General features: G+C 40.2%; 1 long non-coding RNA gene across 1 annotated transcript; it reads left to right on the top strand.

Moving 5' to 3' along the window:
- Window positions 1-400,311: 400,311 nt before the first annotated feature.
- LOC311291089 lies at window positions 400,312-401,756 on the top strand. Its single transcript, XR_014627513.1, has 3 exons — window positions 400,312-400,379; window positions 400,715-400,766; window positions 401,371-401,756. It is a non-coding gene; the product is annotated as an uncharacterized lncRNA (long non-coding RNA).
- The last annotated feature ends 174,960 nt before the right edge of the window (window positions 401,757-576,716 follow it).

Here is a 576,716-nt window from a genome sequence, read left to right as displayed (position 1 = left end):
GAACTAATTTTATGTAGCGCCTGCAAAAACAGTCGTAGGGCTCTATCTCCGCAACGGTTTATCGTATTCAGACCAAACTTGGTACATGTCATCACAGGCATGACCTGAGGCTACATGCTGTGTATCGGCGCAGCGCCACCTACTGGTCCGGAGATATGGAAAATGGCTATTTTTGCTTATAGCTTTTGAACAGTTTGTCCAAAAATCATAAAATTGGTCTCGTTAGGTTCAGGGCAACATGCCAATTCGACTGATATCCAATTTGACCATATCGGCCATTTTGACTGTCAGCCATTTTGAATTTTATGCTAAAATGCTGTATTTTATGAACGCATGAACGAATTGTTACGAAACTTGGTATTGGTCATCATCACGATGTCCTGAAGGAACCTGAGAAGTTTCGAAACAGTGCCACCTAGTGGTGAATTTTTTTCCCCAAATGCTTATAACTTTGGGTGTGGTCGACTTATTTTCACGAGACTCATCTCATTAGAGTCCTGAATCGTTGCCGAGTCCCACGATACCAAACATGCTAGGTTTTGCCTTACGGTTTGTGTAGCGTTGTGATTTAGCGCTTAAAAAACATTTGGCTATATCTTCGAAACCGCTAGTCCGATCGAGACGAAACCACCGTCAGAAGTTTGGAAACATAGGTCGATAGCTATACGCCAATGCCCAAATGCAAAAATATTGATGTTTAGGGGTAGTAAATTCCAATCAAAGTCATGTGTCAGTCATTTTTTACGTGTTTTTTCATATAAATGTCTATAACTCCGAAGCGAAATGAGATATCTTCACCAAAATTGACACACATATGTATGGGCTCACTCTGAGGACACGTAAAAAAAAATTGTGGGACTGAGCCTCTTGGTGGCGCTATAATTGAACAAAATATGAAATTCCCATTGACTTCAATACAGTTTTGTGAAATAAAATGCTATACTAAACAAATGCATTGGTGTAATATTACGAAACTCAGATTGTGTCATCAGCACCATCCCCTGAAGGCAACCAAAATATTTCAAGACAGCGCCACCTAGTGGTCAAAAGTTATAACAAAATTTCCAAAAAGGCTAATAACTTTTGAATAAATCTGGCTATTGAAATGCCACTGGTCTTAATAGATTCCCTGGGTCAAGCCGAGAACATAGATACCAAGTTTTCCTTATTTGGCCAAACTTCCTGTCCGCCATCTTGATTTTCATTCAAAACCTACTTTTTCGAACTCCTCCTAGACCGTTTGTCCGATTTTCACCAAAATCGAATCGTATCATCTCCAGACTGTGCCGACTAAAAGTTATGGATTTCGTGTCGATAGACGAAACCGTTTTCGTATAGCGCAGCAGCAAATTTGAGGCATGATGTCAAAAGCACTGTTCAGGCTTTATCTCTGAAATCCCTTGAAATATTGACACCAAACTTTGTATATGTCATTGTCACTTCACTCTGACCACATCACATCAGTTTTGTAACTGCTCCACCTATTGGTCGAAAGTGATAATCCATTAAATCATATTCTGAATTACTTTTTATATGATTTTTCAGCCATTTCGCCTAAAATCCTCTCTAAATGTCTTTAATTGCTCATTGTTGTAGTTGGTCTGACACTTTCAGACATGTTGGCATGTCTTGTCGTCTTATTCTGCTTGGCCCCGGTAATGGCTGCTTGCAGCTATATTTATTAGGGGCCAAGCACCGAAGGTGCGGAGGCACCTATTGTATCTGTTCCCGTTCTTATTATTATTATTATTATTAGGGGCCAAGCACCGAAGGTGCGGAGGCACCTATTGTATCCGTTCGCGTTCTTATTAGGGGCCAAGCACCGAAGGTGCGGAGGCACCTATTGTATCTGTTCCCGTTCTTATTATTATTCTTCCTTCTTCCGACTGGGAGTCTATGGCAGCCCATAGATCCGATTGCGGGAAAGTTGTTTTGGTTTGACATTCTGATAGAGGACAGTCCCAACATTAAATACACCAATTTTGGTGTTTCTAAGTCATTCCCTCTAGCGCCACCACCTGTCCAAAGTTTCACTACTACTTTGCTAATAACTTTTGAACCGTAAGGCCAATCAACAAAATTATTTTTTCCTCTGATTCCTGAGCTCATGGCGATTCGATTGCACCCTATGACGTCATTTTCCGTCATAAAAATATGGCCGCCATTTTGAATTTTCAAAAAAAGCTACTTTTTCGAACTCGTCCTAGACGGTTTGTCCGATTTGCACGAAAATTGAACCAGATCATCTTCAGGTAGTGCTGACAAAAAGTTATGGAATTCAAATTGATTCGTCAAACCGTTTTCGATAAACGCACGAATACATTTTACGTAGCGCTAGCAAAAACAGTCGTAAGGCCGTATCTCCGCAACGGTTTATCGTATTCAGACCAAACTTGGTACTTGTACTTACAAGCATGACCTGAGGCTACATGCTGTGTTTCGGCGCAGCGCCACCTACTGGTCCGGAGATATGAAAAATGGCTATTTTTGCTTATAACTTCTGAACAGTTTGTCCAAAAATCATAAAATTGGTCTCGTTAGATTCAGGGCAACATGCCGAGTCGAATGATATCCAATTTGACCATATCGGTCATTTTGGCTGTCGGCCATTTTGAATTTTGTGCTAAAATTCTGTATTTTATGAACGCATGAACGGATTGTTACGAAACGTGGTATGGGTCATCAGCACAATGCCCTGAATGAGCCTGAGAAGTTTCGAAACAGCGCCACCTAGTGGTGAATTTTTTTTCTTCAAATGCTTATAACTTTGGGTGTGGTCGACTTATTTTCACGAAACTCATCTTTTTAGACTCCTGAATCGTTGCCGAGTCCTACGATACCAAACATGCTAGGTTTCGCCTTACGGTTTGTGTAGCGTTGTGATTTAGCGCTTAAAAAACATTTGGCTATATCTTTGAAACCGCTAGTCCGATCGAGACGAAACCACCGTCAGAAGTTTGGAAACATAGGTCGATAGCTATACGCCAATGCCCAAATGCGAAAATATTGATGTTTAGGGGTACTAATTTCCAATCAAAGTCATGTGTCAGTCATTTTTTTCGTGTTTTTTCATATAAATGTCTATAACTCCGAAGCGAATTGAGATATTTTCACCAAAATTGACACACATATGTATGGGCTCACTCTGAGTACACGTAAAAAAAATTGTGGGACTTAGCCTCTTGGTGGCGCTATAATTGAACAAAATATGAAATTCCCATTGACTTCAATACAGTTTTGTGAAATAAAATGCTATACTAAACAAATGCATTGGTGTAATATTACGAAACTCAGATTGTGTCATCAGCACCATCCCCTGAAGGCAACCAAAATATTTCAAGACAGCGCCACCTAGTGGTCAAAAGTTATAACAAAATTTCCAAAAAGGCTAATAACTTTTGAATAAATCTGGCTATTGAAATGCCACGGGTCTTAATAGATTCCTTGGGTCAAGCCGAGAACATAGATACCAAGGTTTCCTTATTTGGCCTAGCTTCCTGTCCGCCATCTTGATTTTCAGACAAAACCTACTTTTTCGAACTCCTCCTAGACCGTTTGTCCGATTTTCACCAAAATCGAATCGTATCATCTCCAGACTGTGCTGACTAAAAGTTATGGATTTCGTGTCTATAGACGAAACCGTTTTCGTATAGCGTAGCAGCAAATATGAGGCATGATGCTAAAAGCACTATTCAGGCTTTATCTCTGCAATGCCTTGACATATTGACACCAACCTTTGTATGTGTCATTGTCACTTCACTCTGACCACATCACATCAGTTTTGTAACTGCGCCACCTATTGGTGAAAGTGATAATCCATTAAATCATATTTTGAATGACTGTTTATATGATTTTTCAGCCATTTCGTCTAAAATCCTCTTTGAATGTCTTTAATTGCTCATTGTTGCAGTTGGTCTGACACCTTCAGCCATGTTGGCATATCCTGTCATCTGCTTGCGCTTGGCCCCGATAATTGCTGCTTGCAGCTATATTTATTATTATTATTCTTCCGCTTCCGACTGGGAGTCTATGGCAGCCCATAGAACCGATTGCGGGAAAGTTGTTTTGGTTTGACATTCTGATAGAGGACAGTCCCAACATGAAGTACACCAATTTTGGTGTGTCTAAGTTATTCCCTCTAGCGCCACCACCTGTCCAAAGTTTCACTTTTATTTTGCTAATAACTTTTGAACCATAAGGCCAATCAACAAAATTCCTGTTTCCTCTGATTCCTGAGCTGATGACAATTCGATTGCACCCTATGACGTAATTTTCCCTCATAAAACCATGGCCGCCATTTTGAATTTTCCTAAAAAGCTACTTTTTCGAACTCGTCCTAGACGGTTTGTCCGATTTGCACGAAAATTGAACCAGATCATCTTCAGGCAGTGCTGACCAAAAGTTATTAAAAGAAAGTTGATTTGTCAAACCGTTTTTGATAAACGCTCGAACAAATTTTATGAAGCGCTTGCAAAAACAGTCGTAAGGCTGTATCTCCGCAACGCTTTATTGTATTCAGACCAAACTTGGTACAAGTAATCACAAGCATGACCTGAGGCTACATGCTGTGTTTCGGCGCAGCGCCACCTACTGGTCCGGAGATATGAAAAATGGCTATTTTTGCTAATAACTTTTGAACAGTTTATCCAAAAATCAAAAAATTGATCTCGTTAGATTCAGGGCAACATGTCGAGTCGACTGATATCAAATTTTACCATATTGGCCATTGTGGCTGTCGGCCATTTTGAATTTTGTGCTAAAATGCTGTATTTTAACAACACATGAACGGATTGTTACGAAACTTGGCATGGGTCATCAGCACGATGCCCTGAAGGAGCCTGAGAAGTTTCGAAACAGCGCCACCTAGTGGTGAATTTTTTTTTCCAAATGCTTATAACTTTGGTTGTGGTCGACTTATTTTCACGAAACTCATGTCATTAGACTCCTGAATCGTTGCCGAGTCCTACGATACCAAACATGCTAGGTTTCGCCTTATGGTTTGTGTAGCGTTGTGATTTAGCGCTTAAAAAACATTTGGCTATATCTTTGAAACCGCTAGTCCGATCGAGACGAAACCACCTTCAGAAGTTTGGAAACATAGGTCGATAGCTATACGCCAATGCCCAAATGCAAAAATATTGATGTTTAGGGGTAGTAATTTCCAATCAAAGTCATGTGTCAGTCATTTTTTTCATGTTTTTTCATATAAATGTCTCTAACTCCGACGCGAATTGAGATATTTTCACCAAAATTGACACACATATCTATGGGCTCACTCTGAGGACATGTAAAAAAAATGGTGGGACTGAGCCTTTTGGTGGCGCTATAATAGAACAAAACATGAAATTCCCATAGACTTCAATACAGTTTTGTGAAATAAAATGCTATACTAAACAAATGCATTGGTGTAATATTACGAAACTCAAAATGTGCCATCAGCACCATTCCCTGAAGGTACCCAAAATATTTCAAGACAGTGACACCTAGTGGTCAAAAGTTATAACAACATTTCCAAAAAGGCTAATAACTTTTGAATAAATCTGGCTACTGAAATGCCACTGGTCTTAATAGATTCCTTGGGTCAAGCCGAGAACATAGATACCAAGTTTTCCTTATTTGGCCAAACTTCCTGTCCGCCATCTTGATTTTCATTCAAAACCTACTTTTTCGAACTCCTCCTAGACCGTTTGTCCGATTTTCACCAAAATCGAATCGTATCATCTCCAGACTGTGCTGACTAAAAGTTATGGATTTCTTGTCTATAGACGAAACCGTTTTCGTATAGCATAGCAGCAAACTTGAGGCATGATGCTAAAAGCACTATTCAGGCTTTATCTCTGCAATGCCTTGACATATTGACACCAAACTTTGTATGTCTCATTGTCACTTCACTCTGACCACATCACATCACATTTGTAACTGCGCCACCTATTGGTCGAAAGTGATAATCCATTAAATCATATTTTGAATGACTTTTTATATGATTTTTCAGCCATTTCGCCTAAAATCCTCTTTAAATGTATTTAATTGCTCATTGTTGCAGATGGTCTGACACCTTCAGCCATGTTGGCATATCCTGTCATCTGCTTGCGCTTGGCCCCGATAATTGCTGCTTGCAGCTATATTTATTATTATTCTTCTTCTTCTTCTTCTTCTTCTTCCGCTCTTGGAGTCTATGGCAGCCCATAGAACCGATTGCGGGAAAGTTGTTTTGGTTTGACATTCTGATAGAGCACAGTCCCAACATTAAATACACCAATTTTGGTGTTTCTAAGTCATTCCCTCTAGCGCCACCACCTGTCCAAAGTTTCACTTTTATTTTGCTAATAACTTTTGAACTGTAAGGCCAATCAACAAAATTATTTTTTCCTCTGATTCCTGAGCTCATGCCGATTCGATTGCATCCTATGACTTCATTTTCTGTAATAAAAATATGGCCGCCATTTTGATTCATTCGAAAAATCTACTTTTTCGAACTCGTCCTAGACGGTTTGTCCGATTTGCACGAAAATTGAACCAGATCATCTTCAGGCAGTGCTGACCAAAAGTTATGGAATTCAAATTGATTCGTCAAACCGTTTTCAATAAACGCACGAACAAATTTTACGTAGCGCCTGCAAAAACAGTCGTAAGGCTGTATCTCTGCAACGGTTTATCGTATTCAGACCAAACTTGGTACATGTCATCACAAGCATGACCTGAGGCTACATGCTGCGTTTCGGCGCAGCGCCACCTACTGGTCCGGAGATATGAAAAATGGCTATTTTTGCTTATAACTTCTGAACAGTTTGTCCAAAAATCATAAAATTGGTCTCGTTAGATTCAGGGCGACATGCCGAGTCGACTGATATCCAATTTTACCATATCGGCCATTTTGACTGTCGGCCATTTTGAATTATGTGCTAAAATGCTGTATTTTATGAACGCATGAACGGATTGTTACGAAACTTGGCATGGGTCATCAGCACGATGTCCTGAAGGAGTGTGAGAAGTTTCGAAACAGCGCCACCTAGTGGGGAATTTTTTTTTTCAAATGCTTATAACTTTGGGTGCGGTCGACTTATTTTCACGAGACTCATCTAATTAGACTCCTGAAACCTTGCCGAGTCCTACGATACCAAACATGCTAGGTTTCGCCTTACGGTTTGTGTAGCGTTGTGATTTAGCGCTTAAAAAACATTAGGCTATATCTTCGAAACCGCTTGTCCGATCGAGACGAAACCACCGTCAGAAGTTTGGAAACATAGGTCGATAGCTACACGCCAATGCCCAAATGCGAAAATATTGATGTTTAGGGGTAGTAAAATTCAAACAAAGTCATGTGTCAGTCATTTTTTACGTGTTTTTTCATATAAATGTTTATAACTCTAAAGCAAATTGAGATATTTTCACCAAAACTGACACACATATGTATGGGCTCACTCTGAGGACACGTAAAAAAAATTGTGGGACTGAGCCTCTTGGTGGCGCTATAATAGAACAAAACATGAAATTCCCATTGACTTCAATACAGTTTTGTGAGATAAAATGCTATTTTCATTCAAAACCTACTTTTTCGAACTCCTCCCACACCGTTTGTCCGATTTTCACCAAAATCGAATCGTATCATCCCCAGACTGTGCCGACTAAAAGTTATGGATTTCGTGTCAATTGACGAAACCGTTTTCGTATAGCGCAGCAGCAAATTTGAGGCATGATGCTAATAGCACTATTCAGGCTTTATCTCTGCAATGCCTTGACATATTGACACCAAACTTTGTATGTGTCATTGTCTCCTCACTCTGACCACATCACATCAGTTTTGTAACTGCGCCACCTATTTGTCGAAAGTGATAATCCATTAAATCATATTTTTAATTACTGTTTCTATGATTTTTCAGCCATTTCGTCTAAAATCCTCTTTAAATGTCTTTAATTGCTCATTGTTGCAGTTGGTCTGACACTTTCAGACATGTCGGCATGTCTTGTCGTCTTATTCTGCTTGGCCCCGGTAATTGCTGCTTGCAGCTATATTTATTATTATTATTCTTCTTCCGCCATGGGAGTCTATGGCAGCCCATAGAACCGATTGCGGGAAAGTTATGAAATTTGGCACAATGATAGAGGACAGTCCAAAAAGTCACCATACCAAATTTGGTGTCTTAAAACCAATCCCTCTAGCGCCACCACCTGTCCAAAATTTCACTTTTATTTTGCTAATAACTTTTTAACCGTTTGGCCAATCAACAAAATTCTTTTTTCCTCTGATTCCCGAGCTCATGCCGATTCGATTGCACCCTATGACGTCATTTTCCGGCTTATAAATATGGCCGCCAATTTTAATGGGCTGAAAAAGCTACTTTTTCGAACTCGTCCTAGACGGTTTGTCCGATTTGCACGAAAATTGAACCAGATCATCTTCAGGCAGTGCTGACAAAAAGTTATGGAATTCAAATTGATTCGTCAAACCGTTTTCGAATAACGCTCGAACACATTTTACGTAGCGCTTGCGAAAACAGTCGTAGGGCTGTATCTCCGCAACGCTTTATCGGATTCAGACCAAAATTGGTACATGTCATCACAAGCATGACCTGAGGCTACATGCTGCGTTTCGGCGCAGCGCCACCTACTGGTCCGGAGATATGAAAAATGGCTATTTTTGCTTATAACTTCTGAACATTTTGTCCAAAAATCATAAAATTGGTCTCGTTAGATTCAGGGCAACATGCCGAGTTGACTGATATCAAATTTTACCATATCGGCCGTTTTGACTTTCGGCCATTTTGAATTTTGTGCTAAAATGCTGTATTTTAAGAACGCATGAACGGATTGTTACGAAACTCGGTATGGGTCATCAGCACGATGTTCTGAAGGAGCGTGAGAAGTTTTGAAACAGCGCCACCTAGTGGTGAATTTTATTTTTCAAATGCTTATAACTTTGGGTGTGGTCGACTTATTTTCACCAAACTCATCTCATTACACTCCTGAATCCTTGCCGAGTCCAACGATACCAAATATGCTAGGTTTCGCCTTACGGTTTGTGTAGCGTTGTGATTTAGCACTTAAAAAACATTAGGCGATATCTTCGAAACCGTTTGTCCGATCGAGACGAAACCACCGTCAGAAGTTTGGAATCATAGCTTGTTAACTAAACGTTAAAGCCCAAATGCGAAAATATTGATGTCTAGAGGTAGTAAATTCCAATTAAAGTCATGTGTCAGTCATTTTTTACGTGTTTTTTCATATAAATGTCTATAACTCCGAAGATAATTGAGATATTTTCACCAAAATCGACACACATATGTATGGGCTCACTCTGAGGACACATACAAAAAATGGTGGGACTGAGCCTCTTGGTGGCGCTATAATAGAACAAAACATGAAATTCCCATTGACTTCCATACAATTTTGTGAAATAAAATGCTATACTAAACAAATGCATTGGTTTAATATTACGAAACTCAGATTGTGTCATCAGCACCATCCCCTGAAGGTACCCAAAATATTTCGAGACAGCGCCACCTAGTGGTCAAAAGTTGTAACAAAATTTCCAAAAAGGCTAATAACTTTTGAATAAATCTGGCTATTGAAATGCTTAATAGATTCCTTGGGTCAAGCCGAGAACATAGATACCAAGTTTTCCTTATTTGGCCAAACTTCCTGTCCGCCATCTTGATTTTCAGTCAAAACCTACTTTTTCAAACTCCTCCTAGACCGTTTGTCCGATTTTCACCAAAATCTAATCGTATCATCTCCAGACCGTGCCGACTAAAAGTTATGGATTTCTTGTCGATAGACGAAACCATTTTCGTATAGCGCAGCAGCAAAGTTGAGGCATGATGCCAATAGCACTATTCAGGCTTTATCTCTGCAATGCCTTGACATATTGACAACAAACTTTGTATGTGACATTGTCACTTCACTCTGACCACATCAGTTTTGTAACTGCGCCACCTACTTGTCGAAAGGGATAATCAATTAAATTATATTTTTAATTACTGTTTCTATGATTTTTCAGCCATTTCGTCTAAAATCCTCTTTAAATGTCTGTAATTGCTCATTGTTGCAGTTGATCTGACACCTTCAGCCATGTCTTGTCGTCTTATTCTGCTTGGCCCCGGTAATGGCTGCTTGCAGCTATATTTAGGGGCCAAGCACCGAAGGTGCGGAGGCACCTATTGTATCTGTTCCCGTTCTTATTATTATTATTATTATTCTTCTTCCGCCATGGGAGTCTATGGCAGCCCATAGAACCGATTGCGGGAAAGTTATGAAATTTGGCACAATGATAGAGGACAGTCCGAAAAGTCACCATACCAAATTTGGTGTCTTAAAACCAATCCCTCTAGCGCCACCACCTGTCCAAAATTTCACTTTTATTTTGCTAATAACTTTTGAACCGTTTGGCCAATCAACAAAATTCTTTTTTCCTCTGATTCCCGAGCTCATGCCGATTCGATTGCACCCTATGACGTCATTTTCCGGCTTATAAATATGGCCGCCATTTTGAATGGGCTGAAAAAGCTACTTTTTCGAACTCGTCCTAGACGGTTTGTCCGATTTGCACGAAAATTGAACCAGATCATCTTCAGGCAGTGCTGACAAAAAGTTATGGAATTCAAATTGATTCGTCAAACCGTTTTCGAATAACGCTCGAACACATTTTACGTAGCGCTTGCGAAAACAGTCGTAGGGCTGTATCTCCGCAACGCTTTATCGGATTCAGACCAAAATTGGTACATGTCATCACAAGCATGACCTGAGGCTACATGCTGCGTTTCGGCGCAGCGCCACCTAGTGGTCCGGAGATATGAAAAATGGCTATTTTTGCTTATAACTTCTGAACATTTTGTCCAAAAATCATAAAATTGGTCTCGTTAGATTCAGGGCAACATGCCGAGTCGACTGATATAAAATTTTACCATATCGGCCATTTTGACTTTCGGCCATTTTGAATTTTGTGCTAAAATGCTGTATTTTAAGAACGCATGAATGGATTGTTACGAAACTCGGTATGGGTCATCAGCACGATGTTCTGAAGGAGCGTGAGAAGTTTCTAAACAGCGCCACCTAGTGGTGAATTTTATTTTTCAAATGCTTATAACTTTGGGTGTGGTCGACTTATTTTCACCAAACTCATCTCATTAGACTCCTGAATCTTTGCCGAGTCCAACGATACCAAATATGCTAGGTTTCGCCTTACGGTTTGTGTAGCGTTGTGATTTAGCACTTAAAAAACATTAGGCGATATCTTCGAAACCGTTTGTCCGATCGAGACGAAACCACCGTCAGAAGTTTGGAATCATAGCTTGTTAACTAAATGTTAAAGCCCAAATGCGAAAATATTGATGTCTAGAGGTAGTAAATTCCAATTAAAGTCATGTGTCAGTCATTTTTTACGTGTTTTTTCATATAAATGTCTATAACTCCGAAGATAATTGAGATATTTTCACCAAAATCGACACACATATGTATGGGCTCACTCTGAGGACACATACAAAAAATGGTGGGACTGAGCCTCTTGGTGGCGCTATAATAGAACAAAACATGAAATTCCCATTGACTTCCATACAATTTTGTGAAATAAAATGCTATACTAAACAAATGCATTGGTTTAATATTACGAAACTCAGATTGTGTCATCAGCACCATCCCCTGAAGGTACCCAAAATATTTCGAGACAGCGCCACCTAGTGGTCAAAAGTTCTAACAATTTCCAAAAAGGCTAATAACTTTTGAATAAATCTGGCTATTGAAATGCTTAATAGATTCCTTGGGTCAAGCCGAGAACATAGATACCAAGTTTTCCTTATTTGGCCAAACTTCCTGTCCGCCATCTTGATTTTCAGTCAAAACCTACTTTTTCAAACTCCTCCTAGACCGTTTGTCCGATTTTCACCAAAATCTAATCGTATCATCTCCAGACCGTGCCGACTAAAAGTTATGGATTTCTTGTCGATAGACGAAACCATTTTCGTATAGCGCAGCAGCAAAGTTGAGGCATGATGCCAATAGCACTATTCAGGCTTTATCTCTGCAATGCCTTGACATATTGACAACAAACTTTGTATGTGACAGTGTCACTTCACTCTGACCACATCAGTTTTGTAACTGCGCCACCTACTTGTCGAAAGTGATAATCAATTAAATTATATTTTTAATTACTGTTTCTATGATTTTTCAGCCATTTCGTCTAAAATCCTCTTTAAATGTCTGTAATTGCTCATTGTTGCAGTTGATCTGACACCTTCAGCCATGTCTTGTCGTCTTATTCTGCTTGGCCCCGGTAATGGCTGCTTGCAGCTATATTTATTATTATTATTCTTCCTTCTTCCGACTGGGAGTCTATGGCAGCCCATAGAACCGATCGCGGGAAAGTTGTAATGGTTTGACATTCTGATAGAGGACAGTCCCAACATTAAATACACCAATTTTGGTGTGTCTAAGTCATTCCCTCTAGCGCCACCAACTGTCCAAAGTTTCACTCATGTTTATGCTAATAACTTTTGAACCACACGGGCTAGAAACAAAATTCTTTTTTCCTCTGATTTCTGAGCTCAGGGCGATTCGATTGCACCCTATGACGTCATTTTTCGTCATAATAATTTTTCCGCCATTTTGAATTTTCCGAAAAACCTACTTTTTCAAACTCCTCCTAGGCCGTTGCTCCAATTTCCACGAAAATTGAATCAGATCATCTTCAGACCATGCCGACAAAAAGTTATGGAATTCGTGTTGATTCATCAAACCGTTCTCGAATACCGCGCAAACAAATTTTACGTAGCGCTTGCGAAAACAGACACAAGCCAGTATCTCCTCAACACTTTATCATATTCAGACCAAACTTGGTACATCTCATCACAAGCATGACCTGAGGCAACATGCTGCGTTTCGGCACAGTGCCACCTACTGGTCCGGAGATATGAAAAATGGCTATTTTTGCTTATAACTTCTGAATGGTTTGTCCAAAAATCATAAAAGTGGTCTCGTTAGATTCAGGGCATCATGCTGAGTCGACTGATATCCAATTTTCCCCGATCAGCCATTTTGGCTGTCGGCCATTTTGAATTATGTTCTAAAATGCTGTATTTTATGAACGCGTGAACGTATCGTTACAAAACTCGGAATGGATCATCAGCACGATGCCCTGAAGGAGCCTGAGAAGTTTCGAAACAGTGCCACCTAGTGGTGAATTTTTTTTCCCAAATGCTTCCAAATGCTTATAACTTTGGGTGTGGTCGACTTATTTTCACGAGACTCATCTCATTAGAGTCCTGAATCGTTGCCGAGTCCCACGATACCAAACATGCTAGGTTTTGCCTTACGGTTTGTGTAGCGTTGTGATTTAGCGCTTAAAAAACATTTGGCTATATCTTTGAAACCGCTAGTCCGATCGAGACGAAACCACCTTCAGAAGTTTGGAAACATAGGTCGATAGCTATACGCCAATGCCCAAATGCGAAAATATTGATGTTTAGGGGTAGTAAATTCCAATCAAATTCATGTGTCAGTCATTTTTTACGTGTTTTTTCATATAAATGTCTATAACTCCGAAGCGAATTGAGATATCTTCACCAAAATCGACACACATATGTACGAGCTCACTCTGAGGACATGTAAAAAAAATGGTGGGACTCAGCCTCTTGGTAGCGCTATAATAGAACAAAACATGAAATTCCCATTGACTTCAATACAGTTTTGTGAAATAAAATGCTATACTAAACAAATGCATTGGTGTAATATTACAAAACTCAAAATGTGCCATCAGCACCATTCCCTGAAGGTACCCAAAATATTTCAAGACAGTGCCACCTAGTGGTCAAAAGTTATAACAACATTTCCAAAAAGGCTAATAACTTTTGAATAAATCTGGCTACTGAAATGCCACTGGTCTTAATAGATTCCTTGGGTCAAGCCGAGAACATAGATACCAAGTTTTCCTTATTTGCCCAAACTTCCTGTCCGCCATCTTGATTTTCATTCAAAACCTACTTTTTCGAACTCCTCCTAGAGCGTTTGTCCGATTTTCACCAAAATCGAATCGTATCATCTCCAGACTGTGCTGACTAAAAGTTATGGATTTCGTGTCTATAGACGAAACCGTTTTCGTATAGCGCAGCAGCAAACTTGAGGCATGATGCTAAAAGCACTATTCAGGCTTTATCTCTGCAATGCCTTGACATATTGACACCAAATTTTGTATGTGTCATTGTCACTTCACTCTGACCACATCACATCACATTTGTAACTGCGCCACCTATTGGTCGAAAGTGATAATCCATTAAATCATATTTTGAATGACTTTTTATATGATTTTTCAGCCATTTCGCCTAAAATCCTCTTTAAATGTATTTAATTGCTCATTGTTGCAGATGGTCTGACACCTTCAGCCATGTTGGCATATCCTGTCATCTGCTTGCGCTTGGCCCCGATAATTGCTGCTTGCAGCTATATTTATTATTATTATTCTTCATTGTTCCGACTGGGAGTCTATGGCAGCCCATAGAACCGATTGCGGGAAAGTTGTAATGGTTCGACATTCTGATAGAGGACAGTCCCAACATTAAATACACCAATTTTGGTGTGTCTAAGTCATTCCCTCTAGCGCCACCAACTGTCCAAAGTTTCACTCATGTTTCTGCTAATAACTTTTGAACCACAAGGGCTAGAAACAAAATTCTTTTTTCCTCTGATTCCTGAGCTCATGGCGATTCGATTGCACCCTATGACGTCATTTTCCGTCATTAAAATTTTTCCGCCATTTTGAATTTTCCGAAAAAGCTACTTTTTCGAACTCCTCCTAGGCCGTTGCTCCAATTTCCACGAAAATTGAATCAGATCATCTTCAGACCATGCCGACAAAAAGTTATGGAATTCGTGTTGATTCGTCGAACCGTTCTCGAATACCGCGCAAACAAATTTTATGTAGCGCTTGCGAAAATAGACACAAGCCAGTATCTCCTCAACACTTTATCATATTCAGACCAAACTTGGTACATGTCATCACAAGCATGACCTGAGGCTACATGCTGCGTTTCGGCGCAGCGCCACCTACTGGTCCGGAGATATGAAAAATTGCTATTTTTGCTTATAACTTCTGAACAGTTTGTCCAAAAATCATAAAAGTGGTCTCGTTAGATTCAGGGCGTCATGCTGAGTCGACTGATATCCAATTTTCCCCGATCAGCCATTTTGGCTGTCGGCCATTTTGAATTATGTGCTAAAATGCTGTATTTTATGAACGCGTGAACGTATCGTTACAAAACTCGGAATGGATCATCAGCACGATGCCCTGAAGGAGCCTGAGAAGTTTCGAAACAGTGCCACCTAGTGGTGAATTTTTTTCACCAAATGCTTCCAAATGCTTATAACTTTGGGTGTGGTCGACTTATTTTCACGAGACTCATCTCATTAGAGTCCTGAATCGTTGCCGAGTCCCACGATACCAAACATGCTAGGTTTCGCCTTACGGTTTGTGTAGCGTTGTGATTTAGTGCTTAAAAAACATTTGGCTATATCTTCGAAACCGCTAGTCCGATCGAGACGAAACCACCGCCAGAAGTTTGGAAACATAGGTCGATAGCTATACGCCACTGCCCAAATGCGAAAATATTGATGTTTAGGGGTAGTAAATTCCAATCAAAGTCATGTGTCAGTCATTTTTTACGTGTTTTTTCATATAAATGTCTATAACTCCGAAGCGAATTGAGATATTTTCACCAAAATCAACAAACATATGTTTGAGCTCACTCTGAGGACATGTAAAAAAATGGTGGGACTCAGCCTCTTGGTGGCGCTATAATAGAACAAAACATGAAATTCCCATTGACTTCAATACAGTTTTGTGAAATAAAATGCTATACTAAACAAATGCATTGGTGTAATATTACGAAACTCATAATGTGCCATCAGCACAATCCCCTGAAGGTATCCAAAATATTTCGAGACAGTGCCACCTAGTGGTCAAAAGTTATAACAAAATTTACAAAACTGCTAATAACTTTTGAATAAGTTGGTCTATTGTAATGCAACTGGTCTTAATAGATTCCTTGGGTCAAGCCGAGAACATAGATACCAAGTTTTCCTTATTTGGCCAAACTTCCTGTCCGCCATCTTGATTTTCATTCAAAACCTACTTTTTCGAACTCCTCCTAGACCGTTTGTCCAATTTTCACCAAAATCGAATCGTATCATCTCCAGACTGTGCCGACTAAAAGTTATGGATTTCGTGTCGATAGACGAAACCGTTTTCGTATAGCGCAGCAGCAAAGTTGAGGCATGATGCTAAAAGCACTATTCAGGCTTTATCTCTGCAATGCCTTGACATATTGACACCAAACTTTGTATGTGTCATTGTCACTTCACTCTGACCACATCACATCAGTTTTTTAACTGCGCCACCTATTGGTCGAAAGTGATAATCCATTAAATCATATTTTAAATGACTTTTTATATGATTTTTCAGCCATTTCATCTAAAATCCTCTTTAAATGTATTTAATTGCTCATTGTTCCAGTTGGTCTGACACCTTCAGCCATGTTGGCATATCCTGTCATCTGCTTGCGCTTGGCCCCGATAATTGCTGCTTGCAGCTATATTTAGGGGCCAAGCACCGAAGGTGCGGAGGCACCTATTGTTTTTGTTCGCGTTCTTATTATTAGGGGCCAAGCACCGAAGGTGCGGAGGCACCTATTGTTTTCGTTCCCGTTCTTATTATTATTATTATTATTATTATTAGGGGCCAAGCACCGAAGGTGCGGAGGCACCTATTGTTTTCGTTCGCGTTCTTATTATTATTATTATTATTATTATTATTATTATTATTCTTCATTGTTCCGACTGGGAGTCTATGGCAGCCCATAGAACCGATTGCGGGAAAGTTGTAATGGTTTGACATTCTGATAGAGGACAGTCCCAACATTAAATACACCAATTTTGGTGTGTCTAAGTCATTCCCTCTAGCGCCACCAACTGTCCAAATTTTCACTCATGTTTCTGCTAATAACTTTTGAACCACAAGGGCTAGAAACAAAATTCTTTTTTCCTCTGATTCGTGAGCTCATGGCGATTCGATTGCACCCTATGACGTCATTTTTTGTCATAAAAACATTTCCGCCATTTTGAATTTTCCGAAAAACCTACTTTTTCGAACTCCTCCTAGGCCGTTGGTCCAATTTCCACGAAAATTGAATCAGATCATCTTCAGACCATGCCGAAAAAAAGTTATGGAATTCGTGTTGATTCATCAAACCGTTCTCGAATACCGCGCAAACAAATTTTACGTAGCGCTTGCAAAAACAGACACAAGCCAGTATCTCCTCAACACTTTATCATATTCAGACCAAACTTGGTACATCTCATCACAAGCATGACCTGAGGCAACATGCTGCGTTTCGGCGCAGTGCCACCTACTGGTCCGGAGATATGAAAAATTGCTATTTTTGCTTATAACTTCTGAATGGTTTGTCCAAAAATCATAAAAGTGGTCTCGTTAGATTCAGGGCGTCATGCTGAGTCGACTGATATCCAATTTTCCCCGATCAGCCATTTTGGCTGTCGGCCATTTTGAATTATGTGCTAAAATGCTGTATTTTATGAACGAGTGAACGTATCGTTACAAAACTCGGAATGGATCATCAGCACGATGCCCTGAAGGAGCCTGAGAAGTTTCGAAACAGTGCCACCTAGTGGTGAATTTTTTTTCCCAAATGCTTCCAAATGCTTATAACTTTGGGTGTGGTCGACTTATTTTCACGAGACTCATCTCATTAGAGTCCTGAATCGTTGCCGAGTCCCACGATACCAAACATGCTAAGTTTCGCCTTACGGTTTGTGTAGCGTTGTGATTTAGCGCTTAAAAAACATTTGGCTATATCTTCGAAACCGCTAGTCCGATCGAGACGAAACCACCGTCAGAAGTTTGGAAACATAGGTCGATAGCTATACGCCAATGCCCAAATGCAAAAATATTGATGTTTAGGGGTAGTAAATTCCAATCAAAGTCATGTGTCAGTCATTTTTTACGTGTTTTTTCATATAAATGTCTATAACTCCGAAGCGAATTGAGATATTTTCACCAAAATCGACACACATATGTATGAGCTCACTCTGAGGACATGTAAAAAAAATGGTGGGACTCAGCTTCTTGGTGGCGCTATAATAGAACAAAACATGAAATTCTCATTGACTTCAATACAGTTTTGTGAAATAAAATGCTATACTAAACAAATGCATTGGTGTAATATTACAAAACTCAAAATGTGCCATCAGCACCATCCCCTGAAGGTACCCAAAATATTTCGAGACAGTGCCACCTAGTAGTCAAAAGTTATAACAAAATTTCCAAAAAGGCTAATAACTTTTGAATAAATCTGGCTATTGAAATGCCACTGGTCTTCATAGATTCCCTGGGTCAAGCCGAGAACATAGATACCAAGTTTTCCTTATTTGGCCAGACTTCCTGTCCGCCATCTTGATTTTCATTCAAAACCTACTTTTTCGAACTCCTCCTAGACCGTTTGTCCGATTTTCACCAAAATCGAATCGTACCATCTCCAGACTGTGCCGACTAAAAGTTATGGATTTCGTGTCGATAGACCAAACCGTTTTCGTATAGCGCAGCAGCAAATTTGAGGCATGATGCCAAAAGCACTATTCAGGCTTTATCTCTGCAATCCCTTGAAATATTGACACCAAACTTTGTATGTGTCATTGTCACTTCACTCTGACCACATCACATCAGTTTTGTAACTGCTCCACCTATTGGTCGAAAGTGATAATCCATTAAATCATATTCTGAATTACTTTTTATATGATTTTTCAGCCATTTCGCCTAAACTCCTCTTTAAATGTCTTTAATTGCTCATTGTTGCAGTTGGTCTGACACTTTCAGCCATGTTGGAATATCCTGTCATCTGCTTGCGCTTGGCCCCGATAATTGCTGCTTGCAGCTATATTTATTATTATTATTCTTCCTTCTTCCGACTGGGAGTCTATGGCAGCCCATAGAACCGATCGCGGGAAAGTTGTAATGGTTTGACATTCTGATAGAGGACAGTCCCAACATTAAATACACCAATTTTGGTGTGTCTAAGTCATTCCCTCTAGCGCCACCAACTGTCCAAAGTTTCACTCATGTTTATGCTAATAACTTTTGAACCACAAGGGCTAGAAACAAAATTCTTTTTTCCTCTGATTTCTGAGCTCAGGGCGATTCGATTGCACCCTATGACGTCATTTTTCGTCATAATAATTTTTCCGCCATTTTGAATTTTCCGAAAAACCTACTTTTTCAAACTCCTCCTAGGCCGTTGCTCCAATTTCCACGAAAATTGAATCAGATCATCTTCAGACCATGCCGACAAAAAGTTATGGAATTCGTGTTGATTCATCAAACCGTTCTCGAATACCGCGCAAACAAATTTTACGTAGCGCTTGCGAAAACAGACACAAGCCAGTATCTCCTCAACACTTTATCATATTAAGACCAAACTTGGTACATCTCATCACAAGCATGACCTGAGGCAACATGCTGCGTTTCGGCACAGTGCCACCTACTGGTCCGGAGATATGAAAAATGGCTATTTTTGCTTATAACTTCTGAATGGTTTGTCCAAAAATCATAAAAGTGGTCTCGTTAGATTCAGGGCATCATGCTGAGTCGACTGATATCCAATTTTCCCCGATCAGCCATTTTGGCTGTCGGCCATTTTGAATTATGTGCTAAAATGCTGTATTTTATGAACGCGTGAACGTATCGTTACAAAACTCGGAATGGATCATCAGCACGATGCCCTGAAGGAGCCTGAGAAGTTTCGAAACAGTGCCACCTAGTGGTGAAATTTTTTTCCCAAATGCTTCCAAATGCTTATAACTTTGGGTGTGGTCGACTTATTTTCACGAGACTCATCTCATTAGAGTCCTGAATCGTTGCCGAGTCCCACGATACCAAACATGCTAGGTTTTGCCTTACGGTTTGTGTAGCGTTGTGATTTAGCGCTTAAAAAACATTTGGCTATATCTTCGAAACCGCTAGTCCGATCGAGACGAAACCACCTTCAGAAGTTTGGAAACATAGGTCGATAGCTATACGCCAATGCCCAAATGCGAAAATATTGATGTTTAGGGGTAGTAAATTCCAATCAAAGTCATGTGTCAGTCATTTTTTACGTGTTTTTTCATATAAATGTCTATAACTCCGAAGCGAATTGATATATTTTCACCAAAATCGACACACATATGTACGAGCTCACTCTGAGGACATGTAAAAAAAATGGTGGGACTCAGCCTCTTGGTAGCGCTATAATAGAACAAAACATGAAATTCCCATTGACTTCAATACAGTTTTGTGAAATAAAATGCTATACTAAACAAATGCATTGGTGTAATATTACAAAACTCAAAATGTGCCATCAGCACCATTCCCTGAAGGTACCCAAAATATTTCAAGACAGTGCCACCTAGTGGTCAAAAGTTATAACAACATTTCCAAAAAGGCTAATAACTTTTGAATACATCTGGCTACTGAAATGCCACTGGTCTTAATAGATTCCTTGGGTCAAGCCGAGAACATAGATACCAAGTTTTCCTTATTTGGCCAAACTTCCTGTCCGCCATCTTGATTTTCATTCAAAACCTACTTTTTCGAACTCCTCCTAGACCGTTTGTCCGATTTTCACCAAAATCGAATCGTATCATCTCCAGACTGTGCTGACTAAAAGTTATGGATTTCGTGTCTATAGACGAAACCGTTTTCGTATAGCGTAGCAGCAAACTTGAGGCATGATGCTAAAAGCACTATTCAGGCTTTATCTCTGCAATGGCTTGACATATTGACACCAAACTTTGTATGTGTCATTGTCACTTCACTCTGACCACATCACATCAGTTTGTAACTGCGCCACCTATTGGTCGAAAGTGATAATCCATTAAATCATATTTTGAATGACTTTTTATATGATTTTTCAGCCATTTCACCTGAAATCCTCTTTAAATGTATTTAATTGCTCATTGTTGCAGTTGGTCTGACACCTTCAGCCATGTTGGCATATCCTGTCATCTGCTTGCGCTTGGCCCCGATAATTGCTGCTTGCAGCTATATTTAGGGGCCAAGCACCGAAGGTGCGGAGGCACCTATTGTTTTTGTTCGCGTTCTTATTATTATTATTAGGGGCCAAGCACCGAAGGTGCGGAGGCACCTATTGTGTTTGTTCCGGTTCTTATTATTATTATTATTCTTCCGCTTCCGACTGGGAGTCTATGGCAGCCCATAGAACCGATTGCGGGAAAGTTGTTTTGGTTTGACATTCTGATAGAGGACAGTCCCAACATTAAATACACCAATTTTGGTGTGTCTAAGTCATTCCCTCTAGCGCCACCACCTGTCCAAAGTTTCACTTTTGTTTTGCTAATAACTTTTGAACCGTAAGGCCAATCAACAAAATTCTTTTTTCCCCTGATTCCTGAGCTCATGCCGATTCGACTGCACCCTATGACGTCATTTTCCGTCATAAAACATGGCCGCCATTTAGAATTTTCCAAAAAAGCTACTTTTTCGAACTCGTCCTAGACGGTTTGTCCGATTTGCACAAAAATTTAACCAGATCATCTTCAGGCATTGCTGACAAAAAGTTATTAAAAGAAAGTTGATTCGTCAAACCGTTTTTGATAAACGCTCGAACAAATTTTAGGTAGCGCTTGCAAAAACAGTCATAAGGCTGTATCTCCGCAACGGTTTATCATATTCAGACCAAACTTGGTACATGTCATCACAAGCATGACCTGAGGCTACATGCTGCGTTTCGGCTCAGCGCCACCTACTGGTCCGGAGATATGAAAAATGGCTATTTTTGCTTATAACTTTTGAACAGTTTGTCCAAAAATCATAAAATTGATCTCGTTAGATTCAGGGCAACATGCCGAGTCGACTGATATCAAATTTTACCATATCGGCCATTGTGGCTGTCGGCCATTTTGAATTTTGTGCTAAAATGCTGTATTTTAACAACGCATGAACGGATTGTTACGAAACTTGGCATGGGTCATCAGCACGATGCCCTGAAGGAGCCTGAGAAGTTTCAAAACAGCGCCACCTAGTGGTGAATTTTTTTCTCCAAATGCTTATAACTTTGGTTGTGGTTGACTTATTTTCACGAAACTCATGTCATTAGACTCCTGAATCGTTGCCGAGTCCTACGATACCAAACATGCTAGGTTTCGCCTTATGGTTTGTGTAGCGTTGTGATTCAGCGCTTAAAAAACATTTGGCTATATCTTTGAAACCGCTAGTCCGATCGAGACGAAACCACCGTCAGAAGTTTGGAAACATAGGTCGATAGCTATACGACAATGCCCAAATGCGAAAATATTGATGTTTAGGGGTAGTAATTTCCAATCAAAGTCATGTGTCAGTCATTTTTTTCGTGTTTTTTCATATAAATGTCTATAACTCCGACGCGAATTGAGATATTTTCACCAAAATGGACACACATATGTATGGGCTCACTCTGAGGACATGTAAAAAAAATGGTTTGACTGAGCCTTTTGGTGGCGCTATAATAGAACAAAACATGAAATTCCCATAGACTTCAATACAGTTTTGTGAAATAAAATGCTATACTAAACAAATGCATTGGTTTAATATTATGAAACTCAGTATGTGCCATCAGCACCATACCCTGAAGGTACCCAAAATATTTCGAGACAGCGCCACCTTGTGGTCAAAAGTTATAACAAAATTTACAAAAAGGCTAATTACTTTTGATAACATCTGCCTTTTGAAATACCATTGGTCTTCTTACATTCCTTGGATCAACCCGAGAACATAGATACCAAGTTGTCCTTATTTGGCCTATTTTCCTGTGCGCCATCTTGATTTTTATTCAAAACCTACTTTTTCGAACTCCTCCTACACCGTTTGTCCGATTTTCACCAAAATCGAATCGTATCATCTCCAGACCGTGCCGACTAAAAGTTATTGATTTCGTGTCGATTGACGAAACCGTTGTCGTATACCGCAGCAGCAAATTTGAGGCATGATGCCAAAGGCACTATTCAGGCTTTATCTCTGCAATGCCTTGACATATTGACACCAAACTTTGTATGTGTCATTGTCACTTCACTCTGACCACATCACATCAGGTTTGTAACTGCGCCACCTATTGGTTGAAAGTGATAATCCATTAAATCATATTTTTATTTACTGTTTCTATGATTTTTCAGGCATTTGGCCTAAAATACTCTTTAATGTCTTTAATTGCTCATTGTTGCAGTTGGTCTGACACTTTCAGCCATGTTGGCATGTCTTGTCATCTGATTGTGCTTGGCCCCGGTAATGGCTGCTTGCAGCTATATTTAGGGGCCAAGCACCGAAGGTGCGGAGGCACCTATTGTGTTTGTTCCGGTTCTTATTATTATTATTCTTCTTCCGACTGGGCGTCTATGGCAGCCCATAGAACCGATTGCGGGAAAGTTGTTTTGGTTTGACATTCTGATAGAGGACAGTCCCAACATTAAATACACCAATTTTTGTGTTTCTAAGTCATTCCCTCTAGCGCCACCACCTGTCCAAAGTTTCACTTTTATTTTGCTAATAACTTTTGAACCGTAAGGCCAATCAACAAAATTCTTTTTTCCTCTTATTTCTGAGCTCATGCCGATTCGATTGCACCCTATGACGTCATTTTCCGTCATATAAATATGGCCGCCATTTTTAATTTTCTGAAAAAGCTACTTTTTCGAACTCGTCCTAGACGGTTTGTCCGATTTGCACGAAAATTGAACCAGATCATCTTCAGGCAGTGTTGACCAAAAGTTATGGAATTCAAATTGATTCGTCAAACCGTTTTCGATAAACGCACGAATACATTTTACGTAGCGCTAGCAAAAACAGTCGTAAGGCTGTATCTCCGCAAAGGTTTATCGTATTCAGACCAAACTTGGTACATGTACTCACAAGCATGACCTGAGGCTACATGCTGCGTTTCGGCGCAGCGCCACCTACTGGTCCGGAGATATGAAAAATGGCTATTTTTGCTTATAACTTCTGAACAGTTTGTCCAAAATTCATAAAATTGGTCTCGTTAGATTCAGGGCAACATGCCGAGTCGACTGATGTCCAATTTGACCATATCGGTCATTTTGGCTGTCGGCCATTTTGAATTTTGTGCTAAAATTCTGTATTTTATGACCGCATGAACGGATTGTTACGAAACGTGGTATGGGTCATCAGCACAATGCCCTGAATGAGCCTGAGAAGTTTCGAAACAGCGCCACCTAGTGGTGAATTTTTTTTTTCAAATGCTTATAACTTTGGGTGTGGTCAACTTATTTTCACGAAACTCATCTTTTTAGACTCCTGAATCGTTGCCGAGTCCTACGATACCAAACATGCTAGGTTTCGCCTTACGGTTTGTGTAGCGTTGTGATTTAGCGCTTAAAAAACATTTGGCTATATCTTTGAAACCGCTAGTCCGATCGAGACGAAACCACCGTCAGAAGTTTGGAAACATGGGTCGATAGCTATACGCCAATGCCCAAATGCGAAAATATTGATGTTTAGGGGTACTAATTTCCAATCAAAGTCATGTGTCAGTCATTTTTTTCGTGTTTTTTCATATAAATGTCTATAACTCCGAAGTGAATTGAGATATTTTCACCAAAATTGACACACATATGTATGGGCTCACTTTGAGGACACGTAAAAAAAATTGTGGGACTGAGCCTCTTGGTGGCGCTATAATTGAACAAAATATGAAATTCCCATTGACTTCAATACAGTTTTGTGAAATAAAATGCTATACTAAACAAATGCATTGGTGTAATATTACGAAACTCAGATTGTGTCATCAGCACCATCCCCTGAAGGCAACCAAAATATTTCAAGACAGCGCCACCTAGTGGTCAAAAGTTATAACAAAATTTCCAAAAAGGCTAATAACTTTTGAATAAATCTGGCTATTGAAATGCCACGGGTCTTAATAGATTCCTTGGGTCAAGCCGAGAACATAGACACCAAGTTTTCCTTATTTGGCCAAACTTCCTGTCCGCCATCTTGATTTTCAGTCAAAACCTACTTTTTCGAACTCCTCCTAGACCGTTTGTCCGATTTTCACCAAAATCGAATCGTATCATCTCCAGACCGTGCCGACTAAAAGTTATGGATTTCGTGTCGATAGACGAAACCGTTTTCGTATAGCGCAGCAGCAAAGTTGAGGCATGATGCTAATAGCAATAATTAAGGCTTTATCTCTGCAATGCCTTGATATATTGACACCAATCTTTGTATGTGTCATTGTCACTTCACTCTGACCACATCACATCAGTTTTGTAACTGCGCCACCTATTGGTCAAAAGTGATAATCCATCAAATCATATTTTTAATTATTGTTTCTATGATTTTTCAGGCATTTTGCCTAAAATCCTCTTTAAATGTCTTTAATTGCTCATTGTTGCAGTTGGTCTGACACTTTCAGACATGTTGGCATGTCTTGTCGTCTTATTCTGCTTGGCCCCGGTAATGGCTGCTTGCAGCTATATTTATTATTCTTCTTCTTCCGCCATGGGAGTCTATGGCAGCCCATAGAACCGATTGCGGGAAAGTTGTTTTGGTTTGAGATTCTGATAGAGGACAGTCCCAACATTAAGTACACCAATTTTGGTGTGTCTAAGTCATTCCCTCTAGCGCCACCACCTGTCCAAAGTTTCACTTTTACTTTGCTAATAACTTTTGAACCGTAAGGCCAATCAGCGAAATCCTTTTTTCCTCTGATTCCTGAGCTCATGACGATTCGATTGCACCCTATATCGTCATTTTCCGTCATAAAAACATGGCCGCCATTTTGAATTTTCCTAAAAAGGTACTTTTTCGAACTCGTCCTAGACGGTTTGTCCGATTTGCACGAAAATTGAATCGGATCATCTTCAGGCAGGGGTGACAAAAAGTTATTAAAATCTTGTTGATTCGTCAAACCGTTTTCGATAAACGCTCGAACAAATTTTACGTAGCGCTTGCAAAAACAGTCGTAAGGCCGTATCTCCGCAACGGTTTATCGTATTCAGACCAAACTTGGTACATGTACTCACAAGCATGACCTGAGGCTACATGCTGCGTTTCGGCACAGCGCCACCTACAGGTCCGGAGATATGAAAAATGGCTATTTTTGCTTATAACTTCTGAACAGTTTGTCCAAAAATCATAAAATTGGTCTTGATAGATTCAGGGCGTCATGCCGAGTCGACTGATATCCAATTTTGCCATATCGGCCAATTTGACTGTCGGCCATTTTGAATTTTGTGCTAAAATGCTGTATTTTAACAACGCATGAACGGATTGTTACGAAACTTGGTATGGGTCATCAGCACGATGTTCTGAAGGAGTGTGAGAAGTTTCGAAACAGCGCCACCTAGTGGTGAATTTTTTTTTTCAAATGCTTATAACTTTGGGTGTGATCGACTTATTTTCACGAGACTCATCTTTTTAGACTCCTGAATCGTTGCCGAGTCCTACGATACCAAACATGCTAGGTTTTGCCTTACGGTTTGTGTAGCGTTGTGATTTAGCGCTTAAAAAACATTTGGCTATATCTTTGAAACCGCTAGTCCGATCGAGACGAAACCACCGTCAGAAGTTTGGAAACATAGGTCGATAGCTAAACGCCAATGCCCAAATGCGAAAATATTGATGTTTAGGGGTACTAATTTCCAATCAAAGTCATGTGTCAGTCATTTTTTTCGTGTTTTTTCATATAAATGTCTATAACTCCGAAGTGAATTGAGATATTTTCACCAAAATTGACACACATATGTATGGGCTCACTCTGAGGACACGTAAAAAAAATTGTGGGACTGAGCCTCTTGGTGGCGCTATAATTGAACAAAATATGAAATTCCCATTGACTTCAATACAGTTTTGTGAAATAAAATGCTATACTAAACAAATGCATTGGTGTAATATTACGAAACGCAGATTGTGTCATCAGCACCATCCCCTGAAGGCAACCAAAATATTTCAAGACAGCGCCACCTAGTGGTCAAAAGTTATAACAAAATTTCCAAAAAGGCTAATAACTTTTGAATAAATCTGGCTATTGAAATGCCACGGGTCTTAATAGATTCCTTGGGTCAAGCCGAGAACATAGATACCAAGTTTTCCTTATTTGGCCAAACTTCCTGTCCGCCATCTTGATTTTCAGTCAAAACCTACTTTTTCGAACTCCTCCTAGACCGTTTGTCCGATTTTCACCAAAATCGAATCGTATCATCTCCAGACCGTGCCGACTAAAAGTTATGGATTTCGTGTCGATAGACGAAACCGTTTTCGTATAGCGCAGCAGCAAAGTTGAGGCATGATGCTAATAGCAATAATTAAGGCTTTATCTCTGCAATGCCTTGATATATTGACACCAATCTTTGTATGTGTCATTGTCACTTCACTCTGACCACATCACATCAGTTTTGTAACTGCGCCATCTATTGGTCGAAAGTGATAATCCATTAAATCATATTCTGAATTACTTTTTATATGATTTTTCAGCCATTTCATCTAAAATCCTCTTTAAATGTATTTAATTGCTCATTGTTCCAGTTGGTCTGACACCTTCAGCCATGTTGGCATATCCTGTCATCTGCTTGCGCTTGGCCCCGATAATTGCTGCTTGCAGCTATATTTAGGGGCCAAGCACCGAAGGTGCGGAGGCACCTATTGTGTTTGTTCCGGTTCTTATTAGGGGCCAAGCACCGAAGGTGCGGAGGCACCTATTGTGTTTGTTCCGGTTCTTATTATTAGGGGCCAAGCACCGAAGGTGCGTAGGCACCTATTGTATCTGTTCCCGTTCTTATTATTATTAGGGGCCAAGCACCGAAGGTGCGTAGGCACCTATTGTATCTGTTCCCGTTCTTATTATTAGGGGCCAAGCACCGAAGGTGCGGAGGCACCTATTGTTTTTGTTCCGGTTCTTATTATTATTATTATTAGGGGCCAAGCACCGAAGGTGCAGAGGCACCTATTGTTTTTGTTCGCGTTCTTATTATTATTATTATTAGGGGCCAAGCACCGAAGGTGCGGAGGCACCTATTGTTTTTGTTCGCGTTCTTATTATTAGGGGCCAAGCACCGAAGGTGCGGAGGCACCTATTGTTTTTGTTCGCGTTCTTATTATTATTAGGGGCCAAGCACCGAAGGTGCGGAGGCACCTATTGTATCTGTTCCCGTTCTTATTAGGGGCCAAGCACCGAAGGTGCGGAGGCACCTATTGTGTTTGTTCCGGTTCTTATTATTATTATTATTCTTCCGCTTCCGACTGGGAGTCTATGGCAGCCCATAGAACCGATTGCGGGAAAGTTGTTTTGGTTTGACATTCTGATAGAGGACAGTCCCAACATTAAATACACCAATTTTGGTGTGTCTAAGTCATTCCCTCTAGCGCCACCACCTGTCCAAAGTTTCACTTTTGTTTTGCTAATAACTTTTGAACCGTAAGGCCAATCAACAAAATTCTTTTGTCCACTTACTCCTGAGCTCATGCCGATTCGACTGCACCCTATGACGTCATTTTCCGTCATAAAACATGGCCGCCATTTAGAATTTTCCAAAAAAGCTACTTTTTCGAACTCGTCCTAGACGGTTTGTCCGATTTGCACAAAAATTTAACCAGATCATCTTCAGGCATGGCTGACAAAAAGTTATTAAAAGAAAGTTGATTCGTCAAACCGTTTTTGATAAACGCTCGAACAAATTTTAGGTAGCGCTTGCAAAAACAGTCATAAGGCTGTATCTCCGCAACGGTTTATCGTATTCAGACCAAACTTGGTACATGTCATCACAAGCATGACCTGAGGCTACATGCTGCGTTTCGGCTCAGCGCCACCTACTGGTCCGGAGATATGAAAAATGGCTATTTTTGCTTATAACTTTTGAACAGTTTGTCCAAAAATCATAAAATTGATCTCGTTAGATTCAGGGCAACATGCCGAGTCGACTGATATCAAATTTTACCATATCGGCCATTGTGGCTGTCGGCCATTTTGAATTTTGTGCTAAAATGCTGTATTTTAACAACGCATGAACGGATTGTTACGAAACTTGGCATGGGTCATCAGCACGATGCCCCGAAGGAGCCTGAGAAGTTTCGAAACAGCGCCACCTAGTGGTGAATTTTTTTTCCAAATGCTTATAACTTTGGTTGTGGTTGACTTATTTTCACGAAACTCATGTCATTAGACTCCTGAATCGTTGCCGAGTCCTACGATACCAAACATGCTAGGTTTTGCCTTATGGTTTGTGTAGCGTTGTGATTTAGCGCTTAAAAAACATTTGGCTATATCTTTGAAACCGCTAGTCCGATCGAGACGAAACCACCGTCAGAAGTTTGGAAACATAGGTCGATAGCTATACGCCAATGCCCAAATGCGAAAATATTGATGTTTAGGGGTAGTAATTTCCAATCAAAGTCATGTGTCAGTCATTTTTTTCGTGTTTTTTCATATAAATGTCTATAAGTCCGACGCGAATTGAGATATTTTCACCAAAATTGACACACATATGTATGGGCTCACTCTGAGGACATGTAAAAAAAATGGTTTGACTGAGCCTCTTGGTGGCGCTATAATAGAACAAAACATGAAATTCCCATAGACTTCAATACAGTTTTGTGAAATAAAATGCTATACTAAACAAATGCATTGGTTTAATATTATGAAACTCAGTATGTGCCATCAGCACCATACCCTGAAGGTACCCAAAATATTTCGAGACAGCGCCACCTTGTGGTCAAAAGTTATAACAAAATTTACAAAAAGGCTAATTACTTTTCATAACATCTGCCTTTTGAAATACCATTGGTCTTCTTACATTCCTTGGATCAAGCCGAGAACATAGATACCAAGTTTTCCTTATTTGGCCTATTTTCCTGTGCGCCATCTTGATTTTTATTCAAAACCTACTTTTTCGAACTCCTCCTACACCGTTTGTCCGATTTTCACCAAAATCGAATCGTATCATCTCCAGACCGTGCCGACTAAAAGTTATTGATTTCGTGTTGATTGACGAAACCGTTGTCGTATACCGCAGCAGCAAAGTTGAGGCATGATGCCAAAGGCACTATTCAGGCTTTATCTCTGCAGTGCCTTGACATATTGACACCAAACTTTGTATGTGTCATTGTCACTTCACTCTGACCGCATCACATCAGGTTTGTAACTGCGCCACCTATTGGTTGAAAGTGATAATCCATTAAATCATATTTTTATTTACTGTTTCTATGATTTTTCAGGCATTTGGCCTAAAATACTCTTTAATGTCTTTAATTGCTCATTGTTGCAGTTGGTCTGACACTTTCAGCAATGTTGGCATGTCTTGTCATCTGATTGTGCTTGGCCCCGGTAATGGCTGCTTGTTATTATTAGGGGCCAAGCACCGAAGGTGCGGAGGCACCTATTGTATCTGTTCCCGTTCTTATTATTAGGGGCCAAGCACCGAAGGTGCGTAGGCACCTATTGTATCCGTTCCCGTTCCTATTATTATTAGGGGCCAAGCACCGAAGGTGCGTAGGCACCTATTGTATCTGTTCCCGTTCTTATTATTAGGGGCCAAGCACCGAAGGTGCGGAGGCACCTATTGTATCCGTTCGCGTTCTTATTAGGGGCCAAGCACCGAAGGTGCGGAGGCACCTATTGTATCCGTTCGCGTTCTTATTAGGGGCCAAGCACCGAAGGTGCGGAGGCACCTATTGTGTTTGTTCCGGTTCTTATTAGGGGCCAAGCACCGAAGGTGCGGAGGCACCTATTGTATCTGTTCCGTTTCTTATTATTATTAGGGGTTCAAGCACGAAGTGCTGAAACCCTATTGTAATTGCCCTGATTTTTATTAGGGGTTCAAGCACGAAGTGCTGAAACCCTATTGTAATTGTACTGATTTTTATTATTATTATTATTATTATTATTATTTTCCCCTTAAACTCATCGTGCAGACCAAACCGTAAGAGCTGGAACCTTGAAACTTGGCCAAATGGTAGTCCTCAATTTGGGGAGAACCTATAAAAGTATGACCCCGATTGGCCCATAGGTGGCGCTATAGCAACCAAAAGTGCAAAACTGCTCATAACTACTAGACCGTATGACATAGACTCAAGTGTCTTATATCATTGGAAAGCTGGACACCTGACGAACAAAACGTATATCTCCGATTTCATTTCCGCCATGATAGATTTTCCGCCATTTTGAATTTTGTCAAAAACCTACTTTTGCGAACTAGTCCTAGGTTTTTCGCCCGATCGGAACCAATCCAGTGCAGAAATGTTCTCTTGAGTCTGAATATCAAAAACTATCGAAAAAAAGTTGAAATTTCGATTCACGGACGCTAAGGGGCGCCAAAACGTACGTTGTGGGCAGGGCCTATTTTACTAAAATGGCTATAACTCCAGAAGTAAATGAGGTATCTTCACCAAACTTGGTACACATGTGTAAGAGGTCAATCTGAGGTCACAGTAAAAAAACCGCGGCGATTGGCCACATGGTGGCGCTATAACATGAAAAAAACATAAAACAGGCTATAACCACCTGACCGTTAGTCCGATTGACTTGAAAATTGGTATGCAGTGTCTTGGTCCAAGGTGCCATGTATGTGTATGAGGACATTGGCGTATCTCAAAAAACATGGCCGCCATCGGCCAATGAAATTTGAGCACCTATTAGACAAGGTTAACGGAGGCCGATCGGAACGAAACTCGATGGGCATGTTCGACTCAAGGCCCTAGAGGTCTGTAAGAATTTTGAAAGAAATCGGCCACTAGTTGGCGCTAACGAGTTTTATGGCTCTGTAATCACGTGGTGTTACAAATATCCACACAATATGCATATCATTTGATAGATCTCCTCATCCTGAACAACTTTTCCTCAAGAACCATTGCTGTCAATCAAACCGTTGATTAAATATTCGCAAACATGTTAAAAACCTACTTTTGCAAACTAGTCCTAGGTTTTTCGCCCGATCAGAACCAGACCAGTCTAGGACAATTCTCTGGCCTCTCTAGATCAAAAACTATCAAAAAAAAGTTGAACTTTTGCATTTGGATGGCTGTAATAGGGTAATTTATAAAATGGGCGTGGCAAAATACATTAAAAATCCTATAAATCCTAAATGAAAACTCAGAACTTCACAAAAATCGGTGAGCATATGTGACATAACATCATTAACAAGCCTGCCAAATTTTATGGAGATCGGACCATAGGTGGCGCTATAACTGTTAAAAAGCTTTAAAACCATATATTTCCTATGGTACATTGCCTGTATTGGCTGTAAATGGTCTTTTCCATCTATTATGTCAGTGGTTACATGCTAAATAAAACCTGATAACTTTTGATGCTTTTGTGCTTAAAACCCCTTAAAGGCCTTAATAGCTTGAACCCCGATAAATGCTGCTTGCAGCTTTAATTAGGGGTTCAAGCATGAAATGCTGAAACCCTATTGTAATTGTAAGGATTCGTAAAACGCATCGTGCAGGACAAACCGTAAGGCCTAGAGACTTGAAACCTGGCCAGATGGTAGGCCTCAATTTGGGGACAACCTATCAGAGTATGACCCCGATTGGCCCATAGGTGGCGCTACAGCAACCAAAAGTTCAAAATCGCTCATAACTCTTAGACCGTTTGTCCCAGAATCAAGTGTCTTATATCGTTGGAATCCTTGGCTCAAGGCGGACAAAATGGCTATCTCCGATTTGGATGTAGGCAGGGAAAAATTTCTGCTATGTCGAATTTTGTCCAAAACCTACTTTTGCGAACTAGTCCCTGGTTTTTCGCCCGATCGGAACCAAACCAGTCTAGGACAATTCTCTGGACTCTCTAGATCAATAATTATCGAAAAAAAGTTGAACTTTTGCATTTGGGTGGCTGTAACAGGGTCATTTAGAAAAGGGGCGTGGCAAAATACACTAAAAAGCCTATAAATCCCAAATGAAAACTCAGAACTTCACCAAAATTGATGAGCATATGTGTCAGAACATGGTGAGGAAGCATGCAGAGTTTCGTGGAGATCGGACCACAGGTGGCGCTATAACTGGCAAAAAGCCTTCATTCTTATTAGGGGTTCAAGCATGAAATGCTGAAACCCTATTGTAATTGTAAGGATTCGTAAAACGCATCGTGCAGGACAAACCGTAAGGCCTAGAGACTTGAAACCTGGCCAGATGGTAGGCCTCAATTTGGGGACAACCTATCAGAGTATGACCCCGAATGGCCCATAGGTGGCGCTACAGCAACCAAAAGTTCAAAATCGCTCATAACTCTTAGACCGCTTGTCCCAGGATCAAGTGTCTTATATCGTTGGAATCCTTGGCTCAAGGCGGACAAAATGGCTATCTCCGATTTGGATGTAGGCAGGGGAAATTTTCTGCTATGTCGGATTTTGTCCAAAACCTACTTTTGCGAACTAGTCCCTGGTTTTTCGCCCGGTCGGAACCAAACCAGTCTAGGACAATTCTCTGGACTCTCTAGATCAATAATTATCGAAAAAAAGTTGAACTTTTGCATTTGGGTGGCTGTAACAGGGTCATTTAGAAAAGGGGCGTGGCAAAATACACTAAAAAGCCTATAAATCCCAAATGAAAACTCAGAACTTCACCAAAATTGATGAGCATATGTGTCAGAACATGGTGAGGAAGCATGCAGAGTTTCGTGGAGATCGGACCACAGGTGGCGCTATAACTGGCAAAAAGCCTTCATTCTTATTAGGGGTTCAAGCATGAAATGCTGAAACCCTATTGTAATTGTAAGGATTCGTAAAACGCATCGTGCAGGACAAACCGTAAGGCCTAGAGACTTGAAACCTGGCCAGATGGTAGGCCTCAATTTGGGGACAACCTATCAGAGTATGACCCCGAATGGCCCATAGGTGGCGCTACAGCAACCAAAAGTTCAAAATCGCTCATAACTCTTAGACCGCTTGTCCCAGGATCAAGTGTCTTATATCGTTGGAATCCTTGGCTCAAGGCGGACAAAATGGCTATCTCCGATTTGGATGTAGGCAGGGGAAATTTTCTGCTATGTCGGATTTTGTCCAAAACCTACTTTTGCGAACTAGTCCCTGGTTTTTCGCCCGGTCGGAACCAAACCAGTCTAGGACAATTCTCTGGACTCTCTAGATCAATAATTATCGAAAAAAAGTTGAACTTTGGCATTTGGGTGGCTGTAACAGGGTCATTTAGAAAAGGGGCGTGGCAAAATACACTAAAAAGCCTATAAATCCCAAATGAAAACTCAGAACTTCACCAAAATTGATGAGCATATGTGTCAGAACATGGTGAGGAAGCATGCAGAGTTTCATGGAGATCGGACCACAGGTGGCGCTATAACTGGCAAAAAGCCTTCATTCTTATTAGGGGTTCAAGCATGAAATGCTGAAACCCTATTGTAATTGTAAGGATTCGTAAAACGCATCGTGCAGGACAAACCGTAAGGCCTAGAGACTTGAAACCTGGCCAGATGGTAGGCCTCAATTTGGGGACAACCTATCAGAGTATGACCCCGATTGGCCCATAGGTGGCGCTACAGCAACCAAAAGTTCAAAATCGCTCATAACTCTTAGACCGTTTGTCCCAGAATCAAGTGTCTTATATCGTTGGAATCCTTGGCTCAAGGCGGACAAAATGGCTATCTCCGATTTGGATGTAGGCAGGGAAAAATTTCTGCTATGTCGAATTTTGTCCAAAACCTACTTTTGCGAACTAGTCCCTGGTTTTTCGCCCGATCGGAACCAAACCAGTCTAGGACAATTCTCTGGACTCTCTAGATCAATAATTATCGAAAAAAAGTTGAACTTTGGCATTTGGGTGGCTGTAACAGGGTCATTTAGAAAAGGGGCGTGGCAAAATACACTAAAAAGCCTATAAATCCCAAATGAAAACTCAGAACTTCACCAAAATTGATGAGCATATGTGTCAGAACATGGTGAGGAAGCATGCAGAGTTTCATGGAGATCGGACCACAGGTGGCGCTATAACTGGCAAAAAGCCTTCATTCTTATTAGGGGTTCAAGCATGAAATGCTGAAACCCTATTGTAATTGTAAGGATTCGTAAAACGCATCGTGCAGGACAAACCGTAAGGCCTAGAGACTTGAAACCTGGCCAGATGGTAGGCCTCAATTTGGGGACAACCTATCAGAGTATGACCCCGAATGGCCCATAGGTGGCGCTACAGCAACCAAAAGTTCAAAATCGCTCATAACTCTTAGACCGCTTGTCCCAGGATCAAGTGTCTTATATCGTTGGAATCCTTGGCTCAAGGCGGACAAAATGGCTATCTCCGATTTGGATGTAGGCAGGGGAAATTTTCTGCTATGTCGGATTTTGTCCAAAACCTACTTTTGCGAACTAGTCCCTGGTTTTTCGCCCGGTCGGAACCAAACCAGTCTAGGACAATTCTCTGGACTCTCTAGATCAATAATTATCGAAAAAAAGTTGAACTTTTGCATTTGGGTGGCTGTAACAGGGTCATTTAGAAAAGGGGCGTGGCAAAATACACTAAAAAGCCTATAAATCCCAAATGAAAACTCAGAACTTCACCAAAATTGATGAGCATATGTGTCAGAACATGGTGAGGAAGCATGCAGAGTTTCGTGGAGATCGGACCACAGGTGGCGCTATAACTGGCAAAAAGCCTTCATTCTTATTAGGGGTTCAAGCATGAAATGCTGAAACCCTATTGTAATTGTAAGGATTCGTAAAACGCATCGTGCAGGACAAACCGTAAGGCCTAGAGACTTGAAACCTGGCCAGATGGTAGGCCTCAATTTGGGGACAACCTATCAGAGTATGACCCCGATTGGCCCATAGGTGGCGCTACAGCAACCAAAAGTTCAAAATCGCTCATAACTCTTAGACCGTTTGTCCCAGAATCAAGTGTCTTATATCGTTGGAATCCTTGGCTCAAGGCGGACAAAATGGCTATCTCCGATTTGGATGTAGGCAGGGAAAAATTTCTGCTATGTCGAATTTTGTCCAAAACCTACTTTTGCGAACTAGTCCCTGGTTTTTCGCCCGATCGGAACCAAACCAGTCTAGGACAATTCTCTGGACTCTCTAGATCAATAATTATCGAAAAAAAGTTGAACTTTGGCATTTGGGTGGCTGTAACAGGGTCATTTAGAAAAGGGGCGTGGCAAAATACACTAAAAAGCCTATAAATCCCAAATGAAAACTCAGAACTTCACCAAAATTGATGAGCATATGTGTCAGAACATGGTGAGGAAGCATGCAGAGTTTCATGGAGATCGGACCACAGGTGGCGCTATAACTGGCAAAAAGCCTTCATTCTTATTAGGGGTTCAAGCATGAAATGCTGAAACCCTATTGTAATTGTAAGGATTCGTAAAACGCATCGTGCAGGACAAACCGTAAGGCCTAGAGACTTGAAACCTGGCCAGATGGTAGGCCTCAATTTGGGGACAACCTATCAGAGTATGACCCCGAATGGCCCATAGGTGGCGCTACAGCAACCAAAAGTTCAAAATCGCTCATAACTCTTAGACCGCTTGTCCCAGGATCAAGTGTCTTATATCGTTGGAATCCTTGGCTCAAGGCGGACAAAATGGCTATCTCCGATTTGGATGTAGGCAGGGGAAATTTTCTGCTATGTCGGATTTTGTCCAAAACCTACTTTTGCGAACTAGTCCCTGGTTTTTCGCCCGGTCGGAACCAAACCAGTCTAGGACAATTCTCTGGACTCTCTAGATCAATAATTATCGAAAAAAAGTTGAACTTTTGCATTTGGGTGGCTGTAACAGGGTCATTTAGAAAAGGGGCGTGGCAAAATACACTAAAAAGCCTATAAATCCCAAATGAAAACTCAGAACTTCACCAAAATTGATGAGCATATGTGTCAGAACATGGTGAGGAAGCATGCAGAGTTTCGTGGAGATCGGACCACAGGTGGCGCTATAACTGGCAAAAAGCCTTCATTCTTATTAGGGGTTCAAGCATGAAATGCTGAAACCCTATTGTAATTGTAAGGATTCGTAAAACGCATCGTGCAGGACAAACCGTAAGGCCTAGAGACTTGAAACCTGGCCAGATGGTAGGCCTCAATTTGGGGACAACCTATCAGAGTATGACCCCGAATGGCCCATAGGTGGCGCTACAGCAACCAAAAGTTCAAAATCGCTCATAACTCTTAGACCGCTTGTCCCAGGATCAAGTGTCTTATATCGTTGGAATCCTTGGCTCAAGGCGGACAAAATGGCTATCTCCGATTTGGATGTAGGCAGGGGAAATTTTCTGCTATGTCGGATTTTGTCCAAAACCTACTTTTGCGAACTAGTCCCTGGTTTTTCGCCCGGTCGGAACCAAACCAGTCTAGGACAATTCTCTGGACTCTCTAGATCAATAATTATCGAAAAAAAGTTGAACTTTGGCATTTGGGTGGCTGTAACAGGGTCATTTAGAAAAGGGGCGTGGCAAAATACACTAAAAAGCCTATAAATCCCAAATGAAAACTCAGAACTTCACCAAAATTGATGAGCATATGTGTCAGAACATGGTGAGGAAGCATGCAGAGTTTCATGGAGATCGGACCACAGGTGGCGCTATAACTGGCAAAAAGCCTTCATTCTTATTAGGGGTTCAAGCATGAAATGCTGAAACCCTATTGTAATTGTAAGGATTCGTAAAACGCATCGTGCAGGACAAACCGTAAGGCCTAGAGACTTGAAACCTGGCCAGATGGTAGGCCTCAATTTGGGGACAACCTATCAGAGTATGACCCCGATTGGCCCATAGGTGGCGCTACAGCAACCAAAAGTTCAAAATCGCTCATAACTCTTAGACCGTTTGTCCCAGAATCAAGTGTCTTATATCGTTGGAATCCTTGGCTCAAGGCGGACAAAATGGCTATCTCCGATTTGGATGTAGGCAGGGAAAAATTTCTGCTATGTCGAATTTTGTCCAAAACCTACTTTTGCGAACTAGTCCCTGGTTTTTCGCCCGATCGGAACCAAACCAGTCTAGGACAATTCTCTGGACTCTCTAGATCAATAATTATCGAAAAAAAGTTGAACTTTGGCATTTGGGTGGCTGTAACAGGGTCATTTAGAAAAGGGGCGTGGCAAAATACACTAAAAAGCCTATAAATCCCAAATGAAAACTCAGAACTTCACCAAAATTGATGAGCATATGTGTCAGAACATGGTGAGGAAGCATGCAGAGTTTCATGGAGATCGGACCACAGGTGGCGCTATAACTGGCAAAAAGCCTTCATTCTTATTAGGGGTTCAAGCATGAAATGCTGAAACCCTATTGTAATTGTAAGGATTCGTAAAACGCATCGTGCAGGACAAACCGTAAGGCCTAGAGACTTGAAACCTGGCCAGATGGTAGGCCTCAATTTGGGGACAACCTATCAGAGTATGACCCCGATTGGCCCATAGGTGGCGCTACAGCAACCAAAAGTTCAAAATCGCTCATAACTCTTAGACCGTTTGTCCCAGAATCAAGTGTCTTATATCGTTGGAATCCTTGGCTCAAGGCGGACAAAATGGCTATCTCCGATTTGGATGTAGGCAGGGAAAAATTTCTGCTATGTCGAATTTTGTCCAAAACCTACTTTTGCGAACTAGTCCCTGGTTTTTCGCCCGATCGGAACCAAACCAGTCTAGGACAATTCTCTGGACTCTCTAGATCAATAATTATCGAAAAAAAGTTGAACTTTGGCATTTGGGTGGCTGTAACAGGGTCATTTAGAAAAGGGGCGTGGCAAAATACACTAAAAAGCCTATAAATCCCAAATGAAAACTCAGAACTTCACCAAAATTGATGAGCATATGTGTCAGAACATGGTGAGGAAGCATGCAGAGTTTCATGGAGATCGGACCACAGGTGGCGCTATAACTGGCAAAAAGCCTTCATTCTTATTAGGGGTTCAAGCATGAAATGCTGAAACCCTATTGTAATTGTAAGGATTCGTAAAACGCATCGTGCAGGACAAACCGTAAGGCCTAGAGACTTGAAACCTGGCCAGATGGTAGGCCTCAATTTGGGGACAACCTATCAGAGTATGACCCCGATTGGCCCATAGGTGGCGCTACAGCAACCAAAAGTTCAAAATCGCTCATAACTCTTAGACCGTTTGTCCCAGAATCAAGTGTCTTATATCGTTGGAATCCTTGGCTCAAGGCGGACAAAATGGCTATCTCCGATTTGGATGTAGGCAGGGAAAAATTTCTGCTATGTCGAATTTTGTCCAAAACCTACTTTTGCGAACTAGTCCCTGGTTTTTCGCCCGATCGGAACCAAACCAGTCTAGGACAATTCTCTGGACTCTCTAGATCAATAATTATCGAAAAAAAGTTGAACTTTGGCATTTGGGTGGCTGTAACAGGGTCATTTAGAAAAGGGGCGTGGCAAAATACACTAAAAAGCCTATAAATCCCAAATGAAAACTCAGAACTTCACCAAAATTGATGAGCATATGTGTCAGAACATGGTGAGGAAGCATGCAGAGTTTCATGGAGATCGGACCACAGGTGGCGCTATAACTGGCAAAAAGCCTTCATTCTTATTAGGGGTTCAAGCATGAAATGCTGAAACCCTATTGTAATTGTAAGGATTCGTAAAACGCATCGTGCAGGACAAACCGTAAGGCCTAGAGACTTGAAACCTGGCCAGATGGTAGGCCTCAATTTGGGGACAACCTATCAGAGTATGACCCCGATTGGCCCATAGGTGGCGCTACAGCAACCAAAAGTTCAAAATCGCTCATAACTCTTAGACCGTTTGTCCCAGAATCAAGTGTCTTATATCGTTGGAATCCTTGGCTCAAGGCGGACAAAATGGCTATCTCCGATTTGGATGTAGGCAGGGAAAAATTTCTGCTATGTCGAATTTTGTCCAAAACCTACTTTTGCGAACTAGTCCCTGGTTTTTCGCCCGATCGGAACCAAACCAGTCTAGGACAATTCTCTGGACTCTCTAGATCAATAATTATCGAAAAAAAGTTGAACTTTGGCATTTGGGTGGCTGTAACAGGGTCATTTAGAAAAGGGGCGTGGCAAAATACACTAAAAAGCCTATAAATCCCAAATGAAAACTCAGAACTTCACCAAAATTGATGAGCATATGTGTCAGAACATGGTGAGGAAGCATGCAGAGTTTCATGGAGATCGGACCACAGGTGGCGCTATAACTGGCAAAAAGCCTTCATTCTTATTAGGGGTTCAAGCATGAAATGCTGAAACCCTATTGTAATTGTAAGGATTCGTAAAACGCATCGTGCAGGACAAACCGTAAGGCCTAGAGACTTGAAACCTGGCCAGATGGTAGGCCTCAATTTGGGGACAACCTATCAGAGTATGACCCCGATTGGCCCATAGGTGGCGCTACAGCAACCAAAAGTTCAAAATCGCTCATAACTCTTAGACCGTTTGTCCCAGAATCAAGTGTCTTATATCGTTGGAATCCTTGGCTCAAGGCGGACAAAATGGCTATCTCCGATTTGGATGTAGGCAGGGAAAAATTTCTGCTATGTCGAATTTTGTCCAAAACCTACTTTTGCGAACTAGTCCCTGGTTTTTCGCCCGATCGGAACCAAACCAGTCTAGGACAATTCTCTGGACTCTCTAGATCAATAATTATCGAAAAAAAGTTGAACTTTGGCATTTGGGTGGCTGTAACAGGGTCATTTAGAAAAGGGGCGTGGCAAAATACACTAAAAAGCCTATAAATCCCAAATGAAAACTCAGAACTTCACCAAAATTGATGAGCATATGTGTCAGAACATGGTGAGGAAGCATGCAGAGTTTCATGGAGATCGGACCACAGGTGGCGCTATAACTGGCAAAAAGCCTTCATTCTTATTAGGGGTTCAAGCATGAAATGCTGAAACCCTATTGTAATTGTAAGGATTCGTAAAACGCATCGTGCAGGACAAACCGTAAGGCCTAGAGACTTGAAACCTGGCCAGATGGTAGGCCTCAATTTGGGGACAACCTATCAGAGTATGACCCCGATTGGCCCATAGGTGGCGCTACAGCAACCAAAAGTTCAAAATCGCTCATAACTCTTAGACCGTTTGTCCCAGAATCAAGTGTCTTATATCGTTGGAATCCTTGGCTCAAGGCGGACAAAATGGCTATCTCCGATTTGGATGTAGGCAGGGAAAAATTTCTGCTATGTCGAATTTTGTCCAAAACCTACTTTTGCGAACTAGTCCCTGGTTTTTCGCCCGATCGGAACCAAACCAGTCTAGGACAATTCTCTGGACTCTCTAGATCAATAATTATCGAAAAAAAGTTGAACTTTGGCATTTGGGTGGCTGTAACAGGGTCATTTAGAAAAGGGGCGTGGCAAAATACACTAAAAAGCCTATAAATCCCAAATGAAAACTCAGAACTTCACCAAAATTGATGAGCATATGTGTCAGAACATGGTGAGGAAGCATGCAGAGTTTCATGGAGATCGGACCACAGGTGGCGCTATAACTGGCAAAAAGCCTTCATTCTTATTAGGGGTTCAAGCATGAAATGCTGAAACCCTATTGTAATTGTAAGGATTCGTAAAACGCATCGTGCAGGACAAACCGTAAGGCCTAGAGACTTGAAACCTGGCCAGATGGTAGGCCTCAATTTGGGGACAACCTATCAGAGTATGACCCCGATTGGCCCATAGGTGGCGCTACAGCAACCAAAAGTTCAAAATCGCTCATAACTCTTAGACCGTTTGTCCCAGAATCAAGTGTCTTATATCGTTGGAATCCTTGGCACAAGGCGGACAAAATGGCTATCTCCGATTTGGATGTAGGCAGGGAAAAATTTCTGCTATGTCGAATTTTGTCCAAAACCTACTTTTGCGAACTAGTCCCTGGTTTTTCGCCCGATCGGAACCAAACCAGTCTAGGACAATTCTCTGGACTCTCTAGATCAATAATTATCGAAAAAAAGTTGAACTTTGGCATTTGGGTGGCTGTAACAGGGTCATTTAGAAAAGGGGCGTGGCAAAATACACTAAAAAGCCTATAAATCCCAAATGAAAACTCAGAACTTCACCAAAATTGATGAGCATATGTGTCAGAACATGGTGAGGAAGCATGCAGAGTTTCATGGAGATCGGACCACAGGTGGCGCTATAACTGGCAAAAAGCCTTCATTCTTATTAGGGGTTCAAGCATGAAATGCTGAAACCCTATTGTAATTGTAAGGATTCGTAAAACGCATCGTGCAGGACAAACCGTAAGGCCTAGAGACTTGAAACCTGGCCAGATGGTAGGCCTCAATTTGGGGACAACCTATCAGAGTATGACCCCGATTGGCCCATAGGTGGCGCTACAGCAACCAAAAGTTCAAAATCGCTCATAACTCTTAGACCGTTTGTCCCAGAATCAAGTGTCTTATATCGTTGGAATCCTTGGCTCAAGGCGGACAAAATGGCTATCTCCGATTTGGATGTAGGCAGGGAAAAATTTCTGCTATGTCGAATTTTGTCCAAAACCTACTTTTGCGAACTAGTCCCTGGTTTTTCGCCCGATCGGAACCAAACCAGTCTAGGACAATTCTCTGGACTCTCTAGATCAATAATTATCGAAAAAAAGTTGAACTTTGGCATTTGGGTGGCTGTAACAGGGTCATTTAGAAAAGGGGCGTGGCAAAATACACTAAAAAGCCTATAAATCCCAAATGAAAACTCAGAACTTCACCAAAATTGATGAGCATATGTGTCAGAACATGGTGAGGAAGCATGCAGAGTTTCGTGGAGATCGGACCACAGGTGGCGCTATAACTGGCAAAAAGCCTTCATTCTTATTAGGGGTTCAAGCATGAAATGCTGAAACCCTATTGTAATTGTAAGGATTCGTAAAACGCATCGTGCAGGACAAACCGTAAGGCCTAGAGACTTGAAACCTGGCCAGATGGTAGGCCTCAATTTGGGGACAACCTATCAGAGTATGACCCCGATTGGCCCATAGGTGGCGCTACAGCAACCAAAAGTTCAAATCGCTCATAACTCTTAGACCGTTTGTCCCAGAATCAAGTGTCTTATATCGTTGGAATCCTTGGCTCAAGGCGGACAAAATGGCTATCTCCGATTTGGATGTAGGCAGGGAAAAATTTCTGCTATGTCGAATTTTGTCCAAAACCTACTTTTGCGAACTAGTCCCTGGTTTTTCGCCCGATCGGAACCAAACCAGTCTAGGACAATTCTCTGGACTCTCTAGATCAATAATTATCGAAAAAAAGTTGAACTTTGGCATTTGGGTGGCTGTAACAGGGTCATTTAGAAAAGGGGCGTGGCAAAATACACTAAAAAGCCTATAAATCCCAAATGAAAACTCAGAACTTCACCAAAATTGATGAGCATATGTGTCAGAACATGGTGAGGAAGCATGCAGAGTTTCATGGAGATCGGACCACAGGTGGCGCTATAACTGGCAAAAAGCCTTCATTCTTATTAGGGGTTCAAGCATGAAATGCTGAAACCCTATTGTAATTGTAAGGATTCGTAAAACGCATCGTGCAGGACAAACCGTAAGGCCTAGAGACTTGAAACCTGGCCAGATGGTAGGCCTCAATTTGGGGACAACCTATCAGAGTATGACCCCGATTGGCCCATAGGTGGCGCTACAGCAACCAAAAGTTCAAAATCGCTCATAACTCTTAGACCGTTTGTCCCAGAATCAAGTGTCTTATATCGTTGGAATCCTTGGCTCAAGGCGGACAAAATGGCTATCTCCGATTTGGATGTAGGCAGGGAAAAATTTCTGCTATGTCGAATTTTGTCCAAAACCTACTTTTGCGAACTAGTCCCTGGTTTTTCGCCCGATCGGAACCAAACCAGTCTAGGACAATTCTCTGGACTCTCTAGATCAATAATTATCGAAAAAAAGTTGAACTTTGGCATTTGGGTGGCTGTAACAGGGTCATTTAGAAAAGGGGCGTGGCAAAATACACTAAAAAGCCTATAAATCCCAAATGAAAACTCAGAACTTCACCAAAATTGATGAGCATATGTGTCAGAACATGGTGAGGAAGCATGCAGAGTTTCATGGAGATCGGACCACAGGTGGCGCTATAACTGGCAAAAAGCCTTCATTCTTATTAGGGGTTCAAGCATGAAATGCTGAAACCCTATTGTAATTGTAAGGATTCGTAAAACGCATCGTGCAGGACAAACCGTAAGGCCTAGAGACTTGAAACCTGGCCAGATGGTAGGCCTCAATTTGGGGACAACCTATCAGAGTATGACCCCGATTGGCCCATAGGTGGCGCTACAGCAACCAAAAGTTCAAAATCGCTCATAACTCTTAGACCGTTTGTCCCAGAATCAAGTGTCTTATATCGTTGGAATCCTTGGCTCAAGGCGGACAAAATGGCTATCTCCGATTTGGATGTAGGCAGGGAAAAATTTCTGCTATGTCGAATTTTGTCCAAAACCTACTTTTGCGAACTAGTCCCTGGTTTTTCGCCCGATCGGAACCAAACCAGTCTAGGACAATTCTCTGGACTCTCTAGATCAATAATTATCGAAAAAAAGTTGAACTTTGGCATTTGGGTGGCTGTAACAGGGTCATTTAGAAAAGGGGCGTGGCAAAATACACTAAAAAGCCTATAAATCCCAAATGAAAACTCAGAACTTCACCAAAATTGATGAGCATATGTGTCAGAACATGGTGAGGAAGCATGCAGAGTTTCGTGGAGATCGGACCACAGGTGGCGCTATAACTGGCAAAAAGCCTTCATTCTTATTAGGGGTTCAAGCATGAAATGCTGAAACCCTATTGTAATTGTAAGGATTCGTAAAACGCATCGTGCAGGACAAACCGTAAGGCCTAGAGACTTGAAACCTGGCCAGATGGTAGGCCTCAATTTGGGGACAACCTATCAGAGTATGACCCCGATTGGCCCATAGGTGGCGCTACAGCAACCAAAAGTTCAAAATCGCTCATAACTCTTAGACCGTTTGTCCCAGAATCAAGTGTCTTATATCGTTGGAATCCTTGGCTCAAGGCGGACAAAATGGCTATCTCCGATTTGGATGTAGGCAGGGAAAAATTTCTGCTATGTCGAATTTTGTCCAAAACCTACTTTTGCGAACTAGTCCCTGGTTTTTCGCCCGATCGGAACCAAACCAGTCTAGGACAATTCTCTGGACTCTCTAGATCAATAATTATCGAAAAAAAGTTGAACTTTGGCATTTGGGTGGCTGTAACAGGGTCATTTAGAAAAGGGGCGTGGCAAAATACACTAAAAAGCCTATAAATCCCAAATGAAAACTCAGAACTTCACCAAAATTGATGAGCATATGTGTCAGAACATGGTGAGGAAGCATGCAGAGTTTCATGGAGATCGGACCACAGGTGGCGCTATAACTGGCAAAAAGCCTTCATTCTTATTAGGGGTTCAAGCATGAAATGCTGAAACCCTATTGTAATTGTAAGGATTCGTAAAACGCATCGTGCAGGACAAACCGTAAGGCCTAGAGACTTGAAACCTGGCCAGATGGTAGGCCTCAATTTGGGGACAACCTATCAGAGTATGACCCCGATTGGCCCATAGGTGGCGCTACAGCAACCAAAAGTTCAAAATCGCTCATAACTCTTAGACCGTTTGTCCCAGAATCAAGTGTCTTATATCGTTGGAATCCTTGGCTCAAGGCGGACAAAATGGCTATCTCCGATTTGGATGTAGGCAGGGAAAAATTTCTGCTATGTCGAATTTTGTCCAAAACCTACTTTTGCGAACTAGTCCCTGGTTTTTCGCCCGATCGGAACCAAACCAGTCTAGGACAATTCTCTGGACTCTCTAGATCAATAATTATCGAAAAAAAGTTGAACTTTGGCATTTGGGTGGCTGTAACAGGGTCATTTAGAAAAGGGGCGTGGCAAAATACACTAAAAAGCCTATAAATCCCAAATGAAAACTCAGAACTTCACCAAAATTGATGAGCATATGTGTCAGAACATGGTGAGGAAGCATGCAGAGTTTCATGGAGATCGGACCACAGGTGGCGCTATAACTGGCAAAAAGCCTTCATTCTTATTAGGGGTTCAAGCATGAAATGCTGAAACCCTATTGTAATTGTAAGGATTCGTAAAACGCATCGTGCAGGACAAACCGTAAGGCCTAGAGACTTGAAACCTGGCCAGATGGTAGGCCTCAATTTGGGGACAACCTATCAGAGTATGACCCCGATTGGCCCATAGGTGGCGCTACAGCAACCAAAAGTTCAAAATCGCTCATAACTCTTAGACCGTTTGTCCCAGAATCAAGTGTCTTATATCGTTGGAATCCTTGGCTCAAGGCGGACAAAATGGCTATCTCCGATTTGGATGTAGGCAGGGAAAAATTTCTGCTATGTCGAATTTTGTCCAAAACCTACTTTTGCGAACTAGTCCCTGGTTTTTCGCCCGATCGGAACCAAACCAGTCTAGGACAATTCTCTGGACTCTCTAGATCAATAATTATCGAAAAAAGGTTGAACTTTGGCATTTGGGTGGCTGTAACAGGGTCATTTAGAAAAGGGGCGTGGCAAAATACACTAAAAAGCCTATAAATCCCAAATGAAAACTCAGAACTTCACCAAAATTGATGAGCATATGTGTCAGAACATGGTGAGGAAGCATGCAGAGTTTCGTGGAGATCGGACCACAGGTGGCGCTATAACTGGCAAAAAGCCTTCATTCTTATTAGGGGTTCAAGCATGAAATGCTGAAACCCTATTGTAATTGTAAGGATTCGTAAAACGCATCGTGCAGGACAAACCGTAAGGCCTAGAGACTTGAAACCTGGCCAGATGGTAGGCCTCAATTTGGGGACAACCTATCAGAGTATGACCCCGATTGGCCCATAGGTGGCGCTACAGCAACCAAAAGTTCAAAATCGCTCATAACTCTTAGACCGTTTGTCCCAGAATCAAGTGTCTTATATCGTTGGAATCCTTGGCTCAAGGCGGACAAAATGGCTATCTCCGATTTGGATGTAGGCAGGGAAAAATTTCTGCTATGTCGAATTTTGTCCAAAACCTACTTTTGCGAACTAGTCCCTGGTTTTTCGCCCGATCAGAACCAAACCAGTCTAGGACAATTCTCTGGACTCTCTAGATCAATAATTATCGAAAAAAAGTTGAACTTTGGCATTTGGGTGGCTGTAACAGGGTCATTTAGAAAAGGGGCGTGGCAAAATACACTAAAAAGCCTATAAATCCCAAATGAAAACTCAGAACTTCACCAAAATTGATGAGCATATGTGTCAGAACATGGTGAGGAAGCATGCAGAGTTTCGTGGAGATCGGACCACAGGTGGCGCTATAACTGGCAAAAAGCCTTCATTCTTATTAGGGGTTCAAGCATGAAATGCTGAAACCCTATTGTAATTGTAAGGATTCGTAAAACGCATCGTGCAGGACAAACCGTAAGGCCTAGAGACTTGAAACCTGGCCAGATGGTAGGCCTCAATTTGGGGACAACCTATCAGAGTATGACCCCGATTGGCCCATAGGTGGCGCTACAGCAACCAAAAGTTCAAAATCGCTCATAACTCTTAGACCGTTTGTCCCAGAATCAAGTGTCTTATATCGTTGGAATCCTTGGCTCAAGGCGGACAAAATGGCTATCTCCGATTTGGATGTAGGCAGGGAAAAATTTCTGCTATGTCGAATTTTGTCCAAAACCTACTTTTGCGAACTAGTCCCTGGTTTTTCGCCCGATCGGAACCAAACCAGTCTAGGACAATTCTCTGGACTCTCTAGATCAATAATTATCGAAAAAAAGTTGAACTTTGGCATTTGGGTGGCTGTAACAGGGTCATTTAGAAAAGGGGCGTGGCAAAATACACTAAAAAGCCTATAAATCCCAAATGAAAACTCAGAACTTCACCAAAATTGATGAGCATATGTGTCAGAACATGGTGAGGAAGCATGCAGAGTTTCGTGGAGATCGGACCACAGGTGGCGCTATAACTGGCAAAAAGCCTTCATTCTTATTAGGGGTTCAAGCATGAAATGCTGAAACCCTATTGTAATTGTAAGGATTCGTAAAACGCATCGTGCAGGACAAACCGTAAGGCCTAGAGACTTGAAACCTGGCCAGATGGTAGGCCTCAATTTGGGGACAACCTATCAGAGTATGACCCCGATTGGCCCATAGGTGGCGCTACAGCAACCAAAAGTTCAAAATCGCTCATAACTCTTAGACCGTTTGTCCCAGAATCAAGTGTCTTATATCGTTGGAATCCTTGGCTCAAGGCGGACAAAATGGCTATCTCCGATTTGGATGTAGGCAGGGAAAAATTTCTGCTATGTCGAATTTTGTCCAAAACCTACTTTTGCGAACTAGTCCCTGGTTTTTCGCCCGATCGGAACCAAACCAGTCTAGGACAATTCTCTGGACTCTCTAGATCAATAATTATCGAAAAAAAGTTGAACTTTGGCATTTGGGTGGCTGTAACAGGGTCATTTAGAAAAGGGGCGTGGCAAAATACACTAAAAAGCCTATAAATCCCAAATGAAAACTCAGAACTTCACCAAAATTGATGAGCATATGTGTCAGAACATGGTGAGGAAGCATGCAGAGTTTCGTGGAGATCGGACCACAGGTGGCGCTATAACTGGCAAAAAGCCTTCATTCTTATTAGGGGTTCAAGCATGAAATGCTGAAACCCTATTGTAATTGTAAGGATTCGTAAAACGCATCGTGCAGGACAAACCGTAAGGCCTAGAGACTTGAAACCTGGCCAGATGGTAGGCCTCAATTTGGGGACAACCTATCAGAGTATGACCCCGATTGGCCCATAGGTGGCGCTACAGCAACCAAAAGTTCAAAATCGCTCATAACTCTTAGACCGTTTGTCCCAGAATCAAGTGTCTTATATCGTTGGAATCCTTGGCTCAAGGCGGACAAAATGGCTATCTCCGATTTGGATGTAGGCAGGGAAAAATTTCTGCTATGTCGAATTTTGTCCAAAACCTACTTTTGCGAACTAGTCCCTGGTTTTTCGCCCGATCAGAACCAAACCAGTCTAGGACAATTCTCTGGACTCTCTAGATCAATAATTATCGAAAAAAAGTTGAACTTTGGCATTTGGGTGGCTGTAACAGGGTCATTTAGAAAAGGGGCGTGGCAAAATACACTAAAAAGCCTATAAATCCCAAATGAAAACTCAGAACTTCACCAAAATTGATGAGCATATGTGTCAGAACATGGTGAGGAAGCATGCAGAGTTTCGTGGAGATCGGACCACAGGTGGCGCTATAACTGGCAAAAAGCCTTCATTCTTATTAGGGGTTCAAGCATGAAATGCTGAAACCCTATTGTAATTGTAAGGATTCGTAAAACGCATCGTGCAGGACAAACCGTAAGGCCTAGAGACTTGAAACCTGGCCAGATGGTAGGCCTCAATTTGGGGACAACCTATCAGAGTATGACCCCGATTGGCCCATAGGTGGCGCTACAGCAACCAAAAGTTCAAAATCGCTCATAACTCTTAGACCGTTTGTCCCAGAATCAAGTGTCTTATATCGTTGGAATCCTTGGCTCAAGGCGGACAAAATGGCTATCTCCGATTTGGATGTAGGCAGGGAAAAATTTCTGCTATGTCGAATTTTGTCCAAAACCTACTTTTGCGAACTAGTCCCTGGTTTTTCGCCCGATCGGAACCAAACCAGTCTAGGACAATTCTCTGGACTCTCTAGATCAATAATTATCGAAAAAAAGTTGAACTTTGGCATTTGGGTGGCTGTAACAGGGTCATTTAGAAAAGGGGCGTGGCAAAATACACTAAAAAGCCTATAAATCCCAAATGAAAACTCAGAACTTCACCAAAATTGATGAGCATATGTGTCAGAACATGGTGAGGAAGCATGCAGAGTTTCGTGGAGATCGGACCACAGGTGGCGCTATAACTGGCAAAAAGCCTTCATTCTTATTAGGGGTTCAAGCATGAAATGCTGAAACCCTATTGTAATTGTAAGGATTCGTAAAACGCATCGTGCAGGACAAACCGTAAGGCCTAGAGACTTGAAACCTGGCCAGATGGTAGGCCTCAATTTGGGGACAACCTATCAGAGTATGACCCCGATTGGCCCATAGGTGGCGCTACAGCAACCAAAAGTTCAAAATCGCTCATAACTCTTAGACCGTTTGTCCCAGAATCAAGTGTCTTATATCGTTGGAATCCTTGGCTCAAGGCGGACAAAATGGCTATCTCCGATTTGGATGTAGGCAGGGAAAAATTTCTGCTATGTCGAATTTTGTCCAAAACCTACTTTTGCGAACTAGTCCCTGGTTTTTCGCCCGATCAGAACCAAACCAGTCTAGGACAATTCTCTGGACTCTCTAGATCAATAATTATCGAAAAAAAGTTGAACTTTGGCATTTGGGTGGCTGTAACAGGGTCATTTAGAAAAGGGGCGTGGCAAAATACACTAAAAAGCCTATAAATCCCAAATGAAAACTCAGAACTTCACCAAAATTGATGAGCATATGTGTCAGAACATGGTGAGGAAGCATGCAGAGTTTCGTGGAGATCGGACCACAGGTGGCGCTATAACTGGCAAAAAGCCTTCATTCTTATTAGGGGTTCAAGCATGAAATGCTGAAACCCTATTGTAATTGTAAGGATTCGTAAAACGCATCGTGCAGGACAAACCGTAAGGCCTAGAGACTTGAAACCTGGCCAGATGGTAGGCCTCAATTTGGGGACAACCTATCAGAGTATGACCCCGATTGGCCCATAGGTGGCGCTACAGCAACCAAAAGTTCAAAATCGCTCATAACTCTTAGACCGTTTGTCCCAGAATCAAGTGTCTTATATCGTTGGAATCCTTGGCTCAAGGCGGACAAAATGGCTATCTCCGATTTGGATGTAGGCAGGGAAAAATTTCTGCTATGTCGAATTTTGTCCAAAACCTACTTTTGCGAACTAGTCCCTGGTTTTTCGCCCGATCGGAACCAAACCAGTCTAGGACAATTCTCTGGACTCTCTAGATCAATAATTATCGAAAAAAAGTTGAACTTTGGCATTTGGGTGGCTGTAACAGGGTCATTTAGAAAAGGGGCGTGGCAAAATACACTAAAAAGCCTATAAATCCCAAATGAAAACTCAGAACTTCACCAAAATTGATGAGCATATGTGTCAGAACATGGTGAGGAAGCATGCAGAGTTTCGTGGAGATCGGACCACAGGTGGCGCTATAACTGGCAAAAAGCCTTCATTCTTATTAGGGGTTCAAGCATGAAATGCTGAAACCCTATTGTAATTGTAAGGATTCGTAAAACGCATCGTGCAGGACAAACCGTAAGGCCTAGAGACTTGAAACCTGGCCAGATGGTAGGCCTCAATTTGGGGACAACCTATCAGAGTATGACCCCGATTGGCCCATAGGTGGCGCTACAGCAACCAAAAGTTCAAAATCGCTCATAACTCTTAGACCGTTTGTCCCAGAATCAAGTGTCTTATATCGTTGGAATCCTTGGCTCAAGGCGGACAAAATGGCTATCTCCGATTTGGATGTAGGCAGGGAAAAATTTCTGCTATGTCGAATTTTGTCCAAAACCTACTTTTGCGAACTAGTCCCTGGTTTTTCGCCCGATCGGAACCAAACCAGTCTAGGACAATTCTCTGGACTCTCTAGATCAATAATTATCGAAAAAAAGTTGAACTTTGGCATTTGGGTGGCTGTAACAGGGTCATTTAGAAAAGGGGCGTGGCAAAATACACTAAAAAGCCTATAAATCCCAAATGAAAACTCAGAACTTCACCAAAATTGATGAGCATATGTGTCAGAACATGGTGAGGAAGCATGCAGAGTTTCGTGGAGATCGGACCACAGGTGGCGCTATAACTGGCAAAAAGCCTTCATTCTTATTAGGGGTTCAAGCATGAAATGCTGAAACCCTATTGTAATTGTAAGGATTCGTAAAACGCATCGTGCAGGACAAACCGTAAGGCCTAGAGACTTGAAACCTGGCCAGATGGTAGGCCTCAATTTGGGGACAACCTATCAGAGTATGACCCCGATTGGCCCATAGGTGGCGCTACAGCAACCAAAAGTTCAAAATCGCTCATAACTCTTAGACCGTTTGTCCCAGAATCAAGTGTCTTATATCGTTGGAATCCTTGGCTCAAGGCGGACAAAATGGCTATCTCCGATTTGGATGTAGGCAGGGAAAAATTTCTGCTATGTCGAATTTTGTCCAAAACCTACTTTTGCGAACTAGTCCCTGGTTTTTCGCCCGATCGGAACCAAACCAGTCTAGGACAATTCTCTGGACTCTCTAGATCAATAATTATCGAAAAAAAGTTGAACTTTGGCATTTGGGTGGCTGTAACAGGGTCATTTAGAAAAGGGGCGTGGCAAAATACACTAAAAAGCCTATAAATCCCAAATGAAAACTCAGAACTTCACCAAAATTGATGAGCATATGTGTCAGAACATGGTGAGGAAGCATGCAGAGTTTCGTGGAGATCGGACCACAGGTGGCGCTATAACTGGCAAAAAGCCTTCATTCTTATTAGGGGTTCAAGCATGAAATGCTGAAACCCTATTGTAATTGTAAGGATTCGTAAAACGCATCGTGCAGGACAAACCGTAAGGCCTAGAGACTTGAAACCTGGCCAGATGGTAGGCCTCAATTTGGGGACAACCTATCAGAGTATGACCCCGATTGGCCCATAGGTGGCGCTACAGCAACCAAAAGTTCAAAATCGCTCATAACTCTTAGACCGTTTGTCCCAGAATCAAGTGTCTTATATCGTTGGAATCCTTGGCTCAAGGCGGACAAAATGGCTATCTCCGATTTGGATGTAGGCAGGGAAAAATTTCTGCTATGTCGAATTTTGTCCAAAACCTACTTTTGCGAACTAGTCCCTGGTTTTTCGCCCGATCGGAACCAAACCAGTCTAGGACAATTCTCTGGACTCTCTAGATCAATAATTATCGAAAAAAAGTTGAACTTTGGCATTTGGGTGGCTGTAACAGGGTCATTTAGAAAAGGGGCGTGGCAAAATACACTAAAAAGCCTATAAATCCCAAATGAAAACTCAGAACTTCACCAAAATTGATGAGCATATGTGTCAGAACATGGTGAGGAAGCATGCAGAGTTTCGTGGAGATCGGACCACAGGTGGCGCTATAACTGGCAAAAAGCCTTCATTCTTATTAGGGGTTCAAGCATGAAATGCTGAAACCCTATTGTAATTGTAAGGATTCGTAAAACGCATCGTGCAGGACAAACCGTAAGGCCTAGAGACTTGAAACCTGGCCAGATGGTAGGCCTCAATTTGGGGACAACCTATCAGAGTATGACCCCGATTGGCCCATAGGTGGCGCTACAGCAACCAAAAGTTCAAAATCGCTCATAACTCTTAGACCGTTTGTCCCAGAATCAAGTGTCTTATATCGTTGGAATCCTTGGCTCAAGGCGGACAAAATGGCTATCTCCGATTTGGATGTAGGCAGGGAAAAATTTCTGCTATGTCGAATTTTGTCCAAAACCTACTTTTGCGAACTAGTCCCTGGTTTTTCGCCCGATCGGAACCAAACCAGTCTAGGACAATTCTCTGGACTCTCTAGATCAATAATTATCGAAAAAAAGTTGAACTTTGGCATTTGGGTGGCTGTAACAGGGTCATTTAGAAAAGGGGCGTGGCAAAATACACTAAAAAGCCTATAAATCCCAAATGAAAACTCAGAACTTCACCAAAATTGATGAGCATATGTGTCAGAACATGGTGAGGAAGCATGCAGAGTTTCGTGGAGATCGGACCACAGGTGGCGCTATAACTGGCAAAAAGCCTTCATTCTTATTAGGGGTTCAAGCATGAAATGCTGAAACCCTATTGTAATTGTAAGGATTCGTAAAACGCATCGTGCAGGACAAACCGTAAGGCCTAGAGACTTGAAACCTGGCCAGATGGTAGGCCTCAATTTGGGGACAACCTATCAGAGTATGACCCCGATTGGCCCATAGGTGGCGCTACAGCAACCAAAAGTTCAAAATCGCTCATAACTCTTAGACCGTTTGTCCCAGAATCAAGTGTCTTATATCGTTGGAATCCTTGGCTCAAGGCGGACAAAATGGCTATCTCCGATTTGGATGTAGGCAGGGAAAAATTTCTGCTATGTCGAATTTTGTCCAAAACCTACTTTTGCGAACTAGTCCCTGGTTTTTCGCCCGATCGGAACCAAACCAGTCTAGGACAATTCTCTGGACTCTCTAGATCAATAATTATCGAAAAAAAGTTGAACTTTGGCATTTGGGTGGCTGTAACAGGGTCATTTAGAAAAGGGGCGTGGCAAAATACACTAAAAAGCCTATAAATCCCAAATGAAAACTCAGAACTTCACCAAAATTGATGAGCATATGTGTCAGAACATGGTGAGGAAGCATGCAGAGTTTCGTGGAGATCGGACCACAGGTGGCGCTATAACTGGCAAAAAGCCTTCATTCTTATTAGGGGTTCAAGCATGAAATGCTGAAACCCTATTGTAATTGTAAGGATTCGTAAAACGCATCGTGCAGGACAAACCGTAAGGCCTAGAGACTTGAAACCTGGCCAGATGGTAGGCCTCAATTTGGGGACAACCTATCAGAGTATGACCCCGATTGGCCCATAGGTGGCGCTACAGCAACCAAAAGTTCAAAATCGCTCATAACTCTTAGACCGTTTGTCCCAGAATCAAGTGTCTTATATCGTTGGAATCCTTGGCTCAAGGCGGACAAAATGGCTATCTCCGATTTGGATGTAGGCAGGGAAAAATTTCTGCTATGTCGAATTTTGTCCAAAACCTACTTTTGCGAACTAGTCCCTGGTTTTTCGCCCGATCGGAACCAAACCAGTCTAGGACAATTCTCTGGACTCTCTAGATCAATAATTATCGAAAAAAAGTTGAACTTTGGCATTTGGGTGGCTGTAACAGGGTCATTTAGAAAAGGGGCGTGGCAAAATACACTAAAAAGCCTATAAATCCCAAATGAAAACTCAGAACTTCACCAAAATTGATGAGCATATGTGTCAGAACATGGTGAGGAAGCATGCAGAGTTTCGTGGAGATCGGACCACAGGTGGCGCTATAACTGGCAAAAAGCCTTCATTCTTATTAGGGGTTCAAGCATGAAATGCTGAAACCCTATTGTAATTGTAAGGATTCGTAAAACGCATCGTGCAGGACAAACCGTAAGGCCTAGAGACTTGAAACCTGGCCAGATGGTAGGCCTCAATTTGGGGACAACCTATCAGAGTATGACCCCGATTGGCCCATAGGTGGCGCTACAGCAACCAAAAGTTCAAAATCGCTCATAACTCTTAGACCGTTTGTCCCAGAATCAAGTGTCTTATATCGTTGGAATCCTTGGCTCAAGGCGGACAAAATGGCTATCTCCGATTTGGATGTAGGCAGGGAAAAATTTCTGCTATGTCGAATTTTGTCCAAAACCTACTTTTGCGAACTAGTCCCTGGTTTTTCGCCCGATCGGAACCAAACCAGTCTAGGACAATTCTCTGGACTCTCTAGATCAATAATTATCGAAAAAAAGTTGAACTTTGGCATTTGGGTGGCTGTAACAGGGTCATTTAGAAAAGGGGCGTGGCAAAATACACTAAAAAGCCTATAAATCCCAAATGAAAACTCAGAACTTCACCAAAATTGATGAGCATATGTGTCAGAACATGGTGAGGAAGCATGCAGAGTTTCGTGGAGATCGGACCACAGGTGGCGCTATAACTGGCAAAAAGCCTTCATTCTTATTAGGGGTTCAAGCATGAAATGCTGAAACCCTATTGTAATTGTAAGGATTCGTAAAACGCATCGTGCAGGACAAACCGTAAGGCCTAGAGACTTGAAACCTGGCCAGATGGTAGGCCTCAATTTGGGGACAACCTATCAGAGTATGACCCCGATTGGCCCATAGGTGGCGCTACAGCAACCAAAAGTTCAAAATCGCTCATAACTCTTAGACCGTTTGTCCCAGAATCAAGTGTCTTATATCGTTGGAATCCTTGGCTCAAGGCGGACAAAATGGCTATCTCCGATTTGGATGTAGGCAGGGAAAAATTTCTGCTATGTCGAATTTTGTCCAAAACCTACTTTTGCGAACTAGTCCCTGGTTTTTCGCCCGATCGGAACCAAACCAGTCTAGGACAATTCTCTGGACTCTCTAGATCAATAATTATCGAAAAAAAGTTGAACTTTGGCATTTGGGTGGCTGTAACAGGGTCATTTAGAAAAGGGGCGTGGCAAAATACACTAAAAAGCCTATAAATCCCAAATGAAAACTCAGAACTTCACCAAAATTGATGAGCATATGTGTCAGAACATGGTGAGGAAGCATGCAGAGTTTCGTGGAGATCGGACCACAGGTGGCGCTATAACTGGCAAAAAGCCTTCATTCTTATTAGGGGTTCAAGCATGAAATGCTGAAACCCTATTGTAATTGTAAGGATTCGTAAAACGCATCGTGCAGGACAAACCGTAAGGCCTAGAGACTTGAAACCTGGCCAGATGGTAGGCCTCAATTTGGGGACAACCTATCAGAGTATGACCCCGATTGGCCCATAGGTGGCGCTACAGCAACCAAAAGTTCAAAATCGCTCATAACTCTTAGACCGTTTGTCCCAGAATCAAGTGTCTTATATCGTTGGAATCCTTGGCTCAAGGCGGACAAAATGGCTATCTCCGATTTGGATGTAGGCAGGGAAAAATTTCTGCTATGTCGAATTTTGTCCAAAACCTACTTTTGCGAACTAGTCCCTGGTTTTTCGCCCGATCGGAACCAAACCAGTCTAGGACAATTCTCTGGACTCTCTAGATCAATAATTATCGAAAAAAAGTTGAACTTTGGCATTTGGGTGGCTGTAACAGGGTCATTTAGAAAAGGGGCGTGGCAAAATACACTAAAAAGCCTATAAATCCCAAATGAAAACTCAGAACTTCACCAAAATTGATGAGCATATGTGTCAGAACATGGTGAGGAAGCATGCAGAGTTTCGTGGAGATCGGACCACAGGTGGCGCTATAACTGGCAAAAAGCCTTCATTCTTATTAGGGGTTCAAGCATGAAATGCTGAAACCCTATTGTAATTGTAAGGATTCGTAAAACGCATCGTGCAGGACAAACCGTAAGGCCTAGAGACTTGAAACCTGGCCAGATGGTAGGCCTCAATTTGGGGACAACCTATCAGAGTATGACCCCGATTGGCCCATAGGTGGCGCTACAGCAACCAAAAGTTCAAAATCGCTCATAACTCTTAGACCGTTTGTCCCAGAATCAAGTGTCTTATATCGTTGGAATCCTTGGCTCAAGGCGGACAAAATGGCTATCTCCGATTTGGATGTAGGCAGGGAAAAATTTCTGCTATGTCGAATTTTGTCCAAAACCTACTTTTGCGAACTAGTCCCTGGTTTTTCGCCCGATCGGAACCAAACCAGTCTAGGACAATTCTCTGGACTCTCTAGATCAATAATTATCGAAAAAAAGTTGAACTTTGGCATTTGGGTGGCTGTAACAGGGTCATTTAGAAAAGGGGCGTGGCAAAATACACTAAAAAGCCTATAAATCCCAAATGAAAACTCAGAACTTCACCAAAATTGATGAGCATATGTGTCAGAACATGGTGAGGAAGCATGCAGAGTTTCGTGGAGATCGGACCACAGGTGGCGCTATAACTGGCAAAAAGCCTTCATTCTTATTAGGGGTTCAAGCATGAAATGCTGAAACCCTATTGTAATTGTAAGGATTCGTAAAACGCATCGTGCAGGACAAACCGTAAGGCCTAGAGACTTGAAACCTGGCCAGATGGTAGGCCTCAATTTGGGGACAACCTATCAGAGTATGACCCCGATTGGCCCATAGGTGGCGCTACAGCAACCAAAAGTTCAAAATCGCTCATAACTCTTAGACCGTTTGTCCCAGAATCAAGTGTCTTATATCGTTGGAATCCTTGGCTCAAGGCGGACAAAATGGCTATCTCCGATTTGGATGTAGGCAGGGAAAAATTTCTGCTATGTCGAATTTTGTCCAAAACCTACTTTTGCGAACTAGTCCCTGGTTTTTCGCCCGATCGGAACCAAACCAGTCTAGGACAATTCTCTGGACTCTCTAGATCAATAATTATCGAAAAAAAGTTGAACTTTGGCATTTGGGTGGCTGTAACAGGGTCATTTAGAAAAGGGGCGTGGCAAAATACACTAAAAAGCCTATAAATCCCAAATGAAAACTCAGAACTTCACCAAAATTGATGAGCATATGTGTCAGAACATGGTGAGGAAGCATGCAGAGTTTCGTGGAGATCGGACCACAGGTGGCGCTATAACTGGCAAAAAGCCTTCATTCTTATTAGGGGTTCAAGCATGAAATGCTGAAACCCTATTGTAATTGTAAGGATTCGTAAAACGCATCGTGCAGGACAAACCGTAAGGCCTAGAGACTTGAAACCTGGCCAGATGGTAGGCCTCAATTTGGGGACAACCTATCAGAGTATGACCCCGATTGGCCCATAGGTGGCGCTACAGCAACCAAAAGTTCAAAATCGCTCATAACTCTTAGACCGTTTGTCCCAGAATCAAGTGTCTTATATCGTTGGAATCCTTGGCTCAAGGCGGACAAAATGGCTATCTCCGATTTGGATGTAGGCAGGGAAAAATTTCTGCTATGTCGAATTTTGTCCAAAACCTACTTTTGCGAACTAGTCCCTGGTTTTTCGCCCGATCGGAACCAAACCAGTCTAGGACAATTCTCTGGACTCTCTAGATCAATAATTATCGAAAAAAAGTTGAACTTTGGCATTTGGGTGGCTGTAACAGGGTCATTTAGAAAAGGGGCGTGGCAAAATACACTAAAAAGCCTATAAATCCCAAATGAAAACTCAGAACTTCACCAAAATTGATGAGCATATGTGTCAGAACATGGTGAGGAAGCATGCAGAGTTTCATGGAGATCGGACCACAGGTGGCGCTATAACTGGCAAAAAGCCTTCATTCTTATTAGGGGTTCAAGCATGAAATGCTGAAACCCTATTGTAATTGTAAGGATTCGTAAAACGCATCGTGCAGGACAAACCGTAAGGCCTAGAGACTTGAAACCTGGCCAGATGGTAGGCCTCAATTTGGGGACAACCTATCAGAGTATGACCCCGATTGGCCCATAGGTGGCGCTACAGCAACCAAAAGTTCAAAATCGCTCATAACTCTTAGACCGTTTGTCCCAGAATCAAGTGTCTTATATCGTTGGAATCCTTGGCTCAAGGCGGACAAAATGGCTATCTCCGATTTGGATGTAGGCAGGGAAAAATTTCTGCTATGTCGAATTTTGTCCAAAACCTACTTTTGCGAACTAGTCCCTGGTTTTTCGCCCGATCGGAACCAAACCAGTCTAGGACAATTCTCTGGACTCTCTAGATCAATAATTATCGAAAAAAGGTTGAACTTTGGCATTTGGGTGGCTGTAACAGGGTCATTTAGAAAAGGGGCGTGGCAAAATACACTAAAAAGCCTATAAATCCCAAATGAAAACTCAGAACTTCACCAAAATTGATGAGCATATGTGTCAGAACATGGTGAGGAAGCATGCAGAGTTTCGTGGAGATCGGACCACAGGTGGCGCTATAACTGGCAAAAAGCCTTCATTCTTATTAGGGGTTCAAGCATGAAATGCTGAAACCCTATTGTAATTGTAAGGATTCGTAAAACGCATCGTGCAGGACAAACCGTAAGGCCTAGAGACTTGAAACCTGGCCAGATGGTAGGCCTCAATTTGGGGACAACCTATCAGAGTATGACCCCGATTGGCCCATAGGTGGCGCTACAGCAACCAAAAGTTCAAAATCGCTCATAACTCTTAGACCGTTTGTCCCAGAATCAAGTGTCTTATATCGTTGGAATCCTTGGCTCAAGGCGGACAAAATGGCTATCTCCGATTTGGATGTAGGCAGGGAAAAATTTCTGCTATGTCGAATTTTGTCCAAAACCTACTTTTGCGAACTAGTCCCTGGTTTTTCGCCCGATCGGAACCAAACCAGTCTAGGACAATTCTCTGGACTCTCTAGATCAATAATTATCGAAAAAAAGTTGAACTTTGGCATTTGGGTGGCTGTAACAGGGTCATTTAGAAAAGGGGCGTGGCAAAATACACTAAAAAGCCTATAAATCCCAAATGAAAACTCAGAACTTCACCAAAATTGATGAGCATATGTGTCAGAACATGGTGAGGAAGCATGCAGAGTTTCATGGAGATCGGACCACAGGTGGCGCTATAACTGGCAAAAAGCCTTCATTCTTATTAGGGGTTCAAGCATGAAATGCTGAAACCCTATTGTAATTGTAAGGATTCGTAAAACGCATCGTGCAGGACAAACCGTAAGGCCTAGAGACTTGAAACCTGGCCAGATGGTAGGCCTCAATTTGGGGACAACCTATCAGAGTATGACCCCGATTGGCCCATAGGTGGCGCTACAGCAACCAAAAGTTCAAAATCGCTCATAACTCTTAGACCGTTTGTCCCAGAATCAAGTGTCTTATATCGTTGGAATCCTTGGCTCAAGGCGGACAAAATGGCTATCTCCGATTTGGATGTAGGCAGGGAAAAATTTCTGCTATGTCGAATTTTGTCCAAAACCTACTTTTGCGAACTAGTCCCTGGTTTTTCGCCCGATCGGAACCAAACCAGTCTAGGACAATTCTCTGGACTCTCTAGATCAATAATTATCGAAAAAAGGTTGAACTTTGGCATTTGGGTGGCTGTAACAGGGTCATTTAGAAAAGGGGCGTGGCAAAATACACTAAAAAGCCTATAAATCCCAAATGAAAACTCAGAACTTCACCAAAATTGATGAGCATATGTGTCAGAACATGGTGAGGAAGCATGCAGAGTTTCGTGGAGATCGGACCACAGGTGGCGCTATAACTGGCAAAAAGCCTTCATTCTTATTAGGGGTTCAAGCATGAAATGCTGAAACCCTATTGTAATTGTAAGGATTCGTAAAACGCATCGTGCAGGACAAACCGTAAGGCCTAGAGACTTGAAACCTGGCCAGATGGTAGGCCTCAATTTGGGGACAACCTATCAGAGTATGACCCCGATTGGCCCATAGGTGGCGCTACAGCAACCAAAAGTTCAAAATCGCTCATAACTCTTAGACCGTTTGTCCCAGAATCAAGTGTCTTATATCGTTGGAATCCTTGGCTCAAGGCGGACAAAATGGCTATCTCCGATTTGGATGTAGGCAGGGAAAAATTTCTGCTATGTCGAATTTTGTCCAAAACCTACTTTTGCGAACTAGTCCCTGGTTTTTCGCTCCGATCGGAACCAAACCAGTCTAGGACAATTCTCTGGACTCTCTAGATCAATAATTATCGAAAAAAAGTTGAACTTTGGCATTTGGGTGGCTGTAACAGGGTCATTTAGAAAAGGGGCGTGGCAAAATACACTAAAAAGCCTATAAATCCCAAATGAAAACTCAGAACTTCACCAAAATTGATGAGCATATGTGTCAGAACATGGTGAGGAAGCATGCAGAGTTTCATGGAGATCGGACCACAGGTGGCGCTATAACTGGCAAAAAGCCTTCATTCTTATTAGGGGTTCAAGCATGAAATGCTGAAACCCTATTGTAATTGTAAGGATTCGTAAAACGCATCGTGCAGGACAAACCGTAAGGCCTAGAGACTTGAAACCTGGCCAGATGGTAGGCCTCAATTTGGGGACAACCTATCAGAGTATGACCCCGATTGGCCCATAGGTGGCGCTACAGCAACCAAAAGTTCAAAATCGCTCATAACTCTTAGACCGTTTGTCCCAGAATCAAGTGTCTTATATCGTTGGAATCCTTGGCTCAAGGCGGACAAAATGGCTATCTCCGATTTGGATGTAGGCAGGGAAAAATTTCTGCTATGTCGAATTTTGTCCAAAACCTACTTTTGCGAACTAGTCCCTGGTTTTTCGCCCGATCGGAACCAAACCAGTCTAGGACAATTCTCTGGACTCTCTAGATCAATAATTATCGAAAAAAAGTTGAACTTTGGCATTTGGGTGGCTGTAACAGGGTCATTTAGAAAAGGGGCGTGGCAAAATACACTAAAAAGCCTATAAATCCCAAATGAAAACTCAGAACTTCACCAAAATTGATGAGCATATGTGTCAGAACATGGTGAGGAAGCATGCAGAGTTTCATGGAGATCGGACCACAGGTGGCGCTATAACTGGCAAAAAGCCTTCATTCTTATTAGGGGTTCAAGCATGAAATGCTGAAACCCTATTGTAATTGTAAGGATTCGTAAAACGCATCGTGCAGGACAAACCGTAAGGCCTAGAGACTTGAAACCTGGCCAGATGGTAGGCCTCAATTTGGGGACAACCTATCAGAGTATGACCCCGATTGGCCCATAGGTGGCGCTACAGCAACCAAAAGTTCAAAATCGCTCATAACTCTTAGACCGTTTGTCCCAGAATCAAGTGTCTTATATCGTTGGAATCCTTGGCTCAAGGCGGACAAAATGGCTATCTCCGATTTGGATGTAGGCAGGGAAAAATTTCTGCTATGTCGAATTTTGTCCAAAACCTACTTTTGCGAACTAGTCCCTGGTTTTTCGCCCGATCGGAACCAAACCAGTCTAGGACAATTCTCTGGACTCTCTAGATCAATAATTATCGAAAAAAGGTTGAACTTTGGCATTTGGGTGGCTGTAACAGGGTCATTTAGAAAAGGGGCGTGGCAAAATACACTAAAAAGCCTATAAATCCCAAATGAAAACTCAGAACTTCACCAAAATTGATGAGCATATGTGTCAGAACATGGTGAGGAAGCATGCAGAGTTTCGTGGAGATCGGACCACAGGTGGCGCTATAACTGGCAAAAAGCCTTCATTCTTATTAGGGGTTCAAGCATGAAATGCTGAAACCCTATTGTAATTGTAAGGATTCGTAAAACGCATCGTGCAGGACAAACCGTAAGGCCTAGAGACTTGAAACCTGGCCAGATGGTAGGCCTCAATTTGGGGACAACCTATCAGAGTATGACCCCGATTGGCCCATAGGTGGCGCTACAGCAACCAAAAGTTCAAAATCGCTCATAACTCTTAGACCGTTTGTCCCAGAATCAAGTGTCTTATATCGTTGGAATCCTTGGCTCAAGGCGGACAAAATGGCTATCTCCGATTTGGATGTAGGCAGGGAAAAATTTCTGCTATGTCGAATTTTGTCCAAAACCTACTTTTGCGAACTAGTCCCTGGTTTTTCGCCCGATCGGAACCAAACCAGTCTAGGACAATTCTCTGGACTCTCTAGATCAATAATTATCGAAAAAAAGTTGAACTTTGGCATTTGGGTGGCTGTAACAGGGTCATTTAGAAAAGGGGCGTGGCAAAATACACTAAAAAGCCTATAAATCCCAAATGAAAACTCAGAACTTCACCAAAATTGATGAGCATATGTGTCAGAACATGGTGAGGAAGCATGCAGAGTTTCGTGGAGATCGGACCACAGGTGGCGCTATAACTGGCAAAAAGCCTTCATTCTTATTAGGGGTTCAAGCATGAAATGCTGAAACCCTATTGTAATTGTAAGGATTCGTAAAACGCATCGTGCAGGACAAACCGTAAGGCCTAGAGACTTGAAACCTGGCCAGATGGTAGGCCTCAATTTGGGGACAACCTATCAGAGTATGACCCCGATTGGCCCATAGGTGGCGCTACAGCAACCAAAAGTTCAAAATCGCTCATAACTCTTAGACCGTTTGTCCCAGAATCAAGTGTCTTATATCGTTGGAATCCTTGGCTCAAGGCGGACAAAATGGCTATCTCCGATTTGGATGTAGGCAGGGAAAAATTTCTGCTATGTCGAATTTTGTCCAAAACCTACTTTTGCGAACTAGTCCCTGGTTTTTCGCCCGATCGGAACCAAACCAGTCTAGGACAATTCTCTGGACTCTCTAGATCAATAATTATCGAAAAAAAGTTGAACTTTGGCATTTGGGTGGCTGTAACAGGGTCATTTAGAAAAGGGGCGTGGCAAAATACACTAAAAAGCCTATAAATCCCAAATGAAAACTCAGAACTTCACCAAAATTGATGAGCATATGTGTCAGAACATGGTGAGGAAGCATGCAGAGTTTCGTGGAGATCGGACCACAGGTGGCGCTATAACTGGCAAAAAGCCTTCATTCTTATTAGGGGTTCAAGCATGAAATGCTGAAACCCTATTGTAATTGTAAGGATTCGTAAAACGCATCGTGCAGGACAAACCGTAAGGCCTAGAGACTTGAAACCTGGCCAGATGGTAGGCCTCAATTTGGGGACAACCTATCAGAGTATGACCCCGATTGGCCCATAGGTGGCGCTACAGCAACCAAAAGTTCAAAATCGCTCATAACTCTTAGACCGTTTGTCCCAGAATCAAGTGTCTTATATCGTTGGAATCCTTGGCTCAAGGCGGACAAAATGGCTATCTCCGATTTGGATGTAGGCAGGGAAAAATTTCTGCTATGTCGAATTTTGTCCAAAACCTACTTTTGCGAACTAGTCCCTGGTTTTTCGCCCGATCGGAACCAAACCAGTCTAGGACAATTCTCTGGACTCTCTAGATCAATAATTATCGAAAAAAAGTTGAACTTTGGCATTTGGGTGGCTGTAACAGGGTCATTTAGAAAAGGGGCGTGGCAAAATACACTAAAAAGCCTATAAATCCCAAATGAAAACTCAGAACTTCACCAAAATTGATGAGCATATGTGTCAGAACATGGTGAGGAAGCATGCAGAGTTTCGTGGAGATCGGACCACAGGTGGCGCTATAACTGGCAAAAAGCCTTCATTCTTATTAGGGGTTCAAGCATGAAATGCTGAAACCCTATTGTAATTGTAAGGATTCGTAAAACGCATCGTGCAGGACAAACCGTAAGGCCTAGAGACTTGAAACCTGGCCAGATGGTAGGCCTCAATTTGGGGACAACCTATCAGAGTATGACCCCGATTGGCCCATAGGTGGCGCTACAGCAACCAAAAGTTCAAAATCGCTCATAACTCTTAGACCGTTTGTCCCAGAATCAAGTGTCTTATATCGTTGGAATCCTTGGCTCAAGGCGGACAAAATGGCTATCTCCGATTTGGATGTAGGCAGGGAAAAATTTCTGCTATGTCGAATTTTGTCCAAAACCTACTTTTGCGAACTAGTCCCTGGTTTTTCGCCCGATCGGAACCAAACCAGTCTAGGACAATTCTCTGGACTCTCTAGATCAATAATTATCGAAAAAAAGTTGAACTTTGGCATTTGGGTGGCTGTAACAGGGTCATTTAGAAAAGGGGCGTGGCAAAATACACTAAAAAGCCTATAAATCCCAAATGAAAACTCAGAACTTCACCAAAATTGATGAGCATATGTGTCAGAACATGGTGAGGAAGCATGCAGAGTTTCGTGGAGATCGGACCACAGGTGGCGCTATAACTGGCAAAAAGCCTTCATTCTTATTAGGGGTTCAAGCATGAAATGCTGAAACCCTATTGTAATTGTAAGGATTCGTAAAACGCATCGTGCAGGACAAACCGTAAGGCCTAGAGACTTGAAACCTGGCCAGATGGTAGGCCTCAATTTGGGGACAACCTATCAGAGTATGACCCCGATTGGCCCATAGGTGGCGCTACAGCAACCAAAAGTTCAAAATCGCTCATAACTCTTAGACCGTTTGTCCCAGAATCAAGTGTCTTATATCGTTGGAATCCTTGGCTCAAGGCGGACAAAATGGCTATCTCCGATTTGGATGTAGGCAGGGAAAAATTTCTGCTATGTCGAATTTTGTCCAAAACCTACTTTTGCGAACTAGTCCCTGGTTTTTCGCCCGATCGGAACCAAACCAGTCTAGGACAATTCTCTGGACTCTCTAGATCAATAATTATCGAAAAAAAGTTGAACTTTGGCATTTGGGTGGCTGTAACAGGGTCATTTAGAAAAGGGGCGTGGCAAAATACACTAAAAAGCCTATAAATCCCAAATGAAAACTCAGAACTTCACCAAAATTGATGAGCATATGTGTCAGAACATGGTGAGGAAGCATGCAGAGTTTCGTGGAGATCGGACCACAGGTGGCGCTATAACTGGCAAAAAGCCTTCATTCTTATTAGGGGTTCAAGCATGAAATGCTGAAACCCTATTGTAATTGTAAGGATTCGTAAAACGCATCGTGCAGGACAAACCGTAAGGCCTAGAGACTTGAAACCTGGCCAGATGGTAGGCCTCAATTTGGGGACAACCTATCAGAGTATGACCCCGATTGGCCCATAGGTGGCGCTACAGCAACCAAAAGTTCAAAATCGCTCATAACTCTTAGACCGTTTGTCCCAGAATCAAGTGTCTTATATCGTTGGAATCCTTGGCTCAAGGCGGACAAAATGGCTATCTCCGATTTGGATGTAGGCAGGGAAAAATTTCTGCTATGTCGAATTTTGTCCAAAACCTACTTTTGCGAACTAGTCCCTGGTTTTTCGCCCGATCGGAACCAAACCAGTCTAGGACAATTCTCTGGACTCTCTAGATCAATAATTATCGAAAAAAAGTTGAACTTTGGCATTTGGGTGGCTGTAACAGGGTCATTTAGAAAAGGGGCGTGGCAAAATACACTAAAAAGCCTATAAATCCCAAATGAAAACTCAGAACTTCACCAAAATTGATGAGCATATGTGTCAGAACATGGTGAGGAAGCATGCAGAGTTTCGTGGAGATCGGACCACAGGTGGCGCTATAACTGGCAAAAAGCCTTCATTCTTATTAGGGGTTCAAGCATGAAATGCTGAAACCCTATTGTAATTGTAAGGATTCGTAAAACGCATCGTGCAGGACAAACCGTAAGGCCTAGAGACTTGAAACCTGGCCAGATGGTAGGCCTCAATTTGGGGACAACCTATCAGAGTATGACCCCGATTGGCCCATAGGTGGCGCTACAGCAACCAAAAGTTCAAAATCGCTCATAACTCTTAGACCGTTTGTCCCAGAATCAAGTGTCTTATATCGTTGGAATCCTTGGCTCAAGGCGGACAAAATGGCTATCTCCGATTTGGATGTAGGCAGGGAAAAATTTCTGCTATGTCGAATTTTGTCCAAAACCTACTTTTGCGAACTAGTCCCTGGTTTTTCGCCCGATCGGAACCAAACCAGTCTAGGACAATTCTCTGGACTCTCTAGATCAATAATTATCGAAAAAAAGTTGAACTTTGGCATTTGGGTGGCTGTAACAGGGTCATTTAGAAAAGGGGCGTGGCAAAATACACTAAAAAGCCTATAAATCCCAAATGAAAACTCAGAACTTCACCAAAATTGATGAGCATATGTGTCAGAACATGGTGAGGAAGCATGCAGAGTTTCGTGGAGATCGGACCACAGGTGGCGCTATAACTGGCAAAAAGCCTTCATTCTTATTAGGGGTTCAAGCATGAAATGCTGAAACCCTATTGTAATTGTAAGGATTCGTAAAACGCATCGTGCAGGACAAACCGTAAGGCCTAGAGACTTGAAACCTGGCCAGATGGTAGGCCTCAATTTGGGGACAACCTATCAGAGTATGACCCCGATTGGCCCATAGGTGGCGCTACAGCAACCAAAAGTTCAAAATCGCTCATAACTCTTAGACCGTTTGTCCCAGAATCAAGTGTCTTATATCGTTGGAATCCTTGGCTCAAGGCGGACAAAATGGCTATCTCCGATTTGGATGTAGGCAGGGAAAAATTTCTGCTATGTCGAATTTTGTCCAAAACCTACTTTTGCGAACTAGTCCCTGGTTTTTCGCCCGATCGGAACCAAACCAGTCTAGGACAATTCTCTGGACTCTCTAGATCAATAATTATCGAAAAAAAGTTGAACTTTGGCATTTGGGTGGCTGTAACAGGGTCATTTAGAAAAGGGGCGTGGCAAAATACACTAAAAAGCCTATAAATCCCAAATGAAAACTCAGAACTTCACCAAAATTGATGAGCATATGTGTCAGAACATGGTGAGGAAGCATGCAGAGTTTCGTGGAGATCGGACCACAGGTGGCGCTATAACTGGCAAAAAGCCTTCATTCTTATTAGGGGTTCAAGCATGAAATGCTGAAACCCTATTGTAATTGTAAGGATTCGTAAAACGCATCGTGCAGGACAAACCGTAAGGCCTAGAGACTTGAAACCTGGCCAGATGGTAGGCCTCAATTTGGGGACAACCTATCAGAGTATGACCCCGATTGGCCCATAGGTGGCGCTACAGCAACCAAAAGTTCAAAATCGCTCATAACTCTTAGACCGTTTGTCCCAGAATCAAGTGTCTTATATCGTTGGAATCCTTGGCTCAAGGCGGACAAAATGGCTATCTCCGATTTGGATGTAGGCAGGGAAAAATTTCTGCTATGTCGAATTTTGTCCAAAACCTACTTTTGCGAACTAGTCCCTGGTTTTTCGCCCGATCGGAACCAAACCAGTCTAGGACAATTCTCTGGACTCTCTAGATCAATAATTATCGAAAAAAAGTTGAACTTTGGCATTTGGGTGGCTGTAACAGGGTCATTTAGAAAAGGGGCGTGGCAAAATACACTAAAAAGCCTATAAATCCCAAATGAAAACTCAGAACTTCACCAAAATTGATGAGCATATGTGTCAGAACATGGTGAGGAAGCATGCAGAGTTTCGTGGAGATCGGACCACAGGTGGCGCTATAACTGGCAAAAAGCCTTCATTCTTATTAGGGGTTCAAGCATGAAATGCTGAAACCCTATTGTAATTGTAAGGATTCGTAAAACGCATCGTGCAGGACAAACCGTAAGGCCTAGAGACTTGAAACCTGGCCAGATGGTAGGCCTCAATTTGGGGACAACCTATCAGAGTATGACCCCGATTGGCCCATAGGTGGCGCTACAGCAACCAAAAGTTCAAAATCGCTCATAACTCTTAGACCGTTTGTCCCAGAATCAAGTGTCTTATATCGTTGGAATCCTTGGCTCAAGGCGGACAAAATGGCTATCTCCGATTTGGATGTAGGCAGGGAAAAATTTCTGCTATGTCGAATTTTGTCCAAAACCTACTTTTGCGAACTAGTCCCTGGTTTTTCGCCCGATCGGAACCAAACCAGTCTAGGACAATTCTCTGGACTCTCTAGATCAATAATTATCGAAAAAAAGTTGAACTTTGGCATTTGGGTGGCTGTAACAGGGTCATTTAGAAAAGGGGCGTGGCAAAATACACTAAAAAGCCTATAAATCCCAAATGAAAACTCAGAACTTCACCAAAATTGATGAGCATATGTGTCAGAACATGGTGAGGAAGCATGCAGAGTTTCGTGGAGATCGGACCACAGGTGGCGCTATAACTGGCAAAAAGCCTTCATTCTTATTAGGGGTTCAAGCATGAAATGCTGAAACCCTATTGTAATTGTAAGGATTCGTAAAACGCATCGTGCAGGACAAACCGTAAGGCCTAGAGACTTGAAACCTGGCCAGATGGTAGGCCTCAATTTGGGGACAACCTATCAGAGTATGACCCCGATTGGCCCATAGGTGGCGCTACAGCAACCAAAAGTTCAAAATCGCTCATAACTCTTAGACCGTTTGTCCCAGAATCAAGTGTCTTATATCGTTGGAATCCTTGGCTCAAGGCGGACAAAATGGCTATCTCCGATTTGGATGTAGGCAGGGAAAAATTTCTGCTATGTCGAATTTTGTCCAAAACCTACTTTTGCGAACTAGTCCCTGGTTTTTCGCCCGATCGGAACCAAACCAGTCTAGGACAATTCTCTGGACTCTCTAGATCAATAATTATCGAAAAAAAGTTGAACTTTGGCATTTGGGTGGCTGTAACAGGGTCATTTAGAAAAGGGGCGTGGCAAAATACACTAAAAAGCCTATAAATCCCAAATGAAAACTCAGAACTTCACCAAAATTGATGAGCATATGTGTCAGAACATGGTGAGGAAGCATGCAGAGTTTCGTGGAGATCGGACCACAGGTGGCGCTATAACTGGCAAAAAGCCTTCATTCTTATTAGGGGTTCAAGCATGAAATGCTGAAACCCTATTGTAATTGTAAGGATTCGTAAAACGCATCGTGCAGGACAAACCGTAAGGCCTAGAGACTTGAAACCTGGCCAGATGGTAGGCCTCAATTTGGGGACAACCTATCAGAGTATGACCCCGATTGGCCCATAGGTGGCGCTACAGCAACCAAAAGTTCAAAATCGCTCATAACTCTTAGACCGTTTGTCCCAGAATCAAGTGTCTTATATCGTTGGAATCCTTGGCTCAAGGCGGACAAAATGGCTATCTCCGATTTGGATGTAGGCAGGGAAAAATTTCTGCTATGTCGAATTTTGTCCAAAACCTACTTTTGCGAACTAGTCCCTGGTTTTTCGCCCGATCGGAACCAAACCAGTCTAGGACAATTCTCTGGACTCTCTAGATCAATAATTATCGAAAAAAAGTTGAACTTTGGCATTTGGGTGGCTGTAACAGGGTCATTTAGAAAAGGGGCGTGGCAAAATACACTAAAAAGCCTATAAATCCCAAATGAAAACTCAGAACTTCACCAAAATTGATGAGCATATGTGTCAGAACATGGTGAGGAAGCATGCAGAGTTTCGTGGAGATCGGACCACAGGTGGCGCTATAACTGGCAAAAAGCCTTCATTCTTATTAGGGGTTCAAGCATGAAATGCTGAAACCCTATTGTAATTGTAAGGATTCGTAAAACGCATCGTGCAGGACAAACCGTAAGGCCTAGAGACTTGAAACCTGGCCAGATGGTAGGCCTCAATTTGGGGACAACCTATCAGAGTATGACCCCGATTGGCCCATAGGTGGCGCTACAGCAACCAAAAGTTCAAAATCGCTCATAACTCTTAGACCGTTTGTCCCAGAATCAAGTGTCTTATATCGTTGGAATCCTTGGCTCAAGGCGGACAAAATGGCTATCTCCGATTTGGATGTAGGCAGGGAAAAATTTCTGCTATGTCGAATTTTGTCCAAAACCTACTTTTGCGAACTAGTCCCTGGTTTTTCGCCCGATCGGAACCAAACCAGTCTAGGACAATTCTCTGGACTCTCTAGATCAATAATTATCGAAAAAAAGTTGAACTTTGGCATTTGGGTGGCTGTAACAGGGTCATTTAGAAAAGGGGCGTGGCAAAATACACTAAAAAGCCTATAAATCCCAAATGAAAACTCAGAACTTCACCAAAATTGATGAGCATATGTGTCAGAACATGGTGAGGAAGCATGCAGAGTTTCGTGGAGATCGGACCACAGGTGGCGCTATAACTGGCAAAAAGCCTTCATTCTTATTAGGGGTTCAAGCATGAAATGCTGAAACCCTATTGTAATTGTAAGGATTCGTAAAACGCATCGTGCAGGACAAACCGTAAGGCCTAGAGACTTGAAACCTGGCCAGATGGTAGGCCTCAATTTGGGGACAACCTATCAGAGTATGACCCCGATTGGCCCATAGGTGGCGCTACAGCAACCAAAAGTTCAAAATCGCTCATAACTCTTAGACCGTTTGTCCCAGAATCAAGTGTCTTATATCGTTGGAATCCTTGGCTCAAGGCGGACAAAATGGCTATCTCCGATTTGGATGTAGGCAGGGAAAAATTTCTGCTATGTCGAATTTTGTCCAAAACCTACTTTTGCGAACTAGTCCCTGGTTTTTCGCCCGATCGGAACCAAACCAGTCTAGGACAATTCTCTGGACTCTCTAGATCAATAATTATCGAAAAAAAGTTGAACTTTGGCATTTGGGTGGCTGTAACAGGGTCATTTAGAAAAGGGGCGTGGCAAAATACACTAAAAAGCCTATAAATCCCAAATGAAAACTCAGAACTTCACCAAAATTGATGAGCATATGTGTCAGAACATGGTGAGGAAGCATGCAGAGTTTCGTGGAGATCGGACCACAGGTGGCGCTATAACTGGCAAAAAGCCTTCATTCTTATTAGGGGTTCAAGCATGAAATGCTGAAACCCTATTGTAATTGTAAGGATTCGTAAAACGCATCGTGCAGGACAAACCGTAAGGCCTAGAGACTTGAAACCTGGCCAGATGGTAGGCCTCAATTTGGGGACAACCTATCAGAGTATGACCCCGATTGGCCCATAGGTGGCGCTACAGCAACCAAAAGTTCAAAATCGCTCATAACTCTTAGACCGTTTGTCCCAGAATCAAGTGTCTTATATCGTTGGAATCCTTGGCTCAAGGCGGACAAAATGGCTATCTCCGATTTGGATGTAGGCAGGGAAAAATTTCTGCTATGTCGAATTTTGTCCAAAACCTACTTTTGCGAACTAGTCCCTGGTTTTTCGCCCGATCGGAACCAAACCAGTCTAGGACAATTCTCTGGACTCTCTAGATCAATAATTATCGAAAAAAAGTTGAACTTTGGCATTTGGGTGGCTGTAACAGGGTCATTTAGAAAAGGGGCGTGGCAAAATACACTAAAAAGCCTATAAATCCCAAATGAAAACTCAGAACTTCACCAAAATTGATGAGCATATGTGTCAGAACATGGTGAGGAAGCATGCAGAGTTTCGTGGAGATCGGACCACAGGTGGCGCTATAACTGGCAAAAAGCCTTCATTCTTATTAGGGGTTCAAGCATGAAATGCTGAAACCCTATTGTAATTGTAAGGATTCGTAAAACGCATCGTGCAGGACAAACCGTAAGGCCTAGAGACTTGAAACCTGGCCAGATGGTAGGCCTCAATTTGGGGACAACCTATCAGAGTATGACCCCGATTGGCCCATAGGTGGCGCTACAGCAACCAAAAGTTCAAAATCGCTCATAACTCTTAGACCGTTTGTCCCAGAATCAAGTGTCTTATATCGTTGGAATCCTTGGCTCAAGGCGGACAAAATGGCTATCTCCGATTTGGATGTAGGCAGGGAAAAATTTCTGCTATGTCGAATTTTGTCCAAAACCTACTTTTGCGAACTAGTCCCTGGTTTTTCGCCCGATCGGAACCAAACCAGTCTAGGACAATTCTCTGGACTCTCTAGATCAATAATTATCGAAAAAAAGTTGAACTTTGGCATTTGGGTGGCTGTAACAGGGTCATTTAGAAAAGGGGCGTGGCAAAATACACTAAAAAGCCTATAAATCCCAAATGAAAACTCAGAACTTCACCAAAATTGATGAGCATATGTGTCAGAACATGGTGAGGAAGCATGCAGAGTTTCGTGGAGATCGGACCACAGGTGGCGCTATAACTGGCAAAAAGCCTTCATTCTTATTAGGGGTTCAAGCATGAAATGCTGAAACCCTATTGTAATTGTAAGGATTCGTAAAACGCATCGTGCAGGACAAACCGTAAGGCCTAGAGACTTGAAACCTGGCCAGATGGTAGGCCTCAATTTGGGGACAACCTATCAGAGTATGACCCCGATTGGCCCATAGGTGGCGCTACAGCAACCAAAAGTTCAAAATCGCTCATAACTCTTAGACCGTTTGTCCCAGAATCAAGTGTCTTATATCGTTGGAATCCTTGGCTCAAGGCGGACAAAATGGCTATCTCCGATTTGCTTGCCCTTCGGCGCCAATTTCGAGTAAATTGCATTTTTTTGAAAAACCTATTTTTGCGAACTTCTCCTAGGTTTTTGGCCCGATCGGAACCAAACCACTGCAAGAATATTCTCTGGAGTCTGACAATCAATAATCATCCAAAAAATTCAAAATTTCAATTAACGGTCGATAAGGGGAACCAAAATATTTGATGGCACCAGGGCCACTTTTACTAAAACGGTTATAAATTGTGAACGGAAAGAGATTTTTTTTCCTAAACTTGGGATACATCTTCCTGAGCTCAACCTGAGATCACTTGAAAAAAAATCGCAACAATTGACCACTTGGTGGCACTATAAAACGGTTATAACTTGTGAACGGAAAGAGATATTTTCGCAAAACTTGGGACACATGTTCATGAGCTCATTCTGAGGTCACGTGAAAAAAAAAATCATGACAATTGGCCACTTGGTGGCACTATAAAATGGTTATAACTTGTGAGCGGAAATAGATATTTTCGCTAAACTTGGGACACATGTTCATAAGCTCAATCTGAGTTGACATGAAAAAAATCGTGACAATTGGCCACTTGGTGGGTCTATAACAGTGAAAAAAATCATGAAAATAGCTATAAGCGCACCCAACTGTTAGTCTACTGAAAAATTGGCACGCAGTGTCTTTGTCCGGGGTGCCATGATAGTCTATGAGAACATTGGTGTATCTCAAAAAACTCAGTATACGTCATTGGCACAATGCCTTGAAGGAGCCTTAGAAGTTTCAAGCCAGTGTTTTTTCACAGGAGTGACCTCCTAAGACTCCTGAATCCTTGCCGAGTCCAACAATACCAAACATGCCAGGTTTCGCCTTATGGTTTTTGTAAGTGTCATTTAGAGCTTTAAAAAATTGTGTTTATCTTCAAAGCCGTTAGTCCGATCGAGACAACAACAAAAAAACAAAGGAAATTTGAAAACATAGGTAAATAGCTACACAATAACACCAAAATGTTAAAATTATGATAGGAACTGACAAAAAAAAGAATTAAATCCAATCAATTTCACACATGGATCATTTTGATGCTCTCACATGTTTGAAACAAACAATGATGGATTGTCATGAAATTTGTTTTGAATTGGGACTGGCGAATCCCCGTCCATACTGTCAATGACCACTATTCGTCACTATTCATTGCGTCATCATTGCACGCGCCAGACGGAGTATCCTGAATAAAAAACATCTCGCGTAGAAGATTCAGGCTGTTTCTCAATTCCAAGAACGCAGAGAACGGACTTGTGTTCTCGTGGAGACCGGTCTTGCCAAGCTTCCTTGGAAGAACGAACTCGGAACCGGCCGCAATGACTTCTGGGATACCAGGCGAGTACTAGCTCAAGTCTGCATTCGATGCATCCTCGGTATCAAGAACACATCCGGGTTCTTTCATGCGTCCTCTGTACTTGCGTTCTTGAGAATTGGGTTTGAACTTCGACGGTTAATGATGACGTAAAACGAAAACACAAGGACGCAAGATCGCTGAAGAACGCATATTGAGAAACACCCTAAGTCACGGCAGTTTCCTGCGACGCCGCTATGACGACCAGGTACTATTGTGGAGGTACTATCTGCAATGGAAAACGGAGCGAAAAGCGAGCCGAGCCGAGTCGAGTTGAGTTGAGCTGGTACTAGTAATGGAAAAGCGCCAAAAGTCTCACCTTTCAAATGTAGTCGTTTTTTAGAGACATTTAAACAATAAATACCGTTTTGTGACTATTTAATGTGTCTGACAGATCGATGTAGACTCAAGGCTCAGTTAAAGCTGCTCGTGAACCGATCATCTCTTCCTTCTAGTTAATTTATAGCATTAAAATAAACATGAATGAACATAAAAGGAATGTTGTTTTAAAGACGTCAGTACACTTTGTTTTTCAAATTTAAATCCTCCAAAATTAATCTACTAACTCTCCTGACTGCTTTGTGGGACAAAATGGCGGATTATGATTAGTCAGATCGCCTGTCAATCAAACTCCCTGCGAAGGGTCAATTGAGAATGCCCGTGCGCACAATCCTGATCTAATCGACAACTTTGCAGTTGCACATAGGAAAACCCGGAAAATCCTGCTATAATGTAAGAGAGCATCTTTTTTATGTATTTGGACCTAGGCCTAACAATGTGTTATGGTGCACTGTCACCAGTGTTTTTGTTTTTTTGTTTTTTTGGTGAGCGAAAGCTCCTCCTGATTTTGTTAGTCATCTCATCTCTTATATGCTGTGTATGATCATATCCTGCCCTATTCATGGTAGCCTACTCGCAAACATTGTGTCATCAATGTCATGAATTGCGTCATCAAGGGGCCTGCCTTGATAATCCTATTTAAGGGCCTGGTGTTGGCTCGTTACGCCACTGAATATAATTGTCTAAACTCCTTATCAAAATTACATATTTACAACAAATTTGACACATATATATGGGCACACTTTGAGTACTACTAATAAAAGTGGTGGAGATCAGGCAAGACTGTAAAAAGACTCAGGCAAAAAGGTGCTATAACTGTAAAAACACTTTAAAAACACTTTAAAACCACTTTAAAACCATATATTGTTGTGGGAGGAGCCTATTTTACTAAAATGGCTATAACTCGAAAAGGAAATGAGATATCTTCACCAAACTTGGTGCACATGTGTATGAGTTCAATCTGGGGTCACAGTAAAAAAATCGCGACGATTGATCACTAGGTGGCGCTATAACATGAAAAAAACATGAAAAGGGCTCTGACTACCTGACCGTTAGTCCGATTGACTTGAAAATTGGTATGCAGTGTCTTGGTCCAAGGTGAAATGTATGTCTATGAGGACATTGGCGTATCTCAAAAAACATGGCCGCCATCGACCAATGAAATTGAAACACCTATTACAGTCGTGGCCAAAAGTTTTGAGAATTACATAAATATTGGAAATTGGAAAAGTTGCTGCTTAAGGTTTTATAATAGCAATTTGCATATACTCCAGAATGTTATGAGCAGTGATCAGATGAATTGCATAGTCCTTCTTTGCCATGAAAATTCCACGATAAACTTCAAGGAAAGAGGTTCAATTCTTGTTAAGAAGGCTTCAGGGCGTCCAAGAAAGTCCAGGATCGTCTCCTAAAGAGGATTCAGCTGCGGGATCGGAGTGCCACCAGTGCAGAGCTTGCTCAGGAATGGCAGCAGGCAGGTGTGAGCGCATCTGCACGCACAGTGAGGCGAAGACTTTTGGAAGATGGCCTGGTGTCAAGAAGGGCAGCAAAGAAGCCACTTCTCTCCAAAAAAAAAACATCAGGGACAGATTGATCTTCTGCAGAAAGTATGGTGAATGGACTGCTGAGGACTGGGGCAAAGTCATATTCTCCGATGAAGCCTGTTTCCGATTGTCTGGGGCATCTGGAAAAAGGCTTGTCCGGAGAAGAAAAGGTGAGCGCTACCATCAGTCCTGTGTCATGCCAACAGTAAAGCATCCTGAGACCATTCATGTGTGGGGTTGCTTCTCATCCAAGGGAGTGGGCTCACTTACAATTTTGCCCAAAAACACAGCCATGAATAAAGAATGGTACCAAAACACCCTCCAACAGCAACTTCTTCCAACAATCCAACAACAGTTTGGTGAAGAACAATGCATTTTCCAGCACGATGGAGCACCGTGCCATAAGGCAAAAGTCATAACTAAGTGGCTCGAGGACCAAAATGTTGAAATTTTGGGTCCATGGCCTGGAAAATCCCCAGATCTTAATCCCATTGAGAACTTGTGGTCAATCCTCAAGAGGCGGGTGGACAAACAAAAACCCACTAATTCTGACAAACTCCAAGAAGTGATTATGAAAGAATGGGTTGCTATCAGTCAGGATTTGGCCCAGAAGTTGATTGAGAGCATGCCCAGTCGAATTGGAGAGGTCCTAAAAAAGAAGGGCCAACACTGCAAATACTGACTCTTTGCATAAATGTCATGTAATTGTCAATAAAAGCCTTTGAAACATATAAAGTGCTTGTAATTATATTTCAGTACATCACAGAAACAACTGAAAAAAAGATCTAAAAGTAGTTTAGCAGCAAACTTTGTGAAAACTAATATTTGTGTCATTCTCAAAACTTTTGGCCACGACTGTAGACAAGGTTAACGGAGGCCGATCGGAATAAAACTCGGTAGGCATGTTCGAATCATGGCTCTAGATGTCTATAAGAATTTTGAAAGAAATCAGCCACTAGTTGGCGCTAGAGAGTTTTTTGGCTTGCTAAATTAAACTTAATAACTTTTGATGCTTTTGTGCTTAAAGGCCTTAAATGCTTGAACCCCGATAAATGCTGCTTGCAGCTTTAATTAGGGGTTCAAGCACGAAGTGCTGAAACCATATTGTAATTGTGCTGATTTTTATTATTATTATTATTATTAGGGGTTCAAGCACGAAGTGCTGAAACCCTATTGTAATTGTAAGGATTTTTATTATTATTATTTTTCTTCTGCCGTAAAACGCATCGTGCAGCCCAAACCGTAAGTGCTAGAGACTTGAAACTTTGCCATATGGTAGTACAAAAATCGAGGAGAGGTTATCAAAATATGAGCCAGATTGGCCAATAGGTGGCGCTACAGTGCAAAAACCAAAAAAATGGCATATTTTTGCTTAAATCTCACCAACCCTTTGTCACAGACTCAAGTGTCTTATATCATTGGAATCCTTGGCTCAAGCCGAACAAAAAAGGCCTCAAGGATTTCCTTTCCGGTATGCAAATTTTCCGCCATTTTGGATTTTGTCCAAAACCTACTTTTGCGAACTAGTCCTAGGTTTTTTGTCCGATCGGAACCAAACAAGTGCAGAAATGTTCTCTGGAGTCTGATTATCAATAATTATTAAAAAAAAGTTAAAATTTTGATTCACGGTCGCTAAGGGGCGCCAAAACGTTCGAAGGAGGCGGAGCTAGTTTTACTAAAATGGCTATAACTCCAGAAGTAAATGAGTTATCTTCACCAAACTTGGTACACATGTGTAAGAGGTCAATCTAAGGTCTCAGTAAAGAAATCGCGGTGATTAGCCACATGGTGGCGCTATAACATAAAAAAAACATAAAACAGGCTATAACCACCTGACCGTTTGTCCGATTGACTTGAAAATTGGTATGCAGTGTCTTGGTCCAAGGTGCCATGTATGTCTATGAGGACATTGGTGTATCTCGAAAAACATGGCCGCCATCGGCCAATGAAGTTTGAGCACCTATTAGACAAGGTTAACGGAGGCCAATCAGAACGAAACTCAGTGGGCATGTTCGGCTCAAGCCCCTAGAGGTCTGTAAGAATTTTGAAAGAAATCGGCCACTAGTTGGCGCTAACGAGTTTAATGGCTCTGTAATCACGTGGTGTTACACTTATTGTCACAAAATGCATATCATTTGATAGATCTGCTCATGCTGAACAACTTTGCCTCAAGAACTATTGCTGTCAATCAAACCGTTCATTAAATATTTGTAATTATGTTAAAAACCTACTTTTGCGAACTAGTCCCTGGTTTTTCGCCCGATCGGAACCAGACCAGTCTAGGACAATTCTCTGGACTCTCTAGATCAATAATTATCAAAAAAAAGTTTAACTTTTGCATTTGGATGGCTGTAATAGGGTCATTTATAAAATGGGCGGGGCAAAATAAATAAAAAAACCTATAAATCATAAATAAAAACTCAGAACTTCACAAAAATTGGTGAACATATGTGAAATAACATCATTAACAAGCATGCCAAATTTTATGGAGATCGGACCAAAGGTGGCGCTATAACTGTTAAAAAGCTTTAAAACCATATATTTCCTATGGTAAATGGTCTTTTTCATCTATTATGTCAGTAGTTACATGCTTGCTAAATAAATCTTAATAACTTTTGATGCTTTTATGCTTAAAGGCCTTAAAGGCCTTAATTGCTTGAACCCCGATAAATGCTGCTTGCAGCTTTAATTATTATTATTATTCTTCCCTAAAACGCATCGTGCAGCCAAAACCGTAAGGTCTAGAGACGTGATACTTGGTCAAATGGTAGTAGTATTGCTCGCTACTCAGATACACGGACTTAGCCAAATCGGCCCATAGGTGGCGCTACAGCGACCAAAAGCGCGAAACTGCTCAGAACTCATAGACCGTATGTCGTAGACTCAAGTGTCTTATATCATTGGAAAGCTGGATGCCTGACGAACAAAACGTATATCTCCGATTTCATTTCCGCCATGATAGATTTTCCGCCATTTTGAATTTTGCCAAAAACCTACTTTTGCGAACTAGTCCTAGGTTTTTCGCCCGATCGGAACCAAACCAGTACAGAAATGTTCTCTGGAGTCTGAATATCAATAATTATCGAAAAAAAGTCGAAATTTCGATTCACGGACGCTAAAGGGCGCCAAAACGTACATTGTGGGAGGGGCCTATTTTACTAAAATGGCTATAACTCCATAAGTAAATGAGGTATCTTCACCAAACTCGGTACACATGTGTAAGCGATCAATCTGAGGTCACAGTAAAAAAATCGCGGCGATTGGCCACATGGTGGCGCTATAACTTGAAAAAAACATAAAACAGGCTTTAACCACCTGACCGTTAGTCCGATTGACTTGAAAATTGGTATGCAGTGTCTTGGCCCAAGGTGTCATGTATGTCTATGAGGACATTGGTGTATCTCAAAAAACATGGCCGCCATCGGCCAATGAAGTTTGAGCACCTATTAGACAAGGTTAACGGAGGCCGATCGGAACGAAACTCGATGGGCATGTTCAACTCATAGCCCTAGAGGTCTGTAAGAATTTTGAAAGAAATCGGCCACTAGTTGGCGCTAACGAGTTTTACGGCTCTGTAATCACGTGGTGTTACACTTATTGTCACAAAATTCATATCATTTGATAGATCTGCTCATGCTAAACAACATTGCCTCAAGAACCATTGCTGTCAATCAAATCGTTCATTAATTATTCGCGAATATGTTAAAAACCTACTTTTGCGAACTAGTCCCTGGTTTTTCGCCTGATCGGAACCAGACCAGTCTAGGACAATTCTCTGGACTCTCTAGATCAATAATTATCGAAAAAAAGTTGAACTTTTGAATTTTTCGTATGGCTATAATTGGGTCATAAAGAAAATGGGCGTGGCAAAATGAACTCAAAAGCTTATAAATCCTAAACGAAAACTCAGAACTTCACGAAAATTGGTGAGCATATGTGCCATAATATTCTAAACAAGCATGCCAAATTTCATGTTGATCGGACCATAGGTGGCGCTATAACTGTTAAAAAGGTTTGAAAACCATATATTTCCTATGGTAAATTGCCTGTATTGGCTGTAAATGGACTTTTCCACCTATTATTTCAGTGGTTAAAAGCTTTCTAAATAAAACTTAATGTCTTAAATGCTTATGTGCTTAAAGGCCTTAAATGCTTGAACCCCGATAAATGCTGCTTGCAGCTTTAATTAGGGGTTCAAGCACGAAGTGCTGAAACCCTATTGTAATTGTAAGGATTTTTAGGGGTTCAAGCACGAAGTGCTGAAACCCTATTGTAATTGTACTGATTTTTATTATTATTATTATTATTATTATTATTATTATTATTTTTCTTCTGCCGTAAAACTCATCGTGCAGCCCAAACCGTAAGAGCTGGAGCTTTGAAACTTTGCCAGATGGTAGTACAAAAATCGAGGAGAGGTTCAGAGAATATGACCCCAATTGGCCCATAGGTGGCGCTATAGCAACCAAAAGCGCGAAACTGCTCATAACTCCTAGACCGTATGACGTAGACTCAAGTGTCTTATATCACTGGAAAGCTGGAAACCTGAAGGTCAAAACGTATATCTCCGATTTCATTTCCTGTATGCAAATTGTCCGCCATTTTGAATTTAGTTAAAAACCTACTTTTGCGAACTAGTCCTAGGTTTTTTGTCCAATTGGATCCAAAACAGTGCAGAAATGTTCTCTGGAGTCTGAATATCAATAATTATCGAAAAAAAGTAGAAATTTCGATTCCTGATCGCCAGGGGGTGATAAATTAATGTTGTGGGAGGAGCCTATTTTACTAAAATGGCTATAACTCGAGAATGAAATTAGATATCTTCACCAAACTTGGTGCACATGTGTATGAGTTCAATCTGGGGTCACAGTAAAAAAATCGCGACGATTGATCACTAGGTGGCGCTATAACATGAAAAAAACATGAAAATGGCTATGACCACGTGACCGTTAGTCCGATTGACTTGAAAATTGGTATGCAGTGTCTTGGTCCAAGGTACCATGTATATCTATGAGGACATTGGCGTATCTCAAAAAACATGGCCGCCATCGACCAATGAAATTTGAGCACCTATTAGACAAGGTTAACGGAGGCCGATCGGAACGAAACTCGATGGGCATGTTCGACTCATGGTCCTAGAGGTCTGTAAGAGTTTTGAAAGAAATCGACCACTAGTTGGCGCTAACGAGTTTTATGGCTCTGTAATCACGTGGTGTTACACTTATCATCACAAAATGCACATCATCTGATAGATCTGCTCATGCTGAACAACTTTGCCTCAAAAACTAATGCTGTCAATTAAACCGTTTATTAAATATTTGTAATTATGTTAAAAACCTACTTTTGCAAACTAGTCCTAGGTTTTTCGCCCGATCGAAACCAGACCAGTCTAGGACAATTCTCTGGACACTCTAGATCAATAATTATCAAAAAAAAGTTGAACTTTTTGCATGTAGATGGCTGTAATAGGGTCATTTAGAAAAGGGGCGTGGCAAAAAACACTAAAAAGCCTATAAATCCTAAATGAAAACTCAGAACTTCACAAAAATTGGTGAGCATATGTGACATAACATCATTAACAAGCATGCCAATTTTTATGGAGATCGGACGATAGGTGGCGCTATAACTGCTAAAAAGCTTTAAAACCATATATTTCCTATGGTATTTCCTGTAAATGGTCTTTTCCATCTATTATGTCAGTAGTTACATTCTTGCTAAATACAACTTCATCACTTTTGATGCTTTTGTGCTTAAAGGCCTTAACTGCTTGAACCCCGATAAATGCTGCTTGCAGCTTTAATTATTAGGGGCCAAGCACCGAAGGTGCGGAGGCACCTATTGTATCTGTTCCGTTTCTTATTAGGGGCCAAGCACCGAAGGTGCGGAGGCACCTATTGTTTTTGTTCCGGTTCTTATTATTATTATTATTATTATTATTCTTCTTCTTCTTCTTCTTCCGCCATGGGAGTCTATGGCAGCCCATAGAACCGCTTGCGGGAAAGTTATGAAATTTGGCACAATGATAGAGGACAGTCCAAAAAGTCACCATACCAAATTTGGTGTCTTAAAACCAATCCCTCTAGCGCCACCACCTGTCCAAATTTTCACTTTTATTTTGCTAATAACTTTTGAAGCGTAAGGCCAATCAACAAAATTCTTTTTTCATCTGATTCCTGAGCTCATGCTGATTCGATTGCACCCTATGACGTCATTTTCCGGCTTATAAATATGGCCGCCATTTTGAATGTGCTGAAAAAGCTACTTTTTCGAACTCGTCCTAGACGGTTTGTCCGATTTGCACGAAAATTGAACCAGATCATCTTCAGGCAGTGCTGACAAAAAGTTATGGAATTCAAATTGATTCGTCAAACCGTTTCCGATAAACGCTCGAACAAATTTTACGTAGCACCTGCAAAAACAGTCGTAAGGCTGTATCTCTGCAACGGTTTATCGTATTCAGACCAAACTTGGTACATGTCATCACAAGCATGACCTGAGGCTACATGCTGCGTTTCGGCGCAGCGCCACCTACTGGTCCGGAGATATGAAAAATGGCTATTTTTGCTTATAACTTCTGAACAATTTGTCCAAAAATCATAAAATTGGTCTCGTTAGATTCAGGGCAACATGCCGAGTCGACTGATATCAAATTTTACCATATCGGCCATTTTGACTGTCGGCCATTTTGAATTTTGTGCTAAAATGCTGTATTTTAAGAACGCATGAACGGATTGTTACGAAACTTGGTATGGGTCATCAGCACGATGTTCTGAAGGAGCGTGAGAAGTTTCGAAACAGCGTCACCTAGTGGTCAAAAGTTATAACGACATTTCCAAAAAGGCTAATAACTTTTGAATAAATCTGGCTACTGAAATGCCACTGGTCTTAATAGATTCCTTGGGTCAAGCCGAGAACATAGATACCAAGTTTACCTTATTTGGCCAAACTTCCTGTCCGCCATCTTGATTTTCATTCAAAACCTACTTTTTCAAACTCCTCCTAGACCGTTTGTCCGATTTTCACCAAAATCGAATCGTATCATCTCCAGACCGTGCCGACTAAAAGTTATGGATTTCGTGTGGATAGACCAAACCGTTTTCGTATAGCGCAGCAGCAAAGTTGAGGCATGATGCTAATAGCACTATTCAGGCTTTATCTCTGCAATCCCTTGAAATATTGACACCAAACTTTTTACGGCTTGTCATTGTCACTTCACTCTGACCACATCACATCAGTTTTGTAACTGCGCCACCTATTGGTCGAAAGTGATAATGCATTAAATCATATTTTTATTGACTGTTTCTATGATTTTTCAGCCATTTCGTCTAAAATCCTCTTTAAATGTCTTTAATTGCTCATTGTTGCAGTTGGTCTGACACCTTCAGCCATGTTGGCATATCCTGTCATCTACTTGCGCTTGGCCCCGGTAATTGCTGCTTGCAGCTATATTTATTATTATTATTCTTCCGCCATGGGAGTCTATGGCAGCCCATAGAACCGATTGCGGGAAAGTTGTTTTGGTTTGACATTCTGATAGAGGACCGTCTCAACATTAAATACACCAATTTTGGTGTTTCTAAGTCATTCCCTCTAGCGCCACCACCTGTCCAAAGTTTCACTTTTATTTTGCTAATAACTTTTGAACCGTAAGGCCAATCAGCGAAATTCTTTTTTCCTCTGATTCCTGAGCTCATGGCGATTCGATTGCACCCTATGACGTCATTTGACGTCATAAAAATATGGCCGCCATCTTGAATTTTCAAAAAAAGCTACTTTTTCGAACTCGTCCTAGACGGTTTGTCCGATTTGCACGAAAATTGAACCAGATCATCTTCAGGTAGTGCTGACAAAAAGTTATGGAATTCAAATGGATTCGTCAAACCGTTTTCAATAAACGCACAAATACATTTTACGTAGCGCTAGCAAAAACAGTCGTAAGGCCGTATCTCCGCAACGGTTTATCGTATTCAGACCAAACTTGGTACTTGTACTCACAAGCATGACCTGAGGCTACATGCTGTGTTTCGGCGCAGCGCCACCTACTGGTCCGGAGTTATGAAAAATGGCTATTTTTGCTTATAACTTCTGAACAGTTTGTCCAAAAATCATACAATTGGTCTCGTTAGATTCAGGGCAACATGCCGAGTCGACTGATATCCAATTTGACCATATCGGTCATTTTGGCTGTCGGCCATTTTGAATTTTGTGCTAAAATTCTGTATTTTATGAACGCATGAACAGATTGTTACGAAACGTGGTATGGGTCATCAGCACAATGCCCTGAATGAGCCTGAGAAGTTTCGAAACAGCGCCACCTAGTGGTGAATTTTTTTTTTCAAACGCTTATAACTTTGGGTGTGGTCGACTTATTTTCACGAGACTCATCTAATTAGTATCCTGAAACCTTGCCGAGTCCTACGATACCAAACATGCTAGGTTTCGCCTTACGGTTTGTGTAGCGTTGTGATTTAGCGCTTAAAAAACATTTGGCTATATCTTCGAAACCGATTGTCCGATCGAGACGAAACCTCCGTCAGAAGTTTGGAAACATAGGTCGATAGCTATACGCCAATGCCCAAATGCGAAAATATTGATGTTTAGGGGTAGTAAAATTCAAACAAAGTCTTGTGTCAGTCATTTTTTACGTGTTTTTTCATATAAATGTCTATAACTCTAAAGCAAATTGAGATATTTTCACCAAAACTGACACACATATGTATGGGCTCACTCTGAGGACACGTAAAAAAAATTGTGGGACTGAGCCTCTTGGTGGCGCTATAATAGAACAAAACATGAAATTCCCATTGACTTCAATACAGTTTTGTGATATAAAATGCTATTTTCATTCAAAATCTACTTTTTCGAACTCCTCCCACACCGTTTGTCCGATTTTCACCAAAATCGAATTGTATCATCTCCAGACTGTGCCGACTAAAAGTTATGGATTTCGTGTCAATTGACGAAACCGTTTTCGTATAGCGCAGCAGCAAATTTGAGGCATGATGCTAAAAGCATTATTCAGGCTTTATGTCTGCAATGCCTTGACATATTGACACCAAACTTTGCATGTGTCATTGTCACTTCACTCTGACCACATCACATCAGTTTTGAAACTGCACCACCTATTGGTTGAAAGTGATAATCCATTACAAATTATTTTTAATTATTGTTTCTATGATTTTTCAGCCATTTTGCCTAAAATCCTCTTTAAATGTCTTTAATTGCTCATTGTTGCAGTTGGTCTGACACTTTCAAACATGTCGAAATGTCTTGTCGTCTTATTCTGCTTGGCCCCGGTAATTGCTGCTTGCAGCTATATTTATTATTATTATTATTATTATTATTATTCTTCCGCCATGGGAGTCTATGGCAGCCCATAGAACCGATTGCGGGAAAGTTGTTTTGGTTTGACATTCTGATAGAGGACCGTCTCAACATTAAATACACCAATTTTGGTGTTTCTAAGTCATTCCCTCTAGCGCCACCACCTGTCCAAAGTTTCACTTTTATTTTGCTAATAACTTTTGAACCGTAAGGCCAATCAGCGAAATTCTTTTTTCCTCTGATTCCTGAGCTCATGGCGATTCGATTGCACCCTATGACGTCATTTGACGTCATAAATATATGGCCGCCATCTTGAATTTTCAAAAAAAGCTACTTTTTCGAACTCGTCCTAGACGGTTTGTCCGATTTGCACGAAAATTGAACCAGATCATCTTCAGGTAGTGCTGACAAAAAGTTATGGAATTCAAATGGATTCGTCAAACCGTTTTCAATAAACGCACAAATACATTTTACGTAGCGCTAGCAAAAACAGTCGTAAGGCCGTATCTCCGCAACGGTTTATCGTATTCAGACCAAACTTGGTACTTGTACTCACAAGCATGACCTGAGGCTACATGCTGTGTTTCGGCGCAGCGCCACCTACTGGTCCGGAGTTATGAAAAATGGCTATTTTTGCTTATAACTTCTGAACAGTTTGTCCAAAAATCATACAATTGGTCTCGTTAGATTCAGGGCAACATGCCGAGTCGACTGATATCCAATTTGACCATATCGGTCATTTTGGCTGTCGGCCATTTTGAATTTTGTGCTAAAATTCTGTATTTTATGAACGCATGAACAGATTGTTACGAAACGTGGTATGGGTCATCAGCACAATGCCCTGAATGAGCCTGAGAAGTTTCGAAACAGCGCCACCTAGTGGTGAATTTTTTTTTTCAAACGCTTATAACTTTGGGTGTGGTCGACTTATTTTCACGAGACTCATCTAATTAGTATCCTGAAACCTTGCCGAGTCCTACGATACCAAACATGCTAGGTTTCGCCTTACGGTTTGTGTAGCGTTGTGATTTAGCGCTTAAAAAACATTTGGCTATATCTTCGAAACCGATTGTCCGATCGAGACGAAACCTCCGTCAGAAGTTTGGAAACATAGGTCGATAGCTATACGCCAATGCCCAAATGCGAAAATATTGATGTTTAGGGGTAGTAAAATTCAAACAAAGTCTTGTGTCAGTCATTTTTTACGTGTTTTTTCATATAAATGTCTATAACTCTAAAGCAAATTGAGATATTTTCACCAAAACTGACACACATATGTATGGGCTCACTCTGAGGACACGTAAAAAAAATTGTGGGACTGAGCCTCTTGGTGGCGCTATAATAGAACAAAACATGAAATTCCCATTGACTTCAATACAGTTTTGTGATATAAAATGCTATTTTCATTCAAAATCTACTTTTTCGAACTCCTCCCACACCGTTTGTCCGATTTTCACCAAAATCGAATTGTATCATCTCCAGACTGTGCCGACTAAAAGTTATGGATTTCGTGTCAATTGACGAAACCGTTTTCGTATAGCGCAGCAGCAAATTTGAGGCATGATGCTAAAAGCATTATTCAGGCTTTATGTCTGCAATGCCTTGACATATTGACACCAAACTTTGCATGTGTCATTGTCACTTCACTCTGACCACATCACATCAGTTTTGAAACTGCACCACCTATTGGTTGAAAGTGATAATCCATTACAAATTATTTTTAATTATTGTTTCTATGATTTTTCAGCCATTTTGCCTAAAATCCTCTTTAAATGTCTTTAATTGCTCATTGTTGCAGTTGGTCTGACACTTTCAAACATGTCGAAATGTCTTGTCGTCTTATTCTGCTTGGCCCCGGTAATTGCTGCTTGCAGCTATATTTATTATTCTTCTTTTTCTTCCGACTTGGCGTCTATGGCAGCCCATAGAGCCGATTGCGGGAAAGTTGTTTTGATTTGACATTCTGATAGAGGACAGTGCCAACATTAAATACACCAATTTTGGTGTTTCTAAGTCATTCCCTCTAGCGCCACCACCTGTCCAAAATTTCACTTTCATTTTGCTAATAACTTTTGAACCGTAAGGCCAATCAGTAAAATCCTTTTTTACTCTTATTCCTGAGCTCATGACGATTCGATTGCACCCTATGAAGTAATTTTCCGTCATAAAAATATGGCTGCCATTTTGAAGTTTTCGAAAAACCTACTTTTTCGAACTCGTCCTAGACGGTTTGTCCGATTTGCATGAAAATTGAACCAGATCATCTTCAGGCCGTGCTGACCAAAAGTTATGGAATTCAAGTTGATTCGCTTAACCATTTTCAATAAACGCACAAACAAATTTTACGTAGCGCTAGGAAAAACAGTTGTAAGGCTGTATCTCCGCAACGGTTTATCGTATTCAGACCAAACTTGGTACATGTACTCACAAGCATGACCTGAGGCAACCTGCTGTGTTTCGGCGCAGCGCCACCTACTGGTCCGGAGATATGAAAAATGGCTATTTTTGCTTATAACTTCTGAATGGTTTGTCCAAAAATCATAAAATTGGTCTCGTTAGATTCAGGGCGACATGCCGAGTTGACTGATATCCAATTTTACCATATCGGCCATTTTGACTGTCGGCCATTTTGAATTTTGTGCTAAAATGCTGTATTTTAAGAACGCATGAACGGATTGTTATGAAACTTGGTATGGGTCATCAGCACAATGTCCTGAAGGAGCGTGAGAAGTTTCTAAATAGCGCCACCTAGTGGTGAATTTTTTTTTTCAAACGCTTATAACTTTGGGTGTGGTCGACTTATTTTCACGAGACTCATCTAGTTAGTCTCCTGAAACCTTGCCGAGTCCTACGATACCAAACATGCTAGGTTTCGCCTTACGGTTTGTGTAGCGTTGTGATTTAGCGCTTAAAAAACATTTGGCTATATCTTTGAAACCGCTAGTCCGATCGAGACGAAACCACCGTCAGAAGTTTGGAAAACATAGGTCGATAGCTATACGCCAATGCCCAAATGCGAAAATATTGATGTTTAGGGGTACTAATTTCCAATCAAAGTCATGTGTCAGTCATTTTTTTCGTGTTTTTTCATATAAATGTCTATAACTCCGAAGCGAATTGAGATATTTTCACCAAAATTGACACACATATGTATGGGCTCACTCTGAGGACACGTAAAAAAAATTGTGGGACTGAGCCTCTTGGTGGCGCTATAATTGAACAAAATATGAAATTCCCATTGACTTCAATACAGTTTTGTGAAATAAAATGCTATACTAAACAAATGCATTGGTGTAATATTACGAAACTCAGATTGTGTCATCAGCACCATCCCCTGAAGGCAACCAAAATATTTCAAGACAGCGCCACCTAGTGGTTAAAAGTTATAACAAAATTTCCAAAAAGGCTAATAACTTTTGAATAAATCTGGCTATTGAAATGCCACGGGTCTTAATAGATTCCTTGGGTCAAGCCGAGAACATAGATACCAAGTTTTCCTTATTTGGCCAAACTTCCTGTCCGCCATCTTGATTTTCATTCAAAACCTACTTTTTCGAACTCCTCCTAGACCGTTTGTCCGATTTTCACCAAAATCGAATCGTATCATCTCCAGACTGTGCCGACAAAAAGTTATGGATTTCGTGTCGATTGATGAAACCGTTTTCGTATAGCACAGCAGCAAAGTTGAGGCATGATGCCAAAATGACTATTCAGGCTTTATATCTGCAATGCCTCGACATATTGACACAAAACTTTGTATGTGTCACTGTCTCCTTACTCTGACCACACCACATCAATTTCGTAACAGCGCCACCTTTTGGTCAAAAGTGACAATCCATTAAATCATATTTTGAATCACTTTTTGCATGATTTTTCAGCCATTTCGCCTAAAATCCTCTTTAAATGTCTTTAATTGCTCATTGTTGCAGTTGGTCTGACACTTTCAGACATGTTGGCATGTCTTGTCGTCTTATTCTGCTTGGCCCCGGTAATTGCTGCTTGCAGCTATATTTATTATTATTATTCTTCTTCCGCCATGGGAGTCTATGGCAGCCCATAGAACCGATTGCGGGAAAGTTATGAAATTTGGCACAATGATAGAGGACAGTCCAAAAAGTCACCATACCAAATTTGGTGTCTTAAAACCAATCCCTCTAGCGCCACCACCTGTCCAAAATTTCACTTTTATTTTGCTAATAACTTTTGAACCGTTTGGCCAATCAACAAAATTCTTTTTTCCTCTGATTCCCGAGCTCATGCCGATTCGATTGCACCCTATGACGTCATTTTCCGGCTTATAAATATGGCCGCCATTTTGAATGGGCTGAAAAAGCTACTTTTTCGAACTCGTCCTAGACGGTTTGTCCGATTTGCACGAAAATTGAACCAGATCATCTTCAGGCAGTGCTGACAAAAAGTTATGGAATTCAAATTGATTCGTCAAACCGTTTTCGATTAACGCTCGACCACATTTTACGTAGCGCTTGCGAAAACAGTCGTAGGGCTGTATCTCCGCAACGCTTTATCGGATTCAGACCAAAATTGGTACATGTCATCACAAGCATGACCTGAGGCTACATGCTGCGTTTCGGCGCAGCGCCACCTACTGGTCCGGAGATATGAAAAATGGCTATTTTTGCTTATAACTTCTGAACATTTTGTCCAAAAATCATAAAATTGGTCTCGTTAGATTCAGGGCAACATGCCGAGTCGACTGATATAAAATTTTACCATATCGGCCATTTTGACTTTCGGCCATTTTGAATTTTGTGCTAAAATGCTGTATTTTAAGAACGCATGAACGGATTGTTACGAAACTCGGTATGGGTCATCAGCACGATGTTCTGAAGGAGCGTGAGAAGTTTCGAAACAGCGCCACCTAGTGGTGAATTTTATTTTTCAAATGCTTATAACTTTGGGTGTGGTCGACTTATTTTCACCAAACTCATCTCATTAGACTCCTGAATCCTTGCCGAGTCCAACGATACCAAATATGCTAGGTTTCACCTTACGGTTTGTGTAGCGTTGTGATTTAGCACTTAAAAAACATTAGGCGATATCTTCGAAACCGTTTGTCCAATCGAGACGAAACCACCGTCAGAAGTTTGGAATCATAGCTTGTTAACTAAATGTTAAATCCCAAATGCGAAAATATTGATGTCTAGAGGTAGTAAATTCCAATTAAAGTCATGTGTCAGTCATTTTTTACGTGTTTTTTCATATAAATGTCTATAACTCCGAAGATAATTGAGATATTTTCACCAAAATCGACACACATATGTATGGGCTCACTCTGAGGACACATACAAAAAATGGTGGGACTGAGCCTCTTGGTGGCGCTATAATAGAACAAAACATGAAATTCCCATTGACTTCCATACAATTTTGTGAAATAAAATGCTATACTAAACAAATGCATTGGTTTAATATTACGAAACTCAGATTGTGTCATCAGCACCATCCCCTGAAGGTACCCAAAATATTTCGAGACAGCGCCACCTAGTGGTCAAAAGTTCTAACAATTTCCAAAAAGGCTAATAACTTTTGAATAAATCTGGCTATTGAAATGCTTAATAGATTCCTTGGGTCAAGCCGAGAACATAGATACCAAGTTTTCCTTATTTGGCCAAACTTCCTGTCCGCCATCTTGATTTTCAGTCAAAACCTACTTTTTCAAACTCCTCCTAGACCGTTTGTCCGATTTTCACCAAAATCTAATCGTATCATCTCCAGACCGTGCCGACTAATAGTTATGGATTTCTTGTCGATAGACGAAACCATTTTCGTATAGCGCAGCAGCAAAGTTGAGGCATGATGCCAATAGCACTATTCAGGCTTTATCTCTGCAATGCCTTGACATATTGACAACAAACTTTGTATGTGACATTGTCACTTCACTCTGACCACATCAGTTTTGTAACTGCGCCACCTACTTGTCGAAAGTGATAATCAATTAAATTATATTTTTAATTACTGTTTCTATGATTTTTCAGCCATTTCGTCTAAAATCCTCTTTAAATGTCTGTAATTGCTCATTGTTGCAGTTGATCTGACACCTTCAGCCATGTCTTGTCGTCTTATTCTGCTTGGCCCCGGTAATGGCTGCTTGCAGCTATATTTATTATTATTATTATTATTCTTCCGACTGGGCGTCTATGGCAGCCCATAGAACCGATTGCGGGAAAGTTGTTTTGGTTTGACATTCTGATAGAGGACAGTCCCAACATTAAATACACCAATTTTTGTGTTTCTAAGTCATTCCCTCTAGCGCCACCACCTGTCCAAAGTTTCACTTTTATTTTGCTAATAACTTTTGAACCGTAAGGCCAATCAACAAAATTCTTTTTTCCTCTGATTCCTGAGCTCATGCCGATTCGATTGCACCCTATGACGTCATTTTCCGGCTTAAAAATATGGCCGCCATTTTGAATGTGCTGAAAAAGCTACTTTTTCGAACTCGTCCTAGACGGTTTGTCCGATTTGCGCGAAAATTGAACCAGATCATCTTCAGGCAGTGCTGACAAAAAGTTATGGAATTCAAATTGATTCGTCAAACCGTTTTCAATAAGCGCACGAACAAATTTTACGTAGCGCTTGCGAAAACAGTCGTAGGGCTGTATCTCCGCAACGCTTTATCGGATTCAGACCAAACTTGGTACATGTCATCACAAGCATGACCTGAGGCAACATGCTGCGTTTCGGCGCAGCGCCACCTACTGGTCCGGAGATATGAAAAATGGCTATTTTTGCTTATAACTTCTGAACAGTTTGTCCAAAAATCATAAAATTGGTCTCGTTAGATTCAGGGCAACATGCCGAGTCGACTGATATCAAATTTTACCATATCGGCCATTTTGACTGTCGGCCATTTTGAATTTTGTGCTAAAATACTGTATTTTAAGAACGCATGAACGGATTGTTACGAAACTTGGTATGGGTCATCAGCACGATGTTCTGAAGGAGCGTGAGAAGTTTCGAAACAGCGCCACCTAGTGGTGATTTTTTTTTTTCAAATGCTTATAACTTTGGGTGTGGTCGACTTATTTTCACCAAACTCGTCTCATTAGACTCCTGAATCCTTGCCGAGTCCAACGATACCAAACATGCTAGGTTTCGCCTTATGGTTTGTGTAGCGTTGTGATTTAGCGCTTAAAAAACATTTGGCTATATCTTCGAAACCGTTTGTCCGATCGAGACGAAACCACCGTCAGAAGTTTGGAAACATAGGTCGATAGCTATACGCCTATGCCCAAATGCGAAAATATTGATGTTTAGGGGTAGTAATTTCCAATTAAAGTCATGTGTCAGTCATTTTTTACGTGTTTTTTCATATAAATGTCTATAACTCTGAAGCGAATTGAGATATTTTCACCAAAATCGACACACATATGTATGGGCTCACTCTGAGGACACATAAAAAAAATGGTGGGACTGAGCCTCTTGGTGGCGCTATAATAGAACAAAACATGAAATTCCCATTGACTTCAATACAGTTTTGTGAAATAAAATGCTATACTAAACAAATGCATTGGTGTAATATTACAAAACTCAGAATGTGCCATCAGCACCATCCCCTAAAGGTATTCAAAATATTTCGAAACAGCGCCACCTAGTGGTCAAAACTTATAATACATTTCCAAAAAGGCTAATAACTTTTGAATACATCTGGCTACTGAAATGCCACTGGTCTTAATAGATTCCTTGGGTCAAGCCGAGAACATAGATACCAAGTTTACCTTATTTGGCCAAACTTCCTGTCCGCCATCTTGATTTTCATTCAAAACCTACTTTTTCGAACTCCTCCTAGACCGTTTGTCCGATTTTCACCAAAATCGAATCGTATCATCTCCAGACCGTGCCGACTAAAAGTTATGGATTTCGTGTGGATAGACCAAACCGTTTTCGTATAGCGCAGCAGCAAAGTTGAGGCATGATGCTAATAGCACTATTCAGGCTTTATCTCTGCAATGCCTTGACATATTGACACCAAACTTTGTATGTGTCATTGTCACTTCACTCTGACCACATCACATCAGTTTTGTAACTGCGCCACCTATTGGTCGAAAGTGATAATGCATTAAATCATATTTTTATTGACTGTTTCTATGATTTTTCAGCCATTTTGTCTAAAATCCTCTTTAAATGTCTTTCATTGCTCATTGTTGCAGTTGGTCTGACACTTTCAGACATGTTGGCATGTCTTGTCGTCTGATTGTGCTTGGCCCCGATAATTGCTGCTTGCAGCTATATTTAGGGGCCAAGCACCGAAGGTGCGGAGGCACCTATTGTGTTTGTTCCGGTTCTTATTATTAGGGGCCAAGCACCGAAGGTGCGGAGGCACCTATTGTATCTGTTCCCGTTCTTATTAGGGGCCAAGCACCGAAGGTGCGTAGGCACCTATTGTATCTGTTCCCGTTCTTATTATTATTCTTCCTTCTTCCGACTTGGTGTCTATGGCAGCCCATAGAACCGATTGCGGGAAAGTTGTAATGGTTTGACATTCTGATAGAGGACAGTCCCATCATTAAATACACCAATTTTGGTGTGTCTAAGTCATTCCCTCTAGCGCCACCACCTGTCCAAAATTTCACTTTTATTTTGCTAATAACTTTAGAACCGTAAGGCCAATCAGCGAAATTATTTTTTCCTCTGATTCCTGAGCTCATGCCGATTCGAGTGCACCGTATGACGTCATTTTCCGGCATATAAATATGACCGCCATTTTGAATGTGCTGAAAAAGCTACTTTTTCGAACTCGTCCTAGACGGTTTGTCCGATTTGCACGAAAATTGAACCAGATCATCTTCAGGTAGTGCTGACAAAAAGTTATGGAATTCAAATTGATTCGTCAAACCGTTTTCGATAAACGCACGAATACATTTTACGTAGCGCTAGCAAAAACAGTCGTAAGGCCGTATCTCTGCAACGGTTTATCGTATTCAGACCAAACTTGGTACTTGTTCTCACAAGCATGACCTGAGGCTACATGCTGTGTTTCGGCGCAGCGCCACCTACTGGTCCGGAGATATGAAAAATGGCTATTTTTGCTTATAACTTCTGAACAGTTTGTCCAAAAATCATAAAATTGGTCTCGTTAGATTCAGGGCAACATGCCGAGTCGACTGATGTCCAATTTGACCATATCGGTCATTTTGGCTGTCGGCCATTTTGAATTTTGTGCTAAAATTCTGTATTTTATGACCGCATGAACGGATTGTTACGAAACGTGGTATGGGTCATCAGCACAATGCCCTGAATGAGCCTGAGAAGTTTCGAAACAGCGCCACCTAGTGGTGTTTTTTTTTTCAAATGCTTATAACTTTGGGTGTGGTCAACTTATTTTCACGAAACTCATCTTTTTAGACTCCTGAATCGTTGCCGAGTCCTACGATACCAAACATGCTAGGTTTCGCCTTACGGTTTGTGTAGCGTTGTGATTTAGCGCTTAAAAAACATTTGGCTATATCTTTGAAACCGCTAGTCCGATCGAGACGAAACCACCGTCAGAAGTTTGGAAACATAGGTCGATAGCGATATGCCAATGGCCAAATGCGAAAATATTGATGTTTAGGGGTACTAATTTCCAAAGTCATGTGTCAGTCATTTTTTACATGTTTTTTCATATAAATGTCTATAACTCTGAAGCGAATTGAGAAATTTTCACCAAAATCGGCACAAATATGTATGAGCTCACTCTGAGGACATGTAAAAAAAATGGTGGGACTCAGCCTCTTGGTGGCGCTATAATAGAACAAAACATGAAATTCCCATTGACTTCAATACAGTTTTGTGAAATAAAATGCTATACTAAACAAATGCATTAGTTTAATATTACGAAACTCAGAATGTGCCATCAGCACCATCCCCTGAAGGTATCCAAAATATTTCGAGACAGTGCCACCTAGTGGTCAAAAGTTATAACAAAATTTACAAAACTGCTGATAACTTTTGAATAAATTAGCCTATTGTAATGCAACTGGTCTTAATAGATTCCTTGGGTCAAGCCGAGAACATAGATACCAAGTTTTCCTTATTTGGCCTAGCTTCCTGTCCGCCATCTTGATTTTCAGTCAAAACCTACTTTTTCAAACTCCTCCTAGAGTGTTTGTCCGATTTTCACCAAAATCGAATCGTATCATCTCCAGAGTGTGCTGACTAAAAGTTATGGATTTCGTGTCTATAGACGAAACCTTTTTCGTATAGCGTAGCAGCAAATTTGAAGCATGATGCTAAAAGCACTATTCAGGCTTTATCTCTGCAATGCCTTGACATATTGACACCAAACTTTGTATGTGTCATTGTCACTTCACTCTGACCACATCACATCAGTTTGTAACTGCGCCACCTATTGGTCGAAAGTGATAATCCATTGAATCATATTTTGAATGACTTTTTATATGATTTTTTTAGCCATTTCGCCTAAAATCCTCTTTAAATGTCTTTAATTGCTCATTGTTGCAGTTGGTCTGACACCTTCAGCCATGTTGGCATATCCTGTCGTCTGCTTGCGCTTGGCCCCGATAATTGCTGCTTGCAGCTATATTTATTATTATTATTATTATTCCTTCTTCCGACTGGGAGTCTATGGCAGCCCATAGAACCGATCGCGGGAAAGTTGTAATGGTTTGACATTCTGATAGAGGACAGTCCCAACATTAATTACACCAATTTTGGTGTGTCTAAGTCTTTCCCTCTAGCGCCACCAACTGTCCAAAGTTGCACTCATGTTTATGCTAATAACTTTTGAACCACTAGGGCTAGAAACAAAATTCTTTTTCCCTCTGATTCCTGAGCTCATGACGATTCGATTGCACAATATGACGTCATTTTTCGTCATTATAATTTTTCCGCCATTTTGAATTTTCCGAAAAACCTACTTTTTCGAACTCCTCCTAGGCCGTTGCTCCAATTTCCACGAAAATTGAATCAGATCATCTTCAGACCATGCCGACAAAAAGTTATGCAATTCGTGTTGATTCGTCAAACCGTTCTCGAATACCGCGCAAACAAATTTTATGTAGCGCTTGCGAAAACAGACACAAGCCTGTATCTCCGCAACGCTTTATCGTATTCAGACCAAACTAAGCACATATCATCACAAGCATGACCTGAGCCTACATGCTGCGTTTCGGCGCAGTGCCACCTACTGGTCCGGAGATATGAAAAATGGCTGTTTTTGCTTATAACTTCTGAATGGTTTGTCCAAAAATCATAAAAGTGGTCTTGTTAGATTCAGGGCATCATGCTGAGTCGACTGATATCCAATTTTCCCAGATCAGCCATTTTGGCTGTCGGCCATTTTGAATTATGTGCTAAAATGCTGTATTTTAGGAATGCATGAACCTATCGTTACGAAACTCGGTATGGGTCATCAGCACGATGTCCTGAAGGAGCCTGAGAAGTTTCGAAACAGTGCCATCTAGTGGTGAATTTTTTTTCCCAAATGCTTCCAAATGCTTATAACTTTGGGTGTGGTCAACTTATTTTCACAGGACTCATCTCTTTAGACTCCTGAATCGTTCCCGAGTCCAACGATACTGAACATGTTAGGTTTCGCCTTATGGTTTGTGTAGCGTTGTGATTTAGTGCTTAAAAAACATTTGGCTATATCTTTGAAACCGCTTGTCCGATCGAGACGAAACCACCTTCAGAAGTTTGGAAACATAGGTCGATAGCTATACGCCAATGCCCAAATGCGAAAATATTGATGTTTAGGGGTAGTAAAATCCAATCAAAGTCATGTGTCAGTCATTTTTTACGTGTTTTTTCATATAAATGTCTATAACTCCGAAGTGAATTGAGATATTTTCACCAAAATTGACACAAATATGCATGGGCTCACTCTGAGGACACATAAAAAAAATGGTGGGACTGAGCCTCTTGGTGGCACTATAATAGAACAAAACATGAAATTCCCATTGACTTCAATACAGTTTTGTGAAATAAAATGCCAAAGTAAACAAATGCATTGGTGTAATATTACGAAACTCAGAATGTGCCATCAGCACCATCCCCTGAAGGTACCCAAAATATTTCGAGAGAGCGCCACCTAGTGATCAAATATTATGACAAAATTTACAAAAAGGCTAATAAAATTTGAATAAACCTGGCTTTTGAAATGCCACTGGTCTTAATACATTCCTTCAGTCAAGCCGAGAACATAGATACCAAGTTTTCCTTATTTGGCCAAACTTCCTGTCCGCCATCTTGATTTTCAGTCAAAACCTACTTTTTCGAACTCCTCCTAGACCGTTTGTCCAATTTTCACCAAAATCGAATCGTATCATCTCCAGACTATGCTGAATAAAAGTTATGGATTTCGTGTGGATAGATGAAACCGTTTTCGTATAGCGTAGCAGCAAATTTGAGGCATGATGCTAAAAGCACTATTCAGGCTTTATCTCTGCAATGCCTTGACATATTGACACCAAACTTTGTATGTGTCATTGTCACTTCACTCTGACCACATCACATCACTTTTGTAACTGCGCCACCTATTGGTCGAAAGTGATAATCCATTAAATCATATTTTAAATGACTTTTTATATGATTTTTCAGCCATTTCACCTGAAATCCTCTTTAAATGTATTTAATTGCTCATTGTTGCAGTTGGTCTGACACCTTCAGCCATGTTGGCATATCCTGTCATCTGCTTGCGCTTGGCCCCGATAATTGCTGCTTGCAGCTATATTTATTCTTCCGTTTCTTCCGACTGGGCGTCTATGGCAGCCCATAGAACCGATTGCGGGAAAGTTGTTTTGATTTGACATTCTGATAGAGGACAGTCCCAACATTAAATACACCAATTTTGCTGTTTCTAAGTTATTCCCTCTAGCGCCACCACCTGTCCAAAATTTCACTTTTATTTTGCTAATAACTTTTGAACAGTAAGGCCAATCAACAAAATTCTTTTTTTCTCTGATTCCTGAGCTCTTGTCGATTCGAGTGCACCCTATGATGTCATTTTCCGGCATATAAATATGGCCGCCATTTTGAATGACCTGAAAAAGCTACTTTTTCGAACTCGTCCTAGACGGTTTGTCCGATTTGCACGAAAATTGAACCAGATCATCTTCAGGTAGTGCTGACAAAAAGTTATGGAATTCAAATTGATTCGTCAAACCGTTTTTGAATAACGCTCGAACAAATTTTACGGAGCGCTTGCTAAAACAGTCGTAGGGCTGTATCTCCGCAACGCTTTATCGGATTCAGAACAAAATTGGTACATGTCATCAGAAGCATGAACTGAGGCTACATGCGGTGTTTCGGCGCAGCGCCACCTACTGGTCCGGAGATATGGAAAATGGCTGTTTTTGCTTATAGCTTTTGAACAGTCTGTCCAAAAATCATAAAATTGGTCTCGTTAGATTCAGGGCAACATGCCGATTCGACTGATATCCAATTTGACCATATCGGCCATTTTGACTGTCAGCCATTTTGAATTTTGTGCTAAAATGCTGTATTTTATGAACGCATGAACGAATTGTTACGAAACTTGGTATTGGTCATCATCACGATGTCCTGAAGAAGTGTGAGAAGTTTCGAAACAGCGCCACCTAGTGGTGACATTTTTTTTCCAAATGCTTATAACTTTGGTTTTGATCGACTTATTTTCACGAAACTCATCTCATTAGACTCCTGAATCGTTGCCGAGTCCCAAGATACCAAACATGCTAGGTTTCGCCTTATGGTTTGTTTAGCGTTGTGATTTAGCGCTTAAAAAACATTTGGCTATATCTTCGAAACCGCTAGTCCGATCGAGACGAAACCACCGTCAGAAGTTTGGAAACATAGGTCGATAGCTATACGCCAATGCCCAAATGCAAAAATATTGATGTTTAGGGGTAGTAAATTCCAATCAAAGTCATGTGTCAGTCATTTTTTACGTGTTTTTTCATATAAATGTCTATAACTCCGAAGCGAATTGAGATATTTTCACCAAAATTGACACACATATGTATGGGCTCACTCTGAGGACACATTAAAAAAATGGTGTGACTGAGCCTCTTGGTGGCGCTATAACAGAACAAAACATGAAATTCCCATTGACTTCAATACAGTTTTGTGAAATAAAATGCTATACTAAACAAATGCATTGGTGTAATATTACGAAACTCAGAATGTGCCATCAGTTCCATCCCCTGAAGGTACCCAAAATATTTCGAGACAGCGCCACCTAGTGGTCAAAAGTTATAACAAAATTTCCAAAATTGCTAATAAAATTTGAATAAACCTGGCTTTTGAAATGCCACTGGTCTTAATACATTCCTTCAGTCAAGCCGAGAACATAGATACCAAGTTTTCCTTATTTGGCCAAACTTCCTGTCCGCCATCTTGATTTTCAGTCAAAACCTACTTTTTCGAACTCCTCCTAGACCGTTTGTCCAATTTTCACCAAAATCGAATCGTATCATCTCCAGACTATGCTGAATAAAAGTTATGGATTTCGTGTGGATAGATGAAACCGTTTTCGTATAGCGTAGCAGCAAATTTGAGGCATGATGCTAAAAGCACTATTCAGGCTTTATCTCTGCAATGCCTTGACATATTGACACCAAACTTTGTATGTGTCATTGTCACTTCACTCTGACCACATCACATCACTTTTGTAACTGCGCCACCTATTGGTCGAAAGTGATAATCCATTAAATCATATTTTAAATGACTTTTTATATGATTTTTCAGCCATTTCACCTGAAATCCTCTTTAAATGTATTTAATTGCTCATTGTTGCAGTTGGTCTGACACCTTCAGCCATGTTGGCATATCCTGTCATCTGCTTGCGCTTGGCCCCGATAATTGCTGCTTGCAGCTATATTTATTATTATTCTTCCTTCTTCCAACTGGGAGTCTATGGCAGCCCATAGAACCGAATGCGGGAAAGTTGTTTTGGTTTGACATTCTGATAGAGGACAGTCCCAACATTAAATACACCAATTTTGGTGAGTCTAAGTCATTCCCTCTAGCGCCACCACCTGTCCAAAGTTTCACTTTTATTTTGCTAATAACTTTTGAACCGTAAGGCCAATCAACAAAATTCTTTTTCTCTCTGATTCCTGAGCTCATGCCAATTCGATTGCACCCTATGACGTCATTTCCGTCATAACAATATGGCCGCCATTTTGAATTTATCTAAAAAGCTACTTTTTCGAACTCGTCCTAGACGGTTTGTCCGATTTGCACGAAAATTGAACCAGATCATCTACAGACCATGCTGACAAAAAGTTATGGAATTCAAGTTGATTCGCTTAACAGTTTTCGATAAACCCACGAATAAATTTTACGTAGCGCTTGCGAAAACAGATGTAAAGCCGTATCTCCGCAACGGTTTATCAGATTCAGACCAAAGTTGGTACATGTCATCACAAGCATGACCTGAGGCTACATGCTGTGTTTCGGCGCAGCGCCACCTACTGGTCCGGAGATATGAAAAATGGCTATTTTTGCTTATAACTTCTGAACAGTTTGTCCAAAAATCATAAAATTGGTCTCGTTAGATTCAGGGTAACATGCCGAGTCCACTGATATCCAATATTACCATATCGGCCGTTTTGGCTATCGGCCATTTTGAATTTTGTGCTAAAATGCTGTATTTTAAGAACGCATGAACGGATTGTTACGGAACTTGGTATGGGTCATCAGCCCGATGTCCTGAAGGAGCGTGAGAAGTTTCGAAACAGCGCCACCTAGTGTTGAATTTTTTTTCAAATGCTTATAACTTTGGGTGTGGTCAACTTATTTTCACGAAACTCATCTTTTTAGACTCCTGAATCATTGCCGAGTCCTATGATACCAAACATGCTAGGTTTCGCCTTACGGTTTGTGTAGCGTTGTGATTTAGCGCTTAAAAAACATTTGGCTATATCTTCGAAACCGCTAGTCCGATCGAGACGAAACCACCGTCAGAAGTTTGGAAACATAGGTCGATAGCTATACGCCAATGCCCAAATGCGAAAATATTGATGTTTAGGGGTAGTAAATTCCAAACAAAGTCATGTGTCAGTCATTTTTTACGTGTTTTTTCATATAAATGCCTATAACTCTGAAGCGAATTGAGATATTTTCACCAAAACTGACACACATATGTATGGGCTCACTCTGAGGACACGTAAAAAAAATTGTGGGACTGAGCCTCTTGGTGGCGCTATAATAGAACAAAACATGAAATTCCCATTGACTTCAATAGAGTTTTGTGAAATAAAATGCTATTTTCATTCAAAACCTACTTTTTCGAACTCCTCCTACACCGATTGTCCGATTTTCACCAAAATCGAATCATATCATCTCCAGACTGTGCCGACTGAAAGTTATGGATTTCGTGTCGATTGACGAAACCGTTTTCGTATAGCGCAGCAGCAAATTTGAGGCATGATGCTAAAAGCATTATTCAGGCTTTATCTCTGCAATGCCTTGACATATTGACACCAAACTTTGTATGTGTCATTGTCACTTCACTCTGACCACATCACATCAGTTTTGTAACTGCGCCACCTATTGGTCGAAAGTGATAATCCATTAAATCATATTTTTAATTACTGTTTATATGATTTTTCAGGCATTTCGCCTAAAATCTTCTTTAAATGTCTTTAATTGCTGATTGTTGCAGTTGATCTGACACTTTCAGCAATGTTGGCATGTCTTGTCGTCTTATTCTGCTTGGCCCCGGTAATTGCTGCTTGCAGCTATATTTAGGGGCCAAGCACCGAAGGTGCGGAGGCACCTATTGTATCTGTTCCCGTTCTTATTATTAGGGGCCAAGCACCGAAGGTGCGGAGGCACCTATTGTATCTGTTCCGTTTCTTATTATTATTATTATTATTATTATTATTATTCTTCCGCCATGGGAGTCTATGGCAGCCCATAGAACCGATTGCGGGAAAGTTGTTTTGGTTTGACATTCTGATAGAGGACCGTCTCAACATTAAATACACCAATTTTGGTGTTTCTAAGTCATTCCCTCTAGCGCCACCACCTGTCCAAAGTTTCACTTTTATTTTGCTAATAACTTTTGAACCGTAAGGCCAATCAGCGAAATTCTTTTTTCCTCTGATTCCTGAGCTCATGGCGATTCGATTGCACCCTATGACGTCATTTGACGTCATAAAAATATGGCCGCCATCTTGAATTTTCAAAAAAAGCTACTTTTTCGAACTCGTCCTAGACGGTTTGTCCGATTTGCACGAAAATTGAACCAGATCATCTTCAGGTAGTGCTGACAAAAAGTTATGGAATTCAAATGGATTCGTCAAACCGTTTTCAATAAACGCACAAATACATTTTACGTAGCGCTAGCAAAAACAGTCGTAAGGCCGTATCTCCGCAACGGTTTATCGTATTCAGACCAAACTTGGTACTTGTACTCACAAGCATGACCTGAGGCTACATGCTGTGTTTCGGCGCAGCGCCACCTACTGGTCCGGAGTTATGAAAAATGGCTATTTTTGCTTATAACTTCTGAACAGTTTGTCCAAAAATCATACAATTGGTCTCGTTAGATTCAGGGCAACATGCCGAGTCGACTGATATCCAATTTGACCATATCGGTCATTTTGGCTGTCGGCCATTTTGAATTTTGTGCTAAAATTCTGTATTTTATGAACGCATGAACAGATTGTTACGAAACGTGGTATGGGTCATCAGCACAATGCCCTGAATGAGCCTGAGAAGTTTCGAAACAGCGCCACCTAGTGGTGAATTTTTTTTTTCAAACGCTTATAACTTTGGGTGTGGTCGACTTATTTTCACGAGACTCATCTAATTAGTATCCTGAAACCTTGCCGAGTCCTACGATACCAAACATGCTAGGTTTCGCCTTACGGTTTGTGTAGCGTTGTGATTTAGCGCTTAAAAAACATTTGGCTATATCTTCGAAACCGATTGTCCGATCGAGACGAAACCTCCGTCAGAAGTTTGGAAACATAGGTCGATAGCTATACGCCAATGCCCAAATGCGAAAATATTGATGTTTAGGGGTAGTAAAATTCAAACAAAGTCTTGTGTCAGTCATTTTTTACGTGTTTTTTCATATAAATGTCTATAACTCTAAAGCAAATTGAGATATTTTCACCAAAACTGACACACATATGTATGGGCTCACTCTGAGGACACGTAAAAAAAATTGTGGGACTGAGCCTCTTGGTGGCGCTATAATAGAACAAAACATGAAATTCCCATTGACTTCAATACAGTTTTGTGATATAAAATGCTATTTTCATTCAAAATCTACTTTTTCGAACTCCTCCCACACCGTTTGTCCGATTTTCACCAAAATCGAATTGTATCATCTCCAGACTGTGCCGACTAAAAGTTATGGATTTCGTGTCAATTGACGAAACCGTTTTCGTATAGCGCAGCAGCAAATTTGAGGCATGATGCTAAAAGCATTATTCAGGCTTTATGTCTGCAATGCCTTGACATATTGACACCAAACTTTGCATGTGTCATTGTCACTTCACTCTGACCACATCACATCAGTTTTGAAACTGCACCACCTATTGGTTGAAAGTGATAATCCATTACAAATTATTTTTAATTATTGTTTCTATGATTTTTCAGCCATTTTGCCTAAAATCCTCTTTAAATGTCTTTAATTGCTCATTGTTGCAGTTGGTCTGACACTTTCAAACATGTCGAAATGTCTTGTCGTCTTATTCTGCTTGGCCCCAGTAATTGCTGCTTGCAGCTATATTTATTCTTCTTTTTCTTCCGACTTGGCGTCTATGGCAGCCCATAGAGCCGATTGTGGGAAAGTTGTTTTGATTTGACATTCTGATAGAGGACAGTGCCAACATTAAATACACCAATTTTGGTGTTTCTAAGTCATTCCCTCTAGCGCCACCACCTGTCCAAAATTTCACTTTCATTTTGCTAATAACTTTTGAACCGTAAGGCCAATCAGTAAAATCCTTTTTTACTCTTATTCCTGAGCTCATGACGATTCGATTGCACCCTATGAAGTCATTTTCCGTCATAAAAATATGGCTGCCATTTTGAAGTTTTCGAAAAACCTACTTTTTCGAACTCGTCCTAGACGGTTTGTCCGATTTGCATGAAAATTGAACCAGATCATCTTCAGGCCGTGCTGACCAAAAGTTATGGAATTCAAGTTGATTCGCTTAACCATTTTCAATAAACGCACAAACAAATTTTACGTAGCGCTAGGAAAAACAGTTGTAAGGCTGTATCTCCGCAACGGTTTATCGTATTCAGACCAAACTTGGTACATGTACTCACAAGCATGACCTGAGGCTACATGCTGCGTTTCGGCGCAGCGCCACCTACTGGTCCGGAGATATGAAAAATGGCTATTTTTGCTTATAACTTCTGAACAGTTTGTCCAAAAATCATAAAATTGGTCTTGATAGATTCAGGACGACATGCCGAGTCGACTGATATCCAATTTTGCCATATCGGCCATTTTGACTGTCGGCCATTTTGAATTTTGTGCTAAAATGCTGTATTTTAACAACGCATGAACGGATTGTTACGAAACTTGGTATGGGTCATCAACACGATGTCCTGAAGGAGTGTGAGAAGTTTCGTAACAGCGCCACCTAGTGGTGAATTTTTTTTTCCAAATGCTTATAACTTTGGGTGTGATCGACTTATTTTCACGAAACTCATCTTTTTACACTCCTGAATCGTTGCCGAGTCCTACGATACCAAACATGCTAGGTTTCGCCTTACGGTTTGTGTAGCGTTGTGATTTAGCGCTTAAAAAACATTTGGCTATATCTTTGAAACCGCTAGTCCGATCGAGACGAAACCACCGTCAGAAGTTTGGAAACATAGGTCGATAACTATACGCCAATGCCCAAATGCGAAAATATTGATGTTTAGGGGTACTAATTTCCAATCAAAGTCATGTGTCAGTCATTTTTTTCGTGTTTTTTCATATAAATGTCTATAACTCCGAAGTGAATTGAGATATTTTCACCAAAATTGACACACATATGTATGGGCTCACTCTGAGGACACGTAAAAAAAATTGTGGGACTGAGCCTCTTGGTGGCGCTATAATTGAACAAAATATGAAATTCCCATTGACTTCAATACAGTTTTGTGAAATAAAATGCTATACTAAACAAATGCATTGGTGTAATATTACGAAACTCAGATTGTGTCATCAGCACCATCCCCTGAAGGCAACCAAAATATTTCAAGACAGCGCCACCTAGTGGTCAAAAGTTATAACAAAATTTCCAAAAAGGCTAATAACTTTTGAATAAATCTGGCTATTGAAATGCCACGGGTCTTAATAGATTCCTTGGGTCAAGCCGAGAACATAGATACCAAGTTTTCCTTATTTGGCCAAACTTCCTGTCCGCCATCTTGATTTTCAGTCAAAACCTACTTTTTCGAACTCCTCCTAGACCGTTTGTCCGATTTTCACCAAAATCGAATCGTATCATCTCCAGACTGTGCTGACTAAAAGTTATGGATTTCGTGTCTATAGACGAAACCGTTTTCGTATAGCATAGCAGCAAACTTGAGGCATGATGCTAAAAGCACTATTCAGGCTTTATCTCTGCAATGCCTTGACATATTGACACCAAACTTTGTATGTGTCATTGTCACTTCACTCTGACCACATCACATCACATTTGTAACTGCGCCACCTATTGGTCGAAAGTGATAATCCATTAAATCATATTTTGAATGACTTTTTATATGATTTTTCAGCCATTTCGCCTAAAATCCTCTTTAAATGTATTTAATTGCTCATTGTTGCAGATGGTCTGACACCTTCAGCCATGTTGGCATGTCTTGTCGTCTTATTCTGCTTGGCCCCGGTAATGGCTGCTTGCAGCTATATTTAGGGGCCAAGCACCGAAGGTGCGTAGGCACCTATTGTATCTGTTCCCGTTCCTATTATTATTATTATTCTTCCGTTTCTTCCGACTGGGAGTCTATGGCAGCCCATAGAACCGATTGCGGGAAAGTTGTAATGGTTTGACATTCTGATAGAGGACAGTCCCAACATCAAATCCACCAATTTTGGTGTGTCTAAGTCATTCCCTCTAGCGCCACCACCTGTCCAAAATTTCACTTTTATTTTGCTAATAACTTTTGAACCGTAAGTCCAATCAACAAAATTCTTTTTTTCTCTTATTCCTGATCTCATGCCAATTCGATTGCACCCTATGCCGTCATTTTCGTCATAACAATATGGCCGCCATTTTGAATTGTCCTTAAAAGCTACTTTTTCGAACTCGTCCTAGATGGTTTGTCCGATTTGCACGAAAATTGAACCAGATCATATTCAGGCAGTGCTGACCAAAAGTTATGGAATTCAAATTGATTCGTTAAACCGTTTTCGAAAAACGCTCGAACTAATTTTACGTAGCGCCTGCAAAAACAGTCGTAGGGCTCTATCTCTGCAACGGTTTATCGTATTCAGACCAAACTTGGTACATGTCATCACAGGCATGACCTGAGGCTACATGCTGTGTTTCGGCGCAGCGCCACCTACTGGTCCGGAGATATGGAAAATGGCTATTTTTGCTTATAGCTTTTGAACAGTTTGTCCAAAAATCATAAAATTGGTCTCGTTAGATTCAGGGCAACATGCCGATTCGACTGATATCCAATTTGACCATATCGGCCATTTTGACTGTCAGCCATTTTGAATTTTGTGCTAAAATGCTGTATTTTATGAACGCATGAACGAATTGTTACGAAACTTAGTATTGGTCATCATCACGATGTCCTGAAGGAACCTGAGAACTTTCGAAACAGCGCCACCTAGTGGTGAATTTTTTTCCCCAAATGCTTATAACTTTGGGTGTGGTCGACTTATTTTCACGAGACTCATCTCATTACAGTCCTGAATCGTTGCCGAGTCCCACGATACCAAACATGCTAGGTTTTGCCTCACGGTTTGTGTAGCGTTGTGATTTAGCGCTTAAAAAACATTTGGCTATATCTTCGAAACCGATAGTCCGATCAAGACGAAACCACCGTCAGAAGTTTGGAAACATAGGTCGATAGCTATATGCCAATGCCCAAATGCAAAAATATTGATGTTTAGGGGTAGTAAATTCCAATCAAAGTCATGTGTCAGTCATTTTTTACGTGTTCTTTCATATAAATGTCTATAACTCCGAAGCGAATTGAGATATCTTCACCAAAATTGACACACATATGTATGGGCTCACTCTGAGGACACATAAAAAAAATGGTGTGACTGAGCCTCTTGGTGGCGCTATAACAGAACAAAACATGAAATTCCCATTGACTTCAATACAGTTTTGTGAAATAAAATGCTATACTAAACAAATGCATTGGTGTAATATTATGAAACTCAGAATGTGCCATCAGCTCCATCCCCTGAAGGTACCCAAAAGATTTCGAGACAGCGCCACCTAGTGGTCAAAAGTTATAACAAAATTTCCAAAAAGGCTAATAACTTTTGAATAAATCTGGCTATTGAAATGCCACTGGTCTTAATAGATTCCCTGGGTCAAGCCGAGAACATAGATACCAAGTTTTCCTTATTTGGCCAAACTTCCTGTCCGCCATCTTGATTTTCATTCAAAACCTACTTTTTCGAACTCCTCCTAGACCGTTTGTCCGATTTTCACCAAAATCGAATCGTATCATCTCCAGACTGTGCCGACTAAAAGTTATGGATTTCGTGTCGATAGACGAAACTGTTTTCGTATAGCGCAGCAGCAAAGTTGAGGCATGATGCCAAAAGCACTATTCAGGCTTTATCTCTGAAATCCCTTGAAATATTGACACCAAACTTTGTATGTGTCATTGTCACTTCACTCTGACCACATCACATCAGTTTTGTAACTGCTCCACCTATTGGTCGAAAGTGATAATCCATTAAATCATATTTTAAATGACTTTTTATATGATTTTTCAGCCATTTCATCTAAAATCCTCTTTAAATGTATTTAATTGCTCATTGTTGCAGTTGGTCTGAAACTTTTAGACATGTTGGCATGTCTTGTCGTCTTATTCTGCTTGGCCCCGGTAATGGCTGCTTGCAGCTATATTTATTAGGGGCCAAGCACCGAAGGTGCGGAGGCACCTATTGTTTTTGTTCGCGTTCTTATTATTAGGGGCCAAGCACCGAAGGTGCGTAGGCACCTATTGTATCTGTTCCCGTTCTTATTAGGGGCCAAGCACCGAAGGTGCGGAGGCACCTATTGTATCTGTTCCCGTTCTTATTAGGGGCCAAGCACCGAAGGTGCGGAGGCACCTATTGTATCCGTTCCGTTTCTTATTAGGGGCCAAGCACCGAAGGTGCGGAGGCACCTATTGTTTTCGTTCGCGTTCTTATTATTATTATTATTATTATTATTATTCTTCATTGTTCCGACTGGGAGTCTATGGCAGCCCATAGAACCGATTGCGGGAAAGTTGTAATGGTTTGACATTCTGATAGAGGACAGTCCCAACATTAAATACACCAATTTTGGTGTGTCTAAGTCATTCCCTCTAGCGCCACCAACTGTCCAAAGTTTCACTCATGTTTATGCTAATAACTTTTGAACCACAAGGGCTAGAAACAAAATTCCCTTTTCCTCTGATTCCTGAGCTCATGGCGATTCGATTGCACCATATGACGTCATTTTTCGTCATAATAATTTTTCCGCCATTTTGAATTTTCATAAAAACCTACTTTTTCGAACTCCTCCTAGGCCATTGCTCCAATTTCCACGAAAATTGAATCAGATCATCTTCAGGCCATGGCGACAAAAAGTTATGGAAGTCGTGTTGATTCATCAATCCGTTCACGAATTCCGCGAAAACAAATTTTACGCAGTGCTTGCGAAAACAGACACAAGCCAGTATCTCCTCAACACTTTATCATATTCAGACCAAACTTGGTACATGTCATCACAAGCATGACCTGAGGCAACATGCTGCGTTTCCGCTCAGCGCCACCTACTGGTCCGGAGATATGAAAAATGGCTGTTTTTGCTTATAACTTCTGAATGGTTTGTCCAAAAATCATAAAAGTGGTCTCGTTAGATTCAGGGCGTCATGCTGAGTCGAATGATATCCAATTTTCCCAGATCAGCCATTTTGGCTGTCGGCCATTTTGAATTATGTGCTAAAATGCTGTATTTTATGAATGCGTGAACGTATCGTTACAAAACTCGGAATGGATCATCAGCACGATGCCCTGAAGGAGCCTGAGAAGTTTCGAAACAGTGCCACCTAGTGGTGAATTTTTTTCCCCAAATGCTTCCAAATGCTTATAACTTTGGGTGTGGTCGACTTATTTTCACGAGACTCATCTCATTAGAGTCCTGAATCGTTGCCGAGTCCCACGATACCAAACATGCTAGGTTTCGCCTTAAGATTTGTGTAGCGTTGTGATTTAGCGCTTAAAAAACATTTGGCTATATCTTCGAAACCGCTAGTCCGATCGAGACGAAACCACCTTCAGAAGTTTGGAAACATAGGTCGATAGCTATACGCCAATGCCCAAATGCGAAAATATTGATGTTTAGGGGTAGTAAATTCCAATCAAAGTCATGTGTCAGTCATTTTTTACGTGTTTTTTCATATAAATGTCTATAACTCCGAAGCGAATTGATATATTTTCACCAAAATCGACACACATATGTACGAGCTCACTCTGAGGACATGTAAAAAAAATGGTGGGACTCAGCCTCTTGGTAGCGCTATAATAGAACAAAACATGAAATTCCCATTGACTTCAATACAGTTTTGTGAAATAAAATGCTATACTAAACAAATGCATTGGTGTAATATTACAAAACTCAAAATGTGCCATCAGCACCATTCCCTGAAGGTACCCAAAATATTTCAAGACAGTGCCACCTAGTGGTCAAAAGTTATAACAACATTTCCAAAAAGGCTAATAACTTTTGAATAAATCTGGCTACTGAAATGCCACTGGTCTTAATAGATTCCTTGGGTCAAGCCGAGAACATAGATACCAAGTTTTCCTTATTTGGCCAAACTTCCTGTCCGCCATCTTGATTTTCATTCAAAACCTACTTTTTCGAACTCCTCCTAGACCGTTTGTCCGATTTTCACCAAAATCGAATCGTATCATCTCCAGACTGTGCTGACTAAAAGTTATGGATTTCGTGTCTATAGACGAAACCGTTTTCGTATAGCGTAGCAGCAAACTTGAGGCATGATGCTAAAAGCACTATTCAGGCTTTATCTCTGCAATGCCTTGACATATTGACACCAAACTTTGTATGTGTCATTGTCACTTCACTCTGACCACATCACATCACATTTGTAACTGCGCCACCTATTGGTCGAAAGTGATAATCCATCAAATCATATTTTGAATGACTTTTTATATGATTTTTCAGCCATTTCGCCTAAAATCCTCTTTAAATGTATTTAATTGCTCATTGTTGCAGATGGTCTGACACCTTCAGCCATGTTGGCATATCCTGTCATCTGCTTGCGCTTGGCCCCGATAATTGCTGCTTGCAGCTATATTTATTATTATTATTATTATTATTATTATTATTCCGCTCTGGGAGTCTATGGCAGCCCATAGAACCGATTGCGGGAAAGTTGTTTTGGTTTGACATTCTGATAGAGGACAGTCCCAACATTAAATTCACCAATTTTGGTGTGTCTAAGTCATTCCCTCTAGCGCCACCAACTGTCCAAAGTTTCACTTTTATTTTGCTAATAACTTTTGAACCGTAAGGCCAATCAACAAAATTCTTTTTTCTTCTGATTCCTGAGCTCATGGCGATTCGATTGCACCCTATGGCGTCATTTTGCGTCATAAAAATATGTCCGCCATTTTGAATTTTTTGTAAAACCTACTTTTTCGAACTCGTCCTAGACGGTTTGTCCGATTTGCATGAAAATTGAACCAGATCATCTTCAGGTAGTGCTGACCAAAAGTTATGGAATTCAAATTGATTCGTCAAACCGTTTTCGATAAACGCTCAAACTAATTTTACGTAGCGCCTGCAAAAACAGTCATAAGGCTGTATCTCCGCAACGGTTTATCGTATTCAGACCAAACTTGGTACATGTACTCACAAGCATGACCTGAGGCTACATGCTGCGTTTCGGCGCAGCGCCACCTACTGGTCCGGAGATATGAAAAATGGCTATTTTTGCTTATAACTTCTGAACAGTTTGTCCAAAAATCATAAAATTGGTCTTGATAGATTCAGGACGACATGCCGAGTCGACTGATATCCAATTTTGCCATATCGGCCATTTTGACTGTCGGCCATTTTGAATTTTGTGCTAAAATGCTGTATTTTAACAACGCATGAACGGATTGTTACGAAACTTGGTATGGGTCATCAGCACGATGTTCTGAAGGAGCGTGAGAAGTTTCGAAACAGCGCCACCTAGTGGTGATTTTTTTTTTTCAAATGCTTATAACTTTGGGTGTGGTCGACTTATTTTCACCAAACTCGTCTCATTAGACTCCTGAATCCTTGCCGAGTCCAACGATACCAAACATGCTAGGTTTCGCCTTACGGTTTGTGTAGCGTTGTGATTTAGCGCTTAAAAAACATTTGGCTATATCTTCGAAACCGTTTGTCCGATCGAGACGAAACCACCGTCAGAAGTTTGGAAACATAGGTCGATAGCTATACGCCAATGCCCAAATGCGAAAATATTGATGTTTAGGGGTAGTAAATTCCAATCAAAGTCATGTGTCAGTCATTTTTTACGTGTTTTTTCATATAAATGTCTATAACTCTGAAGCGAATTGAGATATTTTCACCAAAATCGACACACATATGTATGGGCTCACTCTGAGGACACATAAAAAAAATGGTGGGACTGAGCCTCTTGGTGGCGCTATAATAGAACAAAACATGAAATTCCCATTGACTTCAATACAGTTTTGTGAAATAAAATGCTATACTAAACAAATGCATTGGTGTAATATTACAAAACTCAGAATGTGCCATCAGCACCATCCCCTAAAGGTACCCAAAATATTTCGAAACAGCGCCACCTAGTGGTCAAAACTTATAATACATTTCCAAAAAGGCTAATAACTTTTGAATACATCTGGCTACTGAAATGCCACTGGTCTTAATAGATTCCTTGGGTCAAGCCGAGAACATAGATACCAAGTTTACCTTATTTGGCCAAACTTCCTGTCCGCCATCTTGATTTTCATTCAAAACCTACTTTTTCGAACTCCTCCTAGACCGTTTGTCCGATTTTCACCAAAATCGAATCGTATCATCTCCAGACCGTGCCGACTAAAAGTTATGGATTTCGTGTGGATAGACCAAACCGTTTTCGTATAGCGCAGCAGCAAAGTTGAGGCATGATGCTAATAGCACTATTCAGGCTTTATCTCTGCAATGCCTTGACATATTGACACCAAACTTTGTATGTGTCATTGTCACTTCACTCTGACCACATCACATCAGTTTTGTAACTGCGCCACCTATTGGTCGAAAGTGATAATGCATTAAATCATATTTTTATTGACTGTTTCTATGATTTTTCAGCTATTTCGTCTAAAATCCTCTTTAAATGTCTTTAATTGCTCATTGTTGCAGTTGGTCTGACACTTTCAGACATGTTGGCATGTCTTGTCGTCTGATTGTGCTTGGCCCCGATAATTGCTGCTTGCAGCTATATTTAGGGGCCAAGCACCGAAGGTGCGGAGGCACCTATTGTATCTGTTCCGTTTCTTATTATTATTATTATTAGGGGCCAAGCACCGAAGGTGCGGAGGCACCTATTGTTTTTGTTCGCGTTCTTATTATTATTATTAGGGGCCAAGCACCGAAGGTGCGGAGGCACCTATTGTTTTCGTTCCCGTTCTTATTATTAGGGGCCAAGCACCGAAGGTGCGGAGGCACCTATTGTTTTTGTTCGCGTTCTTATTATTATTATTATTATTATTATTCTTCTTCCGCCATGGGAGTCTATGGCAGCCCATAGAACCGATTGCGGGAAAGTTATGAAATTTGGCACAATGATAGAGGACAGTCCAAAAAGTCACCATACCAAATTTGGTGTCTTAAAACCAATCCCTCTAGCGCCACCACCTGTCCAAAATTTCACTTTTATTTTGCTAATAACTTTTGAACCGTTTGGCCAATCAACAAAATTCTTTTTTCCTCTGATTCCCGAGCTCATGCCGATTCGATTGCACCCTATGACGTCATTTTCCGGCTTATAAATATGGCCGCCATTTTGAATGGGCTGAAAAAGCTACTTTTTCGAACTCGTCCTAGACGGTTTGTCCGATTTGCACGAAAATTGAACCAGATCATCTTCAGGCAGTGCTGACAAAAAGTTATGGAATTCAAATTGATTCGTCAAACCGTTTTCGATTAACGCTCGAACACATTTTACGTAGCGCTTGCGAAAACAGTCGTAGGGCTGTATCTCCGCAACGCTTTATCGGATTCAGACCAAAATTGGTACATGTCATCACAAGCATGACCTGAGGCTACATGCTGCGTTTCGGCGCAGCGCCACCTACTGGTCCGGAGATATGAAAAATGGCTATTTTTGCTTATAACTTCTGAACATTTTGTCCAAAAATCATAAAATTGGTCTCGTTAGATTCAGGGCAACATGCCGAGTCGACTGATATAAAATTTTACCATATCGGCCATTTTGACTTTCGGCCATTTTGAATTTTGTGCTAAAATGCTGTATTTTAAGAACGCATGAACGGATTGTTACGAAACTCGGTATGGGTCATCAGCACGATGTTCTGAAGGAGCGTGAGAAGTTTCGAAACAGCGCCACCTAGTGGTGAATTTTATTTTTCAAATGCTTATAACTTTGGGTGTGGTCGACTTATTTTCACCAAACTCATCTCATTAGACTCCTGAATCCTTGCCGAGTCCAACGATACCAAATATGCTAGGTTTCACCTTACGGTTTGTGTAGCGTTGTGATTTAGCACTTAAAAAACATTAGGCGATATCTTCGAAACCGTTTGTCCGATCGAGACGAAACCACCGTCAGAAGTTTGGAATCATAGCTTGTTAACTAAACGTTAAAGCCCAAATGCGAAAATATTGATGTCTAGAGGTAGTAAATTCCAATTAAAGTCATGTGTCAGTCATTTTTTACGTGTTTTTTCATATAAATGTCTATAACTCCGAAGATAATTGAGATATTTTCACCAAAATCGACACACATATGTATGGGCTCACTCTGAGGACACATACAAAAAATGGTGGGACTGAGCCTCTTGGTGGCGCTATAATAGAACAAAACATGAAATTCCCATTGACTTCCATACAATTTTGTGAAATAAAATGCTATACTAAACAAATGCATTGGTTTAATATTACGAAACTCAGATTGTGTCATCAGCACCATCCCCTGAAGGTACCCAAAATATTTCGAGACAGCGCCACCTAGTGGTCAAAAGTTCTAACAATTTCCAAAAAGGCTAATAACTTTTGAATAAATCTGGCTATTGAAATGCTTAATATATTCCTTGGGTCAAGCCGAGAACATAGATACCAAGTTTTCCTTATTTGGCCAAACTTCCTGTCCGCCATCTTGATTTTCAGTCAAAACCTACTTTTTCAAACTCCTCCTAGACCGTTTGTCCGATTTTCACCAAAATCTAATCGTATCATCTCCAGACCGTGCCGACTAATAGTTATGGATTTCTTGTCGATAGACGAAACCATTTTCGTATAGCGCAGCAGCAAAGTTGAGGCATGATGCCAATAGCACTATTCAGGCTTTATCTCTGCAATGCCTTGACATATTGACAACAAACTTTGTATGTGACATTGTCACTTCACTCTGACCACATCAGTTTTGTAACTGAAAAGATATAATCAATTAAATTATATTTTTAATTACTGTTTCTATGATTTTTTCAGCCATTTCGTCTAAAATCCTCTTTAAATGTCTGTAATTGCTCATTGTTGCAGTTGATCTGACACCTTCAGCCATGTCTTGTCGTCTTATTCTGCTTGGCCCCGGTAATGGCTGCTTGCAGCTATATTTATTATTATTATTATTATTCTTCCTTCTTCCGACTGGGAGTCTATGGCAGCCCATAGAACCGATCGCGGGAAAGTTGTAATGGTTTGACATTCTGATAGAGGACAGTCCCAACATTAAATACACCAATTTTGGTGTGTCTAAGTCATTCCCTCTAGCGCCACCAACTGTCCAAAGTTTCACTCATGTTTATGCTAATAACTTTTGAACCACAAGGGCTAGAAACAAAATTCTTTTTTCCTCTGATTTCTGAGCTCAGGGCGATTCGATTGCACCCTATGACGTCATTTTTCGTCATAATAATTTTTCCGCCATTTTGAATTTTCCGAAAAACCTACTTTTTCAAACTCCTCCTAGGCCGTTGCTCCAATTTCCACGAAAATTGAATCAGATCATCTTCAGACCATGCCGACAAAAAGTTATGGAATTCGTGTTGATTCATCAAACCGTTCTCGAATACCGCGCAAACAAATTTTACGTAGCGCTTGCGAAAACAGACACAAGCCAGTATCTCCTCAACACTTTATCATATTAAGACCAAACTTGGTACATCTCATCACAAGCATGACCTGAGGCAACATGCTGCGTTTCGGCACAGTGCCACCTACTGGTCCGGAGATATGAAAAATGGCTATTTTTGCTTATAACTTCTGAATGGTTTGTCCAAAAATCATAAAAGTGGTCTCGTTAGATTCAGGGCATCATGCTGAGTCGACTGATATCCAATTTTCCCCGATCAGCCATTTTGGCTGTCGGCCATTTTGAATTATGTGCTAAAATGCTGTATTTTATGAACGCGTGAACGTATCGTTACAAAACTCGGAATGGATCATCAGCACGATGCCCTGAAGGAGCCTGAGAAGTTTCGAAACAGTGCCACCTAGTGGTGAAATTTTTTTCCCAAATGCTTCCAAATGCTTATAACTTTGGGTGTGGTCGACTTATTTTCACGAGACTCATCTCATTAGAGTCCTGAATCGTTGCCGAGTCCCACGATACCAAACATGCTAGGTTTTGCCTTACGGTTTGTGTAGCGTTGTGATTTAGCGCTTAAAAAACATTTGGCTATATCTTCGAAACCGCTAGTCCGATCGAGACGAAACCACCTTCAGAAGTTTGGAAACATAGGTCGATAGCTATACGCAAATGCCCAAATGCGAAAATATTGATGTTTAGGGGTAGTAAATTCCAATCAAAGTCATGTGTCAGTCATTTTTTACGTGTTTTTTCATATAAATGTCTATAACTCCGAAGCGAATTGATATATTTTCACCAAAATCGACACACATATGTACGAGCTCACTCTGAGGACATGTAAAAAAAATGGTGGGACTCAGCCTCTTGGTAGCGCTATAATAGAACAAAACATGAAATTCCCATTGACTTCAATACAGTTTTGTGAAATAAAATGCTATACTAAACAAATGCATTGGTGTAATATTACAAAACTCAAAATGTGCCATCAGCACCATTCCCTGAAGGTACCCAAAATATTTCAAGACAGTGCCACCTAGTGGTCAAAAGTTATAACAACATTTCCAAAAAGGCTAATAACTTTTGAATAAATCTGGCTACTGAAATGCCACTGGTCTTAATAGATTCCTTGGGTCAAGCCGAGAACATAGATACCAAGTTTTCCTTATTTGGCCAAACTTCCTGTCCGCCATCTTGATTTTCATTCAAAACCTACTTTTTCGAACTCCTCCTAGACCGTTTGTCCGATTTTCACCAAAATCGAATCGTATCATCTCCAGACTGTGCTGACTAAAAGTTATGGATTTCGTGTCTATAGACGAAACCGTTTTCGTATAGCGTAGCAGCAAACTTGAGGCATGATGCTAAAAGCACTATTCAGGCTTTATCTCTGCAATGCCTTGACATATTGACACCAAACTTTGTATGTGTCATTGTCACTTCACTCTGACCACATCACATCACATTTGTAACTGCGCCACCTATTGGTCGAAAGTGATAATCCATCAAATCATATTTTGAATGACTTTTTATATGATTTTTCAGCCATTTCGCCTAAAATCCTCTTTAAATGTATTTAATTGCTCATTGTTGCAGATGGTCTGACACCTTCAGCCATGTTGGCATATCCTGTCATCTGCTTGCGCTTGGCCCCGATAATTGCTGCTTGCAGCTATATTTATTATTATTATTCTTCTTCCGCCATGGGAGTCTATGGCAGCCCATAGAACCGATTGCGGGAAAGTTATGAAATTTGGCACAATGATAGAGGACAGTCCAAAAAGTCACCATACCAAATTTGGTGTCTTAAAACCAATCCCTCTAGCGCCACCACCTGTCCAAAATTTCACTTTTATTTTGCTAATAACTTTTGAACCGTTTGGCCAATCAACAAAATTCTTTTTTCCTCTGATTCCCGAGCTCATGCCGATTCGATTGCACCCTATGACGTCATTTTCCGGCTTATAAATATGGCCGCCATTTTGAATGGGCTGAAAAAGCTACTTTTTCGAACTCGTCCTAGACGGTTTGTCCGATTTGCACGAAAATTGAACCAGATCATCTTCAGGCAGTGCTGACAAAAAGTTATGGAATTCAAATTGATTCGTCAAACCGTTTTCGAATAACGCTCGAACACATTTTACGTAGTGCTTGCGAAAACAGTCGTAGGGCTGTATCTCCGCAACGCTTTATCGGATTCAGACCAAAATTGGTACATGTCATCACAAGCATGACCTGAGGCTACATGCTGCGTTTCGGCGCAGCGCCACCTACTGGTCCGGAGATATGAAAAATGGCTATTTTTGCTTATAACTTCTGAACATTTTGTCCAAAAATCATAAAATTGGTCTCGTTAGATTCAGGGCAACATGCCGAGTCGACTGATATAAAATTTTACCATATCGGCCATTTTGACTTTCGGCCATTTTGAATTTTGTGCTAAAATGCTGTATTTTAAGAACGCATGAACGGATTGTTACGAAACTCGGTATGGGTCATCAGCACGATGTTCTGGAGGAGCGTGAGAAGTTTCGAAACAGCGCCACCTAGTGGTGAATTTTATTTTTCAAATGCTTATAACTTTGGATGTGGTTGACTTATTTTCAGAAGACTCATCTCTTTAGACTCCTGAATCCTTGCCGAGTCCAATGATACCAAACATGCTAGGTTTCGCCTTACGGTTTGTGTAGCGTTGTGATTTAGCACTTAAAAAACATTAGGCGATATCTTCGAAACCGTTTGTCCGATCGAGACGAAACCACCGTCAGAAGTTTGGAATCATAGCTTGTTAACTAAACATAAATGCCCAAATGCGAAAATATTGATGTCTAGAGGTAGTAAATTCCAATTAAAGTCATGTGTCAGTCATTTTTTACGTGTTTTTTCATATAAATGTCTATAACTCCGAAGATAATTGAGATATTTTCACCAAAATTGACACACATATGTATGGGCTCACTCTGAGGACACATACAAAAAATGGTGGGACTGAGCCTCTTGGTGGCGCTATAATAGAACAAAACATGAAATTCCCATTGACTTCAATACAATTTTGTGAAATAAAATGCTATACTAAACAAATGCATTGGTGTAATATTACGAAACTCAGATTGTGTCATCAGCACCATCCCCTGAAGGTACCCAAAATATTTCGAGACAGCGCCACCTAGTGGTCAAAAGTTGTAACAAAATTTCCATAAAGGCTAATAACTTTTGAATAAATCTGGCTATTGAAATGCTTAATAGATTCCTTGGGTCAAGCCGAGAACATAGATACCAAGTTTTCCTTATTTGGCCAAACTTCCTGTCCGCCATCATGATTTTCAGTCAAAACCTACTTTTTCAAACTCCTCCTAGACCGTTTGTCCGATTTTCACCAAAATCGAATCGTATCATCTCCAGACCGTGTCGACTAAAAGTTATGGATTTCTTGTCGATAGACGAAACCATTTTCGTATAGCGCAGCAGCAAAGTTGAGGCATGATGCCAATAGCACTATTCAGGCTTTATCTCTGCAATGCCTTGACATATTGACACCAAACTTTGTATGTGACATTGTCACTTCACTCTGACCACATCAGTTTTGTAACTGCGCCACCTACTTGTCGAAAGTGATAATCAATTAAATTATATTTTTAATTACTGTTTCTATGATTTTTCAGCCATTTCGTCTAAAATCCTCTTTAAATGTCTGTAATTGCTCATTGTTGCAGTTGATCTGACACCTTCAGCCATGTCTTGTCGTCTTATTCTGCTTGGCCCCGGTAATGGCTGCTTGCAGCTATATTTATTAGGGGCCAAGCACCGAAGGTGCGGAGGCACCTATTGTATCCGTTCGCGTTCTTATTATTATTATTATTCTTCTTCTTCTTCCGCTCTGGGAGTCTATGGCAGCCCATAGAACCGATTGCGGGAAAGTTGTTTTGGTTTGACATTCTGATAGAGGACAGTCCCAACATTAAGTACACCAATTTTGGTGTGTCTAAGTCATTCCCTCTAGCGCCACCACCTGTCCAAAGTTTCACTTTTACTTTGCTAATAACTTTTGAACCGTAAGGCCAATCAGCAAAATCCTTTTTTCCTCTGATTCCTGAGCTCATGACGATTCGATTGCACCCTATATCGTCATTTTCCGTCATAAAAACATGGCCGCCATTTTGAATTTTCCTAAAAAGGTACTTTTTCGAACTCGTCCTAGACGGTTTGTCCGATTTGCACGAAAATTGAATCGGATCATCTTCAGGCAGTGTTGACAAAAAGTTATTAAAATCTTGTTGATTCGTCAAACCGTTTTCGATAAACGCTCGAACAAATTTTACGTAGCGCTTGCAAAAACAGTCGTAAGGCTGTATCTCCGCAACGGTTTATCGTATTCAGACCAAACTTGGTACATGTACTCACAAGCATGACCTGAGGCTACATGCTGCGTTTCGGCACAGCGCCACCTACAGGTCCGGAGATATGAAAAATGGCAATTTTTGCTTATAACTTCTGAACAGTTTGTCCAAAAATCATAAAATTGGTCTTGATAGATTCAGGGCGTCATGCCGAGTCGACTGATATCCAATTTTGCCATATCGGCCAATTTGACTGTCGGCCATTTTGAATTTTGTGCTAAAATGCTGTATTTTAACAACGCATGAACGGATTGTTACGAAACTTGGTATGGGTCATCAGCACGATGTCCTGAAGGAGTGTGAGAAGTTTCGAAACAGCGCCACCTAGTGGTGAATTTTTTTTTTCAAATGCTTATAACTTTGGGTGTGATCGACTTATTTTCACGAAACTCATCTCATTGGACTCCTGAATCGTTGCCGAGTCCAACGATACCAAACATGTTAGGTTTCGCCTAACGGTTTGTGTAGCATTGTGATTTAGCGCTTAAAAAACATTAGGCTATATCTTCGAAACCGTTTGTCCGATTGAGACGAAACCACCGTCAGAAGTTTGGAAACATAGGTCGATAGATATACGCCAATGCCCAAATGTGAAAATATTGATGTTTAGGGGTAGTAATATTCAATCAAAGTCATGTGTCAGTCATTTTTTACGTGTTTTTTCATATAAATGTCTATAACTCCGAAGCAAATTGAGATTTTTGCACCAAAATCGACACATATATGTATGGGCTCACTCTGATGACACATAAAAAAAATGGTGGGACTGAGCCTCTTGGTGGCGCTATAATAGAACAAAACATGAAATTCCCATTGATTTCAATAGAGTTTTGTGAAATAAAATGCTATACTAAACAAATGCATTGGTGTAATATTACGAAACTCAGAATGTGCCTTCAGCACCATCCCCTGAAGGTACTCAAAATATTTCGAAACAGCGCCACCTAGTGGTCAAAAGTTATAACAAAATTTCCAAAAAGGCTAATAACTTTTGAATAAATCTGTCTATTGAAATGCCACTGGTCTTAATAGATTCCTTGGGTCAAGCCGAGAACATAGATACCAAGTTTTCCTTATTTGGCCGAACTTCCTGTCCGCCATCTTGATGTTCAGTCAAAACCTACTTTTTCGAACTCCTCCTAGACCGTTTGTCCGATTTTCACCAAAATCGAATCGTATCATCTCCAGACCGTGCCGACTAAAAGTTATTGATTTCGTGTCGATTGACGAAACCGTTGTCGTATACCGCAGCAGCAAAGTTGAGGCATGATGCCAAAGGCACTATTCAGGCTTTATCTCTGCAATGCCTTGACATATTGACACCAAACTTTGTATGTGTCATTGTCACTTCACTCTGACCGCATCACATCAGGTTTGTAACTGCGCCACCTATTGGTTGAAAGTGATAATCCATTAAATCATATTTTTATTTACTGTTTCTATGATTTTTCAGGCATTTGGCCTAAAATACTCTTTAATGTCTTTAATTGCTCATTGTTGCAGTTGGTCTGACACTTTCAGCCATGTTGGCATGTCTTGTCATCTGATTGTGCTTGGCCCCGGTAATGGCTGCTTGCAGCTATATTTATTAGGGGCCAAGCACCGAAGGTGCGGAGGCACCTATTGTATCCGTTCGCGTTCTTATTATTATTATTCTTCTTCTTCTTCTTCTTCTTCTTCCGCTCTTGGAGTCTATGGCAGCCCATAGAACCGATTGCGGGAAAGTTGTTTTGGTTTGACATTCTGATAGAGCACAGTCCCAACATTAAATACACCAATTTTGGTGTTTCTAAGTCATTCCCTCTAGCGCCACCACCTGTCCAAAGTTTCACTTTTATTTTGCTAATAACTTTTGAACTGTAAGGCCAATCAACAAAATTATTTTTTCCTCTGATTCCTGAGCTCATGCCGATTCGATTGCATCCTATGACTTCATTTTCTGTAATAAAAATATGGCCGCCATTTTGAGTCATTCGAAAAACCTACTTTTTCGAACTCGTCCTAGACGGTTTGTCCGATTTGCACGAAAATTGAACCAGATCATCTTCAGGCAGTGCTGACCAAAAGTTATGGAATTCAAATTGATTCGTCAAACCGTTTTCAATAAACGCACGAACAAATTTTACGTAGCGCCTGCAAAAACAGTCGTAAGGCTGTATCTCTGCAACGGTTTATCGTATTCAGACCAAACTTGGTACATGTCATCACAAGCATGACCTGAGGCTACATGCTGCGTTTCGGCGCAGCGCCACCTACTGGTCCGGAGATATGAAAAATGGCTATTTTTGCTTATAACTTCTGAACAGTTTGTCCAAAAATCATAAAATTGGTCTCGTTAGATTCAGGGCGACATGCCGAGTCGACTGATATCCAATTTTACCATATCGGCCATTTTGACTGTCGGCCATTTTGAATTATGTGCTAAAATGCTGTATTTTATGAACGCATGAACGGATTGTTACGAAACTTGGCATGGGTCATCAGCACGATGTCCTGAAGGAGTGTGAGAAGTTTCGAAACAGCGCCACCTAGTGGGGAATTTTTTTTTTCAAATGCTTATAACTTTGGGTGCGGTCGACTTATTTTCACGAGACTCATCTAATTAGACTCCTGAAACCTTGCCGAGTCCTACGATACCAAACATGCTAGGTTTCGCCTTACGGTTTGTGTAGCGTTGTGATTTAGCGCTTAAAAAACATTAGGCTATATCTTCGAAACCGCTTGTCCGATCGAGACGAAACCACCGTCAGAAGTTTGGAAACATAGGTCGATAGCTATACGCCAATGCCCAAATGCGAAAATATTGATGTTTAGGGGTAGTAAAATTCAAACAAAGTCATGTGTCAGTCATTTTTTACGTGTTTTTTCATATAAATGTTTATAACTCTAAAGCAAATTGAGATATTTTCACCAAAACTGACACACATATGTATGGGCTCACTCTGAGGACACGTAAAAAAAATTGTGGGACTGAGCCTCTTGGTGGCGCTATAATAGAACAAAACATGAAATTCCCATTGACTTCAATACAGTTTTGTGAGATAAAATGCTATTTTCATTCAAAACCTACTTTTTCGAACTCCTCCCACACCGTTTGTCCGATTTTCACCAAAATCGAATCGTATCATCCCCAGACTGTGCCGACTAAAAGTTATGGATTTCGTGTCAATTGACGAAACCGTTTTCGTATAGCGCAGCAGCAAATTTGAGGCATGATGCTAATAGCACTATTCAGGCTTTATCTCTGCAATGCCTTGACATATTGACACCAAACTTTGTATGTGTCATTGTCTCCTCACTCTGACCACATCACATCAGTTTTGTAACTGCGCCACCTATTTGTCGAAAGTGATAATCCATTAAATCATATTTTTAATTACTGTTTCTATGATTTTTCAGCCATTTCGTCTAAAATCCTCTTTAAATGTCTTTAATTGCTCATTGTTGCAGTTGGTCTGACACTTTCAGACATGTCGGCATGTCTTGTCGTCTTATTCTGCTTGGCCCCGGTAATTGCTGCTTGCAGCTATATTTATTATTATTATTCTTCCGCCATGGGAGTCTATGGCAGCCCATAGAACCGATTGCGGGAAAGTTGTTTTGGTTTGACATTCTGATAGAGGACCGTCTCAACATTAAATACACCAATTTTGGTGTTTCTAAGTCATTCCCTCTAGCGCCACCACCTGTCCAAAGTTTCACTTTTATTTTGCTAATAACTTTTGAACCGTAAGGCCAATCAGCGAAATTCTTTTTTCCTCTGATTCCTGAGCTCATGGCGATTCGATTGCACCCTATGACGTCATTTGACGTCATAAAAATATGGCCGCCATCTTGAATTTTCAAAAAAAGCTACTTTTTCGAACTCGTCCTAGACGGTTTGTCCGATTTGCACGAAAATTGAACCAGATCATCTTCAGGTAGTGCTGACAAAAAGTTATGGAATTCAAATGGATTCGTCAAACCGTTTTCAATAAACGCACAAATACATTTTACGTAGCGCTAGCAAAAACAGTCGTAAGGCCGTATCTCCGCAACGGTTTATCGTATTCAGACCAAACTTGGTACTTGTACTCACAAGCATGACCTGAGGCTACATGCTGTGTTTCGGCGCAGCGCCACCTACTGGTCCGGAGTTATGAAAAATGGCTATTTTTGCTTATAACTTCTGAACAGTTTGTCCAAAAATCATACAATTGGTCTCGTTAGATTCAGGGCAACATGCCGAGTCGACTGATATCCAATTTGACCATATCGGTCATTTTGGCTGTCGGCCATTTTGAATTTAGTGCTAAAATTCTGTATTTTATGAACGCATGAACAGATTGTTACGAAACGTGGTATGGGTCATCAGCACAATGCCCTGAATGAGCCTGAGAAGTTTCGAAACAGCGCCACCTAGTGGTGAATTTTTTTTTTCAAACGCTTATAACTTTGGGTGTGGTCGACTTATTTTCACGAGACTCATCTAATTAGTATCCTGAAACCTTGCCGAGTCCTACGATACCAAACATGCTAGGTTTCGCCTTACGGTTTGTGTAGCGTTGTGATTTAGCGCTTAAAAAACATTTGGCTATATCTTCGAAACCGATTGTCCGATCGAGACGAAACCTCCGTCAGAAGTTTGGAAACATAGGTCGATAGCTATACGCCAATGCCCAAATGCGAAAATATTGATGTTTAGGGGTAGTAAAATTCAAACAAAGTCTTGTGTCAGTCATTTTTTACGTGTTTTTTCATATAAATGTCTATAACTCTAAAGCAAATTGAGATATTTTCACCAAAACTGACACACATATGTATGGGCTCACTCTGAGGACACGTAAAAAAAATTGTGGGACTGAGCCTCTTGGTGGCGCTATAATAGAACAAAACATGAAATTCCCATTGACTTCAATACAGTTTTGTGATATAAAATGCTATTTTCATTCAAAATCTACTTTTTCGAACTCCTCCCACACCGTTTGTCCGATTTTCACCAAAATCGAATTGTATCATCTCCAGACTGTGCCGACTAAAAGTTATGGATTTCGTGTCAATTGACGAAACCGTTTTCGTATAGCGCAGCAGCAAATTTGAGGCATGATGCTAAAAGCATTATTCAGGCTTTATGTCTGCAATGCCTTGACATATTGACACCAAACTTTGCATGTGTCATTGTCACTTCACTCTGACCACATCACATCAGTTTTGAAACTGCACCACCTATTGGTTGAAAGTGATAATCCATTACAAATTATTTTTAATTATTGTTTCTATGATTTTTCAGCCATTTTGCCTAAAATCCTCTTTAAATGTCTTTAATTGCTCATTGTTGCAGTTGGTCTGACACTTTCAAACATGTCGAAATGTCTTGTCGTCTTATTCTGCTTGGCCCCGGTAATTGCTGCTTGCAGCTATATTTATTATTATTATTCTTCTTCCGCCATGGGAGTCTATGGCAGCCCATAGAACCGATTGCGGGAAAGTTATGAAATTTGGCACAATGATAGAGGACAGTCCGAAAAGTCACCATACCAAATTTGGTGTCTTAAAACCAATCCCTCTAGCGCCACCACCTGTCCAAAATTTCACTTTTATTTTGCTAATAACTTTTGAACCGTTTGGCCAATCAACAAAATTCTTTTTTCCTCTGATTCCCGAGCTCATGCCGATTCGATTGCACCCTATGACGTCATTTTCCGGCTTATAAATATGGCCGCCATTTTGAATGGGCTGAAAAAGCTACTTTTTCGAACTCGTCCTAGACGGTTTGTCCGATTTGCACGAAAATTGAACCAGATCATCTTCAGGCAGTGCTGACAAAAAGTTATGGAATTCAAATTGATTCGTCAAACCGTTTTCGAATAACGCTCGAACACATTTTACGTAGCGCTTGCGAAAACAGTCGTAGGGCTGTATCTCCGCAACGCTTTATCGGATTCAGACCAAAATTGGTCCATGTCATCACAAGCATGACCTGAGGCTACATGCTGCGTTTCGGCGCAGCGCCACCTAGTGGTCCGGAGATATGAAAAATGGCTATTTTTGCTTATAACTTCTGAACATTTTGTCCAAAAATCATAAAATTGGTCTCGTTAGATTCAGGGCAACATGCCGAGTCGACTGATATAAAATTTTACCATATCGGCCATTTTGACTTTCGGCCATTTTGAATTTTGTGCTAAAATGCTGTATTTTAAGAACGCATGAATGGATTGTTACGAAACTCGGTATGGGTCATCAGCACGATGTTCTGAAGGAGCGTGAGAAGTTTCGAAACAGCGCCACCTAGTGGTGAATTTTATTTTTCAAATGCTTATAACTTTGGGTGTGGTCGACTTATTTTCACCAAACTCATCTCATTAGACTCCTGAATCCTTGCCGAGTCCAACGATACCAAATATGCTAGGTTTCGCCTTACGGTTTGTGTAGCGTTGTGATTTAGCACTTAAAAAACATTAGGCGATATCTTCGAAACCGTTTGTCCGATCGAGACGAAACCACCGTCAGAAGTTTGGAATCATAGCTTGTTAACTAAACGATAAAGCCCAAATGCGAAAATATTGATGTCTAGAGGTAGTAAATTCCAATTAAAGTCATGTGTCAGTCATTTTTTACGTGTTTTTTCATATAAATGTCTATAACTCCGAAGATAATTGAGATATTTTCACCAAAATCGACACACATATGTATGGGCTCACTCTGAGGACACATACAAAAAATGGTGGGACTGAGCCTCTTGGTGGCGCTATAATAGAACAAAACATGAAATTCCCATTGACTTCCATACAATTTTGTGAAATAAAATGCTATACTAAACAAATGCATTGGTTTAATATTACGAAACTCAGATTGTGTCATCAGCACCATCCCCTGAAGGTACCCAAAATATTTCGAGACAGCGCCACCTAGTGGTCAAAAGTTCTAACAATTTCCAAAAAGGCTAATAACTTTTGAATAAATCTGGCTATTGAAATGCTTAATAGATTCCTTGGGTCAAGCCGAGAACATAGATACCAAGTTTTCCTTATTTGGCCAAACTTCCTGTCCGCCATCTTGATTTTCAGTCAAAACCTACTTTTTCAAACTCCTCCTAGACCGTTTGTCCGATTTTCACCAAAATCTAATCGTATCATCTCCAGACCGTGCCGACTAAAAGTTATGGATTTCTTGTCGATAGACGAAACCATTTTCGTATAGCGCAGCAGCAAAGTTGAGGCATGATGCCAATAGCACTATTCAGGCTTTATCTCTGCAATGCCTTGACATATTGACAACAAACTTTGTATGTGACAGTGTCACTTCACTCTGACCACATCAGTTTTGTAACTGCGCCACCTACTTGTCGAAAGTGATAATCAATTAAATTATATTTTTAATTACTGTTTCTATGATTTTTCAGCCATTTCGTCTAAAATCCTCTTTAAATGTCTGTAATTGCTCATTGTTGCAGTTGATCTGACACCTTCAGCCATGTCTTGTCGTCTTATTCTGCTTGGCCCCGGTAATGGCTGCTTGCAGCTATATTTATTATTATTCTTCCTTCTTCCAACTGGGAGTCTATGGCAGCCCATAGAACCGAATGCGGGAAAGTTGTTTTGGTTTGACATTCTGATAGAGGACAGTCCCAACATTAAATACACCAATTTTGGTGTGTCTAAGTCATTCCCTCTAGCGCCACCACCTGTCCAAAGTTTCACTTTTATTTTGCTAATAACTTTTGAACCGTAAGGCCAATCAACAAAATTATTTTTCTCTCTGATTCCTGAGCTCATGCCAATTCGATTGCACCCTATGACATCATTTCTGTCATAACAATATGGCCGCCATTTTGAATTTATCTAAAAAGCTACTTTTTCGAACTCGTCCTAGACGGTTTGTCCGATTTGCACGAAAATTGAACCAGATCATCTACAGACCATGCTGACAAAAAGTTATGGAATTCAAGTTGATTCGCTTAACAGTTTTCGATAAACCCACGAATACATTTTACGTAGCGCTTGCGAAAACAGATGTAAGGCCGTATCTCCGCAACGCTTTATCGGATTCAGACCAAACTTGGTACATGTCATCACAAGCATGACCTGAGGCTACATGCTGTGATTCGGCGCAGCGCCACCTACTGGTCCGGAGATATGAAAAATGGCTATTTTTGCTTATAACTTCTGAACAGTTTGTCCAAAAATCATAAAATTGGTCTCGTTAGATTCAGGGTAACATGCCGAGTCGACTGATATCCAATATTACCATATCGGCCATTTTGACTGTCGGCCATTTTGAATTTTGTGCTAAAATGCTGTATTTTAAGAACGCATGAACAGATTGTTACGAAACGTGGTATGGGTCATCAGCACAATGCCCTGAATGAGCCTGAGAAGTTTCGAAACAGCGCCACCTAGTGGTGAATTTTTTTTTTCAAATGCTTATAACTTTGGGTGTGGTCGACTTATTTTCACGAAACTCATCTTTTTAGACTCCTGAATCGTTGCCGAGTCCTATGATACCAAACATGCTAGGTTTCGCCTTACGGTTTGTGTAGCGTTGTGATTTAGCGCTTAAAAAACATTTGGCTATATCTTTGAAACCGCTAGTCCGATCGAGATGAAACCACCGTCAGAAGTTTGGAAACATAGGTCGATAGCTATACGCCAATGCCCAAATGCGAAAATATTGATGTTTAGGGGTAGTAAATTCCAAACAAAGTCATGTGTCAGTCATTTTTTACATGTTTTTTCATATAAATGTCTATAACTCCGAAGCGAATTGAGATATTTTCACCAAAATCGACACACATATGTATGAGCTCACTCTGAGGACATGTAAAAAAGATGGTGGGACTCAGCCTCTTGGTGGCGCTATAATAGAACAAAACATGAAATTCCCATTGACTTCAATGCAGTTTTGTGAAATAAAATGCTATACTAAACAAATGCATTGGTGTAATATTACGAAACTCAAAATGTGCCATCAGCACCATCCCCTGAAGGTACCCAAAATATTTCGAGACAGTGCCACCTAGTGGTCAAAAGTTATAACAAAATTTACAAAACTGCTAATAACTTTTGAATAAGTTGGCCTATTGTAATGCAACTGGTCTTAATAGATTCCTTGGGTCAAGACGAGAACATAGATACCAAGGTTTCCTTATTTGGCCTAGCTTCCTGTCCGCCATCTTGATTTTCAGTCAAAACCTACTTTTTCGAACTCCTCCTAGACCGTTTGTCCGATTTTCACCAAAATCGAATCGTATCATCTCCAGACTGTGCTGACTAAAAGTTATGGATTTCGTGTCTATAGACGAAACCGTTTTCGTATAGCGTAGCAGCAAAGTTGAGGCATGATGCTAAAAGCACTATTCAGGCTTTATCTCTGCAATGCCTTGACATATTGACACCAAACTTTGTATGTGTCATTGTCACTTCACTCTGACAACATCACATCAGTTTTGTAACTGCGCCACAGATTGGTCGAAAGTGATAATCCATTAAATCATATTTCGAATGACTTTTTATATGATTTTTCAGCCATTTCGCCTAAAATCCTCTTTAAATGTATTTAATTGCTCATTGTTGCAGTTGGTCTGACACCTTCAGCCATGTTGGCATATCCTGTCGTCTGCTTGCGCTTGGCCCCGATAATTGCTGCTTGCAGCTATATTTATTATTATTCTTCTTCCGACTGGGCGTCTATGGCAGCCCATAGAACCGATTGCGGGAAAGTTGTTTTGGTTTGACATTCTGATAGAGGACAGTCCCAACATTAAATACACCAATTTTTGTGTTTCTAAGTCATTCCCTCTAGCGCCACCACCTGTCCAAAGTTTCACTTTTATTTTGCTAATAACTTTTGAACCGTAAGGCCAATCAACAAAATTATTTTTTCCTCTTATTTCTGAGCTCATGCCGATTCGATTGCACCCTATGACGTCATTTTCCGTCATATAAATATGGCCGCCATTTTTAATTTTCTGAAAAAGCTACTTTTTCGAACTCGTCCTAGACGGTTTGTCCGATTTGCACGAAAATTGAACCAGATCATCTTCAGGCAGTGTTGACCAAAAGTTATGGAATTCAAATTGATTCGTCAAACCGTTTTCGATAAACGCACGAATACATTTTACGTAGCGCTAGCAAAAACAGTCGTAAGGCTGTATCTCCGCAAAGGTTTATCGTATTCAGACCAAACTTGGTACATGTACTCACAAGCATGACCTGAGGCTACATGCTGCGTTTCGGTGCAGCGCCACCTACTGGTCCGGAGATATGAAAAATGGCTATTTTTGCTTATAACTTCTGAACAGTTTGTCCAAAAATCATAAAATTGGTCTCGTTAGATTCAGGGCAACATGCCGAGTCGACTGATGTCCAATTTGACCATATCGGTCATTTTGGCTGTCGGCCATTTTGAATTTTGTGCTAAAATTCTGTATTTTATGACCGCATGAACGGATTGTTACAAAACGTGGTATGGGTCATCAGCACAATGCCCTGAATGAGCCTGAGAAGTTTCGAAACAGCGCCACCTAGTGGTGAATTTTTTTTTCAAATGCTTATAACTTTGGGTGTGGTCAACTTATTTTCACGAAACTCATCTTTTTAGACTCCTGAATCGTTGCCGAGTCCTACGATACCAAACATGCTAGGTTTCGCCTTACGGTTTGTGTAGCGTTGTGATTTAGCGCTTAAAAAACATTTGGCTATATCTTTGAAACCGCTAGTCCGATCGAGACGAAACCACCGTCAGAAGTTTGGAAACATAGGTCGATAGCTATACGCCAATGCCCAAATGCGAAAATATTGATGTTTAGGGGTACTAATTTCCAATCAAAGTCATGTGTCAGTCATTTTTTTCATGTTTTTTCATATAAATGTCTATAACTCCGAAGTGAATTGAGATATTTTCACCAAAATTGACACACATATGTATGGGCTCACTCTGAGGACACGTAAAAAATATTGTGGGACTGAGCCTCTTGGTGGCGCTATAATTGAACAAAATATGAAATTCCCATTGACTTCAATACAGTTTTGTGAAATAAAATGCTATACTAAACAAATGCATTGGTGTAATATTACGAAACTCAGATTGTGTCATCAGCACCATCCCCTGAAGGCAACCAAAATATTTCAAGACAGCGCCACCTAGTGGTCAAAAGTTATAACAAAATTTCCAAAAAGGCTAATAACTTTTGAATAAATCTGGCTATTGAAATGCCACGGGTCTTAATAGATTCCTTGGGTCAAGCCGAGAACATAGATACCAAGTTTTCCTTATTTGGCCAAACTTCCTGTCCGCCATCTTGATTTTCAGTCAAAACCTACTTTTTCGAACTCCTCCTAGACCGTTTGTCCGATTTTCACCAAAATCGAATCGTATCATCTCCAGACCGTGCCGACTAAAAGTTATGGATTTCGTGTCGATAGACGAAACCGTTTTCGTATAGCGCAGCAGCAAAGTTGAGGCATGATGCTAATAGCAATAATTAAGGCTTTATCTCTGCAATGCCTTGATATATTGACACCAATCTTTGTATGTGTCATTGTCACTTCACTCTGACCACATCACATCAGTTTTGTAACTGCGCCACCTATTGGTCGAAAGTGATAATCCATCAAATCATATTTTTAATTATTGTTTCTATGATTTTTCAGGCATTTTGCCTAAAATCCTCTTTAAATGTCTTTAATTGCTCATTGTTGCAGTTGGTCTGACACTTTCAGACATGTTGGCATGTCTTGTCGTCTTATTCTGCTTGGCCCCGGTAATGGCTGCTTGCAGCTATATTTATTATTATTCTTCTTCCGACTGGGCGTCTATGGCAGCCCATAGAACCGATTGCGGGAAAGTTGTTTTGGTTTGACATTCTGATAGAGGACAGTCCCAACATTAAATACACCAATTTTTGTGTTTCTAAGTCATTCCCTCTAGCGCCACCACCTGTCCAAAGTTTCACTTTTATTTTGCTAATAACTTTTGAACCGTAAGGCCAATCAACAAAATTCTTTTTTCCTCTTATTTCTGAGCTCATGCCGATTCGATTGCACCCTATGACGTCATTTTCCGTCATATAAATATGGCCGCCATTTTTAATTTTCTGAAAAAGCTACTTTTTCGAACTCGTCCTAGACGGTTTGTCCGATTTGCACGAAAATTGAACCAGATCATCTTCAGGCAGTGTTGACCAAAAGTTATGGAATTCAAATTGATTCGTCAAACCGTTTTCGATAAACGCACGAATACATTTTACGTAGCGCTAGCAAAAACAGTCGTAAGGCTGTATCTCCGCAAAGGTTTATCGTATTCAGACCAAACTTGGTACATGTACTCACAAGCATGACCTGAGGCTACATGCTGCGTTTCGGCGCAGCGCCACCTACTGGTCCGGAGATATGAAAAATGGCTATTTTTGCTTATAACTTCTGAACAGTTTGTCCAAAAATCATAAAATTAGTCTTTTTAGATTCAGGGCAACATGCCGAGTCGAAGGATATCGAATTTTACCATATCGGCCATTTTGTCTGTCGGCCATTTTGAATTATGTGCTAAAATGCTGTATTTTAAGAACGCATGAACGGATTGTTACGAAACTTGGTATGGGTCATCAGCACGATGTCCTGAAGGAGCCTGAGAAGTTTCGGAACAGCGCCACCTAGTGTTGAATTTTTTTTTTCAAATGCTTATAACTTTGGGTCTGGTCGACTTATTTTCACGAGACTCATCAAATTTGACTCCTGAAACCTTGCCGAGTCCTACGATACCAAACATGCTAGGTTTCACCTTACGGTTTGTGTAGCGTTGTGATTTAGCGCTTAAAAAACATCTGGCTATATCTTCGAAACCGCTAGTCCGATCGAGACGAAACCACCGTCAGAAGTTTGGAAACATAGGTCGATAGCTATATGCTAATGCCCAAATGCGAAAATATTGATGTTTAGGGGTAGTAAATTCCAATCAAAGTCATGTGTCAGTCATTTTTTACGTGTTTTTTCATATAAATGTCTATAACTCCGAAGCGAATTGAGATATTTTCACCAAAATCGACACACATATGTATGGGCTCACTCTGAGGACACGTAAAAAAATGGTGGGACTCAGCCTCTTGGTGGCGCTATAATAGAACAAAACATGCAATTCCCATTGACTTCAATACAGTTTTGTGAAATAAAATGCTATACTAAACAAATGCATTGGTGTAATATTACGAAACTCAGAATGTGCCATCAGCACCATCCCCTGAAAGTACTCAAAATATTTCGAGACAGCGCCACCTATTGGTCAAAAGTTATAACAAAATTTAGAAAACTGATAATAACTTTTGAATAAATTGGCTTATTGTAATACAACTGGTCTTAATAGATTCCTTGGGTCAAACCGAGAACATAGATACCAAATTTACCTTATTTGGCCGAACTTCCTGTCCGCCATCTTGATTTTCATTCAAAACCTACTTTTTCAAACTCCTCCTAGACCGTTTGTCCGATTTTCACCAAAATCGAATCGTATCATCTCCAGACCGTGCCGACTAAAAGTTATGGATTTCGTGTCGATTGACGAAACCGTTTTCGTATAACGCAGCAGCAAAGTTGAGGCATGATGCCAAAAGGACTATTCAGGCTTTATCTCTGCAATGCCTTGACATATTGACACCAAACTTTGAATGTCTTATTGTCACTTCACTCTGACCACATCACATCAGTTTTGTGACTGCGCCACCTATTGGTCAAAAGTGATAATCTATTAAATCATATTTTTAATTACTGTTTATATGATTTTTCAGGCATTTCGCCTAAAATCTTCTTTAAATGTCTTTAATTGCTGATTGTTGCAGTTGGTCTGACACCTTCAGCCATGTTGGCATATCCTGTCATCTGCTTGCGCTTGGCCCCGGTAATTGCTGCTTGCAGCTATATTTAGGGGCCAAGCACCGAAGGTGCGGAGCCACCTATTGTATCTGTTCCCGTTCTTATTATTATTATTAGGGGCCAAGCACCGAAGGTGCGTAGGCACCTATTGTATCCGTTCCCGTTCCTATTATTAGGGGCCAAGCACCGAAGGTGCGTAGGCACCTATTGTATCTGTTCCCGTTCTTATTATTATTATTCTTCATTTTTCCGACTGGGAGTCTATGGCAGCCCATAGAACCGCTTGCGGGAAAGTTATGAAATTTGGCACACTGATAGAGGAGGGTCTGACCTATCAGCATAGCAAATTTGGAGTCTCCAAGTCATTACCTCTAGCGCCACCAACTGTCCAAAGTTGCACTCATGTTTATGCTAATAACTTTTGAACCACATGGGCTAGAAACAAAATTATTTTTTTCTCTGATTCCTTAGCTCAAGCCGATTCGATTGCACCCTATGACGTCATTTTCCGTCATGAAAATTTTTCCGCCATTTTGAATTTTCCGAAAAACCTACTTTTTCGAACTCCTCCTAGGCCGTTACTCCGATTTTCACGAAATTTGAACCAGATCATCTCCAGACCATGCCGACAAAAAGTTATGGAATTCAAGTTGATTCTCTTAACCGTTTTCGATAAACCCACGAAGAAATTTTACGTAGCGCTTGCGAAAACAGACATAAGGCTGTATCTCCGCAACGCTTTATCAGATTCAGACCAATCTTGGTACATGTCATCACAAGCATGACCTGAGGCTACATGCTGCGTTTCGGCGCAGTGCCACCTACTGGTCCGGAGATATGACAAATGGATATTTTTGCTTATAACTTCTGAATGGTTTGTCCAAAAATCATAAAATCAGTCTCGTTAGATTCAGGGCAACATGCCGAGTCGACTGATATCCAATTTTCCCAGATCAGCCATTTTGGCTGTCGGCCATTTTGAATTATGTGCTAAAATGCTGTATTTTATGAACGCGTGAACGTATCGTTACAAAACTCGGAATGGATCATCAGCACGATGCCCTGAAGGAGCCTGAGAAGTTTCGAAACAGTGCCACCTAGTGGTGAATTTTTTTCCCCAAATGCTTCCAAATGCTTATAACTTTGGGTGTGGTCGACTTATTTTCACGAGACTCATCTCATTAGACTCCTGAATCGTTGCCAAGTCCCACGATACCAAACATGCTAGGTTTCGCCTTACGGTTTGTGTAGCGTTGTGATTTAGCGCTTAAAAAACATTTGGCTATATCTTCGAAACCGCTAGTCCAATCGAGACGAAACCACCGTCAGAAGTTTGGAAACATAGGTCGATAGTTATACGCCAATGCCCAAATGCGAAAATATTGATGTTTAGGGGTAGTAAATTCCAATCAAAGTCATGTGTCAGTCATTTTTTACGTGTTTTTTCATATAAATGTCTATAACTCCGAAGCGAATTGATATATTTTCACCAAAATCGACAAACATATGTACGAGCTCACTCTGAGGACATGTAAAAAAAATGGTGGGACTCAGCCTCTTGGTAGCGCTATAATAGAACAAAACATGAAATTCCCATTGACTTCAATACAGTTTTGTGAAATAAAATGCTATACTAAACAAATGCATTGGTGTAATATTACAAAACTCAAAATGTGCCATCAGCACCATTCCCTGAAGGTACCCAAAATATTTCAAGACAGTGCCACCTAGTGGTCAAAAGTTATAACAACATTTCCAAAAAGGCTAATAACTTTTGAATAAATCTGGCTACTGAAATGCCACTGGTCTTAATAGATTCCTTGGGTCAAGCCGAGAACATAGATACCAAGTTTTCCTTATTTGGCCAAACTTCCTGTCCGCCATCTTGATTTTCATTCAAAACCTACTTTTTCGAACTCCTCCTAGACCGTTTGTCCGATTTTCACCAAAATCGAATCGTATCATCTCCAGACTGTGCTGACTAAAAGTTATGGATTTCGTGTCTATAGACGAAACCGTTTTCGTATAGCGTAGCAGCAAACTTGAGGCATGATGCTAAAAGCACTATTCAGGCTTTATCTCTGCAATGCCTTGACATATTGACACCAAACTTTGTATGTGTCATTGTCACTTCACTCTGACCACATCACATCACATTTGTAACTGCGCCACCTATTGGTCGAAAGTGATAATCCATTAAATCATATTTTGAATGACGTTTTATATGATTTTTCAGCCATTTCGCCTAAAATCCTCTTTAAATGTATTTAATTGCTCATTGTTGCAGATGGTCTGACACCTTCAGCCATGTTGGCATATCCTGTCATCTGCTTGCGCTTGGCCCCGATAATTGCTGCTTGCAGCTATATTTATTATTATTCTTCCTTCTTCCAACTGGGAGTCTATGGCAGCCCATAGAACCGATTGCGGGAAAGTTGTTTTGGTTTGACATTCTGATAGAGGATAGTCCCAACATTAAATACACCAATTTTGGTGTTTCTAAGTCATTCCCTCTAGCGCCACCACCTGTCCAAACTTTCACTTTTATTTTGCTAATAACTTTTGAACCGTAAGGCCAATCAACAAAAATCTTTTTTTCTCTGATTCCTGAGCTCATGCCGATTCGATTGCACCGTATGACGTCATTTTCCGGCATACAAATATTGCCGCCATTTTGAATGTGCTGAAAAAGCTACTTTTTCGAACTCGTCCTAGACGGTTTGTCCGATTTGCACGAAAATTGAACCAGATCATCTTCAGGTAGTGCTGACAAAAAGTTATGGAATTCAAATTGATTCGTGAAACCGTTTTCGAATAACGCTCGAACAAATTTTACGTAGCGCTTGCAAAAACAGTCGTAGGGCTGTATCTCCGCAACGCTTTATCGGATTCAGACCAAAATTGGTACAAGTCATCACAAGCATGACCTGAGGCTACATGCTGCGTTTCGGCGCAGCGCCACCTACTGGTCCGGAGATATGAAAAATGGCTATTTTTGCTTATAACTTCTGAACAGTTTGTCCAAAAATCATAAAATTGGTCTTGTTAGATTCAGGGCAACATGCCGAGTCGACTGATGTCCAGTGTTACCATATCGACCATTTTGGCTGTCGGCCATTTTGAATTATGTGCTAAAATGCTGTATTTTAAGAACGCATGAACGGATTGTTACGAAACTTGGTATGGGTCATCAGCACGATGTCTTGAAGGAGCCTGAGAAGTTTCGGAACAGCGCCACCTAGTGGTGAATTTTTTTTTTCAAATGCTAATAACTTTGGGTGTGGTCGACTTATTTTCACGAGACTCATCTAATTAGACTCCTGAAACCTTGCCGAGTCCTATGATACCACACATGCTAGGTTTCGCCTTACGGTTTGTATAGCGTTGTGATTTAGCGCTTAAAAAACATTTGGCTATATCTTTGAAACCGCTAGTCCGATCGAGACGAAACCACCTTCAGAAGTTTGGAAACATAGGTCGATAGCTATACGCCAATGCCCAAATGCAAAAATATTGATGTTTAGGGGTAGTAAATTCCAATCAAAGTCATGTGTCAGTCATTTTTTACGTGTTTTTTCATATAAATGTCTATAACTCCGAAGCGAATTGAGATATCTTCACCAAAATTGACACACATATGTATGGGCTCACTCTGAGGACACGTAAAAAAAATGGTGGGACTGAGCCTCTTGGTGGCGCTATAACAGAACAAAACATGAAATTCCCATTGACTTCAATACAGTTTTGTGAAATAAAATGCTATACTAAACAAATGCATTGGTGTAATATTACAAAACTCAGAATGTGCCATCAGCTCCATCCCCTGAAGGTACCCAAAATATTTCGAGACAGCGCCACCTATTGGTCAAAAGTTATAACAAAATTTCCAAAAAGGCTAATAACTTTTGAATAAATCTGGATATTGAAATGCCACTGTTCTTAATAGATTCCCTGGGTCAAGCCGAGAACATAGATACCAAGTTTTCCTTATTTGGCCAAACTTCCTGTCCGCCATCTTGATTTTCAGTCAAAACCTACTTTTTCAAACTCCTCCTAGACCGTTTGTCCGATTTTCACCAAAATCGAATCGTATCATCTCCAGACTGTGCTGACTAAAAGTTATGGATTTCGTGTCTATAGACGAAACCGTTTTCGTATAGCGTAGCAGCAAACTTGAGGCATGATGCTAAAAGCACTATTCAGGCTTTATCTCTGCAATGCCTTGACATATTGACACCAAACTTTATATGTGTCATTGTCACTTCACTCTGACCACATCACATCAGTTTTGTAACTGCGCCACCTATTGGTCGAAAGTGATAATCCATTAAATCATATTTTGAATGACTTTTTATATGATTTTTCAGCCATTTCGCCTAAAATCCTCTTTAAATGTATTTAATTGCTCATTGTTGCAGATGGTCTGACACCTTCAGCCATGTTGGCATATCCTGTCGTCTGCTTGCGCTTGGCCCCGATAATTGCTGCTTGCAGCTATATTTAGGGGCCAAGCACCGAAGGTGCGGAGCCACCTATTGTTTTTGTTCGCGTTCTTATTATTAGGGGCCAAGCACCGAAGGTGCGGAGGCACCTATTGTATCTGTTCCCGTTCTTATTATTATTATTATTCTTCTTCCGCCATGGGAGTCTATGGCAGCCCATAGAACCGATTGCGGGAAAGTTATGAAATTTGGCACAATGATAGAGGACAGTCCGAAAAGTCACCATACCAAATTTGGTGTCTTAAAACCAATCCCTCTAGCGCCACCACCTGTCCAAAATTTCACTTTTATTTTGCTAATAACTTTTGAACCGTTTGGCCAATCAACAAAATTCTTTTTTCCTCTGATTCCCGAGCTCATGCCGATTCGATTGCACCCTATGACGTCATTTTCCGGCTTATAAATATGGCCGCCATTTTGAATGGGCTGAAAAAGCTACTTTTTCGAACTCGTCCTAGACGGTTTGTCCGATTTGCACGAAAATTGAACCAGATCATCTTCAGGCAGTGCTGACAAAAAGTTATGGAATTCAAATTGATTCGTCAAACCGTTTTCGAATAACGCTCGAACACATTTTACGTAGCGCTTGCGAAAACAGTCGTAGGGCTGTATCTCCGCAACGCTTTATCGGATTCAGACCAAAATTGGTACATGTCATCACAAGCATGACCTGAGGCTACATGCTGCGTTTCGGCGCAGCGCCACCTAGTGGTCCGGAGATATGAAAAATGGCTAGTTTTGCTTATAACTTCTGAACATTTTGTCCAAAAATCATAAAATTGGTCTCGTTAGATTCAGGGCAACATGCCGAGTCGACTGATATAAAATTTTACCATATCGGCCATTTTGACTTTCGGCCATTTTGAATTTTGTGCTAAAATGCTGTATTTTAAGAACGCATGAATGGATTGTTACGAAACTCGGTATGGGTCATCAGCACGATGTTCTGAAGGAGCGTGAGAAGTTTCGAAACAGCGCCACCTAGTGGTGAATTTTATTTTTCAAATGCTTATAACTTTGGGTGTGGTCGACTTATTTTCACCAAACTCATCTCATTAGACTCCTGAATCCTTGCCGAGTCCAACGATACCAAATATGCTAGGTTTCGCCTTACGGTTTGTGTAGCGTTGTGATTTAGCACTTAAAAAACATTAGGCGATATCTTCGAAACCGTTTGTCCGATCGAGACGAAACCACCGTCAGAAGTTTGGAATCATAGCTTGTTAACTAAACGTTAAAGCCCAAATGCGAAAATATTGATGTCTAGAGGTAGTAAATTCCAATTAAAGTCATGTGTCAGTCATTTTTTACGTGTTTTTTCATATAAATGTCTATAACTCCGAAGATAATTGAGATATTTTCACCAAAATCGACACACATATGTATGGGCTCACTCTGAGGACACATACAAAAAATGGTGGGACTGAGCCTCTTGGTGGCGCTATAATAGAACAAAACATGAAATTCCCATTGACTTCCATACAATTTTGTGAAATAAAATGCTATACTAAACAAATGCATTGGTTTAATATTACGAAACTCAGATTGTGTCATCAGCACCATCCCCTGAAGGTACCCAAAATATTTCGAGACAGCGCCACCTAGTGGTCAAAAGTTCTAACAATTTCCAAAAAGGCTAATAACTTTTGAATAAATCTGGCTATTGAAATGCTTAATAGATTCCTTGGGTCAAGCCGAGAACATAGATACCAAGTTTTCCTTATTTGGCCAAACTTCCTGTCCGCCATCTTGATTTTCAGTCAAAACCTACTTTTTCAAACTCCTCCTAGACCGTTTGTCCGATTTTCACCAAAATCTAATCGTATCATCTCCAGACCGTGCCGACTAAAAGTTATGGATTTCTTGTCGATAGACGAAACCATTTTCGTATAGCGCAGCAGCAAAGTTGAGGCATGATGCCAATAGCACTATTCAGGCTTTATCTCTGCAATGCCTTGACATATTGACAACAAACTTTGTATGTGACAGTGTCACTTCACTCTGACCACATCAGTTTTGTAACTGCGCCACCTACTTGTCGAAAGTGATAATCAATTAAATTATATTTTTAATTACTGTTTCTATGATTTTTCAGCCATTTCGTCTAAAATCCTCTTTAAATGTCTGTAATTGCTCATTGTTGCAGTTGATCTGACACCTTCAGCCATGTCTTGTCGTCTTATTCTGCTTGGCCCCGGTAATGGCTGCTTGCAGCTATATTTATTATTATTATTATTATTATTATTCTTCCGCCATGGGAGTCTATGGCAGCCCATAGAACCGATTGCGGGAAAGTTATGAAATTTGGCACAATGATAGAGGACAGTCCAAAAAGTCACCATACCAAATTTGGTGTCTTAAAACCAATCCCTCTAGCGCCACCACCTGTCCAAAATTTCACTTTTATTTTGCTAATAACTTTTGAACCGTTCGGCCAATCAACAAAATTATTTTTTCCTCTGATTCCCGAGCTCATGCCGATTCGATTGCACCCTATGACGTCATTTTCCGGCTTATAAATATGGCCGCCATTTTTAGTGGGCTGAAAAAGCTACTTTTTCGAACTCGTCCTAGACGGTTTGTCCGATTTGCACGAAAATTGAACCAGATCATCTTCAGGCAGTGCTGACAAAAAGTTATGGAATTCAAATTGATTCGTCAAACCGTTTTCGAATAACGCTCGAACACATTTTACGTAGCGCTTGCGAAAACAGTCGTAGGGCTGTATCTCCGCAACGCTTTATCATATTCAGACCAAAATTGGTACATGTCATCACAAGCATGACCTGAGGCTACATGCTGCGTTTCGGCGCAGCGCCACCTACTGGTCCGGAGATATGAAAAATGGCTATTTTTGCTTATAACTTCTGAACATTTTGTCCAAAAATCATAAAATTGGTCTCGTTAGATTCAGGGCAACATGCCGAGTCGACTGATATAAAATTTTACCATATCGGCCATTTTGACTGTCGGCCATTTTGAATTTTGTGCTAAAATGCTGTATTTTAAGAACGCATGAACGGATTGTTACGAAACTCGGTATGGGTCATCAGCACGATGTTCTGAAGGAGCGTGAGAAGTTTCGAAACAGCGCCACCTAGTGGTGAATTTTATTTTTCAAATGCTTATAACTTTGGGTGTGGTCGACTTATTTTCACCAAACTCATCTCATTAGACTCCTGAATCCTTGCCAAGTCCAACGATACCAAATATGCTAGGTTTCGCCTTACGGTTTGTGTAGCGTTGTGATTTAGCACTTAAAAAACATTAGGCGATATCTTCGAAACCGTTTGTCCGATCGAGACGAAACCACCGTCAGAAGTTTGGAATCATAGCTTGTTAACTAAACGTCAATGCCCTAATGCGAAAATATTGATGTTTAGGGGTACTAATTTCCAATCAAAGTCATGTGTCAGTCATTTTTTTCGTGTTTTTTCATATAAATGTCTATAACTCCGAAGTGAATTGAGATATTTTCACCAAAATTGACACACATATGTATGGGCTCACTCTGAGGACACGTAAAAAAAATTGTGGGACTGAGCCTCTTGGTGGCGCTATAATTGAACAAAATATGAAATTCCCATTGACTTCAATACAGTTTTGTGAAATAAAATGCTATACTAAACAAATGCATTGGTGTAATATTACGAAACTCAGATTGTGTCATCAGCACCATCCCCTGAAGGTAACCAAAATATTTCAAGACAGCGCCACCTAGTGGTCAAAAGTTATAACAAAATTTCCAAAAAGGCTAATAACTTTTGAATAAATCTGGCTATTGAAATGCCACGGGTCTTAATAGATTCCTTGGGTCAAGCCGAGAACATAGATACCAAGTTTTCCTTATTTGGCCAAACTTCCTGTCCGCCATCTTGATTTTCATTCAAAACCTACTTTTTCGAACTCCTCCTAGACCGTTTGTCCGATTTTCACCAAAATCGAATCGTATCATCTCCAGACCGTGCCGACTAAAAGTTATGGATTTCGTGTCGATAGACGAAACCGTTTTCGTATAGCGCAGCAGCAAAGTTGAGGCATGATGCTAATAGCAATAATTAAGGCTTTATCTCTGCAATGCCTTGATATATTGACACCAATCTTTGTATGTGTCATTGTCACTTCACTCTGACCACATCACATCAGTTTTGTAACTGCGCCACCTATTGGTCGAAAGTGATAATCCATCAAATCATATTTTTAATTATTGTTTCTATGATTTTTCAGGCATTTTGCCTAAAATCCTCTTTAAATGTCTTTAATTGCTCATTGTTGCAGTTGGTCTGACACTTTCAGACATGTTGGCATGTCTTGTCGTCTTATTCTGCTTGGCCCCGGTAATGGCTGCTTGCAGCTATATTTATTATTATTATTATTCTTCTTCCGCTCTTGGAGTCTATGGCAGCCCATAGAACCGCTTGCGGGAAAGTTATGAAATTTGGCACACTGATAGAGGACAATCTGAAAAGTCACCATAGCAAATTTGGTGTCTTAAAACCAATCCCTCTAGCGCCACCAACTGTCCAAAGTTTCACTCATGTTTATGCTAATAACTTTTGAACCCTAAGACCTATCAACAAAATTCTTTTGTCCACTTATTCCCTAGCTCAAGACGATTCGATTGCACCCTATGTCGTCATTTTCCGTCATATAAATATTTCCGCCATTTTGTATTTTCTGAAAAACCTACTTTTTCGAACTCCTCCTAGGCCGTTGCTCCGATTTTCACGAAAATTGAACCAGATCATCTTCAGGCAGTGCTGACCAAAAGTTATGGAATTCAAATTGTTTCGTCAAACCGTTTTTGATAAAGGCTCGAGCAAATTTTACGTAGCGCCTGCAAAAACAGTCGTAAGGCTGTATCTCCACAACGGTTTATCGGATTCAGACCAAACTTGGTATATATTGTCACAAGCATGACCTGAGGCTACATGCTGTGTTTCGGCGCAGCGCCACCTACTGGTCCGGAGATATGAAAAATTGCTATTTTTGCTTATAACTTCTGAACAGTTTGTCCAAAAATCATAAAATTGGTCTCATTAGATTCAGGGCAACTTGCTGAGTCGACTGATATCCAATTTTACCATATCGGCCATTTTGGCTGTCGGCCATTTTGAATTATGTGCTAAAATGCTGTATTTTATTAACGCATGAACGGATTGTTACGAAACTTGGTATGGGTCATCAGCACGATGCCCTGAAGTAGCCTGAGAAGTTTCGAAACAGCGCCACCTAGTGGTGAATTTTTTTTTTCAAATGCTTATAACTTTGGATGTGGTTGACTTATTTTCACCAAACTCATCTCATTAGACTCCTGAATCCTTGCCGAGTCCAACGATACCAAATATGCTAGGTTTCGCCTTACGGTTTGTGTAGCGTTGTGATTTAGCACTTAAAAAACATTAGGCGATATCTTCGAAACCGTTTGTCCGATCGAGACGAAACCACCGTCAGAAGTTTGGAATCATAGCTTGTTAACTAAACATCAAAGCCCAAATGCGAAAATATTGATGTCTAGAGGTAGTAAATTCCAATTAAAGTCATGTGTCAGTCATTTTTTTACGTGTTTTTTCATATAAATGTCTATAACTCCGAAGATAATTGAGATATTTTCACCAAAATCGACACACATATGTATGGGCTCACTCTGAGGACACATACAAAAAATGGTGGGACTGAGCCTCTTGGTGGCGCTATAATAGAACAAAACATGAAATTCCCATTGACTTCCATACAATTTTGTGAAATAAAATGCTATACTAAACAAATGCATTGGTTTAATATTACGAAACTCAGATTGTGTCATCAGCACCATCCCCTGAAGGTACCCAAAATATTTCGAGACAGCGCCACCTAGTGGTCAAAAGTTGTAACAAAATTTCCAAAAAGGCTAATAACTTTTGAATAAATCTGGCTATTGAAATGCTTAATAGATTCCTTGGGTCAAGCCGAGAACATAGATACCAAGTTTTCCTTATTTGGCCAAACTTCCTGTCCGCCATCTTGATTTTCAGTCAAAACTTACTTTTTCAAAGTCCTCCTAGACCGTTTGTCCGATTTTCACCAAAATCTAATCGTATCATCTCCAGACCGTGCCGACTAAAAGTTATGGATTTCTTGTCGATAGACGAAACCATTTTCGTATAGCGCAGCAGCAAAGTTGAGGCATGATGCCAATAGCACTATTCAGGCTTTATCTCTGCAATGCCTTGACATATTGACACCAAACTTTGTATGTGACATTGTCACTTCACTCTGACCACATCAGTTTTGTAACTGTGCCACCTACTTGTCGAAAGTGATAATCAATTAAATTATATTTTTAATTACTGTTTCTATGATTTTTCAGCCATTTAGTCTAAAATCCTCTTTAAATGTCTGTAATTGCTCATTGTTGCAGTTGATCTGACACCTTCAGCCATGTCTTGTTGTCTTATTCTGCTTGGCCCCGGTAATGGCTGCTTGCAGCTATATTTATTCTTCTTCTTCTTCTTCTTCTTCTTCCGCTCTTGGAGTCTATGGCAGCCCATAGAACCGATTGCGGGAAAGTTGTTTTGGTTTGACATTCTGATAGAGCACAGTCCCAACATTAAATACACCAATTTTGGTGTTTCTAAGTCATTCCCTCTAGCGCCACCACCTGTCCAAAATTTCACTTTTATTTTGCTAATAACTTTTGAACTGTAAGGCCAATCAACAAAATTATTTTTTCCTCTGATTCCTGAGCTCATGCCGATTCGATTGCATCCTATGACTTCATTTTCTATAATAAAAATATGGCCGCCATTTTGATTCATTCGAAAAACCTACTTTTTCGAACTCGTCCTAGACGGTTTGTCCGATTTGCACGAAAATTGAACCAGATCATCTTCAGGCAGTGCTGACCAAAAGTTATGGAATTCAAATTGATTCGTCAAACCGTTTTCAATAAACGCACGAACAAATTTTACGTAGCGCCTGCAAAAACAGTCGTAAGGCTGTATCTCTGCAACGGTTTATCGTATTCAGACCAAACTTGGTACATGTCATCACAAGCATGACCTGAGGCTACATGCTGCGTTTCGGCGCAGCGCCACCTACTGGTCCGGAGATATGAAAAATGGCTATTTTTGCTTATAACTTCTGAACAGTTTGTCCAAAAATCATAAAATTGGTCTCGTTAGATTCAGGGCGACATGCCGAGTCGACTGATATCCAATTTTACCATATCGGCCATTTTGACTGTCGGCCATTTTGAATTATGTGCTAAAATGCTGTATTTTATGAACGCATGAACGGATTGTTACGAAACTTGGCATGGGTCATCAGCACGATGTCCTGAAGGAGTGTGAGAAGTTTCGAAACAGCGCCACCTAGTGGGGAATTTTTTTTTCAAATGCTTATAACTTTGGGTGCGGTCGACTTATTTTCACGAGACTCATCTAATTAGACTCCTGAAACCTTGCCGAGTCCTACGATACCAAACATGCTAGGTTTCGCCTTACGGTTTGTGTAGCGTTGTGATTTAGCGCTTAAAAAACATTAGGCTATATCTTCGAAACCGCTTGTCCGATCGAGACGAAACCACCGTCAGAAGTTTGGAAACATAGGTCGATAGCTATACGCCAATGCCCAAATGCGAAAATATTGATGTTTAGGGGTAGTAAAATTCAAACAAAGTCATGTGTCAGTCATTTTTTACGTGTTTTTTCATATAAATGTTTATAACTCTAAAGCAAATTGAGATATTTTCACCAAAACTGACACACATATGTATGGGCTCACTCTGAGGACACGTAAAAAAAATTGTGGGACTGAGCCTCTTGGTGGCGCTATAATAGAACAAAACATGAAATTCCCATTGACTTCAATACAGTTTTGTGAGATAAAATGCTATTTTCATTCAAAACCTACTTTTTCGAACTCCTCCCACACCGTTTGTCCGATTTTCACCAAAATCGAATCGTATCATCCCCAGACTGTGCCGACTAAAAGTTATGGATTTCGTGTCAATTGACGAAACCGTTTTCGTATAGCGCAGCAGCAAATTTGAGGCATGATGCTAATAGCACTATTCAGGCTTTATCTCTGCAATGCCTTGACATATTGACACCAAACTTTGTATGTGTCATTGTCTCCTCACTCTGACCACATCACATCAGTTTTGTAACTGCGCCACCTATTTGTCGAAAGTGATAATCCATTAAATCATATTTTTAATTACTGTTTCTATGATTTTTCAGCCATTTCGTCTAAAATCCTCTTTAAATGTCTTTAATTGCTCATTGTTGCAGTTGGTCTGACACTTTCAGACATGTCGGCATGTCTTGTCGTCTTATTCTGCTTGGCCCCGGTAATTGCTGCTTGCAGCTATATTTATTAGGGGCCAAGCACCGAAGGTGCGGAGGCACCTATTGTATCTGTTCCCGTTCTTATTATTAGGGGCCAAGCACCGAAGGTGCGTAGGCACCTATTGTATCTGTTCCCGTTCTTATTATTATTATTCTTCCTTCTTCCAACTGGGAGTCTATGGCAGCCCATAGAACCGAATGCGGGAAAGTTGTTTTGGTTTGACATTCTGATAGAGGACAGTCCCAACATTAAATACACCAATTTTGGTGTGTCTAAGTCATTCCCTCTAGCGCCACCACCTGTCCAAAGTTTCACTTTTATTTTGCTAATAACTTTTGAACCGTAAGGCCAATCAACAAAATTATTTTTCTCTCTGATTCCTGAGCTCATGCCAATTCGATTGCACCCTATGACATCATTTCTGTCATAACAATATGGCCGCCATTTTGAATTTATCTAAAAAGCTACTTTTTCGAACTCGTCCTAGACGGTTTGTCCGATTTGCACGAAAATTGAACCAGATCATCTACAGACCATGCTGACAAAAAGTTATGGAATTCAAGTTGATTCGCTTAACAGTTTTCGATAAACCCACGAATACATTTTACGTAGCGCTTGCGAAAACAGATGTAAGGCCGTATCTCCGCAACGCTTTATCGGATTCAGACCAAACTTGGTACATGTCATCACAAGCATGACCTGAGGCTACATGCTGTGTTTCGGCGCAGCGCCACCTACTGGTCCGGAGATATGAAAAATGGCTATTTTTGCTTATAACTTCTGAACAGTTTGTCCAAAAATCATAAAATTGGTCTCGTTAGATTCAGGGTAACATGCCGAGTCGACTGATATCCAATATTACCATATCGGCCATTTTGACTGTCGGCCATTTTGAATTTTGTGCTAAAATGCTGTATTTTAAGAACGCATGAACAGATTGTTACGAAACGTGGTATGGGTCATCAGCACAATGCCCTGAATGAGCCTGAGAAGTTTCGAAACAGCGCCACCTAGTGGTGAATTTTTTTTTTCAAATGCTTATAACTTTGTGTGTGGTCGACTTATTTTCACGAGACTCATCTCATTAGAGTCCTGAATCGTTGCCGAGTCCCACGATACCAAACATGCAAGGTTTCGCCTAACGGTTTGTGTAGCGTTGTGATTTAGCGCTTAAAAAACATTAGGCTATATCTTCGAAACCGCTAGTCCGATCGAGACGAAACCACCGTCAGAAGTTTGGAAACATAGGTCGATAGCTATACGCCAATGCCCAAATGCAAAAATATTGATGTTTAGGGGTAGTAAATTCCAATCAAAGTCATGTGTCAGTCATTTTTTACGTGTTTTTTCATATAAATGTCTATAACTCCGAAGTGAATTGAGATATCTTCACCAAAATTGACACACATATGTATGGGCTCACTCTGAGGACACATACAAAAAATGGTGTGACTGAGCCTCTTGGTGGCGCTATAACAGAACAAAACATGAAATTCCCATTGACTTCAATACAGTTTTGTGAAATAAAATGCTATACTAAACAAATGCATTGGTGTAATATTACAAAACTCAGAATGTGCAATCAGCTCCATCCCCTAAAGGTACCCAAAATATTTCGAGACAGCGCCACCTAGTGGTCAAAAGTTATAACAAAATTTCCAAAAAGGCTAATAACTTTTGAATAAATCTGGCTATTGAAATGCCACTGGTCTTAATAGATTCCCTGGGTCAAGCCGAGAACATAGATACCAAGTTTTCCTTATTTGGCCAAACTTCCTGTCCGCCATCTTGATTTTCATTCAAAACCTACTTTTTCGAACTCCTCCTAGACTGTTTGTCCGATTTTCACCAAAATCGAATCGTATCATCTCCAGACTGTGCCGACTAAAAGTTATGGATTTCGTGTCGATAGACGAAACCGTTTTCGTATAGCGCAGCAGCAAAGTTGAGGCATGATGCCAAAAGCACTATTCAGGCTTTATCTCTGCAATCCCTTGAAATATTGACACCAAACTTTGTATGTGTCATTGTCACTTCACTCTGACCACATCACATCAGTTTTGTAATTGCTCCACCTATTGGTCGAAAGTGATAATCCATTAAATCATATTCTGAATTACTTTTTATATGATTTTTCAGCCATTTCGCCAAAAATCCTCTCTAAATGTCTTTAATTGCTCATTGTTGCAGTTGGTCTGACACCTTCAGCCATGTTGGCATATCCTGTCATCTACTTGCGCTTGGCCCCGATAATTGCTGCTTGCAGCTATATTTATTATTAGGGGCCAAGCACCGAAGGTGCGGAGGCACCTATTGTGTTTGTTCCGGTTCTTATTAGGGGCCAAGCACCGAAGGTGCGGAGGCACCTATTGTTTTTGTTCCGGTTCTTATTATTATTATTATTATTATTATTATTCTTCTTCTTCTTCTTCCGCCATGGGAGTCTATGGCAGCCCATAGAACCGCTTGCGGGAAAGTTATGAAATTTGGCACAATGATAGAGGACAGTCCAAAAAGTCACCATACCAAATTTGGTGTCTTAAAACCAATCCCTCTAGCGCCACCACCTGTCCAAATTTTCACTTTTATTTTGCTAATAACTTTTGAAGCGTAAGGCCAATCAACAAAATTCTTTTTTCATCTGATTCCTGAGCTCATGCTGATTCGATTGCACCCTATGACGTCATTTTCCGGCTTATAAATATGGCCGCCATTTTGAATGTGCTGAAAAAGCTACTTTTTCGAACTCGTCCTAGACGGTTTGTCCGATTTGCACGAAAATTGAACCAGATCATCTTCAGGCAGTGCTGACAAAAAGTTATGGAATTCAAATTGATTCGTCAAACCGTTTCCGATAAACGCTCGAACAAATTTTACGTAGCACCTGCAAAAACAGTCGTAAGGCTGTATCTCTGCAACGGTTTATCGTATTCAGACCAAACTTGGTACATGTCATCACAAGCATGACCTGAGGCTACATGCTGCGTTTCGGCGCAGCGCCACCTACTGGTCCGGAGATATGAAAAATGGCTATTTTTGCTTATAACTTCTGAACAATTTGTCCAAAAATCATAAAATTGGTCTCGTTAGATTCAGGGCAACATGCCGAGTCGACTGATATCAAATTTTACCATATCGGCCATTTTGACTGTCGGCCATTTTGAATTTTGTGCTAAAATGCTGTATTTTAAGAACGCATGAACGGATTGTTACGAAACTTGGTATGGGTCATCAGCACGATGTTCTGAAGGAGCGTGAGAAGTTTAGAAACAGCGTCACCTAGTGGTCAAAAGTTATAACGACATTTCCAAAAAGGCTAATAACTTTTGAATAAATCTGGCTACTGAAATGCCACTGGTCTTAATAGATTCCTTGGGTCAAGCCGAGAACATAGATACCAAGTTTACCTTATTTGGCCAAACTTCCTGTCCGCCATCTTGATTTTCATTCAAAACCTACTTTTTCAAACTCCTCCTAGACCGTTTGTCCGATTTTCACCAAAATCGAATCGTATCATCTCCAGACCGTGCCGACTAAAAGTTATGGATTTCGTGTGGATAGACCAAACCGTTTTCGTATAGCGCAGCAGCAAAGTTGAGGCATGATGCTAATAGCACTATTCAGGCTTTATCTCTGCAATCCCTTGAAATATTGACACCAAACTTTTTACGGCTTGTCATTGTCACTTCACTCTGACCACATCACATCAGTTTTGTAACTGCGCCACCTATTGGTCGAAAGTGATAATGCATTAAATCATATTTTTATTGACTGTTTCTATGATTTTTCAGCCATTTCGTCTAAAATCCTCTTTAAATGTCTTTAATTGCTCATTGTTGCAGTTGGTCTGACACCTTCAGCCATGTTGGCATATCCTGTCATCTACTTGCGCTTGGCCCCGGTAATTGCTGCTTGCAGCTATATTTATTATTATTATTCTTCCGCTTCCGACTGGGAGTCTATGGCAGCCCATAGAACCGATTGCGGGAAAGTTGTTTTGGTTTGACATTCTGATAGAGGACAGTCCCAACATGAAGTACACCAATTTTGGTGTGTCTAAGTTATTCCCTCTAGCGCCACCACCTGTCCAAAGTTTCACTTTTATTTTGCTACTAACTTTTGAACCGTAAGGCCAATCAACAAAATTCCTGTTACCTCTGATTCCTGAGCTGATGACAATTCGATTGCACCCTATGACGTAATTTTCCCTCATAAAACCATGACCGCCATTTTGAATTTTCCTAAAAAGCTACTTTTTCGAACTCGTCCTAGACGGTTTGTCCGATTTGCACGAAAATTGAACCAGATCATCTTCAGGCAGTGCTGATCAAAAGTTATTAAAAGAAAGTTGATTCGTCAAACCGTTTTTGATAAACGCTCGAACAAATTTTATGAAGCGCCTGCAAAAACAGTCGTAAGGCTGTATCTCCGCAACGCTTTATCGTATTCAGACCAAACTTGGTACATGTCATCACAAGCATGACCTGAGGCTACATGCTGTGTTTCGGCGCAGCGCCACCTACTGGTCCGGAGATATGAAAAATGGCTATTTTTGCTAATAACTTTTGAACAGTTTATCCAAAAATCAAAAAATTGATCTCGTTAGATTCAGGGCAACATGTCGAGTCGACTGATATCAAATTTTACCATATTGGCCATTGTGGCTGTCGGCCATTTTGAATTTTGTGCTAAAATGCTGTATTTTAACAACACATGAACGGATTGTTACGAAACTTGGCATGGGTCATCAGCACGATGCCCTGAAGGAGCCTGAGAAGTTTCGAAACAGCGCCACCTAGTGGTGAATTTTTTTTTCCAAATGCTTATAACTTTGGTTGTGGTCGACATATTTTCACGAAACTCATGTCATTAGACTCCTGAATCGTTGCCGAGTCCTACGATACCAAACATGCTAGGTTTCGCCTTATGGTTTGTGTAGCGTTGTGATTTAGCGCTTAAAAAACATTTGGCTATATCTTTGAAACCGCTAGTCCGATCGAGACGAAACCACTGTCAGAAGTTTGGAAACATAGGTCGATAGCTATACGCCAATGCCCAAATGCAAAAATATTGATGTTTAGGGGTAGTAATTTCCAATCAAAGTCATGTGTCAGTCATTTTTTTCATGTTTTTTCATATAAATGTCTCTAACTCCGACGCGAATTGAGATATTTTCACCAAAATTGACACACATATCTATGGGGTCACTCTGAGGACATGTAAAAAAAATTGTGGGACTGAGCCTTTTGGTGGCGCTATAATAGAACAAAACATGAAATTCCCATAGACTTCAATACAGTTTTGTGAAATGAAATGCTATACTAAACAAATGCATTGGCTTAATATTATGAAACTCAGTATGTGCCATCAGCACCATACCCTGAAGGTACCCAAAATATTTCGCGACAGCGCCACCTTGTGGTCAAAAGTTATAACAAAATTTACAAAAAGGCTAATAACTTTTGATAACATCTGCCTTTTGAAATGCCATTGGTCTTCTTACATTCCTTGGGTCAAGCCGAGAACATAGATACCAAGTTTTTCTTATTTGGCCTATTTTCCTGTCCGCTATCTTGATTTTTATTCAAAAACTACTTTTTCGAACTCCTCCTAGACCGTTTGTCCGATTTTCACCAAAATCGAATCGTATCATCTCCAGACCGTACCGACTAAAAGTTATTGATTTCGTGTCGATTGACGAAACCGTTTTCGTATACCGCAGCAGCAAAGTTGAGGCATGATGCCAAAGGCACTATTCAGGCTTTATCTCTGCAATGCCTTGACATGTTGACACCAAACTTTGTATGTGTCTTTGTCACTTCACTCTGACCGCATCACATCAGGTTTGTAACTGCGCCACCTATTGGTCGAAAGTGATAATCCATTAAATCATATTTTTATTTACTGTTTCTATGATTTTTCAGGCATTTGGCCTAAAATCCTCTTTAATGTCTTTAATTGCTCATTGTTGCAGTTGGTCTGACACTTTCAGCAATGTTGGCATGTATTCTCATCTGATTGTGCTTGGCCCCGGTAATGGCTGCTTGCAGCTATATTTAGGGGCCAAGCACCGAAGGTGCGGAGGCACCTATTGTATCTGTTCCATTTCTTATTATTATTATTATTCTTCCGCCATGGGAGTCTATGGCAGCCCATAGAACCGATTGCGGGAAAGTTGTTTTGGTTTTACATTCTGATAGAGGACAGTCCCAACATTAAATACACCAATTTTGGTGTGTCTAAGTCATTCCCTCTAGCGCCACCACCTGTCCAAAGTTTCACTTTTGTTTTGCTAATAACTTTTGAACCGTAAGGCCAATCAACAAAATTCTTTTGTCCACTTACTCCTGAGCTCATGCCGATTCGACTGCACCCTATGATGTCATTTTCCGTCATAAAACATGGCCGCCATTTAGAATTTTCCAAAAAAGCTACTTTTTCGAACTCGTCCTAGACGGTTTGTCCGATTTGCACAAAAATTTAACCAGATGATCTTCAGGCATTGCTGACAAAAAGTTATTAAAAGAAAGTTGATTCGTCAAACCGTTTTTGATAAACGCTCGAACAAATTTTAGGTAGCGCTTGCAAAAACAGTCATAAGGCTGTATCTCCGCAACGGTTTATCGTATTCAGACCAAACTTGGTACATGTCATCACAAGCATGACCTGAGGCTACATGCTGCGTTTCGGCTCAGCGCCACCTACTGGTCCGGAGATATGAAAAATGGCTATTTTTGCTTATAACTTTTGAACAGTTTATCCAAAAATCATAAAATTGATCTCGTTAGATTCAGGGCAACATGCCAAGTCGACTGATATCCAATTTTACCATATCGGCCATTGTGGCTGTCGGCCATTTTGAATTTTGTGCTAAAATGCTGTATTTTAACAACGCATGAACGGATTGTTACGAAAATTGGCATGGGTCATCAGCACGATGCCCTGAAGGAGCCTGAGAAGTTTCGAAACAGCGCCACCTAGTGGTGAATTTTTTTTTCCAAATGCTTATAACTTTGGTTGTGGTTGACTTATTTTCACGAAACTCTTGTCATTAGACTCCTGAATCATTGCCGAGTCCTACGATACCAAACATGCTAGGTTTCGCCTTATGGTTTGTGTAGCGTTGTGATTTAGCGCTTAAAAAACATTTGGCTATATCTTTGAAACCGCTAGTCCGATCGAGACGAAACCACCGTCAGAAGTTTGGAAACATAGGTCGATAGCTAAACGCCAATGCCCAAATGCGAAAATATTGATGTTTAGGGGTAGTAATTTCCAATCAAAGTCATGTGTCAGTCATTTTTTTCGTGTTTTTTCATATAAATGTCTATAACTCCGACGCGAATTGAGATATTTTCACCAAAATTGACACACATATGTATGGGCTCACTCTGAGGACATGTAAAAAAAATGGTTTGACTGAGCCTCTTGGTGGCGCTATAATAGAACAAAACATGAAATTCCCATAGACTTCAATACAGTTTTGTGAAATAAAATGCTATACTAAACAAATGCATTGGTTTAATATTATGAAACTCAGTATGTGCCATCAGCACCATACCCTGAAGGTACCCAAAATATTTCGAGACAGCGCCACCTTGTGGTCAAAAGTTATAACAAAATTTACAAAAAGGCTAATTACTTTTGATAACATCTGCCTTTTGAAATACCATTGGTCTTCTTACATTCCTTGGATCAAGCCGAGAACATAGATACCAAGTTTTCCTTATTTGGCCTATTTTCCTGTGCGCCATCTTGATTTTTATTCAAAACCTACTTTTTCAAACTCCTCCTACACCGTTTGTCCGATTTTCACCAAAATCGAATCGTATCATCTCCAGACCGTGCCGACTAAAAGTTATTGATTTCGTGTCGATTGACGAAACCGTTGTCGTATACCGCAGCAGCAAAGTTGAGGCATGATGCCAAAGGCACTATTCAGGCTTTATCTCTGCAATGCCTTGACATATTGACACCAAACTTTGTATGTGTCATTGTCACTTCACTCTGACCGCATCACATCAGGTTTGTAACTGCGCCAACTATTGGTTGAAAGTGATAATCCATTAAATCATATTTTTATTTACTGTTTCTATGATTTTTCAGGCATTTGGCCTAAAATACTCTTTAATGTCTTTAATTGCTCATTGTTGCAGTTGGTCTGACACTTTCAGCAATGTTGGCATGTCTTGTCATCTGATTGTGCTTGGCCCCGGTAATGGCTGCTTGCAGCTATATTTATTAGGGGCCAAGCACCGAAGGTGCGGAGGCACCTATTGTGTTTGTTCCGGTTCTTATTATTATTATTCTTCTTCCGACTGGGCGTCTATGGCAGCCCATAGAACCGATTGCGGGAAAGTTGTTTTGGTTTGACATTCTGATAGAGGACAGTCCCAACATTAAATACACCAATTTTTGTGTTTCTAAGTCATTCCCTCTAGCGCCACCACCTGTCCAAAGTTTCACTTTTATTTTGCTAATAACTTTTGAACCGTAAGGCCAATCAACAAAATTCTTTTTTCCTCTTATTTCTGAGCTCATGCCGATTCGATTGCACCCTATGACGTCATTTTCCGTCATATAAATATGGCCGCCATTTTTAATTTTCTGAAAAAGCTACTTTTTCGAACTCGTCCTAGACGGTTTGTCCGATTTGCACGAAAATTGAACCAGATCATCTTCAGGCAGTGTTGACCAAAAGTTATGGAATTCAAATTGATTCGTCAAACCGTTTTCGATAAACGCACGAATACATTTTACGTAGCGCTAGCAAAAACAGTCGTAAGGCTGTATCTCCGCAAAGGTTTATCGTATTCAGACCAAACTTGGTACATGTACTCACAAGCATGACCTGAGGCTACATGCTGCGTTTCGGCGCAGCGCCACCTACTGGTCCGGAGATATGAAAAATGGCTATTTTTGCTTATAACTTCTGAACAGTTTGTCCAAAAATCATAAAATTGGTCTTGATAGATTCAGGGCGTCATGCCGAGTCGACTGATATCCAATTTTGCCATATCGGCCAGTTTGACTGTCGGCCATTTTGAATTTTGTGCTAAAATGCTGTATTTTAACAACGCATGAACGGATTGTTACGAAACTTGGTATGGGTCATCAGCACGATGTCCTGAAGGAGTGTGAGAAGTTTCGAAACAGCGCCACCTAGTGGTGAATTTTTTTTTTCAAATGCTTATAACTTTGGGTGTGATCGACTTATTTTCACGAAACTCATCTCATTGGACTCCTGAATCGTTGCCGAGTCCAACGATACCAAACATGTTAGGTTTCGCCTAACGGTTTGTGTAGCATTGTGATTTAGCGCTTAAAAAACATTAGGCTATATCTTCGAAACCGTTTGTCCGATTGAGACGAAACCACCGTCAGAAGTTTGGAAACATAGGTCGATAGCTATACGCCAATGCCCAAATGCGAAAATATTGATGTTTAGGGGTACTAATTTCCAATCAAAGTCATGTGTCAGTCATTTTTTTCGTGTTTTTTCATATAAATGTCTATAACTCCGAAGCGAATTGAGATATTTTCACCAAAATTGACACACATATGTATGGGCTCACTCTGAGGAAATTTAAAAAAAATTGTGGGACTGAGCCTCTTGGTGGCGCTATAATTGAACAAAATATGAAATTCCCATTGACTTCAATACAGTTTTGTGAAATAAAATGCTATACTAAACAAATGCATTGGTGTAATATTACGAAACTCAGATTGTGTCATCAGCACCATCCCCTGAAGGCAACCAAAATATTTCAAGACAGCGCCACCTAGTGGTCAAAAGTTATAACAAAATTTCCAAAAAGGCTAATAACTTTTGAATAAATCTGGCTATTGAAATGCCACGGGTCTTAATAGATTCCTTGGGTCAAGCCGAGAACATAGATACCAAGTTTTCCTTATTTGGCCAAACTTCCTGTCCGCCATCTTGATTTTCATTCAAAACCTACTTTTTCGAACTCCTCCTAGACCGTTTGTCCGATTTTCACCAAAATCGAATCGTATCATCTCCAGACCGTGCCGACTAAAAGTTATGGATTTCGTGTGGATAGACCGAACCGTTTTCGTATAGCGCAGCAGCAAAGTTGAGGCATGATGCTAATAGCACTATTCAGGCTTTATCTCTGCAATGCCTTGACATATTGACACCAAACTTTGTATGTGTCATTGTCACTTCACTCTGACCACATCACATCAGTTTTGTAACTGCGCCACCTATTGGTCGAAAGTGATAATCCATAAAATCATATTTTTAATTATTGTTTCTATGATTTTTCAGGCATTTTGCCTAAAATCCTCTTTAAAGTCTTTAATTGCTCATTGTCGCAGTTGGTCTGACACTTTCAGACATGTTGGCATGTCTTGTCGTCTTATTCTGCTTGGCCCCGGTAATTGCTGCTTGCAGCTATATTTATTATTATTCTTCTTCCGCCATGGGAGTCTATGGCAGCCCATAGAACCGATTGCGGGAAAGTTATGAAATTTGGCACAATGATAGAGGACAGTCCAAAAAGTCACCATACCAAATTTGGTGTCTTAAAACCAATCCCTCTAGCGCCACCACCTGTCCAAAATTTCACTTTTATTTTGCTAATAACTTTTGAACCGTTTGGCCAATCAACAAAATTCTTTTTTCCTCTGATTCCCGAGCTCATGCCGATTCGATTGCACCCTATGACGTCATTTTCCGGCTTATAAATATGGCCGCCATTTTGAATGGGCTGAAAAAGCTACTTTTTCGAACTCGTCCTAGACGGTTTGTCCGATTTGCACGAAAATTGAACCAGATCATCTTCAGGCAGTGCTGACAAAAAGTTATGGAATTCAAATTGATTCGTCAAACCGTTTTCGAATAACGCTCGAACAAATTTTACGTAGCGCTTGCGAAAACAGTCGTAGGGCTGTATCTCCGCAACGCTTTATCGGATTCAGACCAAAATTGGTACATGTCATCACAAGCATGACCTGAGGCTACATGCTGCGTTTCGGCGCAGCGCCACCTACTGGTCCGGAGATATGAAAAATGGCTATTTTTGCTTATAACTTCTGAACATTTTGTCCAAAAATCATAAAATTGGTCTCGTTAGATTCAGGGCAACATGCCGAGTCGACTGATATAAAATTTTACCATATCGGCCATTTTGACTTTCGGCCATTTTGAATTTTGTGCTAAAATGCTGTATTTTAAGAACGCATGAACGGATTGTTACGAAACTCGGTATGGGTCATCAGCACGATGTTCTGAAGGAGCGTGAGAAGTTTCGAAACAGCGCCACCTAGTGGTGAATTTTATTTTTCAAATGCTTATAACTTTGGGTGTGGTCGACTTATTTTCACCAAACTCATCTCATTAGACTCCTGAATCCTTGCCGAGTCCAACGATACCAAATATGCTAGGTTTCACCTTACGGTTTGTGTAGCGTTGTGATTTAGCACTTAAAAAACATTAGGCGATATCTTCGAAACCGTTTGTCCGATCGAGACGAAACCACCGTCAGAAGTTTGGAATCATAGCTTGTTAACTAAACGTTAAAGCCCAAATGCGAAAATATTGATGTCTAGAGGTAGTAAATTCCAATTAAAGTCATGTGTCAGTCATTTTTTACGTGTTTTTTCATATAAATGTCTATAACTCCGAAGATAATTGAGATATTTTCACCAAAATCGACACACATATGTATGGGCTCACTCTGAGGACACATACAAAAAATGGTGGGACTGAGCCTCTTGGTGGCGCTATAATAGAACAAAACATGAAATTCCCATTGACTTCCATACAATTTTGTGAAATAAAATGCTATACTAAACAAATGCATTGGTTTAATATTACGAAACTCAGATTGTGTCATCAGCACCATCCCCTGAAGGTACCCAAAATATTTCGAGACAGCGCCACCTAGTGGTCAAAAGTTCTAACAATTTCCAAAAAGGCTAATAACTTTTGAATAAATCTGGCTATTGAAATGCTTAATAGATTCCTTGGGTCAAGCCGAGAACATAGATACCAAGTTTTCCTTATTTGGCCAAACTTCCTGTCCGCCATCTTGATTTTCAGTCAAAACCTACTTTTTCAAACTCCTCCTAGACCATTTGTCCGATTTTCACCAAAATCTAATCGTATCATCTCCAGACCGTGCCGACTAAAAGTTATGGATTTCTTGTCGATAGACGAAACCATTTTCGTATAGCGCAGCAGCAAAGTTGAGGCATGATGCCAATAGCACTATTCAGGCTTTATCTCTGCAATGCCTTGACATATTGACAACAAACTTTGTATGTGACATTGTCACTTCACTCTGACCACATCAGTTTTGTAACTGCGCCACCTACTTGTCGAAAGTGATAATCAATTAAATTATATTTTTAATTACTGTTTCTATGATTTTTCAGCCATTTCGTCTAAAATCCTCTTTAAATGTCTGTAATTGCTCATTGTTGCAGTTGATCTGACACCTTCAGCCATGTCTTGTCGTCTTATTCTGCTTGGCCCCGGTAATGGCTGCTTGCAGCTATATTTATTATTATTATTCTTCCTTCTTCCGACTGGGAGTCTATGGCAGCCCATAGAACCGATCGCGGGAAAGTTGTAATGGTTTGACATTCTGATAGAGGACAGTCCCAACATTAAATACACCAATTTTGGTGTGTCTAAGTCATTCCCTCTAGCGCCACCAACTGTCCAAAGTTTCACTCATGTTTATGCTAATAACTTTTGAACCACAAGGGCTAGAAACAAAATTCTTTTTTCCTCTGATTTCTGAGCTCAGGGCGATTCGATTGCACCCTATGACGTCATTTTTCGTCATAATAATTTTTCCGCCATTTTGAATTTTCCGAAAAACCTACTTTTTCAAACTCCTCCTAGGCCGTTGCTCCAATTTCCACGAAAATTGAATCAGATCATCTTCAGACCATGCCGACAAAAAGTTATGGAATTCGTGTTGATTCATCAAACCGTTCTCGAATACCGCGCAAACAAATTTTACGTAGCGCTTGCGAAAACAGACACAAGCCAGTATCTCCTCAACACTTTATCATATTAAGACCAAACTTGGTACATCTCATCACAAGCATGACCTGAGGCAACATGCTGCGTTTCGGCACAGTGCCACCTACTGGTCCGGAGATATGAAAAATGGCTATTTTTGCTTATAACTTCTGAATGGTTTGTCCAAAAATCATAAAAGTGGTCTCGTTAGATTCAGGGCATCATGCTGAGTCGACTGATATCCAATTTTCCCCGATCAGCCATTTTGGCTGTCGGCCATTTTGAATTATGTGCTAAAATGCTGTATTTTATGAACGCGTGAACGTATCGTTACAAAACTCGGAATGGATCATCAGCACGATGCCCTGAAGGAGCCTGAGAAGTTTCGAAACAGTGCCACCTAGTGGTGAATTTTTTTTCCCAAATGCTTCCAAATGCTTATAACTTTGGGTGTGGTCGACTTATTTTCACGAGACTCATCTCATTAGAGTCCTGAATCGTTGCCGAGTCCCACGATACCAAACATGCTAGGTTTTGCCTTACGGTTTGTGTAGCGTTGTGATTTAGCGCTTAAAAAACATTTGGCTATATCTTCGAAACCGCTAGTCCGATCGAGACGAAACCACCTTCAGAAGTTTGGAAACATAGGTCGATAGCTATACGCCAATGCCCAAATGCGAAAATATTGATGTTTAGGGGTAGTAAATTCCAATCAAAGTCATGTGTCAGTCATTTTTTACGTGTTTTTTCATATAAATGTCTATAACTCCGAAGCGAATTGATATATTTTCACCAAAATCGACACACATATGTACGAGCTCACTCTGAGGACATGTAAAAAAAATGGTGGGACTCAGCCTCTTGGTAGCGCTATAATAGAACAAAACATGAAATTCCCATTGACTTCAATACAGTTTTGTGAAATAAAATGCTATACTAAACAAATGCATTGGTGTAATATTACAAAACTCAAAATGTGCCATCAGCACCATTCCCTGAAGGTAGCCAAAATATTTCAAGACAGTGCCACCTAGTGGTCAAAAGTTATAACAACATTTCCAAAAAGGCTAATAACTTTTGAATAAATCTGGCTACTGAAATGCCACTGGTCTTAATAGATTCCTTGGGTCAAGCCGAGAACATAGATACCAAGTTTTCTTTATTTGGCCAAACTTCCTGTCCGCCATCTTGATTTTCATTCAAAACCTACTTTTTCGAACTCCTCCTAGACCGTTTGTCCGATTTTCACCAAAATCGAATCGTATCATCTCCAGACTGTGCTGACTAAAAGTTATGGATTTCGTGTCTATAGACAAAACCGTTTTCGTATAGCGTAGCAGCAAACTTGAGGCATGATGCTAAAAGCACTATTCAGGCTTTATCTCTGCAATGCCTTGACATATTGACACCAAACTTTGTATGTGTCATTGTCACTTCACTCTGACCACATCACATCACATTTGTAACTGCGCCACCTATTGGTCGAAAGTGATAATCCATCAAATCATATTTTGAATGACTTTTTATATGATTTTTCAGCCATTTCGCCTAAAATCCTCTTTAAATGTATTTAATTGCTCATTGTTGCAGATGGTCTGACACCTTCAGCCATGTTGGCATATCCTGTCATCTGCTTGCGCTTGGCCCCGATAATTGCTGCTTGCAGCTATATTTAGGGGCCAAGCACCGAAGGTGCGGAGGCACCTATTGTTTTTGTTCCGGTTCTTATTATTATTATTATTATTATTATTATTCTTCTTCTTCTTCTTCCGCCATGGGAGTCTATGGCAGCCCATAGAACCGCTTGCGGGAAAGTTATGAAATTTGGCACAATGATAGAGGACAGTCCAAAAAGTCACCATACCAAATTTGGTGTCTTAAAACCAATCCCTCTAGCGCCACCACCTGTCCAAAGTTTCACTTTTATTTTGCTAATAACTTTTGAAGCGTAAGGCCAATCAACAAAATTCTTTTTTCCTCTGATTCCTGAGCTCATGCTGATTCGATTGCACCCTATGACGTCATTTTCCGGCTTATAAATATGGCCGCCATTTTGAATGTGCTGAAAAAGCTACTTTTTCAAACTCGTCCTAGACGGTTTGTCCGATTTGCACGAAAATTGAACCAGATCATCTTCAGGCAGTGCTGACAAAAAGTTATGGAATTCAAATTGATTCGTCAAACCGTTTTCGATAAATGCTCGAACAAATTTTACGTAGCACCTGCAAAAACAGTCGTAAGGCTGTATCTCTGCAACGGTTTATCGTATTCAGACCAAACTTGGTACATGTCATCACAAGCATGACCTGAGGCTACATGCTGCGTTTCGGCGCAGCGCCACCTACTGGTCCGGAGATATGAAAAATGGCTATTTTTGCTTATAACTTCTGAACAATTTGTCCAAAAATCATAAAATTGGTCTCGTTAGATTCAGGGCAACATGCCGAGTCGACTGATATCAAATTTTACCATATCGGCCATTTTGACTGTCGGCCATTTTGAATTTTGTGATAAAATGCTGTATTTTAAGAACGCATGAACGGATTGTTACGAAACTTGGTATGGGTCATCAGCACGATGTTCTGAAGGAGCGTGAGAAGTTTCGAAACAGCGCCACCTAGTGGTCAAAAGTTATAACGACATTTCCAAAAAGGCTAATAACTTTTGAATAAATCTGGCTACTGAAATGCCACTGGTCTTATTAGATTCCTTGGGTCAAGCCGAGAACATAGATACCAAGTTTACCTTATTTGGCCAAACTTCCTTTCCGCCATCTTGATTTTCATTCAAAACCTACTTTTTCAAACTCCTCCTAGACCGTTTGTCCGATTTTCACCAAAATCGAATCGTATCATCTCCAGACCGTGCCGACTAAAAGTTATGGATTTCGTGTGGATAGACCAAACCGTTTTCGTATAGCGCAGCAGCAAAGTTGAGGCATGATGCTAATAGCACTATTCAGGCTTTATCTCTGCAATCCCTTGAAATATTGACACCAAACTTTGTATGTGTCATTGTCACTTCACTCTGACCACATCACATCAGTTTTGTAACTGCGCCACCTATTGGTCGAAAGTGATAATGCATTAAATCATATTTTTATTGACTGTTTCTATGATTTTTCAGCCATTTCGTCTAAAATCCTCTTTAAATGTCTTTAATTGCTCATTGTTGCAGTTGGTCGGACACCTTCAGCCATGTTGGCATATCCTGTCATCTACTTGCGCTTGGCCCCGGTAATGGCTGCTTGCAGCTATATTTATTATTATTATTCTTCCGACTAGGGTGTCTATGGCAGCCCATAGAACCGATTGCGGGAAAGTTGTTTTGGTTTGACATTCTGATAGAGGACTCTCCCAACATTAAATACACCAATTTTGGTGTTTCTAAGTCATTCCCTCTAGCGCCACCACCTGTCCAAAGTTTCACTTTTATTTTGCTAATAACTTTTGAAGCGTAAGGCCAATCAACAAAATTCTTTTTTCCTCTGATTCCTGAGCTCATGCCGATTCGATTGCACCCTATGACGTCATTTTCCGGCTTATAAATATGGCCGCCATTTTGAATGTGCTGAAAAAGCTACTTTTTCGAACTCGTCCTAGACGGTTTGTCCGATTTGCACGAAAATTGAACCAGATCATCTTCAGGCAGTGCTGACAAAAAGTTATGGAATTCAAATTGATTCGTCAAACCGTTTTCAATAAGCGCACGAACAAATTTTACGTAGCGCTTGCGAAAACAGTCGTAGGGCTGTATCTCCGCAACGCTTTATCGGATTCAGACCAATCTTGGTACATGTCATCACAAGCATGACCTGAGGCAACATGCTGCGTTTCGGCGCAGCGCCACCTACTGGTCCGGAGATATGAAAAATGGCTATTTTTGCTTATAACTTCTGAACAGTTTGTCCAAAAATCATAAAATTGGTCTCGTTAGATTCAGGGCAACATGCCGAGTCGACTGATATCAAATTTTACCATATCGGCCATTTTGACTGTCGGCCATTTTGAATTTTGTGCTAAAATACTGTATTTTAAGAACGCATGAACGGATTGTTACGAAACTTGGTATGGGTCATCAGCACGATGTTCTGAAGGAGCGTGAGAAGTTTCGAAACAGCGCCACCTAGTGGTGATTTTTTTTTTTCAAATGCTTATAACTTTGGGTGTGGTCGACTTATTTTCACCAAACTCATCTCATTAGACTCCTGAATCCTTGCCGAGTCCAACGATACCAAACATGCTAGGTTTCGCCTTATGGTTTGTGTAGCGTTGTGATTTAGCGCTTAAAAAACATTTGGCTATATCTTCGAAACCGTTTGTCCGATCGAGACGAAACCACCGTCAGAAGTTTGGAAACATAGGTCGATAGTTCAATGCCAATGCCCAAATGCGAAAATATTGATGTTTAGGGGTAGTAAATTCCAATCAAAGTCATGTGTCAGTCATTTTTTACGTGTTTTTTCATATAAATGTCTATAACTCTGAAGCGAATTGAGATATTTTCACCAAAATCGACACACATATGTATGGGCTCACTCTGAGGACACATAAAAAAAATGGTGGGACTGAGCCTCTTGGTGGCGCTATAATAGAACAAAACATGAAATTCCCATTGACTTCAATACAGTTTTGTGAAATAAAATGCTATACTAAACAAATGCATTGGTGTAATATTACAAAACTCAGAATGTGCCATCAGCACCATCCCCTAAAGGTATTCAAAATATTTCGAAACAGCGCCACCTAGTGGTCAAAACTTATAATACATTTCCAAAAAGGCTAATAACTTTTGAATACATCTGGCTACTGAAATGCCACTGGTCTTAATAGATTCCTTGGGTCAAGCCGAGAACATAGATACCAAGTTTACCTTATTTGGCCAAACTTCCTGTCCGCCATCTTGATTTTCATTCAAAACCTACTTTTTCGAACTCCTCCTAGACCGTTTGTCCGATTTTCACCAAAATCGAATCGTATCATCTCAGGACCGTGCCGACTAAAAGTTATGGATTTCGTGTGGATAGACCAAACCGTTTTCGTATAGCGCAGCAGCAAAGTTGAGGCATGATGCTAATAGCACTATTCAGGCTTTATCTCTGCAATGCCTTGACATATTGACACCAAACTTTGTATGTGTCATTGTCACTTCACTCTGACCACATCACATCAGTTTTGTAACTGCGCCACCTATTGGTCGAAAGTGATAATGCATTAAATCATATTTTTATTGACTGTTTCTATGATTTTTCAGCCATTTCGTCTAAAATCCTCTTTAAATGTCTTTAATTGCTCATTGTTGCAGTTGGTCTGACACTTTCAGACATGTTGGCATGTCTTGTCGTCTGATTGTGCTTGGCCCCGATAATTGCTGCTTGCAGCTATATTTATTATTATTATTCTTCCTTCTTCCGACTGGGAGTCTATGGCAGCCCATAGAACCGATCGCGGGAAAGTTGTAATGATTTGACATTCTAATAGAGGACAGTCCCAACATTAAATACACCAATTTTGGTGTGTCTAAGTCTTTCCCTCTAGCGCCACCAACTGTCCAAAGTTGCACTCATGTTTATGCTAATAACTTTTGAACCACAAGGGCTAGAAACAAAATTCTTTTTTTCCTCTGATTCCTGAGCTCATGACGATTCGAATGCACCCTATGACGTCATTTTTCGTCATAAAAAATTTTCCGCCATTTTGAATTTTCCGAAAAACCTACTTTTTCGAACTCCTCCTAGGCCGTTGGTCCAATTTCCACGAAAATTGAATCAGATCATCTTCAGACCATGCCGAAAAAAGTTATGGAATTCGTGTTGATTCATCAAACCGTTCTCGAATACCGCGCAAACAAATTTTACGTAGCGCTTGTGAAAACAGTCGTAGGGCTGTATCTCCGCAACGGTTTATCGTATTCAGACCAAACTTGGTACATGTACTCACAAGCATGACCTGAGGCAACATGCTGCGTTTCGGCGCAGCGCCACCTACTGGTCCGGAGATATGAAAAATGGCTATTTTTGCTTATAACTTCTGAATGGTTTGTCCAAAAATCATAAAAGTGGTCTCGTTAGATTCAGGGCGTCATGCTGAGTCGACTGATATCCAATTTTCCCCGATCAGCCATTTTGGCTGTCGGCCATTTTGAATTATGTGCTAAAATGCTGTATTTTATGAGCGCGTGAACGTATCGTTACAAAACTTGGAATGGATCATCAGCACGATGCCCTGAAGGAGCCTGAGAAGTTTCGAAACAGTGCCACCTAGTGGTGAATTTTTTTCACCAAATGCTTTCAAATGCTTATAACTTTGGGTGTGGTCGACTTATTTTCACGAGACTCATCTCATTAGGGTCCTGAATCGTTGCCGAGTCCCACGATACCAAACATGCTAGGTTTCGCCTTACGGTTTGTGTAGCGTTGTGATTTAGCGCCTAAAAAACATTTGGCTATATCTTCGAAACCGCTTGTCCGATCGAGACGAAACCACCACCAGAAGTTTGGAAACATAGGTCGATAGCTATACGCCAATGCCCAAATGCGAAAATATTGATGTTTAGGGGTAGTAAATTCCAATCAAAGTCATGTGTCAGTCATTTTTTACGTGTTTTTTCATATAAATGTCTATAACTCCGAAGCGAATTGAGATATTTTCACCAAAATCGACAAACATATGTATGAGCTCACTCTGAGGACATGTAAAAAAAATGGTGGGACTCAGCCTCTTGGTGGCGCTATAATAGAACAAAACATGAAATTCCCATTGACTTCAATACAGTTTTGTGAAATAAAATGCTATACTAAACAAATGCATTGGTGTAATATTAGGAAACTCATAATGTGCCATCAGCACCATCCCCTGAAGGTATCCAAAATATTTCGAGACAGTGCCACCTAGTGGTCAAAAGTTCTAACAAAATTTACAAAACTGCTAATAACTTTTGAATAAGTTGGCCTATTGTAATGCAACTGGTCTTAATAGATTCATTGGGTCAAGCCGAGAACATAGATACCAAGTTTTCCTTATTTGGCCTAGCTTCCTGTCCGCCATCTTGATTTTCAGTCAAAACCTACTTTTTCGAACTCCTCCTAGACCGTTTGTCCGATTTTCACCAAAATCGAATCGTATCATCTCCAGACTATGCTGTATAAAAGTTATGGATTTCGTGTCAATAGACGAAACCATTTTCATATAGCGCAGCAGCAAAGTTGAGGCATGATGCTAATAGCAATAATTAAGGCTTTATCTCTGCAATGCCTTGATATATTGACACCAATCTTTGTATGTGTCATTGTCACTTCACTCTGACCACATCACATCAGTTTTGTAACTGCGCCACCTATTGGTCGAAAGTGATAATCCATCAAATCATATTTTTAATTATTGTTTCTATGATTTTTCAGGCATTTTGCCTAAAATCCTCTTTAAATGTCTTTAATTGCTCATTGTTGCAGTTGGTCTGACACTTTCAGACATGTTGGCATGTCTTGTCGTCTTATTCTGCTTGGCCCCGGTAATGGCTGCTTGCAGCTATATTTATTAGGGGCCAAGCACCGAAGGTGCGGAGGCACCTATTGTATCCGTTCGCGTTCTTATTATTATTAGGGGCCAAGCACCGAAGGTGCGGAGGCACCTATTGTATCTGTTCCGTTTCTTATTATTATTATTATTATTATTATTATTCTTCCGCTCTGGGAGTCTATGGCAGCCCATAGAACCGCTTGCGGGAAAGTTATGAAATTTGGCACACTGGTAGATGACCATCTGAAAAGTCACCATAGCAACTTTGGTGTCTTAAAACCAATCCCTCTAGCGCCACCAACTGTCCAAAATTTCACTTTTATTATGCTAATAACTTTTGAACTGTAATGCCAATCAACAAAATTCTTTTTTCCTCTGATTCCTGAGCTCATGCCAATTCGATTGCACCCTATGAAGTCATTTTGCGTCATAACAATATGGCCGCCATTTTGAATCATTCGAAAAACCTACTTTTTCAAACTCGTCCTAGACGGTTTGTCCGATTTGCACGAAAATTGAACCAGATCATCTTCAGGCAGTGCTGACAAAAAGTTATGGAATTCAAGTTGATTCGCTTAACAGTTTTCGATAAACCCACGAATACATTTTACGTAGCGCTTGCGAAAACAGATGTAAGGCCGTATCTCCGCAACGCTTTATCGGATTCAGACCAAAATTGGTACATGTCATCACAAGCATGACCTGAGGCTACATGCTGCGTTTCGGCGCAGCGCCACCTACTGGTCCGGAGATATGAAAAATGGCTATTTTTGCTTATAACTTCTGAACAATTTGTCCAAAAATCATAAAATTGGTCTCGTTAGATTCAGGGCAACATGTCGAGTCGACTGATATAAAATTTTACCATATCGGCCATTTTGACTGTCGGCCATTTTGAATTTTGTGCTAAAATGCTGTATTTTAAGAACGCATGAACGGATTGTTACGAAACTTGGTATGGGTCATCAGCATGATGTTCTGAAGGAGCGTGAGAAGTTTCGAAACAGCGCCACCTAGTGGTCAAAAGTTATAACAACATTTCCAAAAAGGCTAATAACTTTTGAATAAATCTGGCTACTGAAATGCCACTGGTCTTAATAGATTCCTTGGTTCAAGCCGAGAACATAGATACCAAGTTTACCTTATTTGGCCAAACTTCCTGTCCGCCATCTTGATTTTCATTCAAAACCTACTTTTTCGAACTCCTCCTAGACCGTTTGTCCGATTTTCACCAAAATCGAATCGTATCATCTCCAGACCGTGCCGACTAAAAGTTATGGATTTCGTGTGGATAGACCAAACTGTTTTCGTATAGCGCAGCAGCAAAGTTGAGGCATGATGCTAATAGCACTATTCAGGCTTTATCTCTGCAATCCCTTGAAATATTGACACCAAACTTTGTATGTGTCATTGTCACTTCACTCTGACCACATCACATCAGTTTTGTAACTGCGCCACCTATTGGTCGAAAGTGATAATGCATTAAATCATATTTTTATTGACTGTTTCTATGATTTTTCAGCCATTTCGTCTAAAATCCTCTTTAAATGTCTTTAATTGCTCATTGTTGCAGTTGGTCTGACACCTTCAGCCATGTTGGCATATCCTGTCATCTACTTGCGCTTGGCCCCGGTAATTGCTGCTTGCAGCTATATTTATTCTTCTTCTTCTTCTTCTTCCGCTCTTGGAGTCTATGGCAGCCCATAGAACCGATTGCGGGAAAGTTGTTTTGGTTTGACATTCTGATAGAGCACAGTCCCAACATTAAATACACCAATTTTGGTGTTTCTAAGTCATTCCCTCTAGCGCCACCACCTGTCCAAAGTTTCACTTTTATTTTGCTAATAACTTTTGAACTGTAAAGCCAATCAACAAAATTATTTTTTCCTCTGATTCCTGAGCTCATGCCGATTCGATTGCATCCTATGACTTCATTTTCTGTAATAAAAATATGGCCGCCATTTTGATTCATTCGAAAAACCTACTTTTTCGAACTCGTCCTAGACGGTTTGTCCGATTTGCACGAAAATTGAACCAGATCATCTTCAGGCAGTGCTGACCAAAAGTTATGGAATTCAAATTGATTCGTCAAACCGTTTTCAATAAACGCACGAACAAATTTTACGTAGCGCCTGCAAAAACAGTCGTAAGGCTGTATCTCTGCAACGGTTTATCGTATTCAGACCAAACTTGGTACATGTCATCACAAGCATGACCTGAGGCTACATGCTGCGTTTCGGCGCAGCGCCACCTACTGGTCCGGAGATATGAAAAATGGCTATTTTTGCTTATAACTTCTGAACAGTTTGTCCAAAAATCATAAAATTGGTCTCGTTAGATTCAGGGCGACATGCCGAGTCGACTGATATCCAATTTTACCATATCGGCCATTTTGACTGTCGGCCATTTTGAATTATGTGCTAAAATGCTGTATTTTATGAACGCATGAACGGATTGTTACGAAACTTGGCATGGGTCATCAGCACGATGTCCTGAAGGAGTGTGAGAAGTTTCGAAACAGCGCCACCTAGTGGGGAATTTTTTTTTTCAAATGCTTATAACTTTGGGTGCGGTCGACTTATTTTCACGAGACTCATCTAATTAGACTCCTGAAACCTTGCCGAGTCCTACGATACCAAACATGCTAGGTTTCGCCTTACGGTTTGTGTAGCGTTGTGATTTAGCGCTTAAAAAACATTAGGCTATATCTTCGAAACCGCTTGTCCGATCGAGACGAAACCACCGTCAGAAGTTTGAAAACATAGGTCGATAGCTATACGCCAATGCCCAAATGCGAAAATATTGATGTTTAGGGGTAGTAAAATTCAAACAAAGTCATGTGTCAGTCATTTTTTACGTGTTTTTTCATATAAATGTTTATAACTCTAAAGCAAATTGAGATATTTTCACCAAAACTGACACACATATGTATGGGCTCACTCTGAGGACACGTAAAAAAAATTGTGGGACTGAGCCTCTTGGTGGCGCTATAATAGAACAAAACATGAAATTCCCATTGACTTCAATACAGTTTTGTGAGATAAAATGCTATTTTCATTCAAAACCTACTTTTTCGAACTCCTCCCACACCGTTTGTCCGATTTTCACCAAAATCGAATCGTATCATCCCCAGACTGTGCCGACTAAAAGTTATGGATTTCGTGTCAATTGACGAAACCGTTTTCGTATAGCGCAGCAGCAAATTTGAGGCATGATGCTAATAGCACTATTCAGGCTTTATCTCTGCAATGCCTTGACATATTGACACCAAACTTTGTATGTGTCATTGTCTCCTCACTCTGACCACATCACATCAGTTTTGTAACTGCGCCACCTATTTGTCGAAAGTGATAATCCATTAAATCATATTTTTAATTACTGTTTCTATGATTTTTCAGCCATTTCGTCTAAAATCCTCTTTAAATGTCTTTAATTGCTCATTGTTGCAGTTGGTCTGACACTTTCAGACATGTCGGCATGTCTTGTCGTCTTATTCTGCTTGGCCCCGGTAATTGCTGCTTGCAGCTATATTTATTAGGGGCCAAGCACCGAAGGTGCGGAGGCACCTATTGTATCCGTTCGCGTTCTTATTATTATTATTCTTCTTCTTCTTCTTCTTCTTCCGCTCTTGGAGTCTATGGCAGCCCATAGAACCGATTGCGGGAAAGTTGTTTTGGTTTGACATTCTGATAGAGCACAGTCCCAACATTAAATACACCAATTTTGGTGTTTCTAAGTCATTCCCTCTAGCGCCACCACCTGTCCAAAGTTTCACTTTTATTTTGCTAATAACTTTTGAACCGTAAGGCCAATCAACAAAATTCTGTTTTCCTCTTATTTCTGAGCTCATGCCGATTCGATTGCACCCTATGACGTCATTTTCCGTCATATAAATATGGCCGCCATTTTTAATTTTCTGAAAAAGCTACTTTTTCGAACTCGTCCTAGACGGTTTGTCCGATTTGCACGAAAATTGAACCAGATCATCTTCAGGCAGTGTTGACCAAAAGTTATGGAATTCAAATTGATTCGTCAAACCGTTTTCGATAAACGCACGAATACATTTTACGTAGCGCTAGCAAAAACAGTCGTAAGGCTGTATCTCCGCAAAGGTTTATCGTATTCAGACCAAACTTGGTACATGTACTCACAAGCATGACCTGAGGCTACATGCTGCGTTTCGGCGCAGCGCCACCTACTGGTCCGGAGATATGAAAAATGGCTATTTTTGCTTATAACTTCTGAACAGTTTGTCCAAAAATCATAAAATTGGTATCGTTAGATTCAGGGCAATATGCCGATTCGTATGATATCCAGTTTTACCATATCGGCCCTTTTGACTGTCGGCCATTTTGAATTTTGTGCTAAAATACTGTATTTTAAGAATGCATGAACGAATTGTTACGAAACTTGGTATGGGTCATCAGCACGTTGTCCTAAAGGAGCGTGAGAAGTTTCGAAACAGCGCCACCTAGTGGTGAAATTTTTTTTCAAATGCTTATAACTTTGGGTGTGGTCAACTTATTTTCACGAGACTCATCTAATTAGACTCCTGAAACCTTGCCGAGTCCTACGATACCAAACATGCTAGGTTTTGCCTTACGGTTTGTGTAGCGTTGTGATTTAGCGCTTAAAAAACATTTGGCTATATCTTCGAAACCGCTAGTCCGATCGAGACGAAACCACCGTCAGAAGTTTGGAAACATAGGTCGATAGCTACACGCCAATGCCCAAATGCGAAAATATTGATGTTTAGGGGTAGTAAATTCCAAACAAAGTCATGTGTCAGTCATTTTTTACGTGTTTTTTCATATAAATGCCTATAACTCTGAAGCAAATTGAGATTTTTTCACCAAAACTGACACACATATGTATGGGCTCACTCTGAGGACACGTAAAAAAAATTGTGAGACTGAGCCTCTTGGTGGCGCTATAATAGAACAAAACATAAAATTCCCATTGACTTCAATACAGTTTTGTGAAATAAAATGCTATTTTCATTAAAAACCTACTTTTTCGAACTCCTCCTACACCGTTTGTCCGATTTTCACCAAAATCTAATCATATCATCTCCAGACCGTGCCGACTGAAAGTTATGGATTTCGTGTCGATTGACGAAACCGTTTTCGTATAGCGCAGCAGCAAATTTGAGGCATGATGCTAAAAGCATTATTCAGGCTTTATGTCTGCAATGCCTCGACATATTGACACCAAACTTTGCATGTGTCATTGTCACTTCACTCTGACCACATCACATCAGTTTTGTAACTGCACCACCTATTGGTCGAAAGTGATAATCCATTACATCATATTTTTAATTATTGTTTCTATGATTTTTCAGCCATTTTGCCTAAAATCCTCTTTAAATGTCTTTAATTGCTCATTGTTGCAGTTGGTCTGACACTTTCAAACATGTCGAAATGTCTTGTCGTCTTATTCTGCTTGGCCCCGGTAATTGCTGCTTGCAGCTATATTTAGGGGCCAAGCACCGAAGGTGCGGAGGCACCTATTGTGTTTGTTCCGGTTCTTATTAGGGGCCAAGCACCGAAGGTGCGGAGGCACCTATTGTATCTGTTCCCGTTCTTATTATTCTTCTTCTTCCGCCATGGGAGTCTATGGCAGCCCATAGAACCGATTGCGGGAAAGTTGTTTTGGTTTGACATTCTGATAGAGGACAGTCCCAACATTAAGTACACCAATTTTTGTGTTTCTAAGTCATTCCCTCTAGCGCCACCACCTGTCCAAAGTTTCACTTTTACTTTGCTAATAACTTTTGAACCGTAAGGCCAATCAGCAAAATCCTTTTTTCCTCTGATTCCTGAGCTCATGACGATTCGATTGCACCCTATATCGTCATTTTCCGTCATAAAAACATGGCCGCCATTTTGAATTTTCCTAAAAAGGTACTTTTTCGAACTCGTCCTAGACGGTTTGTCCGATTTGCACGAAAATTGAATCGGATCATCTTCAGGCAGGGGTGACAAAAAGTTATTAAAATCTTGTTGATTCGTCAAACCGTTTTCGATAAACGCTCGAACAAATTTTACGTAGCGCTTGCAAAAACAGTCGTAAGGCCGTATCTCCGCAACGGTTTATCGTATTCAGACCAAACTTGGTACATGTACTCACAAGCATGACCTGAGGCTACATGCTGCGTTTCGGCACAGCGCCACCTACAGGTCCGGAGATATGAAAAATGGCTATTTTTGCTTATAACTTCTGAACAGTTTGTCCAAAAATCATAAAATTGGTCTTGATAGATTCAGGGCGTCATGCCGAGTCGACTGATATCCAATTTTGCCATATCGGCCAATTTGACTGTCGGCCATTTTGAAATTTGTGCTAAAATGCTGTATTTTAACAACGCATGAACTGATTGTTACGAAACTTGGTATGGGTCATCAGCACGATGTCCTGAAGGAGTGTGAGAAGTTTCGAAACAGCGCCACCTAGTGGTGAATTTTTTTTTTCAAATGCTTATAACTTTGGGTGTGATCGACTTATTTTCACGAAACTCATCTTTTTAGACTCCTGAATCGTTGCCGAGTCCTACGATACCAAACATGCTAGGTTTCGCCTTACGGTTTGTGTAGCGTTGTGATTTAGCGCTTAAAAAACATTTGGCTATATCTTTGAAACCGCTAGTCCGATCGAGACGAAACCACCGTCAGAAGTTTGGAAACATAGGTCGATAGCTATACGCCAATGCCCAAATGCGAAAATATTGATGTTTAGGGGTACTAATTTCCAATCAAAGTCATGTGTCAGTCATTTTTTTCGTGTTTTTTCATATAAATGTCTATAACTCCGAAGTGAATTGAGATATTTTCACCAAAATTGAGACACATATGTATGGGCTCACTCTGAGGACACGTAAAAAAAATTGTGGGACTGAGCCTCTTGGTGGCGCTATAATTGAACAAAACATGAAATTCCCATTGACTTCAATACAGTTTTGTGAAATAAAATGCTATACTAAACAAATGCATTGGTGTAATATTACGAAACTCAGATTGTGTCATCAGCACCATCCCCTGAAGGCAACCAAAATATTTCAAGACAGCGCCACCTAGTGGTCAAAAGTTATAACAAAATTTCCAAAAAGGCTAATAACTTTTGAATAAATCTGGCTATTGAAATGCCACGGGTCTTAATAGATTCCTTGGGTCAAGCCGAGAACATAGATACCAAGTTTTCCTTATTTGGCCAAACTTCCTGTCCGCCATCTTGATTTTCAGTCAAAACCTACTTTTTCGAACTCCTCCTAGACCGTTAGTCCGATTTTCACCAAAATCGAATAGTACCATCTCCAGACCGTGCCGACTAAAAGTTATGGATTTCGTGTCGATAGACGAAACCGTTTTCGTATAGCGCAGCAGCAAAGTTGAGGCATGATGCTAATAGCAATAATTAAGGCTTTATATCTGCAATGCCTTGATATATTGACACCAATCTTTGTATGTGTCATTGTCACTTCACTCTGACCACATCACATCAGTTTTGTAACTGCGCCACCTATTGGTCGAAAGTGATAATCCATCAAATCATATTTTTAATTATTGTTTCTATGATTTTTCAGGCATTTTGCCTAAAATCCTCTTTAAATGTCTTTAATTGCTCATTGTTGCAGTTGGTCTGACACTTTCAGACATGTTGGCATGTCTTGTCGTCTTATTCTGCTTGGCCCCGGTAATGGCTGCTTGCAGCTATATTTAGGGGCCAAGCACCGAAGGTGCGGAGGCACCTATTGTTTTCGTTCCCGTTCTTATTATTATTATTATTATTATTATTATTATTCTTCCTTCTTCCGACTGGGAGTCTATGGCAGCCCATAGAACCGATCGCGGGAAAGTTGTAATGGTTTGACATTCTGATAGAGGACAGTCCCAACATTAATTACACCAATTTTGGTGTGTCTAAGTCTTTCCCTCTAGCGCCACCAACTGTCCAAAGTTGCACTCATGTTTATGCTAATAACTTTTGAACCACTAGGGCTAGAAACAAAATTCTTTTTCCCTCTGATTCCTGAGCTCATGACGATTCGATTGCACAATATGACGTCATTTTTCGTCATTATAATTTTTCCGCCATTTTGAATTTTCCGAAAAACCTACTTTTTCGAACTCCTCCTAGGCCGTTGCTCCAATTTCCACGAAAATTGAATCAGATCATCTTCAGACCATGCCGACAAAAAGTTATGCAATTCGTGTTGATTCGTCAAACCGTTCTCGAATACCGCGCAAACAAATTTTATGTAGCGCTTGCGAAAACAGACACAAGCCTGTATCTCCGCAACGCTTTATCGTATTCAGACCAAACTAAGCACATATCATCACAAGCATGACCTGAGCCTACATGCTGCGTTTCGGCGCAGTGCCACCTACTGGTCCGGAGATATGAAAAATGGCTGTTTTTGCTTATAACTTCTGAATGGTTTGTCCAAAAATCATAAAAGTGGTCTTGTTAGATTCAGGGCATCATGCTGAGTCGACTGATATCCAATTTTCCCAGATCAGCCATTTTGGCTGTCGGCCATTTTGAATTATGTGCTAAAATGCTGTATTTTAGGAATGCATGAACCTATCGTTACGAAACTCGGTATGGGTCATCAGCACGATGTCCTGAAGGAGCCTGAGAAGTTTCGAAACAGTGCCATCTAGTGGTGAATTTTTTTTCCCAAATGCTTCCAAATGCTTATAACTTTGGGTGTGGTCAACTTATTTTCACAGGACTCATCTCTTTAGACTCCTGAATCGTTCCCGAGTCCAACGATACTGAACATGTTAGGTTTCGCCTTATGGTTTGTGTAGCGTTGTGATTTAGTGCTTAAAAAACATTTGGCTATATCTTTGAAACCGCTTGTCCGATCGAGACGAAACCACCTTCAGAAGTTTGGAAACATAGGTCGATAGCTATACGCCAATGCCCAAATGCGAAAATATTGATGTTTAGGGGTAGTAAAATCCAATCAAAGTCATGTGTCAGTCATTTTTTACGTGTTTTTTCATATAAATGTCTATAACTCCGAAGTGAATTGAGATATTTTCACCAAAATTGACACAAATATGCATGGGCTCACTCTGAGGACACATAAAAAAAATGGTGGGACTGAGCCTCTTGGTGGCACTATAATAGAACAAAACATGAAATTCCCATTGACTTCAATACAGTTTTGTGAAATAAAATGCCAAAGTAAACAAATGCATTGGTGTAATATTACGAAACTCAGAATGTGCCATCAGCACCATCCCCTGAAGGTACCCAAAATATTTCGAGAGAGCGCCACCTAGTGATCAAATATTATGACAAAATTTACAAAAAGGCTAATAAAATTTGAATAAACCTGGCTTTTGAAATGCCACTGGTCTTAATACATTCCTTCAGTCAAGCCGAGAACATAGATACCAAGTTTTCCTTATTTGGCCAAACTTCCTGTCCGCCATCTTGATTTTCAGTCAAAACCTACTTTTTCGAACTCCTCCTAGACCGTTTGTCCAATTTTCACCAAAATCGAATCGTATCATCTCCAGACTATGCTGAATAAAAGTTATGGATTTCGTGTGGATAGATGAAACCGTTTTCGTATAGCGTAGCAGCAAATTTGAGGCATGATGCTAAAAGCACTATTCAGGCTTTATCTCTGCAATGCCTTGACATATTGACACCAAACTTTGTATGTGTCATTGTCACTTCACTCTGACCACATCACATCACTTTTGTAACTGCGCCACCTATTGGTCGAAAGTGATAATCCATTAAATCATATTTTAAATGACTTTTTATATGATTTTTCAGCCATTTCACCTGAAATCCTCTTTAAATGTATTTAATTGCTCATTGTTGCAGTTGGTCTGACACCTTCAGCCATGTTGGCATATCCTGTCATCTGCTTGCGCTTGGCCCCGATAATTGCTGCTTGCAGCTATATTTATTATTATTATTATTATTCTTCTTCCGACTGGGCGTCTATGGCAGCCCATAGAACCGATTGCGGGAAAGTTGTTTTGGTTTGACATTCTGATAGAGGACAGTCCCAACATTAAATACACCAATTTTGGTTTTTCTAAGTCATTCCCTCTAGCGCCACCACCTGTCCAAAGTTTCACTTTTATTTTGCTAATAACTTTTGAACCGTAAGGCCAATCAACAAAATTCTTTTTTCATCTGATTCCTGAGCTCATGCCGATTCGATTGCATCCTATTACTTCATTTTCCGTAATAAAAATATGGCCGCCATTTTGAATCATTCGAAAAACCTACTTTTTCGAACTCGTCCTAGACGGTTTGTCCGATTTGCACGAAAATTGAACCAGATCATCTTCAGGCAGTGCTGACAAAAAGTTATGGAATTCAAATTGATTCGTCAAACCGTTTTCAATAAACGCTCGAACAAATTTTACGTAGCGCCTGCAAAAACAGTCGTAAGGCTGTATCTCCGCAACGGTTTATCGTATTCAGACCAAACTTGGTACATGTCATCACAAGCATGACCTGAGGCTACATGCTGCGTTTCGGCGCAGCGCCACCTACTGGTCCGGAGATATGAAAAATGGCTATTTTTGCTTATAACTTCTGAACTGTTTGTCCAAAAATCATAAAATTGGTCTCGTTAGATTCAGGGCGACATGCCGAGTCGACTGATATCCAATTTTACCATATCGGCCATTTTGACTGTCGGCCATTTTGAATTATGTGCTAAAATGCTGTATTTTAGGAACGCATGAACGGATTGTTACAAAACTTGGCATGGGTCATCAGCACGATGTCCTGAAGGAGCGTGAGAAGTTTCGAAACAGCGCCACCTAGTGGTGAATTTTTTTTTTCAAATGCTTATAACTTTGGGTGTGATCGACTTATTTTCACGAAACTCATCTCATTGGACTCCTGAATCGTTGCCGAGTCCAACGATACCAAACATGTTAGGTTTCGCCTAACGGTTTGTGTAGCATTGTGATTTAGCGCTTAAAAAACATTAGGCTATATCTTCGAAACCATTTGTCCGATTGAGACGAAACCACCGTCAGAAGTTTGGAAACATAGGTCGATAGCTATACGCCAATGCCCAAATGCGAAAATATTTATGTTTAGGGGTACTAATTTCCAATCAAAGTCATGTGTCAGTCATTTTTTTCGTGTTTTTTCATATAAATGTCTATAACTCCGAAGCGAATTGAGATATTTTCACCAAAATTGACACACATATGTATGGGCTCACTCTGAGGAAATGTAAAAAAAAATGTGGGACTGAGCCTCTTGGTGGCGCTATAATTGAACAAAATATGAAATTCCCATTGACTTCAATACAGTTTTGTGAAATAAAATGCTATACTAAACAAATGCATTGGTGTAATATTACGAAACTCAGATTGTGTCATCAGCACCATCCCCTGAAGGCAACCAAAATATTTCAAGACAGCGCCACCTAGTGGTCAAAAGTTATAACAAAATTTCCAAAAAGGCGAATAACTATTGAATAAATCTGGCTATTGAAATGCCACGGGTCTTAATAGATTCCTTGGGTCAAGCCGAGAACATAGATACCAAGTTTTCCTTATTTGGCCAAACTTCCTGTCCGCCATCTTGATTTTCAGTCAAAACCTACTTTTTCGAACTCCTCCTAGACCGTTTGTCCGATTTTCACCAAAATCGAATCGTATCATCTCCAGACCGTGCCGACTAAAAGTTATGGATTTCGTGTCGATAGACGAAACCGTTTTCGTATAGCGCAGCAGCAAAGTTGAGGCATGATGCTAATAGCAATAATTAAGGCTTTATCTCTGCAATGCCTTGATATATTGACACCAATCTTTGTATGTGTCATTGTCACTTCACTCTGACCACATCACATCAGTTTTGTAACTGCGCCACCTATTGGTCGAAAGTGATAATCCATCAAATCATATTTTTAATTATTGTTTCTATGATTTTTCAGGCATTTTGCCTAAAATCCTCTTTAAATGTCTTTAATTGCTCATTGTTGCAGTTGGTCTGACACTTTCAGACATGTTGGCATGTCTTGTCGTCTTATTCTGCTTGGCCCCGGTAATGGCTGCTTGCAGCTATTTAGGGGCCAAGCACCGAAGGTGCGGAGGCACCTATTGTTTTCGTTCGCGTTCTTATTAGGGGCCAAGCACCGAAGGTGCGGAGGCACCTATTGTTTTCGTTCCCGTTCTTATTATTATTATTATTAGGGGCCAAGCACCGAAGGTGCGGAGGCACCTATTGTATCTGTTCCCGTTCTTATTATTAGGGGCCAAGCACCGAAGGTGCGGAGGCACCTATTGTTTTCGTTCGCGTTCTTATTATTATTATTATTATTCTTCATTGTTCCGACTGGGAGTCTATGGCAGCCCATAGAACCGATTGCGGGAAAGTTGTAATGGTTTGACATTCTGATAGAGGACAGTCCCAACATTAAATACACCAATTTTGGTGTGTCTAAGTCATTCCCTCTAGCGCCACCAACTGTCCAAAGTTTCACTCATGTTTCTGCTAATAACTTTTGAACCACAAGGGCTAGAAACAAAATTCTTTTTTCCTCTGATTCGTGAGCTCATGGCGATTCGATTGCACCATATGACGTCATTTTCCGTCATTATAATTTTTCCGCCATTTTGAATTTTCCGAAAAAGCTACTTTTTCGAACTCCTCCTAGGCCGTTGCTCCAATTTCCACGAAAATTGAATCAGATCATCTTCAGACCATGCCGACAAAAAGTTATGCAATTCGTGTTGATTCGTCAAACCGTTCTCGAATACCGCGCAAACAAATTTTATGTAGCGCTTGCGAAAACAGACACAAGCCAGTATCTCCGCAACGGTTTATCGTATTCAGACCAAACTTGGTACATCTCATCACAAGCATGACCTGAGGCAACATGCTGCGTTTCGGCGCAGTGCCACCTACTGGTCCGGAGATATGAAAAATGGCTATTTTTGCTTATAACTTCTGAATGGTTTGTCCAAAAATCATAAAAGTGGTCTCGTTAGATTCAGGGCGTCATGCTGAGTCGACTGATATCCAATTTTCCCTGATCAGCCATTTTGGCTGTCGGCCATTTTAAATTATGTGCTAAAATGCTGTATTTTATGAACGCGTGAACGTATCGTTACAAAACTCGGAATGGATCATCAGCACGATGCCCTGAAGGAGCCTGAGAAGTTTCGAAACAGTGCCTCCTAGTGGTGAATTTTTTTCACCAAATACTTCCAAATGCTTATAACTTTGGGTGTGGTCGACTTATTTTCACGAGACTCATCTCATTAGAGTCCTGAATCATTGCCGAGTCCCACGATACCAAACATGCTAGGTTTCGCCTTACGGTTTGTGTAGTGTTGTGATTTAGCGCTTAAAAAACGTTTGGCTATATCTTTGAAACCGCTTTTCCGATCGAGACGAAACCACCTTCAGAAGTTTGGAAACATAGGTCGATAGCTATACGCAAATGCCCAAATGCGAAAATATTGATGTTTAGGGGTAGTAAATTCCAATCAAAGTCATGTGTCAGTCATTTTTTACGTGTTTTTTCATATAAATGTCTATAACTCCGAAGCGAATTGAGATATTTTCACCAAAATCGACACAAATATGTATGAGCTCACTCTAAGGACATGTAAAAAAAATGGTGGGACTCAGCCTCTTGGTGGCGCTATAATAGAACAAAACATGAAATTCCCATTGACTTCAATACAGTTTTGTGAATTAAAATGCTATAATAAACAAATGCATTGGTGTAATATTACGAAACTCAGAATGTGCCATCAGCACCATCCCCTGAAGGTACCCAAAATATTTCGAGAGAGCGCCACCTAGTGATCAAATGTTATGACAAAATTTCCAAAACTGCTAATAACTTTTGAATAAGTTGGCCTATTGTAATGCAACTGGTCTTAATAGATTCCTTGGGTCAAGCCGAGAACATAGATACCAAGTTTACCTTATTTGGCCAAACTTCCTGTCCGCCATCTTGATTTTCATTCAAAACCTACTTTTTCGAACTCCTCCTAGACCGTTTGTCCGATTTTCACCAAAATCGAATCGTATCATCTCCAGACCGTGCCGACTAAAAGTTATGGATTTCGTGTCGATTGACAAAACCGTTTTCGTATAGCGCAGCAGCAAAGTTGAGGCATGATGCTAATAGCACTATTCAGGCTTTATCTCTGCAATGCCTTGACATATTGACACCAAACTTTGTATGTGTCATTGTCACTTCACTCTGACCACATCACATCAGTTTTGTAACTGCGCCACCTATTGGTCGAAAGTGATAATGCATTAAATCATATTTTTATTGACTGTTTCTATGATTTTTCAGCCATTTCGTCTAAAATCCTCTTTAAATGTCTTTAATTGCTCATTGTTGCAGTTGGTCTGACACTTTCAGACATGTTGGCATGTCTTGTCGTCTGATTGTGCTTGGCCCCGATAATTGCTGCTTGCAGCTATATTTATTCTTCTTTTTCTTCCGACTTGGCGTCTATGGCAGCCCATAGAGCCGATTGCGGGAAAGTTGTTTTGATTTGACATTCTGATAGAGGACAGTGCCAACATTAAATACACCAATTTTGGTGTTTCTAAGTCATTCCCTCTAGCGCCACCACCTGTCCAAAATTTCACTTTCATTTTGCTAATAACTTTTGAACCGTAAGGCCAATCAGTAAAATCCTTTTTTACTCTTATTCCTGAGCTCATGACGATTCGATTGCACCCTATGAAGTAATTTTCCGTCATAAAAATATGGCTGCCATTTTGAAGTTTTCGAAAAACCTACTTTTTCGAACTCGTCCTAGACGGTTTGTCCGATTTGCATGAAAATTGAACCAGATCATCTTCAGGCCGTGCTGACCAAAAGTTATGGAATTCAAGTTGATTCGCTTAACCATTTTCAATAAACGCACAAACAAATTTTACGTAGCGCTAGGAAAAACAGTTGTAAGGCTGTATCTCCGCAACGGTTTATCGTATTCAGACCAAACTTGGTACATGTACTCACAAGCATGACCTGAGGCTACATGCTGCGTTTCGGCGCAGCGCCACCTACTGGTCCGGAGATATGAAAAATGGCTATTTTTGCTTATAACTTCTGAACAGTTTGTCCAAAAATCATAAAATTGGTCTTGATAGATTCAGGACGACATGCCGAGTCGACTGATATCCAATTTTGCCATATCGGCCATTTTGACTGTCGGCCATTTTGAATTTTGTGCTAAAATGCTGTATTTTAACAACGCATGAACGGATTGTTACGAAACTTGGTATGGGTCATCAACACGATGTCCTGAAGGAGTGTGAGAAATTTCGTAACAGCGCCACCTAGTGGTGAGTTTTTTTTTCCAAATGCTTATAACTTTGGGTGTGATCGACTTATTTTCACGAAACTCATCTCATTGGACTCCTGAATCATTGCCGAGTCCAACGATACCAAACATGTTAGGTTTCGCCTAACGGTTTGTGTAGCGTTGTGATTTAGCGCTTAAAAAACATTAGGCTATATCTTCGAAACCGCTTGTCCGATCGAGACGAAACCACCGTCAGAAGTTTGGAAACATAGGTCGATAGCTATACGCCAATGCCCAAATGCGAAAATATTGATGTTTAGGGGTAGTAATATTCAATCAAAGTCATGTGTCAGTCATTTTTTACGTGTTTTTTCATATAAATGTCTATAACTCCGAAGCAAATTGAGATTTTTGCACCAAAATCGACACATATATGTATGGGCTCACTCTGATGACACATAAAAAAAATGGTGGGACTGAGCCTCTTGGTGGCGCTATAATAGAACAAAACATGAAATTCCCATTGATTTCAATACAGTTTTGTGAAATAAAATGCTATACTAAACAAATGCATTGGTGTAATATTACGAAACTCAGAATGTTCCTTCAGCACCATCCCCTGAAGGCAACCAAAATATTTCAAAACAGCGCCACCTAGTGGTCAAAAGTTATAACAAAATTTCCAAAAAGGCTAATAACTTTTGAATACATGTGGCTATTGAAATGCCACTGGTCTTAATAGATTCCTTGGGTCAAGCCGAGAACATAGATACCAAGTTTTCCTTATTTGGCCAAACTTCCTGTCCGCCATCTTGATTTTCATTCAAAACCTACTTTTTCGAACTCCTCCTAGACCGTTTGTCCGATTTTCACCAAAATCGAATCGTATCATCTCCAGACTGTGCCGACAAAAAGTTATGGATTTCGTGTCGATTGATGAAACCGTTTTCGTATAGCACAGCAGCAAAGTTGAGGCATGATGCCAAAATGACTATTCAGGCTTTATATCTGCAATGCCTCGACATATTGACACAAAACTTTGTATGTGTCACTGTCTCCTTACTCTGACCACACCACATCAATTTCGTAACAGCGCCACCTTTTGGTCAAAAGTGACAATCCATTAAATCATATTTTGAATCACTTTTTACATGATTTTTCAGCCATTTCGCCTAAAATCCTCTTTAAATGTCTTTAATTGCTCATTGTTGCAGTTGGTCTGACACTTTCAGACATGTTGGCATGTCTTGTCGTCTTATTCTGCTTGGCCCCGGTAATTGCTGCTTGCAGCTATATTTATTATTATTATTCTTCCTTCTTCCGACTGGGAGTCTATGGCAGCCCATAGAACCGATCGCGGGAAAGTTGTAATGGTTTGACATTCTGATAGAGGACAGTCCCAACATTAAATACACCAATTTTGGTGTTTCTAAGTCATTCCCTCTAGCGCCACCACCTGTCCAAAGTTTCACTTTTATTTTGCTAATAACTTTTGAACCGTAAGGCCAATCAACAAAATTCTTTTTTCCTCTTATTTCTGAGCTCATGCCGATTCGATTGCACCCTATGACGTCATTTTCCGTCATATAAATATGGCCGCCATTTTTAATTTTCTGAAAAAGCTACTTTTTCGAACTCGTCCTAGACGGTTTGTCCGATTTGCACGAAAATTGAACCAGATCATCTTCAGGCAGTGTTGACCAAAAGTTATGGAATTCAAATTGATTCGTCAAACCGTTTTCGATAAACGCACGAATACATTTTACGTAGCGCTAGCAAAAACAGTCGTAAGGCTGTATCTCCGCAAAGGTTTATCGTATTCAGACCAAACTTGGTACATGTACTCACAAGCATGACCTGAGGCTACATGCTGCGTTTCGGCGCAGCGCCACCTACTGGTCCGGAGATATGAAAAATGGCTATTTTTGCTTATAACTTCTGAACAGTTTGTCCAAAAATCATAAAATTAGTCTTTTTAGATTCAGGGCAACATGCCGAGTCGACGGATATCGAATTTTACCATATCGGCCATTTTGTCTGTCGGCCATTTTGAATTATGTGCTAAAATGCTGTATTTTAAGAACGCATGAACGGATTGTTACGAAACTTGGTATGGGTCATCAGCACGATGTCCTGAAGGAGCCTGAGAAGTTTCGGAACAGCGCCACCTAGTGTTGAATTTTTTTTTTCAAATGCATATAACTTTGGGTCTGGTCGACTTATTTTCACGAGACTCATCAAATTTGACTCCTGAAACCTTGCCGAGTCCTACGATACCAAACATGCTAGGTTTCACCTTACGGTTTGTGTAGCGTTGTGATTTAGCGCTTAAAAAACATCTGGCTATATCTTCGAAACCGCTAGTCCGATCGAGACGAAACCACCGTCAGAAGTTTGGAAACATAGGTCGATAGCTATACGCTAATACCCAAATGCGAAAATATTGATGTTTAGGGGTAGTAAATTCCAATCAAAGTCATGTGTCAGTCATTTTTTACGTGTTTTTTCATATAAATGTCTATAACTCCGAAGCGAATTGAGATATTTTCACCAAAATCGACACACATATGTATGGGCTCACTCTGAGGACACGTAAAAAAATGGTGGGACTCAGCCTCTTGGTGGCGCTATAATAGAACAAAACATGCAATTCCCATTGACTTCAATACAGTTTTGTGAAATAAAATGCTATACTAAACAAATGCATTGGTGTAATATTACGAAACTCAGAATGTGCCATCAGCACCATCCCCTGAAAGTACTCAAAATATTTCGAGACAGCGCCACCTATTGGTCAAAAGTTATAACAAAATTTAGAAAACTGATAATAACTTTTGAATAAATTGGCTTATTGTAATACAACTGGTCTTAATAGATTCCTTGGGTCAAACCGAGAACATAGATACCAAATTTACCTTATTTGGCCGAACTTCCTGTCCGCCATCTTGATTTTCATTCAAAACCTACTTTTTCAAACTCCTCCTAGACCGTTTGTCCGATTTTCACCAAAATCGAATCGTATCATCTCCAGACCGTGCCGACTAAAAGTTATGGATTTCGTGTCGATTGACGAAACCGTTTTCGTATAACGCAGCAGCAAAGTTGAGGCATGATGCCAAAAGGACTATTCAGGCTTTATCTCTGCAATGCCTTGACATATTGACACCAAACTTTGAATGTCTTATTGTCACTTCACTCTGACCACATCACATCAGTTTTGTGACTGCGCCACCTATTGGTCAAAAGTGATAATCTATTAAATCATATTTTTAATTACTGTTTATATGATTTTTCAGGCATTTCGCCTAAAATCTTCTTTAAATGTCTTTAATTGCTGATTGTTGCAGTTGGTCTGACACCTTCAGCCATGTTGGCATATCCTGTCATCTGCTTGCGCTTGGCCCCGGTAATTGCTGCTTGCAGCTATATTTAGGGGCCAAGCACCGAAGGTGCGGAGGCACCTATTGTTTTTGTTCCGGTTCTTATTATTATTATTAGGGGCCAAGCACCGAAGGTGCGGAGGCACCTATTGTTTTTGTTCCGGTTCTTATTATTATTATTATTATTATTATTATTCTTCTTCTTCTTCTTCCGCCATGGGAGTCTATGGCAGCCCATAGAACCGCTTGCGGGAAAGTTATGAAATTTGGCACAATGATAGAGGACAGTCCAAAAAGTCACCATACCAAATTTGGTGTCTTAAAACCAATCCCTCTAGCGCCACCACCTGTCCAAAGTTTCACTTTTATTTTGCTAATAACTTTTGAAGCGTAAGGCCAATCAACAAAATTCTTTTTTCCTCTGATTCCTGAGCTCATGCTGATTCGATTGCACCCTATGACGTCATTTTCCGGCTTATAAATATGGCCGCCATTTTGAATGTGCTGAAAAAGCTACTTTTTCAAACTCGTCCTAGACGGTTTGTCCGATTTGCACGAAAATTGAACCAGATCATCTTCAGGCAGTGCTGACAAAAAGTTATGGAATTCAAATTGATTCGTCAAACCGTTTTCGATAAATGCTCGAACAAATTTTACGTAGCACCTGCAAAAACAGTCGTAAGGCTGTATCTCTGCAACGGTTTATCGTATTCAGACCAAACTTGGTACATGTCATCACAAGCATGACCTGAGGCTACATGCTGCGTTTCGGCGCAGCGCCACCTACTGGTCCGGAGATATGAAAAATGGCTATTTTTGCTTATAACTTCTGAACAATTTGTCCAAAAATCATAAAATTGGTCTCGTTAGATTCAGGGCAACATGCCGAGTCGACTGATATCAAATTTTACCATATCGGCCATTTTGACTGTCGGCCATTTTGAATTTTGTGATAAAATGCTGTATTTTAAGAACGCATGAACGGATTGTTACGAAACTTGGTATGGGTCATCAGCACGATGTTCTGAAGGAGCGTGAGAAGTTTCGAAACAGCGCCACCTAGTGGTCAAAAGTTATAACGACATTTCCAAAAAGGCTAATAACTTTTGAATAAATCTGGCTACTGAAATGCCACTGGTCTTATTAGATTCCTTGGGTCAAGCCGAGAACATAGATACCAAGTTTACCTTATTTGGCCAAACTTCCTTTCCGCCATCTTGATTTTCATTCAAAACCTACTTTTTCAAACTCCTCCTAGACCGTTTGTCCGATTTTCACCAAAATCGAATCGTATCATCTCCAGACCGTGCCGACTAAAAGTTATGGATTTCGTGTGGATAGACCAAACCGTTTTCGTATAGCGCAGCAGCAAAGTTGAGGCATGATGCTAATAGCACTATTCAGGCTTTATCTCTGCAATCCCTTGAAATATTGACACCAAACTTTGTATGTGTCATTGTCACTTCACTCTGACCACATCACATCAGTTTTGTAACTGCGCCACCTATTGGTCGAAAGTGATAATGCATTAAATCATATTTTTATTGACTGTTTCTATGATTTTTCAGCCATTTCGTCTAAAATCCTCTTTAAATGTCTTTAATTGCTCATTGTTGCAGTTGGTCGGACACCTTCAGCCATGTTGGCATATCCTGTCATCTACTTGCGCTTGGCCCCGGTAATGGCTGCTTGCAGCTATATTTATTATTATTATTCTTCCTTCTTCCGACTGGGAGTCTATGGCAGCCCATAGAACCGATCGCGGGAAAGTTGTAATGGTTTGACATTCTGATAGAGGACAGTCCCAACATTAAATACACCAATTTTGGTGTGTCTAAGTCATTCCCTCTAGCGCCACCAACTGTCCAAAGTTTCACTCATGTTTATGCTAATAACTTTTGAACCACAAGGGCTAGAAACAAAATTCTTTTTTCCTCTGATTTCTGAGCTCAGGGCGATTCGATTGCACCCTATGGCGTTATTTTTCGTCATAATAATTTTTCCGCCATTTTGAATTTTCCGAAAAACCTACTTTTTCAAACTCCTCCTAGGCCGTTGCTCCAATTTCCACGAAAATTGAATCAGATCATCTTCAGACCATGCCGACAAAAAGTTATGGAATTCGTGTTGATTCATCAAACCGTTCTCGAATACCGCGCAAACAAATTTTACGTAGCGCTTGCGAAAACAGACACAAGCCAGTATCTCCTCAACACTTTATCATATTAAGACCAAACTTGGTACATCTCATCACAAGCATGACCTGAGGCAACATGCTGCGTTTCGGCACAGTGCCACCTACTGGTCCGGAGATATGAAAAATGGCTATTTTTGCTTATAACTTCTGAATGGTTTGTCCAAAAATCATAAAAGTGGTCTCGTTAGATTCAGGGCATCATGCTGAGTCGACTGATATCCAATTTTCCCCGATCAGCCATTTTGGCTGTCGGCCATTTTGAATTATGTGCTAAAATGCTGTATTTTATGAACGCGTGAACGTATCGTTACAAAACTCGGAATGGATCATCAGCACGATGCCCTGAAGGAGCCTGAGAAGTTTCGAAACAGTGCCACCTAGTGGTGAATTTTTTTTCCCAAATGCTTCCAAATGCTTATAACTTTGGGTGTGGTCGACTTATTTTCACGAGACTCATCTCACTAGAGTCCTGAATCGTTGCCGAGTCCCACGATACCAAACATGCTAGGTTTCGCCTTACGGTTTGTGTAGCGTTGTGATTTAGCGCTTAAAAAACATTTGGCTATATCTTTGAAACCGCTAGTCCGATCGAGACGAAACCACCGTCAGAAGTTTGGAAACATAGGTCGATAGCTATACGCCAATGCCCAATTGCAAAAATATTGATGTTTAGGGGTAGTAAATTCCAATCAAAGTCATGTGTCAGTCATTTTTTACGAGTTTTTTCATATAAATGTCTATAACTCCGAAGCGAATTGAGATATCTTCACCAAAATCGACACACATATGTATGGGCTCACTCTGAGGACATGTAAAAAAAATGGTGGGACTCAGCCTCTTGGTGGCGCTATAATAGAACAAAACATGAAATCCCCATTGACTTCAATACAGTTTTGTGAAATAAAATGCTATGCTAAACAAATGCATTAGTTTAATATTTCGAAACTCAAAATGTGCCATCAGCACCATCCCCTGAAGGTATCCAAAATATTTTGAGACAGTGCCACCTAGTGGTCAAAAGTTGTAACAAAATTTACAAAACTGCTAATAACTTTTGAATAAATTGGCCTATTGTAATGCAACTGGTCTTAATAGATTCCTTGGGTCAAGCCGAGAACATAGATACCAAGGTTTCCTTATTTGGCCTAGCTTCCTGTCCGCCATCTTGATTTTCAGTTAAAACCTACTTTTTCGAACTCCTCCTAGACCGTTTGTCCGATTTTCACCAAAATCGAATCGTATCATCTCCAGAGTGTGCTGACTAAAAGTTATGGATTTCGTGTCTATAGACGAAACCGTTTTCGTATAGCGTAGAAGCAAAGTTGAAGCATGATGCTAAAAGCACTATTCAGGCTTTATCTCTGCAATGGCTTGACATATTGACACCAAACTTTGTATGTGTCATTGTTACTTCACTCTGACCACATCACATCAGTTTGTAACTGCGCCACCTATTGGTCGAAAGTGATAATCCATTAAATCATATTTTGAATGACTTTTTATATGATTTTTCAGCCATTTCGCCTAAAATCCTCTTTAAATGTATTTAATTGCTCATTGTTGCAGTTGGTCTGACACCTTCAGCCATGTTGGCATATCCTGTCATCTGCTTGCGCTTGGCCCCGATAATTGCTGCTTGCAGCTATATTTATTATTATTATTCTTCTTCTTCTTCTTCCGCCATGGGAGTCTATGGCAGCCCATAGAACCGCTTGCGGGAAAGTTATGAAATTTGGCACAATGATAGAGGACAGTCCAAAAAGTCACCATACCAAATTTGGTGTCTTAAAACCAATCCCTCTAGCGCCACCACCTGTCCAAATTTTCACTTTTAATTTGCTAATAACTTTTGAAGCGTGAGGCCAATCAACAAAATTCTTTTTTCATCTGATTCCTGAGCTCATGCTGATTCGATTGCACCCTATGACGTCATTTTCCGGCTTATAAATATGGCCGCCATTTTGAATGTGCTGAAAAAGCTACTTTTTCGAACTCGTCCTAGACGGTTTGTCCGATTTGCACGAAAATTGAACCAGATCATCTTCAGGCAGTGCTGACAAAAAGTTATGGAATTCAAATTGATTCGTCAAACCGTTTCCGATAAACGCTCGAACAAATTTTACGTAGCACCTGCAAAAACAGTCGTAAGGCTGTATCTCTGCAACGGTTTATCGTATTCAGACCAAACTTGGTACATGTCATCACAAGCATGACCTGAGGCTACATGCTGCGTTTCGGCGCAGCGCCACCTACTGGTCCGGAGATATGAAAAATGGCTATTTTTGCTTATAACTTCTGAACAATTTGTCCAAAAATCATAAAATTGGTCTCGTTAGATTCAGGGCAACATGCCGAGTCGACTGATATCAAATTTTACCATATCGGCCATTTTGACTGTCGGCCATTTTGAATTTTGTGCTAAAATGCTGTATTTTAAGAACGCATGAACGGATTGTTACGAAACTTGGTATGGGTCATCAGCACGATGTTCTGAAGGAGCGTGAGAAGTTTCGAAACAGCGTCACCTAGTGGTCAAAAGTTATAACGACATTTCCAAAAAGGCTAATAACTTTTGAATAAATCTGGCTACTGAAATGCCACTGGTCTTAATAGATTCCTTGGGTCAAGCCGAGAACATAGATACCAAGTTTACCTTATTTGGCCAAACTTCCTGTCCGCCATCTTGATTTTCATTCAAAACCTACTTTTTCAAACTCCTCCTAGACCGTTTGTCCGATTTTCACCAAAATCGAATCGTATCATCTCCAGACCGTGCCGACTAAAAGTTATGGATTTCGTGTGGATAGACCAAACCGTTTTCGTATAGCGCAGCAGCAAAGTTGAGGCATGATGCTAATAGCACTATTCAGGCTTTATCTCTGCAATCCCTTGAAATATTGACACCAAACTTTTTACGGCTTGTCATTGTCACTTCACTCTGACCACATCACATCAGTTTTGTAACTGCGCCACCTATTGGTCGAAAGTGATAATGCATTAAATCATATTTTTATTGACTGTTTCTATGATTTTTCAGCCATTTCGTCTAAAATCCTCTTTAAATGTCTTTAATTGCTCATTGTTGCAGTTGGTCTGACACCTTCAGCCATGTTGGCATATCCTGTCATCTACTTGCGCTTGGCCCCGGTAATTGCTGCTTGCAGCTATATTTATTATTATTATTCTTCCTTCTTCCGACTGGGAGTCTATGGCAGCCCATAGAACCGATCGCGGGAAAGTTGTAATGGTTTGACATTCTGATAGAGGATAGTCCCAACATTAAATACACCAATTTTGGTGTGTCTAAGTCATTCCCTCTAGCGCCACCACCTGTCCAAAGTTGCAGTCATGTTTATGCTAATAACTTTTGAACCACAAGGGCTAGAAACAAAATTCTTTTTTCCTCTGATTCCTGAGCTCATGACGATTCGATTGCACCATATGACGTCATTTTCCGTCATTATAATTTTTCCGCCATTTTGAATTTTTCAAAAAACCTACTTTTTCAAACTCCTCCTAGGCCGTTGCTCCAATTTCCACGAAAATTGAATCAGATCATCTTCAGACCATGCCGACAAAAAGTTATGCAATTCGTGTTGATTCGTCAAACCGTTCTCGAATACCGCGCAAACAAATTTTATGTAGCGCTTCCAAAAACAGACACAAGCCTGTATCTCCGCAACACTTTATCGTATTCAGACCAAACTAAGCACATATCATCACAAGCATGACCTGAGGCAACATGCTGCGTTTCGGCGCAGTGCCACCTACTGGTCCGGAGATATGAAAAATGGCTATTTTTGCTTATAACTTCTGAATGGTTTGTCCAAAAATCATAAAAGTGGTCTCGTTAGATTCAGGGCGTCATGCTGAGTCGACTGATATCCAATTTTCCCCGATCAGCCATTTTGGCTGTCGGCCATTTTGAATTATGTGCTAAAATGCTGTATTTTATGAGCGCGTGAACGTATCGTTACAAAACTTGGAATGGATCATCAGCACGATGCCCTGAAGGAGCCTGAGAAGTTTCGAAACAGTGCCACCTAGTGGTGAATTTTTTTCACCAAATGCTTTCAAATGCTTATAACTTTGGGTGTGGTCGACTTATTTTCACGAGACTCATCTCATTAGAGTCCTGAATCGTTGCCGAGTCCCACGATACCAAACATGCTAGGTGTCGACTTACGGTTTGTGTAGCGTTGTGATTTAGCGCTTAAAAAACATTTTGCTATATCTTCGAAACCGCTAGTCCGATCGAGACGAAACCACCGCCAGAAGTTTGGAAACATAGGTCGATAGCTATACGCCAATGCCCAAATGCGAAAATATTGATGTTTAGGGGTAGTAAATTCCAATCAAAGTCATGTGTCAGTCATTTTTTACGTGTTTTTTCATATAAATGTCTATAACTCCGAAGCGAATTGAGATATTTTCACCAAAATCGACAAACATATGTATGAGCTCACTCTGAGGACATGTAAAAAAAATGGTGGGACTCAGCCTCTTGGTGGCGCTATAATAGAACAAAACATGAAATTCCCATTGACTTCAATACAGTTTTGTGAAATAAAATGCTATACTAAACAAATGCATTGGTGTAATATTAGGAAACTCATAATGTGCCATCAGCACCATCCCCTGAAGGTATCCAAAATATTTCGAGACAGTGCCACCTAGTGGTCAAAAGTTCTAACAAAATTTACAAAACTGCTAATAACTTTTGAATAAGTTGGCCTATTGTAATGCAACTGGTCTTAATAGATTCATTGGGTCAAGCCGAGAACATAGATACCAAGTTTTCCTTATTTGGCCTAGCTTCCTGTCCGCCATCTTGATTTTCAGTCAAAACCTACTTTTTCAAACTCCTCCTAGACCGTTTGTCCGATTTTCACCAAAATCGAATCGTATCATCTCCAGACTATGCTGTATAAAAGTTATGGATTTCGTGTCAATAGACGAAACCGTTTTCATATAGCGTAGCAGCAAAGTTGAGGCATGATGCTAAAAGCACAATTCAGGCTTTATCTCTGCAATGCCTTGACATATTGACACCAAACTTTGTATGTGTCATTGTCACTTCACTCTGACCACATCACATTACTTTTGTAACTGCGCCACCTATTGGTCGAAAGTGATAATCCATTAAATCATATTTTAAATTACTTTTTATATGATTTTTCAGCCATTTCATCTAAAATCCTCTTTAAATGTATTTAATTGCTCATTGTTCCAGTTGGTCTGACACCTTCAGCCATGTTGGCATATCCTGTCATCTGCTTGCGCTTGGCCCCGATAATTGCTGCTTGCAGCTATTTATTCTTCTTTTTCTTCCGACTTGGCGTCTATGGCAGCCCATAGAGCCGATTGCGGGAAAGTTGTTTTGATTTGACATTCTGATAGAGGACAGTGCCAACATTAAATACACCAATTTTGGTGTTTCTAAGTCATTCCCTCTAGCGCCACCACCTGTCCAAAATTTCACTTTCATTTTGCTAATAACTTTTGAACCGTAAGGCCAATCAGTAAAATCCTTTTTTACTCTTATTCCTGAGCTCATGACGATTCGATTGCACCCTATGAAGTCATTTTCCGTCATAAAAATATGGCTGCCATTTTGAAGTTTTCGAAAAACCTACTTTTTCGAACTCGTCCTAGACGGTTTGTCCGATTTGCATGAAAATTGAACCAGATCATCTTCAGGCCGTGCTGACCAAAAGTTATGGAATTCAAGTTGATTCGCTTAACCATTTTCAATAAACGCACAAACAAATTTTACGTAGCGCTAGGAAAAACAGTTGTAAGGCTGTATCTCCGCAACGGTTTATCGTATTCAGACCAAACTTGGTACATGTACTCACAAGCATGACCTGAGGCAACATGCTGCGTTTCGGCGCAGCGCCACCTACTGGTCCGGAGATATGAAAAATGGCTATTTTTGCTTATAACTTCTGAATGGTTTGTCCAAAAATCATAAAATTGGTCTCGTTAGATTCAGGGCGGCATGCCGAGTTGACTGATATCCAATTTTACCATATCGGCCATTTTGACTGTCGGCCATTTTGAATTTTGTGCTAAAATGCTGTATTTTAAGAACGCATGAACGGATTGTTATGAAACTTGGTATGGGTCATCAGCACAATGTCCTGAAGGAGCGTGAGAAGTTTCGAAACAGCGCCACCTAGTGGTGAATTTTTTTTTCCAAACGCTTATAACTTTGGGTGTGGTCGACTTATTTTCACGAGACTCATCTAGTTAGTCTCCTGAAACCTTGCCGAGTCCTACGATACCAAACATGCTAGGTTTCGCCTTACGGTTTGTGTAGCGTTGTGATTTAGCGCTTAAAAAACATTTGGCTATATCTTTGAAACCGCTAGTCCGATCGAGACGAAACCACCGTCAGAAGTTTGGAAACATAGGTCGATAGCTATACGCCAATGGCCAAATGCGAAAATATTGATGTTTAGGGGTACTAATTTCCAATCAAAGTCATGTGTCAGTCATTTTTTTCGTGTTTTTTCATATAAATGTCTATAACTCCGAAGCGAATTGAGATATTTTCACCAAAATTGACACACATATGTATGGGCTCACTCTGAGGACACGAAAAAAAAATTGTGGGACTGAGCCTCTTGGTGGCGCTATAATTGAACAAAATATGAAATTCCCATTGACTTCAATACAGTTTTGTGAAATAAAATGCTATACTAAACAAATGCATTGGTGTAATATTACGAAACTCAGATTGTGTCATCAGCACCATCCCCTGAAGGCAACCAAAATATTTCAAGACAGCGCCACCTAGTGGTCAAAAGTTATAACAAAATTTCCAAAAAGGCTAATAACTTTTGAATAAATCTGGCTATTGAAATGCCACGGGTCTTAATAGATTCCTTGGGTCAAGCCGAGAACATAGATACCAAGTTTTCCTTATTTGGCCAAACTTCCTGTCCGCCATCTTGATTTTCATTCAAAACCTACTTTTTCAAACTCCTCCTAGACCGTTTGTCCGATTTTCACCAAAATCGAATCGTATCATCTCCAGACTGTGCCGACAAAAAGTTATGGATTTCGTGTCGATTGATGAAACCGTTTTCGTATAGCACAGCAGCAAAGTTGAGGCATGATGCCAAAATGACTATTCAGGCTTTATATCTGCAATGCCTCGACATATTGACACCAAACTTTGTATGTGTCACTGTCTCCTTACTCTGACCACACCACATCAATTTCGTAACAGCGCCACCTTTTGGTCAAAAGTGACAATCCATTAAATCATATTTTGAATCACTTTTTACATGATTTTTCAGCCATTTCGCCTAAAATCCTCTTTAAATGTCTTTAATTGCTCATTGTTGCAGTTGGTCTGACACTTTCAGACATGTTGGCATGTCTTGTCGTCTTATTCTGCTTGGCCCCGGTAATGGCTGCTTGCAGCTATATTTATTATTATTATTATTCTTCTTCTTCTTCTTCCGCCATGGGAGTCTATGGCAGCCCATAGAACCGCTTGCGGGAAAGTTATGAAATTTGGCACAATGATAGAGGACAGTCCAAAAAGTCACCATACCAAATTTGGTGTCTTAAAACCAATCCCTCTAGCGCCACCACCTGTCCAAAGTTTCACTTTTATTTTGCTAATAACTTTTGAAGCGTAAGGCCAATCAACAAAATTCTTTTTTCCTCTGATTCCTGAGCTCATGCTGATTCGATTGCACCCTATGACGTCATTTTCCGGCTTATAAATATGGCCGCCATTTTGAATGTGCTGAAAAAGCTACTTTTTCAAACTCGTCCTAGACGGTTTGTCCGATTTGCACGAAAATTGAACCAGATCATCTTCAGGCAGTGCTGACAAAAAGTTATGGAATTCAAATTGATTCGTCAAACCGTTTTCGATAAATGCTCGAACAAATTTTACGTAGCACCTGCAAAAACAGTCGTAAGGCTGTATCTCTGCAACGGTTTATCGTATTCAGACCAAACTTGGTACATGTCATCACAAGCATGACCTGAGGCTACATGCTGCGTTTCGGCGCAGCGCCACCTACTGGTCCGGAGATATGAAAAATGGCTATTTTTGCTTATAACTTCTGAACAATTTGTCCAAAAATCATAAAATTGGTCTCGTTAGATTCAGGGCAACATGCCGAGTCGACTGATATCAAATTTTACCATATCGGCCATTTTGACTGTCGGCCATTTTGAATTTTGTGATAAAATGCTGTATTTTAAGAACGCATGAACGGATTGTTACGAAACTTGGTATGGGTCATCAGCACGATGTTCTGAAGGAGCGTGAGAAGTTTCGAAACAGCGCCACCTAGTGGTCAAACGTTATAACGACATTTCCAAAAAGGCTAATAACTTTTGAATAAATCTGGCTACTGAAATGCCACTGGTCTTATTAGATTCCTTGGGTCAAGCCGAGAACATAGATACCAAGTTTACCTTATTTGGCCAAACTTCCTTTCCGCCATCTTGATTTTCATTCAAAACCTACTTTTTCAAACTCCTCCTAGACCGTTTGTCCGATTTTCACCAAAATCGAATCGTATCATCTCCAGACCGTGCCGACTAAAAGTTATGGATTTCGTGTGGATAGACCAAACCGTTTTCGTATAGCGCAGCAGCAAAGTTGAGGCATGATGCTAATAGCACTATTCAGGCTTTATCTCTGCAATCCCTTGAAATATTGACACCAAACTTTGTATGTGTCATTGTCACTTCACTCTGACCACATCACATCAGTTTTGTAACTGCGCCACCTATTGGTCGAAAGTGATAATGCATTAAATCATATTTTTATTGACTGTTTCTATGATTTTTCAGCCATTTCGTCTAAAATCCTCTTTAAATGTCTTTAATTGCTCATTGTTGCAGTTGGTCGGACACCTTCAGCCATGTTGGCATATCCTGTCATCTACTTGCGCTTGGCCCCGGTAATGGCTGCTTGCAGCTATATTTATTATTATTATTCTTCCTTCTTCCGACTGGGAGTCTATGGCAGCCCATAGAACCGATCGCGGGAAAGTTGTAATGATTTGACATTCTAATAGAGGACAGTCCCAACATTAAATACACCAATTTTGGTGTGTCTAAGTCTTTCCCTCTAGCGCCACCAACTGTCCAAAGTTGCACTCATGTTTATGCTAATAACTTTTGAACCACAAGGGCTAGAAACAAAATTCTTTTTTCCTCTGATTCCTGAGCTCATGACGATTCGAATGCACCCTATGACGTCATTTTTCGTCATAAAAAATTTTCCGCCATTTTGAATTTTCCGAAAAACCTACTTTTTCGAACTCCTCCTAGGCCGTTGGTCCAATTTCCACGAAAATTGAATCAGATCATCTTCAGACCATGCCGAAAAAAAGTTATGGAATTCGTGTTGATTCATCAAACCGTTCTCGAATACCGCGCAAACAAATTTTACGTAGCGCTTGTGAAAACAGTCGTAGGGCTGTATCTCCGCAACGGTTTATCGTATTCAGACCAAACTTGGTACATCTCATCACAAGCATGACCTGAGGCAACATGCTGCGTTTCGGCGCAGTGCCACCTACTGGTCCGGAGATATGAAAAATGGCTATTTTTGCTTATAACTTCTGAATGGTTTGTCCAAAAATCATAAAAGTGGTCTCGTTAGATTCAGGGCGTCATGCTGAGTCGACTGATATCCAATTTTCCCCGATCAGCCATTTTGGCTGTCGGCCATTTTGAATTATGTGCTAAAATGCTGTATTTTATGAGCGCGTGAACGTATCGTTACAAAACTTGGAATGGATCATCAGCACGATGCCCTGAAGGAGCCTGAGAAGTTTCGAAACAGTGCCACCTAGTGGTGAATTTTTTTCACCAAATGCTTTCAAATGCTTATAACTTTGGGTGTGGTCGACTTATTTTCACGAGACTCATCTCATTAGAGTCCTGAATCGTTGCCGAGTCCCACGATACCAAACATGCTAGGTTTCGCCTTACGGTTTGTGTAGCGTTGTGATTTAGCGCTTAAAAAACATTTGGCTATATCTTCGAAACCGCTAGTCCGATCTAGACGAAACCACCGCCAGAAGTTTGGAAACATAGGTCGATAGCTATACGCCAATGCCCAAATGCGAAAATATTGATGTTTAGGGGTAGTAAATTCCAATCAAAGTCATGTGTCAGTCATTTTTTACGTGTTTTTTCATATAAATGTCTATAACTCCGAAGCGAATTGAGATATTTTCACCAAAATCGACAAACATATGTATGAGCTCACTCTGAGGACATGTAAAAAAAATGGTGGGACTCAGCCTCTTGGTGGCGCTATAATAGAACAAAACATGAAATTCCCATTGACTTCAATACAGTTTTGTGAAATAAAATGCTATACTAAACAAATGCATTGGTGTAATATTAGGAAACTCATAATGTGCCATCAGCACCATCCCCTGAACACTGCAAAAAATGCTTTCTTAGTTAGTATTTTTGTTTTGTTTCCAGTCCAAATATCTAAAAATTCTTAAATCAAGAAGCATTTACTAGAGAAGTAAAATGACATAAGAAATTCTATTTTGTTTTAAGGTAAAAAGTAAGTACTTTAAGTAATTTTTGTTTAAAACAAGCAAAATTATCTGCCAATGGGGTAAGCAAAAAAATCTTGTTTTTTTTTCGAATTCAGATTTTTTTTCTTGTTTTCCATTCTTATTCAGATTTTTTTGCTTACCCCATTGGCAGATAATTTTGCTTGTTTTAAGCCAAAATTACTTAAAGTACTTTCTTTTTACCTTAAAACAAAATAGAATTTCTTATGTCATTTTACTTCTCTAGTAAATGCTTCTTGATTTAAGAATTTTTAGATATTTGGACTGGAAACAAAACAAAAATACTAAGTAAGAAAAGCATTTTTTGCAGTGAAGGTATCCAAAATATTTCGAGACAGTGCCACCTAGTGGTCAAAAGTTCTAACAAAATTTACAAAACTGCTAATAACTTTTGAATAAGTTGGCCTATTGTAATGCAACTGGTCTTAATAGATTCATTGGGTCAAGCCGAGAACATAGATACCAAGTTTTCCTTATTTGGCCTAGCTTCCTGTCCGCCATCTTGATTTTCAGTCAAAACCTACTTTTTCGAACTCCTCCTAGACCGTTTGTCCGATTTTCACCAAAATCGAATCGTATCATCTCCAGACTATGCTGTATAAAAGTTATGGATTTTGTGTCAATAGACGAAACCGTTTTCATATAGCGTAGCAGCAAAGTTGAGGCATGATGCTAAAAGCACAATTCAGGCTTTATCTCTGCAATGCCTTGACATATTGACACCAAACTTTGTATGTGTCATTGTCACTTCACTCTGACCACATCACATCACATTTGTAACTGCGCCACCTATTGGTCGAAAGTGATAATCCATTAAATCATATTTTAAATGACTTTTTATATGATTTTTCAGCCATTTCATCTAAAATCCTCTTTAAATGTATTTAATTGCTCATTGTTCCAGTTGGTCTGACACCTTCAGCCATGTTGGCATATCCTGTCATCTGCTTGCGCTTGGCCCCGATAATTGCTGCTTGCAGCTATATTTATTATTATTAGGGGCCAAGCACCGAAGGTGCGGAGGCACCTATTGTGTTTGTTCCGGTTCTTATTAGGGGCCAAGCACCGAAGGTGCGTAGGCACCTATTGTATCCGTTCCCGTTCCTATTATTATTATTATTCTTCCTTCTTCCAACTGGGAGTCTATGGCAGCCCATAGAACCGATTGCGGGAAAGTTGTTTTGGTTTGACATTCTGATAGAGGACAGTCCCAACATTAAATACACCAATTTTGGTGTTTCTAAGTCATTCCCTCTAGCGCCACCACCTGTCCAAACTTTCACTTTTATTTTGCTAATAACTTTTGAAGCGTAAGGCCAAACAAAAAAAATCTTTTTTTCTCTGATTCCTGAGCTCATGCCGATTCGATTGCACCATATGACGTCATTTTCCGGCATATAAATATGGCCGCCATTTTGAATGTGCTGAAAAAGCTACTTTTTCGAACTCGTCCTAGACGGTTTGTCCGATTTGCACGAAAATTGAACCAGATCATCTTCAGGTAGTGCTGACAAAAAAGTTATGGAATTCAAATTGATTCGTGAAACCGTTTTCGAATAACGCTCGAACAAATTTTATGTAGCGCTTGCAAAAACAGTCGTAGGGCTGTATCTCCGCAACGCTTTATCGGATTCAGACCAAAATTGGTACATGTCATCACAAGCATGACCTGAGGCTACATGCTGCGTTTCGGCGCAGCGCCACCTACTGGTCCGGAGATATGAAAAATGGCTATTTTTGCTTATAACTTCTGAACAGTTTGTCCAAAAATCATAAAATTGGTCTTGTTAGATTCAGGGCAACATGCCGAGTCGACTGATGTCCAATTTTACCATATCGGCCATTTTGGCTGTCGGCCATTTTGAATTATGTGCTAAAATGCTGTATTTTATGAACGCATGAACGAATTGTTATGAAACTTGGGATTGGTCATCATCACGATGTCCAGAAGGAACCTGAGAAGTTTCGAAACAGCGCCACCTAGTGGTGAATTTTTTTTCCCAAATGCTTATAACTTTGGGAGTGGTCGACTTATTTTCACGCGACTCATCTAATTAGAGTCCTGAATCGTTGCCGAGTCCCACGATACCAAACATGCTAGGTTTCGCCTTACGGTTTGTGTAGCGTTGTGATTTAGCGCTTAAAAAACATTTGGCTATATCTTCGAAACTGCTAGTCCGATCGAGACGAAACCACCGTCAGAAGTTTGGAAACATAGGTCGATAGCTATACAACAATGCCCAAATGCGAAAATATTGATGTTTAGGGGTACTAATTTCCAATCAAAGTCATGTGTCAGTCATTTTTTTCGTGTTTTTTCATATAAATGTCTATAACTCCGAAGTGAATTGAGATATTTTCACCAAAATTGACACACATATGTATGGGCTCACTCTGAGGACACGTAAAAAAAATTGTGGGACTGAGCCTCTTGGTGGCGCTATAATTGAACAAAATATGAAATTCCCATTGACTTCAATACAGTTTTGTGAAATAAAATGCTATACTAAACAAATGCATTGGTGTAATATTACGAAACTCAGATTGTGTCATCAGAACCATCCCCTGAAGGCAACCAAAATATTTCAAGACAGCGCCACCTAGTGGTCAAAAGTTATAACAAAATTTCCAAAAAGGCTAATAACTTTTGAATAAATCTGGCTATTGAAATGCCACGGGTCTTAATAGATTTCTTGGGTCAAGCCGAGAACATAGATACCAAGTTTTCCTTATTTGGCCAAACTTCCTGTCCGCCATCTTGATTTTCACTCAAAACCTACTTTTTCGAACTCCTCCTAGACCGTTTGTCCGATTTTCACCAAAATCGAATCGTATCATCTCCAGACCGTGCCGACTAAAACTTATGGATTTCGTGTCGATAGACGAAACCGTTTTCGTATAGCGCAGCAGCAAAGTTGAGGCATGATGCTAATAGCAATAATTAAGGCTTTATCTCTGCAATGCCTTGATATATTGACACCAATCTTTGTATGTGTCATTGTCACTTCACTCTGACCACATCACATCAGTTTTGTAACTGCGCCACCTATTGGTCGAAAGTGATAATCCATCAAATCATATTTTTAATTATTGTTTCTATGATTTTTCAGGCATTTTGCCTAAAATCCTCTTTAAATGTCTTTAATTGCTCATTGTTGCAGTTGGTCTGACACTTTCAGACATGTTGGCATGTCTTGTCGTCTGCTTGCGCTTGGCCCCGATAATTGCTGCTTGCAGCTATATTTATTAGGGGCCAAGCACCGAAGGTGCGTAGGCACCTATTGTATCTGTTCCCGTTCTTATTATTATTATTCTTCCGTTTCTTCCGACTGGGCGTCTATGGCAGCCCATAGAACCGATTGCGGGAAAGTTGTTTTGATTTGACATTCTGATAGAGGACAGTCCCAACATTAAATACACCAATTTTGGTGTTTCTAAGTCATTCCCTCTAGCGCCACCACCTGTCCAAAATTTCACTTTTATTTTGCTAATAACTTTTGAACAGTAAGGCCAATCAACAAAATTCTTTTTTCCTCTGATTCCTGAGCTCTTGTCGATTCGAGTGCACCCTATGATGTCATTTTCCGGCATATAAATATGGCCGCCATTTTGAATGACCTGAAAAAGCTACTTTTTCGAACTCGTCCTAGACGGTTTGTCCGATTTGCACGAAAATTGAACCAGATCATCTTCAGGTAGTGCTGATAAAAAGTTATGGAATTCAAATTGATTCGTCAAACCGTTTTCGAATAACGCTCGAACAAATTTTACGTAGCGCTTGCGAAAACAGTCGTAGGGCTGTATCTCCGCAACGCTTTATCGGATTCAGACCAAAATTGGTACATGTCATCACAAGCATGAACTGAGGCTACATGCTGTGTTTCGGCGCAGCGCCACCTACTGGTCCAGAGATATGAAAAATGGCTATTTTTGCTTATAACTTCTGAACAGTTTGTCCAAAAATCATAAAATTGGTCTTGTTAGATTCAGGGCAACATGCCGAGTCGACTGATATCCAATTTTACCATTTCGGCCATTTTGACTGTCGGCCATTTTGAATTATGTGCTAAAATGCTGTATTTTAAGAACGCATGAACGAATTGTTACGAAACTTGGTATGGGTCATCAGCACGATGTCCTGAAGAAGCGTGAGAAGTTTCGAAACAGCGCCACCTAGTGGTGACATTTTTTTTCCAAATGCTTATAACTTTGGTTGTGATCGACTTATTTTCACGAAACTCATCTCATTAGACTCCTGAATCATTGCCGAGTCCCAAGATACCAAACATGCTAGGTTTCGCCTTATGGTTTGTGTAGCGTTGTGATTTAGCGCTTAAAAAACATTTGGCTATATCTTTGAAACCGCTTGTCCGATCGAGACGAAACCACCTTCAGAAGTTTGAAAACATAGGTCGATAGCTATACGCCAATGCCCAAATGCGAAAATATTGATGTTTAGGGGTAGTAAATTCCAAACAAAGTCATGTGTCAGTCATTTTTTACGTGTTTTTTCATATAAATGTCTATAACTCCGAAGCGAATTGAGATATTTTCACCAAAATTGACACAAATATGCATGGGCTCACTCTGAGGACACATTAAAAAAATGGTGTGACTGAGCCTCTTGGTGGCGCTATAACAGAACAAAACATGAAATTCCCATTGACTTCAATACAGTTTTGTGAAATAAAATGCTATACTAAACAAATGCATTGGTGTAATATTACGAAACTCAGAATGTGCCATCAGCTCCATCCCCTAAAGGTACCCAAAATATTTCGAGACAGCGCCACCTAGTGGTCAAAAGTTATAACAAAATTTCCAAAAAGGCTAATAACTTTTGAATAAATCTGGCTATTGAAATACCACTGGTCTTAATAGATTCCCTGGGTCAAGCTGAGAACATAGATACCAAGTTTTCCTTATTTGGCCAAACTTCCTGTCCGCCATCTTGATTTTCATTCAAAACCTACTTTTTCGAACTCCTCCTAGACTGTTTGTCCGATTTTCACCAAAATCGAATCGTATCATCTCCAGACTGTGCCGACTAAAAGTTATGGATTTCGTGTCGATAGACGAAACCGTTTTCGTATAGCGCAGCAGCAAAGTTGAGGCATGATGCCAAAAGCACTATTCAGGCTTTATCTCTGCAATCCCTTGAAATATTGACACCAAACTTTGTATGTGTCATTGTCACTTCACTCTGACCACATCACATCAGTTTTGTAACTGCTCCACCTATTGGTCGAAAGTGATAATCCATTAAATCATATTCTGAATTACTTTTTATATGATTTTTCAGCCATTTCGCCTAAAATCCTCTCTAAATGTCTTTAATTGCTCATTGTTGCAGTTGGTCTGACACCTTCAGCCATGTTGGCATGTCTTGTCGTCTTATTCTGCTTGGCCCCGGTAATTGCTGCTTGCAGCTATATTTATTAGGGGTTCAAGCACGAAGTGCTGAAACCCTATTGTAATTGCCCTGATTTTTATTAGGGGTTCAAGCACGAAGTGCTGAAACCCTATTGTAATTGTACTGATTTTTATTATTATTAGGGGTTCAAGCATGAAATGCTGAAACCCTATTGTAATTGTGCTGATTTTTATTATTAGGGGTTCAAGCATGAAATGCTGAAACCCTATTGTAATTGTGCTGATTTTTATTATTAGGGGTTCAAGCATGAAATGCTGAAACCCTATTGTAATTGTGCTGATTTTTATTATTATTATTATTATTCTGCCGTAAAACGCATCGTGCAGCCTAAACCGTAAGTGCTAGAGACTTGAAACTTGGCCAGAAGGTAGTACAAAAATCGAGGAGAGGTTCAGAGAATATGAGCTAGATTGGCCAATAGGTGGCGCTACAGTGCAAAAAACAAAAAAATGGCATATTTTTGCTTAAATCTCATCAACCCTTTGTCACAGACTCAAGTGTCTTATATCTTTGGAATCCTTGGGTCAAGCCGAACAAAAAAGGCCTCAAGGATTTCATTTCCGGTATGCAAATTTTTCCGCCATTTTGGATTTTGTCCAAAACCTACTTTTGCGAACTAGTCCCTGGTTTTTCGCCCGATCGGAACCAAACCAGTGCAGAAATATTCACAGGAGTCTGAAGATCAATAATTATCGAAAAAAATGTAAAATTTCGATCCACGGTTGCTAAGGGGTATCAAAACGTTCGCAGGAGGCGGAGCTAATTATACGAAAATGGCTATAACTCGTGAACGAAATGAGATATTTTCACCAAACTCGGTACACATATGTATGAGCTCAAGTTGAGGTGACAGTAAAAAAATCGCGGTGATTGGCCTCATGGTGGCGCTATAATATGAAAAAAACATAAAACAGGCTATAACCACCTGACCGTTAGTCCGATTGACTTGAAAATTGGTATGCAGTGTCTTGGTCCAAGGTGCCATGTATGTCTATGAGGACATTGGTGTATCTCAAAAAACATGGCCGCTATCGGCCAATGAAGTTTGAGCACCTATTAGACAAGGTTAACGGAGGCCGATCAGAACGAAACTCAGTGGGCATGTTCGGCTCAAGCCCCTAGAGGTCTGTAAGAATTTTGAAAGAAATCGGCCACTAGTTGGCGCTAACGAGTTTTATGGCTCTGTAATCACGTGGTGTTACACTTATCGTCACAAAATGCATATCATATGATAGATCTGCTCATGCTGAACAACTTTGCCTCTAGAACCATTGCTGTCAATCAAACAGTTCATTAAATATTCATGAATATGTTAAAAACATACTTTTGCGAACTAGTCCTAGGTTTTTCGCCCGATCGGAACCAGACCAGTCTAGGACAATTCTCTGGACTCTCTAGATCAATAATTATCAAAAAAAAGTTGAACTTTAGCATTTTTCGCATGGGTACATTGGGTCATAAAGAAAATGGGCGTGGCAAAATGCACTCAAAAGCCTATAAATCCTAAACGAAAACTCAGAACTTCACAAAAAATGGTGAGCATATGTGCCATAACATTCTAAACAAGCATGTAAAATTTCATGAAGATCGGACGATAGGTGGCGCTATAACTGTTAAACAGCTTTGAAAACCATATATTTCCTTTGGTAAATTGCCTGTTTTGGCTCTAAATGGTCTTTTCCATCTATTATTTTAGTGGTTAAAATGTCTTAAATGCTTATGTGCTTAAAGGCCTTAAATGCTTGAACCCCGATAAATGCTGCTTGCAGCTTTAATTATTATTATTATTCCGCCGTAAAACGCATCGTGCAGCCCAAACCGTAAGAGCTGGAACCTTGAAACTTTGACAGATGGTAGTACAAAAATCGAGGAAAGGATCAGAGATTATGACCCCGATTGGCCCATAGGTGGCGCTATAACAACCAAAAGCGCAAAACTGCTCATAACTCCTAGACCGTATGTCGTAGTCTCAAATGTCTTATATCATTGGAAAGCTGGACGCCTGACGAACAAAACGTATATCTCCGATTTCATTTCCGCCATGATAGATTTTCCGCCATTTTGAATTTTGTCAAAAACCTACTTTTGCAAACTAGTCCATGGTTTTTTGCCCGATTGGAACCAAACCAGTGCAGAAATGTTCTCTGGAGTCTGAATATCAATAATTATCGAAAAAAAGTGGAAATTTCGATTCACGGTTGCTAAGGGGCGCCAAAACGTACGTTGTGGGAGGGGTCTATTTTACTAAAATGGCTATAACTCCCGATGTAAATGAGGTATCTTCACCAAACTCGGTACACATGTGTATGAGTTCAATCTGGGGTCACAGTAAAAAAATCGCGACGATTGGCCTCATGGTGGCGCTATAAAATGAAAAAAACATAAAACAGGCTATAACCACCTGACCGTTAGTCCGATTGACTTGAAAATTGGTATGCAGTGTCTTGGTCCAAGGTGCCATGTATGTGTATGAGGACATTGGCGTATCTCAAAAAACATGGCCGCCATCGGCCAATGAAGTTTGAGCACCTATTAGACAAGGTTAACGGAGGCCGATCGGAACGAAACTCAATGGGCATGTTCGGCTCATGGCCCTAGAGGTCTGTAAGAATTTTGAAAGAAATCGGCCACTAGTTGGCGCTAATGAGTTTTATGGCTCTGTAATCACGTGGTGTTACACTTATCATCACAAAATGCATATCATTTGATAGATCTGCTTATGCTGAACAACTTTGCCTCTAGAACCATTGCTGTCAATCAAACCGTTCATTAAATATTTGTAATTATGTTAAAAACCTACTTTTGCGAACTGGTCCTAGGTTTTTCGCCCGATCAGAACCAAACGAGTCTAGGACAATTCTATGGACTCTCTAGATCAATAATTATCAAAAAAAAGTTGAACTTTTGCATTTTTCGCACGGGTATATTGGATCATAAAGAAAATGGGCGTGGCAAAATGCACTCAAAAGCCTATAAATCCTAAACGAAAACTCAGAACTTCACGAAAATTGGTGAGCATATGTGCCACAACATCATTAACAAGCATGCAAAATATCATGGAGATCGGACTATAGGTGGCGCTATAACTGTTAAAAAGCTTGCCTGTATTGGCTGTAAATGGACTTTTCCATCTATTATTTCAGTGGTTAAAAGCTTTCTAAATAAATCTTAATGTCTTAAATGCTTATGTGCTTAAAGGCCTTAAATGCTTGAACCCCGATAAATGCTGCTTGCAGCTTTAATTATTATTATTATTCTTCCCTAAAACGCATCGTGCAGCCCAAACCGTAAGGCCTAGAGACGTGAAACTCGGTCAGATGGTAGTAGTCTTGCTCGCTACTCAGATACCCGGACTCGTCCCAATCGGCCAGATGGTGGCGCTACAGCGCAAAAAACAAAAAAAATGCACATTTTTGCTTAAATCTCATTAACCGTTTGTCACAGACTCAAGTGTCTTATATCATTGGAATCCTTGGGTCAAGCCGAACAAAACTGGCCTCAAGGATTTCATTTCCGGTATGCAAATTTTTCCGCCATTTTGGATTTTGTCCAAAACCTACTTTTGCGAACTAGTCCTAGGTTTTTTGCCTGATCAGAACCAAACCAGTGCAGAAATGTTCTCTGGACTCTGACTATCAATAATTATCGAAAAAAAGTTGAAATTTCGATTCACGGTTGCTAAGGGGCGCCAAAACGTTCGAAGAAGGCGGAGCCTATTTTACTAAAATGGCTATAACTCCAGAAGTAAATGAGGTATCTTCACCAAACTCGGCACACATGTGTAAGAGGTCAATCTGAGGTAACAGTAAAAAAACCGCGGTGATTGGCCTCATGGTGGCGCTATAATATGACAAAAACATACAACAGGCTATAACCACCTGACCGTTAGTCCGATTGACTTGAAAATTGGTATGCAGTGTCTTGGTCCAAGGTGCCATGTATATCTATGAGGACATTGGTGTATCTCGAAAAACATGGCCGCCATCGCCCAATGAAGTTTGAGCACCTATTAGGCAAGGTTAACGGAGGCCAATCGGAACGAAACTCGATGGGCATATTTGACTCATGGCCCTAGAGGTCTGTAAGAATTTTGAAAGAAATCGGCCACTAGTTGGCGCTAACGAGTTTAATGGCTCTGTAATCACGTGGTGTTACACTTATTGTCAAAAAATGCATATCATTTGATTGACCTGCTCATGCTGAACAACTTTGCCTCAAGAACCATTGCTGTCTATCAAACCGTTCATTAAATATTCGTAATTATGTTAAAAACCTACTTTTGCGAACTAGTCCTAGGTTTTTCGCCCGATCGGAACCAAACAAGTCTAGGACAATTCTATGGACTCTCTAGATAAACAATTATCAAAAAAAAAGTTTAACTTTAGCATTTTTCGCATGGGTATATTGGGCCATAAAGAAAATGGGCATGGCAAAATGCACTCAAAAGCCTATAAATCCTAAACGAAAACTCAGAACTTCAAAAAAATTGGTGAGCATATGTGCCATAACATTCTAAACAAGCATGTAAAATTTCATGAAGATTGGACGATAGGTGGCGCTATAACTGTTAAAAAGCTTTGAAAACCATATATTTCCTATGGTAAATTGCCTATTTTGGCTGTAAATGGTCTTTTCCATCTATTATTTCAGTGGTTAAAAGCTTTCCAAATAAAACTTAATGTCTTAAATGCTTATGTGCTTAAAGGCCTTAAATGCTTGAACCCCGATAAATGCTGCTTGTTATTATTATTATTCTGCCGTAAAACGCATCGTGCAGCCTAAACCGTAAGTGCTAGAGACTTGAAACTTGGCCAGAAGGTAGTACAAAAATCGAGGAGAGGTTCAGAGAATATGAGCTAGATTGGCCAATAGGTGGCGCTACAGTGCAAAAAACAAAAAAATTGCATATTTTTGCTTAAATCTCATCAACCCTTTGTCACAGACTCAAGTGTCTTATATCTTTGGAATCCTTGGGTCAAGCCGAACAAAAAAGGCCTCAAGGATTTCATTTCCGGTATGCAAATTTTTCCTCCATTTTGGATTTAGTCCAAAACCTACTTTTGCGAACTAGTCCCTGGTTTTTCGCCCGATCGGAACCAAACCAGTGCAGAAATATTCACAGGAGTCTGAAGATCAATAATTATCGAAAAAAATGTAAAATTTCGATCCACGGTTGCTAAGGGGTATCAAAACGTTCGCAGGAGGCGGAGCTAATTATACGAAAATGGCTATAACTCGTGAACGAAATGAGATATTTTCACCAAACTCGGTACACATATGTATGAGCTCAAGTTGAGGTCACAGTAAAAAAATCGCGACGATTGGCCTCATGGTGGCGCTATAAAATGAAAAAAACATAAAACAGGCTATAACCACCTGACCGTTAGTCCGATTGACTTGAAAATTGGTATGCAGTGTCTTGGTCCAAGGTGCCATGTATGTGTATGAGGACATTGGCGTATCTAAAAAAACATGGCCGCCATCGGCCAACGAAGTTTGAGCACCTATTAGACAAGGTTAACGGAGGCCGATCGGAACGAAACTCGATGGGCATGTTCGGCTCATGGCCCTAAAGGTCTGTAAGAATTTTGAAAGAAATCGGCCACTAGTTGGCGCTAACGAGTTTTACGGCTCTGTAATCACGTGGTGTTACAAATATCCACACAATATGCATATCATTTGATAGATCTCCTCATCCTGAACAACTTTGCCTCAAGAACCATTGCTGTCAATCAAACTGTTCATTAATTATTCATTAATATGTTAAAAACCTACTTTTGCGAACTAGTCCTAGGTTTTTTGCCCGATCGGAGCCAGACCAGTCTAGGACAATTCTCTGGACTCTCTAGATCAATAATTATCGAAAAAAAGTTGAACTTTTGCATTTGGATGGCTGTAATAGGGTAATTTATAAAATGGGCGTGTCAAAATACATTAAAAAGCCTATAAATCCTAAATAAAAACTCAGAACTTCACAAAAATTGGTCAGCATATGTGACATAACATCATTAACAAGCATGAAAAATTCTATGGAGATCGGACGATAGGTGGCGCTATAACTGTTAAAAAGCTTTAAAATCATATATTTCCTATGGTAAACTGCCTGTATTGGCTGTAAATGGTCTTTTCCATCTCTGATCATATAATTTTCATATCATAATGTTCAAAACTAGTGCAATACAATTCTCTGGACTCACTAGATCAATAATTGTCAGAAAAAGTTGAACTACTTCATTTGGATAGCTATAATAGGTTCACTTCAAAATCTGGCCTTTACCAAGTGTCCCCGAAAGCCTATATCTCTTTAATCAATGCTCAGACCTTCTTAAAAACAAGTCAGAACGTGTGAAATATCACCCTGAACAAGCATGAAAATTTTCAGACGGATCGGACAAAATTTGCCTCTATAACAGTTAAAAAGGTGAAAATGATATGAATTAATGGCATGTTAAGCCAATAAGTGGTATTTTACTGCCCCCTGCTGTTTAAAATAGTCATTTTCTCATATTGGTATTGGTATCAGCCATGGTAAATCATGATAAATGATGGTGTGTGTGTGTGTGTGTGTGTGTGTGTGTGTGTGTGTGTGTGTGTGTGTGTGTGTGTGTGTGTGTGTGTGGTACAAATATAACAAAGGTTTTATTTTCCAACATGAAAACAAACATAACAGAGTGCTAGTGCACAAACAATAACCGACAATGATAATGGATGAGAGGGGAACTTAAATACACAGATCAAGACAAGGACAACAGGTGACGGTTATGATGATGAGGAGCAGGTGATGATGAGGAGGGTGATGAGGAGCAGGTGCAGGTGATGACGACAGATGGTGAATGTGATGAAGACAGAAGGTGAATGTGATGAAGGTGAATGTGACACCAATATCACTGAAACATTTGTGTGTGTGTGTGTGTGTGTGTGTGTGTGTGTGTGTGTGTGTGTGTGTAGCATTATTGTGTGTAGCATATGTAGCAAGTATGCATTATTGAGTTAACATGGAAACACTGGTTTGCTTTAGTGCAGAAAACTGGTCAAAATCATGAGGTTTAAAGTGAAAGTGAGCCAATAAGTGGTCTTCTACTGCCCTCTGCTGGCCATTCTACTTATTAATTAAATTTTTCCACATGTGCTTGCATTTATACTTGAATACACACTAAAAATCACTTATATAGCAATAACTATTATAACACAATCATATTTTGTCAGTGTTAATCACTTTATTTGCACTGACACTTCAAATAATTGCTAGTAATGTGGTAAATCATGGTAAATCATGGTTAACTATGCTGTGTGTGTGTGTGTGTGTGTGTGTGTGTGTGTGTGTGTGTGTGTGTGTGTGTGTGTGTGTGTAAGCATGCATTGAGTTAACATGGATAAACTGGTTTGCTTTAGTGCAGAAAACTGGTTTAAAGTGAAAGTGAGCCAATAAGTGGTCTTCTACTGCCCTCTGCTGGCCATTCTACTTATTAATGAAATATTTCAACATGTGCTTGCATTCATACTTGAATACACACTAAAAAAATCACTTATATAGCAATAACTATTATAACACAATCATATTTTGTCAGTGTTAATCACTTTATTTGCACTGACACTTCAAATAATTGCTAGTAATGTGATAAATCAGGCTAGAAACATGGTAAATCAAAGTAAATAATACTAGATTGTCGTTTATCTCCTGGTAAATAATACTAGAACGTGGTATATCATGGTAAATCATGGTTAACTATGCTGTGTGTGTATGTGTGTGTGTGTGTGTGTGTGTGTGTGTGTGTGTGTGTGTGTGTGTGTGTGTGTGTGTGTGTGTGTAAGCATGCATTGAGTTAACATGGAAAAACTGGTTTGCTTTAGTGCAGAAAACTGGTTTAAAGTGAAAGTGAGCCAATAAGTGGTCTTCTAGTGCCCTCTGCTGGCCATTCTACTTAATAATGAAATATTTTACATGTGCTTTTGCATTCATACTTGGACACACACTAAAAATCACGTATATAACTAACTATTATAACACAATAATATTTTGTCAGTGTTCATCACCTCATTTGCACTGACACTTCACATAATTGTTAGTAATGTGGTTAATCATGCTAGAAACATTGTAAATCATAGTAAATAATACTGAAATGAGGTGTATCAAGGTAAATCATGCTAGAATCCTAATAAATCATTCTGGAACATGGTATATGATAGTAAATCATGCTAGAATCATATTAAATAATTCTAGAATGTGGCAAATCGTTGTGGGAGGAGCCTATTTTACTCAAATGGCTATAACTCAAGAAGTAAATGAGATATCTTCACCAAACCCAGTACACATGTATATGGGTTCAATTTGAGGTCACAGTAAACAATTTTATGGAGATCGGACCATAGGTGGCGCTATAACTGTTAAAAAGCTTTAAAACCATATATATCCCATGGCAAATTGCCTGTATTGGCTGTAAATGGTCTTTTCCATCTATTATGTCAGTGGTTACATGCTTGCTAAATAAATCTTAATAACTTTTGATGCTTTTGTGCTTAAATGCCTTAAAGGCCTTAACTGCTTGAACCCCGATAAATGCTGCTTGCAGCTTTAATTAGGGGTTCAAGCACGAAGTGCTGAAACCCTATTGTAATTGTAAGGATTTTTATTATTATTATTTTTCTTCTGCCGTAAAACGCATCGTGCAGCCCAAACCGTAAGTGCTAGAGACTTGAAACTTTGCCATATGGTAGTACAAAAATCGAGGAGAGGTTATCAAAATATGAGCCAGATTGGCCAATAGGTGGCGCTACAGTGCAAAAACCAAAAAAATTGCATATTTTTGCTTAAATCTCACCAACCCTTTGTCACAGACTCAAGTGTCTTATATCATTGGAATCCTTGGCTCAAGCCGAACAAAAAAGGCCTCAAGGATTTCCTTTCCGGTATGCAAATTTTCCGCCATTTTGGATTTTGTCCAAAACCTACTTTTGCGAACTAGTCCTAGGTTTTTTGTCCGATCGGAACCAAACAAGTGCAGAAATGTTCTCTGGAGTCTGAATATCAATAATTATTAAAAAAATGTTTAGATTTTGATTCACGGTCGCTAAGGGGCGCCAAAACGTTCGAAGGAGGCGGAGCTAGTTTTACTAAAATGGCTATAACTCCAGAAGTAAATGAGTTATCTTCACCAAACTTGGTACACATGTGTAAGAGGTCAATCTAAGGTCACAGTAAAGAAATCGCGGTGATTAGCCACATGGTGGCGCTATAACATTAAAAAAACATAAAACAAGCTATAACCACCTGACCGTTTGTCCGATTGACTTGAAAATTGGTATGCAGTGTCTTGGTCCAAGGTGCCATGTATGTCTATGAGGACATTGGTGTATCTCGAAAAACATGGCCGCCATCGGCCAATGAAGTTTGAGCACCTATTAGACAAGGTTAACGGAGGCCAATCAGAACGAAACTCAGTGGGCATGTTCGACTCAAGCCCCTAGAGGTCTGTAAGAATTTTGAAAGAAATCGGCCACTAGTTGGCGCTAACGAGTTTAATGGCTCTGTAATCACGTGGTGTTACACTTATTGTCACAAAATGCATATCATTTGATAGATCTGCTCATGCTGAACAACTTTGCCTCAAGAACTATTGCTGTCAATCAAACCGTTCATTAAATATTCGTAATTATGTTAAAAACCTACTTTTGCGAACTAGTCTCTGGTTTTTCGCCCGATCGGAACCAGACCAGTCTAGGACAATTCTCTGGTCTCTCTAGATCAATAATTATCAAAAAAAAGTTGAACTTTTTCATTTGGATGGCTGTAATAGGGTCATTTATAAAATGGGCGTGGCAAAATAAATAAAAAAACCTATAAATCATAAATAAAAACTCAGAACTTCACAAAAATTGGTGAACATATGTGAAATAACATCATTAACAAGCATGCCAAATTTTATGGAGATCGGACCAAAGGTGGCGCTATAACTGTTAAAAAGCTTTAAAACCATATATTTCCTATGGTAAATGGTCTTTTTCATCTATTATGTCAGTAGTTACATGCTTGCTAAATAAATCTTAATAACTTTTGATGCTTTTATGCTTAAAGGCCTTAAAGGCCTTAATTGCTTGAACCCCGATAAATGCTGCTTGCAGCTTTAATTAGGGGTTCAAGCACGAAGTGCTGAAACCCTATTGTAATTGTACTGATTTTTATTATTATTATTATTATTATTATTATTATTATTATTATTTTTCTTCTGCCGTAAAACTCATCGTGCAGCCCAAACCGTAAGAGCTGGAGCTTTGAAACTTTGCCAGATGGTAGTACAAAAATCGAGGAGAGGTTCAGAGAATATGACCCCAATTGGCCCATAGGTGGCGCTATAGCAACCAAAAGCGCGAAACTGCTCATAACTCCTAGACCGTATGACGTAGACTCAAGTGTCTTATATCACTGGAAAGCTGGAAACCTGAAGGTCAAAACGTTTATCTCCGATTTCATTTCCTGTATGCAAATTGTCCGCCATTTTGAATTTAGTTAAAAACCTACTTTTGCGAACTAGTCCTAGGTTTTTTGTCCAATTGGATCCAAAACAGTGCAGAAATGTTCTCTGGAGTCTGATTATCAATAATTATCGAAAAAAAGTCGAAATTTCGATTCCTGATCGCCAGGGGGTGATAAATTAATGTTGTGGGAGGAGCCTATTTTACAAAAATGGCTATAACTCGAGAATGAAATTAGATATCTTCACCAAACTTGGTGCACATGTGTATGAGTTCAATCTGGGGTCACAGTAAAAAAATCGCGACGATTGATCTCTAGGTGGCGCTATAACATGAAAAAAACATGAAAACGGCTATGACCACGTGACCGTTAGTCCGATTGACTTGAAAATTGGTATGCAGTGTCTTGGTCCAAGGTACCATGTATGTCTATGAGGACATTGGCGTATCTCGAAAAACATGGCCGCCATCGACCAATGAAATTTGAGCACCTATTAGACAAGGTTAACGGAGGCCGATCGGAACGAAACTCGATGGGCATGTTCGACTCATGGCCCTAGAGGTCTCTAAGAGTTTTGAAAGAAATAGGCCACTAGTTGGCGCTAACGAGTTTTATGGCTCTGTAATCACGTGGTGTTACACTTATCGTCACAAAATGCATATCATCTGATAGATCTGCTCATGCTGAACAACTTTGCCTCAAGAACTATTGCTGTCAATTAAACCGCTTATTAAATATTCGTAATTATGTTATAAACCTACTTTTGCAAACTAGTCCTAGGTTTTTCGCCCGATCGAAACCAGACCAGTCTAGGACAATTCTCTGGACACTCTAGATCAATAATTATCAAAAAAAAGTTGAACTTTTGCATGTAGATGGCTGTAATAGGGTCATTTAGAAAAGGGGCGTGGCAAAAAAACACTAAAAAGCCTATAAATCCTAAATGAAAACTCAGAACTTCACAAAAATTGGTGAGCATATGTGACATAACATCATTAACAAGCATGCCAATTTTTATGGAGATCGGACCATAGGTGGCGCTATAACTGCTAAAAAGCTTTAAAACCATATATTTCCTATGGTATTTCCTGTAAATGGTCTTTTCCATCTATTATGTCAGTAGTTACATGCTTGCTAAATAAAACTTAATCACTTTTGATGCTTTTGTGCTTAAATGCCTTAAAGGCCTTAACTGCTTGAACCTCGATAAATGCTGCTTGCAGCTTTAATTATTATTATTATTCTGCCGTAAAACGCATCGTGCAGCCCAAACCGTAAGAGCTGGAACCTTGAAACTTTGCCAGATGGTAGTACAAAAATCGAGGAGAGGTTCAGAGAATATGACCCCAATTGGCCCATAGGTGGCGCTATAGCAACCAAAAGCGCGAAACTGCTCATAACTCCTAGACCGTATGACGTACACTCAAGTGTCTTATATCTCTGGAAAGCTGGAAACCTGATGGTCAAAACGTATATCTCCGATTTCATTTCCTGTATGCAAATTGTCCGCCATTTTGAATTTTGTTAAAAACCTACTTTTGCGAACTAGTCCTAGGTTTTTTGTCCAATTGGATCCAAACCAGTGCAGAAATGTTCTCTGGAGTCTGAATATCAATAATTATCGAAAAAAAGTCGAAATTTCGATTCCTGATCGCCAGGGGGTGATAAATTAATGTTGTGGGAGGAGCCTATTTTACTAAAATGGCTATAACTCGAGAAGGAAATTAGATATCTTCACCAAACTTGGTGCACATGTGTATGAGTTCAATCTGGGGTGACAGTAAAAAAATCGCGACGATTGAACACTAGGTGGCGCTATAACATGAAAAAAACATGAAAACGGCTATGACCACGTGACCGTTAGTCCGATTGACTTGAAAATTGGTATGCAGTGTCTTGGTCCAAGGTGCCATGTATGTCTATGAGGACATTGGCGTATCTCGAAAAACATGGCCGCCATCGACCAATGAAATTTGAGCACCTATTAGACAAGGTTAACGGAGGCCGATCGGAACGAAACTCGATGGGCATGTTCGACTCATGGCCCTAGAGGTCTGTAAGAGTTTTGAAAGAAATCGGCCACTAGTTGGCGCTAACGAGTTTTATGGCTCTGTAATCACGTGGTGTTACACTTATCGTCACAAAATGCATATCATCTGATAGATCTGCTCATGCTGAACAACTTTGCCTCAAGAACTAATGCTGTCAATTAAACCGGTTATTAAATATTCGTAATTATGTTATAAACCTACTTTTGCAAACTAGTCCTAGGTTTTTCGCCCGATCGAAACCAGACCAGTCTAGGACAATTCTCTGGACACTCTAGATGAATAATTATCAAAAAAAAGTTGAACTTTTGCATGTAGATGGCTGTAATAGGGTCATTTAGAAAATGGGCGTGGCAAAAAAAACATTAAAAAGCCTATAAATCCTAAATGAAAACTCAGAACTTCACAAAAATTGGTGAGCATATGTGACATAACATCATTAACAAGCATGCCAATTTTCATGGAGATCGGACGATAGGTGGCGCTATAACTGCTAAAAAGCTTTAAAACCATATATTTCCTATGGTATTTCCTGTAAATGGTCTTTTTCATCTATTATGTCAGTAGTTACATTCTTGGTAAATAAAACTTAATCACTTTTGATGCTTTTGTGCTTAAAGGCCTTAACTGCTTGAACCCCGATAAATGCTGCTTGCAGCTTTAATTATTATTATTATTATTATTCTTCTGCCGTAAAACGCATCGTGCAGCCCAAACCGTAAGGGCTAGAGCATTGAAACTTTGCCAGATGGTAGTACAAAAATCGAGGAGAGGTTCAGAGATTATGACCCCGATTGGCCCATAGGTGGCGCTATAGCGACCAAAAGCGCGAAACTGCTCATAACTCCTAGACCATATGTCGTAGACTCAAGTGTCTTATATCATTGGAAAGCTGGACGCCTGACGAACAAAACGTATATCTCCGATTTCATTTCCGTCATGATAGATTTTCCGCCATTTTGAATTTTGTCAAAAACCTACTTTTGCTAACTAGTCCTAGGTTTTTTGTCCGATCGGAACCAAACCAGTGCAGAAATGTTCTCTGGAGTCTGAAGATCAATAATTAACGAAAAAAAGTCGAAATTTCGATTCATGGTCGCTAGGGGGCATAAAATGAACGTTGTGGGCGGAGCCTATTTTACTAAAATGGATATAACTCAAAAAGTAAATGAGATAGCTTAACCAAACTCGGTACACATGTGTATGGGTTCAGTCTGGGGTCACGGTAAAAAAATCGCGACGATTGAGCACTAGGTGGCGCTATAACATGAAAAAAACATGAAAAGGGCTATAACCACCTGACCATTAGTCCGATTGACTTGAAAATTGGTATGCAGTGTCTTGGTCCAAGGTGCCATGTATGTCTATGAGGACATTGGTGTATCTCAAAAAACATGGCCGCCATTGGCCAATAAAGTTGAGCACCTATTAGACAAGGTTAACGGAGGCCGATCGGAACGAAACTCGATGGGCATGTTCATCTCATGGCCCTAGAGGTCTGTAAGAATTTTGAAAGAAATCGGCCACTAGTTGGCGCTAACGAGTTTTATGGCTCTGTAATCACGTGGTGTTACACTTATCATCACAAAATGCATATCATTTGATAGATCTGCTCATGCTGAACAACTTTGCCTCTAGAACCATTGCTGTCAATCAAACAGTTCATTAATTATTCACGAATATGTTAAAAACCTACTTTTGCAAACTAGTCCCTGGTTTTTTGCCCGATCGGAACCAAACGAGTCTAGGACAATTCTCTGGACTCTCTAGATCAATAATTATCAAAAAAAAGTTGAACTTTTGCATTTGGATGGCTGTAATAGGGTCATTTATAAAATGGGCGTGTCAAAATACATTAAAAAGCCTATAAATCCTAAATAAAAACTCAGAACTTCACAAAAATTGGTCAGCATATGTGACATAACATCATTAACAAGCATGAAAAATTCTATGAAGATCGGACGATAAGTGGCGCTATAACTGTTAAAAAGCTTTAAAATCATATATTTCCTATGGTAAACTGCCTGTATTGGCTGTAAATGGTCTTTTCCATCTCTGATCATATAATTTTCATATCATAATGTTCAAAACTAGTGCAATACAATTCTCTGGACTCACTAGATCAATAATTGTCAGAAAAAGTTGAACTACTTCATTTGGATAGCTATAATAGGTTCACTTCAAAATCTGGCCTTTACCAAGTGTCCCCGAAAGCCTATATCTCTTTAATCAATGCTCAGACCTTCTTAAAAACAAGTCAGAACGTGTGAAATATCACCCTGAACAAGCATGAAAATTTTCAGACAGATCGGACAAAATTTGCCTCTATAACAGTTAAAAAGGTGAAAATGATATGAATTAATGGCATGTTAAGCCAATAAGTGGTATTTTACTGCCCCCTGCTGTTTAAAATAGTCATTTTCTCATATTGGTATTGGTATCAGCCATGGTAAATCATGATAAATGATGGTGTGTGTGTGTGTGTGTGTGTGTGTGTGTGTGTGTGTGTGTGTGTGTGTGTGTGTGTGTGTGTGTGTGTGTGTGTGTGTGTGTGTGTGTGTGTGTGTGTGTGGTACAAATATAACAAAGGTTTTATTTTCCAACATGAAAACAAACATAACAGAGTGCTAGTGCACAAACAATAACCGACAATGATAATGGATGAGAGGGGAACTTAAATACACAGATCAAGACAAGGACAACAGGTGACGGTTATGATGATGAGGAGCAGGTGATGATGAGGAGGGTGATGAGGAGCAGGTGCAGGTGATGACGACAGATGGTGAATGTGATGAAGACAGAAGGTGAATGTGATGAAGGTGAATGTGACACCAATATCACTGAAACATTTGTGTGTGTGTGTGTAGCATTATTGTGTGTAGCATATGTAGCAAGTATGCATTATTGAGTTAACATGGAAACACTGGTTTGCTTTAGTGCAGAAAACTGGTCAAAATCATGAGGTTTAAAGTGAAAGTGAGCCAATAAGTGGTCTTCTACTGCCCTCTGCTGGCCATTCTACTTATTAATTAAATTTTTCCACATGTGCTTGCATTTATACTTGAATACACACTAAAAATCACTTATATAGCAATAACTATTATAACACAATCATATTTTGTCAGTGTTAATCACTTTATTTGCACTGACACTTCAAATAATTGCTAGTAATGTGGTAAATCATGGTAAATCATGGTTAACTATGCTGTGTGTGTGTGTGTGTGTGTGTGTGTGTGTGTGTGTGTGTGTGTGTGTGTGTGTGTGTGTGTGTGTGTGTGTGTGTGTGTGTGTGTGTGTGTGTAAGCATGCATTGAGTTAACATGGATAAACTGGTTTGCTTTAGTGCAGAAAACTGGTTTAAAGTGAAAGTGAGCCAATAAGTGGTCTTCTACTGCCCTCTGCTGGCCATTCTACTTATTAATGAAATATTTCAACATGTGCTTGCATTCATACTTGAATACACACTAAAAAAATCAATTATATAGCAATAACTATTATAACACAATCATATTTTGTCAGTGTTAATCACTTTATTTGCACTGACACTTCAAATAATTGCTAGTAATGTGATAAATCAGGCTAGAAACATGGTAAATCAAATTAAATAATACTAGATTGTCGTTTATCTCCTGGTAAATAATACTAGAACGTGGTATATCATGGTAAATCATGGTTAACTATGCTGTGTGTGTGTGTGTGTGTGTGTGTGTGTGTGTGTGTGTGTGTGTGTGTAAGCATGCATTGAGTTAACATGGAAAAACTGGTTTGCTTTAGTGCAGAAAACTGGTTTAAAGTGAAAGTGAGCCAATAAGTGGTCTTCTAGTGCCCTCTGCTGGCCATTCTACTTAATAATGAAATATTTTACATGTGCTTTTGCATTCATACTTGGACACACATAAAAAATCACGTATATAACTAACTATTATAACACAATAATATTTTGTCAGTGTTCATCACCTCATTTGCACTGACACTTCACATAATTGCTAGTAATGTGGTTAATCATGCTAGAAACATTGTAAATCATAGTAAATAATACTGAAATGAGGTGTATCAAGGTAAATCATGCTAGAATCCTAATAAATCATTCTGAAACATGGTATATGATAGTAAATCATGCTAGAATCATATTAAATAATTCTAGAATGTGGCAAATCGTTGTGGGAGGAGCCTATTTACTCAAATGGCTATAACTCAAGAAGTAAAAGAGATATCTTCACCAAACTCAGTACACATGTGTATCGGTTCAATTTGAGGTCACAGTAAAAAAATTTATGGAGATCGGACCATAGGTGGCGCTATAACTGTTAAAAAGCTTTAAAACCATATATATCCCATGGCAAATTGCCTGTATTGGCTGTAAATGGTCTTTTCCATCTATTATGTCAGTGGTTACATGCTTGCTAAATAAATCTTAATAACTTTTGATGCTTTTGTGCTTAAATGCCTTAAAGGCCTTAACTGCTTGAACCCCGATAAATGCTGCTTGCAGCTTTAATTAGGGGTTCAAGCACGAAGTGCTGAAACCCTATTGTAATTGCCCTGATTTTTATTATTATTATTATTCTTCCCTAAAACGCATCGTGCAGCCAAAACCGTAAGGCCTAGAGATGTGATACTTGGTCAAATGGTAGTAGTATTGCTCGCTACTCAGATACACGGACTTAGCCAAATCGGCCCATAGGTGGCGCTACAGCAACCAAAAGCGCGAAACTGCTCAGAACTCCTAGACCGTATGTTGTAGACTCAAGTGTCTTATATCATTGGAAAGCTGGATGCCTGACGAACAAAACGTATATCTCCGATTTCATTTCCGCCATGATAGATTTTCCGCCATTTTGAATTTTGCCAAAAACCTACTTTTGCGAACTAGTCCTAGGTTTTTCGCCCGATCGGAACCAAACCAGTACAGAAATGTTCTCTGGAGTCTGAATATCAATAATTATCGAAAAAAAGTTGAAATTTCGATTCACGGACGCTAAGGGGCGCCAAAACGTACGTTGTGGGAGGGGCCTATTTTACTAAAATGGCTATAACTCCAGAAGTAAATGAGGTATCTTCACCAAACTCGGTACACATGTGTAAGAGGTCAATCTGAGGTCACAGTAAAAAAATCGCGGCGATTGGCCACATGGTGGCGCTATAACATGAAAAAAACATAAAACAGGCTTTAACCACCTGACCGTTAGTCCGATTGACTTGAAAATTGGTATGCAGTGTCTTGGCCCAAGGTGTCATGTATGTCTATGAGGACATTGGTGTATCTCAAAAAACATGGCCGCCATCGGCCAATGAAGTTTGAGCACCTATTAGACAAGGTTAACGGAGGCCGATCGGAACGAAACTCGATGGGCATGTTCAACTCATAGCCCTAGAGGTCTGTAAGAATTTTTAAAGAAATCGGCCACTAGTTGGCGCTAACGAGTTTTACGGCTCTGTAATCACGTGGTGTTACACTTATTGTCACAAAATGCATATCATTTGATAGATCTGCTCATGCTGAACAACATTGCCTCAAGAACCATTGCTGTCAATCAAATCGTTCATTAATTATTCGCGAATATGTTAAAAACCTACTTTTGCGAACTAGTCCCTGGTTTTTCGCCCGATCGGAACCAGACCAGTCTAGGACAATTCTCTGGACTCTCCTGATCAATAATTATCGAAAAAAAGTTGAACTTTTGAATTTTTCGTATGGCTATAATTGGGTCATAAAGAAAATGGGCGTGGCAAAATGCACTCAAAAGCTTATAAATCCTAAACGAAAACTCAGAACTTCACAAAAATTGGTGAGCATATGTGCCATAACATCATTAACAAGCATGCCAAATTTTATGGAGATCGGACTATAGGTGGTGCTATAACTGTTAAAAAGCTTTAAAACCATGTATTTCCTATGGTACATTGCCTGTATTGGCTGTAAATGGTCTTTTCCATCTATTATGTCAGTGGTTACATGCTTGCTAAATAAAACATAATAACTTTTGATGCTTTTGTGCTTAAAAACCCTTAAAGGCCTTAATAGCTTGAACCCCGATAAATGCTGCTTGCAGCTTTAATTATTATTATTATTCTTCTGCCGTAAAACGCATCGTGCAGCCCAAACCGTAAGGGCTGGAGACTTGAAACTTTGCCAGATGGTAGTACAAAAATCGAAGAGAGGTTCAGAGATTATGACCCCGATTGGCCCATAGGTGGCGCTATAACAACCAAAAGCGCGAAACTGCTCATAACTCCTAGACCGTATGTCGTAGACTCAAGTGTCTTATATCATTGGAAAGCTGGAAACGTGATGAACAAAACGTATATCTCCGATTTCATTTCCGGTATGGAAATTTTTCCGCCATTTTGAATTTTGTCAAAAAACTGCTTTTGCTAATTAGTCCTAGGATTTTTGTCCGATCGGAACCAAACCAGTGCAGAAATGTTCTATGGAGTCTGACGATTAATAATTATCAAAAAAAAATCGAAATTTCGATTCATGGTCGCTAGGGGGCATAAAATAATCATTGTGGGAGGAGCCTATTTTACTAAAATGGCTATAACTCAAAAAGTAAATGAGATAGCTTAACCAAACTCGGTACACATGTGTATGGGTTCAGTCTGGGGTCACAGTAAAAAAATCGCGACGATTGAACAATAGGTGGCGCTATAACATGGAAAAAACATGAAAAGGGCTATAACCACCTGACTGTTAGTCCGATTGACTTGAAAATTGGTATGCAGTGTCTTGGCCCAAGGTGCCATATATGTCTATGAGGAAATTGGCGTATCTCAAAAAACATGGCCGCCATTGGCCAATGAAGTTGAGCACCTATTAGACAAGGTTAACGGAGGCCGATCGGAACGAAACTCGATGGGCATGTTCATCTCATGGCCCTAGAGGTCTGTAAGAATTTTGAAAGAAATCGGCCACTAGTTGGCGCTAACGAGTTTTATGGCTCTGTAATCACGTGGTGTTACACTCATCCACACAATATGCATATCATTTGATAGATCTGCTCATGCTGAACAACTTTGCCTCAAGAACCATTGCTGTCAATCAAACCGTTCATTAAATATTCGCGAACATGTTAAAAACCTACTTTTGCGAACTAGTCCTAGGTTTTTCGCCCGATCGGAACCAGACCAGTCTAGGACAATTCTCTGGACTCTCTAGATCAATAATTATCGAAAAAAAGTTGAACTTTTGCATTTGGATGGCTGTAATAGGGTCATTTATAAAATGGGCGTGGCAAAATACATTAAAAATCCTATAAATCCTAAATGAAAACTCAGAACTTCACAAAAATTGGTGAGCATATGTGACATAACATCATTAACAAGCATGCCAAATTTTATGGAGATCGGACCATAGGTGGCGCTATAACTGTTAAAAAGCTTTAAAACCATATATTTCCTATGGTACATTGCCTGTATTGGCTGTAAATGGTCTTTTCCATCTATTATGTCAGTGGTTACATGCTTGCTAAATAAAACCTGATAACTTTTGATGCTTTTGTGCTTAAAAACCCTTAAAGGCCTTAATAGCTTGAACCCCGATAAATGCTGCTTGCAGCTTTAATTAGGGGTTCAAGCACGAAGTGCTGAAACCCTATTGTAATTGTGCTGATTTTTATTATTATTATTATTATTATTATTATTATTATTCCGCCGTAAAACGCATCGTGCAGCCCAAACCGTAAGAGCTGGAACTTTGAAACTTTGACAGATGGTAGTACAAAAATCGAGGAAAGGTTCAGAGATTATGACCCCGATTGGCCCATAGGTGGCGCTATAACAACCAAAAGCGCGAAACTGCTCATAACTCCTAGACCGTATGTCGTAGACTCAAGTGTCTTATATCATTGGAAAGCTAGACGCCTGACGAACAAAACGTATATCTCCGATTTCATTTCCGCCATGATAGATTTTCCGCCATTTTGAATTTTGTCAAAAACCTACTTTTGCGAACTAGTCCCTGGTTTTTTGCCCGATTGGAACCAAACTAGTGCAGAAATGTTCTCTGGAGACTGAATATCAATAATTATCGAAAAAAAGTGGAAATTTCGATTCACGGTCGCTAAGGGGCGCCAAAACGTACGTTGTGGGAGGGGCCTATTTTACTAAAATGGCTATAACTCCCGATGTAAATGAGGTATCTTCACCAAGCTTGGTACACATGTGTATGAGTTTAATCTGGGGTCACAGTAAAAAAATCGCGACGATTGGCCTCATGGTGGCGCTATAAATTGAAAAAAACATAAAACAGGCTATAACCACCTGACCGTTAGTCCGATTGACTTGAAAATTGGTATGCAGTGTCTTGGTCCAAGGTGCCATGTATGTGTATGAGGACATTGGCGTATCTAAAAAAACATGGCCGCCATCGGCCAATGAAGTTTGAGCACCTATTAGACAAGGTTAACGGAGGCCGATCGGAACGAAACTCGATGAGCATGTTCGACTCATGGCCCTAAAGGTCTGTAAGAATTTTGAAAGAAATCGGCCACTAGTTGGCGCTAACGAGTTTTATGGCTCTGTAATCACGTGGTGTTACACTTATCGTCACAAAATGCATATCATTTGATAGATCTGCTCATCCTGAACAACTTTGCCTCTAGAACCATTGCTGTCAATTAAACCGTTCATTAAATATTCATGAATATGTTAAAAACCTACTTTTGCGAACTAGTCCCTGGTTTTTCGCCCGATCGGAACCACACCAGTCTAGGACAATTCTCTGGACTCTCTAGATCAATAATTATCAAAAAAAAGTTTAACTTTTGCATGAGTATGGCTGTAATAGGGTCATTTAGAAAAGGGGCGTGGTAAAATGCACTCAAAAGCCTATAAATCCTAAACGAAAACTCAGAACTTCACAAAAATTGATGAGCATATGTGTCATAACCTGCTAAAGAAGCATGGGAAATTTTATGGAGATCGGACCATAGTTGGCGCTATAACTGTTAAAACGCTTTAAAACCATATATTTCCTATGGTAAATTGCCTGTATTTGCTGTAAATGGTGTCTTCTATCATCATATAATGTTCATATCATAATGTTCAAAACCAGTGCAGCACAATTCTCTGAACTCTCTAGATCAATAATTATCAGAAAAAAAGTTTAACTTCTTCAAAAGGTGATTTTATATGAATATAATGACATATTAAGCCAATAAGTGGTATTTTACTGCCCCCTGCTGTCATTTCATCATACTACTCCCTAATATTGTTATAAAATTCATATTTAGACTTTATAAAATCATTATTTTAACATTTACAATCACATTTTGTCAAAACTCATCTATTGAGTATTACTATTGACAATTGTGTTACACTGAGATATGGAAATGGACGAAAGTAAATGAATGAAATGAAACGAAAGTATAACGGCATTTAAGCCACGCCCCCGAATACAAATTCATTCATAACTCGAAAACGGAAAGTCGTTGCGCGCTCAAATTTTGATGGTGAGGACATCTCCGGGCTCTTGATCGAAACGTGTCGTCGCGGGCCTCGGGAGCGCGCCCCCCGCGCATCGCCAGTCCGCGGGACCCCCGATTTTGAACGACCATTACTCCCGACCCAGACCACCCCGAACATTGTGTGAGAGCTCGTTGGAAAGGTCCCGTCTTTGGCTAGCTTCGATTCAAATGTGGTGTTATTTGCCCTGGGCATTCCAGAGATAATAGCCCGAACAGATATGCCTTATAACAGCCATAACTCCCAGCCCCAATCGCCCAAAAACACCTTGATGGTCTCATTCAACAGGGCTCCTCAAGCACTATCTATGCTCTGAGTTTCAGAATTTTTCGCCTTTTGGTTCCTGAGATATAAGTAAAAAAACAAATTCCCATTCATTCATTCAAACACTTCAACTGTAAAATGTAAGCTATGATACCACTGTTGTCCACTAGAGGGAGCAGCAGGATTACGCATGATCTTTTAATTCGCTTTCAGTATTGGGAAATAAACAAATGCTTTAAGAAGCAATCTTTTTTATTATGATTTTTTTTTTTTATTATGATATTTGTATATATTTTATTTTTTTATTATGATTATGAACGGTTTGATTGACATTAGTGATTCTTGAGGCAAAGTTGTTCAAGATGAGGAGATGAAGATATTTTCACAATATCACATCCTAAAAACATTGAAAACATATTTGTCTTTGTGTGTGTGTGTGGATGTGTTTGTGTGTGTGTCTGTGTGTATAAGCATGCTTAATGGAAAGAACATGGAGAAACTGCTTTGTTTTACTGGTGGATAAAAAAGTCTTTCAAATGAAAGTGAGTCAATTAGTGGTCTTCTACTATGGAAGCAGGACATTCTACTTAATAAAATATTTTCATCTGTGCTTTTGCATAAGTTTTTGGACTATATAAAATTATTGCATGAAAATCACCTATTATAACACAGTCATGTTTTGTCAAAGTTTATCACTTCATTTTTACTGAGCTCTCAGTTTGAACAATTCTGCCTCTCAGTGATTAATTTGAAATCTGAAAATGGTGTTATACAGAGGAGATTTGCAATTATCATTTTGTTACCTATCTTTTATTTTAAATATCTACATCTACAACAAAATGTGTGTGCATGTGTGTGTTCAAGCATGGTTAGTGTATTAAGTATTATTGTTTAAGTATTATTGTTTTCATTTACATTTTAACCACCAGAAGAAGAACACTCATTGGTTCATTCTGCTCACTAAAATATTATTTTTCATTTTTTTTCCATTTGAAATATTGTTTAAACTTAATAAAATCATTAAAATAACATTTCAAATCATATTTTGTCTGTTTATAAATCCCACAGACACACATTGGCTGCAATACTAATGTTTTTGTAAAACACAGACCTGATAGTCTAATCTGTGTGTATTGTGCATATATTATTGATATTATTACTATTGCAAATCATGTTATTATAACTCATATCTTAATAGAATATTATTTGTAATTTTAATTCTTTATTTCTTAATTGTTTTTTTATGATTACTACAGATATTATCACCAAAGATATCAACTACACCTTCACTTTTAGTATTGACATGCTGCACACACAGCACAATCACACACTCACTAATGCATTCAAATAAATGTAATCTTACTGTGCTACTTTATTTGTACATGATTAGAATGAACAGAAATCTAAGACTATTTTTCTTCTTTTGTTAAAGCCATTTCAGACTCCAAGTAAGCATTATATTACTAATCATCTATTTTAAAGGTGCCATACAATTGAAAACTGTATTTATCTTGGCATAGTTGAATGATAAGAGTTCTGGACATGGAACTGACATACCGTGAGCCTCAAACACCATTGTTTCCTCCTTCATGTGTAAATCTCCTGTTTGCAAAAGACCGCTGAAAAATGAGTGAATCCCACCATAACACCGACTGTGACGTTGGAGTCAGGATCATTAATATTTATACCCCCCAAATTTGCATTTCCCAGTCCATTTTCTAGGCCAGGCAGTGTTAATGTGGACCTGCACAGCCAAATCATCAGAAGATCTGCAGGTGTTGTGAAGAAGCAAGCAAGGACAATAGTGAAAATGGCAGATCATGGATATAAATGTTATGTCTGAGGCTGTGCTGCGGATTTGAGAACTTTTCATTCCCTTCCCACAAAAGAGAACTGTCAACAGGCATGGTTGATGTTTACAACAGGATACCTCACCATTTTAATTCAAAGCTGTTAGTTTGCTCTTAACGGAGGCCGATCAGAACGAAACTCGGTGGGCATGTTCGACTCGTGGCCCTAGAGGTCTGTAAGAATTTTGAAAAATCAGCTACTAGTTGATGCTAACAGGTTTTACGGCTATGTAATCACGTGATGCATATCATTTGATAGATCTCCTCATACTGAACAACTTTGCCTCAAGAACTACTGCTGTCAATCAATTTGTTCATTAAATACTTGCGATTATGTTAAAAACCTACTTTTGCGAACTAGTCCTAGGTTTTTCGCCCGATCAGAAATATACCAGTGCAGTACAATTCTCTGGAAGCTCTAGATTATTAATTATATAAAAAACTTTAACTTTACCCATTGGGTAGCCATAACAGGATCATTTAGAAAATGGGTATGGCAAAAAACACTCAAAAGCCTGTAAATCCTAAACAAAAACTCACTAAACTGCCTTATGTGCTTAAAGACCCTAAATGCTTGAACCCCGCTAAATGCTGCTTGCAGCTTTAATTATTATTATTATTCTTCCCTAAAACGCATCGTGCAGCCAAAACCGTAAGGCCTAGAGACGTGATACTTGGTCAAATGGTAGTAGTATTGCTCGCTACTCAGATACACGGACTTAGCCAAATCGGCCCATAGGTGGCGCTACAGCAACCAAAAGCGCGAAACTGCTCAGAACTCCTAGACCGTATGTCGTAGACTCAAGTGTCTTATATCATTGGGAAGCTGGATGCCTGACGAACAAAACGTATATCTCCGATTTCATTTCCGCCATGATAGATTTTCCGCCATTTTGAATTTTGCCAAAAACCTACTTTTGCGAACTAGTCCTAGGTTTTTCGCCCGATCGGAACCAAACCAGTACAGAAATGTTCTCTGGAGTCTGATTATCAATAATTATCGAAAAAAAGTTGAAATTTCGATTCACGGTCGCTAAGGGGCGCCAAAACGTACGTTGTGGGAGGGGCCTATTTTACTAAAATGGCTATAACTCCAGAAGTAAATGAGGTATCTTCACCAAACTCGGTACACATGTGTAAGAGGTCAATCTGAGGTCACAGTAAAAAAATCGCGGCGATTGGCCACATGGTGGCGCTATAACTTGAAAAAAACATAAAACAGGCTTTAACCACCTGACCGTTAGTCCGATTGACTTGAAAATTGGTATGCAGTGTCTTGGCCCAAGGTGTCATGTATGTCTATGAGGACATTGGTGTATCTCAAAAAACATGGCCGCCATCGGCCAATGAAGTTTGAGCACCTATTAGACAAGGTTAACGGAGGCCGATCGGAACGAAACTCGATGGGCATGTTCAACTCATAGCCCTAGAGGTCTGAAAGAATTTTGAAAGAAATCGGCCACTAGTTGGCGCTAACGAGTTTTACGGCTCTGTAATCACGTGGTGTTACACTTATTGTCACAAAATGCATATCATTTGATAGATCTGCTAATGCTGAACAACATTGCCTCAAGAACCATAGCTCTCAATCAAATCGTTCATTAATTATTCGCGAATATGTTAAAAAACTTCTTTTGCGAACTAGTCCCTGGTTTTTCGCCCGATCGGAACCAGACCAGTCTAGGACAATTCTCTGGACTCTCTAGATCAATAATTATCGAAAAAAAGTTGAACTTTTGAATTTTACGTATGGCTATAATTGGGTCATAAAGAAAATGGGCGTGGCAAAATGCACTCAAAAGCTTATAAATCCTAAACGAAAACTCAGAACTTCACGAAAATTGGTGAGCATATGTGCCATAATATTCTAAACAAGCATGCCAAATTTCATGTTGATCGGACCATAGGTGGCGCTATAACTGTTAAAAAGGTTTGAAAACCATATATTTCCTATGGTAAATTGCCTGTATTGGCTGTAAATGGACTTTTCCATCTATTATTTCAGTGGTTAAAAGCTTTCTAAATAAAACTTAATGTCTTAAATGCTTATGTGCTTAAAGGCCTTAAATGCTTGAACCCCGATAAATGCTGCTTGCAGCTTTAATTAGGGGCCAAGCACCGAAGGTGCGTAGGCACCTATTGTATCTGTTCCCGTTCTTATTATTATTATTCTTCCGTTTCTTCCGACTGGGCGTCTATGGCAGCCCATAGAACCGATTGCGGGAAAGTTGTTTTGATTTGACATTCTGATAGAGGACAGTCCCAACATTAAATACACCAATTTTGGTGTTTCTAAGTCATTCCCTCTAGCGCCACCACCTGTCCAAAATTTCACTTTTATTTTGCTAATAACTTTTGAACAGTAAGGCCAATCAACAAAATTCTTTTTTCCTCTGATTCCTGAGCTCTTGTCGATTCGAGTGCACCCTATGATGTCATTTTCCGGCATATAAATATGGCCGCCATTTTGAATGACCTGAAAAAGCTACTTTTTCGAACTCGTCCTAGACGGTTTGTCCGATTTGCACGAAAATTGAATCAGATCATCTTCAGGTAGTGCTGATAAAAAGTTATGGAATTCAAATTGATTCGTCAAACCGTTTTCGAATAACGCTCGAACAAATTTTACGTAGCGCTTGCGAAAACAGTCGTAGGGCTGTATCTCCGCAACGCTTTATCGGATTCAGACCAAAATTGGTACATGTCATCACAAGCATGAACTGAGGCTACATGCTGTGTTTCGGCGCAGCGCCACCTACTGGTCCAGAGATATGAAAAATGGCTATTTTTGCTTATAACTTCTGAACAGTTTGTCCAAAAATCATAAAATTGGTCTTGTTAGATTCAGGGCAACATGCCGAGTCGACTGATATCCAATTTTACCATTTCGGCCATTTTGACTGTCGGCCATTTTGAATTATGTGCTAAAATGCTGTATTTTAAGAACGCATGAACAAATTGTTACGAAACTTGGTATGGGTCATCAGCACGATGTCCTGAAGAAGCGTGAGAAGTTTCGAAACAGCGCCACCTAGTGGTGACATTTTTTTTCCAAATGCTTATAACTTTGGTTGTGATCGACTTATTTTCACGAAACTCATCTCATTAGACTCCTGAATCATTGCCGAGTCCCAAGATACCAAACATGCTAGGTTTCGCCTTATGGTTTGTGTAGCGTTGTGATTTAGCGCTTAAAAAACATTTGGCTATATCTTTGAAACCGCTTGTCCGATCGAGACGAAACCACCTTCAGAAGTTTGGAAACATAGGTCGATAGCTATACGCCAATGCCCAAATGCGAAAATATTGATGTTTAGGGGTAGTAAATTCCAAACAAAGTCATGTGTCAGTCATTTTTTACGTGTTTTTTCATATAAATGTCTATAACTCCGAAGCGAATTGAGATATTTTCACCAAAATTGACACAAATATGCATGGGCTCACTCTGAGGACACATTAAAAAAATGGTGTGACTGAGCCTCTTGGTGGCGCTATAACAGAACAAAACATGAAATTCCCATTGACTTCAATACAGTTTTGTGAAATAAAATGCTATACTAAACAAATGCATTGGTGTAATATTACGAAACTCAGAATGTGCCATCAGCTCCATCCCCTAAAGGTACCCAAAATATTTCGAGACAGCGCCACCTAGTGGTCAAAAGTTATAACAAAATTTCCAAAAAGGCTAATAACTTTTGAATAAATCTGGCTATTGAAATACCACTGGTCTTAATAGATTCCCTGGGTCAAGCTGAGAACATAGATACCAAGTTTTCCTTATTTGGCCAAACTTCCTGTCCGCCATCTTGATTTTCATTCAAAACCTACTTTTTCGAACTCCTCCTAGACTGTTTGTCCGATTTTCACCAAAATCGAATCGTATCATCTCCAGACTGTGCCGACTAAAAGTTATGGATTTCGTGTCGATAGACGAAACCGTTTTCGTATAGCGCAGCAGCAAAGTTGAGGCATGATGCCAAAAGCACTATTCAGGCTTTATCTCTGCAATCCCTTGAAATATTGACACCAAACTTTGTATGTGTCATTGTCACTTCACTCTGACCACATCACATCAGTTTTGTAACTGCTCCACCTATTGGTCGAAAGTGATAATCCATTAAATCATATTCTGAATTACTTTTTATATGATTTTTCAGCCATTTCGCCTAAAATCCTCTCTAAATGTCTTTAATTGCTCATTGTTGCAGTTGGTCTGACACCTTCAGCCATGTTGGCATGTCTTGTCGTCTTATTCTGCTTGGCCCCGGTAATTGCTGCTTGCAGCTATATTTATTAGGGGTTCAAGCACGAAGTGCTGAAACCCTATTGTAATTGCCCTGATTTTTATTAGGGGTTCAAGCACGAAGTGCTGAAACCCTATTGTAATTAGGGGCCAAGCACCGAAGGTGCGGAGGCACCTATTGTTTTTGTTCCCGTTCTTATTATTATTATTAGGGGCCAAGCACCGAAGGTGCGGAGGCACCTATTGTTTTTGTTCCGGTTCTTATTATTATTATTATTAGGGGCCAAGCACCGAAGGTGCGGAGGCACCTATTGTTTTTGTTCCGGTTCTTATTATTATTATTATTATTATTATTATTCTTCTTCTTCTTCTTCCGCCATGGGAGTCTATGGCAGCCCATAGAACCGCTTGCGGGAAAGTTATGAAATTTGGCACAATGATAGAGGACAGTCCAAAAAGTCACCATACCAAATTTGGTGTCTTAAAACCAATCCCTCTAGCGCCACCACCTGTCCAAATTTTCACTTTTATTTTGCTAATAACTTTTGAAGCGTAAGGCCAATCAACAAAATTCTTTTTTCATCTGATTCCTGAGCTCATGCTGATTCGATTGCACCCTATGACGTCATTTTCCGGCTTATAAATATGGCCGCCATTTTGAATGTGCTGAAAAAGCTACTTTTTCGAACTCGTCCTAGACGGTTTGTCCGATTTGCACGAAAATTGAACCAGATCATCTTCAGGCAGTGCTGACAAAAAGTTATGGAATTCAAATTGATTCGTCAAACCGTTTCCGATAAACGCTCGAACAAATTTTACGTAGCACCTGCAAAAACAGTCGTAAGGCTGTATCTCTGCAACGGTTTATCGTATTCAGACCAAACTTGGTACATGTCATCACAAGCATGACCTGAGGCTACATGCTGCGTTTCGGCGCAGCGCCACCTACTGGTCCGGAGATATGAAAAATGGCTATTTTTGCTTATAACTTCTGAACAATTTGTCCAAAAATCATAAAATTGGTCTCGTTAGATTCAGGGCAACATGCCGAGTCGACTGATATCAAATTTTACCATATCGGCCATTTTGACTGTCGGCCATTTTGAATTTTGTGCTAAAATGCTGTATTTTAAGAACGCATGAACGGATTGTTACGAAACTTGGTATGGGTCATCAGCACGATGTTCTGAAGGAGCGTGAGAAGTTTCGAAACAGCGTCACCTAGTGGTCAAAAGTTATAACGACATTTCCAAAAAGGCTAATAACTTTTGAATAAATCTGGCTACTGAAATGCCACTGGTCTTAATAGATTCCTTGGGTCAAGCCGAGAACATAGATACCAAGTTTACCTTATTTGGCCAAACTTCCTGTCCGCCATCTTGATTTTCATTCAAAACCTACTTTTTCAAACTCCTCCTAGACCGTTTGTCCGATTTTCACCAAAATCGAATCGTATCATCTCCAGACCGTGACGACTAAAAGTTATGGATTTCGTGTGGATAGACCAAACCGTTTTCGTATAGCGCAGCAGCAAAGTTGAGGCATGATGCTAATAGCACTATTCAGGCTTTATCTCTGCAATCCCTTGAAATATTGACACCAAACTTTTTACGGCTTGTCATTGTCACTTCACTCTGACCACATCACATCAGTTTTGTAACTGCGCCACCTATTGGTCGAAAGTGATAATGCATTAAATCATATTTTTATTGACTGTTTCTATGATTTTTCAGCCATTTCGTCTAAAATCCTCTTTAAATGTCTTTAATTGCTCATTGTTGCAGTTGGTCTGACACCTTCAGCCATGTTGGCATATCCTGTCATCTACTTGCGCTTGGCCCCGGTAATTGCTGCTTGCAGCTATATTTATTATTATTATTCTTCTTCTTCTTCTTCCGCCATGGGAGTCTATGGCAGCCCATAGAACCGCTTGCGGGAAAGTTATGAAATTTGGCACAATGATAGAGGACAGTCCAAAAAGTCACCATACCAAATTTGGTGTCTTAAAACCAATCCCTCTAGCGCCACCACCTGTCCAAATTTTCACTTTTATTTTGCTAATAACTTTTGAAGCGTAAGGCCAATCAACAAAATTCTTTTTTCATCTGATTCCTGAGCTCATGCTGATTCGATTGCACCCTATGACGTCATTTTCCGGCTTATAAATATGGCCGCCATTTTGAATGTGCTGAAAAAGCTACTTTTTCGAACTCGTCCTAGACGGTTTGTCCGATTTGCACGAAAATTGAACCAGATCATCTTCAGGCAGTGCTGACAAAAAGTTATGGAATTCAAATTGATTCGTCAAACCGTTTCCGATAAACGCTCGAACAAATTTTACGTAGCACCTGCAAAAACAGTCGTAAGGCTGTATCTCTGCAACGGTTTATCGTATTCAGACCAAACTTGGTACATGTCATCACAAGCATGACCTGAGGCTACATGCTGCGTTTCGGCGCAGCGCCACCTACTGGTCCGGAGATATGAAAAATGGCTATTTTTGCTTATAACTTCTGAACAATTTGTCCAAAAATCATAAAATTGGTCTCGTTAGATTCAGGGCAACATGCCGAGTCGACTGATATCAAATTTTACCATATCGGCCATTTTGACTGTCGGCCATTTTGAATTTTGTGCTAAAATGCTGTATTTTAAGAACGCATGAACGGATTGTTACGAAACTTGGTATGGGTCATCAGCACGATGTTCTGAAGGAGCGTGAGAAGTTTAGAAACAGCGTCACCTAGTGGTCAAAAGTTATAACGACATTTCCAAAAAGGCTAATAACTTTTGAATAAATCTGGCTACTGAAATGCCACTGGTCTTAATAGATTCCTTGGGTCAAGCCGAGAACATAGATACCAAGTTTACCTTATTTGGCCAAACTTCCTGTCCGCCATCTTGATTTTCATTCAAAACCTACTTTTTCAAACTCCTCCTAGACCGTTTGTCCGATTTTCACCAAAATCGAATCGTATCATCTCCAGACCGTGCCGACTAAAAGTTATGGATTTCGTGTGGATAGACCAAACCGTTTTCGTATAGCGCAGCAGCAAAGTTGAGGCATGATGCTAATAGCACTATTCAGGCTTTATCTCTGCAATCCCTTGAAATATTGACACCAAACTTTTTACGGCTTGTCATTGTCACTTCACTCTGACCACATCACATCAGTTTTGTAACTGCGCCACCTATTGGTCGAAAGTGATAATGCATTAAATCATATTTTTATTGACTGTTTCTATGATTTTTCAGCCATTTCGTCTAAAATCCTCTTTAAATGTCTTTAATTGCTCATTGTTGCAGTTGGTCTGACACCTTCAGCCATGTTGGCATATCCTGTCATCTACTTGCGCTTGGCCCCGGTAATTGCTGCTTGCAGCTATATTTATTATTATTATTCTTCCTTCTTCCGACTGGGAGTCTATGGCAGCCCATAGAACCGATCGCGGGAAAGTTGTAATGGTTTGACATTCTGATAGAGGATAGTCCCAACATTAAATACACCAATTTTGGTGTGTCTAAGTCATTCCCACTAGCGCCACCACCTGTCCAAAGTTGCAGTCATGTTTATGCTAATAACTTTTGAACCACAAGGGCTAGAAACAAAATTCTTTTTTCCTCTAATTCCTGAGCTCATGTCGATTCGATTGCACCATATGACGTCATTTTCCGTCATTATAATTTTTCCGCCATTTTGAATTTTTCAAAAAACCTACTTTTTCGAACTCCTCCTAGGCCGTTGCTCCAATTTCCACGAAAATTGAATCAGATCATCTTCAGACCATGCCGACAAAAAGTTATGCAATTCGTGTTGATTTGTCAAACCGTTCTCGAATACCGCGCAAACAAATTTTATGTAGCGCTTCCGAAAACAGACACAAGCCTGTATCTCCGCAACACTTTATCGTATTCAGACCAAACTAAACACATATCATCACAAGCATGACCTGAGCCTACATGCTGCGTTTCGGCGCAGTGCCACCTACTGGTCCGGAGATATGAAAAATGGCTGTTTTTGCTTATAACTTCTGAATGGTTTGTCCAAAAATCATAAAAGTGGTCTTGTTAGATTCAGGGCATCATGCTGAGTCGACTGATATCCAATTTTCCCAGATCAGCCATTTTGGCTGTCGGCCATTTTGAATTATGTGCTAAAATGCTGTATTTTAGGAATGCATGAACCTATCGTTACGAAACTCGGTATGGGTCATCAGCATGATGTCCTGAAGGAGCCTGAGAAGTTTCGAAACAGTGCCATCTAGTGGTGAATTTTTTTCCCCAAATGCTTCCAAATGCTTATAACTTTGGGTGTGGTCAACTTATTTTCACGAGACTCATCTCATTAGAGTCCTGAATCGTTGCCGAGTCCCACGATACCAAACATGCTAGGTTTCGCCTTACGGTTTGTGTAGCGTTGTGATTTAGCGCTTAAAAAACATTTGGCTATATCTTCGAAACCGCTAGTCCGATCGAGACGAAACCACCGTCAGAAGTTTGGAAACATAGGTCGATAGCTATACGCCAATGCCCAAATGCAAAAATATTGATGTTTAGGGGTAGTAAATTCCAATCAAAGTCATGTGTCAGTCATTTTTTACGTGTTTTTTCATATAAATGTCTATAACTCCGAAGCGAATTGAGATATCTTCACCAAAATTGACACACATATGTATGGGCTCACTCTGAGGACACATAAAAAAAATGGTGTGACTGAGCCTCTTGGTGGCGCTATAACAGAACAAAACATGAAATTCCCATTGACTTCAATACAGTTTTGTGAAATAAAATGCTATACTAAACAAATACATTGGTGTAAAATTACGAAACTCAGAATGTGCCATCAGCTCCATCCCCTGAAGGTACCCAAAATATTTCGAGACAGCGCCACCTAGTGGTCAAAAGTTATAACAAAATTTACAAAAAGGCTAATAACTTTTGAATACATTAGGCTATTGAAATGCCACTGGTCTTAATAGATTCCCTGGGTCAAGCCGAGAACATAGATACCAAGTTTTCCTTATTTGGCCAAACTTCCTGTCCGCCATCTTGATTTTCATTCAAAACCTACTTTTTCGAACTCCTCCTAGACCGTTTGTCCGATTTTCACCAAAATCAAATCGTATCATCTCCAGACGGTGCCAACTAAAAGTTATGGATTTCGTGTCGATTGACGAAACCGTTTTCGTATAGCACAGCAGCAAAGTTGAGGCATGATGCCAAAATGACTATTCAGGCTTTATATCTGCAATGCCTCGACATATTGACACAAAACTTTGTATGTGTCACTGTCTCCTTACTCTGACCACACCACATCAATTTCGTAACAGCGCCACCTTTTGGTCAAAAGTGACAATCCATTAAATCATATTTTGAATCACTTTTTACATGATTTTTCAGCCATTTCGCCTAAAATCCTCTTTAAATGTCTTTAATTGCTCATTGTTGCAGTTGGTCTGACACTTTCAGACATGTTGGCATGTCTTGTCGTCTTATTCTGCTTGGCCCCGGTAATTGCTGCTTGCAGCTATATTTGTACTGATTTTTATTATTAGGGGTTCAAGCACGAAGTGCTGAAACCCTATTGTAATTGTGCTGATTTTTATTATTAGGGGTTCAAGCATGAAATGCTGAAACCCTATTGTAATTGTGCTGATTTTTATTATTATTATTATTATTCTGCCGTAAAACGCATCGTGCAGCCTAAACCGTAAGTGCTAGAGACTTGAAACTTGGCCAGAAGGTAGTACAAAAATCGAGGAGAGGTTCAGAGAATATGAGCTAGATTGGCCAATAGGTGGCGCTACAGTGCAAAAAACAAAAAAATGGCATATTTTTGCTTAAATCTCATCAACCCTTTGTCACAGACTCAAGTGTCTTATATCTTTGGAATCCTTGGGTCAAGCCGAACAAAAAAGGCCTCAAGGATTTCATTTCCGGTATGCAAATTTTCCCGCCATTTTGGATTTTGTCCAAAACCTACTTTTGCGAACTAGTCCCTGGTTTTTCGCCCGATCGGAACCAAACCAGTGCAGAAATATTCACAGGAGTCTGAAGATCAATAATTATCGAAAAAAATGTAAAATTTCGATCCACGGTTGCTAAGGAGTATCAAAACGTTTGCAGGAGGCGGAGCTAATTATACAAAAATGGCTATAACTCGTGAACGAAATGAGATATTTTCACCAAACTCGGTACACATATGTAAGAGCTCAAGTTGAGGTCACAGTAAAAAAATCGCGGTGATTGGCCTCATGGTGGCGCTATAATATGAAAAAAACATAAAACAGGCTATAACCACCTGACCGTTAGTCCGATTGACTTGAAAATTGGTATGCAGTGTCTTGGTCCAAGGTGCCATGTATGTCTATGAGGACATTGGTGTATCTCAAAAAACATGGCCGCTATCGGCCAATGAAGTTTGAGCACCTATTAGACAAGGTTAACGGAGGCCGATCAGAATGAAACTCAGTGGGCATGTTCGGCTCAAGCCCCTAGAGGTCTGTAAGAACTTTGAAAGAAATCGGCCACTAGTTGGCGCTAACGAGTTTTATGGCTCTGTAATCACGTGGTGTTACACTTATCGTCACAAAATGCATATCATATGATAGATCTGCTCATGCTGAACAACTTTGCCTCTAGAACCATTGCTGTCAATCAAACAGTTCATTAAATATTCATGAATATGTTAAAAACCTACTTTTGCGAACTAGTCCTAGGTTTTTCGCCCGATCGGAACCAGACCAGTCTAGGACAATTCTCTGGACTCTCTAGATCAATAATTATCAAAAAAAAGTTGAACTTTTGCATTTGGATTGCTGTAATAGGGTCATTTATAAAATGGGCGTGGCAAAATACAATCAAAAGCCTATAAATCCTAAACAAAAACTCAGAACTTCACAAAAATTGGTGAGCATATGTGACATACCATCCTTAACAAGCATGCAAAATTTTATGGAGATTGGACCAAAGGTGGCACTATAACTGTTAAAAAGCTTTAAAACCATATATTTCCTATGGTAAATGGTCTTTTTCATCTATTATGTCAGTAGTTACATGCTTGCTAAATAAATCTTAATAACTTTTGATGCTTTTATGCTTAAAGGCCTTAAAGGCCTTAATTGCTTGAACCCCGATAAATGCTGCTTGCAGCTTTAATTATTATTATTATTATTATTCCGCCGTAAAACGCATCGTGCAGCCCAAACCGTAAGAGCTGGAACTTTGAAACTTTGACAGATGGTAGTACAAAAATCGAGGAAAGGTTCAGAGATTATGACCCCGATTGGCCCATAGGTGGCGCTATAACAACCAAAAGCGCGAAACTGCTCATAACTCCTAGACCGTATGTCGTAGACTCAAGTGTCTTATATCATTGGAAAGCTAGACGCCTGACGAACAAAACGTATATCTCCGATTTCATTTCCGCCATGATAGATTTTCCGCCATTTTGAATTTTGTCAAAAACCTACTTTTGCGAACTAGTCCCTGGTTTTTTGCCCGATTGGAACCAAACTAGTGCAGAAATGTTCTCTGGAGACTGAATATCAATAATTATCGAAAAAACGTGGAAATTTCGATTCACGGTCGCTAAGGGGCGCCAAAACGTACGTTGTGGGAGGGGCCTATTTTACTAAAATGGCTATAACTCCCGATGTAAATGAGGTATCTTCACCAAGCTTGGTACACATGTGTATGAGTTTAATCTGGGGTCACAGTAAAAAAATCGCGACGATTGGCCTCATGGTGGCGCTATAAATTGAAAAAAACATAAAACAGGCTATAACCACCTGACCGTTAGTCCGATTGACTTGAAAATTGGTATGCAGTGTCTTGGTCCAAGGTGCCATGTATGTGTATGAGGACATTGGCGTATCTCAAAAAATATGGCCGCCATCGGCCAATGAAGTTTGAGCACCTATTAGACAAGGTTAACGGAGGCCGATCGGAACGAAACTCGATGAGCATGTTCGACTCATGGCCCTAAAGGTCTGTAAGAATTTTGAAAGAAATCGGCCACTAGTTGGCGCTAACGAGTTTTATGGCTCTGTAATCACGTGGTGTTACACTTATCGTCACAAAATGCATATCATTTGATAGATCTGCTCATCCTGAACAACTTTGCCTCTAGAACCATTGCTGTCAATCAAACCGTTCATTAAATATTCATGAATATGTTAAAAACCTACTTTTGCGAACTAGTCCCTGGTTTTTCGCCCGATCGGAACCACACCAGTCTAGGACAATTCTCTGGACTCTCTAGATCAATAATTATCAAAAAAAAGTTTAACTTTTGCATGAGTATGGCTGTAATAGGGTCATTTAGAAAAGGGGCGTGGTAAAATGCACTCAAAAGCCTATAAATCCTAAACGAAAACTCAGAACTTCACAAAAATTGATGAGCATATGTGTCATAACCTGCTAAAGAAGCATGGGAAATTTTATGGAGATCGGACCATAGTTGGCGCTATAACTGTTAAAACGCTTTAAAACCATATATTTCCTATGGTAAATTGCCTGTATTTGCTGTAAATGGTGTCTTCTATCATCATATAATGTTCATATCATAATGTTCAAAACCAGTGCAGCACAATTCTCTGAACTCTCTAGATCAATAATTATCAGAAAAAAAGTTTAACTTCTTCAAAAGGTGATTTTATATGAATATAATGACATATTAAGCCAATAAGTGGTATTTTACTGCCCCCTGCTGTCATTTCATCATACTACTCCCTAATATTGTTATAAAATTCATATTTAGACTTTATAAAATCATTATTTTAACATTTACAATCACATTTTGTCAAAACTCATCTATTGAGTATTACTATTGACAATTGTGTTACACTGAGATATGGAAATGGACGAAAGTAAGTGAATGAAATGAAACGAAAGTATAACGGCATTTAAGCCACGCCCCCGAATACAAATTCATTCATAACTCGAAAACGGAAAGTCGTTGCGCGCTCAAATTTTGATGGTGAGGACATCTCCGGGCTCTTGATCGAAACGTGTCGTCGCGGGCCTCGGGAGCGCGCCCCCCGCGCATCGCCAGTCCGCGGGACCCCCGATTTTGAACGACCATTACTCCCGACCCAGACCACCCCGAACATTGTGTGAGAGCTCGTTGGAAAGGTCCCGTCTTTGGCTAGCTTCGATTCAAATGTGGTGTTATTTGCCCTGGGCATTCCAGAGATAATAGCCCGAACAGATATGCCTTATAACAGCCATAACTCCCAGCCCCAATCGCCCAAAAACACCTTGATGGTCTCATTCAACAGGGCTCCTCAAGCACTATCTATGCTCTGAGTTTCAGAATTTTTCGCCTTTTGGTTCCGGAGATATAAGTAAAAAAACAAATTCCCATTCATTCATTCAAACACTTCAACTGTAAAATGTAAGCTATGATACCACTGTTGTCCACTAGAGGGAGCAGCAGGATTACGCATGATCTTTTAATTCGCTTTCAGTATTGGGAAATAAACAAATGCTTTAAGAAGCAATCTTTTTTATTATGATTTTTTTTTTTTTAATGATATTTGTATATATTTTATTTTTTTATTATGATTATGAACGGTTTGATTGACATTAGTGATTCTTGAGGCAAAGTTGTTCAAGATGAGGAGATGAAGATATTTTCACAATATCACATCCTAAAAACATTGAAAACATATTTGTCTTTGTGTGTGTGTGTGTGTGTGTGTGTGTGTGTGTGTGTGTGTGTGTGTGTGTGTGTGTGTGTGTGTGTGGATGTGTTTGTGTGTGTGTCTGTGTGTGTAAGCATGCTTAATGGAAAGAACATGGAGAAACTGCTTTGTTTTACTGGTGGATAAAAAAAGTCTTTCAAATGAAAGTGAGTCAATTAGTGGTCTTCTACTATGGAAGCAGGACATTATACTTAATAAAATATTTTCATCTGTGCTTTTGCATAAGTTTTTGGACTATATAAAATTATTGCATGAAAATCACCTATTATAACACAGTCATGTTTTGTCAAAGTTTATCACTTCATTTTTACTGAGCTCTCAGTTTGAACAATTCTGCCTCTCAGTGATTAATTTGAAATCTGAAAATGGTGTTATACAGAGGAGATTTGCAATTATCATTTTGTTACCTATCTTTTATTTTAAATATCTACATCTACAACAAAATGTGTGTGCATGTGTGTGTTCAAGCATGGTTAGTGTATTAAGTATTATTGTTTAAGTATTATTGTTTTCATTTACATTTTAACCACCAGAAGAAGAACACTCATTGGTTCATTCTGCTCACTAAAATATTATTTTTCATTTTTTTTCCATTTGAAATATTGTTTAAACTTAATAAAATCATTAAAATAACATTTCAAATCATATTTTGTCTGTTTATAAATCCCACAGACTCACATTGGCTGCAATACTAATGTTTTTGTAAAACACAGACCTGATAATCTGTGTGTATTGTGCATATATTATTGATATTATTACTATTGCAAATCATGTTATTATAACTCATATCTTAATAGAATATTATTTGTAATTTTAATTCTTTATTTCTTAATTGTTTTTTTATGATTACTACAGATATTATCACCAAAGATATCAACTACACCTTCACTTTTAGTATTGACATGCTGCACACACAGCACAATCACACACTCACTAATGCATTCAAATAAATGTAATCTTACTGTGCTACTTTATTTGTACATGATTAGAATGAACAGAAATCTAAGACTATTTTTCTTCTTTTGTTAAAGCCATTTCAGACTCCAAGTAAGCATTATATTACTAATCATCTATTTTAAAGGTGCCATACAATTGAAAACTGTATTTATCTTGGCATAGTTGAATGATAAGAGTTCTGGACATGGAACTGACATACCTTGAGCCTCAAACACCATTGTTTCCTCCTTCATGTGTAAATCTCCTGTTTGCAAAAGACCGCTGAAAAATGAGTGAATCCCACCATAACACCGACTGTGACGTTGGAGTCAGGATCATTAATATTTATACCCCCCAAATTTGCATTTCCCAGTCCATTTTCTAGGCCAGGCAGTGTTAATGTGGACCTGCACAGCCAAATCATCAGAAGATCTGCAGGTATTGTGAAGAAGCAAGCAAGGACAATAGTGAAAATGGCAGATCATGGATATAAATGTTATGTCTGAGGCTGTGCTGCGGATTTGAGAACTTTTCATTCCCTTCCCACAAAAGAGAACTGTCAACAGGCATGGTTGATGTTTACAACAGGATACCTCACCATTTTAATTCAAAGCTGTTAGTTTGCTCTTAACGGAGGCCGATCAGAACGAAACTCGGTGGGCATGTTCGACTCGTGGCCCTAGAGGTCTGTAAGAATTTTGAAAAATCAGCCACTAGTTGATGCTAACAGGTTTTACGGCTATGTAATCACGTGATGCATATCATTTGATAGATCTCCTCATACTGAACAACTTTGCCTCAAGAACTACTGCTGTCAATCAATTTGTTCATTAAATACTTGCGATTATGTTAAAAACCTACTTTTGCGAACTAGTCCTAGGTTTTTCGCCCGATCAGAAATATACCAGTGCAGTACAATTCTCTGGAAGCTCTAGATTATTAATTATATAAAAAACTTTAACTTTACCCATTGGGTAGCCATAACAGGATCATTTAGAAAATGGGTATGGCAAAAAACACTCAAAAGCCTGTAAATCCTAAACAAAAACTCACTAAACTGCCTTATGTGCTTAAAGACCCTAAATGCTTGAACCCCGCTAAATGCTGCTTGCAGCTTTAATTATTATTATTATTATTATTCTGCCGTAAAACGCATCGTGCAGCCCAAACCGTAAGAGCTGGAACTTTGAAACTTTGACAGATGGTAGTACAAAAATCGAGGAAAGGTTCAGAGATTATGACCCCGATTGGCCCATAGGTGGCGCTATAACAACCAAAAGCGCGAAACTGCTCATAACTCCTAGACCGTATGGCGTAGACTCAAGTGTCTTATATCATTGGAAAGCTGGATGCCTGACGAACAAAACGTATATCTCCGATTTCATTTCCGCCATGATAGATTTTCCGCCATTTTGAATTTTGTCAAAAATCTACTTTTGCGAACTAGTCCCTGGTTTTTTGCCCGATTGGAACCAAACTAGTGCAGAAATGTTCTCTGGAGACTGAATATCAATAATTATCGAAAAAAAGTGGAAATTTCGATTCACGGTCGCTAAGGGGCGCCAAAACGTACGTTGTGGGAGGGGCCTATTTTACTAAAATGGCTATAACTCCCGATGTAAATGAGGTATCTTCACCAAACTTGGTACACATGTGTATGAGCTTACTCTGGGGTCACAGTAAAAAAATCGCGACGATTGGCCTCATGGTGGCGCTATAAAATGAAAAAAACATAAAACAGGCTATAACCACCTGACCGTTAGTCCGATTGACTTGAAAATTGGTATGCAGTGTCTTGGTCCAAGGTGCCATGTATGTGTATGAGGACATTGGCGTATCTCAAAAAACATGGCCGCCATCGGCCAACGAAGTTTGAGCACCTATTAGACAAGGTTAACGGAGGCCGATCGGAACGAAACTCAATGGGCATGTTCGGCTCATGGCCCTAAAGGTCTGTAAGAATTTTGAAAGAAATCGGCCACTAGTTGGCGCTAACGAGTTTTACGGCTCTGTAATCACGTGGTGTTACAAATATCCACACAATATGCATATCATTTGATAGATCTCCTCATCCTGAACAACTTTGCCTCAAGAACCATTGCTGTCAATCAAACTGTTCATTAATTATTCATTAATATGTTAAAAACCTACTTTTGCGAACTAGTCCTAGGTTTTTTGCCCGATCGGAACCAGACCAGTGTAGGACAATTCTCTGGACTCTCTAGATCAATAATTATCAAAAAAAAGTTGAACTTTTGCATTTGGATGGCTGTAATAGGGTAATTTATAAAACGGGCGTGTCAAAATACATTAAAAAGCCTATAAATCCTAAATAAAAACTCAGAACTTCACAAAAATTGGTCAGCATATGTGACATAACATCATTAACAAGCATGAAAAATTCTATGGAGATCGGACGATAGTTGGCGCTATAACTGTTAAAACGCTTTAAAACCATATATTTCCTATGGTAAATTGCCTGTATTTGCTGTAAATGATGTCTTCTATCTTTTATCATATAATGTTCATATCATAATGTTCAAAACCAGTGCAGCACAATTCTCTGAACTCTCTAGATCAATAATTATCAGAAAAAAAGTTTAACTTCTTCAAAAGGTGATTTTATATGAATATAATGACATATTAAGCCAATAAGTGGTATTTTACTGCCCCCTGCTGTCATTTCATCATACTACTCCCTAATATTGTTATAAAATTCATATTTAGACTTTTTAAAATCATTATTTTAACATTTACAATCACATTTTGTCAAAACTCATCTATTGAGTATTACTATTGACAATTGTGTTACACTGAGATATGGAAATGGACGAAAGTAAATGAATGAAATGAAACGAAAGTATAATGGCATTTAAGCCACGCCCCCGAATACAAATCCATTCATAACTCGAAAACGGAAAGTCGTTGCGCGCTCAAATTTTGATGGTGAGGACCTCTCCGGGCTCTTGATCGAAACGTGTCGTCGCGGGCCTCGGGAGCGCGCCCCCCGCGCATCGCGAATCCGCGGGACCCCCGATTTTGAACGGCCATTGCTCCCGACCCAGACCACCCCGAACATTGTGTGAGAGCTCGTTGGAAAGGGCGCGTCCTTGGCTAGCTTCGATTCAAATGTGGTGTTATTTGCCCTGGGCATTCCAGAGATAATAGCCCGAACAGATATGCCTTATAACAGTCATAACTCCCAGCCCCAATCGCCCAAAAACACATTGATGGTCTCATTCAACAGGGCTCCTCAAGCACTATCTATGCTCTGAGTTTCAGAATTTTTCGCCTTTTGGTTCCTGAGATATAAGTAAAAAAACAAATTCCCATTCATTCAAACACTTCAACTGTAAAATGTAAGCTATAATACCACTGTTGTCCACTAGAGGGAGCAGCAGGATTACGCATGATCTTTTAATTCGCTTCAGTATTGGAAATAAACAAATGCTTTAAGAAGCAATCTTTTTTATTATGATGTTTTTTTTTTTATTATGATATTTGTATATATATATATATTTTTTTATTATGATTATGAACGGTTTGATTGACATTAGTGATTCTTGAGGCAAAGTTGTTCAAGATGAGGAGATGAAGATATTTTCACAATATCACATCCTAAAAACATTGAAAACATATTTGTCTTTGTGTGTGTGTGTGTGTGTGTGTGTGTGTGTGGGTTTGTGTGTGTGTCTGTGTGTGTGTGTAAGCATGCTTAATGGAAAGAACATGAAGAAACTGCTTTGTTTTACTGGTGGATAAAAAAGTCTTTCAAATGAAAGTGAGTCAATTAGTGGTCTTCTACTGCCCTCTGCAGGACATTCTACTTAATAAAATATTTTCATCTGTGCTTTTGCATTAGTTTTTGGACTATATCAAATTACTTGCATGAAAATCACCTATTATAACACAGTCATGTTTTGTCAAAGTTTATCACTTCATTTTTACTGAGCTCTCAGTTTGAACAATTCTGCCTCTCAGTGATTAATTTGAAATCTGAAAATGGTGTTATACAGAGGAGATTTGCAATTATCATTTTGTTACCTATCTTTTATTTTAAATATCTCCATCTACAACAAAATGTGTGTGCATGTGTGTGTTCAAGCATGGTTAGTGTATTAAGTATTATTGTTTAAGTATTATTGTTTTCATTTACATTTTAACCACCAGAAGAAGAACACTCATTGGTTCATTCTGCTCACTAAAATATTATTTTTAATTTTTTTTTCCATTTGAAATATTGTTTAAACTTAATAAAATCATTAAAATAACATTTCAAATCATATTTTGTCTGTTTATAAATCCCACAGACTCACATTGGCTGCAATACTAATGTTTTTGTAAAACACAGACCTGATAGTCTAATCTGTGTGTATTGTGCATATATTATTGATATTATTACTATTGCAAATCATGTTATTGTAACTCATATCTTAATAGAATATTATTTGTAATTTTAATTCTTTATTTCTTAAGTGTTTTTTTTTTATGATTACTACAGATATTATCACCAAAGATATCAACTACACCTTCACTTTTAGTATTGACACGCTGCACACACAGCACAATCACACACTCACTAATGCATTCAAATAAATGTAATCTTACTGTGCTACTTTATTTGTACATGATTAGAATGAACAGAAATCTAAGAATATTTTTCTTCTTTTGTTAAAGCCATTTCAGACTCCAAGTAAGCATTATATTACTAATCATCTATTTTAAAGGTGCCATACAATTGAAAACTGTATTTATCTTGGCATAGTTGAATGATAAGAGTTCTGGACATGGAACTGACATACCGTGAGCCTCAAACACCATTGTTTCCTCCTTCATGTGTAAATCTCCTGTTTGCAAAAGACCGCTGAAAAATGAGTGAATCCCACCATAACACCGACTGTGACGTTGGAGTCAGGATCATTAATATTTATACCCCCCAAATTTGCATTTTCCAGTCCATGTTCTAGGCCAGGCAGTGTTAATGTGGACCTGCACAGCCGAATCATCAGAAGATCTGCAGGTATTGTGAAGAAGCAAGCAAGGACAATAGTGAAAATGGCAGATCATGGATATAAATGTTATGTCTGAGGCTGTGCTGTGGATTTGAGAACTTTTCATTCCCTTCCCACAAAACTGTCAACAGGCATGGTTGATGTTTACAACAGGATACCTCACCATTTTAATTCAAAGCTGTTAGTTTGCTCTTAACGGAGGCCGATCAGAACGAAACTCGATGGGCATGTTCGACTCGTGGCCCTAGAGGTCTGTAAGAATTTTGAAAAATCAGCCACTAGTTGACGCTAACAGGTTTTACGGCTATGTAATCACGTGATGCATATCATTTGATAGATCTCCTCATACTGAACAACTTTGCCTCAAGAACTACTGCTGTCAATCAATTTGTTCATTAAATACTTGCTATTATGTTAAAAACCTACTTTTGCGAACTAGTCCTAGGTTTTTCGCCCGATCGGAAATATACCAGTGCAGTACAATTCTCTGGAAGCTCTAGATTATTAATTATATAAAAAATTTAACTTTACCCATTGGGTAGCCATAACAGGATCATTTAGAAAATGGGTATGGCAAAAAACACTCAAAAGCCTGTAAATCCTAAACAAAAACTCAGACAACTCACTAAACTGCCTTATGTGCTTAAAGACCCTAAATGCTTGAACCCCGCTAAATGCTGCTTGCAGCTTTAATTATTATTATTATTATTATTCTGCCGTAAAACGCATCGTGCAGCCCAAACCGTAAGGGCTAGAGCATTGAAACTTTGCCAGATGGTAGTACAAAAATCGAGGAGAGGTTCAGAGATTATGACCCCGATTGGCCCATAGGTGGCGCTATAGCGACCAAAAGCGCGAAACTGCTCATAACTCCTAGACCATATGTCGTAGACTCAAGTGTCTTATATCATTGGAAAGCTGGACGCCTGACGAACAAAACGTATATCTCCGATTTCATTTCCGTCATGATAGATTTTCCGCCATTTTGAATTTTGTCAAAAACCTACTTTTGCTAACTAGTCCTAGGTTTTTTGTCCGATCGGAACCAAACCAGTGCAGAAATGTTCTCTGGAGTCTGAAGATCAATAATTAACGAAAAAAAGTCGAAATTTCGATTCATGGTCGCTAGGGGGCATAAAATGAACGTTGTGGGCGGAGCCTATTTTACTAAAATGGATATAACTCAAAAAGTAAATGAGATAGCTTAACCAAACTCGGTACACATGTGTATGGGTTCAGTCTGGGGTCACGGTAAAAAAATCGCGACGATTGAGCACTAGGTGGCGCTATAACATGAAAAAAACATGAAAAGGGCTATAACCACCTGACCATTAGTCCGATTGACTTGAAAATTGGTATGCAGTGTCTTGGTCCAAGGTGCCATGTATGTCTATGAGGACATTGGTGTATCTCAAAAAACATGGCCGCCATTGGCCAATAAAGTTGAGCACCTATTAGACAAGGTTAACGGAGGCCGATCGGAACGAAACTCGATGGGCATGTTCATCTCATGGCCCTAGAGGTCTGTAAGAATTTTGAAAGAAATCGGCCACTAGTTGGCGCTAACGAGTTTTATGGCTCTGTAATCACGTGGTGTTACACTTATCATCACAAAATGCATATCATTTGATAGATCTGCTCATGCTGAACAACTTTGCCTCTAGAACCATTGCTGTCAATCAAACAGTTCATTAATTATTCACGAATATGTTAAAAACCTACTTTTGCAAACTAGTCCCTGGTTTTTTGCCCGATCGGAACCAAACGAGTCTAGGACAATTCTCTGGACTCTCTAGATCAATAATTATCAAAAAAAAGTTGAACTTTTGCATTTGGATGGCTGTAATAGGGTCATTTATAAAATGGGCGTGTCAAAATACATTAAAAAGCCTATAAATCCTAAATAAAAACTCAGAACTTCACAAAAATTGGTCAGCATATGTGACATAACATCATTAACAAGCATGAAAAATTCTATGAAGATCGGACGATAAGTGGCGCTATAACTGTTAAAAAGCTTTAAAATCATATATTTCCTATGGTAAACTGCCTGTATTGGCTGTAAATGGTCTTTTCCATCTCTGATCATATAATTTTCATATCATAATGTTCAAAACTAGTGCAATACAATTCTCTGGACTCACTAGATCAATAATTGTCAGAAAAAGTTGAACTACTTCATTTGGATAGCTATAATAGGTTCACTTCAAAATCTGGCCTTTACCAAGTGTCCCCGAAAGCCTATATCTCTTTAATCAATGCTCAGACCTTCTTAAAAACAAGTCAGAACGTGTGAAATATCACCCTGAACAAGCATGAAAATTTTCAGACAGATCGGACAAAATTTGCCTCTATAACAGTTAAAAAGGTGAAAATGATATGAATTAATGGCATGTTAAGCCAATAAGTGGTATTTTACTGCCCCCTGCTGTTTAAAATAGTCATTTTCTCATATTGGTATTGGTATCAGCCATGGTAAATCATGATAAATGATGGTGTGTGTGTGTGTGTGTGTGTGTGTGTGTGTGTGTGTGTGTGTGTGTGTGTGTGTGTGTGTGTGTGTGTGTGTGTGTGTGTGTGTGTGTGTGTGTGTGTGTGTGTGTGTGGTACAAATATAACAAAGGTTTTATTTTCCAACATGAAAACAAACATAACAGAGTGCTAGTGCACAAACAATAACCGACAATGATAATGGATGAGAGGGGAACTTAAATACACAGATCAAGACAAGGACAACAGGTGACGGTTATGATGATGAGGAGCAGGTGATGATGAGGAGGGTGATGAGGAGCAGGTGCAGGTGATGACGACAGATGGTGAATGTGATGAAGACAGAAGGTGAATGTGATGAAGGTGAATGTGACACCAATATCACTGAAACATTTGTGTGTGTGTGTGTAGCATTATTGTGTGTAGCATATGTAGCAAGTATGCATTATTGAGTTAACATGGAAACACTGGTTTGCTTTAGTGCAGAAAACTGGTCAAAATCATGAGGTTTAAAGTGAAAGTGAGCCAATAAGTGGTCTTCTACTGCCCTCTGCTGGCCATTCTACTTATTAATTAAATTTTTCCACATGTGCTTGCATTTATACTTGAATACACACTAAAAATCACTTATATAGCAATAACTATTATAACACAATCATATTTTGTCAGTGTTAATCACTTTATTTGCACTGACACTTCAAATAATTGCTAGTAATGTGGTAAATCATGGTAAATCATGGTTAACTATGCTGTGTGTGTGTGTGTGTGTGTGTGTGTGTGTGTGTGTGTGTGTGTGTGTGTGTGTGTGTGTGTGTGTGTGTGTGTGTGTGTGTAAGCATGCATTGAGTTAACATGGATAAACTGGTTTGCTTTAGTGCAGAAAACTGGTTTAAAGTGAAAGTGAGCCAATAAGTGGTCTTCTACTGCCCTCTGCTGGCCATTCTACTTATTAATGAAATATTTCAACATGTGCTTGCATTCATACTTGAATACACACTAAAAAAATCAATTATATAGCAATAACTATTATAACACAATCATATTTTGTCAGTGTTAATCACTTTATTTGCACTGACACTTCAAATAATTGCTAGTAATGTGATAAATCAGGCTAGAAACATGGTAAATCAAATTAAATAATACTAGATTGTCGTTTATCTCCTGGTAAATAATACTAGAACGTGGTATATCATGGTAAATCATGGTTAACTATGCTGTGTGTGTGTGTGTGTGTGTGTGTGTGTGTGTGTGTGTGTGTGTAAGCATGCATTGAGTTAACATGGAAAAACTGGTTTGCTTTAGTGCAGAAAACTGGTTTAAAGTGAAAGTGAGCCAATAAGTGGTCTTCTAGTGCCCTCTGCTGGCCATTCTACTTAATAATGAAATATTTTACATGTGCTTTTGCATTCATACTTGGACACACATAAAAAATCACGTATATAACTAACTATTATAACACAATAATATTTTGTCAGTGTTCATCACCTCATTTGCACTGACACTTCACATAATTGCTAGTAATGTGGTTAATCATGCTAGAAACATTGTAAATCATAGTAAATAATACTGAAATGAGGTGTATCAAGGTAAATCATGCTAGAATCCTAATAAATCATTCTGAAACATGGTATATGATAGTAAATCATGCTAGAATCATATTAAATAATTCTAGAATGTGGCAAATCGTTGTGGGAGGAGCCTATTTACTCAAATGGCTATAACTCAAGAAGTAAATGAGATATCTTCACCAAACTCAGTACACATGTGTATCGGTTCAATTTGAGGTCACAGTAAAAAAATTTATGGAGATCGGACCATAGGTGGCGCTATAACTGTTAAAAAGCTTTAAAACCATATATATCCCATGGCAAATTGCCTGTATTGGCTGTAAATGGTCTTTTCCATCTATTATGTCAGTGGTTACATGCTTGCTAAATAAATCTTAATAACTTTTGATGCTTTTGTGCTTAAATGCCTTAAAGGCCTTAACTGCTTGAACCCCGATAAATGCTGCTTGCAGCTTTAATTAGGGGTTCAAGCACGAAGTGCTGAAACCCTATTGTAATTGCCCTGATTTTTATTAGGGGTTCAAGCACGAAGTGCTGAAACCCTATTGTTATTGTTAATTTTCCCATGATGCAACATTCAGACATAAAACTGATCGGGCAGACCAAACCGTAAGTCGTAGAGACTTGAAACTTTGGGGGCTGATAGTACTCACACCGCCTACAGCGTCACCAAGGCCCGCCCCGATCGGCCTGACGGGGGCGCTACAGCGGTCAAAAGTACGAAACGGCTCATAACTCATCAACCGTGAGGCGTAGGCTCAAGTGTCTTATATCGTTGGATTCCTTGGCTCGAGGCGGACCAGGTGCATGCCTCGGATTTGCTCGTCACCCTGGGAAAATTTTCGGGTATTTGGGGTTTTTCACAAAACCTACTTTCGCGAACTAGTCCTAGGTTTTTGGCCCGACCGGAACCAAACCAGTGCAGCAAGATTCTCTGGAGTCCGAATGTCAATAATTATCAAAAAAAAGTGAAAATTTGGGCTCACGGTCCCTAAGGGCCGCCAAAACGTTTGAAGTGGGAGGAGCCCATTTTGCTTAATTGGCTATAACTCGTGAACGGAACGCGATTTTTGCACCAAACTCAGCACGCGTATGTACGAGCTCATTCTGTGGTCGCGTGAAAAAGGACGTGGCGACTGGCCACTTGGTGGCGCTATAACTGTTAAAAGGGTGTCAAAATGATGCATTTCTATGGCAAATCCCATGAAATGGCTGAAAGCGGCCATCTTGCTGTCTGATTTGCATACAACCTCACAAAATCGGGCATGCGCATGCGTCACGTGATCCTAAAGAAGCTTGGAAACTTTCACGGACGTCGGGCCATTGGTGGGGCGCTTTAACTGTCATAAAGGTGAGAAGGCCTCTGTATTATCCTATGCAAAATGACATTTAAATGACTGAAAAATGGGGGAAAAAAGAGCAGCACTTCACCAAATTAGCTGAGCACATGCGCCATATTATTCTAAAGAAGCGTGCAAACTTTTATGGAGATCGGGCCATCAGTGGAGGTGTCACAGTTTAAAAGGTAAAAAAAAAATTCACCACATTTCCATGATAAATGAGCTAAAAGGGCAAAAAACATACTTTTTCCTCTCCGAGGCACACGTTAAAAGGCTTGATAAAGTTTTTGGAACGCAGCAGCGCAAGCGGCAAGTGCCTAGACCCTATAGTTTTTTTTTTAGAGGCCTTTTTGTGGCCCTTTTTTAGCCACTTATTAGGGGTTCAAGCACGAAGTGCTGAAACCCTATTGTTATTGTTAATTTTCCCATGATGCAACATTCAGACATAAAACTGATCGGGCAGACCAAACCGTAAGTCGTAGAGACTTGAAACTTTGGGGGCTGATAGTACTCACACCGCCTACAGCGTCACCAAGGCCCGCCCCGATCGGCCTGACGGGGGCGCTACAGCGGTCAAAAGTACGAAACGGCTCATAACTCATCAACCGTGAGGCGTAGGCTCAAGTGTCTTATATCGTTGGATTCCTTGGCTCGAGGCGGACCAGGTGCATGCCTCGGATTTGCTCGTCACCCTGGGAAAATTTTCGGGTATTTGGGGTTTTTCACAAAACCTACTTTCGCGAACTAGTCCTAGGTTTTTGGCCCGACCGGAACCAAACCAGTGCAGCAAGATTCTCTGGAGTCCGAATGTCAATAATTATCAAAAAAAAGTGAAAATTTGGGCTCACGGTCCCTAAGGGCCGCCAAAACGTTTGAAGTGGGAGGAGCCCATTTTGCTTAATTGGCTATAACTCGTGAACGGAACGCGATTTTTGCACCAAACTCAGCACGCGTATGTACGAGCTCATTCTGTGGTCGCGTGAAAAAGGACGTGGCGACTGGCCACTTGGTGGCGCTATAACTGTTAAAAGGGTGTCAAAATGATGCATTTCTATGGCAAATCCCATGAAATGGCTGAAAGCGGCCATCTTGCTGTCTGATTTGCATACAACCTCACAAAATCGGGCATGCGCATGCGTCACGTGATCCTAAAGAAGCTTGGAAACTTTCACGGACGTCGGGCCATTGGTGGGGCGCTTTAACTGTCATAAAGGTGAGAAGGCCTCTGTATTATCCTATGCAAAATGACATTTAAATGACTGAAAAATGGGGGAAAAAAGAGCAGCACTTCACCAAATTAGCTGAGCACATGCGCCATATTATTCTAAAGAAGCGTGCAAACTTTTATGGAGATCGGGCCATCAGTGGAGGTGTCACAGTTTAAAAGGTAAAAAAAAAATTCACCACATTTCCATGATAAATGAGCTAAAAGGGCAAAAAACATACTTTTTCCTCTCCGAGGCACACGTTAAAAGGCTTGATAAAGTTTTTGGAACGCAGCAGCGCAAGCGGCAAGTGCCTAGACCCTATAGTTTTTTTTTTAGAGGCCTTTTTGTGGCCCTTTTTTAGCCACTTATTAGGGGTTCAAGCACGAAGTGCTGAAACCCTATTGTTATTGTTAATTTTCCCATGATGCAACATTCAGACATAAAACTGATCGGGCAGACCAAACCGTAAGTCGTAGAGACTTGAAACTTTGGGGGCTGATAGTACTCACACCGCCTACAGCGTCACCAAGGCCCGCCCCGATCGGCCTGACGGGGGCGCTACAGCGGTCAAAAGTACGAAACGGCTCATAACTCATCAACCGTGAGGCGTAGGCTCAAGTGTCTTATATCGTTGGATTCCTTGGCTCGAGGCGGACCAGGTGCATGCCTCGGATTTGCTCGTCACCCTGGGAAAATTTTCGGGTATTTGGGGTTTTTCACAAAACCTACTTTCGCGAACTAGTCCTAGGTTTTTGGCCCGACCGGAACCAAACCAGTGCAGCAAGATTCTCTGGAGTCCGAATGTCAATAATTATCAAAAAAAAGTGAAAATTTGGGCTCACGGTCCCTAAGGGCCGCCAAAACGTTTGAAGTGGGAGGAGCCCATTTTGCTTAATTGGCTATAACTCGTGAACGGAACGCGATTTTTGCACCAAACTCAGCACGCGTATGTACGAGCTCATTCTGTGGTCGCGTGAAAAAGGACGTGGCGACTGGCCACTTGGTGGCGCTATAACTGTTAAAAGGGTGTCAAAATGATGCATTTCTATGGCAAATCCCATGAAATGGCTGAAAGCGGCCATCTTGCTGTCTGATTTGCATACAACCTCACAAAATCGGGCATGCGCATGCGTCACGTGATCCTAAAGAAGCTTGGAAACTTTCACGGACGTCGGGCCATTGGTGGGGCGCTTTAACTGTCATAAAGGTGAGAAGGCCTCTGTATTATCCTATGCAAAATGACATTTAAATGACTGAAAAATGGGGGAAAAAAGAGCAGCACTTCACCAAATTAGCTGAGCACATGCGCCATATTATTCTAAAGAAGCGTGCAAACTTTTATGGAGATCGGGCCATCAGTGGAGGTGTCACAGTTTAAAAGGTAAAAAAAAAATTCACCACATTTCCATGATAAATGAGCTAAAAGGGCAAAAAACATACTTTTTCCTCTCCGAGGCACACGTTAAAAGGCTTGATAAAGTTTTTGGAACGCAGCAGCGCAAGCGGCAAGTGCCTAGACCCTATAGTTTTTTTTTTAGAGGCCTTTTTGTGGCCCTTTTTTAGCCACTTATTAGGGGTTCAAGCACGAAGTGCTGAAACCCTATTGTTATTGTTAATTTTCCCATGATGCAACATTCAGACATAAAACTGATCGGGCAGACCAAACCGTAAGTCGTAGAGACTTGAAACTTTGGGGGCTGATAGTACTCACACCGCCTACAGCGTCACCAAGGCCCGCCCCGATCGGCCTGACGGGGGCGCTACAGCGGTCAAAAGTACGAAACGGCTCATAACTCATCAACCGTGAGGCGTAGGCTCAAGTGTCTTATATCGTTGGATTCCTTGGCTCGAGGCGGACCAGGTGCATGCCTCGGATTTGCTCGCCCTTCAGGCGCCAATTTCGAGTAAATTGCATTTTTTTGAAAAACCTATTTTTGCGAACTTCTTCTAGGTTTTTGGTCCGATCAGAACCAAACCACTGCAAGAATATTCTCTGGAGTCTGACAATCAATAATCATCCAAAAAATTCAAAATTTCAATTAACAATCGATAAGGGGAACCTAAAATATTTGATGGCACCAGGGCCACTTTTACTAAAACGGTTATAAATTGTGAACGGAAAGAGATTTTTTTGCTAAACTTGGGATACGTCTTCCTGAGCTCAGTCTGAGATCACTTGAAAAAAAATCGCAACCATTGGCCACTAGGTGGCACTATAAAACGGTTATAACTTGTGAACGGAAAGAGATATTTTCGCAAAACTTGGGACACATGTTCATGAGCTCATTCTGAGGTCACGTGAAAAAAAATCATGACAATTGGCCACTTGGTGGCGCTATAAAATGGTTATAACTTGTGAGCGGAAAGAGATATTTTCGCTAAACTTGGGACACATGTTCATAAGCTCAATCTGAGTTGACATGAAAAAAATCGTGACAATTGGCCACATAGTGGTGCTATAACAGTGAAAAAAATCATGAAAATAGCTATAAGCGCACCCAACCGTTAGTCTACTGAAAATTGGCACGCAGTGTCTTTGTCCAGGGTGCCATGATAGTCTATGAGAACATTGGTGTATCTCAAAACTCAGTATACGTCATTGGCACAATGCCTTGAAGGAGCCTTAGAAGTTTCAAGCCAGTGTTTTTTCACAGGAGTGACCTCCTAAGACTCCTGAATCCTTGCCGATTCCAACAATACCAAACATGCCAGGTTTCGCCTTATGGTTTTTGTAAGTGTCATTTAGAGCTTTAAAAAATTGTGGTTATCTTCAAAGCCGTTAGTCCGATCGAGACAACAACAAAAAAACTAAGGAAATTTGAAAACATAGGTAAATAGCTAAACAATAATGCCAAAATGTCAAAATTATGATAGGAACAAAAAAAACTAAAAAAAAAATCCAATCATTATCACCCATGGATCATTTTTATGCTCTCATAAATAGAAGTGTCTAAACTTCAATAAAAAAAATTATATTTACAACAAATTTGACAGACATTCCAAAACTCTGGAATAGTCTTCCTGATACTGTTCGTTGCTCAGACTCGCTCTCCCAGTTTAAAACTAGATTAAAGTCGCATCTCTTTGGCCAGGCATTCATATAATCCCACAGTTCAAACTACAATCCGGCCTCTAGCTCATAAATGCCAGAGGAGAACTGGCCCCCGACTGAGCCTGGGTTCTCCCAAGGTTTTTTTCTCCATTAGGTCACCTGATGGAGTTTTAGGATACCATTAGGTCACTTGATGGAGTTTTTCGGTTCCTTGCCACTGTTGCCTTTGGCTTGCTCAGTTGGGGATATTTTGGGGATGTTTGATTTGGTTTTATCAATCAGTGAATTCCTCTTGAAACAAGCTTTGTTGTATTGTTTTGATTTGATGCTGTGAAGCTGCTTTGATGCAATCTGTATTGTGAGAAGCGCTATACAAATAAACTTGACTTGACTTGACTTGACATGTATGGGCACCTTTCAAGGACACCTAATAAAAGTGGTGGAGATCAGGCAAGACGTGGTGGTGCTATAACTGTCAAAAAAACGTTCCTAAGTAAATTGCCTGTATTGGCTGTAAATGGTATTTTCCATCAATGATATAAGTTTATTAGTTTATTTGGATCCCCATTAGCCACTACCTAGGCAGTGTCTACTCTTCCTGGGGTCCCAACAAGTAAAAAATACAAAACTACATTTAATCAACAACAATAAAAAGTCAAGTCAATGAAACACACTAACCCAAAATTCATTCCAAATATCGAAATCAACAATTTACTATATATTGTGCCATTAAATGTTCCTTTAAATATTTTTTTAAAACTAATTTATCTTGTAAAAATGTTCCTTTAAATATTTTTTTTTTTAAACAAATTTTTCTTGTAAAAATGGGTGATATCAATGGTAGGCTAAATGATTCCATATTTTCATTCCTCTATACATTACAGTCCGTTCTTTTCCAGTGGTTTACGAAACAGGAAATAAAAAAAACATCCCTTTTATTCATGCCTGGTGTAAAAATTATGACTAGTACTATTATACAAAAGTTGAGAGTACAGGACATTAGGAACTTTAGACACAGAGATATTTCTTATAAAATAAAGCAGAGAGACAATCCTTGAGAGACCAGTGCATTCTTAGTATATTATCTCTTCTATAACAGTTTAAATTGAGTCGTGTCGCTCTGTTCTGGACAAATTATATTTTTCAATCAGTTCTTTTTTTTTTCCTTTACTTGATGCACTCGATTACACCACTGGGCAATAACACACGATTCATCCAATCACTGATTGTGCTGCTGTGACTGACACCTCTGAGAGCCAACAGAAGCGGCATATTCATAAGGCCCGCCCACAGGTCGCGCAGGCGCTGCCACTGTCGGCATAAACAGAGAATCAGATGAGAACAGATCAAATGAGACACGGAGCATTTCTCCAGAAACTCCTTGCACTAAATGATAATCATAATCTATCGAGGACTGTGATTGTGTGCACTTGTAAACTTTGGATGCTTCAGCCTGGAGTGTTGTCGTCAGAGAGAGGTGAAGTGGAAATCGGAGTAAAGATTTAGTGGATCCCAGAGCGGTAATCTTTATTGAATAGTCTTTTTTTAATTGAATATGTGATGCAATCTCGTTTTGGTGAGTGACATTTTTTTATCATATGTTATCTTATGAAAGATATGTCAATTTCAGAAATGATTTGATATGAGCTGAGTGTAGGCCGCACAGCGCGAGCTGAACTAATTAGCCGTAGGCTAAAGCTATCACGTATAACAATGAGCATTGTGTCATGAGTTGAGACAATGGGTCTTATTCATGAAACACGAGCAGAACGAATTTTTGTGTAAATCGTGTGTAAAGTGGTTCTGACGTAAATTTTCGGATTCATTAAAATGTTCGTATTTTCCAAACGTTAGTTGGTACGAAAGAAATCTACACCTGCTCCCAGCCACGCGTAAATAGTGCGCTTAACATCCGAACGTTTTGCTCATTAATAAGGCTGCATTTTAATTCACCTTAATCGGGTACATATTTACACAGCATTTTGAAAAAATATTAGGTAACACTTTACAATACGGGTGCACTAATCTGCATTAATTCATATTTAACTAATGCACAGATAATCATGTGTTAATGTATGACTCATGTAGAACTAAACCATTAATTAATGATTACTGCATCAGCAACTAATAAAGATTCTAAATGATTAATAGATTAAGTAATATATGAATTGTTATTAATTAAATGTGTCTATGTATTAATTAATTAATAACTTATTTTATTAACTAAAAGTGTAAATGAATGCGTTAATTACCACAGTTGGTCAAAGCAATGTACTTCAACTTCCAGTTGTCTGCTTTAATTAATCATTAACTAATGATTTGCAAATGCATCATTATGTTATGACTTTACTTGTTGAGGCACATGACTATTAACTAATTGTTAAGTAATATGCCATTTATGGGTTTTGACAGTTTGCACATGCAGTGAATGTAATGTTGGTGAATGTGTGTGAAGGATGGGTAAGTTGGGCTACACACAAATATCAGCACACCAGAATCTGAACTCCTGAAGCTGTTACACTGTGTTTAAACTGGACGAGACCAGCTATCTACACCTGGACATGACAGACCATCACAAGTCCATTTGTCCTTCATAACAGAACTAGCACAAGAGCTCAGAGTACGTCAGTAATAGAGTGTGGCATCGGTTTACTGACTGGGTTTTGTCGTGTAGTGTCTCGACGCATCCAGTGTAGTATCACTGACTATAATGGACGTTCTATTGTCTTTGTCCAGTCTAGACAGTGTTATGAAATAGCAGAGCTCAACCGCATGTGCTCAGTGTATGTTAACCTGACATAGTCCTGTGCCATGAACAACAAAGTTCATCGGACTCAGTGAAATCTTGGTTGTACATGGTTGGAAATTGAAATCCATGGCTTAGTGTGGATGTCCAAACCAAAATGGCATATTACTTAACAATTAGTGAATAGTCATGTGCCTCAACAAGTAAAGTCATAACATAATGATACATTTGCAAATCATTAGTTAATGATTAATTAAAGCAGACAACTGGAAGTTGAAGTACATTGCCTTGACCAATTGTGGTAATTAACGCATTGATTTAGACTTTTAGTTAATAAAATAAGTTATTAATGAATTAATACATTATGACACATTTAATTAACAATTCATATATTACTTTATATTAATCATTTAGAATCTTCATGATGCAGTAATCATTAATTAATGGTTTAGTTCTTCATGAGTCATACATTAACACATGATTATCTGTGCATTAGTTAAGCATGAATTAATGGTTATTAGTGCACCCGTATTGTAAAGTGTTACCAAATATTATATATAGTAATTACATACGGTTTTTCTTTTTACTTTTATTACGACAGCCAGTAATTACGAGAGCCATCTGCAAACGGAACAAAAGTCCGCAAGTTTTTTTTATTTTATTTTTTTATTCAAGCTGTTTATTCTTTTACAAGTCCGCAAGTCACAAATAATGCAGTCAAGCTTCATGTCAAACCATTTTCTTTTCACTTCTGGGACTGTTCGATTAACAGATGAAACTCCATTAACTGCATCTATGCTGCCAAGCTTCCTTTTTTTTAGGCCTGATACGCCACTGTGTACGCTTGAAAACAAAATGTGGCGTTTTGAATGAACTTCTGATAATAAACTTCAATTTCTGCATCTGAGAAATTTCTCTTCTTAATTCGTTTTTGAGAAGACAAGTTGAAATCCTTCGTTTGGTGTCATAATATGATGCCCATATAGCCTATAGTTTTCAGTCGGTTTTAATGGGTGGGATTTATGGTAATTTAGAGAATGAGCGTGCACACGCGTCCCATTTACAACTGATTGGAATTCATTAACGCACACACACACATTTCACTATCACATCTGACGTTTACGAAGTATTTCTGAATCAGGAGAAGAATTTTCGGGAATGTCGCCTTTACCACTTTAAATCACTCACATATTTACTCGTATATTTACGAATGTTTCATGAATGAGACCCATTGAGTGATTAATGAGTGTCTGTGTTAAATAACTGTCGAAAAGTTCGATTAATGTGTCATTTGAACTGCGCATGTATATGATTTGTTACTGAAATGTTGAATCAGAAATGAATTATTGTACGTTTGCCTTGTGTTTTCCAAGGCTGCGTTTTCTTGTTCTGTTTTTTTTCCTATGTGAACGTGATCGGCAAGTGTATCCTGTTTTGTGCCATAAATAATCCTGTGGAGGTGAATCGCCTGCCTATTGAATACAATTAAATATGCACAAATGGCTAGCTGACCAGTGCCCATGGACCGGTTTCCACTTTGAACCATAATTTGAAACCATCAACTGGTAGGATAATTACAATTTTCTTTTGTTTTTCGGACTCACAGGACTTTTAATTTGTGAAATAAATTTTTTTTTTTTTACATCTGAAATGGAGAGACTTGAACTGATCGAGAGAAGTCTGAACAACTCTTTAAACTGAATCATTTGATTCACGAACTCTGGTCAGCTACGTCGTTATTCATGTTGTTGAACATACTATTTTACTATACAAAGATAAGGTGGTTAATTGGAAGGAATGATGAATCACATTGTCTTTTGAGTCAGATCCGATATCGGATTACTAGTATTTCTTTCGTCAACAAAAATTATAACTAAATATTGTCGTCAACGAACCACGTGACGAAAACGAGACGCAACGTAAATGCTGGTCATGTGACAATAACTATAATTAAATGTATAATGCAATTTTGTTGACGAATAAAAACGAGACTAAATGTGGTTTACAAAATAAAAACTATGTTAAAATGTCTCTTCATTTTCGTTGACCAAAACGAGATGAAATGTTATGACGCTATTTCGTCTTGTTTAGTCTTATTATTATTATTATTATTATTTTGCAGTATTTCTGTTTCCCGTGTCTCACTTCAGGGGCTGCATCAGGGCGCACTGCGCAGACGACGTCACTTCCTCAAGCCCCACTAGCGGCATTATTTAGAAGATGCAGCTGCGGTGAGTTAACGTAAACGACAACAAACAAAGTTAAGTCTGACGCCCGTTTCACACATAGGGCCCGATTTTAACGATCTGAAACGCAAGTATCAAGCGCGAAACGCAAGTAACTTTGTGGCCGGGTCTTGGGCGCTGTTGCTATTATACCGGCGGGATAAATGACTCTTGCGCTCAACGCAAATCTAAAATGGGTTGGTCTGAAGTAGCTTCATTATTCATAGGTGTGGTTTGGGCGTAACGTGAAATAAACCAATCAGAGCGTCATCTCACATTCCCTTTAAGAGCAGACACGCTTATTCTATAGCGGATTCCTATTATAACGGTGGATTTGCCAGACGCGCGCCAGGAGCGGTTCACAGCCGAGGAGACCGACGTTCTCGTCAGGGCCGTAAAACACAGAGAAGTGACATTGGGGATGGAGAAACACACCCAAATTAACTTCGGTTAAACAGGCGTATGATAATTTGGGTAAATGTGTAAACCAGAAGTATGCTTTTATAATTTATCTATCTATCTATCTATCTATCTATCTATCTATCTATCTATCTATCGTAATGTATGATTTGCAAAAATGAAAACGGCTGCTTCTGTGTGAGAGAATCAAAGTGTATGCGCGTTGTGCACACGCTACATTGATTATGGCCAAGCATGCGCCCTTAAAATAGCATAAGAATAACATGTGCAACGCGCCACTGACTTTAAACTAGATTTTTTCAGTTAGTGGCGGAATTGTTTTCTAAACGTGCAAAATAACATGAGGGAACGTTTGCGCCGGAACACGCCGCCTCTTTGCGCTGAACCGCCCCTGGGAGCGCAAGTGTATTTCTTAGTTAACCGACGTGCGTCTGTGGAGGGAAAAGTCCGCTGTGCGCGGGTGCAAAATAGGAATGATACATGCGTCGGTGTACAAAGTCAATTGCGCTGGGTGCAAGATAGGGCCCATACTCCGTGTGCAGTGCATATGCGGTGCAGGAGCAGCACTCGCTATAGTGCTTTCACATATGCTGCGTTTGCAGTGCGTAACTGATCCACGGCTGAACCACAAACACATACTCACTATTTTTATTTCAAATCCAGAAGTTATCAAATACTTTTATTTAAAAAAAGTTTTGTCAGCATTACGATTCTCTTTGTACACACATACTCTTTAATGGTCGTAATTCACATTTAAGCACAATTTAAACAATGTATTCAATGCACTACTTCTATCTAGATTTATTAGCAAGTGGTAAAATATTTAGCCATATAGTTATATTAAAATGACAAATATTTTAAATTAAAACTTAAAATTGACAAAAACAACTGACTCTCATGCCTTTTCTTTTGCATTTAAATTAATACAGTAAATCTTGGATGTCAGAAAGAACTTGTTTTTCAACCTCCACGAATGAGACGAGTGTTACTTTTCTGTTCACTATTTTCGCTATTTTTCCATAGTGATACACTATATTGACTGGGTTAAATAGAATTGCATTTCTAAAAAGAGACTAAAATACAATTTTCATTGACTATAACTAGACTAAGGGCGCTTTCACACTTGGTTCGATTGCCTGTTCCTAACCCGAGTTCGATTGCTCCCCCCCTGCCCCCGATGGACTTTTGTTCACATATTATTTGTATCCGAACCGCAGTATGCTTGTGTCATCAAGTTGCAGCTGGTGCGTAATCGTGTTGCTTGGTAACCGCTATGAATGAAAAGGCGTCAAAATTGATAGAATTGCTCGCTTCACATTTGTTCTTTTTTTTTTTTTAACCTTTGGTTTTGTTTTCAAAGAAAATATCCAGAAAGAGAAACACATTTGTGTTTGTCTGCCGCAAAAGTACTAAAATCGTTCCAAAGACAGCGGGCTGTCCGCCGAAGACAATTTTTGCGGAGGCAGCCAGAAATCATCTCTCTGCTTGCAGTGCGTCAATCCCGCTTTTCATCAAGTTAAGTGTATACATGATGAGAATAATTCCTGTTAGTAATCCAGAGCGCGATCCATTTGGACGCCGACAAACTTTATTGCTGCGGATAAAACAATAAACCTCCGCAGAAGCATTCCAGAGGTACTCCGCGAGGAACAAAACATGTTCCAAACATAAAACAGGCTATAACCACCTGACCGTTAGTCCAATTGACTTGAAAATTGGTATGCAGTCTCTTGGTCCAAGGTGCCATGTATGTCTATGAGGACGTTGGCGTATCTCGAAAAACATGGCCGCCATCGACCAATGAAATTTGAGCACCTATTAGACAAGATTAACGGAGGCCAATCGGAACGAAACTCGATGGGCATGTTCGACTCATGGCCCTAGAGGTCTGTAAGAGTTTTGAAAGAAATCAGCCACTAGTTGGCGCTAATGAGTTTTATGGCTCTGTAATAACGTGGTGTAAAACTTAACAACTTTTGATGCTTTTGTGCTTAAAGTCCTTAAAGGCCTTAACTGCTTGAACCCCGATAAATGCTGCTTGCAGCTTTAATTAGGGGTTCAAGCACGAAGTGCTGAAACCCTATTGTAATTGTACTGATTTTTATTATTATTTTTCTTCTCCGCTAAAACGCATCGTGCAGCCCAAACCGTAAGAGCTGGAACCTTGAAACTTTGCCAGATGGTAGTACAAAAATCGAGGAGAGGTTCAGAGAGTATGACCCCGATTGGCCCATAGGTGGCGCTATAGCAACCAAAAGCGCGAAACTGTTCATAACTCCTAGACCGTATGTCGTAGACTCAAGTGTCTTATATCATTGGAAAGCTGGACACTTGAAGAACAAAACGTATATCTCCGATTTCATTTCCGGTATGCAAATTTTTCCGCCATTTTGAATTTTGTTATAAACCTACTTTTGCGAACTAGTCCTAGGTTTTTCGTCCGATCGGAACCAAACCAGTGCAGAAATGTTCTCTGGAGTCTGAATATCAATAATTATCGGAAAAAAGTCGAAATTTCGATTCACGGTCGCTAAGGGGCGCCAAAATGTATGTTGTGGGAGGAGCCTATTGTACTAAAACAGCTATAACTCCAGAAATGAATGAGATATATTCACCAAACTTGGTACGTATATGTAAGAGGTCAATCTGAGGTCACAGTAAAAAAATCGTGGCGATTGGCCACATGGTGGCGCTATAACATGAAAAAAACATAAAACAGGCTATAACCACCTGACCGTTAGTCCGATTGACTTGAAAATTGGCATGCAGTGTCTTGGTCCAAGGCCCCATGTATGTCTATGAGGACATTGGTGTATCTCAAAAAACATGGCCGCCATCGGCCAATGAAGTTTGAGCACCTATTAGACAAGGTTAACGGAGGCCGATCGGAACGAAACTCGGTGGGCATGTTCGACTCATGGCCCTAGAGGTCTGTAAGAATTTTGAAAGAAATCGGCCACTAGTTGGTGCTAACGAGTTTTATGGCTCTGTAATCACGTGGTGTTACACTTATTGTCACAAAATGCATATCATTTAATAGATCTGCTCATGCTGAACAACTTTGCCTCAAGAACCATTGCTGTCAATCAAACCGTTCATTAATTATTTGCGAATATGTTAAAAACCTACTTTTGCGAACTAGTCCTAGGTTTTTCGCCCGATCGGAACCAGACCAGTCTAGGACAATTCTATGGACTCTCTAGATCTATAATTATCAAAAAAAAGTTGAACTTTTGCATTTTGCGCATGGCTATAATAGGGTCATAAAGAAAATGGGTGTGGCAAAATGCACTAAAAAGCCTATAAATCATAAATGAAAACTCAGAACTTCACAAAAATTGGTGGGAATATGTGCCATAACATCTTTAACAAGCATGCCAAATTTTATGGAGATCGGACCATAGTTGGCGCTATAATTGTTAAAAAGCTTTAAAACCATATATTTCCTATGGTAAATTGCCTGTATTGGCTGCAAATGGTCTGTTTCATCTATGATCAAATAATTTTCATATCATAATGTTCAAAACTAGTGCAGTACAATTCTCTGGACTCTCTAGATCAATAATTATCAGAAAAAGTTGAACTACTTCATTTGGATGACTATAATAGGGTCACTTCAATACGTGGCCTTGACCAAGTGTCCCCGAAAGCTTATATCTTTTAAGATGCTCAGACCTTCTTAAAAACAAGTCAGAACATGTGAAATATCACTCTAAACATGCATGAACATTTTCAGACAGATCACACACACACACACACACACACACACAAATGTTGTTTTTTCAATGCTATTGGGATATGTCATTATGAAAATATATTTGAATGGTCTATAAACACTTCACAAAGTCTTTGTAAACTATTAATCAGATTATTCAGAATTTATTCAGAAACCTAACTTCACATAATTGCTAACAATGTGGTAAATCATGGTAAATCACGCTAAAAACATGGTAAATCATAGTAAATAATACTAGAATGTGGTGTATCAAGGTAAATCATACTATAATCCTGGTACATCATTCTAGAACATGGTATATCATGGTACATCATGCTAGAACATGGTAAATCATGGTAAACGTTGCTAGAACAGGGTAAATCATGGTAAACTATGATAAATCATGATAAACTATGGTGAACCATGCTAGAATCACAGTAAACAATGGTAAATCATACTAGAATGTATGGTAAATCATACTAGAATGTAGTATATCATGGTAAATCCTGCTAGAATATGGCAAATCATGCTAGAATCATAGTAAATAATACTAGAATGTGGTAAATTGTTGTGGGAGGAGCCTATTTTACTAAAATGGCTATAACTCAAGAAGTAAATGAGATATCTTCACCAAACTCAGTACACATGTGTATGGGTTCAATTTGAGGTCACAGTAAACAATTTTATGGAGATCGGACCATAGGTGGCGCTATAACTGTTAAAAAGCTTTAAAACCATATATATCCCATGGCAAATTGCCTGTATTGGCTGTAAATGGTCTTTTCCATCTATTATGTCAGTGGTTACATGCTTGCTAAATAAATCTTAATAACTTTTGATGCTTTTGTGCTTAAATGCCTTAAAGGCCTTAACTGCTTGAACCCCGATAAATGCTGCTTGCAGCTTTAATTATTATTATTATTATTATTATTCCGCCCTAAAACGCATCGTGCAGCCCAAACCGTAAGAGCTGGAACTTTGAAACTTTGACAGATGGTAGTACAAAAATCGAGGAAAGGTTCAGAGATTATGACCCCGATTGGCCCATAGGTGGCGCTATAACAACCAAAAGCGCGAAACTGCTCATAACTCCTAGACCGTATGTCGTAGACTCAAGTGTCTTATATCATTGGAAAGCTGGACGCCTGACGAACAAAACGTATATCTCCGATTTCATTTCCGCCATGATAGATTTTCCGCCATTTTGAATTTTGTCAAAAATCTACTTTTGCGAACTAGTCCCTGGTTTTTTGCCCGATTGGAACCAAACTAGTGCAGAAATGTTCTCTGGAGACTGAGTATCAATAATTATCGAAAAAAAGTGGAAATTTCGATTCACGGTCGCTAAGGGGCGCCAAAACGTACATTGTGGGAGGGGCCTATTTTACTAAAATGGCTATAACTCCCGATGTAAATGAGGTATCTTCACCAAACTTGGTACACTTGTGTATGAGCTTACTCTGGGGTCACAGTAAAAAAATCGCGACGATTGGCCTCATGGTGGCGCTATAAAATGAAAAAAACATAAAACAGGCTATAACCACCTGACCGTTAGTCCGATTGACTTGAAAATTGGTATGCAGTGTCTTGGTCCAAGGTGCCATGTATGTGTATGAGGACATTGGCGTATCTCAAAAAACATGGCCGCCATCGGCCAACGAAGTTTGAGCACCTATTAGACAAGGTTAACGGAGGCCGATCGGAACGAAACTCAATGGGCATGTTCGGCTCATGGCCCTAAAGGTCTGTAAGAATTTTCAAAGAAATCGGCCACTAGTTGGCGCTAACGAGTTTTACGGCTCTGTAATCACGTGGTGTTACAAATATCCACACAATATGCATATCATTTGATAGATCTCCTCATCCTGAACAACTTTGCCTCAAGAACCATTGCTGTCAATCAAACTGTTCATTAATTATTCATTAATATGTTAAAAAACCTACTTTTGCGAACTAGTCCTAGGTTTTTTGCCCGATCGGAACCAGACCAGTCTAGGACAATTCTCTGGACTCTGTAGATCAATAATTATCAAAAAAAAGTTGAACTTTTGCATTTGGATGGCTGTAATAGGGTAATTTATAAAATGGGCGTGTCAAAATACATTAAAAAGCCTATAAATCCTAAATAAAAACTCCGAACTTCATAAAAATTGGTCAGCATATGTGACATAACATCATTAACAAGCATGAAAAATTCTATGGAGATCGGACGATAGGTGGCGCTATAACTGTTAAAAAGCTTTAAAATCATATATTTCCTATGGTAAACTGCCTGTATTGGCTGTAAATGGTCTTTTCCATCTCTGATCATATAATTTTCATATCATAATGTTCAAAACTAGTGCAATACAATTCTCTGGACTCACTAGATCAATAATTGTCAGAAAAAGTTGAACTACTTCATTTGGATAGCTATAATAGGTTCACTTCAAAATCTGGCCTTTACCAAGTGTCCCCGAAAGCCTATATCTCTTTAATCAATGCTCAGACCTTCTTAAAAACAAGTCAGAACGTGTGAAATATCACCCTGAACAAGCATGAAAATTTTCAGACAGATCGGACAAAATTTGCCTCTATAACAGTTAAAAAGGTGAAAATGATATGAATTAATGGCATGTTAAGCCAATAAGTGGTATTTTACTGCCCCCTGCTGTTTAAAATAGTCATTTTCTCATATTGGTATTGGTATCAGCCATGGTAAATCATGATAAATGATGGTGTGTGTGTGTGTGTGTGTGTGTGTGTGTGTGTGTGGTACAAATATAACAAAGGTTTTATTTTCCAACATGAAAACAAACATAACAGAGTGCTAGTGCACAAACAATAACCGACAATGATAATGGATGAGAGGGGAACTTAAATACACAGATCAAGACAAGGACAACAGGTGACGGTTATGATGATGAGGAGCAGGTGATGATGAGGAGGGTGATGAGGAGCAGGTGCAGGTGATGACGACAGATGGTGAATGTGATGAAGACAGAAGGTGAATGTGATGAAGGTGAATGTGACACCAATATCACTGAAACATTTTTGTGTGTGTGTGTGTGTGTGTGTGTGTGTGTGTGTGTGTGTGTGTGTGTGTGTAGCATTATTGTGTGTAGCATATGTAGCAAGTATGCATTATTGAGTTAACATGGAAACACTGGTTTGCTTTAGTGCAGAAAACTGGTCAAAATCATGAGGTTTAAAGTGAAAGTGAGCCAATAAGTGGTCTTCTACTGCCCTCTGCTGGCCATTCTACTTATTAATTAAATTTTTCCACATGTGCTTGCATTTATACTTGAATACACACTAAAAATCACTTATATAGCAATAACTATTATAACACAATCATATTTTGTCAGTGTTAATCACTTTATTTGCACTGACACTTCAAATAATTGCTAGTAATGTGGTAAATCATGGTTAACTATGCTGTGTGTGTGTGTGTGTGTGTGTGTGTGTGTGTGTGTGTGTGTGTGTGTGTGTGTGTGTGTGTGTAAGCATGCATTGAGTTAACATGGATAAACTGGTTTGCTTTAGTGCAGAAAACTGGTTTAAAGTGAAAGTGAGCCAATAAGTGGTCTTCTACTGCCCTCTGCAGGCCATTCTACTTATTAATGAAATATTTCAACATGTGCTTGCATTCATACTTGAATACACACTAAAAAAATCACTTATTTAGCAATAACTATTATAACACAATCATATTTTGTCAGTGTTAATCACTTTATTTGCACTGACACTTCAAATAATTGCTAGTAATGTGATAAATCAGGCTAGAAACATGGTAAATCAAAGTAAATAATACTAGATTGTCGTTTATCTCCTGGTAAATAATACTAGAACGTGGTATATCATGGTAAATCATGGTTAACTATGCTGTGTGTGTGTGTGTGTGTGTGTGTGTGTGTGTGTGTGTGTGTGTGTGTGTGTAAGCATGCATTGAGTTAACATGGAAAAACTGGTTTGCTTTAGTGCAGAAAACTGGTTTAAAGTGAAAGTGAGCCAATAAGTGGTCTTCTAGTGCCCTCTGCTGGCCATTCTACTTAATAATGAAATATTTTACATGTGCTTTTGCATTCATACTTGGACACACACAAAAAAATCACGTATATAACTAACTATTATAACACAATAATATTTTGTCAGTGTTCATCACCTCATTTGCACTGACACTTCACATAATTGCTAGTAATGTGGTTAATCATGCTAGAAACATTGTAAATCATAGTAAATAATACTGAAATGAGGTGTATCAAGGTTAATCATGCTAGAATCCTAATAAATCATTCTGGAACATGGTATATGATAGTAAATCATGCTAGAATCATATTAAATAATTCTAGAATGTGGCAAATCGTTGTGGGAGGAGCCTATTTTACTCAAATGGCTATAACTCAAGAAGTAAATGAGATATCTTCACCAAACTCAGTACACATGTGTATGGGTTCAATTTGAGGTCACAGTAAACAATTTTATGGAGATCGGACCATAGGTGGCGCTATAACTGTTAAAAAGCTTTAAAACCATATATATCCCATGGCAAATTGCCTGTATTGGCTGTAAATGGTCTTTTCCATCTATTATGTCAGTGGTTACATGCTTGCTAAATAAATCTTAATAACTTTTGATGCTTTTGTGCTTAAATGCCTTAAAGGCCTTAACTGCTTGAACCCCGATAAATGCTGCTTGCAGCTTTAATTATTATTATTATTCTTCCCTAAAACGCATCGTGCAGCCAAAACCGTAAGGCCTAGAGATGTGATACTTGGTCAAATGGTAGTAGTATTGCTCGCTACTCAGATACACGGACTTAGCCAAATCGGCCCATAGGTGGCGCTACAGCAACCAAAAGCGCGAAACTGCTCAGAACTCCTAGACCGTATGTTGTAGACTCAAGTGTCTTATATCATTGGAAAGCTGGATGCCTGACGAACAAAACGTATATCTCCGATTTCATTTCCGCCATGATAGATTTTCCGCCATTTTGAATTTTGCCAAAAACCTACTTTTGCGAACTAGTCCTAGGTTTTTCGCCCGATCGGAACCAAACCAGTACAGAAATGTTCTCTGGAGTCTGAATATCAATAATTATCGAAAAAAAGTTGAAATTTCGATTCACGGACGCTAAGGGGCGCCAAAACGTACGTTGTGGGAGGGGCCTATTTTACTAAAATGGCTATAACTCCAGAAGTAAATGAGGTATCTTCACCAAACTCGGTACACATGTGTAAGAGGTCAATCTGAGGTCACAGTAAAAAAATAGCGGCGATTGGCCACATGGTGGCGCTATAACATGAAAAAAACATAAAACAGGCTTTAACCACCTGACCGTTAGTCCGATTGACTTGAAAATTGGTATGCAGTGTCTTGGCCCAAGGTGTCATGTATGTCTATGAGGACATTGGTGTATCTCAAAAAACATGGCCGCCATCGGCCAATGAAGTTTGAGCACCTATTAGACAAGGTTAACGGAGGCCGATCGGAACGAAACTCGATGGGCATGTTCAACTCATAGCCCTAGAGGTCTGTAAGAATTTTTAAAGAAATCGGCCACTAGTTGGCGCTAACGAGTTTTACGGCTCTGTAATCACGTGGTGTTACACTTATTGTCACAAAATGCATATCATTTGATAGATCTGCTCATGCTGAACAACATTGCCTCAAGAACCATTGCTGTCAATCAAATCTTCATTAATTATTCGCGAATATGTTAAAAACCTACTTTTGCGAACTAGTCCCTGGTTTTTCGCCCGATCGGAACCAGACCAGTCTAGGACAATTCTCTGGACTCTCCTGATCAATAATTATCGAAAAAAAGTTGAACTTTTGAATTTTTCGTATGGCTATAATTGGGTCATAAAGAAAATGGGCGTGGCAAAATGCACTCAAAAGCTTATAAATCCTAAACGAAAACTCAGAACTTCACAAAAATTGGTGAGCATATGTGCCATAATATTCTAAACAAGCATGCCAAATTTCATGTTGATCGGACCATAGGTGGCGCTATAACTGTTAAAAAGGTTTGAAAACCATATATTTCCTATGGTAAATTGCCTGTATTGGCTGTAAATGGACTTTTCCATCTATTATTTCAGTGGTTAAAAGCTTTCTAAATAAAACTTAATGTCTTAAATGCTTATGTGCTTAAAGGCCTTAAATGCTTGAACCCCGATAAATGCTGCTTGCAGCTTTAATTAGGGGCCAAGCACCGAAGGTGCGTAGGCACCTATTGTATCTGTTCCCGTTCTTATTATTATTATTCTTCCGTTTCTTCCGACTGGGCGTCTATGGCAGCCCATAGAACCGATTGCGGGAAAGTTGTTTTGATTTGACATTCTGATAGAGGACAGTCCCAACATTAAATACACCAATTTTGGTGTTTCTAAGTCATTCCCTCTAGCGCCACCACCTGTCCAAAATTTCACTTTTATTTTGCTAATAACTTTTGAACAGTAAGGCCAATCAACAAAATTCTTTTTTCCTCTGATTCCTGAGCTCTTGTCGATTCGAGTGCACCCTATGATGTCATTTTCCGGCATATAAATATGGCCGCCATTTTGAATGACCTGAAAAAGCTACTTTTTCGAACTCGTCCTAGACGGTTTGTCCGATTTGCACGAAAATTGAATCAGATCATCTTCAGGTAGTGCTGATAAAAAGTTATGGAATTCAAATTGATTCGTCAAACCGTTTTCGAATAACGCTCGAACAAATTTTACGTAGCGCTTGCGAAAACAGTCGTAGGGCTGTATCTCCGCAACGCTTTATCGGATTCAGACCAAAATTGGTACATGTCATCACAAGCATGAACTGAGGCTACATGCTGTGTTTCGGCGCAGCGCCACCTACTGGTCCAGAGATATGAAAAATGGCTATTTTTGCTTATAACTTCTGAACAGTTTGTCCAAAAATCATAAAATTGGTCTTGTTAGATTCAGGGCAACATGCCGAGTCGACTGATATCCAATTTTACCATTTCGGCCATTTTGACTGTCGGCCATTTTGAATTATGTGCTAAAATGCTGTATTTTAAGAACGCATGAACAAATTGTTACGAAACTTGGTATGGGTCATCAGCACGATGTCCTGAAGAAGCGTGAGAAGTTTCGAAACAGCGCCACCTAGTGGTGACATTTTTTTTCCAAATGCTTATAACTTTGGTTGTGATCGACTTATTTTCACGAAACTCATCTCATTAGACTCCTGAATCATTGCCGAGTCCCAAGATACCAAACATGCTAGGTTTCGCCTTATGGTTTGTGTAGCGTTGTGATTTAGCGCTTAAAAAACATTTGGCTATATCTTTGAAACCGCTTGTCCGATCGAGACGAAACCACCTTCAGAAGTTTGGAAACATAGGTCGATAGCTATACGCCAATGCCCAAATGCGAAAATATTGATGTTTAGGGGTAGTAAATTCCAAACAAAGTCATGTGTCAGTCATTTTTTACGTGTTTTTTCATATAAATGTCTATAACTCCGAAGCGAATTGAGATATTTTCACCAAAATTGACACAAATATGCATGGGCTCACTCTGAGGACACATTAAAAAAATGGTGTGACTGAGCCTCTTGGTGGCGCTATAACAGAACAAAACATGAAATTCCCATTGACTTCAATACAGTTTTGTGAAATAAAATGCTATACTAAACAAATGCATTGGTGTAATATTACGAAACTCAGAATGTGCCATCAGCTCCATCCCCTAAAGGTACCCAAAATATTTCGAGACAGCGCCACCTAGTGGTCAAAAGTTATAACAAAATTTCCAAAAAGGCTAATAACTTTTGAATAAATCTGGCTATTGAAATACCACTGGTCTTAATAGATTCCCTGGGTCAAGCTGAGAACATAGATACCAAGTTTTCCTTATTTGGCCAAACTTCCTGTCCGCCATCTTGATTTTCATTCAAAACCTACTTTTTCGAACTCCTCCTAGACTGTTTGTCCGATTTTCACCAAAATCGAATCGTATCATCTCCAGACTGTGCCGACTAAAAGTTATGGATTTCGTGTCGATAGACGAAACCGTTTTCGTATAGCGCAGCAGCAAAGTTGAGGCATGATGCCAAAAGCACTATTCAGGCTTTATCTCTGCAATCCCTTGAAATATTGACACCAAACTTTGTATGTGTCATTGTCACTTCACTCTGACCACATCACATCAGTTTTGTAACTGCTCCACCTATTGGTCGAAAGTGATAATCCATTAAATCATATTCTGAATTACTTTTTATATGATTTTTCAGCCATTTCGCCTAAAATCCTCTCTAAATGTCTTTAATTGCTCATTGTTGCAGTTGGTCTGACACCTTCAGCCATGTTGGCATATCCTGTCACCTGCTTGCGCTTGGCCCCGATAATTGCTGCTTGCAGCTATATTTATTATTATTATTATTCTCCGCATTTAATTGCATTTTTGAGGGCCTAAACATGCTCGAAAACTCACAAAACTTTGCACACGCGTCAGAACTGGCGAAAATTTACATCTGATATAGGTTTCAGAATTGGACGGGGCAAAATGGCTCGATAGCGCCACCTATAAAAGTTCAACGGAGTGCGCCTCCCGCAACGTTCCACGTACGTGCACGAAATTCGGTACATACATGTAATGACCTAATACCTACAAAAAAGTCTCTTGGAGCATAGCCCTAAACACAACAGGAAGTCAGCCATTTTGAACTTCCTCTCAGATTTTTGTGCAGTTTTTGCCATTTTCAGGCCTCATACTTTAACGAACTCCTCCTACAGTTTTAATCTGATCATCTTCAAATTTGGTGAGTGTAATCTTAAGGCCTTTGCGACGTTAAATTGCGAAGATCTTGAGTTTTCGTCGAAGGGCGGGTCCTCGGCGGCCTGACAAATTTCGATGTTTCGCCATGAAACAGGAAGTTGCTGTAACTCAGGCATGGAATGTCCAATCTGCCCCAAACTTCACACGTTTGATAAGAGTTCTGTCCTGAACACATGACCATGCTCATATTCAGTTATAGTCATAGCGCCACCTGCTGGCAACAGGAAGTGACATGTTTAACACTGTTATGGACTCCTAATAACATATAAAAAAGTGCCAGCAAGTGCTAAACATGCTAACAACATACTTGAAGCATGCTAAAACATGCTAGCAAACTCTTAGCTAAGTGCTAAAGCATGCTATTATTGCAATTAAATAGGAATTTGCTGTAACTCAGGCATGGAATGTCCAATCTTCCCCAAACTTCACACTTTTGATAAGCGTTCTGTCCTGAACACATCTACATGAGAATATTCAGTTATAGTAATAGCGCCACCTACTGGTAACAGGAAGTGTCATGTTTAACACGTTGATGCCATTCTAGCAACATGTTAAAAATGCCATTGACTTCTAAACATGCTAGAAACATGTTAAAACATGCTAGCAATACTTAGCTAAGTGCTAAAGCATGCTAATTCAATGAAACAGGATGTTGTTGTTACGCAAGAAGGCAATGTCCATTCTGCACCAAACTTCACACTTTTAATAAACGTTCTGTCCTGAACACATGACCATGCTCATATTCAGTTACAGTCATAGTGCCACCTGCTGGCAACAGGAAGTGACATGTTAAACACTGTTGTGGACATATAAAAACATATAAAAAAAGTGCCATCAAGTGCTAAACATGCTAACAACATACTAGAAACATGCTAAAACATGCTAGCAAACACTTAGCTAAGTGCTAAAGCATGCTATTGCTGCAATTAAATAGGAATTTGCTGTAACACAGGCATGGAATGTCCAATCTGCCCCAAACGTCACACGTTTGATAAGAGTCATGGCCTGAACACATCTACATGAGAATATTCAGTTATAGTAATAGCGCCACCTACTGGTAACAGGAAGTGTCACGTTTAACACGTTGATGCCGTTCTAGCAAGATGTTAAAAATGCCATTGACTTCTAAACATGCTAGAAACATGTTAAAACATACTAGCAAAACTTAGCTGAGTGCTAAAGCATGCTAATTCAATGAAACAGGATGTTGTTGTTACTCAAGAAGGCAATGTCCAATCTGCCCCAAACTTCACACTTTTGATAAGCGTTCTGTCCTGAACACATGACCATGCTCATATTCAGTTACAGTCATAGCGCCACCTGCTGGCAACAGGAAGTGACATGTTAAACACTGTTGTGGACTCCTAATAACATATAAAAAAGTGCCAGCATGTGCTAAACATGCTAACAACATACTAGAAACATGCTAAAACATGCTATCAATCACTTAGATAAGTGCTAAATCATGATATTACTGCAATTAAATGGGAATTTGTTGTAACACAGGCATGGGATGTTCAATCTACCCCAAACTTAATATGTAACATGCAAGAAACATGCTAGCAACACTTAGCTAAGTTCTAAAGCATGCTATAAAAGCTCAAGGAAGTTGTTGTAACTTAAGCATAAAATGTCCAATCTACCCCAAACTTCACACGTTTGATAAGAGTTATCTTTTGAACACATGTCCATGCTCATATTCAGTTATAGTCATAGCGCCGCCTGCTGGCAAAAGGAAGTGACGTTTAACACTGTTCTGGACTCCTAATAACATATAAAAAAATGCCAGTAGGTGCTAAACATCCTACCAACATACTAGAGACATGCTAAAACATACTAGCAAACACTTAGCTAAGTGCTAAAGCATGATATAACTGCAATTAAATATGAATTTGCTGTAACTCAGGCATGCAATGTCCAATCTACCCCAAAATTAATATGTAAAATGCTAGAAACATCATAAAACATGCTAGAAATGCTAAAGGAAGTTGTTGTAACTCAAGCATACAATGTCCAATCTGCCCCAAACTTCACATGTTTGATAAAAGTCCTGCACTGAACACATCTACATAGCGATATTCAGATATAGACATAGCCCCAACTACTGGCAACATAAAATGACATGGTTAACACAGTAATGCAGTACTAACCACATAATTACTGTGTACTAAGCATGCTAGAAACATACTAAACATGCTAGCAACACTTAGCTGAGTCATGAAGCATGCTATTAACACCATTATACGAAACATTTTGTAACTGACTTTGACATACTCTTACTATATATACCTCCTTAAATGTGCATTGCCCAACCATGCTCTGTCTTCCTAAAGCCACCGAGTGTTGATGGCACGGGTGCGAGGGCCCTTTCATCGCTGCTTGCAGCTTTAATTAGGGGCCAAGCACCGAAGGTGCGGAGGCACCTATTGTATCTGTTCCCGTTCTTATTATTAGGGGCCAAGCACCGAAGGTGCGGAGGCACCTATTGTTTTTGTTCCGGTTCTTATTATTATTATTATTATTATTATTATTCTTCTTCTTCTTCTTCCGCCATGGGAGTCTATGGCAGCCCATAGAACCGCTTGCGGGAAAGTTATGAAATTTGGCACAATGATAGAGGACAGTCCAAAAAGTCACCATACCAAATTTGGTGTCTTAAAACCAATCCCTCTAGCGCCACCACCTGTCCAAAGTTTAACTTTTATTTTGCTAATAACTTTTGAAGCGTAAGGCCAATCAACAAAATTCTTTTTTCCTCTGATTCCTGAGCTCATGCTGATTCGATTGCACCCTATGACGTCATTTTCCGGCTTATAAATATGGCCGCCATTTTGAATGTGCTGAAAAAGCTACTTTTTCGAACTCGTCCTAGACGGTTTGTCCGATTTGCACGAAAATTGAACCAGATCATCTTCAGGCAGTGCTGACAAAAAGTTATGGAATTCAAATTGATTCGTCAAACCGTTTTCGATAAATGCTCGAACAAATTTTACGTAGCACCTGCAAAAACAGTCGTAAGGCTGTATCTCTGCAACGGTTTATCGTATTCAGACCAAACTTGGTACATGTCATCACAAGCATGACCTGAGGCTACATACTGCGTTTCGGCGCAGCGCCACCTACTGGTCCGGAGATATGAAAAATGGCTATTTTTGCTTATAACTTCTGAACAATTTGTCCAAAAATCATAAAATTGGTCTCGTTAGATTCAGGGCAACATGCCGAGTCGACTGATATCAAATTTTACCATATCGGCCATTTTGACTGTCGGCCATTTTGAATTTTGTGATAAAATGCTGTATTTTAAGAACGCATGAACGGATTGTTACGAAACTTGGTATGGGTCATCAGCACGATGTTCTGAAGGAGCGTGAGAAGTTTCGAAACAGCGCCACCTAGTGGTCAAAAGTTATAACGACATTTCCAAAAAGGCTAATAACTTTTGAATAAATCTGGCTACTGAAATGCCACTGGTCTTATTAGATTCCTTGGGTCAAGCCGAGAACATAGATACCAAGTTTACCTTATTTGGCCAAACTTCCTGTCCGCCATCTTGATTTTCATTCAAAACCTACTTTTTCAAACTCCTCCTAGACCGTTTGTCCGATTTTCACCAAAATCGAATCGTATCATCTCCAGACCGTGCCGACTAAAAGTTATGGATTTCGTGTGGATAGACCAAACCGTTTTCGTATAGCGCAGCAGCAAAGTTGAGGCATGATGCTAATAGCACTATTCAGGCTTTATCTCTGCAATCCCTTGAAATATTGACACCAAACTTTGTATGTGTCATTGTCACTTCACTCTGACCACATCACATCAGTTTTGTAACTGCGCCACCTATTGGTCGAAAGTGATAATGCATTAAATCATATTTTTATTGACTGTTTCTATGATTTTTCAGCCATTTCGTCTAAAATCCTCTTTAAATGTCTTTAATTGCTCATTGTTGCAGTTGGTCTGACACCTTCAGCCATGTTGGCATATCCTGTCATCTACTTGCGCTTGGCCCCGGTAATGGCTGCTTGCAGCTATATTTATTATTATTCTTCTTCCGCCATGGGAGTCTATGGCAGCCCATAGAACCGATTGCGGGAAAGTTATGAAATTTGGCACAATGATAGAGGACAGTCCGAAAAGTCACCATACCAAATTTGGTGTCTTAAAACCAATCCCTCTAGCGCCACCACCTGTCCAAAATTTCACTTTTATTTTGCTAATAACTTTTGAACCGTTTGGCCAATCAACAAAATTCTTTTTTCCTCTGATTCCCGAGCTCATGCCGATTCGATTGCACCCTATGACGTCATTTTCCGGCTTATAAATATGGCCGCCATTTTGAATGGGCTGAAAAAGCTACTTTTTCGAACTCGTCCTAGACGGTTTGTCCGATTTGCACGAAAATTGAACCAGATCATCTTCAGGCAGTGCTGACAAAAAGTTATGGAATTCAAATTGATTCGTCAAACCGTTTTCGAATAACGCTCGAACACATTTTACGTAGCGCTTGCGAAAACAGTCGTAGGGCTGTTTCTCCGCAACGCTTTATCGGATTCAGACCAAAATTGGTACATGTCATCACAAGCATGACCTGAGGCTACATGCTGCGTTTCGGCGCAGCGCCACCTAGTGGTCTGGAGATATGAAAAATGGCTATTTTTGCTTATAACTTCTGAACATTTTGTCCAAAAATCATAAAATTGGTCTCGTTAGATTCAGGGCAACATGCCGAGTCGACTGATATAAAATTTTACCATATCGGCCATTTTGACTTTCGGCCATTTTGAATTTTGTGCTAAAATGCTGTATTTTAAGAACGCATGAATGGATTGTTACGAAACTCGGTATGGGTCATCAGCACGATGTTCTGAAGGAGCGTGAGAAGTTTCGAAACAGCGCCACCTAGTGGTGAATTTTATTTTTCAAATGCTTATAACTTTGGGTGTGGTCGACTTATTTTCACCAAACTCATCTCATTAGACTCCTGAATCCTTGCCGAGTCCAACGATACCAAATATGCTAGGTTTCGCCTTACGGTTTGTGTAGCGTTGTGATTTAGCACTTAAAAAACATTAGGCGATATCTTCGAAACCGTTTGTCCGATCGAGACGAAACCACCGTCAGAAGTTTGGAATCATAGCTTGTTAACTAAACGTTGAGGCCCAAATGCGAAAATATTGATGTCTAGAGGTAGTAAATTCCAATTAAAGTCATGTGTCAGTCATTTTTTACGTGTTTTTTCATATAAATGTCTATAACTCCGAAGATAATTGAGATATTTTCACCAAAATCGACACACATATGTATGGGCTCACTCTGAGGACACATACAAAAAATGGTGGGACTGAGCCTCTTGGTGGCGCTATAATTGAACAAAATATGAAATTCCCATTGACTTCAATACAGTTTTGTGAAATAAAATGCTATACTAAACAAATGCATTGGTGTAATATTACGAAACTCAGATTGTGTCATCAGCACCATCCCCTGAAGGCAACCAAAATATTTCAAGACAGCGCCACCTAGTGGTCAAAAGTTATAACAAAATTTCCAAAAAGGCTAATAACTTTTGAATAAATCTGGCTATTGAAATGCCACGGGTCTTAATAGATTCCTTGGGTCAAGCCGAGAACATAGATACCAAGTTTTCCTTATTTGGCCGAACTTCCTGTCCGCCATCTTGATTTTCAGTCAAAACCTACTTTTTCGAACTCCTCCTAGACCGTTTGTCCGATTTTCACCAAAATCGAATCGTATCATCTCCAGACCGTGCCGACTAAAAGTTATGGATTTCGTGTCGATAGACGAAACCGTTTTCGTATAGCGCAGCAGCAAAGTTGAGGCATGATGCTAATAGCAATAATTAAGGCTTTATCTCTGCAATGCCTTGATATATTGACACCAATCTTTGTATGTGTCATTGTCACTTCACTCTGACCACATCACATCACTTTTGTAACTGCGCCACCTATTGGTCGAAAGTGATAATCCATCAAATCATATTTTTAATTATTGTTTCTATGATTTTTCAGGCATTTTGCCTAAAATCCTCTTTAAATGTCTTTAATTGCTCATTGTTGCAGTTGGTCTGACACTTTCAGACATGTTGGCATGTCTTGTCGTCTTATTCTGCTTGGCCCCGGTAATGGCTGCTTGCAGCTATATTTATTATTATTATTCTTCTTCCGACTGGGCGTCTATGGCAGCCCATAGAACCGATTGCGGGAAAGTTGTTTTGGTTTGACATTCTGATAGAGGACAGTCCCAACATTAAATACACCAATTTTTGTGTTTCTAAGTCATTCCCTCTAGCGCCACCACCTGTCCAAAGTTTCACTTTTATTTTGCTAATAACTTTTGAACCGTAAGGCCAATCAACAAAATTCTTTTTTCCTGTTATTCCTGAGCTCATGCCGATTCGATTGCACCCTATGACGTCATTTTCCGGCTTAAAAATATGGCCGACATTTTGAATGTGCTGAAAAAGCTACTTTTTCGAACTCGTCCTAGACGGTTTGTCCGATTTGCACGAAAATTGAACCAGATCATCTTCAGGCAGTGCTGACAAAAAGTTATGGAATTCAAATTGATTCGTCAAACCGTTTTCAATAAGCGCACGAACAAATTTTACGTAGCGCTTGCGAAAACAGTCGTAGGGCTGTATCTCCGCAACGCTTTATCGGATTCAGACCAAACTTGGTACATGTCATCACAAGCATGACCTGAGGCAACATGCTGCGTTTCGGCGCAGCGCCACCTACTGGTCCGGAGATATGAAAAATGGCTATTTTTGCTTATAACTTCTGAACAGTTTGTCCAAAAATCATAAAATTGGTATCGTTACATTCAGGGCAATATGCCGATTCGTATGATATCCAGTTTTACCATATCGGCCCTTTTGACTGTCGGCCATTTTGAATTTTGTGCTAAAATACTGTATTTTAAGAATGCATGAACGAATTGTTACGAAACTTGGTATGGGTCATCAGCACGTTGTCCTGAAGGAGCGTGAGAAGTTTCGAAACAGCGCCACCTAGTGGTGAATTTTTTTTTTCAAATGCTTATAACTTTGGGTGTGGTCAACTTATTTTCACGAGACTCATCTAATTAGACTCCTGAAACCTTGCCGAGTCCTACGATACCAAACATGCTAGGTTTTGCCTTACGGTTTGTGTAGCGTTGTGATTTAGCGCTTAAAAAACATTTGGCTATATCTTCGAAACCGCTAGTCCGATCGAGACGAAACCACCGTCAGAAGTTTGGAAACATAGGTCGATAGCTATACGCCAATGCCCAAATGCGAAAATATTGATGTTTAGGGGTAGTAAATTCCAAACAAAATCATGTGTCAGTCATTTTTTACGTGTTTTTTCATATAAATGCCTATAACTCTGAAGCAAATTGAGATTTTTTCACCAAAACTGACACACATATGTATGGGCTCACTCTGAGGACACGTAAAAAAAATTGTGAGACTGAGCCTCTTGGTGGCGCTATAATAGAACAAAACATAAAATTCCCATTGACTTCAATACAGTTTTGTGAAATAAAATGCTATTTTCATTAAAAACCTACTTTTTCGAACTCCTCCTACACCGTTTGTCCGATTTTCACCAAAATCGAATCATATCATCTCCAGACCGTGCCGACTGAAAGTTATGGATTTCGTGTCGATTGACGAAACCGTTTTCGTATAGCGCAGCAGCAAATTTGAGGCATGATGCTAAAAGCATTATTCAGGCTTTATGTCTGCAATGCCTTGACATATTGACACCAAACTTTGCATGTGTCATTGTCACTTCACTCTGACCACATCACATCAGTTTTGTAACTGCACCACCTATTGGTCGAAAGTGATAATCCATTACATCATATTTTTAATTATTGTTTCTATGATTTTTCAGCCATTTTGCCTAAAATCCTCTTTAAATGTCTTTAATTGCTCATTGTTGCAGTTGGTCTGACACTTTCAAACATGTCGAAATGTCTTGTCGTCTTATTCTGCTTGGCCCCGGTAATTGCTGCTTGCAGCTATATTTATTAGGGGCCAAGCACCGAAGGTGCGGAGGCACCTATTGTTTTTGTTCCGGTTCTTATTATTATTATTATTATTATTATTATTCTTCTTCTTCTTCTTCCGCCATGGGAGTCTATGGCAGCCCATAGAACCGCTTGCGGGAAAGTTATGAAATTTGGCACAATGATAGAGGACAGTCCAAAAAGTCACCATACCAAATTTGGTGTCTTAAAACCAATCCCTCTAGCGCCACCACCTGTCCAAAGTTTCACTTTTATTTTGCTAATAACTTTTGAAGCGTAAGGCCAATCAACAAAATTCTTTTTTCCTCTGATTCCTGAGCTCATGCTGATTCGATTGCACCCTATGACGTCATTTTCCGGCTTATAAATATGGCCGCCATTTTGAATGTGCTGAAAAAGCTACTTTTTCGAACTCGTCCTAGACGGTTTGTCCGATTTGCACGAAAATTGAACCAGATCATCTTCAGGCAGTGCTGACAAAAAGTTATGGAATTCAAATTGATTCGTCAAACCGTTTTCGATAAATGCTCGAACAAATTTTACGTAGCACCTGCAAAAACAGTCGTAAGGCTGTATCTCTGCAACGGTTTATCGTATTCAGACCAAACTTGGTACATGTCATCACAAGCATGACCTGAGGCTACATACTGCGTTTCGGCGCAGCGCCACCTACTGGTCCGGAGATATGAAAAATGGCTATTTTTGCTTATAACTTCTGAACAATTTGTCCAAAAATCATAAAATTGGTCTCGTTAGATTCAGGGCAACATGCCGAGTCGACTGATATCAAATTTTACCATATCGGCCATTTTGACTGTCGGCCATTTTGAATTTTGTGATAAAATGCTGTATTTTAAGAACGCATGAACGGATTGTTACGAAACTTGGTATGGGTCATCAGCACGATGTTCTGAAGGAGCGTGAGAAGTTTCGAAACAGCGCCACCTAGTGGTCAAAAGTTATAACGACATTTCCAAAAAGGCTAATAACTTTTGAATAAATCTGGCTACTGAAATGCCACTGGTCTTATTAGATTCCTTGGGTCAAGCCGAGAACATAGATACCAAGTTTACCTTATTTGGCCAAACTTCCTGTCCGCCATCTTGATTTTCATTCAAAACCTACTTTTTCAAACTCCTCCTAGACCGTTTGTCCGATTTTCACCAAAATCGAATCGTATCATCTCCAGACCGTGCCGACTAAAAGTTATGGATTTCGTGTGGATAGACCAAACCGTTTTCGTATAGCGCAGCAGCAAAGTTGAGGCATGATGCTAATAGCACTATTCAGGCTTTATCTCTGCAATCCCTTGAAATATTGACACCAAACTTTGTATGTGTCATTGTCACTTCACTCTGACCACATCACATCAGTTTTGTAACTGCGCCACCTATTGGTCGAAAGTGATAATGCATTAAATCATATTTTTATTGACTGTTTCTATGATTTTTCAGCCATTTCGTCTAAAATCCTCTTTAAATGTCTTTAATTGCTCATTGTTGCAGTTGGTCTGACACCTTCAGCCATGTTGGCATATCCTGTCATCTACTTGCGCTTGGCCCCGGTAATGGCTGCTTGCAGCTATATTTATTATTATTCTTCTTCCGCCATGGGAGTCTATGGCAGCCCATAGAACCGATTGCGGGAAAGTTATGAAATTTGGCACAATGATAGAGGACAGTCCAAAAAGTCACCATACCAAATTTGGTGTCTTAAAACCAATCCCTCTAGCGCCACCACCTGTCCAAAATTTCACTTTTATTTTGCTAATAACTTTTGAACCGTTTGGCCAATCAACAAAATTCTTTTTTCCTCTGATTCCCGAGCTCATGCCGATTCGATTGCACCCTATGACGTCATTTTCCGGCTTATAAATATGGCCGCCATTTTGAATGGGCTGAAAAAGCTACTTTTTCGAACTCGTCCTAGACGGTTTGTCCGATTTGCACGAAAATTGAACCAGATCATCTTCAGGCAGTGCTGACAAAAAGTTATGGAATTCAAATTGATTCGTCAAACCGTTTTCGATTAACGCTCGAACACATTTTACGTAGCGCTTGCGAAAACAGTCGTAGGGCTGTATCTCCGCAACGCTTTATCGGATTCAGACCAAAATTGGTACATGTCATCACAAGCATGACCTGAGGCTACATGCTGCGTTTCGGCGCAGCGCCACCTACTGGTCCGGAGATATGAAAAATGGCTATTTTTGCTTATAACTTCTGAACATTTTGTCCAAAAATCATAAAATTGGTCTCGTTAGATTCAGGGCAACATGCCGAGTCGACTGATATAAAATTTTACCATATCGGCCATTTTGACTTTCGGCCATTTTGAATTTTGTGCTAAAATGCTGTATTTTAAGAACGCATGAACGGATTGTTACGAAACTCGGTATGGGTCATCAGCACGATGTTCTGAAGGAGCGTGAGAAGTTTCGAAACAGCGCCACCTAGTGGTGAATTTTATTTTTCAAATGCTTATAACTTTGGGTGTGGTCGACTTATTTTCACCAAACTCATCTCATTAGACTCCTGAATCCTTGCCGAGTCCAACGATACCAAATATGCTAGGTTTCGCCTTACGGTTTGTGTAGCGTTGTGATTTAGCACTTAAAAAACATTAGGCGATATCTTCGAAACCGTTTGTCCGATCGAGACGAAACCACCGTCAGAAGTTTGGAATCATAGCTTGTTAACTAAACATAAAAGCCCAAATGCGAAAATATTGATGTCTAGAGGTAGTAAATTCCAATTAAAGTCATGTGTCAGTCATTTTTTACGTGTTTTTTCATATAAATGTCTATAACTCCGAAGATAATTGAGATATTTTCACCAAAATCGACACACATATGTATGGGCTCACTCTGAGGACACATACAAAAAATGGTGGGACTGAGCCTCTTGGTGGCGCTATAATAGAACAAAACATGAAATTCCCATTGACTTCCATACAATTTTGTGAAATAAAATGCTATACTAAACAAATGCATTGGTTTAATATTACGAAACTCAGATTGTGTCATCAGCACCATCCCCTGAAGGTACCCAAAATATTTCGAGACAGCGCCACCTAGTGGTCAAAAGTTCTAACAATTTCCAAAAAGGCTAATAACTTTTGAATAAATCTGGCTATTGAAATGCTTAATAGATTCCTTGGGTCAAGCCGAGAACATAGATACCAAGTTTTCCTTATTTGGCCAAACTTCCTGTCCGCCATCTTGATTTTCAGTCAAAACCTACTTTTTCAAACTCCTCCTAGACCGTTTGTCCGATTTTCACCAAAATCTAATCGTATCATCTCCAGACCGTGCCGACTAAAAGTTATGGATTTCTTGTCGATAGACGAAACCATTTTCGTATAGCGCAGCAGCAAAGTTGAGGCATGATGCCAATAGCACTATTCAGGCTTTATCTCTGCAATGCCTTGACATATTGACAACAAACTTTGTATGTGACATTGTCACTTCACTCTGACCACATCAGTTTTGTAACTGCGCCACCTACTTGTCGAAAGTGATAATCAATTAAATTATATTTTTAATTACTGTTTCTATGATTTTTCAGCCATTTCGTCTAAAATCCTCTTTAAATGTCTGTAATTGCTCATTGTTGCAGTTGATCTGACACCTTCAGCCATGTCTTGTCGTCTTATTCTGCTTGGCCCCGGTAATGGCTGCTTGCAGCTATATTTATTATTATTCTTCTTCCGACTGGGCGTCTATGGCAGCCCATAGAACCGATTGCGGGAAAGTTGTTTTGGTTTGACATTCTGATAGAGGACAGTCCCAACATTAAATACACCAATTTTTGTGTTTCTAAGTCATTCCCTCTAGCGCCACCACCTGTCCAAAGTTTCACTTTTATTTTGCTAATAACTTTTGAACCGTAAGGCCAATCAACAAAATTCTTTTTTCCTCTTATTTCTGAGCTCATGCCGATTCGATTGCACCCTATGATGTCATTTTCCGTCATATAAATATGGCCGCCATTTTTAATTTTCTGAAAAAGCTACTTTTTCGAACTCGTCCTAGACGGTTTGTCCGATTTGCACGAAAATTGAACCAGATCATCTTCAGGCAGTGTTGACCAAAAGTTATGGAATTCAAATTGATTCGTCAAACCGTTTTCGATAAACGCACGAATACATTTTACGTAGCTCTAGCAAAAACAGTCGTAAGGCTGTATCTCCGCAACGGTTTATCGTATTCAGACCAAACTTGGTACATGTACTCACAAGCATGACCTGAGGCTACATGCTGCGTTTCGGCGCAGCGCCACCTACTGGTCCGGAGATATGAAAAATGGCTATTTTTGCTTATAACTTCTGAACAGTTTGTCCAAAAATCATAAAATTGGTATCGTTACATTCAGGGCAATATGCCGATTCGTATGATATCCAGTTTTACCATATCGGCCCTTTTGACTGTCGGCCATTTTGAATTTTGTGCTAAAATACTGTATTTTAAGAATGCATGAACGAATTGTTACGAAACTTGGTATGGGTCATCAGCACGTTGTCCTGAAGGAGCGTGAGAAGTTTCGAAACAGCGCCACCTAGTGGTGAATTTTTTTTTTCAAATGCTTATAACTTTGGGTGTGGTCAACTTATTTTCACGAGACTCATCTAATTAGACTCCTGAAACCTTGCCGAGTCCTACGATACCAAACATGCTAGGTTTTGCCTTACGGTTTGTGTAGCGTTGTGATTTAGCGCTTAAAAAACATTTGGCTATATCTTCGAAACCGCTAGTCCGATCGAGACGAAACCACCGTCAGAAGTTTGGAAACATAGGTCGATAGCTATACGCCAATGCCCAAATGCGAAAATATTGATGTTTAGGGGTAGTAAATTCCAAACAAAGTCATGTGTCAGTCATTTTTTACGTGTTTTTTCATATAAATGCCTATAACTCTGAAGCAAATTGAGATTTTTTCACCAAAACTGACACACATATGTATGGGCTCACTCTGAGGACACGTAAAAAAAATTGTGAGACTGAGCCTCTTGGTGGCGCTATAATAGAACAAAACATAAAATTCCCATTGACTTCAATACAGTTTTGTGAAATAAAATGCTATTTTCATTAAAAACCTACTTTTTCGAACTCCTCCTACACCGTTTGTCCGATTTTCACCAAAATCGAATCATATCATCTCCAGACCGTGCCGACTGAAAGTTATGGATTTCGTGTCGATTGACGAAACCGTTTTCGTATAGCGCAGCAGCAAATTTGAGGCATGATGCTAAAAGCATTATTCAGGCTTTATGTCTGCAATGCCTTGACATATTGACACCAAACTTTGCATGTGTCATTGTCACTTCACTCTGACCACATCACATCAGTTTTGTAACTGCACCACCTATTGGTCGAAAGTGATAATCCATTACATCATATTTTTAATTATTGTTTCTATGATTTTTCAGCCATTTTGCCTAAAATCCTCTTTAAATGTCTTTAATTGCTCATTGTTGCAGTTGGTCTGACACTTTCAAACATGTCGAAATGTCTTGTCGTCTTATTCTGCTTGGCCCCGGTAATTGCTGCTTGCAGCTATATTTATTATTATTATTCTTCCGACTAGGGTGTCTATGGCAGCCCATAGAACCGATTGCGGGAAAGTTGTTTTGGTTTGACATTCTGATAGAGGACTCTCCCAACATTAAATACACCAATTTTGGTGTTTCTAAGTCATTCCCTCTAGCGCCACCACCTGTCCAAAGTTTCACTTTTATTTTGCTAATAACTTTTGAAGCGTAAGGCCAATCAACAAAATTCTTTTTTCCTCTGATTCCTGAGCTCATGCCGATTCGATTGCACCCTATGACGTCATTTTCCGGCTTAAAAATATGGCCGCCATTTTGAATGTGCTGAAAAAGCTACTTTTTCGAACTCGTCCTAGACGGTTTGTCCGATTTGCACGAAAATTGAACCAGATCATCTTCAGGCAGTGCTGACAAAAAGTTATGGAATTCAAATTGATTCGTCAAACCGTTTTCAATAAGCGCACGAACAAATTTTACGTAGCGCTTGCGAAAACAGTCGTAGGGCTGTATCTCCGCAACGCTTTATCGGATTCAGACCAAACTTGGTACATGTCATCACAAGCATGACCTGAGGCAACATGCTGCGTTTCGGCGCAGCGCCACCTACTGGTCCGGAGATATGAAAAATGGCTATTTTTGCTTATAACTTCTGAACAGTTTGTCCAAAAATCATAAAATTGGTCTCGTTAGATTCAGGGCAACATGCCGAGTCGACTGATATCAAATTTTACCATATCGGCCATTTTGACTGTCGGCCATTTTGAATTTTGTGCTAAAATACTGTATTTTAAGAACGCATGAACGGATTGTTACGAAACTTGGTATGGGTCATCAGCACGATGTTCTGAAGGAGCGTGAGAAGTTTCGAAACAGCGCCACCTAGTGGTGATTTTTTTTTTTCAAATGCTTATAACTTTGGGTGTGGTCGACTTATTTTCACCAAACTCATCTCATTAGACTCCTGAATCCTTGCCGAGTCCAACGATACCAAACATGCTAGGTTTCGCCTTATGGTTTGTGTAGCGTTGTGATTTAGCGCTTAAAAAACATTTGGCTATATCTTCGAAACCGTTTGTCCGATCGAGACGAAACCACCGTCAGAAGTTTGAAAACATAGGTCGATAGCTAAACGCCAATGCCCAAATGCGAAAATATTGATGTTTAGGGGTAGTAAATTCCAATCAAAGTCATGTGTCAGTCATTTTTTACGTGTTTTTTCATATAAATGTCTATAACTCTGAAGCGAATTGAGATATTTTCACCAAAATCGACACACATATGTATGGGCTCACTCTGAGGACACATAAAAAAAATGGTGGGACTGAGCCTCTTGGTGGCGCTATAATAGAACAAAACATGAAATTCCCATTGACTTCAATACAGTTTTGTGAAATAAAATGCTATACTAAACAAATGCATTGGTGTAATATTACAAAACTCAGAATGTGCCATCAGCACCATCCCCTAAAGGTATTCAAAATATTTCGAAACAGCGCCACCTAGTGGTCAAAACTTATAATACATTTCCAAAAAGGCTAATAACTTTTGAATACATCTGGCTACTGAAATGCCACTGGTCTTAATAGATTCCTTGGGTCAAGCCGAGAACATAGATACCAAGTTTAACTTATTTGGCCAAACTTCCTGTCCGCCATCTTGATTTTCATTCAAAACCTACTTTTTCGAACTCCTCCTAGACCGTTTGTCCGATTTTCACCAAAATCGAATCGTATCATCTCAGGACCGTGCCGACTAAAAGTTATGGATTTCGTGTGGATAGACCAAACCGTTTTCGTATAGCGCAGCAGCAAAGTTGAGGCATGATGCTAATAGCACTATTCAGGCTTTATCTCTGCAATGCCTTGACATATTGACACCAAACTTTGTATGTGTCATTGTCACTTCACTCTGACCACATCACATCAGTTTTGTAACTGCGCCACCTATTGGTCGAAAGTGATAATGCATTAAATCATATTTTTATTGACTGTTTCTATGATTTTTCAGCCATTTCGTCTAAAATCCTCTTTAAATGTCTTTAATTGCTCATTGTTGCAGTTGGTCTGACACTTTCAGACATGTTGGCATGTCTTGTCGTCTGATTGTGCTTGGCCCCGATAATTGCTGCTTGCAGCTATATTTAGGGGCCAAGCACCGAAGGTGCGGAGGCACCTATTGTTTTCGTTCCCGTTCTTATTATTATTATTAGGGGCCAAGCACCGAAGGTGCGGAGGCACCTATTGTTTTTGTTCGCGTTCTTATTATTAGGGGCCAAGCACCGAAGGTGCGGAGGCACCTATTGTTTTTGTTCGCGTTCTTATTATTATTAGGGGCCAAGCACCGAAGGTGCGGAGGCACCTATTGTTTTTGTTCGCGTTCTTATTATTATTATTAGGGGCCAAGCACCGAAGGTGCGGAGGCACCTATTGTGTTTGTTCCGGTTCTTATTATTATTAGGGGCCAAGCACCGAAGGTGCGGAGGCACCTATTGTTTTCGTTCCCGTTCTTATTATTATTAGGGGCCAAGCACCGAAGGTGCGTAGGCACCTATTGTATCCGTTCCCGTTCCTATTATTATTATTATTCTTCCTTCTTCCAACTGGGAGTCTATGGCAGCCCATAGAACCGATTGCGGGAAAGTTGTTTTGGTTTGACATTCTGATAGAGGACAGTCCCAACATTAAATACACCAATTTTGGTGTTTCTAAGTCATTCCCTCTAGCGCCACCACCTGTCCAAAGTTTCACTTTTATTTTGCTAATAACTTTTGAAGCGTAAGGCCAAACAAAAAAAATCTTTTTTTCTCTGATTCCTGAGCTCATGCCGATTCGATTGCACCGTATGACGTCATTTTCCGGCATATAAATATGGCCGCCATTTTGAATGTGCTGAAAAAGCTACTTTTTCGAACTCGTCCTAGACGGTTTGTCCGATTTGCACGAAAATTGAACCAGATCATCTTCAGGTAGTGCTGACAAAAAGTTATGGAATTCAAATTGATTCGTGAAACCGTTTTCGAATAACGCTCGAACAAATTTTATGTAGCGCTTGCAAAAACAGTCGTAGGGCTGTATCTCCGCAACGCTTTATCGGATTCAGACCAAAATTGGTACATGTCATCACAAGCATGACCTGAGGCTACATGCTGCGTTTCGGCGCAGCGCCACCTACTGGTCCGGAGATATGAAAAATTGCTATTTTTGCTTATAACTTCTGAACAGTTTGTCCAAAAATCATAAAATTGGTCTTGTTAGATTCAGGGCAACATGCCGAGTCGACTGATGTCCAATTTTACCATATCGGCCATTTTGGCTGTCGGCCATTTTGAATTATGTGCTAAAATGCTGTATTTTATGAACGCATGAACGAATTGTTATGAAACTTGGGATTGGTCATCATCACGATGTCCAGAAGGAACCTGAGAAGTTTCGAAACAGCGCCACCTAGTGGTGAATTTTTTTTCCCAAATGCTTATAACTTTGGGTGTGGTCGACTTATTTTCACGAGACTCATCTCATTAGAGTCCTGAATCGTTGCCGAGTCCCACGATACCAAACATGCTAGGTTTCGCCTTACGGTTTGTGTAGCGTTGTGATTTAGCGCTTAAAAAACATTTGGCTATATCTTCGAAACCGCTAGTCCGATCGAGACGAAACCACCGTCAGAAGTTTGGAAACATAGGTCGATAGCTATACGCCAATGCCCAAATGCGAAAATATTGATGTTTAGGGGTACTAATTTCCAATCAAAGTCATGTGTCAGTCATTTTTTTCGTGTTTTTTCATATAAATGTCTATAACTCCGAAGTGAATTGAGATATTTTCACCAAAATTGACACACATATGTATGGGCTCACTCTGAGGACACGTAAAAAAAATTGTGGGACTGAGCCTCTTGGTGGCGCTATAATTGAACAAAATATGAAATTCCCATTGACTTCAATACAGTTTTGTGAAATAAAATGCTATACTAAACAAATGCATTGGTGTAATATTACGAAACTCAGATTGTGTCATCAGAACCATCCCCTGAAGGCAACCAAAATATTTCAAGACAGCGCCACCTAGTGGTCAAAAGTTATAACAAAATTTCCAAAAAGGCTAATAACTTTTGAATAAATCTGGCTATTGAAATGCCACGGGTCTTAATAGATTCCTTGGGTCAAGCCGAGAACATAGATACCAAGATTTCCTTATTTGGCCAAACTTCCTGTCCGCCATCTTGATTTTCAGTCAAAACCTACTTTTTCGAACTCCTCCTAGACCGTTTGTCCGATTTTCACCAAAATCGAATCGTATCATCTCCAGACCGTGCCGACTAAAAGTTATGGATTTCGTGTCGATAGACGAAACCGTTTTCGTATAGCGCAGCAGCAAAGTTGAGGCATGATGCTAATAGCAATAATTAAGGCTTTATCTCTGCAATGCCTTGATATATTGACACCAATCTTTGTATGTGTCATTGTCACTTCACTCTGACCACATCACATCAGTTTTGTAACTGCGCCACCTATTGGTCGAAAGTGATAATCCATCAAATCATATTTTTAATTATTGTTTCTATGATTTTTCAGGCATTTTGCCTAAAATCCTCTTTAAATGTCTTTAATTGCTCATTGTTGCAGTTGGTCTGACACTTTCAGACATGTTGGCATGTCTTGTCGTCTTATTCTGCTTGGCCCCGGTAATGGCTGCTTGCAGCTATATTTATTATTATTATTATTCTTCCTTCTTCCGACTGGGAGTCTATGGCAGCCCATAGAACCGATCGCGGGAAAGTTGTAATGGTTTGACATTCTGATAGAGGACAGTCCCAACATTAAATACACCAATTTTGGTGTGTCTAAGTCATTCCGTCTAGCGCCACCAACTGTCCAAAGTTTCACTCATGTTTATGCTAATAACTTTTGAACCACAAGGGCTAGAAACAAAATTCTTTTTTCCTCTGATTTCTGAGCTCAGGGCGATTCGATTGCACCCTATGACGTCATTTTTCGTCATAATAATTTTTCCGCCATTTTGAATTTTCCGAAAAACCTACTTTTTCAAACTCCTCCTAGGCCGTTGCTCCAATTTCCACGAAAATTGAATCAGATCATCTTCAGACCATGCCGACAAAAAGTTATGGAATTCGTGTTGATTCATCAAACCGTTCTCGAATACCGCGCAAACAAATTTTACGTAGCGCTTGCGAAAACAGACACAAGCCAGTATCTCCTCAACACTTTATCATATTAAGACCAAACTTGGTACATCTCATCACAAGCATGACCTGAGGCAACATGCTGCGTTTCGGCACAGTGCCACCTACTGGTCCGGAGATATGAAAAATGGCTATTTTTGCTTATAACTTCTGAATGGTTTGTCCAAAAATCATAAAAGTGGTCTCGTTAGATTCAGGGCATCATGCTGAGTCGACTGATATCCAATTTTCCCCGATCAGCCATTTTGGCTGTCGGCCATTTTGAATTATGTGCTAAAATGCTGTATTTTATGAACGCGTGAACGTATCGTTACAAAACTCGGAATGGATCATCAGCACGATGCCCTGAAGGAGCCTGAGAAGTTTCGAAACAGTGCCACCTAGTGGTGAATTTTTTTTCCCAAATGCTTCCAAATGCTTATAACTTTGGGTGTGGTCGACTTATTTTCACGAGACTCATCTCATTAGAGTCCTGAATCGTTGCCGAGTCCCACGATACCAAACATGCTAGGTTTCGCCTTACGGTTTGTGTAGCGTTGTGATTTAGCGCTTAAAAAACATTTGGCTATATCTTCGAAACCGCTAGTCCGATCGAGACGAAACCACCTTCAGAAGTTTGGAAACATAGGTCGATAGCTATACGCCAATGCCCAAATGCGAAAATATTGATGTTTAGGGGTAGTAAATTCCAATCAAAGTCATGTGTCAGTCATTTTTTACGTGTTTTTTCATATAAATGTCTATAACTCCGAAGTGAATTGAGATATTTTCACCAAAATCGACACACATATGTACGAGCTCACTCTGAGGACATGTAAAAAAAATGGAGGGACTCAGCCTCTTGGTAGCGCTATAATAGAACAAAACATGAAATTCCCATTGACTTCAATACAGTTTTGTGAAATAAAATGCTATACTAAACAAATGCATTGGTGTAATATTACGAAACTCAAAATGTGCCATCAGCACCATTCCCTGAAGGTACCCAAAATATTTCAAGACAGTGCCACCTAGTGGTCAAAAGTTATAACAACATTTCCATAAAGGCTAATAACTTTTGAATAAATCTGACTACTGAAATGCCACTGGTCTTAATAGATTCCTTGGGTCAAGCCGAGAACATAGATACCAAGTTTTCCTTATTTGGCCTAGCTTCCTGTCCGCCATCTTGATTTTCAGTCAAAACCTACTTTTTCGAACTCCTCCTAGACCGTTTGTCCGATTTTCACCAAAATCGAATCGTATCATCTCCAGACTGTGCTGACTAAAAGTTATGGATTTCGTGTCTATAGACGAAACCGTTTTCGTATAGCGTAGCAGCAAACTTGAGGCATGATGCTAAAAGCACTATTCAGGCTTTATCTCTGCAATGCCTTGACATATTGACACCAAACTTTGTATGTGTCATTGTCACTTCACTCTGACCACATCACATCACATTTGTAACTGCGCCACCTATTGGTCGAAAGTGATAATCCATTAAATCATATTTTGAATGACTTTTTATATGATTTTTCAGCCATTTCATCTAAAATCCTCTTTAAATGTATTTAATTGCTCATTGTTCCAGTTGGTCTGACACCTTCAGCCATGTTGGCATATCCTGTCATCTGCTTGCGCTTGGCCCCGATAATTGCTGCTTACAGCTATATTTATTATTATTATTATTCTTCCGCTCTGGGAGTCTATGGCAGCCCATAGAACCGCTTGCGGGAAAGTTATGAAATTTGGCACACTGGTAGATGACCATCTGAAAAGTCACCATAGCAACTTTGGTGTCTTAAAACCAATCCCTCTAGCGCCACCAACTGTCCAAAATTTCACTTTTATTATGCTAATAACTTTTGAACCGTAATGCCAATCAACAAAATTCTTTTTTCCTCTGATTCCTGAGCTCATGCCAATTCGATTGCACCCTATGAAGTCATTTTGCGTCATAACAATATGGCCGCCATTTTGAATCATTCAAAAAACCTACTTTTTCAAACTCGTCCTAGACGGTTTGTCTGATTTGCACGAAAATTGAACCAGATCATCTTCAGGCAGTGCTGACAAAAAGTTATGGAATTCAAGTTGATTCGCTTAACAGTTTTCGATAAACCCACGAATACATTTTACGTAGCGCTTGCGAAAACAGATGTAAGGCCGTATCTCCGCAACGCTTTATCGGATTCAGACCAAAATTGGTACATGTCATCACAAGCATGACCTGAGGCTACATGCTGCGTTTCGGCGCAGCGCCACCTACTGGTCCGGAGATATGAAAAATGGCTATTTTTGCTTATAACTTCTGAACAATTTGTCCAAAAATCATAAAATTGGTCTCGTTAGATTCAGGGCAACATGTCGAGTCGACTGATATAAAATTTTACCATATCGGCCATTTTGACTGTCGGCCATTTTGAATTTTGTGCTAAAATGCTGTATTTTAAGAACGCATGAACGGATTGTTACGAAACTTGGTATGGGTCATCAGCATGATGTTCTGAAGGAGCGTGAGAAGTTTCGAAACAGCGCCACCTAGTGGTCAAAAGTTATAACAACATTTCCAAAAAGGCTAATAACTTTTGAATAAATCTGGCTACTGAAATGCCACTGGTCTTAATAGATTCCTTGGTTCAAGCCGAGAACATAGATACCAAGTTTACCTTATTTGGCCAAACTTCCTGTCCGCCATCTTGATTTTCATTCAAAACCTACTTTTTCGAACTCCTCCTAGACCGTTTGTCCGATTTTCACCAAAATCGAATCGTATCATCTCCAGACCGTGCCGACTAAAAGTTATGGATTTCGTGTGGATAGACCAAACTGTTTTCGTATAGCGCAGCAGCAAAGTTGAGGCATGATGCTAATAGCACTATTCAGGCTTTATCTCTGCAATCCCTTGAAATATTGACACCAAACTTTGTATGTGTCATTGTCACTTCACTCTGACCACATCACATCAGTTTTGTAACTGCGCCACCTATTGGTCGAAAGTGATAATGCATTAAATCATATTTTTATTGACTGTTTCTATGATTTTTCAGCCATTTCGTCTAAAATCCTCTTTAAATGTCTTTAATTGCTCATTGTTGCAGTTGGTCTGACACCTTCAGCCATGTTGGCATATCCTGTCATCTACTTGCGCTTGGCCCCGGTAATTGCTGCTTGCAGCTATATTTATTATTATTATTCTTCCTTCTTCCGACTGGGAGTCTATGGCAGCCCATAGAACCGATCGCGGGAAAGTTGTAATGGTTTGACATTCTGATAGAGGACAGTCCCAACATTAAATACACCAATTTTGGTGTGTCTAAGTCATTCCCTCTAGCGCCACCAACTGTCCAAAGTTTCACTCATGTTTATGCTAATAACTTTTGAACCACAAGGGCTAGAAACAAAATTCTTTTTTCCTCTGATTTCTGAGCTCAGGGCGATTCGATTGCACCCTATGACGTCATTTTTCGTCATAATAATTTTTCCGCCATTTTGAATTTTCCGAAAAACCTACTTTTTCAAACTCCTCCTAGGCCGTTGCTCCAATTTCCACGAAAATTGAATCAGCTCATCTTCAGACCATGCCGACAAAAAGTTATGGAATTCGTGTTGATTCATCAAACCGTTCTCGAATACCGCGCAAACAAATTTTACGTAGCGCTTGCGAAAACAGACACAAGCCAGTATCTCCTCAACACTTTATCATATTAAGACCAAACTTGGTACATCTCATCACAAGCATGACCTGAGGCAACATGCTGCGTTTCGGCACAGTGCCACCTACTGGTCCGGAGATATGAAAAATGGCTATTTTTGCTTATAACTTCTGAATGGTTTGTCCAAAAATCATAAAAGTGGTCTCGTTAGATTCAGGGCATCATGCTGAGTCGACTGATATCCAATTTTCCCCGATCAGCCATTTTGGCTGTCGGCCATTTTGAATTATGTGCTAAAATGCTGTATTTTATGAACGCGTGAACGTATCGTTACAAAACTCGGAATGGATCATCAGCACGATGCCCTGAAGGAGCCTGAGAAGTTTCGAAACAGTGCCACCTAGTGGTGATTTTTTTTTTTCCCAAATGCTTCCAAATGCTTATAACTTTGGGTGTGGTCGACTTATTTTCACGAGACTCATCTCATTAGAGTCCTGAATCGTTGCCGAGTCCCACGATACCAAACATGCTAGGTTTTGCCTTACGGTTTGTGTAGCGTTGTGATTTAGCGCTTAAAAAACATTTGGCTATATCTTCGAAACCGCTAGTCCGATCGAGACGAAACCACCTTCAGAAGTTTGGAAACATAGGTCGATAGCTATACGCCAATGCCCAAATGCGAAAATATTGATGTTTAGGGGTAGTAAATTCCAATCAAAGTCATGTGTCAGTCATTTTTTACGTGTTTTTTCATATAAATGTCTATAACTCCGAAGTGAATTGAGATATTTTCACCAAAATCGACACACATATGTACGAGCTCACTCTGAGGACATGTAAAAAAAATGGTGGGACTCAGCCTCTTGGTAGCGCTATAATAGAACAAAACATGAAATTCCCATTGACTTCAATACAGTTTTGTGAAATAAAATGCTATACTAAACAAATGCATTGGTGTAATATTACGAAACTCAAAATGTGCCATCAGCACCATTCCCTGAAGGTACCCAAAATATTTCAAGACAGTGCCACCTAGTGGTCAAAAGTTATAACAACATTTCCATAAAGGCTAATAACTTTTGAATAAATCTGACTACTGAAATGTCACTGGTCTTAATAGATTCCTTGGGTCAAGCCGAGAACATAGATACCAAGTTTTCCTTATTTGGCCAAACTTCCTGTCCGCCATCTTGATTTTCATTCAAAACCTACTTTTTCGAACTCCTCCTAGACCGTTTGTCCGATTTTCACCAAAATCGAATCGTATCATCTCCAGACTGTGCTGACTAAAAGTTATGGATTTCGTGTCTATAGACGAAACCGTTTTCGTATAGCGTAGCAGCAAACTTGAGGCATGATGCTAAAAGCACTATTCAGGCTTTATCTCTGCAATGCCTTGACATATTGACACCAAACTTTGTATGTGTCATTGTCACTTCACTCTGACCACATCACATTTGTAACTGCGCCACCTATTGGTCGAAAGTGATAATCCATTAAATCATATTTTGAATGACTTTTTATATGATTTTTCAGCCATTTCGCCTAAAATCCTCTTTAAATGTATTTAATTGCTCATTGTTGCAGATGGTCTGACACCTTCAGCCATGTTGGCATATCCTGTCATCTGCTTGCGCTTGGCCCCGATAATTGCTGCTTGCAGCTATATTTATTATTATTATTCTTCTTCCGACTGGGCGTCTATGGCAGCCCATAGAACCGATTGCGGGAAAGTTGTTTTGGTTTGACATTCTGATAGAGGACAGTCCCAACATTAAATACACCAATTTTTGTGTTTCTAAGTCATTCCCTCTAGCGCCACCACCTGTCCAAAGTTTCACTTTTATTTTGCTAATAACTTTTGAACCGTAAGGCCAATCAACAAAATTCTTTTTTCCTCTTATTTCTGAGCTCATGCCGATTCGATTGCAACCTATGATGTCATTTTCCGTCATATAAATATGGCCGCCATTTTTAATTTTCTGAAAAAGCTACTTTTTCGAACTCGTCCTAGACGGTTTGTCCGATTTGCACGAAAATTGAACCAGATCATCTTCAGGCAGTGTTGACCAAAAGTTATGGAATTCAAATTGATTCGTCAAACCGTTTTCGATAAACGCACGAATACATTTTACGTAGCTCTAGCAAAAACAGTCGTAAGGCTGTATCTCCGCAACGGTTTATCGTATTCAGACCAAACTTGGTACATGTACTCACAAGCATGACCTGAGGCTACATGCTGCGTTTCGGCGCAGCGCCACCTACTGGTCCGGAGATATGAAAAATGGCTATTTTTGCTTATAACTTCTGAACAGTTTGTCCAAAAATCATAAAATTGGTATCGTTACATTCAGGGCAATATGCCGATTCGTATGATATCCAGTTTTACCATATCGGCCCTTTTGACTGTCGGCCATTTTGAATTTTGTGCTAAAATACTGTATTTTAAGAATGCATGAACGAATTGTTACGAAACTTGGTATGGGTCATCAGCACGTTGTCCTGAAGGAGCGTGAGAAGTTTCGAAACAGCGCCACCTAGTGGTGAATTTTTTTTTTCAAATGCTTATAACTTTGGGTGTGGTCAACTTATTTTCACGAGACTCATCTAATTAGACTCCTGAAACCTTGCCGAGTCCTACGATACCAAACATGCTAGGTTTTGCCTTACGGTTTGTGTAGCGTTGTGATTTAGCGCTTAAAAAACATTTGGCTATATCTTCAAAACCGCTAGTCCGATCGAGACGAAACCACCGTCAGAAGTTTGGAAACATAGGTCGATAGCTATACGCCAATGCCCAAATGCGAAAATATTGATGTTTAGGGGTAGTAAATTCCAAACAAAGTCATGTGTCAGTCATTTTTTACGTGTTTTTTCATATAAATGCCTATAACTCTGAAGCAAATTGAGATTTTTTCACCAAAACTGACACACATATGTATGGGCTCACTCTGAGGACACGTAAAAAAAATTGTGAGACTGAGCCTCTTGGTGGCGCTATAATAGAACAAAACATAAAATTCCCATTGACTTCAATACAGTTTTGTGAAATAAAATGCTATTTTCATTAAAAACCTACTTTTTCGAACTCCTCCTACACCGTTTGTCCGATTTTCACCAAAATCGAATCATATCATCTCCAGACCGTGCCGACTGAAAGTTATGGATTTCGTGTCGATTGACGAAACCGTTTTCGTATAGCGCAGCAGCAAATTTGAGGCATGATGCTAAAAGCATTATTCAGGCTTTATGTCTGCAATGCCTTGACATATTGACACCAAACTTTGCATGTGTCATTGTCACTTCACTCTGACCACATCACATCAGTTTTGTAACTGCACCACCTATTGGTCGAAAGTGATAATCCATTACATCATATTTTTAATTATTGTTTCTATGATTTTTCAGCCATTTTGCCTAAAATCCTCTTTAAATGTCTTTAATTGCTCATTGTTGCAGTTGGTCTGACACTTTCAAACATGTCGAAATGTCTTGTCGTCTTATTCTGCTTGGCCCCGGTAATTGCTGCTTGCAGCTATATTTATTAGGGGCCAAGCACCGAAGGTGCGGAGGCACCTATTGTGTTTGTTCCGGTTCTTATTATTATTATTATTATTCTTCTTCCGACTGGGCGTCTATGGCAGCCCATAGAACCGATTGCGGGAAAGTTGTTTTGGTTTGACATTCTGATAGAGGACAGTCCCAACATTAAATACACCAATTTTTGTGTTTCTAAGTCATTCCCTCTAGCGCCACCACCTGTCCAAAGTTTCACTTTTATTTTGCTAATAACTTTTGAACCGTAAGGCCAATCAACAAAATTCTTTTTTCCTCTTATTTCTGAGCTCATGCCGATTCGATTGCACCCTATGATGTCATTTTCCGTCATATAAATATGGCCGCCATTTTTAATTTTCTGAAAAAGCTACTTTTTCAAACTCGTCCTAGACGGTTTGTCCGATTTGCACGAAAATTGAACCAGATCATCTTCAGGCAGTGTTGACCAAAAGTTATGGAATTCAAATTGATTCGTCAAACCGTTTTCGATAAACGGACGAATACATTTTACGTAGCTCTAGCAAAAACAGTCGTAAGGCTGTATCTCCGCAACGGTTTATCGTATTCAGACCAAACTTGGTACATGTACTCACAAGCATGACCTGAGGCTACATGCTGCGTTTCGGCGCAGCGCCACCTACTGGTCCGGAGATATGAAAAATGGCTATTTTTGCTTATAACTTCTGAACAGTTTGTCCAAAAATCATAAAATTGGTATCGTTACATTCAGGGCAATATGCCGATTCGTATGATATCCAGTTTTACCATATCGGCCCTTTTGACTGTCGGCCATTTTGAATTTTGTGCTAAAATACTGTATTTTAAGAATGCATGAACGAATTGTTACGAAACTTGGCATGGGTCATCAGCACGTTGTCCTGAAGGAGCGTGAGAAGTTTCGAAACAGCGCCACCTAGTGGTGAATTTATTTTTTCAAATGCTTATAACTTTGGGTGTGGTCAACTTATTTTCACGAGACTCATCTAATTAGACTCCTGAAACCTTGCCGAGTCCTACGATACCAAACATGCTAGGTTTTGCCTTACGGTTTGTGTAGCGTTGTGATTTAGCGCTTAAAAAACATTTGGCTATATCTTCGAAACCGCTAGTCCGATCGAGACGAAACCACCGTCAGAAGTTTGGAAACATAGGTCGATAGCTATACGTCAATGCCCAAATGCGAAAATATTGATGTTTAGGGGTAGTAAATTCCAAACAAAGTCATGTGTCTGTCATTTTTTACGTGTTTTTTCATATAAATGCCTATAACTCTGAAGCAAATTGAGATTTTTTCACCAAAACTGACACACATATGTATGGGCTCACTCTGAGGACACGTAAAAAAAATTGTGAGACTGAGCCTCTTGGTGGCGCTATAATAGAACAAAACATAAAATTCCCATTGACTTCAATACAGTTTTGTGAAATAAAATGCTATTTTCATTAAAAACCTACTTTTTCGAACTCCTCCTACACCGTTTGTCCGATTTTCACCAAAATCGAATCATATCATCTCCAGACCGTGCCGACTGAAAGTTATGGATTTCGTGTCGATTGACGAAACCGTTTTCGTATAGCGCAGCAGCAAATTTGAGGCATGATGCTAAAAGCATTATTCAGGCTTTATGTCTGCAATGCCTTGACATATTGACACCAAACTTTGCATGTGTCATTGTCACTTCACTCTGACCACATCACATCAGTTTTGTAACTGCACCACCTATTGGTCGAAAGTGATAATCCATTACATCATATTTTTAATTATTGTTTCTATGATTTTTCAGCCATTTTGCCTAAAATCCTCTTTAAATGTCTTTAATTGCTCATTGTTGCAGTTGGTCTGACACTTTCAAACATGTCGAAATGTCTTGTCGTCTTATTCTGCTTGGCCCCGGTAATTGCTGCTTGCAGCTATATTTATTATTATTCTTCTTCCGCCATGGGAGTCTATGGCAGCCCATAGAACCGATTGCGGGAAAGTTATGAAATTTGGCACAATGATAGAGGACAGTCCAAAAAGTCACCATACCAAGTTTGGTGTCTTAAAACCAATCCCTCTAGCGCCACCACCTGTCCAAAATTTCACTTTTATTTTGCTAATAACTTTTGAACCGTTTGGCCAATCAACAAAATTCTTTTTTCCTCTGATTCCCGAGCTCATGCCGATTCGATTGCACCCTATGTCGTCATTTTCCGGCTTATAAATATGGCCGCCATTTTTAATGGGCTGAAAAAGCTACTTTTTCGAACTCGTCCTATACGGTTTGTCCGATTTGCACGAAAATTGAACCAGATCATCTTCAGGCAGTGCTGACAAAAAGTTATGGAATTCAAATTGATTCGTCAAACCGTTTTCGAATAACGCTCGAACACATTTTACGTAGCGCTTGCGAAAACAGTCGTAGGGCTGTATCTCCGCAACGCTTTATCGGATTCAGACCAAAATTGGTACATGTCATCACAAGCATGACCTGAGGCTACATGCTGCGTTTCGGCGCAGCGCCACCTACTGGTCCGGAGATATGAAAAATGGCTATTTTTGCTTATAACTTCTGAACAGTTTGTCCAAAAATCATAAAATTGGTCTCGTTAGATTCAGGGCAACATGCCGAGTCGACTGATATCAAATTTTACCATATCGGCCATTTTGACTGTCGGCCATTTTGAATTTTGTGCTAAAATACTGTATTTTAAGAACGCATGAACGGATTGTTACGAAACTCGGAATGGGTCATCAGCACGATGTTCTGAAGGAGCGTGAGAAGTTTTGAAACAGCGCCACCTAGTGGTGAATTTTATTTTTCAAATGCTTATAACTTTGGGTGTGGTCGACTTATTTTCACCAAACTCATCTCATTAGACTCCGGAATCCTTGCCGAGTCCAACGATACCAAATATGCTAGGTTTCGCCTTACGGTTTGTGTAGCGTTGTGATTTAGCACTTAAAAAACATTAGGCGATATCTTCGAAACCGTTTGTCCGATCGAGACGAAACCACCGTCAGAAGTTTGGAATCATAGCTTGTTAACTAAACGTTAAAGCCCAAATGCGAAAATATTGATGTCTAGAGGTAGTAAATTCCAATTAAAGTCATGTGTCAGTCATTTTTTACGTGTTTTTTCATATAAATGTCTATAACTCCGAAGATAATTGAGATATTTTCACCAAAATCGACACACATATGTATGGGCTCACTCTGAGGACACATACAAAAAATGGTGGGACTGAGCCTCTTGGTGGCGCTATAATAGAACAAAACATGAAATTCCCATTGACTTCCATACAATTTTGTGAAATAAAATGCTATACTAAACAAATGCATTGGTTTAATATTACGAAACTCAGATAGTGTCATCAGCACCATCCCCTGAAGGTACCCAAAATATTTCGAGACAGCGCCACCTAGTGGTCAAAAGTTGTAACAAAATTTCCAAAAAGGCTAATAACTTTTGAATAAATCTGGCTATTGAAATGCTTAATAGATTCCTTGGGTCAAGCCGAGAACATAGATACCAAGTTTTCCTTATTTGGCCTAGGTTCCTGTCCGCCATCTTGATTTTCAGTCAAAACCTACTTTTTCAAACTCCTCCTAGACCGTTTGTCCGATTTTCACCAAAATCTAATCGTATCATCTCCAGACCGTGCCGACTAAAAGTTATGGATTTCTTGTCGATAGACGAAACCATTTTCGTATAGCGCAGCAGCAAAGTTGAGGCATGATGCCAATAGCACTATTCAGGCTTTATCTCTGCAATGCCTTGACATATTTGACACCAAACTTTGTATGTGACATTGTCACTTCACTCTGACCACATCAGTTTTGTAACTGCGCCACCTACTTGTCGAAAGTGATAATCAATTAAATTATATTTGTAATTACTGTTTCTATGATTTTTCAGCCATTTCGTCTAAAATCCTCTTTAAATGTCTGTAATTGCTCATTGTTGCAGTTGATCTGACACCTTCAGCCATGTCTTGTCGTCTTATTCTGCTTGGCCCCGGTAATGGCTGCTTGCAGCTATATTTATTATTATTATTCTTCTTCCGCCATGGGAGTCTATGGCAGCCCATAGAACCGATTGCGGGAAAGTTATGAAATTTGGCACAATGATAGAGGACAGTCCAAAAAGTCACCATACCAAATTTGGTGTCTTAAAACCAATCCCTCTAGCGCCACCACCTGTCCAAAATTTCACTTTTATTTTGCTAATAACTTTTGAACCGTTTGGCCAATCAACAAAATTCTTTTTTCCTCTGATTCCCGAGCTCATGCCGATTCGATTGCACCCTATGACGTCATTTTCCGGCTTATAAATATGGCCGCCATTTGTAATGGGCTGAAAAAGCTACTTTTTCGAACTCGTCCTAGACGGTTTGTCCGATTTGCACGAAAATTGAACCAGATCATCTTCAGGCAGTGCTGACAAAAAGTTATGGAATTCAAATTGATTCGTCAAACCGTTTTCGAATAACGCTCGAACACATTTTACGTAGCGCTTGTGAAAACAGTCGTAGGGCTGTATCTCCGCAACGCTTTATCGGATTCAGACCAAAATTGGTACATGTCATCACAAGCATGACCTGAGGCTACATGCTGCGTTTCGGCGCAGCGCCACCTACTGGTCCGGAGATATGAAAAATGGCTATTTTTGCTTATAACTTCTGAACATTTTGTCCAAAAATCATAAAATTGGTCTCGTTAGATTCAGGGCAACATGCCGAGTCGACTGATATCAAATTTTACCATATCGGCCGTTTTGACTTTCGGCCATTTTGAATTATGTGCTAAAATGCTGTATTTTAAGAACGCATGAACGGATTGTTACGAAACTCGGTATGGGTCATCAGCACGATGTTCTGAAGGAGCGTGAGAAGTTTTGAAACAGCGCCACCTAGTGGTGAATTTTATTTTTCAAATGCTTATAACTTTGGGTGTGGTCGACTTATTTTCACCAAACCCATCTCATTAGACTCCTGAATCCTTGCCGAGTCCAACGATACCAAATATGCTAGGTTTCGCCTTACGGTTTGTGTAGCGTTGTGATTTAGCCCTTAAAAAACATTAGGCGATATCTTCGAAACCGTTTGTCCGATCGAGACGAAACCACCGTCAGAAGTTTGGAATCATAGCTTGTTAACTAAACGTTAAAACCCAAATGCGAAAATATTGATGTCTAGAGGTAGTAAATTCCAATTAAAGTCATGTGTCAGTCATTTTTTACGTGTTTTTTCATATAAATGTCTATAACTCCGAAGATAATTGAGATATTTTCACCAAAATCGACACACATATGTATGGGCTCACTCTGAGGACACATACAAAAAATGGTGGGACTGAGCCTCTTGGTGGCGCTATAATAGAACAAAACATGAAATTCCCATTGACTTCCATACAATTTTGTGAAATAAAATGCTATACTAAACAAATGCATTGGTTTAATATTACGAAACTCAGATTGTGTCATCAGCACCATCCCCTGAAGGTACCCAAAATATTTCGAGACAGCGCCACCTAGTGGTCAAAAGTTGTAACAAAATTTCCAAAAAGGCTAATAACTTTTGAATAAATCTGGCTATTGAAATGCTTAATAGATTCCTTGGGTCAAGCCGAGAACATAGATACCAAGTTTTCCTTATTTGGCCAAACTTCCTGTCCGCCATCTTGATTTTCATTCAAAACCTACTTTTTCAAACTCCTCCTAGACCGTTTGTCCGATTTTCACCAAAATCTAATCGTATCATCTCCAGACCGTGCCGACTAAAAGTTATGGATTTCTTGTCGATAGACGAAACCATTTTCGTATAGCGCAGCAGCAAAGTTGAGGCATGATGCCAATAGCACTATTCAGGCTTTATCTCTGCAATGCCTTGACATATTGACAACAAACTTTGTATGTGACATTGTCACTTCACTCTGACCACATCAGTTTTGTAACTGCGCCACCTACTTGTCGAAAGTGATAATCAATTAAATTATATTTTTAATTACTGTTTCTATGATTTTTCAGCCATTTCGTCTAAAATCCTCTTTAAATGTCTGTAATTGCTCATTGTTGCAGTTGATCTGACACCTTCAGCCATGTCTTGTCGTCTTATTCTGCTTGGCCCCGGTAATGGCTGCTTGCAGCTATATTTATTATTATTCTTCTTCCGCCATGGGAGTCTATGGCAGCCCATAGAACCGATTGCGGGAAAGTTATGAAATTTGGCACAATGATAGAGGACAGTCCAAAAAGTCACCATACCAAATTTGGTGTCTTAAAACCAATCCCTCTAGCGCCACCACCTGTCCAAAATTTCACTTTTATTTTGCTAATAACTTTTGAACCGTTTGGCCAATCAACAAAATTCTTTTTTCCTCTGATTCCCGAGCTCATGCCGATTCGATTGCACCCTATGACGTCATTTTCCGGCTTATAAATATGGCCGCCAATTTTAATGGGCTGAAAAAGCTACTTTTTCGAACTCGTCCTAGACGGTTTGTCCGATTTGCACGAAAATTGAACCAGATCATCTTCAGGCAGTGCTGACAAAAAGTTATGGAATTCAAATTGATTCGTCAAACCGTTTTCGAATAACGCTCGAACACATTTTACGTAGCGCTTGCGAAAACAGTCGTAGGGCTGTATCTCCGCAACGCTTTATCGGATTCAGACCAAAATTGGTACATGTCATCACAAGCATGACCTGAGGCTACATGCTGCGTTTCGGCGCAGCGCCACCTACTGGTCCGGAGATATGAAAAATGGCTATTTTTGCTTATAACTTCTGAACATTTTGTCCAAAAATCATAAAATTGGTCTCGTTAGATTCAGGGCAACATGCCGAGTCGACTGATATCAAATTTTACCATATCGGCCGTTTTGACTTTCGGCCATTTTGAATTTTGTGCTAAAATGCTGTATTTTAAGAACGCATGAACGGATTGTTACGAAACTCGGTATGGGTCATCAGCACGATGTTCTGAAGGAGCGTGAGAAGTTTTGAAACAGCGCCACCTAGTGGTGAATTTTATTTTTCAAATGCTTATAACTTTGGGTGTGGTCGACTTATTTTCACCAAACTCATCTCATTAGACTCCTGAATCCTTGCCGAGTCCAACGATACCAAATATGCTAGGTTTCGCCTTACGGTTTGTGTAGCGTTGTGATTTAGCCCTTAAAAAACATTAGGCGATATCTTCGAAACCGTTTGTCCGATCGAGACGAAACCACCGTCAGAAGTTTGGAATCATAGCTTGTTAACTAAATGTTAAAGCCCAAATGCGAAAATATTGATGTCTAGAGGTAGTAAATTCCAATTAAAGTCATGTGTCAGTCATTTTTTACGTGTTTTTTCATATAAATGTCTATAACTCCGAAGATAATTGAGATATTTTCACCAAAATCGACACACATATGTATGGGCTCACTCTGAGGACACATACAAAAAATGGTGGGACTGAGCCTCTTGGTGGCGCTATAATAGAACAAAACATGAAATTCCCATTGACTTCCATACAATTTTGTGAAATAAAATGCTATACTAAACAAATGCATTGGTTTAATATTACGAAACTCAGATTGTGTCATCAGCACCATCCCCTGAAGGTACCCAAAATATTTCGAGACAGCGCCACCTAGTGGTCAAAAGTTGTAACAAAATTTCCAAAAAGGCTAATAACTTTTGAATAAATCTGACTATTGAAATGCTTAATAGATTCCTTGGGTCAAGCCGAGAACATAGATACCAAGTTTTCCTTATTTGGCCAAACTTCCTGTCCGCCATCTTGATTTTCAGTCAAAACCTACTTTTTCAAACTCCTCCTAGACCGTTTGTCCGATTTTCACCAAAATCTAATCGTATCATCTCCAGACCGTGCCGACTAAAAGTTATGGATTTCTTGTCGATAGACGAAACCATTTTCGTATAGCGCAGCAGCAAAGTTGAGGCATGATGCCAATAGCACTATTCAGGCTTTATCTCTGCAATGCCTTGACATATTGACAACAAACTTTGTATGTGACATTGTCACTTCACTCTGACCACATCAGTTTTGTAACTGCGCCACCTACTTGTCGAAAGTGATAATCAATTAAATTATATTTTTAATTACTGTTTCTATGATTTTTCAGCCATTTCGTCTAAAATCCTCTTTAAATGTCTGTAATTGCTCATTGTTGCAGTTGATCTGACACCTTCAGCCATGTCTTGTCGTCTTATTCTGCTTGGCCCCGGTAATGGCTGCTTGCAGCTATATTTAGGGGCCAAGCACCGAAGGTGCGTAGGCACCTATTGTATCTGTTCCCGTTCTTATTATTATTATTCTTCCGTTTCTTCCGACTGGGCGTCTATGGCAGCCCATAGAACCGATTGCGGGAAAGTTGTTTTGATTTGACATTCTGATAGAGGACAGTCCCAACATTAAATACACCAATTTTGGTGTTTCTAAGTCATTCCCTCTAGCGCCACCACCTGTCCAAAATTTCACTTTTATTTTGCTAATAACTTTTGAACAGTAAGGCCAATCAACAAAATTCTTTTTTCCTCTGATTCCTGAGCGCTTGTCGATTCGAGTGCACCCTATGATGTCATTTTCCGGCATATAAATATGGCCGCCATTTTGAATGACCTGAAAAAGCTACTTTTTCGAACTCGTCCTAGACGGTTTGTCCGATTTGCACGAAAATTGAACCAGATCATCTTCAGGTAGTGCTGATAAAAAGTTATGGAATTCAAATTGATTCGTCAAACCGTTTTCGAATAACGCTCGAACAAATTTTACGTAGCGCTTGCGAAAACAGTCGTAGGGCTGTATCTCCGCAACGCTTTATCGGATTCAGACCAAAATTGGTACATGTCATCACAAGCATCAACTGAGGCTACATGCTGTGTTTCGGCGCAGCGCCACCTACTGGTCCGGAGATATGAAAAATGGCTATTTTTGCTTATAACTTCTGAACAGTTTGTCCAAAAATCATAAAATTGGTCTTGTTAGATTCAGGGCAACATGCCGAGTCGACTGATATCCAATTTTACCATTTCGGCCATTTTGACTGTCGGCCATTTTGAATTATGTGCTAAAATGCTGTATTTTAAGAACGCATGAACGAATTGTTACGAAACTTGGTATGGGTCATCAGCACGATGTCCTGAAGAAGCATGAGAAGTTTCGAAACAGCGCCACCTAGTGGTGACATTTTTTTTCCAAATGCTTATAACTTTGGTTGTGATCGACTTATTTTCACGAAACTCATCTCATTAGACTCCTGAATCGTTGCCGAGTCCCAAGATACCAAACATGCTAGGTTTCGCCTTATGGTTTGTGTAGCGTTGTGATTTAGCGCTTAAAAAACATTTGGCTATATCTTTGAAACCGCTTGTCCGATCGAGACGAAACCACCTCCAGAAGTTTGGAAACATAGGTCGATAGCTATACGCCAATGCCCAAATGCGAAAATATTGATGTTTAGGGGTAGTAAATTCCAAACAAAGTCATGTGTCAGTCATTTTTTACGTGTTTTTTCATATAAATGTCTATAACTCCGAAGCGAATTGAGATATTTTCACCAAAATTGACACAAATATGCAAGGGCTCACTCTGAGGACACATTAAAAAAATGGTGTGACTAAGCCTCTTGGTGGCGCTATAACAGAACAAAAAATGAAATTCCCATTGACTTCAATACAGTTTTGTGAAATAAAATGCTATACTAAACAAATGCATTGGTGTAATATTACGAAACTCAGAATGTGCCATCAGCTCCATCCCCTAAAGGTACCCAAAATATTTCGAGACAGCGCCACCTAGTGGTCAAAAGTTATAACACAATTTCCAAAAAGGCTAATAACTTTTGAATAAATCTGGCTATTGAAATACCACTGGTCTTAATAGATTCCCTGGGTCAAGCTGAGAACATAGATACCAAGTTTTCCTTATTTGGCCAAACTTCCTGTCCGCCATCTTGATTTTCATTCAAAACCTACTTTTTCGAACTCCTCCTAGACTGTTTGTCCGATTTTCACCAAAATCGAATCGTATCATCTCCAGACTGTGCCGACTAAAAGTTATGGATTTCGTGTCGATAGACGAAACCGTTTTCGTATAGCGCAGCAGCAAATTTGAGGCATGATGCCAAAAGCACTATTCAGGCTTTATCTCTGCAATCCCTTGAAATATTGACACCAAACTTTGTATGTGTCATTGTCACTTCACTCTGACCACATCACATCAGTTTTGTAACTGCTCCACCTATTGGTCGAAAGTGATAATCCATTAAATCATATTCTGAATTACTTTTTATATGATTTTTCAGCCATTTCGCCTAAAATCCTCTCTAAATGTCTTTAATTGCTCATTGTTGCAGTTGGTCTGACACCTTCAGCCATGTTGGCATATCCTGTCATCTGCTTGCGCTTGGCCCCGATAATTGCTGCTTGCAGCTATTTATTAGGGGCCAAGCACCGAAGGTGCGGAGGCACCTATTGTTTTCGTTCGCGTTCTTATTATTAGGGGCCAAGAACCGAAGGTGCGGAGGCACCTATTGTGTTTGTTCCGGTTCTTATTATTAGGGGCCAAGCACCGAAGGTGCGTAGGCACCTATTGTATCCGTTCCCGTTCCTATTATTATTATTATTCTTCCTTCTTCCAACTGGGAGTCTATGGCAGCCCATAGAACCGATTGCGGGAAAGTTGTTTTGGTTTGACATTCTGATAGAGGACAGTCCCAACATTAAATACACCAATTTTGGTGTCTCTAAGTCATTCCCTCTAGTGCCACCACCTGTCCAAAGTTTCACTTTTATTTTGCTAATAACTTTTGAAGCGTAAGGCCAATCAACAAAATTCTTTTTTTCTCTGATTCCTGAGCTCTTGCCGATTCGATTGCACCATATGACGTCATTTTCCGGCATATAAATATGGCCGCCATTTTGAATGTGTTGAAAAAGCTACTTTTTCAAACTCGTCCTAGACGGTTTGTCCGATTTGCACGAAAATTTAACCAGATCATCTTCAGGTAGTGCTGACAAAAAGTTATGGAATTCAAATTGATTCGTCAAACCTTTTTCAAATAACGCTCGAACAAATTTTACGTAGCGCTTGTGAAAACAGTCGTAGGGCTGTATCTCCGCAACGCTCTATCGGATTCAGACCAACATTGGTAAATGTCATCACAAGCATGACCTGAGGCTACATGCTGCGTTTCGGCGCAGCGCCACCTACTGGTCCGGAGATATGAAAAATGGCTATTTTTGCTTATAACTTCTAAACAGTTTGTCCAAAAATCATAAAATTGATCTTGTTAGATTCAGGGCAACATGCCGAGTCGACTGATATCCAATTTTACCATATCGGCCATTTTGGCTGTCGGCCATTTTGAATTATGTGCTAAAATGCTGTATTTTAAGAACGCATAAACGGATTGTTACGAAACTTGGTATGGGTCATCAGCACGATGTCCTGAAGGAGCCTGAGAAGTTTCGGAACAGCGCCACCTAGTGGTGAATTTTTTTTTTCAAATGCTTATAACTTTGGGAGTGGTCGACTTATTTTCACGAGACTCATCTAATTAGACTCCTGAAACCTTGCCGAGTCCTACGATACCAAACATGATAGATTTCGCCTTACGGTTTGTGTAGCGTTGTGATTTAGCGCTTAAAAAACATTTGGCTATATCTTCGAAACCGCTTGTCCGATCGAGACGAAACCACCGTCAGAAGTTTGGAAACATAGGTCGATAGCTACATACCAATGCCCAAATGCAAAAATATTGATGTTTAGGGGTAGTAAATTCCAATCAAAGTCATGTGTCAGTCATTTTTTACGTGTTTTTTCATATAAATGTCTATAACTCTGAAGCGAATTTAGATATTTTCACCAAAATCGACACACATATGTATGGGATCATTCTGAGAACACGTAAAAAAAATGGTGTGACTCAGCCTCTTGGTGGCGCTATAATAGAACAAGACATGAAATTCCCATTGACTTCAATACAGTTTTGTGAAATAAAATGCTATACTAAACAAATGCATTGGTGTAATATTACAAAACTCAGAATGTGCCATCAGCACCATCCCCTAAAGGTATTAAAAATATTTTGAAACAGCACCACCTAGTGGTCAAAAGTTATAACAACATTTCCAAAAAGGCTAATAACTTTTGAATAAATCTGGCTATTGAAATGCCACTGGTCTTAATAGATTCCTTGGGTCAAGCCGAGAACATAGATACCAAGTTTACCTTATTTGGCAGAGCTTCCCTTCCGCCATCTTGATTTTCAGTCAAAACCTACTTTTTCGAACTCCTCCTAGACCGTTTGTCCGATTTTCACCAAAATCGAATCGTATCATCTCCAGACCGTGCCGACTAAAAGTTATGGATTTCGTGTCGATAGACGAAACCGTTTTCGTATAGCGCAGCAGCAAAGTTGAGGCATGATGCTAAAAGCACTATTCAGGCTTTATCTCTGCAATGCCTTGACATATTGACACCAAACTTTGTATGTGTCATTGTCACTTCACTCTGACCACATCACATCACTTTTGTAACTGCGCCACCTATTGGTCGAAAGTGATAATCCATTAAATCATATTTTAAATGACTTTTTATATGATTTTTCAGCCATTTCATCTAAAATCCTCTTTAAATGTATTTAATTGCTCATTGTTCCAGTTGGTCTGACACCTTCAGCCATGTTGGCATATCCTGTCATCTGCTTGCGCTTGGCCCCGATAATTGCTGCTTGCAGCTATATTTAGGGGCCAAGCACCGAAGGTGCGGAGGCACCTATTGTTTTTGTTCGCGTTCTTATTATTATTATTATTATTATTATTAGGGGCCAAGCACCGAAGGTGCGGAGGCACCTATTGTATCTGTTCCCGTTCTTATTAGGGGCCAAGCACCGAAGGTGCGGAGGCACCTATTGTTTTTGTTCGCGTTCTTATTATTATTATTATTATTATTATTCTTCTTCCGCCATGGGAGTCTATGGCAGCCCATAGAACCGATTGCGGGAAAGTTATGAAATTTGGCACAATGATAGAGGACAGTCCAAAAAGTCACCATACCAAATTTGGTGTCTTAAAACCAATCCCTCTAGCGCCACCACCTGTCCAAAATTTCACTTTTATTTTGCTAATAACTTTTGAACCGTTTGGCCAATCAACAAAATTCTTTTTTCCCCTGATTCCCGAGCTCCTGCCGATTCGATTGCACCCTATGACGTCATTTTCCGGCTTATAAATATGGCCGCCATTTTTAATGGGCTGAAAAAGCTACTTTTTCGAACTCGTCCTAGACGGTTTGTCCGATTTGCACGAAAATTGAACCAGATCATCTTCAGGCAGTGCTGACAAAAAGTTATGGAATTCAAATTGATTCGTCAAACCGTTTTTGAATAACGCTCGAACACATTTTACGTAGCGCTTGCGAAAACAGTCGTAGGGCTGTATCTCCGCAACGCTTTATCGGATTCAGACCAAAATTGGTACATGTCATCACAAGCATGACCTGAGGCTACATGCTGCGTTTCGGCGCAGCGCCACCTACTGGTCCGGAGATATGAAAAATGGCTATTTTTGCTTATAACTTCTGAACATTTTGTCCAAAAATCATAAAATTGGTCTCGTTAGATTCAGGGCAACATGCCGAGTCGACTGATATCAAATTTTACCATATCGGCCATTTTGACTGTCGGCCATTTTGAATTTTGTGCTAAAATGCTGTATTTTAAGAACGCATGAACGGATTGTTACGAAACTCGGTATGGGTCATCAGCACGATGTTCTGAAGGAGCGTGAGAAGTTTCGAAACAGCGCCACCTAGTGGTGAATTTTATTTTTCAAATGCTTATAACTTTGGGTGTGGTCGACTTATTTTCACCAAACTCATCTCATTAGACTCCTGAATCCTTGCCAAGTCCAACGATACCAAATATGCTAGGTTTCGCCTTACGGTTTGTGTAGCGTTGTGATTTAGCACTTAAAAAACATTAGGCGATATCTTCGAAACCGTTTGTCCGATCGAGACGAAACCACCGTCAGAAGTTTGGAATCATAGCTTGTTAACGAAACGTTAATGCCCAAATGCGAAAATATTGATGTTTAGGGGTACTAATTTCCAATCAAAGTCATGTGTCAGTCATTTTTTTCGTGTTTTTTCATATAAATGTCTATAACTCCGAAGTGAATTGAGATATTTTCACCAAAATTGACACACATATGTATGGGCTCACTCTGAGGACACGTAAAAAAAATTGTGGGACTGAGCCTCTTGGTGGCGCTATAATTGAACAAAATATGAAATTCCCATTGACTTCAATACAGTTTTGTGAAATAAAATGCTATACTAAACAAATGCATTGGTGTAATATTACGAAACTCAGATTGTGTCATCAGCACCATCCCCTGAAGGCAACCAAAATATTTCAAGACAGCGCCACCTAGTGGTCAAAAGTTATAACAAAATTTCCAAAAAGGCTAATAACTTTTGAATAAATCTGGCTATTGAAATGCCACGGGTCTTAATAGATTCCTTGGGTCAAGCCGAGAACATAGATACCAAGTTTTCCTTATTTGGCCAAACTTCCTGTCCGCCATCTTGATTTTCATTCAAAACCTACTTTTTCGAACTCCTCCTAGACCGTTTGTCCGATTTTCACCAAAATCGAATCGTATCATCTCCAGACCGTGCCGACTAAAAGTTATGGATTTCGTGTCGATAGACGAAACCGTTTTCGTATAGCGCAGCAGCAAAGTTGAGGCATGATGCTAATAGCAATAATTAAGGCTTTATCTCTGCAATGCCTTGATATATTGACACCAATCTTTGTATGTGTCATTGTCACTTCACTCTGACCACATCACATCAGTTTTGTAACTGCGCCACCTATTGGTCGAAAGTGATAATCCATCAAATCATATTTTTAATTATTGTTTCTATGATTTTTCAGGCATTTTGCCTAAAATCCTCTTTAAATGTCTTTAATTGCTCATTGTTGCAGTTGGTCTGACACTTTCAAACATGTCGAAATGTCTTGTCGTCTTATTCTGCTTGGCCCCGGTAATGGCTGCTTGCAGCTATATTTATTATTATTATTCTTCTTCCGCTCTTGGAGTCTATGGCAGCCCATAGAACCGCTTGCGGGAAAGTTATGAAATTTGGCACACTGATAGAGGACAATCTGAAAAGTCACCATAGCAAATTTGGTGTCTTAAAACCAATCCCTCTAGCGCCACCAACTGTCCAAAGTTTCACTCATGTTTATGCTAATAACTTTTGAACCCTAAGACCTATCAACAAAATTCTTTTGTCCACTTATTCCCTAGCTCAAGACGATTCGATTGCACCATATGTCGTCATTTTTCGTCATATAAATATTTCCGCCATTTTGTATTTTCTGAAAAACCTACTTTTTCGAACTCCTCCTAGGCCGTTGCTCCGATTTTCACGAAAATTGAACCAGATCATCTTCAGGCAGTGCTGACCAAAAGTTATGGAATTCAAATTGTTTCGTAAAACCGTTTTCGATAAACGCTCGAGCAAATTTTAAGTAGCTCCTGCAAAAACAGTCGTAAGGCTGTATCTCCGCAACGGTTTATCGGATTCAGACCAAACTTGGTATATATTGTCACAAGCATGACCTGAGGCTACATGCTGTGTTTCGGCGCAGCGCCACCTACTGGTACGGAGATATGAAAAATTGCTATTTTTGCTTATAACTTCTGAACAGTTTGCCCAAAAATCATAAAATTGGTCTCATTAGATTCAGGGCAACATGCTGAGTCGACTGATATCCAATTTTACCATATTGGCCATTTTGACTGTCGGCCATTTTGAATTATGTGCTAAAATGCTGTATTTTAGTAACGCATGAACGGATTGTTACGAAACTTGGTGTGGGTCATCAGCACGATGCCCTGAAGTAGCCTGAGAAGTTTCGAAACAGCGCCACCTAGTGGTGAATTTTTTTTTTCAAATGCTTATAACTTTGGATGTGGTTGACTTATTTTCAGGAGACTCATCTCTTTAGACTCCTGAATCCTTGCCGAGTCCAATGATACCAAACATGCTAGGTTTCGCCTTATGGTTTGTGTAGCGTTGTGATTTAGCACTTAAAAAACATTAGGCGATATCTTCGAAACCGTTTGTCCGATCGAGACGAAACCACCGTCAGAAGTTTGGAATCATAGCTTGTTAACTAAACATCACGGCCCAAATGCGAAAATATTGATGTCTAGAGGTAGTAAATTCCAATTAAAGTCATGTGTCAGTCATTTTTTACGTGTTTTTTCATATAAATGTCTATAACTCCGAAGATAATTGAGATATTTTCACCAAAATCGACACACATATGTATGGGCTCACTCTGAGGACACATACAAAAAATGGTGGGACTGAGCCTCTTGGTGGCGCTATAATAGAACAAAACATGAAATTCCCATTGACTTCAATACAATTTTTTTAAATAAAATGCTATACTAAACAAATGCATTGGTGTAATATCACGAAAGTCAGATTGTGTCATCAGCACCATCCCCTGAAGGTACCCAAAATATTTCGAGACAGCGCCACCTTGTGGTCAAAAGTTGTAACAAAATTTCCAAAAAGGCTAATAACTTTTGAATAAATCTGGCTATTGAAATGCTTAATAGATTCCTTGGGTCAAGCCGAGAACATAGATACCAAGTTTTCCTTATTTGGCCAAACTTCCTGTCCGCCATCTTGATTTTCAGTCAAAACCTACTTTTTCAAACTCCTCCTAGACCGTTTGTCCGATTTTCACCAAAATCGAATCGTATCATCTCCAGACCGTGCCGACTAAAAGTTATGGATTTCTTGTCGATAGACGAAACCATTTTCGTATAGCGCAGCAGCAAAGTTGAGGCATGATGCCAATAGCACTATTCAGGCTTTATCTCTGCAATGCCTTGACATATTGACACCAAACTTTGTATGTGACATTGTCACTTCACTCTGACCACATCAGTTTTGTAACTGCGCCACCTACTTGTCGAAAGTGATAATCAATTAAATTATATTTTTAATTACTGTTTCTATGATTTTTCAGCCATTTCGTCTAAAATCCTCTTTAAATGTCTGTAATTGCTCATTGTTGCAGTTGATCTGACACCTTCAGCCATGTCTTGTCGTCTTATTCTGCTTGGCCCCGGTAATGGCTGCTTGCAGCTATATTTATTATTATTCTTCTTCTTCTTCCGCTCTGGGAGTCTATGGCAGCCCATAGAACCGATTGCGGGAAAGTTGTTTTGGTTTGACATTCTGATAGAGGACAGTCCCAACATTAAGTACACCAATTTTGGTGTGTCTAAGTCATTCCCTCTAGCGCCACCACCTGTCCAAAGTTTCACTTTTACTTTGCTAATAACTTTTGAACCGTAAGGCCAATCAGCGAAATCCTTTTTTCCTCTGATTCCTGAGCTCATGACGATTTTATTGCACCCTATATCGTCATTTTCCGTCATAAAAACATGGCCGCCATTTTGAATTTTCCTAAAAAGGTACTTTTTCGAACTCGTCCTAGACGGTTTGTCCGATTTGCACGAAAATTGAATCGGATCATCTTCAGGCAGTGGTGACAAAAAGTTATTAAAATCTTGTTGATTCGTCAAACCGTTTTCGATAAACGCTCGAACAAATTTTACGTAGTGCTTGCAAAAACAGTCGTAAGGCTGTATCTCCGCAACGGTTTATCGTATTCAGACCAAACTTGGTACATGTACTCACAAGCATGACCTGAGGCTACATGCTGCGTTTCGGCACAGCGCCACCTACAGGTCCGGAGATATGAAAAATGGCAAGTTTTGCTTATAACTTCTGAACAGTTTGTCCAAAAATCATAAAATTGGTCTTGATAGATTCAAGGCGTCATGCCGAGTCGACTGATATCCAATTTTGCCATATCGGCCAATTTGACTGTCGGCCATTTTGAATTTTGTGCTAAAATGCTGTATTTTAACAACGCATGAACGGATTGTTACGAAACTTGGTATGGGTCATCAGCACGATGTCCTGAAGGAGTGTGAGAAGTTTCGAAACAGCGCCACCTAGTGGTGAATTTTTTTTTTCAAATGCTTATAACTTTGGGTGTGATCGACTTATTTTCACGAAACTCATCTCATTGGACTCCTGATTCGTTGCCGAGTCCAACGATACCAAACATGTTAGGTTTCGCCTAACGGTTTGTGTAGCATTGTGATTTAGCGCTTAAAAAACATTAGGCTATATCTTCGAAACCGTTTGTCCGATTGAGACGAAACCACCGTCAGAAGTTTGGAAACATAGGTCGATAGCTATACGCCAATGCCCAAATGCGAAAATATTGATGTTTAGGGGTAGTAATATTCAATCAAAGTCATGTGTCAGTCATTTTTTACGTGTTTTTTCATATAAATGTCTATAACTCCGAAGCAAATTGAGATTTTTGCACCAAAATCGACACATATATGTATGGGCTCACTCTGATGACACATAAAAAAAATGGTGGGACTGAGCCTCTTGGTGGCGCTATAATAGAACAAAACATGAAATTCCCATTGATTTCAATAGAGTTTTGTGAAATAAAATGCTATACTAAACAAATGCATTGGTGTAATATTACGAAACTCAGAATGTGCCTTCAGCACCATCCCCTGAAGGTACTCAAAATATTTCGAAACAGTGCCACCTAGTGGTCAAAAGTTATAACAAAATTTCCAAAAAGGCTAATAACTTTTGAATAAATCTGTCTATTGAAATGCCACTGGTCTTAATAGATTCCTTGGGTCAAGCCGAGAACATAGATACCAAGTTTTCCTTATTTGGCCGATCTTCCTGTCCGCCATCTTGATGTTCAGTCAAAACCTACTTTTTCGAACTCCTCCTAGACCGTTTGTCCGATTTTCACCAAAATCGAATCGTATCATCTCCAGACCGTGCCGACTAAAAGTTATTGATTTCGTGTCGATTGACGAAACCGTTGTCGTATACCGCAGCAGCAAAGTTGAGGCATGATGCCAAAGGCACTATTCAGGCTTTATCTCTGCAATGCCTTGACATATTGACACCAAACTTTGTATGTGTCATTGTCACTTCACTCTGACCGCATCACATCAGGTTTGTAACTGCGCCACCTATTGGTTGAAAGTGATAATCCATTAAATCATATTTTTATTTACTGTTTCTATGATTTTTCAGGCATTTGGCCTAAAATACTCTTTAATGTCTTTAATTGCTCATTGTTGCAGTTGGTCTGACACTTTCAGCCATGTTGGCATGTCTTGTCATCTGATTGTGCTTGGCCCCGGTAATGGCTGCTTGCAGCTATATTTATTATTATTATTCTTCCGACTAGGGTGTCTATGGCAGCCCATAGAACCGATTGCGGGAAAGTTGTTTTGGTTTGACATTCTGATAGAGGACTCTCCCAACATTAAATACACCAATTTTGGTGTTTCTAAGTCATTCCCTCTAGCGCCACCACCTGTCCAAAGTTTCACTTTTATTTTGCTAATAACTTTTGAAGCGTAAGGCCAATCAACAAAATTCTCTTTTCCTCTGATTCCTGAGCTCATGCCGATTCGATTGCACCCTATGACGTCATTTTCCGGCTTAAAAATATGGCCGCCATTTTGAATGTGCTGAAAAAGCTACTTTTTCGAACTCGTCCTAGACGGTTTGTCCGATTTGCGCGAAAATTGAACCAGATCATCTTCAGGCAGTGCTGACAAAAAGTTATGGAATTCAAATTGATTCGTCAAACCGTTTTCAATAAGCGCACGAACAAATTTTACGTAGCGCTTGCGAAAACAGTCGTAGGGCTGTATCTCCGCAACGCTTTATCGGATTCAGACCAAACTTGGTACATGTCATCACAAGCATGACCTGAGGCAACATGCTGCGTTTCGGCGCAGCGCCACCTACTGGTCCGGAGATATGAAAAATGGCTATTTTTGCTTATAACTTCTGAACAGTTTGTCCAAAAATCATAAAATTGGTCTCGTTAGATTCAGGGCAACATGCCGAGTCGACTGATATCAAATTTTACCATATCGGCCATTTTGACTGTCGGCCATTTTGAATTTTTTGCTAAAATACTGTATTTTAAGAACGCATGAACGGATTGTTACGAAACTTGGTATGGGTCATCAGCACGATGTTCTGAAGGAGCGTGAGAAGTTTCGAAACAGCGCCACCTAGTGGTGATTTTTTTTTTCAAATGCTTATAACTTTGGGTGTGGTCGACTTATTTTCACCAAACTCATCTCATTAGACTCCTGAATCCTTGCCGAGTCCAACGATACCAAACATGCTAGGTTTCGCCTTATGGTTTGTGTAGCGTTGTGATTTAGCGCTTAAAAAACATTTGGCTATATCTTCGAAACCGTTTGTCCGATCGAGACGAAACCACCGTCAGAAGTTTGGAAACATAGGTCGATAGCTATACACCAATGCCCAAATGCGAAAATATTGATGTTTAGGGGTAGTAAATTCCAATCAAAGTCATGTGTCAGTCATTTTTTACGTGTTTTTTCATATAAATGTCTATAACTCTGAAGCGAATTGAGATATTTTCACCAAAATCGACACACATATGTATGGGCTCACTCTGAGGACACATAAAAAAAATGGTGGGACTGAGCCTCTTGGTGGCGCTATAATAGAACAAAACATGAAATTCCCATTGACTTCAATACAGTTTTGTGAAATAAAATGCTATACTAAACAAATGCATTGGTGTAATATTACAAAACTCAGAATGTGCCATCAGCACCATCCCCTAAAGGTATTCAAAATATTTCGAAACAGCGCCACCTAGTGGTCAAAACTTATAATACATTTCCAAAAAGGCTAATAACTTTTGAATACATCTGGCTACTGAAATGCCACTGGTCTTAATAGATTCCTTGGGTCAAGCCGAGAACATAGATACCAAGTTTACCTTATTTGGCCAAACTTCCTGTCCGCCATCTTGATTTTCATTCAAAACCTACTTTTTCGAACTCCTCCTAGACCGTTTGTCCGATTTTCACCAAAATCGAATCGTATCATCTCAGGACCGTGCCGACTAAAAGTTATGGATTTCGTGTGGATAGACCAAACCGTTTTCGTATAGCGCAGCAGCAAAGTTGAGGCATGATGCTAATAGCACTATTCAGGCTTTATCTCTGCAATGCCTTGACATATTGACACCAAACTTTGTATGTGTCATTGTCACTTCACTCTGACCACATCACATCAGTTTTGTAACTGCGCCACCTATTGGTCGAAAGTGATAATGCATTAAATCATATTTTTATTGACTGTTTCTATGATTTTTCAGCCATTTCGTCTAAAATCCTCTTTAAATGTCTTTAATTGCTCATTGTTGCAGTTGGTCTGACACTTTCAGACATGTTGGCATGTCTTGTCGTCTGATTGTGCTTGGCCCCGATAATTGCTGCTTGCAGCTATATTTATTAGGGGCCAAGCACCGAAGGTGCGGAGGCACCTATTGTTTTCGTTCGCGTTCTTATTATTATTATTATTATTATTCTTCATTGTTCCGACTGGGAGTCTATGGCAGCCCATAGAACCGATTGCGGGAAAGTTGTAATGGTTTGACATTCTGATAGAGGACAGTCCCAACATTAAATACACCAATTTTGGTGTGTCTAAGTCATTCCCTCTAGCGCCACCAACTGTCCAAAGTTTCACTCATGTTTCTGCTAATAACTTTTGAACCACAAGGGCTAGAAACAAAATTCTTTTTTCCTCTGATTTCTGAGCTCAGGGCGATTCGATTGCACCCTATGACGTCATTTTTCGTCATAATAATTTTTCCGCCATTTTGAATTTTCCGAAAAACCTACTTTTTCAAACTCCTCCTAGGCCGTTGCTCCAATTTCCACGAAAATTGAATCAGATCATCATCAGACCATGCCGACAAAAAGTTATGGAATTCGTGTTGATTCATCAAACCGTTCTCGAATACCGCGCAAACAAATTTTACGTAGCGCTTGCGAAAACAGACACAAGCCAGTATCTCCTCAACACTTTATCATATTAAGACCAAACTTGGTACATCTCATCACAAGCATGACCTGAGGCAACATGCTGCGTTTCGGCACAGTGCCACCTACTGGTCCGGAGATATGAAAAATGGCTATTTTTGCTTATAACTTCTGAATGGTTTGTCCAAAAATCATAAAAGTGGTCTCGTTAGATTCAGGGCATCATGCTGAGTCGACTGATATCCAATTTTCCCCGATCAGCCATTTTGGTTGTCGGCCATTTTGAATTATGTGCTAAAATGCTGTATTTTATGAACGCGTGAACGTATCGTTACAAAACTCGGAATGGATCATCAGCACGATGCCCTGAAGGAGCCTGAGAAGTTTCGAAACAGTGCCACCTAGTGGTGAATTTTTTTCCCCAAATGCTTCCAAATGCTTATAACTTTGGGTGTGGTCGACTTATTTTCACGAGACTCATCTCATTAGAGTCCTGAATCGTTGCTGAGTCCCACGATACCAAACATGCTAGGTTTTGCCTTACGGTTTGTGTAGCGTTGTGATTTAGCGCTTAAAAAACATTTGGCTATATCTTCGAAACCGCTAGTCCGATCGAGACGAAACCACCTTCAGAAGTTTGGAAACATAGGTCGATAGCTATACGCCAATGCCCAAATGCGAAAATATTGATGTTTAGGGGTAGTAAATTCCAATCAAAGTCATGTGTCAGTCATTTTTTACGTGTTTTTTCATATAAATGTCTATAACTCCGAAGCGAATTGAGATATTTTCACCAAAATCGACACACATATGTACGAGCTCACTCTGAGGACATGTAAAAAAAATGGTGGGACTCAGCCTCTTGGTAGCGCTATAATAGAACAAAACATGAAATTCCCATTGACTTCAATACAGTTTTGTGAAATAAAATGCTATACTAAACAAATGCATTAATGTAATATTACGAAACTCAAAATGTGCCATCAGCACCATTCCCTGAAGGTACCCAAAATATTTCAAGACAGTGCCACCTAGTGGTCAAAAGTTATAACAACATTTCCATAAAGGCTAATAACTTTTGAATAAATCTGACTACTGAAATGCCACTGGTCTTAATAGATTCCTTGGGTCAAGCCGAGAACATAGATACCAAGTTTTCCTTATTTGGCCAAACTTCCTGTCCGCCATCTTGATTTTCATTCAAAACCTACTTTTTCGAACTCCTCCTAGACCGTTTGTCCGATTTTCACCAAAATCGAATCGTATCATCTCCAGACTGTGCTGACTAAAAGTTATGGATTTCGTGTCTATAGACGAAACCGTTTTCGTATAGCGTAGCAGCAAACTTGAGGCATGATGCTAAAAGCACTATTCAGGCTTTATCTCTGCAATGCCTTGACATATTGACACCAAACTTTGTATGTGTCATTGTCACTTCACTCTGACCACATCACATTTGTAACTGCGCCACCTATTGGTCGAAAGTGATAATCCATTAAATCATATTTTGAATGACTTTTTATATGATTTTTCAGCCATTTCGCCTAAAATCCTCTTTAAATGTATTTAATTGCTCATTGTTGCAGATGGTCTGACACCTTCAGCCATGTTGGCATATCCTGTCATCTGCTTGCGCTTGGCCCCGATAATTGCTGCTTGCAGCTATATTTATTATTATTCTTCTTCCGACTGGGCGTCTATGGCAGCCCATAGAACCGATTGCGGGAAAGTTGTTTTGGTTTGACATTCTGATAGAGGACAGTCCCAACATTAAATACACCAATTTTTGTGTTTCTAAGTCATTCCCTCTAGCGCCACCACCTGTCCAAAGTTTCACTTTTATTTTGCTAATAACTTTTGAACCGTAAGGCCAATCAACAAAATTCTTTTTTCCTCTTATTTCTGAGCTCATGCCGATTCGATTGCACCCTATGATGTCATTTTCCGTCATATAAATATGGCCGCCATTTTTAATTTTCTGAAAAAGCTACTTTTTCGAACTCGTCCTAGACGGTTTGTCCGATTTGCACGAAAATTGAACCAGATCATCTTCAGGCAGTGTTGACCAAAAGTTATGGAATTCAAATTGATTCGTCAAACCGTTTTCGATAAACGCACGAATACATTTTACGTAGCTCTAGCAAAAACAGTCGTAAGGCTGTATCTCCGCAACGGTTTATCGTATTCAGACCAAACTTGGTACATGTACTCACAAGCATGACCTGAGGCTACATGCTGTGTTTCGGCGCAGCGCCACCTACTGGTCCGGAGATATGAAAAATGGCTATTTTTGCTTATAACTTCTGAACAGTTTGTCCAAAAATCATAAAATTGGTATCGTTACATTCAGGGCAATATGCCGATTCGTATGATATCCAGTTTTACCATATCGGCCCTTTTGACTGTCGGCCATTTTGAATTTTGTGCTAAAATACTGTATTTTAAGAATGCATGAACGAATTGTTACGAAACTTGGTATGGGTCATCAGCACGTTGTCCTGAAGGAGCGTGAGAAGTTTCGAAACAGCGCTACCTAGTGGTGAATTCTTTTTTTCAAATGCTTATAACTTTGGGTGTGGTCAACTTATTTTCACGAGACTCATCTAATTAGACTCCTGAAACCTTGCCGAGTCCTAAGATACCAAACATGCTAGGTTTTGCCTTACGGTTTGTGTAGCGTTGTGATTTAGCGCTTAAAAAACATTTGGCTATATCTTCGAAACCGCTAGTCCGATCGAGACGAAACCACCGTCAGAAGTTTGAAAACATAGGTCGATAGCTATACGCCAATGCCCAAATGCGAGAATATTGATGTTTAGGGGTAGTAAATTCCAAACAAAGTCATGTGTCAGTCATTTTTTACGTGTTTTTTCATATAAATGCCTATAACTCTGAAGCAAATTGAGATTTTTTCACCAAAACTGACACACATATGTATGGGCTCACTCTGAGGACACGTAAAAAAAATTGTGAGACTGAGCCTCTTGGTGGCGCTATAATAGAACAAAACATAAAATTCCCATTGACTTCAAAACAGTTTTGTGAAATAAAATGCTATTTTCATTCAAAACCTACTTTTTCGAACTCCTCCTACACCGTTTGTCCGATTTTCACCAAAATCGAATCATATCATCTCCAGACCGTGCCGACTGAAAGTTATGGATTTCGTGTCGATTGACGAAACCGTTTTCGTATAGCGCAGCAGCAAATTTGAGGCATGATGCTAAAAGCATTATTCAGGCTTTATGTCTGCAATGCCTTGACATATTGACACCAAACTTTGCATGTGTCATTGTCACTTCACTCTGACCACATCACATCAGTTTTGTAACTGCACCACCTATTGGTCGAAAGTGATAATCCATTACATCATATTTTTAATTATTGTTTCTATGATTTTTCAGCCATTTTGCCTAAAATCCTCTTTAAATGTCTTTAATTGCTCATTGTTGCAGTTGGTCTGACACTTTCAAACATGTCGAAATGTCTTGTCGTCTTATTCTGCTTGGCCCCGGTAATTGCTGCTTGCAGCTATATTTAGGGGCCAAGCACCGAAGGTGCGTAGGCACCTATTGTATCTGTTCCCGTTCCTATTATTATTATTATTCTTCCGTTTCTTCCGACTGGGAGTCTATGGCAGCCCATAGAACCGATTGCGGGAAAGTTGTAATGGTTTGACATTCTGATAGAGGACAGTCCCAACATTAAATACACCAATTTTGGTGTGTCTAAGTCATTCCCTCTAGCGCCACCACCTGTCCAAAGTTTCACTTTTATTTTGCTAATAACTTTTGAACCGTAAGTCCAATCAACAAAATTCTTTTTTTCTCTTATTCCTGAGCTCATGCCAATTCGATTGCACCCTATGACGTCATTTTCGTCATTACAATATGGCCGCCATTTTGAATTGTCCTTAAAAGCTACTTTTTCGAACTCGTCCTAGATGGTTTGTCCGATTTGCACGAAAATTGAACCAGATCATCTTCAGGCAGTGCTGACCAAAAGTTATGGAATTCAAATTGATTCGTTAAACCGTTTTCGAAAAACACTCAAACTAATTTTACGTAGCGCCTGCAAAAACAGTCGTAGGGCTCTATCTCCGCAACAGTTTATCGTATTCAGACCAAACTTGGTACATGTCATCACAGGCATGACCTGAGGCTACATGCTGTGTTTCGGCGTAGCGCCACCTACTGGTCCGGAGATATGGAAAATGGCTATTTTTGCTTATAGCTTTTGAACAGTTTGTCCAAAAATCATAAAATTGGTCTCGTTAGATTCAGGGCAACATGCCGATTCGACTGATATCCAATTTGACCATATCGGCCATTTTGACTGTCAGCCATTTTGAATTTTGTGCTAAAATGCTGTATTTTATGAACGCATGAACGAATTGTTACGAAACTTGGTATTGGTCATCATCACGATGTCCTGAAGGAACCTGAGAAGTTTCGAAACAGCGCCACCTAGTGGTGAATTTTTTTTCCCAAATGCTTATAACTTTGGGTGTGGTCGACTTATTTTCACGAGACTCATCTCATTAGAGTCCTGAATCGTTGCCGAGTCCCACGATACCAAACATGCTAGGTTTCGTCTTACGGTTTGTGTAGCGTTGTGATTTAGCGCTTAAAAAACATTTGGCTATATCTTCGAAACCGCTAGTCCGATCGAGACGAAACCACCGTCAGAAGTTTGGAAACATAGGTCGATTCCAATACGCCAATGCCCAAATGCGAAAATATTGATGTTTAGGGGTAGTAAATTCCAATCAAAGTCATGTGTCAGTCATTTTTTACGTGTTTTTTCATATAAATGTCTATAACTCTGAAGCGAATTGAGATATTTTCACCAAAATCGACACACATATGTATGGGCTCACTCTGAGGGCACATAAAAAAAATGGTGTGACTGAGCCTCTTGGTGGCGCTATAACAGAACAAAACATGAAATTCCCATTGACTTCAATACAGTTTTGTGAAATAAAATGCTATACTAAACAAATGCATTGGTGTAATATTACGAAACTCAGAATGTGCCATCAGCTCCATCCCCTGAAGGTACCCAAAATATTTCGAGACAGCGCCACCTAGTGGTCAAAAGTTATAACAAAATTTCCAAAAAGGCTAATAACTTTTGAATAAATCTGGCTATTGAAATGCCACTGGTCTTAATAGATTCCCTGGGTCAAGCCGAGAACATAGATACCAAGTTTTCCTTATTTGGCCAAACTTCCTGTCCGCCATCTTGATTTTCATTCAAAACCTACTTTTTCGAACTCCTCCTAGACCGTTTGTCCGATTTTCACCAAAATCGAATCGTATCATCTCCAGACTGTGCCGACTAAAAGTTATGGATTTCGTGTCGATAGACGAAACCGTTTTTGTATAGCGCAGCAGCAAAGTTGAGGCATGATGCCAAAATCACTATTCAGGCTTTATCTCTGAAATCCCTTGAAATATTGACACCAAACTTTGTATATGTCATTGTCACTTCACTCTGACCACATCACATCAGTTTTGTAACTGCTCCACCTATTGGTCGAAAGTGATAATCCATTAAATCATATTCTGAATTACTTTTTATATGATTTTTCAGCCATTTCGCCTAAAATCCTCTCTAAATGTCTTTTATTGCTCATTGTTGCAGTTGGTCTGACACCTTCAGCCATGTTGGCATATCCTGTCATCTGCTTGCGCTTGGCCCCGATAATTGCTGCTTGCAGCTATATTTAGGGGCCAAGCACCGAAGGTGCGGAGGCACCTATTGTATCTGTTCCCGTTCTTATTATTAGGGGCCAAGCACCGAAGGTGCGGAGGCACCTATTGTGTTTGTTCCGGTTCTTATTATTATTATTATTAGGGGCCAAGCACCGAAGGTGCGGAGGCACCTATTGTGTTTGTTCCGGTTCTTATTAGGGGCCAAGCACCGAAGGTGCGGAGGCACCTATTGTATCTGTTCCCGTTCTTATTATTAGGGGCCAAGCACCGAAGGTGCGGAGGCACCTATTGTATCTGTTCCGTTTCTTATTATTATTATTATTATTATTATTATTATTCTTCCGCCATGGGAGTCTATGGCAGCCCATAGAACCGATTGCGGGAAAGTTGTTTTGGTTTGACATTCTGATAGAGGACCGTCTCAACATTAAATACACCAATTTTGGTGTTTCTAAGTCATTCCCTCTAGCGCCACCACCTGTCCAAAGTTTCACTTTTATTTTGCTAATAACTTTTGAACCGTAAGGCCAATCAGCGAAATTCTTTTTTCCTCTGATTCCTGAGCTCATGGCGATTCGATTGCACCATATGACGTCATTTGACGTCATAAAAATATGGCCGCCATCTTGAATTTTCAAAAAAAGCTACTTTTTCGAACTCGTCCTAGACGGTTTGTCCGATTTGCACGAAAATTGAACCAGATCATCTTCAGGTAGTGCTGACAAAAAGTTATGGAATTCAAATGGATTCGTCAAACCGTTTTCAATAAACGCACAAATACATTTTACGTAGCGCTAGCAAAAACAGTCGTAAGGCCGTATCTCCGCAACGGTTTATCGTATTCAGACCAAACTTGGTACTTGTACTCACAAGCATGACCTGAGGCTACATGCTGTGTTTCGGCGCAGCGCCACCTACTGGTCCGGAGTTATGAAAAATGGCTATTTTTGCTTATAACTTCTGAACAGTTTGTCCAAAAATCATACAATTGGTCTCGTTAGATTCAGGGCAACATGCCGAGTCGACTGATATCCAATTTGACCATATCGGTCATTTTGGCTGTCGGCCATTTTGAATTTTGTGCTAAAATTCTGTATTTTATGAACGCATGAACAGATTGTTACGAAACGTGGTATGGGTCATCAGCACAATGCCCTGAATGAGCCTGAGAAGTTTCGAAACAGCGCCACCTAGTGGTGAATTTTTTTTTTCAAACGCTTATAACTTTGGGTGTGGTCGACTTATTTTCACGAGACTCATCTAATTAGTATCCTGAAACCTTGCCGAGTCCTACGATACCAAACATGCTAGGTTTCGCCTTACGGTTTGTGTAGCGTTGTGATTTAGCGCTTAAAAAACATTTGGCTATATCTTCGAAACCGATTGTCCGATCGAGACGAAACCTCCGTCAGAAGTTTGGAAACATAGGTCGATAGCTATACGCCAATGCCCAAATGCGAAAATATTGATGTTTAGGGGTAGTAAAATTCAAACAAAGTCTTGTGTCAGTCATTTTTTACGTGTTTTTTCATATAAATGTCTATAACTCTAAAGCAAATTGAGATATTTTCACCAAAACTGACACACATATGTATGGGCTCACTCTGAGGACACGTAAAAAAAATTGTGGGACTGAGCCTCTTGGTGGCGCTATAATAGAACAAAACATGAAATTCCCATTGACTTCAATACAGTTTTGTGATATAAAATGCTATTTTCATTCAAAATCTACTTTTTCGAACTCCTCCCACACCGTTTGTCCGATTTTCACCAAAATCGAATTGTATCATCTCCAGACTGTGCCGACTAAAAGTTATGGATTTCGTGTCAATTGACGAAACCGTTTTCGTATAGCGCAGCAGCAAATTTGAGGCATGATGCTAAAAGCATTATTCAGGCTTTATGTCTGCAATGCCTTGACATATTGACACCAAACTTTGCATGTGTCATTGTCACTTCACTCTGACCACATCACATCAGTTTTGAAACTGCACCACCTATTGGTTGAAAGTGATAATCCATTACAAATTATTTTTAATTATTGTTTCTATGATTTTTCAGCCATTTTGCCTAAAATCCTCTTTAAATGTCTTTAATTGCTCATTGTTGCAGTTGGTCTGACACTTTCAAACATGTCGAAATGTCTTGTCGTCTTATTCTGCTTGGCCCCGGTAATTGCTGCTTGCAGCTATATTTATTATTATTCTTCTTCCGCCATGGGAGTCTATGGCAGCCCATAGAACCGATTGCGGGAAAGTTATGAAATTTGGCACAATGATAGAGGACAGTCCGAAAAGTCACCATACCAAATTTGGTGTCTTAAAACCAATCCCTCTAGCGCCACCACCTGTCCAAAATTTCACTTTTATTTTGCTAATAACTTTTGAACCGTTTGGCCAATCAACAAAATTCTTTTTTCCTCTGATTCCCGAGCTCATGCCGATTCGATTGCACCCTATGACGTCATTTTCCGGCTTATAAATATGGCCGCCATTTTGAATGGGCTGAAAAAGCTACTTTTTCGAACTCGTCCTAGACGGTTTGTCCGATTTGCACGAAAATTGAACCAGATCATCTTCAGGCAGTGCTGACAAAAAGTTATGGAATTCAAATTGATTCGTCAAACCGTTTTCGAATAACGCTCGAACACATTTTACGTAGCGCTTGCGAAAACAGTCGTAGGGCTGTATCTCCGCAACGCTTTATCGGATTCAGACCAAAATTGGTACATGTCATCACAAGCATGACCTGAGGCTACATGCTGCGTTTCGGCGCAGCGCCACCTAGTGGTCCGGAGATATGAAAAATGGCTAGTTTTGCTTATAACTTCTGAACATTTTGTCCAAAAATCATAAAATTGGTCTCGTTAGATTCAGGGCAACATGCCGAGTCGACTGATATAAAATTTTACCATATCGGCCATTTTGACTTTCGGCCATTTTGAATTTTGTGCTAAAATGCTGTATTTTAAGAACGCATGAATGGATTGTTACGAAACTCGGTATGGGTCATCAGCACGATGTTCTGAAGGAGCGTGAGAAGTTTCGAAACAGCGCCACCTAGTGGTGAATTTTATTTTTCAAATGCTTATAACTTTGGGTGTGGTCGACTTATTTTCACCAAACTCATCTCATTAGACTCCTGAATCCTTGCCGAGTCCAACGATACCAAATATGCTAGGTTTCGCCTTACGGTTTGTGTAGCGTTGTGATTTAGCACTTAAAAAACATTAGGCGATATCTTCGAAACCGTTTGTCCGATCGAGACGAAACCACCGTCAGAAGTTTGGAATCATAGCTTGTTAACTAAACGTTAAAGCCCAAATGCGAAAATATTGATGTCTAGAGGTAGTAAATTCCAATTAAAGTCATGTGTCAGTCATTTTTTACGTGTTTTTTCATATAAATGTCTATAACTCCGAAGATAATTGAGATATTTTCACCAAAATCGACACACATATGTATGGGCTCACTCTGAGGACACATACAAAAAATGGTGGGACTGAGCCTCTTGGTGGCGCTATAATAGAACAAAACATGAAATTCCCATTGACTTCCATACAATTTTGTGAAATAAAATGCTATACTAAACAAATGCATTGGTTTAATATTACGAAACTCAGATTGTGTCATCAGCACCATCCCCTGAAGGTACCCAAAATATTTCGAGACAGCGCCACCTAGTGGTCAAAAGTTCTAACAATTTCCAAAAAGGCTAATAACTTTTGAATAAATCTGGCTACTGAAATGCCACTGGTCTTAATAGATTCCTTGGGTCAAGCCGAGAACATAGATACCAAGTTTACCTTATTTGGCCAAACTTCCTGTCCGCCATCTTGATTTTCATTCAAAACCTACTTTTTCAAACTCCTCCTAGACCGTTTGTCCGATTTTCACCAAAATCGAATCGTATCATCTCCAGACCGTGCCGACTAAAAGTTATGGATTTCGTGTGGATAGACCAAACCGTTTTCGTATAGCGCAGCAGCAAAGTTGAGGCATGATGCTAATAGCACTATTCAGGCTTTATCTCTGCAATCCCTTGAAATATTGACACCAAACTTTTTACGGCTTGTCATTGTCACTTCACTCTGACCACATCACATCAGTTTTGTAACTGCGCCACCTATTGGTCGAAAGTGATAATGCATTAAATCATATTTTTATTGACTGTTTCTATGATTTTTCAGCCATTTCGTCTAAAATCCTCTTTAAATGTCTTTAATTGCTCATTGTTGCAGTTGGTCTGACACCTTCAGCCATGTTGGCATATCCTGTCATCTACTTGCGCTTGGCCCCGGTAATTGCTGCTTGCAGCTATATTTATTATTATTATTATTCTTCTTCCGACTGGGCGTCTATGGCAGCCCATAGAACCGATTGCGGGAAAGTTGTTTTGGTTTGACATTCTGATAGAGGACAGTCCCAACATTAAATACACCAATTTTTGTGTTTCTAAGTCATTCCCTCTAGCGCCACCACCTGTCCAAAGTTTCACTTTTATTTTGCTAATAACTTTTGAACCGTAAGGCCAATCAACAAAATTCTTTTTTCCTGTTATTCCTGAGCTCATGGCAATTCGATTGCACCCTATGACGTCATTTTCCGGCTTAAAAATATGGCCGACATTTTGAATGTGCTGAAAAAGCTACTTTTTCGAACTCGTCCTAGACGGTTTGTCCGATTTGCACGAAAATTGAACCAGATCATCTTCAGGCAGTGCTGACAAAAAGTTATGGAATTCAAATTGATTCGTCAAACCGTTTTCAATAAGCGCACGAACAAATTTTACGTAGCGCTTGCGAAAACAGTCGTAGGGCTGTATCTCCGCAACGCTTTATCGGATTCAGACCAAACTTGGTACATGTCATCACAAGCATGACCTGAGGCAACATGCTGCGTTTCGGCGCAGCGCCACCTACTGGTCCGGAGATATGAAAAATGGCTATTTTTGCTTATAACTTCTGAACAGTTTGTCCAAAAATCATAAAATTGGTATCGTTACATTCAGGGCAATATGCCGATTCGTATGATATCCAGTTTTACCATATCGGCCCTTTTGACTGTCGGCCATTTTGAATTTTGTGCTAAAATACTGTATTTTAAGAATGCATGAACGAATTGTTACGAAACTTGGTATGGGTCATCAGCACGTTGTCCTGAAGGAGCGTGAGAAGTTTCGAAACAGCGCCACCTAGTGGTGAATTTTTTTTTTCAAATGCTTATAACTTTGGGTGTGGTCAACTTATTTTCACGAGACTCATCTAATTAGACTCCTGAAACCTTGCCGAGTCCTACGATACCAAACATGCTAGGTTTTGCCTTACGGTTTGTGTAGCGTTGTGATTTAGCGCTTAAAAAACATTTGGCTATATCTTCGAAACCGCTAGTCCGATCGAGACGAAACCACCGTCAGAAGTTTGGAAACATAGGTCGATAGCTATACGCCAATGCCCAAATGCGAAAATATTGATGTTTAGGGGTAGTAAATTCCAAACAAAGTCATGTGTCAGTCATTTTTTACGTGTTTTTTCATATAAATGCCTATAACTCTGAAGCAAATTGAGATTTTTTCACCAAAACTGACACACATATGTATGGGCTCACTCTGAGGACACGTAAAAAAAATTGTGAGACTGAGCCTCTTGGTGGCGCTATAATAGAACAAAACATAAAATTCCCATTGACTTCAATACAGTTTTGTGAAATAAAATGCTATTTTCATTAAAAACCTACTTTTTCGAACTCCTCCTACACCGTTTGTCCGATTTTCACCAAAATCGAATCATATCATCTCCAGACCGTGCCGACTGAAAGTTATGGATTTCGTGTCGATTGACGAAACCGTTTTCGTATAGCGCAGCAGCAAATTTGAGGCATGATGCTAAAAGCATTATTCAGGCTTTATGTCTGCAATGCCTTGACATATTGACACCAAACTTTGCATGTGTCATTGTCACTTCACTCTGACCACATCACATCAGTTTTGTAACTGCACCACCTATTGGTCGAAAGTGATAATCCATTACATCATATTTTTAATTATTGTTTCTATGATTTTTCAGCCATTTTGCCTAAAATCCTCTTTAAATGTCTTTAATTGCTCATTGTTGCAGTTGGTCTGACACTTTCAAACATGTCGAAATGTCTTGTCGTCTTATTCTGCTTGGCCCCGGTAATTGCTGCTTGCAGCTATATTTATTATTATTCTTCTTCCGACTGGGCGTCTATGGCAGCCCATAGAACCGATTGCGGGAAAGTTGTTTTGGTTTGACATTCTGATAGAGGACAGTCCCAACATTAAATACACCAATTTTTGTGTTTCTAAGTCATTCCCTCTAGCGCCACCACCTGTCCAAAGTTTCACTTTTATTTTGCTAATAACTTTTGAACCGTAAGGCCAATCAACAAAATTCTTTTTTCCTGTTATTCCTGAGCTCATGCCGATTCGATTGCACCCTATGACGTCATTTTCCGGCTTAAAAATATGGCCGACATTTTGAATGTGCTGAAAAAGCTACTTTTTCGAACTCGTCCTAGACGGTTTGTCCGATTTGCACGAAAATTGAACCAGATCATCTTCAGGCAGTGCTGACAAAAAGTTATGGAATTCAAATTGATTCGTCAAACCGTTTTCAATAAGCGCACGAACAAATTTTACGTAGCGCTTGCGAAAACAGTCGTAGGGCTGTATCTCCGCAACGCTTTATCGGATTCAGACCAAACTTGGTACATGTCATCACAAGCATGACCTGAGGCAACATGCTGCGTTTCGGCGCAGCGCCACCTACTGGTCCGGAGATATGAAAAATGGCTATTTTTGCTTATAACTTCTGAACAGTTTGTCCAAAAATCATAAAATTGGTATCGTTACATTCAGGGCAATATGCCGATTCGTATGATATCCAGTTTTACCATATCGGCCCTTTTGACTGTCGGCCATTTTGAATTTTGTGCTAAAATACTGTATTTTAAGAATGCATGAACGAATTGTTACGAAACTTGGTATGGGTCATCAGCACGTTGTCCTGAAGGAGCGTGAGAAGTTTCGAAACAGCGCCACCTAGTGGTGAATTTTTTTTTTCAAATGCTTATAACTTTGGGTGTGGTCAACTTATTTTCACGAGACTCATCTAATTAGACTCCTGAAACCTTGCCGAGTCCTACGATACCAAACATGCTAGGTTTTGCCTTACGGTTTGTGTAGCGTTGTGATTTAGCGCTTAAAAAACATTTGGCTATATCTTCGAAACCGCTAGTCCGATCGAGACGAAACCACCGTCAGAAGTTTGGAAACATAGGTCGATAGCTATACGCCAATGCCCAAATGCGAAAATATTGATGTTTAGGGGTAGTAAATTCCAAACAAAGTCATGTGTCAGTCATTTTTTACGTGTTTTTTCATATAAATGCCTATAACTCTGAAGCAAATTGAGATTTTTTCACCAAAACTGACACACATATGTATGGGCTCACTCTGAGGACACGTAAAAAAAATTGTGAGACTGAGCCTCTTGGTGGCGCTATAATAGAACAAAACATAAAATTCCCATTGACTTCAATACAGTTTTGTGAAATAAAATGCTATTTTCATTAAAAACCTACTTTTTCGAACTCCTCCTACACCGTTTGTCCGATTTTCACCAAAATCGAATCATATCATCTCCAGACCGTGCCGACTGAAAGTTATGGATTTCGTGTCGATTGACGAAACCGTTTTCGTATAGCGCAGCAGCAAATTTGAGGCATGATGCTAAAAGCATTATTCAGGCTTTATGTCTGCAATGCCTTGACATATTGACACCAAACTTTGCATGTGTCATTGTCACTTCACTCTGACCACATCACATCAGTTTTGTAACTGCACCACCTATTGGTCGAAAGTGATAATCCATTACATCATATTTTTAATTATTGTTTCTATGATTTTTCAGCCATTTTGCCTAAAATCCTCTTTAAATGTCTTTAATTGCTCATTGTTGCAGTTGGTCTGACACTTTCAAACATGTCGAAATGTCTTGTCGTCTTATTCTGCTTGGCCCCGGTAATTGCTGCTTGCAGCTATATTTATTATTATTATTCTTCTTCTTCTTCTTCCGCTCTTGGAGTCTATGGCAGCCCATAGAACCGATTGCGGGAAAGTTATGAAATTTGGCACACTGATAGAGGACAGTCCAAAAAGTCACCATACCAAATTTGGTGTTTTAAAACCAATCTCTCTAGCGCCACCACCTGTCCAAAATTTCACTTTTATTTTACTAATAACTTTTGAACCGTAAGGCCAATCAACAAAATTCTTTTTTCCTCTGATTCCTGAGCTCATGCCGATTCGATTGCACCCTATGACGTCATTTTCCGGCTTATAAATATGGCCGCCATTTTGAATGTGCTGAAAAAGCTACTTTTTCGAACTCGTCCTAGACGGTTTGTCCGATTTGCACGAAAATTGAACCAGATCATCTTCAGGCAGTGCTGACAAAAAGTTATGGAATTCAAATTGATTCGTCAAACCGTTTTCGAATAACGCTCGAATAAATTTTACGTAGCGCTTGCGAAAACAGTCGTAGGGCTGTATCTCCGCAACGCTTTATCGGATTCAGACCAAAATTGGTACATGTCATCACAAGCATGATCTGAGGCTACATGCTGCGTTTCGGCGCAGCGCCACCTACTGGTCCGGAGATATGAAAAATGGCTATTTTTGCTTATAACTTCTGAACAATTTGTCCAAAAATCATAAAATTGGTCTCGTTAGATTCAGGGCAACATGCCGAGTCGACTGATATCAAATTTTACCATATCGGCCATTTTGACTGTCGGCCATTTTGAATTTTGTGCTAAAATGCTGTATTTTAAGAACGCATGAACGGATTGTTACGAAACTTGGTATGGGTCATCAGCACGATGTTCTGAAGGAGCGTGAGAAGTTTCGAAACAGCGCCCCCTAGTGGTCAAAAGTTATAACGACATTTCCAAAAAGGCTAATAACTTTTGAATAAATCTGGCTACTGAAATGCCACTGGTCTTAATAGATTCCTTGGGTCAAGCCGAGAACATAGATACCAAGTTTACCTTATTTGGCCAAACTTCCTGTCCGCCATCTTGATTTTCATTCAAAACCTACTTTTTCAAACTCCTCCTAGACCGTTTGTCCGATTTTCACCAAAATCGAATCGTATCATCTCCAGACCGTGCCGACTAAAATTATGGATTTCGTGTCGATAGACGAAACCGTTTTCGTATAGCGCAGCAGCAAAGTTCAGGCATGATGCTAATAGCAATAATTAAGGCTTTATCTCTGCAATGCCTTGATATATTGACACCAATCTTTGTATGTGTCATTGTCACTTCACTCTGACCACATCACATCAGTTTTGTAACTGCGCCACCTATTGGTCGAAAGTGATAATCCATCAAATCATATTTTTAATTATTGTTTCTATGATTTTTCAGGCATTTTGCCTAAAATCCTCTTTAAATGTCTTTAATTGCTCATTGTTGCAGTTGGTCTGACACTTTCAGACATGTTGGCATGTCTTGTCGTCTGGTTGTGCTTGGCCCCGGTAATGGCTGCTTGCAGCTATATTTATTATTCTTCTTCTTCTTCTTCTTCTTCTTCCGCTCTTGGAGTCTATGGCAGCCCATAGAACCGATTGCGGGAAAGTTGTTTTGGTTTGACATTCTGATAGAGCACAGTCCCAACATTAAATACACCAATTTTGGTGTTTCTAAGTCATTCCCTCTAGCGCCACCACCTGTCCAAAGTTTCACTTTTATTTTGCTAATAACTTTTGAACTGTAAGGCCAATCAACAAAATTATTTTTTCCTCTGATTCCTGAGCTCATGCCGATTCGATTGCATCCTATGACTTCATTTTCTGTAATAAAAATATGGCCGCCATTTTGATTCATTCGAAAAACCTACTTTTTCGAACTCGTCCTAGACGGTTTGTCCGATTTGCACGAAAATTGAACCAGATCATCTTCAGGCAGTGCTGACCAAAAGTTATGGAATTCAAATTGATTCGTCAAACCGTTTTCAATAAACGCACGAACAAATTTTACGTAGCGCCTGCAAAAACAGTCGTAAGGCTGTATCTCTGCAACGGTTTATCGTATTCAGACCAAACTTGGTACATGTCATCACAAGCATGACCTGAGGCTACATGCTGCGTTTCGGCGCAGCGCCACCTACTGGTCCGGAGATATGAAAAATGGCTATTTTTGCTTATAACTTCTGAACAGTTTGTCCAAAAATCATAAAATTGGTCTCGTTAGATTCAGGGCGACATGCCGAGTCGACTGATATCCAATTTTACCATATCGGCCATTTTGACTGTCGGCCATTTTGAATTATGTGCTAAAATGCTGTATTTTATGAACGCATGAACGGATTGTTACGAAACTTGGCATGGGTCATCAGCACGATGTCCTGAAGGAGTGTGAGAAGTTTCGAAACAGCGCCACCTAGTGGGGAATTTTTTTTTTCAAATGCTTATAACTTTGGGTGCGGTCGACGTATTTTCACGAGACTCATCTAATTAGACTCCTGAAACCTTGCCGAGTCCTACGATACCAAACATGCTAGGTTTCGCCTTACGGTTTGTGTAGCGTTGTGATTTAGCGCTTAAAAAACATTAGGCTATATCTTCGAAACCGCTTGTCCGATCGAGACGAAACCACCGTCAGAAGTTTGGAAACATAGGTCGATAGCTATACGCCAATGCCCAAATGCGAAAATATTGATGTTTAGGGGTAGTAAAATTCAAACAAAGTCATGTGTCAGTCATTTTTTACGTGTTTTTTCATATAAATGTTTATAACTCTAAAGCAAATTGAGATATTTTCACCAAAACTGACACACATATGTATGGGCTCACTCTGAGGACACGTAAAAAAAATTGTGGGACTGAGCCTCTTGGTGGCGCTATAATAGAACAAAACATGAAATTCCCATTGACTTCAATACAGTTTTGTGAGATAAAATGCTATTTTCATTCAAAACCTACTTTTTCGAACTCCTCCCACACCGTTTGTCCGATTTTCACCAAAATCGAATCGTATCATCCCCAGACTGTGCCGACTAAAAGTTATGGATTTCGTGTCAATTGACGAAACCGTTTTCGTATAGCGCAGCAGCAAATTTGAGGCATGATGCTAATAGCACTATTCAGGCTTTATCTCTGCAATGCCTTGACATATTGACACCAAACTTTGTATGTGTCATTGTCTCCTCACTCTGACCACATCACATCAGTTTTGTAACTGCGCCACCTATTTGTCGAAAGTGATAATCCATTAAATCATATTTTTAATTACTGTTTCTATGATTTTTCAGCCATTTCGTCTAAAATCCTCTTTAAATGTCTTTAATTGCTCATTGTTGCAGTTGGTCTGACACTTTCAGACATGTCGGCATGTCTTGTCGTCTTATTCTGCTTGGCCCCGGTAATTGCTGCTTGCAGCTATATTTAGGGGCCAAGCACCGAAGGTGCGGAGGCACCTATTGTGTTTGTTCCGGTTCTTATTATTAGGGGCCAAGCACCGAAGGTGCGTAGGCACCTATTGTATCTGTTCCCGTTCTTATTATTATTATTCTTCCGTTTCTTCCGACTGGGCGTCTATGGCAGCCCATAGAACCGATTGCGGGAAAGTTGTTTTGATTTGACATTCTGATAGAGGACAGTCCCAACATTAAATACACCAATTTTGGTGTTTCTAAGTCATTCCCTCTAGCGCCACCACCTGTCCAAAATTTCACTTTTATTTTGCTAATAACTTTTGAACAGTAAGACCAATCAACAAAATTCTTTTTTTCTCTGATTCCTGAGCTCTTGTCGATTCGAGTGCACCCTATGATGTCATTTTCTGGCATATAAATATGGCCGCCATTTTGAATGACCTGAAAAAGCTACTTTTTCGAACTCGTCCTAGACAGTTTGTCCGATTTGCACGAAAATTGAACCAGATCATCTTCAGGTAGTGCTGACAAAAAGTTATGGAATTCAAATTGATTCGTCAAACCGTTTTCGAATAACGCTCGAACAAATTTTACGTAGCGCTTGCGAAAACAGTCGTAGGGCTGTATCTCCGCAACGCTTTATCGGATTCAGACCAAAATTGGTACATGTCATCACAAGCATGAACTGAGGCTACATGCTGTGTTTCGGCGCAGCGCCACCTACTGGTCCGGAGATATGGAAAATGGCTGTTTTTGCTTATAGCTTTTGAACAGTTTGTCCAAAAATCATAAAATTGGTCTCGTTAGATTCAGGGCAACATGCCGATTCGACTGATATCCAATTTGACCATATCGGCCATTTTGACTGTCAGCCATTTTGAATTTTGTGCTAAAATGCTGTATTTTATGAACGCATGAACGAATTGTTACGAAACTTGGTATTGGTCATCATCACGATGTCCTGAATAAGCGTGAGAAGTTTCGAAACAGCGCCACCTAGTGGTGACATTTTTTTTCCAAATGCTTATAACTTTGGTTGTGATCGACTTATTTTCACGAAACTCATCTCATTAGACTCCTGAATCGTTGCCGAGTCCCAAGATACCAAACATGCTAGGTTTCGCCTTATGGTTTGTGTAGCGTTGTGATTTAGCGCTTAAAAAACATTTGGCTATATCTTCGAAACCGCTAGTCTGATCGAGACGAAACCACCGTCAGAAGTTTGGAAACATAGGTCGATAGCTATACGCCAATGCCCAAATGCGAAAATATTGATGTTTAGGGGTAGTAAATTCCAATCAAAGTCATGTGTCAGTCATTTTTTACGTGTTTTTTCATATAAATGTCTATAACTCTGAAGCGAATTGAGATATTTTCACCAAAATCGACACACATATGTATGGGCTCACTCTGAGGACACATAAAAAAAATGGTGGGACTGAGCCTCTTGGTGGCGCTATAATAGAACAAAACATGAAATTCCCATTGACTTCAATACAGTTTTGTGAAATAAAATGCTATACTAAACAAATGCATTGGTGTAATATTACAAAACTCAGAATGTGCCATCAGCACCATCCCCTAAAGGTATTCAAAATATTTCGAAACAGCGCCACCTAGTGGTCAAAACTTATAATACATTTCCAAAAAGGCTAATAACTTTTGAATACATCTGGCTACTGAAATGCCACTGGTCTTAATAGATTCCTTGGGTCAAGCCGAGAACATAGATACCAAGTTTACCTTATTTGGCCAAACTTCCTGTCCGCCATCTTGATTTTCATTCAAAACCTACTTTTTCGAACTCCTCCTAGACCGTTTGTCCGATTTTCACCAAAATCGAATCGTATCATCTCCAGACCGTGCCGACTAAAATTTATGGATTTCGTGTGGATAGACCAAACCGTTTTCGTATAGCGCAGCAGCAAAGTTGAGGCATGATGCTAATAGCACTATTCAGGCTTTATCTCTGCAATGCCTTGACATATTGACACCAAACTTTGTATGTGTCATTGTCACTTCACTCTGACCACATCACATCAGTTTTGTAACTGCGCCACCTATTGGTCGAAAGTGATAATGCATTAAATCATATTTTTATTGACTGTTTCTATGATTTTTCAGCCATTTCGTCTAAAATCCTCTTTAAATGTCTTTAATTGCTCATTGTTGCAGTTGGTCTGACACTTTCAGACATGTTGGCATGTCTTGTCGTCTGATTGTGCTTGGCCCCGATAATTGCTGCTTGCAGCTATATTTATTATTATTATTATTATTCCGACTAGGGTGTCTATGGCAGCCCATAGAACCGATTGCGGGAAAGTTGTTTTGGTTTGACATTCTGATAGAGGACTCTCCCAACATTAAATACACCAATTTTGGTGTTTCTAAGTCATTCCCTCTAGCGCCACCACCTGTCCAAAGTTTCACTTTTATTTTGCTAATAACTTTTGAAGCGTAAGGCCAATCAACAAAATTCTTTTTTCCTCTGATTCCTGAGCTCATGCCGATTCGATTGCACCCTATGACGTCATTTTCAGGCTTAAAAATATGGCCGCCATTTTGAATGTGCTGAAAAAGCTACTTTTTCGAACTCGTCCTAGACGGTTTGTCCGATTTGCACGAAAATTGAACCAGATCATCTTCAGGCAGTGCTGACAAAAAGTTATGGAATTCAAATTGATTCGTCAAACCGTTTTCAATAAGCGCACGAACAAATTTTACGTAGCGCTTGCAAAAACAGTCGTAGGGCTGTATCTCCGCAACGGTTTATCGGATTCAGACCAAACTTGGTACATGTCATCACAAGCATGACCTGAGGCAACATGCTGCGTTTCGGCGCAGCGCCACCTACTGGTCCGGAGATATGAAAAATGGTTATTTTTGCTTATAACTTCTGAACAGTTTGTCCAAAAATCATAAAATTGGTCTCGTTAGATTCAGGGCAACATGCCGAGTCGACTGATATCAAATTTTACCATATCGGCCATTTTGACTGTCGGCCATTTTGAATTTTGTGCTAAAATACTGTATTTTAAGAACGCATGAACGGATTGTTACGAAACTTGGTATGGGTCATCAGCACGATGTTCTGAAGGAGCGTGAGAAGTTTCGAAACAGCGCCACCTAGTGGTGATTTTTTTTTTTCAAATGCTTATAACTTTGGGTGTGGTCGACTTATTTTCACCAAACTCATCTCATTAGGCTCCTGAATCCTTGCCGGGTCCAACGATACCAAACATGCTAGGTTTCGCCTTATGGTTTGTGTAGCGTTGTGATTTAGCGCTTAAAAAACATTTGGCTATATCTTCGAAACCGTTTGTCCGATCGAGACGAAACCACCGTCAGAAGTTTGGAAACATAGGTCGATAGCTATATGCCAATGCCCAAATGCGAAAATATTGATGTTTAGGGGTAGTAAATTCCAATCAAAGTCATGTGTCAGTCATTTTTTACGTGTTTTTTCATATAAATGTCTATAACTCTGAAGCGAATTGAGATATTTTCACCAAAATCGACACACATATGTATGGGCTCACTCTGAGGACACATAAAAAAAATGGTGGGACTGAGCCTCTTGGTGGCGCTATAATAGAACAAAACATGAAATTCCCATTGACTTCAATACAGTTTTGTGAAATAAAATGCTATTTTCATTAAAAACCTACTTTTTCGAACTCCTCCTACACCGTTTGTCCGATTTTCACCAAAATCGAATCATATCATCTCCAGACCGTGCCGACTGAAAGTTATGGATTTCGTGTCGATTGACGAAACCGTTTTCGTATAGCGCAGCAGCAAATTTGAGGCATGATGCTAAAAGCATTATTCAGGCTTTATGTCTGCAATGCCTTGACATATTGACACCAAACTTTGCATGTGTCATTGTCACTTCACTCTGACCACATCACATCAGTTTTGTAACTGCACCACCTATTGGTCGAAAGTGATAATCCATTACATCATATTTTTAATTATTGTTTCTATGATTTTTCAGCCATTTTGCCTAAAATCCTCTTTAAATGTCTTTAATTGCTCATTGTTGCAGTTGGTCTGACACTTTCAAACATGTCGAAATGTCTTGTCGTCTTATTCTGCTTGGCCCCGGTAATTGCTGCTTGCAGCTATATTTATTATTATTATTATTCTGGACAAAGTTTGGCGCGTAACTCGCCCCGCACCGTTTGTCTCAGAGCCATGAATGAGGTGTCAAATCGACCGGCTCATTAAGGAGAGGTGTGCTATGACTTTTATAAGCGATCGGGGGTGCGGTGTTCGCCCCAGGGGCGAAAAAGCGGCCAAAAAAGTCCCATTGACTTAACATTGCGACGAACTTTGACCACACGTAGCTCTGAGCGAGGATTTCGCAGAAATGTGTGATTTGCCACATTTGAAGAGGCTGACAGGCTCTGTAAGAACATACCTCACAATGGGGTAAAAGTTGCACCCCTGGGGGGCAGGAGATGCCCAAAGTTGCCCCATTGACTTACTATGGGGAAGGAACGTCCCGTGAAACACACATGCTTTTCCTACTATGGTAAATTGCATAGGGACTTTGTATTGAACGTAGCTCTGGATCACAGTGTCATAGAGCAGGGGTTCCCAAACTTTTTCATTCGAGGACCCACCTAGACAAGTATAATCAATCTCAAGACCCACTTGCACTGGTGCTACCAACTTTCTCAGTTAGTCGCACCAGCATGATTTGGTCGCACATTTTTTTTTTTTTTTTTTTTTTTTTGCTACATGCCATGGGATTAATCAATGCATGCTGATGATCTTAATCTGTATACCCTAGTTTTGCACTGATGTAAAAAGACTGACAGTGACAAGACCTCATGTTAGCAAAATATTTTAAACTTTTAATTCTTAAAAAAACAACAACAACAAAAAAACATGAATGTTCTTTAATGTTTGATTATAATTTTACCGTCTTCACATAGGGATGGGAAATGATCAGATTTTATCAATAAAAATAATGCCACTGACAATTCTGATTGTCGATCCGATTCTTTAACGATTCTCTTATCGATTCTTGATAGCACTGTGTGGAAAAATTTCATATGCTTTTCAAAAAAAACAAGGGGTTTTATTTATTTTAAAGCTTAAGCTTGAGTAAGCAAACTGTACTTTTTATGTAATGTAATAAATAGAACCTTATTGTAAAGTGTTACTGATTATACACCGATTCATACGTCTCCTGAGTTCACTGTTGGAAAGATCAGTTGTTTTAACCATTCATTAAAATGAATCGGTTCAAAGGAGTCATTAGTTCGCGAATTGGACGTGTGCATGTGCGCGTTGTGTGATTATCCCAGCAGTTAGGACATGGACATCCAAGATTTCTGTCAACACAGAAAACATTTCATCACTGGATTTTTTTTTTCGTTTAATTAAAGTGTTGTTTTATGTCAGCTGAATGTCTGGGACGCTTTTCAGAGAAGATAAGGCAACTTATTTAGCACAATTCACACCCAGCAGTAATTCAGGAAAAAAAAAATCTCCGAATGCTCCACATGAAACATTTGGTCTTCCGACCTTTTACCACCATGTTGATTTATTTTGATTAATATGTGCGAGGGAGAGAGAGAGAGCAAGACAGCGCTTAGTTTGAAGACGGTGAAGTCTTGTTATGTTTACACTTTCGCCTGGCTCCGAAGAGAGAGAGAGAGAGCGCGCGCGCGACCGAGTCTCTCTCTCTCTGCTCGACGTTCTTTCAGTTAAACATGCGCTGTGACAAGCGCAGCAGTTCATCTAATTACTCACCGATCAAATAAGATTTTGGCGGGACAAAAATTCACTTTGGCGGGCGCTAAAACTCACTTAAGAGTCGTTTGGTCATTAATCGGACTGGTTTTGTTTCACTCATCGTAACGTAAATTTAGCTGCAGCTAAGTGCCTTTGTGCGACCCACCTTTTCTCACTGTGCGACCCACAAGTGGGTCGCGACCCACAGTTTGAAAACCACTGTCATAGAGACAAGGGGGAGGGCTCATTTTACTCAGACGACCAATCAGTCTCTCAGGATCATTGTGAAGCTATCAAGCCACGCCCTAGCAACCATTTAGAGCCCCTTAGCAACAAGTTCCATAGACTTCCATTGAAAGAGTTCAAAGAGATATCTCCAGACTGAATTGTCATAGAAACATGGGGGTGGTCTCATTTGACTCGGGGCAGTAAACAGCCAATCATGAATCACCTCAACATTTCCAAGCCCCTCCCTAGCAACCATTGTCGAGCACCTTAGCAACCAAAATCCAAAGAGGGATATCTTCCATTCTGAATGTCACAGAGGCATGGGAGTTGGTTTATATCATTCATACTGACAAGAAGCCTTTGGAATTTCATCATTGGCAGCTGCCAAGTAACTCCATAGCAACCAAAGAGAGTATCCTAGCAACCGTTTAGCAAAACGTATATCTCTGCATCAAAACATAGTATAGAGATGGGACTTGGCTCTTTTGACTAAATCATGGTAAAAAATGGTAAATCAACCTTGAATCATAGTAAATCATACTAAAACATGGTAAATCATGGTATACTATAGTAAATCATAGTACACTATGGTAAATCGTGGTAAATCATGGTAAACTATGGTAAATCATGCTAGAATCATAGTAAATCATACTTGAACATGGCAAATCATGGTATACTATAGTAAATCATGGTAAACTATGGTAAATCATGCTAAAATCAGTAAATCAGACTTGAACATGGTAAATCATGGTATACTATAGTAAATCATGGTAAACTATGCTAAATCGTGGTAAATCATGGTAAACTATAGTAAATCATGGTAAACTATGGTAAATTATGCTAGAATCAGTAAATCATACTTGAACATGGTAAATCATAGTATACTATAGTAAATCATGGTAAACTATGGTAAATGATCCTAGAATCATAGTAAATCATACTAAAACATGGTAAATCATGGTATACTATAGTAAATCATAGTAAACTATGGTAAATCGTGGTAAATCATGGTATACTACAGTAAATCATGGTAAACTATGGTAAATCATGGTAAACTATGATAAATCATGCTAGAATCAGTAAATCATACTGGAACATGGTAAATCATGGTATACTATAGTAAATCATGGTAAAGTATGGTAAATCGTGGTAAATCATGGTAAACTATGGTAAATCATGCTAGAATCAGTAAATCATACTTGAACATGGTAAATCATGGTATACTATAGTAAATCATGGTAAAGTATGGTAAATCGTGGTAAATCATGGTAAACTATGGTAAATCATGCTAGAATCAGTAAATCATATTTGAACATGGTAAATCATGGTATACTATAGTAAATCAGGGTAAACTATGGTAAATCGTGGTAAATAATGGTAAACTATGGTAAATCATGGTAAACTATGGTAAATCATGCTAGAATCAGTAAATCATACTTGAACATGGTAAATCATGGTAAACTATGGTAAATCGTGGTGAACTATGGTAAATCATGGTAAACTATGGTAAATCATGGTAAACTATGATAAATCATGCTAGAATCATAGTAAATCATACTTGAACATGGTAAATCATGGTATACTATAGTAAATCATGGTAAACTATGGTAAATCATGGTAAATCATGCTAGAATCAGTAAATTATAATTGAACATGGTAAATCGTGGTATGCTATAGTAAATCATGGTAAACTATAGTAAATCGTGGTAAATTGTGGTAAACTATGGTAAATCATGCCTGAATCAGTAAATCATACTTGCACATGGTAAATCATGGTATACTATAGTAAATCATGGTAAACTATGGTAATTAGTGGTAAATCGTTGTAAATCATGGTAAACTATGGTAAATCATGCTAGAATCAGTAAATCATACTTGAACATGGTAAATCATGGTAAATCATGGTAACTATGATAAATCATGCTAGAATCAGTAAATTATACTAGAACATGGTAAATTGTGGTATACTATAGTAAATCATGGTAAACTATGGTAAATCATGCTAGAATCAGTAAATCATACTTGAACATGGTAAATCATGGTATACTATAATAAATCATGGTAAACTATGGTAAATCGTGGTAAATCATGGTAAACTATGATAAATCATGCTAGAATCAGTAAATCATACTTGAACATGGTAAATCCTGGTATACTATAGTAAATTATGGTAAACTATGGTAAATCGTGGTAAATCATGGTAAACTATGGTAAATCATGCTTGAATCAGTAAATCATACTTGAACATGGTAAATCATGGTATACTATAGTAAATTATGGTAAACTATGGTAAATCGTGGTAAATCATGGTAAACTATGGTAAATCATGGTAAACTATGGTAAATCATGGTAAACTATGATAAATCATGCTAGAATCAGTAAATCATAATTGAACATGGTATATCATGGTATACTATAGTAAATCATGGTATACTATAGTAAATCATGGTAAACTATGGTAAATCATGGTAAATCGTGGTAAACTATGGTAAATCATGGTAAACTATGGTAAATCATGCTAGAATCAGTAAATCATACTTGAACATGGTAAATCATGGTATACTATAGTAAATCATGGTAAACTATAGTAAATCGTGGTAAATCATGGTAAACTATGGTAAATCATGCTAGAATCATAGTAAATCATACTTGAACATGGTAAATCATGGTATACTATAGTAAATCATGGTAAACTATGGTAAATCATGCTAAAATCAGTAAATCAGACTTGAACATGGTAAATCATGGTATACTATAGTAAATCATGGTAAACTATGCTAAATCGTGGTAAATCATGTTAAACTATAGTAAATCATGGTAAACTATGGTAAATTATGCTAGAATCAGTAAATCATACTTGAACATGGTAAATCATAGTATACTATAGTAAATCATGGTAAACTATGGTAAATGATCCTAGAATCATAGTAAATCATACTAAAACATGGTAAATCATGGTATACTATAGTAAATCATAGTAAACTATGGTAAATCGTGGTAAATCATGGTATACTATAGTAAATCATGGTAAACTATGGTAAATCATGGTAAACTATGATAAATCATGCTAGAATCAGTAAATCATACTGGAACATGGTAAATCATGGTATACTATAGTAAATCATGGTAAAGTATGGTAAATCGTGGTAAATCATGGTAAACTATGGTAAATCATGCTAGAATCAGTAAATCATACTTGAACATGGTAAATCATGGTATACTATAGTAAATCATGGTAAAGTATGGTAAATCGTGGTAAATCATGGTAAACTATGGTAAATCATGCTAGAATCAGTAAATCATATTTGAACATGGTAAATCATGGTATACTATAGTAAATCATGGTAAACTATGGTAAATCGTGGTAAATAATGGTAAATAATGGTAAACTATGGTAAATCATGGTAAACTATGGTAAATCATGCTAGAATCAGTAAATCATACTTGAACATGGTAAATCATGGTAAACTATGGTAAATCGTGGTGAACTATGGTAAATCATGGTAAACTATGGTAAATCATGGTAAACTATGATAAATCATGCTAGAATCATAGTAAATCATACTTGAACATGGTAAATCATGGTATACTATAGTAAATCATGGTAAACTATGGTAAATCATGGTAAATCATGCTAGAATCAGTAAATTATAATTGAACATGGTAAATCGTGGTATACTATAGTAAATCATGGTAAACTATAGTAAATCATGGTAAATTGTGGTAAACTATGGTAAATCATGCCTGAATCAGTAAATCATACTTGCACATGTTAAATCATGGTATACTATAGTAAATCATGGTAAACTATGGTAATTAGTGGTAAATCGTTGTAAATCATGGTAAACTATGGTAAATCATGCTAGAATCAGTAAATCATACTTGAACATGGTAAATCATGGTATACTATAGTAAATCATGGTAAACTATGGTAAATCATGGTAAATCATGGTAACTATGATAAATCATGCTAGAATCAGTAAATTATACTAGAACATGGTAAATTGTGGTATACTATAGTAAATCATGGTAAACTATGGTAAATCATGCTAGAATCAGTAAATCATACTTGAACATGGTAAATCCTGGTATACTATAGTAAATTATGGTAAACTGTGGTAAATCATGGTAAATCATGGTAAACTATGGTAAATCATGCTTGAATCAGTAAATCATACTTGAACATGGTAAATCATGGCATACTATAGTAAATCATGGTAAACTATAGTAAATCGTGGTAAATCATGGTAAACTATGGTAAACACCTTAGCAACTGCCTAGCAACCACACTGAATACCCTAGCAACCACTTAGCAACGCCCTAGCAACCACCCAGAATACCTTGGAAACCTCCCAGAACACCATAGCAACCACCTAGTAAAACCCTAGCAACCGTGCCGAATTTTGCCACTGCAAGCACCACTTCACATTTTCTTCAGGAAATGTACATTCTAGTTATTATTTTTCTTCTTATTATTCCGGACAAAAGTTTGGCGCGAAACTCGCCCCGCACGGTTTGTCACAGACCCCTGAGTGAGGTGTCAAATCGACCGGCTCATTGAGGAGAGGTGTGCTATGACTTTTATAAGCGATCGGGGGGGCGGTGTTCACCCCAGGGGCGAAAAAGCAGCCCAAAAAGTCCCATTGACTTAACATTGCGACGAACTTTGAGCACTCGTAGCTCTGAGTGAGGATTTCGCAGAAACGTGTGATTTGCCACATTGGAAGAGGCTGACAGGCTGTGTAAGAACATACCTCATAATGGGGTAAAAGTTACACCCCTGGGGGGCAGGAGCGTCCCAAAGATGCCCCATTGACTTACTATGGGGAAGGAATATCCCGTGAAACACGCATGCTTTTCCTACTATGGTAAATTGCATAGGGATATTGTATTGAAGGTAGCTCTGGATCACAGTGTCATAGAGACAAGGGGGCGGACTCATTTTACTCAGACGACCAATCAGTCTCTCAGGATCATTGTGAAGCTATCAAGTCACGCCCTAGCAACCATTTAGAGCACCTTAGCAACAAGTCCCATAGACTTCCATTGAAAGAGATCAAAGGGATATCTCCGGACTGAGTTGTCATAGAAACACGAGGGTGGTCTCGTTTGACTCGGGGCAGCAAACGGCCAATCATGAATCACCTCAACACTTCCTAGCCCCTCCCTAGCAACCATTGTCGAGCACCTTAGCAACCAAAACCATAGAGGGATATCTTCCATTCTGATTGTCACAGAGGCATGGGAGTTGGTTTATATCATTCATACTGACAAGCAGCCTCTGGAGTTTTATGATTGGCAGCTGCCAAGACACTCCCTAGCAACCAAACAGAGTACCCTAGCAACCATTTTGCAAGACCTATATCTCTGCATCAGAACATCATAAAGAGATGGGGTTAAGACAAGTTTGACTCAGGGCAGCAAACAGCCATTCATGAGACACCACAACACTTGCTAGCCCCACCCTAGCAACCATTGTCAAGCACCTTAGCAACCAAAATCCATAGAGGGATATCTTTCATTCTGAATGTCACAGAGGAATGGGAGTTGGTTTATATCATTCATACTGACAAGCAGCCTTTAGAGTTTCATGATTGGCAGCTGCCAAGCCACTCCCTAGCAACCAAACAAAGTACCTTAGCAACCATTTTGCAAGACCTATTTCTCTGCATCAGAACATCGTATAGAGATGGGGGTTGGCTCTTTTGACTCATGCTAGCAAAGAGGAATTCCAACATGCTACACATGCTAGCTGTGAATAGCTACATGCTAATAGCGATTAGGTAAGTGCTAATCATGCCAAGAAAATGCTAAGAACTCCAATAGTAATCATCTGTGACAACTACCAACCACTTAGTAACACCATAGTAACCACCCATAATACCTTAGCAACCACCCTGAACACCCTAGCAACTGCCTAGCAACTCCCTGGCAACCACCCAAAATACCCTACCAACCATCTAGCAACACCATAGCAACCACCCAGAACACCCTAGCAACGCCCTAGCAACCACCCAGAATACCCTAGCAACTGCCTAGCAACGCCCTAGCAACCACCCAGAACACCCTAGCAACCGCCTAGCAACAACATAGCAACCACCCAGAATACCCTAGCAACTGCCTAGCAACACCCTAGCAACCACCCAGAATACCCTAGCAACCACCTAGCAACACCATAACAACCACCCAAACCACCCTAGCAACTGCCTAGCAAAGTCCTAGCAACCACCCAGAATACCCTAGCAACCGCCTAGCAACACCATAGCAACCACCCAGAATACCCTAGCAACTGCCTAGCAACGCCCTAGCAACCACCAATAATACCCTAGCAACCGCCTAGCAACACCATAGCAACCACCCAGAACACCCTAGCAACTGCCTAGCAACGCCCTAGCAACCACCAAGAATACCCTAGCAACCGCCTAGCAACGCCATAGCAACCACTCAGAACACCGTAGCAACTGCCTAGCAACACCCTAGCAACCACCCAGAATACCCTAGCAACTGCCTAGCAACGCCCTAGCAACCACCCAGAACACCCTAGCAACTGCCTAGCAATGCCCTAGCAACCACCAAGAATACCCTAGCAACCGCCTAACAACCACTCAGAATACCCTAGCAACCGCCTAGCAACGCCATAGCAACCACCTAGCAAAGCCCTAGCAACCACACAGAACACCCTAGCAACCACCTGAACAACATGAATAAGCCATATCTCAGCACCAGAACATCGTACAGAAATGTTTGTTGGCTCGTATGCAATCATGTACCACACTCTAGCAACCGAGTGGCGAGTTTTGCCACTGCAAGCACCACTTCACATTTTCTTAAGGAAATGTACATTCTAGTTATTATTATTTTTCTTCTTATTATTCCGGACAAAAGTTTGGCGCGTAACTCGTCCCGCAGCTTTTGTCACAGACACACGAATGAGGCGTCAAATCGTGCGGATTATTCGGGAATGGTGTGCTATGACTTTTATAAGCGATCGGGGGTACGGTGTTCGCCCCAGGGGCGAAAAAGCGGCCAAAAAAGTCCCATTGACTTAACATTGCGACGAACTTTGACCACACATAGCTCTGAGCAAGGATTTCGCAGAAACGTGTGATTTGCCACATTTGAAGAGGCTGACAGGCTCTGTAAGAATATACCTCACAATGGGGCAAAAGTTGCACCCCTGGGGGGCAGGAGATGCCCAAAGTTGCCCCATTGACTTACTATGGGGAAGGAACGCCCCGTGAAACACACATGCTTTTCCTACTATGGTAAATTGCATAGGGACTTTGTATTGAACGTAGCTCTGGATCACAGTGTCATAGAGACAAGGGGGTGGGCTCATTTTACTCAGACGACCAATCAGTCTCTCTGGATCATTGTGAAGCTATCAAGCCACGCCCTAGCAACCATTTAGCGCCCCTTAGCAACAAGTTCCATAGACTTCCATTGAAAGAGTTCAAAGAGATATCTCCAGACTGAATTGTCATAAAAACATGGGGGTGGTCTCATTTGACTCGGGGCAGCAAACAGCCAATCATGAATAACCTCAACACTTCCAAGCCCCTCCCTAGCAACCACTGTCGAGCACCTTAGCAACCAAAATCCAAAGAGGATTATCTTCTATTCAGAATGTCACAGAGGCATGGGAGTTGGTTTATATCATTCATAGTGACAAGAAGCCTTTGCAGTTTCATCATTGGCATCTGCCAAGCCACTCCATAGCAACCAAACAGAGTACCCTAGCAACCAAATAACAAAGAGGGATATCTTCCATTCTGAATGTCACAGAAGCATGGGAATTGGTTTATATAATTCATAATGACAAGAAGCCTTTGCAGTTTCATCATTGGCAGCTGCCAAGCCACTCCCTAGCAACCAAACAGAGTACCCTAGCAACCGTTTAGCAAGACCTATATCTCTGCATCAGAACATCGTATAGAGATGGGAGTTGGTTTATATCATTCATACTGACAAGAAACCTTTGCAATTTCATCATTAGCAGCTGCCAAGCAACTTCATAGCAACCAAACAGAGTACCCTAGCAACCAAAATCAAAAGAGGGATATCTTCCATTCTGAATGTCACACAGGCATGGAAGTTGGTTTATATCATTCATACTGACAAGCAGCCTTTGTAGTTTCATTATTGACAGCTCCTAAGCCACTCCCTAGCAACCAAATAGAGTACCCTAGCAACCAAAATTCAAAGAGGGATATCTTCCATTCTGTATGTCACAGAGGCATGGGAGTTGGTTTATATCATTCATAGTGACAAGAAGCCTTTGGAGTTTCATCATTGGCAGCTGCCTAGCAACTCCATAGCAACCAAATAGAGTACCCTAGCAACCATTTTACAAGACCTACATCTCTGCATCAGAATATTGTATAGAGATGGGGGTTGGCTCATTAGTTTCAGTTGGAAAACAGTCTGTAAATATCACCATGGTAACTGTGTATTCACACCCTAGCAACCATTTAGAGCCACCTAGCAACCATATTGCAACATATAGACGCCATATTTCAGCTCCACAACATCGTACAGGCATGGTTGTTGGCTCGTATGCAATCATGTACAACACCCTAGCAACCGAGTGGCGAGTTTTGCCACTGCAAGCACCACTTCACATTTTCTTCAGGAAATGTACATTCTAGTTATTATTATTATTCCGTACAAAAGTTTGGCGCGTAACTCGTCCCGCAGCTTTTGTCACAGACACACTAATGAGGCGTCAAATCGTGCGGATTATTCGGGAATGGTGTGCTATGACTTTTATAAGTGATCTGGGGTACGGTGTTCGCCCCAGGGGCGAAAAAGCAGCCGAAAAATCCCATAGACTTAACATTGCGACAAACTTTGACAGGTCATAGCTCCGAGCGAGGATTTCACAGAAATGTGTGATTTACCACATTTGAAGAGGCTGGCAGGCTCTGTGAGAACATACCTCACAATGGGGTACAAGTTGCACCCCTGGGGGGCAGGAGCTGCCCAAAGTTTCCCATTGACTTATAATGGTTACATTGCATAGGGATTTTGTATTGAACGTAGCTCTGGATCACAGTGTCATAGAGACAAGGGGGAGGGCTCATTTTACTCAGACGACCAATCAGTCTCTCAGGATCATTGTGAAGCTATCAAGCCACGCCCTAGCAACCATTTAGAGCACCTTAGCAACAAGTCCCATACACTTCCATTGAAAGAGATCAAAGGGATATCTCAGAAAAGAATTGTCATACAAACACGAGGGTGGTCTCATTTGACTCGGGGCAGCAAACGGCCAATCATGAATCACCTCAACACTTCCTAGCCCCTCCATATCAACCATTGTCGAGCACCTTAGCAACCAAAATCCAAAGAGGGATATCTTCCATTCTGAATGTCACAGAGGCATTGGAGTTTGTTTATATCATTCAAAATGACAAGCAGCCTTTGGAGTTTCGTGATTGGCAGCTGCCAAGCCACTCCCTAGCAACCAAACAGAGTACCCTAGCAACCAAAATTCAAAGAGGGATATCTTCCATTCTGAATGTCACAGAGGCATGGGAGTTGGATTATATCATTCATAATGACAAGAAGCCTCTGGAATTTCATCATTGGCAGCTGCCAAGTAACTCCATAGCAACCAAACAGAGTACCCTAGCAACCAAAATCCAAAGAGGGATATCTTCCATTTTGATAGTCACACAGGCATGGGAGTTGGTTTATATCATTCATAATGACAAGCAGCCTCTGGATTTTCATGATTGGCAACTTCCAAGCCACTCCCTAGCAACCAAACAGAGTACCCTAGCAACCAAACTCCAGAGAGGGTTACCTTCCATTCTGAATGTCACATAGGCATGGTAGTTGGTTTATATCATTCATAGTGACAAGCAGCCTCTGGAGTTTCATGATTGGCAAATGCCAAGCCACTCCCTAGCAACCAAACAGAATACCCTAGCAACGAAACTCCAGAGAGGGATATCTTCCATTCTGAATGTCACAGAGGCATGGGAGTTGGTTTATATCATTCATAGTGATAAGAAGTCTTTGCAGATTCATCATTGGCAGCTGCAAAGCAACTCCATAGCAACCAAACAGAGTACCCTAGCAACCAAATTCCAAAGAGGGATATCTTCCATTCTGAATGTCACAGAGGCATGGAAGTTGGTTTATATCATTCATACTGACAAGCAGCCTTTGGAGTTTCATGATTGGCAACTGCCAAACCACTCCCTAGCAACCAAACAAAGTACCCTAGCAACTATTTTGCAACACCTATATCTTTGCATCAGAACATCATATAGAGATGGGGTTTGGCTCTTTTGACTCATGCTAGCAAACAGGACTTCCAACATGCTACACATGCTAGCTGTAAATAGCAACATGCTAATAGCAATTAGGTAAGTGCTAAATCATACCAATTCTAACCATCTGTGACAACTACCAACCACCTAGTAAAACCATAGCAACTGCCCTGAACACCCTAGCAACCGCGTAGAAACACCATAGCAACCACCAAAAATACCATAGCAACCGCCTAGCAACACCATAGCAACCACCCATAACACCCTAGCAACTGCCTAGCAACGCCCTAGCAAACACCCATAATACCCTAGAAACCACCTAGCAACACCATAGCAACCACCCAGAACACCCTAACAACCACCTAGCAACACCATAGCAACCACCCAGAACACCCTAACAGTGCCCTAGCAACCACCCAGAATACCTTAGCAACTGCCTTGCAACACCATAGCAACCACCCAGAACACCCTAGAAACTGCCTAGCAATGCCCTAGCAACCACCCAGAATACCTTAGCAACTGCCTAACAACCACCCAGAACACCATAGCAACCACCTAGTAACACCATAGCAACCACCCAGAACCCCTTTAGCAATCGCCAAACAATGCCAAAGCAGCCACCCAGAACACCATAGTAACATATAGTAATAATAATGTTCTAGCAACCAGTTACCGAATCCTAGCAACCACACCTTAGGCATCCATTATCTAGCTGCAAGATTGCTTGTTAAATAAATTGTTTCAGTGTATTTATTCTAGCTTCATACATTCTTATGTTCATAAATAGAAAAAAATATTGGTACACATAAAAAAATTAAAAAATAAAAATAATTATAATCATTTACAAATCGTATTTTATCCATAGGACTGAAACGGTAACTCTGGTAACCAGAATTTCTTTTGCCATTGTGGGCTGGCCTTCCTTGCCAACTATTGGTTTTGTTGTGCAAGGGTATCAAATGTTGTACAATAGTTTATTAGGCTGGAATTTAACACAGCTTCTCACACATGTTTGCTTCATTACTGATGATTGACAAAAATATTAAATGTTTATACATACATGCATACTATATATTAATTAAACAGAGCGAGGACTGTCATTCCTTTCACATTTCCTGGTTAAAGTAATTATCCAGTAAGTAAAGGCTCTACTACAACAGGGTGAACTTCTATAGAGGTAAATGGGAGTGCATATACTTTTTGCATTCCCATTTGCTCCAAAAGCAAAATATTAAAATAATAATATTGATAATACTCCACTTTTGAACTTCTATAAGAGGAAGAAAATGCTGGGAGATGGATTATGGATGTTACCCTTAGTAATAAATTCCAAGCTAAATTGTAAGCTACAATTTGACTGCAAGTTACAAATCTGATGACACACTTGTTTGTAGGGAAGTTTGGGAATGACTAACTTACGTGACAAATGAACGAAAGACTCAGAAGAGTCAGATCCCAAGAATCGATAGGTGAATCATTTCTCTTTCTGGTACAGATGTAGTCTCTATGGTGCTGTCACTGGATGAATGAAGTCAATCGAGAGTTGAAATAATCATTTCTGTTTCCTGTACATAATTTATAGGATGTTGCGCATGTACAGCACACATGATCAAATCACTCTCTGAGACAACTCGTTATTCCCGACTTCCGAGTCATATTAAAGATTTGTTCAAAATTAACGAATCATCCATGACCGAACCATCACTAGAAGGTGTGATTCTATTGGTTGTACAATCAAAGCTCGCTGATGATTCGTCCCCAGATATTCTCTTGAGGTGAGTGAGATGTTTTTTTTTTTTCAAATGTGCTGTTTTATAAAGCATTGTAATATCAAATGCAGATCTTTGATTGAATTAAATGTAGACAATATTATTCGTATTATAATATGAGGTGTAGATTATATCGTTTTTGTTAACACTGAAGCTACCTTTTTCTTTGTAAAGATGGCAATGTGTGATAAGTAGCCTAGGCCCAATGTCTACAGCTAACGTTAGTTACACTTCTTTGTGTGAAAACTTAAAATGTTATTTTGTGTGTTTGACTGATATTATGTCCTTTTGATGTTATTTTATCTTATACTGCGTGAGAAGTGTATTATTTTTGGCGCTTATTTTAAACTACAGCATCCTCAATTTTAGTTTATGTGATGTACAACTTAATAGTATAATTATGGTACTTCTAGCCGTTTGTTGCATTTTATATTCATGCATATTGATGCATAGATATTAGAATGAAAAGTGTCGATGAATTACATCTTTTCATGTCAATCTAAGGCAGCGTTAAACAGTCAATCATACGCATTTGTGATGAGTTTAAAAAATGCAATCTCTAATCGGAGGCAGCTAGATTATTCACCGGTGAAGAAATCCGGTGCGAACAGGTTTCAGTGCACGCTCACTGACAGAATTCTCTAATAATAAACCACAAAGTGCAAATATAATGAATGTGAGAAATTAATTTTCTCTGTAGACAGGTTTATTAATATAACTGGAGTTCCGTGAGCGTATTATTCAAGAGAATGTTGGGATAACCTTTGGTTTCGCGCCTTTCGGTCACATGGTTTATGTAGTACAAAATATTTTGGGGTATTTAACCCTCAGATATTCCTTATAGACTAAGCGGTCAGACGCAAAACTGACCAAAACACCTTAAGTGTATCATTTAAAGGGGTCATATAATGGTGCATGCACTTTTACAAGTTGATTGTACTGAAATGTGTGTTGGCAGTGCCTGTACACAACCATCATAAAATGATAAAAATCCATCCAGTGTTTTTTTTTTTAAATCTTCTTATATGTTTCCTCCTGTCTCAAATCAAGCTGTTCGATTTTGTGACGTCACAAAATCGACGCCCCTCCCACGATGGTTGATTGACAGCAGCGTTTCAACACAGACCCGCCCTCGTGCCCTCATGAGTGAGCTGTCAATCATAGCACGCGCCGAGCGGCGCGTTCATTGTTGATAGCTGGAGCACTGAGTAGAATGGCGTCTAAGAGATTGTGGTGCTCTGTTCTTGGGTGTAATAACGAACACAGCAGTCATATTGATGTTCCTAAATCCGTACAGCTGAAGACGCAGTGGCTGAGTTTGTTTTCGAAGGGAATATTCCCCACGATCAACGTCAATGCTTTCATGTTTGCGCGAATCATTTCACCAGACTGCTTTACAAACGAGGATCAGTAAAGCTGGTTTTGCTAAGAAGCTGCTCCTGATAAAAGGATCAGTACCAACTATTCGTGTTCCTGCTGCCCCTCCAGAAGAACTGAAGTGAGTGTAACGTTTTATTGACCTTTATTAATCTTTGCAAATCGCTTGCACGCTTCACGATGAATGCGGCTATTTTTACACTCAGGGTACATACGGCATGTTTTCTATGTATGACGTTATCAATATAATTCATAATCCATAATAAGTTATGGTTATTGTGTTATAGTGTTACAAACGGTGTACGTACAGAACAGAGGGGCGGGGTGAGCAAAGCTCATTATCATTTAAAGACACATGCACTTAAACGGCGTGCTGAAAACAGAGCTGTTTTTGACCAGGTAAAATGAGTGTTTTCTTACAATACTAATGAGAATTTTTAATAGCGTACCGCACGATATACGTCACCTTTTCTCATTAATATTCATTAAGCTAGCGACGGTTGCTAGGGGGGTCAAACTCGCGCGTGTCACTCATGCTAGACGCATGTAAACAGTTTACGGACGAGATGTCTACTGAGCTAAACCTGCTAACTCTGTCCGAGAATGATGTCCCCGGTGCCAAATTCACTGATATAGAAGTAGAAGAACATACAAATATTCAATTGAAGAGATGGCTTGAGTGTAGAGGGCTGAAAAAGACGGGAAAATTGAGCCGACCTGATCCAGAGGTAGATTGTTATCGACAGAATTTCTCCCCCAAAAAACATCGCCTTACGCCACTGACAGTGACATTTTGCAGTTTCAACAAGCTATCTTTTACCACCCTATGTCCTGTCTGTCATATATACTATGTCCTCTGGTTGTCTTACGTCTGACAGTTGTTGGGGGTCATTTATATTATTATTATTAATGTATTTATTTTTTGTTTAGCGATCGCTAATGCTACTTGGGCAACCAACAACACTTAATTTTTAATTAATATCAAATCTAAATTCTCTCAATTATTTTACCCTCCCCCCTAAGGCTGTTTCCTTACTACAGAAAAAGTAAATCTGTCAGATCTAGGACCTACCTGTATCATGACCAGGCTTGCTAGAAAAAGGCAGAGGCTGAACATGTCTTACATATTTAAATAAGAGTATTTTAAGAAAGTAGGCCTACATATGACTTTTATGATAAATACATGTCATTCAAGGCAGTAGTAGCACCTACAAGTAACTATATATATATATATATATATATATATATATATATATATATATATATATATATATATATATAGAGAGAGAGAGAGAGAGAGAGAGAGAGAGAGTTATTCATTCATTCAAAATAATGTTTTAATGCATTGAACTGGTCTTTTGGACGTCCGCACAAGTTGACCCATCGTTCACATTTATCCCTCTGGGTTTTTGGCTTCGGGAAACGAATAAAGAATACATCCTTCATATGTGGACGGTCATAGTGTCTGGAGTCGTTTCTGCAAGTTCCATAGCAGCAGTGTTTACTCGGCATGTTCTTATTTGAGGGATAACCGGCAGAAAACAAGCAGTACTAGCATGAATCATAAGCGAGCGCGCTTCTATGTTGACCCCCTTCCGGTTTACGTTGCTGACGTCACGCGGCCTTGCGGTCTAAAAATAGCACTCGTGCGGCACGCTATTAAAGTATATTACAAACTTTTAATTTAGACCCTAAAGAATCATATTAGCTTGTACAAAAATGACATTATATGACCCCTTTAAAAATAAATTCACTATTTTAGTTCATCAATATAGAATATATTTTATGGTACTAGGCTAAATAATATTTGAACAATAATTATACAATAATAATTTAGCAACAATAATAATACATTTGTGCAATAATAATGATTATGACAATTTAAAATGTTTATTATTTACAGTACAATTAAATAATTTTTATTTACACATTTATAGGCTCAAGATTTTTTTTAGAACAGTTCATCTTAATGGAATAAGAAACAGCAGAGATACTACACTAGACTTTAGAGCTGGTTGTCTCTAATGGGAGAGATTTAGAGTTAAAAAATGTTTTCAGTTTTTTTTCCTCAGTGTTGTTATCAATCTTTGCAATGAAAGTTAAAGTTACATGTATTGTGAGTGTGGTGTTGAGTTTTATGACACTGTTGTTTCTCTGTTTCAGAATACTGTTTCACGAGCTTTCCTTACTGCATTTTGAGGTAAAGGTTTAATTAGTGACATGGCCACAAATACTAAATGCTTCACATTTGGCTTGTTGATAAGAACATCGTTATAGTTAAAAAATTATCAGGATCATAGAAGCTATTAAAATAAAAACTGTTTTGTTTATGGCACAAATAATTAAGACCACATTCACCCATCCATTCTCCAAACCACTTGTCCTAGTAAACCCCCCCCCCACCCCCCACATCCCCCACACCAAAAAAAATAATAAATCATTGCATTTCACACAGTGTCTCTTTCATTGTTGTTTAACTGTTTTTCTCTTCCTGAGAGTACTATAGGTTTTATCTTTTCAGGCTCAACAGCTGTTACATCAGGAGAACTTTCAAAGTATGTGAATCTCACCTAGTGAGAATGAGAGAAGTCCTGTTAAAATGAATTTGATTAACAAATAAGTGTATTTCTACATTCATTACTTTTGAGGTTTAAAAATAGATCCATGGTTAGTTTGGATGATTTGAGACTTGAAAGTAAAATCTCTACTTTTAGAAGTTACTTCATTCACTCAAATTTGAGAGTTAGTCAGATATATTTGTCAAGAATAATTTTTTGTCTCATTTCTTTTTATCTCTTCATATTTTAAAGGATGCCGCGGAAAGGGAAGAGGTCTCAGGCTCAAAAAATCCGTTGGAGAAAGTTGGACCTGGAGGATGAACAGACCAGACCCTCCAGCATTAACCAGGTACTATTAATATCTGTGTCTTGCAACATGCTCATTTCAGGGCACCTTAATGTTTGGGACTAGGCCTGTCACGATTCCGCTTTATTAATCCCTTATATGGACAAAGACATCCAGATATCGCTGTAGCTGAATAAAATGCAGATACAAATAGAGATGATTTCACTGATGAAACATGAAGAACATAAATATACAATTGCGACAATATATGGCTTACCTGTGTTCATTTAGGTATTTTCAAAATAATATTTATAATGAAATGCAGGGCTCTAGACAAATGCCGTTTTCTCACCACACGCGTTAGCAGAGCGTAAAGCAGCGTGCACAACGGCTGTTTAACTGCTACTTCTTGACGTTCTACTGTAACCGACAACTATGGAACAATAGTCGATTCGGCCTAGTCTATAATACGTGACAGATTAGATACATTTCTAATGAAAGTGCTGGTAGGCAGACATTGATTGAGTGCGTGAAATTTTAACTCGCACATTCTCAAAAAATAGTTGCATTATGGAGCCCTGCAATGCTCATCAAAATGCCTTTATCACCCAATATAACACTATCAAATAATATAATTTCTGCCTTATTCTATGATATGAAGCACGTCAGATAAAAAATGGAATTCATTTCAAACACTTGACTGACGTTATGAAGTGTGTTTGGAGTAAAAACATCATTAAATGTTCTCTTTTGTCGGAAAACAGGTTTGTAAACTTTATTACAAGTTTGGAAAGATGGTTTGGCATGTGTTGCTTTTTCAAATCCATGTTTTATAAGTTTTAATAAGTGTAAATTCATAGCGCTTGCAGAGATGGAACAGCATTTATTGTGAACCGGTCAATCCGCTTTAATCTCAGTGCTGCGCATATACTTAATTAAAACACTGCAGTTTTTTTAATAAGCCAAATTGCTATTTCAATTTCATTTCAGTTAATCGTGCAGCTGTAGATACAAACAAAAAACAACAATGCTCGCTTTATGCAAACAAGCGGACCTGTCTCACACACATGCAAAACTGTATTGCACATGTGCTATTGTGGTAGCACAGTAAATTTATTAATCACACAGACTGATTTTTTCATTGCATGCGTGACATGTATGCCCTGGTATTGTTCACTTCAGTCTTTTTTATTACCACAAAAAATTATCCAATTACTTGATTCATTGTCAAAATAATCAACCGATTACTAGATTACCAAAATAATTGTTTGTGACAGTGAGGATACCACGGGTTAATTGGCATGTGACAACACCGGTAACACCAGTATCACCAGCAGGGCCTTTTAAATCGCCAATTTAAAAACGAAACTAAAATTTGCACGTCCGCACTGGCATTCATAACATTGTGGAGCAGGATAGGAATTGAATAGGAATTAATTGAATTCCTATGAATAGGAATTCATTGAAAGCACTCACTCTTAGGGTTGGGTACCGAAACCCGGTTCCAATAGGGAACCGGTTCCGACGTAAACGGTAGTAACGAGACCGAATAAGAACGGAACTTTCGGTGCCTGACGTTTTTTACCGCCCCCTATAAAACATCTCGTGGCACAAATGATCCAATAATAAAACATCTCCAGTTAACCAGCAGAGCATTCATTTAGTTTGTTTGTTAAATAAGAGACGATCTAGCGCTGAAATGTGTTTTTTAAATCAAGTGATCAAAGTGCTCGTTGCCGCTGCGATCAGTGGCGCGGATACAGTGTTTTCTCTTGTGGCTCGCGCACACCGCACTGTCTTCCCTCGGACGCGCGCTTCAATACGTTACGGATCTATTTATGAGGCGCCGTCTATATGATTATGTGCGCGGAGAGTTTGTGTGTGTGTGTGTGTGTGTGCTCGCGTCTCAGATGAGTATGTGCGTGGAGAGTTCCGCGCATCTCGTGTGTGTAGAGTTTGCGTGTGTGTGCGTGAGCGACTTTAGATGTGATGTTGTGCATTTCATATATTAGTTTGAGCATTCAGCAGTATACATGTATGTGTGACTACTTAGTATATGTGTATGCAAGGGTTTCATATGTGCCTGAATGAAGTTTGATTTAAGCCCTAGACGGCGCCTCATATCTATTCGTTCTGGTGAAATCACAAAATATAATGGACACAAAGTGTCCCTGCTTGATATACAACCACTGATGAGCATAATCGGTTTAAAAAAATAAAATAAAATAAAAACTACGAATGTGGATTAGAACCCAAAACCTCTGACACGCTTGACTAAAGTTCAAGTTCAGCTGCCAGTGTTCCTCTTCGGGTTAGTCTAGTATTTTAATGCCAACTGCAAATCTTGCATATCAAGTATGATGTATATCAATATCAAGTATATTTATATGAGGCTATACAAAATTTTGATCTTAACTCAAGTGTTTTCGGCTACATTAGTAGCCTTTTAAACGGCACAATTTTTCATTTAATCAGAAAATCTTTTTCAGAAAATCACACACAGAGGTATTATTTTTTTGATAAAGTGTGTGCGGTTTAGTTTTCTTAAGTACTGTTTCAAGAACCGTTTAAGCACCGGAACCGTTTGAAAAATACAGAGTAGGTACTGGTATCGGATAAAACCCAACCAATACCCAACCCTACTCACTCTACTTGTGCCATGCCAGTTGACACGCACTGATAGAATGCCAGTGCGGCCTTGCGCCTTTTAGTTTCGGTTTCAAATTAGCCCCAGTTCTGGGGCGGGTTGCTTGAATGGTGGGTTCGTTAGTCTATTATTCTTAATGGAAAAACACAACAACAAAACGGTACAATGAAAAAGTTGCTTAAGTAGGTGCTGTTACTTTTTGCTTTAAAAAACAAATATTTCTGCCATCATCATGTCAGTCAAGAGTGAGTTGAAATGTGAATCCTGCTGCTGATCTGTGCTCTCTCATTCGGCTTAGGCTTTAAGCAGACACATTTAGTTTTTAATTGTAGTATCTGTTCTCTAACTGAACTAAATGTTTTTATTACTTTAATAAAATCAAAACGACGGTGGGGGGCGGTGCTGCGGTGCTGCGTTTGACAAGTGAGGTGACCAGTGTTGCGGCTGAACACCAGTAACACTGACTATCGTAGCAAGCCTAGTGACAGCCCTAGATTAGATTAAACATTTCTAAAAAACTAGATCCAATATTTCAAAATGCACCTGCATTATTTTGCATTTTGTGACTTTTAGTTGAATAATACATCACTGAAGATTCCTTTAAAATGGTGTTTCACGAGTTCACACTTACATATAATTTGAATGGGTAAGTTTAAAGCGTATATGGCCTGCTGTCCGGAGGGAGGGCTCCGAGCTCGGAGTTCGGCCCGAACCCAGAGTACTCCCCCCGTATGTAAGTGTTTAGGACTAGAAGTGTGGAGAAGGGGTGGTGGAGGGATGCTGCAAAAACTGTCAATGGAATGAGGTGAGACTGCTGAGTATATATACACCTCTTACCATTGATTGCTGAGTGCTCTCCACTTGTGTTAATTATCTGAGCGTGCTCCTCCCGAACCTTGTTAATAAAACATCATTAAAATATAATCTGGTCTGGCACGTTTGTATCGTCTCGTTAGTTAAGTGTATTGTCACACCCTTGATAAAGAACAAAATGTTTGCACTTGTCTTTTGTGCACACTTGTCTTTTGTGCACACAGTCTTTTGTCTGTGCAGGCATCTCATTGTCAGGGTGATGATAGGTATGACAGTTTCTCAAGAAATCATCAGTGCACTTGTGTAGCGTTGACATTTTTGGCCATCCAGAGTGAAGGGATTACGTTCAAGATGCCTGACCTTGATAGAGTTTTAGAGGAGGGAGATGCGTTATATGTCTATACTAAAATGCAGCTTATTGCTAAAAGAAGGTCTAATCGCAACCATCTGACCATGGAGGAAGTACCTCTAAGTGTTTCCTCATTTAACTGGAAACACAATGTGCTGAAGTCAGAAGTGATGTTTGGATACCTCAGAGCCACAGGGACCCCTGGTACGGAAGGGTGGTGGATTCCTCTCACTGAAAGACTGCAGTGTCTCTCTACAGATGTCAGTCATGCTCTGCTCCTTGTTGCTCCAGAGTGCATTGCTGTGTTCAGAGATGGAACTGGAAGGTACGGATTTTTTTATTCACACTCGAGGACTGCCGAAGGCTTGCCCCATCCTACTGGTCATGGAACTGCTGTCATGTTGACTTTCACCCACCTGAGTGACATGGCAGACATAATTCTCAAGATCTTCTGGGATCGTGGTGATGAGACCAGCTATGAATTCATGCCCGTTTCTTTTGAAACAGAGCAACAGTCTGTCCAACTGCCTTCACCATCTGTTTCTTAACCAGTATCACAAGAGATTTCAGCTCTACCGGAACCAGTAACAAATGTTGGAGCCAAGGTAAATCTAAAAACCAAGGTTTGGTAGATAAAAGAAATAAGCACAGGAGAAGAAAAGAAATGCGTAAAACGTTTAACATTTCAAAACAAGGTGGAGAACCTAAGGAGACAACTGCATCTTATACCATTAGAAACCATAAACAAAGGGAATATGAGAGGCAGAGGTATGTCACTTCTTTGCGATTCCAAAGCAAGAAAAAAGAAGCAGTTAAGGTAAAGTATAATCAGGATGCTCTCTTCCGAAACAAAATGAAAGGGTACATATCGAGGAGGTACAGCACAGATGCTCTCTTCCAGAATAAGATGAAAGATTACATGAAGAAGAGGTACAGCACAGATGCACTCTTCCAGAATAAGATGAAAGATTATATGAAGAAGAGGTACAGCACAGATGCACTCTTCCAGAAGAAGATGAAAGATTACATGAAAAAGAGGTACAGCACAGATGCTCTCTTCCAGAAGAAGATGAAAGATTACATGAAGAAGAGGTATAGCACCGATACTCTATTCCAGAGGAGAATGAAAGAGTACATGGTGAGGAAATATGCAGGTAACCCGGAGTTCAGAGCACATCACATACTGCTATGTACCCTGCGCAAGACCCAAAAATGTGTTGGTGATGCTGCATATCACGTTCTTCATCAGTTGCAATGCGCACTCAGGATAAAAAGGAAATATAACCGTACATCCGTTCCAGCTAGCAAACACCCCAGCCTTTGGTTAACAAAGTGATGGAAAGTGCCATACATGCATTCCGGTGTAAGATTCAGCATGGCCCTACACATGTCTGCACAGTCTGTCACAGAGCCCTGTTTCCTAACCAAGTCAAGGTCTGTAATAGAACAAGTTATGACAAAAACATTCATGTTGCAGCGTCTTGCTTGACCGGGAAGTATGTTCATGCTTGTGACAGTGCCTGCTCAGTTTCCTGTGTTGTTCCGGAAGAGAGAAGACAGGAGTGGATTTGCCACACTTGTGACAGCCATCTTAAGAGAGGACAGATGTCTTCAATTGCAGCAGCCAACAAACTGGAGTTGCCACCAATCCCTGCGGAATTGGCTGATTTGAATGTGCTGGAACGTCAACTCATTGCAAAAATTTTACCATTTGCAAAAATAGTTGCACTACCCAAAGGACAGCAGAGAGCAGTACGTGGTGCAGTTGTGTGCGTGCCGTCCGAGGTGGAAGATAGACTGTCAACTGTCTGCCAAGACCAAGCAGCGAGTCCCAGCTGCTGCAGGTGAAGCTAAAGAGGCACATTAAGTTCAAAGGATACCAGCAGTTCCACACGGTGAACATGCATAACATGCTTGCAGCTTTATCAAAGCTAAAAGCAATGCATTCGGAATACAGGGATATCTCCATAAGAGAAACTGCTGTATTTGAAAGTCACCTAGATGAGGAAGCTGATGTCTCTGAAAGTCACCTAGATGACGAAACTGATGTCTCTGAGAAGCAACAAGAAGTTGATGCTGCCGAGCAGGATGTCCAACACGTTAGCGTCGAGGAAAAGGATGAGCTTTAGACACGTGCATGCAGCCGCCCGACATCGGACAGGAGATCTTGTCGTACGGTGAGGGAATATTTAGTATCGCACCTGCACAAGGACAAAAGCCTGTTGGATTTTTCTAAATCCCAAAGCTGGAAGCCATGGCGTTCCCTGTTCAATTCCCCACTGGACAGAATTCCATTGACGAGGAAAGGCAAATTTCAATATCTCCCAGTATGTATTTCAACGCGAGATTGTTCTGCGTGGACACGCGTTTCGCAAAAGATCAGAGTTATCTTTTCTTTGCGCAGTTTGTAACGGAAACGCAACTGGCTAGAAACAGCATGTCTATTCAGTTGCGAAAAGGCAAACCTGTCACAAGAGACGGCCGAAGAATTTCTAACAGTCTGCTTCAAGACAACCGGGAGATTGAAAGATTAGTTCACAACAGAGACGCCACGCGGTTCATGCAACATATCCAGCCCACATATCCATCTTCTTGTTTGGATAAAGGACGCACCCGAGTTTGAGAAGGATTCTGACAAGGATGTTTGTGACTTTATTGACCGCAACATAACCTGCCAGTTGCCCGATCCTTCGGCTGATCCTGAGCTTCACAAGATCGTCACAGAGGTTCAGCTTCACAGCAGGAACCACTCAAAGTCCTGTAAGAAGGGAAATCTATTGTGTCGATTTGGGTTCCCCAAACTACCGGTGTCTAGCACCACGATCACTCGTCCGCGACCACAGCGTCCTGAAGAAGAGGATGACACGGACACTTCTCCATCTGGAAGCTGCATGTTTGCATCTAAACAACCACAGCGACCTGAAGAACAGCATGAGAAAGCCCAAAAACAAGCAGAAAGAAAGAAGTTGAGACGGGAGGCTGCTCAAAAGGCAATGAGCGAAGCCAGGGCAAAACTCAAGCCGGTGTGGGATCAGTTGAATGACCCCCAAGCCTCCTTTGACAGCTTGTCAGACCTACTGACAAAGTGTAAGTTGTCCATCGATGACTACAATGACAACGTCGAAGCATTATCCAATGCCAACGTGATTCTGCTGAAGCGTGATCCAAAGGAGTCTTGGGTGAATGGATACAATCCCGATTTATTGAGGGCATGGAATGCTAATATGGACATTCAGATCGTTCTTGACGCTTTTAGCTGCGTTATGTATATGCTTTCGTATATTTCCAAGCCGGAGCATGAAATGGGCGATTTACTTAAGAACGTAATCAAGAGTGTGCGTGAGACAAACGTTAGCGAGGAAGATGAGATGAAGCAGATAATGCAAGCCTACTCCAAACACAGGCAAGTTAGCGCTCAGGAGTCTGTGGCACGAACATGCAGCTTACCGTTGAAGAAGTGTTCACGAAGTGTTGTGTTTCTACCGACGGACGATGACGCGCTAAAGATGAGTCTTCCCCTAAGCGTCCTACAAAACAAAAATCCTGATTCGGAGGATGTGTGGATGTCAGGGATGATAGATAAATACAGAGCAAGGCCTCAAACGCGTGACTTTGAGAAGATGTGTCTGGCAGAATTTGCTTCGGAGTGCCGCATCGTGTATGGTCAACAAACGAAAGGCAAGAATGTTCACCAGCTGCTCAACGGCATGGGTTTTTTTCAGAAACGAACTGGGAAGGCTGCAGTTATTAGGTATGCACGTTATTCGGAGGAAAAACAACCCGAAAAGTTTTACAGTAGATTACTTAAGCTTTATATGCCACATCGGAGTAACGAACAGCTAAAACCGCCTAGATTTCCGACATATGAAACATTTTACAAGAGTGCGAATGTGGAACTACCCTGGACAAAGCCTGGTTTGCTTTTCCCTGTCTGCGGCGTAGTGCAAGCACTCAAGGAAAAGTTTGAAAAACACAGTGACGAGTTGGATAAGGCGTTCGATCAGCTGCAACAGCAAGGGCCATCCGAGAACGTGTGGGCCGCTTTTGCACCTGAAATTGAAGTGGATTGTTTAGAGTGCGTTGCAGAACGACAAGACATCAATCCAGATGATGAGGATGTACAAGATGATGTCCCAGAATTTCAGATTCTTGAACATGGAGATGGAGTCGTGCCACAAATAGAGGCACCGCAGATGAGCATCGAATTTGTCAGGAAGATGTTCAGAAGTCTAAATGAGACCCAGGCAGCCATATTCTACACGGTCTGCCAGTGGTGTCAGAAGCGTGTCTGGGGTCAAAATCCAGAACAGTTTTTCTACTTTGTGTCAGATGGTGCTGGATGTGGCAAATCACACGTCATCAAGTGCTTATACACGGAAGCGACCAAAATTCTGCGACAACTGCCTCGACTACGGGAGGAAGGAGATCTGTCCGTGCCTACGGTGCTTTTGAGTGCGTTTACTGGGACGGCAGCATTCAACATATCCGGTAAAACTCTGCATTCCATCTTAAAACTTCCAAGGAATCTGAAGCCACCGTATCAAGGACTTGGAAATGCCTTGGATGAACTACGAGCAAGACTACGCGACGTGGAGATTCTCATCATCGATGAAGTGTCCATGATTTCGAAGGATCTTTTTGCCTACGTAAACTGGAGATTTCAGCAAATCAAAGGGAGCAAGAAACCTTTCGGGGGAATCTCTGTCCTCGCTGTGGGTGACTTTTTCCAACTGCCACCTCTGGGTAAAGCCAAACCACTCTGCGTGTACTAAGAGGATGTTTTGGACTTCTGGAAAGACCATTTCCAAATGATTACCCTCACCGAGATCATGCGTCAGAAAGAAGACCTGGCTTTTGCCCAACTTTTAAACCGTCTACGGGTGAAGAAGAAGACCGAAGATCTCGCTGAAGAAGATGGAGCTTTGCTACTCCAGGCTGTGAAGGACCCCAAAGACTGCCCGTGTGATGCACTGCACATATTTGCCACCAACAAGGAAGTTCACGAACACAATACTAAAACAATCCATGCTCTTCACACTGACATCATTACCATCGATGCAGAAGACTACAGGAAAGACCCAAGAACAGGAGGGATGAAGAGACAAATGAAGCCCATCACCGGAAAAAAGGACGACTTGCCTGACACCGTACAAATTGCGTTGGGAGTACGCATAATGGTGACTAGGAATCTGGATGTTGAAGATGGAATTGTCAACTGGTGTTTTGGAAAGATTACAAACATTGTCAATAAGACAAAAGATGGAATCAACACCGTGCAAATGTTAGGACTACAGCTCAACAATCCAAACGCAGGCAAGAAACACCGCAAAAGGGTACAATGTGAAGAAAACAACTTGGTTTACATCGAGAGATCCGAAGAACCTCTTAGGAAAGGAGCAGTTCGTCGACAATTCCCCATCAAGTTAGCTTACGCCTGCACAGCTCACAAAGTCCAAGGCATGACCATGGAGAATGCCGTGGTGTCACTGAAGAAGATTTTCGAGCCGGGAATGGCCTACGTTGCCCTCAGCAGAACGACCTCACTTCGTGGATTGCACATCACAGACTTCAATGAGAAGAAGATATATGCTGATCCTGCAGTAACAGCCTCGTTGGATAACATGACCAGAGCAACATTCGAAGGAATCATGCCACTTTTGCAGCAGGTGAGGGAAGCCAACATGGATCAAACGCTTAAAATCATTCATCACAACACAGAAGGACTGTCATCCCACATTGAAGACATCAGATGCCATCATGAACTGCTTCTATCGGATATTCTTTGCATGACAGAATCTCACCTGACCGGATCATTCACTACACCTCACGTCCAATTGGAAGGATACAACATGTTTCTGCGTAACAGACATGTCTCCTACTCGACACAACAAGAAATTGCGAAGAAAGCTGGTGGTGGAGTCGCAATATATTGTAAAGAGCATATATCAGCTCGGGCTAGGCAGTTTATTCAAAATGTGACCGATCTGGAGTATGTCGTCATCAAAGTAGATAGCCCGATCAAAGCGACAATTGCTGCTGTGTACAGGCCACCACACTACGGATTCGAAGGATTCCTGAAAAACTACAGTAGGAAGTATGCCATACGGAACCGTTTGCCACTGAACCTGCATTAACGATGACAGTGGGGCTTCAACAGCCTTAGTCGAACGGTTGGGCGCGTATGGTCGGGGGTTGTTAGGTAGTATGCCATACGGAACCGTTTGCCACTGAACCTGCATTAATGACATCAGTGGGGCTTCGACAGCCTTATTCAAACGGTTGGGCGCGTATGGTCAGTTTGCGGCGTTAGAGATTGTGGTTAGGTGATGTCAGGGGATTTATGCCACTGAGCTAATAGGAAGGAGCAACCTCAGCAGCAGGAAGGACAGAGGAGTAGTGTGACAGCTCCAAGGAGGACACAGACAGTCAGAGCAACAGTGGTAGTAAGTTATAAAAAATACAGCAAGGTAAAGCAAGAAGCAGCAAGACACCATTGTAATGTATTTGATTTTGACCTAATAACATACATTTTAATAACATGCATCTTGAATTGATGTTCAATCTACATGTGACATACTCTTGTGACCATCTGTAATGGATATGCAGTCCCCTCCTATTCTATGATTGATATGTGCCCTTCTATAAAGTTGCAGGATGAATTTGGAGATATCCTGTCCGGATATGAGTGTGCAGTATACCTTCTAAAGCTAAGTGTTAAAAGATTTTACTTCAGGCAGTGCACTACTGCTTATCATAACCACAGTTCAAGGAAAATTGTATATTTTAATCTAATTTTGATTTTGATGTTTTTTCAGGAACCGACCAATTGAAGTCAGAATGTCTGAGAGGATCACGTGTGCTACAACAATGACGATGACGAGCTGGATACCAGCTTATGTGCCAATTTCTTTCCGTAAGCTTTATTTCTGAGTTTCTGACTTTTTTTAGCTTATTAGTATGGGTGTATGTAGTGATCCCATTGTTCATTTATTAGTTTTGAACCAGTTCATGCCCAGAGGACAGGACCAAATGTCTATGGCATTGAGGACAATGCCGAAGAATGAAGAAGCAGAGGATGAAGCACACTGAGGTAAAGTTTGTCAGTACTGCTGGTAAGGTCTAGTGTTTCAGTGCATTTTATTATACAGTGGTTTCAGGGTTTTTCCTGGGTCAAAAATGGTCTTTGGGGGTGGCCAACAGACACTGTCGTCCTGTCTTTTTTTTTTTTTTTTTAAAGAGTAGATTTTACCACTGGATTTCATAGCTTTTTAAGATAAAATCCTTCTTTGATAGACCTGATAATTTTCTGATATAATCATATTGATATTAAGAAGTAGAACTAAAAAAAAGTAGCATTAAAAGGTTTATTATAAAATGAACAGCTAGCTAACAACAACTTGCTTTGCGCTTTATGATTTTAATCACTCCAGTATGAACTAAATTTTATTTATTAATCTTTGATAATGTTATTTAATAAAAAAAAACCCCTGCTTTTCATTGTTTATTCGTGTTAGTTCACGATGCATTTACTAATGTTAGCAGTTTCAACTTTTCATTTTAACAATGTAGTAGTAAATGGTGAAATTAACTAACAATGATTAATAAATGCTGTAGGAGTCCAGTTTATCATAAGTTCATGTTAACTAATGGAACCTTATTGTAAAGTGTTACCAATTTCTTATACACCGGTATTCAGACGTCTTGTGAGTTCAGTGTTGGACAGATCAGTTGTTTTAACCATTCATTAAAATGAATCAGTTTAAATGAGTCATTAGGTCGCGAAATCGGACGTGTCATTAGCGGACAGGTAATAATGTGTGATAATCCCGCAGTTGGGACAGAGTGTGCGGGGGAGGGGCTGTTTATTCATTCTCTCAGTTAACATGGGGCCTATCACAAGCGCAGTAGTAATCTACATCACTCATCATAAATCACAATCTGATCAAATAAGGCTTTGGGCGGACAAAATTTTGCTTTGCTGTCTGCCAAAAAATTTTCAATGCAGGAACAACCCTGGGTTTTGTTCAGAGATGTATGATTTGATGTAAAAAGCTTTGATTTTAACATGTATGATGGTTCTCAGAAGTGAGAAAGCACAAATGGTCTCTTGCAAGGCCTGTATCTGACCTGAAACTCTTTGCTCAATAAGTCTTGGAGAATCAGAACAATTCAAATAAATTCACTAACATTATCAAATCTGTTTTACCTCATCTACCTCAGGATATCCAGCCTGTATGCAGTGTCGGATTCAGTGGCTAGATGGCGGGAGATGCTTCATTGGACCACTGATTGCATCTCATCATTGCATGCACGATTAATTAATTTGATTAATTATAATGGTTTTGTTATCATATTAAATAATTTGTTTCAATTTCTAGATATATTAATATATTTAGAAATTGATATTTTAATCATATATAATAATTCATTAAATATATTAATATCATATATTAGCTTAAATAAGAGTTTTATTATAGTGTGTACGCCATGCCAGAGGAGGATGGGCTGAGTCTGGTTCCTCTCAAGGTTTTTTTCCTTGCCATTAAGGCAATATCTCCCTTAAGGAGTTTTTTTTCCTTGCCACTGTCGCCATTGGCTTGCTCACTGGGGGTGTTGTGCCAGGTCCTGTCCCTCCCGGGTCCCTACCGACCAGGGTTGCAAAAAAAAAAAAAAAAAAAAAACGGTTTGAGAATTGACGAAAATGTTATTTAAATCATCAAAATGTAAATGAAATTAATTTGAAATCAAAATTAAATCATATTATAGCTTAGTCACTTGCAATAAAGCAGTAATCCCTCTGAAGCCATGGTAGTGATTTCAGAACAGTTAATGGTCATTGTTACAATGTTCTGAAATCAGTGTAAATTATGACTTCACAGGGTTTATGGGCATAATCCTTTCAGCAATACACCAATCATGGACAGTAATACAGACGTTTACGTGTATTCTGCCAAAATTAAAGGTTGAGGGTTAGAATTGATATAGCAAAGAATTTAAAATAAGAAATTTGAAAGTGAAGAATTTAAAACATAAATGTTAGTATTGTGTAAAATAAGTTATCAAATAATCTGTTATCAATTATAAATTGTATTATTAATTGCAACAGTAATGCATTTCCGTTTTCATCTTTATAGTATTAGGGGTAATGCTTTAAAGAGAATTTTAATATGAAGTATATTTAATAACTAGTACAACTGGGGGGGGATTTGGCACAACAGGCGTTTTTCTAAATCTTTCAAATAAACATTTTATTGAATTGGCACATCCAGCATTTTTGTCTTTATTGAATGTTATTGAATGTTACTCAATGTCACATTAAGAACATTTTCTTGTGAACTTCAGAGAAGATCTAGGTATATTCACAGATAGTTCTTTAAGATGGTAAGAGGGTTATTTAAAAGCTTACATTTAAATTAGCTTTATATACTCAACATTTAGAAAATCAGGACCACAACATGTACAGGATATCAACGATCAATTAATGTTTTATGCTTTGAAAAGAATAGCATGCATTCATATTCAGACATGTCTCTTTATGTATCTTCACACAACTTCACTGAACAGCATCCAAATGGGCTTTTAATGCAGAAGTGTGCATAATTGGAGGAATATTGATGCATACGTTTATTTCATTTATTTAGACCAAATCATTATTTCTATTCACATTCCAATAAATGATCCGACCTGATGTCCATTAGTGGCTTCCAGCGATCGATGTTATGACCTATAAGTAGGGTGGTGTGGTAATTGTCATCAATTTTCTCATTTCTTAATTCTAAACTTTACAGTACAAACTTTTTTTTTTTTTATTCAATATTTTTTTTAATGAAATTAATGACAATTGAAAAACAATGAAAATGAATTAGAATTTACATACACTTAAATTATTTCAACAACAAAAAAAGAATGTGCAGGCAGTGCAGCACGATCAATGGGATGCCTGTAGTAACTGCGCATGCGTCCTATACTTGGGTCCTTTAAAGAAACGAATCAGTGCCATTTAAAACAATACAAATATAATAAGCACTTGCTCAGTATTAAGTTAGTTTGGGATGCATGATAATTTTTAATTTGCCACCAGCAGGATACACAAGAAGCACGTGCAGGGACGCAGACGGTTGTCGTGGTAACGAACACCCATATCAACCTCTTGCGCGTCAATGCTGAAATCACAAAGCAAACTGCACACAAACGTGCCCCTGCTTGATATACAACCACTGATGAGAATATTAGGTTTTGACCATAGACTTTTGACGAGTAAAAAAATACGAGTGTAGGCGATTAGAACCCAGAACCTCTGACGTACGCTTGGCAAAAGTTTTACCACTAGACCATTAATGTGCAAACTTACTTACGTGCGATTTCAGATGAGAGATCTAAAATCAGTCTAAACCATATAAACACCAAAACGTAAACATTGTCATAATTCATAAACATTAGTTCATACACAAATTGGCTTAAATGTGTGATATAATTAATTGATTGCGAACTGCTCTGCTCTACAAAGACAAAATTAACTCGCTAAAGTGTGGAACTGAGGAAAATGACTTTAAAGATTTGTAGTTGTCCAGCCAAATTAATTATAGGTAAGGACACTGGAAATCTGGAAATTAAATGTTTTATCAATGAAAATTCTATCATACACTTTCACATTCAAATCCCAGGCACTTCCTGAGATTCATGTTAGACGATGTCGCGCTCCTCGTACGTTCAAGAAAACTATGAGTGCAGTTTCCCCTTTGAGACCCAGTGGGGAGCGCGTTCTGGACTACCTCGACGATAAATGCATTAATAGCACAACCTTCTGTGTCTTTTCAGTATGTTTGCAGGGGCTTAGTTTGACGCTATGTACCAATATACTTGTTTCATTATTATCACTCCCTGTGTTATATTAGTCCCGCGCCGTCTCGACCGTGTTCAGCAGTTTTGGCACTCTGCCAGCTAGATGCTTGAGCAGGGACGGACTGGGACTAAAAAACGGCCCTGGACTTTTGACTAGGCCCGGCCCAAAGCAATCGGTGCGCGGAAACTCAACAACAACAACAACAACAACAACAATGCCTGGCATGAGTGTCACAAGACTTTATTTGTGGCTCATGATACTATACCATCCAAATTTAGCAATAGCACTGATGTTGACTATGTTGTGTTAAAAGCATATTATTCTAGATTAACTTGAATATTCACATATAAATGGACTTGGTCTAAGCTCAACCTGAATAAACAAATGATGGAATGGATTAAAAAAAAAAAAAAACGGGTTTTATTCCAAGAGAGCATGGAATAGATTATATAATATGCTGTGACAATCTATTCCATTCTGTCTTAAAATGAATTTATTACTTAATAATCTTAATTAATTTATGCAGTAATTAATTAAGTAATAATACCACATCTAAATGAAAATACACCATTACAAATGTAACTTCTGTATTCAAAATCTTCAAAGTTTGTAAGCATTAATTGTAACGTTACCAACATTTTTACCAACATTTTAAAAAGTAAAAGCACAACATATTTCTTAATATTAGCTACTGCATGTGGGATTTTACAGCTAAAATGTTTAAGTTTAGCTGTTTTAACTACTGTAATCATTAAAAATGTAGCAACCTGAATATCACTTCCTAACAACATCATCCCTAGCAAGTAACTCTCTTTCTCCTCTCATGTTCCATACTTACTTGCCCTGGATCTGCCTGTGGAACCAGCTCATCTTTCTGTCCCTCATCACTGGTGGCATGTTGCTGCATAGCTGTCTGGCTGCTAATATTTAACTGTGAGGTGCTGCTGCTGGCTGTGCTGCTAAATATTCCAGTTAGTTTGCGACATTTAGCGGCTTCAGTATCTAAATTCCGCAATTTTTTTTCTCTCGCCTTCTCAGCCCCACCCTTTTTTTCTTCCGTTTTTTACCCGCGGCCGCGTTATGCATATTGTTTGTTTGTTTCTATGCTTTTATCTAACGTCTTTGCTTCTTACTTGGCGGCCACAGCCAGTGCAGCTGGCATCCAACTTAAAGGTGCATTGCTGCCACCTACAGTACTGGAGTGTGAAACAGATTAGTGGGGGGGGGGGGAACAGGTGATGACTGCGTGCGTGGCGGGTGGTGGGCCGGCCCGCCGGCCGTCCTGGAGTACCGGCCGTTCTGTGATTCTCCAGATCACACAGATGGCCAGTCCGCCCCTGTGCTTGAGTGTTTCAGCCAGGTCCGGTACCCGACCTGGGCGAGGCGGGGCGCTATACTGCCCTTAAAAGGCAAAAGACCAAATTAATAGGGCAAAATTATCTACATAAAAAAATCTTGAGCTACCTTAGTATTGTCTGCAGAAAGTTAAGTCATGCCAAGGCAAAAGGCAGTAACTTCCACATCATCAATATTTGGTTGCTGATCAACATTTACAAAACCATTAGTAACACCTGTATAGTGGCCATGGCATTTATTTTGTATGATAATTACTTATAGCCATCTACTTGTTATACTGTTGGTTACATTCTGATGGCATTATTAATACAGTAAACATGACAACATTCCTCCATAGCGGTAAAGAGTATCTTTATTGGTACACATGGCGTAAGAACTCGAATGGAGTAAGACTTGCAAAGCGCGCGTTCTGAATGATCAAGATCCTCACGCACATTGGACCCGCGGGGACTGGTTTGTAGCGGTGGGCCTGAAAGACACAAACACTTTCACATCCAAAAAACCTCTTATCAGGCACTTCCTGAGATTCATGTTAGACGATGTCGCGCTCCTCGTACGTTCAAGAAAACTATGAGTGCAGTAGGCTACTTTCCCCTTTGAGACCCAGTGGGGAGCGCGTTCTGGACTACCTCGACGATAAATGCATTATAGCACAACAATTCTGTGTCTTTTCAGTATGCTTTGCATGGGCTTGGTTTTACGTTATGTACCAATATACTTGTTGTTTCATTATTATCACTCCCTGTGTTATATTAGTCCCGCGCTGTCTCGACCGTGTTCAGCAGTTTTGGCACTCTGCCAGCTAGATGCTTGAGTGTTTCAACCAGGTCCGGTACCCGACCTGGGTGAGGCGGGGCGATATACTGCCCTAAAAAGGCAGACAGTTAACTCGCTACAGTGTTGAACTGAGAAAAAAGATTTTAAAGATGTTTAGTTGTCCAGCCAAATAGGTAGGACACTGGAAATCTGGAAATTGTATGTTTTAGTAATGAATATTATCTACATTAAAAAAAATCTTGAGCTGCCTTGTATTGTCTGCAAAAAGTGATAAGTCATGCCAAGGCAAAAGGCAGTAACTTCCACATCATCAATATTTGGTTGCTGATCAACATTTACAAAATCATTTGTAACACCTGAACACAAAAGTGATCATGGCATTTATTTTGTATGATTTACAATTACTTACAGCCATCTACTTGTTATACTGTGCTTTGGTTACATTCTGATGGCATTATTAATACATTAGACATGACACAATACCTCCATAGCGGTAAAGAGTAACTTGCACGTGGCGCTTTGAAGTGCTGTTGGGCGGGGCCTGTAGAATGATCAAACGTGCCGCACTCATATAAATACTGGTGGTACATTACAGTTCCCTCACTCTTGTTTTGAGATGGCACCACGCGTCTGGATCGTCGGCAGTTCAATCATCCGCAGGCTGCATGCACACATTTGTGAGCAGAGCCTGAACGAAAACCTTGATCTTCGCTGTGAGATCACCTGGGATGGCAGAGGAGGTAGACTCTGGGAGCAGCTTTTTCCAGCTCTGCGTTCTCTCAGGGCCAGAGCTCGAGCACCTGACATCCTGATTATACACCTAGGTGGGAACAGTTTGTGTCGGGAGGGCCGCGATCACGTGGATTTCCTTCGGGAAATAAAGCGTGACCTGGCCGAATGCTTCAAAATGTTCCCAAGAACCAGGTTTGTGTTTTCTCACATTTTACCTCGTCTAAGTTGGAGAGGTCAGACTGGCAGGACTGGCTATGGGATTGAACGGAGCCGGCGCTGGATCAATGGGAAGGTGTCTGCACTGTAACGGATTTCTGTAATTTGAACAGTATTTTACTGTAATATGTACAGTAAGATACTGTAAAATATGTATACAGTATGTTACTGTAAACAGCAAAGGATTATGGGAAAATATAGGGTCACTACTGTAATTCTTCCCTACTGTAAATCAATTTACAGTAGTGAACTTGCCCGCGAAAAACTGACCAATGGCAAGAGAGATTTCTTTTCAAGTGTTTTTTTGAGGGGTGAAGTGGCAGTTAATGCGCGGACAAAAGATCATGTAACTCACCAAAAAGGTTAGTATATTATTTCTATTTTATGTAAAACAAACATTTTCAAATGTTTTACTTATGTTAACAGCAAACTAACATGATTTATCGTTTTGTTTTCGTCTGAATGGTTTTAGTGCTTTTTTTATCCTGACTGTCAGTCAGAATGGTTTTGGTGCCTTATTGCTGCCCTTTTTCCTGACTGTCGGGCGGGTTGCTGTCACGGTGATAATATTAACTGGTGAGTAAGTTAAGTTCACCTATATTAGCCGAAATATTCTTTAGTTAAAACGATAAAAAATAATGTTTGTGTGTTCCTCTGCCTCTTTAACGCAAGTTAGCTCATCAGGCGGGCGGAGTCGTCGGTAACTTAACGTTAACCACCGAACTAACAGCGAACTAACGTGAAATACTGAGGTAAAGTGAGATAGACGAAACCCTTGTTTAAGTGCGGGTTTTAAACAATATGTTCACGTTTATGCTTTGATTTATTTTCAGGTTTGTGATCTGGATAATGCAATCTGCAACGATGGAGTGTGTTGGAGCTTTTCATTGCCGTCATTATGAATAATAGTGATAACATCAACTGGTACGTTATGGCAAAATTAGCCTAAGTAAACTTATTAAACAGAGAAGCATAATAACTTTGATATGTTCTGTCTCCTCTTTCACAACTTTTTGACAGATGTACAACGTAAATAGTAAATACTGAGTAAAACTAAGTTAAAGGGATAGTACACCTTAAACAGAAAATTATGTATGTCATCATTTACTCGCCCACAATGTGTTCTAAACCTGCATGAAGTTCTTTCGTCTGAACATAAAATAAGATATTTTGAAGAATGTTGGTAAATAGTTGCTGGTCCCCATGGACTTCTATAATAGAAAAAATACTTTGGATGTCAATGGGGACCAGTAACTGTTTGGTTGCTCATGTTCTTTAAAATATCTTCTTTTGTATACAGCACATTAAATTATTTAATAGAAGTTATGAACAAGTTGAGGGTGAGTAAATGGTGACAGAATTTACAATTTTGAGTAAACTAACCCTTTATCCAACACCATTGTTAATTTTTTAATTGTTCATCTTTTGTTTCATTTTCAAGTTTGTGGTCTGCATCTGCAATGTCGGAGGTGTATTTTGGAGTCTTTTTTTGTGATTGCCTTCGTAACGGTGATAACATCTACAGGTGAGTAAGATGACATCAACTAAATTAGCTGAAGTATGCATTAGTTAAGCAGGCAAACATAATATAACTGCCGATGAAACCAACGGAAGGGGAGAAAACTGGTTTACCAGGCAGCAGAGTTAAAGTGCTTTTAAACAATCATCCCTCAGTTTCTGTTCTTTATATTGAATTTGCAGCAGCCATTCCCTCTGGACTGTACATCACTGCTGACGCTCTCCACCAATACACAGAACGGGTTGACGTTGGAGGAGGAAGAGGAGGAGGAGGAGGAGGAGGAAAGGGTTAGCTAACACCGAAGTTAGAGATGCACCGATTACAATTTTCTAGGCCGATTCCGATTTCCGATTTTTCATTGAGTTTGACCTGCCGATACCGATTTTAGCCGATTCCGATTACATTTTTTTCTAACCACTTTACAGCACACACAAATATTTATTTTCGATCTTTTCTTTAACCCTTTCACGTGTAAGTTTAAAATATTCTAACTGACACCACCCAGAGTGAGTTTTTTCAAGGCGAACGTTCCCTTTAATATTTCCAGGGCGACGCGTCACGCGATACACTGCAGCCACAATAATACTGTATGACAGATGTGTCGCTTTTATTTAGCTTTTCCTTTTTTATTCAATATATTCACAAACTTGCATACCATGTCATCAACTAGCCTATCTGATATTCCGATTCTCAAATACGTTTAAGTGAGTGTGTTTGGTCGTTTAAAAACCTTTATAAATAATCTTGATCTATAACATGAGATGGGCGCCGCAATGTTGTCCTGTCAGTCGGATTTACAGCACGTGAATTCATCAGTTTCTCCCGAAATAAATGCAAAAAAGTGGCCGGTGAACTGAGAAGAACACTGCTTAGTTGTGATATATGACAGCGCTAAACGCGTCCGACTCTGGCTCAGCCCCAGCCAACCAGCGAAAGCACAGTTTGAATGTGGCAGTTATGCGACATCACTGAACATTCTAAATGTGGCACCGTACTCTCAGGGGCACAGAAATAAAAACCCCATATATGAGACCGTACCGCTCAAAGGTTAATCATGCGGCGCCCGAGTGCATTTGACCGGCATAAAATCGGCATATGTCAGACTGACCGGCCGGTCGCTGGTCATGGCCGATCACGTGAAAATCGGCCAATTCCGGTCACCAGCCGATCAATCGGTGCATCTCTACTAACTAATATTTTTAATGTTGTTTAATTGATTAAAAACTATAAACACCATACAACATCATATCTTACCTCATCTTCACCCCACGTTATTGTTGTTAGTAATAAGTTCTGTTAACTTATTGTATTTTAGTTTTTTCTGTAAACTATAACACTAAAAGTCTGTGACTTTATCTGTTTCAGGAGAGTCTGTTCTCTAAGCAAAAACATGGATGCTGACAATGAAGGGCAGAATCATCATTCAGTTACAACAGCTAACAGACGACTCTTCAGCATTAGCTGTCTATTTTGTCGAATGCAGAATTAGGTAAACCAAAATATATATATATATTTTTTACATTACATTACATTTACATGCATGCATTTGGAAGACACTTTTATCCAAAGCAACTTACATTGTATTTAAGTTTAATTTAAGTTATCCATTCCCTGGAAATCTAAGCTACAGGAATGTATTGAAAAATAATGAAGCTTTAATGATTTTAATGTAATGGATTATGAGGTAATACCATCCCTGTAGGTTAGGGGTGGAAATTGGCAAAGATTTGATGATTCGATAGTATTGCGATATTTGGGCCACAATTCAATATTATTGCGATTCTTAACATATTGCGATACAGCAAGTATTGCGATTCGATTCTGCGATATATTGCGATTCATCTCCCCCATATTATTCAAAGACATTACAAAAAATGAGGAAAATAAGACTGCTCAACTGAATTCAAATGTCACATTAAATCTGTGAACATCTTCTACACATTTACTGAAGTGCAACTTAGGAGGGTAGTGCAAAAACTTGAACTTGAACATTCAGGACACAGGACCTTATTACAGAACGTAATTATATGAACGCGTCACCACCGCATTAGCACCAAAAACATGGAGATTTTATTTTAGAGAATAATTACACAACCTATTCAATATTCTATAATTCTATAATTAAATAAACTAATCGAATATTCAAAAATCGTGACTCATCCCTGCATGTAGGCTAATCTCTTGTTTTTCCCCCAAAATCTTCACTTACGTCTCGATTTTCGAAGGGGATTATAAACGTTAAAAGCTTGGTTCACTTTTAATTAGGCCTATTATATTCACATTCTTTACTGTGGTAAAGTAGAAAAACGTTGTAGGACAGATAGCCTACATTTTTACTTGCACGTCAGATTCATTTCAACACAGTTTTTGCTTGTTATTAGAGATGTAAGGCGCGTCAAGTTTATTTGTAAAGCGCGTTTCACACGCGCGGGTGATTTTTAGTTTCGCTCTCACTGGCAGCGCAATTTCAAACATAGCTTGTCTTGCCCTTGTGGAAGATTAAATTTGCTTTTCATACCTTTTACAACAAGTAGAAAACATGAAGATATCAGAAAATAGATCGATGGTCTCTTTCCTCCTCGTGTCCCACATCCCTCTCAAAGCGCAGAGCGGTATGGCTTCATGTGGAATCACGCGTCTTTGTGTGGAAGTATTAAACGAAAGTTTTTTTTTTTTATAGATTTAACTTTTCTATTATTTAAGTTTCTAATATTTACTGATATTTATGTCAATGCTTTACAGGCTTTGTGTTGCTTCTTTGACAGAATTGCTCAAATAAAGAATTTTTTGCTCGAATAAACACTACATTTTTTTTATTTAAATTTTCAAAACAACCCCCCAACCACCGCAGGTAGTTGGTCCATTACCACCGCAGTGGTAAAAAACTGCCACCGTCACAGCCCTATAACCTGAAAGTAAAACAGATCATTTTATAATTAAGTGTGCTTGCTGAAAGCAGCACACTTATAGTTCTTCTTAAGTTTTCTTCTTCTTCTTCTTCTTCTTATTATTATTATTATTCCCGGGAGAAATATTTTGGCCAGCTCCTGCGCCTAGGCCCTTTGAGACAGAGACACCGTTCCAACTTTAAAACGTACGGTCAGTACTGGTTTAAGTTGCTCGCGAAGATGACATCACGAGTCCATGTCGTTTGTCCGCCACACTGGATTGAACAGAAAGCGAAACTAAATTTTCACAGGTCACAAATTTAGTCCGAACTTCACGAAACTGGACGTGCATGATCCTTGGACCAAGCCTCACAAAAGTTACTAGAAGGATTTTTGATTTTCGGAAGCGTTTGCCCGTCACAGCCAAACGAAATCGGCGGCGTAGTCGCCAAAACAGGAAGTAGTTCATATTTCAGGAACTCTGTCACGTATCGAAACCAAACTTTGTACATTAACTCAAGACTCCAATGTGAGGATGTACAAGATAAAAAATAAAAAATAAAAATTCAAAATTTTACATCATTTGGCAACCCCCCCCCCCCCCCCCAGCTATTTGGTCAGCTCCTGCGCCTAGGCCCTTTGAGACAGAGGCACCGTTCCAACTTTAAAACGTCCGGTCAGTACCGGTGTAAGTTGCTCGCGAAGATGACATCACGAGTCCATGTCGTTTGTCCGCAATATTGGATTGAACAGAAAGCTAAACTAAAGTTTCACAGGTCACAAATTTGGTCCGAGCTTCACGAAAATGGACGTACATGATCCTTGGACCAAGCCTCACAAAAGTTACTAGAAGGATTTTAGATTTTCGGAAGCGTTTGCCCGTCACAGCCAAACGAAATCAGCGGCGTAGTCACCAAACAGGAAGTCGTCCATATCTCAGGAACTCTGTCACGTATCGAAACCAAACTTTATACATGAACTCGGGACTCCAATGTGAGGAAGCACAAGATCTGAATTTTTTTTTTTTTTAGGCTAATAGACAAACCCATTTACCTATGTCTATGCAAGAGTTTCACCTTTTAATGTTAATGCATTTAGACAGTAGGTGGCACTGTTGTATTACATTTCACAGAGCAGCCAAGTCAGTGTATAGACTGCATTCGTTTTTACCAGGTTTGTCTTAATAAATGCAGGCATGAATTTCGTTTTTTGCATTGGTCTATTTTAATCATCTTCATTTATTAATATATACAGATTTGTATGCATGAATTGTGCATTTCCAATCCTCAAAGCAGTTAATAAAAAAATAAAAATAAAAATAAAACTTTATACAAAATACATCATGCTCTTCTTCGATAACCGAACAAACAATTCATTGTCTGTGGCTGTGTTTGTGCGTACGGGAAATATGCTGCGCATAACAATAGAAAACAAGGAGAAACGCACAGTCACATATGCTCAAACAATCAACAACGTCGCTCTAGAGGTGCGTTGTGGACTGTGAAGTGGACTTCACAGGGTTTTCCGCCATCTTAAGTTAGAGTCTAATCCGAAGGGAGCGAACATGTTCAGTTCGAAGGGCACTGCGCACGGCATAGGGAATAAGGGAACATCGATACATCACTTCACAGGAAGTGGAGAGCGATGATCACACACCCAACTGTCATTTCGCGCACCACGTCATCACCAGTCAGAACGGTCATAACGATGGAGGAGTTTACGTATGTGTGCAAGTAATACATTTCGCCATTGTTATACAAATGACAGTATTTTTAACGGTTATTGTTGTGAATATTACATATACTATTTTTGATGATTATAATTTACCTCAGTGAATGCAGCCAGCTTAGCTAGTTTGTGAAGTAAAGTGATTTTATTTTAGGTAGTTGTAAAATAGTGCAATATAATTGTAAATATATAATATAATAATAAAAATTAAAATATGAATGTAGTCCTATATATATTTGTTATATCATAATCTGCGCGACTCCGTCGTTGACTTTCTTTGATGACATTTGCTGGGCGTTTCAAATGAGCGGTTATTGTCAGTGAAGTCCACTTCAACTGATATACTGTGCTCAGGGAGTAGGGGAGCAGTGAACACTGCATATGGACCCTGTCGAATGGAACGCACATTAGATGTGTAAAAACAAGTGGAAAGCGCGAGCGCGCCGCTGTCTCCTTTCCACAAGCGCTTGTTCTCCTGTGGCGTCTGTCGTTGCTATGCAACCATGAACTGCGCTCTCCATGATGACAAGAGCTGTGACTGAAATCGCTCCCTATCCACTATATAGTGCACTATTTAGGGTGTCGGCCATTTTGTAGTGGTGTCCGAATTCTGAGTGAACGACATCATTCCCTACATTCTTCACTACTTTTATCCACAATCCTCTCTGAATTCGAGTGTGTACATACGATGTACACTTGCTGAGACACTATTTCCCACAATCCAACACGATAAGGCGATAGAGCGCGAATGAAAAATAAACAAAAATGTCACCATGGCAACGGTGCACGCGAGTTAGAAAACAATCATTTTTATAAGACCAGACGCCTGGTTATTTATGTATATATACCGTTATATCTATATTTGAAAAATCAAATGTGTTGTGTAGTGTTTTGTTCTCTTTTATTTTCACATATAAATGTAAAAAGTAAATAAATATGACAAGCAAGTGTTTTTATTATCTTTTTTTTTTATTCAAATAACGCAATAGACGTGAAAAATACATACATACAATTGTTACATACAATTCATACAGCCAAAAAAAGGAAATATTAAAGATGGGTAGGTAATGTTTATGACAAATTATCTGAGCTCTCTGGCGCGTGATAATTATGTCAGCGTCCGAATTCTTTGCTGATGTAGTGCACTCAACTGCCATTCACTATGTAGGGATTAGTGAACGAGTGAGCGGTTTCAGACACAGCTAAGGAAGTATCAGCAAAAGATTAATAGATTTCTAGCCCTTGCATTAGCTTTACTACTAGATATATTTATGGAGATGGAAAATAATAAGGCGCCCTGTACAGCTATGATCAGCTGTTCGGCCGAGCATTCAATGTTGTTACGCTGCAAGCTGATGGTTCGTTGCTGCCGCGCTCTATCACTCGCACACCACGGCCAGGGCTCAGCGGAAGACAGAAAATGCCGGTCCAGCACTGATTGAGGAATTAAATTAGAAAATAAAAGACAGTTTGACATCTTTTTTCTCGCATTCTTACATTTTTTCTCGCATCTCGCATCTATCCACTACCTGCTAACGTTAGTGCACTGCACCCGAGCAAGCACACTTTGCAGTTCCTCCGGAAATGCATTTTTCTAGTTAAATATTGCAATACTTTGCGCTACTGTATCAATATAATTGCGTGTGCAAAATATCGCGATACTGAACAGAATCGATTTTTTCCCCCACCACTACTGTGGTGGATTTAGAATCAGATATAGTGCTTTTATTAACGTCAAAGTACATGCAGCATCAAGTTTGAGAGTTAGGGAAAATTCTGCCAACACCGGTCTGAAAAAATAATATATTTTTTCCTGCTTGTGCTTGCAGGTTCATTCTGAGAATCAACCCTGATGGCACCAAACACCAAAGGCACAGATCAGATGGAAATCTGGAAAGGTCCAAAGAAAAGCATCAGCCTGAACCCCTCAGTGTTTCTCATCAGAGAGGTTGTCAACTTTGACTGGCAAAATTACTGAAATGTAACAACACAAACTGACTTTGACTGTATTTTATTATTTTAAAGGGTTAGTTCACCCAAAAATGAAAATTCTGTCAGTAATTACTCACCCTCATGTTGTTCCAACCCCGTAAGACCTTCGTTCATCTTCGGAACACAAATTAAGATATTTTTGATTAAATCTGAGCGCTGGCTCACTCCTCCATAGGCTTTTTGACGCGCTGCACAAAAACACTACGTGAACCAACTCGAGGCCCAGATAGAAGGAAATGAATAGTGGAATAAAGTCGTTATTTTTGCTTGTTTTTGCGCACAAAAAGTATTCTCGTCGCTTGATATACTTAAGATTGAGCCACTGTAGTCACTTGGACTATATTAACGATCTCTTTAATAACTTTTCTGGGCCAGCAATCCAGCTGCCAGTAAGTTACTGTAAAATTTACAGCAACCTCTTTACAGTGTGGCTACTTGGCAGAGAGACAGATGCGCTGCATTCGCCACAGAAACATCTGCCTCTCCCATCTGTCTAGCGATGGAGTCCACCTGAGCCCAGAGGGAAACCAGCTTCTGCTGAGCAACCTCAGAGAAGCTCTGCAGGTGGAACTCCGAAGTTGAAGCCACTAAATGTCCTAGGCAACAATGGCTCTTTTAAGAGCCACCCACTCATTCAAATATAGAGCATTTTTACAAGTGTGTCAAATTCTTTGTTATTCACATTGTTAGGTATCGGATACTTGTTATGCAATACAAATTTTGATTCCTTTATGAGTATTTCAATATGATTTTAAACCATTCAAACGCGAGACGACTCGTACACACACCCAAAGCGCGCTCACAGAAAATGTGATTTTAGAACCATTTCAAGCGCGAAACGGCTCGTGCGCCTTTTTCTGTGCTGCACTCACACCCAAAACGTGCATACAGAAAAAAAGTGATTTTAATGCGATTTTAAACCATTCAAGCATGAGACGAGTCGCGCACTGTTTTCAGTGCTGCAGGTAGCCTATGTGTTAACTATTTTGACCCGTGCAACTCTAAAAGTGACAGACACGTTGTTTCTTACAAATAATTTGCTTTGTCAAATATCACAAACAATGATAGGAAATTATGTTATGCTTGATATACAACCACTGAAAAACATATTCTGTGTTGATGTGTTGATCAGCATTAAGTTATAGCTTGAGCTGCATTATGTTTTAATACCAGCAGGATCCACAACCCAGCTAACACAAATACGTGACTGTTACGTAACTGCAACGTAATCTGGTGACCAAACTTTCGTCGTGGCGACGTAACTAGTTACGTCGTGGCAACCGGAAAAGTGAAATTCCTGGATCCGTTGCCACGACGTAAATTTGTAACGTTGTCAGTTAGTAATGGCGACGTCGTGGCAACGTTGTGGATCGACAGTCGTGTATTGGTAACCAGTTGGTCATTTTAGTTTTTAATAATATGGGCGGACATGCAGTGGTCTAATTTAACTTGTCCTCATTGGCCCAAAACTATTTTAGAGACTTTTTCAACGACATATGAACGATACAGACTCAGAATTTGGTTAATTTAGTTCATTTACTATAGAACAAAGCACAAACCGCAGAAACAGTATGCAAACAGGTTATACATTTAAATGAACAAGGTTTTCCCCAAAAGCTTGAATATCGAACTAATCCTACACATCTTCATTTTGGTGGCCCTAATAACAAAGCAAGAATAAGAAAAGAAAAAAGAACAGTTGAGTGTTTTCCCACTTAACATTTAAATACACAAAGCAATTTGCACTGAAAGATAAATCTGTATAAGCAGACAGTTTTGTTTAAAATCGTTCATATATTTTTTGTGGCAAGTGCATTATTTCCTTTTAAAATAATTTGATAACTTCATGACATGTATCACTATGTTCTATAAAACCTTAGTTTGAAATCTTTTTTTTTTTTTTACATTTAATAATACATATTATTTTGTTTTTCTTCTTCTGAAGTCGTGATTACGATGTCCATTTTTTTAAACTAGGCCTATTTATGATTATTCCTGAAGGCAGCATTAAACCCCCAAAATGTCAGGTGATGGTGCAACTGTCCGAACAAATGAACAGACTAAGAAAACAATTTAAAATGGTGTCTTAATAAAAAAAATAAAAAAAATATGCCATCATCTTAGGTTTGAAGCCTTTCATATAATTGTTTTTTATAAATATCAGTAGTTTTAAAGCTGTTGAGGTAATTGAGAAACTTTTGTCCAGCAATTTGTATATTCTCAAATGTTATTATGAATTTACAAGGTAATAACAGTAAACATGATAATGCATCATCCAGAGGAGCCTAACTGATCTCTTTGGCAGAGTGAAAAAGTTTGTAGAGCTCTCTCAAATACTGATAAAAACTGCTAATTTCAAGTATGGGTAGGTTGGTGGTACACTTTCCATGTCAGGTGGTACAACTACAATACATAATATTTTTGTTGTACCACCTGACATAAAAACTTAAATTAGTTTAAACGCTTTAAAATATCATTTAACATCTGAAAATTGTTTAAACACATTGTCTTCAAGAGTGTTGATGTCATTAGAAGTCTTCCCAAGTGAGGCTGGATCCGAACTGGAGCTGCTGTAATCTCTAGTAAAATATGCTGAGCATCCTGAGATAGAAACAAGGAGACAACAGGAGAAAGATTAGTATTGCTGCTGTTCATATTATTTCAGGCAAAAGATGGTCATGTGAACTTTTTACTATTTCATCACATAGTGCAAGATTATGAGATGTGTTAAATGAATGCTTGGCTAAAGAGATGTGTCTTTAATCTAGATTTAAATTAGGATAGTGTTTCTGGGCCCCAAACATTATCAGGAAGGTTATTCTAGAGTTATTCCCTTACATTCTATTGAATTAATAAGAAATCATCTGATTTTAATGAGAAAACATGGCCTAACGAGTCAGCATTTTGATACTTGAATACTATACATTCTTAGAATGCAAACATCCTAAACATTTCTGAGTATTATCAATGTTGAAAACAGTTGTGCTGATTAATCTTTTTGTGTAAACCAATGTAAGAGTTTAATCCATTTTCCTTTTTCTCTCTCCAGGATTCATTGTTAAATAGACCCAACATATATAAAAAGTAGTTTACACTACTGTTCAAAAGTTTGGGTTCAATAGAGTAAAAACAAAAACATAAAAAAATCATATTTTATTCAGCAAGGATGCATTAAATTGACCAGAAGAGAGAGTTAAGATTTCTGTTTCAAATAAATGCTGCTTTTTTTTCTTTCATTCATCAAATAACCCTGAGAAACACACAAATATGAAGCAGCACAACTGTTTTCAACACTGATAATAATCATAAATGTTTATCTATATCATCTATGGTTTTAGTTTTACTTATGCACTTATTCATATTGCTCATACAGTGTCACTTACTTTTGGATGTCAAAACTTTCTTAAAATAAATTAAACAAATAAATGTAAATGCAAATATGATAATTTAAAAAATAAGAAAATAACAGATGCATGGTGATATACAGTAGGTGACAAAATATTGTGAGAAAATGGATATGAAGTTATTTAATGAGCTTCCTCACTTCACCTGTTTCCAACTTCTCTGGCAGCAGCTTTCTTCAGAAATGTTTAAGTCGTGTAGCTTCCCCTCTGTTGTAGAAGGATTATTTTGTTGCTGCTGAAATCACAGAACTATTTTTATCAATTTGTGTTAAACATTGAGTTAGTTTCAGCCAATTTTCACACTCCATGTAAGTGACGTCATCGAGTAAGTTACGTTTATGTTAAATAAATACGTTTGTTAAATAAATTAGCTCACTTCCAACCCAGCAAACATGCCAGTGTGGGCCCACTGTGGGTAAGTGTGGGTTTTCTGTGGGACAGTGTGGGCAAGGGCAAACCCTTTCGGGCCCCATGTGGGCTTTCTGTGGGCAAGCCCACTGTGGGACTGCCCACAGAAAACCCACACGGGCCCCCAGTGGGTTAGCCCATGTGGGGCCCATAGCAGTTTTGCCCATTTGGGCCCCCATTAGGATTTACTGTGGGCAACCCACTGTGGGACTGCCCACAGAAAACCCACACGGGCCCCCAGTGGGTTAGCCCATGTGGGGCCCATAGCAGTTTTGCCCATTTGGGCCCCCATTAGGATTTACTGTGGGCAACCCACTGTGGGACTGCCCACAGAAAACCCACACGGGCCCCCAGTGGGTTAGCCCATGCGGGGCCCATAGCAGTTTTACCCATTTGGGCCCCCATTAGGATTTACTGTGGGCAACCCACTGTGGGACTGCCCACAGAAAACCCACACAGGACCCAAGTGGGTTAGCCCATGCAGGGCCCATAGCTGTTTTTCACTGTGGGGCCACCATGAGGGTTTACTGTGGGCAACCCACCATAACAGTACAGTTAAATCATTGTTTTAAGATTAGAAGCTCAGGGTTAATCAAACTATTTTAACGATCCTGTAAAATGTCATAAATGTTATTTCATTCAACAGTCAATCCCATACTTAACTAAAACTGCACACAGTCAACAAGATAGCAAGACAAGTACTATCTTTACCTGTTTGCTTGTTGCAGCTGTTCCCAGACAGACCGATAAAGTCAGACAGACCACCCAGTTAACACAGAACATTCCCCTAACGTTAGTTTTTGGTTCCCGTTTGGTTATTTTTTTGGGAACCAAATACTAACGTAGGGGAACATTCTTTTTTGGTTTTATTTTTATGTAACCATAAAATAGTGTTCCCAGAACGTTGCAGGGTGGTTACTTTTAAATAACCTAAAAATAACTTACAGAGAACGTTTCCTAATGGTTATTTTTAAGTTATTATTTTGCAACCATAAAATAACGTTCCCAGAACGTTGCAGGGTGGTTATTTTTTGAATAACCTTAAAGTAACTTATAGAGAACGTTCCCTAATGGATATTTTGAAGTTATTATGTTGCATAATTGATCTCACTGAGGTTATAATTAAACAGGTTTTATTAAAATAGGAACAAATGGAACAAACCAAAGTTTTCAATATATTTTATCTGATTATCAAATAATTCCCTCCATCAATTCTATGTTTATGTAAATGCTGCGTGACTTTTACGTGTTTTAATGGGCGCTCGCGCTGAACATTCGAGCCGCATTTGAACTGGAGCGGAGGCCGTTACCATGGAAACGGGACGACAGCTCAACTGACACAAGCAGTAACTCCGTCTCTCACTGTTGTTTTCACTACTTTCAGGTAAGTTTAGTCCCCAAACTTACACAAATAGTACATACAAATGCTTCTGACACATTCTTTCATGTAAATTGTGATGTGATTTAAATGATTATTGCAGTAAGCTCCACTAGGAGGCACTACTTGCTTTTGTATTCTTTAGCTCTGCTTGTTTTACGGCAGACGATCTGCTCTTTGGCAGTTGTAATATTGTTGATAAATACTAGATCCACACTGTTCTCTGTTCTTCTAAAAATCCTGTTAATAAATCGTTGAAGACTACTTCCATGAATCCGTGAATTCATGACATGGTGTCAGAAGTGGGATCTTTCGCCCTGTGAACAAGATTGAAGCAACGAGATGGCTAAGTTTCAGTCTCCTGAATCGTTTGACTTCACCCAGCCTTCGGCGTGGCCGACCTGGAGACAGCGTTTTTCTCGCTTTCGGATAGCAACAAAGCTAAACCAAGAAGACGACGATATACAAGTGAATACGCTGTTATACGCAATGGGGAAAGAGTCGGAACCTATCTTTAGCACCTTTATATTTCCGGATGATGTGCAGCACTATTATGAAGAGGTTTTGAAAAAGTTTGACGAACATTTTGTACCAAAGCGGAATACGATACATGAACGTGCCTGTTTCCATAGACGCTCACAGCTCCATGGGGAGAGCGTGGAAGCGTTTGTCAGAGAACTCTATAAGCTTGCAGAGCACTGCGATTTTGGAGCAACTAAAGACGAACAGATAAGAGATCGCATTGTTATAGGCATCGCAGATGGAGAAGTATCGCAAAAGTTACAACTCGAACCGGATTTGACATTGGAGAAGGCAATCAGTATTGCGCGACAGTCGGAGCTTATTAAAGTACAAAACGCCAGCGCCAGAGCAACAAATGTTGAGGTGGGTGCCGTTAATGCACGCAAGTACAAGCAGTCTAGGCAGTACGACAAAAGGTATGCCAAAAACAAAGATGAATACAAGCACGTAACACATCAAGCAAGGAAAATGTGCACAAGATGTGGGAGACAGCATGATTACGGTGCATGTCCAGCTACAGGTAAACGCTGCCGCAAATGCAATAAAACGGGACATTTTGAAGCACAGTGCAAAACTAAGAATGTGAATGCAATTAAAACTACTGACGGTGACAGTGATGAGGGCAGTGCATGGTTTCTAGGGGCTGTTGCTGATGGCAGTGAATGTGATGAGGACAAATGGTATGAAGACCTACAAATCAATGGCACAACTGTTACGTTCCGGATTGATACAGGCGCGGATGTAACGGTGATTCCCGAGGAAACATATTCATCCCTGCAACAGCGCCCTCTCCTGGTGATGACAAAATCAACCTTCACAAGTCCAGGTGGAAAGCTCGTGTGTAAAGGCAAGTTTATGACACACTGTGAAAAACATGGAGAGACTTTTCCATTTTGGATTTATGTTATGTCAGGCCCCTTCACAACAAACTTACTTGGACGAAAAACTGCAATTAAAATGGGACTAGTGCGCAGAGTAAATGGACTTGAGTCATACGATGATGTATTTGGGAACATTGGACTGTTAAACTGTGAGCCAGTCAAAATAGAGCTTAGGCCGGACGCCAAGCCATATAGCATTGTAACCCCACGGCGCATCCCATTTCCAATCCTACCTCACGTGGAGGAGGAACTAAAGCGAATGCAGTCTCTTGGCATCATAGAAGAAGTAAAGGAAGCCACAGACTGGTGTGCTCCTATGGTGCCAGTGATTAAAAAGAACAAGAAACCTCGGATCTGTGTGGATCTTACCAAATTGAATAAAGCTGTGAAACGAGAAAGGTTCATCCTGCCCACGCTAGAGGATATTGCTCCAAAACTGTCAGGCGCAACAGTGTTCTCCACAGTGGACGCATCAAGTGGGTTTTGGCAGATCCCACTTGATGAGAGCAGCAGGAAACTTACAACCTTTATCACTCCAGTGGGCCGCTTCTGTTTCCGTCGCCTTCCTTTCGGCATTACATCTGCACCGGAAATATTTCAGCAGAAAATGAGCTCACTTCTGAGAGATCACACCGGCACAGAAGTTGTCATGGATGACATTCTGATCTTTGGCTATGACAAGGAAGACCACGACCGGAACTTACAAGCTGTGATGAAAACAATTAAAGCTTCAGGACTGAAACTAAACAAGGACAAATGTCAATTCAGGAAACCTGAGATTCACTATTTTGGACACATCATTGGGAAGAATGGCATTAAACCGGACACTGAGAAAGTCAGAGCCATTGCGGAACTTCCCAGCCCAACGAATATAACGGAACTGCGTCAAAGGATTGGAATGATAAACTACTTGGGAAAATTCCTTCCTGATCTCTCCACTGTCATGCACCCTTTAAACAGCCTATTGAAGAGCGACACAGTGTGGACATGGGGAGAAGCACAAGAGGAAGCCTTCAAAAAGGTAAAAGGTATGCTAACCTCAGCACCCGTACTGGCATATTATGACACAACAAAGCCAACAGTGGTAAGCGCAGATGCAAGTAGTTATGGCCTAGGGGGCGCACTCTACCAAGAACACAGTGACGGACTCCGACCAGTCGCCTTTTGTTCAAGGACACTGACAGAGACTGAGCGTAGGTACTCCCAGATAGAGAAGGAATGCCTTGCCAGTGTGTGGGCATGCGAGCGCTTCGGGAGGTACTTACAAGGTATGGACAGGTTCGTGCTTGAGACCGACCACAAACCTCTGGTTCCACTTATCAACAGCTACGACCTGGATAAAGCACCTGTTAGGTGTCAGAGGTTATTGATGCGTCTAATGAAGTTTAACGCAGAAGCTGTTCACGTACCAGGAAAACAGCTCGTTGTTGCTGACACCCTGTCTCGCAACCCTCTGCAGGGCGGTACTGTGTCAGACACAGAGCATGATGTCAAAGCTTATGTTCAGGCAGTAATTGGAACTAGACCAATCACCAAAGACAGACTTAATGCAATGAGAGAAGCTACAAGTAATGACAACATTCTTCAAACGGTAATTCGTTACACAAGTAATGGCTGGCCCTCAGATTTGGCCCGCCTGCCACACAACCTGCTTAAGTATCACGCCGCTAGAGCTCACCTGTCTGAAGTCAATGGACTCTTGCTGCATGATGACCGCATTGTTGTTCCTCTTTCAATGCAAAAGACTGTGCTGTCACAAATACATGCGGGTCATCAGGGACTCACGAAGTGCCGGAAAAGGGCTAACATTTCAGTGTGGTGGCCAGGTGTCGGGAGAGACATTGCTGAGCTTGTAAAAGCATGTGAGTTTTGCATCAAGAATAAACCAACCCAAAGAAAAGAGCCACTGATCACCACACCACTGCCAATAGGAGCCTGGCAGAAGATAGCCACTGATTTATTTGAGCTTGAAGGTAAACCGTATTTGGTAGCAACAGACTATTACTCACGCTACATTGAGATTTCTCACTTACCGTCCACAAGCAGCAACCAAGTCATCACTCGCCTGAAGTGCATGTTCGCCAGGTGGGGGATCCCGTTTGAGCTGGTTACTGATAATGGCCCTCAGTTCGCTTCAGCGGAGTTTCGCCAGTTCAGCGAGGAATACAACTTTGAGCACACGACGTCAAGCCCTCACTACCCCCAAGCGAATGGAGCTGCTGAGAGGAGTGTAGCCATTGCGAAGAGAATCCTTCGACAACCGGATCCACAATTAGCCTTGTTGAGTTACAGAGCCACGACTATCACTGCAACAGGCCAGAGCCCAGCTCGACTGATGATCGGACGAGAAATCAGAACCACAGTTCCTGTGTTGCCACAGCAGCTGAGCCCGACTGCAGTTGACCATCAGGCGGTAAGATTTAAGGACCAACAATCCAAAGCTGCCTACCGCTTCTTCTACAACAGGCGTCACTCAACCCGACCTCTGCCTACACTGCAGCCTGGCCAGAGGGTTAATGTCAAACTGGATGGGGAGAAGGGCTGAAAAACTCCGGCAAAAGTTATCGCGAAAGCTCAAGAGCCCAGGTCTTATCTAATTCAAACCGATCAAGGGACTGTTGCCCGCAGGAACAGGAGGCATTTGCAAGAAGTGCCTGAGCCAGTTTCTGAAAGTGCTGGACAAGAGACTAATAATGACTGTGACTTTGCCACCCAAGGTGACACAGACATCCCTCTCACTGCTACCAGTTCACCTGTGTCCAGTGTTCCAACTATTTCCCCGAGTTCGGGCACCTCTCCAAAGAGAACCTTAGCCGGGAGAGCTATTAGACCACCTGCCAGGTTTAAGGACTACGTTTAAGATGAAAATGTCCTTTACTGGGCGTGTATTGTGTTACAGTACTGACTTCTTGTATTGTTATGGAAGTTACAGTGACAGTTAAATTGCTAAAAGAAAAAAAAAAGTATCTTGTTCAAGACTTTGCTAATCTGAATATATTGACATACAGCCAAGATATAAAGGTACTTACAATATTTGGTATAAATGCTTAATTTGCTGTACAAAATTAATAGAAATGTAATACTACTAATTGGAATTTACTTAAGAGGGGAGATGTGATGTGATTTAAATGATTATTGCAGTAAGCTCCACTAGGAGGCACTACTGGCTTTTGTATTCTTTAGCTCTGCTTGTTTTACGGCAGACGATCTGCTCTTTGGCAGTTGTAATATTGTTGATAAATACTAGATCCACACTGTTCTCTGTTCTTCTAAAAATCCTGTTAATAAATCGTTGAAGACTACTTAAATGAATCCGTGAATTCATGACATAAATGACACGCTTCCGTTGAATATTTACTTTATAGAAATGATTTAGTGTCTTCAGGAAAAGTCCGCTAGCATCTCAACCGTTAAGTTAACAGTAGCAGCTAACTGTTACTAGCTAGAGGCAGGTTAACTTGTGCTGTAATTTAGGCTTTTAATCACATTGTATGTGTACAGTATATGAGAGATTTTGATAGTATTGTAAAGGTTTTGCTGGCAATTTCCAAATGTGTGAATGAAAGTAAACTAATTTATTTAACTTAAAAATATTCACTGGACGGTTAATTCATTGATTTCACGTGACGTCACATGGAACACCCACCTGGAGGGCAAATTAAAGGAGTGTTATAATGCCAGTTGTGCCTAGTATTAACATGAATATACAGTAGCCTAGTTTGAACAAGTTTAAGATTCCTATTAATTCATTTTATACTCGTATGGCCAACTCTCTCATTATTAATAAATGGTAACACTTTATAATAAGGTTTCATTTTGTTAGCTTTAGTTAACATGAACCAACAATTAATGAACAATTACTTCTACAGCATTTATTAATCTTAAAGTTAAGATCAACATTAAATACTGTATTTGAAATGTTGTTTGTCCTCTCTCTTTTCAGTATTTATTGCAATCTAATCCTGATTGCAGAATTGAGCTCCAACCCCAGTTAAGCAGACCTGAACCAGTTGATCGAAGTCTTCAGGATCAGCAGACACTACAGACAGGCTGGAGCTAAACTCCTCCATGACCAGGACTGGACACCACTGCTGTAAGTGATCCATCTAGTCATGTTCCGAACATTTTGCAGGGGATCTCAGCTCTGGCCCTTGAGGACCACTGTCCTGCAGACTTTAGCACCAGCCCTGGTCCAGCACGCCTGGACAAGCTAATCAAGCTCTTTTGGTTAAAATAGCAAGTGAGATTGATCAGGTCTGAACATAAACTGCAAGACAGTGCACTTCGAGGACCAGAGATTGACTATTAATTAGTCAATAATCACTGATGAAAAAATAATCATTTTTATTTGTATAGATTTATGATATATTTGACTAATATTCAGTTGTCTTCTCTCTTTTTTCCTTAATTGTGATGTGTCTCAAACAGCTAAATAATAAACCCAAAAGAGCCACTCAGGCACAGGTCACTCTTTTTCTGTGTAAGTACTCGTTTGACCGTCAGACACATTCCCTCTATTTTTTTAATAAAAATAACATATTCAGGCTGCAAGTTAAATCTATCAATGATTTATTGATAAAGACATTAAAAGGTTTGTTCTTCATGTTGTTCCAAACATGTATTATGTACTTTTTTCTGTGGAATGCAAAAGAAGATATTTTGAATTATGTTTAATCTGTTTTGTTCATACAATGAAAATCCCATTGGATCCCATTGACTTTTTGAGTCATTTTTCAAAATATCTTCCACAGAAGAAATCATGCAGGTTTGGAATGACATGAGTGTGAGTACAAGTTGACAAAATTATTCTTTACGTTGTGTTGATAATTTTAATAAATTGTTCTCATGCTCTTATTTCATCATGCCCTCAGTTGGTTCACTCTCTGTATGTTTCTCTTTCAACAACACCGCCTAAATTTGTTTTTAATAATAATAAACACCTGTAACTATTTTTCCGGAACTCAAATTATTCTCAGGTTTCTCCAGTCATATATAAATTACACTTGGAACAACCCTTGTTTTTGTTTTTGTGTAAAAAAATGTATGTTAACATTTCAATTGTTGTTGTTTTTTTCTCACTTTAGAGAAAAAACTGACACAAAAAACAGCCAGGCCGCAGCATCCGAAGGGGTTGATCCTGATCCTGTTAAATCATAATGCAAGAGACTGGGATGGTGGAAGGAGCAGAAGAACCAGAAGACTTGAGGACTCTTAAGACAAAAGACTTAAAATCTATTTAAAATAAATGCTGCTCTTTTGACAGTTCTGTTCAAACGTTCCTGATTTTTTTTCCACGATTTACATGCTGACGACTGGATGCTGGCTACTGTAATAAATTATTTACATAATTTTTTAACATCCCAGGAATAATTACTTTGTAAAATAGATTAAAACAGAAAACAGTTATTTTAAGTTGCAACAATATTTCAGAATATTGCTCTTTTTAATGTATTTATTAAATAAATGCAGCTTTGATGAGATGAAGGGATTTCTTTCAAAAGTATTTAAAAAAAAATTACTGACCCCAAACTTTTGAACGGTAATGTATTGTGTATATATATGTATATATATATATATATATATATATATATATATATATATATATATATATATATTTTACATGACTGTGAATAAATTAAATTATTTGAAACATATAACTTATAATGTACTACTTCAACTTTCAACAAGTGCAATTATTTTGCATGTATTGTGGCAAATGCAAAGTACAACCAAACTAATCTTGTTGTTTGTTAAGGCCACAGGTATATTACAATACATCTTTGCATTGTCCACAGTATGCCCACACTTTTCCCAGTGTACCCACAGTATGCCCACACTTTTTACAGTGTTCCCACAGTATGCCCACACTTAACCCAATGTACCCACAGTATACCCACACTTCGCCCACAGCGTGGGCTTGCTGTGGGCCCACAACTGGTCCCAATGGGGGCCCACTCTACTTAGTGTGGGCCAGCCCACACTTTGGGCTGTCCCGATGGGGCCCTACTTGGGCCCCATAGTGTGGGGCCCACATGTGCCCCGCATTTTACGCTGGTATCTGGGCCCACAGTGGGCTGCCCACAGTGGTCCCACACGGGTCCCTAAGGGGTTTGCTGTGGGCCCACAACTGGCCCCAATGGGGGCCCACTCTACTTAGTGTGGGCTAGCCCACACTTTGGGCTGTCCCGATGGGGCCCCACCTGGGCCCCATAGTGTGGGGCCCACATGTGCCCCGCATTTCACGCCGGTATCTGGGCCCACAGTGGGCTGCCCGCAAGGGCCCCATTCGGGCCCCAAAGGAGCATGTTTGCTGGGAAACTAACTTATTTTTTTTACAAAACTATCAAAACCTCTCATCTACCCATAAGATGTGATTAAAAGCCTAAACGTTAATTTCAAAAGCTCAAGCTATGAAGTTAGCATAACGTTAACGTTACCTCTTCTGAAAACGGTTGAGATGCTAACGGACTTTTTCCGAAGACACTAAACCATTTATATAAAGCAAATATTCAACAGAAGCGTGTCAATTACAAGTAAGAGAAGTGTCAATAACAGTTGTGTGTATTATCTGTGTGGTTTTAGAGACTAAACTCACCTGAAAACAACAGCGAGAGAGGGAGTTCAGCTGCTTTGTCAGTTGCAATAGGCCTATTTCACAAAATGGCGACCGAGACCGGAAGTAGGGTAGCGATACTTCCGGTCGCGCCGCCGCCCGCTACGATCGCTATTCATTCTCAAAATGGACTGTGAACAGCTTGTTTTCTCTGTCATTAATATATCTGACAAAAGTAAGAATAGCAGATGTTGTCCGTTTTGTTGATAGTTTTCAGGGAGCTGTGACAAGATCGAAATTGGACAAAGGTTACAAATTATTCTTGACGTTTGCTTACATAAAAAAAAGTTCCATTCATTTAAATGGCATGGCACTTGATGACTAAGCTCACACTTACTAACGTTATAGCTAAACAAAATAAATGAATAAATTGAAATTATGTCTGATTGTGGGCTATGTTTGAAATCTAGTGACTTTTGTTCAAATTTCATGTTATTAAGTGTTAGTTTGTCCCGGAGATTGCAGCAATCTTCCACTAGTGACTAGATTATGGCTCATTTTTCATGTTACCACCATGAATGAAACTAAAAATTTTACATCTTTACAGTGAATTTGACCTAACGTTGGCAGTAGGTCTAATAATGAAATTAAGGCAAATAATAAAAAAATGGTTAGACTAAAAACATGAATGAAGTGAGTGATATTTCATGTTTTAAAACATCATGATGTTACAAAATCACATTTTACTGTCGGGTCCCCTTATGAAAAGAAAATATATTTCCCTATATATGAATGATCAATATATTAAATGGTTTAACAGTACTATGAAAATATACAGAATAATATATTGTGTTAATATTACAATATATTGAATAATACATTAAAAAAATCATATATTTAAAAACGTGAGACAATATATTTACTAATATATCATAATGTATGTAATTTTATATTCAGTAATACACTTCATAATATATATACAGGGATTAAAGTGCTCAGTCGCTACGAGAGTGTACGACGGATTTCCGTCAATATCAGGGTTCCCCCTTAGCCTGGCTCCGCCCTCCTACGTACTTCCGCTCAATTTCATTTTCCTTCAGTACTACTGCTGCGTTCCAGTCCACTTTTAGACACGCACTTGCGAACTTCCCTAAGCACTTCCCCTTGGGGGAATCCCTGCCGCCATTTTGAAGTGCGTTCCACTTCATGAAGTGGACGAGGGAAGTTTATATGGACAGACCCTCGCTCCCTCGATTTTGACCGAGGGAGCGAGTCTGCTTCAAATGTACACTTCAGGCACCTATATGTCCCACAATGCAGTACGATTGTGACGTCACCACATATATCGTCTAATCACCACCACATCAGACAACTCTATGATATATTAATTATAATTTTTTTAATTTAAAACAACCCAAACACACTTATAAACATTTGGATGCTGCATTAAACAAATTCTTAAAGGGAAAAAAAAATGTAAATAATAAATCAACCCCACAGCTGATTCCAAGTGATCAAGGGCTTAGGACGTTCCAATTCAGCCCATTGCAGTTTCCGCCAGAAGTGGGCACTCGCAATGACGTACATCCGAGTGAACGAGATGGAGGGAAGTTAGCGAGTGAAGGGCATGACAATTTTGGACTGGAACGCAGCATACGTCTGGGACTGCTGTATATTCTTAGGTTTCCAGAAATCAATTTTTTGTAGGACCAATCAGCGAACAGAGGGAGTGGCTGTGAACGATGACGTTGATGTAGTGCGTCAGTTTGAGTTGGAGTAATGGCAGCGGAGAAAGATGTGAGAAAAGCTATTCGGTCCGTTGTTGCAAAACTGCAGAATATACAGAAGTTAAAGCCGGAGCAAGAACAATGTTTGCTAAGTTTTATTGGTGGCCATGATGTTGTGGCCCTCCTCCCCACGGGGTTCGGGAAAAGTTTGATTTTCCAGCTCACTCAGCACTAGTGCCAGAAGAATTCCATAACTACTAGAACTGCCGCAAGCGGTCATTTTGATCGCTATTCAAAACTCTATATCTTAAATGATAAATCCCCAATTGAGAGATTAATGCATTTATTGTATTAGGATGTCTTTTAAAAACAAAACAACACCAAACTGTACATTTAAACAAGTTTAATTATAATTTATAAATAAATAATATTCGTAGATGCCCTGAACAAAATGACGGAGATGTTTTCATGTTTCCACTGTTCGATCGCGCCCGCGCCCGTCGACACACACACCAAATTCCAGCATTGCAGCCTGTTCATTATAGTGAATAATAATAAAATAGTCAACCTAACATATACAAATTCCACTGCTCTGTTTCTCAGTAGGCTACTAGTAGGCTACAATTCGTACCATTTTAATCGTGTGAAGAGGATGATTTTTTTCCGTCGATATTGGAACGTGAGTGAAGTTCAAAGCCTATGATAAAGAATAGTTTAGCATCCAAATACATCGCAAATGTTGAAACATTTTGATTCTAATTAGAGAGTTGCGTGAGCCCAACGCCGCTTACTTTCACTTTCGCTTATAAAGCATTTCATTTTGGCTTTAGTTATTTTTTCATTCTTGTTCTGTTCTGAATGTCATTACATTTAAATGATTTGTTGTTGAATATGTTTAGTGTATTTTTTTACCACATTTTATTGTTGCGTATATTGGTATAATAATACCGCGAAATTCAGTGCGGTCAATATGACCGTTTATGGCCGAAATAGGTAAATATGTTCATTTGTTTTTTTTTGCCTTATGTGTAATTTCCATGGGTAATTTATATGAAAAACCTTTTAAATGAAAATACAGACACTTTTAGGAAAAGTCAGGCACCAGCAGGATTGTATTTATTTTTTCATTTTCAAGTTATTGCAGATATAAAATTCAAAACGGTCAAAATGACTGCCATGGCAGTTCTAGTGGTGAATGAGTTAGCTAAGGCGAACGATAGGGATGCAAAGCCGATAGTTGTTGTCGTCTCCCCTCTTGTTGCACTAATGGAGGACCAAGTGAAGGAGGCAGAAAAGTTGTTTCCGTATCGCGCAGTAGCCTGGTGATCACTGTACAGCATTTGCGGCAGATCCGAAACGACCGCAACGGCGTATTGTTAATGATTAGACCCAGCTTCGACAGTTGACTGAATACATCACTGTCCTTAGTGTCAAATATACATTTTGAATTTGTAAATGTTTCCGGCCGGTTTCGGCGCATGACATACGTCACGACCACACGTTAGCGATTGGCTATGGCAGATCCTGAGTGACTCTGGGCAGATCCAATAGTTTTGAACTTTAACAGAGAACCCGCCTACAAGGAATTAAACGTTTCTCAATGGAGAGATTCCAGACTCTCTGTACAAATGAAATGTACAAGAGTCTGGTAGAACCAGGCTAGTTCCCCCTGTCCTTATGTCTTAAATTCACTTTTCATAATTTTAAGGCTGTAAATATTCTTACATTTCTCAAATAGTGTAATAAATGTCTTAATTTTAGTTTGAATGGGAAGGACGAGGCGTAGGCTATTCACCCTGCATAGGGGGATGTGATCAAAGCCTGGAGTGGAGCAAAAGCATGTTCCTCTCTCCACTCTAAGCGTTCTGTTATTACTCCGCTCCTGATCCACTCCGGGTTTCCCAGTCCCGCTCACGGAAAAACTGCTCCGTGTTCACTCATTTGAAAGAAAGTTACAGAAAACAACTTCTACAAATAATTTTAATTTGCCAACAGTTAATAATAATAAATAAAAGTGCATGACGTGCAAATCAGATAACAATCAAGAGCAATATAAACATGTTTAGTCAGGGCATCACTCCCGAACCGGCATCAACACTCCATTTTCAACATCTGCTTCCTCCTCCACACCACAGACACGTCTTTTTGCCGTCTGTGTCTGGCGTGATTTAACTTCTCCCCAGTTGTTCCATGAAAACCTGCAAAGCACGGCCTGCGGTGTAATAATGGTGCCTTCACGTGCTATGGTAATTATGGTAAATACCAAAAGCCGACATGGAAAATGCACATGAACACCCCCTCATGTGGTATTTTCCACTGGGCAACTCGTAGAATATTTTGATGCACGAGTTGCCGAGATGAGATAACCTTTGACCTTTTCAAAATGGCGGAGAGCAACGTAAGAGTTGTGAATACTGTTAGCGGATAGTTTTTGTAGCCTATACAATGTTGTGTCATTAACGATTGTAATATAATGCGTTAACACCCAATTTTCAACTTCACCACAATTTCATTGGTTCATATTTAATCATTTTATGTCATGTTTTTTTTTTTTTTTATTATTAATTATGTTTTAATCATCAGAAAGCACCACATTTACGTTTTTTTTTTTTTTGTAAAGAAAAAAAAGATACTCTACTGACACAGACCTTGCGGGTACTACATTACGACAACAAAAGCACTTGAACACAACACACTGGTAAATACCAGTTCACAAGTGGAAAATATCATCTTTTCCATAGCACGTGAAGGCAGCATATATCTACGACCGGACTCTCGTAGACTCGTAAGTCACACGGACATCATCCTCCGTGAAGTGCTTAATACACAAAAAAGTGCCCAAATCCAGCGCTTTTTCAACGTTTCGTCACAAGGAAAGCTGTGAAATTATAAATAGGGTTGTTTCTTCTATGAGTGCAAACATAAAAATGTACGCAACAGGACTGACCGCTTTTAGTCTCCGCATTTGTCCTCCGACTGCTACTGCTAGCGCTTTCACCGGAAAAGAGTTTACCCTACTTACGGTCTCGGCGGCCATTTTTGTGAAATAGGCCTATCAGTGGGGCGGTCGGTCGGTGACGCGCCGTTTCCATGGCAACTCATCTCCGCTCCAGTGTTTGAGGTTAGGTGTGTTCGACATCGGCTGCGGCTGGATGTAACCGATCGGCGAGAGTAGCCGCGTGCAGGTGGGGAGCTGCAAACGGAGACGTCAAGTCGGACGCTTTCTGCTTCCCGTAGTGACCGCTCACGTGGTGTTTGCATACTTTACCACAGCTGAAGTGAAATAAATGCAATATTTGCCAAATAATGTTTCAGAGACATTTTCATTCAATACTTTATGTACTGCTTCATACAGCGTCTGTTTGAACAAGAATAAAGTTAAACATAAGCTACTATCAATGAAGTGAGTCTACGTTTTTTAATCAGTTTTAATTTAATAAACATGACACAATATAACATCGCAACTACATGAAAAGAGTGTTTACTGTTATAAAAAACTGATTTGTGAGCGTTAGAGGAACTAAAGGTGTTCGGATAAACACGAAACACACGTGATCGTTGTCATGCAGTGAATCCGGCCAATCGTGGAACAGCTGTGTCGTCATCAGCCCTCATGCAGCCGCTCTTGAGAAGCTGCGCTGGCTGAGTTCTCTGGCTACTCTCGAATCACTCTCGCGGTACTTTGATGGCATACGTCACAGTCACGTGGCGTCGGCGCTGGATCAAGTCGGACACAATTTCTAACCGACATGCACTGCTTCAAGTCAGCCACCGATCGGATTGCGCAGAGCTGCATGAAGTCGAACAAGCCTGGCGACTCGAAGGTTCACGCGCACGCCCATTAAAACGTCAAAGCCACGCAACATTTACAAACATAAACATCTATAATTATAACCTTAATTACTTGAATAAAATGAACGTCTTTCAAAAGTACGGAATATTAAACAAACAATTGAAACAAATAAACTATTTCATAGAAATGCAGTCTGATAAGATGGTAATGAAATTACGGTCCCGTGACGTTGCAGTTACGTTGCCAGTAAGTCATGAAATTACCAAGTTATTACGAATAGAGTACGTATCTGGAACGTTGTTGGTTATCTTATAACCTTAGGAGGACGTACTGACGACGTTGTGGGTTGGTAATATGATAGTAATGAAATTACTGGCCCGTGACGTTGTAGTTACGTTGCCAGTAAGTCATGAAATTACCAAGTTATTACGAATAGAGTACGTATCTGGGACGTTGTTGGTTATCGTATAACCTTAGGAGGACGTACTGACGACGTTGTGGGTTGGTAATATGATGGTAATGAAATTCCGAGCATGCGACGTTGTAGTTACGTTGTCAGTTAGTAAAGTCATGACGTGACCAAAAAGTACGAATAAATTACGTAACTGTTACGTCGTGTGTTAGCTGGGAAGAAGCACTAGCAGGCACGCGCAGACGGTTGTCGTGGTAACGAACACCATATTAAACCTCTTGCGCGTCCGTGCTGAACTTCCAGTGAAATCACCATACAAAATGCACACAAAAGTGTCCCTGCTTGATATACAACCCCTTATAAACATATTTGGTTTTGATAAATAAAGAAAAATTGTGAACTGCTCTGAAGCGCTGTTGGGCAGACTTGTTGAATGACTCGCGTGCTGTTTTCAGTGCTGCTGTAGGCATGTGCAACTTTTTTTGGATCCATGAAACTCTTAAAGTGACAGACATGTTGTTTCATACAAATTATTTACTTTGCCAAATATCACAAACAATGATATGAAATCTTGTTATGACTTTATAATACATAAATAAAAATACAACTTAGTTAAAATATATCAATATAAAATATCTGCATGGAACAATGCGATAAATCAGCTGAAAAAATGTCCCATAGACTTAACATTGGCACAAAATTTGTGAGATCATATCTTTGGATCAGAAGGTAAGAGAGACTTGGGTTTGGGCTCTTTTGATTCAGCTTATCAAGTAGTCAATAACTAGTGGCATAACAACTTCATAGCCACACCCTAGTAAACATTAAACAACATTTACAAGCATATTTCAGCTAAAGAAAATTGTAGAAACATGGTGTTGGGCTCTTTTGACACAGACTGTCAAGAAGTCTTATTATCACCCCATTAACTGTAACTAAGCAACCCATAGCAACCATAAATAATCCCCTAGAAACCTTACAAACACATGAATACCCTGTATCTCAGCACCAGAACATTGTACAAGCATGGGGGTGACCTCTTTTGTTTTGGGTGAGTAACCAGTCTGTGAAAATCATCATGGTAACTGTGTAAGTACACCTTAGCAACCGTTTAAAGCTACCTAGCAACCATATTGCAACATATAGAAGCCATAATTCAGCTCCACAACATCATACAGACATGGTTGTTGGCTCGTATGCAATCATGTACAACACCCTAGCAACCGGGTGGCGAATTTTGCCACTGCAAGCACCACTTCACATTTTCTTCAGGAAATGTACATTCTAGTTAGTGGTGCTTTTCAAAGCAACACTATTGTTATTGCTCATTCTTATATTCCACACAAAGTTTGGCGCGTAATGCGCCCCGCAACGTTTGTCACAGACCCCTGAGTGAGATGTCAAATCGACCGGCTCATTGAGGAGAGGTGTGCTATGACTTTTCTAAGCGATCGGGTGTACGATGTTCGCACAGCGGACGAAAAAGCGGCCAAAAAAGTCCCATTGACTTAACATTGGGCATTCTAAAAATATTCAAATCCAAACCGACGTTTTCACACACACAGACTCCAAAGGGCCTGACACCCCTGCGTCTCTCCCTCTCTCTCTCCCTCAGAGGATTTATATTATCAAGCAACCAATAAGTAATGGCCTAAAATCTTCATAGCCACACCCTAGCAACCACCCTAAACCAATAAATAATAAAAACATTTTTTTTTTTACATTTTTTAAAGCATTATCACACTCGTAGCCTTGTGATATTGCTCCATGCTTGTGCATTTTCGGCTATAGGTGCCGTACTGAAGGCATTTGTTATTAAAGATTTTAAGAACTCTATAAAAACTCCATAGTAACCATCTTTGACAACTACTAACCACCTAGTAACACCATAGCAACTACCAAAAATACCTTAGCAACCACCCTGAACACCCTAGCAACATCTAGAAACGCTCTAGTAACCACCAAAAATACCCTAGCAACCACCCAGAACACCCTAGCAACTGCCTAGCAACGACCCAGAACACCTAGCAACTGCTTAGCAACCACCCAGAACACCCTAGCAACTGCCTAGCAACGCCCGAGCATCCACCCCAGAATGCCATAGCAACTGCCTAGCAACACCATAGCAACCACCCAGAACACCCTAGCAACAACCTAGCAATGTCCTAGCAACCACCAAGAATACCCTAGCAACCGCCTAGCAACCACCTAGAAACCGCCCAGAACACCCTAGCAACTGCCTAGCAACACCCTAGCAACCACCCAGAATACCCTAGCAACCGCCTAGCAACCAACCGGAATACCCTAGCAACTGCCTAGCAACACTATAACAACTACCCAGAATACCCTAGCAACCGCCTAGCAACAACCCAGAACACCTAGCAACTGCCTAGCAACCACCCAGAACACCATGGCATCTTGCTAAAAACATGCTAGCAACATGCTAATCAAGCTAACATCATGCTAGCAACACGCTAATCATGCTAGCATAATGCTACCAACATGCTAATCAAGCTAGCATTATGCTAGAAACATGCTAATCATGTTAGCATCATTCTAGCAACATGTTAATCATAGTAAATCATGCTGGAATGTGGTAAATCGTAGTAAATCATCTTAGAAACATGGTAAATTGTGGTACATAATGCTAAAACTTGGTATATCATGGTATCACAACATGTTAATTGTGTTAGCATCTGCCCAGTGGTGAATTTTGCCACTGCAAGCACCACTTCACATTTTCTTCAGGAAATGTACATTCTAGTTAGTGGTGCTTGCTGAAAGCAAGGCATCACTATTGTTATTGCTCATACTTATTAAGTTGGCTTGGAAAAGCCAACTTACTGATATTGTACTTAAACTTATTATTATTAAGTTGGCTTGAGAAAGCCAACTTACTGAAATCCTATTTAAACTTATTATTATTCTTCTTTTTCTTCTTCTTCTTCTTCTGACCCAAAATTTTTCAACTCTAACTCCTCCTAGACCGTTAAAGCTACGACCACCAAACTCGGGTCAGACCTTCAGACTGTTCTGACTTAGTGTGCTATATCTTTTCAGACTGATTTGACTTTCAGTTTTCTTAAAAATTAATATTAAAAATCATAAAAATCCCATAGACTTCCATTGACCATACGGCCAAGACTGTTTGAACTCTGTTTAACTGCCAGAAGCCCTTGATACTCATTTAAGCTTTAAGCTATCTATCTATCTATCTATCTATCTATCTATCTATCTATCTATCTATCTATCTATCTATCTATCTATCTATCTATCTATCTATCTATCTATCTATCTATCTATCTTTAAACTTTTTCTATCTATCTATCTATCTATCTATCTATCTATCTATCTATCTATCTATCTATCTATCTATCTATCTATCTTTAAACTATATCTATCTATCTATCTATCTATCTATCTATCTATCTATCTATCTATCTATCTATCTTTAAACTTTTTCTATCTATCTATCTATCTATCTATCTATCTATCTATCTATCTATCTATCTATCTATCTAATCCATCTTTCTTTCTAATTACAGTTTTTCTCAGTCGCTTTGGTGCATTTCTCACATCACTATTTACATTTGCACAACAGTTAATGCAGTTCTCAAAACAATTAGTACAAACTGCAAAACCTAGTTGATAACCTGCAAAAGCGTGTCACTTGCTCAAAATGGATAGCTCATTCCTCAAAAGCAAGTATTGATGTCAATGAAAGTGTCAGTGTCATCAATATGAAAAGTCCTGACACCATTGTTTATGAACAAGATAGTCAAATGGCTTTGTCATGTTTTCATTATGACAGTTTACTCTGTAAATGTTTTCCAATGCAAAAAAGTCAGATCTTGGTGACACTACCTGAACATGCTCAAGACAGCACTATATACTATTTGCACAGCCATTTGAAAAATACAGTAAAGTTACACATTACTGTATTTAGTGAGGTAACTGAGTACAAGACACTGAATATGTATGTTTCACATTTTTACTGCATATGCTCTTTGCAATTCTAATTTGTTCACAGCATTGTGCAAAAGAAAAAATACACCATTATTTACAACACACATAAACTAAATAAATGTGCAAAATTTGCTCGACAGATTTTGACAACTCGTTCAACATTTTTGTATGTAATGACTCAAGCAATGAAATGAGGACTATTAGTTTTATATGGAATGACTATTCAGCATTCACAAGTATAGTTAATTTTGACTGACATGACATAAGCAAATGATAATGTTATAAAACAGCAGAGAGTTGTATGAAAGCAACTGATGCATGTCCAAAAGCATTTGCAATTTGTTGGAAGGAATGAGAAACTGCTACTATGATGTGCACAAATTACTAAATGTTGTGGAGGTTGAACTAACTGTTGTGCAAATGTAAATAGTGATGTGAGAAATGCACCAAAGCGACTGAGAAAAACTGTAATCTATCTTTCTTTCTTTCTAACTAATCCATCTTTCTTTCTTTCTTTCTTTCTTTCTTTCTTTCTTTTCTTTCTTTCTAACTAATCCATTTTCTTTCTTTCTTTCTTTCTTTCTTTCTTTCTTTCTTTCTTTCTTTCTTTCTTTCTTTCTTTCTTTCTTTCTTTCTTTCTTTCTAACTAATCTATCTATCTTTCTAACTAACTTATCTATCTTTCTTTCTTACTAATCTATCTATCTTTCTAACTAACTTATCTATCTTTCTTTCTTTTAACTAATCTATCCATCTTTCTAACTTATCTATCTTTCTTTCTTTCTTTCTAACTAATCTTTCTTTCTTTTTTCTTTCTTTCTTTCTTTCTTTCTTTCTTTCTTTCTTTCTTTCTTTCTTTCTTTCTTTCTTTCTTTCTAACTAATCTTTCTTTCTTTCTTTCTTTCTTTCTTTCTTTCTTTCTTTCTTTCTTTCTTTCTTTCTTTCTACCTAATCTTTTTCTTTCTTTCTTTCTTTCTAACTAATCCGTCATTCTTTCTTTCTTTCTTTCTTTCTTTCTTTCTTTCTTTCTTTCTTTCTTTCTTTCTTTCTTTCTTTCTTTCTTTCTTTCTTTCTTTCTAACTTTTCTTTCTTTCTTTCTTTCTTTCTTTCTTTCTTTCTTTCTTTCTTTCTTTCTTTCTTTCTTTCTTTCTTTCTTTCTTTCTTTCTTTCTTTCTACCTAATCTTTCTTTCTTTCTACCTAATCTTTCTTTCTTTCTTTCTTCCTTTTTTCTTTCTTTCTTTCTTTCTTTCTTTCTTTCTTTCTTTCTACCTAATCTTTTTCTTTCTTTCTTTCTTTCTTTCTTTCTTTCTTTCTTTCTTTCTTTCTTTCTTTCTTTCTTTCTTTCTTTCTTTCTTTCTACCTAATCTTTCTTTCTTTCTTCCTAATCTTTCTTTCCTCCTTTTTTCTTTCATTCTTTCTTTCTTTCTAACTAATCTTTCTTTCTTTTTTCTTTCATTCTTTCTAACTAATCTTTCTTTCTTTCTTTCTCTTTCTTTCTTTCTTTCTTTCTACCTAATATTTCTTTTTTCTTTCATTCTTTCTTTCTTTCTAACTAATCTTTCTTTCATTCTTTCTTTCTTTCTTTCTTTCTTTCTAACTAATCTTTCTTTCTTTCTTTCTTTCTTTCTTTCTAACTAATGTTTCTTTCTTTTTTCTTTATACCTAATCTTTTTCTTTCTTTATTTCTTTTTTCTTTCATTCTTTCTTTCTTTCTTTCTTTCTTTCTTTCTTTCTTTCTTTCTTTCTTTCTTTCTTTCTTTCTTTCTTTCTACCTTTCTTTCTAACTAATCTTTCTTTCTTTCTTTCTTTATTTCTTTTTTCTTTCATTCTTTCTTTCTTTCTTTCTTTCTTTCTTTCTTTCTACCTTTCTTTCTAACTAATCTTTCTTTCTTTCTTTCTTTCTTTCTTTCTTTCTTTCTTTCTTTCTTTCTTTCTTTCTTTCTTTCTACCTAATCTTTTTCTTTCTTTCTTTCTTTCTTTCTAACTAATCCGTCATTCTTTCTTTCTTTCTTTCTTTCTTTCTTTCTTTCTTTCTTTCTTTCTTTCTTTCTTTCTTTCTTTCTTTCTTTCTACCTAATCTTTTTCTTTCTTTCTTTCTTTCTTTCTTTCTTTCTTTCTTTCTTTCTTTCTTTCTTTCTTTCTTTCTTTCTTTCTTTCTTTCTTTCTTTCTTTCTTTCTTTCTACCTAATCTTTCTTTCTTTCTTCCTAATCTTTCTTTCTTCCTTTTTTCTTTCATTCTTTCTTTCTTTCTAACTAATCTTTCTTTCTTTTTTCTTTCATTCTTTCTAACTAATCTTTCTTTCTTTCTTTCTCTTTCTTTCTTTCTTTCTTTCTTTCTACCTAATATTTCTTTTTTCTTTCATTCTTTCTTTCTAACTAATCTTTCTTTCATTCTTTCTTTCTTTCTTTCTTTCTTTCTTTCTTTCTTTCTTTATTTCTTTCTAACTAATGTTTCTTTCTTTCTTTCTTTCTTTCTTTCTTTCTTTCTTTCTTTCTAACTAATGTTTCTTTCTTTTTTCTTTATACCTAATCTTTCTTTCTTTATTTCTTTTTTCTTTCATTCTTTCTTTCTTTCTGACTAATCTTTCTTTCTTTCTAATTTATCTTTCTAACTAATCTTTCTTTTTAACTTATCTTTCTTTTTTTCTAACTAATCTATCTTTCTTTCTCTTTCTTTCTAACTAATCTTTCTTTCTTTTTCTTTCTAACTAATCTTTTTTCTTTCTTTCTAACTAATCTTTTTTCTTTCTTTCTAACTATTCTTTCTTTCTAACTAATTTATCAATCAATTTAAACTACTTTAAACTTCAAACTACTTAAAACTTCTAACTACTTTAAACTTCTAACTGCTTTTAACTTCTTCAAACTCTCTGGTCCGGCTTTCTCAAGCCAACTTAAAGTTTGTCTCAACAAAAAAAAAAATGTCTAGTTATTAGTGGTTATTAGTTATTAGTGGCATCTAATAGTGGCTTATTAGTGGCATCACTATTGTTATTGCTCATACTTATTATTATTATTATTAGTGGTGCTTGCTGAAAGCAAGGCATCACTATTGTTATTGCTCATACTTATTAGTGGTGCTTGCTGAAAGCAAGGCATCACTATTGTTATTGCTCATACTTATTAGTGGTGCTTGCTGAAAGCAAGGCATCACTATTGTTATTGCTCATACTTATTAGTGGTGCTTGCTGAAAGCAAGGCATCACTATTGTTATTGCTCATACTTATTATTATTAGTGGTGCTTGCTGAAAGCAAGGCATCACTATTGTTATTGCTCATACTTATTAGTGGTGCTTGCTGAAAGCAAGGCATCACTATTGTTATTGCTCATACTTATTAAGTTGGCTTGAGAAAGCTGATATTGTACTTAAACTTATTAAGTTGGCTTGAGAGAGCCAACATATTGAAATCCTATTTAAACTTATTATTATTATTAAGTTGGCTTGAGAAAGCCAACATATTGAAATCCTATTTAAACTTATTAAGTTGGCTTGAGAGAGCCAACATATTGAAATCCTATTTAAACTTATTATTATTATTATTATTATTATTATTCCGAGACTAAAATTTCTATATGAAACTCGTCCTAGAGCTTTAACTCTACATACTCCAAACTCGGCTCAGACACTCACACTGTTCTGACTCGCGTTGCTTTATCTTTTCAGACTGATCGGACTTACGGTTTTCCTACAAATGATGATCAAAACTCGGAAAAACTCCCATTGACTTACATTGGGGAGTTCTAAAAAATTCAAATTAAGATTCAAACTCGCCAACCGACAAAAATTCAAATCTAAATACCTCGAAGACTAAACCAAACTGCCGTTCTATATATATTAGCCAATGAAACTCATTTAAACTAATAAACTCTAATCTCATACATTTATAAACTAATTAACTTAAATTTAATAACTAATTAACTAATAAACTCATGAATTCATAGACTTATGAACTCTTAAACTCATAAATTAATAAACTCTGAACTCTAAACTCATTTAAACTTATAAACTCTAAACTCAAAAACTCATACACTTATAAACTCATCAGTTTATACACTTATAAACTCTAAACTCATAAACTCTGAGTGTGTGTGTGTGTGTCTGAGTGAGTGTGTGAGCGAGGTAGTCTGTGAGTGTGTGTGTGTGTGTGTGTGTGTGTGTGTGTGTGTATCTATCTAACTTATTTATCTATCTATCTATCTATCTATCTATCTCTCTGTCATAAACTTCAAACTACTTTAAACTTCTTAAGTTTAAAGCTCCCAGCTCCCAGCTCCCAAGCAACTCCATAGCAACCAAACTTGAGTACCCTAGCAACCGTTTTGTAAGACCTATATCTCTGTATCAGAACATCGTATAGAGATGAGGTTTGGCTCTTTTGACACATGCTAGCAAACAGCACTTCCAACATGCTACATATGCTAGCAGTGAATAGCTACATGCTAATAGCGATTAGATAAGTGTTAAATCATGCCAAGATCATGCTAAGAACTCTATAAAAACTCCATAGTAACCATCTGTGACAACTACCAACCACCTAGTAACACCATATCAACCGCCCTGAATACCATAGCAACCCCCCAGAACACCCTAGCAACCGCCTAGCAACCACCCAAAAGACCCTAGCAACCACCCAGAACACCGTAGCAACCACCCAAAAGACCCTAGCAACCACACAAAACACCCTAGCAACCGCCTAGCAACCACCCAAAAGACCCTAGCAACCACCCAAAACACCCTAGAAACCACCTAGCAACCACCCAAAAGACCCTAGCAACCACCCAAAATATCCTATCAACCGCCTAGCAACCACCCAAAAGACCCTAGCAACCACCATAAATATCCTAGCAACCGCCTAGCAACCACCCAGAATATCCTAGCAACCACCCAAAACAGCCTAGCAACCACCCAGAACACCCTAGCAACCGCCTAGCAACCACCCAAAAGACCCTAGCAACCGCCTAGCAACCACCCAGAACACCCTAGCAACCACCCAAAAGACCCTAGCAACCGCCTAGCAACCACCCAGAACACCCTAGCAACCACCCAAAATACCCTAGCAACCACCCAAAATACCCTAGCAACCACCCAAAATACCCTAGCAACCGCCTAGCAACCACCCAAAAGACCCTAGCAACCACCCAAAAGACCCTAGCAACCGCCTAGCAACCACCCAAAACACCCTAGCAACCGCCTAGCAACCACCCAAAAGACCCTAGCAACCACCAAAAATATCCTAGCAACCACCTAGCAACCGCCTAGCAACCACACAAAAGACCCTAGCAACAGCCTAGCAACCACCCAAAATACCCTAGCAACCGCCTAGCAACCACCCAAAATACCCTAGCAACCGCCTAGCAACACCATAGCAACCACCCAGAACACCCTAGCAACCACCCAAAATACCTTAGAACACCATAGCAACACCATAGCAACCACTCAGAACACCCTAGCAACCACCCAAAATACCTTAGGACACCCTAGCAACACCATAGCAACCACTCAGAACACCCTAGCAACTGCCTAACAACCACCCAGAACACCCTAGCAACCACCCAAAATACCTTAGAACACCCTAGCAACACCATAGCAACCACTCAGAACACCCTAGCAACTGCCTAACAACCACCCAGAAAACCCTAGCAACCACCCAAAATACCTTAGAACACCCTAGCAACACCATAGCAACCACTCAGAACACCCTAGCAACCACCCAAAATACCTTAGAACACCCTAGCTACACCATAGCAACCACCCTGAACACCCTAGCAACCACCCAAAATACCTTAGAACACCCTAGCAACACCATAGCAACCACCCAGAACACTCTAGCAACCACCCAAAATACCCTAGCAACCGCCTAGCAACCACCCAGACCACCCTAGCAACCACCCAGAACACCCTAGCAACCACCCAAAATACCCTAGCAACCGCCTAGCAACCACCCAAAAGACCCTAGCAACCACCCAAAATATCTTAGCAACCACCCAAAACACCCTAGCAACCACCCATAACACCCTAGCAACTGCCTAGCAACCACCCAGAACACCCTAGTAACCACCCAAAATACCCTAGCAACCGCCTAGCAACCACCCAAAAGACCCTAGCATCCACCCAAAACACCCTAGCAACCGCCTAGCAACCACCCAAAAGACCCTAGCAACCACCCAAAAGACCCTAGCAACCACCAAAAATATCCTAGCAACCACCCAGAACACCCTAGCAACCACCTAGCAACCGCCTAGCAACCACACAAAAGACCCTAGCAACCGCCTAGCAACCACCCAAAACACCCTAGCAACCGCCTAGCAACCACCCAGAATACCTTAGCAACCACCTAGCAACACCATAGCGACCACCCATAACATCCTAACAACCGCCTAGCAAAAAACATTCTGCTCCAAACTTTCTCAAGCCAACTTAAAGTTTGTCTCGACGAACTTTCGCATCTAGTTATTATTATTCTTCTGACCCTAAAAAAATCTATATCAAACTCCTCCTAGAGCTTTAACTCTACATACTCCAAACTCGGCTCAGACACTCAAACTGATCTGACTCGGTATGCTATATCTTTTCAGACTGATCGGACTTACGGTTTTCCTAAAAATGACGATCAAAACTCGAAAAAACTCATTCAAAAACTCCCATTGACTTACATTGGGGAGTTCTAAAAAATTCAAACCGACAAAAATTTAAATCTAAACACCTTGAAGACTAAACCAAACTGCCGTTCTATATACTATATGAGCCAATGAGACTCATTTAAACTAATAAACTCTAAACTATAAACACTTATAAACAAATTAACTTATAAACTCATGAATTCATAAACTTATGAACTCTTAAACTCATAAATTAATAAACTCTGAACTCTTAATCTCATTTAAACTTATAAACTCTAAACTGATTTAAACTTATAAACTCAAAACTCAAGAACTCATACACTTATAAACTCGTCAATTTATACACTTATAAACTCTAAACTCAGACACACACACTGAGTTTATGAGTGAGTGTGAGAGCGAGTTAGTGGGTGTGTGTATGTGTGTGTTTGTGTGTTTGTGTGTGTGTGTGTGTGTCTATCTAACTTATTTATCTATCTGTCAAACTTCAAACTACTGTAAACTACTGTAAACTTCAAACCACTATAAACTTGTTAAGTTTAAATCTTCCAGCTCCCAAGCAACTCCATAGCAACCAAACTCGAGTACCCTAGCAACCGTTTTGTAAGACCTATATCTCTGTATCAGAACATCGTATAGAGATGAGGTTTGGCTCTTTTGACTCATGCTAGCAAACAGCACTTCCAACATGTTACACATGCTAGCAGTGAATAGCTACATGCTAATAGTGATTAGTTAAGTGTTAAATCATGCCAAGATCATGCTAAGAACTCTATAAAAACTCCATAGTAACCATCTGTGACAACTACCAGCCACCTAGTAACACCATATCAACCACCCTGAATACCTTAGCAACCGCCTAGCAACACCTAGCAACCACCCAAAAGACCCTAGCAACCACCCAAAATATCCTAGCAACCACCCAAAACACCCTAGCAACCGCCTAGCAACCACCCAAAAGACCCTAGCAACCACCAAAAATATCCTAGCAACCACCCAGAACACCCTAGCAACCGCCTAGCAACCACCCAGAACACCCTAGCAACCACCCAAAATATCCTAGCAACCACCCAAAACACCCTAGCAACCACCCAAAAGACCCTAGCAACCACCCAGAACACCCTAGCAACCACCCAAAATACCCTAGCAACCACCCAAAAGACCCTAGCAACCACCCAAAACACCCTAGCAACCGCCTAGCAACCACCCAAAATATCCTAGCAACCACCCAAAACACACTAGCAACCGCCTAGCAACCACCCAAAAGACCCTAGCAACCACCCAAAACATCCTAGCAACCACGCAAAACACCCTAGCAACCGCCTAGCAACCACCCAAAAGACCCTAGCAACCACCCAAAAGACCCTAGCAACCACCCAAAATATCCTAGCAACCACCTAAAATATCCTAGCAACCAAACTTGAGTACCCTAGCAACCGTTTTGCAAGACCTATATCTCTGTATCAGAACATCGTATAGAGATGAGGTTTGGCTCTTTTGACTCATGCTAGCAAACAGCACTTCCAACATGTTACACATGCTAGCAGTGAATAGCTACATGCTAATAGTGATTAGTTAAGTGTTAAATCATGCCAAGATCATGCTAAGAACTCTATAAAAACTCCATAGTAACCATCTGTGACAACTACCAGCCACCTAGTAACACCATATCAACCACCCTGAATACCTTAGCAACCGCCTAGCAACACCTAGCAACCACCCAAAAGACCCTAGCAACCACCTAGCAACCACCCAAAATATCCTAGCAACCACCCAAAACACCCTAGCAACCGCCTAGCAACCACCCAAAAGACCCTAGCAACCACCAAAAATATCCTAGCAACCACCCAGAACACCCTAGCAACTGCCTAGCAACCACCCAGAACACCCTAGCAACCACCCAAAATATCCTAGCAACCACCCAAAACACCCTAGCAACCACCCAAAAGACCCTAGCAACCACCCAGAACACCCTAGCAACCACCCAAAATACCCTAGCAACCACCCAAAAGACCCTAGCAACCACCCAAAACACCCTAGCAACCGCCTAGCAACCACCCAAAATATCCTAGCAACCACCCAAAACACACTAGCAACCGCCTAGCAACCACCCAAAAGACCCTAGCAACCACCCAAAACATCCTAGCAACCACCCAAAACACCCTAGCAACCGCCTAGCAACCACCCAAAAGACCCTAGCAACCACCCAAAAGACCCTAGCAACCACCCAAAATATCCTAGCAACCACCTAAAATATCCTAGCAACCACCCAAAACACCCTAGCAACCACCCAAAACATCCTAGCAACCACCCAAAACACCCTAGCAACCGCCAAGCAACCACCCAAAACACCCTAGCAACCACCCAAAAGACCCTAGCAACCGCCTAGCAACCACCCAAAAGACCCTAGCAACCACCTAAAATATCCTAGCAACCGCCTAGCAACCACCCAAAAGACCCTAGCAACCACCCAAAATATCCTAGCAACCGCCTAGCAACCACCCAAAAGACCCTAGCAACCACCCAAAATATCCTAGCAACCGCCTAGCAACCACCCAAAAGACCCTAGCAACCATCAGAAATATCCTAGCAACCGCCTAGCAACCACCCAGAATACCCTAGCAACCACCCAAAACAGCCTAGCAACCACCCAGAAACCCCTAGCAACCGCCTAGCAACCACCCAGAATACCCTAGCAACCACCTAGAACACCCTAGCAACCACCCAAAATACCCTAGCAACCACCCAAAAGACCTTAGCAACCACCCAGGACACCCTAGCAACCACCTAGCAACCACCCAGAACACCCTAGCAACCGCCCAAAATACCCTAGCAACCACCCATAACATCCTAGCAACCGCCTAGCAAAAAACGTTCTGCTCCAAACTTTCTCAAGCCAACTTAAAGTTTGTCTCGACGAACTTTCGCATCTAGTTAATGGTGCTTGCTGAAAGCAAGGCATCATTAGTGTTCTCTTGCATACTTATTATTTTTATTATTATTATTCTTCCACACAAAAGTTTGGCGCGTAACTCGTGCCGCAGCTTTTGTCACAGACCCACGAATGAGGTGTCAAATCGTGCGGATTATTCGGGAATGGTGTGCTATGACTTTTATAAGCGATCGGGGGTACGGTGTTCGCCCCAGGGGCGAAAAAGCAGCCGAAAAATCCCATTGACTTAACATTGCAACAAACTTTGACGAGTCATAGCTCCGAGCGAGGATTTCGCAGAAATGTGTGATTTGCCACATTTGAAGAGGATGGCAGGCTGTGTGAGACCATACCTCACAATGGGGTAAAAGTTGCACCCCTGGGGGGCAGGAGCTGCCCAAAGTTTCCCATTGACTTACTATGGTGTAGGACGGCCCAGCATGTGTTTTTCCTACTATGGTAAATTGCATAGGGATTTTGTATTGAACATAGCTCTGGATCACAGTGTCATAGAGACAAGGGGGCGGGCTCATTTTACTCAGATGACCAATCAGTCTCTCAGGATCATTGTGAAGCTATCAAGCCATGCCCTAGCAACCATTTAGAGCACCTTAGCAACAAGTCCCATAGACTTCCATTGAAAGAGATCAAAGGGATATCTCCGGACTGAATTGTCATAGAAACATGAAGGTGGTCTCGTTTGACTCGGGGCAGCAAACAGCCAATCATGAATCACCTCAACACTTCCTAGCCCCTCCCTAGCAACCATTGTCGAGCCCCTTAGCAACCAAAATCCAAAGAGGGATATATTCCATTCTGAATGTCACAGAGGCATGGGAGTTGGTTTATATCATTCATACTGAAAATCAGCCTTTGGAGTTTCATCATTGGCAGCTGCCAAGCCACTCCATAGCAACCAAACAGAGTACCCTAGCAACTATTTAGCAAGACCTATATCTCTGTATCAGAGCATCGTATAAAGATGGGGGTTGGTTTATATCATTCATAGTGACAAGAAGCCTTTGAAGTTTCATCATTGGCAGCTATCAAGCCACCCACTAGCAACCAAATAGAGTACCCTAGCAACCAAAATCAAAAGAGGGATATCTTCCATTCTGAATGTCACAGAGGCATGGGAGTTGGTTTATTTCATTCATAGTGACAAGAAGCCTTTGAAGTTTCATCATTGGCAGCTATCAAGCCACCCACTAGCAACCAAATAGAGTACCCTAGCAACCAAAATCAAAAGAGGGATATCTTCCATTCTGAATGTCACAGAGGCATGGGAGTTGGTTTATTTCATTCATAGTGACAAGAAGCCTTTGCAGTTTCATCATTGGCAGCTGTCAAGCAACTCCATAGCAACCAAATAGATTACCCTAGCAACCAAACTTCAAAGAGGGATATCTTCCATTCTGAATGTCACAGAGGCATGGGAGTTGGTTTATATCATTCATACTGAAAAGCAGCCTTTGCAGTTTCATCATTGGCAGCTGCCAAGCAACTCCATAGCAAACAAACAGAGTACCCTAGCAACCAAAATCCAAAGAGGGATATCTTCCATTCTGAATGTCACAACCAAACAGAGGACCCTAACAACCGTTTATCAAGACCCATGTTTCTGCATCAGAACATCGTATAGAGATGGGGGTTGGCTCTTTTGTTTCGGTTGGGAAACAGTCTGTAAATATCACCATGGTAACTGTGTATTCACACCCTAGCAACCGTTTAGAGCCACCTAGCAACCATGTTGAAACATATAGAAGCCATATTTCAGCTCCACAACATCGTACAGACATGGTTGTTGGCTCGTATGCAATCATGTACAACACCCTAGCAACCGAGTGGCGAGTTTTGCCACTGCAAGCACCACTTCACATTTTCTTCAGGAAATGTACATTCTAGTTATTATTATTATTCCGAGACTAAAATTTCTATATGAAACTCGTCCTAGAGCTTTAACTCTACATACTCCAAACTCGGCTCAGACACTCAAACTGTTCTGACTCGCGTTGCTTTATCTTTTCAGACTGATCGGACTTACGGTTTTCCTACAAATGACGATCAAAACTCGGAAAAACTCCCATTGACTTACAATGGGGAGTTCTAAAAAATTCAAATCCAGATTCAAACTCACCAACCGACAAAAATTTAAATCTAAACACCTTGAAGACTAAACCAAACTGCCGTTCTATATATATTAGCCAATGAAACTCATTTAAACTAATAAACTCTAATCTCATACATTTATAAACTAATTAACTTAAATTTAATAGCTAATTAACTAATAAACTCATGAATTCATAGACTTATGAACTCTTAAACTCATAAATTAATAAACTCTGAACTCTAAACTCATTTAAACTTATAAACTCTAAACTCAAAAACTCGTACACTTATAAACTCTAAACTCATAAACTCTGAGTGTGTGTGTGTGTGTCTGAGTGAGTGTGTGAGCGAGGTAGTCTGAGTGTGTGTGTGTGTGTGTGTGTGTGTGTGTGTGTGTGTGTGTGTGTGTGTGTGTGTGTGTGTGTGTGTGTGTGTTTGTGTGTTTGTGTGTATCTATCTAACTTATTTATATATCTATCATAAACTTCAAACTACTTTAAACTACTTTAAACTTCAAACCACTTTAAACTTCTTTAGTTTAATGCTTCCAGCTCCCAAGCAACTCCATAGCAACCAAACTTGAGTACCCTAGCAACCGTTTTGCAAGACCTATATCTCTGTATCAGAACATCGTATAGAGATGAGTTTTGGCTCTTTTGACTCATGCTAGCAAACAGCACTTCCAACATGCTACACATGCTAGCAGTGAATAGCTACATGCTAATAGCAATTAGTTAAGTGTTGAATCATGCCAAAAACTCCATAGTAACCATCTGTGACAACTACCAACCACCTAGTAACACCATATCAACCGCCCTGAATACCATAGCAACAACCCAGAACACCCTAGCAACCGCCTAGCAACCACCCAGAACACCCTAGCAACCACCCAAAATACCTTAGAACACCCTAGCAACACCATAGCAACCACTCAGAACACCCTAGCAACCACCCAAAATACCTTAGAACACCCTAGCAACACCATAGCAACCACTCAGAACACCCTAGCAACTGCCTAACAACCACCCAGAACACCCTAGCAACCACCCAAAATACCTTAGAACACCCTAGCAACACCATAGCAACCACCCAGAACACCCTAGCAACCACCCAAAACACCTTAGAACACCATAGCAACACCTTAGCAACCACTCAGAACACCCTAGCAACCACCCAAAATACCTTAGGACACCCTAGCAACACCATAGCAACCACTCAGAACACCCTAGCAACTGCCTAACAACCACCCAGAACACCCTAGCAACCACCCAAAATACCTTAGAACACCCTAGCAACACCATAGCAACCACTCAGAACACCGTAGCAACTGCCTAACAACCACCCAGAACACCCTAGCAACCACCCAAAATACCTTAGAACACCCTAGCAAAACCATAGCAACCACTCAGAACACCGTAGCAACTGCCTAACAACCACCCAGAACACTCTAGCAACCACCCAAAATACCCTAGCAACCGCCTAGCAACCACCCAGACCACCCTAGCAACCACCCAGAACACACTAGCAACCACCCAAAATACCCTAGCAACCGCCTAGCAACCACCCAAAAGACCCTAGCAACCACCCACAATATCTTAGCAACCACCCAAAACACCCTAGCAACCACCCATAACACCCTAGCAACTGCCTAGCAACCACCCAGAACACCCTAGTAACCACCCAAAATACCCTAGCAACCGCCTAGCAACCACCCAAAAGACCCTAGCAACCACCCAGAACACCCTAGCAACCACCCAGAACACCCTAGCAACCACCCAAAATACCCTAGCAACCACCCAAAACACCCTAGCAACCGCCTAGCAACCACCCAAAACACCCTAGCAACCGCCTAGCAACAACCCAAAAGACCCTAGCAACCACCCAAAATATCCTTGCAACCACCGAAAACACCCTAGCAACCGCCTAGCAACCACCCAAAAGACCCTAGCAACCACCCAAAACATCCTAGCAACCACCCAAAACACCCTAGCAACCGCCTAGCAACCACCCAGAATATCCTAGCAACCACCCAAAACAGCCTAGCAACCACCCAGAACACCCTAGCAACTGCCTAGCAACCACCCAAAAGACCCTAGCAACCACCAAAAATATCCTAGCAACCACCCAGAACACCCTAGCAACCACCTAGCAACCACACAAAAGACCCTAGCAACCGCCTAGCAACCACCCAAAACACCCTAGCAACCACCCAAAATACCCTAGCAACTGCCTAGCAACCACCTAGCAACCACCCAGAATACCTTAGCAACCGCCTAGCAACACCATAGCGACCACCCATAACATCCTAACAACCGCCTAGCAAAAAACGTTCTGGTCCAAACTTTCTCAAGCCAACTTAAAGTTTGTGTCGACGAACTTTCGCATCTAGTTAAGTTGGCTTGAGAGAGCCAACATATTGAAATCCTATTTAAACTTATTATTATTATTATTATTATTATTATTCCGAGACTAAAATTTCTATATGAAACTCGTCCTAGAGCTTTAACTCTACATACTCCAAACTCGGCTCAGACACTCAAACTGTTCTGACTCGCGTTGCTTTATCTTTTCAGACTGATCGGACTTACGGTTTTCCTACAAATGACGATCAAAACTCGGAAAAACTCCCATTGACTTACAATGGGGAGTTCTAAAAAATTCAAATCCAGATTCAAACTCACCAACCGACAAAAATTTAAATCTAAACACCTTGAAGACTAAACCAAACGTACTTGGTTACTTACGTAACCTCGGTTCCCTTAGAGATAAGGGAACGAGTACTGCGTTGCAAACGCTGTGGGAAAACTCCTTTTCTCGAGAATATTGAAGCCTTTATTTTAAAACGCATTGCTGCAGCATAAGCGAGAGCATCAAGCTCGCGCGAGCTAGCTGATAGGCTGTGCTGCAGGCAACTGCACGAACCAATGGCGAGAGAGCAGAGGCGCGTGAACCAATCAGAGAGCTTGGCGCCCTGCCATACTCGAGCGCGCCAAATAGGGCGTGGCAGGAGAGTATAAATACAGAGAAATCTCGCCATAAAACAGGTCTAATCGACTGAACGAAAATACCTGATGTTCGAGAATAGCACGGCAGGGCAACGCAGTACTCGTTCCCTTATCTCTAAGGGAACCGAGGTTACGTAAGTAACCAAGTACGTTCCCTTACGAGAACGTTCTCTCGTACTGCGTTGCAAACGCTGTGGGAACACTTTTTAAAACGCCGTGCTAAGTCTCGTGACTACTCTAATCCAGGGATCCCGGGATAGAAAGAGTAGCCAGAATACCACAGACCAGAACATCGGGCCTAAAGATATATAGCGTGTACATAGACTAGGGCAAAAAGGCCAGCCTATGTAAAGTTCCCTTACAACTTAGAGAACTAACCTGGATCCAGAGAGCCAGGGTTAGATGGAGAGAACTCGTGCTTGTAAAGCCGGGATCTCTAAGTTATAAAATCTTGCAAATGTGGACGGAGCTGACCAGCCTGCCGCCGCACAAATGTCTTCAATAGGGACACCACTAGTCCAAGCCCACGAGGAGGCGATGCCTCTCGTAGAGTGAGCCCTGACACCTATGGGGCAGGAGAGGCCCAGTGAGGTGTATGCAAGAGCAATAGCATCAACTATCCATCTGGATAGCGTGAGTTTCGTGACCGGCAACCCCTTGGTTCGGCCCCCGAAACAGACAAAGAGCTGTTCAGACTGTCTAAATGAGGCTGAACGCTCCAAGTAAATTCTCAACGCTCTAACAGGGCAGAGCGTGTGAGCATCACTGTCTTCCCCCGAAGCTGGGAGAGCTGACAGCGAAATTACCTGTGCTCTGAACGGAGTAGAGAGCACTTTAGGCACATAACCGTGTCTTGGCTTTAAAAGGACTTTAGAGTCGTTAGGGCCAAACTCAAGACAGGAAGCGCTTATGGAAAGCGCGTGTAAGTCCCCTACTCTTTTGACTGACGCCAGTGCCAGTAAAAGAGCGGTTTTCAGGGAAAGGGATTTTAGGTCCGTTGACCTTAAAGGTTCAAAGGGAGGTCCCTTCAGGGCCCGTAGAACCAGTGAAAGATCCCAGGCCGGCACTGAGGGCGGCCGAGGCGGGTTGAGCCTCCTAGCTCCTTTAAGGAAGCGAACAATAAGGTCGCATTTTCCCAAAGAAGAGCCAGCCACCAGAACGTGAAAAGCCGCGATGGCTGCCACGTATACTTTGAGTGTTGACGGGGAACGTCCCGCGTCCAGCATCTCTTGGAGAAAGGAAAGAACCATTGGCACTTCACAAGTGTACGGGTCGAGGTTTCGAGCCTGACACCAGCTGGAAAACACTGACCATTTAAGGTGGTAGAAACGTCTAGTAGACGGAGCTCTAGCCTCCAGAATAGTATTCAGGACGCCGTCTGGGAGGTCCTGGGGTAGCCGTTGAGTGGCCAAGCATGAAGGGCCCACAAGTCGGGACGGGGGTGCCAGATCCTTCTGTTCGCTTGAGCCAATAAGTCGCTCCTCAGAGGAATTGGCCAAGGGTCTGAAACAGACAGCTGCATCAACTCTGGGAACCAAGATCGGGACCGCCAGAGAGGAGCTATCAGGAGGGTCGCACACCCCGTGTTCCTGATCCGTTCGATGACCTGAGGTAACATCGAGACCGGAGGAAACGCATAAAGGGGACGATTGGGCCAGTCGTGGGCCAGCGCGTCCCTTTTCTTCGAAAAGAAGATTGGGCAGTGACAGTTGTCTTCTGAGGCGAAGAGGTCTACCTCTGCCTGCCCGAAGACTTCCCATAATAGGAGAACTGTCTGGGGGTGGAGTGACCATTCCTCTGGGGGAACGTTGCCCCGAGAGAGCATGTCTGCTCCTATATTCAACGTGCCCGGCACGTGAGCTGCTCTGAGCGAGCGCAGATTGGTCTGAGCCCATAGTAGCAGCTGAGTCGCTATGGCGAACAGATTGCGGGATCTGAGGCCGCCCTGGCGATTTATGTAGGACACCACCGACATGTTGTCCGTCCGGACCAAGACATGGTGTCCTGCCAGGTGTGGAAGGAAGGTTTTTAGGGCTAGAAAAACTGCTCTCATCTCGAGGCAGTTTATGTGTAGGCGTTTCTCCGAGCTCGACCAGAGGCCGGAGGCAGGCCTGCCCTCGTACAGGGCTCCCCAACCTGAGTTGGAGGCGTCTGTCGAAATGACCCTCCTTTCTGAGACCACTCCCATGCTTACGCCCTGCTGATACCAGCTGGCGTTCATCCAGGGGGCCAGTGCTAGGATGCAATGCTGGTCCACCCTGATATTCAAGATACCTGAACGCCAAGCGTGAGGGGGCACCCGAGGTGCTAGCCACAGCTGAAGAGGACGCATGCGCAGTAGGCCTAGTTGGAGTACTGAAGCTGCCGAAGCCATAAGGCCCAAAATCCTCTGATACGTTCGAAGGGGTACATAAGCGCCCTTCGTGAACGACGCGGCGAGCCGCTGGATCGAGAGAGCACGGGTTGATGTGGGCCATGCTCTCATAAGTACGGAGTCTAGAACTGTTCCCAGGAACGTGATACGTTGACTGGGCGACAGAATACTCTTGGAGAAGTTCACTCTGAGCCCCAGGCATTCCAGATGACTGAGAAGCCAGGCTTTGTGAGTATTGGACTCCGCCTCTGACTGAGTCAAAATGAGCCAGTCGTCGAGGTAGTTCAGGATGCGCATTCCCCGCTGTCTTAGGGGGGAGAGAGCCGCATCCATGCATTTCGTGAACGTACGAGGTGCCAGTGCCAGTCCAAAAGGTAGAACTGTGTACTGGTATGTCTGCCCCTCGAAGGCGAATCTCAAGAATGGCCTGTGGTGGGGGTTCACTTGTATGTGAAAGTACGCGTCTTTTAGATCCACTGAGAAGAACCAATCGCCTGGGCGAATTTGCGCCAGGATGTGTTTGGTTGTAAGCATTCTGAACGGCCGTGTCATGAGGGCTTTGTTCAGATGTCTGAGATCTAAAATGGGTCTTAAGCCGCCGTCCTTCTTCGGAACGAGGAAGTAACGGCTGTAAAACCCTGACTCGCTTAGTGCGGCGGGAACTCTCTCGATAGCCCCCTTTGCCAGCAGACCCTGTACTTCGGTGCGGAGGACGTGGGACAATGTGCTCCTTACCGAAGTTTGAATAACAGCTCGAAAGCGTGGTGGTCTGCGGGAGAACTGAAGCGAGTAACCGCGCTTTATAATGTTCATTACCCACTCTGAGACTCCGGGTATGGCCTGCCACGCCATAGCCCGATGAACCAGAGGTATAATCATGTCTGAAGACTGAGCGCCTGGAGACGGGGGCTCGACTAGACATGAAAGTGAAATTTTGCTCGATTTGTGCTTTTTGTGGGTCGCTGTTAAAACAGCGTTTGTGTGCAGAGGTGCATGAAGAATAACAGGCCCTATTTCTGCATTTAAAACCACTCCAGCCGCCTGAGCTGAAGAGGGGGCTGTGAGAAGCGTTCGAGCGATCTTCGGGGCTGGTCCGGCCGCGGCGGGACATGAACCCCTCTTCCTGTCGGTTAGGACGGCTTCTTAGGCTCGTGGTCGAGCGTGAGCTTCGGCCTGGGTCCCTGGCGCTTGGGGAACGGGTACCGTTTCGCCGGCTTTAGGTGCTGACCGGTTTCAGCCGCTGGGCGGGGCTGGTGAACCTGAGGCACTGACTTTTCTGGCCGCGGCGCGCTCTTGGGGCGCCGTGAAGCCGAGCTGGAGCGTTTGGGGAGAAAGTGCTTCATAGCACTTGAAGCCTTCTGTGCCTCAGTGAAACGCTCCGCGAAGCCGTTAACAGATGGGCCGAAGAGACCAGATGTGGAGATCGGAGAATCCAAGAAGGCGGTTCTATCTGCGTCCTTGATCTCCGTCAAGTTGAGCCACAGGTGGCGCTCAAGCACAATCAAACTGGCCATACTGCGGCCGAGGGCTTGTGCGGTGGTCTTCGTGGCCCGAAGCGCCAAATCTGAAGCACTACGGAGGTCTTTCAGGGTGTCCGGGAAAGAGCCTGACTCATCCAAGGAGCGGAGGAGCTTTGCTTGGAACGCCTGAAGTGTAGCCATGGCGTGAATCCCCGAAGCAGCTTGGCCAGCGGCGGAATAGGCGCGGGCGGCCAAAGCTGAGGTGGCCCTGCAAGGCTTAGAAGGCAGCGCCATTTTGGACCTCCAACTGCCTGCAGTGGGAGGGCACAAATGAACGGCGACCGCTTCCTCGATGGGGGGAAGAGACACGTAGCCCTTCTCTTCAGCGCCGTCGACAGAGGAGAGAGTATGAGAAGCTGAAGAGCGCGTTCGCGCTGAAAAGGGCGCGCGCCAGCTTTTAGTGAGCTCCTCGTGAACCTCCGGCAGAAAGGGGGCGGCGCGCTGACGGGGGGCCTGTTGGCGGCCCGGCAGGTACCACTCGTCGAGGCGGCCTCTCGTAGGTTCAGCTGGGGAAAGCCAGTTGAGTCCTAGTTCGTCGACAGCGCGAGACATGACACGGAAAAGTTCGGCGTCAATGCTCGCACGTGCGTCAGGACGATCACACAGAGAGGAGGGGGCGGGGTCCACAGAGCCCGACCATTCCTCGCTCTCAGATGCCGCCACAGAAACTGCGTCATCATCCTCCGCGGATCCGCCAAAGGAAACGAGTCCCACCGCTTCGAGAGAGGGGCGTTGATCGCTCCTCGCGAACAGAACCGGAGATGGGGGGGAGGGCGAAGCACGCGGGGAGAGACCCGGCGTGAGCTCTTCAACCTCACCGCTTTCAGGGATCCTCTGATCTCGTCGCTTCTTCCTACGGGGCTCATGGGGCGCCGAAGACGGAAGTGAAGCGGGTTCACCCTCTGAAGTAGCGAGGGTGAAACGTGACCGGAGAACCGCCATGGTCATGCTGTCACAGTGTGGACAGCCGCCTTTAGTGAGCGCTGACTCGGTGTGCTCAGGACCGAGGCAGACAGCACACAGTGTGTGTCTATCAGACACGTGCAGGGAAACCCCGCAGGAATCACAAACGGGCATTTGAATCAACGCCGTTTGCGCGCTGTGAAAACAGCGATTTGCTCTTTTGTGAGATAGCAAACAAGGATACTCGTCGGATGCCACAGGGAAACGCTCAGCCGGCGATGCAATGAAGATCTGCCAAGACGCGAAGCTGTTCCGCTGAAGGGCTTTTCCACGACGAGCGGCTTCTCTCTGGAGATTTCAGCGAAGAGGTGAGTCTCGAAGCTGAAGGAGATTAGATCTGTTTTATGGCGAGATTTCTCTGTATTTATACTCTCCTGCCACGCCCTATTTGGCGCGCTCGAGTATGGCAGGGCGCCAAGCTCTCTGATTGGTTCACGCGCCTCTGCTCTCTCGCCATTGGTTCGTGCAGTTGCCTGCAGCACAGCCTATCAGCTAGCTCGCGCGAGCTTGATGCTCTCGCTTATGCTGCAGCAATGCGTTTTAAAATAAAGGCTTCAATATTCTCGAGAAAAGGAGTTTTCCCACAGCGTTTGCAACGCAGTACGAGAGAACGTTCTCGTAAGGGAACTGCCGTTCTATATATATTAGCCAATGAAACTCATTTAAACTAATAAACTCTAATCTCATACATTTATAAACTAATTAACTTAAATTTAATAGCTAATTAACTAATAAACTCATGAGTTCATAGACTTATGAACTCTTAAACTCATAAATTAATAAACTCTGAACTCTAAACTCATTTAAACTTATAAACTCTAAACTCAAAAACTCGTACACATATAAACTCTAAACTCATAAACTCTGAGTGTGTGTGTGTGTGTGTCTGAGTGAGGTAGTCTGAGTGTGTGTGTGTGTGTGTGTGTGTGTGTGTGTGTTTGTGTGTATCTATCTAACTTATTTATATATCTATCATAAACTTCAAACTACTTTAAACTACTTTAAACTTCAAACCACTTTAAACTTCTTAAGTTTAATGCTTCCAGCTCCCAAGCAACTCCATAGCAACCAAACTTGAGTACCCTAGCAACCGTTTTGCAAGACCTATATCTCTGTATCAGAACATCGTATAGAGATGAGGTTTGGCTCTTTTGACTCATGCTTGCAAACAGCACTTCCAACATTCTACACATGCTAGCAGTGAATAGCTACATGCTAATAGCAATTAGTTAAGTGTTAAATCATGCCAAGATCATGCTAAGAACTCTATAAAAACTCCATAGTAACCATCTGTGACAACTACCAACCAGCTAGTAACACCATATCAACCGCCCTGAATACCATAGCAACCACCCAGAACACCCTAGCAACCGCCTAGCAACCACCCAGAACACCCTAGCAACCACCCAAAATACCCTAGCAACCACACAAAAGACCCTAGCAACCACCTAAAACACCCTAGCAACCGCCTAGCAACCACCCAAAAGACCCTAGCAACCACCCAAAACAGTCTAGCAACCACCCAGAACACCCTAGCCACCACCTAGCAACCACCCAGATTACCTTAGCAACCGCCTAGCAACCGCCTAGCAACACCATAGCAACCACCCATAACACCCTAGCAACTGCCTAGCAACCACCCAGAACACCCTAGCAACCACCCAAAATACCTTAGCAACCGCCTAGCAACACCATAGCAACCACCTATAACACCCTAGCAACTGCCTAGCAACCACCCAGAACACCCTAGCAACCACCCAAAAGACCCTAGCAACCGCCTAGCAACCACCCAAAAGACCCTAGCAACCACCTAAAATAACCTAGCAACCACCCAAAAGACCCTAGCAACCGCCTAGCAACCACCCAAAAGACCCTAGCAACCACCCAAAATATCCTAGCAACCACCTAGCAACCCCCAATAATACCCTAGCAACCACCCAGAACACCCTAGCAACCACCCAAAATACCCTAGCAACCGCCTAGCAACCACCCAGAACACCCTAGCAACCACCCAAAATACCCTAGCAACTGCCTAGCAACACCATAGCAACCACCTATAACACCCTAGCAACTGCCTAGCAACCACCCAGAACACCCTAGCAACCACCCAAAAGACCCTAGCAACCGCCTAGCAACCACCCAAAAGACCCTAGCAACCACCCAAAATATCCTAGCAACCACCCAAAAGACCCTAGCAACCGCCTAGCAACCACCCAAAATACCCTAGCAACCACCCAAAATATCCTAGCAACCGCCTAGCAACCACCCAAAACACCCTAGCAACCACCCAAAAACCCTAGCAACCGCCTAGCAACCACCCAAAAGACCCTAGCAACCGCCTAGCAACCACCCAAAACACCCTAGCAACCACCCAGAATACCCTAGCAACCGCCTAGCAACCACCCAAAATACCCTAGCAACCGCCTAGCAACACCATAGCGACCACTCATAACATCCTAGCAACCGCCTAGCAAAAAACGTTCTGGTCCAAACTTTCTCAAGCCAACTTAAAGTTTGTCTCGACGAACTTTCGCATCTAGTTAAGTTGGCTTGAGAGAGCCAACATATTGAAATCCTATTTAAACTTATTATTATTATTATTATTATTCCGAGACTAAAATTTCTATATGAAACTCGTCCTAGAGCTTTAACTCTACATACTCCAAACTCGGCTCAGACACTCAAACTGTTCTGACTCGCGTTGCTTTATCTTTTCAGACTGATCGGACTTACGGTTTTCCTACAAATGATGATCAAAACTCGGAAAAACTCCCATTGACTTGCATTGGGGAGTTCTAAAAAATTCAAATCCAGATTCAAACTGACCAACCGACAAAAATTCAAATCTAAATACCTTGAAGACTAAACCAAACTGCCGTTCTATATATATTAGCCAATGAAACTCATTTAAACTAATAAACTCTAATCTCATACATTTATAAACTAATTAACTTAAATTTAATAACTAATTAACTAATAAACTCATGAATTCATAGACTTATGAACTCTTAAACTCATAAATTAATAAACTCTGAACTCTAAACTCATTTAAACTTATAAACTCTAAACTCAAAAACTCATACACTTATAAACTCATCAGTTTATACACTTATAAACTCTAAACTCATAAACTCTGAGTGTGTGTGTGTGTGTGTGTGTGTCTGAGTGAGTGTGTGAGCGAGGTAGTCTGTGTGAGTGTGTGTGTGTGTGTGTGTGTGTGTGTGTGTATCTATCTAACTTATTTATCTATCTATCTCTCTGTCATAAACTTCAAACTACTTTAAACTTTAAACCAATTTAAACTTCTTAAGTTTAAAGCTCCCAGCTCCCAAGCAACTCCATAGCAACCAAACTTGAGTACCCTAGCAACCGTTTTGCAAGACCTATATCTCTGTATCAGAACATCGTATAGAGATGAGTTTTGGCTCTTTTGACTCATGCTAGCAAACAGCACTTCCAACATGCTACATATGCTAGCAGTGAATAGCTACATGCTAATAGCGATTAGTTAAGTGTTAAATCATGCCAAGATCATGCTAAGAACTCTATAAAAACTCCATAGTAACCATCTGTGACAACTACCAACCACCTAGTAACACCATATCAACCGCCCTGAATACCATAGCAACCCCCCAGAACACCCTAGCAACCGCCTAGCAACCACCCAAAAGACCCTAGCAACCACCCAGAACACCGTAGCAACCACCCAAAAGACCCTAGCAACCACCCAGAAACCCTAGCAACCGCCTAGCAACCACCCAAAAAACCCTAGCAACCACCCAAAACACCCTAGCAACCGCCTAGCAACCACCCAAAAGACCCTAGCAACCACTAATAATACCCTAGCAACCACCCAGAACACCCTAGCAACCACCCAAAATACCCTAGCAACTGCCTAGCAACCACCCAGAACACCCTAGCAACCACCAAAAAGACCCTAGCAACCGCCTAGCAACCACCCAAAAGACCCTAGCAACCACCTAAAATATCCTAGCAACCACCCAAAAGACCCTAGCAACCACCCAAAAGACCCTAGCAACCGCCTAGCAACCACCCAGAACACCCTAGCAACCACCCAAAATACCCTAGCAACCGCCTAGCAACCACCCAAAACACCCTAGCAACCGCCCAAAATATCCTGGCAACTGCCTAGCAACCACCCAGAATACCCTAGCAACCACCCAAAAGACCCTAGCAACCACCCAAAAGACCCTAGCAACGCCTAGCAACCACCTAAAATACCCTAGCAACCACCTAGCAACCACCCAAAAGACCCTAGCAACCACCCAAAATATCCTAGCAACCGCCTAGCAACCACCCAGAACCCCCTAGCAACCACCCAGAATACCCTAGCAACCACCCAAAATACCTTATCAACCGCCTAGCAACCACCCATAATACCTTAGCAACCGCCTAGCAACACCATAGCAACCACCCAGAACACCCTAGCAACCACCTAGCAACCACCCAAAATACCTTAGCAACCGCCTAGCAACACCATAGCAACCACCCAGAATACCCTAGCAACCGCCTAGCAACACCATAGCGACCACCCATAACATCCTAGCAACTGCCTAGCAAAAAACTTTCTGGTCCAAACTTCAAGCCAACTTAAAGTTTGTCTCGACGAACTTTCGCATCTAGTTATTATTATTATTCCGAGACTAAAATTTCTATATGAAACTCGTCCTAGAGCTTTAACTCTACATACTCCAAACTCGGCTCAGACACTCAAACTGTTCTGACTCGCGTTGCTTTATCTTTTCAGACTGATCGGACTTACGGTTTTCCTACAAATGACGATCAAAACTCGGAAAAACTCCCATTGACTTACAATGGGGAGTTCTAAAAATTCAAATCCAGATTCAAACTCACCAACCGACAAATATTTAAATCTAAACACCTTGAAGACTAAACCAAACTGCCGTTCTATATATATTAGCCAATGAAACTCATTTAAACTAATAAACTCTAATCTCATACATTTATAAACTAATTAACTTAAATTTAATAGCTAATTAACTAATAAACTCATGAATTCATAGACTTATGAACTCTTAAACTCATAAATTAATAAACTCTGAACTCTAAACTCATTTAAACTTATAAACTCTAAACTCAAAAACTCGTACACTTATAAACTCTAAACTCATAAACTCTGAGTGTGTGTGTGTGTCTGAATGAGTGTGTGAGCGAGGTAGTCTGAGTGTGTGTGTGTGTGTGTGTGTGTGTGTGTGTTTGTTTGTATCTATCTAACTTATTTATATATCTATCATAAACTTCAAACTACTTTAAACTACTTTAAACTTCAAACCACTTTAAACTTCTTTAGTTTAATGCTTCCAGCTCCCAAGCAACTCCATAGCAACCAAACTTGAGAACCCTAGCAACCGTTTTGCAAGACCTATATCTCTGTATCAGAACATCGTATAGAGATGAGTTTTGGCTCTTTTGACTCATGCTAGCAAACAGCACTTCCAACATGCTACACATGCTAGCAGTGAATAGCTACATGCTAATAGCAATTAGTTAAGTGTTGAATCATGCCAAGATCATGCTAAGAACTCTATAAAAACTCCATAGTAACCATCTGTGACAACTACCAACCACCTAGTAACACCATATCAACCGCCCTGAATACCATAGCAACCACCCAGAACACCCTAGCAACCGCCTAGCAACCACCCAGAACACCCTAGCAACCACCCAAAATACCTTAGAACACCCTAGCAACACCCTAGCAACCACTCAGAACACCCTAGCAACCACCCAAAATACCTTAGAACACCCTAGCAACACCATAGCAACCACTCAGAACACCCTAGCAACTGTCTAACAACCACCCAGAACACCCTAGCAACCACCCAAAATACCTTAGAACACCCTAGCAACACCATAGCAACCACCCAGAACACCCTAGCAACCACCCAAAATACCTTAGAACACCATAGCAACACCATAGCAACCACTCAGAACACCCTAGCAACCACCCAAAATACCTTAGGACACCCTAGCAACACCATAGCAACCACTCAGAACACCCTAGCAACTGCCTAACAACCACCCAGAACACCCTAGCAACCACCCAAAATACCTTAGAACACCCTAGCAACACCATAGCAACCACTCAGAACACCGTAGCAACTGCCTAACAACCACCCAGAACACCCTAGCAACCACCCAAAATACCTTAGGACACCCTAGCAACACCATAGCAACCACTCAGAACACCGTAGCAACTGCCTAACAACCACCCAGAACACTCTAGCAACCACCCAAAATACCCTAGCAACCGCCTAGGAACCACCCAGACCACCCTAGCAACCACCCAGAACACCCTAGCAACCACCCAAAATACCCTAGCAACCGCCTAGCAACCACCCAAAAGACCCTAGCAACCACCCAAAATATCTTAGCAACCACCCAAAACACCCTAGCAACCACCCATAACACCCTAGCAACTGCCTAGCAACCACCCAGCACACCCTAGTAACCACCCAAAATACCCTAGCAACCGCCTAGCAACCACCCAAAAGACCCTAGCAACCACCCAAAACACCCTAGCAACCGCCTAGCAACCACCCAAAAGACCCTAGCAACCACCCAAAAGACCCTAGCAACCGCCTAGCAACCACCCAAAAGACCCTAGCAACCACCAAAAATATCCTAGCAACCACCCAGAACACCCTAGCAACCGCCTAGCAACCACACAAAAGACCCTAGCAACCACCTAGCAATCACCCAAAACACCCTAGCAACCGCCTAGCAACCACCCAGAATACCTTAGCAACCACCTAGCAACACCATAGTGACCACCCATAACATCCTAACAACCGCCTAGCAAAAAACTTTCCGGTCCAAACTTTCTCAAGCCAACTTAAAGTTTGTCTCGACGAACTTTCGCATCTAGTTATTATTATTCTTCTGACCCTAAAAAAATCTATATCAAACTCCTCCTAGAGCTTTAACTCTACATACTCCAAACTCGGCTCAGACACTCAAACTGATCTGACTCGGTATGCTATATCTTTTCAGACTGATCGGACTTACGGTTTTCCTAAAAATGACGATCAAAACTCGAAAAAACTCATTCAAAAACTCCCATTGACTTACATTGGGGAGTTCTAAAAAATTCAAACCGACAAAAATTTGAATCTAAACACCTTGAAGACTAAACCAAACTGCCGTTCTATATACTATATGAGCCATTGAGACTCATTTAAACTAATAAACTCTAAACTATAAACACTTATAAACTGATTAACTAATAAACTCATGAATTCATAAACTTATGAACTCTTAAACTCATAAATTAATAAACTCTGAACTCTTAATCTCATTTAAACTTATAAACTCTAAACTGATTTAAACTTATAAACTCAAAACTCAAGAACTCATACACTTATAAACTCATCAATTTATACACTTATAAACTCTAAACTCAGACACACACACTGAGTTTATGAGTGAGTGTGTGAGCGAGTTAGTGGGTGTGTGTGTGTGTTTGTGTGTGTGTGTGTGTGTGTGTGTGTGTGTCTATCTAACTTATTTATCTATCTGTCAAACTTCAAACTACTGTAAACTACTGTAAACTTCAAACCACTATAAACTTAAGTTTAAATCTTCCAGCTCCCAAGCAACTCCATAGCAACCAAACTCGAGTAACCTAGCAACCGTTTTGTAAGACCTATATCTCTGTATCAGAACATCGTATAGAGATGAGGTTTGGCTCTTTTGACTCATGCTAGCAAACATCACTTCCAACATACTACACATGCTAGCAGTGAATAGCTACATGCTAATAGTGATTAGTTAAGTGTTAAATCATGCCAAGATCATGCTAAGAACTCTATAAAAACTCCATAGTAACCATCTGTGACAACTACCAGCCACCTAGTAACACCATATCAACCACCCTGAATACCTTAGCAACCGCCTAGCAACACCTAGCAACCACCCATAACACCCTAGCAACCACCTAGCAACCACCCAAAAGACCCTGGCAACCACCTAGCAACCACCCAAAATATCCTAGCAACCACCCAAAACACCCTAGCAACCGCCTAGCAACCACCAAAAATATCCTAGCAACCACCAAAAATATCCTAGCAACCACCCAAAATACCCTAGCAACCGCCTAGCAACCACCCAAAAGACCCTAGCAACCACCGAAAATATCCTAGCAACCACCCAAAAGACCCTAGCAACTACCCAAAACACCCTAGCAACCGCCTAGCAACCACCCAAAAGACCCTAGCAACCACCCAAAACATCCTAGCAACCACCCAAAACACCCTAGCAACCGCCTAGCAACCACCCAAAAGACCCTAGCAACCACCCAAAATAACCTAGCAACCACCCAAAACACCCTAGCAACCGCCTAGCAACCACCCAGAACACCCTAGCAACCACCCAAAACACCCTAGCAACCGCCTAGCAACCACCCAAAAGACCCTAGCAACCACCCAAAACATCCTAGCAACCACCCAAAACACCCTAGCAACCGCCTAGCAACCACCCAAAAGATCCTAGCAACCACCCAAAACACCCTAGCAACCGCCTAGCAACCACCCAAAAGATCCTAGCAACCACCCAAAACACCCTAGCAACCGCCTAGCAACCACCCAAAAGACCCTAGCAACCACCCAGAACACCCTAGCAACCACCCAAAATACCCTAGCAACCACCCAAAACACCCTAGCAACCACCTAGCAACCACCCAAAAGACCCTAGCAACCACCCAAAACACCCTAGCAACCGCCTAGCAACCACCCAAAAGACCCTAGCAACCACCCAAAACATCCTAGCAACCACCCAGAACACCCTAGCAACCGCCTAGCAACCACCCAAAAGACCCTAGCAACCACCTAAAATATCCTAGCAACCGCCTAGCAACCACCCAAAAGACCCTAGCAACCACCCAAAATATCCTAGCAACCACTCAAAACACCCTAGCAACTGCCTAGCATCCACCCAAAAGACCCTAGCAACCACCCAAAACACCCTAGCAACCACCCAAAAGACCCTAGCAGCTGCCTAGCAACCACCCAAAAGACCCTAGCAACCACCTAAAATATCCTAGAAACCGCCTAGCAACCACCCAAAATATCCTAGCAACCGCCTAGCAACCACCCCAAAGACCCTAGCAACCATCAGAAATATCCTAGCAACCGCCTAGCAACCACCCAGAATACCCTAGCAACCACCCAAAACAGCCTAGCAACCACCCAGAAAACCATAGCAACCGCCTAGCAACCACCCAGAACACCCTAGCAACCACCCAAAAGACCTTAGCAACCATCAGAAATATCCTAGCAACCGCCTAGCAACCACCCAGAATATCCTAGCAACCATCAGAAATATCCTAGCAACCGCCTAGCAACCACCCAAAAGACCCTAGCAACCATCAGAAATATCCTAGCAACCGCCTAGCAACCACCCAGAATATCCTAGCAACCACCCAAAACAGCCTAGCAACCACCCAGAACACCCTAGCAACCGCCTAGCAACCACCCAAAATACCCTAGCAACCGCCTAGCAACCACACAGAACACCCTAGCAACCACCCAAAAGACCCTAGCAACCGCCTAGCAACCACCCAAAACACCCTAGCAACTGCCTAGCAACCACCCAAAAGACCCTAGCAACCACCCAGAATACCCTAGCAACCACCCAAAACAGCCTAGCAACCACCCAGAACACCCTAGCCACCACCTAGCAACCACCCAGAATACCTTAGCAACGCCTAGCAACACCATAGCAACCACCCATAACACCCTAGCAACTGCCTATCAACCACCCAGAACACCCTAGCAACCACCCAAAATACCTTAGCAACCGCCTAGCAACACCATAGCAACCACCCATAACACCCTAGCAACCACCCAGAACACCCTAGCAACTGCCTAGCAACCACCCAGAACACCCTAGCAACCACCCAAAATACCTTAGCAACCAACTAGCAACACCATAGCAACCACCCATAACACCCTAGCAACCACCCAGAACACCCTAGCAACCACCCAGAACACCCTAGCAACCACCCAAAACACCCTAGCAACCGCCTAGCAACCACCCAAAAGACCCTAGCAACCACCTAGCAACCACCCAAAATATCCTAGCAACCACCCAAAACACCCTAGCAACCGCCTAGCAACCACCCAAAAGACCCTAGCAACCACCCAAAATATCCTAGCAACCACCCAAAACACCCTAGCAACCGCCTAGCAACCACCCAAAACACCCTAGCAACCACCCAAAATATCCTAGCAACCACCCAAAAGACCCTAGCAACCGCCTAGCAACCACCCAAAAGACCCTAGCAACCACCAAAAATATCCTAGCAACCACCCAAAAGACCCTAGCAACCACCGAAAATATCCTAGCAACCGCCTAGCAACCACCCAAAAGACCCTAGCAACCACCTAGAACACCCTAGCAACCGCCCAAAATACCCTAGCAACACCAAAGCAACCACCCATAACATCTTAGCAACCGCGTAGCAAAAAACTTTCTGCTCCAAACTTTCTCAAGCCAACTTAAAGTTTGTCTCAACGAGCTTTCGCATCTAGTTATTATTATTATTCTTCTTACCAAAAAATTACACTCAATCTCCTCCTAGAGCTTTAACTCTACATACTCCAAACTCGGCTCAGACCTTCAAACTGTTCTGACTCGAGTTGCATTATCTTTTCAGACTGATCGGACTTACGGTTTTCCTACAAATGACGATCAAAACTCGGAAAAACTCCCATTGACTTACATTGGGGAGTTCTAAAAAATTCAAATCCAGATTCAAACTCGCCAACCGACAAAAATTCAAATCTAAATACCTTGAAGACTAAACCAAACTGCCGTTCTATATATATTAGCCAATGAAACTCATTTAAACTAATAAACTCTAATCTCATACATTTATAAACTAATTAACTTAAATTTAATAACTAATTAACTAATAAACTCATGAATTCATAGACTTATGAACTCTTAAACTCATAAATTAATAAACTCTGAACTCTAAACTCATTTAAACTTATAAACTCTAAACTCAAAAACTCATACACTTATAAACTCATCAGTTTATACACTTATAAACTCTAAACTCATAAACTCTGAGTGTGTGTGTGTGTGTGTGTGTGTGTCTGAGTGAGTGTGTGAGCGAGGTAGTCTGTGAGTGTGTGTGTGTGTGTGTGTGTGTGTGTGTGTGTGTATCTATCTAACTTATTTATCTATCTATCTCTCTGTCATAAACTTCAAACTACTTTAAACTTTAAACCAATTTAAACTTCTTAAGTTTAAAGCTCCCAGCTCCCAAGCAACTCCATAGCAACCAAACTTGAGTACCCTAGCAACCGTTTTGCAAGACCTATATCTCTGTATCAGAACATCGTATAGAGATGAGGTTTGGCTCTTTTGACTCATGCTAGCAAACAGCACTTCCAACATGCTACATATGCTAGCAGTGAATAGCTACATGCTAATAGCGATTAGTTAAGTGTTAAATCATGCCAAGATCATGCTAAGAACTCTATAAAAACTCCATAGTAACCATCTGTGACAACTACCAACCACCTAGTAACACCATATCAACCGCCCTGAATACCATAGCAACCCCCAGAACACCCTAGAAACCGCCTAGCAACCACCCAAAAGACCCTAGCAACCACCCAGAACACCGTAGCAACCACCTAGCAACCACCCAAAAGACCCTAGCAACCACCCAAAACACCCTAGCAACCGCCTAGCAACCACCCAAAAGACCCTAGCAACCACCAGAAATATCCTATCAACCGCCTAGCAACCACCCAAAAGACCCTAGCAACCACCAGAAATATCCTAGCAACCGCCTAGCAACCACCCAGAATATCCTAGCAACCACCCAAAACAGCCTAGCAACCACCCAGAACACCCTAGCAACCGCCTAGCAACCACCCAAAAGACCCTAGCAACCGCCTAGCAACCACCCAGAACACCCTAGCAACCACCCAAAAGACCCTAGCAACCACCCAAAAGACCCTAGCAACCACCAGAAATATCCTATCAACCGCCTAGCAACCACCCAAAAGACCCTAGCAACCACCAGAAATATCCTAGCAACCGCCTAGCAACCACCCAGAATATCCTAGCAACCACCCAAAACAGCCTAGCAACCACCCAGAACACCCTAGCAACCGCCTAGCAACCACCCAAAAGACCCTAGCAACCGCCTAGCAACCACCCAGAACACCCTAGCAACCACCCAAAAGACCCTAGCAACCACCCAAAAGACCCTAGCAACCACCAGAAATATCCTATCAACCGCCTAGCAACCACCCAAAAGACCCTAGCAACCACCAGAAATATCCTAGCAACCGCCTAGCAACCACCCAGAATATCCTAGCAACCACCCAAAACAGCCTAGCAACCACCCAGAACACCCTAGCAACCGCCTAGCAACCACCCAAAAGACCCTAGCAACCGCCTAGCAACCACCCAGAACACCCTAGCAACCACCCAAAAGACCCTAGCAACCACCCAAAAGACCCTAGCAACCACCCAAAAGACCCTAGCAACCGCCTAGCAACCACCCAAAACACCCTAGCAACACCATAGCAACCACCCAGAACACCCTAGCAACTGCCTAGCAACCACCTAAAAGACCCTAGCAACCACCCAAAATACCCTAGCAACCGCCTAGCAACCACCCAAAAGACCATAGCAACCACCCAAAATACCCTAGCAACCGCCTTGCAACCACCCAAAAGACCCTAGCAACCACCCAAAATATCCTAGCAACCGCCTAGCAACCACCCAGAATACCCTAGCAACCACCCAAAACAGCCTAGCAACCACCCAAAATATCCTAGCAACCGCCTAGCAACCACCCAGAACACCCTAGCAACCACCCAAAAGACCCTAGCAACCACCCAAAATATCCTAGCAACCGCCTAGCAACCACCCAGAACACCCTAGCAACCACTTAAAATACCCTAGCAACCGCCTAGCAACCACCCAGAACACAATAGTAACCACCCAAAATACCCTAGCAACCACCCAAAACATCCTAGTAACCACTCATAACACCCTAGCAACCGCCTAGCAACCACCCAGAACACCCTAGCAACCGCCCAAAATACCCTAGCAACACCATAGCAACCACCCATAACATCCTAGCAACCGCCCAGCAAAAAAACGTTCTCCTCCAAACTTTCTCAAGCCAACTTAAAGTTTGTCTCGACGAACTTTCGCATCTAGTTATTATTATTATTCTTCTTACTAAAAAATCTGACTCAAACTCCTCCTAGAGCTTTAACTCTACATACTCCAAAATCGGCTCAAACACTCAAACAGATCTGACTCGGTGTGCTCTATCTTTTCAGACTGATCGGACTTACGGTTTTCCTACAAATGACGATCAAAACTCGGAAAAACTCCCATTGACTTACATTGGGGAGTTCTAAAAAATTCAAATCCAGATTCAAACTCACCAACCGACAAAAATTCAAATCTAAACACCTTGAAGACTAAACCAAACTGCCGTTCTATATATATTAGCCAATGAAACTCATTTAAACTAATAAACTCTAATCTCATACACTTATGAACTAATTAACTTAAATTTAATAACTAATTAACTAATAAACTCATGAATTCATAGACTTATGAACTCTTAAACTCATAAATTAATAAACTCTGAACTCTAAACTCATTTAAACTTATAAACTCTAAACTCAAAAACTCGTACACTTATAAACTCTAAACTCATAAACTCTGAGTGTGTGTGTGTGTCTGAGTGAGTGTGTGTGTGTGTGTGTGTGTCTGAGTGAGTGTGTGAGCGAGGTAGTCTGAGTGAGTGTGTGTGTGTGTGTGTGTGTGTGTGTGTGTGTGTTTGTGTGTATCTATCTAACTTATTTATATATCTATCATAAACTTCAAACTACTTTAAACTACTTTAAACTTCAAACCACTTTAAACTTCTTAAGTTTAATGCTTCCAGCTCCCAAGCAACTCCATAGCAACCAAACTTGAGTACCTTAGCAACTGTTTTGCAAGACCTATATCTCTGTATCAGAACATCGTATAGAGATGAGTTTTGGCTCTTTTGACTCATGCTAGCAAACAGCACTTCCAACATGCTACACATGCTAGCAGTGAATAGCTACATGCTAATAGCAATTAGTTAAGTGTTAAATCATGCCAAGATCATGCTAAGAACTCTATAAAAACTCCATAGTAACCATCTGTGACAACTACCAACCACCTAGTAACACCATATCAACTGCCCTGAATACCATAGCAACCACCCAAAACACCCTAGCAACCGCCTAGCAACCACCCAAAACACCCTAGCAACCACCCAAAATATCCTAGCAACCACCCAAAACACCCTAGCAACCGCCTAGCAACCACCCAAAAGACCCTAGCAACCACCAAAAATATCCTAGCAACCACCCAAAAGACCCTAGCAACCACCGAAAATATCCTAGCAACCGCCTAGCAACCACCCAAAAGACCCTAGCAACCACCTAGAACACCCTAGCAACCGCCCAAAATACCCTAGCAACACCAAAGCAACCACCCATAACATCTTAGCAACCGCGTAGCAAAAAACTTTCTGCTCCAAACTTTCTCAAGCCAACTTAAAGTTTGTCTCAACGAGCTTTCGCATCTAGTTAAGTTGGCTTGAGAGAGCCAACATATTGAAATCCTATTTAAACTTATTATTATTATTATTCTTCTTACCAAAAAATTCCACTCAATCTCCTCCTAGAGCTTTAACTCTACATACTCCAAACTCGGCTCAGACACTCAAACTGTTCTGACTCGAGTTGCTTTATCTTTTCAGACTGATCGGACTTACGGTTTTCCTACAAATGATGATCAAAACTCGGAAAAACTCCCATTGACTTGCATTGGGGAGTTCTAAAAAATTCAAATCCAGATTCAAACTGACCAACCGACAAAAATTCAAATCTAAATACCTTGAAGACTAAACCAAACTGCCGTTCTATATATATTAGCCAATGAAACTCATTTAAACTAATAAACTCTAATCTCATACATTTATAAACTAATTAACTTAAATTTAATAACTAATTAACTAATAAACTCATGAATTCATAGACTTATGAACTCTTATACTCATAAATTAATAAACTCTGAACTCTAAACTCATTTAAACTTATAAACTCTAAACTCAAAAACTCATACACTTATAAACTCATCAGTTTATACACTTATAAACTCTAAACTCATAAACTCTGAGTGTGTGTGTGTGTGTGTCTGAGTGAGTGAGTGTGTGAGCGAGGTAGTCTGTGTGAGTGCGTGTGTGTGTGTGTGTGTGTGTGTGTGTATCTATCTAACTTATTTATCTATCTATCTCTCTGTCATAAACTTCAAACTACTTTAAACTTTAAACCAATTTAAACTTCTTAAGTTTAAAGCTCCCAGCTCCCAAGCAACTCCATAGCAACCAAACTTGAGTACCCTAGCAACCATTTTGCAAGACCTATATCTCTGTATCAGAACATCGTATAGAGATGAGGTTTGGCTCTTTTGACTCATGCTAGCAAACAGCACTTCCAACATGCTACATATGCTAGCAGTGAATAGCTACATGCTAATAGCGATTAGTTAAGTGTTAAATCATGCCAAGATCATGCTAAGAACTCTATAAAAACTCCATAGTAACCATCTGTGACAACTACCAACCACCTAGTAACACCATATCAACCGCCCTGAATACCATAGCAACCCCCCAGAACACCCTAGCAACCGCCTAGCAACCACCCAAAAGACCCTAGCAACCACCCAGAACACCGTAGCAACCACCCAAAAGACCCTAGCAACCACCCAGAAACCCTAGCAACCGCCTAGCAACCACCCAAAACACCCTAGCAACCACCCAAAACACCCTAGCAACCGCCTAGCAACCACCCAAAAGACCCTAGCAACCACCCAAAACACCCTAGCAACCGCCTAGCAACCACCCAAAAGACCCTAGCAACCACCCAAAATATCCTAGCAACTGCCTAGCAACCACCCAAAAGACCCTAGCAACCACCAGAAATATCCTAGCAACCGCCTAGCAACCACCCAGAATATCCTAGCAACCACCCAGAACACCCTAGCAACCGCCTAGCAACCACCCAAAAGACCCTAGCAACCGCCTAGCAACCACCCAGAACACCCTAGCAACCACCCAAAAGACCCTAGCAACCACCCAAAAGACCCTAGCAACCACCCAAAATACCCTAGCAACCGCCTAGCAACCACCCAAAAGACCCTAGCAACCACCCAAAATATCCTAGCAACCACCCAAAACACCCTAGCAACCGCCTAGCAACCACCCAAAAGACCCTAGCAACCACCCAAAATATCCTAGCAACCGCCTAGCAACCACTCAAAAGACCCTAGCAACCACCAAAAATATCCTAGCAACACCCCAAAATACCATAGCAACCGCCTAGCAACCACCCAAAAGACCCTAGCAACCACCGAAAATATCCTAGCAACCGCCTAGCAACCACCCAAAAGACCCTAGCAACTACCCAAAATATCCTAGCAACCGCCTAGCAACTACCCAAAAGACCCTAGCAACCACCCAGAACACCCTAGCAACCACCCAAAACACCCTAGCAACCGCCTAGCAACCACCCAAAAGACCCTAGCAACTACCTAGCAACCACCCAAAATATCCTAGCAACCACCCAAAACACCCTAGCAACCGCCTAGCAACCACCCAAAAGACCCTAGCAACCACCAAAAAAATCCTAGCAACCACCCAAAATACCCTAGCAACTGCCAAGCAACCACCCAAAAGAACCTAGCAACCACCAAAAATATCCTAGCAACCGCCTAGCAACCACCCAAAAGACCCTAGCAACCACCCAAAATATCCTAGCAACCGCCTAGCAACCACCCAAAAGACCCTAGCAACCACCAGAAATATCCTAGCAACCGCCTAGCAACCACCCAGAATACCCTAGCAACCACCCAAAATAGCCTAGCAACCACCCAGAACACCCTAGCAACTGCCCAAAATACCCTAGGAACACCATAGCAATCACCCATAACATCCTAGCAACCGCCTAGCAAAAAACGTTCTGCTCCAAACTTTCTCAAGCCAACTTAAAGTTTGTCTCGACGAACTTTCGCATCTAATTATTATTATTATTCTTCTTACCAAAAAATTACACTCAATCTCCTCCTAGAGCTTTAACTCTACATACTCCAAACTCGGCTCAGACCTTCAAACTGTTCTGACTCGAGTTGCTTTATCTTTTCAGACTGATCGGACTTACGGTTTTCCTACAAATGACGATCAAAACTCGGAAAAACTCCCATTGACTTACATTGGGGAGTTCTAAAAAATTCAAATCCAGATTCAAACTCGCCAACCGACAAAAATTCAAATCTAAATACCTTGAAGACTAAACCAAACTGCCGTTCTATATATATTAGCCAATGAAACTCATTTAAACTAATAAACTCTAATCTCATACATTTATAAACTAATTAACTTAAATTTAATAACTAATTAACTAATAAACTCATGAATTCATAGACTTATGAACTCTTAAACTCATAAATTAATAAACTCTGAACTCTAAACTCATTTAAACTTATAAACTCTAAACTCAAAAACTCGTACACTTATAAACTCTAAACTCATAAACTCTGAGTGTGTGTGTGTGTCTGAGTGAGTGTGTGTGTGTGTGTGTGTGTGTCTGAGTGAGTGTGTGAGCGAGGTAGTCTGAGTGAGTGTGTGTGTGTGTGTGTGTGTGTGTGTGTGTGTGTGTGTGTGTGTTTGTGTGTATCTATCTAACTTATTTATATATCTATCATAAACTTCAAACTACTTTAAACTACTTTAAACTTCAAACCACTTTAAACTTCTTAAGTTTAATGCTTCCAGCTCCCAAGCAACTCCATAGCAACCAAACTTGAGTACCTTAGCAACTGTTTTGCAAGACCTATATCTCTGTATCAGAACATCGTATAGAGATGAGTTTTGGCTCTTTTGACTCATGCTAGCAAACAGCACTTCCAACATGCTACACATGCTAGCAGTGAATAGCTACATGCTAATAGCAATTAGTTAAGTGTTAAATCATGCCAAGATCATGCTAAGAACTCTATAAAAACTCCATAGTAACCATCTGTGACAACTACCAACCACCTAGTAACACCATATCAACTGCCCTGAATACCATAGCAACCACCAGAACACCCTAGCAACCGCCTAGCAACCACCCAGAACACCCTAGCAACCACCCAAAAGACCCTAGCAACCACCCAAAATATCCAAGCAACCACCCAAAACACCCTAGCAACCGCCTAGCAACCACCCAAAATATCCTAGCAACCACCCAAAACACCCTAGCAACCACCCAAAAGACCCTAGCAACCACCCAGAACACCCTAGCAACCGCCTAGCAACCACTCAGAACACCCTAGCAACCACCCAAAATACCCTAGCAACCACCCAAAACACCCTAGCAACCACCCAAAAGACCCTAGCAACCACCCAAAATATCCTAGCAACCACCCAAAACACCCTAGCAACCGCCTAGCAACCACCCAAAAGACCCTAGCAACCACCCAGAACACCCTAGCAACCACCCAAAATATCCTAGCAACCACCCAAAAGACCCTAGCAACCACCAAAAATACCCTAGCAACCACCCAAAATACCCTAGCAACCGCCTAGCAACCACCCAAAAGACCCTAGCAACCACCGAAAATATCCTAGCAACCGCCTAGCAACCACCCAAAAGACCCTAGCAACCACCCAGGACACCCTAGCAACCACCTAGCAACCACCCAGAACACCCTAGCAACCGCCCATAACATCCTAGCAACCGCCTAGCAAAAAACTTTCTGCTCCAAACTTTCTCAAGCCAACTTAAAGTTTGTCTCAACGAACTTTCGCATCTAGTTATTATTATTAATCTTCTGTGAAAAACTGTTGACTCAAACTCGCCCTAGAGCTTTAACTCTACATACTCCAAACTCGGCTCAGACACTCAAACTGATCTGAAGTTAGTTGCTATATCTTTTCAGACTGATCGGACTTACGGTTTTCCTACAAATGACGATCAAAACTCGGAAAAACTCCCATTGACTTACATTGGGGAGTTCTAAAAAATTCAAATCCAGATTCAAACTCACCAACCGACAAAAATTCAAATCTAAACACCTTGAAGACTAAACCAAACTGCCGTTCTATATATATTAGCCAATGAAACTCATTTAAACTAATAAACTCAAAACTCATTTAAACTTATACACTAAACTCAAAAACTTGTACACTTATAAACTCATCCATTTATACACTTATAAACTCTAAACTCATAAACTCTGAGTGTGTGTGTGTGTGTGTGTGTGTGTGTGTGTGTGTGTGTGTGTGTGTGTGTGTGTGTGTGTGTGTTCACACACACACACACACACACACACTCTAAACTCATTTAAACTTAAACTCTAAACTCATTTAAACTTATTAACTCAAAACTCTAAAACTCGTAAACTACTTTAAACTTCAAACCACTTTAAACTTCTTAAGTTTAAAGCTTCCAGCTCCCAAGCAACTCCATAGCAACCAAACTTGAGTACCCTAGCAACCGTTTTGCAAGACCTATATCTCTGTATCAGAACATCGTATAGAGATGAGTTTTGGCTCTTTTGACTCATGCTAGCAAACAGCACTTCCAACATGCTACACATGCTAGCAGTGAATAGCTACATGCTAATAGCAATTAGTTAAGTGTTAAATCATGCCAAGATCATGCTAAGATCTCTATAAAAACTCCATAGTAACCATCTGTGACAACTACCAACCACCAAGTAACACCATATCAACCGCCCTGAATACCATAGCAACCACCCAGAACACCCTAGCAACCGCCTAGCAACCACCCAGAACACCCTAGAAACCACCCAAAATACCCTAGCAACCACCCAAAATATCCTAGCAACCACTCAAAACACCCTAGCAACCGCCTAGCAACCACCCAAAAGACCCTAGCAACCACCCAAAATATCCTAGCAACCACCCAAAACACCCTAGCAACCGCCTAGCAACCACCCAAAAGACCCTAGCAACCACCGAAAATATCCTAGCAACCGCCTAGCAACCACCCAAAAGACCCTAGCAACTACCCAAAATATCCTAGCAACCGCCTAGCAACTACCCAAAAGACCCTAGCAACCACCCAGAACACCCTAGCAACCGCCTAGCAACCAACCAGAACACCCTAGCAACCACCCAAAATATCCTAGCAACCACCCAAAAGACCCTAGCAACCGCCTAGCAACCACCCAAAAGACCCTAGCAACCACCGAAAATATCCTAGCAACCGCCTAGCAACCACCCAAAAGACCCTAGCAACTACCCAAAATATCCTAGCAACCGCCTAACAACTACCCAAAAGACCCTAGCAACCACCCAGAACACCCTAGCAACCGCCTAGCAACCAACCAGAACACCCTAGCAACCACCCAAAATACCCTAGCAACCACCCAAAAGACCCTAGCAACCACCCAAAATATCCTAGCAACCACCCAGAACACCCTAGCAACCGCCTAGCAACCACCCAGAATACCCTAGCAACTGCCTAGCAACAACATAGCAACGACCCAGAACACCCTAGCAACAGCCTAGCAACTTTTTTAACTTTAAACTACTTGAAACTTTAAACTACTTTAAACTTCAAACTAATTTAAATTTTAAACTACTTTGAACTTCAAACTACTTTAAACGTCGAAGTACTTTAAACTTCAAACTACTTTCAACTACTTTAAACTTAAAACTAATTCAAACTTTAAACTACTTTAAACTTTAAACTACTTTAACCTTTAAACTGCTTTAAACTTCAAACTACTTTAAACTTCAAACTACTTTCAACTTTAAACTAATTTAAACTTCAAACTACTTTAAACTTCAAACTTCTTCAAACTCTCTGGTCCAGCTTTCTCAAGCCAACTTAAAGTTTGTCTCGACGAACTTTTTTTTCTAGTTAGTGGTGCTTTTTTAAAAGCATCACTATTGTTATTGCTCATACTTATTAGTGGTGCTTGCTGAAAGCAAGGCATCACTATTGTTATTGCTCATACTTATTATTCTTCTTATTATTAGTGGTGCTTGCTGAAAGCAAGGCATCACTATTGTTATTGCTCATACTTATTATTCTTCTTATTATTCTTATTATTATTATTATTATTATTATTCTGGACAAAGTTTGGCGCGTAACTCGCCCCGCACCGTTTGTCTCAGAGCCATGAATGAGGTGTCAAATCGACCGGCTCATTAAGGAGAGGTGTGCTATGACTTTTATAAGCGATCGGGGGTGCGGTGTTCGCCCCAGGGGCGAAAAAGCGGCCAAAAAAGTCCCATTGACTTAACATTGCGACGAACTTTGACCACACGTAGCTCTGAGCGAGGATTTCGCAGAAATGTGTGATTTCCCACATTTGAAGAGGCTGACAGGCTCTGTAAGAACATACCTCACAATGGGGTAAAAGTTGCACCCCTGGGGGGCAGGAGATGCCCAAAGTTGCCCCATTGACTTACTATGGGGAAGGAACGTCCCGTGAAACACACATGCTTTTCCTACTATGGTAAATTGCATAGGGACTTTGTATTGAACGTAGCTCTGGATCACAGTGTCATAGAGACAAGGGGGAGGGCTCATTTTACTCAGACGACCAATCAGTCTCTCAGGATCATTGTGAAGCTATCAAGCCACGCCCTAGCAACCATTTAGAGCCCCTTAGCAACAAGTTCCATAGACTTCCATTGAAAGAGTTCAAAGAGATATCTCCAGACTGAATTGTCATAGAAACATGGGGGTGGTCTCATTTGACTCGGGGCAGTAAACAGCCAATCATGAATCACCTCAACACTTCCAAGCCCCTCCCTAGCAACCATTGTCGAGCACCTTAGCAACCAAAATCCAAAGAGGGATATCTTCCATTCTGAATGTCACAGAGGCATGGGAGTTGGTTTATATCATTCATACTGACAAGAAGCCTTTGGAATTTCATCATTGGCAGCTGCCAAGTAACTCCATAGCAACCAAAGAGAGTATCCTAGCAACCGTTTAGCAAAACGTATATCTCTGCATCAAAACATAGTATAGAGATGGGACTTGGCTCTTTTGACTAAATCATGGTAAACTATGGTAAATCAACCTTGAATCATAGTAAATCATACTAAAACATGGTAAATCATGGTATACTATAGTAAATCATAGTACACTATGGTAAATCGTGGTAAATCATGGTAAACTATGGTAAATCATGCTAGAATCATAGTAAATCATACTTGAACATGGTAAATCATGGTATACTATAGTAAATCATGGTAAACTATGGTAAATCATGGTAAATCATGCTAGAATCAGTAAATTATAATTGAACATGGTAAATCGTGGTATACTATAGTAAATCATGGTAAACTATAGTAAATCGTGGTAAATTGTGGTAAACTATGGTAAATCATGCCTGAATCAGTAAATCATACTTGCACATGGTAAATCATGGTATACTATAGTAAATCATGGTAAACTATGGTAATTAGTGGTAAATCGTTGTAAATCATGGTAAACTATGGTAAATCATGCTAGAATCAGTAAATCATACTTGAACATGGTAAATCATGGTATACTATAGTAAATCATGGTAAACTATGGTAATTAGTGGTAAATCGTTGTAAATCATGGTAAACTATGGTAAATCATGCTAGAATCAGTAAATCATACTTGAACATGGTAAATCATGGTATACTATAGTAAATCATGGTAAACTATGGTAAATCATGGTAAATCATGGTAACTATGATAAATCATGCTAGAATCAGTAAATTATACTAGAACATGGTAAATTGTGGTATACTATAGTAAATCATGGTAAACTATGGTAAATCATGCTAGAATCAGTAAATCATACTTGAACATGGTAAATCATGGTATACTATAATAAATCATGGTAAACTATGGTAAATCGTGGTAAATCATGGTAAACTATGATAAATCATGCTAGAATCAGTAAATCATACTTGAACATGGTAAATCCTGGTATACTATAGTAAATTATGGTAAACTATGGTAAATCGTGGTAAATCATGGTAAACTATGGTAAATCATGCTTGAATCAGTAAATCATACTTGAACATGGTAAATCATGGCATACTATAGTAAATCATGGTAAACTATAGTAAATCGTGGTAAATCATGGTAAACTATGGTAAACACCTTAGCAACTGCCTAGCAACCACACTGAATACCCTAGCAACCACTTAGCAACGCCCTAGCAACCACCCAGAATACCTTGGAAACCTCCCAGAACACCATAGCAACCACCTAGTAAAACCCTAGCAACCGTGCCGAATTTTTCCACTGCAAGCACCACTTCACATTTTCTTCAGGAAATGTACATTCTAGTTAATGGTGCTTGCTGAAAGCAAGGCATCATTAGTGTTCTCTTGCATACTTATTATTTTTATTATTATTATTCTTCCACACAAAAGTTTGGCGCGTAACTCGTGCCGCAGCTTTTGTCACAGACCCACGAATGAGGTGTCAAATCGTGCGGATTATTCGGGAATGGTGTGCTATGACTTTTATAAGCGATCGGGGGTACGGTGTTCGCCCCAGGGGCGAAAAAGCAGCCGAAAAATCCCATTGACTTAACATTGCAACAAACTTTGACGAGTCATAGCTCCGAGCGAGGATTTCGCAGAAATGTGTGATTTGCCACATTTGAAGAGGATGGCAGGCTGTGTGAGACCATACCTCACAATGGGGTAAAAGTTGCACCCCTGGGGGGCAGGAGCTGCCCAAAGTTTCCCATTGACTTACTATGGTGTAGGACGGCCCAGCATGTGTTTTTCCTACTATGGTAAATTGCATAGGGATTTTGTATTGAACATAGCTCTGGATCACAGTGTCATAGAGACAAGGGGGCGGGCTCATTTTACTCAGATGACCAATCAGTCTCTCAGGATCATTGTGAAGCTATCAAGCCATGCCCTAGCAACCATTTAGAGCACCTTAGCAACAAGTCCCATAGACTTCCATTGAAAGAGATCAAAGGGATATCTCCGGACTGAATTGTCATAGAAACATGAAGGTGGTCTCGTTTGACTCGGGGCAGCAAACAGCCAATCATGAATCACCTCAACACTTCCTAGCCCCTCCCTAGCAACCATTGTCGAGCCCCTTAGCAACCAAAATCCAAAGAGGGATATATTCCATTCTGAATGTCACAGAGGCATGGGAGTTGGTTTATATCATTCATACTGAAAATCAGCCTTTGGAGTTTCATCATTGGCAGCTGCCAAGCCACTCCATAGCAACCAAACAGAGTACCCTAGCAACTATTTAGCAAGACCTATATCTCTGTATCAGAGCATCGTATAAAGATGGGGGTTGGTTTATATCATTCATAGTGACAAGAAGCCTTTGAAGTTTCATCATTGGCAGCTATCAAGCCACCCACTAGCAACCAAATAGAGTACCCTAGCAACCAAAATCAAAAGAGGGATATCTTCCATTCTGAATGTCACAGAGGCATGGGAGTTGGTTTATTTCATTCATAGTGACAAGAAGCCTTTGAAGTTTCATCATTGGCAGCTATCAAGCCACCCACTAGCAACCAAATAGAGTACCCTAGCAACCAAAATCAAAAGAGGGATATCTTCCATTCTGAATGTCACAGAGGCATGGGAGTTGGTTTATTTCATTCATAGTGACAAGAAGCCTTTGCAGTTTCATCATTGGCAGCTGTCAAGCAACTCCATAGCAACCAAATAGATTACCCTAGCAACCAAACTTCAAAGAGGGATATCTTCCATTCTGAATGTCACAGAGGCATGGGAGTTGGTTTATATCATTCATACTGAAAAGCAGCCTTTGCAGTTTCATCATTGGCAGCTGCCAAGCAACTCCATAGCAAACAAACAGAGTACCCTAGCAACCAAAATCCAAAGAGGGATATCTTCCATTCTGAATGTCACAACCAAACAGAGGACCCTAACAACCGTTTATCAAGACCCATGTTTCTGCATCAGAACATCGTATAGAGATGGGGGTTGGCTCTTTTGTTTCGGTTGGGAAACAGTCTGTAAATATCACCATGGTAACTGTGTATTCACACCCTAGCAACCGTTTAGAGCCACCTAGCAACCATGTTGAAACATATAGAAGCCATATTTCAGCTCCACAACATCGTACAGACATGGTTGTTGGCTCGTATGCAATCATGTACAACACCCTAGCAACCGAGTGGCGAGTTTTGCCACTGCAAGCACCACTTCACATTTTCTTCAGGAAATGTACATTCTAGTTATTATTATTTTTCTTATTATTATTCCGGACAAAAGTTTGGCGCGTAACTCGTCCCGCAGCTTTTGTCACAGACACACGAATGAGGCGTCAAATCGTGCGGATTATTCGGGAATGGTGTGCTATGACTTTTATAAGTGATCGGGGGTACGGTGTTCGCCCCAGGGGCGAAAAAGCGGCCAAAAAAGTCCCATTGACTTAACATTGCGACGAACTTTGACCACACGTAGCTCTGAGCAAGGATTTCGCAGAAACGTGTGATTTGCCACATTTGAAGAGGCTGACAGGCTCTGTAAGAACATACCTCACAATGGGGTAAAAGTTGCACCCCTGGGGGGCAGGAGATGCCCAAAGTTGCCCCATTGACTTACTATAGGGAAGGAACATCCCGTGAAACACACATGCTTTTCCTACTATGGTAAATTGCATAGGGACTTTGTATTGAACGTAGCTCTGGATCACAGTGTCATAGAGACAAAGGGGAGGGCTCATTTTACTCAGATGACCAGTCAGTCTCTCTGGATCATTGTGAAGCTATCAAGCCACGCCTTAGCAACCATTTAGAGCCCCTTAGCAACAAGATCCATAGACTTCCATTGAAAGAGTTCAAAGAGATATCTCCGGACTGAATTGTCATAGAAACATGGGGGTGGTCTCATTTGACTCGGGGCAGCAAACAGCCAATCATGAATCACCTCAACACTTCCAAGCCCCTCCCTAGCAACCATTGTCGAGCACCTTAGCAACCAAAATCCAAAGAGGGATATCTTCCATTCTGAATGTCACAGAGGCATGGGAGTTGGTTTATATCATTCATATCGACAAGCAGCCTTTGAGTTTCATGATTGACAGCTGCCAAGACACTCCCTAGCAACCAAACAGAGTACCCTAGCAACCAAAATCCAAAGAGGCATATCTTCCATTCTGAATGTCGCAGAGGCATGGGAGTTGGTTTATATCATTCATAGTGACAAGAAGCCTTTGGAGTTGCATGATTGGCAGCTGACAAGCCACTCGCTAGCAACCAAATAGAGTACCCTAGCAACTGTTTAGCAAAACGTATATCTCTGCATCAGAACATCATATAGAGATGGGAGTTGGTTTATATCATTCATACTGACAAGAAGCCTTTGCAGTTTCATCATTAGCAGCTGACAAGCATCTCCATAGCAACCAAACAGAGTACCCTAGCAACCATTTTACAAGACCTACATCTCTGCATCAGAATATTGTATAGAGATGGGGGTTGGCTCATTAGTTTCAGTTGGAAAACAGTCTGTAAATATCACCATGGTAACTGTGTATTCACACCCTAGCAACCATTTAGAGCCACCTAGCAACCATATTGCAACATATAGAAGCCATATTTCAGCTCCACAACATCGTAGAGGCATGGTTGTTGGCTCGTGTACAACACCCTAGCAACCGAGTGGCGAGTTTTGCCACTGCAAGCACCACTTCACATTTTCTTCAGGAAATGTACATTCTAGTGTTGTGATTACTATTCACCTAGACAAAACTTCGGCGCGTAACTCGCCCCACACCGTTTGTCACAGACCCCTGAATGAGGTGTCAAATCGACCGGTTTATTGAGGAAAGGTGTGCTATGACTTTTATAAGCGATCGGGTGTAAGATGTTTGTCTGGCGGGCGAAAAATTAGCCGAAAAATGTCCCATAGACTTAACATTGGCACAAAATTTGCTAAATCATATCTTTGGCTCAGAAGGTCATAGAGGTTTGGGGTTGGGCTCTTTTGATTCGTCCTATCAAGCAGCCAATAAGTAGTGACATAAAAACTTCATAGCCACGCCCTAGAAACCAGTTACAGGCCCCTAGCAACCATTGAACAACATTTACAAGCCATATCTCAGCACCAGAACATCGTATAGACATGGGGGTGTGCTTGTTTGTTTTGGTTGGGACACCAGTCTGTAAATATCATCATGGTAACTGTGTAACCACACCTTAGCAACCTTTTAAAGCTACCTAGCAACCATACTGCAACATATAGAAGCCATATTACAGCTCCACAACATCGTACAGACTTGGTTGTTGGCTCGTATGCAATCATTTACAACACCCTAGCAACCGGGTGGCGAATTTTGCCACTGCAAGCACCACTTCACATTTTCTTCAGGAAATGTACATTCTAGTTCTTATTATTATTCTGGACAAAGTTTGGCGCGTAACTCGCCCCGCACCGTTTGTCTCAGAGCCATGAATGAGGTGTCAAATCGACCGGCTCATTAAGGAGAGGTGTGCTATGACTTTTATAAGCGATCGGGGGTGCGGTGTTCGCCCCAGGGGCGAAAAAGCGGCCAAAAAAGTCCCATTGACTTAACATTGCGACGAACTTTGACCACACGTAGCTCTGAGCAAGGATTTCGCAGAAACGTGTGATTTGCCACATTTGAAGAGGCTGATAGGCTCTGTAAGAACATACCTCACAATGGGTTAAAAGTTGCACCCCTGGGGGGCAGGAGATGCCCAAAGTTGCCCCATTGACTTACTATGGGGAAGGAACGTCCCGTGAAACACACATGCTTTTCCTACTATGGTAAATTGCATAGGGACTTTGTATTGAACGTAGCTCTGGATCACAGTGTCATAGAGACAAAGGGAAGGGCTCATTTTACTCAGATGACCAGTCAGTCTCTCTGGATCATTGTGAAGCTATCAAGCCACGCCTTAGCAACCATTTAGAGCCCCTTAGCAACAAGATCCATAGACTTACATTGAAAGAGTTCAAAGAGATATCTCCGGACTGAATTGTCATAGAAACATGGGGGTGGTCTCATTTGACTCGGGGCAGCAAACAGCCAATCATGAATCACCTCAACACTTCCAAGCCCCTCCCTAGCAACCATTGTCGAGCACCTTAGCAACCAAAATCCAAAGAGGGATATCTTCCATTCTGAATGTCACAGAGGCATGGGAGTTGGTTTATATCATTCATATCGACAAACAGCCTTTGAGTTTCATGATTGACAGCTGCCAAGACACTCCCTAGCAACCAAACAGAGTACCCTAGCAACCAAAATCCAAAGAGGCATATCTTCCATTCTGAATGTCGCAGAGGCATGGGAGTTGGTTTATATCATTCATAGTGACAAGAAGCCTTTGGAGTTTCATGATTGGAAGCTGACAAGCCACTCGCTAGCAACCAAATAGAGTACCCTAGCAACTGTTTAGCAAAACATATATCTCTGCATCAGAACATCATATAGAGATGGGAGTTGGTTTATATCATTCATACTGACAAGAAGCCTTTGCAGTTTCATCATTAGCAACTGACAAGCATCTCCATAGCAACCAAACAGAGTACCCTAGCAACCATTTTACAAGACCTACATCTCTGCATCAGAATATTGTATAGAGATGGGGGTTGGCTCATTAGTTTCAGTTGGAAAACAGTCTGTAAATATCACCATGGTAACTGTGTATTCACACCCTAGCAACCATTTAGAGCCACCTAGCAACCATATTGCAACATATAGAAGCCATATTTCAGCTCCACAACATCGTAGAGGCATGGTTGTTGGCTCGTATGCAATCATGTACAACACCCTAGCAACCGAGTGGCGAGTTTTGCCACTGCAAGCACCACTTCACATTTTCTTCAGGAAATGTACATTCTAGTTCTTCTTATTATTATTATTCCGCCCAAAGTTTGGCGCGTAATGCGCCCCGCATCGTTTGTCACAGACCCCTGAGTGAGGTGTCAAATCGACCGGCTCATTGAGGAGAGGTGTGCTATGACTTTTCTAAGCGATCGGGTGTATGATGTTCGCACAGCGGACGAAAAAGCGGCCAAAAAAGTCCCATTGACTTAACATGGGGAGTTCTAAAAATATTTGAATCCCAACCGACGTTTTCACACACACAGACTCCAAAGGGCCTGACACCCCTGCATCTCTCCCTCTCTCTCTCCCTCAGAGGATTTATATTATCAAGCAGCCAATAAGTAATGGCCTAAAATCTTCATAGCCACACCCTAGCAACCAGTTTCAGCACCCTAGCAACCACTAAGAGCTCCCTAGCAACCACCCTAAACCAAAAAAAAATTGTTTTTACATTTTTTTGTATTTTTTAAAGCAATATTACACTCGTGGCCTTGCAATATCGCTCCATGCTTGTGCCTATTCGGCCATAGGCACGAGGCCGCAGGCCGAGTGCTGTACTGAAGGCACTCGTTATTAAAGATTTTAATAACTCTATAAAAACTCCATAGTAACCATCTTTGACACATATCAACCACCTAGTAACACCATAGCAACTAAAAAAAATACCTTAGCAACCATCCTGAACACCCTAGCAACGTCTAGAAACGCTCTAGTAACCACCAAAAATACTGTAGCAACCACCCAGAACACCCTAGCAACTGCCTAGCAACCCCCCAGAACACCTAGCAACTGCCTAGCAACCACCCAGAACACCCTAGCAACTGCCTAGCAAAGCCCTAGCATCCACCCAGAATACCATAGCAACTGCCTAGCAACACCATAGCAACCACCCAGAACACCCTAGCAACCACCTAGCAACGCCCTAGCAACCACCATGAATACCCTACCAACCGCCTAGCAACTGCCTAGCAACCACCCAGAACACCTTAGCAACTGCCTAGCAACCGCCTAGCAACCACCCAGAACACCCTAGCAACTGCCTAGCAACAACCTAGCAACCACCCAGAACACCTTAGCAACTGCCTAGCAACCGCCTAGCAACCACCCAGAACACCCTAGCAACTGCCTAGCAACGCCCTAGCAACAACCCAGAATACCATAGCAACGGCGTGGCAACCACCTAGCAACCACCCAGAATACCCAATCAACCGCCTAGCAACACCATAGCAACCACCAAGAATACCCTAGCAACCGCATAACAACCACCCAGAACACCTTAGCAACTGCCTAGCAACGCCCTAGCAACCACCAAGAATACCCTAGCAACCACCTAGCAACCACCCAGAATACCCTAGCAACCGCCTAGCAACACCATAGCAACCACCCAGAATACCCTAGCAACCGCCTAGCAACACCATAGCAACCACTCAGAATACCCTAGCAACGCCCTAGCAACCACCCAGAATACCCTAGCAACCGCCTAGCAACACCATAGCAACCACCCAGAACACCCTAGCAACTGCCTAGCAACGCCCTAGCAACCACCCAGAATACCCTAGCAACCGCCTAGCAACACCATGGCAACCACCCAGCAAAGCCCTAGCAACCACACAGAACACCCTAGCAACACCCTAGCAACCACCTGAACAACATGAATAAGCCATATCTCAGCACCAGAACATCGTACAGACATGTTTGTTGGCTCGTATGCAATCATGTACAACACCCTAGCAACCGGGTGGCGAATTTTGCCACTGCAAGCACCACTTCACATTTTCTTCAGGAAATGTACATTCTAGTTAGTGGTGCTTGCTGAAAGCAAGGCATCACTATTGTTATTGCTCATACTTATTATTCTTCTTATTAGTGGTGCTTGCTGAAAGCAAGGCATCACTATTGTTATTGCTCATACTTATTATTAATGGTGCTTGCTGAAAGCAAGGCATCATTAGTGTTCTCTTGCATACTTATTATTTTTATTATTATTATACTTCCACACAAAAGTTTGGCGCGTAACTCGTGCCGCAGCTTTTGTCACAGACCCACGAATGAGGTGTCAAATCGTGCGGATTATTCGGGAATGGTGTGCTATGACTTTTATAAGCGATCGGGGGTACGGTGTTCGCCCCAGGGGCGAAAAAGCAGCCGAAAAATCCCATTGACTTAACATTGCAACAAACTTTGACGAGTCATAGCTCCGAGCGAGGATTTCGCAGAAATGTGTGATTTGCCACATTTGAAGAGGATGGCAGGCTGTGTGAGACCATACCTCACAATGGGGTAAAAGTTGCACCCCTGGGGGGCAGGAGCTGCCCAAAGTTTCCCATTGACTTACTATGGTGTAGGACGGCCCAGCATGTGTTTTTCCTACTATGGTAAATTGCATAGGGATTTTGTATTGAACATAGCTCTGGATCACAGTGTCATAGAGACAAGGGGGCGGGCTCATTTTACTCAGATGACCAATCAGTCTCTCAGGATCATTGTGAAGCTATCAAGCCATGCCCTAGCAACCATTTAGAGCACCTTAGCAACAAGTCCCATAGACTTCCATTGAAAGAGATCAAAGGGATATCTCCGGACTGAATTGTCATAGAAACATGAAGGTGGTCTCGTTTGACTCGGGGCAGCAAACAGCCAATCATGAATCACCTCAACACTTCCTAGCCCCTCCCTAGCAACCATTGTCGAGCCCCTTAGCAACCAAAATCCAAAGAGGGATATATTCCATTCTGAATGTCACAGAGGCATGGGAGTTGGTTTATATCATTCATACTGAAAATCAGCCTTTGGAGTTTCATCATTGGCAGCTGCCAAGCCACTCCATAGCAACCAAACAGAGTACCCTAGCAACTATTTAGCAAGACCTATATCTCTGTATCAGAGCATCGTATAAAGATGGGGGTTGGTTTATATCATTCATAGTGACAAGAAGCCTTTGAAGTTTCATCATTGGCAGCTATCAAGCCACCCACTAGCAACCAAATAGAGTACCCTAGCAACCAAAATCAAAAGAGGGATATCTTCCATTCTGAATGTCACAGAGGCATGGGAGTTGGTTTATTTCATTCATAGTGACAAGAAGCCTTTGAAGTTTCATCATTGGCAGCTATCAAGCCACCCACTAGCAACCAAATAGAGTACCCTAGCAACCAAAATCAAAAGAGGGATATCTTCCATTCTGAATGTCACAGAGGCATGGGAGTTGGTTTATTTCATTCATAGTGACAAGAAGCCTTTGCAGTTTCATCATTGGCAGCTGTCAAGCAACTCCATAGCAACCAAATAGATTACCCTAGCAACCAAACTTCAAAGAGGGATATCTTCCATTCTGAATGTCACAGAGGCATGGGAGTTGGTTTATATCATTCATACTGAAAAGCAGCCTTTGCAGTTTCATCATTGGCAGCTGCCAAATAACTCCATAGCAAACAAACAGAGTACCCTAGCAACCAAAATCCAAAGAGGGATATCTTCCATTCTGAATGTCACAACCAAACAGAGGACCCTAACAACCGTTTATCAAGACCCATGTTTCTGCATCAGAACATCGTATAGAGATGGGGGTTGGCTCTTTTGTTTCGGTTGGGAAACAGTCTGTAAATATCACCATGGTAACTGTGTATTCACACCCTAGCAACCGTTTAGAGCCACCTAGCAACCATGTTGAAACATATAGAAGCCATATTTCAGCTCCACAACATCGTACAGACATGGTTGTTGGCTCGTATGCAATCATGTACAACACCCTAGCAACCGAGTGGCGAGTTTTGCCACTGCAAGCACCACTTCACATTTTCTTCAGGAAATGTACATTCTAGTTAGTGGTGCTTGCTGAAAGCAAGGCATCACTATTGTTATTGCTCATACTTATTATTCTTCTTATTAATGGTGCTTGCTGAAAGCAAGGCATCATTAGTGTTCTCTTGCATACTTATTATTTTTATTATTATTATTCTTCCACACAAAAGTTTGGCGCGTAACTCGTGCCGCAGCTTTTGTCACAGACCCACGAATGAGGTGTCAAATCGTGCGGATTATTCGGGAATGGTGTGCTATGACTTTTATAAGCGATCGGGGGTACGGTGTTCGCCCCAGGGGCGAAAAAGCAGCCGAAAAATCCCATTGACTTAACATTGCAACAAACTTTGACGAGTCATAGCTCCGAGCGAGGATTTCGCAGAAATGTGTGATTTGCCACATTTGAAGAGGATGGCAGGCTGTGTGAGACCATACCTCACAATGGGGTAAAAGTTGCACCCCTGGGGGGCAGGAGCTGCCCAAAGTTTCCCATTGACTTACTATGGTGTAGGACGGCCCAGCATGTGTTTTTCCTACTATGGTAAATTGCATAGGGATTTTGTATTGAACATAGCTCTGGATCACAGTGTCATAGAGACAAGGGGGCGGGCTCATTTTACTCAGATGACCAATCAGTCTCTCAGGATCATTGTGAAGCTATCAAGCCATGCCCTAGCAACCATTTAGAGCACCTTAGCAACAAGTCCCATAGACTTCCATTGAAAGAGATCAAAGGGATATCTCCGGACTGAATTGTCATAGAAACATGAAGGTGGTCTCGTTTGACTCGGGGCAGCAAACAGCCAATCATGAATCACCTCAACACTTCCTAGCCCCTCCCTAGCAACCATTGTCGAGCCCCTTAGCAACCAAAATCCAAAGAGGGATATATTCCATTCTGAATGTCACAGAGGCATGGGAGTTGGTTTATATCATTCATACTGAAAATCAGCCTTTGGAGTTTCATCATTGGCAGCTGCCAAGCCACTCCATAGCAACCAAACAGAGTACCCTAGCAACTATTTAGCAAGACCTATATCTCTGTATCAGAGCATCGTATAAAGATGGGGGTTGGTTTATATCATTCATAGTGACAAGAAGCCTTTGAAGTTTCATCATTGGCAGCTATCAAGCCACCCACTAGCAACCAAATAGAGTACCCTAGCAACCAAAATCAAAAGAGGGATATCTTCCATTCTGAATGTCACAGAGGCATGGGAGTTGGTTTATTTCATTCATAGTGACAAGAAGCCTTTGAAGTTTCATCATTGGCAGCTATCAAGCCACCCACTAGCAACCAAATAGAGTACCCTAGCAACCAAAATCAAAAGAGGGATATCTTCCATTCTGAATGTCACAGAGGCATGGGAGTTGGTTTATTTCATTCATAGTGACAAGAAGCCTTTGCAGTTTCATCATTGGCAGCTGTCAAGCAACTCCATAGCAACCAAATAGATTACCCTAGCAACCAAACTTCAAAGAGGGATATCTTCCATTCTGAATGTCACAGAGGCATGGGAGTTGGTTTATATCATTCATACTGAAAAGCAGCCTTTGCAGTTTCATCATTGGCAGCTGCCAAGCAACTCCATAGCAAACAAACAGAGTACCCTAGCAACCAAAATCCAAAGAGGGATATCTTCCATTCTGAATGTCACAACCAAACAGAGGACCCTAACAACCGTTTATCAAGACCCATGTTTCTGCATCAGAACATCGTATAGAGATGGGGGTTGGCTCTTTTGTTTCGGTTGGGAAACAGTCTGTAAATATCACCATGGTAACTGTGTATTCACACCCTAGCAACCGTTTAGAGCCACCTAGCAACCATGTTGAAACATATAGAAGCCATATTTCAGCTCCACAACATCGTACAGACATGGTTGTTGGCTCGTATGCAATCATGTACAACACCCTAGCAACCGAGTGGCGAGTTTTGCCACTGCAAGCACCACTTCACATTTTCTTCAGGAAATGTACATTCTAGTTATTATTATTTTTCTTATTATTATTCCGGACAAAAGTTTGGCGCGTAACTCGTCCCGCAGCTTTTGTCACAGACACACGAATGAGGCGTCAAATCGTGCGGATTATTCGGGAATGGTGTGCTATGACTTTTATAAGTGATCGGGGGTACGGTGTTCGCCCCAGGGGCGAAAAAGCGGCCAAAAAAGTCCCATTGACTTAACATTGCGACGAACTTTGACCACACGTAGCTCTGAGCAAGGATTTCGCAGAAACGTGTGATTTGCCACATTTGAAGAGGCTGACAGGCTCTGTAAGAACATACCTCACAATGGGGTAAAAGTTGCACCCCTGGGGGGCAGGAGATGCCCAAAGTTGCCCCATTGACTTACTATAGGGAAGGAACATCCCGTGAAACACACATGCTTTTCCTACTATGGTAAATTGCATAGGGACTTTGTATTGAACGTAGCTCTGGATCACAGTGTCATAGAGACAAAGGGGAGGGCTCATTTTACTCAGATGACCAGTCAGTCTCTCTGGATCATTGTGAAGCTATCAAGCCACGCCTTAGCAACCATTTAGAGCCCCTTAGCAACAAGATCCATAGACTTCCATTGAAAGAGTTCAAAGAGATATCTCCGGACTGAATTGTCATAGAAACATGGGGGTGGTCTCATTTGACTCGGGGCAGCAAACAGCCAATCATGAATCACCTCAACACTTCCAAGCCCCTCCCTAGCAACCATTGTCGAGCACCTTAGCAACCAAAATCCAAAGAGGGATATCTTCCATTCTGAATGTCACAGAGGCATGGGAGTTGGTTTATATCATTCATATCGACAAGCAGCCTTTGAGTTTCATGATTGACAGCTGCCAAGACACTCCCTAGCAACCAAACAGAGTACCCTAGCAACCAAAATCCAAAGAGGCATATCTTCCATTCTGAATGTCGCAGAGGCATGGGAGTTGGTTTATATCATTCATAGTGACAAGAAGCCTTTGGAGTTGCATGATTGGCAGCTGACAAGCCACTCGCTAGCAACCAAATAGAGTACCCTAGCAACTGTTTAGCAAAACGTATATCTCTGCATCAGAACATCATATAGAGATGGGAGTTGGTTTATATCATTCATACTGACAAGAAGCCTTTGCAGTTTCATCATTAGCAGCTGACAAGCATCTCCATAGCAACCAAACAGAGTACCCTAGCAACCATTTTACAAGACCTACATCTCTGCATCAGAATATTGTATAGAGATGGGGGTTGGCTCATTAGTTTCAGTTGGAAAACAGTCTGTAAATATCACCATGGTAACTGTGTATTCACACCCTAGCAACCATTTAGAGCCACCTAGCAACCATATTGCAACATATAGAAGCCATATTTCAGCTCCACAACATCGTAGAGGCATGGTTGTTGGCTCGTGTACAACACCCTAGCAACCGAGTGGCGAGTTTTGCCACTGCAAGCACCACTTCACATTTTCTTCAGGAAATGTACATTCTAGTGTTGTGATTACTATTCACCTAGACAAAACTTCGGCGCGTAACTCGCCCCACACCGTTTGTCACAGACCCCTGAATGAGGTGTCAAATCGACCGGTTTATTGAGGAAAGGTGTGCTATGACTTTTGTAAGCGATCGGGTGTAAGATTTTTGTCTGGCGGGCGAAAAATTAGCCGAAAAATGTCCCATAGACTTAACATTGGCACAAAATTTGCTAAATCATATCTTTGGCTCAGAAGGTCATAGAGGTTTGGGGTTGGGCTCTTTTGATTCGTCCTATCAAGCAGCCAATAAGTAGTGACATAAAAACTTCATAGCCACGCCCTAGAAACCAGTTACAGGCCCCTAGCAACCATTGAACAACATTTACAAGCCATATCTCAGCACCAGAACATCGTATAGACATGGGGGTGTGCTTGTTTGTTTTGGTTGGGACACCAGTCTGTAAATATCATCATGGTAACTGTGTAACCACACCTTAGCAACCTTTTAAAGCTACCTAGCAACCATACTGCAACATATAGAAGCCATATTACAGCTCCACAACATCGTACAGACTTGGTTGTTGGCTCGTATGCAATCATTTACAACACCCTAGCAACCGGGTGGCGAATTTTGCCACTGCAAGCACCACTTCACATTTTCTTCAGGAAATGTACATTCTAGTTCTTATTATTATTCTGGACAAAGTTTGGCGCGTAACTCGCCCCGCACCGTTTGTCTCAGAGCCATGAATGAGGTGTCAAATCGACCGGCTCATTAAGGAGAGGTGTGCTATGACTTTTATAAGCGATCGGGGGTGCGGTGTTCGCCCCAGGGGCGAAAAAGCGGCCAAAAAAGTCCCATTGACTTAACATTGCGACGAACTTTGACCACACGTAGCTCTGAGCAAGGATTTCGCAGAAACGTGTGATTTGCCACATTTGAAGAGGCTGATAGGCTCTGTAAGAACATACCTCACAATGGGTTAAAAGTTGCACCCCTGGGGGGCAGGAGATGCCCAAAGTTGCCCCATTGACTTACTATGGGGAAGGAACGTCCCGTGAAACACACATGCTTTTCCTACTATGGTAAATTGCATAGGGACTTTGTATTGAACGTAGCTCTGGATCACAGTGTCATAGAGACAAGGGGGAGGGCTCATTTTACTCAGATGACCAATCAGTCTCTCTGGATCATTGTGAAGCTATCAAGCCACGCCCTAGCAACCATTTAGAGCCCCTTAGCAACAAGTTCCATAGACTTCCATTGAAAGAGTTCAAAGAGATATCTCCGGACTGAATTGTCATAGAAACATGGGGGTGGTCTCATTTGACTCAGGGCAGCAAACAGCCAATCATGAATCACCTCAACACTTCCAAGCCCCTCCCTAGCAACAATTGTCGAGCACCTTAGCAACCAAAATCCAAAGAGGGATATCTTCCATTCTGAATGTCACAGAGGCATGGGAGTTGGTTTATATCATTCATAGTGACAAGAAGCCTTTGGAATTGCATCATTGGCAGCTGCCAAGTAACTCCATAGCAACCAAACAGAGTACCCTAGCAACCAAAATCCAAAGAGGCATATCTTCCATTCTGAATGTCACAGAGGCATGGGAGTTGGATTATATAATTCATACTGACAAGAAGCCTTTGGAATTTCATCATTGACAGCTGACAAGCCACTCCCTAGCAACCAAACAGAGTACCCTAGCAACCAATATCCAAAGAGGCATATCTTCCATTCTGAATGTCGCAGAGGCATGGGAGCTGGTTTATATCATTCATAGTGACAAGAAGCCTTTGGAGTTTCATGATTGGCAGCTGACAAGCCACTCGCTAGCAACCAAATAGAGTACCCTAGCAACCGTTTAGCAAAATGTATATCTCTGCATCAGAACATCGTATAGAGATGGGAGTTGGTTTATATCATTCATACTGACAAGAAGCCTTTGGAATTTCATCATTGACAGCTGACAAGCATCTCCATTGCAACCAAACAGAGTACCCTAGCAACCATTTTACAAGACCTACATCTCTGCATCAGAATATTGTATAGAGATGGGGGTTGGCTCATTAGTTTCAGTTGGAAAACAGTCTGTAAATATCACCATGGTAACTGTCTATTCACACCCTAGCAACCTAGCAACCATATTGCAACATATAGAAGCCATATTTCAGCTCCACAACATCGTAGAGGCATGGTTGTTGGCTCGTATGCAATCATGTACAACACCCTAGCAACCGAGTGGCGAGTTTTGCCACTGCAAGCACCACTTCACATTTTCTTCAGGAAATGTACATTCTAGTTATTATTATTATTTTTCTTATTATTATTCCGGACAAAAGTTTGGCGCGTAACTCGTCCCGCAGCTTTTGTCACAGACACACGAATGAGGCGTCAAATCGTGCGGATTATTCGGGAATGGTGTGCTATGACTTTTATAAGTGATCGGGGGTACGGTGTTCGCCCCAGGGGCGAAAAAGCGGCCAAAAAAGTCCCATTGACTTTACATTGCGACGAACTTTGACCACACGTAGCTCTGAGCAAGGATTTCGCAGAAACGTGTGATTTGCCACATTTGAAGAGGCTGACAGGCTCTGTAAGAACATACCTCACAATGGGGTAAAAGTTGCACCCCTGGGGGGCAGGAGATGCCCAAAGTTGCCCCATTGACTTACTATAGGGAAGGAACATCCCGTGAAACACACATGCTTTTCCTACTATGGTAAATTGCATAGGGACTTTGTATTGAACGTAACTCTGGATCACAGTGTCATAGAGACAAAGGGAAGGGCTCATTTTACTCAGATGACCAGTCAGTCTCTCTGGATCATTGTGAAGCTATCAAGCCACGCCTTAGCAACCATTTAGAGCCCCTTAGCAACAAGATCCATAGACTTACATTGAAAGAGTTCAAAGAGATATCTCCGGACTGAATTGTCATAGAAACATGGGGGTGGTCTCATTTGACTCGGGGCAGCAAACAGCCAATCATGAATCACCTCAACACTTCCAAGCCCCTCCCTAGCAACCATTGTCGAGCACCTTAGCAACCAAAATCCAAAGAGGGATATCTTCCATTCTGAATGTCACAGAGGCATGGGAGTTGGTTTATATCATTCATATCGACAAACAGCCTTTGAGTTTCATGATTGACAGCTGCCAATACACTCCCTAGCAACCAAACAGAGTACCCTAGCAACCAAAATCCAAAGAGGCATATCTTCCATTCTGAATGTCGCAGAGGCATGGGAGTTGGTTTATATCATTCATAGTGACAAGAAGCCTTTGGAGTTTCATGATTGGAAGCTGACAAGCCACTCGCTAGCAACCAAATAGAGTACCCTAGCAACTGTTTAGCAAAACATATATCTCTGCATCAGAACATCATATAGAGATGGGAGTTGGTTTATATCATTCATACTGACAAGAAGCCTTTGCAGTTTCATCATTAGCAACTGACAAGCATCTCCATAGCAACCAAACAGAGTACCCTAGCAACCATTTTACAAGACCTACATCTCTGCATCAGAATATTGTATAGAGATGGGGGTTGGCTCATTAGTTTCAGTTGGAAAACAGTCTGTAAATATCACCATGGTAACTGTGTATTCACACCCTAGCAACCATTTAGAGCCACCTAGCAACCATATTGCAACATATAGAAGCCATATTTCAGCTCCACAACATCGTAGAGGCATGGTTGTTGGCTCGTATGCAATCATGTACAACACCCTAGCAACCGAGTGGCGAGTTTTGCCACTGCAAGCACCACTTCACATTTTCTTCAGGAAATGTACATTCTAGTTCTTCTTATTATTATTATTCCGCCCAAAGTTTGGCGCGTAATGCGCCCCGCATCGTTTGTCACAGACCCCTGAGTGAGGTGTCAAATCGACCGGCTCATTGAGGAGAGGTGTGCTATGACTTTTCTAAGCGATCGGGTGTATGATGTTCGCACAGCGGACGAAAAAGCGGCCAAAAAAGTCCCATTGACTTAACATGGGGAGTTCTAAAAATATTTGAATCCCAACCGACGTTTTCACACACACAGACTCCAAAGGGCCTGACACCCCTGCATCTCTCCCTCTCTCTCTCCCTCAGAGGATTTATATTATCAAGCAGCCAATAAGTAATGGCCTAAAATCTTCATAGCCACACCCTAGCAACCAGTTTCAGCACCCTAGCAACCACTAAGAGCTCCCTAGCAACCACCCTAAACCAAAAAAAAATTGTTTTTACATTTTTTTGTATTTTTTAAAGCAATATTACACTCGTGGCCTTGCAATATCGCTCCATGCTTGTGCCTATTCGGCCATAGGCACGAGGCCGCAGGCCGAGTGCTGTACTGAAGGCACTCGTTATTAAAGATTTTAATAACTCTATAAAAACTCCATAGTAACCATCTTTGACACATATCAACCACCTAGTAACACCATAGCAACTAAAAAAAATACCTTAGCAACCATCCTGAACACCCTAGCAACGTCTAGAAACGCTCTAGTAACCACCAAAAATACTGTAGCAACCACCCAGAACACCCTAGCAACTGCCTAGCAACCCCCCAGAACACCTAGCAACTGCCTAGCAACCACCCAGAACACCCTAGCAACTGCCTAGCAAAGCCCTAGCATCCACCCAGAATACCATAGCAACTGCCTAGCAACACCATAGCAACCACCCAGAACACCCTAGCAACCACCTAGCAACGCCCTAGCAACCACCATGAATACCCTACCAACCGCCTAGCAACTGCCTAGCAACCACCCAGAACACCTTAGCAACTGCCTAGCAACCGCCTAGCAACCACCCAGAACACCCTAGCAACTGCCTAGCAACAACCTAGCAACCACCCAGAACACCTTAGCAACTGCCTAGCAACCGCCTAGCAACCACCCAGAACACCCTAGCAACTGCCTAGCAACGCCCTAGCAACAACCCAGAATACCATAGCAACGGCGTGGCAACCACCTAGCAACCACCCAGAATACCCAATCAACCGCCTAGCAACACCATAGCAACCACCAAGAATACCCTAGCAACCGCATAACAACCACCCAGAACACCTTAGCAACTGCCTAGCAACGCCCTAGCAACCACCAAGAATACCCTAGCAACCACCTAGCAACCACCCAGAATACCCTAGCAACCGCCTAGCAACACCATAGCAACCACCCAGAATACCCTAGCAACCGCCTAGCAACACCATAGCAACCACTCAGAATACCCTAGCAACGCCCTAGCAACCACCCAGAATACCCTAGCAACCGCCTAGCAACACCATAGCAACCACCCAGAACACCCTAGCAACTGCCTAGCAACGCCCTAGCAACCACCCAGAATACCCTAGCAACCGCCTAGCAACACCATGGCAACCACCCAGCAAAGCCCTAGCAACCACACAGAACACCCTAGCAACACCCTAGCAACCACCTGAACAACATGAATAAGCCATATCTCAGCACCAGAACATCGTACAGACATGTTTGTTGGCTCGTATGCAATCATGTACAACACCCTAGCAACTGGGTGGCGAATTTTGCCACTGCAAGCACCACTTCACATTTTCTTCAGGAAATGTACATTCTAGTTAGTGGTGCTTGCTGAAAGCAAGGCATCACTATTGTTATTGCTCATACTTATTATTCTTCTTATTAGTGGTGCTTGCTGAAAGCAAGGCATCACTATTGTTATTGCTCATACTTATTATTAATGGTGCTTGCTGAAAGCAAGGCATCATTAGTGTTCTCTTGCATACTTATTATTTTTATTATTATTATTCTTCCACACAAAAGTTTGGCGCGTAACTCGTGCCGCAGCTTTTGTCACAGACCCACGAATGAGGTGTCAAATCGTGCGGATTATTCGGGAATGGTGTGCTATGACTTTTATAAGCGATCGGGGGTACGGTGTTCGCCCCAGGGGCGAAAAAGCAGCCGAAAAATCCCATTGACTTAACATTGCAACAAACTTTGACGAGTCATAGCTCCGAGCGAGGATTTCGCAGAAATGTGTGATTTGCCACATTTGAAGAGGATGGCAGGCTGTGTGAGACCATACCTCACAATGGGGTAAAAGTTGCACCCCTGGGGGGCAGGAGCTGCCCAAAGTTTCCCATTGACTTACTATGGTGTAGGACGGCCCAGCATGTGTTTTTCCTACTATGGTAAATTGCATAGGGATTTTGTATTGAACATAGCTCTGGATCACAGTGTCATAGAGACAAGGGGGTGGGCTCATTTTACTCAGATGACCAATCAGTCTCTCAGGATCATTGTGAAGCTATCAAGCCATGCCCTAGCAACCATTTAGAGCACCTTAGCAACAAGTACCATAGACTTCCATTGAAAGAGATCAAAGGGATATCTCCGGACTGAATTGTCATAGAAACATGAAGGTGGTCTCGTTTGACTCGGGGCAGCAAACAGCCAATCATGAATCACCTCAACACTTCCTAGCCCCTCCCTAGCAACCATTGTCGAGCCCCTTAGCAACCAAAATCCAAAGAGGGATATATTCCATTCTGAATGTCACAGAGGCATGGGAGTTGGTTTATATCATTCATACTGAAAATCAGCCTTTGGAGTTTCATCATTGGCAGCTGCCAAGCCACTCCATAGCAACCAAACAGAGTACCCTAGCAACTATTTAGCAAGACCTATATCTCTGTATCAGAGCATCGTATAAAGATGGGGGTTGGTTTATATCATTCATAGTGACAAGAAGCCTTTGAAGTTTCATCATTGGCAGCTATCAAGCCACCCACTAGCAACCAAATAGAGTACCCTAGCAACCAAAATCAAAAGAGGGATATCTTCCATTCTGAATGTCACAGAGGCATGGGAGTTGGTTTATTTCATTCATAGTGACAAGAAGCCTTTGAAGTTTCATCATTGGCAGCTATCAAGCCACCCACTAGCAACCAAATAGAGTACCCTAGCAACCAAAATCAAAAGAGGGATATCTTCCATTCTGAATGTCACAGAGGCATGGGAGTTGGTTTATTTCATTCATAGTGACAAGAAGCCTTTGCAGTTTCATCATTGGCAGCTGTCAAGCAACTCCATAGCAACCAAATAGATTACCCTAGCAACCAAACTTCAAAGAGGGATATCTTCCATTCTGAATGTCACAGAGGCATGGGAGTTGGTTTATATCATTCATACTGAAAAGCAGCCTTTGCAGTTTCATCATTGGCAGCTGCCAAATAACTCCATAGCAAACAAACAGAGTACCCTAGCAACCAAAATCCAAAGAGGGATATCTTCCATTCTGAATGTCACAACCAAACAGAGGACCCTAACAACCGTTTATCAAGACCCATGTTTCTGCATCAGAACATCGTATAGAGATGGGGGTTGGCTCTTTTGTTTCGGTTGGGAAACAGTCTGTAAATATCACCATGGTAACTGTGTATTCACACCCTAGCAACCGTTTAGAGCCACCTAGCAACCATGTTGAAACATATAGAAGCCATATTTCAGCTCCACAACATCGTACAGACATGGTTGTTGGCTCGTATGCAATCATGTACAACACCCTAGCAACCGAGTGGCGAGTTTTGCCACTGCAAGCACCACTTCACATTTTCTTCAGGAAATGTACATTCTAGTTAGTGGTGCTTGCTGAAAGCAAGGCATCACTATTGTTATTGCTCATACTTATTATTCTTCTTATTAATGGTGCTTGCTGAAAGCAAGGCATCATTAGTGTTCTCTTGCATACTTATTATTTTTATTATTATTATTCTTCCACACAAAAGTTTGGCGCGTAACTCGTGCCGCAGCTTTTGTCACAGACCCACGAATGAGGTGTCAAATCGTGCGGATTATTCGGGAATGGTGTGCTATGACTTTTATAAGCGATCGGGGGTACGGTGTTCGCCCCAGGGGCGAAAAAGCAGCCGAAAAATCCCATTGACTTAACATTGCAACAAACTTTGACGAGTCATAGCTCCGAGCGAGGATTTCGCAGAAATGTGTGATTTGCCACATTTGAAGAGGATGGCAGGCTGTGTGAGACCATACCTCACAATGGGGTAAAAGTTGCACCCCTGGGGGGCAGGAGCTGCCCAAAGTTTCCCATTGACTTACTATGGTGTAGGACGGCCCAGCATGTGTTTTTCCTACTATGGTAAATTGCATAGGGATTTTGTATTGAACATAGCTCTGGATCACAGTGTCATAGAGACAAGGGGGCGGGCTCATTTTACTCAGATGACCAATCAGTCTCTCAGGATCATTGTGAAGCTATCAAGCCATGCCCTAGCAACCATTTAGAGCACCTTAGCAACAAGTCCCATAGACTTCCATTGAAAGAGATCAAAGGGATATCTCCGGACTGAATTGTCATAGAAACATGAAGGTGGTCTCGTTTGACTCGGGGCAGCAAACAGCCAATCATGAATCACCTCAACACTTCCTAGCCCCTCCCTAGCAACCATTGTCGAGCCCCTTAGCAACCAAAATCCAAAGAGGGATATATTCCATTCTGAATGTCACAGAGGCATGGGAGTTGGTTTATATCATTCATACTGAAAATCAGCCTTTGGAGTTTCATCATTGGCAGCTGCCAAGCCACTCCATAGCAACCAAACAGAGTACCCTAGCAACTATTTAGCAAGACCTATATCTCTGTATCAGAGCATCGTATAAAGATGGGGGTTGGTTTATATCATTCATAGTGACAAGAAGCCTTTGAAGTTTCATCATTGGCAGCTATCAAGCCACCCACTAGCAACCAAATAGAGTACCCTAGCAACCAAAATCAAAAGAGGGATATCTTCCATTCTGAATGTCACAGAGGCATGGGAGTTGGTTTATTTCATTCATAGTGACAAGAAGCCTTTGAAGTTTCATCATTGGCAGCTATCAAGCCACCCACTAGCAACCAAATAGAGTACCCTAGCAACCAAAATCAAAAGAGGGATATCTTCCATTCTGAATGTCACAGAGGCATGGGAGTTGGTTTATTTCATTCATAGTGACAAGAAGCCTTTGCAGTTTCATCATTGGCAGCTGTCAAGCAACTCCATAGCAACCAAATAGATTACCCTAGCAACCAAACTTCAAAGAGGGATATCTTCCATTCTGAATGTCACAGAGGCATGGGAGTTGGTTTATATCATTCATACTGAAAAGCAGCCTTTGCAGTTTCATCATTGGCAGCTGCCAAGCAACTCCATAGCAAACAAACAGAGTACCCTAGCAACCAAAATCCAAAGAGGGATATCTTCCATTCTGAATGTCACAACCAAACAGAGGACCCTAACAACCGTTTATCAAGACCCATGTTTCTGCATCAGAACATCGTATAGAGATGGGGGTTGGCTCTTTTGTTTCGGTTGGGAAACAGTCTGTAAATATCACCATGGTAACTGTGTATTCACACCCTAGCAACCGTTTAGAGCCACCTAGCAACCATGTTGAAACATATAGAAGCCATATTTCAGCTCCACAACATCGTACAGACATGGTTGTTGGCTCGTATGCAATCATGTACAACACCCTAGCAACCGAGTGGCGAGTTTTGCCACTGCAAGCACCACTTCACATTTTCTTCAGGAAATGTACATTCTAGTTATTATTATTATTCTGGACAAAGTTTGGCGCGTAACTCGCCCCGCACCGTTTGTCTCAGAGCCATGAATGAGGTGTCAAATCGACCGGCTCATTAAGGAGAGGTGTGCTATGACTTTTATAAGCGATCGGGGGTGCGGTGTTCGCCCCAGGGGTGAAAAAGCGGCCAAAAAAGTCCCATTGACTTAACATTGCGACGAACTTTGACCACACGTAGCTCTGAGCGAGGATTTCGCAGAAATGTGTGATTTGCCACATTTGAAGAGGCTGACAGGCTCTGTAAGAACATACCTCACAATGGGGTAAAAGTTGCACCCCTGGGGGGCAGGAGATGCCCAAAGTTGCCCCATTGACTTACTATGGGGAAGGAACGTCCCGTGAAACACAAATGCTTTTCCTACTATGGTAAATTGCATAGGGACTTTGTATTGAACGTAGCTCTGGATCACAGTGTCATAGAGACAAGGGGGAGGGCTCATTTTACTCAGACGACCAATCAGTCTCTCAGGATCATTGTGAAGCTATCAAGCCACGCCCTAGCAACCATTTAGAGCCCCTTAGCAACAAGTTCCATAGACTTCCATTGAAAGAGTTCAAAGAGATATCTCCAGACTGAATTGTCATAGAAACATGGGGGTGGTCTCATTTGACTCGGGGCAGTAAACAGCCAATCATGAATCACCTCAACACTTCCAAGCCCCTCCCTAGCAACCATTGTCGAGCACCTTAGCAACCAAAATCCAAAGAGGGATATCTTCCATTCTGAATGTCACAGAGGCATGGGAGTTGGTTTATATCATTCATACTGACAAGAAGCCTTTGGAATTTCATCATTGGCAGCTGCCAAGTAACTCCATAGCAACCAAAGAGAGTATCCTAGCAACCGTTTAGCAAAACGTATATCTCTGCATCAAAACATAGTATAGAGATGGGACTTGGCTCTTTTGACTAAATCATGGTAAACTATGGTAAATCAACCTTGAATCATAGTAAATCATACTAAAACATGGTAAATCATGGTATACTATAGTAAATCATAGTACACTATGGTAAATCGTGGTAAATCATGGTAAACTATGGTAAATCATGCTAGAATCATAGTAAATCATACTTGAACATGGTAAATCATGGTATACTATAGTAAATCATGGTAAACTATGGTAAATCATGCTAAAATCAGTAAATCAGACTTGAACATGGTAAATCATGGTATACTATAGTAAATCATGGTAAACTATGCTAAATCGTGGTAAATCATGGTAAACTATAGTAAATCATGGTAAACTATGGTAAATTATGCTAGAATCAGTAAATCATACTTGAACATGGTAAATCATAGTATACTATAGTAAATCATGGTAAACTATGGTAAATGATCCTAGAATCATAGTAAATCATACTAAAACATGGTAAATCATGGTATACTATAGTAAATCATAGTAAACTATGGTAAATCGTGGTAAATCATGGTATACTATAGTAAATCATGGTAAACTATGGTAAATCATGGTAAACTATGATAAATCATGCTAGAATCAGTAAATCATACTGGAACATGGTAAATCATGGTATACTATAGTAAATCATGGTAAAGTATGGTAAATCGTGGTAAATCATGGTAAACTATGGTAAATCATGCTAGAATCAGTAAATCATATTTGAACATGGTAAATCATGGTATACTATAGTAAATCAGGGTAAACTATGGTAAATCGTGGTAAATAATGGTAAACTATGGTAAATCATGGTAAACTATGGTAAATCATGCTAGAATCAGTAAATCATACTTGAACATGGTAAATCATGGTAAACTATGGTAAATCGTGGTGAACTATGGTAAATCATGGTAAACTATGGTAAATCATGGTAAACTATGATAAATCATGCTAGAATCATAGTAAATCATACTTGAACATGGTAAATCATGGTATACTATAGTAAATCATGGTAAACTATGGTAAATCATGGTAAATCATGCTAGAATCAGTAAATTATAATTGAACATGGTAAATCGTGGTATACTATAGTAAATCATGGTAAACTATAGTAAATCGTGGTAAATTGTGGTAAACTATGGTAAATCATGCCTGAATCAGTAAATCATACTTGCACATGGTAAATCATGGTATACTATAGTAAATCATGGTAAACTATGGTAATTAGTGGTAAATCGTTGTAAATCATGGTAAACTATGGTAAATCATGCTAGAATCAGTAAATCATACTTGAACATGGTAAATCATGGTATACTATAGTAAATCATGGTAAACTATGGTAAATCATGGTAAATCATGGTAACTATGATAAATCATGCTAGAATCAGTAAATTATACTAGAACATGGTAAATTGTGGTATACTATAGTAAATCATGGTAAACTATGGTAAATCATGCTAGAATCAGTAAATCATACTTGAACATGGTAAATCATGGTATACTATAATAAATCATGGTAAACTATGGTAAATCGTGGTAAATCATGGTAAACTATGATAAATCATGCTAGAATCAGTAAATCATACTTGAACATGGTAAATCCTGGTATACTATAGTAAATTATGGTAAACTATGGTAAATCGTGGTAAATCATGGTAAACTATGGTAAATCATGCTTGAATCAGTAAATCATACTTGAACATGGTAAATCTTGGTATACTATAGTAAATTATGGTAAACTATGGTAAATCGTGGTAAATCATGGTAAACTATGGTAAATCATGGTAAACTATGGTAAATCATGGTAAACTATGATAAATCATGCTAGAATCAGTAAATCATAATTGAACATGGTATATCATGGTATACTATAGTAAATCATGGTAAACTATGGTAAATCGTGGTAAATCGTGGTAAACTATGGTAAATCATGGTAAACTATGGTAAATCATGCTAGAATCAGTAAATCATACTTGAACATGGTAAATCATGGTATACTATAGTAAATCATGGTAAACTATAGTAAATCGTGGTAAATCATGGTAAACTATGGTAAATCATGCTAGAATCATAGTAAATCATACTTGAACATTGTGAATCATGGTATACTATAGTAAATCATGGTAAACTATGGTAAATCATGCTAAAATCAGTAAATCAGACTTGAACATGGTAAATCATGGTATACTATAGTAAATCATGGTAAACTATGCTAAATCGTGGTAAATCATGGTAAACTATAGTAAATCATGGTAAACTATGGTAAATTATGCTAGAATCAGTAAATCATACTTGAACATGGTAAATCATAGTATACTATAGTAAATCATGGTAAACTATGGTAAATGATCCTAGAATCATAGTAAATCATACTAAAACATGGTAAATCATGGTATACTATAGTAAATCATAGTAAACTATGGTAAATCGTGGTAAATCATGGTATACTATAGTAAATCATGGTAAACTATGGTAAATCATGGTAAACTATGATAAATCATGCTAGAATCAGTAAATCATACTGGAACATGGTAAATCATGGTATACTATAGTAAATCATGGTAAAGTATGGTAAATCGTGGTAAATCATGGTAAACTATGGTAAATCATGCTAGAATCAGTAAATCATACTTGAACATGGTAAATCATGGTATACTATAGTAAATCATGGTAAAGTATGGTAAATCGTGGTAAATCATGGTAAACTATGGTAAATCATGCTAGAATCAGTAAATCATATTTGAACATGGTAAATCATGGTATACTATAGTAAATCATGGTAAACTATGGTAAATCGTGGTAAATAATGGTAAACTAGGTAAATCATGGTAAACTATGGTAAATCATGCTAGAATCAGTAAATCATACTTGAACATGGTAAATCATGGTAAACTATGGTAAATCGTGGTGAACTATGGTAAATCATGGTAAACTATGGTAAATCATGGTAAACTATGATAAATCATGCTAGAATCATAGTAAATCATACTTGAACATGGTAAATCATGGTATACTATAGTAAATCATGGTAAACTATGGTAAATCATGGTAAATCATGCTAGAATCAGTAAATTATAATTGAACATGGTAAATCGTGGTATACTATAGTAAATCATGGTAAACTATAGTAAATCGTGGTAAATCGTGGTAAATCATGGTAAACTATGGTAAACACCTTAGCAACTGCCTAGCAACCACACTGAATACCCTAGCAACCACTTAGCAACGCCCTAGCAACCACCCAGAATACCTTGGAAACCTCCCAGAACACCATAGCAACCACCTAGTAAAACCCTAGCAACCGTGCCGAATTTTGCCACTGCAAGCACCACTTCACATTTTCTTCAGGAAATGTACATTCTAGTTAGTGGTGCTTTTTTAAAAGCATCACTATTGTTATTGCTCATACTTATTAGTGGTGCTTGCTGAAAGCAAGGCATCACTATTGTTATTGCTCATACTTATTATTCTTCTTCTTCTTATTATTATTATTAATGGTGCTTGCTGAAAGCAAGGCATCATTAGTGTTCTCTTGCATACTTATTATTTTTATTATTATTATTCTTCCACACAAAAGTTTGGCGCGTAACTCGTGCCGCAGCTTTTGTCACAGACCCACGAATGAGGTGTCAAATCGTGCGGATTATTCGGGAATGGTGTGCTATGACTTTTATAAGCGATCGGGGGTACGGTGTTCGCCCCAGGGGCGAAAAAGCAGCCGAAAAATCCCATTGACTTAACATTGCAACAAACTTTGACGAGTCATAGCTCCGAGCGAGGATTTCGCAGAAATGTGTGATTTGCCACATTTGAAGAGGATGGCAGGCTGTGTGAGACCATACCTCACAATGGGGTAAAAGTTGCACCCCTGGGGGGCAGGAGCTGCCCAAAGTTTCCCATTGACTTACTATGGTGTAGGACGGCCCAGCATGTGTTTTTCCTACTATGGTAAATTGCATAGGGATTTTGTATTGAACATAGCTCTGGATCACAGTGTCATAGAGACAAGGGGGCGGGCTCATTTTACTCAGATGACCAATCAGTCTCTCAGGATCATTGTGAAGCTATCAAGCCATGCCCTAGTAACCATTTAGAGCACCTTAGCAACAAGTCCCATAGACTTCCATTGAAAGAGATCAAAGGGATATCTCCGGACTGAATTGTCATAGAAACATGAAGGTGGTCTCGTTTGACTCGGGGCAGCAAACAGCCAATCATGAATCACCTCAACACTTCCTAGCCCCTCCCTAGCAACCATTGTCGAGCCCCTTAGCAACCAAAATCCAAAGAGGGATATATTCCATTCTGAATGTCACAGAGGCATGGGAGTTGGTTTATATCATTCATACTGAAAATCAGCCTTTGGAGTTTCATCATTGGCAGCTGCCAAGCCACTCCATAGCAACCAAACAGAGTACCCTAGCAACTATTTAGCAAGACCTATATCTCTGTATCAGAGCATCGTATAAAGATGGGGGTTGGTTTATATCATTCATAGTGACAAGAAGCCTTTGAAGTTTCATCATTGGCAGCTATCAAGCCACCCACTAGCAACCAAATAGAGTACCCTAGCAACCAAAATCAAAAGAGGGATATCTTCCATTCTGAATGTCACAGAGGCATGGGAGTTGGTTTATTTCATTCATAGTGACAAGAAGCCTTTGAAGTTTCATCATTGGCAGCTATCAAGCCACCCACTAGCAACCAAATAGAGTACCCTAGCAACCAAAATCAAAAGAGGGATATCTTCCATTCTGAATGTCACAGAGGCATGGGAGTTGGTTTATTTCATTCATAGTGACAAGAAGCCTTTGCAGTTTCATCATTGGCAGCTGTCAAGCAACTCCATAGCAACCAAATAGATTACCCTAGCAACCAAACTTCAAAGAGGGATATCTTCCATTCTGAATGTCACAGAGGCATGGGAGTTGGTTTATATCATTCATACTGAAAAGCAGCCTTTGCAGTTTCATCATTGGCAGCTGCCAAGCAACTCCATAGCAAACAAACAGAGTACCCTAGCAACCAAAATCCAAAGAGGGATATCTTCCATTCTGAATGTCACAACCAAACAGAGGACCCTAACAACCGTTTATCAAGACCCATGTTTCTGCATCAGAACATCGTATAGAGATGGGGGTTGGCTCTTTTGTTTCGGTTGGGAAACAGTCTGTAAATATCACCATGGTAACTGTGTATTCACACCCTAGCAACCGTTTAGAGCCACCTAGCAACCATGTTGAAACATATAGAAGCCATATTTCAGCTCCACAACATCGTACAGACATGGTTGTTGGCTCGTATGCAATCATGTACAACACCCTAGCAACCGAGTGGCGAGTTTTGCCACTGCAAGCACCACTTCACATTTTCTTCAGGAAATGTACATTCTAGTTATTATTATTTTTCTTATTATTATTCCGGACAAAAGTTTGGCGCGTAACTCGTCCCGCAGCTTTTGTCACAGACACACGAATGAGGCGTCAAATCGTGCGGATTATTCGGGAATGGTGTGCTATGACTTTTATAAGTGATCGGGGGTACGGTGTTCGCCCCAGGGGCGAAAAAGCGGCCAAAAAAGTCCCATTGACTTAACATTGCGACGAACTTTGACCACACGTAGCTCTGAGCAAGGATTTCGCAGAAACGTGTGATTTGCCACATTTGAAGAGGCTGACAGGCTCTGTAAGAACATACCTCACAATGGGGTAAAAGTTGCACCCCTGGGGGGCAGGAGATGCCCAAAGTTGCCCCATTGACTTACTATAGGGAAGGAACATCCCGTGAAACACACATGCTTTTCCTACTATGGTAAATTGCATAGGGACTTTGTATTGAACGTAGCTCTGGATCACAGTGTCATAGAGACAAAGGGGAGGGCTCATTTTACTCAGATGACCAGTCAGTCTCTCTGGATCATTGTGAAGCTATCAAGCCACGCCTTAGCAACCATTTAGAGCCCCTTAGCAACAAGATCCATAGACTTCCATTGAAAGAGTTCAAAGAGATATCTCCGGACTGAATTGTCATAGAAACATGGGGGTGGTCTCATTTGACTCGGGGCAGCAAACAGCCAATCATGAATCACCTCAACACTTCCAAGCCCCTCCCTAGCAACCATTGTCGAGCACCTTAGCAACCAAAATCCAAAGAGGGATATCTTCCATTCTGAATGTCACAGAGGCATGGGAGTTGGTTTATATCATTCATATCGACAAGCAGCCTTTGAGTTTCATGATTGACAGCTGCCAAGACACTCCCTAGCAACCAAACAGAGTACCCTAGCAACCAAAATCCAAAGAGGCATATCTTCCATTCTGAATGTCGCAGAGGCATGGGAGTTGGTTTATATCATTCATAGTGACAAGAAGCCTTTGGAGTTGCATGATTGGCAGCTGACAAGCCACTCGCTAGCAACCAAATAGAGTACCCTAGCAACTGTTTAGCAAAACGTATATCTCTGCATCAGAACATCATATAGAGATGGGAGTTGGTTTATATCATTCATACTGACAAGAAGCCTTTGCAGTTTCATCATTAGCAGCTGACAAGCATCTCCATAGCAACCAAACAGAGTACCCTAGCAACCATTTTACAAGACCTACATCTCTGCATCAGAATATTGTATAGAGATGGGGGTTGGCTCATTAGTTTCAGTTGGAAAACAGTCTGTAAATATCACCATGGTAACTGTGTATTCACACCCTAGCAACCATTTAGAGCCACCTAGCAACCATATTGCAACATATAGAAGCCATATTTCAGCTCCACAACATCGTAGAGGCATGGTTGTTGGCTCGTGTACAACACCCTAGCAACCGAGTGGCGAGTTTTGCCACTGCAAGCACCACTTCACATTTTCTTCAGGAAATGTACATTCTAGTGTTGTGATTACTATTCACCTAGACAAAACTTCGGCGCGTAACTCGCCCCACACCGTTTGTCACAGACCCCTGAATGAGGTGTCAAATCGACCGGTTTATTGAGGAAAGGTGTGCTATGACTTTTATAAGCGATCGGGTGTAAGATGTTTGTCTGGCGGGCGAAAAATTAGCCGAAAAATGTCCCATAGACTTAACATTGGCACAAAATTTGCTAAATCATATCTTTGGCTCAGAAGGTCATAGAGGTTTGGGGTTGGGCTCTTTTGATTCGTCCTATCAAGCAGCCAATAAGTAGTGACATAAAAACTTCATAGCCACGCCCTAGAAACCAGTTACAGGCCCCTAGCAACCATTGAACAACATTTACAAGCCATATCTCAGCACCAGAACATCGTATAGACATGGGGGTGTGCTTGTTTGTTTTGGTTGGGACACCAGTCTGTAAATATCATCATGGTAACTGTGTAACCACACCTTAGCAACCTTTTAAAGCTACCTAGCAACCATACTGCAACATATAGAAGCCATATTACAGCTCCACAACATCGTACAGACTTGGTTGTTGGCTCGTATGCAATCATTTACAACACCCTAGCAACCGGGTGGCGAATTTTGCCACTGCAAGCACCACTTCACATTTTCTTCAGGAAATGTACATTCTAGTTCTTATTATTATTCTGGACAAAGTTTGGCGCGTAACTCGCCCCGCACCGTTTGTCTCAGAGCCATGAATGAGGTGTCAAATCGACCGGCTCATTAAGGAGAGGTGTGCTATGACTTTTATAAGCGATCGGGGGTGCGGTGTTCGCCCCAGGGGCGAAAAAGCGGCCAAAAAAGTCCCATTGACTTAACATTGCGACGAACTTTGACCACACGTAGCTCTGAGCAAGGATTTCGCAGAAACGTGTGATTTGCCACATTTGAAGAGGCTGATAGGCTCTGTAAGAACATACCTCACAATGGGTTAAAAGTTGCACCCCTGGGGGGCAGGAGATGCCCAAAGTTGCCCCATTGACTTACTATGGGGAAGGAACGTCCCGTGAAACACACATGCTTTTCCTACTATGGTAAATTGCATAGGGACTTTGTATTGAACGTAGCTCTGGATCACAGTGTCATAGAGACAAGGGGGAGGGCTCATTTTACTCAGATGACCAATCAGTCTCTCTGGATCATTGTGAAGCTATCAAGCCACGCCCTAGCAACCATTTAGAGCCCCTTAGCAACAAGTTCCATAGACTTCCATTGAAAGAGTTCAAAGAGATATCTCCGGACTGAATTGTCATAGAAACATGGGGGTGGTCTCATTTGACTCAGGGCAGCAAACAGCCAATCATGAATCACCTCAACACTTCCAAGCCCCTCCCTAGCAACAATTGTCGAGCACCTTAGCAACCAAAATCCAAAGAGGGATATCTTCCATTCTGAATGTCACAGAGGCATGGGAGTTGGTTTATATCATTCATATTGACAAGCAGCCTTTGAGTTTCATGATTGACAGCTGCCAAGACACTCCCTAGCAACCAAACAGAGTACCCTAGCAACCAAAATCCAAAGAGGGATATCTTCCATTCTGAATGTCACAGAGGCATGGGAGTTGGTTTATATCATTCATAGTGACAAGAAGCCTTTGGAATTGCATCATTGGCAGCTGCCAAGTAACTCCATAGCAACCAAACAGAGTACCCTAGCAACCAAAATCCAAAGAGGCATATCTTCCATTCTGAATGTCACAGAGGCATGGGAGTTGGATTATATAATTCATACTGACAAGAAGCCTTTGGAATTTCATCATTGACAGCTGACAAGCCACTCCCTAGCAACCAAACAGAGTACCCTAGCAACCAATATCCAAAGAGGCATATCTTCCATTCTGAATGTCGCAGAGGCATGGGAGCTGGTTTATATCATTCATAGTGACAAGAAGCCTTTGGAGTTTCATGATTGGCAGCTGACAAGCCACTCGCTAGCAACCAAATAGAGTACCCTAGCAACCGTTTAGCAAAATGTATATCTCTGCATCAGAACATCGTATAGAGATGGGAGTTGGTTTATATCATTCATACTGACAAGAAGCCTTTGGAATTTCATCATTGACAGCTGACAAGCATCTCCATTGCAACCAAACAGAGTACCCTAGCAACCATTTTACAAGACCTACATCTCTGCATCAGAATATTGTATAGAGATGGGGGTTGGCTCATTAGTTTCAGTTGGAAAACAGTCTGTAAATATCACCATGGTAACTGTCTATTCACACCCTAGCAACCTAGCAACCATATTGCAACATATAGAAGCCATATTTCAGCTCCACAACATCGTAGAGGCATGGTTGTTGGCTCGTATGCAATCATGTACAACACCCTAGCAACCGAGTGGCGAGTTTTGCCACTGCAAGCACCACTTCACATTTTCTTCAGGAAATGTACATTCTAGTTATTATTATTTTTCTTATTATTATTCCGGACAAAAGTTTGGCGCGTAACTCGTCCCGCAGCTTTTGTCACAGACACACGAATGAGGCGTCAAATCGTGCGGATTATTCGGGAATGGTGTGCTATGACTTTTATAAGTGATCGGGGGTACGGTGTTCGCCCCAGGGGCGAAAAAGCGGCCAAAAAAGTCCCATTGACTTTACATTGCGACGAACTTTGACCACACGTAGCTCTGAGCAAGGATTTCGCAGAAACGTGTGATTTGCCACATTTGAAGAGGCTGACAGGCTCTGTAAGAACATACCTCACAATGGGGTAAAAGTTGCACCCCTGGGGGGCAGGAGATGCCCAAAGTTGCCCCATTGACTTACTATAGGGAAGGAACATCCCGTGAAACACACATGCTTTTCCTACTATGGTAAATTGCATAGGGACTTTGTATTGAACGTAGCTCTGGATCACAGTGTCATAGAGACAAAGGGAAGGGCTCATTTTACTCAGATGACCAGTCAGTCTCTCTGGATCATTGTGAAGCTATCAAGCCACGCCTTAGCAACCATTTAGAGCCCCTTAGCAACAAGATCCATAGACTTACATTGAAAGAGTTCAAAGAGATATCTCCGGACTGAATTGTCATAGAAACATGGGGGTGGTCTCATTTGACTCGGGGCAGCAAACAGCCAATCATGAATCACCTCAACACTTCCAAGCCCCTCCCTAGCAACCATTGTCGAGCACCTTAGCAACCAAAATCCAAAGAGGGATATCTTCCATTCTGAATGTCACAGAGGCATGGGAGTTGGTTTATATCATTCATATCGACAAACAGCCTTTGAGTTTCATGATTGACAGCTGCCAATACACTCCCTAGCAACCAAACAGAGTACCCTAGCAACCAAAATCCAAAGAGGCATATCTTCCATTCTGAATGTCGCAGAGGCATGGGAGTTGGTTTATATCATTCATAGTGACAAGAAGCCTTTGGAGTTTCATGATTGGAAGCTGACAAGCCACTCGCTAGCAACCAAATAGAGTACCCTAGCAACTGTTTAGCAAAACATATATCTCTGCATCAGAACATCATATAGAGATGGGAGTTGGTTTATATCATTCATACTGACAAGAAGCCTTTGCAGTTTCATCATTAGCAACTGACAAGCATCTCCATAGCAACCAAACAGAGTACCCTAGCAACCATTTTACAAGACCTACATCTCTGCATCAGAATATTGTATAGAGATGGGGGTTGGCTCATTAGTTTCAGTTGGAAAACAGTCTGTAAATATCACCATGGTAACTGTGTATTCACACCCTAGCAACCATTTAGAGCCACCTAGCAACCATATTGCAACATATAGAAGCCATATTTCAGCTCCACAACATCGTAGAGGCATGGTTGTTGGCTCGTATGCAATCATGTACAACACCCTAGCAACCGAGTGGCGAGTTTTGCCACTGCAAGCACCACTTCACATTTTCTTCAGGAAATGTACATTCTAGTTCTTCTTATTATTATTATTCCGCCCAAAGTTTGGCGCGTAATGCGCCCCGCATCGTTTGTCACAGACCCCTGAGTGAGGTGTCAAATCGACCGGCTCATTGAGGAGAGGTGTGCTATGACTTTTCTAAGCGATCGGGTGTATGATGTTCGCACAGCGGACGAAAAAGCGGCCAAAAAAGTCCCATTGACTTAACATGGGGAGTTCTAAAAATATTTGAATCCCAACCGACGTTTTCACACACACAGACTCCAAAGGGCCTGACACCCCTGCATCTCTCCCTCTCTCTCTCCCTCAGAGGATTTATATTATCAAGCAGCCAATAAGTAATGGCCTAAAATCTTCATAGCCACACCCTAGCAACCAGTTTCAGCACCCTAGCAACCACTAAGAGCTCCCTAGCAACCACCCTAAACCAAAAAAAAATTGTTTTTACATTTTTTTGTATTTTTTAAAGCAATATTACACTCGTGGCCTTGCAATATCGCTCCATGCTTGTGCCTATTCGGCCATAGGCACGAGGCCGCAGGCCGAGTGCTGTACTGAAGGCACTCGTTATTAAAGATTTTAATAACTCTATAAAAACTCCATAGTAACCATCTTTGACACATATCAACCACCTAGTAACACCATAGCAACTAAAAAAAATACCTTAGCAACCATCCTGAACACCCTAGCAACGTCTAGAAACGCTCTAGTAACCACCAAAAATACTGTAGCAACCACCCAGAACACCCTAGCAACTGCCTAGCAACCCCCCAGAACACCTAGCAACTGCCTAGCAACCACCCAGAACACCCTAGCAACTGCCTAGCAAAGCCCTAGCATCCACCCAGAATACCATAGCAACTGCCTAGCAACACCATAGCAACCACCCAGAACACCCTAGCAACCACCTAGCAACGCCCTAGCAACCACCATGAATACCCTACCAACCGCCTAGCAACTGCCTAGCAACCACCCAGAACACCTTAGCAACTGCCTAGCAACCGCCTAGCAACCACCCAGAACACCCTAGCAACTGCCTAGCAACAACCTAGCAACCACCCAGAACACCTTAGCAACTGCCTAGCAACCGCCTAGCAACCACCCAGAACACCCTAGCAACTGCCTAGCAACGCCCTAGCAACAACCCAGAATACCATAGCAACGGCGTGGCAACCACCTAGCAACCACCCAGAATACCCAATCAACCGCCTAGCAACACCATAGCAACCACCAAGAATACCCTAGCAACCGCATAACAACCACCCAGAACACCTTAGCAACTGCCTAGCAACGCCCTAGCAACCACCAAGAATACCCTAGCAACCACCTAGCAACCACCCAGAATACCCTAGCAACCGCCTAGCAACACCATAGCAACCACCCAGAATACCCTAGCAACCGCCTAGCAACACCATAGCAACCACTCAGAATACCCTAGCAACGCCCTAGCAACCACCCAGAATACCCTAGCAACCGCCTAGCAACACCATAGCAACCACCCAGAACACCCTAGCAACTGCCTAGCAACGCCCTAGCAACCACCCAGAATACCCTAGCAACCGCCTAGCAACACCATGGCAACCACCCAGCAAAGCCCTAGCAACCACACAGAACACCCTAGCAACACCCTAGCAACCACCTGAACAACATGAATAAGCCATATCTCAGCACCAGAACATCGTACAGACATGTTTGTTGGCTCGTATGCAATCATGTACAACACCCTAGCAACTGGGTGGCGAATTTTGCCACTGCAAGCACCACTTCACATTTTCTTCAGGAAATGTACATTCTAGTTAGTGGTGCTTGCTGAAAGCAAGGCATCACTATTGTTATTGCTCATACTTATTATTCTTCTTATTAGTGGTGCTTGCTGAAAGCAAGGCATCACTATTGTTATTGCTCATACTTATTATTAATGGTGCTTGCTGAAAGCAAGGCATCATTAGTGTTCTCTTGCATACTTATTATTTTTATTATTATTATTCTTCCACACAAAAGTTTGGCGCGTAACTCGTGCCGCAGCTTTTGTCACAGACCCACGAATGAGGTGTCAAATCGTGCGGATTATTCGGGAATGGTGTGCTATGACTTTTATAAGCGATCGGGGGTACGGTGTTCGCCCCAGGGGCGAAAAAGCAGCCGAAAAATCCCATTGACTTAACATTGCAACAAACTTTGACGAGTCATAGCTCCGAGCGAGGATTTCGCAGAAATGTGTGATTTGCCACATTTGAAGAGGATGGCAGGCTGTGTGAGACCATACCTCACAATGGGGTAAAAGTTGCACCCCTGGGGGGCAGGAGCTGCCCAAAGTTTCCCATTGACTTACTATGGTGTAGGACGGCCCAGCATGTGTTTTTCCTACTATGGTAAATTGCATAGGGATTTTGTATTGAACATAGCTCTGGATCACAGTGTCATAGAGACAAGGGGGTGGGCTCATTTTACTCAGATGACCAATCAGTCTCTCAGGATCATTGTGAAGCTATCAAGCCATGCCCTAGCAACCATTTAGAGCACCTTAGCAACAAGTACCATAGACTTCCATTGAAAGAGATCAAAGGGATATCTCCGGACTGAATTGTCATAGAAACATGAAGGTGGTCTCGTTTGACTCGGGGCAGCAAACAGCCAATCATGAATCACCTCAACACTTCCTAGCCCCTCCCTAGCAACCATTGTCGAGCCCCTTAGCAACCAAAATCCAAAGAGGGATATATTCCATTCTGAATGTCACAGAGGCATGGGAGTTGGTTTATATCATTCATACTGAAAATCAGCCTTTGGAGTTTCATCATTGGCAGCTGCCAAGCCACTCCATAGCAACCAAACAGAGTACCCTAGCAACTATTTAGCAAGACCTATATCTCTGTATCAGAGCATCGTATAAAGATGGGGGTTGGTTTATATCATTCATAGTGACAAGAAGCCTTTGAAGTTTCATCATTGGCAGCTATCAAGCCACCCACTAGCAACCAAATAGAGTACCCTAGCAACCAAAATCAAAAGAGGGATATCTTCCATTCTGAATGTCACAGAGGCATGGGAGTTGGTTTATTTCATTCATAGTGACAAGAAGCCTTTGAAGTTTCATCATTGGCAGCTATCAAGCCACCCACTAGCAACCAAATAGAGTACCCTAGCAACCAAAATCAAAAGAGGGATATCTTCCATTCTGAATGTCACAGAGGCATGGGAGTTGGTTTATTTCATTCATAGTGACAAGAAGCCTTTGCAGTTTCATCATTGGCAGCTGTCAAGCAACTCCATAGCAACCAAATAGATTACCCTAGCAACCAAACTTCAAAGAGGGATATCTTCCATTCTGAATGTCACAGAGGCATGGGAGTTGGTTTATATCATTCATACTGAAAAGCAGCCTTTGCAGTTTCATCATTGGCAGCTGCCAAATAACTCCATAGCAAACAAACAGAGTACCCTAGCAACCAAAATCCAAAGAGGGATATCTTCCATTCTGAATGTCACAACCAAACAGAGGACCCTAACAACCGTTTATCAAGACCCATGTTTCTGCATCAGAACATCGTATAGAGATGGGGGTTGGCTCTTTTGTTTCGGTTGGGAAACAGTCTGTAAATATCACCATGGTAACTGTGTATTCACACCCTAGCAACCGTTTAGAGCCACCTAGCAACCATGTTGAAACATATAGAAGCCATATTTCAGCTCCACAACATCGTACAGACATGGTTGTTGGCTCGTATGCAATCATGTACAACACCCTAGCAACCGAGTGGCGAGTTTTGCCACTGCAAGCACCACTTCACATTTTCTTCAGGAAATGTACATTCTAGTTAGTGGTGCTTGCTGAAAGCAAGGCATCACTATTGTTATTGCTCATACTTATTATTCTTCTTATTAATGGTGCTTGCTGAAAGCAAGGCATCATTAGTGTTCTCTTGCATACTTATTATTTTTATTATTATTATTCTTCCACACAAAAGTTTGGCGCGTAACTCGTGCCGCAGCTTTTGTCACAGACCCACGAATGAGGTGTCAAATCGTGCGGATTATTCGGGAATGGTGTGCTATGACTTTTATAAGCGATCGGGGGTACGGTGTTCGCCCCAGGGGCGAAAAAGCAGCCGAAAAATCCCATTGACTTAACATTGCAACAAACTTTGACGAGTCATAGCTCCGAGCGAGGATTTCGCAGAAATGTGTGATTTGCCACATTTGAAGAGGATGGCAGGCTGTGTGAGACCATACCTCACAATGGGGTAAAAGTTGCACCCCTGGGGGGCAGGAGCTGCCCAAAGTTTCCCATTGACTTACTATGGTGTAGGACGGCCCAGCATGTGTTTTTCCTACTATGGTAAATTGCATAGGGATTTTGTATTGAACATAGCTCTGGATCACAGTGTCATAGAGACAAGGGGGCGGGCTCATTTTACTCAGATGACCAATCAGTCTCTCAGGATCATTGTGAAGCTATCAAGCCATGCCCTAGCAACCATTTAGAGCACCTTAGCAACAAGTCCCATAGACTTCCATTGAAAGAGATCAAAGGGATATCTCCGGACTGAATTGTCATAGAAACATGAAGGTGGTCTCGTTTGACTCGGGGCAGCAAACAGCCAATCATGAATCACCTCAACACTTCCTAGCCCCTCCCTAGCAACCATTGTCGAGCCCCTTAGCAACCAAAATCCAAAGAGGGATATATTCCATTCTGAATGTCACAGAGGCATGGGAGTTGGTTTATATCATTCATACTGAAAATCAGCCTTTGGAGTTTCATCATTGGCAGCTGCCAAGCCACTCCATAGCAACCAAACAGAGTACCCTAGCAACTATTTAGCAAGACCTATATCTCTGTATCAGAGCATCGTATAAAGATGGGGGTTGGTTTATATCATTCATAGTGACAAGAAGCCTTTGAAGTTTCATCATTGGCAGCTATCAAGCCACCCACTAGCAACCAAATAGAGTACCCTAGCAACCAAAATCAAAAGAGGGATATCTTCCATTCTGAATGTCACAGAGGCATGGGAGTTGGTTTATTTCATTCATAGTGACAAGAAGCCTTTGAAGTTTCATCATTGGCAGCTATCAAGCCACCCACTAGCAACCAAATAGAGTACCCTAGCAACCAAAATCAAAAGAGGGATATCTTCCATTCTGAATGTCACAGAGGCATGGGAGTTGGTTTATTTCATTCATAGTGACAAGAAGCCTTTGCAGTTTCATCATTGGCAGCTGTCAAGCAACTCCATAGCAACCAAATAGATTACCCTAGCAACCAAACTTCAAAGAGGGATATCTTCCATTCTGAATGTCACAGAGGCATGGGAGTTGGTTTATATCATTCATACTGAAAAGCAGCCTTTGCAGTTTCATCATTGGCAGCTGCCAAGCAACTCCATAGCAAACAAACAGAGTACCCTAGCAACCAAAATCCAAAGAGGGATATCTTCCATTCTGAATGTCACAACCAAACAGAGGACCCTAACAACCGTTTATCAAGACCCATGTTTCTGCATCAGAACATCGTATAGAGATGGGGGTTGGCTCTTTTGTTTCGGTTGGGAAACAGTCTGTAAATATCACCATGGTAACTGTGTATTCACACCCTAGCAACCGTTTAGAGCCACCTAGCAACCATGTTGAAACATATAGAAGCCATATTTCAGCTCCACAACATCGTACAGACATGGTTGTTGGCTCGTATGCAATCATGTACAACACCCTAGCAACCGAGTGGCGAGTTTTGCCACTGCAAGCACCACTTCACATTTTCTTCAGGAAATGTACATTCTAGTTATTATTATTATTCTGGACAAAGTTTGGCGCGTAACTCGCCCCGCACCGTTTGTCTCAGAGCCATGAATGAGGTGTCAAATCGACCGGCTCATTAAGGAGAGGTGTGCTATGACTTTTATAAGCGATCGGGGGTGCGGTGTTCGCCCCAGGGGTGAAAAAGCGGCCAAAAAAGTCCCATTGACTTAACATTGCGACGAACTTTGACCACACGTAGCTCTGAGCGAGGATTTCGCAGAAATGTGTGATTTGCCACATTTGAAGAGGCTGACAGGCTCTGTAAGAACATACCTCACAATGGGGTAAAAGTTGCACCCCTGGGGGGCAGGAGATGCCCAAAGTTGCCCCATTGACTTACTATGGGGAAGGAACGTCCCGTGAAACACACATGCTTTTCCTACTATGGTAAATTGCATAGGGACTTTGTATTGAACGTAGCTCTGGATCACAGTGTCATAGAGACAAGGGGGAGGGCTCATTTTACTCAGACGACCAATCAGTCTCTCAGGATCATTGTGAAGCTATCAAGCCACGCCCTAGCAACCATTTAGAGCCCCTTAGCAACAAGTTCCATAGACTTCCATTGAAAGAGTTCAAAGAGATATCTCCAGACTGAATTGTCATAGAAACATGGGGGTGGTCTCATTTGACTCGGGGCAGTAAACAGCCAATCATGAATCACCTCAACACTTCCAAGCCCCTCCCTAGCAACCATTGTCGAGCACCTTAGCAACCAAAATCCAAAGAGGGATATCTTCCATTCTGAATGTCACAGAGGCATGGGAGTTGGTTTATATCATTCATACTGACAAGAAGCCTTTGGAATTTCATCATTGGCAGCTGCCAAGTAACTCCATAGCAACCAAAGAGAGTATCCTAGCAACCGTTTAGCAAAACGTATATCTCTGCATCAAAACATAGTATAGAGATGGGACTTGGCTCTTTTGACTAAATCATGGTAAACTATGGTAAATCAACCTTGAATCATAGTAAATCATACTAAAACATGGTAAATCATGGTATACTATAGTAAATCATAGTACACTATGGTAAATCGTGGTAAATCATGGTAAACTATGGTAAATCATGCTAGAATCATAGTAAATCATACTTGAACATGGTAAATCATGGTATACTATAGTAAATCATGGTAAACTATGGTAAATCATGCTAAAATCAGTAAATCAGACTTGAACATGGTAAATCATGGTATACTATAGTAAATCATGGTAAACTATGCTAAATCGTGGTAAATCATGGTAAACTATAGTAAATCATGGTAAACTATGGTAAATTATGCTAGAATCAGTAAATCATACTTGAACATGGTAAATCATAGTATACTATAGTAAATCATGGTAAACTATGGTAAATGATCCTAGAATCATAGTAAATCATACTAAAACATGGTAAATCATGGTATACTATAGTAAATCATAGTAAACTATGGTAAATCGTGGTAAATCATGGTATACTATAGTAAATCATGGTAAACTATGGTAAATCATGGTAAACTATGATAAATCATGCTAGAATCAGTAAATCATACTGGAACATGGTAAATCATGGTATACTATAGTAAATCATGGTAAAGTATGGTAAATCGTGGTAAATCATGGTAAACTATGGTAAATCATGCTAGAATCAGTAAATCATACTTGAACATGGTAAATCATGGTATACTATAGTAAATCATGGTAAAGTATGGTAAATCGTGGTAAATCATGGTAAACTATGGTAAATCATGCTAGAATCAGTAAATCATATTTGAACATGGTAAATCATGGTATACTATAGTAAATCAGGGTAAACTATGGTAAATCGTGGTAAATAATGGTAAACTATGGTAAATCATGGTAAACTATGGTAAATCATGCTAGAATCAGTAAATCATACTTGAACATGGTAAATCATGGTAAACTATGGTAAATCGTGGTGAACTATGGTAAATCATGGTAAACTATGGTAAATCATGGTAAACTATGATAAATCATGCTAGAATCATAGTAAATCATACTTGAACATGGTAAATCATGGTATACTATAGTAAATCATGGTAAACTATGGTAAATCATGGTAAATCATGCTAGAATCAGTAAATTATAATTGAACATGGTAAATCGTGGTATACTATAGTAAATCATGGTAAACTATAGTAAATCGTGGTAAATTGTGGTAAACTATGGTAAATCATGCCTGAATCAGTAAATCATACTTGCACATGGTAAATCATGGTATACTATAGTAAATCATGGTAAACTATGGTAATTAGTGGTAAATCGTTGTAAATCATGGTAAACTATGGTAAATCATGCTAGAATCAGTAAATCATACTTGAACATGGTAAATCATGGTATACTATAGTAAATCATGGTAAACTATGGTAAATCATGGTAAATCATGGTAACTATGATAAATCATGCTAGAATCAGTAAATTATACTAGAACATGGTAAATTGTGGTATACTATAGTAAATCATGGTAAACTATGGTAAATCATGCTAGAATCAGTAAATCATACTTGAACATGGTAAATCATGGTATACTATAATAAATCATGGTAAACTATGGTAAATCGTGGTAAATCATGGTAAACTATGATAAATCATGCTAGAATCAGTAAATCATACTTGAACATGGTAAATCCTGGTATACTATAGTAAATTATGGTAAACTATGGTAAATCGTGGTAAATCATGGTAAACTATGGTAAATCATGCTTGAATCAGTAAATCATACTTGAACATGGTAAATCATGGTATACTATAGTAAATTATGGTAAACTATGGTAAATCGTGGTAAATCATGGTAAACTATGGTAAATCATGGTAAACTATGGTAAATCATGGTAAACTATGATAAATCATGCTAGAATCAGTAAATCATAATTGAACATGGTATATCATGGTATACTATAGTAAATCATGGTAAACTATGGTAAATCGTGGTAAATCGTGGTAAACTATGGTAAATCATGGTAAACTATGGTAAATCATGCTAGAATCAGTAAATCATACTTGAACATGGTAAATCATGGTATACTATAGTAAATCATGGTAAACTATAGTAAATCGTGGTAAATCATGGTAAACTATGGTAAATCATGCTAGAATCATAGTAAATCATACTTGAACATTGTGAATCATGGTATACTATAGTAAATCATGGTAAACTATGGTAAATCATGCTAAAATCAGTAAATCAGACTTGAACATGGTAAATCATGGTATACTATAGTAAATCATGGTAAACTATGCTAAATCGTGGTAAATCATGGTAAACTATAGTAAATCATGGTAAACTATGGTAAATTATGCTAGAATCAGTAAATCATACTTGAACATGGTAAATCATAGTATACTATAGTAAATCATGGTAAACTATGGTAAATGATCCTAGAATCATAGTAAATCATACTAAAACATGGTAAATCATGGTATACTATAGTAAATCATAGTAAACTATGGTAAATCGTGGTAAATCATGGTATACTATAGTAAATCATGGTAAACTATGGTAAATCATGGTAAACTATGATAAATCATGCTAGAATCAGTAAATCATACTGGAACATGGTAAATCATGGTATACTATAGTAAATCATGGTAAAGTATGGTAAATCGTGGTAAATCATGGTAAACTATGGTAAATCATGCTAGAATCAGTAAATCATACTTGAACATGGTAAATCATGGTATACTATAGTAAATCATGGTAAAGTATGGTAAATCGTGGTAAATCATGGTAAACTATGGTAAATCATGCTAGAATCAGTAAATCATATTTGAACATGGTAAATCATGGTATACTATAGTAAATCATGGTAAACTATGGTAAATCGTGGTAAATAATGGTAAACTAGGTAAATCATGGTAAACTATGGTAAATCATGCTAGAATCAGTAAATCATACTTGAACATGGTAAATCATGGTAAACTATGGTAAATCGTGGTGAACTATGGTAAATCATGGTAAACTATGGTAAATCATGGTAAACTATGATAAATCATGCTAGAATCATAGTAAATCATACTTGAACATGGTAAATCATGGTATACTATAGTAAATCATGGTAAACTATGGTAAATCATGGTAAATCATGCTAGAATCAGTAAATTATAATTGAACATGGTAAATCGTGGTATACTATAGTAAATCATGGTAAACTATAGTAAATCGTGGTAAATCGTGGTAAATCATGGTAAACTATGGTAAACACCTTAGCAACTGCCTAGCAACCACACTGAATACCCTAGCAACCACTTAGCAACGCCCTAGCAACCACCCAGAATACCTTGGAAACCTCCCAGAACACCATAGCAACCACCTAGTAAAACCCTAGCAACCGTGCCGAATTTTGCCACTGCAAGCACCACTTCACATTTTCTTCAGGAAATGTACATTCTAGTTAGTGGTGCTTTTTTAAAAGCATCACTATTGTTATTGCTCATACTTATTAGTGGTGCTTGCTGAAAGCAAGGCATCACTATTGTTATTGCTCATACTTATTATTCTTCTTCTTATTATTATTATTATTAATGGTGCTTGCTGAAAGCAAGGCATCATTAGTGTTCTCTTGCATACTTATTATTTTTATTATTATTATTCTTCCACACAAAAGTTTGGCGCGTAACTCGTGCCGCAGCTTTTGTCACAGACCCACGAATGAGGTGTCAAATCGTGCGGATTATTCGGGAATGGTGTGCTATGACTTTTATAAGCGATCGGGGGTACGGTGTTCGCCCCAGGGGCGAAAAAGCAGCCGAAAAATCCCATTGACTTAACATTGCAACAAACTTTGACGAGTCATAGCTCCGAGCGAGGATTTCGCAGAAATGTGTGATTTGCCACATTTGAAGAGGATGGCAGGCTGTGTGAGACCATACCTCACAATGGGGTAAAAGTTGCACCCCTGGGGGGCAGGAGCTGCCCAAAGTTTCCCATTGACTTACTATGGTGTAGGACGGCCCAGCATGTGGTTTTCCTACTATGGTAAATTGCATAGGGATTTTGTATTGAACATAGCTCTGGATCACAGTGTCATAGAGACAAGGGGGCGGGCTCATTTTACTCAGATGACCAATCAGTCTCTCAGGATCATTGTGAAGCTATCAAGCCATGCCCTAGCAACCATTTAGAGCACCTTAGCAACAAGTCCCATAGACTTCCATTGAAAGAGATCAAAGGGATATCTCCGGACTGAATTGTCATAGAAACATGAAGGTGGTCTCGTTTGACTCGGGGCAGCAAACAGCCAATCATGAATCACCTCAACACTTCCTAGCCCCTCCCTAGCAACCATTGTCGAGCCCCTTAGCAACCAAAATCCAAAGAGGGATATATTCCATTCTGAATGTCACAGAGGCATGGGAGTTGGTTTATATCATTCATACTGAAAATCAGCCTTTGGAGTTTCATCATTGGCAGCTGCCAAGCCACTCCATAGCAACCAAACAGAGTACCCTAGCAACTATTTAGCAAGACCTATATCTCTGTATCAGAGCATCGTATAAAGATGGGGGTTGGTTTATATCATTCATAGTGACAAGAAGCCTTTGAAGTTTCATCATTGGCAGCTATCAAGCCACCCACTAGCAACCAAATAGAGTACCCTAGCAACCAAAATCAAAAGAGGGATATCTTCCATTCTGAATGTCACAGAGGCATGGGAGTTGGTTTATTTCATTCATAGTGACAAGAAGCCTTTGAAGTTTCATCATTGGCAGCTATCAAGCCACCCACTAGCAACCAAATAGAGTACCCTAGCAACCAAAATCAAAAGAGGGATATCTTCCATTCTGAATGTCACAGAGGCATGGGAGTTGGTTTATTTCATTCATAGTGACAAGAAGCCTTTGCAGTTTCATCATTGGCAGCTGTCAAGCAACTCCATAGCAACCAAATAGATTACCCTAGCAACCAAACTTCAAAGAGGGATATCTTCCATTCTGAATGTCACAGAGGCATGGGAGTTGGTTTATATCATTCATACTGAAAAGCAGCCTTTGCAGTTTCATCATTGGCAGCTGCCAAGCAACTCCATAGCAAACAAACAGAGTACCCTAGCAACCAAAATCCAAAGAGGGATATCTTCCATTCTGAATGTCACAACCAAACAGAGGACCCTAACAACCGTTTATCAAGACCCATGTTTCTGCATCAGAACATTGTATAGAGATGGGGGTTGGCTCTTTTGTTTCGGTTGGGAAACAGTCTGTAAATATCACCATGGTAACTGTGTATTCACACCCTAGCAACCGTTTAGAGCCACCTAGCAACCATGTTGAAACATATAGAAGCCATATTTCAGCTCCACAACATCGTACAGACATGGTTGTTGGCTCGTATGCAATCATGTACAACACCCTAGCAACCGAGTGGCGAGTTTTGCCACTGCAAGCACCACTTCACATTTTCTTCAGGAAATGTACATTCTAGTTATTATTATTATTATTCTGGACAAAGTTTGGCGCGTAACTCGCCCCGCACCGTTTGTCTCAGAGCCATGAATGAGGTGTCAAATCGACCGGCTCATTAAGGAGAGGTGTGCTATGACTTTTATAAGCGATCGGGGGTGCGGTGTTCGCCCCAGGGGCGAAAAAGCGGCCAAAAAAGTCCCATTGACTTAACATTGCGACGAACTTTGACCACACGTAGCTCTGAGCAAGGATTTCGCAGAAACGTGTGATTTGCCACATTTGAAGAGGCTGATAGGCTCTGTAAGAACATACCTCACAATGGGTTAAAAGTTGCACCCCTGGGGGGCAGGAGATGCCCAAAGTTGCCCCATTGACTTACTATGGGGAAGGAACGTCCCGTGAAACACACATGCTTTTCCTACTATGGTAAATTGCATAGGGACTTTGTATTGAACGTAGCTCTGGATCACAGTGTCATAGAGACAAGGGGGAGGGCTCATTTTACTCAGATGACCAATCAGTCTCTCTGGATCATTGTGAAGCTATCAAGCCACGCCCTAGCAACCATTTAGAGCCCCTTAGCAACAAGTTCCATAGACTTCCATTGAAAGAGTTCAAAGAGATATCTCCGGACTGAATTGTCATAGAAACATGGGGGTGGTCTCATTTGACTCAGGGCAGCAAACAGCCAATCATGAATCACCTCAACACTTCCAAGCCCCTCCCTAGCAACAATTGTCGAGCACCTTAGCAACCAAAATCCAAAGAGGGATATCTTCCATTCTGAATGTCACAGAGGCATGGGAGTTGGTTTATATCATTCATATTGACAAGCAGCCTTTGAGTTTCATGATTGACAGCTGCCAAGACACTCCCTAGCAACCAAACAGAGTACCCTAGCAACCAAAATCCAAAGAGGGATATCTTCCATTCTGAATGTCACAGAGGCATGGGAGTTGGTTTATATCATTCATAGTGACAAGAAGCCTTTGGAATTGCATCATTGGCAGCTGCCAAGTAACTCCATAGCAACCAAACAGAGTACCCTAGCAACCAAAATCCAAAGAGGCATATCTTCCATTCTGAATGTCACAGAGGCATGGGAGTTGGATTATATAATTCATACTGACAAGAAGCCTTTGGAATTTCATCATTGACAGCTGACAAGCCACTCCCTAGCAACCAAACAGAGTACCCTAGCAACCAATATCCAAAGAGGCATATCTTCCATTCTGAATGTCGCAGAGGCATGGGAGCTGGTTTATATCATTCATAGTGACAAGAAGCCTTTGGAGTTTCATGATTGGCAGCTGACAAGCCACTCGCTAGCAACCAAATAGAGTACCCTAGCAACCGTTTAGCAAAATGTATATCTCTGCATCAGAACATCGTATAGAGATGGGAGTTGGTTTATATCATTCATACTGACAAGAAGCCTTTGGAATTTCATCATTGACAGCTGACAAGCATCTCCATTGCAACCAAACAGAGTACCCTAGCAACCATTTTACAAGACCTACATCTCTGCATCAGAATATTGTATAGAGATGGGGGTTGGCTCATTAGTTTCAGTTGGAAAACAGTCTGTAAATATCACCATGGTAACTGTCTATTCACACCCTAGCAACCTAGCAACCATATTGCAACATATAGAAGCCATATTTCAGCTCCACAACATCGTAGAGGCATGGTTGTTGGCTCGTATGCAATCATGTACAACACCCTAGCAACCGAGTGGCGAGTTTTGCCACTGCAAGCACCACTTCACATTTTCTTCAGGAAATGTACATTCTAGTGTTGTGATTACTATTCACCTAGACAAAACTTCGGCGCGTAACTCGCCCCACACCGTTTGTCACAGACCCCTGAATGAGGTGTCAAATCGACCGGTTTATTGAGGAGAGGTGTGCTATGACTTTAATAAGCGATCGGGTGTAAGATGTTCGTCTGGCGGACGAAAAATTTGCCGAAAAATGTCCCATAGGCTTAACATAGGCACAAAATTTGCAAAATCATATCTTTGGCTCAGAAGGTCATAGAGCCTTGGGGTTGGGCTCTTTTGATTCATCCTATCAAGCAGCCAATAAGTAGTGACATAACAACTTCATTGCCACGCCCTAGAAAACAGTTACAGGCCCCTAGCAACCATTGAACAACATTTACAAGCCATATCTCAGCAACAAAACATTGTAAAAACAAAGAGTTGGGCATTTTTTGACCCAGACCTGCAAATACTCTTTAAATATTACCCCATAAACTGTATAAACAAACCTTAGCAACCATTTGGAGTACCCTAGCAACCGTACAAACACATGAATGAGCTATATCTCAGCACCAGAACATCGTATAGACATGGGGGTGTGCTTGTTTGTTTCGGTTGGGAAACCAATCTGTAAATATCATCATGGTAACTGTGTAACCACACCTTAGCAACCGTTTAAAGCTACCTAGCAACCATATTGCAACATATAGAAGTCATATTTCAGCTCCACAACATCGTACAGACATGGTTGTTGGCTCGTATGCAATCATGTACAACACCCTAGCAACCGGGTGGCGAATTTTGCCACTGCAAGCACCACTTCACATTTTCTTCAGGAAATGTACATTCTAGTTATTCTTCTTCTTCTTATTATTATTATTCTGGACAAAAGTTTGGCGCGTAACTCGCCCCGCACGGTTTGTCACAGACCCCTGAGTGAGGTGTCAAATCGACCGGCTCATTGAGGAGAGGTGTGCTATGACTTTTCTAAGCGATCGGGTGTACGATGTTCGCACAGCGGACGAAAAAGCGGCCAAAAAAATCCCATTGACTTAACATGGGGAGTTCTAAAAACATTTGAATCCCAACCGACGTTTTCACACACACAGACTCCAAAGGGCCTGACACCCCTGCATCTCTCCCTCTCTCTCTCCCTCAGAGGATTTATATTATCAAGCAGCCAATAAGTAATGGCCTAAAATCTTCATAGCCACACCCTAGCAACCAGTTTTAGCACCCTAGCAACCACTAAGAGCTCCCTAGCAACCACCCTAAACCAAAAAAAAACATTTTTTTACATTTTTTTTATTTTTTAAAGCAATTTTACTCTTGTGGCCTTGCGATATCGCTCCATGCTTGTGCCTATTCGGCCATAGGCACGAGGCCGCAGGCCGAGTGCCGTACTGAAGGCACTTGTTATTAAAGATTTTAAGAACTCTATAAAAACTCCATAGTAACCATATTTGACAACTACCAACCACCTAGTAACACCATAGCAACTAACAAAAATACCTTAGCAACCACCCTGAACACCCTAGCAACGTCTAGAAATGCTCTAGTAACCACCAAAAAACTCTAGCAACCACCCAGAACACCCTAGCAACTGCCTAGCAACCACCCAGAACAATCAGCATCTTGCTAAAAACATGCTAATCATGCTAGCAACATGCTAATCAAGCTAGCAACATGCTAATCATGCTAGCATTATGCTAGCAACATGCTAATCAAGCTAGCATAATGCTAGCAACATGCTAATCATGCTAGCATTATGCTAGCAAACATGCTAATCAAGCTAGCAACATGCTAATCATGCTAGCATTATGCTAGCAACATGCTAATCAAGCTAGCATAATGCTAGCAACATGCTAATCATGTTAGCATCTAGCCAAAAACATACTAACAACATGCTAATCATGCTAGCATTATGCTAGCAACATGCTAATCAAGCTAGCATCATGCTAGCAACATGCTAATCATGCTAGCATTATGCTAGCAACATGCTAATCATGTTAGCATCTAGCTAAAAACATGTTAGCAAACATGCTAATCATGCTAGCATCTTGTTAAAAGCATGCTAATCATGCTAGCATCATCCAACCAACATGCTAATCATGCTAACAACATGCTAATCCTGCTAGCATCATTCTAACAACATGTTAATCATTATAAATCATGCTGGAATGTGGTAAATCGTAGTAAATCATCTTAGAAACATGGTAAATCATGGTAAATGATGCTAAAATGTGGTATATCATGGTATCACAACATGTCAATTGTGTTAGCTTCTGCCCAGTGGCGAATTTTGCCACTGCAAGCACCACTTCACATTTTCTTCAGGAAATGTACATTCTAGTGTTGTGATTACTATTCACCTAGACAAAACTTCGGCGCGTATCTCGCCCCACACCGTTTGTCACAGACCCCTGAGTGAGGTGTCAAATCGACCGGTTTATTGAGGAAAGGTGTGCTGTGACTTTTATACGCGATCGGGTGTAAGATGTTCGTCTGGCGGGCGAAAAGTAAGCCGGAAAATATCCCATAGACTTAACATTGGCATAAAATTTGTAAAATCATATCTTTAGCTCAGAAGGTCATAGAGGCTTGTGATTGGGCTCTTTTGATTCGTCCTATCAAGCAGCCAATAAGTAGTGACATAACAACTTCATAGTCATGCCCTAGCAACCAGTTACAGGCCCCTAGCAACCACTAAACAACATTTACAAGCCATATCTCAGCAACAAAACATTGTAAAAACACAGAGTTGGGCATTTTTTGACCCAGACTTGCAAATGCTCTTTAAATATTACCCCATAAACTGTAATAACAAACCTTAGCAACCATTTGGAGTACCCTAGCAACCGTACAAACACATGAATGAGCTCTATCTCAGCACCAGAACATCGTATAGACATGGGGGTGTGCTTGTTTGTTTCGGTTGGGAAACCAGTCTGTAAATATCATCATGGTAACTGTGTAACCACTCCTTAGCAACCGTTTAGAGCCACCTAGCAACCATATTTCAGCATATAGAAGCCATATTTCAGCTCCACAACATCGTACAGACATGGTTGTTGTTGGCTCGTATGCAATCATGTACAACACCCTAGCAACCGAGTGGCGAGTTTTGCCACTGCAAGCACCACTTCACATTTTCTTCAGGAAATGTACATTCTAGTTAGTGGTGCTTGCTGAAAGCAAGGCATCACTATTGTTATCCTCCATACTTATTAGTGGTGCTTGCTGAAAGCAAGGCATCACTATTGTTATTGCTCATACTTATTATTATTATTATTTTTCTTATTATTATTCCGGACAAAAGTTTGGCGCGTAACTCGTCCCGCAGCTTTTGTCACAGACACACGAATGAGGCGTCAAATCGTGCGGATTATTCGGGAATGGTGTGCTATGACTTTTATAAGTGATCGGGGGTACGGTGTTCGCCCCAGGGGCGAAAAAGCGGCCAAAAAAGTCCCATTGACTTAACATTGCGACGAACTTTGACCACACGTAGCTCTGAGCAAGGATTTCGCAGAAACGTGTGATTTGCCACATTTGAAGAGGCTGACAGGCTCTGTAAGAACATACCTCACAATGGGGTAAAAGTTGCACCCCTGGGGGGCAGGAGATGCCCAAAGTTGCCCCATTGACTTACTATAGGGAAGGAACATCCCGTGAAACACACATGCTTTTCCTACTATGGTAAATTGCATAGGGACTTTGTATTGAACGTAGCTCTGGATCACAGTGTCATAGAGACAAAGGGGAGGGCTCATTTTACTCAGATGACCAGTCAGTCTCTCTGGATCATTGTGATGCTATCAAGCCACGCCTTAGCAACCATTTAGAGCCCCTTAGCAACAAGATCCATAGACTTACATTGAAAGAGTTCAAAGAGATATCTCCGGACTGAATTGTCATAGAAACATGGGGGTGGTCTCATTTGACTCGGGGCAGCAAACAGCCAATCATGAATCACCTCAACACTTCCAAGCCCCTCCCTAGCAACCATTGTCGAGCACCTTAGCAACCAAAATCCAAAGAGGGATATCTTCCATTCTGAATGTCACAGAGGCATGGGAGTTGGTTTATATCATTCATAGTGACAAGAAGCCTTTGCAGTTTCATCATTGGCAGCTGCCAAGCAACTCCATAGCAACCAAACAGGGTACCCTAGCAACCATTTTACAAGACCTATATCTCTGCATCAGAACATCATAAAGAGATGGAGTTAAGACAAGTTTGACTCAGGGCAGCAAACAGCCATTCATGAGACACCACAACACTTGCTAGCCCCGCCCCAGCAATCACTGTCGAGCACCTTAGCAACCAAAATCCATAGAGGGATATCTTTCATTCTGAATGTCACAGAGGAATGGGAGTTGGTTTATATCATTCATACTGACTAGCAGCCTTTAGAGTTTCATGATTGGCAGCTGCCAAGCCACTCCCTAGCAACCAAACAGAGTACCCTAGCAACCATTTTACAAGACCTACATCTCTGCATCAGAACATCATATAGAGATGGGGGTTGGCTCATTAGTTTCAGTTGGAAAACAGTCTGTAAATATCACCATGGTAACTGTGTATTCACACCCTAGCAACCATTTAGAGCCACCTAGCAACCATATTGCAACATATAGAAGCCATATTTCAGCTCCACAACATCGTACAGGCATGGTTGTTGGCTCGTATGCAATCATGTACAACACCCTAGCAACCGAGTGGCGAGTTTTGCCACTGCAAGCACCACTTCACATTTTCTTCAGGAAATGTACATTCTAGTTATTATTATTATTTTTATTCCACTTTTTTTTCGGCGCGTAACTCGTCCCGCACCGTTTGTCACAGACCCATGAATGAGGTGTCAAATCGACCGGCTCATTGAGGAGAGGTGTGCTATGACTTTTATAAGCGATCGGGGGTACGGTGTTCGCCCCAGGGGCAAAAAACGGGCCAAAAAAAACGCATAGACTTAACATTGCAAAAAACTTTGACGAGTCATAGCTCTTAGCGAGGATTTCGCAGAAACGTGTGATTTGCCACATTTGAAGAGGCTGACAGGCTCTGTAAGAACATACCTCACAATGGGGTAAAAGTTGCACCCCTGGGGGGCAGGAGCATCCCAAAGTTGCCCCATTGACTTACTATGGGGAAGGAATGTCCCGTGAAACACACATGCTTTTCCTACTATGGTAAATTGCATAGGGACTTTGTATTGAACGTAGCTCTGGATCACAGTGTCATAGAGACAAGGGGGAGGGCTCATTTTACTCAGACGACCAATCAGTCTCTCAGGATCATTGTGAAGCTATCAAGCCACGCCCTAGCAACCATTTAGAGCCCCTTAGCAACAAGTTCCATAGACTTCCATTGAAAGAGTTCAAAGAGATATCTCCAGACTGAATTGTCATAGAAACATGGGGGTGGTCTCATTTGACTCGGGGCAGTAAACAGCCAATCATGAATCACCTCAACACTTCCAAGCCCCTCCCTAGCAACCATTGTCGAGCACCTTAGCAACCAAAATCCAAAGAGGGATATCTTCCATTCTGAATGTCACAGAGGCATGGGAGTTGGTTTATATCATTCATACTGACAAGAAGCCTTTGGAATTTCATCATTGGCAGCTGCCAAGTAACTCCATAGCAACCAAAGAGAGTATCCTAGCAACCGTTTAGCAAAACGTATATCTCTGCATCAAAACATAGTATAGAGATGGGACTTGGCTCTTTTGACTAAATCATGGTAAACTATGGTAAATCAACCTTGAATCATAGTAAATCATACTAAAACATGGTAAATCATGGTATACTATAGTAAATCATAGTACACTATGGTAAATCGTGGTAAATCATGGTAAACTATGGTAAATCATGCTAGAATCATAGTAAATCATACTTGAACATGGTAAATCATGGTATACTATAGTAAATCATGGTAAACTATGGTAAATCATGGTAAACTATGGTAAATCATGGTAAAACTATGATAAATCATGCTAGAATCAGTAAATCATAATTGAACATGGTATATCACGGTATACTATAGTAAATCATGGTATACTATAGTAAATCATGGTAAACTATGGTAAATCGTGGTAAATCGTGGTAAACTATGGTAAATCATGGTAAACTATGGTAAATCATGCTAGAATCAGTAAATCATACTTGAACATGGTAAATCATGGTATACTATAGTAAATCATGGTAAACTATAGTAAATCGTGGTAAATCATGGTAAACTATGGTAAATCATGCTAGAATCATAGTAAATCATACTTGAACATGGTAAATCATGGTATACTATAGTAAATCATGGTAAACTATGGTAAATCATGCTAAAATCAGTAAATCAGACTTGAACATGGTAAATCATGGTATACTATAGTAAATCATGGTAAACTATGCTAAATCGTGGTAAATCATGGTAAACTATAGTAAATCATGGTAAACTATGGTAAATTATGCTAGAATCAGTAAATCATACTTGAACATGGTAAATCATAGTATACTATAGTAAATCATGGTAAACTACGGTAAATGATCCTAGAATCATAGTAAATCATACTAAAACATGGTAAATCATGGTATACTATAGTAAATCATAGTAAACTATGGTAAATCGTGGTAAATCATGGTATACTATAGTAAATCATGGTAAACTATGGTAAATCATGGTAAACTATGATAAATCATGCTAGAATCAGTAAATCATACTGGAACATGGTAAATCATGGTATACTATAGTAAATCATGGTAAAGTATGGTAAATCGTGGTAAATCGTGGTAAATCATGGTAAACTATGGTAAATCATGCTAGAATCAGTAAATCATACTTGAACATGGTAAATCATGGTATACTATAGTAAATCATGGTAAAGTATGGTAAACCGTGGTAAATCATGGTAAACTATGGTAAATCATGCTAGAATCAGTAAATCATAATTGAACATGGTAAATCATGGTATACTATAGTAAATCATGGTAAACTATGGTAAATCGTGGTAAATAATGGTAAACTATGGTAAATCATGGTAAACTATGGTAAATCATGCTAGAATCAGTAAATCATACTTGAACATGGTAAATCATGGTAAACTATGATAAATCATGCTAGAATCATAGTAAATCATACTTGAACATGGTAAATCATGGTATACTATAGTAAATCATGGTAAACTATGGTAAATCATGGTAAATCATGCTAGAATCAGTAAATTATAATTGAACATGGTAAATCGTGGTATACTATAGTAAATCATGGTAAACTATAGTAAATCGTGGTAAATTGTGGTAAACTATGGTAAATCATGCCTGAATCAGTAAATCATACTTGCACATGGTAAATCATGGTATACTATAGTAAATCATGGTAAACTATGGTAATTAGTGGTAAATCGTTGTAAATCATGGTAAACTATGGTAAATCATGCTAGAATCAGTAAATCATACTTGAACATGGTAAATCATGGTATACTATAGTAAATCATGGTAAACTATGGTAAATCATGGTAAATCATGGTAACTATGATAAATCATGCTAGAATCAGTAAATTATACTAGAACATGGTAAATTGTGGTATACTATAGTAAATCATGGTAAACTATGGTAAATCATGCTAGAATCAGTAAATCATACTTGAACATGGTAAATCATGGTATACTATAATAAATCATGGTAAACTATGGTAAATCGTGGTAAATCATGGTAAACTATGATAAATCATGCTAGAATCAGTAAATCATACTTGAACATGGTAAATCCTGGTATACTATAGTAAATTATGGTAAACTATGGTAAATCGTGGTAAATCATGGTAAACTATGGTAAATCATGCTTGAATCAGTAAATCATACTTGAACATGGTAAATCATGGCATACTATAGTAAATCATGGTAAACTATAGTAAATCGTGGTAAATCATGGTAAACTATGGTAAACACCTTAGCAACTGCCTAGCAACCACACTGAATACCCTAGCAACCACTTAGCAACGCCCTAGCAACCACCCAGAATACCTTGGAAACCTCCCAGAACACCATAGCAACCACCTAGTAAAACCCTAGCAACCGTGCCGAATTTTGCCACTGCAAGCACCACTTCACATTTTCTTCAGGAAATGTACATTCTAGTGTTGTGATTACTATTCAACTAGACAAAACTTCGGCGCGTAACTCGCCCCACACGGTTTGTCACAGACCCCTGAATGAGGTGTCAAATCGACCGGTTTATTGAGGAGAGGTGTGCTATGACTTTTATAAGCGATCGGGTGTAAGATGTTCGTCTGGCGGGCGAAAAATTTGCCGAAAAATGTCCCATAGACTTAACATAGGCACAAAATTTGCAACATCCTATCTTTGGCTCAGAAGGTCATAGAGGCTTGGGGTTGGGCTCTTTTGATTCATCCTATCAAGCAGCCAATAAGTAGTGACATAACAACTTCATAGCCACGCCCTAGAAACCAGTTACAGGCCCCTAGCAACCATTGAACAACATTTACAAGCCATATCTCAGCAACAAAACATTGTAAAAACACAGAGTTGGACATTTTTTGACACAGACTTGTAAATACTCTTTAAATATTACCCCATAAACTGCATAAACAAACCTTAGCAACCATTTGGAGTACCCTAGCAACCATACAAACACATGAATGGGCTATATCTCAGCACCAGAACATCGTACAGACATGGGGTGTGCTTGTTTGTTTCGGTTGGGAAACCAGTCTGTAAATATCATCAAGGTAACTGTGTAATCACACCCTAGCAACCGTTTAGAGCCACCTAGCAACCATATTGCAACATATAGAAGCCATATTTCAGCTCCACAACATCGTACAGACATGCTTGTTGGCTCGTATGCAATCATGTACAACACCCTAGCGACCTAGTGGTGAGTTTTGCCACTGCAAGCACCACTTCACATTTTCTTCAGGAAATGTACATTCTAGTTAGTGGTGCTTGCTGAAAGCAAGGCATCACTATTGTTATTGCTCATACTTATTAGTGGTGCTTTTTTAAAAGCATCACTATTGTTATTGCTCATACTTATTATTCTTTTTTTTATTATTATTATTATTCTTATTCTGGACAAAAGTTTGGCGCGTAACTCGCCCCGCACCGTTTGTCTCAGACCCCTGAGTGAGGTGTCAAATCAACCGGCTCATTGAGGAGAGGTGTGCTATGACTTTTATAAGCGATCGGGGGTGCGGTGTTTGCCCCAGGGGCGAAAAAGCGGCCAAAAAAGTCCCATTGACTTAACATTGCGACGAACTTTGACCACACGTAGCTCTGAGCGAGGATTTCGCAGAAATGTGTGATTTGCCACATTTGAAGAGGCTGACAGGCTCTGTAAGAACATACCTCACAATGGGGTAAAAGTTGCACCCCTGGGGGGCAGGAGATGCCCAAAGTTGCCCCATTGACTTACTATGGGGAAGGAACGTCCCGTGAAACACACATGCTTTTCCTACTATGGTAAATTGCATAGGGACTTTGTATTGAACGTAGCTCTGGATCACAGTGTCATAGAGACAAGGGGGAGGGCTCATTTTACTCAGATGACCAATCAGTCTCTCAGGATCATTGTGAAGCTATCAAGCCACGCCCTAGCAACCATTTAGAGCCCCTTAGCAACAAGTTCCATAGACTTCCATTGAAAGAGTTCAAAGAGATATCTCCGGACTGAATTGTCATAGAAACATGGGGGTGGTCTCATTCTACTCGGGGCAGCAAACGGCCAATCATAAATCACCTCAACACTTCCTAGCCCCTCCCTAGCAACCATTGTCGAGCACCTTAGCAACCACAATCCAAAGAGGGATATCTTCCATTCTGAATGTCACAGAGGCATGGGAGTTGGTTTATATCATTCATAGTGACAAGAAGCCTTTGGAACTGCATCATTGGCAGCTGCCAAGTAACTCCATAGCAACCACACAGAGTACCCTAGCAACCAAATTCCAAAGAGGGATATCTGCCATTCTGAATGTCACAGAGAAATGGGAGTTGGTTTATATCATTCATAGTGACAAGAAGCCTTTGCAGTTTCAACATTGGCAACTGCCAAGCCACTCCCTAGCAACCAAACAGAGTACCCTAGCAACCGTTTAACAAAACGAATATCTCTGTATCAGAACATCGTATAGAGATGGGAGTTGGTTTATATCATTCATACTGACAAGCAGCCTTTGGAGTTTCATGATTGGCAGCTGCCAACCCACTCCCTAGCAACCAACAGAGTACCCTAGCAACCAAATAACAAAGAGGGATATCTTCCATTCTGAATGCCACAGAGGCATGGGAGTTGGTTTATGTAATTCATAATGACAAGAAGCCTTTGCAGTTTCATCATTGGCAGCTGCCAAGCCACTCCCTAGCAACCAAACAGAGTACCCTAGCAACCGTTTAGCAAGACCTATATCTCTACATCAGAACATCGTATAGAGATGGGAGTTGGTTTATATCATTCATACTGACAAGAAGCCTTTGCAGTTTCATCATTAGCAGCTGCCAAGCAACTTCATAGCAACCAAACAGAGTACCCTAGCAACCAAAATCAAAAGAGGGATATCTTCCATTCTGAATGTCACAGAGGCATGGAAGTTGGTTTATATCATTCATACTGACAAGCAGCCTTTGTAGTTTCATTATTGACAGCTCCCAAGCCACTCCTTAGCAACCAAATAGAGTACCCTAGCAACCAAAATTCAAAGAGGGATATCTTCCATTCTGTATGTCACAGAGGCATGGGAGTTGGATTATATCATTCATACTGACAAGCAGCCTTTGGAGATTCATGATTGGCAGCTGCCAAGCCACTCCCTAGCAACCAAATAGAGTACCCTAGCAACCAAAATCCAAAGAGGGATATCTTACATTCTGTATGTCACAGAGGCATGGGAGTTGGTTTATATCATTCATAGTGACAAGAAGCCTTTGGAGTTTCATCATTGGCAGCTGCCTAGCAACTCCATAGCAACCAAATAGAGTACCCTAGCAACCATTTTACAAGACCTACATCTCTGCATCAGAATATTGTATAGAGATGGGGGTTGGCTCATTAGTTTCGGTTGGAAAACAGTCTGTAAATATCACCATGGTAACTGTGTATTCACACCCTAGCAACCATTTAGAGCCACCTAGCAACCATATTGCAACATATAGAAGCCATATTTCAGCTCCACAACATCGTACATACATGGTTGTTGGCTCGTATGCAATCATGTACAACACCCTAGCAACCGAGTGGCGAATTTTGCCACTGCAAGCACCACTTCACATTTTCTTCAGGAAATGTACATTCTAGTTAGTGGTGCTTGCTGAAAGCAAGGCATCACTATTGTTATTGCTCATACTTATTATTCTTCTTATTATTATTATTATTATTCTGGACAAAGTTTGGCGCGTAACTCGCCCCGCACCGTTTGTCTCAGAGCCATGAATGAGGTGTCAAATCGACCGGCTCATTAAGGAGAGGTGTGCTATGACTTTTATAAGCGATCGGGGGTGCGGTGTTCGCCCCAGGGGCGAAAAAGCGGCCAAAAAAGTCCCATTGACTTAACATTGCGACGAACTTTGACCACACGTAGCTCTGAGCGAGGATTTCGCAGAAATGTGTGATTTGCCACATTTGAAGAGGCTGACAGGCTCTGTAAGAACATACCTCACAATGGGGTAAAAGTTGCACCCCTGGGGGGCAGGAGATGCCCAAAGTTGCCCCATTGACTTACTATGGGGAAGGAACGTCCCGTGAAACACACATGCTTTTCCTACTATGGTAAATTGCATAGGGACTTTGTATTGAACGTAGCTCTGGATCACAGTGTCATAGAGACAAGGGGGAGGGCTCATTTTACTCAGACGACCAATCAGTCTCTCAGGATCATTGTGAAGCTATCAAGCCACGCCCTAGCAACCATTTAGAGCCCCTTAGCAACAAGTTCCATAGACTTCCATTGAAAGAGTTCAAAGAGATATCTCCAGACTGAATTGTCATAGAAACATGGGGGTGGTCTCATTTGACTCGGGGCAGTAAACAGCCAATCATGAATCACCTCAACACTTCCAAGCCCCTCCCTAGCAACCATTGTCGAGCACCTTAGCAACCAAAATCCAAAGAGGGATATCTTCCATTCTGAATGTCACAGAGGCATGGGAGTTGGTTTATATCATTCATACTGACAAGAAGACTTTGGAATTTCATCATTGGCAGCTGCCAAGTAACTCCATAGCAACCAAAGAGAGTATCCTAGCAACCGTTTAGCAAAACGTATATCTCTGCATCAAAACATAGTATAGAGATGGGACTTGGCTCTTTTGACTAAATCATGGTAAACTATGGTAAATCAACCTTGAATCATAGTAAATCATACTAAAACATGGTAAATCATGGTATACTATAGTAAATCATAGTACACTATGGTAAATCGTGGTAAATCATGGTAAACTATGGTAAATCATGCTAGAATCATAGTAAATCATACTTGAACATGGTAAATCATGGTATACTATAGTAAATCATGGTAAACTATGGTAAATCATGGTAAACTATGGTAAATCATGGTAAACTATGGTAAATCATGGTAAACTATGATAAATCATGCTAGAATCAGTAAATCATAATTGAACATGGTATATCATGGTATACTATAGTAAATCATGGTATACTATAGTAAATCATGGTAACCTATGGTAAATCGTGGTAAACTATGGTAAATCATGGTAAACTATGGTAAATCATGCTAGAATCAGTAAATCATACTTGAACATGGTAAATCATGGTATACTATAGTAAATCATGGTAAACTATAGTAAATCGTGGTAAATCATGGTAAACTATGGTAAATCATGCTAGAATCATAGTAAATCATACTTGAACATGGTAAATCATGGTATACTATAGTAAATCATGGTAAACTATGGTAAATCATGCTAAAATCAGTAAATCAGACTTGAACATGGTAAATCATGGTATACTATAGTAAATCATGGTAAACTATGCTAAATCGTGGTAAATCATGGTAAACTATAGTAAATCATGGTAAACTATGGTAAATTATGCTAGAATCAGTAAATCATACTTGAACATGGTAAATCATAGTATACTATAGTAAATCATGGTAAACTATGGTAAATGATCCTAGAATCATAGTAAATCATACTAAAACATGGTAAATCATGGTATACTATAGTAAATCATAGTAAACTATGGTAAATCGTGGTAAATTATGGTATACTATAGTAAATCATGGTAAACTATGGTAAATCATGGTAAACTATGATAAATCATGCTAGAATCAGTAAATCATACTGGAACATGGTAAATCATGGTATACTATAGTAAATCATGGTAAAGTATGGTAAATCGTGGTAAATCATGGTAAACTATGGTAAATCTTGCTAGAATCAGTAAATCATACTTGAACATGGTAAATCATGGTATACTATAGTAAATCATAGTACACTATGGTAAATCGTGGTAAATCATGGTAAACTATGGTAAATCATGCTAGAATCATAGTAAATCATACTTGAACATGGTAAATCATGGTATACTATAGTAAATCATGGTAAACTATGGTAAATCGTGGTAAACTATGGTAAATCATGGTAAACTATGGTAAATCATGCTAGAATCAGTAAATCATACTTGAACATGGTAAATCATGGTATACTATAGTAAATCATGGTAAACTATAGTAAATCGTGGTAAATCATGGTAAACTATGGTAAATCATGCTAGAATCATAGTAAATCATACTTGAACATGGTAAATCATGGTATACTATAGTAAATCATGGTAAACTATGGTAAATCATGCTAAAATCAGTAAATCAGACTTGAACATGGTAAATCATGGTATACTATAGTAAATCATGGTAAACTATGCTAAATCGTGGTAAATCATGGTAAACTATAGTAAATCATGGTAAACTATGGTAAATTATGCTAGAATCAGTAAATCATACTTGAACATGGTAAATCATAGTATACTATAGTAAATCATGGTAAACTATGGTAAATGATCCTAGAATCATAGTAAATCATACTAAAACATGGTAAATCATGGTATACTATAGTAAATCATAGTAAACTATGGTAAATCGTGGTAAATTATGGTATACTATAGTAAATCATGGTAAACTATGGTAAATCATGGTAAACTATGATAAATCATGCTAGAATCAGTAAATCATACTGGAACATGGTAAATCATGGTATACTATAGTAAATCATGGTAAAGTATGGTAAATCGTGGTAAATCATGGTAAACTATGGTAAATCTTGCTAGAATCAGTAAATCATACTTGAACATGGTAAATCATGGTATACTATAGTAAATCATAGTACACTATGGTAAATCGTGGTAAATCATGGTAAACTATGGTAAATCATGCTAGAATCATAGTAAATCATACTTGAACATGGTAAATCATGGTATACTATAGTAAATCATGGTAAACTATGGTAAATCATGGTAAACTATGGTAAATCATGGTAAACTATGATAAATCATGCTAGAATCAGTAAATCATAATTGAACATGGTATATCATGGTATACTATAGTAAATCATGGTATACTATAGTAAATCATGGTAAACTATGGTAAATCGTGGTAAATCGTGGTAAACTATGGTAAATCATGGTAAACTATGGTAAATCATGCTAGAATCAGTAAATCATACTTGAACATGGTAAATCATGGTATACTATAGTAAATCATGGTAAACTATAGTAAATCGTGGTAAATCATGGTAAACTATGGCAAATCATGCTAGAATCATAGTAAATCATACTTGAACATGGTAAATCATGGTATACTATAGTAAATCATGGTAAACTATGGTAAATCATGCTAAAATCAGTAAATCAGACTTGAACATGGTAAATCATGGTATACTATAGTAAATCATGGTAAACTATGCTAAATCGTGGTAAATCATGGTAAACTATAGTAAATCATGGTAAACTATGGTAAATTATGCTAGAATCAGTAAATCATACTTGAACATGGTAAATCATAGTATACTATAGTAAATCATGGTAAACTATGGTAAATGATCCTAGAATCATAGTAAATCATACTAAAACATGGTAAATCATGGTATACTATAGTAAATCATAGTAAACTATGGTAAATCGTGGTAAATCATGGTATACTATAGTAAATCATGGTAAACTATGGTAAATCATGGTAAACTATGATAAATCATGCTAGAATCAGTAAATCATACTGGAACATGGTAAATCATGGTATACTATAGTAAATCATGGTAAAGTATGGTAAATCGTGGTAAATCATGGTAAACTATGGTAAATTATGCTAGAATCAGTAAATCATACTTGAACATGGTAAATCATGGTATACTATAGTAAATCATGGTAAAGTATGGTAAATCGTGGTAAATCATGGTAAACTATGGTAAATCATGCTAGAATCAGTAAATCATATTTGAACATGGTAAATCATGGTATACTATAGTAAATCATGGTAAACTATGGTAAATCGTGGTAAATAATGGTAAACTATGGTAAATCATGGTAAACTATGGTAAATCATGCTAGAATCAGTAAATCATACTTGAACATGGTAAATCATGGTAAACTATGGTAAATCGTGGTGAACTATGGTAAATCATGGTAAACTATGGTAAATCATGGTAAACTATGATAAATCATGCTAGAATCATAGTAAATCATACTTGAACATGGTAAATCATGGTATACTATAGTAAATCATGGTAAACTATGGTAAATCATGGTAAATCATGCTAGAATCAGTAAATTATAATTGAACATGGTAAATCGTGGTATACTATAGTAAATCATGGTAAACTATAGTAAATCGTGGTAAATTGTGGTAAACTATGGTAAATCATGCCTGAATCAGTAAATCATACTTGCACATGGTAAATCATGGTATACTATAGTAAATCATGGTAAACTATGGTAATTAGTGGTAAATCGTTGTAAATCATGGTAAACTATGGTAAATCATGCTAGAATCAGTAAATCATACTTGAACATGGTAAATCATGGTATACTATAGTAAATCATGGTAAACTATGGTAAATCATGGTAAATCATGGTAACTATGATAAATCATGCTAGAATCAGTAAATTATACTAGAACATGGTAAATTGTGGTATACTATAGTAAATCATGGTAAACTATGGTAAATCATGCTAGAATCAGTAAATCATACTTGAACATGGTAAATCATGGTATACTATAATAAATCATGGTAAACTATGGTAAATCGTGGTAAATCATGGTAAACTATGATAAATCATGCTAGAATCAGTAAATCATACTTGAACATGGTAAATCCTGGTATACTATAGTAAATTATGGTAAACTATGGTAAATCGTGGTAAATCATGGTAAACTATGGTAAATCATGCTTGAATCAGTAAATCATACTTGAACATGGTAAATCATGGCATACTATAGTAAATCATGGTAAACTATAGTAAATCGTGGTAAATCATGGTAAACTATGGTAAACACCTTAGCAACTGCCTAGCAACCACACTGAATACCCTAGCAACCACTTAGCAACGCCCTAGCAACCACCCAGAATACCTTGGAAACCTCCCAGAACACCATAGCAACCACCTAGTAAAACCCTAGCAACCGTGCCGAATTTTGCCACTGCAAGCACCACTTCACATTTTCTTCAGGAAATGTACATTCTAGTGTTGTGATTACTATTCACCTAGACAAAACTTCGGCGCGTAACTCGCCCCACACCGTTTGTCACAGACCCCTGAATGAGGTGTCAAATCAACCGCTTTATTGAGGAGAGGTGTGCTATGACTTTTATAAGCGATCGGGTGTAAGATGTTCGTCTGGCGGGCGAAAAATTAGCCGAAAAATGTCCCATAGACTTAACATAGGCACAAAATTTGCAAAATCATATCTTTGGCTCAGAAGGTCATAGAGCCTTGGGGTTGGGCTCTTTTTATTCATCCTATCAAGCAGCCAATAAGTAGTGACATAACAACTTCATAGCCACGCCCTAGAAACCAGTTACAGGCCCCTAGCAACCATTGAACAACATTTACAAGCCATATCTCAGCAACAAAACATTGCAAAAACACAGAGTTGGGCATTTTTTGACCCAGACCTGCAAATACTCTTTAAATATTACCCCATAAACTGTATAAACAAACCTTAGCAACCATTTGGAGTACCCTAGCAACCGTACAAACACATGAATGAGCTATATCTCAGCACCAGAACATCGTATAGACATGGGGGTGTGCTTGTTTGTTTCGGTTGGGAAACCAATCTGTAAATATCATCATGGTAACTGTGTATTCACACCCTAGCAACCGTTTAGAGCCACCTAGCAACCATATTGAAACATATAGAAGCCATATTTCAGCTCCACAACATCGTACAGACATGGTTGTTGGCTCGTATGCAATCATGTACAACATCCTAGCAACCGAGTGGTGAATTTTGCCACTGCAAGCACCACTTCACATTTTCTTCAGGAAATGTACATTCTAGTTATTATTATTCTTCTTTTTATTATTCCACACAAAGTTTGGCGCGTAACTCGTCCCGCACCGTTTGTCACAGATCCATGAATGAGGTGTCAAATCGACCGGCTCATTAAGGAGAGGTGTGCTATGACTTTTATAAGCGATCGGGGGTGCGGTGTTCGCCCCAGGGGCGAAAAAGCGTCCGAAAAATCCCATAGACTTAACATTGCGACAAACTTTGACGAGTCATAACTCTGAGCGACGATTTCGCAGAAACGTGTGATTTGCCACATTTGAAGAGGCTGACAGGCTCTGTAAGAACATACCTCACAATGGGGTAAAAGTTGCACCCCTGGGGGGCAGGAGATGCCCAAAGTTGCCCCTTTGACTTACTATGGGGAAGGAACGTCCCGTGAAACACACATGCTTTTCCTACTATGGTAAATTGCATAGGGACTTTGTATTGAACGTAGCTCTGGATCACAGTGTCATAGAGACAAGGGGGAGGGCTCATTTTACTCAGACGACCAATCAGTCTCTCAGGATCATTGTGAAGCTATCAAGCCACGCCCTAGCAACCATTTAGAGCCCCTTAGCAACAAGTTCCATAGACCTCCATTGAAAGAGTTCAAAGAGATATCTCCAGACTGAATTGTCATAGAAACATGGGGGTGGTCTCATTTGACTCGGGGAAGCAAACAGCCAATCATGAATCACCTAAACACTTCCAAGCCCCTCCCTAGCAACCATTGTCGAGCACCTTAGCAACCAAAATCCAAAGAGGGATATCTTCCATTCTGAATGTCACAGAGGCATGGGAGTTGGTTTATATCATTTATACTGACAAGAAGCCTTTGGAGTTTCATGATTGGCAGCTGACAAGCCACTCCCTAGCAACCAAACAGAGTACCCTAGCAACCAAAATCCAAAGAGGGTTATCTTCCATTCTGAATGTCGCAGAGGCATGGGAGTTGGTTTATATCATTCATACTGACAAGCAGCCTTTGGAGTTTCATGATTGGCAGCTGACAAGCCACTCCCTAGCAACCAAAGAGAGTACCCTAGCAACCAAAATCCAAAGAGGGATATCTTCCATTCTGAATGTCACAGAGGCATGGGAGTTGGTTTATATCATTCATAGTGACAAGAAGCCTTTGGAATTTCATCATTGGCAGCTGCCAAGTAACTCCATAGCAACCAAAAAGAGTACCCTAGCAACCGTTTAGCAAAACGTATATCTCTGCATCAAAACATAGTATAGAGATGGGACTTGGCTCTTTTGACTAAATCATGGTAAACTATGGTAAATCATCCTAGAATCATAGTAAATCATACTAAACCATGGTAAATCATGGTATACTATAGTAAATCATAGTAAACTATGGTAAATCGTGGTAAATCATGGTAAACTATGGTAAATCATGCTAGAATCATAGTAAATCATACTTGAACATGGTAAATCATGGTATACTATAGTAAATCATGGTAAACTATGGTAAATCATGGTAAACTATGGTAAATCATGGTAAACTATGTTAAATCATGGTAAACTATGATAAATCATGCTAAAATCAGTAAATCATACTTGAACATGGTATATCATGGTATACTATAGTAAATCATGGTAAACTATGGTAAATCGTGGTAAATCATGGTAAACTATGGTAAATCATGGTAAACTATGGTAAATCATGCTAGAATCAGTAAATCATACTTCAACATGGTAAATCATGGTATACTATAGTAAATCATGGTAAACTATGGTAAATCATGGTAAACTATGGTAAATCATGGTAAACTATGATAAATCATGCTAGAATCAGTAAATCATACTTGAACATGGTAAATCATGGTATACTATAGTAAATCGTGGTAAATCGTGGTAAACTATGGTAAATCATGGTAAACTATGGTAAATCGTGGTAAATCATGGTAAACTATGGTAAATCATGCTAGAATCAGTAAATCATACTTCAACATGGTAAATCATGGTATACTATAGTAAATCATGGTAAACTATGGTAAATCATGGTAAACTATGGTAAATCATGGTAAACTATGATAAATCATGCTAGAATCAGTAAATCATACTTCAACATGGTAAATCATGGTATACTATAGTAAATCGTGGTAAATCGTGGTAAACTATGGTAAATCATGGTAAACTATGGTAAATCATGCTAGAATCATAGTAAATCATACTTGAACATGGTAAATCATGGTATACTATAGTAAATCATGGTAAATCATGGTAAACTATGGTAAATCATGGTAAACTATGATAAATCATGCTAAAATCAGTAAATCATACTTGAACATGGTATATCATGGTATACTATAGTAAATCATGGTAAACTATCGTAAATCGTGGTAAATCATGGTAAACTATGGTAAATCATGGTAAACTATGGTAAATCATGCTAGAATCAGTAAATCATACTGGAACATGGTAAATCATTGTATACTATAGTAAATCATGGTAAACTATAGTAAATTGTGGTAAATCATGTTAAACTATGGTAAATCATGGTAAACTATGGTAAATCATGCTAGAATCAGTAAATCATACTTGAACATGGTAAATCATGGTATACTATAGTAAATCGTGGTAAATCATGGTAGAATCATAGTAAATCATACTTGAACATGGTAAATCATGGTATACTATAGTAAATCTGGTAAACTATGGTAAATTGTGGTAAATCATGGTAAACTATGGTAAATCATGGTAAACCATGCTAGCAACATGGTAAAACAAGCTAGCATCATGCTAGCTACATGCTAATCATGCTAACATGATGCTAGCATGATGCTAATAATGCTAGCATGATGCTAGCAACATGCTAATAATGCTAGCATGATACTAGCTACATGCTAATCATGCTAGCTTCTTGCTACAAACATGCTAGCAAACGTGCTATTCATGTTAGCATCTTGTTAAAAAATGCTAGCATCATGCTAACAACATGCTAATCATGCTAGCTTCATTCACGTTAGCTTTTGCTAAAAACATGCTAGCATGATGCTAGCAACATGCTAATCATATTAGCACCATGATAGCAACATGCTAGCATTATGTTAGTCACATGCTTATAATGCTAGCATGATGATAATTTTGTTAGAATCTTGCTAAAAACTAGCTAAACGCACTTTAGCAACCGAGTGGCGAGTTTTGCCACTGCAAGCACCACTTCACATTTTCTTCAGGAAATGTACATTCTAGTGTTGTGATTACTATTCACCTAGACAAAACTTCGGCGCGTAACTCGCCCCACACCGTTTGTCACAGACCCCTGAATGAGGTGTCAAATCGACCGGTTTATTGAGGAGAGGTGTGCTATGACTTTTATAAGCGATCGGGTGTAAGATGTTCGTCTGGCGGGCGTAAAATTAGCCGAAAAATGTCCCATAGACTTAACATAGGCACAAAATTTGCAAAATCATATCTTTGGCTCAGAAGGTCATAGAGCCTTGGGGTTGGGCTCTTTTGATTCATCCTATCAAGCAGCCAATAAGTAGTGACATAACAACTTCATAGCCACGCCCTAGAAACCAGTTACAGGCCCCTAGCAATCATTGAACAACATTTACAAGCCATATCTCAGCAACAAAACATTGTAAAAACACGGAGTTGGGCATTTTTTGACCCAGACCTGCAAATACTCTTTAAATATTACCCCATAAACTATATAAACAAACCTTAGCAACCATTTGGAGTACCCTAGCAACCGTACAAACACATGAATGATCTATATCTCAGCACCAGAACATCGTATAGACATGGGGGTGTGCTTGTTTGTTTCGGTTGGGAAACCAATCTGTAAATATCATCATGGTAACTGTGTAACCACACCTTAGCAACCGTTTAAAGCTACCTAGCAACAATATTGCAACATATAGAAGCCATATTTCAGCTCCACAACATCGTACAGACATGGTTGTTGGCTCCTATGCAATCATGTACAACACCGTAGCAACCGAGTGGCGAATTTTGCCACTGCAAGCACCACTTCACATTTTCTTCAGGAAATGTACATTCTAGTGTTGTGATTACTATTCACCTAGACAAAACTTCGGCGCGTAACTCGCCCCACACCGTTTGTCATAGACCCCTGAATGAGGTGTCAAATCGACCGGTTTATTGAGGAAAGGTGTGCTATGACTTTTATAAGCGATCGGGTGTAAGATGTTTGTCTGGCGGGCGAAAAATTAGCCGAAAAATGTCCCATAGACTTAACATTGGCACAAAATTTGCTAAATCATATCTTTGGCTCAGAAGGTCATAGAGCTTTGGGGTTGGGCTCTTTTGATTCGTCCTATCAAGCAGCCAATAAGTAGTGACATAAAAACTTCATAGCCACGCCCTAGAAACCAGTTACAGGCCCCTAGCAACCATTGAACAACATTTACAAGCCATATCTCAGCACCAGAACATCGTATAGACATGGGGGTGTGCTTGTTTGTTTTGGTTGGGACACCAGTCTGTAAATATCATCATGGTAACTGTGTAACCACACCTTAGCAACCTTTTAAAGCTACCTAGCAACCATACTGCAACATATAGAAGCCATATTACAGCTCCACAACATCGTACAGACTTGGTTGTTGGCTCGTATGCAATCATTTACAACACCCTAGCAACCGGGTGGCGAATTTTGCCACTGCAAGCACCACTTCACATTTTCTTCAGGAAATGTACATTCTAGTTAGTGGTGCTTGCTGAAAGCAAGGCATCACTATTGTTATTGCTCATACTTATTATTCTTCTTATTATTATTATTATTATTCTGGACAAAGTTTGGCGCGTAACTCGCCCCGCACCGTTTGTCTCAGAGCCATGAATGAGGTGTCAAATCGACCGGCTCATTAAGGAGAGGTGTGCTATGACTTTTATAAGCGATCGGGGGTGCGGTGTTCGCCCCAGGGGCGAAAAAGCGGCCAAAAAAGTCCCATTGACTTAACATTGCGACGAACTTTGACCACACGTAGCTCTGAGCGAGGATTTCGCAGAAATGTGTGATTTGCCACATTTGAAGAGGCTGACAGGCTCTGTAAGAACATACCTCACAATGGGGTAAAAGTTGCACCCCTGGGGGGCAGGAGATGCCCAAAGTTGCCCCATTGACTTACTATGGGGAAGGAACGTCCCGTGAAACACACATGCTTTTCCTACTATGGTAAATTGCATAGGGACTTTGTATTGAACGTAGCTCTGGATCACAGTGTCATAGAGACAAGGGGGAGGGCTCATTTTACTCAGACGACCAATCAGTCTCTCAGGATCATTGTGAAGCTATCAAGCCACGCCCTAGCAACCATTTAGAGCCCCTTAGCAACAAGTTCCATAGACTTCCATTGAAAGAGTTCAAAGAGATATCTCCAGACTGAATTGTCATAGAAACATGGGGGTGGTCTCATTTGACTCGGGGCAGTAAACAGCCAATCATGAATCACCTCAACACTTCCAAGCCCCTCCCTAGCAACCATTGTCGAGCACCTTAGCAACCAAAATCCAAAGAGGGATATCTTCCATTCTGAATGTCACAGAGGCATGGGAGTTGGTTTATATCATTCATACTGACAAGAAGACTTTGGAATTTCATCATTGGCAGCTGCCAAGTAACTCCATAGCAACCAAAGAGAGTATCCTAGCAACCGTTTAGCAAAACGTATATCTCTGCATCAAAACATAGTATAGAGATGGGACTTGGCTCTTTTGACTAAATCATGGTAAACTATGGTAAATCAACCTTGAATCATAGTAAATCATACTAAAACATGGTAAATCATGGTATACTATAGTAAATCATAGTACACTATGGTAAATCGTGGTAAATCATGGTAAACTATGGTAAATCATGCTAGAATCATAGTAAATCATACTTGAACATGGTAAATCATGGTATACTATAGTAAATCATGGTAAACTATGGTAAATCATGGTAAACTATGGTAAATCATGGTAAACTATGGTAAATCATGGTAAACTATGATAAATCATGCTAGAATCAGTAAATCATAATTGAACATGGTATATCATGGTATACTATAGTAAATCATGGTATACTATAGTAAATCATGGTAACCTATGGTAAATCGTGGTAAACTATGGTAAATCATGGTAAACTATGGTAAATCATGCTAGAATCAGTAAATCATACTTGAACATGGTAAATCATGGTATACTATAGTAAATCATGGTAAACTATAGTAAATCGTGGTAAATCATGGTAAACTATGGTAAATCATGCTAGAATCATAGTAAATCATACTTGAACATGGTAAATCATGGTATACTATAGTAAATCATGGTAAACTATGGTAAATCATGCTAAAATCAGTAAATCAGACTTGAACATGGTAAATCATGGTATACTATAGTAAATCATGGTAAACTATGCTAAATCGTGGTAAATCATGGTAAACTATAGTAAATCATGGTAAACTATGGTAAATTATGCTAGAATCAGTAAATCATACTTGAACATGGTAAATCATAGTATACTATAGTAAATCATGGTAAACTATGGTAAATGATCCTAGAATCATAGTAAATCATACTAAAACATGGTAAATCATGGTATACTATAGTAAATCATAGTAAACTATGGTAAATCGTGGTAAATTATGGTATACTATAGTAAATCATGGTAAACTATGGTAAATCATGGTAAACTATGATAAATCATGCTAGAATCAGTAAATCATACTGGAACATGGTAAATCATGGTATACTATAGTAAATCATGGTAAAGTATGGTAAATCGTGGTAAATCATGGTAAACTATGGTAAATCTTGCTAGAATCAGTAAATCATACTTGAACATGGTAAATCATGGTATACTATAGTAAATCATAGTACACTATGGTAAATCGTGGTAAATCATGGTAAACTATGGTAAATCATGCTAGAATCATAGTAAATCATACTTGAACATGGTAAATCATGGTATACTATAGTAAATCATGGTAAACTATGGTAAATCGTGGTAAACTATGGTAAATCATGGTAAACTATGGTAAATCATGCTAGAATCAGTAAATCATACTTGAACATGGTAAATCATGGTATACTATAGTAAATCATGGTAAACTATAGTAAATCGTGGTAAATCATGGTAAACTATGGTAAATCATGCTAGAATCATAGTAAATCATACTTGAACATGGTAAATCATGGTATACTATAGTAAATCATGGTAAACTATGGTAAATCATGCTAAAATCAGTAAATCAGACTTGAACATGGTAAATCATGGTATACTATAGTAAATCATGGTAAACTATGCTAAATCGTGGTAAATCATGGTAAACTATAGTAAATCATGGTAAACTATGGTAAATTATGCTAGAATCAGTAAATCATACTTGAACATGGTAAATCATAGTATACTATAGTAAATCATGGTAAACTATGGTAAATGATCCTAGAATCATAGTAAATCATACTAAAACATGGTAAATCATGGTATACTATAGTAAATCATAGTAAACTATGGTAAATCGTGGTAAATTATGGTATACTATAGTAAATCATGGTAAACTATGGTAAATCATGGTAAACTATGATAAATCATGCTAGAATCAGTAAATCATACTGGAACATGGTAAATCATGGTATACTATAGTAAATCATGGTAAAGTATGGTAAATCGTGGTAAATCATGGTAAACTATGGTAAATCTTGCTAGAATCAGTAAATCATACTTGAACATGGTAAATCATGGTATACTATAGTAAATCATAGTACACTATGGTAAATCGTGGTAAATCATGGTAAACTATGGTAAATCATGCTAGAATCATAGTAAATCATACTTGAACATGGTAAATCATGGTATACTATAGTAAATCATGGTAAACTATGGTAAATCATGGTAAACTATGGTAAATCATGGTAAACTATGATAAATCATGCTAGAATCAGTAAATCATAATTGAACATGGTATATCATGGTATACTATAGTAAATCATGGTATACTATAGTAAATCATGGTAAACTATGGTAAATCGTGGTAAATCGTGGTAAACTATGGTAAATCATGGTAAACTATGGTAAATCATGCTAGAATCAGTAAATCATACTTGAACATGGTAAATCATGGTATACTATAGTAAATCATGGTAAACTATAGTAAATCGTGGTAAATCATGGTAAACTATGGCAAATCATGCTAGAATCATAGTAAATCATACTTGAACATGGTAAATCATGGTATACTATAGTAAATCATGGTAAACTATGGTAAATCATGCTAAAATCAGTAAATCAGACTTGAACATGGTAAATCATGGTATACTATAGTAAATCATGGTAAACTATGCTAAATCGTGGTAAATCATGGTAAACTATAGTAAATCATGGTAAACTATGGTAAATTATGCTAGAATCAGTAAATCATACTTGAACATGGTAAATCATAGTATACTATAGTAAATCATGGTAAACTATGGTAAATGATCCTAGAATCATAGTAAATCATACTAAAACATGGTAAATCATGGTATACTATAGTAAATCATAGTAAACTATGGTAAATCGTGGTAAATCATGGTATACTATAGTAAATCATGGTAAACTATGGTAAATCATGGTAAACTATGATAAATCATGCTAGAATCAGTAAATCATACTGGAACATGGTAAATCATGGTATACTATAGTAAATCATGGTAAAGTATGGTAAATCGTGGTAAATCATGGTAAACTATGGTAAATTATGCTAGAATCAGTAAATCATACTTGAACATGGTAAATCATGGTATACTATAGTAAATCATGGTAAAGTATGGTAAATCGTGGTAAATCATGGTAAACTATGGTAAATCATGCTAGAATCAGTAAATCATATTTGAACATGGTAAATCATGGTATACTATAGTAAATCATGGTAAACTATGGTAAATCGTGGTAAATAATGGTAAACTATGGTAAATCATGGTAAACTATGGTAAATCATGCTAGAATCAGTAAATCATACTTGAACATGGTAAATCATGGTAAACTATGGTAAATCGTGGTGAACTATGGTAAATCATGGTAAACTATGGTAAATCATGGTAAACTATGATAAATCATGCTAGAATCATAGTAAATCATACTTGAACATGGTAAATCATGGTATACTATAGTAAATCATGGTAAACTATGGTAAATCATGGTAAATCATGCTAGAATCAGTAAATTATAATTGAACATGGTAAATCGTGGTATACTATAGTAAATCATGGTAAACTATAGTAAATCGTGGTAAATTGTGGTAAACTATGGTAAATCATGCCTGAATCAGTAAATCATACTTGCACATGGTAAATCATGGTATACTATAGTAAATCATGGTAAACTATGGTAATTAGTGGTAAATCGTTGTAAATCATGGTAAACTATGGTAAATCATGCTAGAATCAGTAAATCATACTTGAACATGGTAAATCATGGTATACTATAGTAAATCATGGTAAACTATGGTAAATCATGGTAAATCATGGTAACTATGATAAATCATGCTAGAATCAGTAAATTATACTAGAACATGGTAAATTGTGGTATACTATAGTAAATCATGGTAAACTATGGTAAATCATGCTAGAATCAGTAAATCATACTTGAACATGGTAAATCATGGTATACTATAATAAATCATGGTAAACTATGGTAAATCGTGGTAAATCATGGTAAACTATGATAAATCATGCTAGAATCAGTAAATCATACTTGAACATGGTAAATCCTGGTATACTATAGTAAATTATGGTAAACTATGGTAAATCGTGGTAAATCATGGTAAACTATGGTAAATCATGCTTGAATCAGTAAATCATACTTGAACATGGTAAATCATGGCATACTATAGTAAATCATGGTAAACTATAGTAAATCGTGGTAAATCATGGTAAACTATGGTAAACACCTTAGCAACTGCCTAGCAACCACACTGAATACCCTAGCAACCACTTAGCAACGCCCTAGCAACCACCCAGAATACCTTGGAAACCTCCCAGAACACCATAGCAACCACCTAGTAAAACCCTAGCAACCGTGCCGAATTTTGCCACTGCAAGCACCACTTCACATTTTCTTCAGGAAATGTACATTCTAGTTATTAGTGGTGCTTGCTGAAAGCAAGGCATCACTATTGTTATTGCTCATACTTATTCTTATTCTTCTTATTATTAGTGGTGCTTGCTGAAAGCAAGGCATCACTATTGTTATTGCTCATACTTATTATTCTTATTATTATTATTATTCTGGACAAAGTTTGGCGCGTAACTCGCCCCGCACCGTTTGTCTCAGAGCCATGAATGAGGTGTCAAATCGACCGGCTCATTAAGGAGAGGTGTGCTATGACTTTTATAAGCGATCGGGGGTACGGTGTTCGCCCCAGGGGCGAAAAAGCGGCCAAAAAAGTCCCATTGACTTAACATTGCGACGAACTTTGACCACACGTAGCTCTGAGCGAGGATTTCGCAGAAATGTGTGATTTGCCACATTTGAAGAGGCTGACAGGCTCTGTAAGAACATACCTCACAATGGGGTAAAAGTTGCACCCCTGGGGGGCAGGAGATGCCCAAAGTTGCCCCATTGACTTACTATGGGGAAGGAACGTCCCGTGAAACACACATGCTTTTCCTACTATGGTAAATTGCATAGGGACTTTGTATTGAACGTAGCTCTGGATCACAGTGTCATAGAGACAAGGGGGAGGGCTCATTTTACTCAGACGACCAATCAGTCTCTCAGGATCATTGTGAAGCTATCAAGCCACGCCCTAGCAACCATTTAGAGCCCCTTAGCAAAAAGTTCCATAGACTTCCATTGAAAGAGTTCAAAGAGATATCTCCAGACTGAATTGTCATAGAAACATGGGGGTGGTCTCATTTGACTCGGGGCAGTAAACAGCCAATCATGAATCACCTCAACACTTCCAAGCCCCTCCCTAGCAACCATTGTCGAGCACCTTATCAACCAAAATCCAAAGAGGGATATCTTCCATTCTGAATGTCACAGAGGCATGGGAGTTGGTTTATATCATTCATACTGACAAGAAGCCTTTGGAATTTCATCATTGGCAGCTGCCAAGTAACTCCATAGCAACCAAAGAGAGTATCCTAGCAACCGTTTAGCAAAACGTATATCTCTGCATCAAAACATAGTATAGAGATGGGACTTGGCTCTTTTGACTAAATCATGGTAAACTATGGTAAATCAACCTTGAATCATAGTAAATCATACTAAAACATGGTAAATCATGGTATACTATAGTAAATCATAGTACACTATGGTAAATCGTGGTAAATCATGGTAAACTATGGTAAATCATGCTAGAATCATAGTAAATCATACTTGAACATGGTAAATCATAGTATACTATAGTAAATCATGGTAAACTATGGTAAATCATGGTAAACTATGGTAAATCATGGTAAACTATGGTAAATCATGGTAAACTATGATAAATCATGCTAGAATCAGTAAATCATAATTGAACATGGTATATCATGGTATACTATAGTAAATCATGGTATACTATAGTAAATCATGGTAAACTATGGTAAATCGTGGTAAATCGTGGTAAACTATGGTAAATCATGGTAAACTATGGTAAATCATGCTAGAATCAGTAAATCATACTTGAACATGGTAAATCATGGTATACTATAGTAAATCATGGTAAACTATAGTAAATCGTGGTAAATCATGGTAAACTATGGTAAATCATGCTAGAATCATAGTAAATCATACTTGAACATGGTAAATCATGGTATACTATAGTAAATCATGGTAAACTATGGTAAATCATGGTAAACTATGGTAAATCATGGTAAACTATGATAAATCATGCTAGAATCAGTAAATCATAATTGAACATGGTATATCATGGTATACTATAGTAAATCATGGTATACTATAGTAAATCATGGTAAACTATGGTAAATCGTGGTAAACTATGGTAAATCATGGTAAACTATGGTAAATCATGCTAGAATCAGTAAATCATACTTGAACATGGTAAATCATGGTATACTATAGTAAATCATGGTAAACTATAGTAAATCGTGGTAAATCATGATAAACTATGGTAAATCATGCTAGAATCATAGTAAATCATACTTGAACATGGTAAATCATGGTATACTATAGTAAATCATGGTAAACTATGGTAAATCATGCTAAAATCAGTAAATCAGACTTGAACATGGTAAATCATGGTATACTATAGTAAATCATGGTAAACTATGCTAAATCGTGGTAAATCATGGTAAACTATAGTAAATCATGGTAAACTATGGTAAATTATGCTAGAATCAGTAAATCATACTTGAACATGGTAAATCATAGTATACTATAGTAAATCATGGTAAACTATGGTAAATGATCCTAGAATCATAGTAAATCATACTAAAACATGGTAAATCATGGTATACTATAGTAAATCATAGTAAACTATGGTAAATCGTGGTAAATCATGGTATACTATAGTAAATCATGGTAAACTATGGTAAATCATGGTAAACTATGATAAATCATGCTAGAATCAGTAAATCATACTGGAACATGGTAAATCATGGTATACTATAGTAAATCATGGTAAAGTATGGTAAATCGTGGTAAATCATGGTAAACTATGGTAAATCATGCTAGAATCAGTAAATCATACTTGAACATGGTAAATCATGGTATACTATAGTAAATCATGGTAAAGTATGGTAAATCGTGGTAAATCATGGTAAACTATGGTAAATCATGCTAGAATCAGTAAATCATATTTGAACATGGTAAATCATGGTATACTATAGTAAATCATGGTAAACTATGGTAAATCGTGGTAAATAATGGTAAACTATGGTAAATCATGGTAAACTATGGTAAATCATGCTAGAATCAGTAAATCATACTTGAACATGGTAAATCATGGTAAACTATGGTAAATCGTGGTGAACTATGGTAAATCATGGTAAACTATGGTAAATCATGGTAAACTATGATAAATCATGCTAGAATCATAGTAAATCATACTTGAACATGGTAAATCATGGTATACTATAGTAAATCATGGTAAACTATGGTAAATCATGGTAAATCATGCTAGAATCAGTAAATTATAATTGAACATGGTAAATCGTGGTATACTATAGTAAATCATGGTAAACTATAGTAAATCGTGGTAAATTGTGGTAAACTATGGTAAATCATGTCTGAATCAGTAAATCATACTTGCACATGGTAAATCATGGTATACTATAGTAAATCATGGTAAACTATGGTAATTAGTGGTAAATCGTTGTAAATCATGGTAAACTATGGTAAATCATGCTAGAATCAGTAAATCATACTTGAACATGGTAAATCATGGTATACTATAGTAAATCATGGTAAACTATGGTAAATCATGGTAAATCATGGTAACTATGATAAATCATGCTAGAATCAGTAAATTATACTAGAACATGGTAAATTGTGGTATACTATAGTAAATCATGGTAAACTATGGTAAATCATGCTAGAATCAGTAAATCATACTTGAACATGGTAAATCATGGTATACTATAATAAATCATGGTAAACTATGGTAAATCGTGGTAAATCATGGTAAACTATGATAAATCATGCTAGAATCAGTAAATCATACTTGAACATGGTAAATCCTGGTATACTATAGTAAATTATGGTAAACTATGGTAAATCGTGGTAAATCATGGTAAACTATGGTAAATCATGCTTGAATCAGTAAATCATACTTGAACATGGTAAATCATGGCATACTATAGTAAATCATGGTAAACTATAGTAAATCGTGGTAAATCATCGTAAACTATGGTAAACACCTTAGCAACTGCCTAGCAACCACACTGAATACCCTAGCAACCACTTAGCAACGCCCTAGCAACCACCCAGAATACCGTGGAAACCTCCCAGAACACCATAGCAACCACCTAGTAAAACCCTAGCAACCGTGCCGAATTTTGCCACTGCAAGCACCACTTCACATTTTCTTCAGGAAATGTACATTCTAGTGTTGTGATTACTATTCACCTAGACAAAACTTCGGCGCGTAACTCGCCCCACACCGTTTGTCACAGACCCCTGAATGAGGTGTCAAATTGACCGGTTTATTGAGGAGAGGTGTGCTATGACTTTTATAAGCGATCGGGTGTACGATGTTCGTCTGGCGGGCGAAAAATTTGCCGAAAAATGTCCCATAGACTTAACATAGGCACAAAATTTGCAAAATCATATCTTTGGCTCAGAAGGTCATAGAGCCTTGGGGTTGGGCTCTTTTGATTCATCCTATCAAGCAGCCAATAAGTAGTGACATAACAACTTCCTAGCCACGCCCTAGAAACCAGTTACAGGCCCCTAGCAACCATTAAACAACATTTACAAGCCATATCTCAGCAACAAAACATTGTAAAAACACAGAGTTGGGCATTATTTGACCCAGACCTGCAAATACTCTTTAAATATTACCCCATAAACTGTATAAACAAACCTTAGCAACCATTTGGAGTACCCTAGCAACCGTACAAACACATGAATGAGCTATATCTCAGCACCAGCACATCGTATAGACATGGGGGTGTGCTTGTTTGTTTCGGTTCGGAAACCAATCTGTAAATATCATCATGGTACCTGTGTAACCACACCGTAGCAACCGTTTAAAGCTACCTAGCAACCATATTGCAACATATAGAAGCCATATTTCAGCTCCACAACATCGTACAGGCATGGTTGTTGGCTCGTATGCAATCATGTACAACACCCTAGCAACCGAGTGGCGAGTTTTGCCACTGCAAGCACCACTTCACATTTTCTTCAGGAAATGTACATTCTAGTTATTATTATTATTATTATTATTATTCTGGACAAAGTTTGGCGCGTAACTCGCCCCGCACCGTTTGTCTCAGAGCCATGAATGAGGTGTCAAATCGACCGGCTCATTAAGGAGAGGTGTGCTATGACTTTTATAAGCGATCGGGGGTGCGGTGTTCGCCCCAGGGGCGAAAAAGCGGCCAAAAAAGTCCCATTGACTTAACATTGCGACGAACTTTGACCACACGTAGCTCTGAGCAAGGATTTCGCAGAAACGTGTGATTTGCCACATTTGAAGAGGCTGATAGGCTCTGTAAGAACATACCTCACAATGGGTTAAAAGTTGCACCCCTGGGGGGCAGGAGATGCCCAAAGTTGCCCCATTGACTTACTATGGGGAAGGAACGTCCCGTGAAACACACATGCTTTTCCTACTATGGTAAATTGCATAGGGACTTTGTATTGAACGTAGCTCTGGATCACAGTGTCATAGAGACAAGGGGGAGGGCTCATTTTACTCAGATGACCAATCAGTCTCTCTGGATCATTGTGAAGCTATCAAGCCACGCCCTAGCAACCATTTAGAGCCCCTTAGCAACAAGTTCCATAGACTTCCATTGAAAGAGTTCAAAGAGATATCTCCGGACTGAATTGTCATAGAAACATGGGGGTGGTCTCATTTGACTCAGGGCAGCAAACAGCCAATCATGAATCACCTCAACACTTCCAAGCCCCTCCCTAGCAACAATTGTCGAGCACCTTAGCAACCAAAATCCAAAGAGGGATATCTTCCATTCTGAATGTCACAGAGGCATGGGAGTTGGTTTATATCATTCATATTGACAAGCAGCCTTTGAGTTTCATGATTGACAGCTGCCAAGACACTCCCTAGCAACCAAACAGAGTACCCTAGCAACCAAAATCCAAAGAGGGATATCTTCCATTCTGAATGTCACAGAGGCATGGGAGTTGGTTTATATCATTCATAGTGACAAGAAGCCTTTGGAATTGCATCATTGGCAGCTGCCAAGTAACTCCATAGCAACCAAACAGAGTACCCTAGCAACCAAAATCCAAAGAGGCATATCTTCCATTCTGAATGTCACAGAGGCATGGGAGTTGGATTATATAATTCATACTGACAAGAAGCCTTTGGAATTTCATCATTGACAGCTGACAAGCCACTCCCTAGCAACCAAACAGAGTACCCTAGCAACCAATATCCAAAGAGGCATATCTTCCATTCTGAATGTCGCAGAGGCATGGGAGCTGGTTTATATCATTCATAGTGACAAGAAGCCTTTGGAGTTTCATGATTGGCAGCTGACAAGCCACTCGCTAGCAACCAAATAGAGTACCCTAGCAACCGTTTAGCAAAATGTATATCTCTGCATCAGAACATCGTATAGAGATGGGAGTTGGTTTATATCATTCATACTGACAAGAAGCCTTTGGAATTTCATCATTGACAGCTGACAAGCATCTCCATTGCAACCAAACAGAGTACCCTAGCAACCATTTTACAAGACCTACATCTCTGCATCAGAATATTGTATAGAGATGGGGGTTGGCTCATTAGTTTCAGTTGGAAAACAGTCTGTAAATATCACCATGGTAACTGTCTATTCACACCCTAGCAACCTAGCAACCATATTGCAACATATAGAAGCCATATTTCAGCTCCACAACATCGTAGAGGCATGGTTGTTGGCTCGTATGCAATCATGTACAACACCCTAGCAACCGAGTGGCGAGTTTTGCCACTGCAAGCACCACTTCACATTTTCTTCAGGAAATGTACATTCTAGTTAGTGGTGCTTGCTGAAAGCAAGGCATCACTATTGTTATTGCTCATACTTATTATTCTTATTATTATTATTATTATTCTGGACAAAGTTTGGCGCGTAACTCGCCCCGCACCGTTTGTCTCAGAGCCATGAATGAGGTGTCAAATCGACCGGCTCATTAAGGAGAGGTGTGCTATGACTTTTATAAGCGATCGGGGGTGCGGTGTTCGCCCCAGGGGCGAAAAAGCGGCCAAAAAAGTCCCATTGACTTAACATTGCGACGAACTTTGACCACACGTAGCTCTGAGCGAGGATTTCGCAGAAATGTGTGATTTGCCACATTTGAAGAGGGTGACAGGCTCTGTAAGAACATACCTCACAATGGGGTAAAAGTTGCACCCCTGGGGGGCAGGAGATGCCCAAAGTTGCCCCATTGACTTACTATGGGGAAGGAACGTCCCGTGAAACACACATGCTTTTCCTACTATGGTAAATTGCATAGGGACTTTGTATTGAACGTAGCTCTGGATCACAGTGTCATAGAGACAAGGGGGAGGGCTCATTTTACTCAGACGACCAATCAGTCTCTCAGGATCATTGTGAAGCTATCAAGCCACGCCCTAGCAACCATTTAGAGCCCCTTAGCAACAAGTTCCATAGACTTCCATTGAAAGAGTTCAAAGAGATATCTCCAGACTGAATTGTCATAGAAACATGGGGGTGGTCTCATTTGACTCGGGGCAGTAAACAGCCAATCATGAATCACCTCAACACTTCCAAGCCCCTCCCTAGCAACCATTGTCGAGCACCTTAGCAACCAAAATCCAAAGAGGGATATCTTCCATTCTGAATGTCACAGAGGCATGGGAGTTGGTTTATATCATTCATACTGACAAGAAGCCTTTGGAATTTCATCATTGGCAGCTGCCAAGTAACTCCATAGCAACCAAAGAGAGTATCCTAGCAACCGTTTAGCAAAACGTATATCTCTGCATCAAAACATAGTATAGAGATGGGACTTGGCTCTTTTGACTAAATCATGGTAAACTATGGTAAATCAACCTTGAATCATAGTAAATCATACTAAAACATGGTAAATCATGGTATACTATAGTAAATCATAGTACACTATGGTAAATCGTGGTAAATCATGGTAAACTATGGTAAATCATGCTAAAATCATAGTAAATCATACTTGAACATGGTAAATCATGGTATACTATAGTAAATCATGGTAAACTATGGTAAATCATGGTAAACTATGGTAAATCATGGTAAACTATGGTAAATCATGCTAGAATCAGTAAATCATAATTGAACATGGTATATCATGGTATACTATAGTAAATCATGGTATACTATAGTAAATCATGGTAAACTATGGTAAATCGTGGTAAATCGTGGTAAACTATGGTAAATCATGGTAAACTATGGTAAATCATGCTAGAATCAGTAAATCATACTTGAACATGGTAAATCATGGTATACTATAGTAAATCATGGTAAACTATAGTAAATCATGGTAAATCATGGTAAACTATGGTAAATCATGCTAGAATCATAGTAAATCATACTTGAACATGGTAAATCATGGTATACTATAGTAAATCATGGTAAACTATGGTAAATCATGCTAAAATCAGTAAATCAGACTTGAACATGGTAAATCATGGTATACTATAGTAAATCATGGTAAACTATGCTAAATCGTGGTAAATCATGGTAAACTATAGTAAATCATGGTAAACTATGGTAAATTATGCTAGAATCAGTAAATCATACTTGAACATGGTAAATCATAGTATACTATAGTAAATCATGGTAAACTATGGTAAATGATCCTAGAATCATAGTAAATCATACTAAAACATGGTAAATCATGGTATACTATAGTAAATCATTGTAAACTATGGTAAATCGTGGTAAATCATGGTATACTATAGTGAATCATGGTAAACTATGGTAAATCATGGTAAACTATGATAAATCATGCTAGAATCAGTAAATCATACTGGAACATGGTAAATCATGGCATACTATAGTAAATCATGGTAAAGTATGGTAAATCGTGGTAAATCATGGTAAACTATGGTAAATCATGCTAGAATCAGTAAATCATATTTGAACATGGTAAATCATGGTATACTATAGTAAATCATGGTAAACTATGGTAAATCGTGGTAAATAATGGTAAACTATGGTAAATCATGGTAAACTACGGTAAATCATGCTAGAATCAGTAAATCATACTTGAACATGGTAAATCATGGTAAACTATGGTAAATCGTGGTGAACTATGGTAAATCATGGTAAACTATGGTAAATCGTGGTGAACTATGGTAAATCATGGTAAACTATGGTAAATCATGGTAAACTATGATAAATCATGCTAGAATCATAGTAAATCATACTTGAACATGGTAAATCGTGGTATACTATAGTAAATCATGGTAAACTATGGTAAATCATGGTAAATCATGCTAGAATCAGTAAATCATACTTGAACATGGTAAATCGTGGTATACTATAGTAAATCATGGTAAACTATAGTAAATCATGGTAAATCATGGTAACTATGATAAATCATGCTAGAATCAGTAAATTATACTAGAACATGGTAAATTGTGGTATACTATAGTAAATCATGGTAAACTATGGTAAATCATGCTAGAATCAGTAAATCATACTTGAACATGGTAAATCATGGTATACTATAATAAATCATGGTAAACTATGGTAAATCGTGGTAAATCATGGTAAACTATGATAAATCATGCTAGAATCAGTAAATCATACTTGAACATGGTAAATCCTGGTATACTATAGTAAATTATGGTAAACTATGGTAAATCGTGGTAAATCATGGTAAACTATGGTAAGTCATGCTTGAATCAGTAAATCATACTTGAACATGGTAAATCATGGCATACTATAGTAAATCATGGTAAACTATAGTAAATCGTGGTAAATCATGGTAAACTATGGTAAACACCTTAGCAACTGCCTAGCAACCACACTGAATACCCTAGCAACCACTTAGCAACGCCCTAGCAACCACCCAGAATACCTTGGAAACCTCCCAGAACACCATAGCAACCACCTAGTAAAACCCTAGCAACCGAGTGGCGAGTTTTGCCACTGCAAGCACCACTTCACATTTTCTTCAGGAAATGTACATTCTAGTGTTGTGATTACTATTCACCTAGACAAAACTTCGGCGCGTAACTCGCTCCACACCTTTTGTCACAGACCCCTGAATGAGGTGTCAAATCGACCGGTTTATTGAGGAGAGGTGTGCTATGACTTTTATAAGCGATCGAGTGTAAGATGTTCGTCTGGCGGGCGAAAAATTAGCCGAAAAATGTCCCATAGACTTAACATAGGCACAAAATTTGGAAAATCATATCTTTGGCTCAGAAGGACATAGAGGCTTAGGGTTGGGCTCTTTTGATTCGTCCTATCAAGCAGCCAATAAGTAGCGACATTAAAACTTCATAATCATGCCCTAGCAACCAGTTACAGGCCCCTAGCAACCATTAAACAACATTTACAAGCCATATCTAAGCAACAAAACATTGTAAAAACACAGAGTTGGGCATTTTTTGACCCAGACTTGCAAATACTCTTTAAATATTACCACATAAATTGTATAAACATACCTTAGCAACCATTTGGAGTACCCTAGCAACCATACAAACACATGAATGAGCTATATCTCAGCACCAGAACATCGTATAGACATGGGGATCTGTTTGTTTGTTTCGGTTGGGAAACCAGTCTGTAAATATTATCATGGTAACTGTGTAACCACACCTTAGCAACCGTTTAAAGCTACCTAGCAACCATATTGCAACATATAGAAGCCATATTTCAGCTCCACAACATCGTACAGACATGGTTGTTGGCTCGTATGCAATCATGTACAACACCCTAGCAACCGGGTGGCGAATTTTGCCACTCCAAGCACCACTTCACATTTTCTTCAGGAAATGTACATTCTAGTGTTGTGATTACTATTCACCTAGACAAAACTTCGGCGCGTAACTCGCCCCACACCGTTTGTCACAGACCCCTGAATGAGGTGTCAAATCGACCGGTTTATTGAGGAGAGGTGTGCTATGACTTTAATAAGCGATCGGGTGTAAGATGTTCGTCTGGCGGACGAAAAATTAGCCGAAAAATGTCCCATAGGCTTAACATAGGCACAAAATTTGCAAAATCATATCTTTGGCTCAGAAGGTCATAGAGCCTTGGGGTTGGGCTCTTTTGATTCATCCTATCAAGCAGCCAATAAGTAGTGACATAACAACTTCATTGCCACGCCCTAGAAAACAGTTACAGGCCCCTAGCAACCATTGAACAACATTTACAAGCCATATCTCAGCAACAAAACATTGTAAAAACAAAGAGTTGGGCATTTTTTGACCCAGACCTGCAAATACTCTTTAAATATTACCCCATAAACTGTATAAACAAACCTTAGCAACCATTTGGAGTACCCTAGCAACCGTACAAACACATGAATGAGCTATATCTCAGCACCAGAACATCGTATAGACATGGGGGTGTGCTTGTTTGTTTCGGTTGGGAAACCAATCTGTAAATATCATCATGGTAACTGTGTAACCACACCTTAGCAACCGTTTAAAGCTACCTAGCAACCATATTGCAACATATAGAAGTCATATTTCAGCTCCACAACATCGTACAGACATGGTTGTTGGCTCGTATGCAATCATGTACAACACCCTAGCAACCGGGTGGCGAATTTTGCCACTGCAAGCACCACTTCACATTTTCTTCAGGAAATGTACATTCTAGTTAGTGGTGCTTGCTGAAAGCAAGGCATCACTATTGTTATTGCTCATACTTATTATTCTTATTATTATTATTATTATTATTATTATTCTGGACAAAGTTTGGCGCGTAACTCGCCCCGCACCGTTTGTCTCAGAGCCATGAATGAGGTGTCAAATCGACCGGCTCATTAAGGAGAGGTGTGCTATGACTTTTATAAGCGATCGGGGGTGCGGTGTTCGCCCCAGGGGCGAAAAAGCGGCCAAAAAAGTCCCATAGACTTAACATTGCAACGAACTTTGAGCACTCATAGCTCTGAGCGAGGATTTCGCAGAAACATGTAATTTGCCACATTTGAAGAGGCTGACAGGCTCTGTAGGAACATACCTCACAATGGGGTAAAAGTTGCACCCCTGGGGGGCAGGAGCGTCCCAAAGTTGCCCCATTGACTTACTATGGGGAAGGAACGCCCCGTGAAACACACATGCTTTTCCTACTATGGTAAATTGCATAGGGATTTTGTATTGAAGATAGCTCTGCATCACAGTGTCATAGAGACAAGGGGGCGGGCTCATTTTACTCAGACGACCAATCAGTCTCTCAGGATCATTGTAAAGCTATCAAGCCACGCCCTAGCAACCATTTAGAGCACCTTAGCAACAAGTCCCATAGACTTCCATTGAAAGATATCAAAGGGATATCTCCGGACTGAATTGTCATAGAAACATGGGGGTGGTCTCATTTGACTTGGGCCAGCAAACAGCCAATCATGAATCACCTCAACACTTCCTAGCCCCTCCATAGCAACCATTGTCGAACACCTTAGCAACCAAAATCCAAAGAGGGATATCTTCCATTCTGAATGTCACAGAGGCATGGGAGTTGGTTTATATCATTCATAGTGACAAGAAGCCTTTGCAGTTTCATCATTGGCATCTGCCAAGCCACTCCATAGCAACAAAACAGAGTACCCTAGCAACCAAAATCCAAAGAGGTATATCTGCCATTCTGAATGTCACAGAGAAATGGGAGTTGGTTTATATCATTCATAGTGACAAGAAGCCTTTGCAGTTGTATCATTGGCAACTGCCAAGCCACTCCCTAGCAACCAAACAGAGTACCCTAGCAACCGTTTAGCAAAACGAATATCTCTGTATCAGAACATCGTATAGAGATGGGAGGTAGTTTATATCATTCATACTGACAAGCAGCCTTTGGAGTTTCATGATTTGCAGCTGCCAAGCCACTCCCTAGCAACCAAACAGAGTACCCTAGCAACCAAAATACAAAGAGGGATATCTTCCATTCTGAATGTCACAGAGGCATTGAAGTTGGTTTATATCATTTATAATGACAAGGAGCCTTTGCAGTTTCATCATTGGCAGCTGCCAAGCCACTCCCTAGCAACCAAACAGAGTACCCTAGCAACCGTTTAGCAAGATCTATATCTCTGCATCAGAACATCGTATAGAGATGGGAGTTGGTTTATATCATTCATACTGACAAGAAGCCTTTGGAGTTTCATCATTGGCAGCTGCCTAGCAACTCCATAGCAACCAAATAGAGTACCCTAGCAACCATTTTACAAGACCTACATCTCTGCATCAGAATATTGTATAGAGATGGGGGTTGGCTCATTAGTTTCGGTTGGAAAACAGTCTGTATATATCACCATGGTAACTGTGTATTCACACCCTAGCAACAGTTTACAGCCACCTAGCAACCCTATTGCAACATATAGAAGCCATATTTTAGCTCCACAACATCGTACAGACATGGTTGTTGGCTCGTATGCAATCATGTACAACACCCTAGCAACCGAGTGGCGAGTTTTACCACTGCAAGCACCACTTCACATTTTCTTCAGGAAATGTACATTCTAGTGTTGTGATTACTATTCACCTAGACAAAACTTCGGCGCGTAACTCGCCCCACACCGTTTGTCACAGACCCCTGAATGAGGTGTAAAATCGACCGGTTTATTGAGGAAAGGTGTGCTATGACTTTTATAAGCGATCGGGTGTAAGATGTTCGTCTGGCGGGCGAAAAATAAGCCGAAAAATGTCCCATAGACTTAACATAGGCACAAAATTTGCAAAATCATATCTTTGGCTCAGAAGGTCATAGAGCCTTGGGGTTGGGCTCTTTTGATTCATCCTATCAAGCAGCCAATAAGTAGTGACATAACAACTTCATAGCTACACCTTAGAAACCAGTTACAGGCCCCTAGCAACCATTGAACAACATTTACAAGCCATATCTCAGCAACAAAACATTGTAAAAACACAGAGTTGGGCATTTTTTGACCCAGACCTGCAAATACTCTTTAAATATTACCCCATAAACTGTATAAACAAACCATAGCAACCATTTGGAGTACCCTAGCAACTGTACAAACACATGAATGAGCTATATCTCAGCACCAGAACATCGTATAGACATGGGGGTGTGCATGTTTGTTTCGGTTGGGAAACCAATCTGTAAATATCATCATGGTAACTGTGTAACCACACCTTAGCAACCATTTAAAGCTACCTAGCAACCATATTGCAACATATAGAAGCCATATTTAAGCTCCACAACATCGTACAGACATGGTTGTTGGCTCGTATGCAATCATGTACAACACCGTAGCAACCGAGTGGCGAATTTTGCCACTGCAAGCACCACTTCACATTTTCTTCAGGAAATGTACATTCTAGTGTTGTGATTACTATTCGCCTAGACAAAACTTTGGCGCGTAACTCGCCCCACACCGTTTGTCACAGACCCCTGAATGAGGTGTCAAATCGACCGGTTTATTAAGGAGAGGTGTGCTATGACTTTTATAAGCGATCGGGTGTAAGATGTTCGTCGGGCGGCCGAAAAATTTGCAGAAAAATGTCCCATAGACTTAACATAGGCACAAAATATGCAAAATCATATCTTTGGCTCAGAAGGTCATAGAGCCTTGGGGTTGGGCTCTTTTGATTCATCCTATCAAGCAGCCAATAAGTAGTGACATAACAACTTCATAGCCACGCCCTAGAAACCAGTTACAGGCCCCTAGCAACCATTGAACAACATTTACAAGCCATATCTCAGCAACAAAACATTGTAAAAACACAGAGTTGGGCATTTTTTTACCCATACCTGCAAATACTCTTTAAATATTACCCCATAAACTGTATAAACAAACCTTAGCAACCATTTGGAGTACCCTAGCAACCGTACAAACACATGAATGAGCTATATCTCAGCACCAGAACATCGTATAGACATGGGGGTCTGCTTGTTTGTTTCGGTTGGGAAACCAATCTGTAAATATCATCATGGTAACTGTGTAACCACACCCTTAGCAACCGTTTAAAGCTACCTAGCAACCATATTGCAACATATAGAAGCCACATTTCAGTTCAACAACATCGTACAGACATGGTTGTTGGCTCCTATGCAAACATGTACAACACCCTAGCAACCGAGTGGCGAGTTTTGCCACTGCAAGCACCACTTCACATTTTCTTCAGGAAATGTACATTCTAGTTATTATTATTTTTCTTATTATTATTCCGGACAAAAGTTTGGCGCGTAACTCGTCCCGCAGCTTTTGTCACAGACACACGAATGAGGCGTCAAATCGTGCGGATTATTCGGGAATGGTGTGCTATGACTTTTATAAGTGATCGGGGGTACGGTATTCGCCCCAGGGGCGAAAAAGCGGCCAAAAAAGTCCCATTGACTTAACATTGCGACGAACTTTGACCACACGTAGCTCTGAGCAAGGATTTCGCAGAAACGTGTGATTTGCCACATTTGAAGAGGCTGACAGGCTCTATAAGAACATACCTCACAATGGGGTAAAAGTTGCACCCCTGGGGGGCAGGAGATGCCCAAAGTTGCCCCATTGACTTACTATAGGGAAGGAACGTCCCGTGAAACACACATGCTTTTCCTACTATGGTAAATTGCATAGGGACTTTGTATTGAACGTAGCTCTGGATCACAGTGTCATAGAGACAAAGGGGAGGGCTCATTTTACTCAGATGACCAGTCAGTCTCTCTGGATCATTGTGAAGCTATCAAGCCACGCCTTAGCAACCATTTAGAGCCCCTTAGCAACAAGATCCATAGACTTACATTGAAAGAGTTCAAAGAGATATCTCCGGACTGAATTGTCATAGAAACATGGGGGTGGTCTCATTTGACTCGGGGCAGCAAACAGCCAATCATGAATCACCTCAACACTTCCAAGCCCCTCCCTAGCAACCATTGTCGAGCACCTTAGCAACCAAAATCCAAAGAGGGATATCTTCCATTCTGAATGTCACAGAGGCATGGGAGTTGGTTTATATCATTCATATCGACAAGCAGCCTTTGAGTTTCATGATTGACAGCTGCCAAGACACTCCATAGCAACCAAACAGAGTACCCTAGCAACCAAAATCCAAAGAGGCATATCTTCCATTCTGAATGTCGCAGAGGCATGGGAGTTGGTTTATATCATTCATAGTGACAAGAAGCCTTTGGAGTTTCATGATTGGCAGCTGACAAGCCACTCGCTAGCAACCAAATAGAGTACCCTAGCAACTGTTTAGCAAAACGTATATCTCTGCATCAGAACATCATATAGAGATGGGAGTTGGTTTATATCATTCATACTGACAAGAAGCCTTTGCAGTTTCATCATTAGCAGCTGACAAGCATCTCCATAGCAACCAAACAGAGTACCCTAGCAACCATTTTACAAGACCTACATCTCTGCATCAGAATATTGTATAGAGATGGGGGTTGGCTCATTAGTTTCAGTTGGAAAACAGTCTGTAAATATCACCATGGTAACTGTGTATTCACACCCTAGCAACCATTTAGAGCCACCTAGCAACCATATTGCAACATATAGAAGCCATATTTCAGCTCCACAACATCGTAGAGGCATGGTTGTTGGCTCGTATGCAATCATGTACAACACCCTAGCAACCGAGTGGCGAGTTTTGCCACTGCAAGCACCACTTCACATTTTCTTCAGGAAATGTACATTCTAGTTAGTGGTGCTTTTTTAAAAGCATCACTATTGTTATTGCTCATACTTATTAGTGGTGCTTGCTGAAAGCAAGGCATCACTATTGTTATTGCTCATACTTATTATTCTTATTATTATTAGTGGTGCTTGCTGAAAGCAAGGCATCACTATTGTTATTGCTCATACTTATTATTCTTCTTATTATTATTATTATTATTCTGGACAAAGTTTGGCGCGTAACTCGCCCCGCACCGTTTGTCTCAGAGCCATGAATGAGGTGTCAAATCGACCGGCTCATTAAGGAGAGGTGTGCTATGACTTTTATAAGCGATCGGGGGTGCGGTGTTCGCCCCAGGGGCGAAAAAGCGGCCAAAAAAGTCCCATTGACTTAACATTGCGACGAACTTTGACCACACGTAGCTCTGAGCGAGGATTTCGCAGAAATGTGTGATTTGCCACATTTGAAGAGGCTGACAGGCTCTGTAAGAACATACCTCACAATGGGGTAAAAGTTGCACCCCTGGGGGGCAGGAGATGCCCAAAGTTGCCCCATTGACTTACTATGGGGAAGGAACGTCCCGTGAAACACACATGCTTTTCCTACTATGGTAAATTGCATAGGGACTTTGTATTGAACGTAGCTCTGGATCACAGTGTCATAGAGACAAGGGGGAGGGCTCATTTTACTCAGACGACCAATCAGTCTCTCAGGATCATTGTGAAGCTATCAAGCCACGCCCTAGCAACCATTTAGAGCCCCTTAGCAACAAGTTCCATAGACTTCCATTGAAAGAGTTCAAAGAGATATCTCCAGACTCAATTGTCATAGAAACATGGGGGTGGTCTCATTTGACTCGGGGCAGTAAACAGCCAATCATGAATCACCTCAACACTTCCAAGCCCCTCCCTAGCAACCATTGTCGAGCACCTTAGCAACCAAAATCCAAAGAGGGATATCTTCCATTCTGAATGTCACAGAGGCATGGGAGTTGGTTTATATCATTCATACTGACAAGAAGCCTTTGGAATTTCATCATTGGCAGCTGCCAAGTAACTCCATAGCAACCAAAGAGAGTATCCTAGCAACCGTTTAGCAAAACGTATATCTCTGCATCAAAACATAGTATAGAGATGGGACTTGGCTCTTTTGACTAAATCATGGTAAACTATGGTAAATCAACCTTGAATCATAGTAAATCATACTAAAACATGGTAAATCATGGTATACTATAGTAAATCATAGTACACTATGGTAAATCGTGGTAAATCATGGTAAACTATGGTAAATCATGCTAGAATCATAGTAAATCATACTTGAACATGGTAAATCATGGTATACTATAGTAAATCATGGTAAACTATGGTAAATCATGGTAAACTATGGTAAATCATGGTAAACTATGGTAAATCATGGTAAACTATGATAAATCATGCTAGAATCAGTAAATCATAATTGAACATGGTATATCATGGTATACTATAGTAAATCATGGTATACTATAGTAAATCATGGTAAACTATGGTAAATCGTGGTAAATCGTGGTAAACTATGGTAAATCATGGTAAACTATGGTAAATCATGCTAGAATCAGTAAATCATACTTGAACATGGTAAATCATGGTATACTATAGTAAATCATGGTAAACTATAGTAAATCGTGGTAAATCATGGTAAACTATGGTAAATCATGCTAGAATCATAGTAAATCATACTTGAACATGGTAAATCATGGTATACTATAGTAAATCATGGTAAACTATGGTAAATCATGGTAAACTATGGTAAATCATGGTAAACTATGGTAAATCATGCTAGAATCAGTAAATCATAATTGAACATGGTATATCATGGTATACTATAGTAAATCATGGTATACTATAGTAAATCATGGTAAACTATGGTAAATCGTGGTAAACTATGGTAAATCATGGTAAACTATGGTAAATCATGCTAGAATCAGTAAATCATACTTGAACATGGTAAATCATGGTATACTATAGTAAATCATGGTAAACTATAGTAAATCGTGGTAAATCATGATAAACTATGGTAAATCATGCTAGAATCATAGTAAATCATACTTGAACATGGTAAATCATGGTATACTATAGTAAATCATGGTAAACTATGGTAAATCATGCTAAAATCAGTAAATCAGACTTGAACATGGTAAATCATGGTATACTATAGTAAATCATGGTAAACTATGGTAAATCATGCTAAAATCAGTAAATCAGACTTGAACATGGTAAATCATGGTATACTATAGTAAATCATGGTAAACTATGCTAAATCGTGGTAAATCATGGTAAACTATAGTAAATCATGGTAAACTATGGTAAATTATGCTAGAATCAGTAAATCATACTTGAACATGGTAAATCATAGTATACTATAGTAAATCATGGTAAACTATGGTAAATGATCCTAGAATCATAGTAAATCATACTAAAACATGGTAAATCATGGTATACTATAGTAAATCATAGTAAACTATGGTAAATCGTGGTAAATCATGGTATACTATAGTAAATCATGGTAGAATCAGTAAATCATACTGGAACATGGTAAATCATGGTATACTATAGTAAATCATGGTAAAGTATGGTAAATCGTGGTAAATCATGGTAAACTATGGTAAATCATGCTAGAATCAGTAAATCATACTTGAACATGGTAAATCATGGTATACTATAGTAAATCATGGTAAAGTATGGTAAATCGTGGTAAATCATGGTAAACTATGGTAAATCATGCTAGAATCAGTAAATCATATTTGAACATGGTAAATCATGGTATACTATAGTAAATCATGGTAAACTATGGTAAATCGTGGTAAATAATGGTAAACTATGGTAAATCATGGTAAACTATGGTAAATCATGCTAGAATCAGTAAATCATACTTGAACATGGTAAATCATGGTAAACTATGGTAAATCGTGGTGAACTATGGTAAATCATGGTAAACTATGGTAAATCATGGTAAACTATGATAAATCATGCTAGAATCATAGTAAATCATACTTGAACATGGTAAATCATGGTATACTATAGTAAATCATGGTAAACTATGGTAAATCATGGTAAATCATGCTAGAATCAGTAAATTATAATTGAACATGGTAAATCGTGGTATACTATAGTAAATCATGGTAAACTATAGTAAATCGTGGTAAATTGTGGTAAACTATGGTAAATCATGTCTGAATCAGTAAATCATACTTGCACATGGTAAATCATGGTATACTATAGTAAATCATGGTAAACTATGGTAATTAGTGGTAAATCGTTGTAAATCATGGTAAACTATGGTAAATCATGCTAGAATCAGTAAATCATACTTGAACATGGTAAATCATGGTATACTATAGTAAATCATGGTAAACTATGGTAAATCATGGTAAATCATGGTAACTATGATAAATCATGCTAGAATCAGTAAATTATACTAGAACATGGTAAATTGTGGTATACTATAGTAAATCATGGTAAACTATGGTAAATCATGCTAGAATCAGTAAATCATACTTGAACATGGTAAATCATGGTATACTATAATAAATCATGGTAAACTATGGTAAATCGTGGTAAATCATGGTAAACTATGATAAATCATGCTAGAATCAGTAAATCATACTTGAACATGGTAAATCCTGGTATACTATAGTAAATTATGGTAAACTATGGTAAATCGTGGTAAATCATGGTAAACTATGGTAAATCATGCTTGAATCAGTAAATCATACTTGAACATGGTAAATCATGGCATACTATAGTAAATCATGGTAAACTATAGTAAATCGTGGTAAATCATCGTAAACTATGGTAAACACCTTAGCAACTGCCTAGCAACCACACTGAATACCCTAGCAACCACTTAGCAACGCCCTAGCAACCACCCAGAATACCGTGGAAACCTCCCAGAACACCATAGCAACCACCTAGTAAAACCCTAGCAACCGTGCCGAATTTTGCCACTGCAAGCACCACTTCACATTTTCTTCAGGAAATGTACATTCTAGTTAGTGGTGCTTGCTGAAAGCAAGGCATCACTATTGTTATTGCTCATACTTATTAGTGGTGCTTGCTGAAAGCAAGGCATCACTATTGTTATCCTCCATACTTATTATTATTATTATTATTATTTTTATTCCACTTTTTTTTCGGCGCGTAACTCGTCCCGCACCGTTTGTCACAGACCCATGAATGAGGTGTCAAATCGACCGGCTCATTGAGGAGAGGTGTGCTATGACTTTTATAAGCGATCGGGGGTACGGCGTTCGCCCCAGGGGCAAAAAACGGGCCAAAAAAAACGCATAGACTTAACATTGCAAAAAACTTTGACGAGTCATAGCTCTGAGCGAGGATTTCGCAGAAACGTGTGAGTTGCCACATTTGAAGAGGCTGACAGGCTCTGTAAGAACATACCTCACAATGGGGTAAAAGTTGCACCCCTGGGGGGCAGGAGATGCCCAAAGTTGCCCCATTGACTTACTATGGGGAAGGAACGTCCCGTGAAACACACATGCTTTTCCTACTATGGTAAATTGCATAGGGACTTTGTATTGAACGTAGCTCTGGATCACAGTGTCATAGAGACAAGGGGGAGGGCTCATTTTACTCAGACGACCAATCAGTCTCTCAGGATCATTGTGAAGCTATCAAGCCACGCCCTAGCAACCATTTAGAGCCCCTTAGCAACAAGTTCCATAGACTTCCATTGAAAGAGTTCAAAGAGATATCTCCAGACTGAATTGTCATAGAAACATGGGGGTGGTCTCATTTGACTCGGGGCAGTAAACAGCCAATCATGAATCACCTCAACACTTCCAAGCCCCTCCCTAGCAACCATTGTCGTGCACCTTAGCAACCAAAACCATAGAGAGATATCTTCCATTCTGAATGTCACAGAGGCATGGGAGTTGGTTTATATCATTCATACTGACAAGAAGCCTTTGGAGTTTCATGATTGGCAGCTGACAAGCCACTCCCTAGCAACCAAACAGAGTACCCTAGCAACCAAAATTCAAAGAGGGTTATCTTCCATTCTGAATGTCGCAGAGGCATGGGAGTTGGTTTATATCATTCATACTGACAAGCAGCCTTTGGAGTTTCATGATTGGCAGCTGACAAGCCACTCCCTAGCAACCAAACAGAGTACCCTAGCAACCAAAATCCAAAGAGGGATATCTTCCATTCTGAATGTCACAGAGGCATGGGAGTTGGTTTATATCATTCATAGTGACAAGAAGCCTTTGGAATTTCATCATTGGCAGCTGCCAAGTAACTCCATAGCAACCAAAAAGAGTACCCTAGCAACCGTTTAGCAAAACGTATATCTCTGCATCAAAACATAGTATAGAGATGGAACTTGGCTCTTTTGACTAAATCATGGTAAACTATGGTAAATCATCCTAGAATCATAGTAAATCATACTAAAACATGGTAAATCATGGTATACTATAGTAAATCATAGTAAACTATGGTAAATCGTGGTAAATCATGGTAAACTATGGTAAATCATCCTAGAATCATAGTAAATCATACTAAAACATGGTAAATCATGGTATACTATAGTAAATCATAGTAAACTATGGTAAATCATGGTAAATCATGGTAAACTATGGTAAATCATGGTAAACTATGGTAAATCGTGGTAAATCATGGTAAACTATGGTAAATCATGGTAAACTATGGTAAATCATGCTAGAATCAGTAAATCATACTTCAACATGGTAAATCATGGTATACTATAGTAAATCATGGTAAACTATGGTAAATCATGGTAAACTATGGTAAATCATGGTAAACTATGATAAATCATGCTAGAATCAGTAAATCATACTTGAACATGGTATATCATGGTATACTATAGTAAATCATGGTAAACTATGGTAAATCGTGGTAAATCATGGTAAACTATGGTAAATCATGGTAAACTATGGTAAATTATGGTAAACTATGGTAAATTATGGTAAATCATGGTAAACTATGGTAAATTGTGGTAAATCATGGTAAACTATGGTAAATCATGGTAAACTATGGTAAATCATGCTAGAATCAGTAAATCATACTTCAACATGGTAAATTATGGTATACTATAGTAAATCATGGTAAACTATGGTAAATCATGGTAAAGTATGGTAAATCATGGTAAACTATGGTAAATCATGCTAGAATCAGTAAATCATACTTCAACATGGTAAATCATGGTATACTATAGTAAATCATGGTAAACTATGGTAAATCATGGTAAACTATGGTAAATCATGGTAAACTATGATAAATCATGCTAGAATCAGTAAATCATACTTGAACATGGTATATCATGGTATACTATAGTAAATCATGGTAAACTATGGTAAATCGTGGTAAATCATGGTAAACTATGGTAAATCATGGTAAACTATGGTAAATTATGGTAAACTATGGTAAATTATGGTAAATCATGGTAAATTGTGGTAAATCATGGTAAACTATGGTAAATCATGGTAAACTATGGTAAATCATGGTAAACTATGGTAAATCATGCTAGAATCAGTAAATCATACTTCAACATGGTAAATTATGGTATACTATAGTAAATCATGGTAAACTATGGTAAATCATGGTAAAGTATGGTAAATCATGGTAAACTATGGTAAATCATGGTAAACTATGGTAAATCATGGTAAACTATGATAAATAATGCTAAAATCAGTAAATCATACTTGAACGTGGTATATCATGGTATACTATAGTAAATCATGGTAAACTATGGTAAATCGTGGTAAATCATGGTAAACTATGGTAAATCATGGTAAACTATGGTAAATCATGCTAGAATCAGTAAATCATACTTCAACATGGTAAATCATGGTATACTATAGTAAATCATGGTAAACTATGGTAAATCATGGTAAACTATGATAAATCATGCTAGAATCAGTAAATCATACTTGAACATGGTATATCATGGTATACTATAGTAAATCATGGTAAACTATGGTAAATCGTGGTAAATCATGGTAAACTATAGTAAATCATGGTAAACTATGGTAAATCGTGGTAAATCATGGTAAACTATGGTAAATCATGGTAAACTATGGTAAATCATGCTAGAATCAGTAAATCATACTTCAACATGGTAAATCATGGTATACTATAGTAAATCATGGTAAACTATGGTAAATTATGGTAAATCATGGTAACTATGATAAATCATGCTAGAATCAGTAAATTATACTAGAACATGGTAAATTGTGGTATACTATAGTAAATCATGGTAAACTATGGTAAATCATGCTAGAATCAGTAAATCATACTTGAACATGGTAAATCATGGTATACTATAATAAATCATGGTAAACTATGGTAAATCGTGGTAAATCATGGTAAACTATGATAAATCATGCTAGAATCAGTAAATCATACTTGAACATGGTAAATCCTGGTATACTATAGTAAATTATGGTAAACTATGGTAAATTGTGGTAAATCATGGTAAACTATGGTAAATCATGCTTGAATCAGTAAATCATACTTGAACATGGTAAATCATGGCATTCTATAGTAAATCATGGTAAACTATAGTAAATCGTGGTAAATCATGGTAAACTATGGTAAACACCTTAGCAACTGCCTAGCAACCACACTGAATACCCTAGCAACCACTTAGCAACGCCCTAGCAACCACCCAGAATACCTTGGAAACCTCCCAGAACACCATAGCAACCACCTAGTAAAACCCTAGCAACCGTGCCGAATTTTGCCACTGCAAGCACCACTTCACATTTTCTTCAGGAAATGTACATTCTAGTTATTATTATTATTTTTCTTCTTATTATTCCGGACAAAAGTTTGGCGCGTAACTCGTCCCGCAGCTTTTGTCACAGACACTCGAATGAGGCGTCAAATCGTGCGGATTATTCGGGAATGGTGTGCTATGACTTTTATAAGTGATCGGGGGTACGGTGTTCGCCCCAGGGGCGAAAAAGCGGCCAAAAAAGTCCCATTGACTTAACATTGCGACGAACTTTGACCACACGTAGCTCTGAGCAAGGATTTCGCAGAAACGTGTGATTTGCCACATTTGAAGAGGCTGACAGGCTCTGTAAGAACATACCTCACAATGGGGTAAAAGTTGCACCCCTGGGGGGCAGGAGATGCCCAAAGTTGCCCCATTGACTTACTATAGGGAAGGAACATCCCGTGAAACACACATGCTTTTCCTACTATGGTAAATTGCATAGGGACTTTGTATTGAACGTAGCTCTGGATCACAGTGTCATAGAGACAAAGGGGAGGGCTCATTTTACTCAGATGACCAGTCAGTCTCTCTGGATCATTGTGAAGCTATCAAGCCACGCCTTAGCAACCATTTAGAGCCCCTTAGCAACAAGATCCATAGACTTACATTGAAAGAGTTCAAAGAGATATCTCCGGACTGAATTGTCATAGAAACATGGGGGTGGTCTCATTTGACTCGGGGCAGCAAACAGCCAATCATGAATCACCTCAACACTTCCAAGCCCCTCCCTAGCAACCATTGTCGAGCACCTTAGCAACCAAAATCCAAAGAGGGATATCTTCCATTCTGAATGTCACAGAGGCATGGGAGTTGGTTTATATCATTCATAGTGACAAGAAGCCTTTGGAGTTTCATGATTGGCAGCTGACAAGCCACTCGCTAGCAACCAAATAGAGTACCCTAGAAACTGTTTAGCAAAACGTATATCTCTGCATCAGAACATCATATAGAGATGGGAGTTGGTTTATATCATTCATACTGACAAGAAGCCTTTGCAGTTTCATCATTAGCAGCTGACAAGCATCTCCATAGCAACCAAACAGAGTACCCTAGCAACCATTTTACAAGACCTACATCTCTGCATCAGAATATTGTATAGAGATGGGGGTTGGCTCATTAGTTTCAGTTGGAAAACAGTCTGTAAATATCACCATGGTAACTGTGTATTCACACCCTAGCAACCATTTAGAGCCACCTAGCAACCATATTGCAACATATAGAAGCCATATTTCAGCTCCACAACATCGTAGAGGCATGGTTTTTGGCTCGTATGCAATCATGTACAACACCCTAGCAACCGAGTGGCGAGTTTTGCCACTGCAAGCACCACTTCACATTTTCTTCAGGAAATGTACATTCTAGTTAGTGGTGCTTGCTGAAAGCAAGGCATCACTATTGTTATTGCTCATACTTATTATTATTATTATTTTTCTTCTTATTATTCCGGACAAAAGTTTGGCGCGTAACTCGTCCCGCAGCTTTTGTCACAGACACTCGAATGAGGCGTCAAATCGTGCGGATTATTCGGGAATGGTGTGCTATGACTTTTATAAGTGATCGGGGGTACGGTGTTCGCCCCAGGGGCGAAAAAGCGGCCAAAAAAGTCCCATTGACTTAACATTGCGACGAACTTTGACCACACGTAGCTCTGAGCAAGGATTTCGCAGAAACGTGTGATTTGCCACATTTGAAGAGGCTGACAGGCTCTGTAAGAACATACCTCACAATGGGGTAAAAGTTGCACCCCTGGGGGGCAGGAGATGCCCAAAGTTGCCCCATTGACTTACTATAGGGAAGGAACATCCCGTGAAACACACATGCTTTTCCTACTATGGTAAATTGCATAGGGACTTTGTATTGAACGTAGCTCTGGATCACAGTGTCATAGAGACAAAGGGGAGGGCTCATTTTACTCAGATGACCAGTCAGTCTCTCTGGATCATTGTGAAGCTATCAAGCCACGCCTTAGCAACCATTTAGAGCCCCTTAGCAACAAGATCCATAGACTTACATTGAAAGAGTTCAAAGAGATATCTCCGGACTGAATTGTCATAGAAACATGGGGGTGGTCTCATTTGACTCGGGGCAGCAAACAGCCAATCATGAATCACCTCAACACTTCCAAGCCCCTCCCTAGCAACCATTGTCGAGCACCTTAGCAACCAAAATCCAAAGAGGGATATCTTCCATTCTGAATGTCACAGAGGCATGGGAGTTGGTTTATATCATTCATATCGACAAGCAGCCTTTGAGTTTCATGATTGACAGCTGCCAAGACACTCCATAGCAACCAAACAGAGTACCCTAGCAACCAAAATCCAAAGAGGCATATCTTCCATTCTGAATGTCGCAGAGGCATGGGAGTTGGTTTATATCATTCATAGTGACAAGAAGCCTTTGGAGTTTCATGATTGGCAGCTGACAAGCCACTCGCTAGCAACCAAATAGAGTACCCTAGCAACTGTTTAGCAAAACGTATATCTCTGCATCAGAACATCATATAGAGATGGGAGTTGGTTTATATCATTCATACTGACAAGAAGCCTTTGCAGTTTCATCATTAGCAGCTGACAAGCATCTCCATAGCAACCAAACAGAGTACCCTAGCAACCATTTTACAAGACCTACATCTCTGCATCAGAATATTGTATAGAGATGGGGGTTGGCTCATTAGTTTCAGTTGGAAAACAGTCTGTAAATATCACCATGGTAACTGTGTATTCACACCCTAGCAACCATTTAGAGCCACCTAGCAACCATATTGCAACATATAGAAGCCATATTTCAGCTCCACAACATCGTAGAGGCATGGTTGTTGGCTCGTATGCAATCATGTACAACACCCTAGCAACCGAGTGGCGAGTTTTGCCACTGCAAGCACCACTTCACATTTTCTTCAGGAAATGTACATTCTAGTTAGTGGTGCTTGCTGAAAGCAAGGCATCACTATTGTTATTGCTCATACTTATTAGTGGTGCTTGCTGAAAGCAAGGCATCACTATTGTTATTGCTCATACTTATTATTCTTATTAGTGGTGCTTGCTGAAAGCAAGGCATCACTATTGTTATTGCTCATACTTATTATTATTATTCTTCTTTTTATTATTCCACACAAAGTTTGGCGCGTAACTCGTCCCGCACCGTTTGTCACAGATCCATGAATGAGGTGTCAAATCGACCGGCTCATTAAGGAGAGGTGTGCTATGACTTTTATAAGCGATCGGGGGTGCGGTGTTCGCCCCAGGGGCGAAAAAGCGTCCGAAAAATCCCATAGACTTAACATTGCGACAAACTTTGACGAGTCATAACTCTGAGCGACGATTTCGCAGAAACGTGTGATTTGCCACATTTGAAGAGGCTGACAGGCTCTGTAAGAACATACCTCACAATGGGGTAAAAGTTGCACCCCTGGGGGGCAGGAGATGCCCAAAGTTGCCCCTTTGACTTACTATGGGGAAGGAACGTCCCGTGAAACACACATGCTTTTCCTACTATGGTAAATTGCATAGGGACTTTGTATTGAACGTAGCTCTGGATCACAGTGTCATAGAGACAAGGGGGAGGGCTCATTTTACTCAGACGACCAATCAGTCTCTCAGGATCATTGTGAAGCTATCAAGCCACGCCCTAGCAACCATTTAGAGCCCCTTAGCAACAAGTTCCATAGACCTCCATTGAAAGAGTTCAAAGAGATATCTCCAGACTGAATTGTCATAGAAACATGGGGGTGGTCTCATTTGACTCGGGGAAGCAAACAGCCAATCATGAATCACCTAAACACTTCCAAGCCCCTCCCTAGCAACCATTGTCGAGCACCTTAGCAACCAAAATCCAAAGAGGGATATCTTCCATTCTGAATGTCACAGAGGCATGGGAGTTGGTTTATATCATTTATACTGACAAGAAGCCTTTGGAGTTTCATGATTGGCAGCTGACAAGCCACTCCCTAGCAACCAAACAGAGTACCCTAGCAACCAAAATCCAAAGAGGGTTATCTTCCATTCTGAATGTCGCAGAGGCATGGGAGTTGGTTTATATCATTCATACTGACAAGCAGCCTTTGGAGTTTCATGATTGGCAGCTGACAAGCCACTCCCTAGCAACCAAAGAGAGTACCCTAGCAACCAAAATCCAAAGAGGGATATCTTCCATTCTGAATGTCACAGAGGCATGGGAGTTGGTTTATATCATTCATAGTGACAAGAAGCCTTTGGAATTTCATCATTGGCAGCTGCCAAGTAACTCCATAGCAACCAAAAAGAGTACCCTAGCAACCGTTTAGCAAAACGTATATCTCTGCATCAAAACATAGTATAGAGATGGGACTTGGCTCTTTTGACTAAATCATGGTAAACTATGGTAAATCATCCTAGAATCATAGTAAATCATACTAAACCATGGTAAATCATGGTATACTATAGTAAATCATAGTAAACTATGGTAAATCGTGGTAAATCATGGTAAACTATGGTAAATCATGCTAGAATCATAGTAAATCATACTTGAACATGGTAAATCATGGTATACTATAGTAAATCATGGTAAACTATGGTAAATCATGGTAAACTATGGTAAATCATGGTAAACTATGTTAAATCATGGTAAACTATGATAAATCATGCTAAAATCAGTAAATCATACTTGAACATGGTATATCATGGTATACTATAGTAAATCATGGTAAACTATGGTAAATCGTGGTAAATCATGGTAAACTATGGTAAATCATGGTAAACTATGGTAAATCATGCTAGAATCAGTAAATCATACTTCAACATGGTAAATCATGGTATACTATAGTAAATCATGGTAAACTATGGTAAATCATGGTAAACTATGGTAAATCATGGTAAACTATGATAAATCATGCTAGAATCAGTAAATCATACTTGAACATGGTAAATCATGGTATACTATAGTAAATCGTGGTAAATCGTGGTAAACTATGGTAAATCATGGTAAACTATGGTAAATCGTGGTAAATCATGGTAAACTATGGTAAATCATGCTAGAATCAGTAAATCATACTTCAACATGGTAAATCATGGTATACTATAGTAAATCATGGTAAACTATGGTAAATCATGGTAAACTATGGTAAATCATGGTAAACTATGATAAATCATGCTAGAATCAGTAAATCATACTTCAACATGGTAAATCATGGTATACTATAGTAAATCGTGGTAAATCGTGGTAAACTATGGTAAATCATGGTAAACTATGGTAAATCATGCTAGAATCATAGTAAATCATACTTGAACATGGTAAATCATGGTATACTATAGTAAATCATGGTAAATCATGGTAAACTATGGTAAATCATGGTAAACTATGATAAATCATGCTAAAATCAGTAAATCATACTTGAACATGGTATATCATGGTATACTATAGTAAATCATGGTAAACTATCGTAAATCGTGGTAAATCATGGTAAACTATGGTAAATCATGGTAAACTATGGTAAATCATGCTAGAATCAGTAAATCATACTGGAACATGGTAAATCATTGTATACTATAGTAAATCATGGTAAACTATAGTAAATTGTGGTAAATCATGTTAAACTATGGTAAATCATGGTAAACTATGGTAAATCATGCTAGAATCAGTAAATCATACTTGAACATGGTAAATCATGGTATACTATAGTAAATCGTGGTAAATCATGGTAGAATCATAGTAAATCATACTTGAACATGGTAAATCATGGTATACTATAGTAAATCTGGTAAACTATGGTAAATTGTGGTAAATCATGGTAAACTATGGTAAATCATGGTAAACCATGCTAGCAACATGGTAAAACAAGCTAGCATCATGCTAGCTACATGCTAATCATGCTAACATGATGCTAGCATGATGCTAATAATGCTAGCATGATGCTAGCAACATGCTAATAATGCTAGCATGATACTAGCTACATGCTAATCATGCTAGCTTCTTGCTACAAACATGCTAGCAAACGTGCTATTCATGTTAGCATCTTGTTAAAAAATGCTAGCATCATGCTAACAACATGCTAATCATGCTAGCTACATTCACGTTAGCTTTTGCTAAAAACATGCTAGCATGATGCTAGCAACATGCTAATCATATTAGCACCATGATAGCAACATGCTAGCATTATGTTAGTCACATGCTTATAATGCTAGCATGATGATAATTTTGTTAGAATCTTGCTAAAAACTAGCTAAACGCACTTTAGCAACCGAGTGGCGAGTTTTGCCACTGCAAGCACCACTTCACATTTTCTTCAGGAAATGTACATTCTAGTGTTGTGATTACTATTCACCTAGACAAAACTTCGGCGCGTAACTCGCCCCACACCGTTTGTCACAGACCCCTGAATGAGGTGTCAAATCGACCGGTTTATTGAGGAGAGGTGTGCTATGACTTTTATAAGCGATCGGGTGTAAGATGTTCGTCTGGCGGGCGTAAAATTAGCCGAAAAATGTCCCATAGACTTAACATAGGCACAAAATTTGCAAAATCATATCTTTGGCTCAGAAGGTCATAGAGCCTTGGGGTTGGGCTCTTTTGATTCATCCTATCAAGCAGCCAATAAGTAGTGACATAACAACTTCATAGCCACGCCCTAGAAACCAGTTACAGGCCCCTAGCAATCATTGAACAACATTTACAAGCCATATCTCAGCAACAAAACATTGTAAAAACACGGAGTTGGGCATTTTTTGACCCAGACCTGCAAATACTCTTTAAATATTACCCCATAAACTATATAAACAAACCTTAGCAACCATTTGGAGTACCCTAGCAACCGTACAAACACATGAATGATCTATATCTCAGCACCAGAACATCGTATAGACATGGGGGTGTGCTTGTTTGTTTCGGTTGGGAAACCAATCTGTAAATATCATCATGGTAACTGTGTAACCACACCTTAGCAACCGTTTAAAGCTACCTAGCAACAATATTGCAACATATAGAAGCCATATTTCAGCTCCACAACATCGTACAGACATGGTTGTTGGCTCCTATGCAATCATGTACAACACCGTAGCAACCGAGTGGCGAATTTTGCCACTGCAAGCACCACTTCACATTTTCTTCAGGAAATGTACATTCTAGTTATTATTAGGGGTTCAAGCATGAAATGCTGAAACCCTATTGTAATTGTAAGGATTTTTATTATTATTATTCTTCCCTAAAACGCATCGTGCAGCCAAAACCGTAAGGCCTAGAGACGTGATACTTGGTCAAATGGTAGTAGTATTGCTCGCTACTCAGATACACGGACTTAGCCAAATCGGCCCATAGGTGGCGCTACAGCGACCAAAAGCGCGAAACTGCTCATAACTCCTAGACTGTATGTCGTAGACTCAAGTGTCTTATATCCATGTAATCAAGACCTCATGGCAAACAAAATGTATATCTCCGATTTCATTTCCGGTATGCAAATTTTTCCGCAATTTTGAATTTTGTCAAAAACCTACTTTTGCGAACTAGTCCCTGGTTTTTTGTCCGATTGGAACCAAACCAGTGCAGAAATGTTCTCTGGAGTCTGGTTACCAATAATTATCGAAAAAAAATTGAAATTTCGATTCATGGTTTCTAGGGGGCGCTAATTGATTTTTGTGGAAAGAGCCTATTTTACTAAAACGGCTATAACTCGAGAAGTAAATTAGATATCTTCACCAAACTTGGTACATATCTGTATGAGTTCAATTTGGGGTCACGGTAACAAAGTCGCGACGATTGAACACTAGGTGGCGCTATAACATGAAAAAAACATAAAACAGGCTATAACCACCTGACCGTTAGTCTGATTGACTTGAAAATTGGTATGCAGTGTCTTGGTCCAAGGTGTCATGTATGTCTATGAGGACATTGGCGTATCTCAAAAAACATGGCCGCCATCGGCCAATGAAGTTTGAGCACCTATTAGACAAGGTTAACGGAGGTCGATCGGAACGAAACTCGGTGGGCATGTTCGACTCATGGCCCTAGAGGTCTGTACGAATTTTAAAAGAAATCGGCCACTAGTTGGCGCTAACGAGTTTTATGGCTCTGTAATCACGTGGTGTTACACTTATTGTCAGAAAATGCATACCATTTGATAGATCTCCTCTTGTTGAACAACTTTGCCTCAAGAACCATTGCTGTCAATTAAACCGTTCATTAAATATTTGTAATTATGTTAAAAACCTACTTTTGCAAACTAGTCCTAGGTTTTTCGCCCGATCAGAACCAAACGAGTCTAGGACAATTCTATGGACTCTCTAGATCAATAATTATCAAAAAAAAGTTGAACTTTTGCATTTTTCGCACGGGTATATTGGGTCATAAAGAAAATGGGCGTGGCAAAATGCACTCAAAAGCCTATAAATCCTAAACGAAAACTCAGAACTTCACGAAAATTGGTGAGCATATGTGCCACAACATCATTAACAAGCATGCAAAATATCATGGAGATCGGACTATAGGTGGCGCTATAACTGTTAAAAAGCTTGCCTGTATTGGCTGTAAATGGACTTTTCCATCTATTATTTCAGTGGTTAAAAGCTTTCTAAATAAATCTTAATGTCTTAAATGCTTATGTGCTTAAAGGCCTTAAATGCTTGAACCCCGATAAATGCTGCTTGCAGCTTTAATTATTATTATTATTCTGGACAAAGTTTGGCGCGTAACTCGCCCCGCACCGTTTGTCTCAGAGCCATGAATGAGGTGTCAAATCGACCGGCTGATTAAGGAGAGGTGTGCTATGACTTTTATAAGCGATCGGGGGTGCGGTGTTCGCCCCAGGGGCGAAAAAGCGGCCAAAAAAGTCCCATTGACTTAACATTGCGACGAACTTTGACCACACGTAGCTCTGAGCGAGGATTTCGCAGAAACGTGTGATTTGCCACATTTGAAGAGGCTGACAGGCTCTGTAAGAACATACTTCACAATGGGGTAAAAGTTGCACCCCTGGGGGGCAGGAGATGCCCAAAGTTGCCCCATTGACTTACTATGGGGAAGGAACGTCCCGTGAAACACACATGCTTTTCCTACTATGGTAAATTGCATAGGGACTTTGTATTGAACGTAGCTCTGGATCACAGTGTCATAGAGACAAGGGGGAGGGCTCATTTTACTCAGACGACCAATCAGTCTCTCAGGATCATTGTGAAGCTATCAAGCCACGCCCTAGCAACCATTTAGAGCCCCTTAGCAACAAGTTCCATAGACTTCCATTGAAAGAGTTCAAAGAGATATCTCCAGACTGAATTGTCATAGAAACATGGGGGTGGTCTCATTTGACTCGGGGCAGTAAACAGCCAATCATGAATCACCTCAACACTTCCAAGCCCCTCCCTAGCAACCATTGTCGAGCACCTTAGCAACCAAAATCCAAAGAGGGATATCTTCCATTCTGAATGTCACAGAGGCATGGGAGTTGGTTTATATCATTCATACTGACAAGAAGCCTTTGGAATTTCATCATTGGCAGCTGCCAAGTAACTCCATAGCAACCAAAGAGAGTATCCTAGCAACCGTTTAGCAAAACGTATATCTCTGCATCAAAACATAGTATAGAGATGGGACTTGGCTCTTTTGACTAAATCATGGTAAACTATGGTAAATCAACCTTGAATCATAGTAAATCATACTAAAACATGGTAAATCATGGTATACTATAGTAAATCATAGTACACTATGGTAAATCGTGGTAAATCATGGTAAACTATGGTAAATCATGCTAGAATCATAGTAAATCATACTTGAACATGGTAAATCATGGTATACTATAGTAAATCATGGTAAACTATGGTAAATCATGGTAAACTATGGTAAATCATGGTAAACTATGATAAATCATGCTAGAATCAGTAAATCATAATTGAACATGGTATATCATGGTATACCAGCCCGTTCTCATCCCAAGGCGTCATAATACTGACGCTGTTGACATTTCGTCTGCATCAAACGCACATGGCACCCTTTATCGTCAATATGAGACGCAGATAGAAATGAGCCAGAAGGCGCCTCCTAGCGGTCTAACCCTAAACCTACCCCAGAACTAAACCTACCCATATCCTGTGCGTGTCATATTGACGCTAAAGGGTGCCATGTGCGTTCGATGTAGACGAAATGTCACAAGTGTCAGTATGTGACGTCCAAGGATGAGAATGCGTTGGGTATACTATAGTAAATCATGGTATACTATAGTAAATCATGGTAAACTATGGTAAATCGTGGTAAATCGTGGTAAACTATGGTAAATCATGGTAAACTATGGTAAATCATGCTAGAATCAGTAAATCATACTTGAACATGGTAAATCATGGTATACTATAGTAAATCATGGTAAACTATAGTAAATCGTGGTAAATCATGGTAAACTATGGTAAATCATGCTAGAATCATAGTAAATCATACTTGAACATGGTAAATCATGGTATACTATAGTAAATCATGGTAAACTTTGGTAAATCATGGTAAACTATGATAAATCATGCTAGAATCAGTAAATCATAATTGAACATGGTATATCATGGTATACTATAGTAAATCATGGTATACTATAGTAAATCATGGTAAACTATGGTAAATCGTGGTAAATCGTGGTAAACTATGGTAAATCATGGTAAACTATGGTAAATCATGCTAGAATCAGTAAATCATACTTGAACATGGTAAATCATGGTATACTATAGTAAATCATGGTAAACTATAGTAAATCGTGGTAAATCATGGTAAACTATGGTAAATCATGCTAGAATCATAGTAAATCATACTTGAACATGGTAAATCATGGTATACTATAGTAAATCATGGTAAACTATGGTAAATCATGCTAAAATCAGTAAATCAGACTTGAACATGGTAAATCATGGTATACTATAGTAAATCATGGTAAACTATGCTAAATCGTGGTAAATCATGGTAAACTATAGTAAATCATGGTAAACTATGGTAAATTATGCTAGAATCAGTAAATCATACTTGAACATGGTAAATCATAGTATACTATAGTAAATCATGGTAAACTATGGTAAATGATCCTAGAATCATAGTAAATCATACTAAAACATGGTAAATCATGGTATACTATAGTAAATCATAGTAAACTATGGTAAATCGCGGTAAATCATGGTATACTATAGTAAATCATGGTAAACTATGGTAAATCATGGTAAACTATGATAAATCATGCTAGAACCAGTAAATCATACTGGAACATGGTAAATCATGGTATACTATAGTAAATCATGGTAAAGTATGGTAAATCGTGGTAAATCATGGTAAACTATGGTAAATCATGCTAGAATCAGTAAATCATACTTGAACATGGTAAATCATGGTATACTGTAGTAAATCATGGTAAAGTATGGTAAATCGTGGTAAATCATGGTAAACTATGGTAAATCATGCTAGAATCAGTAAATCATATTTGAACATGGTAAATCATGGTATACTATAGTAAATCATGGTAAACTATGGTAAATCGTGGTAAATAATGGTAAACTATGGTAAATCATGGTAAACTATGGTAAATCATGCTAGAATCAGTAAATCATACTTGAACATGGTAAATCATGGTAAACTATGGTAAATCGTGGTGAACTATGGTAAATCATGGTAAACTATGGTAAATCATGGTAAACTATGATAAATCATGCTAGAATCATAGTAAATCATATACTTGAACATGGTAAATCATGGTATACTATAGTAAATCATGGTAAACTATGGTAAATCTATGGTAAATCATGCCTGAATCAGTAAATCATACTCGCACATGGTAAATCATGGTATACTATAGTAAATCATGGTAAACTATGGTAATTAGTGGTAAATCGTTGTAAATCATGGTAAACTATGGTAAATCATGCTAGAATCAGTAAATCATACTTGAACATGGTAAATCATGGTATACTATAGTAAATCATGGTAAACTATGGTAAATCATGGTAAATCATGGTAACTATGATAAATCATGCTAGAATCAGTAAATTATACTAGAACATGGTAAATTGTGGTATACTATAGTAAATCATGGTAAACTATGGTAAATCATGCTAGAATCAGTAAATCATACTTGAACATGGTAAATCATGGTATACTATAGTAAATTATGGTAAACTATGGTAAATCGTGGTAAATCATGGTAAACTATGGTAAATCATGCTTGAATCAGTAAATCATACTTGAACATGGTAAATCATGGCATACTATAGTAAATCATGGTAAACTATAGTAAATCGTGGTAAATCATGGTAAACTATGGTAAATCATGCTTGAATCAGTAAATCATACTTGAACATGGTAAATCATGGTATACTATAATAAATCATGGTAAACTATGGTAAATCGTGGTAAATCATGGTAAACTATGATAAATCATGCTAGAATCAGTAAATCATACTTGAACATGGTAAATCCTGGTATACTATAGTAAATTATGGTAAACTATGGTAAATCGTGGTAAATCATGGTAAACTATGGTAAATCATGCTTGAATCAGTAAATCATACTTGAACATGGTAAATCATGGCATACTATAGTAAATCATGGTAAACTATAGTAAATCGTGGTAAATCATGGTAAACTATGGTAAACACCTTAGCAACTGACTAGCAACCACACTGAATACCCTAGCAACCACTTAGCAACGCCCTAGCAACCACCCAGAATACCTTGGAAACCTCCCAGAACACCATAGCAACCACCTACTAAAACCCTAGCAACCGTGCCAAATATTGCCACTGCAAGCACCACTTCACATTTTCTTCAGGAAATGTACATTCTAGTTATTCTTATTATTATTATTATTATTCTGGACAAAGTTTGGCGCGTAACTCGCCCCGCACCGTTTGTCTCAGAGCCATGAATGAGGTGTCAAATCGACCGGCTCATTAAGGAGAGGTGTGCTATGACTTTTATAAGCGATCGGGGGTGCGGTGTTCGCCCCAGGGGCGAAAAAGCGGCCAAAAAAGTCCCATTGACTTAACATTGCGACGAACTTTGACCACACGTAGCTCTGAGCGAGGATTTCGCAGAAATGTGTGATTTGCCACATTTGAAGAGGCTGACAGGCTCTGTAAGAACATACCTCACAATGGGGTAAAAGTTGCACCCCTGGGGGGCAGGAGATGCCCAAAGTTGCCCCATTGACTTACTATGGGGAAGGAACGTCCCGTGAAACACACATGCTTTTCCTACTATGGTAAATTGCATAGGGACTTTGTATTGAACGTAGCTCTGGATCACAGTGTCATAGAGACAAGGGGGAGGGCTCATTTTACTCAGACGACCAATCAGTCTCTCAGGATCATTGTGAAGCTATCAAGCCACGCCCTAGCAACCATTTAGAGCCCCTTAGCAACAAGTTCCATAGACTTCCATTGAAAGAGTTCAAAGAGATATCTCCAGACTGAATTGTCATAGAAACATGGGGGTGGTCTCATTTGACTCGGGGCAGTAAACAGCCAATCATGAATCACCTCAACACTTCCAAGCCCCTCCCTAGCAACCATTGTCGAGCACCTTAGCAACCAAAATCCAAAGAGGGATATCTTCCATTCTGAATGTCACAGAGGCATGGGAGTTGGTTTATATCATTCATACTGACAAGAAGCCTTTGGAATTTCATCATTGGCAGCTGCCAAGTAACTCCATAGCAACCAAAGAGAGTATCCTAGCAACCGTTTAGCAAAACGTATATCTCTGCATCAAAACATAGTATAGAGATGGGACTTGGCTCTTTTGACTAAATCATGGTAAACTATGGTAAATCAACCTTGAATCATAGTAAATCATACTAAAACATGGTAAATCATGGTATACTATAGTAAATCATAGTACACTATGGTAAATCGTGGTAAATCATGGTAAACTATGGTAAATCATGCTAGAATCATAGTAAATCATACTTGAACATGGTAAATCATGGTATACTATAGTAAATCATGGTAAACTATGGTAAATCATGGTAAACTATGGTAAATCATGGTAAACTATGATAAATCATGCTAGAATCAGTAAATCATAATTGAACATGGTATATCATGGTATACTATAGTAAATCATGGTATACTATAGTAAATCATGGTAAACTATGGTAAATCATGGTAAACTATGGTAAATCATGGTAAACTATGATAAATCATGCTAGAATCAGTAAATCATAATTGAACATGGTATATCATGGTATACTATAGTAAATCATGGTATACTATAGTAAATCATGGTAAACTATGGTAAATCGTGGTAAATCGTGGTAAACTATGGTAAATCATGGTAAACTATGGTAAATCATGCTAGAATCAGTAAATCATACTTGAACATGGTAAATCATGGTATACTATTGTAAATCATGGTAAACTATAGTAAATCGTGGTAAATCATGGTAAACTATGGTAAATCATGCTAGAATCATAGTAAATCATACTTGAACATGGTAAATCATGGTATACTATAGTAAATCATGGTAAACTATGGTAAATTATGCTAAAATCAGTAAATCAGACTTGAACATGGTAAATCATGGTATACTATAGTAAATCATGGTAAACTATGCTAAATCGTGGTAAATCATGGTAAACTATAGTAAATCATGGTAAACTATGGTAAATTATGCTAGAATCAGTAAATCATACTTGAACATGGTAAATCATAGTATACTATAGTAAATCATGGTAAACTATGGTAAATGATCCTAGAATCATAGTAAATCATACTAAAACATGGTAAATCATGGTATACTATAGTAAATCATAGTAAACTATGGTAAATCGTGGTAAATCATGGTATACTATGGTAAATCATGGTAAACTATGATAAATCATGCTAGAATCAGTAAATCATACTGGAACATGGTAAATCATGGTATACTATAGTAAATCATGGTAAAGTATGGTAAATCGTGGTGAATCATGGTAAACTATGGTAAATCATGCTAGAATCAATAAATCATACTTGAACATGGTAAATCATGGTATACTATAGTAAATCATGGTAAAGTATGGTAAATCGTGGTAAATAATGGTTAACTATGGTAAATCATGGTAAACTATGGTAAATCATGCTAGAATCAGTAAATCATACTTGAACATGGTAAATCATGGTAAACTATGGTAAATCGTGGTGAACTATGGTAAATCATGGTAAACTATGGTAAATCATGGTAAACTATGATAAATCATGCTAGAATCATAGTAAATCATACTTGAACATGGTAAATCATGGTATACTATAGTAAATCATGGTAAACTATGGTAAATCATGGTAAATCATGCTAGAATCAGTAAATTATAATTGAACATGGTAAATCGTGGTATACTATAGTAAATCATGGTAAACTATAGTAAATCGTGGTAAATTGTGGTAAACTATGGTAAATCATGCCTGAATCAGTAAATCATACTTGCACATGGTAAATCATGGTATACTATAGTAAATCATGGTAAACTATGGTAATTAGTGGTAAATCGTTGTAAATCATGGTAAACTATGGTAAATCATGCTAGAATCAGTAAATCATACTTGAACATGGTAAATCATGGTATACTATAGTAAATCATGGTAAACTATGGTAAATCATGGTAAATCATGGTAACTATGATAAATCATGCTAGAATCAGTAAATTATACTAGAACATGGTAAATTGTGGTATACTATAGTAAATCATGGTAAACTATGGTAAATCATGCTAGAATCAGTAAATCATACTTGAACATGGTAAATCATGGTATACTATAATAAATCATGGTAAACTATGGTAAATCGTGGTAAATCATGGTAAACTATGATAAATCATGCTAGAATCAGTAAATCATACTTGAACATGGTAAATCCTGGTATACTATAGTAAATTATGGTAAACTATGGTAAATCGTGGTAAATCATGGTAAACTATGGTAAATCATGCTTGAATCAGTAAATCATACTTGAACATGGTAAATCATGGCATACTATAGTAAATCATGGTAAACTATAGTAAATCGTGGTAAATCATGGTAAACTATGGTAAACACCTTAGCAACTGCCTAGCAACCACACTGAATATCCTAGCAACCACTTAGCAACGCCCTAGCAACCACCCAGAATACCTTGGAAACCTCCCAGAACACCATAGCAACCACCTAGTAAAACCCTAGCAACCGTGCCGAATTTTGCCACTGCAAGCACCACTTCACATTTTCTTCAGGAAATGTACATTCTAGTGTTGTGATTACTATTCACCTAGACAAAACTTCGGCGCGTAACTCGCCCCACACCGTTTGTCACAGACCCCTGAATGAGGTGTCAAATTGACCGGTTTATTGAGGAGAGGTGTGCTATGACTTTTATAAGCGATCGGGTGTACGATGTTCGTCTGGCGGGCGAAAAATTTGCCGAAAAATGTCCCATAGACTTAACATAGGCACAAAATTTGCAAAATCATATCTTTGGCTCAGAAGGTCATAGAGCCTTGGGGTTGGGCTCTTTTGATTCATCCTATCAAGCAGCCAATAAGTAGTGACATAACAACTTCCTAGCCACGCCCTAGAAACCAGTTACAGGCCCCTAGCAACCATTAAACAACATTTACAAGCCATATCTCAGCAACAAAACATTGTAAAAACACAGAGTTGGGCATTATTTGACCCAGACCTGCAAATACTCTTTAAATATTACCCCATAAACTGTATAAACAAACCTTAGCAACCATTTGGAGTACCCTAGCAACCGTACAAACACATGAATGAGCTATATCTCAGCACCAGCACATCGTATAGACATGGGGGTGTGCTTGTTTGTTTCGGTTCGGAAACCAATCTGTAAATATCATCATGGTACCTGTGTAACCACACCGTAGCAACCGTTTAAAGCTACCTAGCAACCATATTGCAACATATAGAAGCCATATTTCAGCTCCACAACATCGTACAGGCATGGTTGTTGGCTCGTATGCAATCATGTTCAACACCCTAGCAACCGAGTGGCGAGTTTTGCCACTGCAAGCACCACTTCACATTTTCTTCAGGAAATGTACAGTCTAGTTATTATTATTATTATTATTATTATTCTGGACAAAGTTTGGCGCGTAACTCGCCCCGCACCGTTTGTCTCAGAGCCATGAATGAGGTGTCAAATCGACCGGCTCATTAAGGAGAGGTGTGCTATGACTTTTATAAGCGATCGGGGGTGCGGTGTTCGCCCCAGGGGCGAAAAAGCGGCCAAAAAAGTCCCATTGACTTAACATTGCGACGAACTTTGACCACACGTAGCTCTGAGCAAGGATTTCGCAGAAACGTGTGATTTGCCACATTTGAAGAGGCTGATAGGCTCTGTAAGAACATACCTCACAATGGGTTAAAAGTTGCACCCCTGGGGGGCAGGAGATGCCCAAAGTTGCCCCATTGACTTACTATGGGGAAGGAACGTCCCGTGAAACACACATGCTTTTCCTACTATGGTAAATTGCATAGGGACTTTGTATTGAACGTAGCTCTGGATCACAGTGTCATAGAGACAAGGGGGAGGGCTCATTTTACTCAGATGACCAATCAGTCTCTCTGGATCATTGTGAAGCTATCAAGCCACGCCCTAGCAACCATTTAGAGCCCCTTAGCAACAAGTTCCATAGACTTCCATTGAAAGAGTTCAAAGAGATATCTCCGGACTGAATTGTCATAGAAACATGGGGGTGGTCTCATTTGACTCAGGGCAGCAAACAGCCAATCATGAATCACCTCAACACTTCCAAGCCCCTCCCTAGCAACAATTGTCGAGCACCTTAGCAACCAAAATCCAAAGAGGGATATCTTCCATTCTGAATGTCACAGAGGCATGGGAGTTGGTTTATATCATTCATATTGACAAGCAGCCTTTGAGTTTCATGATTGACAGCTGCCAAGACACTCCCTAGCAACCAAACAGAGTACCCTAGCAACCAAAATCCAAAGAGGGATATCTTCCATTCTGAATGTCACAGAGGCATGGGAGTTGGTTTATATCATTCATAGTGACAAGAAGCCTTTGGAATTGCATCATTGGCAGCTGCCAAGTAACTCCATAGCAACCAAACAGAGTACCCTAGCAACCAAAATCCAAAGAGGCATATCTTCCATTCTGAATGTCACAGAGGCATGGGAGTTGGATTATATAATTCATACTGACAAGAAGCCTTTGGAATTTCATCATTGACAGCTGACAAGCCACTCCCTAGCAACCAAACAGAGTACCCTAGCAACCAATATCCAAAGAGGCATATCTTCCATTCTGAATGTCGCAGAGGCATGGGAGCTGGTTTATATCATTCATAGTGACAAGAAGCCTTTGGAGTTTCATGATTGGCAGCTGACAAGCCACTCGCTAGCAACCAAATAGAGTACCCTAGCAACCGTTTAGCAAAATGTATATCTCTGCATCAGAACATCGTATAGAGATGGGAGTTGGTTTATATCATTCATACTGACAAGAAGCCTTTGGAATTTCATCATTGACAGCTGACAAGCATCTCCATTGCAACCAAACAGAGTACCCTAGCAACCATTTTACAAGACCTACATCTCTGCATCAGAATATTGTATAGAGATGGGGGTTGGCTCATTAGTTTCAGTTGGAAAACAGTCTGTAAATATCACCATGGTAACTGTCTATTCACACCCTAGCAACCTAGCAACCATATTGCAACATATAGAAGCCATATTTCAGCTCCACAACATCGTAGAGGCATGGTTGTTGGCTCGTATGCAATCATGTACAACACCCTAGCAACCGAGTGGCGAGTTTTGCCACTGCAAGCACCACTTCACATTTTCTTCAGGAAATGTACATTCTAGTGTTGTGATTACTATTCACCTAGACAAAACTTCGGCGCGTAACTCGCCCCACACCGTTTGTCACAGACCCCTGAATGAGGTGTCAAATCGACCGGTTTATTGAGGAGAGGTGTGCTATGACTTTAATAAGCGATCGGGTGTAAGATGTTCGTCTGGCGGACGAAAAATTAGCCGAAAAATGTCCCATAGGCTTAACATAGGCACAAAATTTGCAAAATCATATCTTTGGCTCAGAAGGTCATAGAGCCTTGGGGTTGGGCTCTTTTGATTCATCCTATCAAGCAGCCAATAAGTAGTGACATAACAACTTCATTGCCACGCCCTAGAAAACAGTTACAGGCCCCTAGCAACCATTGAACAACATTTACAAGCCATATCTCAGCAACAAAACATTGTAAAAACAAAGAGTTGGGCATTTTTTGACCCAGACCTGCAAATACTCTTTAAATATTACCCCATAAACTGTATAAACAAACCTTAGCAACCATTTGGAGTACCCTAGCAACCGTACAAACACATGAATGAGCTATATCTCAGCACCAGAACATCGTATAGACATGGGGGTGTGCTTGTTTGTTTCGGTTGGGAAACCAATCTGTAAATATCATCATGGTAACTGTGTAACCACACCTTAGCAACCGTTTAAAGCTACCTAGCAACCATATTGCAACATATAGAAGTCATATTTCAGCTCCACAACATCGTACAGACATGGTTGTTGGCTCGTATGCAATCATGTACAACACCCTAGCAACCGGGTGGCGAATTTTGCCACTGCAAGCACCACTTCACATTTTCTTCAGGAAATGTACATTCTAGTGTTGTGATTACTATTCGCCTAGACAAAACTTTGGCGCGTAACTCGCCCCACACCGTTTGTCACAGACCCCTGAATGAGGTGTCAAATCGACCGGTTTATTAAGGAGAGGTGTGCTATGACTTTTATAAGCGATCGGGTGTAAGATGTTCGTCGGGCGGCCGAAAAATTTGCAGAAAAATGTCCCATAGACTTAACATTGGCACAAAATATGCAAAATCATATCTTTGGCTCAGAAGGTCATAGAGCCTTGGGGTTGGGCTCTTTTGATTCATCCTATCAAGCAGCCAATAAGTAGTGACATAACAACTTCATAGCCACGCCCTAGAAACCAGTTACAGGCCCCTAGCAACCATTGAACAACATTTACAAGCCATATCTCAGCAACAAAACATTGTAAAAACACAGAGTTGGGCATTTTTTTACCCATACCTGCAAATACTCTTTAAATATTACCCCATAAACTGTATAAACAAACCTTAGCAACCATTTGGAGTACCCTAGCAACCGTACAAACACATGAATGAGCTATATCTCAGCACCAGAACATCGTATAGACATGGGGGTCTGCTTGTTTGTTTCGGTTGGGAAACCAATCTGTAAATATCATCATGGTAACTGTGTAACCACACCCTTAGCAACCGTTTAAAGCTACCTAGCAACCATATTGCAACATATAGAAGCCACATTTCAGTTCAACAACATCGTACAGACATGGTTGTTGGCTCCTATGCAAACATGTACAACACCCTAGCAACCGAGTGGCGAGTTTTGCCACTGCAAGCACCACTTCACATTTTCTTCAGGAAATGTACATTCTAGTTCTTCTTCTTATTATTATTATTATTCTGGACAAAGTTTGGCGCGTAACTCGCCCCGCACCGTTTGTCTCAGAGCCATGAATGAGGTGTCAAATCGACCGGCTCATTAAGGAGAGGTGTGCTATGACTTTTATAAGCGATCGGGGGTGCGGTGTTCGCCCCAGGGGCGAAAAAGCGGCCAAAAAAGTCCCATTGACTTAACATTGCGACGAACTTTGACCACACGTAGCTCTGAGCGAGGATTTCGCAGAAATGTGTGATTTGCCACATTTGAAGAGGCTGACAGGCTCTGTAAGAACATACCTCACAATGGGGTAAAAGTTGCACCCCTGGGGGGCAGGAGATGCCCAAAGTTGCCCCATTGACTTACTATGGGGAAGGAACGTCCCGTGAAACACACATGCTTTTCCTACTATGGTAAATTGCATAGGGACTTTGTATTGAACGTAGCTCTGGATCACAGTGTCATAGAGACAAGGGGGAGGGCTCATTTTACTCAGACGACCAATCAGTCTCTCAGGATCATTGTGAAGCTATCAAGCCACGCCCTAGCAACCATTTAGAGCCCCTTAGCAACAAGTTCCATAGACTTCCATTGAAAGAGTTCAAAGAGATATCTCCAGACTGAATTGTCATAGAAACATGGGGGTGGTCTCATTTGACTCGGGGCAGTAAACAGCCAATCATGAATCACCTCAACACTTCCAAGCCCCTCCCTAGCAACCATTGTCGAGCACCTTAGCAACCAAAATCCAAAGAGGGATATCTTCCATTCTGAATGTCACAGAGGCATGGGAGTTGGTTTATATCATTCATACTGACAAGAAGCCTTTGGAATTTCATCATTGGCAGCTGCC

The sequence above is a fragment of the Rutilus rutilus genome (genome assembly GCF_951802725.1).
Source record: "Rutilus rutilus genome assembly, chromosome: 5".
In the NCBI taxonomy this organism is placed as follows: domain Eukaryota; kingdom Metazoa; phylum Chordata; class Actinopteri; order Cypriniformes; family Leuciscidae; genus Rutilus; species Rutilus rutilus.
Note: the sequence above shows the minus strand (reverse complement) of the source record. Positions and strands in the feature narration are given on the sequence as shown.